This window comes from Epinephelus lanceolatus, chromosome 11 (genome assembly GCF_041903045.1).
Source record: "Epinephelus lanceolatus isolate andai-2023 chromosome 11, ASM4190304v1, whole genome shotgun sequence".
Taxonomy (NCBI): Eukaryota; Metazoa; Chordata; class Actinopteri; order Perciformes; family Serranidae; genus Epinephelus; species Epinephelus lanceolatus.
Window position 1 is genome coordinate 16,243,197 of NC_135744.1, and position 473,941 is coordinate 16,717,137.

Sequence of the window (473,941 nt, forward strand, 5' to 3'; positions counted from 1 at the left end):
AACCATTGACCATAACTCACCTGAACAATTTGACTTCATTGATGGCACCTGCACCTTGATGTAACATGGTACCCTCTCCCCCACAAGACACCCATGGTAAGGTAAATTGCTTCTTTATATGCCCGCCGTGGCCGTTAAATGACAATACTGATGAAGGCACCGAGAAATTATGTCTGCTTTACATAATGTATTTAAGTATATTCAGACGTGTGGATGTTGATAGTGAACATGTATTCTCAAACAAACTGGTGGAAAGTAACTGAGTACATTCAAATTCAAAGTACTTCTATTTTACTTTATACTTAGCCTACTACTCCACTAAATTCCAGAGGCACATGTTGTACTTCCTAGTCCACTTGCCTACATTTATTGGATAACTTAAATTACTTAGCAGATTCAGATTAATAATACAAAATACGTTTAAGTAATAAATGTGATATATTTTTATTGATTAAGATAAGAGGGGCCAGTGGCGTAAGGTAGTTACCAGGGGCCCCAGTGCATGCTATTTACTATTATGCTAACACTAGTACTCAAGATAATAAAATAAAATATATCTTCACTGTGCTGAGTCTGTTAGTATGTAAAAAATATACAAATTTATGCATTGTGCTACATTACACTGTATAATATATATAGTGTTACATTCAGAAATATAAAATATGTATTATGCTGTAATGGCTACTACTAGGGGTGTTCCTGGCGACTAAATGAAAATTTTAATTAAGACTAGTTGACCAGTCTAAAAAAGGAAAACAGTCAAACTTTAGCACATTTTATTGTTAAGTATTTGAAACATTGTCCCAAAAATATTGTGTGCATTTGAAGCCCTTTGAAGCCTTTTAATCACAGTCTTCAACAACCATGACAGAAGAAGATACACTTGCGCCGTGCGGTATGAATGTGAACATGATGGCAACTCAGTCAGAAGTTAACCACTAAAATAACATCTAAAATAAATAAATTGCTGACTAGCAAGGGGGCGGACGTTTAATCGTTTAGATGACTAATCGCGCACATCCCTTCTTACTACAGTATACATCAATAGGATAAAGACAAGAATAAGAATAAACATAAGTATGTACATTATGCATTAGATGTTGAATAAATATTCACATTAAAGAGTTGTTGATGAGAATTAAGTCATATACTGAACAGTATTGCACGGGGTATTGCAGTAGTTTAATTATTGCACCAGTTATTATGTCTGGAACCCCTCATATTGATTTTCTGTGTTTTACTGTTTAAAATGGGGACAATTTTATTTTATTGTTGAGCTGCTCACTGCACATTGATTCTCAGCCCTTCCTTGCTCCGCTTTCTCTCTCTTTGTTTATCACTTCACAAATTAAACCAGCTGTTTGATAAGCTAAATGAGATATGTCAAGTTAGCTAGCTAGCGCTGCCCTTGCTCCCTCGGCCTCACTCCCCGTGCAGGAACTACTTTGCTGAGGGAAGAATGGGCCTCAGCTCCCGAAATGGTCCTTCAACTCAGCCGTATAAACTTGAATTAAATTTGCTGGGGTCACAGTGGGCTAACCTAGATCAAACCTGTGTTATGGCAGCAACAGAAAGTTTGCTGATCCTGCGGGGGAGTTGGAGTGGATTAGACCCCGGGGCTGTGTTTGCACTGGCTGAATTAAAGTTGCTACAGCGACTGATTGAAGGTCTGGGAAAGTAGGGGTGGGGTCTGGTATTGTGGTATTTTGCATGACAGTATTGACAGATGCCAAGTGTGATTTTTTTTTTTTTTTTTTTTGGTGGCACAAATTAATAATATTTCAAATACAAATCAACGTTTTGGTAGACTACGTGAATAATAAACAAGTTGCTTTCTCAGTCTGTTAGATACATTTTGCTGCAATGAAGTGAGATGAACAGACTATAAACTTATCTCATTGCATTTAAAGCACTGAAATTATTCTTTCTCCTTAAATGAGGACATGTGAGATTGTAAGCTGCTCTGTGTTTGTCTAGGTCTGGCTGGTTTTTCCTCTGGCTTTTTTGTTTAGGTCTGCACATCTCAGCTGTTATTTATTACTCTGAGAGCCTAGCCTGCAGTTATAACTGCCAAGTGCATGTCAGAGCCTATTGTGTCAAGCCTGTGCTTGTCATCTGGTAGCAATATTGATAGATAAAATAAATATTTAAGCTTATTTGGTTGTTTTTTTGATATGACCTTAAAAGATTTGGGATAGCAGGATGATTATTGAAAATGTAGACTTTGAAAAGCAAAATAAATAATAATAAGAACCATTCTGCTGATGCCACTGATTAAATTGAGCATCTTGGTCAGACTGGTGGAGTATTCTGAAACTATTCCTGGTTTTTATTTAGTTAATATCACATTGTGAGCAGAAATGTGCTATGTTTTATATTTAGTTCCACATATCTCGGGCTGTAGTCCATGTAACCAATTCAACACTTCCAATATTTTAACACTAAGCATCTTAATGGCTGGTGAACTTTACTCCAATGTTGATATAACAGATGATTACCAGAGGATGCTGTTCTCTGGAGTTTCACTTTCACAGTGCATTTGCGTGGCCTATGGAGAGTTGGAAATTTTTAAGCTTACCACCCTGAAGGTTATTCTCAAATAACCCACAAAGTGGTGACTTCCAGTGATAACAGTGGACAGGTTTATGAGTTGTTATCTTCCAGGTTAATGGTAATTGCATCAGTATAACTTCTACTCATCTGTCATATAATGTGTGTAAATGTGTAGAGCTACTTGTTCAGCATGACTTCCATTTTTACAGTGGATGCAGTATAGGCCTACTGTGGCACTTCATTTAATATCATTATCACTAAGCAATGACCATCCACGTGTAAACAGTTGGTAAATATGAAGCAGTTGTGGTATAAAAATGTGCTGTAATTTGGGCTGACAGGATGGGATGGGTTTTAATGGTTATAATGAGTCAGGTTTAGAGGAAAAGTTAGATACTTTGGGAAGTAAGACTCATATGACACACCACTTTTGTGTCTGTAAAACAAATATGAAGCGACAGCCAGCAGCTGGTGAGATTAGCTTAGCACAAAGACTGGAAATAGGGAGAAACAGCTAGCCTGGCTTTATTCAAAGGTAGTTTTTCACAGTACGATAATCGTCGGTTTCACAGTATTACAAAGGTTTTATCACTATAATTGAAACTTGAAACCATTATGTTAATGGAAGTATGTGTAAAATGTCTCCCATTTGAAAATAATAAAAATTAAGGGGAGATTCAACATCCAGTTGCATTTTCTTTCAATAGCGAAGATACAGTAAGTAAATGTACACGGTATGATAACCGTCAACTTTTATATCATGGTATTCCTTCAAACTGGTATATCACTGCAAGCCTATTTAAAGGTAACAAAATCTGCCAACAAGCACCTTGAAGCTCACTAATTATTCCATTATATCCTGTTTGTTTTTTCCATATCCATTGTTTATTTGCAGCCCAGTCATCAGAAGAAAATGTTGGCATTGGACATTTTTGCAAACCATGAATACGTTAAATTTGCATGTTTTGTAGGTATCATTTTTTTAAAGTGACATAGTATATGAGCTTACTTTGCCATTTGGAAGAGGGGTGGTGGATGATGTCTCACCTAGGTGACATGCCATCCTCCATCCCCTCCTCCCTCAGATAACAAAGCCAGTTCAAACACTATGTCACTTTAGAAATGCTGTAGAAACACATGATATGTGTGAAACCAAACGAAGCTGCAGACCAGAACAAAACCAGTTGTGATATATGATGTATAGAGTCTGCTGGTTTCCACTGGCCTTTTAGGTTAAAGAAAAAATACGGTTGTGTTTTTGCTGCGTTTCCTTCCTTTTTACAAAGAAATTGTTGCTTTTACTGACAGGTTTGTGCCCTGAAATCCTTAAAACCAAACATGATCTTCTTTAAAACATAACCAAGTGTTTTGTTTTTTTTGCCTAAACCTAACCACCTGCTAACAACAGCTTTGTTGAAACGTTAAGTATCAACATAGCCGCTATAGATATATAACGAATGCAATTGTAATATGTGTGTGGTTTGCAGAAACATACAATTTCTGGGGATTGGGTTGTTTTTTTACAGCTTAATTATTAATCATTATTCTATTATTATAAATACATTACTGAACATTTTTGGGGGGATTTTCTCAATTAGTTTTTACTATAAGGGGTCCTGCATTATTACACAATTGTGTGCCAAATTTTGAACAATTTTGGTCATGCACTTGAAAGATTTTTATATTATAATTAGCCATTATTAGTCTTATTTAGTCAAGGGTATTTAATGTGATTGAAAAATACTTAAGATTGAAAAGCAAGTTTTCAGGGTCTTTAACAAAACTGTTCATAATAAAGTCTGCTGAATAGACAGACACATGTATTCAACTTTGGGTGAACTGAACCTTTAATTGGATAAAACAAACTTAACTAAAGTAAAGCAAATTAATTAAAGCACCTTTTGTACAGACTAGTGCAGTTCAAAAATGTTTTACTGATAAGCTGATAATGAGACCATAATAAAATAATGTTAAAAAGAAATAGATAAAAAAGGTAGGATAAGAAAAATGACAGATAAAATAGTTAAGAAGTTCCTTTTCATTATTATATTTAATCAGGCCCTGATCACCCAGAGCTGGGGCTTTTATTTTGATAGAGTTGACCTCTCTCCAGCCTTTCTACCTCAGCTCCCAATTTCCTCCTGTGTTTACGTTTGGATTAAGGCTTAAAGATTGAGAAAGTGCTGTTCAGCATGAGAAGCTGAGCGGTCTAATGAAAGCCTTTTACCCTCTATGACTCAGATTCTCCATCCCGTCCTCCCCCCAGGAGGGAGAAACGCACTTACTGAGGCTAAATTGTTGTTCAGGGTGGTACAGGAAGTTGTTCACCGGCTGTCGGCTGTTTTACGTCAAAGGGGAAAAAGCCTCTTTATCACTTTCGAAACAGACATGACAATGTCACAGATATTTGGTGAAAATATTCAGTTATGGCTTTTGTCATATTGATGAAGCATCATGTTGGTTTACACTTTATTTTCTAGCATGGCACTAATATCAACATGTCACAGGGTGTTTGTGTTTAATTTAAATACAGCCCTGAATCACGCTATGAAGCTGTTAAAATACGGTGAAGTGTTTAAAGAAGAAGATGCTGTTTAACTTGAACTTTGAAGAAGCTCCTCCAGGCTGTGAAGCATGTATTTGCTTAAATAATAAATATAGTTTTGTCTCTATATTTTTCTTAGGATGTATAAGTTTGGGTGAACAGAGCAAGACTTTAAAGCATGGATATTAATACACTCAATCAGAAAAAGACACGAGGATCCAGCTGTGGTTTTACGAGATTAATTCTAATCTTTGCGGCTTACAATTGAGAATTTGCTTGTTTAAGTATTGCTGTGTGTGCAGCGACAGGAAGCCCCAGAAGTAATCTACATCTTTTTTATCTTGAATCTTGAACTGTCTAGACTGTGTTTATGTCAGTGAGAGCTGTGTTTGCTCACTGCCTTAATTAGCAAGTGCAGCCCCTCTGCTTCCAAGTTACATAACTGATGACCTAAAGTGACGCGTACTTTATGTGTCCCACAGTTTAATACTGTTTATCAGATGAAAAAGCAGTATTTGAACTTTTACATGTGATCCTTAAATACTGATGTTACTGTCTGTTAGTGGGATTTTCTGGGGGGTTTTCATTTAGAGTAGTGGTGGTTGGGCAGCAGTAGTTTGATCAGAATTTCAGTGCATTGAGCAAGTGAAGTTCATGCAATGGCAACCTGCCTATTCTTCATATGTTTTCAATCTATCTACACTAAAAAAAAATAAATGCAACACTTTTGTTTCTGCTTCCATTTTCCACAAGTTTAAGTTAAATTTGAGATTAATAGATATATTTGGTCCTAATTTGGTGTGTGTAATTGACGAGCAAGAGTGAAAACATTGAATTTCTCCTCAGGGGGATTAATAAAGTAAATAAACTTAAAACTTAAATTTGGGTCACAAATTTGTTAAAATCCATGCTAGTGAGTACCTCCCCTTTTCCAAGATAATCCATCCACCTGATAGGTGTGCCATATCAAGATACTGATTAAATTAGCGTCATTGCAACACATGTTTCTTGGGCTTTGAGGGAGTGTGCCATTGGCTGTTTCCCGTGAACTGAATGTTCATTTCACTACCATACGCTTGCTACAGTGTTGTTTCCCTGAATTTGGCAGTACATCTAACTGGCCTCACACCTGGTCCTGGAGACCACATGTGAACACACTAGCTCAAGACCTCCACATCCAGAGTCTTCACCTGCCAGCTGTCTTCACCAGGTGCTGGGGGCTACTGTTGTGCCTTTTCTGTGCCAGCTTTCAAGAGCCGGCAGCAGGTTGCGTCTGAGGTTGCCAAGCAACCATAACAAGCACCGTATCATAGCCTATTTACCTGAAATCCTGAGTGCAGAGCTGATCTTCTTCCAGGCGCTGTTTGTGTAGGCCTATTCATGGGACAGATGTAAAGCTCTAGCAGCCCTGCACTATAACAATCAACTACTTCTCCATATTTATCACAGACTGATGTTCATGTATAAAAGTAAAGTTATCTGTCGGCTGTGATTGGTTGTTCCTTGTCACATGACATGCAGTACGCGCTACTGCGTTCCAAAAGTTGAACTCAGTTTCTCTATGGTTGCAGCTGTTGCGTCCTGAAAAATAGGTGCTTGGGAGCATGTATGGACCGTGACAGCATCACTCTGGTGTTTGAATGTGCCTGCAGTGCCTCTACAGTGAAAACAATGAATTTGAGGGTGCAACAAATGTAGCATGTGTATGGCCCCTAACTGTACGTTCACAACAGCGACCAGAGCTTCCAAAGTGGCGGAAGTCATTCATTTTCAATGAGAGCCTGGCGACGTGGGCGACCTGGTTGTCAGCTGCGCGTCTTGGGCAACCAAAGCGACCGGAGTCGGTATGGAGGGGAGTTAAAACTCATTTAACTTTATGGTAATGAGCTCTGATGCGGTTCAGCAGCAACCAATCAGAATGCTGATGTGCTTCGATGAAGCAGGTCCCAGAGAACAAACCATGTAACTTTAGTTCCTACAGCACACTTGTTCCGACAATGGATATCGAGAAGTTGATTACTTGTGATCGCACCCACTCAGTCCTTTATAATGTGTCGCTGTTTGGTTACAGAGACCAAAATAAAAAGAATGAGGCTTGGGGCCATGTCCCGGAGGTAGTTGGTTGGTCTGGTGAGTTTTAAAGTGTGTAATGTTAGTAAGAGAGGAGAGAATTGCAGGTGAATGTTGCAACGTAGCATGCAAGTCTTCCTTGCTTGGTTTGAATGGGATGACATACTGCAAAACAAAGCATTTTATCAACAAAACTATGAGCTTTTTGACTGGACAACAGCAAGCAGCAACTACACTGCTTTCAAGCCAGTAGTCCGCTTTGCGGCTCCTTTAAACTGACAAGCACAATCGAACGTTCAATGATTCATGTGATGAGCGATTAGATGATGGACAGATGATGCATTAATGGGTTTGCACAACCAAAGAATTTTTGCAAACTATCAGAAACTGTTTTCGGGAAGCTGCATGTACTCTGTGTGCTCATCGTCCTCCCCAGGGTCTTGACCTGACAGAAATTTGTCATCGAAACAGACGTGCAGTTGTGAGGCCTGTTGGATGTATTGCCAAATTAAGGGAAACAACATTGGTGACAGCGTATGGTAGTGATTCAGTTTACGGCCAACAGCTCTGGTGGACATTCCTACAATCAGCATGCCAATAGCACGCTCCCTCAAAACTTGCGACATGACTGGCATTGTGTTGTGTAATCAAACTGCACGTTTTAGAGTGGCCTTTAACTGTGACCATCCCAAGGCACACATGTAGTAATGATGCTGTTTAGTTAGGACCTTAATATGCCACACCTTTCAGGTGGATGAATTATCTTTGAAAATTTCACGTCATGATACAATTGTGATTCACAACATTATCCTGACTTCCTGAAGTCTTACAATGGCACTAAAACATAGTGGAATCACTTTACCTTACATTTTTTTGAGGAACAAATATTTTTATTGCATCAGATAGACACACATCCTTACTAGTGAAAAACAGTCTTAGGTCCCGTTCACACAGAAAGCATTTTAGCATCTGGAGGCAGCTTTTTGTAATTTTTTTAATGAGAATTAAGCTTTTTGCTCGCTGTTTCTTTTTTGCTGCATGCCTCGTGTTTCTGTGCACCTGGTGTTTTTGCTGGAGTGCTGTGAACTCCTCAAGTTGAAAAAACAACTCAGAGTGGAAGAGCATCCCGCATCATCTCTGCTTTTGTTCTATTGTCCAATAAGATGATTTGAGAGGCAGGCCTTCTGTGGTGGTCATGACAACAAGTTTACAGTTGGTAAACAACAGAGGAGAAACTGGTGGTAGTGGTTGCTGGATACCCAGAGCTGAACAGCCCAGCGATAGACAGCAGGTTATCAAACTGGCCCTGGGTCATCCTAAAATATGCCTGGAAATAGCCATCATCGAGGCCAAGCTCCTGGACACAACCGGTGGTACTCCCCGTGATACACCCTCTTTTTTAGGGTCTCATGTACTTACACAAATCTCTGTTTATTTGCTGACAGCTTCTCACCCTTAACCAGAGCTACAACAAGTACCCTCTGCCTCAACATCTTAGGAACGTACTGATCACTGTGAAATAAATAAAACATAAATTAAAAAAAAACAAAAACGGTAGATTGATATCACAGGAAGGTTAGGGTAAGGAGGTGATGGGGTGGTTGCTCGGAAACAAGACAAAGGTGCAGCAAGTGTTTTTTACCAGTGGCATACAATTAAGAATGAAAGAAAGGCAGTGCATTTTGCAATGGGTACAACGCTTTCTGTGTGGTAGAGGCCTTAAAAAGCCAGGCTTTTCAACTATTTGACATGTCATCTTTCGATATTAAATAAACCAATACATGATGATGGATTTTCTCCACAATCAACTTATTGTGTTTTTTTTATCAAGATCTGTGATAAAAACTTTAATCACCGGGGCAACCTCTAGCTCACCTGGTAGAGTGTGCACCCCATGTAGACAGAGTCCTTTGCAGTGGCCCATCTTCATTTTCAACCCACAGCCCTTTGCTGCATGTCATCCCTTGTCGCTTTCCTACCGTTCCTGTCTGTCTTCAGCTATACTATCATAAAGACTAAAACCCAAAAAATATCTATTCTACATCCCCAGACTTGAATATTAGATTGTGAGATCTTGTTTGCAAAGCTGACATTTTGTCCTGATGGTGGCCCTGGAGGAAGGCTGTTAGTGTGTCCAAAATGGAAAGCGTGCATACTCTTGGGAGCACGAATGTGCTCTGTAAAGTTCATGGCAGTCTGCCCTTAAATTTGTCCTCACCACTGAAGAGACATCATGACTTTATGAGAAAAAACAATTTATTGTTGTGCAGCGCACAAAATGCCCTGAAACGATAAAGGCTTACCACAAGTAATAAAGCCCTGATCAGTGGCTTGCTGGTGGGGAGCAAAGGAGGAAACAGTGATGTTGTTGCAGGGCCACAAAGCTTGCAGAGGGAGGAGGTCGGGGTGGATGGATGTGCCAACAAAATGTCCAAAATGACTTTGACATGGGAGACTGCTGTTTGCTTCCTGTTTTGTTACCATGATCTTTTCCTCCCCAAATCTTGTTTGTGCCTAAGCCTAGCCAAAGCAGGACCAGATCAGAAAATGGTTCCATTTTCCAGCAGTGGTTTGTAATGTTTTTTGGAAAGCACTGATGTTATTCTGCTGGTTGTTCTGGAGAACAGTTCATTTTTTTTTTTTATTTTCGAGGACTTGTTGCTCAGTCGGGAATGAAAGTGGAAATAACGTGACGTTGTTACAGCACCTGTAAATCCTTTGGATGCTGTTTGCTGTGAATCTTCTATCATCAGCACTGAAATAAACAGGAGTGGGAGTTTTTCGTCCTCAGGGAGCGGTTCATTCAGCTTCTGAGCGGAAACTGCCTTCCTCCCATTTCAAAGTATGAAGTCTACGTGTATGCAAGAGGTTGTAGCTTCACCCTCTCATGACCAAAAGACTAAATAAAGTGTACTCCTGCTCACCAACCTCTCACAGCTGTACCACCCCACCGAAAGGCATCATTTCCTTTCAAAGACTTTTCCTAAATCCCACCACGTTTTTTTTTGGCTTGTTTATGAGATGAGCAGAGATAGAATCAGAGGAGGCCTACGGGAAGTATTTGTGGTTTCTTAATTGGAAGCAGACCTCAGTCACTTTTCCTCCTCTCTGTGACCGGGCATTGAGTCAATGAATATTAACCTGTATTTATCATGGTTTAGTCATGCCAACATCAAAACACGTTTCTATAAGAAAAGGCCTGACCAAAGGAGAAACAATTAGTCACGTTTTTGAAAAGAAAGTGAGAGCAAAGAGAAAACAAGATTGGTTATTTGTTTTGTCTGAACACCTGCTGTAAGCAAACAAAAATGTGAACATTTTAATGGGTTTTTTTTGTTAATTAAAGATTTTCCTTCAAGAGCAGTAATAATGCCCCCTTCTCTGTAAATAGACCCACTGATGATAGGTTGAAACTTGGTCGTAATATTTTTGTTTTAAACAAACCTGAATGATAACGTAGTTTTGAGGGTTTTATGAAACCCTTAGTAACACAGCAGTTTAGTAATAGAAATATATGGCTGGCAAAAAGAGATGGAGATCAGTGTTTGATATATTAATAGCCTACACTGGCAGATGTGAGGTGAGGAATACACAAATCTAAGAATAATCAAATTTTTTTTTTTTTAATGAAAGTGTTACATTTGCTTAAATCAATAACCAATAATTTGAGAGTAAAAATAAAACACATTTCAAATGTAATTTTACATTTTGTAAAATAAAGATTTTCTGCTCCAGAGCACCAATGATATTATCTACGAGAAGCGAAAAGTAACATTTATCAGTTCTAGTGACTTAAAGGTCAGTCAGTGGCTAAAGAAGTTGGTTGAATATTCCGAAGGCAAGTTAACAGTAATGTAGTGCATTATGTTATTTATTGATAAGTTTAAAGCTCAGTTTTCAAAAACATGTAGTATATTTGTATGTATACTTACTTTTGGTGGTATCCAACCATACAGAAAGGTGGGATCCACCCAAAAACAGTAAAGGTAAATTTAAGTCATTTGTGGTGCTCACAGCTTTGAAAAAATACATGTAGAGTAGTCAGTATTGTTTAATCTCACTGCTTTAGGCAAAAATAATTTAATGAAAATGAAATGAATTTGGTAGAGTTAGTATTGTTCCAACAAAATTGTATTACAGTATGAAGAATTCTGTGAACACAGCGCCAGGCACAGTAAAGGTGAAACTTAACTTTCATTGCGCCGGGTCTGAAAGGTTGCATTTACGCACAAACGGCTACTGCTCTCATCCATCGTTTTGATCTAATATCTGATTAATTTTGATCGACTGATCAGTTAGGAAAAACAAAAAACCCCCGACATCAGCTACAGCCACACGTAGATTCTAATTCTGTGTGATGTTAAGTGGGCACGAGATTAAACATGCACATCGTCTTAGTTCAGTATGACTGCATGCTAACATTTGCATGTTAACATTAATAACAAGGTACAGCTGAGGCTGATGGGAGTAAGGGACGTCAGCGGTTAACCGTTAATTGGGTAATGGCCTGGAATGTTTTTGATCTATAGGTTAATTTTGCTACTCTAGTTTACTGCACTTTGTACCAACCCGGTCTTACTCACCAGGACTTACTCACCACGACTACCTTAGACTGAAGGGTGGCCACCATGTTTCCTCAGCAACCCAGTCCCACCCCCAGGGCACTGTTATCAGCGGTCATCGCCAAACGAGCAGCACTGCTAGCTAGCTCCCACCTGACCCAGGTGATGTGTTGTAAAGACCAGTCAAGACTAAGGTTAGCTAACCAGTGGAGACTGGAGGGTGGGCAGTGGGCACTATGTTTCCACATGTTAACACAGCTAGCCAGCTGTGTGTCAGCAAAGCCAACAGAAAATGAAATAACAGCAAAAACATTGACATCACAGAACATTAAAATTTCACCACCTCTAAATGGATAGCGCTTTTAAATGTGGCACTAAAGCTCACTGAGTCAATGGAGTGCAGGACTTAAAGGAAAGGCCTCTTCTATTTCATGTTATTTTCTGTTTTTGTTTCTTTGTTTTTGTTTTGTTTTAATTAACCAGTTAGTTGCCAATTAATGGGTGTCGGGCTATTGAAAACAAAATGAACCGAAACTGCCATCCCTAATGACAATGCAATACATTTTGCAGGTATATGGTCATAAGCCAGAGAATTAGACAAACTGAATCTTGGACCTGATGATGGAAAGATTAAAAGTAAGATGATCACTAAAGTCATCAGGATACTTCATCTGGGCACCATGACAAAAAAAAGCCCCTTCAGTAGTTGCTGAGATATTTTAGTCTCGGACAAAGCAGTGGACCGACTGACCTTGCCATCCCTAGATGCTAGCACGGCTGAGAGAAAAAAACGTTCCAGAAGTAAGGCAGAAAATATGTTTGTTTTTCTTCTATTATCGGGGAGCAGTTTTTTTAAGATCAGTAAGCATTCAGGTTGTTGATAAGCAGAGCATGCTTTTGTTATCCACTTCCCTTGAGATTAATTATAGCCTCACGTGAATCAACAAATAAACTTTTCAGCATGTGCATGGACAATAAAATGGGAAATTTGGCATGATATTGTGATTATCTCACAGCCATATGCCCCTGATCTTGTCCTGCTTATAAAACAAACAGCCTGACTACAAACTCAATCAACCTGTACTCTCACACACATTGTTCTTGGAAAAACCTCAAAGCAAGTTGAGTATGCCCTTTATTTTTTTGCAGCAGATGCAGGATGTTTAATACCATTGTTCTGAGTGCGTGTCCTGTTTGCATTATGTCTGCTACCCTCCTCTGTCTCAACACAGACTTAAGGCACAACAGCTGTTAAGCTTCACTCGAGATACAACAACAACTCAAAGTTTAATGTAGAATACACACATCAAATTCATGTAACTGCAGGGAAATAAACACAAGTTAGTCACCTCTGACCTTTCCCATGGTCCTTGGCGATAAATCGGGATAGCGATCACTGTGTGGGAGCACTGGGATTACTGTGAATGAATAATAGGATGCTCTCAGTTTACCAGTCAGTGAGGCTGGAGATCATGGCGCAAGGCACAGCCAATCACTCTGAGGTCAACATGCACATCCATCTCCACTGAGATACTCCCAAAGACAGTTTCCTGACTTGAAACAGATGGAAATAGGCCTGAATCATCATCACTCACGAGTTTACATTAGCATTGTCTGGTACATCTTATGAATGCTGAGCTGATCATCTTAGTTGCAGCTGAAAAAATTGTCGGTCTAGACTGAAATATCTCAACAAGTATTTTATGAATCTCGTGTACTTTTGCACAGACATTAATGTTCCCAAGACAATTAATCCCACTGATATTGGTGATCCCCTGACTTTTCCCTTAACACAATCATAAGGTTGACAATAGTGGTTTTGAGTGTAACGTCTCAACTATTATTGGCTGGATTGCGATTAAAGTTTTGTACAGACATTTAATTCCCCCTCAGGATGAATTGTAATAACTTTGGTGAAACCCTAACTTTTCATGTAGTGCCATCGTCAGTCTTTTTGCCTTTATTAGACAGTACAGCAGAGGGTAGACATCATAGAGGCGGGGGGGACTGGACGACCAGCAGCAAAGGGACCCCAGTCAGAACCGATCATGTGGCATATGCTCTACCATATGAGCCACCAGAGTGCCCCGGCCAAGAGTGAAGCTTTTTTTCTTGCTGCTTTTGTGTTACAGCACCCCGAGCGCCTCAAGTTGAAAAACTTCAACTCAGAGCAGAGAAGCACCTGATATAATTTAAGTTTTTTTCCAATGTCCAATCAGATGAATTGAGAGGCGGGCCTTCTGTAGTGGTAACGAAAAGTGGAGGCAACACTCATGGAGGACAAACTAAACACATGTTTATTCACCAAGTAATAGCCTTGGGTGGTATTAAGGTATTACTGTATACCAGGGTATTTAAAAATCCCCACAGTATGATTTTCAATATCATCAAAAACACAGACGCTCATCTTTCTATTTACCTCATAGTGGAGAGGCTGTCATGAGGATGTTTTGCATATATATCATGTGCCACCAGAAGTTAGTCTGGTGCAGCAGGCAGCTGAGCTGACTGCGAGTGGTGGGGAAAATGTCACAGGACTGACTGTAAACAGCTTGCCCTTGTCATGCCCGCAACAGCAGAGAGAGAGCAGAGATACTGCCGGGAAAAACAGCTTATTTTGACATCTAAGTTGATGAATTAAGGGTTTGTTTGGACCAAAGCAGAGTTGGTAATTGTTGAAACAGTAGACTATCGAACTAGACTGCTAACAAGACTAAGCAAGATGGTTTTGGTTAGTTTTATTTTGTTTCGGTTGAGTTTGGATGAAGTGTGTTTTACAATGAGTACGCAAGGCAATTAAGCTGGTCTTAGTTAAGTAAAAGAGAGAAATGTGAATTCAGAACACGTATGGTTGTCTTTCCCTGTTTGATATGGAAAATAGGTGTAAGAGTATTACCATTCTTGACATTTTGTGAGTTCTGTTTATGTATTAGACCGTAAAAGCCAAGAAAGCTTGAGCAACATAGTGAAGTTGCATTTAAACAGCAATGTGACCACTTAGCTTTGGAAAAACAGTAATGAACTATACAGTCAGTAACTTTAAATGGTTTAAAGGTTTAAATGAAAATGACTGAATTGAGGCATCTGAACTCAAGTTGCCGAGGCCCAACAAAGAATGTTTTTCTTCCATTGTCATCTGATACACTCATACACTTTGTCGAAGTTTAAGGTTGTACACTTAAACCACAATGACTCACAGAACACTCAGGGTTCTTGCGAACTGATAAATTACAGTAATGACCCACTGTAGCTCTTAAAAACCCTGTGAAGCACCATACGTGACTATGTGGTCATAGTAAGTATGATTAACCTCCTGTGGAGAGACATTTCCGGATGGTTTCATGTTTAAAAATTGCTGAGTATAGATTTTCCATGTTTGACTGAAGGACTCACCCTGACGACAGAGCAGAAACAAGAGAAATCAAGTAAACTCAAGCTGAAGGAATGCTGCTCTGGCCTCCATGATAAATGACAGACATGTTGGAGGAAACTCCTACCCAAGCCTTTTACACCCATAATCTTTCCCTCAGGGTTCAGCTGACTTTAATTGTTAACAACAATACAAACAAACCACCAAACTGAATTGAATTGAATATCCCCTCTCTAAGTAAAAAGCAGGTTTCACCAGTTCTCCTGAACTGATGACTAACTGATCAGATGAGAGCATTAATAGCAAAATGTCTTTATGACTCTAGAATGACACCTTTAACAGTTTAGCCTGTGCTCACATTGTATAAATATATCCTGCATGTATGGATTTTTGGCACATTGCACGCCTAGTACATTTGTAAACTTAAGTCATGTGTTTAATAAATACAACATGAATAAAAAAACATAACAGAGTCCAGGCAACAGTATACTTGTATTTGATGACTGAGGCAATGGGATCCTGAGAGACATCATGTGATTAGTGAGAGTTCTGCATCATTAGTTATTGCCACCTCTTGACGCTGCAACAAGGGATGATGTTGTAATGGTGGTGTCTACAAGTCCTCCCTGTTTGAATCACTATTGCAGCTCTGCTGGGAGAAAACAAGGAGGCACATACAGTGTGTGCTTCATGTAAAGCACCCAGTGAGTACAGGGACAAAGTAGAGCTTTGATTCTGTACCTGAACCCAGATGGGCCTGACTTCACCTGCAGGGTTCGGGCTGGGCTGTAATTTCACAACATTTCCTTGGGCTTTAATTTGGCCCTGGATTTGCCAAATTCTCTGTGGTAGAGTGTTCTAATTAACAAACGGTTAAGTTTCATTTTCACTGCGCTTGCCGCTCTGCTTCTTTGTCTTCAGAGTACGCTCTGCTGCTCCGAGAGTGTGGTGCTCCGAACTGAACAGTATATTTCAACAGTGCCAAACTTATAAACCGCCGAGTTTGTGCCAGAATGTGCTGTGGTGCTATTAATGGCTATTTATGAACCCACTTCATGTAAGAACGAGAATGAGATGAGAATGAGACAAACCACATCAAAGTGACCTTCAGCTTTGACCCATGACCACCAAAATCTAATAAGTTTGTTGTTGAGTCCAAGTGGACGTTTGTGTCAAATTTGAGGATATTTCCTCACAGCCGTTTTAAGATATCGCGATCATGAAAATGAGATGGATGCAAGGCTATAGTGACCTTTGACCTTTAACACCACAATCTAATCAGTTCATTGTGCCAAATTTTGAGAAAATACCCTCAAAACGTCCTTGAGATATTACATTTGCAAGAATGAGACAGAAGAACAGCCTAAAAAAAATGCCACCTGCCACAGCTGTCGTGGGCGCAGAAGCATAATACAGTAATTTATAGTGGAGATTTTCAGGCTTTTAGATGAGGTGAGGCCCAAACTGGTGCTGGGTCGGGCTTGGCCTGATTTTTTTGGGCCCAATCAAAGCTCAAGCACAGGGATAGAGGAGACATGTTCTTCCTCAGCATTGAGGATCTGTATGGCAGAGTGTGCAGCTACGTTTGGTCTATCTCGTCACACTTGTTGAGTATTTGCTTCTTCATGTGATGTTTTGTTTGTACGACCTGTGGCATTGCAGAGAATACTGCCACTAAACACTGGGCAGGGTTGTTGATTCTGACATCTGGGGTTGTTTAAGACACTGTTTGAGGATTGACAAGCACTTCCTGTGAAGTATACTGCCACCTTTAATGTTACATGTTAACATCTTAGCATAGAGCTGCAACGATTAATCAAGTAGTTGTCAACTAGTAATAGCCAACTAATTTAATAACTGATTGTTTGGCATGAATAATTTTTTCAAGAAAAAAGGTCTAAATGCTTTGATTCCAGCTTCTTAAATGTAAATATTTTCTAGTTTCTCTCCTCCTTTGTGACAGTAAACTGAATATCTTTGGGTTGTGGACAAAACAAGACATTTGATTTTCTGACATTTTATCGACCAAACTAATCAGTTAATTGAGAATGAAATATACAGATTAGTCAGCTGAAATAAAAATAATTATTAGTTGGAGCCCTACGTAGCAAGAATCTCCACATAGAGATATGGCTGTTAACTTGCCTTAATTTAATTGCTGTAACTTTTGACCTGTGTTTGGTGGCACTAACTAAACATCAGAGGGTATGACAATTCAAAATGCTGTTGCAATCCAGCAAAGATAGTTTACACCAAAAGATTTGTATCAAGTCTTTTTCCTCCTAAAACGGAGGTTATATATACTTGTTCCTTGTTCTCGTTTCTCAGTCAGGTGAGTCAGCAGAGCGGGGTAAACTGTGTTATCCTGTGGGACTTTGGCAACATTATCCAAGCAGGGGTGCAGGGTAGAGGGTGGAGGGATGGTAACTCAGCATGCTCCTAAACAGAGCCACATGTCCTCAGGTTGAGGCCAACCAATCAGACTCTGCGGGCTGGATATGAGCCCCCAGGAGCCCAGTGGATCACTTTCAACATTAGGAGGAAAACTGCCAGTGTGAAGCTGGACTCTACCACTGAGTGAGCATTAAGGCTTTTACAAGTGCGCAGCGCCAACAGAAAAACCTCTAACACCACCACATAGTGTCCAATAAACATGAAACTTGGCTCAGATGGCCATTATAATGCCATAAATATGTTTTTATACTTGTCAGTAGGAACCACCATAAATTCCAAAAGACTTTTTTGGCTGCCTGAGCCAATTTCTGGCCAAGTGTAAGTAGATATATAACAGTTGTACATGGCCCAAAATGGCTCCTAACACTTTATAAAAACCTGTCTAAAAATCTGAATGTGTTGTCGTTCAAGAATTGGGTTGCAGTACCTCTTAAGTCGTAAAAATCACAGATTTCATCCCAGCAACTGCAAAGACTCATGTCAGACTGTCACTTAGCTTGTGATATCATCAAACAATAAAATTTGTGTCACATACTTTTTCAATAAGTATGTGTTGAGACGGGCGCAAACACTAGATTCTGTCCTTGAAGTCTTAATAGTCTATTTTCTCTTAACTAGGGTAACAAAATGATTTCATACCATCTGCACACTTAACAATCCTCTGGTTTAACACAGCCATCCACACTATAAACCAGAGTGGTGGGCTCAACTCAAGCAGCATAGCACTGTTACACAACCTTCTCCATGAAAGGAAGCTTCTAAAATTTCAGAGTCAAAGTGCTTCTTTGTATTGTTGGAAGTCTCTCTTTAAAGAGATTCTGTAGAAAGTTGTTTTTTTTTACCATAACGTCCTTGACGATTCTCTTGGGAGTCCTCCATGTTCACCTTTGAAAAAATCATGGCATATTGGCAACTTAAAGTGATTTTAAAGTCCTCCTCCACCCCAAAATGTGCTTTGCACATTGTTACTTCCCTTGAATCTGTGACCTTCTCTGTGCAGAATGGCATATGTGCAGAGTTTGACACTAGAAGGCTGTTTTTACATTAATCGACTGAAGTGGGAAAGCTTTGTTCTGCTCATCTTAATCTCCTTTTCCCACCAAAATTAGCACATACATGGTTATTTAAACATACGAAAACCTGCTAAAAGTAGGCAATAGTCTCCTTTCCCATTGCCAATAGGCCAGAGCTGTGTTTACAGCTCTGCAGTAGATGCATACATGCCTTTTTTGTTTTTACTGGTGTGTCACAAATGTGCCGGAAACAGCAGTGAACATTTTACGGTAGTAACTGCTTCTTTATATCTGTTATTTATTCAGTGTGTCTTTCAAACGTAGTGCCAACTAATTTTGAATGACATTCAAAAGCCAATTAGAGGGGGATGGATGAAATTTCTGCACCAGAAAAATGGGTGAAAATTAAGAGCTATGTATGTCTTCAGCCACGTTCTGTTTGGAGCCTACACAACAGGCCCTTACAAACTGCGCCCACTGCCAGTACAAGACAAACCCACCAACGTGTCAGTTATTTGAACCCTGCTACAACACAGCACTGTGAATAAATATGAGGCCAAGCGTAGCACTAATCCCCTTTCTAATTTATTATACATGAACGTGATTCACTTTATAAGAAACGAGATATAAACCCTAACCGCCTCTCTTTAAATGCAACATCTCATACCTAGCTAAATGCCAACTTAGTATTATTCTTAGGGCTTTTGCTCCTGGACCAAGGGGCGAAGGGGGGGTGAAAGTGGACTGAAGTGTTGGTATGGCAGACAAGTGATGTCGCTGGTGGGTGGGTCACGTAGCTGCTCCAACCGCAGCAATACCTACTCTTGGTGTGTCCGCCCTTTTGACGCATTTATATTACCACCACTCTAAGCTTGTCATAGCCAGAGACGATAAATACCCTTGACTACTGGAGAGTCATTTGTCCCAAGAGTAAATGCAGATTGTAATCTTTCTTGTTAAAGACAAAAGCCAGATGTTAGAGGGTGTTAGTGGGTTTTTTGTTTTGTTTTGTTAGTGGGAAAGGGGCTTCAATCAAAACTAGATTAAAAGCTAATTGTAGTCTGATATGCAACTTAAACAAGCGTAATAGACACTGGATTCATCTTGTGTCCACCAGTTAAACCTTTGAAGTAAAAAAAATCTGCATATTAATAGATTCTGCATTTTTCAATAAGGGTAAGGAAATCAACATATTTTAACTTAACTTTTTTTTGTTGAAAAATAGATCCAAATTACTTATCCAGGTAGGGTATTTGTTTTATCTTAAAACATTTTTAAACTCAAGAGTGTATCAATCAAAATGACTTGAACGCAACGTCACACTATGACTCCCTCATTTCATTCAAAAGCTCATTTTGTTTGCAATCAACAAAACTTAATAAACCGACACTTTTCAGCGGGTTTATTGTGCAGATTTAATGTGTTCTTTCTTAACTAGTCGTCTAGTTTGAAAAGGTATAAAAGAAATGCATAGTTTAAACACACTATGCAGAAGCAATGCATACTTAGTGAAATTCTCACAGCAACTCTCTGAACTCCAGAATTTATCTTACAAAAAAGGTACACTGCTTAATGTTTTTTTTTCTTTTACATCAGTTACAATGAACAGTAACACATATGTTATCCTTCCTCCAGGACTCTTTTCTGGTTCATGTTCCAAGCAGCAATTTTCAGTCTGCTCCAGCTTTGTTCTCTCTGCTGAAAACTTAAACCCCATAAGCGTTTTAAGAGATTTTACAGTTACAAAGCTGCACCTCAGTCAAAGAAAATACTGTTCATCTGGTGGTAAAACCTTCAGGTCATCAAAATAGATGTCCATCAACAGGAGAGTACAAAAATTGGGGAACATGTATTTGAAATATTCTGGACATTAAACATAAATGCAGTCCTGCAGTGGTCTGATAGGACTGTATGTTACTGAACATACAGTGGCACAAGGCACAGTGCCAAACCTTCCAAATAATCAATTTCATGAATGTGAGAATGTCTTACAAAGTCTGTTTGGAGAGGTGGGATTCCAACCGTCCGGGGCTGCACTAAAACTAATCCTTTCACCTTGCTCCCACATTTTACATCCAGCGCTCCTCACTGGCAATAAAAACCACATGTGCCATTAGTTGTGGTGAGGGAAAATTGCTTATTATAAACAAACTAATATTTTACACAAAAACAGAAAGCAACTTTTGCAGCCAAAACTCTTTGTCCGCCAAGTCTGAGGCCGTAAACCGGCAATGTCTCCAGCACTGAGTGGCTATGGTTGGTCAGGCGGACTGGCCGCTGTGGCCTCATCGTTGCTGCTGTCCACCTCCTGCTCCATGGGGCTGTCCTCCTCCAGCTGCTGGCTGGTGTAGTTGGTGATCTCCAGGAAGCCGCTGGGCTCCACCACCACGTTAGACTGGCTGGAGTCCGGCAGGATGGAGTACTGAGGAATCACCTGCATGCGTTAGTCACATTTAGGTTTCAGTCAATTTCCAGTGAGGTAACAAAATTTATCATGCTAATGTTTTTCTAATAGTCTATGTTGATAACCAGTGTCAGAGTCCTGCATCAGGTTGGTTACCCGCAAAAAGAAAAAGGTGGTTGCAGGTAGTATTTGTCTTAATCTTAGTTCTGGGTTCAGTTCTGGGTGGGAAAATGATATGCTGCTCAAAAAATATTCATTTAAATGTATTTCCTGAATTACCGTCATTTTGAAATACATTATTTTAGTTTCAGATGTATAAAAGGTCCCAAAATGATCAGTTTAAATGTACTGACCAGCCAAATTATTTGAACAGCGCATGGTTATTACAGCATTTGCAGTGTCATATCGGGTTGTGGATCTTGTGACAAAGGGTCAGGTTGCAGAACTAAATGACATATGTGCGGCTTGAGGGGTGGACAGACCTGTGCAGGACTCAAACTAGCATCTCATCATATGAATTATGTCGCTATTTCATAAATAAATTATACATTTAATTGAAAACATGAATATCTTTTGCTCTCTTATTAACAGTACAATCTGATATATCTCTAAGCTACCATCATACCTGAAGTTCACAATGACCTGACTTATCAGTAAGTTTTAATTAAGAGGTTAAATATGTGACAGACATGCTGACAAGCCTGTCTGTACCTTGAGCTCTGTAATTTATTACATACATTATTTTGTAATAAATATCTCACCTCAATGACCTCTAGGTCTTCTTTGCTCCTCTGTGCTGTGAGGCCCTGCATGCAGCTGAACTGCTGGGGCTTTGTGTGGGAGTGATGCATTGAGGCCCCAGAGCTGCTTATAAACTGGCCCGAGTCCAGCGTGCCTGACACGGCCTGGACCTCCAGGGCTTTTCCCAGTGGGCCACAGTCGCTGGAAGAATCCACCACCATGGGCTCTGTGCTCGGATCGATTTCCGCTTCCATCATGGAGATCTTCAGGATGTCCGACACCGAGGGCTTGTCTCCAGAGGGCCCGGAGCTGGACTCGGGGATCAGTTTGGCAGTGGCCTCGCCGCTGCTGAAGACCGGCGATGAATGGTGGGAGCTGCCAAATGTGATCTTGGTGACGGTGGCGCTCTGTGTGATGATTGGCTGCTGTGATGAAGATGTGTGAATGAGGAAAGAACACAGGAAATGGAAAGTGAGAAAACTCAACTGTCATCCCCATGCCTCCAGGAAGCCAGACTTTGAAGCTAATTTGACATAGTGGCCAAACCATGTAACTACAACTCCTGGATCCTTTACATGATGGCATTGGGCCAAAAAACTGGTGGAAGTTTGCTGCTCAGCCGGCGTAGTCTCGAGTGCATTTGCTTTAAAGACCCAATGATGCAGAAGATCCAGGTAATTTAAACCCAGAAAGTCAAACTTTTTCATAGGTATGATAGGAATGAACAGGACCCTGCATCCAACTCTATATCCATTTCTCTTTATACATCCATGGCCATCCCTTTGGTGGTCAAAAATAATGTCAGTGTTTGTCATTATTTATTGTTATAGAAAGAAAAAAAATGGGCGGGCAAATATTAGTAGCTGGAGGGCGTGTCTGTGTTTGACTGCAGTGTTCCCACACTTTCATTAAGAAGTTCAAAGGACTTTTCAAAGACTTTCCAGACCCAATTTCCTCAAATTCAAGGATACAATATGGCACTGTTTGATACACTGATCAAAGTTAATTACTGTCACAATACTGACAGTTTTTACAATGAGAAGAATTAATTAAAATGAGTGGCAGGCTCAAATGTTCAAAGAAATTGTGAAAAGAAAATTGTGCTGTGTAAGAAAGACGTAATTGTGGGAGACACATTTCATCAGTTAAAAATACCAAAAGGATTTCAATTTCTGCTCTTTCACAAAATAAATACATTCAAGCACTTTCAGTGACCCATGTTTACTTGTGTCTATTTTTAAAAACCTTCAAGGCCTTGTTTTTTCCCCCTCAAATTCACAAACTTTCAAGAATTACAATGACCCGTAGGAGCCCTGTGCCTGACAGCAACTGGCAGGCTGAGCTTCAGAACAAAGACAGGCAAATAAGAAAGAAAGCAAACTTGCCCTGTAGCTTACAACACATGAGCGGAAAGCATATCAAAGGCCGTGTTCAGACAGACTTCAGTCCTGTGTGAAAAAAATTCGCACTCATTTATTTAAATGGAGCCAGTTTGTTGACACAGCTACGGGCACCATTATTTTTTTCCTCAAGGACAACACAGGTAAATATTAGGGCTGTTTAATTCCTATGTTTTGTGTCAAATGTCAAAAACTAAAGTCCTCCATTATGTCCTCGTTATTCTGTCTGACCAATTGTCAGAATTCAATCACGGTGACAGACATACAGAGCAGCTGCTGCAGCCAGGGTTAATTTAACTATAAATCAATTTGTTGCTGCTTATCAGTCTGCGGCACATGTTTTATTGTATTAACAAGGAAGGTAGGAAAAACCCCGGTACCATCACATATACCAGTTGAGTCAGGTGCCTCGAGACAAGCTTAATTAAGATGAGTGACAGATGTTGGGCCAAGAGTTTCTACCTCAAAGCGTTTCATTTGTAAATCCAATAAGGCATGACTTAATGCGTCTTTGTGCTTTAATCCCACAAACAAATGTCCCAAGTTGTTTATCTTTTACTACTGGCAGTGCTGCACAGTGTTGGGCGTAAAACCACTCACCTGGCTGGAGGCAGTCTTTTCGGTGCTGACAGGGTGGTGCGCCTGCAGTGGAGGAGGGTGCGACATGGGTGTGTGCAGAGGTCTGTGGTGGGACGTGGGTGCTTGCTGGAGCTTCGGTAGCTGCGGTGTCAACAGGGGCTTGGTTGGTGTGCCTGGGGTCGTGACCTTTGCCCCAGTTTGGGCTGGGGCAGTCAGGGGTCTGTCTTTGGGGCTCTGGGTTAAGGCCTGGGGTTTGGGCTGACTCTGCTCTCGTAGTTTTGGGAGTTTCTTAGTCAGAGCAAGAGTGGAGGGGAAGGCAGTGGAGGAAGAAGAAGGCTGGCTGATTTGAGGTTTGCTGTGCAGTTGTGGCGGCGGCTGGCTGGAGGCGGAGGTGTGTCGGCTCAGCTCGGCTTCTGCCTGGCTCGAGGGAGGCAGCTGAGCAGCTGTGGAGTGGGTGGTTTGCTTCATGGGATCTGTGGCTGGTTGGCTGGAGCGGTAAAACAAGCCCGTCTGAGGGTCCAAGGTGTCGCCTTCCAACTCGCCCACCTCTAACACAGTCTCAGTTTTACCTTGGCTGTCAGAGGGCTGAAACATAAAGAGGACTACTGAGTTATCAAAAGGAGGATGGCACTTTACCCATCCCAGTGGTGCTAACCAGGTCCATTGCAGAGGCAGGAAGATGACATGATGTGCATATATGTATAGCTAGGTGGTGTGGTGTGGGCAGAGTAAGCGACGAGGAAAGATTCTTTTCCCCCAGCCTGTTAAAGCTGGGGCATGCGGTTCTGAAAGTCACCTAAGAGACACTGACTTTTACTATAGACATGAATATGAATGAATATTAACCTTGTCATAATAACAGTAGCATATAGCCATTAATGCTATTATGTAATAGACAAGCATGTTTGAATGAATTCCAATGTTACTCAACGCTATAAGCCTATATTTGACAATGTGCTGTAATATTATCAGGCAAGGTTTTGCAACCTCGAGAACTACAGGTCCTTGGAGGCTCACAACTATTTACCAGTGGCTAAACAATCTCACACTGTTTGGATAAAGCATTAGATCATTTTAGTTCCCCAAAACAGCCCCAGAGTCACCAGTGCCAAACCCACCAGCCAGCATATCTTCACATCTAACTGGGTGAACTAGGGGTTTATTTGGTTTATTCAAACCACACTTGGTGGTTGTTGGAACAGTCCAAAGATGAACCAAGATGGTTTCTGTGAGTTTCATTTTGTTTCTGACAAATCTGAATGTAGTGTGTTTTATGATGATAGAATTACTGTTTATTTAAATGGAGTCTGGTCGGTTTAATAATAGTGATTTCAGGGCTGTTTCTGGTAAAACACAAAGGATCTTGATCTTTAACAAAAAGGTCTATCTCTGTTGGGATCCTTCCAATAATCTTGTCTGACACTTAAAATAATCTGAGCCCGTCAGTAGCAAAAACAAGCACATGCCCAGTGTTCACTTTGCAGCCTGGCTGCTACTCTCGCGCAATACTGGACCAATTTCAAATGTTCCCATTATTCAGTTAGACACAAAAACATGGGCAAATGGGGTCCAGGTTGATGTGATGTTATGTGGGCGTGTGCATAAATACCGACTGTGACTATAAAGATGAAACATAAGCAGTTAAACTAGTAAAATATTCGAGGTTTGGATTTAGGGCTAAGCTTATTATAGTTGTGCAAAATGGGACAATATCATGGAAATAATATTTTGACCACATGCGCTTACTTGTACTTGAGATATGCATACATATCTATATGCAACTCACCAAGAAGCACCTTGAGATATGCGCGATTGCGAAATTGTGTGTATTTTGGATTTTTTCTGTTCATTGATATTGTTTAAACTTGCATCTGTATTAATGTTTTATATTAACACTCTTTTCTGCTTTGTACTGCAACTGCTGCACAACAGTTTCTTCCAGGATATACAGATTTCTATTTTATCTCAAAATATTAGGGTCCATTTCCTCTTCTTAGTGGCCACAATGAATTGACGAGTCATGACCATATGATTTATTTATTTTGTAAATGAATCCTAAAATGTAAATTCTATTTAAAAGAAAAAAAAAAGACCTGTGACACAGTAATTAAAATAGGGACTCTGGTGTCTAGTCTAGAAATTAACTGTTAATTAATGCTAATGTTTCACAGGAGTGTTGGCCACACAGATGCTTAATATTGCTGTTTAATATTAAGATTCATGTTTAAATGTGCACTATAACCTGAGTGAAAACACTCATACAGCAGGTTTCTGTCCATTAATGCCAATGAATTAGACTGAAACTTGAACAGAGACAGTTAAAAAAAGTCACATGCTATAAATAGAAACTATGACCTCAGGTGTTGGCAGAAGTATGACAACAGAAACTGAGGTATCTTAAAGGTCATTTCACCCAAAGTCCCCCAACCAACACTTTCTCATCTCGCTTTAGTGGTAGTCCACAGACTTCTCTGTGACCAGGTGACACTGGAACTACAGCATTTTCGACTGAAGAAACAGTTCCTATGGAAACTGTTGGCAGTGTGCTCTGTGGATTATCCAGAGTGGTTTGTGGCACTTTTTTTCAATTTTTAGAAGCATTTTTAGAGGTTGTGAGCACCACAAACAAAATTCCACATACCTCCACTGTATTGAAATGGAGGCTGTGGTCTCAAAACCCGGGAACATAATTTAAAAACTATTTTAAATCCCACTAATGAGAGGTGAGTGAATGTTTTTATACTCGGGTGAACTGGCCTGTAAAAACCAGAATAATAGATATAAACAAAAACAAGGCTAACGTCCACAATATCTGTTCAATATTTGTTCTTATTGACCACTGTGTCCATCCCAAGACAACTTTTAATCCACTTTACTTTCTGCAAATACAACAGTTTCAGACTTGTGTCCTCACCTGGCTGATGTGTGAAGCAGACGTGGCTGCAGAAGAGACAGGAGCAGCCGGTTTGGTTACCATGGTAACCTGGCTGCTAATTTTGTAAGGCTTCCCCAGCTGCTGACTGGAGGACATGACCACGTTGTCGTCCTCTGCAGGTGCTCCCACTCTGCTGATGACTTTACCTGGCGGGGAAATCACAGTTGCACAATCTGATTAGCATTATTAAAATGTAGGACAGGCTGAATGCAAACAGATTCACATATACACAATTATTAACAGCTGTTTTTTTCCGTCAAAGGATCAAAAAGAGAACTTGACTGTTGCGTGCTTCAGTGTCAAATTGGAGGTTTTACTTTGAAGTTTAGGCTGTACCACTGAAATTATCAGCTGCCAACCAAAAAAGAAAGTGCTCAGTGTTGATAAATCATGCAAATATTTCAGCTACCTCAGTACATTTACTCAAGTTCTGTACTTTGGAGGTACTAGTACTTGTGTATGTCCATGTTATGCTACATTACACTTCTACTCCACTATATTTTGGAAGCCTGTATTGTACTTTCACTCCATTACATTGATTTGACAACTTCAGTTACCTCACAGTTTAAGATTCTTAATACAAAATATGAATGAACTAATAAATTATGATGTATTAATTTGAATTAAAGTAGTCAACAGTATTTCAAGTAGCTTAGCTTCATTTTTACCAGCTGCAACATTAAAGTGATGGGCACATTGTTGCATAAATAATCCAGTTATACAATATAGTATATTGTGAAATAAGCCATTCTGCATCATGAGTACTTTTGGTATATTTTGATAGTTATATTACTTAAGAATGATTTTGAAACTTGTAACAGAGTATTTAAAGAGTAGTTAAAGATCTGCAGCCCGTTGCACCAGCTATATGTAAGTTTGCGTGTTTATAGACACTCCCATTCAATTTCAAGCATTTCTATTTAGGGTATATAAGTCAAGAGATAACCTGTGGGTGCATTCTGTCACACAAAACGTGTTGCTGATGATACAGGTGACCAAGATGATACGTTATTTTAGTGAGGACTTAACACCTACTAAAGGCTAGGTGCAAGATTTATGTCGTAACTTTTTGGGACTTTGTCAGCTGGTGCAACCTTTAAAATATTCATAGCAACCTGACTTAGAAATCGAGCTGTAACTAAGCTACATTTGAACTTGCACATAGCTGGTGCAACCCAGAGCTGAGCACTTCTTCCGACACTGATATATTTCAAACAGTACACCACGAAGCAGACCGGAGGGGCGTACCTGCTGTGACGTATTCAGTGCTGGGCTCAGCCTCTGAGGTGGAGGGCCTTGGGGACTCCGGGCTGGGCTTCTTCTCCTGGGCCAGCTGGATGGGCACAGCCATCTGGCTCAGGTCGATGGTGTGCTGTCTGGGTTTGGCCTCTCCCTTCTCCTTTACTGCCGGGAAGGTTTTAGCGAAGGGTCATCAAGTGAGTGACAACAATTAGGGATGCGCCTGTTGTGAAATTCGGTGCCTAGACCAATGTTTGAAATAATTTGGCCAATAGCTAATACCAATGTTTTGTTGTTTTTGGTGTTACTTATCCCCCCTCTTGTGCCAGGAGAACTAAGAAAACTCCATTATAAAACAAGATAACTGAACTGTTCCAAAGTCTTTCAGTCTTTCATCACATGGTCTTTGAATGAGCACAGATTCAATCATACAAATTTATGAAACAACCTACAAAAATATATCATAATTCCCTCTAATATGTTTTTTTTTACTGCTGTGAAAACCTACAAATTTGCTAAAAACTAATTTTTACAAGATTACACTGAACACATTTACCTTCACCCAATGCTCATTTTTAATAAATAGACCTTGAACACATCGTAATATAACTTAGAGCAACCTCTGTAAGCAGTCAATTCAGGCCAACGGCTGCTAATAGCTAACAGCTAACATTAACTAGCTCTCCTCCTGCTGATGTGAACACAAATTTGTTGCTCACAATATACCATTGTCAGGGAAACAATAGGAACCTTGTTCTCTGTGCAGTTGAGGTAAAGTAGGGCCACAAGGCATTTTTAAAATAATAGACGTTAACAGTGGTCAATACATTTATTAATAAGTGGATCCGTTGAACTGTTCTGGTTTCATACACTCAATCAAATGTACACCATCTGGGAATTTACAGTCAGGACTATAGGGGAATGTCATTGGAATTTTTGTACCTTTGTTTTATCAGTCTAAAAATTGTTTCCACCTTGAAATATAACATGGGAATCTATAACACTTCCCGTCTACTCATCCACCCAGTTCCACAGGTTTGTAGTCTAATGAGCTTATTGTGAAAGCAAAGCCTGAGGCAAAAACATGATGACTGTCAGTCACTGGTGTTTTGGTCTGGTATGTTTGTTTGACAGTAGAGTTTCGATACAGGTTTAAATCTGTGTTGCCTAAGCTGTCCAAGCAAAGGACGGATGATTCTTAGTAGTCAGCATGTGTACAGGTGAAAACCCCCTCCCACCCGTTTCCCATCTTTCCGGTTTACATTTGCAGCCTTTCCGTGACATAAAGGCTCACCTGTTGTCTGTTGCAGCTCTAGCAGGGCTTTGATGGTGGAAGTGGCGGACTGGGATTCCCCGCCAGACACCTCCTGGTAGATAATAGTGGGGCTGGACTCAACAGATATTTCCTGCTCTGTCCAATCCTGCTCTCTGGAGGACACCACATGCACTACAGGCTGAGGCTCTGAGGATAGATGGGAAAACAATGTGGGACAGTTTGTGAGGAACACAAATATGCATCGGGTTAGGGTTATTTCCACATCAAACTCTTGTCTAATGAAATTTCCAAACAAACGGCCAGTAATGTTCCCATTTAGACAAAACATATCCAGAAGAGTTGAGCACTAGTCGCTGATTCATCTGACCTCACTGTCTCTTGTCTCTAAGGGAAAGAGGAAGGGAAGTTTACCTTGAGCGCTGCCATGAGAGGCCTCGCTGGCTAAGCTGCCCCCTGGCTCGTCCTTTGTGGACCCATCCTGGCCTGAGGTCTGTCCCTGCCCCCCGATGTCTACTGAGCGGGACACCTGCTGCAGCGTCTCAGTGACCAGCTGCCGGGTCTGTTCGCTCACCACCGCCGTCTGGAAGACGGGTTTGGGCTTGATGAGAACCTGGAAGGAAGCCCAAAGAAACAAACAGTGTTGGGTAAAACAGTGGTTCCCATTAAAATGTGTCAATTAGGGGTGACTCTGAATAGTCGACTATTCAACGTAAGGAGCCCCATTCCACTGCCCATCCATTTTCATCTGCTTATACGGGGCCCGGTCGCGGGGGCAGCAGTCCATGCAAAGCACCCTAGACGTCCCTCTCCTCAGCGATGCTTTCCAGCTCCTACTGGGGGACCCCAAGGCGTCCCCAGGCCAGATGAGATATGTAATCCCTCCAGTGTGTTCTTGGTCTGCCCTGGGGCCTCCTACCAGTGACATGTGCCCAAACACCTCTAACGGGAGGCGACTGCCAATTTTAAAGTTGGATTGTCACAGCTGCAGAAAAATATGGTTGTGATTTCATTTGATTTGATCTGATTTGACTTCATTATCAGAGACAATATGAAATTTGTCTTGTGTACAAAGACGTCGACTGTTTAACATACACATAAATACAAAACATTTAACCAAATGACAGAGCCATAGTACAAATGCTACAAATCACATTAGATGTTACGTACAAACACATAGTGGTCCTGGCTGGTACTGTCAATGATTCATACTGTCCTCCTTCTTGTAGTGGCAGAAGCTTAATGTTTCAGTCATTACTTTTAAGGATTTATATCTTTTCTCTTCTCCCTTGCTAATTAGTTTCACCCATTGTCAATCACTGCAGGCGGTATTTCGGCTGACTCAGGCAGGCGATTCTTGTGTGACTGGCTTGTCGTAGGTGGTAATTTATCGGTTACTGTGACATAGATATAATAGGGATCAGATTCACATCAATTTACAACCCTATTTATGTGTTTATCCACTGCTTAAACACATAATATACATGTATTTTCTTATCAAATTAGCTCAGCTACTCCAGAGTCTTTCTTCATACTCTGGCAACTACAGAAGTTCCCCCTGTGTATGATGATATTGAAGATTTCCTGTTCATAAATGTCAATAACTAAGTCACATTTCCATCTGCTTTGTTGTTTGTTCAGTAAGTCAACAAGTTAAAAATCTTTTGTAAACATGTGCCATTTTCGTCACTGGAAAATGATTCACAGCGTTGATCTCAAAATCTAGTTTAAAATGTGATGGGATCTTCTCATTGTTGTTGCTGTTTTGGCAGGTCATGTTTGTGGTTTGGCTGAAACTGCACAGTGGATCATCACTGTGGGTGCTGAATACAGTACATACAGTATGTGTATACTGTGCTGCAGCGCTTCCTCTTTATGGCTAAAAACAGAAAGTGAATTCTGGCTATATTTAGACTGAAGTGATGAAATTGAAACTATGACATACTGTTTGTGAATGCGAATGAAAATTTTGTCACGGTATTAAAATAAATATTTTCGGACAAGACACTCATTGTGACGACCTAAAGGCAAAAAGATGTTTATATAGACACTAATTTCCTTAATCCCTCGCTGCCTCAAATGTATGAAGGTATTAAAGCAGCATAATGGAAATTAACATTTTAGAATTCACCCTCTCAGAATATATTCAGACACCTGTGTCATGAATTCAAATTCCCCTGAAAAGATGTAGACAGAAATATTGGGGAAGACTGGGGCAGTTTACTATCACCTCAGTGGGTGTTTCCTTTTAAATTTAATACATACACTTTCAAATCCCACGTTAGGGATTCTTGGTACTTGTCAGAAATATATGAATTTCTGCAGAACCAATCAGGTCTTGTTAAGTTTTTAAAAACAGACATCCCCAAAAAATCCCCTGGAACTGAAAGAAACACCTACTATGGCTGCTGGTTTCATTGTATAGGCCATTATACAGTAAGTGACAGTGCTGGGCACTGATTAGAAAATGTAGAGTAAACATTAGTGTTTGATTTATGGAAATATATCAATTCTGAATATTCAAAACAGTTTCAATTCTCATTTTGTGCAGTATTGATACTCTGGTACCAGCTACGTTTTTCGCTCTGTCTTATTGTTCTTGTTTACTACAGACATTCTGATGTTTTCTGCCACTAACCAAGACAAGGAAACTTGTCATGTTACAGCCTTGTTAAATGTCTGTTTTAATACGCGTTTTAAATGGTTTTCGGAAATGGAATTGAATATTGATATTTTTTAGGTAATGTGTCGCAGTTAGAAATTCCAGCATCATGGTGACATTATTACACATTAAATGCAGAAACAAATTTTTTTTTAATCCAACAGACAAGATTTTTGGAGTGTCTCTCTCAGGGGCCGTACACATGCCACAGGCCGTTTTTTTGCGCCCTCAAATTTATTATTTTCAATGTAGACGCACAGCAGGTGCGGCTCAAATGGTGACACCACATGTCATGTGACGAGAAACAACCAATCACAGCTGGCACGTACCTTTCCCTTCTTCCGTAAATATCAGTCTGAGATAAATATGGATGAGAAGATCATTTTATTGCAGGGCTGTCAGAGCTTTGCATCTGTCCCATGGACAATATTTGTGGCCTAATACACACTTACAAAAAAAACAAAAAAAACACCTGGAAACAGATCAGCTCTGCACTCAGCATTTCTGGTAAGTAGGCTATGATACGGTGCTGGATATGGTTGCTTAGCAGCCTCAGAAACAGCCTGCCTCCATGCCCTTGAAAGTTGGCACAGAGTAGCACCCAGCACCCGACCTCGCTTTTTCCAGGCGGTTAAAGAAGCGGCATGTGTACTGCCCCTCTTATGACCACTTCGCTGTCTCTTTAACAAAGCCATCACAGTTATTACAACTGGACATATTAACGTTGCTCTGTGTCTCAGCGTTGGCTTTACAGCTTACCCCACTGCCGCAAGAAGCCACAATTAATTCAGGTTTAATATAACACGTCAGAAACATGATCCTGTTACAGGAGACAAACACTGCTGCTCTTTCAGGTCAAACAGCTGCAGAATACAGACTGCTGTCAGTCTGCCTGGCTCATTGACAACACTCAGTTCAAGGCTCATTTCTCTCCCTGAATGAGGGGAAGTAAGTGGAGGAAGAGGAAAGGTCAGTGTCAAAGCCCCGGTATACATTTGTCAACTTAAAGAAATGGGGATTTCTCTCTTTTGTTTTTAAAGGTTTGCTTTAATTGTTAGATCTAACTTCTCCAGAAAATACCCAGTGGAGCTGTCATCAGATGAATGACTGAATGCATCACGCAGATGAAAGCAGAAGTTTCCTTCCTCAGAAGACAAAAATGAGCAATGCGAAAGAAGCTTTTGACTTTTTGTGACGTTTTTCCTGAAATTAAAACTGCACTTTTGTAATGACTTCAGTATCTTTGCGAAAAAGAGAACATATGTGGCTGCCGACAGAAGAGGTGCTGCACCCACAGCATTTTTCAGAGTTCTTCGACATTTTCGTGGGGCCGCCCCGAGCTCTTTTAGTTGAAAATGGTGTCACTGTTTTACCGTCTACCCTGAGCCGTACCATATGTCAGTCGGAAACTATCACAACAAAGACAGCCCATTTAGGGGAGCAAATCAGCCAGACACTGAATGTTGTGCTTTTAACACTGTATGCGTTGTAAGATTATAGAAACAAAACCCACGTGCAGCGCTTCATCCCGCACCCACAGTTCCCCAGCCTCCTGCCAGTGTATTTGTGCCAGAGATACACCTTATGGACACCCATCCTTAATCATGTTTAGCAGACATACACTTGTGGCTACTTGATGTCAGTCAGAAGGTCATATGAATATCCACTGGATGTTTGTCACATGATAACCTCACTGGACTGTGGTTAACCAGGATCTAATGATGACAACCATTTAATTTCAACCCTTAAAACCACTACGAGTGGAAAATTCCCACAGTGGTGAGTAGAATATCTCAGAGCTGAAGATTCTGGGAAAACGCTGTAATAATTAAAAGGTTGGAAGGGTATTTTTTTATAAATAAAGAGAGGAAAATAAAGACGAAAAGTGCAAAAACAAAGAGAAACGTTTGACAAGCTGGTGGTGCCTCACCTGTGTTTTGCCCTGCTGGCCGTAAACGATCTTTGTTGGGATGATCTTGGTGGCAGTGGACTGTGATCCAGAGCTCATGCCTTTGGGCTGGGTGACAATCATCTTGGTAATGGGTCTGGAGGCAGTGATGATTGCTGGTTTTGTCCCCTGAACAGCCTGCAGGGCCTTCTCACCCTGTAAAACATACAGTTTACAACAACTGAGTACAAACAGCAGAAGCAGCAGCGTAGAAGAAAACCCCTGAGATGTAAAGTCAATACTGTCAAATTAAAATACTTTTGTTCAACAAAGTGATAATGATAGGTCTCTGTAAGCTGAGTTTGAGTCTATATGGCCATCACAGTTCATAGAAAATTTCAATTTAAATGTATGAATTTACAAAAATACTGCTTTGTGCTAAGCTAAGCTAACCAGATGCTGGCTACTTCATATTAACATATCAAATAGATATGATTGTTATCAAACTGAACATCTAACTCGCCACCAGAAAGCAAATGTGCCAAAAATATCATACTATTCCTTTAAAAACTCATAAGCATATTACTGTATTTAATAAATTTAAAACTCAGAATCCAGGAAATGTAATATATTAAATTGTTTAAAGGGCCTCCGTATAGGATTTAAAGGTTTACAACTTTGGCGACACCTAGTGGTGTGTCAAAAACAGTGACACAGTAAAGTACAAACATTTATTCCTTCACAATAATTTGAAAGATTATTTTGTATATTAACAGCCATTTTCACTATAGAGTTCGATAGTCATTCCAAAGCCTATGTTTGTTATGTATTGTTTGGTCTGACTAACAGCCCAAAACCTGAAGATATTAAGGTAACTATCATAGAGGAGTGGGAAACTAGAAGATATTTAGATTAGTGCCCTAGTATTTGGCTCATGTAACGATTATTAATGGGTTTAACGACAGATTTGAGCTGTTTCGGTGTCAGTGTGAGTTTGTTGGGACCATTAAACGTTGTTGGCAAATTAAAATTCATATTCTTAAGGTAGATTCTTTTTGTGATTACTGTAATAAAGTAATTTAATGCAAGTGTTTAAACATGGAAGTTATTTAAAATGCTCATCCCAACATGCAAACATTTTTGTCTATGAACAAACACTTATGCTGCACAAATAATTGAAATGATTATTTCATTTATTTACAGCCATTTTCAATATTAAGCTATTGCTTTTTTTCTCGATTAATTGTTTGATCATCGTTCCCAAAGTCCAAGTTGGTTATATCTCATTTGGTCCGACCAACAGTCCAAACCAGAAGTTACTAAGTTAAATATCAGGGAAGAAGGAAAAGTAAAAAATGTTTAGGAATGGGCATTATTTAATCTACTGATTATTTTCTTGACTGTTTGGTTTTTGTTTACAGAGGCTATGTTGGTGTTGTCTTATTTTGTCCTACCAACAGTCCAAAGATATTAAGTAACATATCATAGAGGAATAGGAAAACTAGAAAATATTCAGCTTTGTGAAGCAGGAACAAGTGATTAATAACCCAAACTTACGTAAACTGTTTATCAATAATCAAAATAGTTGCCAATTAATTTTCTCTCAATAATATTCTGTAAAAAAATTCACAATATATCAGATCTTTTGCCACATTCTCACAGATCAAAACATTTATAGCGTGTTATGTTTTGTCTGTCTTTGGAAGGATTACTGATCAATAAAACATAAGAGCGTTCGACTGACCCCGGCATTTAAAAGTGTGGTGACCACGTTCTTGCCAGGTAGTCCTTGGATGGTCGCCCCCTTCCCTGTGGTTTTCTGAACCACAATGACATTTGGCTTGGAGGTCATGGGGATGGTGGTGATCTTAGTCGTTGTGCCTGTTGCAGAGGGGAGACAATATTTTATCAAAGCATACCTGATTATGTAAAATCACAGCAATGGCCATCTCTGTCCATTAACTCACCGGAGACGATGTTACTGCTGATGATCTTCCCACCCAGAGTGGCCAGAGACTTTGGCACCACTGTGATGATGCTGCCGCTGGTGGTCTTGACGTAGGTGGTCCCACCACTGGAGGCTGATATTCTGGCACCGAGGCTGGGGCTAACAGTCGGTCTCGTATAGGTGGTCTGGGTAGCTGCATACAAAAATATAGTTTTACTATTTAAGAACTTGGTCTGGTTATCAAGCCCTAGTGCTTTGTTGAGTATAGGTGAGTTTGGCATCACTCACCTGTGGGCTGAGTGACCAGTTTGGTGGTCATAATGGCTCCGTTGCTACTGACGACCATGATGGGGGACGAGCTGCTGCTGGACAACGCCACTGATGAAGGCTTAGGCAGGATTTTGCTGGGCTGAACCTGCTGAGTGATTATCTTGACCCCTGTGCAGACAAACAAAGGAAAAAACACTCACATCAAGAACTTCAGTTCAACCGATAATCAGTCATGTTGTGTATGTTCTTAAAAGGCTGATGCACTGAGGGTCCCTTGTGGTCTTAATAGTTCACCCAAAAACAATATAACTTCCCTAAGGTCCCAGGTAAAGTTTGCTAATGAATGGTTTTGGGGGAAGTATTCTTTTAAAGAGAGAGGAGCACCTGAAAAATGAAAGCATATCAGTGCAAACAGACTTCAATGGAGTCTGAACGACAGACAGCAAAAAACGTTAGAAAACCTCTGGGAAAAAAAATCCTGTGCAGCATTATCAAAGTCTTCTATTCATTTTGGCTCATGGAAACCCAAACATAACTATTTTAACTAAACTGTTGCCTAACAAAATCTTTCCTGGGAAGGAATTTGTTGTACACATATAACAACAATAAGAAGACAGAAGTCTGTTTGCACTGATGTGCTTTCATTTTTTTTGGCACTTCACTCTCCTTAACGCCGTTGGATAGCAGACTTTTTCTGGGACCAAGAAGAGCCAAGGGAGGTGAGTACTATATACCATTATATAGTTTTTGGGTGAAGTGTTCCTTTGATGTCTAAGAAGAAAATATTTATGAACATTACCTTTATCATTGGCAAAAATAAAGTTATTTTGCAAAAAAAAAACCAAACAAAAAAAAAACAACCTCAAGCGAAAAACTGAAATGAACCTAAAGGGAGAGCTAAAGGAAAACTGATGGAACGCAGGCTTACCGGACTCCTGTTTGATCTGAATGGTGGGCTTGGAGCCCGGTGAGGTGGAGGTGGTCTGGGTCTGGCTCACACTACACGCTCCCATAGATGAGCCCTGCTGCAGCTGTTTGGGTGACTGCTGTTTGGGGAACTGGGCCAGGATCTGAGCCGGTGACCCCACCAGGGTTTTAGGGGAAGGAAGTCTGGCTGAAGCCACCTTCACTGCAGCTGAAGCAGCACCTGCAACAGTGAACACAGAACTGTTATGCTAACACAGCTAGCTGCTCAAACATTTTGGCAACAGAATTTCAGAGATCAAAGTGAAACAAAAAGAGCAAATGTTTTTAAGTCTTTTCACACAGATGGACTGTAAAGTAACTTTTCTTTAAAACTGTGTCATCAAGATTACTTTAACTTGGTGTTTGGACAGAACGTTTGCTGTGTGAAGTAAAATTCATCCATAACAAGTCGATTACAATGCCAGAAATTTGATCCAGCCTCCAAATGAAATTTGAATATGTAAACTGTAAATATGAAAACAAACAGCAGATTAAGCAATACTAAAAATAATTAACTGCTATATGAATCAGATTTAAATATGAACCTCCATCCTAACTGCATTCTCTGAGAGACATTGGTATAGTCCGTGTAACCAAAGAAGATTAAATCTGACAAGACACTGCATTACTTGGTCTGACATTTAGAGCTTTGATTCTTTGCCTGAACTGAATTAGGCGTGACCTGAACCGCCAGGTTTGGGCCATAACTTCTCACCATCTCCTTGATCTTGAATCGAGTTGGATTGTTGCTAATTTCCTGATATTACAGAGTTCTGTTTCATAGGAATTAACAAACCGTTAAGTTTAACTTTAACTGCACTTGGCAAAGTAACACTCCATCTTTAGAGTACACTCTGCTGTTCGGAGATCTGTATATTCCAGCAGTGCTGTGAATTACTAAACTCATGTCACAAACAACCGTTACCACACTGACAAGACTTGGTGTTGACTTTAGCTTGTAATAAATATTTTAACATTAAAAATATAAATAAATTTACAGTGGAAATTTTGGTTTTAATCTGGCTCGGGCCCAACACTAATGGTATGGTTTGGGCTTGGGCCTGATTTTTTTGGGCACAATCAAAGCTCTAGTGACATTTCTCAGATGTAGCAGTAGGGTTTAAAACAGGAAGTTTATTCTTGAGATTATGGAAATACAATCTTAACGGCGCACTTATAAATATTTTTTAACAGTAGATTAATGTGTAATGTGAAAGTGGTCATTTGTTGTTGCGACAGTCAAAGAAAATTATCACCCAAACCTGCAGTTCAGCTCTGTGGAGCTTTTTATATCCCTTAAACTCTGTTCTGAGCAGGCGATGTTTTCAGACAAAAAGCTTTTTCTTAGGAGTTGGTTGAGACCAAAACAGAGTGAGTATTACACTTCAATTCATTCCATGATTCCAAATAAATGAAGCAATACTATACTGCTGATTGGAGTTTGAGGCTAATTCACTCAATCTCTTTGTGTGTTTTAAGGTTCCCTATACAGGACACGTTAGTTACGTTGGTGCAGACGAAGGACCTACATGTTGCTACAGTTGACATGACCGTTGAGGGAGTAGAGGAGACCACTGTGGTCACTGCGATAGTGTTGGAAGAAGGGCTGGAGCTGGCTGGAAAGACCACCGTCTGTTTCTGGGAGGGTGTGGTCAGAATGGAGGTGGAGACCAGCTTGGACAGAGCAGCGTTATTGTGAGCGTGAGACTTGGACAGGATGTTGGGCACAAAGTTGGAGCTGGGAGAAGTCGTCACGATGATCACCTGAATGAAGACGAGATATTTGTAACGCTGAAATATTGTGAGGAGGGATGTGTTGAGGAAGCATACGTGAAGAAGCATGTCTGACCTTCTGCGTGGTGGTGCTGGTGGTCTGAATGGTAGGCTTGGTGAAGGTGATCTTCACAGGGGACAAGTGGGGTGGCAGCGAGTTGGCGATGCTCTGCATGATGTTGCTCATCTTGGGGCTGCCGCTCACCGGCACTGTGATGTTCTTGGATACCGGCGGGGTAACCTTGGCAACCTCCTTCAGCATCACCGGCGACGAGCTGGATGAGTTGGTCCGCCGTCGTTTGCGGGGCTTCTCGTCCTCGTCAGAACAACTCACACCTGCGAGGGAAATGGAGGACAGAAGTTGAGGATAATTTTCTTGATTAAATGTTTGGTCTATAAAACATAAGAAAATGGCGTGTAGGTATAGCTACAGCTGGAGCTGCTACATGTGAAGGTGAACTCGTTGTGGAATGTTATGTCACAGGCGTCTTCGTCGCTAGATAATGCCTGAATTAGCTAAGTGCTAACATTTTTAGCAGGTATAATGTTGTGTGTACAAAATGTCATGGCACGCCATCCAAATAGTTTTTGAGATATTTCAGTCTGGATAAAAATGGTCCCACATCCCCGGAGCCTGGAGCTAAACAAAGCTCAAGATTATTATATCGTCCATCTGTAATGATGTGCCTTCCACAATACTTCATGTAGTGTTTCTCAAATTGCACATCAGGCAGCAGACTCATGACCAAAGTTATATACCTGTAGAGAGTTACTTATTACCTACTGATGTTACAGAGCTGCCTCAGTCACTGTCCACTGTTATGAATGTTGTCATCCCCACCGCATTGCATCATGGGATATTTGTGTCCACTGCTTCCCCAGAAATAGTATGCAATTCACATCCTATTGGTATCTGTCTGAGGTTGCGGACGTACTTAAGCATCTCACATACTGTTTTAGCCTATTAAATAGCATGCTAGTATGGAATGTCAGACACAGCCTAAGATTAAAATAAAATATAATTCTCATTACGCCTCCACTGTCAATAATGTGCAGACACATTTCTCATCCCCTTCCTAAGTCAGCCTGTTAGACACTGCTCATACCAGCTGTGTATCGTGCACGCTCACATTGGCAGCAGATGCCTGTGGAATTGTCAAATTCAATCCAACAGATCCTTAGAAATGCTGTGTTTAGGAAATGTTGATCCCAGCCAGTATAAAGTCTGCACTGTGGGGAGAATTTCTGAATCATCTGTTCTGCTGCACGCTTGAGCCATCAAACACTGAAAGCTATGAGTTTCCATGGAGGCATTAGGTTTGTTCTTGACACAGGAATGGGATTAATAATCAGTAAACAAGCCTTGTAGCGCCCCCTTTAGGCCGATCAGTGTTAAAATGCCTGATCAGAGCAGAAGTTTAGATTGATCTGATGATGGCTGACACTCACTTTTCACATAGACCGTGCTCCCGCTGGGCAGCACCACCACGTTGGATGAAGGGCTGGGAGGTCTTGGTGATTTCACAGCCGCTCCTATGGTGCCGCTGGTCGCTGTAGCGCTGGTGGAGGTGCAGGTGGTGCTTGTGTAGGAGTAGCATACAACCACTGCAGGGAGGAAATTAAATATGTCATTCAACATCTTATCTGATTTGAAACACCCTCAGTGGAATACAAAGTGATGCTGGCCCACCTTCTTTGTTTCCCGTTTCAGCTGGCAACAGCAGGGATGCATTCTGATTGGCTGTGGCACTGGCCACAGCATTAGCAGTCACAGTAAAGGCTGTCTGAGGGACCAGCCTCGGCATCAAGGGAACAAGCCGGCGTCCTTCAATGGACCATTCAGACGAGCTGTTAGGACCTGACATGCTGGAAAAAAAAGTTGTGCACTGTTCAGTACTCAGACGTTTGTTTTTAAAACAACAGTTCCCAGTTTCCAGAAGTTGCTCATTGTTGCAGGAATCAACATGCTGGGAAGTGAATACATAAAGTGACAAATTACCGGTAATCTGGTTCTTTGCTATGTCACTTGACATACTGTAAGATACTGCACATGATGAATGACATTTTTACATGGTCGATTATACACTTACTGATATGCAATGGTGGTGAGGCGTTCATCATTGACAGCCCTGCGGACTTCTGCACGATGGCGCTCTGTTGAGATACTGGGAGGATGGGGGGGGATGTAGGTGAACGAAAAGGGACAGCAGATTTTAAATAAAGCAAAGTGTGTGTGCAAAAACTGGAGAAATTGCTTCTCTGAATCGTCAAGTTTTAGAGTATGTAGGAAACAATTACCCAAGAATTTTAGTGAGTTCTCCCAGCAGATCCTTCTTGTCCTTTGTCAGGTCTCCTTGGGCTCGCAGGGCACTGATAACCCCAGCGTAAGCCTCCAGCTCTGATAAACAATGAAAAGGATGTGAGTTCAATCTGAAAAACTCAAGAATGAATTTCTTGTCCTGATTAAGATTACTGTCACAACTTAGCTGCATAAACAAAGTGTATAAAATGCTGCTTGATGGTTGTCCAATATTTAATTTGTGTTGCATGAACTTACCCAGTTTGCGGAGAATTCTTTTGCACTCATCCCTGCCCAGGTCAAGGATGGTGGGCCATACCACAGGCATGGTACCAGTCAGCACTGGTTTCTCCAGCTGAATCATGGGCTAAGTGGTGAGTGAACAACATAATGAAAGATTAGACAACTTTTTAGCATAAACAATATCATATAACCAAAAATGAGAAACACTTTTGTGGGATTACAACACTGTTCATCTTTCAAACATTGGTAATCTGTTACTGATGAACACACAGCTGAATGATTCAATTACATTATGTGCGTTTATACTCTCCAAATGACAGTTGCTGAAAACTCCATCTCATTATCTGTTAGGTTATTTGTTTTTAAAAGCAGTTGAATAAACTTTTAAAGTTCTATCAGCTCTTAAAAAATAAGAAATAGTGAATATAAAGTGTATGTTCACATTGGTATTCTAATGTTTTGGACAAAAAATAAGTTTAAAAATGAGAGAAATTAGAAATAGGAGCTCATTAAGATACACTGAAGGCATCAACAGTGTCTTCTAGGAAAGTTTACAAATCTACAATCGGCAACTGGGATGTAGTTAAAAAATAAGGTAAGATATTCTGTATTGTCATAATGTCAGCAAATCCCTAAAAACATGTTTGTCTGTTAAATGTTCACAAATATAAAACATTAGGTCCGATCTTAAAAAACGCTCAGTAATTTCCTAAAAAGGCTGCCCACTGTATTTTTTAGCAAATGTCACTCAAATAGGATTTAATACCACATTTGTTGGAGACTATTTTGTAAAGCTGATTAATATACTGAACAAAAATTCAAGCATTACACTTTTGTTTTTGCCCCTATTTTTCACAGGTTTAAGTTAAAGATTTAAGACTTTTTATGCACTTAATATTTCTCTCAAAGTTTGGTTGCAAATTTGTTAAAATCCAAGTTAGTGAGCACTTCTCTTTTTCCAAGATAATCCATCCACCTGACAGGTATGGTATATCAAGATACTGATTAAACAGCATCATTACTACAGGTGTGCCAGGGGATGGTGACAGTTAAGGCCACTCTAAAATGTGCTGTTTGATCACACAACACAGCACCACTGATGTCCCAAGTTTTGAGGGAGTGTCTCATTGACATGCTGACTGCAGGAATGTCCACCAGAGCTGTTGCCCATGAACTGGATGTTCATTTCACTACCATAAGACATCTCCAATGTCATTTAAGTGAATTTGGCAGTACATTCAACCAGCCTCACAACTGTGGACCACATATAACCACACCAGCTCAGGACCTTCAAATCCAGCATCTTCACCTGCAAGATTGCCCGGGACCAGCTATCCAAACAGCTGATGCAAAAATTGGGTTGCACAACTGAAGAATTTGGCTCAAAACCATCTCAGGGAAGCTCATCTGCATACTTGTCATTCTCAGCAGCTTGTCATAACTGACTTGTGCTATTGTGAGGCCGGCTGGATGTACTGCCAAATTCACACAGATCACATTGAAGACATCTTAGGGTAGTGAAATGAACATTCAGTTCACGGGCAACAACTCTGGTGGATATACCTGCAGTCAGCATACCTGTGAAATAGCAATGTTGTGTGCTAACTTGGATTTTAACAAATTTGCAACCAAACTTGAGAGAAATATTAAGTGCATAAAAAAGTCTTGGATCTTTAACTTAAACCTGTGAAAATGTGAGCAAAAACAAGTGTTGCATTTAAACTTTTGTTCAGTGTATGTGAGCATATATACATATATACACATATATATATGTCGTGCACTAACGAGTATTTGTGAAAGCAGGCTTGACTTAGAATAAAACTTACAGACGGTGGCTACTCAGACACTACATGTTAGTCGGGATCGAGTCAGTGCAGGTATTGGACTTCACATGAAATTTGATATAGGGATGCACAATTATTGGCTTTAAAATGAACTATTAGAATCGGCCAACATGCTTTTTATTATTTTGCACGATAAATTAATATTACATACACTGAAAAGCATTGTATTTCATGTCTCCATCTGCTGGTGGGCCATTACAATAAGAGTGTGCATGCATAATATGATGTTAATTCCACCACATAAGAGACTTGATGATCACTAAAATGAGATGGGGGGAAAAAGTGGATATAACGATATTGGTATCTATCGGTAATCAGCCAAATGAGATGTTATATATCAGATTGGATATCTGCAAAAAACCCAATATCATGCATCCCTAATCTGAAAGCATTAAGAACAATACAGAGGAGAGGATGCCAAACTCCATTTACAATTCCCGCAGTCTTATTACAGCGTGTTAAATGGCACTAATTAATCAGGAAGCTAGGACAGGAGCCTGCTGGCCATGTCTGTTACAGAATACAAGTCACCAGGCTCGCATCTGTTTCAATAAAGATCTAACTTTGTGTTTACACTGACCAGTACCGCCCACCACTGGGCATCTCAGTAACTCCGAAACAAAGTGGGCGTACAAGGCCAACCACACACACAAATGGAGACTGTGTCCAATTCAAATGCTCCTTGAAGAACAAATTGTATGCATAAAGTAATAAAAGGATGTAATTGTTACCAATATTGCGTTTTTAGCTACCAGGTTCCGATATTTAACTACAAGCAAAGAGACATTTAGCTGCTCTATTTTCTGAGGCAGATTCTGTCAACACCACGGTAAACGGGGCGCGTACCGAGTCTGCGCTTTCATCGAGTTGTCCCACGCACACATACACGATAACGTTACAATACATTCGCAAATATGTCCAGAATACGGCGTTAGCTCTTAGCAAGCCAGTGGCATTACATTTTGGTTCATCGCGTACTGAAAACCTTCGCAATGAATGTTAGCTTAGCTGTACGCTAGCTGCTCCTATGAGCCAAATCAATGTCTTACCATCCGTTAGCAGGGCAACTTCAAGGCCTTGGTTCTTCCGAGATCCCAGCAAACATGACTGACCATAAGACTTTTAGCTAAACTACCACATCGTGTAGTTATTCTCCAATAAACCGCGGCAAAGAAAACTAAAGTTAAACTGCTGAAATGGCTCGATCTACCCGAAGATGTCCTGGTGTTTACGTTGTCTGCTAGCTAGCTGCGGCTGGCCTGTGGATAGATGGGTTTCTTCTTCGTATAATGTATTAGGATACTGCCTCTTCTTCTCGGCAGGCGCAGTCCTGCCACCTACAGATAGATAGGTGGAATAGCAGCCAAACCACACTCACAAAACGAACAAATAGCAAAATATGTGATAAAAATATAATAACTAAAATCTTAATTAGAATCAGAATAAATTTCTCATAATTATTAAGCAGTGTAAATGTGTAACAACATGTGAAACAACTCAGACATCTGAAACAAGACAAGGGATCCAACCAAGACACTGCATTTTTATACAAGCCATAAAGTAAGAAACAGCTTGTTTAATCTGTAACAATGCATCAAATTTAACTTGAATTTATTTATTTATTTATTAATTTATTTATTCATTTTACCAAAAATAAAATCTTAATATAGTTTTCAGATTAATGTAGTGGAGTAAAAAAAAAAAACAATATTGCATTCTGAAATGGAGTAGAGAAATTATGAAGTAGCATAAAATGCACGTCAAGTACCTCAAAATTGTACTTAAGTACAGTACTTGAGTAAATGTACTTTCCATCACTGGTTGTGTAGTAATTAAGGACTGCAGGTAACAGGTGAAAAAGAGAGTAGTTAGATGTGGACATGGTGCAGTGAGGTGGAAACTGTCATTTATAATATCTGCATGAGCCATTCATTGCATTGAATACAGTACTGTATCTGTAAATATATGTATATGTATTGTAGGGTTGCAACGGTATGGAATTCATTTCACAGTATGATAACTGTCTCAAAAGATATTGTGGTGTGACAGTATCATGGTATTATAGAATTTATATTATAATTAGTCAGAATGATCTTTAAAGGAATGAAAACAGAAGGATTATTTTTGGTTGAACATACATTTTATTACCATAATTTAAACTTGAAACCATTTTGTTAATGGAAGTATGAGGGCAAAGTCTCCCCTTAGAAAATAACTAAAATAAAGGGGAGATTCAGGGTCCAGCTGCATCTTTTTTTCCAATAACGTAGAAAAGCGAACGTTCAAGGTACAATGACTGTCAGCTTTTACATCACGGTATACCTTGAAACCGGTATATTGCTGCAACCCTTACACACTGCACGTGTGTATATTTTGATTAGGTGAAGGTAATCTGTTGCTTTATGGGGCTAAAACAATGATAGGATTCAAGGATTCAAAAGTTGCATGAAGAAAAACATGAGAAGATCGTCATTGGAAAACTATCAGAATGCAAAAAATATTCAAATAAAATCATTGTAATGCTTGTGTTTTATTTTGCAGTGAAGCGTTTTTCAGTACTAATGCTTTCTTTATACACTGTCACTGTTCTAGTCCATATTTTGTATGTAGTCTCTGTCCACAGCGGTGGTGGAAGTATTCAGATCCTTTATGTACAGAAAGTATCATTAGTTTCAAAATACATGCATTCAGAAATTTACTGAAGTAAAATTGCAAAGGTATTAGCACCAAAATACACTTAAAATACCAGAAGCCAAAGTACTCATGTGGAATGTCCCATTTTTATAATAATAATATATATTATAAGATTAAAATTATTGATGCATAATGTTGCGGCTGGTAAAGGTGGGGCTTATTTTGTTTACTTTATAAGCTACTGGGTGTTTTATCCCATAAAAATACGTTGTTATTTATGAGTTTAATTATATTTTGTATTAGTAATCCGAATCTGCAACTAACTAAAGATGACAAATAAATGCACTGGAGTAAGAAGTGCAGCCTTTGCCTCTGAAATATAGTGGGGTGGAAGTATGAACTATGAATGGAAACACTTAAGTAGAGTACAAGTACCTTACATTTGTAATTGAGTAAATGCATGCTGCTTATTTACTTTCTATCACGGTTTAATTGTGAGTAAAAGTCAAATAAAACATCATCATGACTTCTAAATCGGACAGTTTAGTGAAGTACGAGGAGCTCCTGAACGCAACAGGATGGAAGGTGGGTTTTTCTCCTCTTTTTGACTCTTTTGGGGAGGGGGGACAAAGCATTTCCTTTTTTTCCATTTGCATCACACTGTGGAGCAAAAACACTCCCGTCAGTCGTCCACATCTAGAGAGGATTAAAGTGAGCAGACCTGGAGGAGGATGCTACACAAACTCAGCGTCGGTGGACTCTGGACCTTCATTTTGGATTTAACAGCCAAAGTTTGACGTAGGCTAATTCTCCCCCGGATAATCAGGAATAGTCTGGAGTGTCATCACCATGGAAATATTTCCCAAGGAAAAATAAAGATATGCTCAACTTGGACTTGGAGGTGAACTGAGAAAGTTGGGGAAACATTGAAAGCAAGTTGTGAGCAGGAGTTGACGGTTTTCCAGATGTCTGTGCTGATGCAGACAGCGGCTGTCTAATGAAACACATTCACACCCCAAAGAAAGAAAAGTAGCACATTTCTTTATTTCTTGCAACTCTGGATTTTGGGGAACAACTACATGACTTTAACTTTATCCTTCACTCTCCCCTGGGATTGTCCAGCCAGCACTCCCATTAGAATAACGGGTTCTAAACTCTGAATGCTGGAAATAACAAGTCGTCGACGTTTCTGGATATGGACGGACACCGAGGAGACGAAATAAAGGAGCCGTTTTATTAAATTAAGACAGACGCTATCATGAAAATGTGATTTGGGTGAAGTCGTCGGAAACTCATAAGGGAAGTCCCAATGAGTGGCACACAGTCAACTCTCACTGACAGGTAGGCTAAATGCCCTTTTTCTCAGACTTCCTTATTTTTGGTCTTTGCTCTTTGAATACAGCACATTTGTTCTCAATTTATCAAGTTCATACGGGTTTCAGAATCGGTTTGACAATGGAAAGACAACTAACCGCATCACGCCAAACTCCATTGAAAAAATGGCCCATTGTAAGATTATCGCACTTGTTTGACAACACATATAACCAGAATAACATAACATACAATATTATCATTAGGTTCGGTGTTCTGGTATATTCGGCAGTAAAATGATCAACCAAAAAATCCCCAGCTGTCTAAAAAGTGTTAGTTTTTTCAATTTAGCTTGCCCTTTTCATGTCGCATTGTGGTGGCAGACCACGGCCTCTGGGATTTTTTGGGGATATTATTTTAAAGTTAAGTTTGTGCATGTTCTGCTGGATGTAAGCCGAACTCAATACAAGACTTTCACGGTTTCTGAGAGTGCTTGTATTATCTTCTATATTCTATGTTTTTCTGGAAAACGTAGGTAAAGTGTAAATTTACAGATTTTTCGACGGAGTTCGTGAACAGGGTTTCTGCTATTCACACCAAAAATGAACAGAAAGGGGCTCGTTTTTTTTCTCTTTCCCCCCTTGGTGACAAGCTGCCTTCCCAGCCAGCAGGGGGCATTTTACTGGAGTGATTCATTCTTTACTTGTGGCTCCTAAAAGACCAACCTTTTATTAGAGGTTCCTGCACATTTTTCTGTTCATATCTCCAGGACAAGTGCACAGCCCAAGTCTGAGACAATTTCCTTGATGTCTGGCTTGAATAAAGGTGGATTGAAACATCTCTGTGTAAACATGTACTTGAGTATTTATATAATGAAACACTTGCACAGAAGGTCCCATGGGAGTTAAGCAGATACCTCCATATGTTTCACAGTCACATGATGTTATCTGTGATTGTCAACAGGGTTAATCAAAGAGTCTCATTGACTCTTCGCAACTGTCTACAGCATTGTACACAAAGTTAAAAGTCATATGAAGCTGTGCATGTCAATACATATTGACTATAGACCGTTTCAAACCGGACAACATAAACATTCTAAATGGGTCCTTTTGTATTTCTTCTTTGAATTTATGTTAATGCAGAAGCTGACAGGAAGTAAACAGGGACCAAAGTTGTTGCCCTAGCAACAGAATATCAATGAAACGGTCCATATGGTCACAGAAAACACAGGTTGTTATAAGAAAACATTTATTTTGCACCATTTATCGCCTGGTTCTTGTTTATGACTTAAGTGCCTGATAAAGTCTTGCAGCTCCAGAGTTTATTGGTACCAACCTGAAGCATTTCTGAAAGAATTGTACAAGGTGAATTGTTTAAAAAATGTTAATGGTTGACTTTAAGCTTTTCAGATTCCACCCCACATAAGTCACTTGTGTATTTTTACACTCAGTAATCAGGAGTTTCCTCTGAGGAAATGCCAAAACAAAGGCACACATGACTGCCTCGGAAAGTCAAACAAAGTCATTTGATTTCTTGACCTTCAGCGGACCGAGCCGCTGCTCTGCCGCTGCTCTGCTTTTTTAACAAGACTGGGCCTCTTTTTGTGTCGTTTTGATTCTCTGTCATGTTTCCATCACAAATTCCACATAAAGACCATATACAGTTAAAACAGACTGTGGAAGTGGAAAGCGTGACACACACTGTAGGATGGACTTAAAGGGAAAATCTACCCTGAAATGGATTTCACAGATATCTGTGCAACTCAGGTTAGATTTGCTAGATTTATTATGACATGGCATGTGAATGTTACATTTATTTATTTTCCAACTGAGAAAAAAATAAGCATGCAGTCATAGGGGTGCCATGAAGAAAAAGAAATCTGCAAAAGAATAAAACAAAAAGTGGAAATATGAAGAGAAATAGATAAAAGAATAAAGAAGTAAATAAAGAATGTGGAAATATAAAAATAATTAAATGATAAACAGGGACAATAAAAGGAAAAACCAAAGACAATAAGGAAAAAAAATAAAGGAAAAAATAAATAAATTACATTATATAAAAATAAATAAATAAAAATATGCATAAAAATAAAGTTATATGCAAACAAATCAATAAATATATTTTTAAACAAATTATACATAAATATGTACAGAAATAGATAGAAAAAACGTAAAAATAAATGAAAACACTTGTAATTATTCTTGTATATTTAGTTGTTTGTTTATTATTTATTCTTTTATTTATTTCTCTTCATATTTCCACATTTATTTTTTTTATTATTTTATGGATTTTTAAAAAAATTATTATGGCTCTTCTTTTTTTTTATTTTATTGGTGAAATTATGTGACAACAGACAAGGTGACATAGAGGACAAATACATTACACCAAGTGGAGTACAAACATTATTATGGCTCTTCTACGACTCCATAAAATAAGTGTGTAACAAAAATGCATTATCATAAGAAGTGGAATTTATTTTCGGAGTGGGAAATATTTTTGAAATCATTATCCCACAGGAATAAGGATGAACAACGATACTTCATTTTGGCTTGATTGTTTTCAACATGGCGGCTTGGTCACAAACATTCTCATTTTACAGCTAAACAGTACACTAAAATATGTTTCTGAAAACATTTCAGGTGAGATATAAGCAATACAATAACAGATTCTTGATTCATAATTGAGTTTTTAACAAGCAGTGACTGACATTGACAGCTGCGTGAGAGACTCCTCAGCTCTGATTGGTTGTTGTTTGTGCTCTGTGGTCGACTCCAGAAAATGCCACTAGAGGCTGTAGGAAGAGGAGGGGGGACGTGACCCTTTTCACTGATTATTTGTCTCATGTTCAACCCCAAATCCAGAAAAGTTGGGACGCTGTGTAAAATGTAAATATCCACCAAATCTGTTTTGACCTATATTCAATTGAATACAATACAAAGACAAAATATTTAATGTTCAAACTGATAAACTTTTTTTGTGAAATTTATTCTCATTCTGAATTTGATACCTGCTACACATTCCAAAAAAGTTGGAACAGGGGAGACAGAAGACTGGGAAAGTTGTGGAAATCTAAAAAAAAAAAAAACCCTCCTATTTGGAACATTCCACAGGTAGACAGGTTAATTGGTAACAGATTAAAAACCATGACTGGGTATGAAAGAGATACCCTCAAAGGCTCCGTCAGTCACAAGCACGGACAGAGTGAGGTTTATCACTTTGTGAAAAACAGCGTGGGCAAATAGTCTATGAACAAAGTTCAGAACAATTGCAAGAAATTGAGGCATTTTACCATCTACTAGTGGCAAGGCTGAAAACCATCATTAAATGGCGGTGACCTTTGACCCCTCTGGTGGCACTGCATTAAAACAAACGTGATTGTATAAAGGACAGTAGGGGTCTCCCTAGTGTATTGAATAGAGCAATCGTCTTCCACGCGGAAGGTCCAGGGTTCGAATTCTGCTGGGGTTAACGTCAGCAAAGGGGTCGCAAGAGGTTCCCACCGCTGAATCAAATGGGATCAGATTCCTTAAGGAGGCTTCAGGATAAGAAGTAACTCTGGAATATGAGCTAAGTCTTCAACATTCGTGCATCTCAAGCCCACTGTAGCCGAGAGGTTCCAGATGTAAAACAAGTGGACATTGTATAAAGGACATTACTACATGGATTTGAAAACACTTTGGAAAACCACTGCCAGTAAACACAGTTCATCGCTGCATCTACGAATTCAAGTTAAGACTCCATGCAAAGTGAAAGCTAAGATCAACAACATCCAGACTTCTCGCCAACTTCTCTGAGTCCAAGCTCATCTGAGATGGACTGAGACAAAGTGGAAAAGTGTGCTGTGGGCTGATGAGTCCACATTTCAAACGGTTTTTGGAAATCATGGACGTCGTGTCCTCCGGATTAAAGAGGAAAAGAACCATCCAGAGCATTACCAGCACAAAGTTCAAAGCCAGCATCTATCCCATGGCATCGTGGGTAACTCTCACATCTATGAAGGCACCATGAATGTTGAAAGGCACATAGAGGTTTTGGAGGAACATATGCTGCCATCCAGACGACGTTTTTTTCAGGGACGCCCCTGCTTATTCCAGCAAGACGATGAGACACATTCTGCACGTGTTTCAACAGTGTGGCTTCATAGTAAAAGAGTGCAGGTATTAGACTGACCTGCCTGCAGTCCAGACCTGTCTCCTACTGAACATGTTGCGCATTATAAAGCACAAAATATGACAATGGAGACCTCCGACTGTTTAGACAATGAAGTCGTATATCAAACAAGAATGGGAAAAAATTTCACTTTAAAAACTTCAACAGTGAGTGTCCTCAGTTCCAAAACGTTTACTGAGTGTTTTTAAAAAGAAAAGGTGACGTCACATGGTGGTAAATGCTCCTGTCTGAACTTTATTGGAACGTGTTGCAGGCATCAAATTCAGAATGAGTGTATATTTACAGTAAAACAATACCTATCAGTATGAACATCAAATATCTTGTCTAAATATGGGTCAAACAAGTTTTTCAAATCACTGCATTCTGTTTTTATTTACATTTTACACATCATCCCAACTTTTTTGGCATTGGGATTGTATGTCTTTCAGAATATAGCCACAGTTTCAGCAAATATCACAGGAAGTTATTTTGATCAAAGTTACCAGCTGTATCTTTAAGTGAAAGTGCAAAAGCATTAACAGCAAAATGTACTTGAAGTATTACAGTATTCGAATTGGTGGGCACAGTTATGCCTTTCAGACAGTTATTGTGTTATATATATCATAATATTTATTAAATTGAGTACCTACATACAAAAAAGTACTATATTTCCCTCTGAGATGTAGTGGAGTAGATGTATTCAGTAGCATAAAACTGAAATACTCAAGTAAAGTATAAGTACCTCCAAATGGTACTTAAGTGCAGTACTTAATAGTTACTTCACACCACTGCTGAAGCCTGTACTACAAAAAAAAGGTTCAGTTGCCCGGCAACATTTGTGCCAACTCCAGCAGTGGTTAGGTCACTTCTTGGATGTTGTTCAAGGGTTTCTCAGTGAGAAGAATTCAGTTTGAGCAGCCTGCTAGGTTCCTCCTAACATTTGTGGTATTTTACTGTTTGGATGTGACAACCCCCAGCATGGCACATGTTCTCCTGTCTGCCTAGCCTCGAGGGATGGACTGAAACCACCCTCTTTTCTGTAGATCACTGCAGAGGGCTTGTTTGGCTCCAAAAACTTTTACTAGTGGAAGTAACTTCAGGCTCACAGTTCCCTGGAGGCTGGGCAGAAGCAGTCGGCTTTTAGGCCTTTTAAGGGAAACTTACTTTATTACAACTTGGGTTTCATTTTAGCAGCTCTGACCATTGCTTTTATCAGTTCTGTCAACATTGTCCTTACCAAAGTAATTGTGGAAATCGGGAACACGGCTAAAAAAAATAGGTACAACAAACAGAATAAGTGAGACAATCAGACCGGCCAACAGGTTTATCAAAACAAAAGCAAGCAGTAGAATTATCAAACAATCTCTGTGTTATCCATCAGAGTTTATAGACACATTTTTGTAACATGCAGAAACAGACAATCTCACAACCATGCTGCCTCGCCTGGCGATTAATCAGCTGTGTGCGGGTGTGAAAGGAGGCCGGATTTCAATTTCTCTCCCAAACTCTTTTTTTGATTCATCTTCACACAACTACTTCTGTGACATTTCGTGTGAACAACTGAGAGCAGCTCCATGAATGCTTTCATGGAGAGACTTATGAAAGTGTGCTCTGTCCCCATTTGGACATGTTGTTGTGCCTATTTTTGTGATATTCTGCCCCAGACACATGTGGTGCCTCTCTCCTTATTGCACATGCATTCAAGGGAGAATTGTGCAAATAATAAACATATAAACAGAGTTTGATTATGTATTCAATAAGATAGAACATTATTTATCCCAAAGGAGATTGCTGTGCAGCAGTTGCAATACAAACCACTGGGATTACAAAGGTCGTGCACTTTGCGACAGTCAGTTTTGAATGGAAAATTTTCTGCTTTGAAAACCAGCTGATGAGAAGGAGCCAGAGAGAAAGTCAAGGAGATGCAGGCCTTTAAAACTAAAAACAGATTTTTATCAGACACATCTGATCACACATCACATCTTACTTTTTGTTTCCCATGAATGTGTTTAATGCTTCCTACTGCATTATTGCTGCAAATAGGAGCCTGATCTTGGTAATGAATATATTGAGGATGACTGGCAAGAAGCAGTAGCCTCTGCCAAAACCACTTTCTTCTGTAATTGATGAGAGAAACTCGATACAAACTACTGCACAGATGCCACATTCACAATGTCTGAGAATGCCCTAACATCTCAAAATTCTGAAGTAGTATTGCACAGGAATTGAGCAAGATTTTCCCACTAAAAATAACCAAAGATCCAGGCCTCTTCAGTCTGAGCTTGCCCTCTGAAACACTGTCCCTGCGTAAATCTGACTTCAAACTTTGTGACAAGCTCCTACTCGTGGCTAGGAGGTATATTTTAAAGCAGTGGATAACTGACAAACCTCCCTCAGTCACACAGTGGAAAGACTAACTGCTTGATTGAAGGAGGATGATGGTCTGTTTAAAGGCCCTGATCACACAGTGATATGTTGCAGTGTTTTGCAGGTGCGCTGCACTGTCTTTTTTTAATTTAATTTAATGCCACTCATGGTAAAAAAGGCTTGCTGCGCCTTTTTATTGTTGGCACGCAACCACGGACTCACCTCCCTTTTCTAACCTTCCCGTATAATCAATGTACTGTTTATTTATTCATTTTTAGTTATGTCACAGTAATTAGTATCTAGTTCCTTAAATGTTGAGGCAGAGGGTACTTGCTGTAACTCTGGTTTTGAGTGAGAGGCCGTCAGCAAATACTTTGCTGGACACAGGGAAACAGAGATTTGTGTGGGTACATGAGACCCCAAAAAAGAGGGTGGATCATGGGGAGTACCACCAGTTGGTCCAGGAGCTTCGCCTCCATGATGGCTGTTCCTAGGCATATTTTAGGATAACTCTGGGAGTTTGACGACCTGCTGTCTATCATCGGGCCGTATAGCTCTGGGTATCCAGCAACCGCTACCACCAGTTTCTCCTCCATTGTTTACCAACTATAAACTTGTTGTCGTGACCACCACAGAAGGCCCTACTCTCAAATCAACAATGGGAAAAAAAATGACGAAAGAAGAGATGAGGTGGGGTGTTTTTCCACTTCGACTTGACGTTTTTTCAACTCAAATAGTTCAAAGCTCTCTGGCAAAAATGGCAGGCACCTAGAGCGCAGAAACGTGAGGCGTGTTGCACCGCAAAAACCATGGGCAAAAAGCTTCATTCTCATTGAATACAGTAACAAAAAGGCACCTCTCGTGGCTAAAACGCTTTCTGTGTGATCAGGGCCCAACCGACTTCAGAGAACTACAGTGATGTAGGCCCCCTGTTGCATTGCCTAATGTTGCTGTGCGTCAGCGAAAAAGTTGCACGTGAACACACCGCAAGGACTACAGCCGACCTGCATGTATGTTCTGCGCCTGTCTAAGAGGAAATAACTCTGACACACCAAGCTGATGGTCAGCTGTCGGTCAATGTTGGGTCATCAGTGAGCATCTGTTGCCCTAGTCAATGCAGCGTGTCCCACACCGTTGCCCCTTGTTGGCACCTGTTTTTAGCTGATTAAGCATGTTAAATTGGCGTTGTTGTTTACTGTCCTCACTTCCGTTTCTTGTCTCGTGCACTGAGCTGAACTGCCAATCAGAGTGATTTCATTCATGGATGGGCTTTGCTGTTGCCAACAATGACTTAACATGCTGATTTAGCCAAAAGCGGGTGCCAACGAGGGGCAATGGTGTGGGACACACCACACTGACTGGGCGACAGATGCTCACTGACAGAACTCTGTAAGGTGGAGGAGATATGGATTAGACTAGAATCATCTCTCTAGCTCCTAGGTGAATAACCTGCTCATTTGTTTGGGGGTGGAGGGGGTCAGTTGTAACGACAAAAATAAATAAAAATCTATGTTAAAAAGAAAAGAAAGAGAGAGACTGCTGTGAGATCAGGCAATTAGGCCGCAGCGATGTCAGTCTGAAAATGAATAGCAAAATGAAAGCAAGAGGACTGTTTTTCTAATGACGCAAATTTGGTGAAATGAGCACCTGATGACCTCAGAGAAATTCCACTGCTTACTGGCCTCTCCTTGCCTTTCTGAGTGTGTGTTGAGGTCGGGTCCAGGGTCACTTCAGAAGCTGACTGTGTAATGAGCTGCTGTCGTAGTAAATCAGGTGCTCACATCTAGACGCAAATACATGTAAATCTGGCCCACGGAGCTCTTACAGAGAAATCAGGGAGGAAGTACTGCCAGGAAGAGGCTCTGTAAGTGAGGCCATTCAGAACAGGTGCCAGTAATTTATTCTTTGGACGTGGTCAAATGACACGTATGATTTGTTTGAAGGACACCTTAGAGTTACACATGTTCAAACCATCAGGCAATTTGAATAATGACTGCTCTCCCTCCCCTTGTTGGGACGAGACAGGGGTTTCTTTCTGTCCTCTTCAGATTAAATATGACTAAACCTACCTATTTGTTTTGATATTTTACCACAGAGTTCAGCCATGTTTAACGGTGATGCAAAGATCGAGGGTGTATGATTGAGCTGAATGCCAGCAGGCTGTGGACCAGCGCTTTTGCTCTTTGTCACACAGATTTGCTGATCTGTGTGTTTTCCCGCCCGCCGACCTCCCACCTTCCCTCCTCTCCCTCCCCTCCACCCTCTCCACCCTCTCCACCCTACCCGGAGCTCTGACGGGAAGTGGTGACATCACTGTTAAACAATGTCTGTCAGGCCCACCAGACCACTGGTCTTTCCTGACTGACACTGCCACTACCAACCACGCAGAGCTCACTGTCATGCTTCTGCATTTACAGTATGATAAAACACTCATAGCCTCTATAATTTCCTTAAAGATTAATACAGCGACTTCGTTTACAAAGTATACTCGCAAGTTTGATGTTGCAACCTGATTATGTCTTTTATTTTTCCTCTTCACTGCTGCCCAAATGGAGTTAAAGTGCACCCTCATGAAAAAGATAAAATTGTCCCATCAAAATTACGGTGGTTAAATTACCAGTGGTATAATTAAAAACAAATGATTATTGTTTGTCAATGCAGCACAGTAAGCAAATGACACGTGTGACATCTCAGCATCCAACATAATGTAAACATGCTAATTTTCCACTTTCAGATGAATTATTTGGGTTAAAATGAAACTTTTGATATCCAATTATCCAAAAAATATATATAATTTATATTTAAATTGACAAGTACAATCCTGCACACTTTCTGACAGTACTCTACTTCGTTTGCATGCTTTTTCCAGGTTCAGTGTCTAAATATGAAGTTCATGTTGTTCTCATGCACTGTTCGTACGAAGTAATGCACCAGAATTTGTTTATAACGTAATCTTGAAGGCTGCAATCACATGACCAATGTGCTAACAGGAGTAAAGAAGGAGGTAGTATGAAGTAGTATCCTAAAGTAGGACTTTTCCCCAGGAGTCCGGTGTTTGTGTCTCATATGAAACCAAGTGAACTTTGAGTTATTTTAAGGTACATCACCAGCATGTTTCCTTTCCTAAACCTAATCTGCGTAACTTTATTTGCCTAAATCTTACCTATGTAACTTAGCATTATGTACATAACTTCATTCATTCATTCATTCATTATATTACATAACAGCTTATCCTGTTGGGGGTCGCTGGGGGCTGGAGCCCATCCCAGCTGACACTGGGTGAGAGGTGGGGTACACCCTGGACAGGTCACCAGAATATCACAGGGCTGACACATAGACAGACAACCATTCACACTCACATTCACACCTACGGGCAATTTAGAGTCACCAATTAACCTGCATGCGTTTGGACTGTGGGAGGAAGCTGGAGTAACCGGAGAAAATTAAACTTTTCAGAATCTTATCACTTCCCATTTATTTGGCCGCTGCCTGTCAAAGTGTTGACAACTATAGGTTTAGCAGCTCACTGCAATTGATAATGATCATCAACAGCATTATTAATGAACAAACAAACACCTTAATTTAGCTTCAACAAATCCAGAGATGCAACTTCTGTCAGTCTTTAGCTACATATCTCGTGAATTTATAATCCCAAATGAGAGTTATTTATGTAACTACAGTCCTATGAATTCTAGATGACAGCTAGAGATGGTGCATGATACCAGGCAGAATTAGATATAAATCTTCACACCACTTAAAGTTGATTTATGTGTTAATATGACATAATCGGGATGGCGTTGACCTCATTTGCTTCTGTACGTTATGATTGATCATGTGATCATCTAAGTTGTTGTCTGGTGTCTTGTAAGCCCATCAGTTACTCGATATTAATACATTTAAGGTCAAGTAAATCTTTGACAAACAAACAGTAAGAGCAGCAGTATGGGGCTTATCAAATAACATAATGATAATGTATGAGAAGGAAAGCGTTACCATAGCAACTGTAGATATGTTGAGATTGATGCCTATCCTTGAAATAGGTTTAAAACACAATTCAAGTGTCTGATCTTCCTAACCATTGAATAAGGAACTTAAATGTGTCCATGTGCAAAAAATGTGTCTGTGGCTTTGTTCAAGATTGATTTAGACTTTTGTATATTCATCACTAAAGACAAACAAAGCCTTATCATGACAGATGGCCAAAGAGCAGGCGGGTCAAAGAACATATGTTGTGCAGTAAGAAGTCTGTAATAATTCCAGTTATTTACTGAGGAAAGTAAGTAAAGTAAGTATTCTGGTAGTCAGCCCACAAAACAGGGAGATATAGCCTTCAAAATTTAAATAGTGATGTCAAGTTAGCAATATAATCATGATTTATGAGCCTGAGGAGCTGATCAACACATCATCCAGTGTGGGAAAATATTAGAAATGACAGCACTATTTATGTTATAAACTGTTCTGTATCTCAGTGATATAATCTTTATCAATCACCCTGTGCACCGGTTTAAGTCATTTTATATGAACTCTATATTGTGCAAACAGTTTTGAATATTTTACAGCTTACATTATTAAGCCTCTTGATTAGATCATTTCTGGGAGTTCACAAGCTTATATTAAATTTGGATGTTTGTGGTGATGCAGTGGTGGGAGCCAAGTGATGTCAGATGCAAATGCACAATGATTCATTAATGAAACAGACATGAGAATATTCACTCTGGAAAGCTCAAATGATTAACCAGTGAAGTTATTGTTTACTTAAAGGATACGTCTGGTGAATTGATCTTACTAACAAGTTTTTGTCTGTGTAGCCAGAGTCACAGAGCTCTTGTTGTCCAGAACTATTAAAGGAGCTTTTCACTGCTGAAAGGATGGTCCTCTCACAAACTGGGCTGTCTGTGCAGCAGAAAGACAAAAATACTTTTGAAATTGGTGCTTCATGACCAGAAAAAACAGAGAAAAAGGACTCTGGCATTTGCTTTCACTCAAGAAGAAGAAAACAAGTACAACTACCAGAATGTACCACACTAGACCAATAAATGCTCCCGCAATGCAGGTTGCTTGTCCGAGAAACAATATGGTGGCTGACCGGTAACAAATGAGCTCATTGAACAGATAAATAATAACTTAAAATATGTTTCGGAAGACATTTTTAGATGATCAATAGGCAACACAGTAACACAATCTTGGTTCATATTTGATCAGCACTGCCTAGTATTACAGTTGGATCTGAGTTTTTTCCATCTAAGGCCGAGCAGCTAACTTCACTGGCCGAGGTGGCTACTTTCACTTCAGCACTCATAAAAATATAAAAAATCTAATTTACTGGAACAGTCACAACACTGTTGTTGAGAGTCGTTCCACAGAAATGATGGATTTTAAACAGAAATAGATGTGCGACACTTTACTTTCATGTCATGCACTTGGAGAATTTTTTTATGTCGCTGACAGTGTCATATTTTGTCGCGCAAGGTGTTTGCAAGTGTTACTATAGAAACCACGGAGAAAGACGTTTTAAATCCACACTGACTCCGACCTGCATTCAGCATTGCTGTCCACAGAAGCAGCCATCTGTCGGCAGCAGCTTCTTGGGAGCTGAGAAGAAAACGTCTGGCCAAACTGACTTCACCAGCCTGACTGACAGCAGACATTTTCTGAACTACAGTAGTTTTCACGTCAGTGCCACGGGAGATAAGATAAGATAGTGATCAACAGTCTTTGTATTCACTGAGTAATTTTATTTTTCAGCCCACCGAAACAAGTGAAGGGAATCTGCCACTCACAGAAGCTGATCAGTCAATAAAAAATAGTTAATAAGTTAAAAACTTAAAGGGATAGTGCACCCAAAAATGAAAATTCAGCCATTATCTACTCACCCATATGCCGACGGAGGCCCTGGTGAAGTTTTAGAGTCCTCACATCCCTTGTGGAGATCGGCGGGGGGAGCTGCTAGCACACCTAATGGCAGACGGCACCCCAGACTAACGTCCAAGAACACAAAATTGAATCCACAAAGTACCTCCATACTGCTCATCCATAGTGATCCAAGTGTGCTACAGCCCCGACATAAAAAGTTGTTTCGAAAAACGTCATATGAACTCTGTTTTTAGCCTCACTGTAGCCTGTAGCTCTGACTGCGTCTCTGTGCTCCGCGTTCACGTGTGCGCGCCTGCGCGAGACCAGCTAAAGCATGAGCTTTGCTCACCTTTGTTTACATCATGTGACACGTGCACCGCAGGGAGAGACAACGTAACCACAACCAAACCATTTTAGGTGGGAAATAGACAGTACAGTAACAGAAACTGGTTTGTATTTAACCAGCACTGTCTAGTTTTACAGTTTGATCTGAGTCTAGTCTGAGTTTGAGAGACAAAGGTGGCTGTCTTTCTCAATTCACTTCTGTACTCTTTGTGTTTGTGGTGGTGGCGGGCATTCAAAAAAGAGGAAGTACATCAGAGCCAGCACAATTTTCACAGGGAGATGAGAAGGGAGATCTGGGCGCTTGTAGGATAGAGGGAGGTTTACCATAGTTCATTGACACATACTACACACATTCATTCATTCATCCTCTTGAGGGTCGCGGGGGGGCTGGAGCCTATCCCAGCTGACATCGGGCGAGAGGCAGGGTACACCCTGGACAGGTCGCCAGACTATCGCAGGGCTGACACATAGAGACAAACAACCATTCACGCTCACATTCACACCTATGGACAATTTAGAGTTATCAATTAACCTAGTCCCCACTCTGCATGTCTTTGGACTGTGGGAGGAAGCCGGAGTGCCCGGAGAGAACCCACGCTGACACGGGGAGAACATGCAAACTCCGCACAGAAGGGCTCCCACGCCCGGGATCGAACCGGCAACCCTCTTGCTGTGAGGCGAGAGTGCTAACCACCACACCACCGTGCCGCCCACTACACACACTATTATGATATAACATATATAAAGCTGGTTCAGCAAGCATCCCTTTAAAAACATATCAGTGAGCCACACTGTTGCTCTGGCTAACAATGTTCCTGAACAAATTGGAGTTTATTTGACTCAAGCCCACATACACATAGAGAAATACTCAATAGAGTACCAAAACTGTATTAATCTGCAGCTGAAAATAGTCCCCAACAATTGCACTATTCATCCCTGTATGAGCTAATCACTTATTATGAAGGTATAAATCATGATGTATTCACTCCGTCTCCCTGCCTTCATGATAAACATTGAGATCTACTGTGTATGTGGAGTTTTATCTTCCTCCTCAGTGGGTTTTTGTCTCCAGCCTCTGGAGCTGAGTCTTTTGCTGTTATCATCCCAGAGGAATTGTCTGGTATTTTTGGCATTTGAGGCACAAGTAGATAGCTGCATGCTTTTGGTTACTGTGCAGAAAGAAAGTAAAGAAAGTCTGAACAAATTAGCCAGCAGACACGCATCCCAGCCGGGTGACGCTAATACAATAAGTAAATTAATGATTCCCTTTTATCGTGATGCCAGTGAACTTTTCTCATGGACGTGAACACTTTTCCTTTTGTTATTGTGGATTGGTGAACTTTTGAACTTTTGGTGATTCAAACAAAAACATGCATTAGATTTTAATGACCTTTAAGAAGGCAGGACATATTGCTGCAATGTTTATAACTTGGCAAGATGACATTTAGTAGCTACCTAGCTGAAGATTTATAGCATATATTTTTAAACAAAACTAGCTTATTACATACAATGGTACAATGGTGTATACTGGCTCATAAGTGGAAAGGAAATGCCCAAAACATGTTTGAGGTCATTTAGAAATTATGTTAAAAACAGCATTTACAAGTTTATTTTTTCAACTGTAAAATATCCCACACAGTACATATTTTTGCTGTGATAATCAATATTTTTTACATTTATCTTGGACCAAATAATGTATGCAGTTTCAAATATGAACTTAATGACTCACTGGCTAAGGGGAATGGTAGATGAAAAAATCCACCGACCAAGCATATTTTAAAATAATAAATTGCCTGTTTGTGTCACATACACATTAGTTTCAGTAAATGTAACTGACAAAATAAAGTCTTATGTTGAATATAGACTTAAAGAAGAGGCTGGAGCAAAATCTGAAGCAAAATTATTTCAATATATAGATCAACGTTTAATTAATTAAATCCTGAATGCCCCCCAAATGTTACTGTAGTATTTGCTATTAAATATACTCAAGGATCAAACATAAAACTAAATTTAAAGGTTTTGTGAAGGGGACGTAAATCATTTCATTCAGCCTAACCCTTCTCATCATACTCCTCACTCTCTACCACAATCACCTTCTGGCGTCAAGTGATAGTTCAGCGGATCAGCTGATTTCCCATACAATTAACAGTGCTGCTAAATAAGGACTGTTCAGGATGGTCAGGTTTGCATTAGACGCGCTGTTTAGACATGCATAAAAAATACATCTGCTGACAGCAGAGGAGCAGCAGAGCAGTGTGCCAGTAAATGACACGAAAACGCAGTAGAAACTCAGCATAGTTTTTTTTCCTTACAAACTTGCATCCGTCAGTTTGGTGGATAGCCCTCTGAAATTTACTCACCAAATGGATAAATCTACCTGCACTGGGCCCTCAGGGGGGTTAATTTCGGACCATGAATGTATGTAATGAGATGTGTTGTATATGTGCTCCTTGGCTTTGAAAGTAAGACTTAGTTACCACTGTGGGTAGTAAGTTTGCTAGTAGCCGAGCATGCTAACAATTGCAGCTTATAAATACGCTGTTTAAGCTATTCCTTACATTTGTCTTGTGTTTTGAGTGGCTAATAAAAGCCACCCTGAAAACCTTGTAAATGTCTGGAATCTCTTACTACAAGCCAACATGGCCTGCTGTGCCTACAGTTATGGTAGTGAAAATATGATTTGATGCACAGGGAAGGGGTTTAGCAAACAGTCAATTACAAAACATCTTTCTTTATAACTGTAAACCTTTAGCCATGCCCTCAGTTGTCTTGGTACAGTACTTCAAAGATATCACCTGACCAGAATCAAAGAAGTAAAACCTCTGAAGTTTCAGCAAACTGCCTCACGAATGTGCCTTTAAATATCCGACACTGGAAGCTGAATTCCACCCGCTTATCCACCAGTATGTACTTATCTGCCACCCACTGAGCAGGATGCAATCTGTCCTTGTCTCGCCATGTCTTATCAACTGCTAATCTCCTCCAACCACAGCAAGGAGGCTCCCTAAATGAGCCTTCCAACCACAGAGACAAAGACAAGGTTACCCCTGTAATACTCCTCTATTTGGCATAATTTCATCCCTTTAAGTCTGTAACTGTGACAGTTTCTTGTGTCGAGGAAAGAAGAACCAGTTTCATCCATTTAGTTCATTTTACACATATTCATGAGTTTGTATTTGTGTGAATCTGATATCACAGAGTTTAATTAATGTAATCTTTTCTCTGCACCATGAGCTTAGCTCAGACAGGATTGTTCACACACTCTGAGAGCTAAGTTAAAATTTCCTCAGCCCTCTGTCTTCCCTCAAAGGCACTTGTGCACCTCCTCCTTCCCGTCTCCCTCCTCTTTTTCTTTCCCAGCCCTCTCCCACATTCAGGAAACTGGAGCGGAGCCAAGGACCCTAGTCTCCGTTTCCGGGAATCTGTCCCACAAAGCCACAGTATAGTAGATTGGCTCTGACGTGGGAGCCATTGTTAGAAGCCCAGGGCCCCCATTGTCCAAGGGAGGAACAGCAGCACAAACAAAACCCCCTCTTGCGGAACGAGTAGGAGGAGCTGTAGGGGGGACGAGAACAGGGGAACCTCAGCTATTAATATATATATAGTGGTCCCACGAGGGATATGCATATTAAACAAATACCAAGAGAAAGGGAGTATGTGGAGCCTGTTCTTTTAATGTCATTTAATCAAATACTTTATCTGTCCACTGTGATAGTGTGGACATGATTGGAGAATACTACACTGGTTATCCGTGGGAAGGTGTGATTTTTTAATGGTATGCTGTGTTGGGCTGCACGATATGAGGAAAATATGTGATAACATTGTTGAAAAGCACGATAAGTATACAACTTGTGATAAACAGATATGAAAGTGTACTCAGTTCTGCCTGTCTTTCAGTAAACTGCTGAAATGCAACAAATTGCTTGTTAAATTAAAAAAAATGTAAAGAAATACTTTCCAACCTTTCATTATATTTGTTATTTTATGTAGTTTTAGTGTGTACAAATAATGGAGTGTAAAAGGCCATCCACACCAAAAATGATGACTATAACAACAATGTGAGCATCCACACTGATAAACTATAGTGTTTTGTAAACAGTGGCGCCAAGCACGAGCTGTGTGCTCCAGCAGTGTGGACAGCTTAGGAAAATGGATATTGACGACCTGTAGCTATTTATATTTGTCTCATCAACTCTGTTAATAATCATAACATAACACTTCAACCTGCCACTGATTTCAAGGGTGAGCCTGATTGTGTCCAGGATGTCTTTTTCTTCATAGTGGCTTCATGAAGCCATCTTGTGTCATCAAACAAGCGTGTTTCATTAATCTCTCCACAGCGTCATCTGCCATGTTAGATGTGTAAATTCAGGTGGATTTTAATTGGCTGTGAGTGTTTATATCATTCATCGAATCACTCTGAAATTAATCCCAGTGATATTGTTCGCCACTGTGGTCATATAGTTGTGGTGTAGACTCTGCGATCTCTTCGAGTTCGTATGATTTTTAAAACTTTGTTATTGTTGTAGTTGTCGTTCTTGGTGTGGACAACCCTTATAAATCTTGTGGTTACTAGGATGTTGCTAGGCAGCCATCAACAATTTCAGGAAGTTACTGTGACTATCTAAGAAATGGTCTGGCACACCGCAATTTCCTGTTTTTACACCTCAGTTTCTCGGCTTTTGTTCCTGCGATAGCCATGGCTGGAGGCATGATGTTTTCAGATTGTCCATACATCCGTATGTCCCATTCTCGTGAACGCGATCATGAGAACACCCTGACGGAATTTCTGAAAATATGGCAAAAACGTCCACTTTGGTGGTCAAGGTCAGTGTCATGGTGACCTTGTATTTCTCATTCTTGTGAATGCAGTACTCCAAGAACAGCTCAAGGAATTTTTTTTTTCATATTTGGCACAAATGTTGACTTGGTGTCAACAATGAACTGATTACATTTTGGTAGTCAAAGGTAAAGGTCACTGTGACCTTGCATCTGTCTCATTCTCGTTAACGTGTTATCTCTCAAAACATTTGAGGGAATATCTACAAATTTGGTACAATGTCCATATTGAGTCACGGATGAACTGATGAGCATTTGGTGGTCATAGGTCATGGTCATGGTCATGGTCATGTACCCTGTCTGTAGCAAGATCACTTGAGGGAATTTCTTCAGATTTGGCACAAACGTCCACTTTGATTTAAGAATGAACTGATTAGAATTTGTGTTTTTGGCCATAACTCAAGAATTAAAATGCAATTATGACAAAATCTCACACAAATGTTTACTAGGATATAATGATCAAGTAATGACATTTTACATGCCAAAGGTCAAAGGTCAGCTCCACTGTGACATCATAATGTTCTGCAAAAGCACTTTTCTGGTTATTACAAAACATCATATCTCAGGAACAGAAGGGCAGACATTTGGTCAGATACTGAGTTGGTGACACTAATCTTGGGTGTCCACCGTGAAACTGTGCTGACTGTATAGATTTCCTGTGCAGCGGGGGATGGATGTAAACTGAAAAAGAAACTTGGCTGGTTCATGGAGGCATACAACCGTGAGGCAGTTATTCTAGTTTATGCATTAAACAAGCTATTTATGTATTTGTTTATTTCATATATGTGTCTTTGCTGTGTGTCTCTTTAGGACCCCAAACATTCTCAACAAAGACCCCACAGACAAGAAACCCAAGAATGAGAAATCCTCCGTCTCCCTCAAACATGAGTTTGACCCCACAGGTAAGAGACAGATCAGAGACTGACTCTGATGCTTTTGTTTTACATTTCATTTTCTTTTGATTGTTTTCAGTGGTTTCTTTGATTTGCTGTGAAGCATTTTGTAAATTCGGTGTGAAGGTTTAACTGTAACTGGCTATTCAGATGGATAACAGTGTTTCCTATAGTCTCCATTAGTTTATTACTTTCTTATTGTAACTTGCAAAAAAGCACTTTGCATTTAACAGTGCTGACACATCGTGATGAGGTTGAAGTTTGAGCTGAAACGATTATTTGAATATTTGATCGACAGAAAATTAACTGACAGCCATTTCGATAAATTAAATCAGATTCAGTTTTAATCTAGATTAAGATTAATCAAGAAAATATTGGGCAAATGAATCAGTAATGACAATAATTGCAGTCACAGCTTTGAGCGCAAAGAGTAAACTTTGATATACATGACATATTAAGATTTTTTTAAACCCTGGTGTTGTTCTTCTGTCCTCTTGAATAAATTTGTCTCTAAGGTTCATGTTATAATATGTCACACATTTGCTTTACACTTTAACATACAGTCAGGTCCATAATTATTTGGACAATGATACAGTTGTCGTCATTTTGGCTCTGTACACCACCACAATGGGTTTTAAATGAAACAATGAATACCTGTTTAAAGTGCAGACTCTCAGCTTTCATTTAAGGCTTTTTTCAAAAATGTAGTATGAACCGTGTAGGAATGACAACCATTTCTTCACACAGTCCCCCGACTTTAAGGGCTCATAAGTATTTGGACAAACTAACATAATCATCAATTAAACAGTCAGTTTTAATACTTGGTTGCAAATCCTTTACAGTCAATGACTGCCTGAAGTGTTGGACACATAGACATCATCAGATGCTGGGCTTCTTCCCTGGTGATGCTCTACCAGCCCTTTACTGTAGCTGTCTGCACTTCCTGCTTGTGTTTTGGGTGTTTTGCCCTCAGTTTTGGCTTCAGCAAGAGAAACGTATGCTCAGTTGGATTCAGGTCAGATGATATGACTTGACCATTGCAGAACATTCCACTTCTTTGCCTTAAAAATGTCTTTGGTTGCTTTTGCAGTATGCTTCAGGTCAGTGTCCATCTGCACTGTGAAGCATCGTCCAATGAGTTTTGAAGCATTTAGTTGAATCTGAGCAGATAATGTAGCCCCAAACACTTCAGCTTTCATCCTGACGCTCTTCTCAGCAGTCACATCATCAATAAATACAAGAGAACCAGTTCCACTGGCAGCCATACATGGCCATGACATAACAGTACCTCCACCATGCTTCACTGATGAGGTGGTGTGCTTTGGATCATGAGCAGTTCCTTCCCTTCTTCCTTCTCTTGTCTTCCCATCATTCTGGTAGTTGATCTTTGTTTTATCTGTCCATAGTATGCTGTTCCACAACTGTACAGGCCTTTTAGATGGTTTTTGACAAACTCTAATCTGGCCTTCCATTTTTAAGGCTAACCAATGGTTTGCATCTTGTGATAAACCCTCTGTATTTATTCTAGTGAAGTCTTGTCTTGCTTACAAGAGCAGCAGGATGAAAGCTGAAGTGTTTGGGGCACCATTATCTGCTCAGATTCAACCAAATGCTTCAAAACTCATTGGACGATGTTTCACAGTGCAGTTGGACATTGACCTGAAGCATATTGCAAAAGCAACCAAAGACATTTTTAAGGCAAAGAAGTGGAATGTTCTGCAATGGCCAAGTCATATCATCTGACCTGAATCCAACTGAGCATGCGTTTCTCTTGCTGAAGCCAAAACTGAGGGCAAAACACCCAAAACACAAGCAGGAATTGCAGACGGCTGCAGTAAAGGGCTGGCAGAGCATCACCAGGGAAGAAACCCAGCATCTGATGATGTCTATGTGTCCAACACTTCAGGCAGTCATTGACTGTAAAGGATTTGCAACCAAGTATTAAAACTGACTGTTTAATTGATGATTATGTTAGTTTGTCCAAATACTTATGAGCCCTTAAAGTCGGGGGACTGTGTGAAGAAATGGTTGTCATTCCTACACGGTTCATACTACATTTTTGAAAAAAGCCTTAAATGAAAGCTGAGAGTCTGCACTTTAAGCAGGTATTCATTGTTTCATTTAAAACCCATTGTGGTGGTGTACAGAGGCAAAATGATGACAACTGTATCATTGTCCAAATAATTATGGACCTGACTGTATGAATTGTCCCATAGTCTTTAGCTTAGGCGCTGGTGAAGAGGTGAACAGAGGTGGTGTGAGTGTAGGCAGGAACAAGTTGTCAAGGTGGTTGCCTGGGTTTCAGGGTTGACATTAATCCGTCCTGCCCTTTTCCTCACCCTGGAGGCTCCTTCATGGAGACCAGAAGACAACCAATTATCCACTCAGCTCTCTCAGATAACTCTTTGAAGTGGGAGAAGGAAAAGGAAAAGCAGACCGAGGCAGATCGTGAGTCACTCAACTTCCTCAGTGGCTACAGGAAGAACATCCCTGATGGAGCTTTCTTAATTGAGCAGATGGTCTTTGCAGATTTCAGGGTGTTGGTGAAGTTAGAGAGTAGGTGTATGTGTACATTTACAAATGGAGGCACAGGTTTGGCTTTGCTGTGTCACAAGGACTTGGCAGATTCAGATGGGTGCTGTTAGCATGTGGTCATGGGATTTCCCAAACTGTCAATAGAACAGAACAAAGGGTGGGTTAATAGATATAAATAGGTCAGAGCCATAGAAATAGAATCAGAGTAGAACAGACATTCTCATTCAAATAAATATAGCAGGATGGTCAGAGCAGTGTGCATTTTTGTGTGCACACAAACCGACTTGTGGCGAGTTGTGAATTCACTGAGGTAAGGTTTTAAAGTAGCAAACAACCAAGCTGTGGAGTAGTAACGTTAGGTTTTAAATAGGCAAATCTGTTTCAAAATATTACTGCAACTTAGGGTTTCTTTGATTCTCTTTGATTCTTTGATCTTGCATATTGTTATAATATAAGTTACCAGAGTTAGAGTTAGAGTTAGAGTTACCAGACTGTTCTAGCTGTTCTATTATTTGCCTTTACCCACTTAGACATTATATCTACAATACTGATGATTATTTATCAAAAATGTAACTGTGTAAATATTTTGTGAAAGCACCAATAGTCAATCCTACAATGTTGTTGCAATATCGATATGAGGTATTTGGTCAAATATATTGTGATATTTGATTTTCTCCACATCACCAAACCCGACCATAGCTGTTATTTTCCTGTTTCTTTTGTTGCCGTTAATTTCACGTTTCTTAAAACATGTAACGTTACTGTCGCTGCCTCCAAAGAATGAGCGAAAGCCATGTCTCTAACATGAACCCCGGAAAGAGTAGCTGTTGCCTTGGTAACAACTAATGGGGATCCAGATAACAGCTGACAGCTGAGAGGCAGCGAAAGATAGGGAGGATAAACATTGTACAGATCTGCTTATTTTCACATCTAACTCGGGGGATTAAGGGTTTATTTCGACCATCAGAACTGGTGATTGTTGGAAAAGTGGCCTAGCTAACTCAGAGGGTTTTGGTTAGTTTTACTTTGTTTCAGTTGAGCATGAATGAAGTGTGTTTTATGATAAATTAACAAGGCAAAACGTTAGTTAGGTGAAAGATAGAAACTTGAATTAGTGTACAGTTGTATTTTTCTGTTTAATAAGAAAAATAGTTGTAAGAAAAGGCCAGAATTGAGTTCTGAAACTAGTGAATGTGACACACTTTACCGCAACACTGACATGTGTTGTCGCTGTAACAACTAACTTTTGTTCGTTTATGTCCTTTCTATTCATTCTGTTTCTATGGTTAAAGATATCCTGTGGAGTTTTTGACCACCAGTAACGCTATGGAGCAAAACATTTTTTACAGTCACATTGGCAACACAATCCTCAGTCCTGGGTATTGTTTCATTAGACTGAAAGCCACCAGATGAGGATGTAAACACTGCACAATATAAAGATATTAAAAATAATAAAACATTGTTTCCTAGCACACAATGGACTAAATTGGCCACCAGATTTAAACAACAGTAACAATAATAAATCAAGCAAAATTTTTACTCAGTTTTACTATAATTTTTATTGTTTGTTCACATAATCTTTATATATTTTCTTATTTAAGTCCTAAAAGCTAGTTTTTTGTTCACATGCAGTAAGGCCATTAGGAGCATTTTAAGGAGGCAGGAAGCATGATTTCGTGTACAGATTATCTGTCTCATCTACGTTGGTGTGGATACAGTCTAGTGACAGTTTCAGAAAATATGACAAATAGTTATTTCTTATAAAAGTAACCAACTACAGCTATAACTATCCTTCACTTAAACTTAAACAAAGAGTTTTATCTTATTCTTATTATATTACTCTATAAAGCATATCAAAAAGAGAAGAGAGGGAAAACATCTCTTGCTGGCGAGTCCAGTTTTTGTTGGAAAGAGAGCAGACTTCTATTTAAAACCCTTTTCTGTTTCAGTCTCTTGATTTGTCACTTCCTGTGTGGAGAATTTTTCCCACAAGCCGAAGATTGCACCAGACCATAAAACATCATACCATGACGTTGGATCATCTTTGTCACATCCAAAATTAGGTTTATCTGATTTAACTACACCTTTAGTAGCATGTGACGCAGTGCAACGTGTGTGTGTGTGTGTGTAAATGACAGGTCTTGTCCAGCGGTGTGTGATAATCCAGAGGGATGAGAATGGCTTTGGGCTGACTGTAAGTGGAGACAACCCTGTGTTTGTGCAGCTGGTAAAAGAAGGTAAGACTCAACACTCACACATCTTTCTGTCTTTATGTGCTTATGAGGACCCTTATTTACATAATGCATGTTCTCACTCTAACCCTAACCTAAACCTGAATCTAACAAGAACCTTAAAACCAAGTCATAACCTTCAAGCAGCCTTTGAAGAAATTAAAAATTTGCCAGAGGTTTAAACACACTTGTAGAAGCAACATCTCTGACTCTGTTCTGTCTTCTGTCGTTATAGATGGAGCTGCAATGCGAGCTGGTGTTCAGACAGGAGACAGGATCATTAAGGTGACACTCGTTCATGTCCGTCTTACTTCCAGGAACAGAAACTGAACTGTTTTTTCAAAAAGAATCTTATTTCATTTAGTTTATTTGAGTTGATCCCAAATACACCATGTGTACACCAAATCTGCTGCTCAAATAAGTGCCCTACAAATGTGTTGTTGGTTTTGGTTTTTTGTTGGATTGTTGACAACAAAGCTACAGACTATCACCAGCCTTGACCTCAGCAATATGCCATGGTCGAATATTAAAAAATTCTCTCCCAATGCTTTTTCTTTTCTGACAGGTTAATGGGACGTTGGTCACACATTCAAACCACATAGAGGTTGTGAAGCTGATAAAATGTAAGTACGCATTTCTAGTTAGTTTTTTAGTTTACTCCATCACGTCATTTTGATGGCACATTAAGGCCCGGATCACACTGAGACACATCGGGCTAAAACAGCATGGTGCGCCTGTAGAATGGGGCTGCATGCGCAACTTGGCGACCCAATGTGATCTAAGGAAAAACACACTCAAACTGATCTCCTGTTGTGTCCTCCATGCACCCCTCTAAATCTGGTCTCTCTCTTTCTCTGACTAAAAGACAGTAGCTTACATGAAACTATCGCGACATGAGATATGAATCCTCCCTTCTCCCTTACATATGTCATAGGTCTCAACAGCTGATTTGCTAGTTGGATGGCCTATTTAGCAGCATAGTAAATGGCATCATACTCACCTAAGACATTTACCTGGCTGCTCATGCAACTCCATGCACGCACTCCCCGGTTAGTATTAGAATATTGGGGTGACCTTTATTGTAATGAAAGGTTCAGTGTCCAGAAATGGTGTAATGGTGATTTTGTTACCTTAGAATGAGTTGTTTGTATCTACATAGGGAGTGGGGCCTCATCCACAGAATCCGACATGATTCACCGCTACAAACCGAACACCGGCTCTAGAGAGGGCCACTCATGTTTTTGCGACGGCCTCCGTATTTAGCAGCCTCCCTGTAGCAAGTCAAACAGCACTTTTTTTAACACAAAACTGCTTTTTTTCAGTATTTTAATTGATTTAAATCCATCTGGTCCATTTGTTTTGGACAGGATAAGATCTCTGTGGATAATTCAACTCCCATTAAAAACCTCCTGAATGTCTTGATCCAAAGTTATCCAAAAAAAGATGAACACACAGTAGCAGGTGCTGGGCTAGTAGACTGTCTGCGATGAGCCCAATGGCATGGAAGAAACACTATTTGTTTAATTTTTTTAGCCAGGAAGGTCCCATTGAGATACAAGATCTCTTCTTCCAGAGAGTCCTGGTCAGACAGCTGCATTTGTAACGTGAAACTACTTTATTCAGTATTTTTACCGGTTTAAATTACCTGGTCTGTTTGTTTTGGAGAGGAAGAGACTTCTGCCGGAATGATGAATACATAAGGAATTCTAACTGGGAGTTCACGCTTCGCACATGGGAGAAGTTTCAGCTGATTGCAATCTACAACCGTCACCCCTAGATATCACTAAATCCTACATACTGCTCCTCTGAATACATCTAAAATCAATCTTCTGTCTGCATTTGACATTGTCCCACTGTTCCCACCAGATTTACCAGCCTCAAAACAGTTATAGATCCCACCTTTTGCTTGATTTGATTGGCTGCCTTGGCCAAGTGGGACATTGACAAACAGTACTACTCTGCACCTTGCTGAAAAGTAGAGAATATATTCACTTTTTTGCAAATCTAAAAGCTGCTTGCACACCTTAGAAAAAAAGGTTTTGCTGGCAATGCATTTCTAGCAAAGTGTCTCAGTGTGATCAAGGCCTTAGAATATATTTGTTACCTTGGTGGCAATAGGGCTAAAGCAAGCGTTATAGTGGTTAGTAATCATTCTGTGTGAGGGGCAAACATTGTCGAAAGACATGGACACACCATCTGTGACGTCACCCACACATTTGTAGAGGGGTGTTTGAAACTCTGGAGCTTGATTTTACAGTTTGCAGCCATTTGTTTTAGCAACAGCAGCCATGAAGTCCACATTTTGACTGACTGTGATGGGCTGAGTCAAACATGCCCCCAGTCATACAGCTCTTTGAGTTTTAGCGATTAGGACCTCCACTTCTCGGGGTTTTCCCGTTCACATGTGTGCACAGCTGGTTTGGACAAGACTTACAATGCATGACATAATATAGAAACATTATCTTGTTCTCTCCATTCCTTTCATGTGGTCAAATGTTTTTCTTCTCTCAGCTGGTTTTGCTGATCAGATCTTCACGGTGGCTCGGATGCTTTTTATAAACGTAGCAGCATTGTTCTTTCTCCTCACCCTCCCTTCATTCCTTTCCCATGACTCCTCTCTGGCAGCGGGCTCCTATGTAGCCCTGACAGTGCTGGGGAGGCCTCCAGGGCTTCCTCACATCTCCCTGGAGGAGGATGACGAGGAGGAAAACAACAAGGGGGAAGGGGCAGAGCTCAGCCCACCCTCATCTGTCTCAGCGCCCCACTCACCTGCTCTGCCAGGTGGGGAGCAGTGCAGCCTCCAGGAGCACAGCACCTCCTCTCTGCCTGATGGGGTAAGGTAGAAGAATGAATGTGCCAACAGAGCTGTGTCTCTTTATTAAAGGACGGGACGACTTTATCATACAACATTTATCTCTCACTAATAGGTGAGGGCAGCGTGCAGATAAATACAAAACCTCAAAATATCCTAATTAGACCTTTCTTTCTTTCTTTCTTTCTTTCTTTCTTTCTTTACTTCTTTATTTACTTCTTTATTTATTTATTTGTATCCCCAGTAGCACCAGCATAAACACTGACTATTCTTCTTGGGGTCTACCCACATACCTTAAAACACACTTACTAAACAGTAATTATTGATAAACATAAATCCTTGTCTGACTGACCTTGAATCATATATTATCCATCCTTTGCTTTCACACATTTAATTCCAAGAAAATATGGTTAAAAAACATATCTCATAATCTTCCCTGGGGGTTTCTATTTATATGTAATATTATCACACCATCTCCATAATTTACAAACATGATTCACTCATAGTTCCTTAAATTTAAAACATTCCTTAATATTCTCTTGAACAATATGCACTGGTAATGAATTCCACCTGACCATGGCCCTGTACACAACTGTTTTCTGTATCACACTTGTTTTAGCATTATTATTATTATGTCTAAAAATTGTGTTGAGCAAACTGAGAGAATAACCTCATCTGATCTGATGTGAAGTTCTCTTCTCGACTATGAATAAAAAGTTAAGTATGAAGAACAGACACTTAATGTCTGATTTTGTTTTTTAAAAACAATTTTAACTTTCTCAAAGCAAGGAAACTTTTAGAAATCTGTTACAATTCCATCACTACATACACACAAGACCAAATAAGACGGATAAGATAATGATGTGTGAATGTATAAGATACTGAGTAATAGATAAATATCATGAGCTAAAGATGAATTGAAGAATTTAAAGTACTGTAGGCCTGTTTTAAACCCATTTCCAAACTCCATATTTGTAGTCATATTTTAACATCTTTAGTAGCTTTAAAAAAATCTGTTTCCATTATTACCATCTGCCTTATTTAACTTTACATTAAGTGATTAAAGAAGGTACATTCAAGATGGAGATACACTTCCATATTTCTTGCACAATAATGCCACTACTGCAAATATTTTGAGCCCCAATAGCAAGCAGTAAAACGGGAAAACTCACTAAAAAATATTTAGATTCTTCCAGAGAAAACACAGTTTGGACTTTTTATCACTGTCAATATTATAAAGTCCTTGAGTAACACCTTACCTGTCTGACGTTTAGAAAAATACAGAAATACAGAAAATTGTTTATCTGATTATGAGCAATCATTTCTCTGTGTCAGGGGTCTGAAAGCATGCAAAAAAGACTAGATTACCATCTGGGTGACTTCATGCCTGCAGGATAATAAGGCCACTATAAAGGAATATAATTCCTTAAAGGGATATTATATAAGCTTTTATATGATAAGCTAAGTAAGCTTTCTCCAGGAAAATGTGTTTAAAACAGATTACAATATAACATCTGTTTATATCATGTTGTCCAGCAGTGCAATGTTACACAAATTGAAGTGTTTAAACTTCTTCTCGATAATCTAGATGAATAATGCAGATTATAATTCAGTCTATAAATTAGTACTGGTGAGTAAAATCTAATTATAAGGGAGTCCTGCAGAATCACAATCACCTGCTGATGTATACAGTAATGCAGAAATATAGGATATAATAATAAATATTCATTTCACGTATTTTACAAGTGAAGTACTGCAGGACAGACATTTATTTATTTTTAAAATATTAAGGTTTGCTGTATCTCAGTGCTGAACTATAACTTCCCTGCTCTGTAACTTTTATCTGTGATGAGGTTCATGATATCAGCAGCTTATCTGACTGATGCAACCCACGCAGCTCATTATTTTTAAGCTCCATTTACAGTGCATTTCTGCCAGTTTTCACCAAACCTGCTGCACTGTGTCAACAATTTGTCCTCTCTGTAACACTTAACATGTCAAACTAAAGACTTTGGTTTCATAAAATCTGAAATACCTGTAAATTATTTGTTCCTTGTTAAAATTATCTCCTTATTTGCACCGTGACATTTTTCTTTTTCATTCAGTTCTAATACTTAAATTTGAAGACATGCACTGAATGACAGTTAATTTTGTTAATGTTCAAGTCAATCATATTTATTTATTAATGTCCTTGTTCCCTTTTTTTTCTTTTTCACTTTCATTTTAATAGTATCACTTCTCTTTTGTGTTTTTCTTGAAGTCCCCTTCATTCACATTTGGCATTACAGGAATAATCATCTAATGGTGTGTTTTCAACTGATTTTTGGCTCTTTTGGCTCAGTGTTGCCTCGTTATTTTCTCTTCTAGGATGAGAACAAAACCATGCACAACCAGAAGGCCGACATCCTGCAAAAGATGCTAACTAAGGAGCAACAGGACCTACAGGTGTGTGTATGATGCCATGAGACTGTCTGTATTTCCTTAGACACAGTGATAGTAAAGAAAATTATATAAAAAGTATGTTACCAACTCCTGAATACTCTGATTATGTATCGTGTTTCCATTGGTTACACATTTGACCCAGAAGTCAAGAGATCTTTGAACACACTTTTCATGTGTGGCTTATGTCTGCTATACTTTGGGATTTATTTGTGTTAAGGCAAAGGAGGAGGAGTACAGCAGAAACCCTCGGCCTAAACTACTGAAGGAGGTCCAAGAGGCCAAGAAGCACATTTTACAGCTGCAGGAGCAGCTCAGCAAAGCAGCAGCAGCATTACAGGTAGAAAACTAAACCCTAACTGCATTTTTACCAAGATCCTTTCAAACTCTTTTTTCTGACCTAAAGAAATACCTGACCAAAACTAAGGACAGAAATTACTTTGTTATTGATAAACCACAGTTTAAAACTTAGCATGATCCACAGTCAAAATGGCCATAACTGTAAGATTAAAAGAGATTTACGGAAATGATTCTGCTAAATCTCATTTATCCATGGACCAATAACCATTACCACCACTCAATATGTGTCAAAACTCTCTCAATTTGGACGACATTTTCTTCTCTGAAGTCTAAATTAAGCTTTGACTCCTCCGTCACGTCCACAGACTTTACATTAACACAGGTCACTGCAGGCTTGTAGCTGATAAGAGAGTGAAGTAATTGTTATGTGTGTGTCTCAGGATGGAGCCACTGGGTCCAGGAATGGTGAGGCTGAGGAGGGGGACGGCAGGCCCCCTCAGAAAGAACAGACCATATCCACCCGTGGTGACAGTGCTAACGATGGGCCTTTGACCAACAATAACTCTGTGGGTATAATGACAGATCTCTGCAGTTAGTGTGGTAAACCACATTACCCAGAAGCACTCTGTACTTACTTTGTTAAGTCTGGTTTTGTTATGGTTTCGTGCCAGCTGCTCAAGACAGTGTTGGCAGATGGTTAAATACTTTGTTGCTTCGTTTGTGTTTCAGTGTAGAAAATTCTAGACAGTGAGTAATTAGTAATGACAAGTAATTATTTGTTAATTTCATTGATCAAGCAAAAATACCAAACATTCACTGGTTGGATCTTATTTTTTCTGTTTAATATGATTGTAATTCTGATATATTTGGGTTTTAGACTGCAAGCAATTTGAAAATGTGTCCTTACAAACTGTTTTCTGACAGTTTACAATCAAATAATCCTTAAAATAATAAAGATATTAATGTATAATACATCAGTAAAAGCTTTAGGTTGATTATCCATTCCCTAAACACCTCTCAACTTCAATGTCATATGGAAGAATTACTGAAAGGGACTAGTGGACATAGGCCCAGGGGCCCAAAGTGTCAGAGGGGCCCCTGGCCTTCACCTGCAAAATGTAACTCAACTTAAAAAGTACTGACCAGGAAGAGACTCAGAATGACTACAAAGAGACACAAAAACACAAGAAAGAAATGCAAAGGAACTGTAAAGAGACACAAAACAACTACAAAGACACACAAAATAACTACAAAAACATGCAAAACAACTACAAGGAGACACAAAAGGACTACAAAGAGACACCAAACAACTACAGAGACACAAAACTACAAAGAGACACAAAAGGACTACTAGACGCAAAACAACTACAAAGAGACAAACAAAATGACTACTAAGAGACACAAAACATCTACAAAGAGACACAAAAGGACTACATAGAGACACAAAACAACTACAGAGACACAGAACAATAAGTAAGAGACACAAAACAATAAGTAAGAGACATAAAACATCTACAAAGAAACACAAAACAAATACAAGGAGACAAAACAACTACAAAGAGACACAAAACAAGTGATGATTACAAGAAGACACAAAACATCTATAAGGAGACAAAATGATTACAAAGAGACACAAAAAGGCTGCAAAGAGACACAAAACATCTACAAAGAGACACAAAATGACTACAAAGAGACACAAACCATCTACAAGGAGACACAAAACGGCTACAAGTAGACATAAAACAACTACAAAGAGACACAAAATGACTACAAAGAGACAAAACAACTACAAGGATACACAAAACGACCAGAAAGAGACAAAACAACTGCAAGGAGACATAGAAATACTACAAAGAGACACAAAATAACTACAGGGAGACATAAAACAACTACAAAGAGACACAAAACAACTACAGGGAGACATAAAACAACTACAAAGAGACACAAAACAACTACACAGGGAATGAAAACAACTACAAGGAGACACAAAACAAGTAATAAAGACAAAATTACCTCAAAGAAATATAAACAACCTTAAGGAGACACAAAATGACCACAAAGAGACAGAAAACCACCACAAAGTCAGTGTGTCTTGCTCTTATGTAGTAGATTCGATGGGGCCCTTTGCATATCTGTGCCCAGGGGCCCATTGTCTCATAATCTGTCATGCAGTGTCACCATGATTTTATTTATGATGTTAGCAACAGTATAAAAAGTTCATACTCTATGTGGTTTGTGTTATATGGTGTTTTTAAGACTAACCATGGACCAGGTGCTGCTGTTGACAGTGGAATGTTTTTAGTAATAATAATAATAATGTACTATAAGAGTACCCACGATCTAATGTTACAACAGGAAGCCTCTCTGAAAATACTGCTTACACAGACTCCTTTGTAATAACTCCCCCCCCCCCCCCCCTCCCCCCCCCCTTTTATCACATCTTCTATAAATAAGGATGAAATGGTCCTACTTTACAATCTCGGGGGATTTCCCAGCATTCAGCACCAGACTAAACAATCAATTTGGGTTAAGTGTTGTGTTGTTCAGTGTGTGTATTAATGTGTGTTTCTGTCTGTGTGTATAAGGTGCACAGCAGCCCCCTCACAGAGGGTCCTGGCAAAAGAGAGACGCCCTGTCAGAGCCCGGACATCAGCCGCAGAGACGGCCTCAACTTCTGCTCATCGCCTGACACTGAGGACACCCCTGACACAGTAATACACTCACACACACACACACACACACACACACACACACACACACACACACAGACAGTTAACTAGCTGACTAATGTAAACTGTTGAATCCTGTAAAAGGTGTTTGAGTGTAGTATAATGAGGAATAATGTAAGAACAGACTGTTTATTCTGACATAACACATACAGTCAGGTCCATAATTATTTGGACAATGATACAGTTGTCATCATTTTGCCTCTGTACACCACCACAATGGGTTTTAAATGAAACAATGAATACCTGCTTAAAGTGCAGACTCTCAGCTTTCATTTAAGGCTTTTTTCAAAAATGTAGTATGAACCGTGTAGGAATGACAACCATTTCTTCACACAGTCCCCCGACTTTAAGGGCTCATAAGTATTTGGACAAACTAACATAATCATCAATTAAACAGTCAGTTTTAATACTTGGTTGCAAATCCTTTACAGTCAATGACTGCCTGAAGTGTTGGACACATAGGCATCATCAGATGCTGGGTTTCTTCCCTGGTGATGCTCTACCAGCCCTTTACTGTAGCCGTCTGCACTTCCTGCTTGTGTTTTGGGTGTTTTGCCCTCAGTTTTGGCTTCAGCAAGAGAAACGCATGCTCAGTTGGATTCAGGTCAGATGATATGACTTGGCCATTGCAGAACATTCCACTTCTTTGCCTTAAAAATGTCTTTGGTTGCTTTTGCAGTATGCTTCAGGTCATTGTCCATCTGCACTGTGAAGCATCGTCCAATGAGTTTTGAAGCATTTGGTTGAATCTGAGCAGATAATGGTGCCCCAAACACTTCAGCTTTCATCCTGCTGCTCTTGTAAGCAAGACAAGACTTCACTAGAATAAATACAGAGGGTTTATCACAAGATGCAAACCATTGGTTAGCCTTAAAAATGGAAGGCCAGATTAGAGTTTGTCAAAGACCATCTAAAAAGCCTGTACAGTTGTGGAACAGCATACTATGGACAGATAAAACAAAGATCAACTACCAGAATGATGGGAAGACAAGAGAAGGAAGAAGGGAAGGAATTGCTCATGATCCAAAGCACACCACCTCATCAGTGAAGCATGGTGGAGGTACTGTTATGTCATGGCCATGTATGGCTGCCAGTGGAACTGGTTCTCTTGTATTTATTGATGATGTGACTGCTGACAAGAGCAGCAGGATGAAAGCTGAAGTGTTTGGGGCACCATTATCTGCTCAGATTCAACCAAATGCTTCAAAACTCATTGGATGATGTTTCACAGTGCAGATGGACATTGACCTGAAGCATATTGCAAAAGCAACCAAAGACATTTTTAAGGCAAAGAAGTGGAATGTTCTGCAACGGCCAAGTCATATCATCTGACCTGAATTCAATTGAGCATGCGTTTCTCTTGCTGAAGCCAAAACTGAGGGCAAAACACCCAAAACACAAGCAGGAAGTGCAGACGGCTACAGTAAAGGGCTGGCAGAGCATCACCAGGGAAGAAACCCAGCATCTGATGATGCCTATGTGTCCAACACTTCAGGCAGTCATTGACTGTAAAGGATTTGCAACCAAGTATTAAAACTGACTGTTTAATTGATGATTATGTTAGTTTGTCCAAATACTTATGAGCCCTTAAAGTTGGGGGACTGTGTGAAGAAATGGTTGTCATTCCTACACGGTTCATACTACATTTTTGAAAAAAGGCTTAAAAGAAAGCTGAGAGTCTGCACTTTAAGCAGGTATTCATTGTTTCATTTAAAACCCATTGTGGTGGTGTACAGAGCCAAAATGATGACAACTGTATCATTGTCCAAATAATTATGGACCTGACTGTATAGGAACTTGTGACTTGACAAGCAGCTAGACAGTCACTATTGGGGTTTATTGAAGGGTCAGTTGTGAATTATTGCAGATTCAGTTGTAAGAATATTTTCTCACCAGTCATGTCTACCTGCCTTTTTGAAAAAAATTACTGGTGTGAGTTTTTCCATTAGTGCATATAACCGTGTCAATATATCACACAGGACTCCATTGCTCAGTGCATTGTGGGTAGCCCTCCCTACCTCCTCAATCCCCAGATCATCGGTGCAGAAGATGACTACTTTGACTCTCAGCAAGAGCAGGTATCTACTGAAATGTTTTTTAAGCAACTCGTGGACTAATTGGAAAAGAAGTTCATCTATATAAACATTTAAATGTGAAAATAAGGAAACACTATGCTCCCCTGAATGACTGATGTAGTCATCTCAGGCGTCCGAGGGCTCCATGTTTCATTAAATTCAGACTGCTCGTGTGAAGTTATGGGAGCAGTTTGTCATATTGACCCCCCCCCTCTCTCTGTCAGATTAATGGACTGTGTAGCTGTTTCCAGAGTATAGACTCACTGAAGACTCGGCCGGCTCACCTCGCAGTCTTCCTCCATCATGTTGTCTCGCAGTTTGACCCTGCGCCTTTGGTAAATCACACACACACAATACAGACTGAGGTATAATAATAATTAACAGGCAGACAAGAACCGTTATTAATTGTTCCAGTGTACCATTTGCAGGGATGAAAACAGCTCGATATGCGATATACAATGTACGGTATGTGCCGATATTACAAAGCCTGTCACAATACGATTATTATCTGCCCATTTAACAGTCAGTTACAAAAGAAGCTGCCATGCCTTTCTTATTTGCTTTTGGCCATAAAAGATGGAAACAACACATAAATAAGTAACTATAACTGCTTAAGTGTAGTTAAGTTTACTTTGAACTGACTCCATGAACACACATAAAACAGCAAATGGGAGAGAAAAGAGTTCTTTTCATTTCAACCCAAACCATCATCTTTTTCATAATATTTCTGGCCTATCTGGCTGAAAACCCGCAAGGCAAACTTCTCCCAGACTGCCATAAAACATAAACAACAACATAATTTAACATACGTATCAAATTTAGCTCAGTAATAACTGTCAAGGTTCATTGATAAAACAGTTGTTTTTTGCTAGTCACCCATTATTAGCATTAGCCAGTTTACATTGCGGCTAGCGGACATTTTTCTCTACTTATAGCTTAACAAATTCCATGTATTATTTATTCTTTTTCTCACTCATCAATAGTTTAAAAAAGACATGAAACAGAGCAGCTAATGTTGCTGTAGTGAGAAGTTAGTGGAGTGAGATGGCCGTCCAGGCAGGTAACGTTACAACATGTTTTATCTTGTAACGGCATTGTTTATATACGGCATGTGCTCTGTCTATTGACCCCTTTTTTCTCCAAAATCTGAAATATTTCAACACTGCTGATTTATTCCCGAGTAAATAACGTTATCCTCATTGTCTTTCTCTTGGCTGCTTGCCATCTGCCTGCCGCTGTTTGACAGTGACACAGACTTTCAAAATAAAAGCTTATCCTAAGGATGACGATATAGATCGATGTTTTCACTTTGCATCAATGACATTGGATCATTGATCATTGAATTGATATATCAATCCAGATTAATGGATCTTTACACCCCTGGAATATGGCATTAATAAGTGCTTTATAAGGATTCATAAAGAGCCAATATGCTATTAGTATGCATGCTAATAAGCAACTCGTCAATGGTGAATTATGTGAATAATGTAAAGTGTTTACAGTAAATTTTATCTAATGATAAAAGTTGTTTGGAGGACTGACCGTGACATACATAATGACGACTGGAATACAGTAAAAGGCTTTGCCAAAAAAAAAAAAAGAGTAAATACAGTTTGAATGTAAATAAAGTGGGCCATGCATTGATCCTTGTGGAACACCTCTGATCTGAAAAACGTTTCTGAGGCAGTGAAGTCATAAAACAATCTGATATTCTAAATGAGCTGAGGATGTGCACGTTGACAGTATTTTAAAGCTCTGACTGTCTTCTTCCCTCTGTTAGCTTTGTTATCTCTACGCTGACATGCACAAGCAAACCAACTCCAAAGAGAGCCGACGCTTCTTCATGGAATTTCACACACTCTTTATGGATCGAACAGCGGTGGGTTGTTCTTTTACTTTTTCTTCCTCCGTCAATTTCTTTTCTTTTTGACCACATTTCAGACTTATTGAATATTTTCTACATTTGCTGACATGTCTCATTCTTTCTCTGGTTGTCTTTTCCAGAATCTTAAAGTACCAGTGCCAGAGGCAGTTGCGGCTGAATTGGGTAAGAGATAGGAAGACACTTAAATGTAATGCAGATGTCTTGAGTGAATTGATTTGAAATGCCTTAAAAATATCATGTTTACAAATGCTTTAAAAATTAAAATCACGTGCAGGGTAACATTACACACAACTTACGAATCAGCTGGCTGCTGAAGCTTGACTTGAACATCAACCACTGATCTCATAATGTAGCTGATCTGACTTAAACTGCTTTATGTTTTTAAAATGTGTTCTCAGTCTTTTACAAAGGATATAGAAGTTATCTGGAAAAAACAAAAGATAAAATGTTCACACTCATATATTTCTGCAGAACTGGTTGATAAATGAACTCACCTCTTCTGCAGCTAGTATTATTATTGTAAGATCTTTGTCTTGTGCTCTGTAAATTTCATGGTGATCTTGATATAGATTAGATATATTTATGTTTATATAAATATGTTTTGTGTACAAAATTGACAGTTTGAGAGTGTGAGATGGAAAGGGTTCAACCTGTAAGGAGCATAAGTATAATCAGTACATTTTATGACGATCTGTCATTAAGGTATTGTTATTTCTTGTGTTTAAATTGACATTTGGACCTGATGGTGGTGCTAAACGAAGGTCACAAAAAACATGAGGAATGAGATACGAATGAAAGCTTTAGAAAAAGCTATGAGTTAGGAACGCAGCACCCAACTTTTTCTCTCCTGATACTGATTCTGATACATCAGCTCAGATTATTTGTTGACACTGAGTACCGAAGAGACACCAGTGCTCTTTTTTTGATTAATGTAAAAATCTGAGTGCATATTAAATCATTTTTGTTTAGGAAAACTTGAGGGATTGCAAAGGTGCTTAAAACTGAGTCTGGGATCCACTATAACTGAACAGGTGTCTGGTAGCGGAAACATTAAATGTTATAACAACACAGACAAAGAAAATGTCAAGATACCATTCAGGCGTTTCAGATCTAGCATCTCAGAATATTTTACCACAAATTAGGAGTCAGGTAAGTGGTTGGGCACACAAATAGATGGATGGTCTTTTCATATGTTATTTTTCCTGCTTTCTTAATCAGTTTCATAAATGCATATGGTTATTTCATTTAACTTAGTTAGAGTTAATGGCTGTGATAACACATTTTTTCTTTCTTTGTGTGTCTCTGCACAGAGAAACGAAGGCTGGAGTTAATCCCGGAGGAGCTCTGCAAACAGTACACCCAGGCGTTACAGGACACACTCCTACCAGACCTACACAAGAACCTGGAGGACTTCAGGTGAGAATTACTCAACCGCATAACCATTCTTTGACAATCAGGGGCGGCTGTGGCTCAGGAGGTCCACTCATTGGAAGATCAGTGGTTCGATCCACGGCTACTTTGCTCCAGATGTCAACATATCCTTAGGCAAGATACTGAACCCCAAACTGCACTGTGTGTGAGTGCTTGTCAATGTTTAATAGATGAGCAGGTGGCACCTTGTATGGTAGCCTTGGCAATCAGTTAATGAATGTGGGTGTGAATGGGTGAATGTGGCATGTAGTGTAAAAGCGCTTTGAGTGGGCAGAAGTCCAAATCCAAGTTCATTTACTGTCAATTTTCCATTCTCACAATAATGATTGAACATGAAAGTTTTCCTGGCAGAAAGCTGTTGTAGGTTAAATGTAACAAGGTCATGTCTCCATATGTTTCCCATGTGAATGATTGTTATTTGTGTGTTTATGTTTATGTTAACGTGTGCAGACAGAAGCGCAGCATGGGTCTGACTCTGGCCGAAGACGAGCTGTCCAAGCTGGACTCAGAGGGAGGAAAAGACCAGCAGGCCCTGGAGAAGGAATGCTCCTGTGCTGAACACATCCTCTCCAAGATAGAGGATATCCTGTGAGTCTCTGAGCACACACACACAAACACAAAGACACATACATGAGCATACTGAAGTCATATTTTCCCTGTGTGATTGTGTGTATGTGCTAACCCGGAGTTGCCTGTTGCAGGTTGACGTCACAGCCCACAGAAGAGGAGAAGTGGTAAGTGAAGGAAGTTTTTTTTTTGTTATGTCATCAGTCAGCTGTAGGAGAGTCTATGTCACATTTATTTTTCAGGAAGTTTTTAGTTTCTGTTCCAGTAATTTGCTGATGAGCTCCTATAATTCTATATCTATAAATCTTTAAGTGTAAATGGGTCATCTCAGTGCTTAAATTTTAATCATATTTACAATAAATTGCATGAAAATACCTCAGAGGACAACACTATGACAGAAGTTTGAGTCTCGTTTATAGAGAAAGTTATGTGTGATATAAAAACTAGCTGTACTAGAGGTATTAGGATCATTAGTACGTTGTTGTATAATAACGATATTTGCAGTTGAACCCCACAGATTTGTGTAAATTTTGCCGCACAGTAGATAGCAATAAGATGTTTTTTTTTTCTTGACACTTTTTCCTGTCATGTTACAGCCAAACAATGCAGTATGTGATTCTCACCTATATGAAGCACCTTGGGGTGAAAGCGAAGGAGCCTCGCGGACTCGAACATAAACGAGCACGCATCAACTTTCTGCCCAAGATTAAGGTTCGTTCCCTTGTTCAGAAACAGAAATATGCTCTGTTGTTTTCATGCCCACACATACACATGAAAGCATAATCACATGTGCTTTTAATGGCCTTACAATGCTGCCCTTCAAGTATATATTTAAAAGGGAAAATTGTGTATAATTTTTACCAAGCAGAAGAGTATCAAGCCTGAGAAGGAGGGCGAGGAGAAGGTGAAAAAGCCTCGGTTCCCCAGCATTCTCGGCCCGCCTCGGCGTCTAAGCAGAGTGGACTCCACTTCAGGTGAGGAGGCAACTGAAGTTTACAGTAACCACTGAAACTTTACAGATACCTACCATTAATGCAGAGTGAGGCAACTGGTGATAATCCCAGTGTGTACGTAGATGTTATCAGTGTTTGTGAATACTTGTGTTTTTTCTGCCCTTGCATACACGTGTGTTTGCGTGCAGTCGGTAAGGCCGTGGAGCTGAACAAGCAGCGCTCACCAAAGCAGCTCCCTCAGCCAGCCTTCGGCATCCCTGAGCAGTCCGACTCCTCTGCCTCAAATTCTGGGCGGAGCCGTGGAAATCAGCTCAGTGAGGGATCAGACGCCGGCACACAGTCTTTGCCCTCCACCACCACCTCCCCCACACTTAGCTCACCCATTGGTCAGGCCTCAGATACCAGTGGACACGACTCAGACTCCAGTAAGATATAACGGTTTCTCAAACAAAGAATTGTAGGGATATTATTCGGAAACCAAAGACCTTGAACTGCAACCAAAGACAAAAAAGGAAAATACATTCCTATTTACATGGACTTTGGAACAACATACCAAGTTAGTCCTGACTTTCTTTTTCTCCTCTGTGCTGCACTGCTCTCCTCTTTACTCTACAGATATGTCTCCATTCTGCATCCAGCCCAGACTGGGCGAGGGTCTGCAGCCTGGCGACCACCAGGATGGTGTCTCCAGTCCAACCGGCACTCAGTTTGACTTCAGCCCCTCCAACCTGGAGCAGTTACAGGAGGAAGACCAGGAAAATTTCAGGTATTTACAGGGTTTGGATATTTTTTTTTTTTTTTTTTTGTAGTCCCTCTCTTCCAGGGACCCAAGAGGACAGGTTGGGGTGCTGAGAGAACGTTATTAGTGATGTCGTACAGTACAGACAGAAGCTTGTAACTCTATTTTTAAAACCTTCATACTCTCACAGAGCAAAAGTTGCAAATTCACCCTTTTAAAAAGCCTGAATCAGCACTTTTATTGGCACTATTGCTTGAAAAATGACTCAAATGATTTATCAGTTTTGAAAATAGATGCACATTAATAAATAATTTCAGCTCTACATTGATGGTTGTCACAGTAGGAGAACTTGATGCATGGATTGTGTCAGCTTAAGTAAAGATTAAACATAAATAATGAATGTTCTGCCACTTTAGTGCAATAAATAAAGATTAGCATGATAACTACATCTGTACAATAACCTATAATGTCTCCGTCTGGCAGTAGGATGGACGTGCAGTGTGCAGTGAGTTCAGCCGACATCCAGAGTGAAGACGACCAGGGAGGTGAGGTGGAGTGTGAAGAGGACCCTCTGAACTGGCAGAGTCTGGTCAGCCGAGGCGTCCTGGCAAGTTTAACCCCACAGGAGATCAAACGGCAGGAAGTCATCAATGGTGAGTCCCTCACATTTCACAGACTTCACAGTGTGAACTGAAGATGACAGAAAATATAAATATACAGTATGTCCTCTGTCACTCAGAGCTCTTTTACACTGAGCGCGCCCACCTGCGGATGCTGAAGGTGATGGACTGTGTTTTCTACCAGAGGTTGAACAGAGACGGTATCCTCCCCCCAGAGGACATTAAACACATCTTTATTAACCTGGAGGAAATCATTCAGCTGCATGGTAACGTCTCTCGAACACACACTACTACCCTGAATGCCACTGAGTAAAGAGTACAAATCATAGAATTGATTCGCAAAATATTAATTTTCAACCGTACAAGTGATGATAAAATCTTTCAACTTGTTGTTGCACGCTGTTTTTCTTTCCTAACTTTTTTTAATGAACCCATCCAGTAACACATAAATAAGATGAACACTGATATAGCACTGTAGGTCCAGACACATCAAACTGATCGTTGCCATGTCTGTTGCACATGAACCAACAAGCTTGTATGTTCTCCACCTGCATGAGAGGATGCATACTTCTCCACACCAACAGATGGCAGTTGTTTGTCATTGTCATTCAAAAAGGGAAACTGTAAGCCATCATGATGCTAGTTAGCCAGTTAGCACATTAACAACACAATCCGATACTGAAAAAACAGCATATTTACTGTGCGCCAGTGAAAAGTATGACAAAGCATAAGGAACATTTCTGCGAAAGAGCTCAACAGCTAAAGAAAAAAAAACCTGACCTCATATAACAACTATATAACAATTATAACATGGAAAAAGACCAACTAGCACCAACAAGGGTCAACAATGGGTGGCACACCGCACCAACAAGGGCAGCAGATTTTGACCCACAGCCAACCGTTGGCTTGGTGTGTCGGTGTGCCTTGTGATTACAATTACAATGTTTTCGGTTCAAGCTGCATCATTTTTACAGTGCAAGATGTTCTGATACTGAATATAGAAGGAATTTAGGTTGCAGAAATCATTATTACTTATTGAATTACTTAATATTATTACACACACACACACACATACACACACAGGTAATGTTTAGACTTAACAAAAAGGTAGACCAGGTGACCAGGCGACCAGGTGCCAGACCATAAGCAGCAGGCATCCAACAGGAAGCTACAAAAACTGAGGACACGATGCTCTTCACAAGCATATTATGACTATAATTTATTATTATTACGAGCAAATTTGGATTTTAACTCCGCAGTCAGATTCCCAGACCATGCTGACATACTATACCTGCTGTACGTATGTAACATGACAAGTTCTGTAGGTCACCTTATTTTCTTTGTCTGTCCTTGGATATTTTTTCCCTGTTGCACCTTTACAGTCACTACTGTTTTGTTTTTTGCAACAGTAAAATGAAAAAAAAAGAAATGAAGCGCAATGATCCAAATTGTCAGTGGCAACAGCAACACAGAGAAACTGAATGTTTCAGAATTTCCTCTCACTTTGCTCCACAGTTTTTGTAACAGAGCAAATGACAGCAATCAGGAAGAGGAGTGAGACGTCAGTGATCGGTGAGATCGCAGATGACCTCCTGGCATGGGTAAGACCAGTTTCAATTCACGCATCGGGCAGATTGAAAGCTTCAGCACAGGGTGAAGTGAAATGTTGGCACATCTTTATGATCAAAAGACAGCTGCGAGAGAGGACGATAAGTCAATTACAATATGACGAATCAGGCTCTGTGGTTCAGTACGCACATTTTCATATGTGAGTTCATAGACTGATGATGGATAAAGAGCTGAGGAAATATACATAATCCTGAATTTATCAATACAACAGGTGAAGTTGTTAGTTTGCAATAACAGCGAACAGCATTAACAGCAAATAATGATTGCTTGTATATTATCTTAGTTTATTTGACAGACACACTCATTCATCAACAGAAAAAAGGTGATGTAACAATTGCTAGTCATACCGTTGTATACATTCAGGTTGCTCTGGGTAAAACAGGGTGTCTAACAGTTCCTTAAAAAGTTAGTCAATGGTCTTAAATTTGAATTTATGACATCTTAACTACTACAAACATTTTGTCTAATTTCATTTATCCATTTTTTAATTCCTTTTTGTGAAAATGGGTGAAGCCTTTCTATGTAACAGTCCACATTTCTAATGTTACAAATCTTTAAAGAACTAAAGACTGTAATTTTGCTTCATACTTGGACTTAACTGTTGGCAAAATGTCCATAACACTTAACTCTGCACAAGACCATATATATATACGGGTCTTAGCATTAAGCTTAACTGCCTGATACCTGTAGACACCTTGGTAAAAATGTCAGCAGCAGTAAATACTGCAATAAATACAAATATGAATGTGCTGTGTTTGTGTATTGATTCCAGTTCAGCGGAGAGGAAGAGGAGAAGATCAAAAGAGCAGTGGGAACTTTCTGTAGCAACCAGCCGTCTGCACTGGAGCTCATCAAGAGCAAGAAGAAGAAAGACCAGCGGTTCACTTTATTCATGCAGGTCAGAAAACAACAGAGTACAGTAAACCACAGTCCACTGTCAGGAGAAGGGTTTAATATGTGCTGAGGAAATCATGATAGATCAAACATACAGCAGGAGATGAGTTGACAGAGAGTGACAGTTGGATTTGATGTATAATGTATTTTAATCAGAAGGAAGTCTCAACATTCTCTCTTTATATTAGTTTGAATTCTTACATTCAGGAAAACAGGCAGTAGTTTGGATTTTTAGAAAAGCGTGAATAAGAAATATACCCATGATGATGAGACAGTGAGTGTGTAAACTAATTGTGTAATGATAAAGAAAGTTCAGAAATAACACAAGCAACACCAGAAGCCACACAATGGTTTGAGTTGAAGGTGTGAGAAAGAATAGTATCAGTAACATTGTTAACACTGTGCTACATTACAGAGAAATACAAAAGCGTACTAATGAACCTTCATTAATATAGGCCTATATTTTATCTACAAGTGCACGTCACACACTGAGCGAGCCGCCTGTTAATGACGCTGTGGGCTAATGGGCATGTAGCTACTTCCATGTTTCAGATGATACGTCATGTTTGTAGTCGACCAATGAAGATGAGTTTACATATCACCTTGGGTTCGTCCTTCACCTTCTCAAAATGATCCCACACTTTGGATTTCCTGCCCGACATGTTATTAACTAGCCTGTGGAATAACCGCAGGTACCAGCCCTGGAAATTAACCTGAGTCCTGTCTGACTGCTGAGTGTGGCCTCTTCCTATGTCTGTCCTTTCAAATTAAATTCCCACATGGTCCAGTTTATTTTGACAAGGCGCAGCTCCTTCTGCGATTAAGCAACCAATTAAATCTTGCTGACTAATGACCTTTTTGGTCGACTAACGTTTGCTCGACTATGAAGGGGCAGCCCTACTTTCATGTCTTTCTTTTGGCTCGCAATGTGTTTTAATCTGTGCTAATCTGTCGTTAGAGTTACCTTATTGTTTTTCTTTCAGGAAGCTGAGAGCAACCGTCTGTGTCGCAGGCTGCAGCTTAAAGACATCATTCCTGTGGAGATGCAGAGAGTCACCAAGTACCCACTTCTGCTGGAGAATATTGCCAAGTACACAGGTAATTAAACTAACTAACTAAACTGCACAGGTGTTGATATAACTGCAGGCCCTTGATTTATCAGGGATCTGGATGTTGTGCATCAAGCAGCTGTTTGTTATGTATGTTTATACCCTCACAGAAGATGGCGAGGAGAGGGAAAAGGTGAAGAGGGCTGGAGAATGTTGCAAAAAGATCCTCAACCACGTCAACCAGGCTGTCAGAGAGGCTGAGAACAAACAGGTACACACATTTGAATCATTGTAAAATATATATATATGTTAGGGTTAAAGCAATACTTGAGTTTACGCTCATGGTTTGGGGATTTTTTTTTAAAGATTAAAACCAACGTAACAGCTAAAAAGTACATTTTTGTGCTAATTTCCAGGGTTTACAAGTGTTTAATGAGTTGTGTTGTTTCTCAACAGAGGCTGGAGGATTATCAGAGAAGGTTAGACCTGTCATCACTCAAACAGAGTGAAAACCCCATGATCTTGGAGCTGAGGGTAAGAAACTGGTTTTGAAGTTGTAAATGTACGCCTGATGCTTTATGGTCCCTTCTTGTTGTACACTCTGGACCTATATCTAGTCAAGGGAAGATGTTGAGGGTTATCAATGAAGCTGTTTGTTGTATTTTTTATATTGAAAGTTGATTCTTGTCCTGCAGAATCTGGACCTGACCAAGAGGAAGATGGTGCACGAGGGACCTCTCTCCTGGAAAGTCAATAAAGACAAGACAATTGGTACACACACTCACCTGTGTGCGAGAGTAACATTTACAATACAAGAAGTCAGGTTACAGTTTTATATCACCAGTGTCATCCTTTCAGAGCTGTACACAATCCTCCTGGAGGACATCCTGGTGTTACTGCAGAAACAGGACGAGCGTCTGGTCCTCAAATTCCACGGCAAGAATCCGGCCAGTGCCACCGACACCAAACACATCTTCAGCCCCATCATCAAACTCAACACTGTCCTGGTTCGTCCTGTGGCAACTGGTACGAACTACGCTCACTCCAAAATACTTCATATTATGCATTTTGCAGTGCACTGTATCTTTATGGTCCACTTGTTAATGACCGAATAGCTGCAAAACTCATCAGCCTCAGCTGTACTTTGTGTTTGGTGCAATATAGCATGTTTAGCAATGTTAGCGTGTAATCAGTGTTGCATTGTTGTCGTCATCAGACAACAAGTCTTTCTTCGTGCTGTCCATGTCTGAAAACGGGGCTCAGATCTACGAGCTGATGGCTCAGACGGTGTCCGATCAGAGAGCGTAAGTCTCGCACCACAAACAAACTTCCCGTCACCTGTTTCCTGTGTCTCATCCTGCTGCTGTATCACCTCTGTCCTTGCAGGTGGCAGTGTCTGATCACACAGTGTGCTGACGCCATGAAGGCCAAACCTCACAACAGAGACAGACCTCCAGCTCAGTCTGAGTGAGTCCACTAACTGCAGCTCCTTCACTCACTGATACTGGTGTTTTTGTATTGTTTCTAATTTGAGTGTGTTTCAGTGCTGAGCGAGACGCTATTGAGATCATCAAAAGTGGGATGCCCAAGGCGAGCAAAGATCCTGACGGCACATCAAGTGGAAGCATCCATTCTTCAGGTACTGTAGCTGTGGTTGGATGAAGGTTCTGTCAGTAATGAACAGTGTTGGGCAAGTTACTAAAAATTTGTAATTAGTTACAGTTACTAGTTCGTTTTTTTCTTCAAAGTAATTGAATTACTTTACCAATCACTGCATATAAAAATAATGATTTACTCAGTGTTGCTGTCGAACAGTGGGACAAGACAACTGTCAAATTTTATCTGTGTTTGTTCCCGTTATAACTGTGATGAACAAGTGGCACAAAAAAACAGAATACATATTTGCACACATTTAGACATTTGACAGTAATATCTTCATCATGATAGGCCTTATGAAAAACATAAATGCACTGCGGTTTATCCTTTAACCTTAACAGTAATTCATATCCTGCACTTAGACTGCAACTCACCACTACAAGCATATATATCCTTGATCTCTGTGAGGGAAAAATAACGTCCAGATTTCCAGGGCAGCAGTGCCCAAATTGTTGGCAGTTGTGTGCAGTCGTTACCGTCTAATGCTGATAGACTGATTGACTGATACACTTAAGTTCGGGTCACTAATGATGCATTAGTCCATCTGTGGGTCCTGCAGCATTCTGAATAACATTAAGATATGACCAACCTTCCACCTTCTCCTCCCCTCCTCCCAAACACACAACATTAAATCAATTATTATCTTAAATCATATTAAATATAACTGGGGAAAAATCTGGTGAATATGCTGTTTTCGTCTGCTATGATCGAGACAAAATTAACAAATAAGCCCATTTAATATTCAATAATTGTAATTGTGTTATTTATTTTAAAAAAGTTAACAATTACATGTCTAGTTGCCAACAAAAGTACTTGGATTACAGTAGCACGTTACGTTCTCATAAAGTTCTTTGAAACACATTACTCCCAACTGGTGCTGAAACATTCAGTTTATTATTAATTTGATTTACCAAAAAAAAAAAAAAAAATTCTCTGTTTCATTCTGAACTAAATATATTTTGACTTTTGGATTCAAGATGTCACTTTTTGTGCCTAAACTATTTTCTGACAAACAGAAACAAACAGCCTGGTCATTCATATTTTGCACATCCCTGTGGAAAAGTGTACAACTCTTTAATTTTTACACCGACATATTTTTATGGTATTTTTTTTTCATATTTTTATTGTAATTTCTCAAATCTTTATTTATGTTTCTTTTGCAGTTTTGGAGTATGTCCTTTTATTTTAATTTTCTCTTAATGTGTTAACTGTTAAGCACAAAACATCAGTTCATTGTATTTTAAAACCGTTTTGGCCATAAACCTAATTCTGAATCGGTTTTTAGACTAAATGGTGCATTAATTGAAGAATATACTGAAAAATGAATGAATATAATAATTAAAATAATCATTGTCCATCAAGAGCTTCAACAACAACACAAACTAACTTCATCTCCATCAGTTTCCTCTGCAGGATGTTTGATTCTGAACACTCATAGCTTGAATGTTTTACAAAAAGTATTTGATATTTCACATCAGATTAAAAACTGAAATATGAACTCAAATCTCAATCCATCCCAGATAAAGATGCCGCCTCTTCTCCAGACATTCAAGTGCCACAGAGTATCAACCCGTTTGATGGGATGAAATCAGAGGACGAGGAAGAGGAGCTGGTTGTGGCAGACCGACAGGAGGAAGACGAGGATGATGAAGAGGTGGATGAAGCAGAATTAGAGGCTTTCCTGGACGGGCAGCTGGCAGATGGACTGCCCTTCCTACAGGAAGAGTCACGTCAGGGCATCGCTATTGAAAACCAAGAGCACGAAGCGTTCGGGGTACCCTCCTCTAAAGGGGAAGAAGCTCTCAGGACGTGTAAGTCAAATGTTAAAGGGTCAATTCACCCAAATTACAAAGACACATTTTATCACTTACCTCCAGTGGCATCTCTACAGGCAGATTTTTGAGATTGTAAAAGATTTTGAGATGACATTTACATTAGAAAATGACACATTTCTCTCCGTCCTAGTGGCGATGCTGAAGCAGGCTCTTTTCAACCACATGATAAGCAGAGAGACCGAGGAGGAGAAAGAGGAGACACAGGAGAGCAAGCAGAGTGCCTCTGTGCCCGCGAGCCCCGAGGGGCCCCCTGAGAGCCGAGCGTCTGCAGGTTCACAGAAAGAAAACCCTCAGCTTCCGTCAGGACACACAGAGCTGTCTGAGACGCCTGAACGTAACGGTGAGAGAATCGTAAAAAAGTTTTCTGTGTGGATCTTTGTCTGGTGTACTGAAGGATTAAAGGAATAGTTTGACATTTTGGAAATTATACTTATTCACAGTCTGGCAAAGAGTTTGATAAGAATTGATACCACACGTATATATGCTTGTTAAGGCTACATTCAGCAGCCGGTTAACTTAGCTTAACTGTTTAACAAAGCCAGGCTAGCTTTATCCTCTTGTCTCAAGTCTTGGTGCTGAAGCTAAGCTAACTGTCTGCTGGCTGACAGATATGAGAGGTATCAAACTCAACAAGTGTATTTCCTGATATGCTGAGTATTCATATAATAGTTTTATTTCTAACAACTGTAGAAATATTTTTGAACTCTTCCACCTGCTCTGCTTCTCCACCCAGGTGGGTTTGTGGTTCTGGATTTTGGTGGAGAGGAGAGCAGCACTGATGATGATGGAGGAGTCGGAGGTGATGTGGGGATCGACATGAGCAAGCTACTGTCCTCCTCCTCACAGGCAGGGGGCAGCAGTGGCCCCAACCTCAGCAGGCAGCTCATGACCCACCTACGCCTCCTGCAGGCCGACCTGCAGTATCTGAAGGTACTGCGCATGTAACCGACAGCATGTCTCAGCTCCTCTGACACACACACACACACACACACACACAGTCACAGACCAGACACGTAGTGGGAAATCCCAACTGGAAGTAGTCGACCTCATAGTGGACACAGATGGTCTGATTGTTAATATGATGCTTGTAGACCTGCAGAGATGAGCATGATGAGCATATTTCTGCACAAAAAGGCACAAAATGGTTCGTCTTTATTTTGTGTTTCACCGTTGTTGTTTTTTGCTGGCTGACCAGAGTTATTTTCGGAAAGCTGAGAAACCAGAATTTCTGGGGAATTCTCGTCAAAATCCGTTTCAGTTTCCTGTGAAAAATACCTGCAGGGTCCTGGGATTTTAGCTTGTCTGTGCTCATGACGGGACCTTATATACGCTATCACGCTACTGTCGTAGTTATATATCTGTTATAATAGTACTTTGACTGTCTTGCACTATAGTACTTCTACTGAACAACTACTTGTAGTAATTGTAGTTTACAGTTCAGTCTTGTGCAAAATATTTTTTAAGATTAAAAGAATGCCTCCCAACAGTATACGACTGGATAAATGAGACTTTGATTATACTGTACGAGTTGTGTGAGAGTTTGTGAACAGATGTTTTTATATAGTTTTGCTGTTTTAAATGCAAACCCCAATGACCTCAATTCGTAAAGATTGTTGGCCTTTTTTGGATTCTCCCTTCACCATGGAGGTGTGAGAAAAGAACAGTTTTCTTCACAAATTCAAGGTAACACGGGGTGGGTAATTGATGTAAAAAATGGTGCATCGTCTGCGTAGCACATCTCTAGCAGGTTAAATATCTTCACCCGTCGGGGACCTGTTGGTGAACCACAGCCAATGAGAGTGCTATCCACGGGTTGAGGGGAAATCTCGGGAACGGGAAACTTTACTGTATGTATTGTATTTGCAACGTAGACCAAAGTTGTTGTTGCACCTGAAGGAATCAGGCTATTTTGGGAACAGGTGTGGCAACGACAACAAAAAAAATCCTGTCTCGTGCAAGGTATTAAGTCATTTCCCATGTTACTCCTCACGTGTGCTTTTTTGGAGACCAGACATACTCATCGATTATCCTCCTGGTGGAAGATCTTATCTTGTGTGACTCCCTGTCATAGGTCATATAGTGTGAAAACCATGATGACTTTAAGACTCCTGATTACAAGACAGCAGGTTGTGTAGTGTGAGCAATACAGCACTCTGAAAGCAGTGTGAACTTGGCATAACAGAAATAAAAGATTAAATGAAATATAAGAGATTAATTATCTATAATTTTGTTTCTTAAATCAAACTTTATTTATGTTAAGAAATCCCAGGAGTCCACGGAAAGGAGTTATATATTCTGGGGAAGTAATATTTTTGTAATCACGGAAGACCCTAACCCGAAGCAAGACATATAACACAGCATATAACTAGCGATGTGCACGATTAGACGTCTAAACGATTAAACGTCCGCCCCCTCGTTAGTCGGCACCAGAAATATTAGTTGGTAAAACCAATTGGTGTTTTGTTTTTGTACAAGGCCGCTTAACTGTCATGCAGCCGCCCGCCACTAGTGGGTGCTACAGAGCCATCAGACAGCAGTCCCCCTTCCCGCGGTAATGCTTGAGTAGACTGGAGTTTTAAAACAGCATGGTGGGAAATTGGAGAGATGTCCTCTCACAAAACCAGCGCGGTTTGGCTGAACTTTGATCTAGAAAAGGAATCCAGCAGCAATTAATCTTTTTTGAGACGTTATATTATTTGTTAACTTTGAGTGAGTTGTTGTCAGATAATGTGCAGGTTTACATTCATACTGCACGGAGAAAATGCCTCATTTCAGCTGAAATTTAATTATAATTTAGATGTTTTATTAACTTAAAAGTGAATTGCTATCATTTCTGTCAGATAATCTGCAAGGTTCAAGGTGCCCCACATTTTAGAGGCAGTTTATTTATTTTAGATGTTATTTTAGTGGTTAACTTTTGACTGAGTTGTCGTCATGTTCACATTCATACCGCATGGTGTCTCGCACTTCAGCGGCATTTAAAATCCGACATGGTTGTTGAAGATTGTGATTAAAGGCTTCAAAGGGCTCTTAATGCACACAGTAATTTTGGGACAATGTTTCAAATACTTAACAATAAATTGTGCTAAATTTTGACTGTTTTCTGAGTGTTTTCCCTTTTTTAGACTAGTCCACTAGTCTTGATTAAAATTTTCATTTAGTTGCCAGGAACATCCCTACATATGACCATCGTCACTAGATCATCTTTTGGCTCCTTCATTTTAGCATGCACGCCACATTTCTTTTGTTTCGCTGTCTGTTGAACCACAGTGAATTCTGTTGTGATGATTTTTTTCCAGGAGTTGGAGATGAAGTACAACGAGCTGCGACAGACAAACAGTGACATGGCGACTGACTCTGACGACAACAATGGTGTGTTTCACTTCCCTCACTAACTTTAAACAATCAGCTGAATGAATCCACATCAATCTGTTGTACATTTACAATAAAATCTCAAACACTTTCTTTTGATGTTTTTCAGACGGGATTCAGTGATGAAAAACTTCACTCTCTCTCGGTCCTGTGAGTTTTTAGTGCCACTCCAGACACTTTCTTCCGGATGAATCTTTGACTGTTTATCACTGGTGTCGCCCGACAATGGAGGCTTAATGTCAGATCTCCCACTTCAGGCATGAATCAGTGGAGGACATTATCACCCACTATAAACTCAAAATCCCTCTGAGGAGAGAGACTGTGGAATTACTCGAGGACAATTCAGTCACTTTTTGCTATAATGATAAGAATAATCAACTGCATAAATTATCTTAAACACTGGAGATATGAAACAGAAAAAGGGGCAAAGTCGAGTGTGCGAAGTCTCACGGATGTACAGCAGAGATTAACAGACATTAAGTAATGGAAAGAGACAATGAAGACTGCGACCAGAACGATTCTCTGAGGATCATAAGGTAGACGGTCTTATTCAGGTTCACTGCTGTAAGCTTGATATAAAATTCTGCAATAAGAAATGAGAGACAGCCTCTCCTGTACATATTCATCCCAGCACTCCGCATGCTTCAAGGTAGACTTTCTTTTTTTGTAACAGCACTAAAAAGCAACACTTAAATTTTTTTTACATTTGGCAACATGCACAAAAATACGATAGAAAGATACTGCTGCATTCATCCCTAGCATCCCCAAAAGTATCTTTGTGTTTTATGTTGTTTGTCTTTAGCCTAGCTCGGCACAAAACTGGAACTGCGGACAAACAGCTAGCCTTAATATATTCCTCTAAAGTTCACGTTGTATCTTATTTGTTTTATCTGTACACAAACAGAAATGTAAAAATTAAGTTTATGGTTTCAGGAGGATTTACTTGCTGGAACTATTTATTTTTGCCGAACAACAGCTGACTGTGTACAGCTTTGTTGTCAAAAGACACGTTTGGTGCCATCATAACTGCACAGTGGCCAAAACCTGTGCTCACCGACCGTATATGGTAACCCGTGCTATAGCTGAGACGACAGATAGATCCAGCCAGGGTTGGAAATTTTTTTGTCCATCTGCCACTGTGGCTGATGGATTCCAAAATCTGCCAGCCACTTAATAGATTACCATTGGGGGTTTTTTTGGCTGGGGAATGAAATAAATCTAGCAACCTCTTGCATATTTTACCAGCATTTGGCTCGTGGCTGGTGCTCATTTGTAACCCTGGATCCAGCATGTAACTCCCACTACAACCACAGAGTAATTTAAAATTTACATTTCTGTTCTAGGGACACATGCTGTGTCTTTAACCGCCTGGAAAACGCGAGATTGGTTGTTGCTTGAGTCAGTTTTTGAGTGCGCCTTTTGCATGTATACATTTTTAAAAAATGGATCTGAGGGTGCAAAAAAACACTGCATGTGTATGAGAACTTAGAGGTGTTTGTAGGCATGTTTTGTAACTTTTACGGAGCCAGGCTGTCTCCCACTTTTTCAGTCTTTGTGCTAAGCTAGGCTAACCATGTCCAGAATCCAGCTCCGCACTTGACACACAGACATGTTAGTGATATTGATCTTCTCACCTCACTCTTGCAAAGAACGCAAATAAGCATATTTCTCCAAACTGTTCATTTGTCAGGTATTCCTGCAGTAGTTATGAGGGGCTTGTGCACGTAAAGTTTTTTTCCAGGTTGATAAACTGAACACGTCAGAATTTGCAAAGCTGAAGTCTGACTTCCAGTTTCTGTTTGTTCAACCAAATCGTCAGAAAATATATTGGCATTGGACACTTCTGAAAACCATGGATATGTAACATTTGCACACTATTGTGTTGTGGATATGTTGAAACTTTACATTTCAACAGTGCTGTGATTAACTTGTGGGTAAAAAAATCACTTGGTTATGCTTAAGAAAAGATCATGTTTTGGCTTGGATTACCTGGTTTTGCGGCACAGTCCTGTAAAAAAACAGCTGCTTTTTCTGCCCACAAGGTTGGCAGGCATCTCCACTCGGTGATCCACCATTCCCTATATCATTTTACAAATGTTGATATGATACCTATAAAATAGCGCTTCCCAAACGGTGGGTCACCGTCCAAGAGTGGGTCGCAGCTCCATTCTGAACGGACTGCAAGTGACTTTATTTTGCAGTACAGTGAATTTTTGGCACTGAGCTTTTATTTTGAAGTGCAGTTTCCTGTAGAGCGAGTGACTAACAGACAGCTCCTTGAGAGAGTCTAGACTAACTAGATAGTTAGATATGGTGCTTGAAAGTAGAAATTTAAGACTGTATTAAATAAGGAATGCTGGAAAATATAAAACATAAAAAGCACAATAAGCTGGACGACATGGTCAAAGACGTGTGATGCTGAGTGTGTTAAACCGCGTGGACCTTCAACTAATGACTAAAGAGAAATCTGGATCCTGTGGCTGCACCAGTTGGGAACCATTGATATAAAACATACAAACGTAGCACATTCATGGTTTGCAAAAGTGCACAATGCCGACACTTTCTTCTGGCGACAGGGCTGGTTTGGTTGTGGGTTGTTTTCTTGGTTTGAGTGTCTGAGCAGAAAACAGTTTTAAATTTCCTAGAGAGCACTTGTTTAAAGCACCAAATTTCAGCCAAAGTCAGAACGACGACGAGAGGGATGAACAGACAGAAGGAAAGGTAAAACACAACCTCCTTGACATGTTTGTGTGCAAGAATCCGAATGTGGCACTGTGCATTACAACTCTGTTTCTTATTCGTTGTATCAGAAGTACCCGGTAGGCTGCAAAATACTGCAGCTATAAAAAGATTGATACACGTTGTGTGTAACTGCTGGTTTTTTTGCTGAAGCACAGTTCACTAAATAATAGTCACTGTGAGCTTTTCAGAGTGTGTGCACATGTGAATTTATTGAACTGAATTTTATTCTAGAATTTATTTTCCATTTGTTTTCTTACTTCCACCAGCCTCCTGACGTTGTGCACAGTGAGGCGATTGACTAACCTGAGTGCAGTTTTTCATCTCTGTCGTTCATCACCCAACACTAAAAACCACTTTAATCTTTATTCCTCTGAATCACTCAGAGAAGGTTTTCCTCCAGGATGATTTCTGCGATGGGCTTCTCATGAAAGCTGTCTTCAGCTTGTAACACCCATCTGTTAGGTACAAAGATTGACCCATCAAACATCTGCACTTCACTCTAATGGTCGGACTGAAAAAGACTGAAATATTCTCTCGCCACAGGACTGCACAGACGACATTATGGCTTTGATTTTTGGATGAAATATAACGAAAAAAAAGAAAAACTGAAAAGAATATATAGACACAGAGAGATTGTTATGGACTGTTTTCATTGTAAAGGAATATAATGTACAATTATGACTGTATATCAAAGGTTTTGTGTGTTTTTTCTACACCGTGCGATCATGTAATGTTTTAACACAAACTGCTTAAAAGGAGGATGAAGTATCCACGCAGCATTAATCTGTTTTATAAATGTTCTATTGAAAATGTTTTATTTTTATTACATTGTTATTAACCCTGTTATTAACATGTCTGCTGAGAACACATATCGCTCCTTTTAGTGCAGAGATTTAAAGCTGAGCTGTTGTTAAAAATGAAGGGGGAAAAGAGAAATTTGAGTTTTAGTTGGTCTTTTGTGGGGAGTGGGGTTTGTCCATCTTTTGTTGGGGACTATTTTTGGATGCGGATTAATACACATTTGGTGCTCCAGCGCCCGACCCTGGGCACGAGGACCCTCTGAAGATGAACATGAGGGGTCGTGAGATGATTGACAAGAAGAACAAAAACATGTACATATTTTTGGACATTTCTCTCTCTGTTTATCTCTGTTTTTTAATAGGTAAACCCTTTGAAACCTGAGCTCATTGGCTTGATTTCCCTCAAAAACATGGGAGGAAGGTAATGAGCAACAAAAGAGGAAACAACCCCAAAAATTAGCAAGAAATTTGAAAAAAATAAAAATAAATAAAATTTAAAAACAAGAAAATTAGTGGGGAAAAAAGGAAAACAAAAAAAAACAAAAAAAGAAATGACCTGGAAAAAAGTGCTTAAAAATTATAATAATTATGTACCAAAAATTTAAACATGTAATAATAATGATTATAGATGTAATTTATCCCTAGCTTTTTTCTTTGTTCACCATTTTTTAAAAATAATTTTCTAAATCTAATATTTTTTTTGCAGTTTGTGGGACATTTCTCATAGGTTGCTCATGGCCTTTCTTACCGTATTTTTTTTAAAGCAATCGCACCAATGTGCTCAGGTTTCAAAGGTTTAAAAACTTGCAAAAGACGTGTGAAAGCAGCACAAGAAAAGTGATGTCGCTCCAGGTTTCACAGGGTTAATCTCCTCAGGGGCCTCATTACAGAAAATTCTTACATCTGAAATCCTATCTTATCTCAGTTTAAGATGACATTTAGGATTTTTTGTATCACAAAAAAAAACATGGTTCTTCACTGCATTAAGAAAAAATAAAATCCTCTCATTTTCAAACAGAAATTTGCTAACTGAGGGATCTCACATTAGGAATCCTAAATTAAGACGGCATAAACCCTGTCCTAAATAAACAACAACCGTGAGGTCTGTGAGACAATGACAGTGAAATTTGGTAACAACACGAACACTGAAATATAATTATTGAAACTCTATTGAACCGTGTGACGTTTGACATTTCCCAGACCATGTATTAATGGATGAAAACTGCCATGGCGATTAATTACTACCGGCCACGACTGTGTGTGTGTCATTGTAGAAAATTGTGTTCCCCATGACACCTATTTTAGCAGAAACTACCACATAGCTGGGAAGTATTTTGCAAGGTGTTTATCTGTCTGTCTGAGTACAGGTTTTGTCAACGCAATAACATCACAATTTTACATCCACTACAGTTCTCTAGCTTAAGAAATGACAGGGAATTAGGTAAAGGATAGACAGTGTTTTTATTACACGACGTTCGACATACAATCTATATTCTCCCACCTCATCCTCCTCAGGATTGGACCCACAGCTATCAAGGCAGGGTTTAAGTTCCAATGTCACACCAGTGCACACTGCAATCAATACGTCTTGCACTTGAAGTGCTGACACCGTTCAGTATTTTCCACTTGTGATTATCTTCACTGAAAACACCTGGAGCCTGCCTGAACGTCGGACTGGGTTTAACCTGAGTGAGTCGGTAATTAGTGGGTCATCCCTATGTTCCCAGGGTTCTATGTTTGCCGGGTTCTATGTTACCCACTTAACCCTGCAAAAAAGGTTCTATGTTCCCCGCTTACACAAAAAGGGTTCTATGTTTCCCACTTGGTTGAGCGGGCGACATAGAACCCGGGAAACATAGAACCTTTTTTGTGTAAGTGGGGAACATAGAACCTTTTTGCAGGGTTAAGTGGGGAACATAGAACCCTGGGAACATAGTTACGCTCCCGTAATTAGTGGGGGAAGCAGGCAGATAAAACAAACAAAATTTAAAGAAAGAAAACGAGTCCACCTCGAGGGCAACACACATTTTTTTTGCCTGAACTAGACAAAGAACAATACCAAACCAAACAACGTAAACGGTCCCACAGCAAGAGCAGCTAATGGACCACTGATGCTCTGCAGACACAAATGGATAATCTTAAAAACACTTTATTACAAAATATTAAAATGCATTCGAAATAAATGTTAAAAAACTACATGGCTAAAATTCAAAATACCTGGTACGTAGATCTACTTTCCTACCGACTACCAGCTGCCTTAAACCCAGCAGAGAAGCAGGTCTGAATTGATTAGTGCCTCCAACTTCCCATTGCTAAAATCGAACGCCTGTCTTTTTTGTGGTAGCAGTCTAGCTGGCCAGTGACCAGTGAGAGCTATTGATACAGTATTATGGTTCATCCATCTCAAGTAGCCTACCAGTACAATCTAAACATAGATATACAGGCATGACAGGACGGGTGAATCAAATTTACAGTTTGAATTTTTGAAGTTAAGATAAAAAAAAAGACATCTAAGACAGGACAGGACACAGCCATGGATTAAAAAATTGCTTGTGTAATAGGAAGACATGATTTATCCTATCTTTGAAACTTCAGATAAGAGGATGAGTAAAGATATTTTTCTGTGATGAGGCCCCAGGCCGCTTAAAGTGAAGTTAAACAACAGTAGAAGGTGACAATCCCTCTTTGATTTAATTACAGACATGCAAACTTTGATGAGGGTCTTTGAGTTGAATTGTTTCAAAAGGTAACAAGCCAAAAAAAGTTGGGAACCACAGGTTACTGCAGAAAGCTGGTATATGTGGGATTGAATACAGTAACTAAACTAAGTAACAAACTGCAACATTTGGTCACTTCTATTATTTTAATACAAAACATTTTTTTCCACCAAAGCTTTATTTTGACATATGAACTTTCTCACTCCTTTTATACATCACACAGTTTGTAGCAGATCATTGAGGTGCAGCTGAAAACATTTTTATTGTAAAATAAAAGTGAACACAGGTTTGGTGGACTGAGGTTAAGTTAAAAATATGGTAGCTACATGAAAATTATCCCTAGTCCCCATGATGCCTTGCGTGAATTATGTGTGCAGCTTCCGGTGTTGAACCGAAACTGGTGATTTCCAATGGTGACAGTTTGTTTACAGTTCTCTATTTTTCTTTCCAAGAGCGATTGGGAAATAAAACGTGGAACACACCACCTGTTATAGCTCAAACAGGATTATGTGATCATACCTCTGCCATCTCTGACAACCATCTCAAAGCAACCGAGCACGCTAACAATTAGCTCACCTTGCTCCAGTAAAATACTGTTCACTTTAACATGGCCCGAGCTAGCTTAAGGTAACATCTGCTCCTTCTAAAAAGGATTTATGATTTCTCCAAACCTTCTTGGAATCAGGGTTGTTGTACATATAATTCAATATGTATAACTGATGTACTGATGCCACAGCACCTTTAGAACTACAGAAGCTTGGAGGCAGCACACACATTTTAAAAGCCTTTGTCTCTCTTACCCTTCAGTCACTTTTGTCTGAATGTCCGTCCAGTTTTTCTGAGCTGATTTCCTTCAGCTTGTGGTTCTCTCGCCACCTTTTATACTTAGCTCTACTTTTCTTGTAGCCAAACTTGGCGATGTCCACCATGAACACCCAGGCGAGTCCATACATGACCACGCCACCAAGCTTCATGATCAGTGTGGTCCTGGGAGAGGTTAGCTCACAGTAAAACATGACTGTGCCAACTCCCACGCGCACGGTGGCGAACAGTAAGATAAAAAGCAAGTCCACGGCGTCGCCCAGCAGGCTGTCATACAGGCCCAGCTGCCGCAGGAACCAGCGGGTCTGCAGCAGGGGGTTGGTGATCTCGCTGCCAAAGATGACCCCGCAAGTCTCGCAGCCTGACACCCCCATGAACAGAGCAAGGAGGATGCCCACGATGCTCGCAGCGTGGTGTGCCAGCATGACGGGGCCCTCGGTGTGGTAGCACACACACCAGGCCATATCGAAGAAGAAGTAGCCGAGGCAGACACACAGGGAGAAGGTCTGGAGCTCAGTGTTTTCTGTTCCTGGGGGACGGATGAGACAGAGTCAGGGAAGAGGAGCATTAAAAACAAAACTTTGTGCCATAAAGCAATATTCTTTGTGTTGTAAAGCAGTTCATCTCAGACTGTGTACTGTAATTATACTAATAACCTAAAATTAAATGAGTTGGATTATTGTTGATGCTGTTGTCACAAAGACCAGATCACCTTCTGTTTTCCTCACTGTGTTCACGTCATAGCACTGACCTGCATGTGTGAAAGGCCAGGGTCCATCTATGAAGAGCACATATGCTGTCAACAGCACTATGAGGACGCCATGGGACAAAGTGACCAGCCGGCAGTTCCACTCGGGCCCCCGCTGAGTGAAGGTACAGCAGAACAACTGGTAGAGACAGAACCAGCCAATGAGGCTGCAGATCACCTCCAGTACCGGCATGGCTGTCTGTGTGGGACGATTGGATTTATGTCACCATCACAGATAATCATGTCTTCAGTCATAGGTCTGACTGAAGACATTACATTTTATTTTCTGTGTTATTTTCTTTATCATACATTATATGTCTTGTTATATTTGCCATCTTACCATATTTTCTTAGTGGAGCCTCCAAGCAAAAAGTATTTCACCCGATCATACTTGTATAACTGGAGTGACATTAATCTTATCTCTTGTTTAAGAGTCCAGTAAATCTGAATGAATTATTCTATGGTGCTCATGGTTTCAGTAAAACCTGACGATTGAATTGTGGAGAATCTAACCAAGCTCATTAAGTGTAGCATCTCCATATTAGCTATCAAACTGTAAGTTCCAGTGGGTGGTCAACAATCCGGTTTTGTACTTCCTAAGAACTTCTTCTATAAAAATGAACTGCTTGGCAACCAGACCAGGCTTCTATTTGAGACAGGCTTTTATTTGTCAAAATGTGTAGTTACACCAGGCTAATGCATTGGTGTTGTGGCATTGGTGAGGATTGCAGATTGCAACCAGCTGAAACTTCTCCCGGTTACAATTCCGAATCATCCTCAGAAGTCTCTTCCTGTCCATGACAAACAGACCAGTTGGTTTAAACTGGTAAAAACACTGAATAAACCAGTTCCACTTTAATAAGATAAGAGTTCATCCGACGCTCTTGTTGCGGAGGAATTGCCGACTATGGTGGCTGATGCGAAAACGCAGATGGCCCCGTCAAGATCAAGTGTTTGTTTCGTCTGTACTGGGCTACTGTAGAAACATGGCGGTGCAACTTGGCGGACTCGGGGGACGAGAACCCGCTTAAATGGGTCATTTTAAGGTAACTAAAACACAGTGGTTCTTATTTTCAGGTGATTATTCACTGAAGAAAAGCTACTCATTACGATATGCTCCATCTCTACTGACATATCCACCCAAATCCCACACACTGGACTAGTGGCGTAAGGTAGTTAGGATGGGCCCCAGTGCACGCTACCGTGCACATATCGTCTTGTCACATGTTCAGAGACTTGACACTGGATAACATCAACATACACATTACCCAGCAATCATCATTGCATATCTGTATATGAAAAAAAATACCATAGAAATTAAGAAATTATTAATATAGTTTAACAATTTTAATAGTTGATTTATAGAGCAGTTGATTTATAGTGATATACTAGGCATATAATTTGTCATAGATGCTATCAACTGTTTTACAAATGAAGAAATAAAATGACGAAGCTCGTGTTAGTAATTTCATGAGAGTTTTTCTTTGAACACAGGCATATTTTTAAGGTGGCAATCACTCATAAGGGCAGATTCTCCACCCAACACATTGTTGGAGGGCCCACTGTCTCTATAGGCCCCCACCTCATGGGCCCCAAAGCAACCGCACCACCTGCACTGTCTGTTCTTACGCCCCTGCCCTGGACCTTTAAATACTTAAATAAGAATAAAAGGAGTGTGTAACAGTTACAATTAGGATACCACCATTAGTGTTTTTCCACCCAAACGTTCACCCAGTGTTGCGTTAATGCTTCACTGACCTGAGTAACACTAAAAAACAGACATAACTGTCATGTGTTCACCCCGCCCTCACACACAGTAGCTTACCTTAACCCCTCCTCCTCTCAGCTGTCCCTAATATTCAGGATACGTGTAGAAAACGACTCCAGCAGTCATACGCAGCCTCGGCCTCCATCACTGTTTACATTCCATAAAAAGGCAGAAGGCAAAGTGCCCACAGCTCAGCACATTTGGGACAGACACATGTTCACTCTGTGAAGATGACAGAAATGCCATGTGCAGGCTACTATACACAGTTAGTGGGTCCTTTATCCCTTCCCCCTGGATCTCAGACCTGATCCTCTTAAAGGATTACAGTCTCTGCAGATACCTGCTTTTAGACGGGACGGCTGATATGAGGCTGCAGCTGTTTCACACTGATGAAAAACTAAACTGAAGTTTGATCATATAACCCAGGGGACGGCAACATTTACTGTCAAAAGAGATGTTTTCAACCAAAGAGCCGTATGTGGCTCCGGAGCCGCAGGTTTCCCACCCCTGATATAACCCGACGTCTTTGCACAGACTACCAATACAAGCAAGAGCTCGTTATAAAATCCTCCTTTTGCTTTACGAGACTTCTTTTCTGGCCCAATAGCCAGAACAAAATGTATGTTTATGAGCCATGTCAGTGTTTCTAAAGTGAGGACTCAATTTATTTTTGCTAAAGTTAAAGACATTTACACTATAAATTGGTGCAGAGAATGCACAAATTGATGCATAAACAATCACAAGAATGCAGAAATCCAGTGTTTGATGCTCAAAATTTTCTGATGGAGGAACCCGTCACCTTCTGATTTCACACGTGTCCTTAAACCTAACCACACGTTAACCACAGTGTTGTTGAAATGTAAAGTTTCAGCCTGTCCGCCACATAACAATGTGCAAATGTAACGTAGTCGTGATGCAGAAATGTACACTGCCAGCTTTTTTTCTGGTTATTCCCTCCTGCACTCTCAGTCTTATGACTCCATCATGTCCTTTATGTTCTCTTAATGCTGATTATTTTACTGTTTCTAGATTTCACAAAGAATCTTTCAGGGACAGAATTATTTTCTTCCACTGATCTAGCTATTGTTACAGCTCAGCCAAGGAGGACATTATTCATGTTTACATCTCGTGTTGTTACAAGCACTTGCCTCTTATTCATGAGTAGATGCACACTTCCTTCTGCATGGTGATATGGTTAGTGGGTGTCAAACAAGGTCTGTAAATGATCTGGAGTAACTTGGTCATGATTTCTGGAGAGAAACATCACTGTTGAGTTTATCAAAGTCTTATCAGCTCACCCTTTTTTCCTCTTTAAAGCCTTGTGGGTAACCTGTGAGGGTGTGACGTGTGCTGCTTGGTGTATACGGAGGGGAGCATCTCTCTCAAGGTGTCATGGTGAAGATGGCAGACGGCAAACAGTGATGATAGTCAGTAAAAAACAAAAAAATGTTTGTTGTTCTGTGGTGAAGACTGCAGTAAAGCCATTGTTGGTGAACGGCACCTGAACGAACGCCTGTGAAGCAAAGGTTATGTGCTCACTGTACAGTCTTGCAGCATTAACCCACTTCTAGAGTCGCTCTAATCTGACACAAGAGTAGATTATTGGTCAGTCGTGGACACTTAAAGAACCTCTACTCTACTTCAAGCTCACGGTTAGTTTCATCCAAATATGGAAGTTTGTTTACAGTTTACACTGTGGTATTTGTTTATCTAAATTCTGACTGTAAGCAATCCTTTGACCCTGAAGTAGCCTTCTTGGTTTTGAGATTATTAAGAAAAATTGAGCATAGCGTTAGTTCAGGCAGGACACGATGTCAAGTTCAGCTCACACCCCAGCTACATCGGCTGATCTCAGGCAACCCAAACAACTGATGTAGCAGCTGATTGATGGAAGGGAGTCAGCTGATAGATCACATGATTCCTTTCTATGCAACCAATTAGCAAATCTCATTCAGGGCGCCCTATTTAAACTGCTCTGGCCTGCCTACTGTTGCTGCTTCCTCTGCAAGCTGCTTTGCAACCTGCCTCCACCCCAGCTCCTCCTTTTCATGTTGTGTCTGACTTATCAGTGTCATTTCTTTTTGTCAGTGATGCTGCTCTGTTCTGTTCCGGGGGGGGGGGGGGGGGGGGTCTTTGCTGCTGCTCTCCCTGCTTTAGGTTTTCTATGTAGGCGCATGGAAGGGCAGGGAGGTGAGCTCCTCTGTGAGATCTTCTGTGTGCAAAACATCCATCCAAAAGATAAAGAATAGATCAATCCATGATAAAGTGATTATTAGTTAATAGTCCAAAATGAGCTCCACTTCAACAGACTACTACAAGATCCTACTTTTACATTAATGTTGGAGTAATAATAATCTAGATCACTTTTTGTCTACATTTACTACTTAAAGTACATTTTTCTGTTCATACTGTCAAACTATTACTCAAATAACACTTTTATTGCAGGACTTTTATTTGTGAGAGTATTTTTACAGTGTGGTATCAGCATATACACTCCGGTTCAGCGGGTGGCGCAATGCTTTTCTAATGTGAACAATGTTGACAGTCAGAGGAAATAAGAACCGTTGAAGAAGAGTAGCTGTTTCCTCTTCCCGGGTTAGCTAGGTTAGCCGAAGATAAATAAACACGCTACAATGACATTGACATACATAATTAGCATTTCTGCTGTTTCCCGTCACTTTCTGAACATCTCAAATTAGCTCTTCATCCCTTTGAACACATCATAAAACCTCCGTAATCACAGGAAGCAAAGGTAAGTTCACACGAGCATGAGGAAAAGCGGAGAGAACACGAGGCGAAACTCCGCTCACGTTAGTAATAATTTAATATTCGCGTGAATACTATCAAAAATCTACTTGTATTAAAATATTGTAAGTTGTCTAAAACGAATGTTTATGAGCCACTTTCTCATTCGGCGTTAATTACATACATCAAACATCACATATTTTTGGATAATTTTAACCTATATTGGAGTCGTCGGTGTCAGTTTGCCTTAACGCTAACTTTAACGGTTAACTGTCACTACTGGGCCCGTCGGCGATGAAGTAGTTAAAAGGTGTCATTTAATTAAAATGTAGAGCTGCTTAACAGACCAGCATCAAGCCGAATTTACCAGTAGACATTGACCATTCTTCAAAGACATTAAAGTCTTCTAATATGTATGGCTTTATTTTCAACGTGATGAGGGTAGCATTATTTGTGCGAATAAGTGAACGAAATTTGGCACAGTTACATTTCCTCATCATCACCTAATACGCACAGTTGTACGGTTGCAGCTAATAAATCTAAAGCTTTATTTATGTCGGATCTATTTTTCAATGTTATGTTAATATTGTGTTATTATTGCTGCAGGATGCTCGCAAACATTTTTACAATTTGTTGCACACTGATTTAAGTCTATTAATGAACAACAGCTGTAATAGTATATAACAAGGACAATTATAAAGAAGTAGTAGTGCAGTTTGTTCAGATACATTTAATGTTAAATCTGAAATCCTGAAAATAATCCCTCTCCATAAAATTCTATGTTTAAAATGGGCTTCTCATGTCATTACACCCCAAACTAGTGATGTAGTGATGTCTGTCTCTTTCTGCAGGATGGCTCTTTCCTGTGTGCGACTGTGCACTCAACACATGAGCAAAGGGCTTCAAGTCTGTGGGTATGCGACACTCAATAAAGCATCCAGACCTCAGGAGAAAACCAGCAGCGGTCCAGTTTTTCAGTACGTCGGCGAGCACAAAAAGCCCAGCCACAAAGTGTTTGTGTGGGGCTTCAGTTTCACTGGTGCCCTGGGTATCCCCAGCTTTGTGGTGCCAGACAGCGGCAGGAAGAAGCCCCACAAATATCAGCTGACTCCTTACCGGCTGGAGACTGCAGAGCAGGTGATGATCAGCTCTACTGAGCTTCATGTGGAGCCTTTTAAGGTTTTGGCTCTTGATAATGTCCATGTCAGTGACAAGTGTGAAGTGTAATTGAAATCAACATGTTTGATGCATATTTGGTGAAATCTTCTACTGTAGCCCAGAAGACTCGTAGGGACGTGTTAAAATATATGTATTTAAGACTGAACTCTCCTTCTAGATCTCCTCTGCTGCTTGTGGTTACGGCTTCACTCTCATTGCCTCTCCGACCAAAGATGTGATCAAACTGTGGGGCATGGGCCTGAACAAGGACTCTCAGCTGGGCTTCCAACGCACACAACACAGCCGCCGTAAGATAAAAACAAAAATACTGCTTACCACCACAAAGGAGAGCGAATATTGGATTTACATTAACCAGTTAGACAGAAGACAGCTCTATGAATGCAAGTGTTGCTCTGAGTCTGCTGGATGTGTGTGTGTGTGTGTGTGTGTGTGTGTGTGTGTGTGTTAAAATTCATGCTGCTTTCAGACATGTCAGAACTTTGCAGTCTCAACTTGCTTGAATGGTACTTTAAAATAAAGTAGTCCTTAAAGTTAGGGAGATTTTTTTCATGGTTACCTTAAATCAGGTTTTTCAGTGTGCCATTTTATTTGTTAAATCAGTTGACATGCCAATGACAATAGCTGGTAATCAATGTACACTCAACAGTTTCTGGAGCTCATAAGCAGCCAAACATACTGTGTATTTCGGCTCAGGTGTCCTTAGAACAGATGGACAAAGAAAAAGCACCACCTACTGTACAAAAACACAAATCTCAACAACGGAAAGGCAAAGCAAATGTCACATCACACACTGGATTTTAGCTCCCAAAATGTTATTAACTTAAAAAAAAAGCAAAGCAACGTTTTGACTCTTTTGAGTCTTCTTCAGGGAAATTGCCAACATGACAAAGAGAGGGGCACCAAACTGTTACATCATGAGGACCTCGTGTGTACAGTTCATGGTAGGACATCACCACAGCCTGAAAAAAATAGCAAAAAGTCACATTAATCAACAAAAAAAGGCTGATTGTAAAAAACAGATTCCTGAAAAAGAGAGTTACAGCATGCCAAGACAATACTATACAAATTTAATAAGACTTAGGGGCCTATTTTACACCCTGCACAAAGTGCCGCACAGCACAGCACAACTGTGACTTCTACTTTCAGACCAACGCAGGTGTCATTTCCATGACCAGTACCCACATTGTGTACGGAGCAAATGCACTAGCACCCATCTGTGCGCCCATGAACATGTAGGTCTTAAAATAAGAAATTACGTGATTGCACCACTGACCAACAGAAACCTGGTCTAGAGTCAGAATGGTGCAGTGTTTTCCTGCTATTTAAAGGGCGCATTATTCAGATAGTAAGATGTGCCAACATGGGTGGGTTCAAAACGTGCGTATACTCGCTTGTTACACACACAGGGACGTGTGGAGAGGTGAAATAAAACATCATGAATGAGAAACGTTTTAATTACATCCTGTAAAATGTGAATAAAGCAAAGAGCAGAGCTGCTGTCTGAATCCACTTCAAGGCCCTGATCACACAAAAAGTGTTTTAGCAGCTGGAGGCGGCCTTTTGTAATTGTTTTTAATGAGAATGAAGCTTTTTGGGAGCTGTTTTTGTGTCGCTATATGCTTTGTGTTTCTGTCGGAGTGCCCTGGACTCCTCGAGTTGATAAAACTTCAACTCAGAGTGGAAGAGCGCCCCATGTCATCTTTGCTTTTTTCCCTTTGTCGAATATGATGATTTTAGAGGCAGGCCTTCTGTGGAGTCACTCGGCAGGACCACTGGACTCCCTGTAGCTTGTATTTATTTTTGATATGCTGGGCCCGACGACAGACAGCAGGATGTCAAACTGCCCCCGAGTCATCCTAAAATATGCCTGGAAATGGCCATCGTGGAGGAGAAGCCCCTGGACCAACTGGTGGTACTCCCCGTGATCCACCCTCTTTTTTAGGGTCTCATGTACCCGCACGGATCTCTGTTTCCCTGTGCCCAACAAACTATTTACTGACAGCCTCTCACCCTCAACCAGAGCTACAGACAGTACCCTCTGCCTCAGTGTTTTAGGACCTAGATACTGATCACTGTGAAATGAATAGTAATAATAAGACACAGTAGATCGATTGCACGGGAAGGTTAGGGTAAGGGGGTGATGACATGGTTGCCTGGCAACAGATTAGGTCCAGTTTAACCAGCGTAAGTGGAGACGGACACGTCCTAAATGCACTTTAGACCATGCTTTATAGATCCTTTAAATAGAGTGCCAAAGTTTTAAACATTATAGTGATGACTAACTTTTTCCTGACTTCTTTTTTCAGGCACTAATGATGTATTTTTCTCGATTATGTGCCAAGTAGCTATCATGAATTTGGAATTCAACAATATGGTGTCTTTATAAACCTTGTTTTTTATCATGTCGACCATCTGCCGGATGACATTTTCCAGTCAAATAATAGTTTTTGGGAGCTAAAATCCAGACTGCAGACACTGTATTACTTCTTTCTTTCATTGAGTCTGTTCACCTGAAGCTGGCCCAAATACAGGAGAAGGTTATTGGGAATTACCACATCAATAATGTCAGTGTAGCATGTACCCTGCCTGACATCATCTCATTTTCTGATACCCTGTCACTGTAGATCAGAGCTATGACTTCGTGTTGGAGCCATCCCCGGTGGCTCTGCCTCTCACCCAGCCTCTGCAGACCAGAGTGGTTCAGGTTGCATGTGGCCGTGCTCACTCTCTAATCCTCACCGATCAAGAGGGAGGTAAGAGACTCACACTTCACTGCACCAGCCCCACAGTTAACTGCTGTACATGTTGTTCAGCATCGAGTCATAAATCACTGGAGGCTTTTTAGAGGAGACATGGCAGTGGAGAGTTGTGGGAAGAGAAAGAGCACCTGGTATTGTGTTGTTACCAACCACCTGTCACACTGTGTGTCCTTTTCACATCCTCCATCTACCACTCACTGTTAATGAATGATTATCAGGCAGCTGTTGAATCTCTTCTAAAAAGACCAGTTAGACTGTTCAGTATAACAGAATACAGATGTTTGAGATCTTTTTTTAAAGATATTTTCGGGGGGGTGTTTGCCTTTATTTGATAGGAGAAATATAACGTGAAAGGGGCAGAGAGAGAATTTAAGAGTTTTGCATTCCTGAGTGTTTTAGGTCTTAACATATTGTTTTTGGTGTGTACTTTGCTGTTAGACATTTAATTGCTAGATTTTTGGCTGTAGTACTGCTCTTCAAAAGAGAACGATGAGTCATGGCTCACATGCAGTGCGGTCTAGAGCTAAAACAATTAGTTCATCTACAAAAAAAACAATTGTCAAAACTGCAGTTCCTTGATTGGCCACTAGAGGCGCCCAAAGCTAGTAAACCCCACAGACCCCCATGTTAAAATGCCCAACTTTACAGTAGAAATAAACATGTTTACAGTCTTGTACAAAAACAGATTTTGGTCTTTATGACAAATTTCAACATTCACGACAAGTATACGTTGAATTATTTTTTATATAACTCACCAGTTCACATTTTATTAAGGCCCAAAGTAAGGCATATTTAAGGATGGAGCCGCTTGACAGACTGTCTGCGAGGTGTCACCGCAGTCTGTAGCCACTTTTACACTGCCTGTTCAAAGCAGGAATGTCATGCCGATATGCTGCCTCGCTGTTCTGTATATAAGCTATGATTTCAAAAAATAGGGAACTGAGTGGTCTCGTCTCTGAGCAGGAACGGAGGTAGTAACAGTCCTGAAATGAAGTCTTTGTAAAACATTAAGCCAGACAGACGAAACCATGGTTGAATGAATGTTTCTTTTTTAACCTAATTTTATTTTCAACAAGTTCAGTTCAGTCTCACAGTGCAGTTCCCAACATCCTCAGTTGTAAGGAAAATACACAATGGGTAAAAAAGAGACGTTCTTGTGTTACATGATGCTGTCTAAAGACACGCACTGGAGCGGATTGATGCCACCATCATTTGATTCTGTGTAAAAATGAAAAGGTGGTATGAAGAACTGTGTAGCCGCCCAATAGCATGGGCCTCTGAGTCAGGTCCAGCCCTCACTCCTCCATAGTGCCACCCTCTCGTCGAAATATGGTCCAGATACTCCCCAAAAAAAACAGTATGGCGACGGCGGGAATTCCAAATTAAAGGTTTCAAACAGCAATCTACAAACCAATGCGTGACATTACCATAACTACTGTACATGTTATTTTATACAGTCTATGGCGTTTACTCCCACCTCGCTCAGGTAAGGTCAGGCCTTAATAAAAAGTTAGCAGCTAGGTGTGAAACTGTAAGCAGCAGGCATTCAAGAGACACAGTGCTGAGAAAATATAAATATAGTGAGCGCTTCACGTCAAATGAGACTGAATCTGGGGTCGGCTTTTACTTATGAACAGTAAGCAACAACAGTATACGTTTTAAGGTGTACATGTTCTACCTGGCATGTAACTATATAATTACCATATTTCTGACTGTAGTTTGTTCTGATGAGGGAGAACGGCTCGTATCATTGCTGACCTATAGTGTGACTTTAACTTTTAACAGAAAAGTCAGATGTAGTCAGTGTGAATAACAGGAAGTGACTGTTGGAAATGAAGCTGTTTCTTATAGCACTTATTAATCAACTCATTCCTTTGGGGCAAAACCTCTTTTCCCACTACAAATGTTATCTGAAGGGGAATAAAACTAATAAAAATGTAATTGTGTTTTTTATCATCCAAAGGTTGCTTCGGGGCTTTGACTTTTTAATACAGCCTTGCAGCATGCATATGATGATAAAACCCTAACATTTCACTTAAATAGATAAAGGTTAGGTTGGTTTATCATATATATTCAAGGAGTTTAAAAATCTGCTTCATAAACTGAGTGAAACTTAAAGTCTCTTACCCTCGTCCCGTTTTTCTTTGCTTTCTCTAATAGTTTTCAGTATGGGCAACAATGCATACGGCCAGTGTGGAAGACGGATAGTTGAAGACGAAGTTTACAGGTTTGTCTTGAAGAATTTGGCACACACAAACACAGCCTGTAAATATTTCAAGATCTTTCTTTTTTTCTACTAAGATCATGGTTTTCCTGTTACTGGGAAACATTTTCAGTCTGTCAAATGCTCCATCTCCCAGACACACCAAACTGACTTCAGAGAACTAGCAGAGATGAAGGTCCCACTGCTACGTAGCCTGACGTCACTGTGTCTCGGCCAAAAAGTTGCACATGAACGTGTCGCAGACACTACAGCTGACGGCCAACCAGTCATCATTCAAAAAGGGAAACCAGAAGACGTCTTGATGCTAGTTAGCCTGTTAGCACATTAACAACACAATCAAATGTTAAAAGAACAGAGCACCACGAAACGTTTCTGCTACAGAGCTCATTGACTCAAGAAAAAAAACCTTACCACAAATAGCAAGTTTGTTTTGGTCTCCCCTCCTCTTGACTTAAGCTCTTTGTTTACTTTCCTCAGTTCTGTTTCTCTTCTTGTGCGCTGAGCTGAACTGCCAGTCAGAGTGGTTTCATTCACCAGTGGGCTACGTCGTCGTTGCTTTGGTCTGAATCAGAGACTAGTTTTGTTACAAAGTTGATTAATTGCCTAGAGTTGGTTCATGTTCTCACAGCAGCATTTACAAGCAGACCAGATAAAATGCCTTGTGTGAGAAAGCTGCTCTTGATTGGTCAGAATTTCCATGTGGGAAAAATCCAGGAAGTAAACCAAACGTTGAAGAAGAGTACACTTGCAAGATAAATGCGACACTTTCTAATGTCACAATGGAGGGACAACTACGCAGGTTGATTTTAGTGCTGCTCATTGTGGACTATATTGCTGTCATTGTTCATTTTAGTCAAACCATACAGTTTGAAAACGAGGTGCGGCTCCAACTAGAAAACAATGTTTTGATGCATTGGATGTGCTGAATGTGCATATTAAGGCAGTACAGGAGGAGGTGCACATTAATAATCCTCCAGGACTGTAACATGCTCATGTTTAACCCAAACAATGTGTCATGTGACTGCAGCTGGTTCAGATCCAGGTTGGAACTGCCCAAACAAACCGCACTAAGGGGGCAAACGAACTTGGGTTTGATCGAACTGAACCAAACAGGGTAGGGAATGAAAGCAACCTGAAAGAACATTTGACCTTTAATAAGGTCTAATTTTGGTACCTGTAGTTCTGGCGATGATTTCTGTGGATCATGATATTGACAGAAATGCTGTAAGAAAGATGTTTCAGGATGATTGACAAAGCTCCTCAAACATTAAGACAAAGTTTGTCTTCATTTCATTCAAACCTCTATTTAAAGGTCCAAAATATACCTCAACTTAAGGGCAAAGGGATATTCTTGAGCTTGGAAACTTCCTTACTCCTGAGGCTTGAACTTAAATTTTGAAAAGAATAATTTGCTTCTTCAGCTGTTTGCACTTGATTTTTTTTTTTTTTTAATCTGAGATTTATTTTCTTTAGAGAGAAGGATGATGTGACCTCTCTTGAAGACGCTGCTGTCCTCCAGTGATGGATCACTTATTTTTTTTGTCTCCTGTTCAAACAGTGGCAGTCACATCATTCACAAGATAGAAGGCTTCGGCAGCAGGGTCACACAGGTGAGTGCAGCCTTTGTGTGAGCTGTGATGACAGCATGTCTCATCCCAGCCTTCAAACCTTCAGGTGCACTCACACCCAGATCGAGTCCAGATTTTCTGAGAACTCCTTTCAGTAAACGGCTGATTCTTCTTCCTACCAGTCCATTTTTAATAAGCTAGTTTCAGTCTGAATTTAACATGTACACATGTAACTGTAAGGTGATTGAATTTCATGACGTGTGTTGTGTGCATTTGCTTGATTGCTAAATGTAAAGTCTTTTAATTTAAATGGAATTTTTTGTTTGTCTCCAGGTGGCATGTGGACAGGATCACAGCCTCTTCCTCACTGAGACAGGAAAAGTGTTTGCATGTGGATGGGGTGCAGATGGACAGACAGGTGGGTCGGTGCCACTCGGACAAACAGCACAGTCAGTCCTCTTAACTTAAAGCACCAGATAAAAAATGTGTTTCTGCTACAGAGACAAAGTTGAATAACCACTAACTACATTAAGTAAAAACATTGTAAAACTCAAACTACTTGTGCAGCATAATCTGCGTCTTAGATTAATATAACCTTAATGCAGTTAATCACACGATTACTCACTTGAATGCTCTGAACATAAATAACTCATCAAAGACAAAGATTTACTCTGTGCTCTGCCCACGTGTTCATTCTTTTATTAAAGTTATTAAATTTACTCATTGTTTTATTTGTGTAAAGACCTTAATATGTCTATAATCTGAATCTATTTTAGATTAGATTTTTGATTTTAAAACTGAGGATTTATTTGTATTTACGCATCATTCCTCTTCGTCTTCCAGGTCTGGGACACCACAACATCAGCTCCAGTCCTGTGGAGGTGGGAGGGGATCTGGCCGGGGTGGAGGTGCAGCAGATCACCACGTATGGAGACTGCAGCCTGGCTGTGTCCAGAGATGGACTGCTGTATGGGTGGGGCAACTCTGAATACCTGCAGCTGGCTTCGATCACCGAGGCCACACAGGTGAGGAGGACCAACATGTTGTCCAACAGGCAGAAGTGGAGATACAAGTGACTGATACAGCTACACACAGACAGGAGTACTACAGTCGAAGGGCTTCACACACTCTGACATGTTTTAGTGTCTGCACTGGGTCTCTGTATGGCTGCTCAGTGGCACAGAGAGCTGCTTGACGGCTCTGTTGGGTTCTGTTTCCACCTGTCAGTCATCTGTCCCGACTGTCAGAAGGTCTTATCCAAGCGGCTCAGCTCACTGCAGTCACTAATCAAACACACAAGATACAATGTTTGAACGTTTTGAGCCATAATCTCAAAGATAGGCCTGAAAAGTCTTGGTGTCACATTTTTAATAACTCCAAATTCGCTCATATCAAAGGGATGGTTTTGATCATTTGTAGTGGGGCTGTATGAGGCACTTACCCAGAGTCAGTGTAATATATACAGTAGGTGGCAGTCGGCAAGTCCCCAGTTTGGAGGAGCAGGCTGGAGTACCACCACAGGAGCTGAGCACTGTGCTACTTTGGACAGGGGCATATTTTAAACATCTGTGGGACATGCTAATACCCCACCTCACATCGTAGAGGACTCAAAAGATCTCAAGCTAACGCCCTGGTGACTTTTCTTAGACGACTTCTACGATAAAAGGTCAAGAAAAACTCCTCATAAATGAGACAGTTGTCTTAAATCACTCGTACATGTCAGTCAAAAGAATGAATGTGTTCATACAGGTGGGTCTTGCATTAGACCCACTGACTGGATGCAACAGTCTTGGAGTGAAAAAGGTCATATACTACATGAGTAATCGTATTTGGAAATGCAAGAGAGACCAGCAGCGACTGTATCCATGAGCAACAGCTGTTCATCATCACTGAGCTCTTGTTTATCCTCAACCTTTCAGATCAACTCTCCTCGACATCTTCCTCTGAGAGGCTGCGGGAAGGTGGTTCAGGCGGCGTGTGGAGGAACACAGGTGGCTGTTCTCAACGGTCAGTTCACACAAAACACAAATCCACCCGAAATACAATTCAAACGTAGACAAAGTGTCTGAATTATTAGCAGGAAGCACAGAGCTGTTTAGAGTTTGGCTGCATCAATGAGATCTTAAAACTAAAGTCACGTTTTCTGACCTGATAACTTGTTTGTTTTATATATATATATATATATATATATATATATATATATATATATATATATATATATATATATATATATATATATGTACATTATTATTTTTTCAGGTTGGTGTCACAGGATTGACTCCACACGTGGCCTCTTGGTGGCATCACAGATCACAGTTTTAGGTGTCTGGCCTCTGCAGACTTTTTGGAAAGAGGCCTGTTTGTTAGACACTATGACGAGACTACCACCAACTGTTTGTGGCAAACATATATCAAAGATATGAGCTGGAGCTTTAATCTATCCAGCCTCTTTGGGTGTGATTTTTTTCCTTATTGATGCTGTTTTATGGCAGCTGAGTCAGCTCTCTACTATTTTAAAGGTTATTTATGTTCGCAGTTGAGTCGTGGTTGTGACTTGGCCTCGGTTTAGGTGGTCCTGTCTACAACACCAGTGTCTCTGACTCTTTCAGATAAAGGAGAGGTGTTTGTGTGGGGTTATGGCATTCTTGGAAAAGGCCCAAACTTATCCGAATCCTCGACCCCGGAGATGATTCCCGCTACGCTGTTTGGGCGCTCAGAGTTCAACCCCTCCGTAACCGTCTCTAGCATCAGGTGTGGCCTCAACCATTTTGCTGCAGTGACAGGTAAGTTTGTCTTCTCACTTTTAAAGTGTCTTAAAGAAATAGTTCACCCAAAATCAATATAATCTATATTCAGAACTAAAATTTAAATGCAACACTTTTGTTTTTGCTCCCATTTTTCACATGTTTAGGTTAAAGATCTTTTGAGTTTTTTAATCGACCCAGTAGATACATTTCTCTCAGATATTTGTCATGAATTTGTTCAGTGGAAAACTTTTGCACACCGGTTTTCAGAACGGTGCGTTTGAGGAGGAGAACAGCAACCAGACTGTATTTTTCCAACGTTTTTGGTCGATTTTCGGCCGAAAACGTTGGAAAAATAAATGTTTCAAGTGAGAAGAAAGCGTGCGGGAGTCTTTCTACAAGTCTGGTGTCATAAATTTGTTAAAATCCGTGTTCGTCGGGGCACGGGTTGCCTAGTGGTAGAGCAGGTCCCCCATATACAAGGCTGTTGCCGCAGCGGCCCGGGTTCGACTCCAGCCTGTGGCCCTTTGCTGCATGTCTCTCCCTCTCTCTCTCCCCCCTTCACACTTCACTATCCTTTCAATTAAAGGCAAAAAATGCCCATAAAAATATCTTAACAAAAAAAAAAAAAAAAAAATCCGTGTTCGTCAGCACTGAGAATGGTCCCAAAAAGAGAAAGTATCCAGTGAGCCAAAATGCCTTGTTGATGCCAGAGGTCAGAGGAGAATGGCCAGACTGGTTCAAGATGATAGAAAGACAACAGGAAGTCAAATAACCACTGGTTACAACCAAGGTCTGCAGAAGACCATCTCTGAACCAACAACACGTCCAACCTTAAAGCAGATGATGGGCTACAGCAGCAGAAGACCACACCAGGTGCCACTCCTGTCAGCTAACAACAGGAAACTGAGGCTACAATTCACACAGGCTCACCAAAACTGGACAATAGAAGATTGGAAAATCGTTGCCTGGCCTGATGAGTCTGGATTTCTGCTGCCACATTCAGATGGTAGGGTCAGAATTTGGTGTAAACAACATGAAAGCATGGATCAATACTGCCTTGTATCAACAGTTCAGGCTGCTGCTGGTGGTGTAATGATGTGGGGGAGATTTTCTTAGTACCAACTGAGCATGGTTTAAACACCACAGCCTACCTGAGTATTGTTGCTGACCGTGTCCATCCCTTTATGACCACAGTGTACCCATCTTCTGATGGCTACTTCCAGCAGGATAACGCACCATGTCACAAAGCTCAAATCATCTCAAACTGGTTTCTTGAACATGACAATGAGTTCACTGTACTCCAATGGCCTCCACAGTCACCAGATCTCAATCCAATAGAGCACCTTTGGGATGTGGTGGAACTGGAGATTCTCATCATGGATGTGCAGCTGACAAATCTGCAGCAGCTGTGTGATGTCATCATGTCAATATGGACCAAAATCTCTGAGGAGTGTTTCCAGCACCTTGTTGAATCTATGACACCAAGAATTAAAAAGGGGTCCAATCTGGTACTAGCAAGGTGTACCTAATAAAGTGGCCGGTGAGTGTATATTGTTTTTAGGTGAACTATTCCTTTAAAGCTGCACTAGAGAGTTCAGGGCCTGTATTCACAAAGATTCTCAGAGTCCTCTCAGAGCGCTCCTAACTTAGCCTAAAAACTCATAGCAAGGAATCTTAGCTTAAGAGTGATTCAGGAAGTTTCTGAGAGCAACTCTGAGCAAGGAGGGGACAGAAACTTTTATCTTAGTGAGGAGGTGTGGTTGACCCCGTTGCTAGGTATGACGCAGTCTTCTAAAAGCTGTGATTGGTTGTTACAAAAAGGTAAAAAGAAAAACAGATGGGCTCCTAATAATGAAAGGACAGTGAAATCAACCGATCATAGAACTTAGACTGTTGGCTATTAAGAAATGTGTAATCGTGAAAATAATTTTATGTCATGATGATGATGAAACTCAGCAAAATTAAATTAATTGTACAGCTTCAAAATGTTTGAACGTACCTCATTCACATGCCGATTATCATATATTATTGATTTGCTTATTGTTATGTTTACTCGCCATGCTTGTAATTTTACTACTTAATCTATTTGATATTAATGGTGGATGCAGACTCAGCTGTCAGCAATTACTGTGATTGCTGGCCTCCTTGTAAAAAGCGGTTTGATTTGGCAGAATGACCAAAACAACGAATGAAATGGAGAAAAAAAGAACGAGAAAGCCAAACTTGACAGAAGAGCAGTGCCTGCTGTTGGCACAGCTCGTGGAGGAGAACAAAGGAGTTTTAAGAGGGAAATTCGGTCCCAGGATCACGGCACAAGGGAAGAGGTAGACTTGGGAGCGCATTTCCCGACAAATTAATGCGTCGTTCCCTCTCCTTTTACGCACAAGCGATGAGTGTGAGAAGCGCTGGTACGTGCTGCAATCCAAAGCGGGCGTTATTGCGTTACTACGCTGGGTGGGTAAAGTAAGCTCATCCCTGATGAGGTCAACCACAAACATTATCCCTGGACGATCAAGCCGGTAGCGTCTTATTAAATCACTGTTGTTCAATATACGGAGAATATCTCTCCTTCCTCTCTGTCTTTCCGCCATCTTCTCTGTTTAAGACACTCTTAGGCTTCTTAAAAGTCCTCCTCCCTCCTCTTAACAGTTTTTTACCTTAGGAGCTCCCTTAAGGCCTAAGATGCTTTGTGAATAACTTTTATCTTACCAAGGGAAAATTCTAAGAAAAATCTTAGAATTCTGGGAATTCTAAGATTTTTCTTAGAATGACGTCACTAAGAGCTACTTTTAGTCTTAAGATTCTTTGTGAATACGGGCCCTGATCTCTATGTCAAATCAGCATCACGCCGTGAAATACAAGATTTACTGATGCTACTTTATAAGATTTCTGCTTCAGCTTTTAAAACATAAGCTTTATCCTCCTGAGCCTTTTTGTTTCCAGCAGGGATAAAAGATGGAAACATAAAACTCATAAACAGCAAAGTCATTCTGTGTCATCCAGTCTGAAGTGCTCAAAGTGAAGCACAAACGTCTGGAGGAGCAGTTTACTGTTGAGTCAGGTAATTTAGTGTGTTTATGGCACTGAACAGAAAAGTCTGCTGCTTGTCTTGTTTTTATCTTCAACGCGGCAGTCTGAGAGAAGGCAGACAGTCTCCTTAGTGATGACAACAGTGAAGGAAGAAAATCTTTAAGCCACTTTTTATGAGTCAGATTCAAACTTCTTAACCAGGCAACAACAGCCGGAAGTATTTCTACCCTTGAACTGCCACTTCCTAAAATATTTCTTTTGGTTTTAGACATTGGTGGAAGGTTAGTATATTGAAGAACAATTCTGAGGTATTTGCACTCAGGGCTGCACCTAACAGAGATTTTTATTATCATTAATCTGCCCATTATTTTTTGATTCATTGTTTAGTCTATGAAATGTCAAAAAGTGGTGAAAACATGCCAGTCACCACTTTGCAATTATTGTGTTATAAAAAAGACGAGCTGTCATAAACTGTCATGCAGTATATCTACAGCTGACTGGGATCAAATGTGCAAAAACATATGACAACAAATTCAAACTGTTGGAAGGAATATTCGATATATTAAGATGCCACAGATTCAAAGTAAGTACAAAGAAAACACAATCTCAAGATGTTGGCGAGAATGTGGCGAGCATACAGTAAACCATCCATCCATTTTCTTATTATCCGGGCCGAGTCGCAGGGGCAGCAGGCTGAGCAAAGCACCCCAGATGTCCCTCTCCCCAGCGACGCTTTCTAGCTCCTCCTGGAGGACCCCAAGGCGTTCCCAGGCCAGATGAGATATATAATCCCTCCAGTTTGTTCTGGGTCTGCCCCGGGGCCTCCTACCAGATGGATGTGCCAGGAACACCTCTAACAGGAGGTGGGCAGGAAGCATCCTACCGAACCACCTCAACTGACCCCTTTCAACTCGAAGGTGCAGCGGCTCTACTCCGAGCTCCCTCAGGATGTCCGAGCTCCTCAGCGTATCTCTAAGGCTGAGCCCAGACACTCATAGAAACTCATATTGGTCGCTTGTATCCGTGACCTCATTCTTTCGGTTATTACCCAGAGCTTATGACCATAGGTGAGGGTTGGGACGTAGATGGACCAGTATATCGAAAGCTTTGCCTTCTGGAAGCAGACAGCAAACGACAGTCACATAGTTTGGTCTTGTAAAGTGATAAGTGGCTTCTGGGAAAAATCTATTGGAGAATTGTCCAATGTCTTTGGCATTTCTTTAAATAAAAACCTGCTAGTCCTGTTACTTGCAATTACAAGGAACTGATTAAAAGATAACTTAACCAGTGTTAAATGGAAGGATCCTGGGAGGGAGGTATACGAAATGGAGTTAGAAATCAAGTGCATATTTTTGAAGAAAGATGGAAAAATGGTTGAGATATATAAAAGACAATGTTCCCAATGATCTTTGATTATATGACAGCTGAAGTAATGAGAGTGATAGCATAGAAGTGTTTTCTTGTTCTTTATCGTTGACATAAATATGTGGGTAACTACAGCCCCGTTTCTGCCAAACACTAACCCTTCAGACATGGTACCTAGACCCTAGTGTTTCCACTGCAAACAGTGCTCTTTCATGTGGGCGGGGTTGTTGTCACTCACTGCTCCATCCAGCACTCACTGTATTTCCTCATCAGCGGTGGCACAGATGGAAGTCTGCACCTTGTTTATCACAGAACGAGGCTGCACGCCAACATTTTCAGAACAAAATAGAACAGGCTGCAGTGAGAGTCTTTTTCCATGGGATATTTAAAAATAGGGAGTTTGTGCATTTAGTCCTTCTCAGGCAAGCTCAGGGGTTTAGTGTTGCCGTAGCTCTATGCTCCTCAACGTTTTTTTTGTCCTCCCGAGTGAGGATTAGAATATATGCAGTTCACATAACCTGGCTGAAATTGATATATATATAAACGCTTGAAGATCCACTCATTACTAAAAGTGTATGTCATATATAAACTAAAGTAATGGTCAGAGTTGTCATATGGAATATTTAAGGTGTGTTGATTGATTCATGTCGTCACCTCATGCATTGAGTCACATTACAAGTTAACGTTCCACCTTAAAAGTTTCCGGCAGTCGGCCCAGTTAGTTTTTCCTCCAACTCCAGCTGCTGAGAAATGCAGCAAAACATCCTTTCATTTTATAGTTACAGTTTACTAATAAAACTCTCCACAGTATGAACAGTGGTTACATGAGCCTCAAAACCAGTCACAACTCGGCCCTGAGCAGAATGACCGTCCTCTACTGACCAATCAGACAGCAGTGTTCACAGCTTCACCTTTTAGTACCAGATCTGTGTGCTAGGTACCCCAACAGAGGGGGGACCAAAAATGGGGACGGTACAGAACGGTTCCATTGGTACCATCCACATCTTTTCACAGTGGAAACAGAAAAAAAAGCATACTGAACCGAACTGAACTGAACCGAACTGTACTGCTCGGTGGAAATGGGGTTTATGTGTCCATGTTTGGGCACACACACATTCAGGGATGTGAGCATGTTTGATGCTCACATTATGTGGGTATAATGTGTATTGATATCTGTGTGTACCTAGTTATATAATGTAACCTCTAACTTAAATTTAAATTGATGGGTTTATTTAGCTACATCCTATGAACTAATATATAAGTAATTTGCTTTTTTGTGTTTAAATTTGATTTAAAAAAAGAAAAAAGACGAGCTTTGTGTCAACATTAGCTATTGTTTAGACATACTGGAACATTATGAGTTGTGGTTGTTATTATTCTATTTAAGTACATGCTGCATGTCTTAAAGATAAATTCCATTGAAAGGTCTGACTTGTTCAAACTGCAGCTGCCCTGTGTTGAGTCTCAGCGGGCGCTCAGCCTCACAGCATGCTGATGTTTGATGGTTGTGTTGCAGATCGAGGCGAGCTCTTCGTCTGGGGGAAGAATGTGAGAGGTTGTTTGGGCATTGGGAAGAGAGATGACCAGTACTTCCCGTGGCGGGTAAGACAACACTGATTCAATATTAGTCATGCAAACAAAGAGTCAACCATGCAGCTGATGTACTGTACAGGATGAAGCACATCAGTTTGTGAGCTAAGAATAATAAGAGTTTTGTTTGACTTATTCTTTATTTAAATCAAAATAAAATACACACACTGTGCAGTATGCATGTTCCTTGTTTCTTCATACTTCCAGTATGTGGGGTAAAAACTCTTCTTCTTATCATCATAATCTCACAAGGTATTTAAATACCTGTAATAAAGATCTGTACAAAATGTAAAGTACAAAAAATGAATTTGATAATATACCCCATGTTTCTGCATCAAAAAGAACATTTTCTGGTTAAAATGTGTGTCAAAGGTGTAAAAATCTCACCACCTGTACAGTACAGGCCAAAAGTTTGGACACACCTTCTCATTCAATGCGTTTTCTTTATTTTCATGACTATTTACATTGTAGATTCTCACTGAAGGCATCAAAACTATGAATGAACACATGTGGAGTTATGTACTTAACAAAAAAAGGTGAAATAACTGAAAACATGTTTTATATCCTAGTTTCTTCAAAATAGCCACCCTTTGCTCTGATTACTGCTTTGCACACTCTTGGCATTCTCTCCATGAGCTTCAAGAGGTAGTCACCTGAAATGGTTTTCCAACAGTCTTGAAGGAGTTCCCAGAGGTGTTTAGCACTTGTTGGCCCCTTTGCCTTCACTCTGCAGTCCAGCTCACCCCAAACCATCTCGATTGGGTTCAGGTCCGGTGACTGTGGAGGCCAGGTCATCTGCCGCAGCACTCCATCACTCTCCTTCTTGGTCAAATAGCCCTTACACAGCCTGGAGGTGTGTTTGGGGTCATTGTCCTGTTGAAAAATAAATGATCGTCCAACTAAACGCAAACCGGATGGGATGGCATGTCGCTGCAGGATGCTGTGGTAGCCATGCTGGTTCAGTGTGCCTTCAATTTTGAATAAATCCCCAACAGTGTCACCAGCAAAACACCCCCACACCATCACACCTCCTCCTCCATGCTTCACAGTGGGAACCAGGCATGTGGAATCCATCCGTTCATCTTTTCTGCGTCTCACAAAGACACGGCGGTTGGAACCAAAGATCTCAAATTTGGACTCATCAGACCAAAGCACAGATTTCCACTGGTCTGATGTCCATTCCTTGTGTTTCTTGGCCCAAACAAATCTCTTCTGCTTGTTGCCTCTCCTTAGCAGTGGTTTCCTAGCAGCTATTTGACCATGAAGGCCTGATTGGCGCAGTCTCCTCTTAACAGTTGTTCTAGAGATGGGTCTGCTGCTAGAACTCTGTGTGGCATTCATCTGGTCTCTGATCTGAGCTGCTGTTAACTTGCGATTTCTGAGGCTGGTGACTCGGATGAACTTATCCTCAGAAGCAGAGGTGACTCTTGGTCTTCCTTTCCTGGGTCGGTCCTCATGTGTGCCAGTTTCGTTGTAGCGCTTGATGGTTTTTGCGACTCCACTTGGGGACACATTTCAAGTTTTTGCAATTTTCCAGACTGACTGACCTTCATTTCTTAAAGTAATGAGGGCCACTCGTTTTTCTTTAGTTAGCTGATTGGTTCTTGCCATAATATGAATTTTAACAGTTGTCCAATAGGGCCGTCGGCTGTGTATTAACCTGACTTCTGCACAACACAACTGATGGTCCCAACCCCATTGATAAAGCAAGAAATTCCACTAATTAACCCTGATAAGGCACACCTGTGAAGTGGAAACCATTTCAGGTGACTACCTCTTGAAGCTCATGGAGAGAATGCCAAGAGTGTGCAAAGCAGTAATCAGAGCAAAGGGTGGCTATTTTGAAGAAACTAGAATATAAAACATGTTTTCAGTTATTTCACCTTTTTTGTTAAGTACATAACTCCACATGTGTTCATTCATAGTTTTGATGCCTTCAGTGAGAATCTACAATGTAAATAGTCATGAAAATAAAGAAAACGCATTGAATGAGAAGGTGTGTCCAAACTTTTGGCCTGTACTGTATGTCCCCTGTAGAGATCTCGGATATAAGTCACACAGACTTATATTAGCACTAGAGTTGGGCCAGTGTAAAAGTTTTCAAACCAGTTTGAAATTAAACCACACACTGGACCCGTATACTGAATATTACCACTACGTGTCGTACTTGACTCAGCAGTCACTCTTGAGCATTTATACTTGTGCGGTGGCGTGTCTGTGTCACTCTGCAGTTACACCTCCAAAGCACTAGTCGGTGACGGGTTTTCTGTGAAGTGCTGTTGCATTTAGTTGATTCTAAACACACATTAAACACACATTAAACATGGCTTTATAGCAACAATTTAAAACACAAGTACACAAATCAGCTTCACTACAAATGGCAGGATTAACAGACAAAGTACTTACCTTTATCTGGACACATTTCCCCCACAAATACAACATGCTAATGTTTTTGGCACGAGCCTATGGCATTTTACATTGTATAAATTAGCCTAGCAGCTAGCGAACTTCTCCTCTTCTCATATAAAACCAGGAACAACAGCAACATTTAACAAAATTAAGGTTACAAAAACCAGCTCCATTATAACTCACAAGGTTCACTGACAAAACAACTGTCTTATATTAAACACGTTTTCCAAACAAATACAACATGCTAATGTTATTAGCACAAGCCTATGGCATTTTACACTGTATAAATTAGCCTAAGGACAAGCGGACTTTTCCTCTACTCATGAAGCCAGGATAAATCACACACAATACTTAAAATGCTATTTTTATGGAGGCTTTATTGTCTTCACAATTTATTGTTTCTTATCTGTGAAAGTAAAGTAAATAAAAGCTTTGTTTCCACTGAGGGAAATGGTTTCAGCTTACAGAAATAGATCTATAGGTCTGTGTCACCACGATGTGTACTTACATTTCTGGGGAGGTGCACATCAGCCTTTGGTGTATGTATGGCAGCGATGTGACGCAAAAGTTTAAATCCCACTTAAGGTTTTATGACATATTTTCTTTTTTGTTGTAATTTGTTGTAAAAAACAGTGATCTGATGACTTTCTGAATCGTGTAGTTTGAACTTTGCTTCAGAGGCAGGACAACAATCCATCTCCCATTAAATGCTCAAGGCGGAAAAACGACGCAACAGTCCCTCCTTGGACAGGTTGTGTAAAAGGCGCTTGAGAGAGCCCTCAAGTCTCTTCACCCCAAAAAAACACATGAACTGTCTAGCAAACAAATATAACATGCGGCTTGCACATCTACCCCCCTCTCCCCTAGACTACTTGTTAATTTGGGAGAATGTGACTTGATGACAAATGCAGGTACAGCTGGTTTGCATGAAATCAACCTGATTTAATCTCGTACACCGGACCGGACTGGCAAAACTGGAAATCGACCCAGTTCTAATTAGCACGTCCCCTAACGGCATTTAAACAAGATTTGAAGGTTTAGAAATTGACCCTTTGCTAAGTCCCGCCCCCGGACACTGACTGGCTAGTCATAATGTAGCATTGGGCCGGCTCAGACCAGGGTCCGACAACAACACAGCTGTGCTCCATTGACTCTAATGCAGTCGTTTCAGATTTCCTTCATTTTCAGGCTGCTTTTGTGGATTTGGAGCTAAATGTTGTGCCTGGGGCACGTTGTGTATTAATGATACTTGTTACCTGGAGAGGTTGGAAAACGATAAACGTTTCTTCCCTGTTCCAAAACCAAAATCAAACCCTGAAAAGTGTAGGGTTAGCTAGCTAGCTACTGAAGATATAGCCTACTGAATGTATACACATGCTGCTTTTGCTTTTTAATGATTATAACAGTGAAACAAAGGCCGACCCTGCTGTACAGGAACCAGGGAAGGGAAGCAGGGAAACTTTGCTGGTATTCAACCAGCTGTGTGTCATCACATTGTGCACAGATGAACGTTGTTTGACTTCCCCCGGAGATCCCTGAGGGCCGGGTGATGACAGCAGCACAGGTTAAAGCCAAACACTGTTCATCTGCACACACTGTGATGTCACACAGCTGGTTCAATATCAGCAAAGTTTCCCTTTATATTCATTGTGTTCTGTGGCGATCAGCAGTGATGTGGTGGTTCACTTATACACTGTGATCTGTAGCCTATAGTTCGGCTTTAGCTTCTAACTATCTTTGTCTTTTTAACCCCAAAAATATGATAATATTTCTTCAGGGAGTACAGTTAGTTACAGTGTGGGCTCCATGCTTAGCTTGTGGAACGATCGCAAAGGGGCGGGACTTAGTGAAGGGTCAATTTTAGGTGACCTTTTTTTACTATCAGACTTAGAAAGAAAACACATGTTGCAGAAAGTTCACTTTTCCTATTTTTTTCTGACATCAATTAAAATGATTAATAAACTGAAGAACAATCATCTTAATCTTACTCCATCTTCTCCTAAGTTTTGTGCCTCTGTAATTTTCCATCAGGTAACTGTGCCTGGTCAAGTGGTGGACATAGCTTGTGGTGTTGACCACATGGTGGCGCTGGTGAAGTCCCTCCTGTGAGCTGCTGCGCTCCTCAGCAGTGGATGAAAGGCTGGATGTTTGGCTGAGCCTCCCGCTGATCCCCCGGGCGCCTCAGGGAGCCGATCGGGGGCCACGCTGCAGTCTTGAAGCCAGCTGCTCTCCACAGGCGACGGACCCTCGTGTCCCTCCGCCCTGCAGTGACGTCAAGCTGAGTGCGGGGCGGTCGATCCAGCAGCAAACTGTCACTGACACAGCTCACTTTACCCTGCATGAAGGTCATATGGCAAAGACATCAAAGAGTTTATTGTTTTATCACAACTCGAGCTGAAACGATAAATCGATTGAGCAAAACTGTGAAAAAATGTGAATATTTATCTGGTTGCAGCTTCTCTGCTTTGAAGATTTTCTGCCTTTTTCAGTTTTGTATCATTGTAAAATATCTTTTAGACAGTTGGACAAAACAAGACTTTTTTTTTTTTTACTATTTAATCTGCAGATTAATTGGTAACAGTAGTTGCAGCTGCAGCTCTAATTACTTGGACTTTATTTCCATTGTTTTGGCTATCAGTTCTTGTATTGTTAATTACTTTAGTGAACCATAAGTATCAAAGTAAGACCCAAGTTGTAATGAATTGGACAAGTTTCCTACTAGAAAACACAATCAGCTTTCAGGTGGTTCATACTGTAAAATGTTTTGTTTGCTCTCACATGTTGTTCATTTGCTGCTGCACAGCAAAGTGACTGTGAGAGAAAAGTGGTTCAGTGAATGAAGTGATTCACTGTGGAATCAACACTCCTGTGGTTTTGGGATCATCTCAAACGATATGTTGTGGCACTCTGCAGGCCGGTGAAGTGTTTGTAAAACACTGAACTGTTTGTAAAGCTGGTGACGGCAAAATAATCCAAAATAACAAAAACCCACGATATCTCTGTGCCAACTGCAAATAGAGGTGAAGGCACTCTGCCAGGGAGAAAACATGTTTTGGCGAATCCATTTTACAACATGAACTCATCAATAGTGCGTGCATGTTGTGCACAGCGTTTCATGGAATGTGCCGTGCTCCTGATCTGGGTGTAATAGAGAATGAAGCCACTTTACCCACAGTATGGAGGGAATAAAAGACTCTATATAAAAATAAATTATTTTTTTTTTACCACATCAGTTGTGTTTTAATAAATACTGAAATCATCTTGCATACATTCCTCATGATTTTCTAGAACTGTCTGTGATTGGCACTGATTATGGGTAAAAAAAAAAAAAAGAAACCGTTTGATCTTAAAGAATATGATGCATTGTTGTAGATTAAATCACCCAACAGTATATAAAGGAATAAATTAGCACAAACTTAAACATCTGCAGCAATAATATTAATCCAGAAACATCAGACATAACAGGAAAACACCGGCAGAATGATTGCTTTTACTTTGATACGTTAAGTTTTACTGATAATACTTGCATACTTTTTACCTGAGTAAGGTTTTGAATGCAGGACTTTTGTTTGTAATTAAGTATTTTTTACAGTACTTTTATTTAAAGGTTCAGTGTGTTAGATTTAGGGGGATTTAGTGGCATCTAGTGGTGGGGATTGTACATTGCAGCCAACTGAAGCTTCTCCTGGTTATAATTCCTTCAATCAGTGCGTTTACATGACATTAGAGAAAACTGATTATTGTCAGTCCAACTAAAACTGAACTTTTAAAAGACATGCAAAAATGTTAGTCCTACTGAAATCGGACTAAATCACCATAACACACCCAGATAATGTGATTGGGAGTTAAATTACTCCTGCATGTATATTGCAGTCGGACCCAAACTGGCCGAGGCGCTCTGAGCATGCTCCACAGTTTCTGCCCTGGGCTTTGACCCAGAAGTCAATTAGCATTAAATGGGTAACAGAAGAAGAAGCTGGTCACAACATGATGAAATCTAGAGCGGTGCATTTTTGGATGGACAAAATGTACAGAGCTGTAAAGTTGTCCACCATGGCACCAGTTAGCTGCTAGCTAACTGTAGCTAACTTGTTTGTCGATTGTTTGGTCTGTGACGTAATAGGTCAACTGGAAAAAGGTTCAATGCTAACTAGATGAAAAGGGGCATATCTCCATCTATCATAGCGGAGTCAGACATGTTTGGGTCAAAAATCTATTCCCCTCTCGTGCTTGACAAGGACAGTAGTTCAATTTAATGGCGTAGACAAGTTATAACCGTAGCTCAACTTATCTGTACATGTAAATGTATTAAGTATACATTGTTCAGGAGGTTTTTATCACAGCCACATTATCCTCTGAGGTCTCCTCTTTCCCAAAACAATCAGACCAGGTGCTTAAAACTAGTATAAACACTAAATAAAGCAGTGTCACGTTACAAATCAGTGTATGCTGTTTGGCTTGTCAGAGACAGGCTGCTCGCCTATCACCTGTTAATGTCTCTGATAACTTACAATCCAGACGTTCAGGAGGTTTTTTACACGGAGCCAAATTATCTGCAGAGGTACAAATGGACTTGGTGATTTAAACTGGTAAAAACAGTGAATAAAGCAGTTTCACTTTCAAAAATCAGTGTTTTTTCAAGGCTGCTTGTTGTAGAGGGGCTGCTAACTTCGGTGGCCAATGAGAAATTATGAACGGCTCCGTCTAGAGCCAGTGTTGGTTTGTCCATTCGTGCTCCTGTAGAAACATGTCACTGCAACATGCCGATCTCCGTAGACGAGGACCCACTCCCTGTGTCGATATAATCTGCTCATCCTGAGGTAACTACAACACAGCGGTTCTTATTCTCAGGTAATTATACAGTAAAAAAAATATACTTATTATAATATATTCCATTTCTGCCAAAAAAATCCCCTTAAAACCTGCACTGCATTAAAAGGTGCTCACATGTGCTGGCTGTATTCTGAGGACTGAGCATGGGATGTATTGTTTTGCTTTCTGTATGCAAGGAAAGCATTCTTGTGTTTAAAGATATGATGAATGAATATTTAATTGGCTTTAAATGGAGAAGATCTTTGTTTCTAAGCTCAAATTGCATAGTTCTTTACAGTAACTTTACTGAACTTTAACAGTACTGAACGTTGCAGCTGTCTGAAGCTGATCTCGACTGTAACCACGACTATAATTTACTGATATTAACCGCTGACTGTTGCAGCTGATGGACAGTTTGATTCTTACAGCACAGTGAGTGTGGCTGAAGTCAGTACATTCACTCTGGGTCTGTTGTTGCTGTGCTCTCCCCACTGATCTCCTGAGGTCTGAGGGCCATTCATCATTGTGACAAGTCGAGGGCCCTCAGAGTGTATGGAAATGTATTTATGACAGAACTACTGAGTGAGCATAAAACATACAACCTGTGATCAATCTGTGAGTCAGGATGTGAGATCACATAGGACCGACTGTAAGTACAAAACCTTATTTTATTCATAATTTTGTCCAGCTGTTTAGTCACGTTCTGAGCAGTTGAGAACAACTGTGAGACATTTTTGGCTGACATACTTTTAAAGGAATATTTCACCCCCCAAATAATCATTTGTACCTCAGTTACTCACCCTGTGTTACATTGAATTCATGAAGAAAAGTCTGTTTTTCTCACATGCATCCAAGGTGAACGAAGAATCCAAAAAAAACAGAAAATTCCTTAAGAATTGAAGTAAACAGCAACTGTGTTTAACAGCAGCAAAAGTATATCAAAACATCTGTTTACAAACTCTCACACAACTTGTACAGTATAATCTATTTCACATTTTTCCAGTTGTACGCCCTGTACTTCCCAAACAGACCTCTTTCCGACGGGGAACTAAACAGAAAGTGAAACGTATCTACGCTTTCTTCAAAGCCAGACTCCATTGACAAAAACAGTAATTTTACCTCATTAAACACGGGAGCTTCTGACCTACCACTGCCTCCATCTGTAGTTAGTCTGTGTCATAGTGTGACTTTGGTGAATTCGAACTTACCCTCGAAAACACCAAAGTCACAAAATACATCTCCTTCCACTTCTATGCTGATGACACACAGCTGTATCTTCCTCTCAAGCATAACGGCCATTGTTGCCAGTCTCATAAACTGCCTTGAGGACATAAAGAACTGGAGGGCATAGAACTTCTTTCAGCTGAAGGAGGGCATATCAGGCGTCCTCTTTGGCCCCCCTGACTCCATCAAAGAGATTTCTGACAAGCTTGGCAGCCTCTCTAACTATGTCAAACCCCATATCAAAAATCTTGGCGTGATATTTGACTCTGCATTTTAGCCTTTCTCCACTGGCTGCCAGTAAAGTTCAGAATTCATTCTAAAGTTCTCCTGTTTGTTTACAAGCCCTTAATGGTCTTGCCCCATCCTACATCGCAGACCTCCTAACCCCTCTATCCCAAGGTCCCTCAGGTCAGCTGACCTTGGGCTCCTGCCTGCCCTCGCTCCAGGCTTGAGCTCAGGGGTGATCGTGCCTTTGCTGTGTCTGCCAGCAAAATGTAAATCAGATCTTCCCAATCAGATCTGCCCCCTCCATTGACTCTTTTATGTCCAGGCTCAAAACCTACTTTTATTCATTAGCGTTTGAGTCCCCCTGATGTGGTCTTCCCTGATGCGTGCCTGTGTGTGTTACGTCTCTAAATGTTTGAAGTTTGAAGTTTGAAGTTTATTTCGTTCATGAATGTGTTCCAATAACAAAACCTTTTTTTTTTTAACATCTTCATATCCATATAGTTTACACAGCCATGACGAAAGGGAGGCAGAATGAAGAAAATCTTATATTTTCTGCCCCCTTTACAAAAAATTACTCTGATACTTATCAACACCTTATGTTTGCGCATGAGAATAATAAGTAAAAGAAACAAAAATAGAAACCAAACCAAAACATCCATTCCTAATATCTTAATCTGAAACAAATTTTAAAGTAAAAGCAAACCATAATCATCGTCGTCGTCATCATCATCATCATCATCATCATCATCATCATCATCATCATCATCATCATCATCATCACCACCATCATCAAGCTTTAAAGAAAAGCAAGCCATAATCATCGCCATCATCAAGTAATGATACTCACTCATATCATAGCCAAACATCCAAAGAGAGATAATAGTAAGATAAAACAATACTAAACAAAGATCCATAGCTACGCAACTAAACAACAGAAGTAACCAAGTGCAACATGCCTTAGTGTATTTCAAGTTATCATTGTGGCTATAAAGTTGATAAGAAATGTAAAATTTTAAAGAAACATAAATACTAATAAAACCAGCTGAGGCAACACCTGTTTATCAAACTTAAATGTCAGGTTAGGGGGATGACTCCCATCTATAGCAACAAAACAAAACAATAACAACAACAAAACAAGACAATAATAGAAAAAGACCCTGATTTTTTTCTTTCTATGAATGCTCATACAACTTCATCGTTTTCTCTTTAAATACTTTTTTTTAACTGAAATATGTTTTTACATTGCTTTAACTCATTCTGTAGAGAATTCCAAAGTTTCACTCCCACCACTGAAGTACACATTTGTTTTAAGGTTGTCCTTGCAAATTGATGCCTAAAATGCCCTTTCCTTCTTCCTTCATTCTCTATAAGGGTAAACATTTTTTGTAGATTTGTTGGTAGTACTTTATTTTTTGCCTTGAACATAACCACTAGTGTCTGTAATTCAACAAGTTCATTAAATTTCAAGAGTTTAGAGTTAAAAAATAAGATATTTGTGTGCTCTCTATAACCTGTTTTATGTATGATTCTGATGGCTCTTTTCTGTAGGAGATATAATGACCTTGTGTTGCTTTGGTATGTGTTTCCCCACACCTCCACACAGTAGTTGATGTAGGGTAACACAAGTGCACAATACAAAGTTCTCAATGCCTTATACTCTAACACATGTTTTACCTTATTTAATACAAAAATACTCTTGGACATCTTTTTTTGTATGTGTGAGATATGCGATTTCCAAGTCAACCCTTCATCTAGGAGCTGTTTACCTGACAGTTATGTTGCCTGGTGTTTTTAGCACCTTATTCTTCTTGTACAGCACTTTGGTCAATATGAGTTGTTCTTAAATGTGCTTTACAAATAAATTTGAGTGGAGTTGAGTTGAAAAAATAAAGCAAACAGAAGCCGTTTCTCATATGAACTCTGGACATTGTCGACAGGAGATTGTCCATGTCAGAAGCATTTTTACCTACTGGAAATACTCCATTTGGTGTAGGCGAAGGATGGCACATGGGGAGAGCATGTAGGAGGCAGGACATGATCCAGATTACACTGCGGTCACATCGCTGGTAGCTGAGTCTGCTGCTGTTCCGTATATTTGCCAGACAATTTCAGCCTCGGCCGATACCAACAGATGTAACGATTCTCATCATCTTTCTAGTTAGACATTTTAGTTGCTGTCTTCATGTAATTGTTACGCCCCACCCTTGGGCCGCCCTTTGGGGCGAACAAAACTCCATCACTGACCTTTAAAACACTTAAATCCATTGGATTTATTAAAGAATAAACAAGCAAAGAGGCAGCAGGACCAGGTGCAATGCACCTCTTTAAGTAATGCAGCACACCTGGGCAGATCTACAATGGAGGGACAAGTGTCAGCAGCACAGAACACATACAGCCGTAACATAAAGAATCCTTGTTCCTTACTCTTGGATGTTTTTTTTCCTGTTTGGTGCCGTATGCTAGAAACGTCGTCAACATGCCCACTTGCTTGGTGTGAATTTCGAACAAAGGGCTTTATCGGACATCACACAGACTGTGTACCAGGGAACTGGCAGAATAAAGTCTGTTTGATGTTTGATCCAACTCTACAGCTCCTCCGAGTAATGTCTGGATGATTTCAGGTTAGTAGTTTGTGTTTGAAAGGGCTAAACTAACTGATCTGAACAGCTCCTGTGTTCAGTGAGGTAAAATTTCTGTTTTTGTCAATGGAGTCTGGCTTTGAGGAGAGCAGAGATAAAGGTGCTTTCAGACCTAGGGTCTTGCTTTGGTCTGAATCAGGGGCTAGTTTTGTTCCAAAGTTGTATAATTGCCTAGAGATGGTTCATGTTTTCACAGCAGTATTTACAAGCGGACCAGATCAAATGCCTTGTGCGAGACAGCTGCTCTTGATTGGTCAGAATTTCCAAGTTTGTTGAGACATGCGAGATAAACAAAGTTTTCTTCATGAATTAAATGTTGCACAGGGCGTTACAGATACCCAAATGGTCATTTCAGGGGTGAAGTGTTCCTTTAAGGGGATGCTTTAGGGTCATACTTGTGTCACAGATGTCTGTAGACAAAATAACAACTTGCAGGTCAAATCCAAAAATTTTGATTTAATTCACTTTAAATTTAGTGAGCAAAGGAAACAGGAACTGCTTGCACAGATCAGCTGATTAAATATTAGGAATATTAAGAGAGAGCTATAGTGCAGATATAGTTTAGTTTTTTCTTTGCCCAGCTACAATATGTGGTTGTTAGCTTACTCGCTAGCACTGTATATTTCAGTAAAACAAATCTAAGACCCATCAATCCAGTGAGGAGACAACAGTAAACTGTGTGTGATACATGAAGATGTGTTATTGTTGATATCCAGCTTTGTTTGGAAGAAGTGCTGACTCATTGCTGTTTATATCTGACTCGTAAAGTTTTGATTTGTCATGTCCGTGTGGGTGGAGATTTCCCACCAGTGACCTCCCAGCTCAACAGAATGCAAATCGATGGAGCAGGGCAAAGTGGTGCATTTTAATTAGCCGTGATGAGATGTTCTTGTGTGTTTGCAGCTCCACTTGACTTTTAACTTCTTACTTTAATTGCAGTGAGTGGGAACTGCGAGATAAGCAGGGGTGGAAGGAATATTTTACTTTAAATAGAAGTGCAGTTACTGTAAAGAGATATTTTCCTCAGGTACAAGAAAAAATACAACTGTAAAGTCAAGCCAAGTAAAAGTCCTGAATTTAACATATTATTTAAGTGAAATTACACAAGTATTATCAGCAAAATGCACTTAAAGTATCAAAAGTACTCATTGAGCAGAATGATCTTCACAATATTATAGAATATTATTTTGTTTTGTCACTAACAGGTACATGTAAGAGCAGTTTAATGTTGTAAAACATCAATGTGGAGACAATTTTAAATACTTTGCATATTACTGGGTGGATTCGTAGTATGCATCATATTATATAAGTATGTTTTTGATGTAAAAACTAAGCGTCAAACACATGTTTTGGGGTAAAAAGTAGGGGATCCAGGGTTGGTTGTCACAGTTTTTACTCTTGTGTGAATTGCTCATCATCAAAGCATCTTTCATTAAATGAAAGCATAAGGTCATGGCTTGAAATGTGTATTCCTTTCATTTTACACTCCCGGGAGTTAGAGTATCCCTCGCGGTCACTTAGCACATACTACTCTAACTCCCGGGGAAGTATGTGGTAAGTGACCGGGAGGAGTTATACCCTAAATCCCGGGGAAGTATATGCTAAGTGACCGTGAGTTATACTCTAACTCCCGGGGAAGTATGTGCTAAGTGACCGTGAGTTATACTCTAACTCCCGGGGAAGTATATGCTAAGTGACCGTGAGTTATACTCTAACTCCCGGGGAAGTATGTGGTAAGTGACCGGGAGGAGTTATACCCTAAATCCCGGGGAAGTATATGCTAAGTGACCGTGAGTTATACTCTAACTCCCGGAGAAGTATGTGCCAAGTGACCGCGTCGTTATACTCTAACTCCTGGGAAAGTATGCGGTAAGTGACCGGGAGGAATTATGCTCTAAATCCTGGGAAAGAATATGCTAAGTGACCGCGAGTTATACTCTGACTCCCTGGAAAGTATATGTTAAGTGACCGGGAGGAATTATGCTCTAACTCCCGGGAAAGTACATGTAAGTTCTCGGGAGTTATACGCTAACTCCCGAGAAAGTGGGCGAGAGGTACACTCTAAAATGCGGGCTGTCTTATGAAGTGTTACCCAAAAGTTCTGGTCTCAGGAGGTTAAACCATGAATTTGAACCAGGTGATTGATTAAGCTATCCTCTGTCATGAGAAGTAAAATTAACGAATTTACAGTGCTGAAGAAAAAAAAAGGCCATTATTAAAGCCGTTGTTTCATAGCAATTCATTATGAATATAACATTAAATGAAACAGTGAGACTGGAATAGATTCATCTCCATCACAAGATGACCAGGAACTTTTATTAAAATGTCAAATAGGGTGAAGTATGAAAGTGTTTAGATACAATGTTGTTTTCTAATGATGCGACAGCCGTCCACAACTGACCTCTTGACAAATATTTTAAACTAGTTACTATGGCTTTAGCTTGCTAGCTAAAACTTATGACTAATATGACTAATAAACTACAAGCTTTTAATATAACAACAACACCAGCATCAGACCTACTGACCCATGAATATCACAAAAAATCTCCTCACCTCAATGTTTGTGTGTGTTCCACAAAATGACCAGTGCAAAATGAGCAGGAGTGTCTAAACGCTCGCAGCTTGCCGCCAAAACAGCCCAACATTCGCAGAAAATCTGGCAGTGTAAAAGGGGCTTATGTCACAGCACCCTCATGTGGCTGTAATAAGCACTGTGACAACCAGTCCGTGTGACAACCAACCCCGGTCTCCCCTACAACACTTCCCTCTGAACTGTAGTGGAGTCGAGGCATAGAAACATAGAAGGGACATACATACTCTAGTAAAGTACAAGTATACCAAGATAATTAGTCAATAAATTAAACACATACACCAAAGAAACATCTAAACAATGACAAGAGTAAAATTAATTAGTTACTTACACCCCTGCAGGTGAGCACAAGCCTTTACTGACACATCAGTGAGCCGCAGAGCTGAACTGTAGGGGATTACGTAAGGAGAAAGATGATCATGATGAGGGAAAACACTAACAGACCATGTCCTCTCCTTTAACCCTGCTCTGTAGAGAGGGTTTCTGCAGCTGGAGCAGCCCTCCCTCACCACCACCTCCTCCACCACCTCCTCCTCCTCCTCCTCCTCTGTGCTGAAGTGAGCTGAGGCAGAGAAAAGGTGACGTGTGGAGGCTACAAGGACCTGGCTGTTCTCTGCTGTGTTTACTCAGGTCAAATAATACAGACAACTGATATACCTGCAGTCTCTCCTGCTGTCACATCAGCTGCAGGCTCTGAGTGGAGGAAGGGAATCACTGGAGCTCCATGGTAGAGAGACCAACAGAGGGACAGGCGTGTGTGTGCAAAACAGATTTTGTTTTTCCACATGAAGTTGTATTTTGAATTAAAACTACAGCTGTACGACCCCACTGACGCCCCCAAAAGGCTTCAGTTACACCTTGTAATATGGACGTGTTTCTCAGAATGAGGGAGATTATGATTGATTTGGTTGTGTTCGTATGCACGTTACAGATAAAGTGCAGATGAGCATTTAAGTGACACTATATACAACTTTTGAAAGAGTAAATGGCACAAATACTGCAATTCACAAATGTAAGCAATAAAAAACACCCACGCTCAGTTTAGTTCACTCATCAGGACATGTCCCTCATGCCCTGACGATGAAATGCATAGGCGCGAAGCCTATACATTAAAGGCTTTTTAACTTTTGCAAAGCAGTTAGTAATTTTTAGTTATGACTTATTGACAAAGCAAATTACAATTCTAACCATCCATTTTCAACTGCTTATCCAGGGGGCAACAGGCCGAGCAAAGCATTCCCGACGTCCCTCTCCCCATCAACACTTTCCAGCTCCTCCTGGAGGACCCCAAGGCGTTCCCAGGCCAAATGAGATATGTAATCCCTCCAGTGTGTTCTGGGTCTGCCCCGGGGCCTCCTACCAGTGGGACGTGCCCCAAACACCTCTAACAGGAGGTACCCAGGAGGATCCTGATCAGATGCTCGAACTACCTCAACTGACCCCTTTCGACATGAGGAGCAGCGGCTCTACTCCGAGCTCCCTCCAGATGTCCGAGCTCCTCACCCTATCTCTAAGGCTGAGCCCAGGTACCCTACGGAGCAATCTCATTTCAGGCCTCTTGTATCCGCGATGTCATTCTTCAAGTTCAAGTATCTCAGGGTCTTGTTCATGAGTGAGGGTAGAATGGAGCGTGAGATGGATTGCGGTTTGGTGCTGCATCTGCAGTGATGCAGGCGCTGTGCTGGACCGTCATGGTGAAGAGGGAGCTGAGCCGGAAGGCAAAGCTTTTGATTTACTGGTCCATCTTTGTCTCAAGCCTCACCTGTGGTCATGAGCTCTGGGTAGTGACTGAAAGAATGAGATCACGGATACAAGCAGCCGAAATGAGTTTCCTCCGTGGGGTGTCTGGGCTCAGCCTTAGAGATAGGGTATGAAGCTTGGACATCCAGAGGGAGCTCGGAGTAAAGCCACTGCTCCTTCATGTCGAAAGGGGTCAGTTGAGGTGGTTCGAGCATCTGATCAGGATCCTCCTGGGCGCCTCCTGTTAGAGGTGTTTCGGACACATCCAACTGGTAGGAGGCCCCGGGGCAGACCCAGAACATGCTGGAGGGATTACATATCTCATCTGGCCTGGGAACACCTTTGGGTCCCCCAGGAGGAGCTGGAAAGCGTTGATGGGGAGAGGGACGTCTGGAGTGCTTTGCTTGGCCTACTGCCCCTGCGACTTGGCCCAGATAAGTGGATGAAAATGGATGGATGGATGGTTCACTGTCTGCTTGCCACATTCTTGCCAACATCTTGAGGTTGTATTTTCTTTTACTTACTTTGAATCTGTGGTGTCTTAAAATATGGGTGCTGGGGGGAAGGAAATCTGGATTGCTTTGCTCGGCCTGCTGCCCCCACAACCCGGCTTCACATAAGTGGCTGAAAATGGATGCCTAGTTTTACATTTCATTATGCTTAGTGTAGTTTTTCAAAAGGTACGTATATATCTAACCAGCTTTTTTTTAATGAGGAAAAACACCAGCTCTATTTTTCAGATGCTTATTTTCCCTGCCTGCCACTTTGTGCTCAGAGGGTTTTTTAAAGTGTCTTTCCTCTCAGAGAAAACAAACTGTTGTTGAACTGATGAAGTAGTAATGTAACAAACACTGTCAGAGAAAGTCTTCACCGCTGCTGTTTGTGCTCGGCGGGTTATTGTAAGCACCAGATGACATGCTTCACTTCAGGTTTGTGTCGCGCTTGTTTTTCCAGGTTGTGTCCCTGCTGCATGTACTATTCTGTTCCCTTACTGTACATCCAGTACTCCTCATTAGCCGATGATATTAATATCCTGTTCATGCATTTGCACTCTACTCAAGGATGACTTCTTGTTAAACTGTAGCGTATTATTTTCCCATTTTCATGTCAAAATACTCATAGAAATCTGATTTATAGTTAATCTGGAGGCTCTGACGACCACTTTGGGCAGAGATGTCACCAGTTTATTGATTAAAGTACACATTGGGAGTATATGACAGTGAGAGGACAATCCCCGGGGATAAGCAAGGACAGTAATAATGACACATTGATGAAAACTGAACACGCAACAAGCTCCAAAAACAAAGAAAAGCTTGTTTATTTTTTCCACACAAGAAGCTCCAAATGAAAAGCTTTCAACTTTTTTTCTTTGAAATGGATTAAGAAGAAATGTCACCTTCCTCCTGTTTTAACACTGATAAATACAGGGTGTCTACTAATCACATCTGATCAGAAGAGAGGCTGTTGTTAGGTGCAAGGTGGCGTGAAAACAACAAATAAGAAAGAAAAACATAATCACCAAATGTTTAAGACCAACAGAAATCTCCTGGACAGGATCTCTCTACAGTAAATAGCCCTCCCCCATTTTCACATCAGTACAGCAGGCCTGTGGGGGTGGAACCTGCATTAAAGTGCAGACTGGGGCAGGGGAGGGGCAGCTTCAACACCTACATGGACACCAGGGCTCCTTCCCTGTGTGAACCATAGCTTATGTTTATGTCATTATTTTTATTGTACATTGTCAAAGTGGCTCAGTAATTTATTACTTCTGTAGATGCAAACATTTTTTATCATTGCATTTTTAGCAGGTCTTATTGCAGCTTCACACTGTGAGCAACGTGATCGTTGAGTCATCGGAAGGGACCAGAAAACGATCAAATATACAGTAGAGAACAAAACTACGTGTTGATTTTTTGACATTTCTGATATTTTCCAATCAAACAAACAAGATACAGCATGTTATTTTGCAGAGGTGGTGACTCATGTCAGAAATTTCATGACTTTGGACTCAACTTGACAAAATCAAAAGAGATTTGCACCTCAACTTGGACTTATACACCTCGACTCGTCACTTGGACCTGAGACTTTAACTTAAAAATACTCGATACCTTCCCCCAAACCAATGTGGGAAATTATGGACATTTTTCCAATATGATATGAGCTAAATACAAGACAAAAATACAATGGTTAATAGTGCTGTATTCTATGACAGTACTATTTTCTTGTTGTTTTAACAAATACAAATTTTAAAAAGCATTCATGAGTTTTGTAAATTTAATATTTATCATTACTCTGATGTTAAAATGGCATTACATGTGGTGAAGAGCACCATATGACTTGTTTAGGACTCAAAACTCAAAGTTTGGGACTTGGGACTTGACTTGGGACAGGTCAGTCTTCACTTGGGACTTGAGTGCCAAAAGTTGAGACTTAACTGTAACTTTGCCCCACCTATGTTAATTGGTAACGTGTAAACTTTGGACAGAGCCAGGCTAACTGTTTCCCCTGTTCCTAGTCTTTATGCTAAGCTAAGCTAACTGCCTCGTAGCTCCAGCGCCTTACGGAACGCACAGAGAAGAGAATGGTGACGATCCTCTCCTCTAACTCTCAGAGAGAAAGTAAATAAGCGTAATAATCAAATGTATGTACAGGTTGATCCCAATGTTTCAATCGTTTCCAGGTTAATCGCTGCATGTCATTATGCATTAACGTAAATCAAAATTAGTTATCCTCAGATAAGGACACTTAAACTTTGTGATAGTTTTGTGTCTTGCTCTCATCTTACATCAGTCACCAACAGTCCAGGACACTTTGACCACATGTGTCAGGCTCACAGATACTCCAGCAAGATGTTAAAAAAGTCAAGTGTCTGCAATAGTTTCAAAAGTTATGGCTGATGTTACAAAATTATTTTAGGTGTAGTAAATTTTGACTGAAAACTACTGATTCAAATATGTCCAACATATGTCCTCATCTCTCATCCACCCACCTCCCACCTGTTGAAGCTTTGATTAACTGCAGATATTTCTCAATGAAGCTTTGATGCCTGAAAACTGGTATTTATCGACTGCCAATTGAAACTATTGGAAACTATTGGATTTTTAAATGCTAATGTCTGCATCTGAATTCAGAAATGGATTCTAGACTCTTTTTGTAAGCAACATTTTGTATCGTGCCTATCGATAGGAAAGCATTAGCATAACATAAATGGTCTTTTTTCTCTCCATACTTTTTACACAATATTAACATTTTTTTGTGTGTGATAGCTGGTGTTTCATTATGTGACAGAACAATGTGACCTCTGCTGTATTTATACACAACAGGTGTATTCAATCTGTTGTGATCTGATGGTGGAAACATGCTCACCATGACAATGTTAACGTGCTTTAGCAGGTTATGTTGACCATGTTCAGCCATGTGCTAATTATTACTAAAAACAAAGCTGAGCTGAGGCTCATCAGACTTTATTAGTTTTGAAGGTATTTGATTGATAAATTCAAATTCTGTCCTGATGATGGCGCTACATGAAAAGTCAAAACCATTAGGAGACATTGTTGTGGAGTGTCTGCAGCAAATTTTGTGCCAATACGTAGATGTTGAGATATTTTTGAATACGTGATCCACTTTGACCTGCTGGTGCTGCTACATGAAAAGTCAGGGATCATAAACGTCAGTGTGATTCCTCCTCTGGAGACTTTGAATGTCTCGAAAAAATAAGCTACCAGAGGCAAATATATTTAGTGTAGTTTGACCACTAAAAAATCCAAAGGTGTTCAGCTTATAGTATAAAACTGAGAAAAGGAACCATTGCAATTATTATCCAAATATCAAAGTTATTGTTGCTGAATTTCAGTTTAGCAATATATAAACTTGTGATTCTCAAGAGCTACTCTGAAGCCTTAAATGCCACATAAATTGTGCTTGCGAACCAAAGAATCCGTTAAATTATGTTAAATATGTCGATGAATTCTGCTAATTTCCAGTGACCCATCAACCAGTTTGCTCACAGTGTGAATGCTTGTGACTTTTTAAAACACTTAAATGATCATCTCCTCATCGAGATGTTGGATTCACTTCATGTTCCACCAGATCAAGCGTCTGAATATAACAATGGACTCCGACAGTCAGATCATTGCTCTAATTAAAAGATGTTCAACAGCTGCTAAAAGCAAAAAACAACAACAGAAAAACACCATATAACTCAATCAGGTGCTGCGTCATCGCTGGCAGTCTCAAAGAATTGTCTCCTACAATTGCACACATGTATAGTATTTTGACAAAGGCATCAGTTTAGGCATTCAAACATCTTGGCACTGAGAAATGAACTGTGGAAAATAAAATAAAAATATGGAGAGCTTTTATATATTTTGTTTTTGAGAGTACATTCGTCATCCTTCCACTAGAGGAATTATGTAACTAATACAGTATGGTGCTCATGAAGGTCAGGGAGTGGGAAGAAGCAGCTTTAGAGAGGAAAAGAAACATATTCAGTCTGGTAAACTAAAGCAACAACTACCAGAGCAGGCAGTGGAGGGTCTCGAGTGCCAGGGGAAGGAAGGAGGGGTGGGGGCAAAGAAAATGATCGAGTAACAAAGGCATCCCTAACACACACTCACACTCCCCCCCCTGTACTCCACCCACGCTTCGTGGTTAGATCCCTTCCTTTCAGAGCCGATCCACAGTAGTCCGCTAAATAAGCTCTTGGCACTTTTTGGACATGATAAACGTTTGAACGAAATGACTTTGAAAATGGTCATTGTTTTTCCTCCGGCTTCCTTCACTGTGCCGTGCTCTTGGTCCGCAGAGCTCCGATCACACTTTGGATGTTTTCTTCGGGAACCTGGAGGAGACACCAGGCTTTAAAACAATCTGACAGCAGAATAAACTAAGCACAAAAAGTAAGGAAATTTGTGTTTGGTAGATTATTTCTTTGTTGTAACAATGCTTCTTGGCAATAAATCTTACACCATTGGAGAACCTGTTTATTTTAAATGGTGCCACATTTGTAAGGAACATGCATTTGTGGGATGAGCAGCAGAGCTGAGTATGTGGGTTGCACCCATGAAAAATTTGCCAAATCTTTTCTGCCAATGCCAAACAGCTTTTTTTTTGCTGTTGACTCTTGTTTGGTGGATTGGATGATTGAAGTATGAAGAAACAAGTCTTTATTGTCAATTTAACAATTTATTCATTTAACAAACAGGAGCCTCAGTAGCGCTTGGAAGTGCCGCAACTTGTTTTTTTTAATGCCGCAACCTGATTGGCACCTGACAATCACATACCAATCAGGCACCTGACTGTCAGTACCTGGGGGTACCAGGAGCTCAAACAAGAGTCAATAGCAAAAGCCAAAAAAACCCTGCAATCTGACTAGATACCAATATATCCCCCTACATCCCACACACTGGAGCTTTCAGTAAGGATGCATTGGCTTGTTGTTAGAACGATACCGGTCACTACAGAGACTTCTGCAACTTGATCGTGCCACTGTTTAGCTCAGTTTGTCAAGGGTCCATGTCACTGGTCCGACAGCCCATTGGTTCAACATCCCATTAGTCCGACGGTCCGCGGTACTGAACGGCTCCCGGCGGGCGTATTTCTACCTTGATAGAGCGCCGCGACCGCCTCTGGGTCAGCTGGGAAAGGCTTGAGGCGGAGCAGGCTCACGGCTTATGTGTTTGCCACTTTCTTTTTCATTTTAACCCACACCATGATCTTTTCCTGACCCTAACCAAGTGGTTTTTGTGCCTAAACCTAACCAGACCTTAACCACAGGGCATCATGATGATTTTGGAACAACGGGACTTTGGAACAATGGGTTTAATATGGTCGGAACAATGGGATGTCGGACCAATGGGCTGTCGGACCAATGGGCAGTTCCCGTTTGTCGATGGGAGTGGCAACAGTAGTTTTTCTCAATGGGAGCCGCAGAGAACCGGAAGTAAGTTTCCGCTGCCTTTGCCTAATTCTGCTCTCAGAACGCACAGTGTGAAAAGCCCTCATAAATTTAATTAATCTATTAATCGTTTGGTCTGAAAAACAACAGAAAACATTGAAAGATTGTCATCTCCATTTTCTAGAGCTCAAAGTGGTGTCCTTTAAATGTCCTTTTGTATCTAACCAACAGTCCAAAATCCAAAAATATTGAATTTATTGCAACATAAGACAACAAAATTCCGCGAATTCCTCATATTTGAGAACCTGAAACCATCAAATGTTTGGCATTTCTGCTTGAAAAATGATTCATCAGTTATCAGAATAGTTACTTTCAGTCATCAACTAATAGATTAATGGACTAATTGTTGCAGCTCGACAGCGCATACACAGCACTGAATAAAAACAACTGCATTGAGAGGTTTTTGTCTTACCAGGGCGTGGTCAAACTTGAAGGTACTAATGTAGTAAGCTGGAATGTCAGCTGTTGCCAAGGGTTCTGATATTTGAGCCACGATGCCGCACTCATCTGTGAAAAAAAAAAAACAAAAAAAAACTTTGCCATGTTAACAATTTGATGTCGTGAACACTTTATGCATCATCACTTCACCACTTCATCAACACCACCCAACATGCTCCAAATGTGTTCTTTTGAACTGATTTTTAACTTGATGTTATTTAACACTATTTATTGAAAAACACAGCATCATTTGTATCTTTCTTTTTGGAAAAATATGTACTGGTTGCAACAGTTTAAACATAAAATCATACACTAATTTCTGTTTGTATTACTGCGTTAGCTGCTTGTTTGGATCACGCAGGCAGGCAGCATCAATCAACAGCTGCTGAACACGTAAGTTGACAGACGTTTTAAGATTCAACACAACGACTCTGATCCTGACAGCTAACTGCTGCTGAGAGAAGTACATTTATCATCCTGAACCAATAGCATACACTGTGTTGGAGATGGGTTAATATTTAATACTACAACTGTTAAGTATATCATTATATGGCCGGGTGGAAGTGATGCCAAACTAGACCCCAAACATTGCAAATACACATATTAGAGCTACATTATGTCAACTGCAAGTGAAAATAAATTATGTGGAAGATTATTGTAACCATTCATTTTATTACACACAACAAAATTCCAAGACTTTGCAGGCATGGAAAACATGATTGTGAAATTCCATGACTTTTCCAGATTTTCTATGACTGTAGGAACCCTGCTTATAGCAAAGAATAGAAAATGAAATAAAATAAATCTCACCAAATCCTAAAGGTTGTCCCCCGATGCGAACCATTTTCCAAAGCTCACCAGAAGCACTGGTGAAGAGGACGTTGTTTGGAAACCTTGAAGAGAATAGAGTGCAAAGAAATGATCAGATTACAGGTCAATTTATATTTTGAATTTAAATATAATAGTACAAACAGTTTGGTTTATGGGGTGGAATACAGCTTGAGCTTGTTCAACAAGTTGTGATGATACTGCTTTAAAACTACAGAAAACTCAAACAAATTTGTTTCAGTGTTTGTTTTCAAAGGATTTCTCTGTCTACAGTGGCATGGAGAAGTTTGGGCACCCCTGGTCAAAATTTCTTTAACTGTGAATAGGTAAGTGAGTAAAAGATGGTACACGCTTTTCAACATTTTAGGCAAGATTACTGTATTAATTTTTGTTTTGTACATTTTTAGAGTGGAAAAATAAGGTAAGGAGAACCAACCATGCAAAAGGTTTGGCCATCCCAAGACATTTGAGCTCACAGACAACTTTTCCCAGGGTCTCAGACCTTAATGAGCTTGTTAGGACTCTGGCTTGTTCACAGTCATCGTTAGGAAAGGCCAGGTGATGCAAATTTCAAAGCTTTATAAATACTCTGACTCCTGAAACCTTGTCCCAACAATCAGCAGCCACGGGCTCCTCTAAACAGCTGCCTTGCACTCTGAAAAATAAAATAACTGATGCCCACAAAGCAGGAGAAGACTATAAGAAGATAGCAAAGTGTTTTCAGGGAGCTGTTTCCTCAGTTTGTGATGCCATTAAGAAATGGCAGTTAACAGGAACTGTGGAGGTCAAGCTGAGGTCTGGAAGGCCAAGGCAACTTTCCGAGAGAGCTGCTTGTAGGATTGTTAGAAAGGCACATCAAAACTCCTGTCTGACTGCAAAAGACCTGCAGGAAGATTTATCAGACTCTGGAGTGGTGGTGCACTGTTGTACTGTGCAGCCACACCTGTACAAATACGACCTTCATGGAAGAGTCATCAGAAGAAAACCTTTCCTGTGTCCTCACCACAAAATTCAACATCAGAAGTCTTAACAAACCTGATGCTTTTTGGAAACAAGTCCTGTGGACTGATGAAGTTAAAATAGAACTTTTTGGGCGCAGTGAACAAAGGTATGTTTGGAGAAAAAAGGGACACCTGTCCAACTGTTAAACACAGGGGTGGATTGATCATGCTTTGGGCTTGTGTTGCAGCCAGTGGCACACCAAGGATGGATCTGGTTAAATTTCAGAATATTCTGGAAGCAAACATCACAGCATCTGTAATAAGCTGAAGATGAAGAGAGGACGGTTTCTACAACAGGACAATGATCCTAAACACACCTCCAAATCCACAATGGACTACCTCAAGAGGCACAAGTTGAAGGTTTTGCCGAGGCCCTCACAGTCCCCTGACCTAAGCAATATTGAAAACCTATGGACTGACCTCAGAAGAACAGTGCATGCAAATTTTGATCAGGGGTGCTCAAACCTTTACATGCAACTGTATGAAGATAGGTAATTGTGGCGTTTTGAGTGATTATTGCACAGACAGCTCTATAATGTCACCAGCAGTATATAATTCTCTCACAGGAAATGTAATTAACAGAGCAGATTTGTGCGCTGCAGCGAAAAAAATAATTTTAGTTGGACTTTAATCCTTAAATTTTTAAAATGTTAAATCATCAGTTTTATATGGATCTTAAAGACGCTCCCTCCACTTTAAATCACTTGTTGTTTTGCTCTAGTTAACAAATGGCAGCCACCTGGCACAGAGAGCAGATACTGTGTGGAGCCGCAGCAGAAGAAGCTAACTATTAACCACTCAGATGGACATCAGCAGGTGAGTTATGTTGGTGCTGTTCAGCCGGCCGCACGGAACAAGAGAGCCATTGTAAAGTGGAGTAAAATGGGTTACCTATTCCTTTAAGGCAGCACATTAGGTCTTATGTAAACGTGGGGATGAGGCTGACCTACATGCTGCAGAAGCAAAATATGAACTTTAAGAAACATAATGAAACTTAGGTCCAATTATTATTTTACCTCCACATGGCTTAAAGACATTCCTGACCCATATAAAGGACACCTCATTTATGAATGGACAATCTCTGATCAGGCGTGGCACTAATAGAGGAGGAGCTGCCACATGGGATCTGCAGCTGCTCAGGTTTCTTTATGGCCTTTCTGCTTAATTAGAGAGTATTCTGTGAGAAAGAGGGGGACGCAGCGGAGAATAAATGAGTCAGACTGAAACCCACTGTGACTTAAGTACATTGTATATGCTCAACTGCTCGGCTATTGCTTAGCAACAAACTCATCGCCCCCTCAAACAACAATCATACATTTGTTCCCCCTGCATAAACATAATGTCCAAGTCTGACTGACTAAAAGAAAACAACATCTTAAGGTTAATTAGGCAGCAGCAGCAACATCAGTAATATGCCTTTGTGTAACAGGTGTTTTTTGGCTACTCCACCTTTGAGTTGTCTGTTCGTCCATGACCAGAGAGATGTAGCCCTCGATCAGGGAGAAGGAGAAGAAGCGGATGTGGTTGGAGTCCTCGCTGGATGCGCCGGGCTCCTTCGGCCTGGAGAGAAAGGCATGTCATTTAACGTGGTCGCACTGGTGATGCAGAACCACACTCTGGTACTCTCACACCTATAACGACCTTACACTCATAGTCATGTCCAGTTAGCTTTCACACATTTTCATTTGTGTCCTTACAACAACTAAGAGGTGGGTGTCAAACAACCTGAGAGGTCAACAAGTGATGATGGGAATGTCATGTATTGTTTATTATACAACAAGTAGATCTGACCAGCAATCTGACTGGTTAGCGAGACATTTTGGGTGTGATCAATTCAGCATTAAAGCACACCATCCTCATCATTAAAACCTGGATTAAACCACCTCGTTAATACAGGCGCGTGCCTCCCTTTTTTGCAGCAAACTGTTTTGAGAAGCCTAAATGCTGACAAATGTGGATTAAAGCACAATATTTTGTTAGATTAAAACATGTTGTGAATTGTTGAAACTATTACATCTATCTTTTTTCAATAAATTCACTCTGGAGTTAAGTGTTAATGGAAATGTTTGAATCACATCAGCTGCCAGTGACTCAATGACACAGCAGTATCTTAAAAATAGCCGATGCAGCGGCTAAATCTCTTCACAGAAAGACTATTTTTTTCAGCAGATATCTTAGTAACAACCAGACTGAGCTCGACAGTCTTGTGTTAATATGTGTGGTGTTTATTCTCGGCACAGGTGCTTTAGCCCTGCTGTAAAGCACACCCTCTTGTGTAATATTAACACTATAAATGATGATTTTGTAGCCTTCTACCTCATGTTTATGTGTTTGTCATGACACAAACTTTAAGAAGAGAGAGAAGAGTTTTTTTTCACTGTTGTCATATACACACAGGCCCGAAATACATACACATTCACAAACAAGACCTAGCAGAAGACAAAAAAAACCTACCTAGGCTACGGCCACGCTAACAGTACTTTACTCTGAGTTAAATGCAATTGTCTACATACTAACATGCTTTAAATGCTGGTACCAGTAGCTATAATGTCATCCTGAGACCGAAACTTTTGTTTGGTATGTATTTTTAATTTCTCCCAGCTATTTGGGATCAGTAGGACCTGATAAGTATACAAACTAAACATTGTCAATGATAATAAAGTCCCAATATCCTTATATGAGACAATAATTAAGTCCCAATATCCTCAACCGAGACGATAATAAAGTCCCAATGTCTTCAAACGGGTACTTCCTAATTAGCAGCATCTTAATTTGTTACTGTTGCTAAAATTGATCAAATGTGTTGCCATATTAAAACTACAAACATTATTAATCATAAATAAACAACTTTCAACCATAAAATCTGATCAGGTTTTGGATCTTGTCCACTTTTGTGTCAGGATCGGCTGCAGACTGACTTGGCACGGATGGCTGCCATCTTGTTTTTACATGGATTAGTATATTGTGCTTTTACTACCTCTAGATGGCACAAAAAGTGTCCATGAATGAGGACAACAGGTCGATGTTAAGTAGAATGAAATATAAGGTCAAGTAAAGCCAAAATATGACGTCCTCATATAAAGACGCAGGGTCTCAGGAGGTTATTTACCATTGTCAGCATTTTGTTTTAGCATATTAGCATGCTAACACTGGCTGAAAGTCGGTTGATGGCTGTAGTGACTAGCCCTACACTTTAGCCGCTACTGGTTGCTAATTGGCTGAATCTTTTGGACGTGTACTCAGAAACTACTCCCAATCTTTACCAATGCTGTATATCCTCTCACATCTATTTTCTCACCACTATCCGTAATGTTTCTATAACGTCCAGTAAGTTTCAACACAAAGTTCCAATAAATACCGCCATACAAATCTTAATCCAGCACAGTCGAAAACTGTTTGCTTCTCACCATCAGCAACACCTGTGCTTACTGGTATGAATTTAAATACCATGGCCTGCCTCGGCCAGTAATATAAGCCTCCTTGTGGCGTGGCGAGATAATACATTTAACACAAATCAAACGTATGACTTCATCACTGGCAATGTCATTAGTTTTGCAGGTATTTGGATGAATTTTAACCTGTCAGTGGTGCTACATTAAATGTCAGGGGATCATCAAAATTATTACAGTTAATCTTGTGGGGAACACTAATGTATTGCACTTTATGTTTTTATCTTTATTGTTTTTATTTTGCTTTGTTTTATGTATATTTTATGTCTTATGCCTATTGTACACTTTATGTTTAATTGTGTACAGCACTTTGGTCCACTGGGTTTTTAAAATTCTTTATAAATAAAGTTGGTATGGTATGGTATGGTAATGTCTGAACCAAATTTAAAGGCATTTGATGCAATAGTTGTTAAAGCATTTCACAGAAAACCAATAATGTCAGCCGTCAAAGTCATTAGGATTCATCCAAGAAAATGTATGTGCTCAGATTATTGAAATATGCCGGTTTACACAGGTATTGTAGGTAATATACTACAGCTCACCCTTAACAGATGTCCATAAGCCTCCATTTTCATTCACTAAATAATTCTGCTTTACTTTTCTTACCCTCCAGAGTAAAACATGACATCCATGAGCAAGGTGGCTACAGAGGGCAGTGTGTCTGGGTCCAGGCTGGTCACACAGAACATGTTGCTGGGACTAGATAAGGGATGAATGATGGGACGGGGCACTGAAAAACAAAAATGATCATTTACATGAGGGCTCAGAGACAGCAATTTAGCCAAGCAGCATCTTAATTAACAGTTTATATGGCAAAAATGAGCATTAAATGTCATCACATTTTTGAAAACTGCTATGTACAGCGTCAAAAAATTAACCTTAAGGCTAAACTTAAAAACTAACACGAACAAGAAGTCCTAAAAGTTTCCAGAAAAATGGAAAGTTTGAACCTCTACATGTCAACTGTAGAGGATGAAAATTGTCTGTTGAAAGCTCAAGAACAAGCTAGTAATTGATCCTGAAGTTGAGATAGTTTTGTCAAACTGCTTCCAAGGTTGAGGGACTTCAGGAATTATCATCCTTGTATAAGTAATGAAGTGTAAAATACGTTTTGAAAAATCTCTCAGCATACATTTTGATGTTTAACAGATGTCACATTAGTGTTGAAAGCTGTAGACACGTGCAGAGCAAAATAAGTCCAACAAAATTTTCCAAAACTGTTTTAATGTGCATCTTTACTCTGAAATATTATGAAAATATTCAGACTGTTTTGGTGGCTGTTAGTTCAGTCAGGGCCACTTTAGTCAAAGAAAACTTTATTTCCATTTGCAGTATTATATTTGATGGTATGGCTCTGTTCTGGGGCCTCTCTGCCTTTCCTCGGGCCTACACAGAAAGCCTCTTTCACATGCCTACGTTAAAAGCCTGAGGCAGAGAGCACACCTCTCCGCCCTTCTGTGTGCTTACATAGAAAGCCTTAAGGCAGAAAGAGCACACATCTCTGCCCTTCCATGCGCCTACATGGAAAGCCTAAGGCAGGGAGAGCAGCAGCAAAGACCCCCCAGTAACAGAACAGAGCAGCATCAATGACAAACAGAAATGACATTGAAAAGTCAGACACAGCAAGAAAAGGAGGAGCTGGGGTGGAGGCAGGTTGCAAAGCAGCTTGCAGAGGAAGCAGCAACAGTAGGCAGGCCAGAACAGTTTAAATAGAGCGCTCTGAATGAAATTTGCCAATTGGATGCATAGAAAGGAATCATGTGATCTATCAGCTGACTCCCTTCCATCAATCAGCTGCTCCATCAGTTGACTGTGCTGTTTGAGATCAGCTAATGTAGCTGGGGTGTGAGCTGAGCTTGACATTGTGTCCTGCCTGAACTACCGCTATACTCAGTTTCTAGCCACCTCCTGCTTGTCATCATTCTTAAAAACCTTGCCTCTATACAAAAATACACATATAAATGTTTTATTTTCATGCCTACCAAGTTTAGGTTTCACAAAGCCGTTGCTGACCCCCAGATCGTGAGCAGCAACCGTCTCTCCATTGACCACCCGAAGCAAAGTGAATTCGGAAGACAGCGTGTGCATGACCATCGGCAGGTCTCGCTCTCGAACCTGGGGATAAAAGAAAATGATCAAGGTGAGTTGAGAACAGTTGTTGGACAATCCAATGAAATGTTGCTTTTGTGTCTGAGAAAACATTTAAAGGGGAATCTCGCTTTTACACATTCCTACAGTAGATTATTTTGTAGTGAAATGCTTTAATTTACTTTTCAGTTTACTGACTCTCTCGCCCTGCTTCATTTTCTTTGACTTTCTAAACTTTTGATGAAATAGCTCTCGATAATCTCCAGAAAATGGGCTTAGATTCAGTACGTAGAATAGGAAAGGGATATAAATTGTATAGTAACAGCAATGCAGCAAATTAGAGGAAAAGCAAGAGTTGTATTCATTCGTCTCAACACATCTTGAAGTGGTATATGTATGCCTCAACAAGCAATACAAGTAAAGCTTATTTTTATAAAACCTTTCACACACAGGCAATTCAAAGTGATGGAGAAATTCATTAAAGGAACGTTTGAAAACAGCGAAGAGGGAAAATACAATTTAATTAGAGTAGAATGAAATACAGCAAAATAAAATGCAAGACTAATAGACAAAAAACAAACCTCCCCAAATTCAATTCAGGAAATAAAAGTACAGGAGAGAACTTAGTCAGAGGAAATCAGGAGAGGTTTTAATTTAGATTTCATTTAGTTGTACAGCTGCACATTACTTAGCCTCTGCTTTAGACTCCTGCCTGCCTCTCCAAACTGGAGGTGTGCTGACAGACATCTACTGTATGGGCTCTAGTTTCCCAGCACGGTGCAGGGTGGCGCAGGGTGGTGCAGGGTGGTGAACCCCGCGCAGAGCTAGTTTCAAGCAGCGCAACCTGAAGCGCGCTCAGTTTGGTAGTTTGGCAGACCGAGGTGCGCTGAGATGGGTGTGGCGGCGCAGCAGGGGGAGGTGTCGACAGATCCAGCTTGGCGCAGTGACAGTTTCGCGCCAAAAGGCTTCGCCAAAGGTGCGCTAAAAGCTCGCCAGCTGAAATCAGGTCTACTGTCAGCGCAGGCAGAGCGCAGCCCGTGTAGAGGAAGTTTGGCTGACTGGCGGACAGTGCGCACACGTCACCAAAACCTCGCAGGCAGGTTTCCAGAATGTCAGGCACATTAATAATGCAATAAATACCCACAAAACCACTATTCAATGCAACTATCTGCAATCAGCACATAAATGTATCTCTATATCGACTGTCCCGTCACATCTGATGTCAGATCAAAGGGGATTGGCACCGTTTGGCACGTTTGGCACGCGTAATGGAAACCCAACCTGATTTGATTAACACAGCTGCAAACTGAGTTCACATCCCTCTCAGCCAACCACAAACAGCCACAGCATCAGATAGGGAGTATATATTCAGCATCTGTCATCTTAGAAAAGTCAAAAGAAAAGAAACAGAGTGAGACTGCGAGAGAGAAAGAGAGAGAGCACGCGCGCACGAGAGAAACGCAACATTGATTTACAATTGTGGTGACCTCCTCCCAGGCGACCTTTGCATCATCAGCCCGTGGAGGTCTGCTCGCAGTTCCGTATATTCGGACACTGCGAGCTTGGACCTCCCGGACCAAAACATCAGTTTCCTCCTGGGAGAAGTTTGGCCGTCTGACACTGCTGCTCTCTTCTGCCATGGCGAATTGAGTAAACTCTCATTACGCCTTCGCGCGGCGCATTTAAGGGCGAGGAGAGGGGCTCATTTGATTGGTGTGATGTGTGTAAAACCCACTCCACGCCTTCTCTCCTCCCTCTTTCCGACTTGTGCAGGTAGGAGGGACAGAGGTGGGAAAGAGGAGTAGCTGCGCCAGCGCGCACGGTGTGCCAAACTTGCAAAATCCGCCTGGCAACACCCAGTTGGCAAAGCGCAGGTGCGCTGCGTCTCCACCTCGCCCGGTCTGCGAAACTAGAGGCCTATGTAATACACTCAGTACATTTACATGCACAGTTAAATTGAGCTACAGTTGGAGCTTGACTAGGCCATTTAATTGGACTACTGTCCTTGTCCCATTATACAAGCACAGGAGGGGAATCGATTTACTGACTGAAGTATGTCTGACTCCACTACGATAGGTGACGATATGCCGCCTTTCAGTTTGTTAGTATTGTTGTTAGTATTGGACCTTTTATGTCACAGACCAAACAATCGACAAACACGTTAGCTATGATTAGCAAGTGTTGTAGAAAAAAGAGACCAATAAATAAATTGGATTAAGGATTGGACATTTGAGGGTTTGCTCACAAGAAAGCCAATGAATTGGTACATCATGACAATTTATAGTGTCTGACAAACAAGCAGTATCAGTTGACACACCTACAGCTTTCCGATACACATTAAAGGTGTTTCCTGTCACTTAAGCTACTGTTTTCCTCTTATTCAGACAACCAGCTCCAGCAAACTGGTACCAAGGTGGACTACTACACAGCTCTGTATATTTCGTTCTTCCAAAAAAAGCATGCTTCTTGTTGTTGTGACCGGCTTCTTCTTCTTCTGTTACACATTTAAAGCTATTTGACTTCTGGGTCAAAGCCCAGGGCGGACACTGAGGATCAAGTGCCAATTTTGGGTCTAACTGACTGTATACATGCAGGAGTAATTCAACTCCAAATCGCGTTATCAGGGTGTGTTAGTCCAACTTTGAGAAATTAGATTTAGTACGATGTCAGTCGGACTAACATGTTTACGTGTATTTTAAAAGTCAGGTTTTAGTCAGGCTGTCACAATAAATCGATTTTCTCTAATGTCATGTAAACGCACTGACTGACAATGGAAGTACCTCATACGACCCCACTTAAAAAATATCTGAAGTATCCCTTTAAAAATCACCTTTGGGCAACCATAAATATCTACAGCTAGATTCATGGGAATGAAGTTATTAGTTTTGGAGACATCTTGTTGAAGAGAGGGGCGTTGGTTGAAAGGAAACTTTGGAATATGATTTGAAATGGGGCAAAGAAAACAAACAATAACATCAAAAAGAAAATTAACCCAAATATAAATGTAAATTTTATGTTTGTTAGAGTGATATTGTCCTTTAGGGTTATAATAATTGTATTTGATTTGTTTTATATGCCATTAAATGACATGAAATGGATTCCAGCAACATTTCAAATACTAAAAGAGTTACTGTAAATTGCTTTAACATGATATAACCTATATTCTTTATTTAGTTGTCTTGCAGACTAAACTATCAAACATAATGGAGCTGAGTGTTTTGATAGGACAATTCTCCCTTGGTGTGTGTTCTATGTTGTCTCTGATACAAAGGTGAACTCTGTTTCTTTTCCTCACTGTGGGTGTCAGCTATTACGTCAATTGGATTTCTGCGTGTGTGTGAAGGTGAAGGTCCTTGTGAGAAGCTGCTTTGAGTGGCTTGACTTAGTCAGGATAGTCGTGGCTCAGTCTAAATGAGCATATTCAACATTTGGGTCAGGCTTTACTGCTTTATGTAACACAAAAGATCCTAACAGTGAAAGCAAAAAAAACCCACATCTTAAGCTGGTCTGTCTTTTGGTCTGCTCAGAGATTCAGTAATGCAATCCAACACAGCGTGAGACAAGGACAGAGAGATGATGTGTGGTGGGTGTGGGCGACAGGGTGAACGCAGCAGGGTTTCTTTTTTTTTGGCCTCTTGTGATCTGATATACCAATAATTAGGATTGTGGCTAGGAGTAGCCAGTGTGGAGACAGGAAACAGGCCTGGGTATGATACCTGGAATTCCAGCAAGAGGCTGAGCCGCTGATCCCCTTTATGTAACAGATTATCAACATCGACACAGGTTTTTTTTCTTTCATTTTCATAAACATGCCAGAGCCGCTCAGCAGACCTTGTTTTTCCACTAAAGAAGGCAATAAAAAAACACTCCCTGTGGCCAGAAAGGCTTCGGTATGAGAGAGGATTTCTTCCTAAATCAAAAGGAAGTGGGCCTGTGAGAGGTACACTATATCCAAGGTTATTGCTTTTTCACGTCAGGCACTGTGGATGTAGACAATTGTGTTCCTGGTGGTTGCATAAGAGACAAATAATGCAGCTCTTGAAGCACGCGAACCTGATCAATAATCGTCTCTTAAACACAAATGATCAGCAAATGTTCAATGACAAAAAACAACTTTACTGTCAGTTTATATTTTGTACTTAAATATCTGTTATTTCTTCTATTTGTGCAAATTAACCAGCCTTATTTTGTTTATAAAGACCCAGTGAAATGAAAAATAAATTCTTTAAGCTTTTATCAGGATTTCCACTCATTTTTACCAATGAATTTTCTAAACTTTACCATAACTTTTCCATGATATTTTACCACATTTCCATGACTTTTTCTAGGTAGTTTAAGATAGGTAGGCCTTTATAGCAACATAACCATACAGCCCTTAATGACTTTACTCACACATTAGATATTCCCGCTGCCAACTGGCTGCATATGTGCATTGCCAAAAGACTGGACAGCACATATGGGTACTTCCAAAAACATCAGGGCCAAACCCCTTCTTGGGTAAGTGAAAACCAAAGATCATATTGATTTCAGTGCAATTTGACGTTTGTTTGAATTATGATTTTGAAAAGTTTGTGTGCATTTATTTGTTGTTAATCAAAAATTCTTTGACATGCCTAAATTGCTTTGCGACCTTACCTCAAACTGAGCGCATGCAGTGCCTAAATACATTGACGCTGACTGCCGTAATGTCTTTTTAGACTTGATACTGCATGATACTGGTGTTGTTTCAAAGGAAACACAGCACAGCAAGCACTAGATTTTAAATTAGTAGTGCTAGGTATATATTTCATGAAATGTTAGCCATATAATGGGTTTATATGAACATATAACATCCATCCATTTTCTAACCGCTTATCCTCTTGAGGCCGCAGTGGGGCTGGAGCCTATCCCAGCTGACATTGGGCGAGGGGCAGACTTCACCCTGGACAGGTCACCAGACTATCACAGGGCTGACAACCAGAGACGGACAACCATTCACACTCACATTCACACTCACATTCACACCTACAGACAATTTAGAGTCACCAGTTAACCTGCATGTCTTTGGACTGTGGGAGGAAGCTGGGGTACCTGGAGAAAACCCACGCTGACACGGGGAGAACATGCAAACTCTGCACAGAAGGGCTCCCACACCCGGGATCGAACCAGGAACCCTCTTGCTGTGAGGCAACAGTGCTAACCACTACAGCACCATGCTGTCCAACATATAACATATATACATAAAACAATGTATATTAAAAAAATTTCCAAAGCATTTCTAGGCCTGGAAAACAGTTTTTGCATGCCTTTTGTGGCATGAAGCCAAAAAAACCTCAATTTCTGCAGTATGAAATGATCTTCTTGATTGTGTGGCCTGTAAACCAAGCACACTAGAAACTTCTGCCAACCAAGCGACTTACATCTGGTCTAGCCCTCCGCTAATGTTATTGGTAATAAAAATAATTCAAGCGTGTGGCTCTTAGTAATGGTACGAGGGGGCCCTTTAAACTTAGGCATGGATGTACAGAGAGAACTGTATGGCGTTGGAGGTGGAGCCCCGTTTATTCTTATAAAAGTTGCTAAGTGGTACATAAAGCCAAAAAAAGTTCAACTACTGAGTATAAAGTTATCCAGATGATCTGCACTCCTTCCACACTGTGTTGCCCATAGAGCAGGTGCGCTAGAGACTTCTGCCGGCCCAGCCGACTACCTTCAGTTTAGCACTCTGCTAACTTGACTGGAGATAAAATGATTTAATCGTGTGGCTCTTCTAGACTTCCCAAATGTTATTGGACCAAATGGATCAAATCTAGATTGTGAAATGAGTCATTTCATAGGGGGTTGTGACATCTCATTCACAATGTAAGCCTTTGGGAAAAAGTTTTTTTGGGCCCAGTGGCATCTTTTGATGGACAGGGAAGTTGTAATTTCATGTTTGGTCACTATGTAAAATTGGCTTCAAAGCGTGCTGTTTCTGGGGCCTTGCTTGTACACTAGGTGCAAATATTCCTTTCACTAGGAAATACATCACGGTATAGAAGTTAAAGATGCTCTAACTTCCATTTCACTGGGACTTTAAATTGAGTCTGGGCTAAAATAATCTAATAAATTTTAACCCCCTCTCCAAAAAAATTAAAGGATTATTTATTTATTTTTTTTACTATAGAAGGGATTATTTTCTCTTTTTGGTTGGCATTTCCTACGACAGCCTTTCAAAGTTTTTACATTCTATAATAGCTTCTAAACACATCATAGTTTTCATTGTCAGTAGCAGGGTTTGACATTTCTGTGTTACATTACCTTCACACACACAAAGAAAACATTTATATTTGCCAGCGTTACTGCTGAAATGGTACAATATCTGGCATATTATTAATATCCACACTCACCAGAATGAAGTCCGTCTGATACGTTGACAGCATGAATACAGAGATGTTGTGGTCGGCCAGCGGTGCAATGACCGATTTAGCGATTTTGGTGACTCCGATGGGTTGCGAGTTGGAGGCGTTGCCGCCCCCTGACACCACGTTAAGGGCCAACCATGTGGCATCAGCAACACTGATGTGCTCTGACTGGGGCAGCTCTGCGAACGGACAGAAACAGTAAAGTCAAAAAGAGCGGGAGTGGAAGTTCACATCTGCAGCACTTCTGTCACAAAATGAACCAGAAAATCCTGAGAAGAGATTTAGGACTTATTAAGCGAGGTAATTAGACTTCACACCAGGTTAAGCAGAATCAAAGGACTTAATTCTTTCACTAAACCAATGCTGTATGCTAGGGTTGCAGCGATGTACCGGTTTCAAGGTATACCATCATATAAAAGTTGACGGTTATCATACTGTGTACATTTGCTAATCTACGATACTGACGTAGGACGGAAATCTCCCCTTTATTTTAGTTATTTTCAAAGGGGAAGCTTTTTACACACACTTCCACTAACAAAATGGTTTCAAGTTTCAGTTTTAGTAATAAACGTCTTTTTCAATACTATAGACCACAGATCTAATGTGTGTGCTTTTATTGGATCCATATTAAATTTTAGTTCCTTGTATAGTTTATTATCTCCAATCATACTTTGAACTGAAAATTGGTTTCTTTCTTTTTCTATATCTTTCCATTTTGCTTTAAATTCTGAATCACAACAACAATATATGGGTCTCAATTGAGCAGCATAAAAGTACTCCATCAATTTTGGAAGACCCATGCCGCCTCCATCTTTGGGTAACTGGAGAGTTCTATATCTGACTCGAGGTCTTTTGCCATCCCCCAAAACAAAACTAGATGTAATAATACATTTTTTCAACACCAGTTTGGAATAAATAGAATAGAAACTGGGAAGTTAGGGTGAGCTATGAGCATGACTAATGGTTGTTCCTGATTTTTTATGTGTTCTAGTTCCCGATTTCCATCTTTTATACACATACTTTTTTCCTTTTTCTATATTGAGTGCTATTGCCAATGCCTTTTTATTATCTGGCATTATACAATATTATTCTCAGGCTCCGCCCTCCACTCCCTGTGTTAGAGCAGACTGTGCTTTTCCCCCTGTCCTGTCCTAATTCCAGTCTAGACAGTCGTACCTACCCCCCATTTGGATTTACATTTTGAAGTCACTTAAAAATCAGCTCATTAAGAAAGAGTCAAGGATATTTGAGATGTGAGTTCAGCCTGCCCTCCATCCATAATGTTGAAATAATGAGGCAGAGGTAGCACAATGTTTCTCTAACAAAGTGAATTCACCATCGCTCAATTCAGTACAGTCAAACCTACGTGGTCGAGTATGACCACTAGCTCATGGTGGCTAATCTTAGACATCACTGAGTCAGTTTCATGACTCTTCTTGAGCTACTGTTCTCACAGGTTATGCTTTAAAACTATGATCACAATAGTGATTAGGGCTGCCATAATTAGTCGTTTCATCAATTAGGTGATCCAAAGAAAATGTACAGTTTATTTCAGTCAGTTTTCAAGCACAAAATGCCAAATATTTGCTGGTTCTAGCTTCTCAAATATGATAGTAATTGAAATATTTGTGGGTTTTGGACTGTGGGACAAATAAAACAAGCAATTTAAGAACTTTCCTTTTGGCTCTGTGAGGTTGTACAACTACTTCTTGACGTTTCACTGACTAAATAATAAAACAATTGTTATTTGCAGCCCTAAAACTGATTATAAATCTATTTATATGGCCCTATCTTACACCCAGCGCACAGCAACTGTCACTGTTAGTTTCAGACTGACGCAGTTGTCATTGTCACGGCCAGTGCCAACACAGTTTGCGCCCATCTGTGCATTCATCGATGTGTGGATCTCAAAATGAGGTGTGGTCAGGCACATTGTTGGCGTGTCGCTATTTTGAGGCAGCAGAAAGCAAGTGCATTGACCAACATCATGGCAGAGTATTTTCTTGCATTATTCAGATAGATTCAGACAGTAAGATGCACCTGCATAGGCGGGTTAACAACATGCTTATACTCTGCTTGTTACACACAGGGACGTGTGGGTGGGTTGTGCATGGGTGAAATAACACATCATTCATGAGGAAAATAATAATGACATTCTGTAAAATGTGAATGTAGCAGAGAGCAGAGCAGAGATGCAGAGCGTCTGTATGACGCCCCGTTAAGAGAGACACTCTCTGCATTTATGCACAAGGAGTAACTTTATTGATAATTTCGGAAGCTGAAAGTTTAGTTCTGTTTCCTTTGCCAAGTTTAAAACTACAGTTTTTAGTGTTGCTCCTCAAATGTCCCACAATATTTGCTGCAGTGACATTACTGCTCTTTGTCTGTTTCAGAGGCCCAGACGAAAACTGGAGGGGACTGCACTTCAACAGTTCGGGCCACAAGGCACTGGAACATCTACTGGAGGAAATCAGGCCTGTTGATTTTATAACTTGACCTTTTTATTCTGCTGCCTTGTGAAGCACTTAGTGATGCTGTTTAGAGAAGTGCTTTATAAATAAAGATTATATTACATTATTTTAAATATCATATATACTGTAATACCTTTGGCGGAAAACCACTCGCTTCACCAATTTGCTGAATCCGCTATGTCAATAGCAGTGTGCCAGGTGTACGCACACCTGAGCTTTAAAGAGAATGGGAGATGACACTCTGATTGGTTGAATTCATGATGACACCCAAAACACTTCTATGATTAAATGGGGGACTAAATACAACCACTCTAACCCTTGCACTTGACTTTGCACCCAGATTATGCAAACTAAAGTGGAGTTGGACACGGCCTAAAAAACAAAACCACGGGATTTCAAAATAAAGATTGTCGCTCGCAGTCCATTCAGAATGGACCCGTGACCCACTATTGGACCGTGACCCACCAGTTGGGAAACACTGCTTTATGCCAGGCTCACACTACACGCCATTTTTGTCTGTCACAACGGTCACTATGTCAGATTAGGCCATTGTGGGGTCATAAAATCGTGTCGTGACTTGGCCGACAGACATGACAGATTATAGCCTGACACAGTGTCATGTTGTGTCGGGCTATAATCGAGCTGGTATTGTGTAGTGTGTACCTGGCACTAGACTATACGCTACAGTAGGGCTTCCCTACTGAAAATCAGAGACTCAAAATGTCACTTGACTGAGATTGCTTCAAGTCTTTGTTTTTTGGCTGGTCAGTGTGCTGTGCAATGTACTTCTGGTGATATTTTGGTCACCAGATTTTGCTGTGGAGTAAGCCCTCATCACTTTCTAGCTACTCTTTGGTACAGACAGCGAGGAAGATAGCCAAACTCTGCATCAGTTTAGTTCAGTTAATCAGCAACCATTAACATACAGTAGGTTAAGCAGGATATTTAATAATACAAACCACAGACTGACATTTACTGCACGCCTCAATAAGTTACTGTCAGTGGACTGGATGGTGTAATAATTCTCAGGCACTATCAGTGCTTAATCATCTCGTATTAAAATTCATATGGACATATTCTGTCCTCATAAAAGGTCAGAAAAATATATTTTCAGTGTCTCCCAGCAGGTTTAAAAATGTATTTATCATTGCTTGCTTTAGTTTCATAGTTTAAGCTGGACAGAAAACAGGCACCTACACACTCAGAGACAGTCACCAGTAGAAAATACCTGTGCCAGTTATGCAACAAATAGCCTGTAGTCTCCAGGGTAACCAAGGAGGGTCACCCAGGGAAAGGGTGTGTAATGACATGAATTCACTCAATCAGCCAACCACAAAACACGACGACTAGCAGCTTGGCCTCACATCCATAATGACAAAGTGTGCTCAAACATTGGCAGCTGAAGCTACGTGGTGCTGGAGAGAATCACAGATTACACAATGTGATCTTTTCCTGCCGCCCGATCTATGGTTGCCACAGCGACTTTAAAGATCCACAAAGAGAGGCCCACCTTTAAAGCCTTCCTCATCGACGATTATGGTGTAGTCCTCTGGAGTCTCTGTCAAACTGAAAAACTTGCATCTGAATGGGAGAGATAAAAAAAGGAGAGGGCAAGTCAAACAGTGGATACAGTATGTGAAAAGCTTTAAGAAAAAAAAATCCCCATGCTGGATTAAGTCAAACAATTACTGTCTTATTCAGCTCTGCTGCTCCCTGAAGCGTTCATAACATACACATCAACTAGTCTGGAGCATTAAAGAGACAGTTTTATATGAAAAGATACATCAATGACATGTGCATAAACCAACACAAGACTACAACGATGCCTGTAAATGTCTTCTTTATCATTTTATATTGAATCTGAGGCTCATAACCGAGCTATCAATAAAGCACAGGGCTGCATATAAAACTCCCCACTGCCAACTGCTGTGAGAGGAATCTCAATGATAGAGAGATGTTTTTAAATATGCAAACATCTAGCTAAAAACATGTCTTATAAAATGTATACAATAATACTTTTAGCCATGTAGTTGTGAGGCTTTAGAGAAGGCAATGTCGTGTTATCAGTTATAATTACAAAGTGCTCTACATGTCAATAATAGAAACAGACAATACATAAAAACAACACATTTTAAAAAGAACTGATAAAAACTTTAGTGTATAAAAACTGAGGAAATAAAAGACAGTCTAAATGAACTTAAAACCCAAGTAAAATCAGGAAAGGCTCCCAGATAAAAGTATGTTTTAAAAAGGGACTTAAAAGATATCTCTGACTCAGCCGACCTAATTTTCTCAGGCAGACTTTTCCAGAGCCTCGAGACCCTGGCGGCAAACGCTCTGTCCCCTTAAGTTTTCAGCCGGGCCTCTGGAACAGACAAAGACCTCTGTCCAAGGACCTCAAAGTATGTCCTGGCGTGTATGGCACTAAGAGGTCTGACATATAGCTGGGAGAGAGACCATGAAGAGCCTTAAATGTAATCAATAAAATCTTAAAATGTATTCTAAAACATACTGGGAGCCAGTCTCTTGATAATGGACGTAGCTTCCATGATGCCATTTTGAAGCCTCGAGTTTAGCACCGTGGACGTCACCATCTTGTGTTTTTTTGGAGCCAGAAGTGACCATATTGGGTGAGAGACTGGAGCTGTGGAGGGTTAAGGGGCTGAGACTGAGGACGAGGACACTATCGGCGCATCAGAATGCATTAGCGTTTACACTACAAAAGATATGTGGTCAAATGCATCCCACATCACCTCGGCGAGTGTTTCGAGTGATCTGATCTTGATGCGTCTTGGTGGTCGTTTACACTTGATTTCAGGGCTGTCTGCTTGTAATCGGATCGCTCTCAACACATGTTAATACCAGGTATAAAAAGAGTCATTGTCCAATCCGACGAGTCAGAGATATCGGGCTGTTGGATGATAGGTTGGTCGAATTACTTCTTGCTTGCTTATTGTAGCTATTTTGACTTTATAGACATTTATTGGATACATTCAGGTCTGTATTATAATGTGGTAAGTTGACAAATTATTATCCAGCCCTTTGTGAACACACAAGCTAATTAATACTTGTGTTTTGAAAGGTTAATGCAAGAAATTAACTGACTTAACTTCAATAACGTGACCAATAACTTGCAAAATGCAATGCCACTGCATCCATTACAATGCAGGTGAACTTGAAGTGTCTATTTAATAGACACTTAATCCTGTCAGCAGGATTAGTGTTTGCATGATAATAAGTGTCTCATGTCACAAACATGGCTGTTTATCTAACCTCTTCATGTTTTTCATACTGACAGAAATGTGTCAGCCTGGCATCTAATGTCTGGTCAGATTCATAATTTGTTGACTAAATCACTTAGTTCCTGAATTAAATCAAATTTCAAGTTTTATTTATTTGCCAACACATGCCAAAACTTCTGTGTTCCTTTTTGTGTTAACTTATTAAATGTCCATTTTGTTAAAACCGCCTTTCTCTGAAACACTTTATGTATTATGTTTCTGTCTGAAATCAATATTCAATGCACCAAACCCACACCTAATGTAAAATAATGACAAGTATTGATAGAAACAGCCTGTAGTCATGTTCAGCAGACTTTCTTCAGCACAAATGAAAGCAGCGCACTGGAAAAACACCAAGCACAACACCACTCTGATAATCACATCTTTACAGGCCGGCTACTGAATGCTTGCACGTCATATTTGGCTGAAAGGTGTGAAAAACAACAGGGGGATAACAGGAGCAGCTCAACAATGCTTTCTGTGGGAACGGCAACATTTCCTCTTGGAATTAAATGAGCTGACACTTATTTGACTTGCAGTGCGTTTTTGCAGAGCCAGGACATTGGGATAATTAGCACTGGAGGTTTCGCCCTGTGCCTGGGTTACTAATACTCCTTTAATCATGATCATGTCATTATGGATATTACTTAATGACTTACTTTATTCTGTTATGACAGTTTTCCATACAGATCAACAGTGAAATAGTAAAATCACTTATCAGCCATCACTGAACTATCACCCTGCGTTACTTACATTCTGTGTGCACGAGAGGAACTTCCGGGGAATGTAAAGGTAGTTCAGACTGCAGAGCATCGCAAACCACTCACAACAAATGTGTTTGTAAAAACTAGGAACATAAATACAAAACACAAACAGGATCAGCACAAACAGCATGAGTTGAATATTTCTTGTAAGTGTTGCTCAAAGGGAGGATATCTCAATTACAGGGTCCAATAGTCATGAAATTTCTGGAAAGTTATGAAATTAGAAAAGCTGCTTCCAGGTCTGGAAAAGGTTTGGAATTAACAGAATGTTTTAGGAAAAAATGAATATACATTGTTGAGGCTATTGCTGAAAATATGCTCATAAAATACATCAAACATTACATGAAATATGTTCCTTGTATCACTAATTTACAATCTATTGCTGAACTGAAACCACCAGTATTACTGTAAAACTTTAATTAAAAGCCTCGTCCCAATTAAACACCCAGTCCCTTTTACTAGCCCAATGTGGCTACACATTTTGACAAATAAAGGCCTGTCTCAATTAGAGGCCTGGTCTGGTTGCCAAGCAGTCCATTTTTATAGAGGTTCTTTGGAAGTATAACAATGGATTGTTGACCACCCACTTGCTTATATATCACACATACAAATATAAATGTTTAAATTTTTCTCAATATGGAGATGCTACACATTGTTAGCTCGGTTCAGTTCATTTTTACTGAAACCATGGGCACCGAGGAGGACAGTAAGTCATTCAGATTTACTGGCAAGACGTGCTGCGTGTGTGTGTATGTTTGTGGCTGCAGCCGCTGTGGAGCTGTGAAAATGTTTGTGTTGTTTGCTGGTGACTAATCCTAGGGGAAGTGGCAGGTTAAAATGCTGATGCACCCGCTGCGGTGTCCGGTTGTTTACTGTCAGTTACTTTTGTTTTACTGGATGAGTTTTGCCTTGTTTGTGGTTGTGTTGGTGATGAACAGTTTCTGCACAGGCTGCAGAGCACCGTCTGGAATATATGGTTGGTTTGGACATGAGGCCTCTGACATTGATGTTCATGCACTTTATTTTGTGGCCTAAATATGTTCTTTACATTACTACCTCTGTCACATACCCTCATCATTATATACATCCATATATATATATATATATACATCCATATATATATATATATATATATATATATATGTGTGTGTGTGTGTGTGTGTGTATATAGTGAAAAATTGAATTTCCCCTCGGGGATTAATAAAGTATATAAAATTTAAAAAATATATATATATACATATATACATATACATATATATATATATATATATATATATATATTTATACATATGTATATATATATGGTAACATACTTGAGCTGTGGAGGAAACATTACTCTGCATTACTTAATTGTGTTAAGAGTGACCCCTACATAGTGGGTGAGATTGTCAATTCTGACACTATGCAAATCACAGCTAAGGAAGTTTTTCAAGCCATCTCAGAGTTAGCTGATAATAAAGCATGTGGCTCAGATGAAATGTCTGCAGAGCACCTTAAGCTGGCAAGCCCAAGGGCAGTGGTTCTCCTTGCTATTTGTTTTACATGTTTCATGAGTCATGGTGTGTTACCAGACTCTATGTTGTCCATTACTTTGGTGCCTATCATCAAGGACAAAGTGGACAGGGTGGGGAGTATTGATAATTATCGGCCAATTGCTCTAGCCAGTGTGTTGTCCAAAGTTTTGGAGAGAATTTTACTACACAGATTATCTGTATATCTATGCACCTCTGATAACCAGTTTGGCTTTAAGGCTAAACTTAGTACTGATTTATGTATCTATGCACTGAAGGAAATGGTGGAAAAATATAGAAGACAGAACTCTACTGTTTTAATTGGTTTCATAGATGCATCAAAGGCATTTGACGGTATAAATCATTCTAAATTGTTTTTAAAATTACATCAGAGGGGAGTGCCTGACAGTTTTATAAGGATCCTGTCTTATTGGTACTCAAACCAGAGCATGCAGATTAAATGGGGAAATGCTGTCTCTGCTCCATTTGGGACAAGTAATGGCATTCGACAGGGGGGGCTTTTGTCACCATGCCTCTTTAATATTTATATGAATGATCTTTCAGTCCAGTTAAGAAGCTGTAAAACAGGTTGTATGGTTGGTAGTGTACTTATTAATCATCTTATGTATGCCGATGATTTGGCAATTGTTTCGCCTAGCAGTGCTGGGTTTCAAGAGCTGCTCAACATATGTTCTGATTATGGTATAAAATTTGATGTGAGTTATAACGCTAAGAAGAGTTCTGTTATGATTTGCAGAGTAAAAGGGGATAAGGACCTCGCTTTTCCATCTTTTTACCTGTCAGGACAAGTGCTCCCTGCTTGCTCTAAAACTAAATATCTGGGACACATCATCACTGATGATATGATGGATGATGATGATATGAACAGACAGCGTCGTAGTTTATATATGCAGGCAAATTTGTTGACCAGAAGATTTTCCTGGTGTTCAGAGAAGGTTAAAGTGAGTCTTTTCAGGGCTTACTGCACCCCTTTTTATACTGCGCCCTTGTGGATTAAGTTCAAAAAGGCCAGCGTCCGCAAACTTCAGGTTGCGTATAATGATTGTCTGCGAATTTTGCTTGGGAAACCAAGATGGTATAGTGCAAGTGAACTTTTTTGTAAAGTACAAGTAATCACATTTCATGCTCTTTTGAGACGACTGACATTCAAATTTATATGTCGACTTAACAGTTCTTGTAATGCAATTATAATGATGTTGACTAACCCTGTCCTCAGTACTGTACGATACCAGTCTGCTATGTGGAAACACTGGTATGACTGTCTTTTTTAAATATTGTATGTTTGTCTTTTTTAATGGACCTGGAGTCTAAATAAAAAGGTTGATTGATATATATATATATATTTATGTATATATATATATATATATATATATATATATATATATATATATATATATACACACACATACACACACACATGCACAAACCGGACCTATCCATGTATTAAATTGAGAGATGTCAGAGTGAAGGGGCTGCCTTGGACAAGCGCCTCGAACAGTTGGAGATTTGGTGCCTTGCTCATGGACACCTCAGCAGTGCCCAGGAGGTGAACTGGCACCTCTCCAGCTACCAGTCCACACTCCATGCTTGGTCCAGACAGGGACTTGAGCTGGTGACCCTCCAGTTCCCAAGCCAGTTCCCTGTGGACTGAGCTACTGCCGCCCCAAAGATTTATGTCAGTAAACACGTTGCATAATTTTAGTATTATGAGGTTATGTCATCTCATCCCATTATTTTTTTCGAGTGATGGTTTGCAGTTTTCATGTTGTACATATTCCACCTTGCCTGAAATAAAGACTCCACTGACATCATTAAATGATAACACACTTTTATTAAATATATTATTAATCTTCAGGGAAAAAAGGAGCAGATGTGCTGTTTTACACAGTGAAAGCCCTGAGTATTTATTGACTGTGGCTACTGTTAGGGCTGTCATCTACTTATTTAACTGACTGAAGCTTTAAGTGTGTTCACACCACCGGACAACTAGAGGCAGTTGTACGAGTTGGTTGTGTGCGGGTTAAAACACTGGGAATAGACAATAAGTAGTATATTCATCAAGTTTAGGTTTAATTACCTTGAGTGATGGACTTTGGCTGACATGGTGCATTCATGTTTGGTTTTCTGGCACTTCCTTATCATTAAATACCAAGTTGAGTATCAGAGCTTTCAGAGAAGTTTCCCAGTCTTACGCAAGACTTAGATGTTGATGCTCTGCTTGAGGTTTCTACCATTTTTTTCCCCTGTTAAAGGATTTTTTGGAGAGTTTTTCCAAAGACAGAGGGATGTCTCTGAGGCAAATTGTGATGTGTGATATTGGGATTTATAAATAAAATTCAATTGAATTGATATGAACTCTATTCACAGGCCTGAAACTGCTAATTACGGCAACTCAGGTAGCACCTGAACGCAGCATTACCATTTCTGCTGAACTATTTTATAACATGCTTTAATGAGTGCATCAAAAAATGCATGATTTTAAAGAGAAACTCTGCTCGTGTTTGCAGTCAGGAGCAGATTGTGACCATGCAAACTGATGTTTGAGGCTAACGTAGCAACATGTAGCTCTGTAGCTTCTCTTACTGGACTTGTGCAATAGCTGTGGCAGCTGTGGCTTTTTTTTCCACCAGCAAAACAGATCAGTTTGCACATCAAAAGATGGCGGGCAAAGCTGAGAAATCACAGAGTAGCTTATGTGTTTATTAGGCATCAAGCTTGACAACAGGAAATGCTACAAGCTACTTTAAAAAGAAACTAGACGAGATGAGAATACAAAGATGACTCGGACTTTATTTGCTAAACCCCAAAGTGTCAATATAATAAAAGTGGCAGCTCATCCAACCAAGAGGAGCTGACAGGGATGAGATTATGTTTTCGGGTTTAGAACTAAAAGAACTAATTGAATAATCAGTTAATTAATTGGTGACTACATTAATAGTCAAATAATTGTCTTTTTTCCTCGAGCAAAACTGTCAAACATTCACTGGTTCTCCAGTGTTGTTTTATATCTTTGTCACCATTTGGGTTTTTGGAGACATTTAAAGACGTCACCTTGGGGTAAAATTGTGATACATATTTTTCACTATTTTTAGACACTTCCCAGCTGGATACCAACGCTGTTGGACTTTAATTTTTGGTTGAATTTAGGTTGTGACATCAGGCAACCAAAATTCAGAGTCTGGACAACATCTTATGCCAAGTTCAGTTTGACAAAGAATACTGACGACAGATAACGTCGATATTTTGTTGGTTTAATTTAGGTTTTTAAATAACTAAAATTCATTGTCTTCTAAACGTCTCATGTCACCACCAAAGACCAATGTCTTTCTGATGTCATATTGACTTCCAGTACCAATTGGGTTTGAATCACCAGATTAAGGGACTGTTCTTTATTTATCAGAGGAGGGGCCGGCTGGGGTGTGACTTTTTTTTTTTTTTTTTTTTTAACCCTCCCCAAAGCTATGCCATTTTTCCTTGGGGCCTCCCTGAGTGACTCGGGGAAATTACATGAACCTCCCTCCACCATAAATTAGTTGTTGGATTTTAAGAACTTACCCATTAATGTGTGAAAGTTAAAAGTTGAAGATTATTGAAAAAAATACTATTAAGTATTAAAAAACCTTAATAAAGCAAATAAAGCCCAGGCTATTAATTGAAGTTTTACGGTATACACACTAGGGCTGCCACGACTAGTCAACTAATCGATGACTAATCGACTATTAAAATAATCGGTGACTATTTTAGTAGTCGACTAATCGGTTTGAGTCATTTTTCATAGAAAAGTACTATAAAAGTACCCCAAAATACTCTTACTGCAGCTTCTTACGTTCAGATATTGGCAGCTTTACACACTCTCCTGTGACAGTGAACTAACACCCTTTGGCGTAAGTATGAAACAAGACATTAGATGACGTAATTTTGGGGTTTGGGTGAGACAGACCGACATTTTTCAACATTTTAACACATTTTGAATGAAATGATTAGTCGACTAATCGAAGAAATAATCAACAGATTAGTCGACAATGAAAATAATCGTTAGTGGCAGCCCTAATACACACCACCCCATTCACATTCTGGGTATCGAATGACGTACTGCAGTGGTTTCTGTCTCACTTTAAAGGTCCTGGTGTTAGTACTAGGGGTGGGAATCACCATAGGATCCATGATACGATATTATCATACTAAGGTCACAATACATTATTATTGCGATTTTAAATATGTTGTGATATCCTATTAATAAAATATATTGCAATTTATTACCCTTTGTCAACTGTGAATTATGTCTCCAATGGAAACCTTTGTCAGCAGTTGTTTTATCTAAGAAGATTCTCGCTTCTCACTTCAGCCTTTATTTATATTATAAAAAAATGTATACTTGGCACTGTGTGACGATACGATATTGCCACACAAAAATATCATGATACTACACTGCATTGATACTACCCCCCACCCCTTATCGGTACTGGTATTGTTTTGTTTTTTAAAGTGATACCCAGCCCTGCCAAGGACTGTCAGAAATGTGAAAACCCAATAATAATTTATGTTTTAATGGTTTCTTGCAGTGGTTCGCCGGTTACAAGACATATCATGATATGAAAATTGATGGTTATCATACCGTGTACAATTGCTCATGTACGATGCATGCACATATTTCCATTTCCAATTATTGTAATAAAATGTTTGCTCAACCAAAAATACACCCTTCATTCTGACTAATAACACTTTTGTAATACTGTGACAACATGAAACCACAATATTCTGTGGGACGATTACTGTACCACTGCAACCCTACTTCTGACAATGACAACTGGTGTAATTTTGGCGATTTGGCATGTTTTCCCTAGTAATCAGCAGTAAAATGAAACAAAATGGAACCATCTAAATGTGTATGCTCCTCCCTTGAGCCAAAATAAAAACCACAAGTCCCTCCTCGGTGCTTCAAAATTGTTTTCCATGCCTCCCCCTTTTTGCCCCCCCCCCATAAATAACAAACAGTCCCTAAACAATCATGAAAATACTGTTGAGTTGCAGGCCTGTTATATGGAAATAGAGAGGGTAATTTAAATGACATCAGGTAATGAGTGATCTGAAGGGGACTGTGTTTGATCAGTAACTTGAGGACTTAAGGGAGCTGTGATTAGTTCAGTGACTCTGCCTGTTTTAAAGGAGCCAGTGAGTCAGTCAAGTGAACTTATCTGCCAGGGCTAATATTAATAATATATGGTGGTAATAAAAGCTGCACAACAGAGCAATAACAAGTGAAAAGGCCTGTTGTGACGTCACTGCGAGAGCTGTTTAATTAAAGTTTCCTCAGGCTGAATAGCTGACAGTAAATATCAGTGAATACAGTGCGTGTCCTCTGCTGCTTGTTCAAGTTGGGTTGAAAACATGTAATAAATGCCCCGAGAGAAGGGAAAACACACACACACACACACACACACACACACACACACGCATATACAGAGAGAGACACACACACCCCCGCTGGCGTCGACCCAGCTACAGATGGCACAAAGCTACCAAATGACACTACAGAACACGGATAGGCCTGGAAACTGGTGGCACAGACCAAACACACACTCTTCATATGACACATGAAGCTGTGTTTAGAGGCATGAACACAACTACAGGACACACACACACACACACACACACACAAACAGCTCTGCAGACACAAGTGCATCAGCCCCGGCTTCACTTTGCTATATGTGTCTCCTGACAGTAAACAGCTCCGTGTCACCGACACAAATCACTCTGCGTGTCTCCATGTTAGCTGGCGCCTCAGGGAAGTTACCTACCTTGTTTTGGAGGCCAAGAAAGCGAGTTTTATTAATCCGTGAGTGCAAATCTGGATCCCCTCTTTCTCTATACTCGCCACTTTCAAGCTGTGCTCTAAAATATGAAGCTCCATCTTTTACGTCTTCTCATTTGAGGAGCGACTAAAATGTCAGAAAGCCGAAATACTGTCAAATAAGATGCATAAATAAATAAATACACGCGCACGGCAGGCTGCAGGCGTTTTAAATAGGGAAATAAAGAGCGAGGCAGGGTGGAATAAAGAAAGCAAAGAGGTGAAAAACGGACCTGCTGTCAAAGCCTGCAACGGAACCACGCGCACTTCCGGTGATGGGTTTTCAGAATAAGGCTCAAGCACAAGCTGGGGTTAAGATAAGACTGTTAATGACACGCCGAGGAAACTCTCACGTCACAGCAGCTCAAGAGACACAACACAAGAGAGGGGAAAAAAGACAAACAAACAAAACAACAAACTAACAAAACCATAAAAAACAAACAAAAAACAAACAAAACAGCCCCCCATGAAATAAAATAGATTAAACAACAACAACAAACAAACAAACAAAAAAATAGAAAACAGCCCCCCCCCCCCAATAAAATAAAATAAAATAAAATAAAATAAAATAAAATAAACCAATAACAATAAATAACAAATTAACAATAACAAACAAAAACATAAAAAAGCAGAGAGGGGAAATGAACACCTTACAGCAGCTCTCAAGAGACAGAAGCAAGAAAAAAATAAATAAAACAAAACTAACAATAAATAAATGTATTTGTTAATTAATTAAAATAAAACTAATACAAAAATATTTTTTCCAACTCTTTTTATTGGGGTTTTTAAAATTAAACATACGTTGACAATAGTATAAAAGTAAAAACAGAATTTTTGATACAAATGTATATGTTATATATTAAATGAAGCAAAAATACTCTAAAGGGTGATTTGTCATACATGTATAGAAAATACACTTTTTTTTTAATAATAATTCTATACCATCATTTTAGATATATAATCACAATAATTACTAATTGTAATTACAAATAATAATTAATTATACATTTTTCCCTAGCTGTTTTCCCCCCTAATTTGTAAGAAAATAATAATTTTCTAAATCTTTTTGTTTTTTGCAATTTCTGGGACATTTCTTATTAAGTTGCTCACTGCCATTTCCCCCATGTTTTTGAAAGAAATCACACCAGTTTGCTCAGGGGTCAAAGGTTTAAATACTCGTGAAAGGTGTCTGAAAACAGCACAAGAAAATGATGTTGCTCCAGGTTTCAAAGGGTTAAAATATAAAGAATTGCACATCTCTGTTGCACTGATGTAATATAATAAATACATTATTGTATTATTAGTGCTTATAATAGGAGTAGTCTAACAGGAAAAAGTTTAGTTTCAGAGTTTATACAGTGCCCTCCAAAAGTATTGGAACAGTGAGGCCAATTCCTTTATTTTTGTTGTAGACTGAAAATATTTGGGTTTGACATCAAAAGATGAATATGGGACAAGAGATCAACATTTCAGCTTTTATTTCCAGGTATTTACATCTGGATCTGATACACAACTTAGAAGATAGCACCTTTTGTTTGAACCCACCCATTTTTCATGAGAGCAAAAGTATTGGAACATGTGACTGACAGGTGTGTTTTGTTGCCCAGGTGTCTCCCAATTACATTGATTATTCAAACAATAAATAGCACTGGATGTCTGAGCTCAGTTTCAGATTGGGTACGATAGGTTTTGCCTGTGCAGACTGCATTTAGAGGTGGAACCAACATGAAAACCAGAGAGCTGTCTATGGGTGAAAAAGAAGCAATTGTGAATCTGAGAGAAGATGGACAATCAATCAGAGCCATTGCACAAACATTGGCCATAGCCAGTACAACCATTTGGAATGTCCTGAAGAAGAAAGAAACCACTGGTGTACTAAGCAACAGACGTCGAACAGGTAGACCAAGGAAAACATCAGCAGTTGATGACAGAAACATTGTGAGAGCTGTAAAGAAAGACCCTAAAACAACTGTTAGTGACATCAGCAACAACCTCCAGAGGGCAGGAGTGAAGGTATCACAATCTACTGTTCGCAGAAGACTTCATGAACAAAAGTACAGAAGCTACACCAGAAGATGCAAACCACTCATTAGCAAGAAGAATAGGAAGGCCAGGCTGGAATTTGCCAAAAGGTACAGAGATGAGCCTCAAAAATTCTGGGAAAAAGTTTTATGGACTGATGAGACAAAGATTAACTTTTTCCAAAGTGATAGAAAGGCGAAAGTTTGGAGAAAGAAAGGATCTGCTCATGATCCCAAACATACAAGCTCATCTGTGAAACACGGTGGAGGGAATGTCATGGCTTGGGCTTGCATGGCTTCTTCTGGGACGGGCTCTTTCATCTTCATTGATGATGTAACACATGATGGCAGCAGCAAAATGAACTCAGAAGTCTACAGAAACATTTTGTCTGCTAATTTAAAGAAAGATGCAACCAAACTGATTGGGAGATCCTTCATCATGCAGCAAGATAACGACCCAAAACACACTGCCAAAACAACAAAGGAGTTCATCAGGGGCAAGAAGTGGAAGGTTTTAGACTGGCCAAGTCAGTCTCCAGACTTAAACCCAATAGAGCATGCATTTTACCTGCTGAAGAGGAGACTGAAGGGAGTAACCCCCCAAAACAAACAACAACTGAAAGAGGCTGCGGTGAAAGCCTGGAAAAGCATCACAAAAGAAGAATGCAAAAGTTTGGTGATGTCAATGAGTCACAGGCTTGATGCAGTTATTGAAAGCAAAGGATTTGCAACTAAATATTAAGTCTCATTCACTTTAATCTATTTTAAGTTTATATGTTCCAATACTTTTGCTCACCTAAAAATGTTGTGTTCCATTACAAATAATGCTATCTTCTAAGTTGTGTATCAGATCCAGATGTAAATACCTGGAAATAAAAGCTGAAATGTTGATCTCTTGTCTCATATTCATCTTTTGATGTCAAACCCAAATATTTTCAGTCTACAACAAAAGTAAATGAATTGGACTCACTGTTCCAATACTTTTGGAGGGCACTGTATTTAGTTCTACATTTCTAAAGGAATCTGGGTGAGTAGTGATTAAAACTCATGACCTTTAGTGTTTTTTAAATTTTAGCTCAGGCCCTAATGACATCATGCATATCAGGTCCAGGACCTCTCAGTAATCTGAATGTGAATGTGCTTAGTCAAGGTTTTATACCGTTGTAATTTGGGTGCTTTTATTCTGAAGGTAAAAGGTGAAACCGGAAGCGCCTGTCCCGGCAGCTCGCCGCAGCTCGTCGGACCTGTTAAATGTGAGAGCAGAGGACCGCTGGTCCCCATGTTTGCTCTCCGACTGGAATAGTTAGCAGCTGGTCGGACTGAAACAAACAACTTGCCATTCAAACAGAGGGGGCGGGTCTGCGGTGGAGCGGGGCATCATGGGAAATGTAGTTCTGTAGGGTATGTCAAGTAGGTCTGCACAGGTGACTAGAAAGAGAAGGAATATTGGATGAGAGAACATACGATATAAGTTTATATTGTTTAAGCAGCAGCAGGGGAGTGTGTGAAATAAATGAAATAAAAAAAAAGATAAAGGAATGAAATAAATTATGTCATATGCAATAGATTATATACAACAGTTGTCCTGTGCTTTTTCATAATCCTTAGTGAGGTATTACAGGACTTGTAAGAGATGTGATGGGATGGCTCAGCACCACACATAGGTTTACAGGCATGGGCATGGACAGTAAATACATCGTAGCCTATATATAAGCATATTAAATTATATTGTGTTATTTATTTGAATCATGCATGAATGAATGAATCAATCATTTTGTTAAGAAATATTTCATGAGTAATAGCTGGTTGTCAGTTGTTATTTGATATTAGTGAATAAAAACAAAATTTATGTGTTGATAAGAATGATAACACACGTAAAGGAGTCTGTTGTGCACAGGTATAAACACAGGTGTGCCTGGGACCCAAACAGTTTGAAAACCACTGGTGTAGATACAGTGTTGCTCATGTGCAATAGCAAGCAAATTCACTTTAGCTTGAATTAAAACACCATTTTAAACATCTGGTTGCAAATCCATAACAGTAGTATCACAAATACATTTGGAAAAGCAGCTACTGTTTTTGATGTCACGGAATAAGGCAGTGAGGTTACCGTCATTAACTAAAACTAACGGAAAACTAAAACTAGGTGTGAAAAACCATTTTATATAAGTGAAATAAAAATAAAAAATAGACTGTAGAAAAATGAGAATCAGCTGAAACAATATTGTGTCATATAAACAAAAAAACAAAAAAATCAGAAAAAGTCTATTTTTTTTATTCTTTGTAAATCTGGTCCAATTGTCAAAGAACAAGCATCAAGGGGCAACAGTACATATGTTTATTGAGACTGGGACGCCTACATGACTCACAATGTGTTGTGTTTGTGTTGTGATAACGACCTGCAGATTGACCAGATTTAAAAATATATTAATGTCTATAAAGCTTTTAAATAATGGCCAATAAAGCCAGAATAGGCACTGCATTATGATGATTTGCGTTTTGTACAGGTATTTTTTTTTTTTTTAGCATTTTTTTGTTTGTTTGTTTGTTTTTTACATAACATTAGGTAACATTCATTTATTAATTCCTTCAACCTTTGTTTTAACTGAATGTAGATGAGTAAAACAACATGAAATAAAAGCACCTAGACAGAAATAAAACAAAGAAACTTACATAAAAGTGGCGATAAGAAGTACAAAGCAATAACACCACAATTAAAAATATAAAATAAATATAACAATATGTTAACTGTCATACAATATGACAGTTAAAGATTTGAATTGTCCTGTGGATAAAAATGAGGAAAGCTTCAAATTGTTCTGCATGAAGAATGTTTTTGTGAATGTTTTCGTACTGTGTTGTATGTTGTATTTGTTATGGCTGCAGCATGGGTGAAGAGCCCAAGACAAATATCCCCTTTTGTGGGACAATAAAGTTATACCACCCTTATTATTAAAAATAAATAAATAAATAAAACAATAAAGTAATAATAATAATAATAATGGTAAAAGTATATATATAATATTTAAAAAAGTAAAACTAAACATTTTAAAATTAAATTTAAAACTAAACTAAAAATGACCAAACCCAATCTGGAAACTAACTGAAACTATATGATATACATACACACACACACACACACACACGTGTGTGTATACATATATATATATATATATATATATATATATATATATATGTATATATATATATATATATATATATGTGTGTGTGTGTGTGTGTGTGTATGAATGTATGTATGTATGTATATATATATATATATATATGTATATGTGTGTGTGTGTGTGTGTGTATATATATATATTTATATATATATATGTATACAAAATAGAAATAAAAACTAATGAATTATAATAACTCTGATATGCAGCTCCAGTTCAGTAATTATTTACTCACGTTGCTGTGGCAGTTATATTGACAGTTGGAAAGTTACGACCGTGATGAGCTCTGCCTCCATCTTGTCTGAAGTCCTTGGACGAAAGTGAGTGTGGAAGTAAAAATCATTTTATGGCTGAATCAATACAAATGTTATTGTTAGGTTGTCACTCCAGCGTATCAGTGCACATTTGCAGTTAGTGGAACCTTTCCCAACTTAGCTACATCAAACCACCGGGTGACTTTTGAGTGGTGGCGTCAGGGCAAAAGCATGTCTTTAAATTCACAATAATTGGAATCTTGTTGCGTCTCCGGTGTTTTTTAGTCTGTGTGTGAATGGTTGTCACCTGCTGTGAGGCTGCAGTGGAAACGCACATGTTCACGGCTCGTAGCAGCACAACGAGATCAAAGTGGGTTGTGTTCGGCTCATGGAAGATTGGCCTGTGACACATCTCCACCTCCATCCTCCATCCTCTGACATTTTCTTTACGTGAATGGGGCAGTTGCACTTCCTCTTCTTCTTTTATCTGCTACACTGGCTGTCTGCAGTGAACCTATTTGTTGCACATTAACTGAGCTCCCCAGTGTGATTTTGTTTGTTAACATCACACCCATGTAATATTTTGGTTGTGGCCCATATCGTCTGACACTGACACTTGTTGAGAGACTCTAAATGCAAATATAACTCCCAAGCTTTAATTGCTAATTGGGGAAACAACATAGCAATTTGTTCCAGACGAGCAGAGAATTTGACTGATAGCAAAATTGTTTGCTCATTTGCACCACTTAAAGGAGCAGTGTGTCAGATTTAGGGGGATTTAGTGGCATCTATCAATCAGTCAATCAATCTTATTTATAAAGCCCAATATCACAAATCACAATTTGCCTCACAGGGCTTTAAAGCATACAACATCCCTCTGTCCTTTGGACCCTCACAGCAGATAAGGAAAAACTCCCCCCAAAAAAAACCCTTTAACGGGGAAAAAAAAAACGGTAGAAACCTCAGGAAGAGCAACTGAGGAGGGATCCCTCTTCCAGGACGGACAGACGTGCAATAGATGTCGTACAGAACAGATCAGCATAATAAATTAACAGTAAAACAGTATGTTGAAAGTATATATTAGTATCTGGCAGTATACATGTGTGACAATAATCATATGTGTATAATAACAGTAGAAGTATGACTAATGACTAATGATGGCAGCAGCAGCAGGAGGCATCTGGCAGGACCACGGCAGCAGCACAACCACACACGTCACGCTGTCCAGGCACCGCTGCGATATGAGTTAACCTGAGAGACAGTGGAGCACAAAGGCTAGCGGTGAGATTGCAGATTGCAACCAACTGAAACTTCTCCTGGTTGGAATTCCTTCAGCATTCATTGTTCAGGAGGTTTTTATCGGGAGCTGAATTATCTGCAGAGGTCTCTTCCTCTCCAAAATCGGCAGCGTATCATACTGCTGCAAAAGGATGGCTTTTCTTGGTGATGTCTGAGTGAGAGAATGAGAACAGGTTGCCAGAAGACAACTCATGTTGTCGATCTTGAGCAGTGCATCTTGCCTACATGACATGTCATCCACCATCCCCTTCACCTCCCAAAGCGAAGTCAGCTTACACTCACCAACCACTTTATTAGGTACACATTGTTTGTACCAGGTTGGACCCTTTTTGCGTTGAGACCTGCCTTAATTATTCGTATCATAGATTCAACAAGGTGCTGGAAACATTCTTCAGAGATTTTGGTCCATATTGACATGATAGGCTCTAGTTTCGCAAACCGGGCGAGGCGGGGCGCAGCGCACCTGCGCTTTGCCAACTGAGTGTGGCCAGGCGGATTTTGCAAGTTTGGCACACCGTGCGCCTGGTGCAGCTACTCCTCTTTCCCACCTTCGTCCCTCCTACCTGCGCAAGTCGGAAAGAGGGAGGAGAGAAGGCGTGGAGTGGGTTTTGCACACATCACACCAATCAAATGAGCCCCTCTCCTCGTCCTTAAATGCGCCGCGCAAAGGTGTAATGAGAGTTTACTCAATTCGCCATGGCAGAAGAGAGTAGCAGCGTCAGACGGCCAAACTTCTCCCAAGAGGAAACTTATGTTTTGGTCCAGGAGGTCCAAACTCGCAGTGTCCGAACATACGGAACTGCGAGCAGACCTCCATGGACTGATGATGCAAAGGTCGCCTGGGAGGAGGTCACCACAATTGTAAATCAATGTTGCGTTTCTCTCATGTGCGCACACTCTCTCTTTCTCTCTCGCAGTCTCACTCTGTTTTTTTTCTTTTGACTTTTCTAAGATGACAGATGCTGAATATATACTCCCTATCTGATGCTGTGGCTGTTTGTGGTTGGCTGAGGGCAGCTGTGTTAATCAAATCAGGTTGGGTTTCCATTACGCGTGCCAAACGGTGCCAATCCCGTGAGCTCGTGTGAATTGTAGCCTCAGTTTCCTGTTGTTAGCTGACAGGAGTGGCACCTGGTGTGGTCTTCTGCTGCTGTAGCCCATCTGCTTCAAGGTTGGACGTGTTGTTGGTTCAGAGATGGTCTTCTGCAGATCTTGGTTGGAACCAGTGGTTATTTGACTTCCTGTTGCCTTTCTGTCATCTTGAACCAGTCTGGCCATTCTCCTCTGACCTCTGGCATCAACAAGGCATTTTGGCTCACTGGATATTTTCTCTTTTTGGAACCATCCTCTGTAAACCCTAGAGATGGTTGTGTGTGTGAAAATCCCAGTAAATACTCAGACCAGCCCGTCTGGCACCAACAACCATGCCACGTTCAAAGTCACTTAAATCACCTTCTGATGCTCAGTTTGAACTTCAGCAGGTCGTCTTGATCATGTCTATTTGACTAAATGTATTGAGTTAGTAGCAAGCAGTTGAACAGGTGTACCTAATAAAGTGGCAGGTGGGTGTATATACTATGTCACTTTACATATGAATCATGTAAATATAACATATTCATAGTTTGCAGAGACGCACAATGCAGATATTCTCTTCTGGTGACTGGGCTGTAATGTTGTCACAGAATCAGTTTCAGGGTTTAAACAAGTTGCTTCCTGTCCATCGTGTGTTGAGTATTTTGGCCCAGAGAAAGAAGTGGTGCACCAACTTTAAATCCCTGCTTCTAAATCTCAAGCCTCCAAGCGAGCAATCTTGGAGTGCCTTTTAATCCTGATTTGAATTTTGACTGCCACACCACGAATATCACCAAAACTCCGTCTTCTTAGAAGCACTGCAGCATTTTCTCTCATAGACCGACACTAAAATGTATTTTTGGTTCGTTTTATCACATAAGCAGGCATGACTGCTCCTTCCCACCTCTATCCTAACCATACCTCTGCCCCGAAGGCTCCACTTCTGCATTTCATTTGACAGTCTTAAACCACTTCCCTGACGAGTTGTCTAATACCACACGGAAGCAGCACCATGGTGTTAATTGTCTCTAGCTCAGGGCCTCTGCCGCTACAGTATTTCCAGCCAACACTCTAATTGCAAGAACAATTAGTTGTAACAGCCCACAACAAAGTATTAATTAAGCAAACAAAGACAGCTCCGCCACCACAACGGAGAGTGTCAACATATTTGAACTGGGAAAAAAAAGTATTTCCCCTGTGACAGGCAACTATTGTACTGCTAATCTTCAGATGGGAAAGCAAATCAGTCCCTGTACAAATAAACACAGGAACAACATTATAAAGACATTAAGTACTTACTATTTACTGCTCTGAGGAATTTAAGGTCCTGACAGGAATATAACAATAATTATTATTACAACACATGAGCTGGTTGGTCCAGAGAGAAACATTACACATTCATGGTTGATTTTCTTTTGTGGTATTTGTTGGATAACAGAGTTAAACAAAACAGTGACCTTTGTTTTTCTTGACAGACACCTCATGAATATTTATCACCGATTATTATTCATGAGCTCATTGCCATTGTTTAGATATTTTATGAGTGCAAACAAGGCAGTTTCTTGTGTGAGACTGGAAACATTGAAGAAATAACACAGGTTACTAATTATTCCTTACAGTGACAGAGCGAGCACGTTCACTACCCAAAGCAAGCTAGAACAAATAAGAGATCAATACAAATTACTCAGCTAACAAACAATAATACTAATTAACATACATTAAAAGAATAAGGTATGTGCAGATTTGCAAATTTTTTTTTGTTGAAATGTGCTCCAAATGGCTTTTGTCTTCATTTCCTCTTACTGTAATGCTCTCCATATGAGCTCCACTCCACAATTACCCTAATGTTCAATATATATGTCCAAAAAATGAAAGTGATTGTGGGGGTTGGTTGCAATTTTTGGATTCCCTGTTGATCAAAAACTTTTAATTCAGCCAATCAGCATTTCACCAAGCCTCCGAGCACGACCAAGCGGCCAACTTCCGCCAGCTAAGCAGCTAACTTACGGTTTAGCGCTTTGCTAACTTAAATTCACTGACTTATTTTAATCTTGTAGCTTTTTGTGGGGGTTTGTGACCATTAAAAAACTGTATTGACTGATTTACAGATGTCTCTTTCCTAATTTAAGTCTATGGGGAAAAAAGTGTAAAAGTCCTGGGTCAGTAGGGTTTGCTGGAGGCTGCTTAGGGGCTTAGACCCAGGCTGCTTAATATTTTTTTCTTCTGTGGTTTTGTGCCCCTGCCAACCAAATGGGTGGACTTGTTCCTCCCGACCATCTGTTTTTAACATTAGCATTAACACTAGTCAACAGATGGCATGGAAGTGGAAATACTTTCCAGCTAGCTAACGCTGGCAGCCACAAGCTGCCATCTTTGAGCCATTGTCCATTTGATGATCTAAACAGAGAACATGTTTCCTTGCGGTTGTCCTCCTAAAACAATCTAAAAAATATACTTAGCAATCTCCATCTGTGTAACATAAAACTGTGGGTCTGGACCTCGCACACATGTATGTCTTAAGGTGTATTCACACCGGACCTGTTTTTTTTTTTTTTTTTGCTAGCGACAAGTTTACATACAAAGTCAATGCAAACGGGCGATTGAGCGTATATTCGCCCGGGAGAAAAATCGCTCGGGCTCTGAGCGACAGCAACAGAGCGATTTTTCACTCATCGCTTGAGATGAGAAATCTCATCTGGAGCAGTATTTCGCTGGGTCCTGTCGCTTGCAGCTCAATGCTGATTGACTGCCGTAATCCCGGAGTCCCAGGGGGGTGCTTGACTGTTATGACATGTCAGCTTCATTAAAAGTATAGCTGCAAATTAAAAGCAACAATAGATGTAAAAACACACAGACACAATGCATCTGTGATCAGTTCCCTAATTTAATTTTAACATTTTTTTCAATCTTCTCCAATTTCTCGTTTTATTTTATGTAAGTGATCAATGTAAGTGCACTTGTCCTAGAGCCGCCACAACAGTTTTTATAATGCAAATAACTCTGTTTAGATAAAACCCACAAGCTTCTCTTCCTATGACTTTTTCCTAAAAATGTGTCTTGTATGTTTTCTGAAGCCTTTAAGTTACAAAAATGAAACACACTACACTTCTGAGCATTTATACCACCGACTGCAGCAGACCGCTGCTGTAAATTATACATTTTGATACATACAGGTAGGGTGGACGAGATTCGCCCTGGATACCTCAAGGCTCTGGATGTTGTAGGGCTGTCCTGGCTGACACGCCTCTGCAACATTGCATGGACATTGGGGGCAGTGCCTCTGGAGTGGCAGACCGGGGTGGTGGTCCCCATCTTCAAGAAAGGGGACCAGAGGGTGTGTTCCAACTACAGGGGGATCACACTCCTCAGCCTACCCGGTAAGGTCTACACCAGGGTGCTGGAGAAGAGGGTCCGGTCGATAGTTGAACCTCAGATTGAGGAGGAGCAATGTGGTTTTCATCCCGGACGTGGAACTGTGGACCAGCTCTTTACCCTTGCCAGGGTGCTCGAGGGGGCATGGGAGTTCGCCCAACCAGTCCACATGTGTTTTGTGGATTTGGAGAAGGCTTACGACCGTGTCCCCAGGGGCATCCTGTGGGGGGTGCTCTGGGAGTATGGGGTTGGTGGCCCTCTGCTGAGGGACATCCAGTCCCTGTACCGAAGGAGCACGAGTCTGGTTTGCGTGGCCGGCAGAAAGTCGGACCTGTTCCCGGTGAGGGTTGGACTCCGCCAGGGCTGCCCTTTGGCACCGGTTCTGCTCATAACTTTCATGGACAGAATTTCTAGGCGCAGCCGAGTGGTGGAGGGTGTCGGGTTCGGTGACGGGAGGATCTCGTCCCTGCTCTTTGCGGATGACGTGGTCCTCCTAGCTCCATCGAACAGTGACCTCCAGCTCTCGCTGGGACGGTTCGCAGCCAAGTGTGAAGCGGCTGGGATGAGAATCAGCACCTCCAAGTCTGAGGCCATGGTCCTCAGCTGGAAAAGGGTGGATTGCCCACTCCAGGTCGGGGGGGAGGTCCTGCCTCAGGTGGAGGAGTTTAAGTATCTGAGGATCTTGTTCACAAGTGAGGGTAGGATGGAGCGGGAGATTGACAGGCGGATTGGGGCGACGTCAGCAGTGATGCGGGCGCTTAACCGGTCCGTTGTGGTGAAAAGGGAGCTTAGCCAGAAAGTGAAGCTCTCGATTTACCGGTCGATCTACGTTCCAACCCTCACCTATGGTCACGAGCTCTGGGTAGTGACCGAAAGAACGAGATCGCGAGTACAAGCGGCCAAAATGAGTTTCCTCCGCAGGGTGGCTGGGCTCAGCCTTAGAGATAGGGTGAGAGAGAGAGAGAGAGACAGAGAGACAGAGTCAGTCAGTCAGTCTTTATTGTCCCATGGGGAAATTTGTTTTCACAAACTGTCACAACAACATTTGGGTACACAAAAACATCACCAACAAACACCATGCACAAACACCACCAAACATTGAACAACATATCAATACACACACAATGCACGAGCACCACCAGACATGAACAACTGACACATATATATCACACTCAGGAGGGCTGGGTCCATACAAGGTTATTGGGGGAGGTTATTGAGTGCAGAGATGGCAGACGGGACAAAGCTCTTGTTGAAGCGTGCTCGTCTCCACCTCAGGGTCCTGTATCTGCGCCCGGACGGCAACAGTGTGAAGTGTGGGTTGAGAGGGTGATCCGAGTCATGGGTTATTGTTCGTGCGAGACGTATGACAGATTGGTGGGTGAGCTCTGTGAGGTTGGGTGTGGGATGGTTGATGATTTTGGATGCGGTGCGTGTTATTTTTGTTTTGACTCGGAGTAGAGCTCCGAGTCAAGAGGAGGAGGCCACATCGAGAGGAGCCAGAGGTGGTTCGGGTATCTGGTAAGGAGGCCTCCCGGACGCCTCGCTTGGGAGGTGTTTCAGGCATGTCCAACCGGAAGGAGACCTCGGGGCCGCCCCAGGACACGCTGGAGGGATTACATCACCCGGCTGTCCTGGGAACGCCTCGGGGTTCCCTCGGAAGAGCTGACGGAGGTGGCTGGGGAGAGGACTGTCTGACTGTGCATGAGGCTCTGCGACTGCGGCGCTTGGAGGGGCGCTGTAATCCTGGCGGTCCTAGTGTAGGCCTAAAGCACCACGGACAGCGCCAATGCATCTATCGCTGTAACTCAGAGGCTCTGATGCCTGAGTCAGAGCATGTGAGCGGAGTTGGAGCTGGAGCTGCCTCAACCATAGGTTATTGGTAAAAACGGCTGCTGACAAAACTGTCACTGTCAACTGCCTCCAAGTGCCGCAATGATCTGCCAGACCATCATATGTAACTTCATTGTTTATGCTGCCCGTGTGCTCAGAAGCACACAATGAATGCATTTTTGAGTAATTTCTGAGAAGTTATGATAAAATAAAATAAAAAATTACAGACTATAGAATAGGACTGACAACCTCTCCAATGTCTCATGTAAATTAACACTATTTGTCGGCTTTTTATAATGCCTTTTTTTTGCTGCTGCTGCACTGTGTCTCCAGTTGAAAGTGGTGATTTGCTAAATACATTCTACAATAATAAATTAGATTAACTTTTGGTCTATAATATTGTTGGCTATATTACGCCTTAAGAATAAAAGAAATAAACCCCGAAATAATTAGTGGAAACTTTTTTTTATTGATACTCCTCCTCTCTGACATACTAACACCAAAATGGCTTTTTATTGACAGTATGAGTGGTTTCGTTTTCAAATAAATATTTGGAAACAAAAATGTATGCTTTGGTGTACTTTTACAGAGTTTTGCAATATGTATACCTGTATGTATCAAAATGTATAATTTTCAGCCACTGCCGCGGTCGGAGGTATAAATGCTCAGATATATTGTCTCTGTGTGTTTTTACATCTATTGTTGCTTTTAATTTGCAACTATACTTTTAATGAAGCTGACATGTAATGAAAGTCAACCCCCCCCCCCCCAAAATTCCCTGATTGCTTCAATGACGTCATCAAAGCGAAAAAGCGAGTCTGTTGATTTCTGCCACATTGACGAGCCATTGCAACTGAGCGATGAAGCGATATCAAAGGGGCGAACCGAGCGACAGCGAAAAAAATAAAAAGTCCGGTGTGAACACACCTTTAGGGTGCTTTCCTTTCACACCTGCCCTGTTTGGTTCGGTTCAATCTAACTCAAGTTCATTTGCCCCCTCAGTGCAGTGCAGTTTGAACAGGTGTGAACACAACAATCACACTCAGGTGCATAGTGGATCAGTGGATTACAAGTGGATCTTTTATTGTGCTGTGCCTGTAAGTGAATAATCAGACCTGCACTGGGCACCACTATCAAAGCATTTACAGGTTCACTTAGATGGTGGTGCTTTGAGTGTTTCACCGTTACCTGATGGTTGTTAAGTCCACGTTTTTTATCCATCAAGTCACTTATGGCTCTCTTTCCACTCTACCGTAACTTTAAAGGTCTCTCTGCCACAGGTATAAACACTTGTGCCTTTTAACTGTACAATTACAGCTGAAGGAAAACGTGTTCATACCTGTACCAAATGGCCTGGTGTACAGAACATGCAGTATTTTTCCTCTCCAGCTGCTCCTTTCAGCTACCTTTTTTTAGCCTTGGCAAATTCAATCGCGAAGCTTGTTCCATTTTATGTCGGCCACGTCCTGGCTGCATCCCACTGCTCTCCCGATGTGTCTCCTCTTGAAAACTTGGGTGTTTTTGTAGAATCCACGTGATGAGTCGTAGAAATGGGCCCATTTGGGGGATAACTGCACACACTCTTCCCTTGAAGGCATTCATAGTGTTGCACTCATAGGGTGGTAAACAAGAAAAGTGACAGTAGTAGTTGTGCGATGAATGAAAATAGAAAGCCTAAGAAAGTAACTGTAATTAGGCACGGCAGGTCAGGTTTTGGATGTTGGATATTGGAAGTTTTTGGCTGAGGTGATGTGCATGAGGCTCTGATATGAGTGATATTTGTGTTTTAGCCTTTCAGAAACCAAAAACACAAGAGCAGTGGTTCACAACTGGTGGGTCCAAAAGGGGATCGCAGGTCCATTTTGAATGAACTGCAAGTGACTCACAAATGTGTCAAGCTTGTAAATAACACCTTACTTTCAAGTGCAGTAAATTTACGGCACAGAGCTTTTATGTTGAAGTCTTTCCTGCTCAACAGTGAGTGACTAACGGACAGCTACTTAACAGAGACAGTAAACTAGCTCCACAACATGGCCAAACGCAAGTACGCCGCTGAATATATTAGGGCTGTAGTCTCCTGGTCGACTAGTCGATTATTTGGTCGATATGCTCTCGTCCGACCAAATTCTCATTGATCGAATAATCGCCGTGTTACTTTCATAAGGAGAAAAGTGCTACATCAATAGCTTTCCAGGATTAATCCATTATTTCCTGCAGCGGGGGGGACAGGCTAAGTTACCTGTGAAAAGTTGTTAACAGAAAGTTGAACTTGCCCACCCTCATGCTCGGCGTCGCGGTGACACTAGACTCACAAGTCAGTCTTTAGACGCTTTGCTTAACTAAAGTCTGATGTCTTTCTCCCTGATTTTGTGTTTAGATGGGTGGATACAATTTCAGAGTTTAAAAAAACTCCCTACGTTGCAGAACCAATAGTAAATCCGCAGGGCGGTCCTTCAGTGGCTCGCTGAACTCTTGTGCTCGTAAACATAGTCCGACTGCGTTAAAAGTTTTCAACAAAGTCCCTGTAAGTCCTTCATTTCCACAATCTTGTGGACTGAGCACACGTTTGATAGCTCTGTGTTTGTTTCCTTGCGGACGAGAAAAGAGGGAGCGCACATTTCTGGGAGGGCGTGTCCTTTTAAAAAAATGCAAGAGGCGTTGCTGTGTTGCCGGCCGTTTTCTCCGGTGTGTTAAACACACTTTAGAAAGGAGTGTCCCCAGACTATCAGAAGGCGGAGATCTCTGATTGTCTGGTGGCGAGACTACGGTCACACAGACCTCCTGTGAGTTTCTGTATACTGACACCATTTCCCTCAGTGGAAACGAAGCTTGTATTTACTTTAGTTTCACAGATAAGAAACAATAAATTGTGAAGACAGTAAAGCTTCCACTAAAATAGCATTTTAAGTTTTGTGTGTGATTTATCCTTAAGGGATTTATACTTCAGGATTTATCCTGGCTTCATATGAGCAGAGGAAATCTCCACTCCTCGCCAGGCTAATTTCTACAATGTAAAATGCCATAGGCTGGCGCTAATAACTTTAGCATATTGTATTTGTTTGGAAAACGTGTTTAGTATAAGACAGTTATTTTGTCGGTGAATGTTGTGAGTTGTAATGGAGCCAAATTATGTACTGTTACCTTTTACATGTTGCTGTTGTCCCTGGTTTTATATGAGAAGAGGAAAAGATCACTAGATGCTAGGCTAATTTATACAATGTAAAATGCCATAGACTTGTGCTAATAACGTTAGCATGTTATAGTGAAGCTGATATGTGTACTTGTGTTTGAAATTGTCTCTATTAAGCCATGTTTAATGTGTGTTTAATGTGTGTTTAGAATCAACTAAACTTTACAGCACTTAACAGAGTCCTCCTCCGCCGACTAGCGTTTTGGAGGTGTAACTGCAAAGTGACACAGACACACCACCGCAGAAGTAAAAATAATGTGCAGATTTTTTTCCCCCCACGACTAATCAATTAGTTGAAGATTATGTACGACTTTAGTCAAACAAGATTTTCTTTGGTTGACAACAGCCCTAGAATATATTAAACTGTGTGGACCTTGAACTAATAACTAAGGAGATGTCTGGAACCACTGCACAAGAGCTTTGGTGTTAAGAGTGGATTAAAGTATATTTATATGCAAATATTAGCATGTGTGGCTAACTATCTTAGCTCACCTGAGACCAAGGAACCCTTTAGTTTTTGTTGGTGTACAGGTTGTGGTTAAAAGGATGTTGCTAAATAGCTTCATATATGCACACTTTTTGTTACCTCCAAAGATGTTGATTTGGTCCAACAGAAATGATTTGCTATCAAATGGGAGCAAACAGCAAACAAATATCAACCTCACACTTCAAACTGCTGTTCTCATACACACCCTCCTTCACCAAGACAGTGGTAGGGCCGTCACGGCTGACGTCTGTGAGGGTTCAGTTCTCAGAGCTTAAGGGGGACACTGGAACTGGGTCACTTTCTCATGCCTTCTTATGTGTTCTTGTGTCCTCCATAAGACATTTGATATTGTCTCTAACTGCCAAGTCACAGATACACAACAAAGGACAAACGCCAGAATGGAGGATGAATAAAAATCCCTCAAGTTTGATTGCCAGCTGATGTTTTATATGAGACGTGAGAGTTGAGAAAGAAAAAAAGACCCAAGATTCAGTATTCGAAATGATGCATGACGTCTGAGCAGCTCTGTAGTCTTCAGTGGACAGACACTTGACGTCTGACATGCAGACACTGTCTCAGAGTACAAAGAAATGCCTGAGAGCGAGGCACATTAATGTCAAGACAACTTGGAAGGAGATTTCTGCACAAGGTCACAAGTATGGGCTCCGTGGCACTGTCAGTCATCTGCTGTTTAAGTTTCCAAGACAAAAAGATAAATTCATTGGTAGACCGCTGGAAAAGTTATGCTACAATCAAAATAAACAACAAACAACAACAACAACCCATATACTTCAGTATTATCATTGTTGCATCATTTTGTTCAGCCCATTGTACTTTTCTGCAACCCACAAATACATCACAATTGCATGTTTCATATGTATGATATCAGTGTTTCTAAAACATAATATATGAGCTAGCTTTGTAATCGGGAGGTGGAGGGAATGGCTCGATGAAACTCCTGCTCCTGAGTAACAAGAACATACTGAGATATTTCTGGAAACACTCCCAAACCCATGAGGTGCTTGTCACCACAGCACAATACCAGCAAAGGCCTACAGTGAAACTGCAGAGCTGTTATGTCAAATAAAAAGACTCATGATGGTCAGCAGGCCATACTGGGACCAGTGTCACGGTGTGTGATTACATGAGTTTGATTTCTGGCTGTAAAGCTTAATCTCTGACTTTACTGTGTGGACTTCAGACCTGCAAGCCAGAGGCAAAGGTGGTTAGGTTCAGTTGCTGCTGAGTAAAGAGGAAATGAAGAGAGCTGACTTAGGCGTTTACAGTTCAAAACAGTTCACACTTGTAATTTAATACCTGCGGGGGAAGTTGATATAGATACTACCATGCATATGCATGAGGTATTTTGAGCTCTGATAATGTAGATATAGCTTTATTGTGCAGCTGGTAAAGTGGAGCTAATCTCAAGTACTCACTGTGTAGCTAAATCCATAAATCGCTTTATTTGTTGATAATTTGTTTTAACAATCTGAATCTGTAAAGTAGGAACTACATTCATCAAACAAATGTAGTGAAGTCAACAGTACAATATTTGTGTCTGAGATATAGTAGAGTAGAAGTATGAAGTCAAATTGGTATTACTCAGCATTGGTGGTGCAGATAGCACAGGGTGGGGGAGCCCTTCTGTGTGTGGAGTTTGCATGTTCTCCCCGTGTCAGCGTGGGTTTTCTCCAGGTACTCCAGCTTCCTCCCACAGTCCAGAGACAAGCAGGTTAATTGGTGACTCTAAATTGTCCATAGGTGTGATTGTGAGTGTGAATGGTTGTCTGTCTCTTTGTGTCAGCCCTGTGATAGTCTGGTGACCTGTCCAGGGTGTACCCCGCCTCTCGCCCGATGTCAGCTGGGATAGGCTCGATAAAAAGACGCAGCAAATGTTTTTTAACTAGTGGCATTTAAAAAAAAAAAAAGGCAGTGCGGTGTGCCTCACGTTTTGCAACCTGCAGAACACTTTCTGTGTGATCAGGGCCTTAATCTGCAGATGCTCTGGTTCAAAATAAAACCAAACTTTTCTATTGCTATCAGTTTTGGAGATGCGACAAAGGCCAAAATGTGCCCTGCAACAGACGGTAAGACTCGTTGTTTTTAGCTGAGCTGATTTTTGGAAAACTTACTAACGGCCAGTTAAGAGGAGGATTCAGCAGGCAGTAAACATATAATTAGTCAATAAAACAGATTTTTCAACAATTAAGAATCACAGCAACCATGAGAGGTCCTTGAGAATACAGTCATACATATACACACAAAATATGAGGCTGATTGGTCCAGTAGTTTTTATGATACACACATGTCCAAATGCATGGTCCCCTCCAGGCTTACGCTTGGCAAAGTTAAAGAATAATTTCAGTTACAGGACCTTCATACCCTTACTGTCTGCCTCCCTAGATACCAGACAAATTATCTGCTTTGGTACTAAATGTTGGTGATGTATGTAACCTACTGAATCATCTACTATGAATGTATTTAATCGGGATACTGGCATATAATATCTCATCTGATACCTCCACTACTTTTGACCAAAGTCAATGAGGACTAAACAACACTATTACAGGAATAGAACAGGAAGTAAGAGGAGCACAAGTCAGCTTGAGTTCATTCAACTTAACAAATTTAGCATTTGGCAAAACTGGATCCACTTTACAAGTGTGTTCAATTCACGACAGTGTGGCACATCCTGTCTGTAGCTTATTATATCATATGCTTGTAAGGTACTTGGAGCCTGAGCGCCTGATCACTAAAGAGGTGTTTTTAGCAGCACACAGCAGCCTTTTCAATGTGAGGGGAGCTTTTCGCAGACTGTTTTTGGGTTGCTTTGTGCTTATCTGCTTTACTTCCTTCCATTTTGGAAGACAGCCTTGAATGCTGCAACTTGAACAAAGTTAAACTGAGCGGAAAAGAGTCCCATGATGCTGTCAGTTTTTCCCCCTGTATTGTGTGACTGGATTAATGGAGAGAGAGGAGAGAGGAGTTCTGTGGGGGAGAAAATATTTGTTCTTTGAGTCCACCATGCTGATGGTAACTGCACTGTTTTAAAGTATTCTGTTATAGTTGCATTGCAAATATCTCAGTGTGTGATGTCACATTATTCATAAAACTATAAAACCAGCCACCAAAGTGGAAATCCTGCCGATGGACGCTCATTCTCAGACTTGGATCTGCCTCTGAGGAGCAGAATTAACACAGGGGGAGGTGGAGCGGAGCATAAACTCATGCTGAAATGACAGCCAAAGGCAGCTGAGCAAGGGACCGTTTTTTAAATTCTGGCAGCAGCACGATGATTGCTTCACTGAGAAGTCTTAAAAGCAGATCGCAGGAGCTGCAAATGACAGCTGACAGTGTGGGAAAATCTGTGTGAGGCTCAGGTAAGATGCAGTTGATGAGTCGGCCTACTCCAAGTTTTACCTTTTATGCCCCTTACCCCACTTAGAGCATAAAGTGCTGCCCAACACAGGGGGGGAATCTTCTGCAACCTGCATGAAAAGATAACAATGTATGGTGAGAAACTCCTGGAAACCTCAGGCTCTAACCGACCCTTCACACAGACTGATTTCCTCCAGCTTCCAGACTCTGAGTCGTTGTAGTTTCTGAGCACACTCAGCACTTTTCTCGATGCAGTTGTCCATAAAGGTGTACAAAACAACTTCACGCGTCAGTGGCCCCAAATGGCGGCAGGAGATGGAAGGAATTCTGATTAAAATCCTGTAATATGGTACAGAAAATACGCAGTTTATCAACTTGGCTGCTATGTGACGCCTTACACCAAAGGATCCCACAGTGACTAGAGCTGAAACTTAGATTAGACAGTTTCATCACCTACTGTGCATCCCACCAGTGCACAGGCAACCACCAAAATATGATGAAGAGAAGAGATTTAGGGGGCAGAGAAAAAGCACATCAAGGAGAGGAGCACAGGTATAATGAGGCCTGGTCTACCTGCTGAGCATGTTTGATCATGACTGGAACAAGCAATGTGGGGATATTGTACTAGTGCCGTTTTAGTTGCAGCCAAATACTCAGCAATTATAGCTTTGGAGATGAAAATGTTTTTGTTGTTTTTTCCCTGAAATCAAACCTGAAAGTGACCAGATAAGAGTTAAACTGATGTTTAGATACAGAACTGGTGTAAAAGAACAGTTATAGACCAAAAAGTGAACTCATCTTTGTCTGTTGATGGCACTGGATTAATTATTTTACATTTACATAAAGGATAACACATGTATAAAGGCTTACTTTGAGCTCTACATGCTTGAACCCTGATGAATTGAATATGTGTTATCTATCAATTCACTATCTTGACAATGCAACTTGCTTTCTGTGGTCATTTTTGTAAAAGAAAATATATATTTTGGAATGGTAATAGGATGCAGGCAAGTGCAATGTCATACACTACAACATTATAGCAGTTAGGGTTGGAAATACAGACCTTTTTTTTGCAACAACACATGTATATGAGACATGCTGTGTGCTGCTCAACCCAATCGTCAGAAAAAACTTTGGTGTCGGGGCGTCGGTGCTTAGTGGTAGAGCAGGCGCCCCATGTACAAGGCTGTTGCTGCAGCGGCCCGGGTTCGACTCCAGCCTGTGGCCCTTTGCTGCATGTCACTCCCTCTCTCTCTCCCCCCTTCACGCTTGTCTGTCCTATACATTAAAGGCTAAAAAGCCCCCAAAAATATATATAATAATAATAATATTTTTGGTGTTGGGCATTTCTCCAAACTGCAGATACATTTGTATGTTTTTATGCAGTGGATATCAGACTTTATGTTTCAACAATGCTGTGGTTAACGTGTGGTTATGTTTAGGTACAAAAAAAAACTGGGTTATAATTAGGAAAAGATCATGTTTGGGTTTAAAATACCTGATTTTGGTGGCACAATCACGCCTGGAAAAACAGCAATGTCTCACTAAAATCAACCGCTATTTGTGGGACTACTCCCAGAGGAAAAACAGGGATGAGTTGAGTTGAGGAATCCACGTCTGGTGGGTGAAAAGTTGATGGAAACACACAGATGGGCTGCTAGAAAACACATTTTGTGGATTAAAAATCCTGTGAAAACAGCAGTGTGTCGCTTAAAAACCACCCATGTTGGTGGCTAAAAAGCTAGAAAAACAGTTTTGGGTTACCAAAAAACTGCCCATGTTTGATAACTAAAAAGTTGCTGATAAAGCAGCAATGGGTCACGAAACAACACCCATGTTTGGTTGCTATAAAGCTGCTATATAAACAACAACAGACTGCTAAAAACCACCCACCTTTGGTGACTAAAAAGCCTCTAATAAAATAGCGATAGGTTGCTAAAAAACAAGGACGTTTGGTGGCTAAAAAGCTGCTAAATGAATAGCAACTGGTCGATAAACAAAACCCCCGTTTGGTTGCTAAAAAGCTGCTGGAAAATCAGCAATAGGTCATCAAAAAATCGCAAATGTTTTGTGGCTAAAAAGCTAAAGGAAAAACAGCAATGGGTTGCTATAAACCACCACGTTTGGTGGCTAAAAACCCAGGAAAACAGCATTGGGTTGCCAAAAAATGCCCATGTTTAGCGACTAAAAAGCTAAAGGAAAAACAGCAATGGGTTGCTATAGACCACCCATGTTTGGTGGCTACAAAGCTGCTGGAAACAGTGATGACAGGACAACCTGTTTTTAGTTGTTTGGTCTTGAACCGTGGTCAGCATCTTGGCAGACGTCACCCTGTCCCCCATCCCTTCATCCTCCCAACAACAGAGTCAGCTCACTGACACTGTTCCCATCAGAGATGTTAGTTCCTTTCCAGTCGATCCACACATAAACATACTACAGTCCAAATGTCCCCACTCCATATGTTTAAGTTATACATGTTGTAAGTTTTACTCAAAGTACAATCGGCCAAAGTGAATATGTTTCTACCAGATAGAGATCACAGGTACAGTTTACTGACATGAGTTTAATAGCAGTTTCATGCTAAAAATACCTAGGGCTGTACCCAAATATTCGGATATTTGAATATTCGTTTCTATGGGTAGGTATTAGTTATGAAAATTTGGTATTTGATATTCATTTTTTTATTTACTTTTTTTTTTAATACATATTTTTTTGGTGCTAAATGTAGTCTTTTTGTTGTTGGTAAATGTAGGTTATCAATAAAAATCAAAACTTTTAAATTGCATTGTTAAAAATGTGAAAATATAGTATCGCCTACCAACTGAGCTTGTGCGCACGGCACGCTTGAGCGCATCCGTCTGAGGCTGTGGATCAATGCCAAGTTTTATCACTTTATACTATTCCCTCTAACTTGTAGCTGTTTTTTTCGTTATCTTTTGAATTTAATATGAATTATGGAACCGTTTTTGTCAACGTTTGTTTCCCCCGTTTTGTACAGTCAATTATTGTTTAAAGTTTCAACAAGTTTCTTTTGGAGTGTGTGACACAAGTGTGTTTTGAAAACGACCGCGGACTGTCACCTGCTCAACGCATCCATGACAGTGATAGCCAATAATGTCAAAATATCATTTACAGACCCATTTAACAGACGATCACTGCTGCCCGACCCGCAGGTCCATTTGCGGGTCCCGCGGGTTACGGGTTGACCCGTGCATCACTACTCAGCTCAGTCTATGAAGGCTGTACACAACAGTAAGGCTATAGACATTATATTCTATTCAGGCCAGCAGAACCAGCAGCGCATCGGCTCTACAGTGAGGAGACTGTTGTGCCATCACATTTTTTTGTGGTTTGAGAGCAAAGATCTGGTCGCCGCTGTGCAAAACTCCGCAATACAATTAGGTCCGAAAAAACCCCAGAGTCTGCCGCCGCCGCCGCCAGTTTAATGACACTTTTAATGACCTGCATCGTCTACTGAAGCATCTGTGCTATTGTTTTTTGAAGTAGATTTTGGCTTGAATGCTTAACTTAAATAAAGTGCTCCAGTAGTGATGAATGCAGTTTAACACCCATTCCCTCGCCTCGAAGTCGATGGGTTTTTTGTTAGACGCCTGAAATAAGGTGTGTGATTAACACAAACACAGATGTTCATGCTGTGTTCAGTAACATAAAATATGTCAGTAAACACCCAACTTGTGAATTTTGAAGCTTTTAGGTGTTTTAAAAACAGTGATTGCTAGCAAGTGGCTAAATGAGTCTACAGAAAGTCATCACATTGTACACAGCTCAAATGTGACTATAGTGTAGTTCGGTTATAGTCTAACGTTAGCATTTTACTCGTGGCAATTGCATTCAGGCTTCAGAAATCATAAAGTGGGGTTCATTTGTGAAGATTATCCTGCTGAACAAAACGTGTATGATAAATGTTTGTTTGCTACAGAGATTATTTTCTGTAATAATCCAAAATCTAATGGAAAAATCCCGCTGGCTTTTTGACAAGGAAACCAGAGCGATGCTAATTTAAGCATCAGGCTACAGAAAAACTTCATCCCTGGAGCACTCTATTGTTTCTCCATTCCACTAAATCTAACAGCTGATTTTAAGCTACAGTGTTTTTAATGTTTCTTGGTAATCTTATGTCTGATCGCAGCTCAGGCACCAGAAGAAAATGTTGGCGTTGCACATTTCAGCAAACCACGTATATGTTATATTTGCATCATACGTATCATATCAATGTTTTTACAGTGACGTAGTATATTAGCTGACTTTATTATCTAGAGGTGGAGAGGATGGTGAGATGCCTGCCAATCTGCAGACCATTGCAGGCCGCTGTTCAGGACCAACAAACAATAAAACCAGTGGTTTTCTAGCAAGCCATAGCTGTTTTTCCACCAGGATAGTGCTACAAACAGTGGTTGTTTTGTACTGACACATCGCTGCATTTCCAACCAGGAAATCACCATGAAACACAGTTGTTTCTTATTGAGACATTGCTGGATTTCCTGCCGGGATAGAGCTATGAAACACAGTTGTTTCTTATTGAGACATTGACAGCCTCTCCAGTAGTGATTGTGCCACCAACTGGGGTTTTTAAGCCCAACCATGGTCTTTTTCTCACCATAACCAAGTGGTGTTTGTGCCTAAAGTTAATCACACATTAACCACAGCGTTGACATTTCACATTTCTGCAGTGGATATGTTTAGACTTTACATGTCAGCAATGCTGTGGTTAATGTGTGACTATGTTTGGGTTTAAAATACCACTTGGTTAAGATTAGGAAAAGATTATGTTTGGGCTTAAAATATCTGGTTTTGGTGGCACAATCATGGCTGGAAAAGCAACAATGTTCCACTAAAATTAACAGCTATTCGTTGCACTATTCCTAGTGGAAAAACAGGGACAAGTTGCCGAGAGACCCCACTTTTGGTGGGTTAAAAGCCGATGAAAAACACATGACAGACGGGCTGCTAGAAAACGTGGTGGCTAAAGAAATGCTGGACAAACAGCAGCTTAAAAACTAAAACTTGCTAAAAGAACCCATGTTTGGTGGCAGAAAAGCCACTAAACGCTTGTTAAAGAAATGTAAAGTCTCTGCCCCATAATAACATACAAATGTAATTTATCTGTGGTTTGCAGAAACATACAACACCAGCATTGTTCTGGTGATTAGTTGCTGATCAGAACGAGTTTTCTCAGAATATAAACTGTAAAGATAATTAAACATTCAAAGGCTGTGTTGCACTGAACACCTGCAGATTTTGAACAGTTGCTAATTAACAGGAGGTGGTATTTGTTTAGTCGCTTTATACCACTTATCCATAATAAAGGTGAGTATAATCAGGTGCTGGGAGTCGGAGATTTGGCCTTTGCATATTGCTCAAGGATCATAAGAGCCACGTGTTTCAAGCTTTGATTTAATGGATTGATTTATGGGCTGGAGATATTTTCATTGCTAAATTAGGAAAAAAATGAGCAGGTTTTATCGTCGTGAAAGCACAGAGTGAAGTCTGAATGAATTCTGCACCCATGTCTTTAAGTTTCTGTTCTGCTGCCTGGTGTCATTTAAGAGGCAGCAGAGCCTCAGACACAGGCATGTAAAATGGAGGAGTGGAGGGGTAAGCTGTAATCTCTTCCCCGTGACCCAGATGAAATCCTGAGAACAACCAGGGTGTTGGCAGGGCTCAGCCCACGTCTTAGAAGTACTTCCCTCCGCCAGTACACACAACTGTGATCTGTGCAAACACCCTGCTCCATGGATGAATGGACTTTGAACACCCTCAAGAACACAAAATACCAGAGCCTGTTACCTAAACCCACAGGTTATATAAGCATCAGCTGCAGCTGTTAATCAGCAATCACTGTATTTGGACAATATAAATGTCAAGCTTGTAAATAAGTCAACACAAAAGTAAATAAACTACCTTATAAACTAGCGTCTGTAGTTTAAGAGATGATGATAATTAAAGGCTGTTAGACCTCATACAGTATATTGTTTTCTGTCACCAGCAGTTGGGTTCAGTTAAATATTATTTTGCTTGGAGCAACCACGACTGGTACAGTATCTGATACTGGGAGAACGATGCAGGAACATTTTCACATCCTTAAACTCAGTGTCTTTTAATTGTTACTGTGGGATTTGTCTGTACAAATGTTCAAAGTCAGATTCAATCAACACTTCTAACTTGCTGTAAATCCCTTGTTTCTGCTGGACACATGCCACCTGTTCTTGAGGAGAGGCATGTTTTTGAGATTTCATCGTTAATTATCATATGCCCCTAAAATTGCCATATAACACCTCCTCCTAACATTTCATTTTATTTATTTATTTATAAGGACAACGCACATTAATTAACATTTCTGTAAATGTGCCAGTGTTAGCCAGCTGGCTAATTATCAACTGCAGTCTTTTGGCAAGATGTTTTGAAACTGATAAAAGGATAAAACTCTCAGGACAAAGACAGCATAAAGACAGCATTAACTACAGCAAACAGATATTGTCAAGACAGAACAGACGCCATGCAAAGCAACAGCAGAGCACCAACACACAGCTTAGCGTCACATTCAGACATGCAGAGCAGCAATAGAAAGTCAACATAGATAAAACACAACAGTCATTATGTAGGTCTTAATAAAATGTTTAAACATGCAGTTACAGGTTTGCAATATGGTCATGTGCACTAACACACAAGCCATGCAACACAAAGTTAGCCATGCTGTTAATAGAATAGATACTGCACACATACCCATGCAGAGTTGGCTGCCAGGCAACGGACAAAGGACGTAAAGCACGTTAGCAGCAGGTGAGTGGTGTACTGTGTTGATTAGTCTGATTGTCCAAAAGCCAGGTCTTGAGCCTTTGTTTGAAGGTGTGATAGGTGTCACAGTTTATGCGGATCGGAGAGTGTTCCATAGTTTAGAAGGGAGAACATGCAAACTCCACACAGGAGAGCTCCACCACCCTGGGGTTTGAACCAGGAACCCTCTTGCTGTGAGGCAACAATGCTAACTACTGCACCACTTTACTGTATGAGAAAATATAGTCCCATAAATCATTTTACATGCTACTCAAGAAAAGTATCTGTTTGTATGAGTGGTTCTTGCGTGATCCCTTTGTCCTGCTGCATTTTTATAAAATTGCTGCCGCACTCTTCACCTTTTATTTAATATTTCTGCCCGGATTCTCCTTTTCTGCATATTTAAAAATGCAGTGTGCTCCACAGTGAGTGGTGTCTGTGGTTGCCATGGTCACCCGTGGCACAGTGCTGTTTTTCTGAAAGCAGAAAAGTTCAGGTACCAACACCGTCATTCACTCACACTCAGCAACCCCTGATGATGTTTCCCAGTCGTATCCATCAAAGCAGAAGTATTACTCTCACAAAAATGGGCGTATTAACCTTAGCTTCATACTTCATTTTGACCGCGTTATTATTTTTATTGTTGCATGCGTCTTGTGACGGACTGCGCTGTTCTCTGTCTCCATTTTATCCACAGAGGCCCAGTGCTCAGAGTTCAGCTGCAGGATTCAATGAGCCACCAGAGCCACTCGTTCATCATTTCATGCATTCTCCATTTGTTAGATAGATGGCTGAAAGCTCAAATTTTCTCATTTCTGTTGTGCTCAAAGACATAAATCACAAGTTCAAAATATCCCCCAAATCTCAATTTTGACAGTAAAGTAAATGGGCGTCCTCCACAGTTCTGTGTACATCCCGAAATGGTATCCCTCAAATGTGGGCTGTCAGACAAAGTGCCAAAAATAATTGTGCATTTTTGCTCTCTTCAGTCAAGTTGGCAACATTATTTCCTTCACAGATGTCTCATCATACAGCAATTGTAGAGATGTTATAAATGTGCATTTCGGGATCAAGTCGGCCTTGGATCTTTGCCAGGTGATAAAATGAATAAAGGGACAAACAATGGTCCTTTTTTTATAATGATGAAATGTGGGAAAAACATCAAAAAGGCCTTAAGCTCTTTGTTCAGGAAATGTGTCTGTCATCTGTTTAGGTGCTGTGAAGATAGTTTACAATGGATTTTCTTTTGTTGTTTTGTTTTTCCTTTGCTGAAAACAGCTGCCATGTTGCTGATGATTCTGACTATAAACTGTGCAGTAAATGTGTAATGAAACAAAAGCCAGCCTAATCTCCAGAATAAATGTTTGCATTGTACATTTCTGCAAACCATGAATGTGTCACATTTGCACATTATTATGTAGCACATATGGTGCATATAAGTTAAGGCACAAAACCCACTTGGTTCTGGACAGGAAAAGATCCTGCTTTGGCTTAAAACACCCATTTTTTATGATACAATCCTGTTTGAAACCACAGCAAGGTCTTAGTGAAAAACCAACTGCTTGGTAGGGCACTATTTTCAGTGTTAAAACAGCGAAGAGTCGCTAAGGGTGCTTTCACACCTGCTCTATTTGGTCCGGTTCAATCGAACTCAAGTTCATTTGCCCCCTCAGTGAGGTTCTTTTGGGCAGGTGTGAACACAACAATCACACTCAGGTGTGCACCAAAACAACCAGACCGAGACCTTCTTGAAGAGGTGGTCTCAGTCCAGTTACAAATGAACTCTGGTGCAGTTTGTTTGTGGTGAGAACGTGTTCCAACCTGGATCTGGATCTAGTTGGAGCCGCGCCTCGTTTTCAAACTGTATGGTTTGACTAAAATGAACAATGACAGCAATATAGTCCACGATGAGCAGCGCTAAAATCAACCTGCATAGTTGTCCCTCCATTGTGACATTAGAAAGTGTTACATTTATTTTGCAAGTGTACTCTTCTTCAACGTTTGGTTTACTTCCTGGATTTATCCCCACATGGAAATTCTGACCAATCGAGAGCAGCTTTCTCACACAAGGCATTTGATCTGGTCCTCTTGTGAATGCTGCTGTGAGAACATGAACCAACTCTCAACTTTGTAAGAAAATTAGTCTCTGATTTGGACCAAAGCAAGACAGCCTAAGAAGCCACTGGAAAAATAGCGACAGGTTACTAAAACACAATTGTTTTTGTTGGTTGTTGATCTTGATCAGTAGTCTGTAGTGGTCTGCACCTTTGCAGCCATCGAGTCTAGGTGTCACACCATCCACCATCCCCTCCACCTCCAAATGAAAAAGTCAGCTCATATTGACTGTTTCAAGGCATCTTTTGGTTCCAAGGAATCGACAGTGTTGTTCCACTTAGACTTCCAGTCCAGCCACTACTGCACAAAATAAGTATATGAAACGCTGAACTTTAGTCCTCCTGAACTGAAATACACACTGCAGGAAATAGCAAAATTAGTTTTAAGACTTGCTGTTAAGTTCCTTCGACAAAGTACAAACTTAGTGTGACACAAAGAGTCACTCACTTTCCTAAAGAAATGAACCAACACAAAGCGTTGATTGCAGCTGTCAAACAAAAGCACTGGATTCAAATTGGGAAACGTAGTCATAATAAAACGAGCGCTACAGACCCTGGAGTTTCATGATGGTGTCCAGTGCTTTCGTTTGACTGCTGGACAGTGTGACCCCTAGTGGACAAATAGGAATAGCAGTGCATCTGGACAATGGAATTTATGACCTCTGCAATTTTCACACTTTGCAAAGCCATCCAGAGAGCCAGTTTGGATCCTTTCTGGCCTGTGGGCCATATGTTTGACACCCCTGTGGTAAAGGACATTAGTTCCTGAATGTTGCTGACAGAGAGTTTAGACCCTTTCATTATTGTGGTAAAATGGGCTGCATTAGAGGATAAGGGCACAAAGAAAAAGGCAGTCACACAGCTAATTGATTTTCCTTTGTCCCCTCAGAGCTGTGCAGCCTTATGGTTTTCTGCAAGAGTAATCTGGCATAAAGGCACCAAGAAGAGATCTTTACCTTGAATTGTCTTGTTCGATAGGGGAAGACCACTTGAAAAATTGCCTGTCGTTTTAACAGACCTGTACAATGCAGCTGGGTGCTGGATAGGGATAACTCTCAATGCAAGACAGACTACTTAGAACACTCCAATAAATATCATAAGTTACAGATTGGATGTGTCTGAATACGTTTACTGTAACATGAATGGCTACAGCAGCTTTAGCTGTCTAGTTAAAATGTGGTTGCTTTTACTTATTTGCACAGTTTTTTCCTAAGTGCACATGTTCTTAAAGGAGAAGTGTGTTGGATTCATATGATTTAGTGGCATCTAGTGGTGAGGATTGCCAATTGCAACAAGCTGAAACCTCTCTCATGTCCCAATTGTGACCTTCTGCTTAGAATTCCTTCTGTTTTCATCGTTCATTGCATTGTCTCTTCCTCTTCAAAACAAACGGACCAGGTGAAAACACTGAATAAGGGTCCGTAAACATGCTGTGTCTTTAACCGCCTGGAAAACGTGAAGTTGGACGCTGGGTGCTACTCTTGTGTCTGTTCTGTGCCAGCATTCATGGTTGTGTTTGAAGCACTGTATCATAGGCTATTTACCTGAAATCCTGAGTGCAGAGCTGATCTTCTTCCAGGTGCTGTCTGTATGTCGGCCTATCGTCCGTGGGACAGATGTAAAGCTCTGGCAGCCCTGCGCTAAAATAATCAACTTCTTCGTCATATTTATCACAGACTGATACTTACGGATGAAGGGAACAATATCTGTCAGCTGTGGTTGGTTGGTTCTTGTCACGTGAGCTCCTGCGTAGTGAGAGTTGAAGGTGTGGCTCTGACATTTGAGCTCTTCTGCCTCATATCTACATTGAAAACAGTGGATTTCAGGATGCAAGAAAAATGGCATGTGTATGGCCCCTGAAGCAGTTTCATGTTACAGATCAGAGTTTCTCCAATGTTGGTCAGCATGTTGGAAACGGGCTGCTAGCACAACATCTGCCAATGTGTACTCACCTTTTTTCTCTAATAACTGAAGATACAGATTTTCAGTAGGTTTTTACTGGGAGCCGAAATATTCGCAGAGATCTCATCCTCTCCAAAACAAATGGATCCGGTGATTTAAACCAGTAAGAACACTGAATAAAACAGTTTAATGTTACAAATAAGTGTTTTTTAAATGCTGTTATGTTGTGCTCACACTGGGCGTGAATAAAACAATTTGCATGAGTGAACTACATGTAAAGTCAACGTAAAGATGTGATTAGACGTGGATTTTCCGCCAGGCAGCTTGATGGATGGGACGCAAATGACATGAAATATGCAAATTAAGCAGCGCAAATGACGCTAGTAGCGCAATTTCGCATCATACTCTTTTTTTTTTCTCGAGAGTTTAAAAATCTGACCTTCAGCAACTGCTTCGGGCCAGCATTGAGAGCCTCCGAGGACATATGACGCAGAGGATGGTCCAGCAGATGTTCATTCATTGATTCAGCAGTTTCACACTGTCGCATGACGAGTTCTTCGCAACACAGAATATTCTAGTGTTCAAACTCACACAACCTAGAATCAGTGAAGAAAATGTGGTGGTGGGACACAGCTACGATTAGACAGAGGAACAGGGTGCACAGAATCATTTCATAACTCAGATAGCTCACTTTCAGCAGGTCAGATAGTAATACTCAGGTGTATGATGATGAAGAGGAGGAGGATTGGACCGCACACAGAATGTGGAGGACAGCTCCGCCCCTTCATGCAGCTGTGGTGCCAAATGAAAGACGAGGAGGGAGTGGTGACAGCCAGATAGGTATCTCCAGTGGAGAGAGGCAAAGGAGGAAATGTGTCTCTTCATTTTGTAACTTTTTGGGAATTTTCTCAACGAATAGAACAATGAAACGCATCAGACTCAGTGTGCAAACTTTCTGTGCGTGATGATTTTTTTCTGCTGACGGATTAAAAAAAGGCATCTGATAAAAAAGGGACTCGATGTGCTAAGGCCTTATCATGACATGTTTGGTGTGAACACAACATAAGGTTTGGCATTTAAAGGGCCGCTAATAACGATGGCCAATGTGAAGATGTGAATGTTACTATCTAGAGCCAGTGTTTGGTTTGTCCATTCTGGGCTACTGTAGAAACATGGCAGTGCAACATAGCGGACTCTGTGGATGAGGACCTGCTCCCTATGTAGATATAAATGGTTCATTCTGAAGCAACGAAAACACAGTAATTCCATATTTCCAGGTGATTATACACTAAAGAAATCGTACTTATTATATTACATGTAATTCCTGTCAATATATCCGGCTTAATCCTCCACACTGAACCCTTGAATTGCTTGTTTGTCTATTTGCATGCATTTTCTTCAGTTTAAAATTATTGCAACATACTGTATATAAACTATTTATTACAATAATCCAGTGATTGGTTATTCTTTGAAAAGCATGCAAGCAATAATACAGAAATAGAAACAAGGAAAGGCACAATAACCGTCCAGTTGGCGTGGGACTAAAATATAATTAGAGACAATGCATTTATAGTCATACATTCAACAAACCAGAAAAATGCAAACAAGTGCCTGAGTGTTAAAAAGGAAACAAAACAACAAAGGAGAGATTTTAATTCACATCAAGTCACGCTTCCAGATAGTCAATACAGCAGCCAAACAGGCAATGCGATAGTGTTCAAAGGTACAAAATGTTGTCCAGAAGAAAGACTGACTTATAGCATAATCTTAGAGCATCCACAGTCATGTAGTTTTTTTTTTTTTATACAGAAAACAGTATCAAACATTAGGCAAAGTCATCTCATGACAAAACCAAGAACATACGCATGCAGTTGTGTTTTTTTTTCATAATATTGAGCTTGCATACAAAGGCAGACAGATTACAAAATCAAAATCACATGTCGGTTGTATTCATTACATATTCATCAGAGAGAGAGGGATCACTGTTGTGTCAAGGATTATATTGAGATGCCAACAAGGTTTCACAGCCGGTCTGTGCATCACAAATCGATGTGGCTGAAGAGGCTGTGAACGTGAGGGCCAATGTGATGCATTAAACATTTAATTCCCCGGCTTCGAAGGTGTGATGCCATTTGTCAGAATCAAATTTTCTTCGGATTTAACAGAAGACAGTGTGAAAGCGACGTAATAGTTTTAATAACACTGCGTCAACAATGAAACTGGGGTTCGAAAGGGTCAAATGATACAATGAATGGACTTTGGGGCTATTCGTGATTATAAATAAATAATGTGATTATAAAAACAGTCACACTGACAGGATCGACATGCTCCTAGAAACAAACATGCCCGGCCTATCGCTTACAGTGACGTGAGGTAATGACAAAAAGCTGTTAGCTGAATTGCAAGCCTGACAGGAATCCTGAACGTTAACATGAGGACTATTTGTATGCCGTATTCTGAGTTACCAGTCGGTGCACAGTGGGAATTTACAACAAGGTGGGTTTGGGTGTGGGGGGAGGGGGCATGCAGAAAAGGTCATACTGCGGGATCAAACTCATAAAATCACAAATACATGGCATGCATTACAGCCTACTGGTCCATGAGGGCAACTCAAGTTGGGGGGTTTCAGCCCTGGTAAGTTTCCAGGGCTGCACAGGGACTCGGGGTATCAAACTGTAACATAAATTATTAAAAGAAAGAAAAAAACATAAATAATCCAACAGGCTAGAAAGTAAAGTTTATTATCTGACTTGAGTGACGGAGCTCCTGGTTGTTTGCTCTGGGGTTCAACCATCTCTATTCCCAGATATGTGTGGTCCAAATACAGAGCCTGAGATTTGACATATGAACAATATCAACAACACACTACGCTGCACATTCTCAGAGGGTCTACTGTGGAATAGAAGGGGTTAAACATGTACATTCTGTTTGATACATTTATAGTGGAGCTGCTTACATTATATAAAAGAAAACCCTTCAACAGATACGTAACAATATACATACACGGCTAGTATATTAAAAAATTCTGCCCTTCTCACCCTGGACCATCTCAGCACAGTTTGCATTGCACGACTGAATAATCGCAGTGAATTTAGCGACAGGCGTGTTCGCCCTTCCAGCAGCAAACGTCAGCAACAATAGGCTGTTGTAAACAATACAAGCTTTTGATATCATTCTTTTTTTTTCTTTTTTTTTTTTTTTTTAATATTTGACGTAAACTTTCTGTTTTTGAAATACGGCCCTTTTGACAAACAGCAGGTGAGTCACTTTATAATTTTGGGTACATTTCACATTTAAAAAAAAAAAAAAAAGGATTTTTTTTTTGCTTGTTACCCAATAGCTTCTTTGCATTTGATGTCATGCATCAGTGTGCTGTGCAGAATCCTAACTAATTAAATATTACATTAAATTTTCCAAGCTCAAGGTCAATTGTCCCCTGCAACGCTTGACTTCCTTTGATGTCCTTTGATACTTTGCTTATTTGACCTGGTACGTCAGCGTTTTCATTCAGAGAAGTTTCTCAGCTGTATACGTCTCTCCGTGCTGTAAACTCTTGGGGCAAGGCCTCTAAACGGAGAATACATCGAGGCAGGACATTTAAATGACGACTGTTTTTTCAGCAGCCACATTTATCACCATCAGATCACTCCTATGCTATGATCGGCCAGATAAGAACGTTTTTAATGATTCAAACATGAACCCTATCGTAAGATGATTTCTGCGCTCGGATCTGCGTTGGTTTGTATGATAGATTGATAAATGAGGGCCAATGAGTGCACAAAATGTCTTTATATATGATCCATCCATCCATTTTCATCCTCTTATCTGGGGCTGGGTCACAGGGGCAGTGGGCCAAGCAAAGCACCCAAGATGTCCCTCTCCACAGCAACACTTTCCAGCCACTCCCCGAGGTGTTCCCAGGTCAGATGAGATATGTAATCCCTCCAGCGTGTTCTGGGTTTGCCCTGGGGCTTCAGTGGGACATGCCCAAAGCACCTCCAACAGGAGGTGTCCAGGCCACATTCTGATCAGATGCCCAAACCACTTCAACTGACCCCTTTTGACGCAAAGGAGCAGCGGCTCTACTCCGAGCTCCCTCCGGATGTTGAAGCTCTGGCTCTAAGGTTGAGCCCAGCGACCCCATGGAGTAAAAACTCATAAGTTTCTTGGCCATATTACGTCTCTCCATCTTGTAAACTGTAGGGGCGAGGCTTCCTAACAGTGAATATATTGGGATTCTTAGCAGTAGCATTTATCATCGTTCCTATGCTATGATCGGCGAGAAAGAACGTTTCATGAATCCTACTGTAAGATGATTTCTGCACTCAGATCTGCGTTGGCTTGTATGATAGACTGACATATGAGGGCCTTTGAGTGCACAAAATGTCTTTAAGATTTTATATTATGCTTTCCCTTAATCTGTTAAATATGATATTTTGAAGAAAATAGTTTAAAAATATATAATAATCATCACAGGACATGAAATGTACCCTCAGTTATAGAATGACTCAGGTACATTTTCAGCCACATTACAGCTGAAAATGCTGCCAGCTAGTTTTTTTGTGGAAAGTACTTTTTCTGTAAACAATAAGCAACACACACACACACACACACACACACACACACACACACACACACCATAGAGCTGCCCAATCATGTGGTGCTGTGGTTCGACAAGTGATTTCCAGACCAGGCTGCTCGGCCACTGAACCTCATTCTGTTGTTGATTACAGTGGGTCTCTATCAAGTGGCCTCTCCACCCTCATTACAGGCTGTGTGATGTGATCGCAGTGTACAGTCAAAGTTTTCACCTCAGTGCTGAAATTATCTACTGATCATCTGAATCATCAGGTGCATATGAGATCTACTTTTGTATTCATAACCCTCTCCAGCTCTGGAATAATCACAGATTCAATGCTGCTATTACACCATTATGCTCTTACTGCACTTGTTGGCTCCCTGCGCCGCTGTGTGAGAGAAATTCCATCTTGCCCTTGCAGTCTGAAGCCCAGCTTGGTAAAGCTTTCAGTGTAAAAATCACTTCTGACCACAGGCAGACAGCTAGCTGATTGAAAACAGCGCTGTGGCCTTGTACCCATGATTCATCCCCAGTTATACTTGAATTTCTAAATGCATATCTGATGTAGCTACCCGTTGCTTTAGCACTGTAAGTAACAAGTCTGGTTGTAGTGACTGAATGGATGAAACACTTGTGGAGTCTTGACATCAGGATTACCACAAAACTAGGCAGCTCTATAGATTAGGAGTTGCACTGAAAAACCAGTGAGTAATCCGAGTAAGTGGTGCTTTGACACCTAGCATTGTCTCATAGTGATTAGCCTATACAAAGACACAGGGCATCAGTGTTTGTAACGTTTGTGAATACTTGCTGTAAGTAGCCTTGAGGCAACCCAGTCACCAGAAGGAAATGTGGGATTGTAAGTTTCTGGAAACCATCAATAGGTTACGTTTGTACATTTTATACATATCACACCAACATTTCTAAAGTGAAGAAGTAGATGAGCTGACATTGTCATTGGATAGTTGAGGGGGTGGTGGATAGTAACGGTGGGTACTTTCAAGAGTACCGACTGAATGATGTCGGTGCTGCTGTGCACCACTTCACGTTAAATTCATTCGGTGCCAAATGTCGGTACCAGCACATCTAGATAAGAACAATGGGTTCAGACAAGAGGCAGAAGGGCCACAAAGTGCCTTGAAACCTGGAAGCCAGCCACAGAGCACAGCAGAGCCTCAGGGCTCAACATCAGACTAGGGATGGGTATCGTTAGGATTTTAGCGAGACTACTACTTTTACAACCCGGTCTCACTCCGAAGTCGTTGAAATCCAGTGCGTGGGCAGTGACTTGCAGTGTTGGACACTGATGAAAAAAGCCGTCCTTTAACGTCGACATGATAAGTGGCTGGTCACCATTATAGTACAGTGGTGGATGGGTCTATCAAACACTGACTTTCACCCGAGAGAGCTGTGTTCGCATCCTGTAAGATTATAAAGGAAACCTTGTTCTTTTTTCCTAAACCCAACCATGTGTGTTAGTTGTTGCAAGACAAAAACGTCAGTTTGTGGTGTTGTACTGACATTATGCATTTATTTTGAAAGAAGACAATGCATGTAACAGGCAGAACTTGACACGGTGTCCCAGAACGTCAACAACCAACACACCCAGGGTACCTTTCACATCGTATTTGAACGTGGAAAGTCCATGACCAGACGTCCATATGTGACGAGGTCGGAGTGAGAATGTGTTGGCTTTTACGGTATACGGCAGACAGCAGATAAGGCAATAACTGTGAGTCTTTTTAAGCCACTGGTCACCGTGTTGCCACCAGGGATAGTGTGAAATGTGGTAGAATATGTGGTGGCTGTCATTTGTTTTGATGACTCGATTAGCTGTAGCTCCTGACAACATTTTGCCTTAAAGGTCTTGATTTGCTGAGGGCCTCAAAATTGTGGGGTTTTTTTTTTTTTTTTTTTGTTCTCAGCCTAATGCTTTGGCATCATTATCTAACCACTGTCAGCTGTGTGACTCTGTATGTGACTGTGATTTGCTCAACCTAATGCTGTGGCAGGATCACCTAATCGTCATCAGCTGTGTAACAAAAGTGTGGTCCATATCAACAGATCAGTGTACCTGTGTCTCAGTATGTTTGTTGATCTTGAAGAAGCCCCAAAAGCCAAAACGTCATCAAAATTAAAGAAATGCATAGGGAGCCAGAGTGTGCAACACTTGTTTTCTACAATCATGGCACCAGGGATAGTACCAAGACGTTGGTGCTTTCCAGCAGCCTTTAAGCCACCAAAACCAGAGTATTTTAAGCCAAAACATGATCTATACGTAGCTATATTCAAAACATAACCCAAGAACATGTTAACCACAGCACTGTTGAGAGTAAAGTTTCAGTGTATCTGCTACATTATAACGTGCAAAAGTAACTTATCACTGGGTTGCAGAAATGTACAATGCCAACATTCATTTTAGCGACTGGGTTGCTTTAGGAGGCAAAGTTGATTTTTGTATCACAGAGTTTGCTCAATGGACAGAAATCTGGTAACGTGACATGCTGCCAGTTTTACAGATGAGCATAAGTTGTTAAAAAAATCCTCTACACTGAACTTATAGCTATCATCTGCAAACATCTTATAACCATTGAGAACTAGATTTAGTGTTGTTTGGTGTTGTTGGTGCGATTATGATACTCTCCAACTCTCCAATCCTCTCCAACAAACCGCTCTGCAGCTCACTGGGAAGAGGACTGAAGACCTCAGTATACTTCAAACGTAATTATTGGCGTACCAGTATCTGAGACCTCGATGGTGGAGAGGCTCTCAGACAGTCTTACATATGAACGCCTGCAGACAGCGGGGAAGGAGGCCATTCTGCTGAGGCAGCGGGATGTCCACACAGAAGACTCCATCAAAAAAGTTCATGGTCATCTTAAAACTTTTTAAAATATGCAGAAGTTTTAACTTCAATCAAGCGCAAAGCCAGAATGGACACACCGTATTTCTGCTGTTTGCCTTGTGATTGACGTGACATCCTTTTTTGTGATGTTCTAAGCCACTGTGCAGTGTTTCCATGTTTAATAACCCTTTAAATTCATGGATCTATACCTTGGAAGTGAACCTCCTGAATTTCATTATCTCGCCAACACCTAAAACACCCCACCACCACCACCACCACCACCACATCATATTGAAATACTGTTCTCAGTCTGAAAGCCAGAGGCAGCATTTGAACTTCTCTCTCAAGCTGTCTTTGCTCTCTTTTTTTTTAATTCTTCTCACAACCGTTTTTTAAAACTTTTTGTTTGTAATATCATGTACAACACAACTATTGCCCTCTAGCAGAGACAGTTTAGAAGTGTTCACTGTGGGATGCAGCCAGGAGCAGAGGCGGACTCCAGCGTGGTGTAATGAGAATATGTTTTAAGATTAATGCTGTTTACGCCAAATTCCCACCCATCTTGTGTAACTTAAAAATAGTATCATCAGACAGTTTTTGCCTCTTTTTAGGTGGCAGGAGTGAGAATTAGTCATCCTAAATATTTGGTCTGTTATGGTTTCAGAATGATGAAGACAGTTGGAGAACAATTAAATACAAAATAGGATGTAGGCTCCACAGGAAGATTTTCTTTCCTTGGCAACTATCATGCTTTTCCCAAATTTCCCTTGTCATTCTTTTGTCTCAAAAGGCTTGAAAAATATTGCATATAGCTGCTGTAAATGGGGAAAAATTCCATCATGGGAGCATGCTCCCAGGCTGAGCCCCATTGTTAACAACATATGGCTCCGCCCCTGGCCAGGGGAAAGCGATGATGACAGGCTTTTCGCATTGGGGTCAAGTTTGTTTTCTAATGTGACATCACTATGGTTAATGTTTGGTTTGGTTTAGGCACAAAAACCTCGGGAATGTCGATGGTATGCTTATACTATACTATTCTTTCTCAGACCTTGAACTCAAATCATTGTGTTGCCCCGCCCAAAATAATTAAATTAATATGGTAAACATGCGGGAGACGAGTCCACTAATGGGCCTAAATGATGACTATTGGTCAACTCAGAAAATTCTCAGTCAGGGCAGCCCTAGTTTCTTGGAGGACAGTCTCAGTCAGACTCCATAATGTACGATCTGGTTTGTTTGAAGCATACTGAGGCCTTAACTTGTACAGTAGGAGTCACACTAAAGGATAAATGCTCCATGTTTCTCTACAAACTACTTGAAGTTGGCCCGTTGTCATAGAGCCATTCACATGGGTGATGAACAACAGGACCTTCACTACCTAACAGCTTTACAATCATATTAAAGTGCAACATCTTCAGATATCGAAATGAGAACTATTCCACTAAACATTCCTGCAGACTCCGACAGTATAAAAATGTTGCTACATCCTTTGTTAGGTTCTCCGCTCTTTCACCACCAAGATGACTGTATGACGGGTTTGTTTGTGCTGTTTCAGGGACTGTTGAATCATTGGTAAATCTTTGAACTGCTGTGAAGGATCTCATCAAAAGTAAAGCATTTGCTCCTTTTTATCTACTCTGATCAAACAGGAAATCAGAATTATGAAGCCTAAAAATCAACACTACCATCCACGTGATTCATTTTGTGGATTTGATTTCTCTTAAAAGAAAAATAACTGAGCAGCCATGCAACCCCCTGTTGTACATGTGAACACAAATGCAAGGATATTTTTAACTGAGCCCTGTTGAGAGGAAATATATTCCCAAAGAGGTGTCACAGGTCACTGTGGCCAACATGAGGAAAATCCAGAGAAGAAGAGCTGGGAGGAGGCGTAAGGACAGTGAAGGCAGGAGTCCTATCTGGTGCAGCCAGGGGAGGGACGGGGGCCAACAGGTTGGACGACAGGATGTGGGTCTTCAGTCATTTAATGATCCGGGTAATTCATTGGTCAACGTGTGCCAGCGCTCAATTTTCTTGTCCTTGTTTTTAAGGCAGTCAAACCAGTGTTTGAGCCTCTCTCCGTTTGCATTGATACCCAGAGATACACCACCTGAAAGAAGGCACAGGGAGAGTATCAGTCATTGACTAATGTGACAAAACAGTCTCACACACTCAAGGTCCATTTAGTAGCTGTTCTGATGTGTTCGCTGTGTTGCCTAGGGCAACCATCGTGTTTTAAAGTGGTCATTAGTTGACACAATGAAATATTGCAGAGTCCAGTTCTTGGTAATATTTTCAGTTTTCAGGTTCTTTGAGGGCAGAGCACCTCAGGATGTGCTGGCCTCTGGAGTAAATTCTGTGGATACATCGTCACAAACACAATTAGGCCTCGTCCACGTGGACACGGGTCTTTGTAAACATATCTGTTTTTTTTTTTTTTTTTATGCCTTTCTATCTTTCATGCACACGCAAACTGTGTTTTAGATCAGTGGTTCCCAACTGGTGGGTCACGGTCCAAAAGTGGGCCTTGGTCCATTCTGAAATGTTAGGTAAAATTGAGGTTTTAGCTTGAGATGTCAGTGGCCAAAAACATGTTTTGTGATGTCACAGTGACCTTGACCTTCGACCATAAAATTAAAATCATTCCATTCTTGAGTCCAAGTGGATGTTTGTGTCAGATTTGAGAAAACTCCCTCAAGGTCTGCGTGAGATGTCATGTTCACAAAATGAGATGGATGCAAGGTCACAGTGACCTTTACCTCTGACCACCAAATTCTAATCAGTTCATCCGTGACTCAAAATGGATGTAAGGGGTGTAATGATCTGTCAACCTGGATCGATACATCAATTAAGTGATTAACGATCCAGTGTCATTGATGCAGAGTGGAAACATCGATCCTTATCGTCGTCTTTAGGTGAGCAAAAAACAATAGTTTTGTCTATGAACCTTGACAGTTATTACTGAGCTGAATGTGATACTTTTGTTAAATGATGTTGTTTTTAATTCATGTTTTGTGACTGTTGCCAGATGTTCATCAAATCGTATTGTGGCAGACTTTGTATTATCGATAAATAACATATATCGTTGTCCAAAGAATTGATATCAGTAGATATCATATCGTGATGAATTTGGTGATTTACACCCCAAGTGGATGTCTGTGCCAAAATTAAAGAAATTCTTCAAGATGTTCTTGACATATCATGTTCACAAGAGTGAGACGGATGCAAGGTCATGGTGACCTTGGCCTTTGACCACCAAAAATGAATCTGTTAATTGTTGAGTCCAAGTGGACATTTGTGCCAAATTTGAAGAAATTCAGAGTCAAGGCTTCCTTGAGATATCGCATTCACAAGAATGGGACAGACAAAGGGATGGACGTATGGATGGGCAACCCGAAAAGATAATGCTATTGCCAGTGCAAAGGTATAAAATCACTGGAGACTAATACAGAAGTAAACCCTCTCAATCATCACTTCTGACCTTGTAGAAGTGTGTGGTGGTTTATTGTTCTGCAGAGACTCTGACCTCTGCCTGAATTTTGTCATTGCCTGTGTTTGGGATGGTTGTGGTCGTGTACCCCCACAGCACTCAGGTGAGGTCGGAGCTTTATAAAAAGGTAGCGACCAGGTGCCAGACTGTAAGCAGCAGGCATATCAGATTCACAAAATGAGACAGACGCAAGGTCAGAGTGACCCTGACCTTTAACCACCAAATTTTAAACAGTTCATCCTTGACTCAAAGTGGATGTTTGTGCCAAATTTGAAGAAATTCGTGTTACTGAGAGATTAAATTCACAATGAGATGGATGCAAGGTTATTGTGACCTTTGACCACTGAACATTGACCACCAAAATTTAAGCAGTTTATTACTGAGTCCAAGAAGACATTGGTGCCAAATTTGAAGAAATTCCTTCAAGGCTTCCTTAAGATATCGTGTTTACGAGACTGGGACAGACGTACAGACGGATGTGCGGATGGACAATCCAAAAACATAATGCCTTTGGCCACGGCCATTGCCGTTGATGGGGCACAAAAACAATGTATAGACTCATACAGAAGTAATCCCTTTCAATCATCACTTCTGACCATGTAGAGTGTGTGGCGTTTTCTTACTGTCTGTGTTCATGACATTTGTGGGCATGTACCCCCACAGCGCTCAGGTGAGGTCAGAGCTTTATGAAAAGGTAGCGAACAGGTGCAGACTGTAAGCAGCAGGCATCCAAGAGACACAGTGCCAAACAAATACAATCATAGTGAGGTGAAAAACAAAACGAGTGAATCTGGGGTTGGCTTTTACCTACACTTTTGTAGGCGAGTGTGTTTACAAACATCAACCTACAATCCTGCATAGTATACCTTTAAGACTGTGGCAAAGAAAATCAGCTGCTGGTATTAAATTTTCTCTCAAAATGTATTTATAATCTAGATTTTAAATGAGAAAAGCTTTTTATCACTGCTGAGTGCTTAAAATGACATGACTACACGATGGCAGACCAGCCAGTTCCCAGCATGGCTCAGTGCTTGTTTGTTTCTCAGCCTCCAGCCTTTGAGAGGAGCCGGACAGATGGCAGACTCAGCTGGACAGAGGGCCAGTGGTGCTGCTGATGCTGATGAATAACAGCCAAGCTATTTTATCCCATCCCACGTTGTCGTCATCGGTGAATAAAGCAGAGCTGGCGCCGTTCACCTGTGCTTACCTATGAAATCGTTGGACTTTCCGATGTCATAGTCCCACACGGTTACCTCCAAGGTCTTTTTGGTGAGGTCTGCATATTTTATGTCGTAACAGAACTCCTACAGAAAATGACAGAAAACAAGAGTTTATCTCTCCAGTATGATCACATACAATTAAATATCACATCACATAGTATAACGCCTAAAATATGGGTTTAAAAGGCCCTGAACAATTCTCCTGCATGGTGTTGGGTTTGTTTATTATCATTACAAACTTAGTGAAATTGATTCACTTTATTCCAAGTGCCTCATTGAGTTTTAATTTCTTTTGTTAGTGACTAAGATAGTTGTGTTTTCTCAATCTCAGGGAGTCATTCACCACAGACAGACACTTATATAAACTCATCCAATATACTACAAGGGCAAGAAGTATCTGGACTGAAGCACCGAGGAATTAAATTTAAAATACATATTAGGGCACTTTACCAGAACGACAGTATAATCAATAAAGTCCACTGTCCACTAAATGAAACAACCATTTTCTAATATCAATTTGCAGCATGCAACGCAGGAGAATTCATCCTGCATTTCAATCTGTAGTTCAATCAGGGTCGCTGCTCCACCTTAATGAAATCAATGCCTTGATATGAAGGGAGACCCCATTGCTCGTCTCTGACAGAAAGGCCAAGAGGTGATGCACGGATATGGACGCAAAAAATGTCAGAGGAAATGTCAAGCCGCTGGCCTGTGGGAGCGTTTGGCCAGGGCCGTCTGCTCGTATACAGGCGGGTGCTTCAGAGCCAAGCTGCCCTGTGCCATGACGCACTGAAGGGCCTTGAAAACATGTTTGGCTTCCTTCTGCAAAACATGGCCGCGTCCTCAGGGAGTTCAGCAATGCATTTTGGATTTCAATAGCATTGACAATCAGCCGTTCTGGTTACAAAATAGGTGGTGACTGTGAGACTTAGCTGATGAAAATAAGAATGGGTGAAAGCAACGTTACAGCACAGCTCTGAAATTACAGTCAAATTATCACAAGGTCACCATTACAGACCTGCCATAATTGAATTTTCTTAGTCACTTGGGGGTCTGGGGAACAAGCTGTAAACATACTGCCAACACTGGCATCTATTCTCTATGGGAATCCGTATAAAGAATAAAGAATATTTGGAGTTATGTTTTTGGCTACAAATATAAGTCCAATATTCAGTTTCCTTTTAGCTCTGTTTTGTTCTCCACTGACTCACCAGAGAAATATCCGTCTTTTTAGGTGCTAAATGCTCCACTATGTTCACCAGATAGTTATGAACTGTGTCTGTCTGCTGTTTGGCGCTGAGCAGGTCAGTGGGTTTTTATTGACTTTTCTCCGCTGCCATGTGATACATGGCTGATCAGATCAGTGAGTTCAAAGATGCCAAAATGAGATGAGATCTGCACAGTTGGTAATATTGCTCTGTGGAACGACATCTTTACATTATGTGTCTTTTATCACATCTTAAAAACTGGGGTAAGCAGTTTAATTCTGCTGCCATTGGGCAAAACTCCCATATTAAACTAGGCATATTGTAATCCAGGTGGCCGAAAAGAAAATTAGAATTCTGCACCTCCTCTTGGCTCAGTTTTCAGGCTTTAGAAAATCTAGCCCCTGACAGGAGACTTTTGCCAATCGCAGGTCATTTCAGAGAGGGGGCATTCCTATTGGCTGTTCTGCAGATGCAGATGTGTGTGCATGTCCCTTCGGTGAAATCCAGATTCAATGACAAAGATTCCTGCAGAGAAAGTTGCTATTCCAGTATAGGCAACAACTGCTGACAATGCAAAGCAACCCCATAAAAGGAAGACGAACAGAAGTCTGACAATAAATGAAACATATCAGTATCTTTGAAGTGTTTCAAAAATGGAGAGAAAATGTTGCTAATAGTTTAGCCGTCTGCTAACTGGAGCTAAAGGCTCACAGCTTCAGCTTCAAATTCATGTTAATGTTGCTAACATTAGCTAGAGCCTTGGATAACAGTTTGCACTGGACAAAATTGAGCCACTAGTCTCTGTCTCTGGAGCTGCTGCCTTCTCTAAAACCAGGGAAGAAGTCTACAGTGGCGGGGAGTGAGGCAAAGGGACCGTGGGGTGGCTAGCAGCTAATTCTTGTCTCATTTGTGGAGCAACAAGGGGCTGAGCGAATGCGCCACGGGCAACTCTACAATGAAAAAAGATTAAATAAATTAATGTGTGGGTGGGAGGGGCTTAGGATAGAGAACGGAGAGATGCAGGAGGAGGGTGTGTTTCTTTTTGGCTTTTCCAGATTTCTGCCTACCCCAGCTGTAACACAAAGATATGGATTCGTGCAGCTTTAAAGCCCCTGAACATTTATTTTCAAAGGTTTTTCTGTATAAGATTAATATTCATCCTTAATAAAAAACAATCAAAGTAACTGTTATTATTCAGTTATAGTTTAACAGACACAAAAACCCACAACCTGTTTTGGTTCAAATGCCTTTAAAGAAATGATGGAGTTAACAACGATGGAGCGCAAGTTTCATTCTGACATTGTGTAAAACATTTTTCAAGAATGCTGCATCGATATCTGATGAAACATCAAACAGAGATTTGAGACGAGTTAGATGAAGTATCAGTGCTGCCGCCTGAGCTTTACATCTTCGGCTGACTTCTGTGACATATTCTACCTCTGTCCTCAGACAGCTTCAGTTCTGCTGCTCCCTCAAAAAGTCATCTTGTGATGAATTTAGAAAAATGTGCCTTGTTTTCGATCTGACAGCCGTGCCCTCTCAGAATGGCTCTTGTAGGTCTCGAGGTTACGGAGGTTGCTTGGCATATAAAAACAGCAGATACAGTAAACACTCAACTTTGGGTTAAAAAGAAAAATAGGAGGTAAATTAATATATAAATACAGCGAAATTGGAGCTGCACAGTTTTAGCCCAGTATGGTAGGATTATACCTCGTTGAACTCTGGATTGAGCGTCTTCTTTTTCACAGCAGTCTTGTGCTTTGACTTTTTGTTCTCGTCAGGCTTCAGGTACCTGTAGGAGAGTAGAGGGAGGGAAGACTTAATACCTCAAAGCTTTTTACTGCGGCTTAGTCTTGTGGATGGCACAGTGGGGAGAGAAAATACTACAAATCCCTGCAGACTCATTCATTAATGATGCTGATGTGTTATTTGAAACCCTCATCAACTATGTAAATCCTCATATACAATGTAAAGGCATCATTCAGCTGTTATTGTGTTCTGTCCTCCAGAGGGTGCTGTGGCACTGCCCTTCATCCGACCACACAGCTGCATTACACTACACACACTGCATTACATTACTACATTATCTGACTTTAACAGACTCCACCTGTGTTTTTATTAAAGACATCTTTTCCAGCTGGTGATATCTAGATGCTGTTGTGTCATCACCTCTCAAGATTGATGTCCAATACATGGTTAGTTTCCCAACAGTATTTCATCTTAGTGTCTTTCTGACGAGATTGCAGGGGTGAAGACACATCGCCTCTTAACAATAACACATCTCCAAAGTGAGTCGATACTCCTGCAGCAGAGCACCATTATGCAGTTTCTTTAAAGCATAAATCTCAAGTCTTGTCACTATGAGGTTTTATGAGTTTGTTCTGGTTTTATAATCTTTGCTTTTTGTGTTCCTTTAGGACTGAGATAAACTGACTGTTTAAGCTACACTCAGTTACCAGTTTATTAGGTACACCTACCTAAAATGAATGCAGTCTGATGCAACAGTCATCAAAGTCATAATGTTCTGTTGTTATTCAACCTTTGTTAGTGAGGTTTTGGTTTAATTAAAGGCATAGTTCAGACTTTTTGATTTGGGGTTGTGTGAGGTTTTTATCCATAGTCAGTGTATGACGTATAGTTTATGTCAGTAGAAACGCCCCCAGGTTGGAGAAGCAGGCTGGAGTACCGAGGCTAAATGATGCTGGATGGGGACAGCAGCAGAACGTATTAGCCACCTAAAGAAAGTCGCACCGAAAAAAAAATCCATAACAGTCTAAGTGTATGTTATATTGATAGTATTTCCACTGCTTTAACTTTCAGTCAGACAGCCTATTTCGACAGGGAAGCATTTAACAGCTTCAGTTCCCCATCCATGCTCTCTCAAAGCCACCAGACTCCACTGACAAAAATTGTAATTTTGGCTTGCTGAATGTGGGAGCTGCTGCCACAATCCATTTTTTTTTAATTAATTTATTTTGTATTGTGTGACTTTGGCATCTAAAATTGTTAGTTTGGTTTAACCAAAGTTACACAATAACACAAATAAACTAGCTGATTGAGGCAGCAGTAAAAAAGCAGCTCCCATGTTCAGGGATGTTAAATCACTGTTTTTCTCAATGGAGTTCGACTTTAAAGAGAATGGTATAAGGGCGTCAGTTCCTCATCGAAAATCGCTGTCTGGCAGTAAGTTAGAGCAGTGGAGATAATTTGAATGCAGCTTAAACTAATATGGATTTTTTTTTTTCTTTTTTTAGAATTATTTTTATTGGTTTTCATATTTACAAGTATCCACGATACATACATAAAACATAGAAACAAAATACAAATAGACATTTAAGACAAAGACTTTTTTTTTTTTTGATATTGGGCTTTTTTTTTTTTATAGTTGCAAAAATACATTTTGCTGCTGTCTCTGTCCACAGCATGGTTGTATAAAGAGAACTAGATACAGCGTTGGAGGCAGGACCCCGTTCATTCCAACACTTTCACACTCCGACCTCGTCACATATTGACGTTTGGTTATGGACTTTCCATGTCTAGATATGACGTGCAAGGTACCCTGGGTGTGTTGGTTGTTGATGTTACATGCATTGTCTGTTTTCAAATTACACTTCTGTTTTCACAGGAAATTTAACGTTTACATACAGTCTCTTTCAAAATAAATGCACTACGTCAGTACAACACAGCGAACTGACTTTTCTGTCCTTCAACCACAAACATACATGGTTGGGTTTAGGCAACAAAAGCATGTGGTAGAGTTTAGGAAAAAAGAACAGTGTTTGGCTAAACAATCTTAGGACATAATAACAGCAACCGACTGCGTATCAAAGGGACGTTAAAGGATTACTTTTTTTGTCGGTGTCTGACGCTAGAAGTCACTGACCAAGCGCTGGTTTTTGACTAGTCAGAGAGATTAAAGCTTCATTAAAGCTCGCCTTTTGTAACAAATCCACCTGCCTACTGTTCTGCATTTGGGTTCTTTTCTGACGTCATTCTGGACACATTGTACATTTCTACAAACCAAGAATATGTTCCATTTGCACATTTTATATGAATCATCAACATTCCCAAAGTGACAAAGTACATGAGCTGACTTTGTCATGTAGAGGTTGAGGGGATGGTGAGTGGCACGTCACCCGGGCGATACGCCTGCCAAGCTGCAGATCATAGTTGAAAACCAACAAAGAACAAAAACAGTTGCGATACATTGCTGTTTTTTTTAGTGGGGATAGTGCCTAGAACATTTGTTTATTTACCAAGACATTGGTGCGTTTTCTGCCAGAATAGTGTCATGAAAAGCGGTAACGTATCCTTGGTTTATAAAAACATATAATGCCAACATTTTCTCTGGTGTCTGGGTTGGTTGAGGTGTTGCTGGTGTTCCCAAAAGGTGTAACACTGCGATCACTAATCAGTTTCAGTTTGCATTCTCTGCAGTCTATGACTCAGTGGTAAACACAGATCATTAGTGCTGCTGTTTGGATGCAGGCATATGTGTCTATGAATGTGTGCTTGTGTTCAGGTTGGACCTTTGCTCCTGTTCTGCCTTCATAAATGATGCAAAAGGCAGGTTGTAACCCTGCGCAGTGGATGTTGTGTATTACCTCTGTGTCCATTTGGCAGAGAGCACTTTTAGGGCAATGATGCTCATTCTGACGGAGGTATATTTCAATCCAGTAAGCAATTACAGTAGCTCGTCACATCTCTCTTTTCCTTTTACGTGCTCACTGGACCCACACAGACTTCAATTTCCCGAGGTAACACAAAGACTTAAAGGGAGGGTAAGTGGGTTATTGCTCACAAACTTACCCCAGGGAATGGGGGCTGAAATTGTTGTTGATGAGGATATTGCAGGGAACCTAATTTATGTCATGTAATGGGACCACTGACCCCCCAGGCAACACAAGCTAACAGCGAATGTTAGAATGCAAACAATGCTGTTGTACCAAACAATGGATTTAAATGTTATTTCATTGTTTAAATTGCTGCAATTTTGCTTCTTTTGTTCAGCAGCTGTGCAATGACATTAAATACTTGCTCTCAAGAAATGTCTTTACCTTTTGAGTGTGATGAAATGCACCTCAGTCATTGACTAAAGAGCCATTAAGGAGGATGTAGTGTGTCATTTCTCACGCTGTACTCTATCACCTTGTCGACGAATGTGTGCCCGCATTCTACATTCATACTGCACATGCATTTTAAGTATATTATCAACACAATACAGCAAACCATTTACAGTTCAGGTGACAGCTGTGACTCGATGCCTCAGATAGGTGAAAGAGGAGAGAAATCATGCAGCCATGTCTATCTGACAGAGTATACATTTCCTTCATTCCCTCTCACATGAGCTCGTGAGTAAATCTATTATCTGCCCGCGTGTCCTTCAAGCTCCAGGGAGATTTTCTCAACCTCAAACCGTTGGAAAATTGTTGCCAGCCCCTCTCCAGCCCCTCTCCTCCGATACGCCTTTGTTCCCGAGGTGTGCACAGCAGAGTCGGAAATTAATTGTACTTTCATTGCTCAGCCAGATGAAAGACTTGGGAAATGTTCAGGTGTGATAAATAGGACTCTCCTTCAAATTGCAGCCCCGCGGATGGCCTCTTGTGCTGTGTTTCTTTCATGCAACTGATAATCACAGGTAGTCTGCCTCTTTCTCTGCTAAAACATCAGCACTGCTGGCTAATCCATTTCAGCACTTCTACACCGCATTGTACACCCACTAAAAATAGCATTATAATGACGAGCATCCGGTGTTTTGTGGAGAGTTGTTTGTCGAGAGGAACGGGAGTAGTCGATTGACAGGTGACTTTACATCAGGTTAGCTTATGTTTTTATGTTATGCCTGCTCTTTAAATGTACAGATCTTTGTCTTATAGTATGTTAAGTCAGATTTTTGGTAGCCCTAAGGACAGTGATGACAGCTTGTCTGATATCTTGACATCTAAAAGCCAATTTTCCATGAAATGTGGTATCGATATTGAAGAAGCCTGGAGGTCGGTTCTTAATGGTGTTGGTGACCTCCTGACTTTTCCCCCAGTGCAAACAAAAGGTCAGATTTTATCCTTTACCCACACTTTAGTTACTTACAAAAAAATCTATGGAATTGGTTTTGGATTCTGCAAAGTTACATAATTTGGAAAGTACAATGGCACAAAACTATGAAAACAAGATCCATGTTGTAATAAAACCGGATTTATCCTTTAAACCCACTTCCACGCTGCGGGGACTTTCAGAGGCTGTATGAATGAAAGCAGAAGACTTAAGAATTAAGAAATCCATCAGTATAAACTAGGTCCTGCTAGTTTGTTGGGAAGGGGGCTAAATAACGCTCAAGTTAGGCTACATTTTGGCAAGGATAAACAACGTGGCCACTTTCAAAGGGGTCTCTTGACCTCACATCTCAAGATATCTAAAGCCCCATTTCCACCAAGCAGTACAGTTCAGTTCGGTTCAGTACGCTTTTTTTTCCCTGTTTCCACTGTGAAAAGTTGTGGATGGTACCAGTGGAACAGTTCTGTACGGTCCCCATTTTTGGTCCCCCCTCTGTTGGGGTACCTAGCACACAGATCTGGTACTAAAAGGTGGAGCTGTGAACACTGCAGTCCGCCAGCTTTTAAGGTGGAACGTTAATTTGTAATGTTACTCAGTTGACGACGTGAATCAATCAACACACCTTAAATGTCACTGTAACAACTTTGACCATTACTTTAGTGTTTATATGGCAGACACTTTTAGTAATGAGTGGATCTTCAAGTGTTTAGATATATTAATTTCAAGCAGGTTATGTGAACTGGATATATTTTCATCCTCACTTGGAGAAAAAAAAAAAAAAACGTCACAGAGCATCGTTCCTGTGGGTTATGGCAACACTAAACCCCTGAGCTTGCCTGAGAAGGACTAAATGCACAAACCCACTGTTTTTAAATATCTAGACTCTCCCTGCAGCCTGTTCTATTTTGTTCTGAAAATGCCGGCGTGCAGCCTCGTTCTGTGGACGATAAACAAGGTGCAGACTTCCATCTGTGTCACTGCTGATGAGGAAATACAGTGAGTGATGGCGACAACAAGGCCACCCACATGAATATTAAGATATTGAATATTGAATTTATAATAATATCATATATTTTGAATCTTTTTTGCATACTGGGGTCCCTAAAGAGTGTTGGAATTGCATAAATTGGGTATGACTGGAAAGCTGAGACTCTTGTGGATTCAATGAGCCCAGTTTTATTCATGTGTGATTATGTGAGTCCCCACAGCAGCCATTTCATTGTAGATGGACTGTTGAGGACTACAGACATCACTGTATATAATGACCTATTGTGACCTCTAGGATAATCACAGCCTCAGGAAATTTTACAGTCACAAACTAGAGACTTCAGGCATCTTCAAATGTCAAGAGTTTTTAAAATCAAATGACGGCATGGATTTTTCTGTGACATTCCTTTAGGTCTTGGTGTCTTAATGTGGTGTTTAAGAGGGATTTTTGACCAGTTTTATGAATTACAAAGCAGGAAACAATCCTTAAGTTCAGCACCAAAACTGTGGAACAAATGGTGTCATCCAAAAATTGCTACAACAACTTATTAAACATAATTGAGCATGGGAACGGCTGTCATATACTTCCATTAGGATGTTCTCAGCCCCTATACAATATAAACTTTCAAAGTTTGAATAGGCTCGTAACCAAAAGACAATGTTTGTTAAATATTTATATCTTCAGGTTCCCAGCTTTCCTAAAGATCCCCTGTCCACCCCCAAAAAAAAGACTAAAATGGGTCTATGGAATAGCACAGAGGAGGTTAAGGTTATATCAGATATGTGGCATATTAGCATCCTCCAGTTTGTGTTCTGTATACTGACGTTTTGACGTAGGGGTCAGAGAAGCCGTTGGCGTCCATGGCGGCGAGGTGAGCACAGCGTATGATGCCCACTACCAGGCAAGACTTCTGGGTGTTGTACTTGAGAGAAATCATGATGCGTCCTCGTTCCTCCAGGGACTTGTCTTCTGTCTTGTTGACCTGCAGCGGTAGAAAAAATTACAAGATTTAGATGTAATAACCAGCAGTGCTCACAGCATCGACCATATGAAGGTGTGAATGCTACAAAAACATAATTTGCAACTGATGTTTCTCGTTTCTGGCATCGTCATCATCATCATCATCATTTGATTAATCCAAAGCTTTAATTTTCAAAATGCTGCAAATCCATGCAGACAGCAGTATAAGTTCCTGTAAATGTTCTCACTTGTGGATTTCAGTCATATTTTTGTCCTGTTTAGCATTTTGTAAAATGAATTCGATAATATAAAAAGTCTTCAGCAGCATCTTGATGGTTGTGTGTCCTGAAAATCAGCCAAACACTGATTGGCTGATTGATGTCACCTCCGCTGCAGAAGGTGAGCTAATAGCCTCATCAAAATTAATTTGCCATGCTATTTAGAGACAAGATAAACATCTGAACAGACACATGACCCATGTGTCTGATTTCATTCCCAACACAGCACTGAGCCCATGAGAGCCAAACTTTAACATCCTGCCAAATAAATCCGAACATTCACGTCTGTTTGGATGAGCTGATCTTAAAGAGATGTGGCCAAGGCTCGATTTATAACACAACTAAACACTAAAATAATTTGTTTTAAAAAATAGAGGATTCTTGTAACATTTCAAGTTATTCATACTTTTTGTAAAATAAGTAGTAACTGAGAGAAAGCGCAGATCTATGTCAGGCGGCTGTTGGTGGCCTTTCTTCATATTAAGTGCCAGGTGTCCTCCTGCATCTGCTGTTGATGTTCCAGGACACCACTACCAAGGCTGGGACGTCAACAAAATCCTATGGTTAGGTTTAGGCAACAAAAGCACGTGGGAACCAACACCCTGACATCAACAAAAGTATGTGGTTAGGTTTAGAAAAAAACATCATGGTTTGGCTTTACATTCATACAGGAATTGAACACCAGGCTCCAGGTAAAAGTCCAAGGTTTGTTGGACCCATCCACCACCCCTCCTGCCCACACTTTAGGGACTTTACGTCCTTACAACCTGACGCTGCCTGTCCACGTATCATACTACTGCGACAGGTGCCGTCTAGCAGACCGGCGGCATATCAGTACACCGGCAAAGGTTACGTCAGGTCGCGTGACATAATGATGCCCATGGCCGCATATCATACCACCTGTGAAAGGTAGCTTTTGACACCGAAATCACAGACAAAGTGGCGGTATTTGACGACTTTTGAATTAGAACAGGCTAAAATATTAAGGTGAAATGACCAAATCAACAAAATCTGCAAGTCTATAAAATCGGGCAGAAAACGCTCTGCTTTTCATTCATTCATTTATTCTGGAGCCTATCCCAGCTGACATTGGGTGAGAGGCAGGGTACACCCTGGACAGGTCTTCAGACTATCACAGGCCTGACACATAGAGACAGACAACCATTCACACTCACATTCACACCTACGGACAATTTAGAGTCACCAATTAACCTGCATGTCTTTAGACTGTGGGATGAAGCCCGGAGAAAAAGCCACACTGACATGGGGAGAACATGAATGCTCCCCCACTCCAGGGAACCAGAAATCCTTTTGCTGTGAGGCAATAATGCCATGCTGTCCTCTGCTTTTTAATCGCTCCAACAAAACCAGGTTGCAGCCGGACCACAGAGAGCTGCTCATTCATCTTGTAACGTGCCTAACTTTAGTGAATCATAACATCTGCAGATGCTTTGGTTCAAAATGAGACCAAACTTTTCTATGAATTTGAGTTTTTGAGCCACGACGAAGACCAAAATGTGTCCTGTAACAGACGGCAACACTTGTTGTTTCGGCGAAGCCATTTTCCAGAAAAAATGCAGCTCCTACCTGCTGGTTAAGGGGAATGAAAACTCAGCAGTAAGTGACGGTATAAAACAGTCAGTTAAACAGGCTGTAGAACAATTATAAATCACCGCAACCATGAGATACAAAATGTAAGGCTGATTGGTCCAGTAGTTTGCAAGATTAGCTACGGAAAGACTGATGTATTTTCTCTCACACATACACTCAAACACACGGCCAAATGCACAGTCATACATAATTTCCACTCATTAAGCTTGCAGTTCTACCCCCACCCTGCCCGAAACCAACCATCAAATCAACAATCAATCAGTAAGTTGAGTCAGTTATTATTCAGTGGTTGGCACTCTGATTCCCCCCCCCCACGTCCCTTCAGTGCTCCACAGGGCTTTTAAGCTCCCCAGAGAGAAAAATATATGCTTGATGTATGACTTCTTACAGAAAAGCAGCCCAGGCCCCTAAAGAGCTATTTGAGCTTTGTTTTTTCCACTGCTATGCCCAATGATTTAGAAATGCAATTTACCAGCAACACTCGCGCAGCTGCTGATTGGGTGCATGCGCATTCCCCTTACATCAGCATTTATTTAAACCGCATATACATTATAAGACTATTCATATCAGTAGAGCAAATGCACAGAGGCTTAAGAGCTTCAAGCTTATCGAGAGCTACTTGAAAGTGCATGGACCAGTGGAAATGTGGGCACTGTGGAACTGTGAGTTCTTTCATTTTGGTTTGTGTCATTTCAAATTGATATTCACTGAGTTTTTTCAGTCTCATTCTGCCTCCCTGTCTCCTTTATGACAAATTACTTCACACTGAAGCTGAGATATAAAGTTAAAAACACATATAGAGAAAGTTGTTCCAATAACTTTTCACTGTTTTTCTTTAGTCAGCACAGTGATGCAGTGGTTAGCATTGTCGCCACACAGCAAGAGAGTTCCTGGTTCGAGCCCAGGGTGGGGGGTTTGAATACTTCTGTGTGGAGTTTGTATGTTCTCCTTGTGCCAGTGTGGGTTTTTCTCAAGGTACTCCAGCTTCCTCCCACAGTCCAAAGACATGCAGGTTAATTGGTGACTCTAAATTGTCCGTAGGTGTGAATGTGAGTGTGAATGGTTGTCTGTCTCCATGTGTCAGCCCTGTGATAGTCCTGTGACCTGTCCAGGGTGAACCCCACCTCTTACCCAATGTCACCTGGGATAAGCTGGATTTTACTGCATGACCTGTGTGGGAGTCTATATTAAAATTAAAACTGAGGATTTAATATAGTTTTGCTTTGGGCTGCACCTATCTTTTCTTATTTTTTTGACTGATCTAATGATAGAGTAATTGACTAATCAAAAAAATGGACAACTAATATATCAATTATACTAATTAAATTTTTTTTGTTTTGTTTTGTTTTTACTTTATCCTACTATTAAATGGAGAAACCTCTGTCCCTCCCTCTGTCCGTCCCAGTCCGTCCGTCATCAACCGTTTTCCTCTTCACTGCTTTGACCAACTTGCACATAGGCTTTCATCTTGGTCATATACAGACAGCCACGATGCCGTTATTGCATATTCCCCACATTTCTACTGTTTATATTCGCGGTTTTCTCCACTACCCATTTACACTGTGAGCATCATCACCAGCGCGAGCTGCGCATGCGCGGGTCATGTGCAGACAGCCACGATGCCGTTATTGCATTTTTCCCACATTTCTACTGTTTACATTCGCGTTTTTGTCCACCTCCCATTCACACTGTGAGCACCATTAGCAGCGTGATGGTACCACAGTTTGGCTGGGAAGCCTTTATCTCCATCACTTGCGGATCGAAACCTGTATGTGTGTACCTGTGTGCCTGCGCACGCGCGTGCCTCTGTGCTGTCAGTCAAAACTATGCTCCATGTATTTTGCCTATAGACTGTATTTTGCCATAAAAGATGTTTCTAAATACAGTGTGCATTGTTTGTCTTACATCAATATTTATTACACAGTGCATTTACAGTGCTCTGATTTTGCATCTCCTCTAATATACTGTTTTTGATTTCTTATTCCTCTATACATAACACATCCCCGGGTATGGACTAGTATAGACTTTATTTTGATATTACCATTCAGAAGAAAAAAGAACAGGGTTACAGCTGACGTCTCCCACCCGAAGCCTCCCTCCCCTCCCTTCAAAGGTCAGTATATATACACGTACATTAAAATAGAAGGTTTAAGTCCTCTGTTTTCACAGTCTCACAAAGACTAGTCAATATTCCGTACATGTTAATACAAACAGATAAACCAATATACAGAACAAAACAACCAAGAAAAGGAAAAAAAAATGTTCAAAATTGATATTTTTTTCCTCAATTAATATAACAATTAATTTCCCCAAAAATAAGTGTCAAGAACTTGTCTCATTAATATTTAGATAATTTAATTCATTAATAATAATAATAATAATAGGTCCAGTATTCTTCCTATCAGACATCAAATTGCTGAGACACATACATTAATCTAATCACTGTATATCGTAGCAGCCCTTTCCCTGAACTGGAGAATCAGTTTTTTAACTTACTTAAGAACTTCACTTAAAACCTGAAATGATTATGACATGGATTTATTTCATCACTGGGGTAGTATACAGGTGAGACAATTACTGGCAGATGCATTTTTGCATCAGTGTGAAGCACGGACAATAACTGAAACAGTTTACAGACTGTGACAGCGGTCTGTAAAGTTAGTTTAAGCCATTTTTTTCACTCGTACATAGCCATTAAAGTAAAAAGAAAATATAAAATGGACGAATAATAACGTTAGATGACGCTTCGTGTAATGTTAGCGGCAGTGCAGAAATTTTAAGTGACTAATAACAGAAACAGTTTCTGCGTATTGATAATAATCCTAATATGTGATTCTTCTGAGGGGACAAACATTAAACAGAATGATGCCATCTTGATAAAGCGCTTAGGGATGCTTTCACTTAAAGTGTCCGTGTACAGCAGTGTGTACTCCTGTGATGAGCCATTTTGGTTGCAGCCATAAAATGGAAAAATAATTGATGTAGCTACGGTGACATCACCCACTGGTTTGTGGGTGAAGTTGACATTTCGCCTGTCGAACCATATCTGGGTGAGAGGGTGGAGCTGTGGAGGAGTGAGGGGTGGATCTGACTGAGAAGCAGAGGACTGTATCAGCAGACAACCTGTCACTCAAAGCTGCCTGCCCTTAGTTATGCACAATGTAAAGCCTAAATAAAATGTAAACAGCTGCGTTACAGTTGTCATGAAGGGGGGGATTAGCTATAGAGACCAAAACTGTTTTTGTACCAGGCTGTAAACATGTTTATTTCTGCTGTAAAGTTGGGCGTTCTAACATGGGGGTCTAAGGATTGACTCGCTTTTTGAGCCAGCCTCAAGTGGCCATTAGAGGAACTGCAGTTTTTTGGCATGTCTGTGTTGGCTTCATTTTTCATCCTTGGAGGTTTCTGCTTGGCTGCAGCCCCTTCTCCAAAAAAATCTATACTTTGTGATGCAGCGTCATATGTTTGCAAATTGATATATTGCCGTAATCAATGTCAATGAACCACCTCTGCTTTAATGTAACTGTTGTTAAACCTGGTCTCCAATCAATAAATAAATCAACATGTTTGCTGTTTTCCATGAAGGCATGTGAGAAAAACAACGTTTTCTTCATAAAAAATTCAAGGTAACACAGCGTGACTAATTGATTTACAAATGGTCATTTTACGGGTGACGTACCACTTGAAACAACCAAGATGACAAAATGCATCTCTCTGTTTTTCTTTGAAAGCCAGAAACAATTTCACTATTTGTGGAATAATTATACTGAAAGTCTGAATGGACATGAATGGACAGCTGCTGCTTCAAACAATCCTGCCTTAACAAGCTCCAAGCAGCGGCCGTTGTTACAGTTGTTGCGGGCCCACACATTTGCTGCTAAACACTGAACTCCGCTTCAACATTCAGAAACAGTATGAGAATAATAAAATGAAGAAAAACAGGCTGAAAGTCTCTGCAGACAGATTTCTGTCTCCGCCACAGTCTTTGTGCTTCTGTGTGGGAGACAGTGCTCGACAATCTGTCCAGCAGTGTCCACAGCAGGATACTAATCAGATATCTCCAGGGAACTGACTCTCTCTATACGAATCACAAATGACTTTTACAAGGCGTCTCGCTGGACTCGAGGACTCGGCATCCATTTCATCTGGCATGCCGACATGTTTCAGCCGCCGCCTCAGTTTACTGTCAAACCCATTTAGTCCTGTCTCTTCTTCTACTGTTTATCTGAGTTTAGGACATCCTGCTGGTTGTCTCTGCCCCTCTGTCTCCTTTACCAAGATGTACTTTGGGAGGTCTGTGACACTCCGAGAGGCTGACAGGAATACAAGAGTATGAAGACAGAGAGCGAGGGAGGAAGTACAAACCTCAGGCTGCCTGGATGATATCAAGGCCAGCGCACCTGACAAGTGCAGACGTCTTTACAGCACTCAGAGTCTTCTTTTCTCTTTCACACTCACAGAGCATAATTCAAAACTCAAGACCTACATCTGTTCTTTAGCATTTCTGTCCCCTTGAATTTTGCCCTTGTGTTCATTTTATTTAGTCGACTGTTAATGTTCTGGTAGAATTTATGTCCCGCCACTTATGTTTTTACTGTATTCTATAATTCCTTATATATGTTATTGCTCTACTAAACATGGAACATCAATTTATCCTCGCTAGGCATCCTTCTTTAATAAATATTTTTGAAGCTAGCACATGAAGAATTTATACCAACAAATAGAGACATTAAAAGCTCCTGTCCCCTCCCTCCTGTCCTAAGCCCCTCCCACCAGACGACCACAGGCATATGCATGAGCTTCATACAGTAACCCAGTGATTTCCATACATTTATTTATTTAGTTTCATTGTACAGTTGTACATAGCAAATTCTCTCAGCCCCTCATTGCTCCACTGTCTCTGTTTTTCAGACAAGAATTAGCGAGCTAGCCACAGTCCCTCCGCCTCACTCCCCGCTGCTGTGGACTGCTTCCCCAGGAGGAGAACAGGCAGCATCTTGAGAAACGGAGCTTTGATCTGCGACTGTAACAGCTGAATTTCAATCAGCAGAAACTCCCCAGTGCTGGGTGTCACAGCAGTTGGTGGCCAGCGGCAGTGCCAGGTTTAACCTGTGTAACAGCAGCAACAGAAAGTTTGCTGATCCAGCGACAAATCAGGTCTTTCTGTTCCCCTAGAGCTGGGCTTTGCACTGGCTGGGGTTGCTGCGGCTGCTGACTGGAGTTCTATATCTGGAGCTGCTGCCTGCTCTCCTCCCTGCGAAGTAGGCTGTAGTGGTGGGGAGTGAGGCGAAGGACACACTTTGATTTGAGAATCTTGCAAAAGTTAGCTTCATAAACTTGAAGTTGAAGTCGCAGTCAGAATCGAAATCAGAATGCCTTTATTATCATTGTATCATTAAAAACGCAAGGAAATTAGGAGTGCTACTCCTGTAAGGTGCTGACAGTTAAAAACCACTTCCATCATACAGTACAGGCCAAAAGTTTGGACACACCTTCTCATTCAATGTGTTTTCTTTATTTTCATGACTATTTACATTGTAGATTCTCACTGAAGGCATCAAAACTATGAATGAACACATGTGGAGTTATGTACTTAACAAAAAAAGGTGAAATAACTGAAAACATGTTTTATATTCTAGTTTCTGCACACTCTTGGCATTCTCTCCATGAGCTTCAAGAGGTAGTCACCTGAAATGGTTTCCACTTCACAGGTGTGCCTTATCAGGGTTAATTAGTGGAATTTCTTGTTTTATCAATGGGGTTGGGACCATCAGTTGTGTTGTGCAGAAGTCAGGTTAATACACAGCCGACAGCCCTATTGGACAACTGTTAAAATTCATATTATGGCAAGAACCAATCAGCTAACTAAAGCAAAACGAGTGGCCATCATTACTTTAAGAAATGAAGGTCAGTCAGTCCGGAAAATTGCAAAAACTTTAAATGTGTCCCCAAGTGGAGTCGCAAAAACCATCAAGCGCTACAACGAAACTGGCACACATGAGGACCGACCCAGGAAAGGAAGACCAAGAGTCACCTCTGCTTCTGAGGATAAGTTCATCCGAGTCACCAGCCTCAGAAATCGCAAGTTAACAGCAGCTCAGATCAGAGACCAGATGAATGCCACACAGAGTTCTAGCAGCAGACCCATCTCTAGAACAACTGTTAAGAGGAGACTGCGCCAATCAGGCCTTCATGGTCAAATAGCTGCTAGGAAACCACTGCTAAGGAGAGGCAACAAGCAGAAGAGATTTGTTTGGGCCAAGAAACACAAGGAATGGACATTAGACCAGTGGAAATCTGTGCTTTGGTCTGATGAGTCCAAATTTGAGATCTTTGGTTCCAACCGCCGTGTCTTTGTGAGACGCAGAAAAGGTGAACGGATGGATTCCACATGCCTGGTTCCCACTGTGAAGCATGGAGGAGGAGGTGTGATGGTGTGGGGGTGTTTTGCTGGTGACACTGTTGGGGATTTATTCAAAATTGAAGGCACACTGAACCAGCATGGCTACCACAGCATCCTGCAGCGACATGCCATCCCATCCGGTTTGCGTTTAGTTGGACGATCATTTATTTTTCAACAGGACAATGACCCCAAACACACCTCCAGGCTGTGTAAGGGCTATTTGACCAAGAAGGAGAGTGATGGAGTGCTGCGGCAGATGACCTGGCCTCCACAGTCACCGGACCTGAACCCAATCGAGATGGTTTGGGGTGAGCTGGACCGCAGAGTGAAGGCAAAGGGGCCAACAAGTGCTAAACACCTCTGGGAACTCCTTCAAGACTGTTGGAAAACCATTTCAGGTGACTACCTCTTGAAGCTCATGGAGAGAATGCCAAGAGTGTGCAAAGCAGTAATCAGAGCAAAGTGGCTATTTTGAAGAAACTAGAATATAAAACATGTTTTCAGTTATTTCACCTTTTTTTGTTAAGTACATAACTCCACATGTGTTCATTCATAGTTTTGATGCCTTCAGTGAGAATCTACAATGTAAATAGTCATGAAAATAAAGAAAACGCATTGAATGAGAAGGTGTGTCCAAACTTTTGGCCTGTACTGTACATTCAACCATCCAATACACACAATAATAAATAAACAATAAATAAGTTTAATAGGTAAAAAACTACATATAGTACGTCTTTGAATATTGCACATCTGGTGTAGGAATTATACCCAAAAAAAGATTCATCCTGTGTATTTGAATTCATTCAGAGACCCTATTGCTGTGGGAGAACACTGTATTTGAGTCTGTTTGTCTGGGTTTTGAATGATGTGAAGTGCTTTCCAGAGGGCAGCAAGTCAAACAGATGGTATCCTGAATCGTGAGCCTTTGTCTCCAGTTAGCAGAAGGCTAAACAATTTGCAACATTTTCTCTCTATCTCTGAAACACTTGGCTGGTATTGACATTGTCATATTTTGTTTATTCTAAGATCTTTTAGACTCTGAGAGTGCATCTTCTGTTTTTGGGTTGCTTTGCATTGTAGACGGTTGTTGCCAATGCTAGAATGGCAACTTTCTCTGCAGGATCTTCTGACATAGAATCAGACTTTCACTGGAGCAATGAGCTCGCATGCCTGCTTTTGTGGAACAGCCAGTAGGAACATCTTGTCTGTGAGGGTGCTTTCAGACCTAGAGTTGTCTCCTTCAGGGAGAATCAGGGACTAATTTTGTTCCAAAGTTGTATAATTGCCTAGAGTTGGTTCATGTTCTCACAGCAGCATTTACAAGCGGAGCAGATCAAATACCTTTTGCAAGAAAGCTGCTCTTGATTAGTCAGAACTTCCATGTGGGAAAAATCCAGGAAGTAAACAAAACGTTGAAGAAGAGTACACTTACAAGATAAATGTGACACTTTCTAATGTCACAATGGAGGGACAACTACGCAGGTTGATTTTAGTGCTGCTCATCGTGGACTATATTGCTGTCATTGTTCATTTTAGTCAAACCATACAGTTTGAAAACGAGGCGCGGCTCCAACTAGAAAACAATGTTGTGATGCATTGGATGTGCTGAATGTGCATATTAAAGGCCCGAACATACTCGGGCGGAACATATGCGGAACGGACTCCGCGGAGGTCTGCGCGGACTCAAAACGGACGTCCGCAAGGCCTGTGCGCGCAAAGCTCAGATTTTACGACCGTGCGGACTCCGCTCCGCTCACATCACAGGGATTTTTCACGGACATTTTTACAGGAAACTACAACACGAAAGTGCGCTCGACTATGGAAGACCGAATGACTGCGGACATTCCTCGCGGAGTCCGTTCCGCTTATAGTATGCCCGAGTATGTTCGGGCCTTAAGGCGGTACCATTCTGATTTTTTGGCATTCTGGTTTGATTTGGTCGGAGGAGGCAAATTTCTGTTTCCGACGTCCATTTATATATAAGTAAATACATATGCTTGAACCATTGCGATGGATTCAGAGTTTGCAGTGACGCCAATTATTTTCCGCCGCGTTAGTTCACCACACGGACCGTTTAAACTGGCAACAACTGCAGCCGGCTCAAACGTGATTCGTCAATATCACGCGGACTAGAAACAGCCTACAACCGGAAACCAGGGCTCTTCCGCTCTTCTTCCAGAGGCAATATTTACGGGGTTTGCCTACAGACTCTACATTCACTGAATGTAGAGTCTGTATATAGAGACTAAGGTAGTACAGGAGGTGCACATTAATAATCCTCCAGGACTGTAACATGCTCATGTTTAACCCAAACATTGTGTCATGTGACTGCAATTGGTTCAGATCCAGGTCAGAACATGTTCTCACTACAAACGAACCGCACCAGAGTTGTAACCAGACTGAGACCACCTCTTCAAGAAGGTCTCAGTCTAGTTGCTGTGTTCACACCTGCCCAAACAAACCGCACTTAGGGGGCAAACGAACTTGATTTTGATTGAACCGAACCAAACAGGGCAAGTGTGAAAGCACCCTGAAATGACCTGTAGCCTGAAAACAGCCAAGAGGAGGTGCAGAAGCCTGGTTTTCTCTCAGTCCACTTGAATCACAATATGCTCAGAGTAAACATGGGATTTTTGCCTATTGAGGCCAAAATTACACTGCCTACCCCAGCTTTAAAACTGAGAGACTCAATTGATTACCATGTAAAATCAATAATCACAAATAAACACAACATACATGTCAGCATCTACATGGCCTCTGCTCTTCATAGACTCCGTCTGCTCTCTTTCCTTGCTTCTATGAGCCTCCTTTTCCTCTTTCCATCAATCTGTTCAAACATTAAATCTACTTACATACACAAACATACTGCTCTGTGGTAGTGTTTGCTTAACATTTTCCAGCTAATTGTACCATTGCCTGGGGGAAAACTCAATTAAGATTGGCTAGAGGATGTCCATTAATTGAATTTAACGCACAGTATAACCGGACACCTCTGACGTGACTGTCTGAACATCGTTCTAAATGAATGTAGCTGCAGAGCTAAATAATGGAGTGAGATATACATCTCTTGCTCTCCTTCTCTCTCTGTGCCTACGTCTTTGTGTTCTGAACTCCACAGGCTGGCAACAAAGCAGCACAGAGGTAGCAACTCAAAACAATAATATTCCTAGTGTATTGACTGGGTTTCAGGTAATGCTCCATCCTTGAGGGGTTACCAGGGAAACGGCGATATTACCAGGAAAGAGATCAGGTGATCCAAGGATAAAGGGGAGTTTTCCTTTGACTTGTCCCTGCTGCTCAGCCACTAATCAATTCCAATCTCTTAAGTTAAGTTAGAGGTGGAAAACCCTTAATTAACTGCCACAATTGTCTCCCTCTTTGCCTATCTCCTGCCATGCTCAGAGTAGCACAGGTCTCCAGACATACTCAGACGAGTCTTTTTTTTGTGCCACATGTCATTGGCAAACCTCTTTTGAAACAAAGCGTGGGTAGTTCAGGATATGAGGCTGTAAATGTGTGCAACAGGAAGCTGGGCCAAAACGCATCTCCTGCCAATGTCCTGGTAGGATCCCTCAGATCAACACCTCTCAGAGAACAGTGGGGTGCTGACTATTGTGCTGATGCAAGAGAAGAGACCGTGGCTCACAGGGCACTGGCATTCAGTCTGCACACTCACAAACATATTCCACGCAGAGAGGATCAAGAAAGCAGTGCTGATAACAAAGGAGGTAAAATCAGATATAAGAATCTGGCGCTCTGAGGCTTAACTAGAAATTTTTGGCTCCCTGAAAAGAATATTCCTCAGGTTTCTTGTCTTTTTTCAGTTAAATCAAGACTTAATGTCTCAGTTTAAGCCCACAGGTTGCTGCAGTGTTTATTACAGCTCACAAAAGAAATGCATCACACAGAACATGAGGCTTTTCTCTGTAACATCAATCTTTTGAAATCTGAGCAAATTGGCTCGATTTCTTTTAAAGACATTGGAAGAAGGCAATGAGCAATGAAAGAAGAAATTACCCTAAATATTAGCTAGAAATAGAGAAACCACCTGGAAAGAGTGCTTAAAAATTTTAATAATTTTGTAACATAATTTTAAAATGTAACAATAATAATCATTATAAATATATTTTTTTCTGCTATTTTTTTTTAAATAAATAATTTTCTAAATCTGGTATTTATTTATTTTTATTTATTTATTTTTTTTAGCAAGTTGCTCATTGCCTATTTCCCCACGTTTTTTAAAGAAATCATACCAAATGGGGCGTCGGTGGCTTAGTGGTAGAGCAGGCGCACCATGTACAAGGCTGTTGCCGCAGTGGCCCGGGTTTGAGTCCAGCCTGTGGCCCTTTGCTGCATGTCACTCTCTCTCCCCCTTTCACGCTTGTCTGTCCTATCCATTAAAGGCTAAAAAGCCCCAAAAAAATATCTTAAAAAAAAAAAAAAAATCATACCAAATTTTTCAATGGTTCGAATACTTGGAAAAGGCGTCTGAACGCAGCAAAAGAAAAGTGATGTTGCGCCAGGTTTCAAAGAGTTAAACATTCACATCAAACGGAAAAATCAAAGTTAAAATGTAGGACGAAACCTCTTAAATTATTCTCTCATAAGTGTTTAATAGTCAAAAAAATCTCAGCTATCTGCTTCATCACGACAGTGTGGACGATAACTGTCATCCTTTTTTTTGATTCAGATGTTGCTAAACTTCAAACAAGTGAGAAACCAAGCACAAAAACAAAATCCTTCGTATTAAATAACCAACACTTTTTTAACTTTGGTCGAAAATTGTGTTCTTGTAGAACTCATCACTACTAGTAAGACGGTTATTGATGTTTTCAAGGCTTTTGGTGGATGGACTGACAGTGAAGATATAGACCGATTGTATCTCTGTGGACTGTGAGTAACCACAGAAAAGTTGATGAGTATTTAGCCAGTTGGAGTTGCCTTGTTGCCAGCTCCCAATAACACCTATGTCAGTCGATTCTTTTGACAGAGCAATAAGGAGCATCTCCAGAGGAAGTATTTCACTGCTGGAAAGATGGTCTTTTAACAAAACTGGTCCATCTTTGCAGCAGAAAGAAGAAAATCTTTTTTAAATTGGTGCTACGTGACCAGAGAAAGAGGAAAAGGGCTTTTGCTTAAGACGTAGAAAACCTACAACTACCAGAATGCACTGCATTGCACTGGATGAATAAACACGCCAGCTGGCGGGTGACGTTATGAGAGCTTGGCTGGTTTTCCACAGGAAACAACATGGTGTTCAGCTGGTAACAAACAATATCAAATTACAGTTATATGGTAAGCTAAAATATGTTTCTGAAAACATTTGAGGCAAAAGAAACTTGGTTTGAATTTGATCTGTAGCGATTTGTAGTGCCTGCTAACTTGAATGGGGAAAAAGATATTTAATCAAGCAGCTCTTCAAGACTTTTAAAATGTTATCGGACCAAATGGATCAAATCTTGATTGTGACATGAGTCATTTCTCGAGGGTTGTGATGGTCAAAAAAAATATCCACTGATTTACAAATGGCTTTTTTGCCATGTAAGTTAATAAGAAAAAGACTTTTGCAGCTGCAGGGCATCACGTGACGGACCTTAGAAACTGCAGTACCATTGTTTGGCCATTTTGAAAATTTGCTTCAAAGCCTGGCACACTTCCTGTGGGCCTGCTTTGGCCTCAACTCATTTCGCTTTGTGTCTTTTTCTTGCCTCTTCTGCTTGTATCTCAAGTTGGAGGGATGAATGTGAGCAAAATAATTGAGCATGTACAGCCACTACTGCGCACATATGGGCAAATAAAAACAGTTATAGCAGGTTTAATGTGCTTTAAGCATCATACTGGTCACTTGAAAGTTAAAAGAATTTGATCCCTCTCTAGCTTCCCACTGCATTTAAGTGGAGCAAGCCATTGGCACCACGGCCAAGGGACTAAATACTCCGCCTGAGGGGGATGTTAGTAGAAGCTCCGAGGTCACTGAAATAATCATGTATCATCCTCTGGGGACCAAGAATGCCTGTATTTTCACAGCTCACCTTCAGTAATGAGCCATAACATGTTGTGTGCCCCCTCCAATGATTCAGCACAGTCACATCATTACTGCTGGTGCTGAGCTTCCAGGGCAGACAAATAAACAACAATGTTTTACATGCACTGTAATGAGACAAAGTGCTGTTCCAAAAACAGGGATTAAACCTGCTTTTGTTTTTTTTTTTAATGGCAACGGGGTGAGCTACAAATGTGTGGCCATCCCTTACAGTTAAGCCTTTCATTGTCCAGCTGAGCTGAGGGAATAGAGAAATATATTGCACAGAGACACTGATCCAAGATTCATTGCCAGATTAGGCTGCTGGCTCTGACACTGTTCAGGCCCTCTTGCTGTCGACTGGTGCCAGTGCTGTGGGCAGACCCAGAGTTGAGGCTGGCAGACACATCCATTAGATAAAGATGGGTGAATGGTCACAATGTTTGCAAGGACACAGCTGCCCAGCTTCTTTGAGATTACTAAAACACACAAACAGCTCTTCTGTCTTCCAAAGACCTTTATGTAAGCATGTGTGGACTTTTCCTGTCTGTATGGTGGGAACTATCTGTGGTGACAATGGAGGCATTATCCTGAATGTGACTGCTTCAGTGTAGATTTGAGAAGTTTGGTTTCCTCAGGCAGCTCTTCTCAGCTCATTTATGGGTGCTTTGACTTGTATAAACTTTTACAGTACTATTCCAGGGGCGGCACAGTGGTGCAGTAGTTAGCATTGTCGCTTCACAGCAAGACGGTTCCTAGTTCGAACCGGGATGGGTAGCCCTTCTGTGCGGGGTTTGCGTGTTCTCCCTGTGTGGGTTTTCTCTGGGTACTCCGGCTTCCTCCCACAGTCCAAAGACATGCAGGTTAATTGGTGACTCTAAATTGGCCGTAGGGGTGAATGTGAGCATGAACGTTTATCTAGGGTAAGGTAGGATAGGCTCCAGCCCACCAACAGGTTAAGCTGTTACGGAAAGTGATTGAGTGAATGAGTATAAATTCCCAGTATTTGCAATGATGAAAGTAGGGCTGGATGATACGAAGAAAAGCAAATACCACCAGCCTGTTCTCACTCCCAGGTCGTCAGATATTGATGCTTTTTCGTGCCCATCAGCCTCTCACAGCAATGCACAGGGCACCCTTCAGTGTATGTGACACACAGCTGAAACACACTGTAACTTGGTTAATGCTGTGAAATGGTTGCGGGTAGGTTTTGACAACGTAACTACTTGCTTACATTTAGAAAAAAGATCATGTTTCGGAATAAAAGTAGAAATACCGCCTCACAGTTGTATGCCTTCACAAAACTGTCAAGTTGCAGTTACAGTTTACGTCCACATTTTCCCCTCCGCAGCACAGATCTATACAATTAGCACAGTGTCAAGATGGACACACAAGATTAGTGTCACTAATTCAGTATCTAACCAAATTCTTCCCCTTCTGTCCCTGAGTAATGACCAGAAAAGTGATTTTGCAGAATGTTATGATGTCACAGAAAGCTGATGTAAAATGTCATCGCTGTCATCATTTTATCCTGTTAGACATTTGTGTGTAATTTTGTCATAATTAGTGTATGAATTCTTGAGTTATTGCCAAAAACATTATTTGTGAGGTCATAGTGACCTTGACCTTTGTTTGTGCCAAATCTGGAGACACATCTCTCAAGGTGCAGAGGCCTAGTAAGTATGGCTCATGAGGTATAACGGGTCATCTTCTAATCATAAGATCGGTGGTTTGTTCTATCATGGTATTTTTGAGCAGGATACTATACCCTAAATTGTGCCCGATGGCATGGGTGCAGATCCCGGGGGGGGACGGGGGGGACATGTCCCCCCCAACTTCTGAAAAACACAAATTGTCCCCCCCAATTCTAAATAACCTAAATGAAATTGAACAAATGTATACAGTAGTCCCATATACTAGGAAAAAAAGGGAATATGATGAGGAGAATTGGGAATCTGTGAGAGGCGAGAGATGAGAACATGAGTGGACATAACATGCCTGAGACCCTGAAACAAGAAGTAGCATTAACTAACAGCAAAGCAGTGAAAAGGAGGGGGATGGCTGGCTCCATGTACTATTGGCTGTTTAAAAGAAATAAACAGTAAAGGTAAGCATATGATTCTCTGTGTAGTGCTTTTTGAATGACTTGGTGATGGTGATGAGCATCTATGAAATCATGAAATATGCTGGCAATCTCAAGCGCTCTGTGGGCATGATTTGCATGCGTACAATTAAAAAAAAAAAAAAAAATCACAACTGACTGTGTCCCCCCCAAACCTGTCATCAGATCTGCACCCATGCCCGATGCCTATACCAGGTTAACAGGTGGCACCTTGTATGCTAGCCTGGCCAACAGTGTGTGAATGGGTGAATGTGACTCTGTAGTGTAAAAGCACTTTGAGCGGTCGAAAGACTAGAAAGGCGCTTTACAAGTGCAGTCCATTTACCATCCATTTACATTATTAACATGACAAATACATCACGTGAGTGGCGTCAGTGTCACTGTATGTTAATTGCATAAGGTTACATTGAAACAACGACAACTTTTGGTTTCACACAAGACACGAACTGCTGTCTCCTGGGTGAAAGTCTGTTTGTTTTTTGTTTTTGGCCGATCAGCCCCTTCTCCCTCCTGTCCATCGTGGATTTTCTTGCTCTTTGTAATGTGTCAGTTGCTCTCAGTGTCATGTACTGCCATGGATGGGTTTACATTGGAGTTAGCTGAAAACTGTGCATCTCATAGAAGCTAAACAGGCTGATATCACAACATTTTTGACCAAATATCTCTATCGATATTGCAACGGTATTGTACAATTAACTATTGGCTCTTTCACATGGTAATTACACAATGAGTTTTTTTCGGTAAATAATCATCAGTTGTGTCAATGTAATAACTAAGTGTAGGGATGCATGATAGTATCGGCATGTCATTGGTACTGACCAATATTGGCTTTAATATGAACTATTAGAATCAGCCAAAATGCTTTTTCTTATTTTGCACAATATTACATACATTGAAAAGTATTGTATTTCATGTCTCCATCCTGGGCCATCACAATAAGTTTATGCATGTATAATATGGAGTAAATTCCACCACAGAAGAGACTTGATGATGTGGGGAAAAATGTGTATATATCGATATTGGTGCTCAGTCAAATTAGCTGTTACATCATGACATAAGGGATATCAGCAAAAAATCCAGTATCGTGCATCCCTACTAAGTGGGTCTAAAGGCAAATAATAAAAGAACAGCTGGAGAAATCAAAGTTCACTCAAAAACAGAAAAAGACAACATCTACAATATTAAGACACCCAAAATTTGAGATGATATGTAGTCTTACAACACAACATCAGTGTATTTCCATGCCCTTATTTGAATTGTTCATTCATTAATTCATTTTTACATAAGTGTCATGCATTTCTTTTGGCCCATTCCAAATGGGATTACTAGACACTGTCATTTTGCCTCTGCACAGGCGATAGCTGTGGCCGGAGGCATTAAGATTTTAGGTTGTACGTCCATCTATATGTCTGTCCTATTCTTGTGAAGGCAATATCTGACAAGACAGCCTTGAGGGAATTTGTTCAAATCTGGCACAAATGTCCACCTGGACTTGCTGATGAATTGAGTCAATTTTGGTGGTCAAAGGTCTGTGGTCGAGGTCATAGTGACCTCACAAAACATGTTTATGGCCATAACTCGAGGAAATCATGCGTTAAGAAAAAGAAAGAATATAATGATGAAGTAATGATATTTTATACGCAAAGGTTCAAAGATCATCTTCACTGTGACATCATAATGTTCTGCAAAAACACTTTTCTGGCCATCACTCAATGTCATAATTCAGGAACAGAAGGGGAGACATTTTGTCAGATATTGAATTGATTGGTGAAGCATCCATGTTTTCACAGACATGGATGTAAACTCTAAAAGCATACAACCATGATCGGTAATTCTAGTTTTATAACTTTCTTCCAGTCTTGCGTGTACAAAACAAAACATGGAAAAGGAAAGGGGAAAAAACAAAAAAAGAAACTATACCAAACATCTACAGATTATCTAAATTGAGAGCCCTCTTTCTTTTCTTCCACGCTTTCTCTGGATAAGTGGCTAATTTTGTTTCAAACGTGAACAGATATTTCAGTCTGTGAATCTTCCATATTTACAAAATCGAACAAAATCTGTTTTTATTTTACTAAATAAAGCAACGCGTCATTCATAGTAACTTTGATATAAACTTGGTAGAAAGGTTTTCCAACTTTTAGACTGCATCTAATCATTGTTTTCTGCATTTCTTCATCCATATTCCAACCTGAGATAGGCCCATTCCACAAGTTTACAGGCTGACTGACTTGTTTAGGAGCTGGACAGTCAAAAATGCTTCACTGTCAGCCAGAAACCACCAGCACGACAGACGCTGCAAGCTGCTGGATGAGATGATTAAATGCTTGGTGCTCTGTTCTCCCCAGCACAGCAAACAGCATCCTGCGTAGAGACAGAACTCCTTATCCGCTAAGAGCAAGCAGAGCAGACAGCTTCCTGCCTTGAGCTCTTCTCTCTCTGTAAGCTGAAGTGGTCATAGCTTCACTTTGCCTTGAAGCATTTCTATGTGAAAATGTCCAAACATTGCTCTTTACTGTCCGGGGTGAGACATACAGTATGACAGGGTGGTCCAAAATAGCAAAGCAACCTAACTGGAAAAACAAAGACAGTTATGGAGTTTGACACAAGCATCTGCTCTACAGCTACTCTAAAAGCCACTGCATGTTGTGATGGTCTGAGCTCCCAGAGACACAAAAACCTCCTCTAGGGTTATGCTTACTGAAAGGAAGTGCAATACGAGAATTAAAGAAGATGTATAGAGTAAATCCATCCACTCATTGCTGTAAATAGCTGTTACAAAGCAACGGTTTCAAGCAGGCCTACCTTCAATTTTCTACATCATTCTCACATTTAGACATGGATGGTGAAGGTATAGGCTCAGCCGGAAGCATCATGTCAGGATGTGCTTTTTGTGGTGGAGGCTCATTCCTAAGTCAGACATCAGCTCTGACACCATCTATTGTGAAATGTAAATGGTCTTTTTTTTTCTTTTTTGCTGTTATCACCCTAGAGATGTTTTTATTTATACCACAAAGGTGTAGAGAGGCAATGCTACAAATTGCAAACACCAGTTACGATTATACACTCAAAAAATTAAGGTTTTTCTGCTGGTGCCATGCTCTGTAATCACTGTATGACAAGTTTCACCACCATACACATTCAAAATGTTACTGCGATTTAGAGGGATAACTTCATTCACTGGGCTGACTGCCGGCAACTTTTAAGGTGGAATGTTTACTTGTAATGTTACTCAATGCATGAGTTGTTAATGTGAATCAATCAGCACACCTTAAATTTCACTGTGACAACTTTGACCATTCTATTAGTTTTCTCTTGGATATATATATTCATTTCGACTGGATTTTGTGAACTGCATATATTCTAATTGTCACTTGGAGAAAAAAAAATGTGGCGGAGCATCGTTCCTGTGGACTCCAACAACACTAAACCCCTGAGCTTGCCTGAGAAGGACTAAATGCACAAACCCACTGTTTTTAAGTATCCCATGGAGAGAGACTCACTGCAGCTTGTTTTATTGTGTTCTGAAAATGTTGGCGTGCAGCCTCGTTCTGTGGACGATAAACTAGGTGCAGACTTCCATCTGTGTCACTGCTGATGAGGAAATACAGTGAGTGCTGGACGGCACAGTGAGTGACAACAACCCCGCCCACATTTAAGAGTACTGTTTGCAGTGGAAACGCCAGGGTCTAGGTACCATGTCTGAAGGGTTACTTTTGATTCTAAAGGTACCATACTGAAAGTGTTTGTAGGAAACAGGGCTATACAGTAAGCAGAGAAAATAGGTGAGCACACATTAGCAGGTTGTAGGCTAGTGGCCGATCTGTGATGTGCCAAACAGCGTCTGAGAAACACTGGTTTATAACATGAAACTGCTTTAGTCAGCATTTATACCGGTTTAATTCATGTGGTCTGTCTGTTTTGGAGAAGACAAGACCTCTGTGGATAAACCTCCTGAACAATGAACATTGACGGAATTCTAACCCAGAGGAATTTCAGCTGGTCACAATGTGCAGTCCTCACTGCTAGAAATCTGCCTAAATCTCACACACTGCCTCTTTAAAATGGGGTCATGTTGGAAGTGTAGCGTGTACTTAAATCAAATAAACCTTGACAAGACCAAGGCACAGAACAGTAAATGCACCGTGGCTGTTTGATACCAGTAAAACATGAGCATATTTTGTATTTCTGGATGCTATTTCACACTCCCACATAGACAACAAAGCATATGAGAGAAGCAACAGGAATTTGTCTTTCCAAACACAAGGCTCACTCCAAACATGGATCCAGATTTTTTTTTTTTTTTTAACTATAAACTGTGTAGGCAATTTTGAAAAGGATATTCAATCACAGTTCGATGATGCTCCACCTCACTCCCATGCTCTCATAACACATAATCCACTCCCGCACCCCACTCGTGGGCTCCGAACTCTGTGCTCCAATCTATCATGTGGTTAAATCTGAACTCTTATGTATACTTTTGTTTGTGTAGATGTTCTTGGTGCAATTACCAGCATGTACTACACGTACCAGCAGCATTGTAGGCTAGACGCAAGCTTTATCTGTTCCTGCAGAACTGCACATACAGTATTATTGTCTCAATTTAGTGTGACTGGGTATTTCAATTAGTTTCCAATTACATGCTGTTTCTGTGAAAATGATTTCATAAAAAATGCATGAAGGATGCCAACAATCCAGTGTATTTTCTGTATTTACTCTCTATACAACACTGAAATAAGGGATTTGATATACAGCTCTGCAATGTATCCCACTGAAGGATTATTGGAGTGTTGCTCAAGATCACTGAGGAATGAAGCCATATAGTGACATACAGTATGTGCATGATCTGAGAGACTGAGCTGAAATAGACAAGGTGAAAACAGATAAGTGAAACAGGCAGTGGGTATTTGAGGGTAAAAGGCAAAATATCTGCAGCTTTGTTAAAAATGTCAGTTTTCTAATTGGCATCATTTTAACAATTGATGATAAAAAACATTTTAGGTATTGCCGTTTTCCTGCACCGACCACATTACTGGATTATTTCATTAACAGGAAGATGGAGATGTTATGATGCGATTTGCTAATCTATTCAAAGTCACCATAGCTAATAGAGAGGACAACACATTAAGGTCAGAGGCATGCTGCACACCAGTTGCTGCCATGTCGTGTCCCTCAGTGAAGAAAAACACAATGGGCCCCATAGGTGATATAAACCACCCTGCAGCCATGGCATTTTCATTCCAAGTTTTGACATATTATTCAGTAATGGAACCTAGTTTGTATGAAATATATATAAACAAAAAACAGTAAATTGCATTCTTACTTGGTAAACACACCGAGCTATTCATCATGGCCACCCACATGCTCAAGTGCCTCTGTTGTTTCCTTGTGTTCCTTCCAGTGATTTCTTGATTGGTTTCTTGTTTAACATTTAGTGTAAATCTTGACACACAGAACACACCTATATTGATTTAACCCCTCATCTGCTGTGTAATATGATACTGTTTATGATGCAACTGCACAACAAGCAAACGCAGCCAGCACACAATGGAGATATTCTTGGAACATACAGTACAGAATATTTTATTAGACATGAAAAATGAATATGTGTACTTAACCTGGTAGTATAGTATATTGTTGTATATGCTGGAGTATAGTATGATGTAGTACAATATGGTAAAGCAAAGTGTGGTGTAAACTGGATTATTGTCTAGTATGGTTCTATAGTACTATAGTGCTTGAGTATAGTGTCGTATACTCTGGTGCATTAACAGTATATTACAGTATAGAATTATACAGTATAGTATAGTATGTATTCATATATAAATAAAATTAAGATTATTATTGTATGGAATACAGTAAAGTATAAACTAGCGTATAGTACAATATCATATATGTACTGTATACCAGAGTAAATTATAGCAAAGTAGTGTGATATAGTTTCATATACACTGAAGTATAGCATAGCATAGCACAGCATAGCATAGCATAGTATAATATACATGGGGGTATAATATGGTATACAAAGGACTAAAGTATAGTATATTATAGTATACACTGGGTTATAGTATAGTGTACACTGAAGGCAAATATTTACTGGGGTAGAGTGTAGTATGGTGGAGTAGCATAGAGCAGCGTATACACTGGGGTATAATATGGTATACACAGGACTATAGTATAGTATACTAAGGTCACTGGTGTATAGTATAGTTTACACTGGTGTATAGTACAGTGTACACTGGAGGAAAATATTTACTGGGTTATAGCATAGCATAACATAGCATAGTAGTATAGTATAGTACACACTACAGTATACACTGGAGTTAAGTATAGTTTACACTGGTGTATAGTACAGTGTACACTGGAGGAAAATATTTACTGGGTTATAGCATAGCATAACATAGCATAGTAGTACAATATAGTACACACTACAGTATACACTGGAGTTAAGTATAGTTTACACTGGGGTATAGTTTAGTATAGCATAGCATAGCACAACATTGTATAGTATACACTGGGGTATAATATGGTATACACAGGACTATAGTATAGTATAGTATAGTATAGTATACACTGGAGGATAGTATTGACTGGGGTATAGAATAGTATAGTACAGTATACACTTGAGTTAAGTATAGTTTACACAGGACTATAGTATAATACAGTTTACTCTAGGGTCAAGGTCAAGATGCAGTTTACTGTCATTCAAACATGTTAAAAACACGAGGGAATGAAATTAGATACCCAGGTCCAGCAGCGTACAGAATAAAAAACATTTATAGTATAGTATATGGCATAGTACACACTGGGGTGTAGTGTAGCGTAGTACAGTTTACACGGGGAAATTATAGCCTATAGTAAAGTATACACAGGACCACAGTGTAATATACTGTAGTGTAGTGTAGTGTAATGTAATGTAGTGTAGTATGGTTTACACCGGGGTAAAGTATATTATATAGTACAGTATACACAGGACTATAGTATAGTGTAGTACAGTTTACACTAGGGGACAGTATAGTAAATGGTATATAGTATAGTATACACAGGACTGTATAGTGGTGTAGTGAAGTACAGTTTATAGTATAGTATAGTATAGTGTAGTATGCAGTAGATAGTATAGTATAGTATAGTATAGTATAGTATAGTATAGTATAGTATAGTATACACTAGGTAGTATAGTATAATATAGTGTAGTATACACTAGGTAGTATAGTATAGTATAGTATAGTGTAGTGTAGTATACACTAGGTAGTATAGTATAGTGTAGTATAGTATAGTATAGTATACAGTAGGTAGTATAGTATAGTGTAGTCGTATACACTAGATAGTATAGTATGCAGTAGATAGTATAGTATAGTATAGTATACAGTAGGTAGTGTAGTATAGTATAGTATACAGTAGGTAGTATAGCATAGTATAGTGTAGTATACAGTAGGTAGTATAGTATAGTATAGTAGAGTAGTATACAGTAGGTAGTATAGTATAGTATAGTATAGTATAGTATACAGTAGGTAGTATAGTATAGTATAGCATAGCATACACGAGATCGTATAGTATAGTATAGTATAGTATAGTATAGTATACACTAGGTAGTATAGTATAGTATAGTATAGTATAGTATAGTGTAGTATACACTAGGTAGTATAGTATAGTATAGTGTAGTATAGTATAGTATAGTATACACGAGACAGTATAGTATAGTATAGTATAGTATACACTAGGTAGTATAGTATAGTATAGTATAGTATTGTGTAGTATACACTAGGTAGTGTAGTGTAGTGTAGAACACAATGGATTATAGTAGAATGTTGTATACACTTGAGTATAGTGTAGTACAGTATACACAGAAGTATAGTACAGTGTATTATTATGCTCTGGAGTATAATATAAAATAGAAAACACTAGGTTAAAGTGTGCTGTTGTTTTGGGATGTACATTAATGAATAGTAGCCTACTGTAGAGACGAGTAGAGAGTACGGGATATGTAGCAAAATGTAATGTTAACTTGATTTAGTGTAACAACTGTTGCAAAGCAAATTAATATAATCCGACTTTTTTTGATCACTGTTCCTGTGCTGTAGAGTTTTTAATTATTCTGTTAATAATCACTACATCATGTTTACAGTAACAAATAAAACCACAGGCATTGGTGAGGCTCGCTGTACTTACAGGTAACTGTTTCTCCAGGCAGTTGTTGAAGTTTTTGATTTGGTTGGGCTTCAGCTTCTTGAGGGGGATTCGCGTTTCCCCGATGAACTCGTTGTGGCGAAATTTGTCCTCATCACACACTGAAATCCTGAGAGGAGAAGAACAGAGCAGGTAGAAGAAGATGAGAATGAAGTGAGGCTCAGGTTGTCGCTGAAAGGAGGCTTACAACAATAAAAACCTGTCATTTTCCACCTGCAGCCCATCAACCTCCATCACAGGGATTCAATCCTCCCCCAAAATCTCCACTTCACTCTGAAGCTGCTCCCGCTGACTCTCTGGGACTCATAGCACTGAAGCAAAACCTCGGTAGTTCTGCGGTGAAGGAGTTCATAAGACTTTTGTCAGGCTCGATCAGCATGACAGATGATGATGGGATAATTATGCTTTAGGAAGCGTTCAGCCATGTATGTATCAAAAGACTCAAGTGAGAAGAGAAGATGTCCAGACATATTTCAGATGATAGAAAAATGACATTGTTCCTGTTCATGCCAAAATCATTTACAACTATTTCGGGACTTTAACATGAGCCCATCATGCTGTGCTCATCTTATTTACTCAATTAATGCAGCTTCAATTGAATTGTGCCACAGTGTATGGTACATTCTGTCTGTTTGCATAATGTGCCCATTTTCTGTTTTTTCACAGAGCACATAAACACAATACGCGCCCTCCTTTCAATGCATGACAACATCCTTTTGAAAACATTACTGTATGTTTGCCAGTGTATTCTTCAATTAATAAAAATAAGATTCATTATATTTCACAGTGTAACTGCTTAGAGAAGATAATGGCTGATGGTGAACTGAAAGGCAGCTCTCTGTTCAAAGCCACAGAGGACAAAGGCTCACGTACACTCCGAGCTTCACTTTTACTTTCCAGACTGGAGATCTATATTCCTCTCCGCCATTTCATTATATTATGCATCATGCACCCTGTGGCATGAGTAATATGTATTAGCACTGCTTGTAGGGGATACGGCGTAATAGGAATCACAATGAAACATGACAGATAAAAAAATAACTTATCTGCTACATGGACAGGTGGTGATGAATTAGAATTTCAATTTACAAAAATAAATGGTTCTCTCTCAGTATTGTTGGTGGGAAATGGTTTATTAAGGCACTGTTATGTGAATAGATTTTCTTTGGCTTGCGTGCAGACGAGTGTCGATCAGATCACATCTGTGAGAAGTGGCTGATGTTACTGACATTCCTTGTTGTTGTGGTGGTACTCACTGCAGGGAACAACACTAATATTTCTCCTGCTCTGCAACACAAAATAACCATAAAATATTTGCAGAGCGTTGATTAGGTTGTCAGTTATTAACAGTGATTTAGCAATTACTTCACCAGCTGTGAGATACAGTATGCATGACTTTTAAAAATAACTAATCTGAGGTTTGAAGAATTGATAAATTATTAGAAATAATGCAATTAGATTTCAATTACAGGACGATCACAACATTAATGTTGATTTGATGAACAGTTGTGCATCCCTCAGTCCTTACTCCAATAAAGCTCATCATGCATGAGTGGATCATGAACATCCAACTGGGTGACAGTCGTAGAAATGATCCACCCAGCTTCTTGATGCTCCAAAGCAGTGGTTCAAATGTAATTATTTTGTAATTATTTTATTAGACATAGGATTAAAACAAGCTTGCTACTGCTGCCTTTTGTGATGATTTACAAACCTGTCCACTCTGTAGACTGTAAAGGTGCTTCACTGCCCTCATGGTTGAGTTGTGCCTCTTTCAATCCGACAACATCATGTTATTAATAGACATTTACATAATCGATTATTGACATTTGTGAAGTGATGCCAAATCTTTCATGTCCGTATAGTGATGCATCTGAGAATCACTTATTTCCCCACCCAGTGTTAAATGTTAAGTGGTGCTTCAGTCACTGTTTCCTGTATAGACACTGAACAGTTTACTGTATATTTCACTGTTGTTTTGCATCATCACTGAGAAGCTGATGGATTGTTAGCAGAATGTACTCAATCCAGTTGCCAGAATAAATAGGACTTATGTGGTCATATGGGTTGGAGGGCTTGTTGAAACCAAACACATTTGGCACTAGATGAAATGTTCAAGGCCCAGTATGTAGGATTTTGGGGGGTATATTAGCAGGAATGGAATATAGTATTCATTGTTTTGGTGTCATTTGTTTGAAATCAACTGATACTAAGAATCATGTTTTTGCTGCCTTACAATGACCCCTTTATATCTACATACGGCGCAGGTCCTTTTCCATGGAGTCTGCCATGTTGTTTCTATAAAAACACAGAACAGACCAAGCAAATGCAGAAGTGTCAAAAACTGCAGTTCCTCTAATGGCCACTTGAGGCTGGCTCCCATGTTAAAATGGCAACCTCAGAGCTAAAATAAACATGTTTACAGCCTGGCACCAAAATGGTTTTGGTCTCTGTAGCTAATTTCAACATTCATGACAACTGTACAGGGGGTGGATTTGGATCACAACACAGCTACACAGCTGCACCCTCTTGCCAAATATGGTTATTTCTGGCTCCAAAATATCAAGATGGCAACAGCTGAAATGACGAACTTGAGGCTTCAAAACAGGTGTCCGCAAACCAGTGGGTTGAAGTGAAAGCATCACGGAGTGCTTTGTCAAGACGGCAGCAAGACCTCATTGTCCTGTTTTCATTTTGTCTCCGCTGAAGAACGATATATTAGGGTTATTATCAATATGCAGAAAGTGTTTCTTTCACCCAACTATGGTCACTTCTGGCTAAAATAAAAAAACAAACAAGATGGTGGTGGCTGTAATGCTTAACTTGAGGCTTCAGAGGAGCATTCCACAAACCAGTGGCAGATGCCACGGTAGCTACGTTCATTATTTATACAGTCTATGGATTGGACAAACTAATACAGGCTTTGTGTTTTCACGTTGGCAAGTGTAGCTAGATCTTTGAGGGATAACCAGGGTTATTACAATTCCTTGTTAGGGGGACATGGATGTATTCATCAAATTTCATGGCAATCCCTCCAGTTGTTGCTGAGATATTCCACTCAATAACACAAAAATAAACCTCATGGTGGTGCTCAAGGAAACGTCAGGGGGTCACCAAAGTCAGTAGAGGTTCATCATCAGGTGACCACGAAAGCTTGTGTCAAATTTGATGACAATCTTTGATCTGAACCACCTGTACAGCAACAGTTTCAGCAGCCCTAACACTGCCTAACGATGGCATGGCCTCTACACCAATCAGTTTTTCTCAGTAGCTACAACAAACATACTGTTGGGTGATATAATGAGCTCCTGGCACTAATTGGAAGTCACAACTACAGGTACAATCACACCAGAAACACACACTGCAGTTATTTACTCCCTCCACTGTGTGCGCGCACCTATCATTAGGATAGACTGTATACTGTACTGTAGCTCCCGAAATGATTACATATATGGTTATGCAACGTACTTCTACTACAGTGTGAACACTTTGGTAAAAATAAAGGAGCAAAGAACAGTGAAGTAACACTTCCATTGCATAACAGTGTCATGTTAATCATGGGAAGCAGACGCCTCTGTTCCAGGTTTTAGTCTATTCTCAGGTGTCGTAGTGAAATACAAATAACCAACAACAACAGGAAGTTATCTCACCCAAACAAAAGTGTTGTTTGGAGAGCACACAAACACAAAGGATTTCCCGGCTGTTTAACTGATCGGGGGCTATCACACGTTCAGGTTCGCCCTGGCACCGAGACGTGTGGCATAAATTGTAGTGCAAAAGAATACACAGGATAAATGACAACAGCAGTCATTTCTGGGTAAAACTGCTGTTGTCAAATAAAGGCTGTAATACGGTGATTTACCTCAGGAGCCATGAAGAAGAGACACTGTCAAACATCACTGCTCCCTGAAACTTATTCTCTAAAGCCTTTCTGGTAGTGAAATATACCATCACATGGAGGGGAATGTTTCCTCTCTTTCTCCCCTTACTTCTTTTCTTTATTTCTCTTTCATTTCCTTCCCTCGTTTTCTTTGTTTCGCGTCCTCTTATTTGCTTCCTGTTCTTTCCGTTCTGTCATTTCCATGTCTTTTCTTTTTATCCTTTCATTCCCCTCCATTCCTCCATGTTCCTTCCATCCTACTCCCCTTTCTTTCTTGCTTTCCCAACCTTCCATCACTCTCATTACCTTCCATTCCTTCCTCCCTAATTTCTTTCATTTCCAGCCGTCCTTCCTTCCTTTCCTCTCATTTTCTTCCTTGGTGCTTTTTTCCTTCAATTGCTTTCATGACCTTACCCTCCATCCTCCCTTTCCTCTTCCTTCCTTTAATTCCCTTCCTTCCTATGTTTCTTCCTCCCTTTCTACCCCCTTCAGTCCTCTTATTTCCTTTCCTCCCGTCTTGCTTTTTTCCTTCAGTTGCTCTGATTACCTTACCTTCCATTCTCCCTTTCCTCTCCTTTTCCTTCCTTCCTTCCTTCCTTCCTTCTTTTCCTCCTTCATTCCTTTAACTCCCTTCCTTCCTCCCTTTCTTCCCCTTCCAGTTCTCTTATTTCCTTCTTTCTTGCTTTTTTTTCTTCAATTGTTTTCATTACCTTACCTTCCATTCCCCCTTTCCTCATCCTTTCTTCCTTCCTTCCTTCCTTCCTTCCTTCCTTTCCTCTCCAATCCTCTTCTTTCCTTTTGTCCTTCTGCCCCTCCCATTCCTCTCATTTCCTTTCCTCCTCCCCTTCCCTCCTTGCTTTCCCACCCTTCCATCACTCTCATTACCTTCCATTCCTTCCTCCCTAATTTCTTTCATTTCCTCTTTCCTTCCTTCCATTCCTCTCATTTTCTTCCTTCCTTGCTTTTCCCTTCAGTTGCTCTCTTTATACCTTCCATTCCTTCCTTCCTTGCTTTCATTACCCTCCATCCTCCTTTTCCTCTTCCTTCCTTTAATTCCCTTCCTTCCCTTTCCAATCCTCTTCTTTCCTTTCGTCCTTCTGTCTCTCCCATTCCTCTCATTTCCTTTCCTCCTCCCCTTCCTTCCCTCCATCACTCTCAGTACCCTCCATTCCTTCCTGTCCCAGTTTCTTTCATTTACATCCTTACTTCCTTTCCTCCTTTCCTTGACTTCCATTCCTCTCATTCCCTTTCTTTCTTGTTTGCTTTTTCCTTCCATTGCTTTCATTACCTTCCTGTCCTTCCTTCTTTCCCTGTGTATTCCTTTAATTCCCTCCCTTGCTTCCCATCCCAGTCCTCTTATTTCCTTCCTTCTTGCTTTTTCCCAAATTGTTTTCATTACCCTCCATCCTCCCTTTTCCTCCTCCCCTTACTTCCTTGCTTTCACGCCCTTCCATCACTCTCATTACCTTCCATTCCTTCCTCCCTAATTTCTTTCATTTCCATCCGTCCTTCCTTCCTTCCTTCCTTCCTTCCTTCCTTCCTTCTTTCCTTCCTTTTCTCTCATTCCTTCTTTCCCATTCTTCTCATTTTCTTCCTTCCTTGTTTTTCCCTCAGTTGCTCTCTTTACCTTCCCTCCCTCCCTTCCTTCCTTCCTTCCTTCCATTCCTGTCCTTCCTCCCTTTCTTCCCCTTCTAGTCCTCTTATTTCCTTTTGTCTTGCTTTTTTCAATTGCTTTCATGACCTTACCCTCTTTGCTTTCATGACCTTACCCTCCATCCTCCCTTTCCTCTCCCTTCCTTTAATTCCTTTCCTTCCTTCCCTTTCGAATCCTCTTCTTTCCTTCTGTCCTTCCGCCCCTCCGATTCCTCTCATTTCCTTTCCTCCTTCCCTTCCTTCTTTGCTTTCCCACCCTTCCATTACCTTCTATTCCCTCCTCCCTAATTTCTTTCATTTACATCCTCCCTTCCCTTCTTCCTTTCCTCTTTTTCCTTGTCTTCTATTCTCAGAATGTCTATGAATACGGCCCCTCGACATCTGCTACCTGCCCCTCACACGACAGATTGTCGGTCAGTGACGTCTCTGTAACATCGTATTGAGCTGTGTGTAGGTTGTCTACTTGTGTGTAGACAACCTACACACAAGTGGGATGCTGAATAAGCGCATTAAAATGAATATTTTATATTATTAATGTAAACTTATAAATGATGACTGGTTATGCAGTTTTTTGAGGCGGGCAGCACTTACTGTCTAATGAGCATGAACTATAGCAGAGTGTCACAAAGAAACTTAGAATATATTTTGCAAAAAGATCCAAAGGTTTGAAAAAGTTCAGTATATTCACAGCTTTAAGGAACCTATAGTGTGAAAAGAATCGGTCTGTCTATCACAAGTTTTTTCCACCTTCCCCCTCATTCTGTCCTTTTAGCGGTCATTGTCTTCCTCTTCACTGTGGGAACAAATTGGGTGTAATAAGGTTGAGAGTACCTGAGTGTTTTGCGGACCATATCCTCGTCGGTGATGCCGTAGTAGGTCAGGGTCTCACTCCAGACAGGGTTGAGTGTGTTGTGCAGGGTCTTGGTTCTAAGTTTATTGGCCTGAAAGACAAACAGAGAAGTTGGCTGTTTAACAGGATTGAACATCCTCATTGATTAACTGCCGGTTCCCCTCCTACAGCCCAAGAGAGCTCATCCCTCAGGTGTCATCTTTCATTGAAATGCTGCCAGAATTATACAAACATCCCTGAAAATGTACAAAGCCTCTCCGCCCTGTTGAAAATTTGTCAATGTGTTGACGTCTGGTGGCATGCACGCAAACACGAGCTCACTGTTGCATATTGAACACTGTCGGGGATGAAAGACAAACAGCAGACTGCATTTACATGAAGTGACAGGTATTATCAAAATAATGCAGGAAGTGAATGATGTTGAATACACTGAAGTTAAAAGATAGTTACAGTGGCTCAGTTCATGCTCAGCCTGTTCCAGTTTCTGTCAGTACCACAGCTTTGAGAAAACAATAGTTCAGTTGTCGACCTTAATCAGGCATTAAAGTCACAGTTTAAAAAAACATATTTGTAACTGAGCAACAGGCTGCAAAAATACTGCCAACAACACACACCTAAGACAGTTAGTGCGATAGATTAAGTCACTAATGATGCAAACATTCAATGAGACAAACACCAAATCTTAAGATCCATGGACCCCTCTAGGGCCGATGTCACAATGATGTCAGTTTGTTATCTGGAGGCAAAACACGACTCGCCATCACAGGACTGTAGGCTACATAGGAGCCAGAATAGAAGGAGTCATGGCTCAAAACTGAAATTTGAACACATACCAGTCTGACCTTACATGGTGCGTTCTTAAATTCAGTCTGACGCTCTATGCTAAAATGAGAGCCCTGTTGGTCAAAGAAACGGAGTGTTATAGTTCAACATTCACTCCGCTCGACACTCTGCTGCTGTTTCACCAGACAAAGTGACCAGAGTGCACTCTGCCACTCTGAGAGTGCGGTGCTCTGGATAACTTAACGGTACATTCAGACAGTGTTACAAATTTATGAACACTCCAGTTTGTGTCAGAGTGCACTCTGACACTCAGAATGAGTATTTCTGAATGCACCATTCACATCATCTTCCTCCATTGTCTAAAACAAATCAACAGAACTTGCTAACTAGTGCTAGCTAATGTCTGTGGAGAACTGTTTTGCCTCCACCTAAGCCCCACCCACCAAAAAACATCATACTGTTTACTAACAGTAAAAGGGTCTATAGAATCAGATGGAAAAATAGAAAAAATATCAACTCATAATAGGAAAAAATAAAAATAAGTATCAATCTTATTCATCAATAAGAAAAGTTCAAATACACCCAGTATCCAGTGTAAACTAGAAATTTCAAAATTGGCATTTGAACGGGAGTTTAGAGCTGGAGTGAGGATGCAGTTAGCTTAGCATAAACACAGGAAATAGAGGGAAAATGGTCAGCCTGTTTCTATCCAAAGGGAATAACTATGCCTACTAACACCTCTAAATGTGTCTTATTTAGATTATGTATCACTTTTGTCTGCACTACATCCATCCATCTATCCATCCATTTTTAACTGCTTATCGGAAGCTGGGTCGTGGGGCAGCTGGCCGAGCAAAATATTCAAGACGTCCCTCTCCCCAGCAACACTTTCCAGCTCCTCCTGGGAGACCCCAAGGTGTTCCCAGGCCAGATGAGATATGTAATCCCTCCAGCGTGTTCCGGGCCTCCTACCAGTGGGACATGCCTTGAACCCAGGAGGATCCTGATCAGATGCCTGAACCACCTCAACTGACCCCTTTCTACGCGAAGGAGCAGCGGCTCTACACTGAGCCCCTTCTGGATGTCCAAGCTCCTCACCCTATCTCTAAGGCTGAGCCCAGCCAACCCACAGAGGAAACTCATCTCTGCCGCTTGTATTCAAAATCTGGTCACTACCCAGAGCTCATGACCATAGGTGAGGGTTGGGACGTAGATGGACCAGTAAATCAAAAGCTTTGCCTTCCGGCTCAACACTCTCTTGACCATGACAGTCCGGCACAGTGCCAGCATCTCTGCAGATGCTGCGCCAAACCCCCGATCCATCTCACGCTATATAAATGTAAAAACAACAATATGTCAATTGCTGTCTCAACCCAATTGCTAGAAATCCCAAACAACTGGAATGAAAGTGCCAACAGTTAACACATATCCTAAATAGAGTTCATAAGATCATGAAGAAAGAAATAGTGGCAGTCACTAATATCTAATGAAGTCGTTTGTTCAGTAAGATGACAGAGCATGGAACAAAGGATTTGTCAAAGATGTTTCATGTTGCTTTGTGCACCCTGAATCATTTTGCTGAAGGGAGTTTTTCAAATTCATGAAAAAGAGGATGAGAATTCTTGTAGTGATGTCTCTTAAAAACAAAATGCTCTTCATGGTACTATCCCCACCAAAGAAGAAAGGTCACTACAAAACACCCACACTGAGAGCCTAAAAAACAGCTGGAACCACAGTGATGACTCTAAAAACATCCAGTTGTGTTGTTTGTCTTGAACAGTGATCTGCAGATTGTCGTGCCATCCACCATACCCTCCAACTCCCCATGACAAAGCCAGCTCATGTATGTCACTGTAAAAATGTTGATATTATATGTATAAAACATGCAAACATGTATGGTTTGTACAATGCCAACATTTTCCTCTGACGACTGGGCTGGCTGTGTCCACTCCCAGCTGTCCACACTCCACTTCTGTTCCTTGTGTCCAACTAAAGTGCAGGTTGGCAGATACGGCGAATGAGCACTGCTTTTGGTTTTAGTTTCTGTGCAGGAATGATGATGCCAAACCTTGAAACCTCACTGTGACAACATTATGCAAGCTTTTACATTTAATTTTGGAACTTTACAGAGAGCCAAGCTTTTAGACAATGCTAGGTTAAACACATCCTGACTCCAGCTCTTTACTTATCTAATAGTCATGAGACTGACATTGATTCTTTGTTCACACACTCAGAAAGAAAGTAAACTATTCATTTATTTCTTGGAAGGAAAAACAAGTAAAATTGAAAATGCAATATTGCAGAAGTTGACAAATGGAGAGACATAACAAGAAACAAAAAAAGGAGTCAATGAAGGAAAAACAAGTGGAATAAGTAAGACAGTTATTCTGATTCTGCTGTATTGATTTTGATCAGTCTGACAGTGGTTTAGGAATGCAATAGTAAATCTCTTTTAAAAAGTAAAAGAAACCCATGCAACACGAAAACAACCGAAATCATCACATCACACTGACATTTATACTAGTGTGGTGGTGTCTGTGCCACTCTGTAGTTATACCTCCACAACACTAGTCAGCGGCTGGGTTTCCGTGAAGTGCTGTAAAGTTTAGTTGATTCAAAACACACATACACAAATACAACAAGTACACACACAAATACAACGAGTACACAAATCAGTTTCACTATAACTCGCAGCATTCACAGACAAAGCACTTGTCTTTATCTATACACATTTTCCCCACAAATACAACATGCTAATGTTTTTAGCACAAACCTATGGCATTTTACATTGTATCAATTAGCCTAGCGGCTAGCAGGCTTTTCCTCTACTCAAATGAAGCCATGGACAACACAACATTGAACAAAGGTAACGTTACAAAATTCGGCTCCATTACAACTCACAAGATTCACTGACAAAACAACTGTCCTATACTAAACATGTTTTCCAAACAAATACAACATACTAACGTTATTAGCACAAGTCTATGGCATTTTACATTGTATCAATTAGCCTAGCGGATAGCGGAGATTTCCTCTGCTCATATGAAGCCAGGATAAATCACACACTTAATATGTTATTTTTATTTATTTTTTTGCTTTATTGTCTTCACAATTTATTGTTTCTTATCTGTGAAATAAAAGTAGTGTAAAGTTTTGTTTCCACTGAGGGAAATGGTTTCAGCTTACAAAGATAGACAGGAGGTCTGTGTCCTTGTGTAGTTACATTTCTGGTGAGGTGCATGTGCCTATGCTGCGGGTACGGCGTTGACTTGACATAGAAGTATAAATCCTGCATCAGGCTTTCCATGTAGGCGCATGGAAGGGCAGAGAGATGTACTCTCTCTGACTTCGGCTTTCTGCGTAGGCCTAGGAAAGGCAGAGAGCCCCCAGAACAGAGCCATACCACCAAATATAATACTGCAAATGGAAAAAGATGACCCAATTGACCCAGTGAAAACATTTTCTTGATTAAAGTGTTCCTGACTGAATTATATGAATTATATAATTTTAGATGCATTAATGTGTTAATCACTTTAACGCTGCAGCTGGAAAAGGTGGAGCTAATTAATATACATTTTATATTGACCTATTCATTTATATACTGCTGAGAAGCTTGTGAATTTCCCCCCAAGGCCATCAATAAAGTCTGACTACATTAACATATCATAATTTACTTATTTATTTGTATTAATAGTATGACTCCGCAAAGCACCTAAAGCTATCTTATGTATGTAGTTGAGTAAGAAGTACAGTATTTGTCTCTGAAATGTAGGCTAGTGGAGTAAAAGTTTAAAGTAGCAGAACATGTAAATACTCAGGTACCTCAAAATTGTACTTAAGTACAGTGCTTAAGTAAATGTTGTTTATTGAATAGCGATGATGTGAAGATGATGGACACTCCGCTGACACCGTCTTGCTTGTATATAGAAAGGTTTATTACAAGAAGTACAGCATCAAATCAAGCGCCTAGGAAGCCTGAGAGAGAGTTAGAAGCCAAATATGAACTACTCTGAATAACGGCTCAGTTTACCCTGCATATATAGGTTGGTTGTTTTGATGAACTTTGAAACAAAATGTGACAAGTGACAAAGAGACAATCTAGCTGGAATCCAACCTTTCATCTTACTTATCTATCCTTGACCTAAGCCATAATAAAATCTTGACCTGGGCCCCTAACTAATCATATAAGACCCCGGTCATCACATAACATGTGGCACGTCAGATACTACATAAATGAAGTGACTTTCCATCCCTGCTCTCCAGACAGATGTTGTGTTACTGTGGTCTATATAAAGATCCTTCATGGATGTATCAGAAAAAAAGCCAGTGAGTCACTTGATTATCAAGAGCTGCATCAATAAATATCAAAGCAGACATCAGACTGTTGCATAGCATTTACACTGACTCACTTTGTCAGAGTTGCATCAATTGCAATGTAGCAAGGTGATAAAACTGACTGTGACAAGTGACACAGCTTTATCAGTGTGATATTGTGCAGGGAAATCCTCTGAGCACGCCGCTGATGACAAGAAGAGGACGATATGATGATACTGTCTGTGTTGTGAGTCATGGGTGAGGACATGTGATTCTGTGGAGTTTAATCAATTAGCTGTGTGCCATTATTTGCAAGTCTGATGGCAGGGATCCACGTAATAAGGCTCTCGCTGATTGTTCCTCCCTCAATCAGTGGTTGATTCCCAAAGGAAGGACACACACACACAAAACACACACAGAATTTACAATGATGTTTTTTGGGGTGATAACCACATTTTGTAAAAAATGACAGGACATCTCTGAGGCTGGCACAGAATATCATGTTTTTATTATTTTTAGCTAAATTTAATTATTAAATTTGAAATGTGTGGATTCTATTAATTAGAAATTTCTTTCCTCAGTTCTTAACTTTTCTAAATTAAAACCTCTTCCAGGTTAAACACGGTGGCACACAAGGGAATGTTAAGGCAAAGAAAGTCCGAGTAGGGCAGGTGGGAGGGGTGGTGGATGGGTCCAACAAACACCGACCTTCACCTGGGAGAGTGGCGTTTGCGTCCAGTAAGATTCTAAAGCTTAAAGGCACTGTATGTAAGAATGTGGCCAAAACGGTTACTGCACTCAAATTCAAAATCCTGCCGCGAGTTGTGTCCACCCCCCTCCCCTACAGATTCGAGGTTGCTGGACAGTGACATGCTGGAGACTGATATGTTTGCCCACGGACGGCTGCCGTGGCAGGGCCACGTCGCTGCGTCCTTGATTTTTGGTTTTCCAGTTCGAGCAAGTCCGGCTTCTCTGCTGCTAACGCTGCTGCCGGGATACAGCTGAGGAGAAGCTGGTTGCTAATGCTATGTACTGGGACACTGCTAATGCTGCTTGCTGTGCTGCTGTAGCTCAGTCGTAACTGTAACTGATGCTGAGACTCCACTGACTGCGTGACTGGTAGACGGTGGTGGGTGGCGCAACAGGCCAAAACACAAATTCAAAACATAAACATGATTTGCAGACTGCAAAAAAATTTTTTAGGATGCAAATATTCTGGCTGTACTATTGTTGTCGGTGAGATCAGTATGTTATATGAACATTATTCCTTAGTCTCTGTGACATATTAGGATGATTTTACGACTATTTGCTTTAGATTTCTTACATATAGCTCCTTTAACCCTCTTATTTTGTCCTAAACCCAACCACATACATTTGTTGTTGAAGGCAAAAAAACATCAATTCGCGGTGTTTTACTGACATAGCGTGGCAGGTATAATTTGACATGGCGTCCCAGAACATCAACAACCAACACACCCAGGGTACCTTTCACGTCATATCTGGACGTGGAAAGTCCATGACCAAACGTCAATATTTGATGAGATTGGAGTGAGAATGTGTTGTAATGGAGGCTCTGTTGACCCCAATATGTGTTGCAGTTATTGAACATGATTGCTGGGGTGAATATAAAAACAATTTTCCTGTGTAGATGCATTACAAAAAGTCATGCAGAACAATAGGGCTGGATGTCTGTAGTACTTGATACCTTTAAGGTATCGACTGAAATAACCCAGTATCAAGTAGTAACGAAACACCTTCAGTCAAACATTACCTGCACTGGATCCTTTTTGCGCCAGGGGTCTGATCCTGGACCGTCCTGACTCCAGACTGGACCAGCAAACTTTCTGTTGCTGCCATCTCTGGAGCTGCTCTGCTCCTGTCAAATGGCTGTTTTAAGTCTTAAGTTTTAAGCCTGGTTAGCATGAGCTAACACAGCTGCAGCAGCTAACATCCAACAATGAGCCATTGAAATGTCCCAACAAACTTACACTGACATATAAATGACTCAACTCTTTTGTTAAAACTTATAATAACTGTTAGGTATGCTATCGGTTAGCCCTGTCACTGTGTGCGCAGCCGGTCGGACTCTCACAACTCTCCCCTGGGTTGAGCTCACACTCCTGCAGCAGCAGCCACAACCCATCGCCCCCTTGTCAACCAAAGTGTTTTTTCCCCAGCTGAAAACGCCAGGGACTCCTCAGGGAACGCCCAGCTGGGAGTCTTTGACAGCACTGCGTTCACATGTCAACATGTTGGTGTAAAGTAAAGTAACTGTATGGTCGAGCCATACACCAGGTTTTGACCTAGTCTTGTTTACAGGATATCCAGCCCTAGACCAGTGGTTCCTAACTGGTCCAGCCATGGGGTCCAGATTCATCCTTAGTCATTACTTCAAGGTCCACGCAGTTTGATATATTCATTGTCATTCTTGCGTTTATCCATGTTGTTGAGCTAGTTTCCTAGCTCACTTTAAAATAAAAACTCTGTGCCACAAATTCACTGTGCTTCAAAATAAAGTTTGTTTTTCGCAAACTTGACATATTTGTGTGCAGAGTTGGGTATAACGCGTTACAAAGTAACAATACAATACAATACAATACAATACAATACAAATACAAAGTAACGTGTTAGAGTACTTTGATTACTTTTTGCAGTAAAGAGTAACCTAACGCGTTAGTTTGGTGTTTGAGTAATCAAATACTTCAGTACATTTTAAAACAAGACATCAGTTACTTACGTTACTTTTAGAACGCTGGTCCTTCAGCTCCAAAACAGCAACGGCTGTCGTTTGGTTCTAATAACGGAGATAACGTTAAACCTATCAGTCTGAAAGAAGCCATGGAGCTTGTGGCTCGCTACGTGGTTGGAGAAATGCTGCTGTTGTCTACAGTAGAGTCTAAATAGGTGGAGTAGGACTCGCTGACAGACATATTTCAGACTCAGGACTTGCATTATGCCTGGTACATGCTACACGCTGGTACTCACCAATTACCCCTGGTCGTCTTTCACGGCGTGTGTAATTTCATCGGGTTATTCTTGTCCTGTTTTTATTACTTTCACTATTATTTGAGTCACTGTGTGTGTGTTCATGTGCCAGCCGACATGTTGTTGTAGTCACCTAAAAGCGTCAGCAGATGGCAGGAGCTACATTTGAAGCGCCACACGTAAACTATGAAGTTACTGTATCTTCCACAGGAAGTTCTGACAAATGTTTCAGAATAAAAGCCTATTTAGAAAAAGGAGGGATTCTCTCGGCCGAGGTTATAAGGGGCTTTTAATTTGAAACAAGTGTTGAGTTTGAAATGACGGTGCGATATGTTAACTTTACAAAGACAATGGAGCAGATAAAAAGTAAATATATAAACACACAGAGGGATTAATAAATAACGGACCGTCTATAATGTAGTCTGTTTCAAATGAAGCTGGGAGCCTCTGCAGTTGTGATGAGTAAAAGCCCCGCCGCTATTTGTTAATGTTATTACTTTATGTCCGACCGTGAGGATGTACCATTGTTTGCTAGCTTGATGCTAATGACAGTAACGTTAACTCAGTGGGTTGACAAAGTGCCTCTGCTGTTTCACACCATCATTTCCCCCTTTTACTCTGTGTGGTAACATCCCTAGAGGAAATATTAAAAATGCTGGGGTGTTGTTGTCATACAGTTGTCTACGGCAGCAGATCGTTGCGTGTTTCTACTGGTCAAGGTGACGGCTGTGATGGGAGAATTGGATCTCAGTGAAGGGCAAGTGGTCCATAACGTTACTTTGAAAGTAACCCTTACCCAACTCTGTTTGTGAGTCACCTCCACTCAGAATGGACCTGCGACCCACTTTTGAACCCTGACCCACCATTTGGGAACCACTGCCCTAGAGAAAACACGTAACATAAAGATGCTGTTTGTAATGTAATGTCTGATTAAAAACCAGTATGTGATATTGTCACTGTCCATTCAGCGTCTTCATCAATGACTAAAGCAGTGTTCCCGTCCACTATGAAGGTCAAGGTGTTCTGACTGTAAGGGGAAACGCCCTGTTTGGTATTTCCTAAGTGGATTGTTGGCAGGATGGCAAGAGGCAGAAGTGATCAATTGAATTACAATGTAATGAGCAAGGATATCAATAAATCACAAGCTGTTTGACCGGAAGTTATGACTCAACAAGTATTCAGTTACAGTGTTACGAAGTGAACGAAGCCTTGAATGGTTCAGATCCTTGAAATGACATAATGTCAGCGTGAACAGGCTGCTACTGGTTTTAAATGGGACGATGAAAGTAGTGAATTAAATGGATAACGAGTGAACCTGCAGTTGAGACTGAGTTCTCTCTTCGACACATACGATCAGCATTAAAGGGGAAATAATTCAACACCACCACCTGCTCACAGATGGAGGGCAGGGCTACAAATGAGCAACCATCACAAGTCATTTCAGCATGCTGAGGCCAGAGCGCCTTTGCTCTCAAGCCAATTATTGCAGTATTTTTGCATGGACCTTTGGATCTCTGCTCCGACTAGTTTAAAAGGCCCCCCATACCTGCAAGAGGTGGGAGAGAGGTAGCGGGACTGAAACACAGACAATCACAGAGCTGCAGGCGCACATGCCGCAGCGTCAGACAGTTCAGTGACCCAGTTGTAATCACAACAGGTCCTTCTTTAAAAACTTTAACTCAACCAGCTGAAAGTTGAGCAGTCAAAGCTGTGTTTGACTCCCACTAATATTATCTGTGTTATTTGTTCACAGACAAGTCGAGCATGAAATTGTCTGTTTTGTTTGAGGTTCAGTTTTTCATCACATTTCACGCCAGATTGTAAAAAATGACAGTCAGTAGCTACATCATCTGGGTCGTTTTCTGTGTTCTTTACAAACACACAGGACATTAGGGGCTGTTCGTTATTTATGGGAGGTGGACGAGCCACTTAAAGCAACTCTTACCTTTCTTGCATTTCACACAGCACTTAGAAAAAATCTGCAAAAACATCCACAACTCCTGCCTCCCTCCAAAGTCCCATCCCCCTCCTCCTGCAACTCCACCTCCCTCCAAAGGCCTACTCCCCCCTCCTCCATTACGTCCTCATTACGTCTATGATAGACGTAGGCATTGGCAAGGTAATGTTAGATACACTGAAGAGGAGAGCGAGTGTAATGTTACAACCAAGACAGTCAAACGCAACCCTAGAGTTTTAAAACTCAACTGGAATCAGTGATAACTGATGAGTTTTAGAATAAGGTTACAGTACTAACGTTAGATAGTACTGGTGACTGGCAACGACCAAGGCAGATAATACTGAGGCTCAGGCAATGTTAGGGTACAGTAGGTTAACTGTTAGCAACTGGATGCTGTGTTGTAAAACTACCTGTCCAGCAGAAACTCTGCGACCATCTCGTCCCTTTTTAGCTCAGGATGAAGCTGCATCAGTCTTCGCCATCGCTCGAAAGCAGAGCTGATGTTGACCCGAGTTTTGTCTCTTGCAGCATCAAGTTTTCTCTTTCTCTCTTTCTCTTCGGTCCGAATGCAATTATTGGTCGGAGTATTCTTAGAATCATATGAGAATGGTATAATTATGAGTTTTTATCCCTGGTGGAATTCACTTATATTTTAGTGTGCCATCAGCTTATTAATAGCATTTTAACCTAAACAAAGAAAAGTGTAAAATTTCCAGAAAGGTAAGTGTTGCTTTAAGCACACATTTATATTTCGTAAAAATGTCAGCGTTGATAGGACATATTATAGGTTCAGATGATGTTTAAGTTTACACAGCAGTAAAGAGCATAGTAATGGTTAGGGTTTAGGACTTTTGCTGCGATAATTCTGTTGGGATGGGTTCAGTCAGAGCGCATAAGCTAGTTTGAATAGGTGGGTTTTGAGATGGAATTTGAAGGACGTATGCTGTTAGACTGTCCAATGTGTGGAGGTAGGGAGGGTGCAGCTGAAAGCCCTGGTGCCCATGGTGCTGAGGCGTGAGGTGGGGATGGTCAGGAGACCAGCAGAGGAAGAGCGCAGGGAGCAGGAGGTGGTGTACTCCTGGAGATTGATTGATTTTTTATTTGTGTGTGTGTCATGCACACTTACATGTGCCCAACCCCCATGGGTTTACAAGACACCATTACAATGACGTTGCAGCAAGGTCAGAAAGATAAGTAGGGGCGAGGTCGTAGAGGGCTCTGAAGGTGAGCAGAGCGTTTCGTAGTCAGTCCGGTACTGAACAGGGAGCCGGTGTAGTTGAATGAGAATGTGAGTGATGTGGACGGATGATTTGGTGAGGGGTATGATCCAGGCAGCAGGGTTTTGAATGATTTAAAGCCTGTTAAGGAGTTTGGTGGGGAGGCCAGAGAGAACTGTGTTACAGTCGTCAATATGGGATGTAACAAATGCATGGAGCAAGACTTCTACGTGCCTGGGGTTGTTCGTCTGTTCGTGTGTTTGTTCGTTTGCCCCATTCTTGTGAATGTGATATCTCGAAGGCCTAGAGGGAATTTCTTCAAATTTGGCACAAACGTCTTTGAGTCAAAAATGACCTTCGGTGGTCGAAGGTCAAGGTCACTGTGACCTCATGTTTTTGGCCATAACTCAAGAATTCATAGGCTACTCATGACAAAATTTCACACAAATGTCTAACAGGACAAAATAATGAAGTGATGACGGTTGATATCCAAAAGGTCAAAGGTCACTGCGACATTGTGACATTCTGTAACAACACTTTATTAGCCATTACTCAACGTCAGAATTCAGGGACAGAAGGGACTAATCTTGTGGACTGCATAGGGCTCAAAAGGGACTTTGCAATGCATTGTGTGTAACCACCGCCATTGTTACAGGCAAATTGTTTTGTTAACATTGCGTTGCGCCGTGAGAGAGACGTGAAGCGAGAGATTTAAATGGACCGGGCAAAGGAAAAGTGTGTTGGATGGTACTGGACCCTGTTCGAAAGGCTCGGTGCCTTGACAACATCCAGAAAATAGGTGGGGTGGATCTGTATGAGCACGGAGACTGGACTCGGGATTTAAAAGCCCTGCCGCCGTTGACTGAAGCTGAGCTTGTCCTCTATCTCGTCAACGGTATAAGTTATTATAGTGGCGACGAATTTAATAATGCCAAATCTTTAAGGGCTCATGGGCAAGCAAACTTTGGGTGGGTGCAGGACCTCAGAATTTTACGCCTTAAAGAGAAGACTGACGTCATTTCAGAGGTACGTAAACTTTAAAAGCCTCACTGTGTCCCACCTCCGTGTGGTGCTGCCTGTTTGCTTGCTCAGGTTTTGACTAACATATCTTGGTGTCTGTTGGACCAATTTATTTCAAACAAAAAATATTTTGAAGCCTGAAATCCACTCTGCATTTATGTGGTAAATATGTATGGGCTTCTCAGTTATTTATTTCAGAATTAGGGCATTTTCACACCATAAATCTCTAACTCTCCATCGTCATACATGGCTGGGCACAACATGGAGTTCATCTTTATTTTTAACTTTCACTTCTTAACCACAATTTAGGACAAGTTTACTCAAGTTTAAGAAACAATGTTTTTAGTGACATCAAGAAGTGTACTTTTTTTTTCTTTTTTTAAAAACGGGATTAAAAGTCCTGACTGCACAGCTGTGCTAAATTTGTCCCAAGATCTATTTTAGTTTTTGCTATCAAAATATATCACATTATATAGCCCATCGATCTTCTTCCCGTAGCGATCATGAGAACGATTGTGGCAGTTAATGACACAGCAAGTCTGCACCATTTTCAAACGATACAGCTACTTTTAAAATGCTAAAACAACAACAACAGAACACAAGCATAGCGTTGCGAAACGTAAACAGCTTTCCAATTGCCCGCAAAGCCCACAATGCATCGCGGTTTTTCCACCTCTGCTATGTCACCCTTTTGAGCCCTATAGATCTTCTGTGCTGCTGGGGGGACGATATGTGTGAAGCATCTATGTTTTCACAGACATTGACGTAAAGTGTAAGTGCAATACAACTGTGAGGCAAATTAACGTAAATAATGGAGCAATTCTGTAATTCATCCCAAAGTAATACATGAAAAGACGCCGTAGAGGCCAAACACGATGTAAAGCTGAGGTTATATCACCATAAAGTCACCAGTCAGTGAGGCTGACCTCGCTGTCAGGAGCATTTGACACTTGGTGGGTGTTAAATTCACACTCTGACAGACAGCTCATCACAGTGACCAGTCGCTTCCGCTGGATAGATGACATAATAACCAGACAGGCTTTACACCTTTGTTACTCGACCTTCAGTGGTGTGTTTCAAATATTAGTTTTGAGCACGAAACTGTTCATTCCTCAAATATGCAAAGACATGGACTCCATTTCTTTGTGATCTAAAAGAAGGAGCTGCTTAGTGTATGTGCATGTCAGTGAGTGTGTTTGTGCATCAAGTTTTAGCACCAATTCTTAGTGTTATTCCAACTTACTCAAACAGTGCCTTTATAGTGGTTTATTACATCATGCTAATTACAGTATGCAGTGAACATGTTAGAGCCTTAGAGCCTTAGCAGTAATCAAGTCAAACAATTAAAGACCTGTTGTCAGCTGCTAAATGTATAGCTCTGGCCTGTATTATCTGTCTATCAGCTTCATGTCACAAAATTAAGCTACAGCTATTTAAGCATTGCAATATTAGGATGAGTGTCGAAATAAACTCACTGGCCACTTTATTAGGTACACCATGCTAGTACCAGGTTGGACCCCTTTTGCCTTCAGAACTGCCTAAATTCATGGTGTCATAGATTCAACAAGGTGCTGGAAACATTCCTCGGAGATTTTGGTCCATATTGACATGATGACATCACACAGTTGCTGCAGATCTGTCGGCTGCACATCCATGATGAGAATCTCCAGTTCCACCACATCCCAAAGGTGCTCTATTGGACTGAGATCTGGTGACTGTGGAGGCCATTGGAGTACAGTGAACTCATTGTCATGTTCAAGAAACCAGTTTGAGATGATCTGAGCTTTGTGACATGGTGCGTTATCCTGCTGGAAGTAGCCATCAGAAGATGGGTACACTGTGTTCATAAAGGGATGGACACGGTCAGCAACAATACTCAGGTAGGCTGTGGTGTTTAAACCATGCTCAGTTGGTACTAAGAAAATCTCCCCCACACCATTACACCACCAGCAGCAGCCTGAACCGTTGATACAAGGCAGGATGGATCCATGCTTTCATGTTGTTGACACCAAATTCTGACCCTACCATCTGAATGTGGCAGCAGAAATCCAGACTCATCAGACCAGGCAACATTTTTCCAATCTTCTATGTTTTGGTGAGCCTGTGTGAATTGTAGCCTCAGTTTCCTGTTGTTAGCTGACAGGAGTGGCACCTGGTGTGGTCTTCTGCTGCTGGAGTCCATCTGCTTCAAGGTTGGACGTGTTGTTGGTTCAGAGATGGTCTTCTGCAGACCTTAGTTGTAACCAGTGCTTATTTGAGTTACTTGAGTTGACAAGGCTGGATATTTTCTCTTTTTGGGACCATCCTCTGTAAACCCTAGAGATGGTTGTGTGTGTGAAAATCCCAGTAAATACTCAGACCAGCCCATCTGGCACCAACAACCATGCCACGTTCAAAGTCACTAAAATCACCTTTTTCCCCATTCTGATGCTCAGTTTGAACTTCAGCAGGCCGTCTTCACCATGTCCACATGCCTAATGCATTGAGCTGCTGTCATGTTAAGTGCTGATTAGCTATTTGTGTTAACGAGCAGTTGAACAGGTGTACCTAATAAAGTGGCCACTGAGTGTATAAATGACTAAGATATTTTCTGTAGCCACTGTATGCCAAATATGTCACCTGCACCAGTTAATCTCCTTGTGCTTTTGTGAAAACATCATAATTCTACAGTATCTAATCCCTGTCAGTAATCAACAGTTTAATCTGGAATAATTACAGGCATTTCAGTGGGTTTGATTGTGGTCTCAGGGGAGATGAAACTGTGATCTGGCTTTGCAGCAGAGCGTGAAACTTCACTTCTGATTAGAGCGCAGGCAGAACTTATGACCTCTTTAGCAAGCCTTAATGAGGCTCTTAGACCGAGCCTAATGATTATTTTGAGAGCAAGCTGAGAGAAATATCAGAGCGGGGAGAAGGTGACGGCTTCTTGCTTTACTGACAGGAATATGCAGAGGCCCCTCTGAAGAGTCCCACAGAGACGGGAGACAAATCCCTAGAAGCCTCATGCTCTTGGGGACTTTTATATCATTCACCAGTTAAATAATCCATGACAATTCATGTGAATAGACCATAGCAGGACACATAAAGAATGGGAAAGCCCTTACTTGAGAGCAATCATTGGAAAACGATACACCGGTCACACTATGTGGCTGACAAACGATCTCAAGTAACTGCAGTGTAGAAACCAGGCTTGAGTAGAGTTGAAACTTTGTGAGAGACCCTAAACATAATTGTGTGCTGTTTAGAAAGTTTAGTTTAGTTTAAGGGATTTAGTGGCATCTAGTGTTGCAGGTTGCAACCAGCTGAAACTTCTCCTGGTTAGAATTCCTTAATCAATCAATCAATCAATCAATCAATCAATTTTATTTATAAAGCCCTTGCTAATGTGTGCTCACCTTTTTTCACTGATAGCTTGGGACCTAGACATTCAGGAGGTTTCTACCAGGAGCCATATTATCCACAGAAGTGACTTCCTCTCCAAAACAAACAGACCGAGTGATAAAAACCGGTAAAAACACTAACTAAAGCAGGTCCATGTTACAAATCAGTGTTTCTCCTACGCTATTCAGCACGTTGCTAGCCCAGCGCCTGCTAATGCGTGCTCACCTTATTTGTAATCCAGATGTTAAGGAGGTTTTAACTGGGAGCAGAATCATCCACAGAGGTCTCTTTCTCTCCGAATAAAACGGTCCCACTGATTTAAACTGGTTAAAACATTACATAACGCAGTTTCACATTAAAAATTTGTGATGCTGTTTGGCATGTCAGAGACGGGCTGTTATCTCTGCAACCAGCTAAAGTGTTCTCACCTTTTTTGAGATGGGAAATTGGCGACACAGATGGTGAGAAATTGTAGAATATTTTTTGGTGCACACCATTTTTTGCTTTTGTCTGTATGTACATTTTTAGTATGGCTCCTGCGCACTGTTTTATAAATGCGACCCCTGGTGATTTAAACTGGTAAAAACACTGAATAAAGCAGTGTTGCGTTAAAAAATCAGCAATTTTTTGATGGGCTCGTCACAGAGGGGCTGCAAACTATGGCAGCAGACGCAAAAAACAGTGTTTGGTTTGTCTGTTCTGGGCTTCTGTAGAAACATAGTGGACTTCATAGACTGGCACCCGCTCCCTATGTGGATATGAACTGCTCATTCTGAGGTACCGAAACCACAACAACTCTTATTCTTAGGTGATTAAACACTAAAGAAAACATACTTATTATATTGTATTCCACTTCTGCCCATAGAACCTCTAATTCCTACACACTGAACCTTCAAGCAAAATCTTTTAAGATTTGAAAGCTGACTTTAGCCCTGTTCTCATGGGGCGAGTTTTACCAGGGGACATCTTGTGATTTAGAAACAGGAAGCGTCTGTGTATTGTGCAACGCATTAGCAAAGGATAAGCTATGTCTGTATTAAACTGGAATTTACAGATATCATCCCCCCAGATATGATGCGCACAGTCATTTATAACTCTATGCAACATAGACAGCATGGCAAGAAAGGATGTACAGTGTAAACCTCCTTTTTCTTTGCTTTTTTCAGAACTGATTCTGCCATACATAATCACGTCATCCCTCTCATCGTCTTTTGAGATTTTACTCTTCAGACCCATTTGAGCTTGCTCTTTTTGCAAATGGGTCTCTGTGCTGTGCAGTGAGATGAGCCTCCTGCACCCAAATACTGCCAAAACTTTAATTTATAATGGTCAACATAGCCTCAACAATTCTCGACCAACAAAGAGGAAAAAATGCTGCACTGGTGTGCTCTTCAGATTTGTTTTTTCCCAAGTTGAGAAGTCATTCTTCTGACTTTAGTGCATTCATGAGCTTTAATTTGTAATGTGGAAGCAACATGGATGCTACAGAAGATGTGTGTTTTTTTTAAAAGATTTTGTTTGGCTTTTATTTTATTTTTTAGATAGGACAGACAGAGGGTGATGGGGAGACAGAGGGGATGACATGCAGCAAACCTGCAGCCGTTGCAACAAGGACAGTGTCTCTGTACATGGTGCGCCTGCTCAACCCACGGACCTACTAGGCACAATGTGTTGTATTTTATTGCTCAGAGTATTTAAACAACATATTAATTTACCTTTGTCTGCAGGTTTTTGCCTTCTGACGTTAACTCAGCAACTTGTGTACCAAACTTTTCAATGACTTTCTGAGTTGTTCCAAATTTAGGGGGCATTTATGCTTTATACTTATTATTGCTGGAAAGTAGATTCTCTGGAAGGCTAGTGACTGAAAATTACGTCTCAGATTTTAGGTATAGTGACAGTTTTAGGCCAAAGCAAGTGTAATTTTCAAGATAGAAAGCACAGCTTGGGCTCGAATTAAAGCTTATCAACTTGGAAAGTTATCTATGTGCAAGTGAAGCAGTGATATTAAATGCAACGTGATGAAAAATAATAATTTTTGTTGAGAATTTGTCAAAAGGACAGTCATTTTTTATTTTGTTTTTTGGGGATGTTTTGTGTGATATGCTGTAATAAAAGTGCAGCAAGCCCCCAAATCTTATTTTGCTACTTTCCCTTTGTGTCAGGATGTTCCTTGCCAAATGTCATACTTGTATGACAATTTATGCCATCGTACTGCCCTCATATTTGCATTTACATCATTTCACTAGAAACATGGTCCAAAAAAGGGGGTTTGGGCGCCCTGACACCAAACAGCCAGAGTTAGGGGTGCTCGTTATAAACTTTTGATGGCCCATGGTATAAAAAGGCTTACAGGAAATAATAATGAAAAAAGGTAGCAGAAACATCATGAGGGCTGGACCTGGCTCCCGGTCTATGAATTTTGCGAGTCAGGGACACATGTCTTTGACTATTCCAACACCACATGAATACAGGAAAAGGCACAGAGAAAACAAAAAACCTTGCCCAAAAAAAGTCCCCAAAAAACAAACAAAGCAATGAATAATATTGTCACATGACCTCTTTGTTGAAATAAGGTAGCAAAGTTGCATTGGAATTCTTACTTCGCAAAATATAGACATTGCAGATCCGCATGGGATTAAAATCTGAGACGACCTTCGCAATTACTGTAAATTACGAGAGGTTCCCCACTAATACTAGTTCTGAGTGAGTCTGGCTTTTGATGCCATTCATCCACATCCATTCACAGCAGACATAAAGCACCACTTTATGAGATAGAGAGCTAGTGGGAGCAGCAGATGGCGAGGGGGCAGGCCAAACAGTGTGCATCTTGACCTCTTTCAGCTTTAAAGACATGATGAATGATGATAGAAATGAAGCCTATAATTAATGAGAGAAGTGGTCACCTAGGTTAGTATAACACCTTGTTATAGATAACTGTCAATACACCCAGCATGATGTTTTAACCATCATGACATCCTGCTTGGGGTATCATAATCTGACTTTAAATCCTTGTCTCACACAAGCAAAGAGCAGATACACAGCGGCACGTCCCGGCCTTATATCTACACTGTATCTGCTTCTGCTCACCTAGGTTAGCTGGTCCCAGTGGCTTGATGGGCCCTGCTCAGTGGTTCAGCTCCAGCTACACCGGTCTTAAAAATAGCCACTAATTAATAACCTTTTTAGTACGAGAAGATATTTCACGCATGGATCATGTGTCTTGACCTGTCTTATCAAAGACAAGTACGTGGTTTTAATATGAAGTTGTGTGTGAGTGTAAGAGTACAGGCACGTCTTCAGTGTGCTTGAGTTCAGCTCATTCACACTGAGAAGGCTCTACAGAACCAATGACCTCTTTACCAGCACGTGCACATCCAACACAGCGCTCTGCACCAGTCACTTCTGTCTGTAACATCACCAGCTATGTTTTCATTAGGTTATAACCACGTGAAAATAAGAATCATTGATGCATTTCTAAATCTTCGTGAAAACTGCGTAAGTGGGTTTTAAGAAGAAATTTCCTCTTAAGAGTGGTCTGTGAATGAGACCTAGCGACATTTGATTCAATATTCTTAAACGATAGGTGAATCATAGATAAAAAAATTGTGGTAAAACCCACACTTAACTCTGTGAATAACATTTAAAATTTAAACAAAACTTCCATTGAGGAAAACTAAAGCCATGACTCACCGCTGATGTAATTATGTGTCATTCACTTTCTTTGGTTTACAGTATTCTTAGCCTCAAACCACAGCAACTGAGTACATGCACATGGTATTTTTAACTCATTCTTTCTTCCTCCATGTATGTCTCTGCAGAGTGGAGAACACACAAACATTTCCTGAAGCCAGGCAGTCATATCCAGGGCTTTTAAGGTTGTTTTTTGCTGTGTAAACTGTAGTCTTTAAATACACTTACACTGCTGTAAGAAGTCATTTGAATCATCCTCAGGGTGCGATGAATATACGCAGCAATCTGGTCACTGGTTGTTGAGAAGTCCCTGAACCAAATCTGTTGGACAGATATTATCACAGATGATATCTACAGTTGGCGGATTTCTCCTGTAACTCCAGTGATTAAAGGGGTGGAGCTGTCCAATTGCAGACCAGCAGCAGGCAGACTGTTGATTTGTTTTATGGTCCTTTTCCATGTGTTGCGTGTCAATTGTTACGCTACTGTTTCATTGCTGTTGTCAGGCCTGGGGCTTTCTCACTATCTGAATGGCTAATTACACATTCTCATGCTAATAATCAGAACTCTATCTGTGCATTCTCACTAATTAGTCCATTTTTTTAATTTCGAGAAAGCAAGTTATGTCACAACAAAGCACAAAGCTCAGTGTCTGCACACATGCAGAAGTCAGAAATTTATTCCAGTCACATATTAAGAGATTGAAAATGTTATTGACCCTTGTTTTTTGTACCAACACTGCACAATAACAGTCACAACACATTGTCTGGCTGAGCATACAAAGTGGTACTGCTAACAACAAAGGGTGGCAAAAGCATGCCTGACATTACGACTGTTTCCATCTGTCTGCAGAGAGCCAACAGATGCATTTGGATTTCTTTGAGTTCAGAGTTCAGAGATCCAGAATAACCTCAGCCTTGTACAGAATTTAATAATGTATCTGCCATTTATATTCATATGGCAGTGGGAAGTCAGTTTGTCAGAGCTGCTGTATCTGTTGATCTGCAAATCTGAGTTTGAAATCATCAAGATTGCAATAATAATAGCAGCTCTGCAGAGTTTCTCAGCCGTATCATGAAATCTGCTGCATGCTGCTGCGACAGAAATCATTTTTCCCTATGACAAGCTCCTCTGTAAGTATTATTCACAACATTTCTAAATGGTTTGTTGCTGTGGTGTTTATTCCTTATCATACAGGCCAAGTCTCTCAAAACTTTACTGGGCTTATTAAACTTTCAGCCAAAGTACTTTCACTTTGGTCCCAAGTCAAATATTGGAACAACTATTAGATGGATTGCAGAGAAACTTGGTGCAGACATTGTTGCAGTACTCAGAGGATGAATCCTCATGATTTTGTTACCTTCTCATGTAAAGATTTAAAATTTGTCTTGACTTGTCCAACATTTAAGTTCATGACAGGACACGTCTAAAACTAATGATTGCATTACTTGCATGTTTATCAGCTAATATGGCACTATAGTACCACACTGGGTTTGCTCAAAGGTACAACAGACTAGCCTTCACCTGACCACATCCAGCTGTGTTGTTTGGGTGTGGTTAGAAGTTTAAGAGACTTGAACTTCAGACTCCCATCCTCGTCACCAATTGTGTTGTGGAATAAACTTGCAAGAAGGCCAAAGAATTGATGCAGCACAACAAGTTATAGGGTCTGACAAACAAGCAGCGTCAGTGTGACAATCCTACAAGCCTTCCTATACACACATTCAGAGGGGCTTCCTGTCACTTAAGCTGCTACTTCCCGTTATTTAGTATAATCAGTTCTGGGAACATTTACTTCCCCTAACATACCTAGATTTGGTCAGAGCCATGTCAGGTCACCTGGCTCACGTGAGCGAATGCACGCAAGAGACCTTCGCCTGCCGAGATGATAACCTTGCTTGATGTGGTCGGTGCCAGGTGTGACGCACAAGAAAAACTAGCTTATTAGCCAGGCTGTTCTCATAAACTGTTTGTACGTTTTCGTATGGAAAAAAAATGCACCCAAATTTGTAAATATCATTATTATATGATGTAGTTGCATCATCATGGGCTTGTAGGTGTCTGCCAGGCCCCCAGCAAGTGTGCTGGGCTTTAAAGCCAATTTTTTGTAGTGGAATTGCAGTTTCTGGGGTCCATCAGGTAATGTTCTGTGGCCCTAAAAGACTTTTTCCCATAGACAGTGGATACATTTTTTTGAGTGTCACGCCCCCCCGAAATCACTCTTTTACTTTCAAGAACTGAGTCATTCAGTCCAATATTATTTCAGAAGTCTAGAAGAGTGGCACAATTAAATCATTTAATCCCTATTCAAGTTTGCGGAGCACTAAACCAGAAGTTGTTTGGCCAGCAAAAGTTAGACAGTTGGCTGTACTCCAGTGTGTCTCTAGTGTGTCTACTCTATGGGCCGCACAGTGCAGCAGTAGTGCAATCATCTCTGGGTCATCTGGGTAATTTTGTATGCAGCAGTTGAACCATTTTGGCTTCAAGTGCCACTAAGCAACTCTCATAGAAATGAACGGGGCTCTGCATTCAACATTGCATCCAGGTCTCTTGATACATCCATGGTGTCTGCCACTTACAGCAAAGCACCTTGACTGAACGTCATCTAAAGTTTGTATTTGAACAAAAATATCCATGCTTTTCATCAATGTTTGTGCCCATTTTAACATCATATTTCACAGTCCCATTGCATCTCCATGTGCACCGCAGACAGCTAGCATAGTTTCAGCGAACTGAGCTAAATAATACAGTTCCACTGCTGGAAACAAAAACTTATTGGTTGATGCTTCACTCTGTCATTGAGCGCTGAAAAAAAGTTTGAGGCTAACTTTTATTTGTAGTGCTTCATGCCACAGCGATAAGTGTCAGGCATCAGTCTGTAGCCTCGTGTCACCCTCTTTCATTAAAATGGATGTGTAGCCTGTTGCTGTGTTACTCTAGTGTAAACACAGCATTACTCTTATGGGCTAACTTTCATATTTTAGCCTGTAGGTCAACAACAGTAATTTTGCCTCGTTAACAGCACAGATCAAAGTGCCGTTTGTAAGACTGCCTTACTAAACCCAAACAACATGTGCAGCACAGGCACCGTCTTCCCCAGGTAACAACATGGCCTTTCCTCTGGTGTCAGCCTGAGACAAATCATCGTCGTTTTCACTCCACTGGTAGTTACAATCTGAGAAGAATGATTTTTTTTTGTACTATATATTTCATACATTCAACAATTATATTTTGTGGTGTGTAGTAAGGATTACAGCACTAATGCAAAAAACAAGACAGGACTAAAGCATACAGTTACATGGTTATTCATTCTTCTTTTACATATCTGTCAGGCACAACTACATAATGGTTGTCTAAAGTCAAAGCTGAAGCGGGGACTAAACAATTACAAAGTTCAGATCATACGAACAAATGAGATGAGTTTGAATCAGAAGAAAGGGAGATGTGGGTGAGGTAGATGGATAATCACACAGCTTTAGCTTTCAATAAGCTGCTTTTGTGGAGTGTACTCATTCACAGGATCTATATTAGATTTGAGGACTTTAATGAAAGGATTAAATCAACTTCAAGGCCTTCTGTCAGACGCAAGAAAATTAAAGAATTCACTATCTCGTATAGAAGAACCGGTGAGTCATTTTGCACGTTGAAAATACATTTCCATCTTATACGTAACACGCTTTTTGTGGTGGAAAAGCAGTGGTTGGGGGCTGACATGTGAAGACCCGTGAAATCTCTGAATGGCTCGTACACAACAGATCTTGAGTTATGACTCTTCAACCGCATCCACTTGCGACATTAAGCAGACCGAAACTTGGCTCACAGCGTGAGGATAAGAGACACGGCCTTCACAACTGAAGCACATCATCAGTCAGCGGGTACATTAGGTCAGCCAGTTGATGTTGTTTACATTGACAAAGCCTTGCACTGACATAACCTCGCAGTGGTGCTCCCCGAATCATAAAACAGATGATTAGTCCTCTCCTCATGTGGGTTTATTTACAGCCCTGAGGAAACCACAAGAAGGGCTCAGTACAAAAATATACAGTAAGCACTCCTGAAAACTCAGACGTCAAGGAACTGTGTTGACCCAACAAGGTTCATTTAAAGGTTCTGTACGTAACTTTCAGAAAAACCTTGTTATTAGCAACCTCTCACCCACGAGCAAGCATCTGAGAATCAGCCACAACAGTGACAAACGAGAGAAATAAGTTACAATCATATTTAGTATAATATTAAGTATCTGCTATGTTCCGATATTTCATTTTGATCATTGGCTCCATTACACTAAATAGCTTGCCTTTTGCAAATTACTTACAAAGCAACCACTTACACGTCCATGTAGAGTTAGCAGCTAGATGGCTAGCCTTAGCTCAGGTTACAGTTAGCTTTTTTGCTGCCCCTGCGTTGTTCTTGGCTAATAGAAAGCACATTGTACCGTTACATCATTTATTGTTAGCTAAAACAATATAATTAGTCATAATACACAAGTTAGGATTATGGATCACGTTGGCTGGGGAAATAATTTTGTAAGCTAGCCTACTGAGGTATCCACTCAGATAGTGATTTTTCTAGTGGTGACATTAGCAAGCAAGCTAGCTAAGTTTGCCAGCTAGCTTTAACTTAGCTAAGCTTTACCGATCTGGCGTGGGTTGTTTCATAATATTAGCTGAAAATGTAATTTGCAAACGGTAAGCTGGCTAAGTTACCAGCCAGATCAGCCCTGGAGTCTATGACTTCAATGACATCAATCACTTGATACAGTTTTTTGCTATGCTGGCTAGCCAGAAATTTGTCCACCTTAGCAAGCAAGCTAATGTTAGCTAACATTAGTCTTTTAAAACCACAATATCACAATATATTTGCCTTGTCAGTGTTTCCTATCCACCTTATTTTCAAACACGGAAGTAAATAGTGATCAACTTCCGTTTTTTTGTGCGTGACTTCCGGTCAGCCGCTTTCCCTCATGCTTTCCCTTACCGGAGCTAACGGTGCAAGCTAATTTTTTTTTCAATTTTCAGTTGTTTATGTTAGTCAATAAGTTAGTTAGTTAGTTAGTTAGTCTGTGTATTTTGTATAGATAACTGTGCCCACGTTTCCGTTATAACGGAAATTTATTCCCTCTAAACGCGAATAAATCGCACGTCAATCATAAACTGTGAACCAAAAAAGCACAATCTATCCCGAGTGAGACAAACTGCTTGATCCCTGTCTCCAGTGTACCAGCAGAGAACCTGCAGAACCAAATCAGTGAAAAAACACACCGGGCTAAGCCTCTCTACCTGAGCAGCTGAAACTGCGGCTCGCACCTTCGACGCACAGACGGTGCTTCTGCATACCAGCCAAACGTGTGCGCACCTGTGAGAAATAAATATGTGAGGTGTAATGCTGCTTTTCTATCTTTTTTTTCTTTCTTTCTTTCTTTCTTTCTTTCTCTCTGTCAGCGACATACACTCCTAACACAGGACGGGTTGTTTTAATTGACTGAGTTGATCATTAAGCCATAGTGATGTGCGGATCGGCTCTGATAGCACCTGAATCAGCATGTACGCATCAACCATCCAGCTGTTACAACATGATTGAGCTAGCAAAGCAGTTTTGTGTTGCTATGTGTGGTATTTATTCAGTTTTGGGAAATCACGATGTCTAGAAAGCATCAGTGGCTGCAGCTGACAGGGACAGCTAACATTAACACTAGCAGCAAAGCTAACACCAGGATCGTCATCCGTTAAAAGCCTCCCGATGTCGGATACGACATGAAACTACTCCAATTAGCTCAATCACGTTGTAACTAAGACATCCGCTGGAGAAAATATTTTTTTCATGGGCCACTTTGTGAGTTTAATGAGTTATTACAGACATGGCTAACGGCTAACAGCTAACGGTTAGCCCAGCTAATCTACGATAACCATGTTATTAATTACACACAGAGAAAATACTAATGTTTGTTCAGTCATTGTGTTTATAGACTTTACAAACACCAGATTAGTCTAAACGGTGATATAGTGACGTGAAAAATGTGATATATACATATATATATAGCTAAACTCAGCAAGGTAAACAACAAGGTGATTCCCATTTACACAGTGGTAAGAGTGCTGGACCAGAAGTGTCGCACAAAAAACACGGAAGCTGGCTGCGTTCTGTTTTGCCTCCGTGTTTCCGTGAAAAATAAGGTGGATAACGTTAAGATTTCTTTTCAGGACGGAGGGGCGCTGAAATCATGGTATGGGGCACTTAGTTGATGGATTTACTGTTGGAGAAAAACTGAGACAAGAGTTAGCAAGCTAGCATAGATGATGTATTTTGGACCAGTAGTTTTTGGGAAAAGTGGGCAAAAGTAATGCCTCCTCCTTGGATTCATAACGGTGTTCCATACAGGTGATCAACGGTGCTCCATACAGAGTGCGTGTACCTGATATCAAATTTGAAATTGTCACAAAATGCATCAAATATTATCTGACTATTTGTTTTCTAAGCATAATTAATTATGTGTAAAGCCTGTGAAATACTCTCATGGTTGCTTGCAGGATGACGTGCAATACAACGTCTGCTTTGACAGACTGACAGGTGGTAATATATTTTTGGTAACTTATGATAACATAATAATCATTTCATGAAAACTACATTTCATTTAAACTACAGTACTGTGAGAAGCCTAAATTAAGCCGAAATGGATGCTGTTGCTGCTCTAGTCGTCTCCCATCTCAAACTTGATGGTAGTATCCCCTCCCTCCATTCTCAAGCGCTGCAGGCGCACCTGGCATGGTCTGCTGCTTGGTCGGAAATAAGGCGAGGGAACTAACGATGAAGCACATATACATTTTATTCATGGCCCGTAGATATTTATCCAGCTATCTGCAAAAAAAGGTCATCTATGAAACATAGTTACAGCCTACATCCAAGGAACAAGGCAACATAACTAGATCTTCATTGGGAAAAGCAAAACCACCACTAAAGTACAAAAGAGAAAACAGACATGTAGCTACTCATTAGAGTAAAAAAAGAAATCCAGCAGAGAGGAATTATGACTCACCTTGCTGGCTCCGGGCAGTAGGTGCAACTTGACGTAGGGGTCAGAAAGCCCATTGTGGTCCATCGGCTTAAGCCCCTGTGAATGAAACACAGGAAGAACAGCTCGAGTTGCTTGTGTCATTTTGATTCTTTGCATCAAAATAGGATTTTTCAAAGTTTGGGTGGTAGACTTAGTTGACCATGCGAACACAGTCTTCCTCTCTCATTACTTCAACCACCTTCTGGGGGAGGTTGGCGTTGTTATATTTGCACATATTCAAAAATCTGTTGATATCCAAGTCTTTCATACTGTTCAGAAGTAGGTGTGTTTCTCTTTCTGAGCAGAAATGTGGGTTTTTCTTTTGGGCGCGCATCTCTATCCAAGCCTCGCAAACTGTTGTAGTCACTGTGGACGAGCCAATACTGGCATGAAAACTGACGCCATTCATTTATTCATCTTCCATAACCGCTTATCCTGTTAGGGGTCGCAGGTGTGCTGGAGTCTATCCTGAGTGACTTTTGCAGGGCTGACACATAGAGACAGACAACCATTCACACTTACATTCACATCTACGGACAATTTAGAGTTACCAATTACCCTATCCTACATGTCTTTGGACTGTAGGAGGAAGCCGGAGCACCTGGAGAAAACCCATGCTGACACGGGGAGAACATGCAAACTCCACACAGAACCCAGATAGCACACATACAACTGGCCAACATCGGCCTGAGGACAACACATCGGCCCTGAATTTATAACGTCTGACAAGCGTCGGCTGCATGGGCGGATATCTTTAAATTTAATACTCTTTTGTCCCAGCTCATCAAACGTCTCTGTTACATTGGCTTTGGGTCGGCCCAGTGCCGTTGAATGTCTGCCCACATACGGAAGTCGCCACTGAAGGCAGAATTTCATCTCCGCGGTGTTTGTTTGCCTGACCTCCGGGGCCCTGGACGTGTGCTGGGAGAGGAGCGCGGAGGTAAGACGGGGCAGGCCGACACTGTGTATCCCAGAACGGGTGCTCAAGTGTGGGTGAGACCAGTGGAGAGGAGCAGAGCGGAGAGGAGCGCGGAGGTAAGGCGGGGCGGGCCGACACTCTGTATCCCAGAACGGGTGCTCAAGTGTCGGTGAGACCAGTGGAGAGGAGCGGAGCGGAGAGGAGCGCGGAGGTAAGGCGGGGCGGGCCGACACTGTGTATCCCAGAACGGGTGCTCAAGTGTCGGTGAGACCAGCAGAGAGGAGCGCGGAGGTGAAACAGTTAAGTTTAAGGATGCCTTCGGTATGTTGTTGATGTGATTTTATGGGCAATTTATCAGTTGAGGTCTCCTCCTCTGCAAAGCAAACTGACCCGGTGGCTACAGGTAATAGCGCAGTTTTAAAACCACTGTTTTTCCAAGATGAAGGACTGATTGTTGAACTGCTGTTAACGGTTAACGAAGTTAACGCCGGATCCCGTTATTTAACAGTTTCAACACTAAATTAAGCAGAGTGACGGACCTAAAGCCTTAAAGCTGGCTAAAAGACAGCTGAAATGCTAAAAAAAATACAGTGGTGAAGTTGGGATTTGTTTCTTGAAGTTACGTGGTCATCGTCTTTTCTGTCTCTTGCAGGCTGCCAGGAGAAGCGGACTGGCCATCAGATATTTTTTGTGGAAATTTGAAAATAAAGTTTGTCAAATTGACTTTTGTCTCTTCATTGTGCACACTTACACACAAAATAGGGTAACGGTCAGCTATTTTTGAATGTTAGCATTGATTTCTCACATTGAATAGTGAAATATTTGTAGTTTGAAAGGTCCAACCTAAATGAATAAAGGTCGTAGTTACCGAAGCATATGAATATTAATGAAGGAGCGCCCACTGAGCGCAGCTTTTTTTAGTGATCGTTTGAACGTCGCGTGGTGGTCATTTTTGATTTAAAGGCTGACGTCTCAGCGACGTCTTGGCAATGAGCAAACACTCTCCCTGCTACGTCTTAACGATCTAAACTTGATACATCGGGCCGACGTCGGCCAGATGTATATGTGCTATCTGGGAAGGGAACCAGGAGGCGACAATGCTAACCACCGCACCACCATGCAGTCGTGGAAACTGACGTGTCTTTAACTGAAGCTAGAGGAGTTTGGATCGTTAGGTAAGTTTGAAGCGTAGGGCAACTGATTAAGCTGCAGTTGACAGTCTGGAGTGAGAACGTGTTGGATCTGGATATGACCCTAATTTTGTCTAACAAAGTGTAAAAAAAAAAAAAAAAGGTGACATCTATTAAAACTGTCAGGAGTGTGCAAACGTCTTGCTGTCTTTTCAGTTTTCCTCAGCACCTTAATTCCTTTATTTAACACTCTACTTTTTTCTGTCCTGTATGGATCATTACATCCAATCTTTGTCTCTGGGGTGTGAGACATTCAGTACAGTTTCACCTCAGCTGGAAAGACCCTCCACATCACTGAGAAACACTGAAGTGAATAGGGGAACTGCCTAAAAAGAAAGAGGTCTTACCAATGAGACTTAAAGAGGAAGTAAAGTTCACTCGTATAGAGTCCAAATGAAGCAACACCATGTGGGTGCCCACTGAGAAAAGTAAAAGGACCTGAAGAGTTTCCAGAGTGAAATGTGGAGTAAATAAACAGAAGAATCTGAAACCTCAGTGAAAATATCTACAGCACAGGGAGCACTTATACAGTAGATTTGGTTTGCTTCTCTCCAACCTCATATGGTGTTGAGATTATTTAGATTGCCAGCTCAATTTGAGCTAAAAGCTTAAATTGGATCGGAGTCCAAGAAGACACCGCCAAGGATAGTTCTGTCCATTATCATATCATCGCTGTCAAGTGACAGCACAAATGTCAACTTTCATCAGTGTTGCTTTTAGCTTTATGAAAATTAAATTTTTGACACTCCTGTACCTGTACATGCAAGGTTTTTTTTTTGTAAACCCAAGAGATTGGATAATTTGTGTGATCCTCTGTAAGATTGCTGGAGTTTTAACATAATACTTGTGATACGTGTGTATTATACACACCAATACAACCATCAAAATGTCTTGCATGATTATTAACCATAAATTAAATTAGAGTTAATGCGCCAATCAAAATGGCTAAAGTAAGACAAGTTGATGCAAAGAACTTAAAGGTCCAGTGTGTAGGGTTTAGGGGCTATATTGGCAGAAATAGAATACCATATAGTAGGTGGGTTTTCTTTTATGTATTCACTTGACAGTAAGAGTTGCTGTGTTTTCGTTACCTTAGAATGAACAGTTTATATCTGCACAGGGAGCAGATCCTTGTCAGCAGAGTCCGCCATGTTACATTGCCATGTTACAGTACTTCTGAATGGACAAACCAAACACTGGGTCTATCCATCCATCCATTTTCAACCACTTATCCGAAGCCGGGTGGCCGGGGCAGCAGGTTGAGCAAAGTGCACCCCTCTCCCCAGCTATACCTTCAAGATCCTTTTGGGGGATCCCGAGGCATTCCCAGGCCAGATGAGTGGCCAGTGGGATGTGCCCGAAGCACCTCAGCTGACCCCTTTTGACGCAAAGGAGGAGCGGCTCTACTCCGAGCTCCCTTCAGATGTCCGAGCTCCTCACCCTATCTCTAAGTCTGAGCCCAGCCACCCTACTGAGGAAACTCATTTCGGCTGCTTGTATCCGCAATCTCATTTTTACGGTCACTACCCAGAGCTCATGACCATAGGTGAGGGTTGGGACGTAGATAGACCAGTAAATTGAAAGCTTTGCCTTCCAGCTCAGCTCCCTCTTCACCACAATGGTCCGGCACAGTGCTCGCATCACTGTAGATGCCTCACCAAACCGTCGATCCATCTCACACTCCATTCTACCCTCGACCTCGAGATACTTGAACTCCTTCGCTTGGGGCAGTTACTCACTCCCAACTCAATCCACCATTTTCAGACAGAGAATCATGGCCTCAGATTTGGAGGTGCTGACTCTCATCCCGACTGCTTCACACTCGGCTGCAAACTGCCCCAGTGCATGCTGGAGGTAAAACGCTGGGGCTAGATAGGACTATTAGCGTCTTAGTGTCAGCCGCTGTAGTCAGCAGTCTGCAAAGATTTTTTAATGTGACACTGTGACACAAGTCTTTTTAGCACCTGGTCTGTTTGTTTTGGAGAGGAAGAGACCTCTGAAGATAATTTGGCTCCTGGTAAAAACCTCCACAACAATGAACACTGAAGGAATTCTAGCCATGATAGGTTTCAGCTGGTTGCAGACTGCAATCCTCACCACTAGATGCCACTAAATCCTCCTTAACCTTACACACTATACCTTTAAAATCAGTTAAACTGTAGTATCAAGGTTTTAACATAAAACTTATATGTGTGTATTCTACACATTTATATAACTATCTGGTAGACTTATTCAACCATGCCTTATATGATTATTAACCATAATTTAAATCAGAGTTGATCTTACAATATGAAAAAAGTGAGCCTGGTTGATGCACAAGATCTTAAGGGAGGACAGAAAATCTATTTGGAGTCTATTTGGCAAATAAAACAAAAAAAACCCAGCAAGAACTAGAAGGGCACTTTGAGACAGCAGACGTCCGCCAAGACTAAATGACCTATCTTGCAATATTAATGAAAGTGAAAAATAATTTGTGTATATGCCCTGTCATTCGGAGCCGGTCCAAAATTAAATGGGTTCCTCCTTGGCCCATGCCATACCCTTCTACCAAATTTTATGAAAATGGCTCGTATTTTTTTCTGTAATCCTGCTGATAGACATACAAAAGGAACCAAAAACTTGGCAGAGGTGAAGTAATCACAATGTGTCCAGAATGATTAAATCAAACGTTCTTCCTGTTGGTCATTAAAGCAGTACTCCAGCCATTTTCCCCCATAAAACTGGGGGACACACAGGCTCAAAATCAGGGCAGCAGAGACCTTCTGGGGTCCGCTCATAATTCTGACATCCCATTATTCCGACATCCCATTGTTCCGAAATCTCAGTATTTCAACATCCCATTGTTCCGACCATATTAAACCCACTGTTACGAAGTCCTGTTGTTCTGAAATCTAATTTTTCATTGTTACAAAATAATTGTTTCATAGTCAAGGTCTGGTTAGGTTTAGGCACAAGAACTACTTGGTTATGGTTAGGAAAAGATCATGGTTTGGGTTAAAATTCTAACTTTCAGCATCGATTCTACTTCCTCAAAACAGGGCGACTGTTGTCGTCATGGCTACAGTAAACAACACGACAACACGGTCTCTTGCTGCTTTTCCTTGCTGCTTGCTTTTTCAACTTTTTGCATTGCAACATTGAGATTTTGGAACAACGGGACTTCGGAACAATGGGTTTAATATGGTTGGACCAATGGGATGTCGAAGCATTGAGATTTCAGAACAATGGATAATTTTCAGAATAATGGGATGTCAAAATAATGGGATGTTGGAATTATGACATGGCACCGATCTTCTGGTCCCTTGTTTTGGTCAACCTCCAAAAACACTGGATCCCACAATTCTCATGATACAACTAAGCGAGTATTTATTGTATGTTAGATTTTCCCTGTCTGGTAAATAAACATGACATGTAAACTTTACCAGTTTTTAATGCAGGATTTCTGTTTAAAATAACAGTCCATGCTGAGATCACCCTCATGACATCACTATCCACAAACAGAATACATTATACAACAGTCCCCACAGGCAGAGCAGCACTCCCCGTGACTAATGAGCTTTAAAGGGGCTCTCCAGGAAGTACTGCGTTTACGAAAAGCTCAGGGACGCACAAGACAGAGATTTTTAAAAAGTAGTTATAACTGAAGCAACAGAAGCAGTGTTAACCTGATGTTTTAGACTCTGTCATCAAGAAAGTTTTTTAAAAAAGCTGGGTCCTACTGTACCATTTCATGGTTATAAAGATCATGGCAAGATCTGCAACTAAAGATTATTTTCAGTTACTAATAACATGTAATATTGTTATGATTAATCAATTAATTGGTTAGTCTATAAAAAGTTCTAGAGATAAGTGCCCGTCACAATTTCCCAGACCCCAATTCGATGCCTCCAAATATTTTGTTTTGTCTAAATCAATACCCCAAAATCATATCCAGATAGATTACTATTGTATGGTATTATGCAGTGGATAGGTTGAAACTTTACATTTCAACAACGCTGTGGTTAACATGTGGTTAGGTTGAGGCACAAAAACCAATTAGTTATGGTTTGGAAAAGATCCTGTTTTGGCTTAAAATGCACAGTTTTTGGAACACAATCCCCACTGGAAACGCAGCAATGTCTTGATAAAAAACAACTTTTTTTTGGCACTATCCCGCCACCAAACACAGCTGTGGCTCACAAAAAAATAACCAGTTTTCTTCTTTGTTCATCTTGACCTGTAGTCTATAGCTTGGCAGGCATCCTGACCAACCTGGTCTAACTCCCTAGTCGTTGAATAGCGGGGCTTGCTCAGTGACTTTCAGCGTCAGACACCAACGAAAAAAGCCGTCCTTTCATGCTGGTATGATACGTGGCCGGTCGTCGTTATTGTTTAACGGCACTGGTCAGGGGGAAATGCAGCAGAACAACAACATAAGTTGGGTGGGCGTGGTGGTGGATGGGTCTAACACAGTGGCAGCTGCTGGTCTTTCAAGGAGGGGAAGATCATTTTGGCCTACATCATAACATTTGTCTGTTTATTTATACGTAAATTCTACCCTCTGGGGCTGCTGTGAGAGGCTAGTGTGACCGCCTGTGAGTGCTTTCGGGACAGTAACTGCAGAGTGACAGAAGTCAGAGTCTCCAAACACCAGTACAGTCTCAAATAACACCAGAAAAATATGCTAGATTTGTCGCTCGTCGTTTTAACAAAGAAAAAGTCACTAAGAGGATTGGAAAAGTCTCCAGATCAACTCGGAACAACGGAATGAAACTTGAAAAATGTTCCGGTGGTGGTTTATATTTCAAGATCGCTGACTCATTTCGCTGTCAATCAAAAAGGGATTCACCCACAGATCATCCAATCATCATGCAGAAGCCCAGCGTCCAGGCCAGCTGAGGCCATCCCACTGCCCCATAGACCCCCAGAGACGCTGAGCGTCCGGTGGGCGGGACAAAACCGAGCATTTATCCAATGACTGTCTAGTTTCGTTGCAGTGGAACAACCCACTCTATGCTTCCCCATTGAAGTCTTTGGACGCTGAGCTTCAACACTGTTTAATGCACTGTGACACTACGGGAATGAATGAGAAGAATGTTGTGTCAGTGACCTGTGATCAGTAGCTGATTCTGAACAAAAGTTGAACGCGTTCTAGTGCATATTTAGTCAATGAAATGTAAACACAACAGTACATATTTGACCACTTATTTTTTGACATTTTAGGGGAAGCTGAGCTTCCCTTGCAGTCTTAGAGCAATCGCCACTGGTCTAACAACCACCAACTTTCACCCGGGAAACTGGTGTTCCCATAAGATAAAGTAAAGCCAAACCTTGTTCTTGTTTCCTGAACACAACCACCTGTTTTTGTTGCCTAAACCCAACCACATATGTGTGTTGGGTAAATGTAACCATGTTCTTTTGTCACTTCCCTCAGTGACAAACATGGCACCCTTTAGCGACAATATGTGATGCAAACCAAACTGGTCTCACCCCGAAGTTGTCAAAAATAGCCACTTGGTCAGTGATTTCTGGCGTCAGACACCAACGAAAAAGGGCAACCTTTCACAAAGACAAGATACACGGCCAGTCAGTGGCTTGTGGTGACAGGGGGAAACGCGGCGGGACAACAAAGAAAGTAAAGGCAGCAGAAGTCCCAGTAGGGCAGGCAGGTGGGGTGGTGTATGGGTCCAACAACCACCAAACACTGTTATTTTCTCCTAAACCTAACCACATGCTTTTGTTGGCTAAGCATAACCACATGCATTTGACAAAATGAACAGATTATCGATTAACATAGTTGCTGACAATTATTTTTTCTATTGACAGGTTAATTAACTTGCTGTTTGAGCCCTGCTTTCATAATTCATGCCTCTTTCATGAGCATCTCTATCAAACCCCTCACTTCCTGTCTGTAACACAGGCTTTTCTTTTTTTTCTTTTTTCTCCTCGCCTTTTCAACAGAAACAGTATGTACTGATTCACACAATAACAGCCACTGTACAGAACATAGGGGAGCCGGGGGGAGTAGAAGTGTGAGTGTGAATGTGGGAGTGTGTGCCACTGGGTGCAGAGAGTAGATAGTTAGATGGAATATATAGAAAGTGTAAGAGGGGAGAGGAAGTGAAGAATTCTATAGAGAGCGATGGGAGAGAGTGGACAGTAATTTTAGATGCATATTTAACTAGATAGCAGAACTAGTTGATTAAGCTATGTATGTAATATTGCCAATTTATATTTATTTTTTGTCAGGCAAAATAAATGGTAATATATATATATATATATATATATATATATATATATATATATATATATATCATACATTTACACTGGTTCATATCGGTTAGTCATGGATAATTGGTAGTTTATATACCAAGACAGGTTTATATTTTTTGACAGATATTTGGTAATTAATATTTAAATGGGTAATTTTTGTATGACAAAGTTAAATGGTAATAAAAACTGTATATTTAGAAAGGTCTAAGGTATAGCTTTATCTGTATAAGGAAGCTATCTGTTTCTCAATGACTAAAGGAGAAGGAGTGGGATTTAATAAGTCTATTCTTCCTCCCACTTCTTCTTGGATGAGTAAATCAAACTAACTATACATTGAGAATTTGATTTCACATTATGCTTTCATTATTTGTGAATATTACTTTCTTTGTCTGTCTGCTTGTTTGTATGTTCATGTCTCTGTTTACATGTTTAAAATAAGTATCAAATATCAAAAACAACAACATTATCTAAGTGGTCAGACTACTGAATCAGATAAAGAAAGTTAGAACACTTGCCACTTTGAGAGAAATCAGAGATACTTTATTGAGTTACGAGGGGAAATTGTGATTTCTTATACACAAGGAAACAGAGATCTGTGTGGGTACATGAGACCCTAAAAAAGAGGGTGGATCATGGCGAGTACCACGAGTTGGTCCAGGAGCTTCGCCTCCATGATGGCCGTTTCCAGGCATATTTCAGTATGACTCGGGGACAGTTTGACAATCTGCTGTCTATTGTTGGGCCGTATAGCTCTGGGTATCCAGCAACCGCTACCACCAGATTCTCCTCCATTATTTATCAACTGTAAACTTGTTGTCGTAACCACCACAGAAGGCCTGCCTCTCACATCATCTGATTGCACAATGGGAAAAAGTGGGAGATGACGTGACACGCTTTTACGCTCTGAGTTGAAGTTTCTTCAACTTGAGGAGTTCAGAGCGCTCCAGCAAAAATGCCAGGCACCTAGAGTGCAGAAACACAATTGGTATCGCAATGCAAAAACCACGAGTAAAAAGCTTCATTTTCATTAAAAACAGTTATAAAAGCTCCAGCTGCTAAAACACTTTCTGTGTGATCAGGGCCTTATCCTGTTGGGGGTCGCGGGGGAACTGGAGCCTATCTCTGCTGACAGCTGTGAGAGGCGGGGTACACCCTGGACAGGTCACCAGACTATCACAGGGCTGACACATAGAGACAGACAACCATTCACACTCACATTCACACCTACGGGCAATTTAGAGTCACCAATTAACCTGCATGTCTTTGGACTGTGGGAGGAAGCTGGAGTACCAGGAGAAAACCCACGCTGACAAGGATGGACATGCAAACTTCACACAGAGGGGCTCCTCCACCTCAGGATTTGAACAAGGAACCGTCTTGCTGTGAGGTGACAATGATAACCACTGTACCACCATGCCGCTCACAATATAACACTAATACTTAATATAATAGGAATAAAATATATATCTTCACTGTGCTGTGTCTGTAAGCGTGTAAAATATACAAATGGGCATTATGCTACAATACACTGTATAAATTAGTCTTACATTCGGAAGAATGTAATATAATATAACATCATGTAATATAATATGATGTAATATATAATATAATATAATGTTCAGAAATCCCAGCCATGAGACTGCTGCATTTAGAAACAGTCCATATGATCCAAGAACCAATATTCAGCTTGAAATGATGTATCAGCAATCTTCCTCAAAAAATAAAAAGCAGTGCTTGTAAATCATTCTCTCTGCAGTATTTTAGTAATCCAACAGAGAGAGTGACAGATGTGGCCCCGGCTGTATTTAAGTTGATTTTTATGGCTGCACTGCGTGGACCTTCTGGTCTATTGAGGCTACCATCAGTGAGAAATTGTTATCTGTGCCTCTTCTACAATTGATTTCACTCTGTGTGATTGATGAACACTGGTGCAAAATGTTGAGTCTTGATTCTCTGGGAGAGCGTAACAGACCCAGGACTGTAAGATGCAGTATATCACAATTGGTTGCTGAACCATCTTAAAATGTTGTTGACTTTGTTTGTTTTTTTATTATTATTTTTATTATTAAAACCACTGAGAGGCCATGAGGCAGGCAATGGCAGGCAATATTTGCAACCCCTGCTGTGTCCACTGACAGCACTGATTTCCAGTTTGTCCACTGTGGTTGACAGTGTTTACAGCAAACATTCTAAATATAAGTTTAGAAATTATACCTCTACATGTTAAAGAAATAGTAATAATGTGAAATAGTAATAGCAAAAGGCACTGTCATTGGCTTTACAATATGACCCTTCACTTGTTAAAGCGGTACACTACATCCCACAGAGAGGAACACAAACAGTAGAATTAAACATCCTGAACAGTAAACCTCTGTGCTTTAACATGTACATACAGTATCATCCATCATTGTCAAATATAAATATGTATCCTCCATGTATTGTACATAACTGCAACTGGTTCTCATTTGCAGGATATCAAATACAGACAATTTGTCACTGCCCTCGGCATTTTACAGCAACAAACAGGGCATCCTTTTGCGTCTATGTGATGCAAACACATCCTACAATGTGGTTGATGTGTTGATGAAGGCAACATATCTACTTGGTTAGATTTAAAAAAAAAAAGATCATGTTTTGGGTTTAATACTTCCACTTCTTATGTTACAATAAAGTAACATGACATAAACATGTCCCACAAGTAACATCAGTGTGCAACAACCACACCTAAATTATGTAGGTTTACATTAAAACAATGTTGACTTTTGGTTTCACACGGGACATGAACTGTAGTCTCCTGGGTGAAAGTTTGTTTGTTTGACTCATTCACCAGCCCTCCCACCCACCCCACATGGACTTTCTCAATCTTTATACTACATCAGTCGCTCTGAGCGTCAAATTTTGTGGCAGATGGATTTACATAGGAGTTAGTGGAAAGCCTGGTGTGTCTCATAAAGATGTCAAAGGGTGCTTTGGAAGTCGGTGTCACACACTGAGGGGTGTGACAAAGCGTAGGTATAAGCATTGGATCTGGGAATGACAACAGGCTGTTTTTACACTGGAGTTAGCTGAAAGCCTGGTGTGTCATAACGACATCAAAAGGTGCTTTCAAAGTTGGTATCCCATGTTGAGGGGCCTGACAAAGCATCAGTATTTGATGATCTGGAAATGAGAAAGGGCTGCTTTTACAACAGAGTTAGCTGAAAGCCTGGTGCATCTCATAAAGACTCCAAAGGGTGCTTTCAAAGCTGGTATCACACGCTGAGGGGCGTGACAAAGCATTAGTATTTGACGATCCGGGAATGACAACAGGCTCTTTTTACACTGGAGTTAGTTGAAAGCCTGGAGCTTCTCATAAAGATCCTAAAGGGTGCCTTTGATGGTGGCATCTCATGCCAAGGGGTGTGACTAAGCATCATTATTTGATGATCTGGGGATGCGGATGGCCGTTTTTTACAGTGGAGTCATATGAAAGCCCGGTGTGTCTCATAAAGACACCAAAGGGTGCTTTCAACACCAGTATCACACGCTTAGGGTGTGACAAAGCATTGGTATTTGATAATCTGGGACTGAGAATGGGCCATTTTGGGTATTTGAGAATGGTTATTTGACGACCTGAGGAACCATCCACTTTATGTATATAAAGTTGTTTACGTTGCCAATACAATATTAATTCTCTGTACTGTTTGTATTTTTTCTGCGATTTATAGAAATAGTTTTTACATATATTTATACAGTACAGGCCAAAAGTTTGGACACACCTTCTCATTCAATGCGTTTTCTTTATTTTCATGACTATTTACATTGTAGATTCTCACTGAAGGCATCAAAACTATGAATGAACACATGTGGAGTTATGTACTTAACAAAAAAAGGTGAAATAACTCAAAACATGTTTTATATTCTACTTTCTTCAAAATAGCCACCCTTTGCTCTGATTACTGCTTTGCACACTCTTGGCATTCTCTCCATGAGCTTCAAGAGGTAGTCACCTGAAATGGTTTCCACTTCACAGGTGTGCCTTATCAGGGTTAATTAGTGGAATTTCTTGCTTTATCAATGGGGTTGGGACCATCAGTTGTGTTGTGCAGAAGTCAGGTTAATACACAGCCGACAGCCCTATTGGACAACTGTTAAAATTCATATTATGGCAAGAACCAATCAGCTAACTAAAGAAAAACGAGTGGCCATCATTACTTTAAGAAATGAAGGTCAGTCAGTCCGGAAAATTGCAAAAACTTTAAATGTGTCCCCAAGTGGAGTCGCAAAAACCATCAAGCGCTACAACGAAACTGGCACACATGAGGACCGACCCAGGAAAGGAAGACCAAGAGTCACCTCTGCTTCTGAGGATAAGTTCATCCAAGTCACCAGCCTCAGAAATGGCAAGTTAACAGCAGCTCAGATCAGAGACCAGATGAATGCCACACAGAGTTCTAGCAGCAGACCCATCTCTAGAACAACTGTTAAGAGGAGACTGCGCGAATCAGGCCTTCGTGGTCAAATAGCTGTTAGGAAACCACTGCTAAGGAGAGGCAACAAGCAGAAGAGATTTGTTTGGGCCAAGAAACACAAGGAATGGACATTAGACCAGTGGAAATCTGTGCTTTGGTCTGATGAGTCCAAATTTGAGATCTTTGGTTCCAACCGCCGTGTCTTTGTGAGACGCAGAAAAGGTGAACGGATGGATTCCACATGCCTGGTTCCCACTGTGAAGCATGGAGGAGGAGGTGTGATGGTGTGGGGGTGTTTTGCTGGTGACACTGTTGGGGATTTATTCAAAATTGAAGGCACACTGAACCAGCATGGCTACCACAGCATCCTGCAGCGACATGCCATCCCATCCGGTTTGCGTTTAGTTGGACGATCATTTATTTTTCAACAGGACAATGACCCCAAACACACCTCCAGGCTGTGTAAGGGCTATTTGACCAAGAAGGAGAGTGATGGAGTGCTGCGGCAGATGACCTGGCTTCCACAGTCACCGGACCTGAACCCAATCGAGATGGTTTGGGGTGAGCTGGACTGCAGAGTGAAGGCAAAGGGGCCAACAAGTGCTAAACACCTCTGGGAACTCCTTCAAGACTGTTGGAAAACCATTTCAGGTGACTACCTCTTGAAGCTCATTGAGAGAATGCCAAGAGTGTGCAAAGCAGTAATCAGAGCAAAGGGTGGCTATTTTGAAGAAACTAGAATATAAAACATGTTTTCAGTTATTTCACCTTTTTTTGTTAAGTACATAACTCCACGTGTTCATTCATAGTTTTGATGCCTTCAGTGAGAATCTACAATGTAAATAGTCATGAAAATAAAGAAAACGCATTGAATGAGAAGGTGTGTCCAAACTTTTGGCCTGTACTGTATATACTTATTTTTTCTCCCGCTTGTGTGTACAATATATTTTTTAATCACTATCTTCGTTGTCCTTGTTTAAGCTGTATGTCTATTTCAGTGTATGTTCATTGAGAGCAGCTTAAAACTGGGGTCAAAATGGCCAGTAAAGATGATTCTGATAAATTAGTATGGTGAACAAAGAATGATACACCCCCATGGCTTTATGATCCTGCAATACAAAGATTTCATTTCTCATCTGCCAAATCCTAAAAAGTCCACATCACTGAAAACAGCCAAAAATTGTTTATCATCAGCCCAATGCCATTATTTTAATTGGCCCCTGTCTTTATGGTTCTTTCTTTAATGGATCAAAAAGGGAAAAACAAAACAAATATGACGTCTATTCAGCCACAATTATCAGGCTTAACAGAGGAGCTGGGCTCAAAGCCCAGCACTCAGCAGGAATTACTGGCAGCAAAATGACACACTCAACTGTGTCTAATAAGGCAACACTACTGCTTCAGATCCTTTCTGCACAAAGTAAAACCGCGGTGACACTAATTTCTCTAGTTGACTCTGATAAACATGTCCACGTTTGAACAGCATGTAGACAGTGTCAGATATACTTAGATCCCTGACATCTCAAGAAAGGACACAGAGAGTCCAGACAGAAGAGACTACAGTATGAAAACAGACAATGAAATCAGGAGGAATTACTAACTGGATGATTGGGTCTTTCTGTGGGTCTTTTTGATTTCATTTACATACAGTTAGATATAACTTCAACAGGATTACATTAGTTGTTAGACAGGACTACTCCTGTCCTTTCAGGATTTTGTTGTGATTATTTGGCTTATTTTCAGTAAGAAAGATTTTAATTAGATTTCCCGCTATCACCCATCCATGACTGTCAGCCATGCAAGAGTTAGCAGCTACTCATATGATGTTGATGAGGCACAAATTCTGGGCAGATACCGATGTTTAAAATAACAATATGGCCAACAACCGATACTGGCGTTTTTGTTGTTGTTGTTATTGTCTATTTTTGTTGTTATTTATTCCCCCTTTTGTGCCAGGGAAACAAAGAAATCTTCATTATAAAAAAATAACTGGGGTGTCGGTGGCTTAGTGGTAGAGCAGGCACCCCATGTACAAGGCTGTTGCCGCAGCAGCCCAGGTTCAATTCCAGCCTGTGGCCCTTTGCTGCATGTTACTCCCCCTCTCTCTCCCCTTCACACTTGTCTGTTCTATCAATTAAAGGCTAAAAATGCCCATAAAAAATCTTTAAAAAAAATAAAATAAAAAAATAACTGAACTGTTAATGAAGCCCTTCATTACACTACCTACTACTATGAGCACAAATTCAGTCATACACATTTATGAAACAACCTTTAAAACAACCTTCTTTCACATGAAAAAAATTGTTTTTTAATAACAGCTTTTTTACTTTATATAATTTATCATAATTCCATCTCTTATATCTATTTCATGTTGCTGTGAAAACATCAACACATTTTTCCTTTAAACAGCTGAATTTATTTAAGTTTCTCACCAAAAACTTCAATTTACAAGATAAAGTTTGAATACATCATAAAATGGTTACAATTTACCTTTGCTTATTTCCAACACTTATTTTTACTAAATAGCGCTTGAATGCATCATAATTTAATTAAATGTAACCTTCATGATCTGTTAGTTCTGGTGTGGAAATAGACTGAAATAATGGACGTAGCTACCTTAACGTCACCCATTTGTCTGTGTACTGCGGTTTTGAGGCCTTGAGTCTAGCATTTCGATCCATCTTAGTTTTTTGGAGCCTTACGTGACATGGAAGGTTAGAGCTGTGGAGGAGCGAGGGGTGGATCTGACTCATAGACTGTGTCGACACTACAGACAACCTATCACTTACACTGCCTTGCCCTTAAATATATGTAACTTGCAGCCTTGATAAAATGTAAAGGGTGGGTTATAAAAAAAAATTCACCCTCATAACCGTTTCTTGTACCAGACTGTAAACATGTTTATTTCTGCTGTAAAACTGGACATGTGAACATTGGGGTCTATGGGGATTTGCTCCGTTTTGGAGCCGGCCTCAAGTGGCCATTCGATGAACTGCAGTTTTTGGCACTTCCCTGTTGGCTTCATTTTTCAGCCTCGGAGGTTGCCACTTGCTGTTGGATTGAGACCTGTTTCCCTGCGAAACATGTTTCCCCCTACCTAAACCCTTTTTATTTGCTGATAGGCCGATGGCAGTCGACAAAGGTGAATATCGGCCAATACCAATATACGGCTGATAAATTGGTGCATAACAAAAAGCAGTGTTCACACAATCCAAATTGTATAGCCTGAACTAGAATCATGTTTTGATACGTCTCAGGATACGTGTCAATATATAAATACAGGTATGTGATGTAATGTGACGAAAGCTCTGCTGATTTACTGCAAGCATCACGTGCTCTTATAAAAAAACATTCTTGCTATTGGTCTAAATTTGTAAATGAAGAGGTAGTAAATTAAGGCCAGAAACACTAACAGATAATCTTAGATGCATTAAATAACTTTTATTTCTTTTTAAAATTGATTTTTGATATGTACGACCAAATAAAGTGTAGGTTTGGTGTCAGAAAAAAGGCATTTTCTGCACTTGTACACATTTATATCAGTCCAGTTGCTTCTCCTTACTATGGCAGTAAAAAACAACAGTAACAAAAAAGAAATCCTACAAATCTGTATTAACCCTCGTGTTCATTTTCAATTAACTAAAAGCATGCAAAGGAGGTGGAGGTATTTTTTTCAGCCCTGAGTAGTGTCTGAATGTTCTCTTTCTGCCCAAAACACAAAGACTTTCCTTTGATAACCTGTTTGCAGCCTGAGAGGTGAAAGCAGGGGCAACAAAGGGCCTCAGACCACTTCCTGCACCGCTCCTCGCTGCTCATTAAGCTTAATTGCTGTCAGTGGAGGTAATTAGACAACCCAGATGAGTTTATCAACACTTTCATCAACTCTCTTCTCTCATCTAGGTTTTGGCAGCTTGACAGTCAGACACAATTTACATTTTAAAACTGTAAAGGGGAGAACAGAGACAGGATTTGTCAAAGTCAAGTAGGGAAGAAAAACTGATGACAAAAACAGGGTCCACATCCATGGTATAGGTAACCGCAGTCTTCAGGGGGGCGATATAGAGCTAATCAGAGTTTCTCCATGACCACAGTAGTAACCAGAAGTGTCATAACTAGGCTATGGCTGGGCTACCGGTCAGTATGGTTGTTCTGAATGAAGTGAACCCAAACATACAACTTTTCCACCAGCGTGAAACAGTTTCCGTTTTGCTTCCTGCACCTAATCTCAATTGTTCAGAGCATTACGACCAAAATTAAAGTGGTTCAGAACCCAAAAAGTTGGTTCTCAGCTGGAACCGAAACATTTTCCATGACCTGAAGTGCGAACCATGACGACATCAGTGGACGTGTCATATTCTACAGGTTGCAAAGAGAGGATGGAGAAGACAAGTGAGAAACCAATAGGAAAAGAGTGTGCAGTGATTTCATTAATAGCTGGTCCTTGCTTAGGTTTTGAATTAAAACGAATATCTGTAATAACAAAACTAAAGTTTGCAGGTAATCCGTGTAAACCGCTATTTTGCTTCTAGTGCTTATTTCCGTTTGCATTGTGCAATGGCCTCCATTGATAACACATCCTTGATTATACTGGTTCCACTCAAAACTGGTGCTTGGGAACAAGAGGGTTGCCAGTCAAGTCTCCATACGTGCCAAGTAGGGAGCTTGGATTGGTAGCTTGAGAGGTGCCAGTTCACCTCCTGTGCACTGCCAAAGTGCCGTTGACCAAGGCACTGAACCACCAGCTGTTCGGGCGCTTGTCCAAGGCAGCCTCCTCGCTCTGACATCTCTCCATTTAATGCATGTATAGGTCCTGTTTTTGCATGTGTGTGTATTTCGGGTCTGTGTGTGTATGACGACAGAGTGAAAAAATTGAATTTTCCTGCAGAGATTAATAAAATATATTTTCTTCTTTTTCATCTGAACCAGTTCAAGAACCAGAGCCAATCTGGTGGAAAAGCGGTAACAGAGCAGGTAAGATTTCACCTGTTGTTCATGTTATAGCGCCCACTATACTCTGATGTAGCCTGTGTTTGCACTGCATTATTTTCAGGTTTGTCATTATTTGTCTAACAATACTTAAATGAAGGAGAAAGATTATTAATTGACCAAATTCTGACATGTTTAGTATCCAATGAAATGTGATCCTGTCGGCTCCTTCAACCTGTGCATTGTAATTTCATCCTTTTCTGACTCTTCTTACATTTTTGGCTGCTGCTTTATAATTTTCCATGTTTCCAGTTGGTTCTGGTAATCCACAGTTTCTGTAACTGTAATTTTGGCAGTGTTGGGCAAGCTTCTTGGAAAACTTAGTGAGCTAAGCTTCATCGAAACAAAATAAAGTTTCATGACATTGAAGCTGTCTCCAGAGAAATGTAGCCAGCTTAGCCACGAGAGAATTGCTTTCTGAATGTGTCAGTAGTTCAAAAACAGAATTCCAAAATATATTTTTCAGTCAATAAAACCATCATAAATAAAAGATAGTTATATAAACAATGAAAATAGCAGACCTAAATTAAAACTTTTCTTTTTTGGGACATTAGAACATGCAAATAACAGATGACATTCGTATGTCACTCTGTACTCTCTTCCTTCTTAATACTGTTCTCTGTCTCTCAGCTATTTTCTCGGCCGTTGTTGTGTCTATTTCTCTGCAACCACTGCAAATCCACGAAATATATACAGTCTATGGGCAAGACAAGTGACAGAAGCGTCAAGAAGTGCATTGTAGTCAATCAGAGGCAGAGTAGAGAGGGTCTTGCCAAGAAAAGCCATTAGCAAAAGCAACGAGCAGAATAAACTAAAGGATTAGTATGTGATGTCATGCGGACGTTGTACTGTTCCTGTTACGTGTTATATACGACTTGCATGCTAACGTAAGTAAACAGCCAGCCAAACTCGATTTTCACGAGCCAGGAAGTGAGGGCCTTGCTCCTTTGTTGATTGTCTTCAGCCATGACAGGTGAAAATATCTGAGTGAAACTGTTATAAACAAGAAAAAGGAAAGACTTAAAAAATGTCTCCTATTTAACAGAACAAGTCACAGGATAAGAACAACAATACATCTGGACAATGAGCACTAGCGCTAGCCATCAACAGCATTAACAGTAAATCATATGCTAACACTGCCGTACATTAGCATGTCAATTAACTGAAGCACCATGATAAATCACTGTTAACAATAACCTTCACACCAATAAACTAATGCTGTGCATAAAAAGTAAACCTACATCACTTTTAGAATGACTAACAACTTACAGCCATTGCTTTCGAGGGCATAAGAAAAGTAGTGGACACGGCAGAAACATAATGCACACTGACTTTTTTCACTACCAGGATATCCCTTACAGCATACCAAAATAAAAGTCGCTTTATCAAAATGAAAGTCTCTTACAAGTTCCGTACAAAACAGTGTGATGTGTGCTTATTTGGGTATACCTCAGGAGAAAAATATGATCTCAGAACAGACATGCTTCCCTCGTCCAATGCCTCGGTGTGGCGCTGGCGTCAGTAACATTACTTATCCTCAGTTTTATTATCCCTACTTTTATCCAGACCTGGGCAGGAAAAAATTCTGCTGCACTTCAGAGCTTGTAACTTTTGTGGACACCACCACACAGTTGGTCAATTAATTAAGTTTGCTACTGAAAAGGCAGTAGAGGGTCCTCACATGAAACTAGGCTATCTATGCAGCAGAAAAACGCAAATACTTTTGAAACTGGCGCTACAGAACCAGAGAAAAAGGACTAAAACTACCAGAATTCACTGCGGCCCAGCAGACAATAGGAGGCTACAAACTCAGACTCATTTGTTTGACACAATGGTCACCAGCTGGTCACAAACAATCTTGTCTAACATTTAAACGGTGAGCTAAAACATGTTTCTGAAATCATTTGTGGTGACAATCAGACAAACTCTTGATTTACATTTGATCAGCACAACGGTTTTACTGTTTGATCAGAGTTTGGTCTGACTTTGAGAGAAAGAGGGGCAGGTTTGTCTCTTGATCTGCTTCTATATGGTTTGTGTCCTCGCTGGCGGCATTGCTGCTGGGCAACACGAAAATGTGGAGGTACTGGAGAACAAGTGAACTCCACCAGATGACCCGTTTTGCGTCATTGGCGTCAATTGGCGGACAGCACCTCACATTCCCACTGCCACACCAGACATCCTTTCTTGCCAGAGTCCTCTGGTTTGTCAGATCTTCATATAGAAAAAGAGTCCAGGTTGGATGGCGCTGTCCAGGATTTAGCCAAATTTGGGTAAATCAAAGGATGTTCCAGTTCCTTATATCCGTTGGAAACTGTTGATTTCCTGATGAGTGACTCACAGCCACATGCGACCACCATCCAACACCGACCACAAAAAGCACCACCAACACAACATAAGAGCATAAATTTAGCCCAAATTTAGCAGAGCTGACAGAGAAGGGACAGGAAACTGCGCCTACGGACGTCCCCATTTTTCTGTGATGATCATTAAATGTGCATTCAAATATTGCTGAAGGCCTTTATTTGTTTGCATCTTGAGGAAGCAGTGGTGGAATGATGACCTCACAGTCAGACCTTAGAGAAAAAAATGAGCCATGTGTATCCAAATTTGTTTTCATGGCCAAGTCGTGAGTTTCCAGAGGGCCGAACCATACTGCTGGGAATTTACATATTTCTTTAAAAGTTTCAAATGCTGTCATTCTGTCTGCTTTTAGGATGAAATATTTTGTTCTGTGGCACAGTACAGATGACAACAGGAAGTGAGTGTGCCTCTGTAGGCCCACTGAGAAGCTAAGGAATACAACTGTATTGTAAATGATAGTCGCAGATGCATTGAAACATGTCTGCTGCCCCTCTGAGGACTGTAAAATACAACCAAAGCAGCAGGCAGAGCTGAGAGGCAGAGGGGTCTGAAAATAAAGTGATACAACACGGTCAACATTCACTTTGCTGCTCCAATCTCTGTGCCAGCCGTGACCCTTTCGCCTCAATCTTGTTTCTTATTTTCTCCTCCCCTAGCCGAGGAGCAGCCCGGGTGAGCTAAACACATTAACTGTTTGGATATACAGTAGGCCTATATAACATGCTTCATCTAAAATACAATCTGTTTTTCCATCTCTGCAAAATAAACCAGCTCAAAGCCTAACGTCCAACCCAATCACCAGGAAAAGTGTTCACATTATGTTTCTGCAAACCACTCGTACATTACATTTGTACATTTTAATGTAGCAGATACGTTGAGTTTACTTTACAACAATGCTGTAGTTTAAGGTGTACTGTGCAGGATTGTTGGTTCAGGTGTGTAAACACGCTCAGCAGCAAAAGTGAAAGTAAAAGTCAACCTGAGATTCACTCTTGTTTGGCATTTCCCCTTGCTATATCTACGGGGTTTTTTGGCACTGTCTTTTGGATGCCTGCTGCTGAAGGTCTCGTACCTGGTTGCTGCCTTTTTATAAAGCTCCACCCTCATATGCTATGGAGACACGCCCATAAACATCCCGAACACACACACACACACACACACACACACACACACACAAAAAGTTCACTTGCTTTGATCTGAATCAGGGGATAATTTTGTTACAAAGCTGCATTATTGCCTAGAGTTGGTTTGTGTTCTTGCAGCAGCATTTACAAGCGGACCAGATCAAATACCTTGCCCGAAAAAGCTGCTGTTGTTTGGTCGGAATTTCCATGTGGGAAAAATCCAGGAAGTAAACCAAATTTTGAAGATGAATACACTTGCAAGATAAATGTGACACTTTCTAATGTCACAATGGAGGGACAACTACGCAGGTTGATTTTAGGACTATATTGCTGTGGGAACTGCCCATTGGTTTGACATCCCATTTTTCCGACCATATTAAACTCATTGTTTCGAAGTCCGTTCCGAAATCATCATGATGCCCTGTGGTTAAGGTCTGGTTAGGTTTAGGCACAAAAAACACTTGGGTAGGGTCAGGAAAAGATCACGGTGTGGGTTAAAATGAAAAAGAAAGTGACACACTCATGAGCCGTGAGCCTGCTTCGCCTCAAGCCGGTCGCGGCGCACCACACGCCCGCTGCGAGCCGTTCAGCACCGCGGACAGTCGGACTAATGGGATGTCGAACCAATGGGCTGTCGAACCAATGACATGGACCCATTGCTGTCATTGTTCATTTTGGTCAAACCATACAGTTTGAAAACGAGGGGCAGCTCCAACTAGAAAACAATGTTTTGATGCATTGGATGTGCTGAATGTGGCATGTGCAAATGTTAAGGCAGTACAGGAGGAGGTGCACATTAATAATCCTCCAGGACTGCATTCTCAGAACCCATCGGCTGTATTCGGCGTCTGACTTGTGGCAGACGGCGATACAGCCTCTGGGGGCAGACCCCCGATTTTTTGGCATTCCGGTTTGATTTGGGCGGAGGAGGCGAATTTCCGTTTCCGACTTCCGTTTATATATCAGTAAATATGCTGAACCATTTCGATAGATTCAGAGTTTGCAGTGACGCCAATTATGTTCTGCCTCATTAGTTGACCACACGGACCGTTTAACCTGGCAACAACTGCAGCCGGCTCAAACGTGATTGGTCAATATCACGCGGACTACAAACAGCCTACAACCGGAAACCAGGGCTCTTCCGCTCTTCTTCCGGAGGCAAGATCTCCCGGGTTTGCCTACAGACTCTACATTCACTGAATATATAGAGACTACCAGGACTGCAACATGCTCATGTTTAACCCAAACAATGTGTCATGTGACTGCAGTTGGTTCAGATCCAGGTTGCAACATGTTCTCACCACAAACGAACTGCACCAGAGTTCCTTTGTAATGGGACCGAGACCACCTCTTCAAAGAGGTCTCGGCCCGGATGTTTTGGTGCACACCTGAGTGTGATTGCTGTGTTCACACCTGCCCAAACGAACCGCACTGAGGGGGCAAACAAACTTTAGTTCGTTTGAACCAAACCAAACAGGGCAGGTGTGAAAGCACCCTAAGAAACTACAGGCAGAAGCCAGAGTCCCTGTGGAAAATATGCCAACACACAGTTCTAGTGGGTGATAAGTGATGATTAAGAGAGACTTTTTATGTGTGAGTCCATGCTTTGTTTTTTAGGGAAAATCCTGCATAGTATATTTAACGTGTGGTTAGCTTTAGGCGCAGCAACCACTTGGTAATTGCTAGGAAACAATCATGTTTTGGCTTAAAACACCCGGCTTTTTGTGGCCAGCTGTTACGGAATATGGGCAGGGGGGACAACTTTTTTCAAAATGGGCCCCTCTTCCACTCCCATCCTGCAATTATATTTCCACAAATATTCTGTACTGTTTGTGCCAAACAAATGCCCTCCAGTGAATGATTAAAAATTGATGAAATTACTGCAAGGTATTAAGTCATAAGATCAAATCATGACTGAAAAAATACTACTTTAATTAAATACTGGTCAAATTGCGTGCAGAACTGAAATGGTGTAAACGGTGTATAGCTGTCAACTGTCAGTTTTCCAGTTATACCCAATTTCTGTAATTGCAAGACTGTTTAAGGACCCAACTATGTAGAAATAATTCTGAACAACTTTGGAGATTTATTTGGCGCTCTTTCCCACAAGATAGCATAACATGGTTGGTACCAATGGATGCCTTAGGTCCTCTAGTTTAATATGATGTTCGTATGTTCCTAGCTTTAAGACTGAGTGCGATACAGCATTTCTAAAAATTAGTCTGCCCCACTTCTCACCTTCAGCTCTGCCAGTCATACCTGCTGCTTCTTCACTTTTTTTGCTAGACATTTATCCACTGCCTCTCTGCTCCTTTCATTTTCTTGTCCTCTCTGTACCCTGGAGTTTCTTTTAGGAGCCCCTGGTTTTTGGTGCCGCACTTTGACTTCTCGTTTTAATGATAAAAATGCATTTATTTATCATGTAAATACATGTAAGTTGTATTTTCAATGATACAAGTCAGTAAACAAATTGTTGTACTTGATCCACTTTAAAAGTCAACCATAGATCTTTTCACGGGCCCCCATTCTGCCTAGGGCCGAGGTCATCTGTACCCTTTGACCCCCCCTGACAGCAGGCCTGGCCCACATCACCCATTGGTTTGTGGACTCAGGTTTTGAGTTTTGCAACCCACCTCCACCAAACCTCCTCCTTTTCATGCTGTGTCTGACTTATCAATGTCATTTCTGTTTGTCATACAGTCAGGTCCATAATTATTTGGACAATGATACAGTTGTCGTCATTTTGGCTCTGTACACCACCACAATGGGTTTTAAATGAAACAATGAATACCTGCTTAAAGTGCAGACTCTCAGCTTTCATTTAAGGCTTTTTTCAAAAATGTAGTATGAACCGTGTAGGAATTACAACCATTTCTTCACACAGTCCCCCGACTTTAAGGGCTCATAAGTATTTGGACAAACTAACATAATCATCAATTAAACAGTCAGTTTTAATACTTGGTTGCAAATCCTTTACAGTCAATGACTGCCTGAAGTGTTGGACACATAGGCATCATCAGATGCTGGGTTTCTTCCCTGGTGATGCTCTGCCAGCCCTTTACTGTAGCTGTCTGCACTTCCTGCTTGTGTTTTGGGTGTTTTGCCCTCAGTTTTGGCTTCAGCAAGAGAAACGCATGCTCAGTTGGATTCAGGTCAGATGATATGACTTGGCCATTGCAGAACATTCCACTTCTTTGCCTTAAAAATGGATGAAAGCTGAAGTGTTTGGGGCACCATTACCTGCTCAGATTCAACCAAATGCTTCAAAACTCATTGGACGATGCTTCACAGTGCAGTTGGACATTGACCTGAAGCATACTGCAAAAGCAACCAAAGACATTTTTAAGGCAAAGAAGTGGAATGTTCTGCAATGGCCAAGTCATATCATCTGACCTGAATCCAATTGAGCATGCGTTTCCCTTGCTGAAGCCAAAACTGAGGGCAAAACACCCAAAACAGAAGCAGGAAGTGCAGACGGCTACAGTAAAGGGCTGGCAGAGCATCACCAGGGAAGAAACCCAGCATCTGATGATGTCTATGGGTCCAACACTTCAGGCAGTCATTGACTGTAAAGGATTTGCAACCAAGTATTAAAACTGACTGTTTAATTGATGATTATGTTAGTTTGTCCAAATACTTATGAGCCCTTAAAGTCGGGGGACTGTGTGAAGAAATGGTTGTAATTCCTACATGGTTCATACTACATTTTTGAAAAAAGCCTTAAATGAAAGCTGAAAGTCTGCACTTCAAGCAGGTATTCATTGTTTCATTAAAAACCCATTGTGGTGGTGTACAGAGCCAAAATGATGACAACTGTATCATTGTCCAAATAATTATGGATCTGACTGTAGATGGTGCTCTGTTCTGTTCTCGGGGGAGCTTTGCTGCTGCTCTCCCTGCCTTAGGCTTTCCATGTATGTGCGTGGAAGGGCAGACAGGTGAATTCCCTCTGCCTTAGGCTTTCTGTGTAGGCCAAGGAAAGGCAGAGAGGCCCCAGAACAGAGCCATACCACCAAATGTAATACTGCAAATGGAAATAAAGTTCTCTTTGACTAAAGGTCCTGACTGAGCTGCAGTTTTTAGCACTTCTTTGTTGGCTTCATTTTGCAGCCCTAGAGGTTGCTACTTGTTTGTGGCACTATCCCTGCTGGAAACACAGTAATGTGTCATATACCATGTCACTGTAGAAATGTTGACATACATATGAACTGTTCAAATGTAACATATTTGTGGTTTGCAGAAACATACAATGCCAACATTTTCCTCAAGTGACTAGGCTGTAATATCTCCAAAAATTATAACTTAACCTGCAACTCCTTTTTTAGTGATTTCATTCTGTTATTATATGCTCCGCCTCAATTTCTTGCTGATATTTAGTCACACTTTTCGTTTGTGTTTCCCACACACGAAGTATGAGATGGCACCATGAGAGCTGATTGGAGAGGTTAATATGCTGTCTTCATTTACCTCTATTGTTGCCTTCAGCAAACACCTGAGCTATCATTTAAGTGGAGGCACATTATGTGGGGTTGGATTGGAGTGAACAGACAGCTGCGTCATGCTGCTGATTGCGAGAGCACACTGTGAATACTCGCTTGATCATAATTACCGAGGATTGGAGAAAAATGACCACTACGAAAGGCAGATGGGTAACATGCATCAGTGTATCCACACACCTTCCATCTCACACATACTCATTCATAACAGCTCCCTTGAATAACAGCCTTTAAATGCTGTGAAATGAAGTTGGGCTCTCTTTGTTTTGGACATGATGAGCTTCCTTGACATCTTTCAGAGGAAGTGAGGGGTGAAGTGGGGGTTTGACGTGTGTAGCGGTGTCCGTTTTGGAGCTGGAGTCGATCTGAAAATATCATAATGAGCAGAAAGAGTATGTACACAGGGGCTACATTCAAATACTGCACAGAGTGTGTCTGCAGCTTTATTAACTTTAAATTAGAAAGACTACATCTACCATATATCGTAAAGTTATATTAAATCTAAATCATCTGAACCACCGGAGTACATGTTTTCCATTCCCTGTCATTATGTTGGAGAAATATTTACTTGCTTTACAGCTCACAGCTTGCATCCATGTATTACACGCCTATACTAAAGCTGCAACACCTCACTTAGCAGCTTTAACTAGAAGTGGAAATTACAAATTACCTGCTGATTTAAATTATTATGTTCAGTTATGTACACAGATTGCCTGACTATATACACTGAACAAAAATATAAATGCAACACTTTTGTTTTTGCTCCCATTTTTCATGAGCTGAACTCAAAGATCTAAAACATTTTCTATATACACAAAAGACCATTTCTCACAAATATTGTTCACAAATCTGTCTAAATCTGTGTTAGTGAGCACTTCTCCTTTGCCAAGATAATCCATCCCACCTCACAGGTGTGGCATATCAAGATGCTGATTAGACAGCATGATTATTGCACAGGTGTGCCTTAGGCTGGCCACAATAAAAGGCCACTCTGAAATGTGAAGTTTTGCTTTATTGGAGGGGTCTGGGGGGGTCAGAAAACCAGTCAGTATCTGGTGTGACCACCATTTGCCTCACGCAGTGCAACACATCTCCTTCGCATAGAGTTGATCAGGTTGTTGATTGTGGCCTGTGGAATGTTGGTCCACTCCTCTTCAATGGCTGTGCGAAGTTGCTGGATATTGGCAGGAACTGGAACACGCTGTCGTATACGCCGATCCAGAGCATCCCAAACATGCTCAATGGGTGACATGTCCGGTGAGTATGCAGACCATGCAAGAACTGGGATGTTTTCAGCTTCCAGGAATTGTGTACAGATCCTTGCAACATGGGGCCGTGCATTATCATGCTGCAACATGAGGTAATGGTTGTGGATGAATGGCAAACAATGGGCCTCAGAATCTCGTCACGGTATCTCTGTGCATTCAAAATGCCATCAATAAAATGCACCTGTGTTCGCTGTCCATAACATACGCCTGCCCATACCATAACCCCACCGCCACCATGGGCCACTTGATCCACAACGCTGACATCAGCAAACCACTCACCCACACGACGCCACACGTGCTGTCTGCCATCTGCCCTGAACAGTGAAAACCGGGATTCATCCGTGAAGAGAACACCTCTCCAACGTCCCAGATGCCATCGAATGTGAGCATTTGCCCACTCAAGTCGGTTACGATGACGAACTGCAGTCAGGTCGAGACCCCAGTGAGGACGACGAGCATGCAGATGAGCTTCCCTGAGACGGTTTCTGACAGTTTGTGCAGAAATTCTTTGGTTATGCAAACCGATTGTTGCAGCAGCTGTCCGGGTGGCTGGTCTCAGACGATCTTGGAGGTGAACATGCTGGATATGGAGGTCCTGGGCTGGTGTGGTTACGTGTGGTCTGCGGTTGTGAGGCCGATTGGATGTACTGCCAAATTGTCTGAAACGCCTTTGGAGACGGCTTATGGTAGAGAAATGAACATTCAATTCACAGGCAACAGCTCTGGTGGACATTCCTGCAGTCAGCATGCCAATTGCACGCTCGCTCAAAACTTGCGACATCTGTGGCATTGTGCTGTGTGATAAAGCTGAACATTTTAGAGTGGCCTTTTATTGTGGCCAGCCTAAGGCACACCTGTGCAATAATCATGCTGTCTAATCAGCATCTTGATATGCCACACCTGTGAGGTGGGATGGATTATCTCGGCAAAGGAGAAGTGCTCACTAACACAGATTTAGACAGATTTGTGAACAATATTTGAGGGAAATGGTCTTTTGTGTGTATAGAAAATGTTTTAGATCTTTGAGTTCAGCTCATGAAAAATGGGAGCAAAAACAAAAGTGTTGCATTTATATTTTTGTTCAGTGTATATAGTCAGGCAATCTGTGTACATAACTGAACATAATAATTTAAATCAGCAGGTAATTTGTAATTTCCACTTCTAGTTAAAGCTGCTAAGTGAGGTGTTGCAGCTTTAGTATAGGCGTGTAATACATGGATGCAAGCTGTGAGCTGTAAAGCAAGTAAATATTAATAACAAAAGTGTTGTGTTTATATTTTTGTTCAGTGTAGCTATGCCCCCCTTTTTTCCCCCAGTGATTACATCACTTAAGTTGCACATTGGTACACACATCAGTAACCACTTATTGCACCAGGGCCTTAAAGTCTTGTGTGCAGTTTTGGTGTCTAAATAAATTTAGTATATTGCTATTTCAAACATATTCAGTTCAGTGCAAACTAGGCCCACATGAGCACTGATTATTGGGTGAAGGATTGTTCTGGCTGTTAAAACTTGGGTCTCATCAGACCTATTGGTGAAAATGACCAGCCCATTCTTATTCCTAGGCTGTCAAATACCAACGCTCTGTCACACCCCTCTGTATGTGACATTGGCCCCAAAGGCAGCCTTTAAAGGATTACTTTGGCATTTTTCAACCCTGGACCCAATTTTCCCGTGTAAATTGATCAAAGAGACTGACGTGGACAACAATTTTTGAAACCTGTCCAGTACTGAGGGAGCCGTCAGTGGCAGAACGAGCTGCAATCGAATCACACAGGGCAACTGAACATCATCATTGTATGTCCATTAAAAGTGGTTATTTTTGCCACAGAGCGGCTCAGATTGTTATTAAAGGTATCTGAAGAGTCTCATGAGCTTTCACTTGACCTGGTCTGTTTGTTATTGTCTCCTTAAGTAGAAGTCTCGTTCTGAAATATCACGAGATGTAACTTGTTGCAGGAAAATAGTGGAAACGTGTGAGATCTAGAGAGAGTGTAGTAATCAGAGTACTTTACAGTAATTGTGGTTTAGTGTTATCTAAAAGATATGCAGTGTCATGGATGATTATTTACCTGATTTCAATAATGTGGATGATGCCTCTGACCATTTGACCGCCGCTGTTTTTTTTTATGTGACCCGGAGGATACACATTGAAAAGTGGACAGGGAGAGAGAAAGAGAGGAATAAAAGGCAGTGGAGGCTCTGCAGGATGTGACGCAGGGAGACCATGGAGTTCCTGGACTTCCTGTGACCCTCTGTCCACAGAGGAAAAATGCCTATTTTGTAAAGAGTGGTTAGTGTTTGCGCATTTCAGACCTGTGCCGACAAAATGAGGAGCTACACTTCGAGCAGCTGTCATACTTTGTCATCTCTGTTGGATCCTAACACTCCTGTCCATACGCTACGCATGTAGACCGTCAGATCTGGGGGTTTTATCAGGAGCTGGATTATCCGCATAGGGGCAGGTGATTATAGGTGATTAAAACTGCTAAAAACACTGAATTAAGCAGTTTAATGTCACAAATCAGAGCATCTCAGACACTGTTTGGCACCTAGGAGTCGGGCAGCTCGCCACATCATGCTATGGTGTGCTGAACCCTTTTCTTTCATAAGTTACAGAGTATTCACCTTTGTTATGATCGGTAAGTTCAGGAGGTTTTTACAGTGAGCCAAATTATCTAAAGAGGTCTCTGTCTTAAAAAAAAACAAAAAACAAAAAAAATGTAATGTAAACTGGTAGAACACAGAATAACGAAGTGACATGTTACAAATCTGTGTAACTCCGGCGCTGCTTATCGTAGTTGGGCCTCTTACTATGAGTACGTGTTTGGTTTGTCTGTTCCTGGCCACTGTAGAAACATGGTGATCTTCATTAATGAATACCAAATCAGGTCGTTATACACTAAAGAAAACCTTTAACTTAAAAAACTTATCATATTATATTGCTATTCTGCCAATATACACCAATCAGCCAAAACATTAAAACCACTGACAGATGTAGTGAACAATACTGACCATCTTGTTACAGTGCAATGCTCTGCTGGGAAACCTTTGGTCCTGGCATTCATGTGGCTGCCACTTGAAGCACTTCACTCATCCAAACCAAGACCAGACCAAAACCCCCACCTCATGGCAATAACACTCCTGGATGGCAGTGGTCCCCCCAGCAGAACATGCACCATGCCTCACCACAAACAATGCTCAGAAATGGAATGTAAGGCATCAACCTGGCCTCCAAATTCCAGATCCAGATCCCAATCTGATCGAGCATCTGTGGAACATGCTGATACCCCACCTCACAACCGACAGGTCTCAAAGGATCCACTGCCAACGCCCCAGTGCCAGACTCCAAAGCACACCCCCAGAGGTCCCGTGTCCATGCCTTGACATGTCAGAGCCAAGTCTGATCCAAAAAGACCCCACTGTGGATCAGGGGTACCTCTGGGTTACTGGCACATCTCAGGAATACTCAATCAGATTGGGATCTGGGACGTTTGGAGGCCAGGTCGATGCGTTGAGCTCTCTGTCATTATCTATCTATCTATCTATCTATCTATCTATCTATCTATCTATCCATCCATCCATCCATCCATCCATCCATCACTCCCTCCCAGTTTACAGAGGGACTTACAGGTTCGACTTTACCTTGCTGTAGTTGTGTGTGGACACAGTATTTCTACACAGTGAGGGATTACTTTTAGTTTAACCTCCAAATAAAGTACTTAAGATAAACTGGCTACACTGTTAGCCTGTTTAAAACCTAATTGTCTTGTTTTTCTTGCCTCCTTGCACATTGTTAGTGTAGTGAAGTGCTCCCAGATCTCATCAATTATTTTAGTGTGTACAATGTTCAAAATTATGAAAATAGGACCCAAATTTAGGAATTATCCTTATTTTGTAACATTGTAACTGCATCATGAGATGTGAGAGGAGAACCAATGTAAAAAGCCACTGATCACTGTTAATAATGAGTCTACACTACAGTTACCTTGAGTATTAAAGCTTCATTAAGATTCGTGTGGTACACATCTATCGTACATAAACAACAGGGATTTCATAATTCCATGTTTTTGGTGTATGGTTGATGCTATTTACATGAATCCATAAAATGTACTTCTATATGAAGCCATAGAACATACAATTTATTTAGCGCTCACACTGTTCATGTGTGTTTGTCTAAGCTGTATATCCCACATGGGTGCTTATTTTCCACTGTGCTATCAGCCTCTTCGTAAGCCGGGGCATATGTCTTCATTACCATATCTGACTGGCCCGCTAACAGGGAGGTGGGGGAGGCATCAATCACCTGGAGCAGCAGATAACAGGATGGATGAGACAGGGCATTGATCTCATCCAGAGGGAGCTGACACACAGTCATGTTACAGAAGGGGTTAATGCTCCACAAGCCACCTGGGATCAGTGAAGGTGCTCAGGTCAAGGCGACTCGAGGCGATTGTGGAGTGATGGAAGTAGGCAATATGGAGAACCGGCAGATGGGTCCCATTCATCACCAATGAATGTCAACATTGATGATCGAGAGGCTTAAGGAGAAGAGGGGTGGAGGTGGGGGTGGTGTCACTGGGTCACGCTGGAATGCGTTAGTTTCGATGTCAGTCATGTCATTGATAACGTGTCATTGATTTTGTGGAAAAACAGCAGATAGACTGATTTGTGATTTTTATCGCCAGGGAGCTCAACTAAACTAGCATTTGTACAGCTGCTGGGAGGTAACTTTCTTGTCACTGCGCTACTGTTGCATGTTTTTTTCTTATTATGTCAAAGTGAAGCAGCCAAAAATAGAAGGCAAAGCAAGGGCAAACTTTCCCCAGGTGCAAGTCTTTTTTTGTGTCTCTGTTTGTTTGGCAACTCTGGCACTAAACAAAAGTTTTTGTGCTCAGGTGGGAGGACATTAGGCTGGGTATCAGGTACTCAATACCTTTAAGGTATTGACCAAAATAACTCGGTGCTGAGCAGCATCAAAGCTTATCCAGTCAAAGGACACCTGCAGTCAGTCCTTTTTGTACTCAGATCTTGAAAATATAACTAGTTGTATGGTTTTACCTTATGCGTTCTTAGATTTAGGGTGTTTTCACATATAGTCCTTTTTAACAAACCGAACTCAGACCTCCTAAAGTGGACCAAAAGTGGACCAACAGAAAAGGGACACAGTTCTCTTTCTGGTCAACTTCAGCTCTGATGAAGCCTCAGCCCTCTTTGTGTTCGCACTATAGGCTATATAATATGTAAAATATATGTTGACATAGCTTTGTTTTTACTTTGACGTGGCACTGCAGTGCAGTTATGAAGCCCCTTGCATTAAGAGGAACTTAAAATTGGAGGAAAATCTTAGTGTTTCTGTGCTGTAGACTGTTGCTGTTGGATGTTTTCTACATTTCACATCTGGAGACGTGCAGTCTTCGATGGACCAAACTACTACTCGTCCTGCATCCTTGCAAACGTTACAGGCCGATATGGTTTCATCAGTTATTTTAGGCGTCCCAGTCTATTAGCTATCTGTTATCTGGAGGGCTAAGTACAATGGCAAAGAGCAAAGCAAACCTGGAGCGCTTTGTGTTCACAATGCACAGGTTAAGTGAACCGCATCGTAGCCTTGAAGCAAGGTGGTCTGGACATGGTTCACTTCAGAGGGGTCTGAGTTCTCTTGTGTTCACATATGTACAAAAACTGCTGAGTCACCACTCTGAGTCCGCTTAGAGAGTTGAAAAGAACCAAGTGTGAAAACACCCTTAACACGACGTGTGATTGGCCCACTACGGCAACAACTACAACCCATACAGTCTGTGCTGTGGTGGTTTCTACAGTATAAACAGATTGTACATACAGTGACGGGACAGGACTTTGGAGTTGGAAGTCTTTTTGTTTCTGTTTGTAGTCCGTGTCGTGTTGACCAATCACATTTGAACAGTAGGTAAAAGGTCTGTATAGAGAGGTTGAACCCATTGGCCGAAATGCAATCTTGGAACCAACAAGCTCATGTGCAGGTATCTGCTTATATAGATTCTATTTGCTGTTGCTTAAACAACAGTTAGCTTTGTTAAATGGGAGGCTAACCATACAATGTGTATGTGCATGTAAATATGTATGTATGTATGTATGTATGTATGTGTATATATGTACATATGACCATATGTGTGTATGTATACACACCGATCAGCCAAAACATTAAAACCACTGACAGGTTAAGTGTACAACACTGATCATCTTGTTACAACGCAATGTTCTGTTGGGAAATCTTGGGTTCTGACATTCATGTGGTTGCCACCTGACACGCTCCACCCACCCACTGGCACTCCCCAGTAGCTGTGGCCCCCCCAGCAGGACAATGCACAATGCCACACCAAAAAAACTGCTCAGGAGTGGTCCGAGGAACGTGACAAGGAGTTCAACGCATCAACCTGACCTTCAAATTCCCCAGATCCTAATCTGATCAAACATCTGTGGGAGGTGCTGTTACCCCGCCTCACAACCCACAGGACTCAAAAGATCTGAAGCTAATGCCCTGGTGCCAGACACCAAGGGACATCCTCCAGAGGTCCTGTGTCCATGCCCTAACAGGTCAGAGCCAAGTCCAGTCCAAGGAGCACCCACCATGGATCAGGGGTAGCTCTGTGGTACCAGCACGTCCCTCAAATGGTGGACCAGATTGGGATCTGGGGTATTTGGAGGTCAGGTCAACATCTGGAGCTCTTTGTCCCATTCCTCGGGTCATGCCTGAGCAGTTTTTGTGGTGTGGCATGGTGCATTGTCCTGCTGGGGGGCCACTGCCATTGATTTGTGCCTTTGCCATGAGGGGGTTTATTTTGTCTGCAACGGTGTTCGGTGGGTGGAGCACGTTAAGTAGCATCCACATGGATGACAATTTGTTGGCTTATGGCAGTCTGATGTAGGAACTTCATGTATAACTTTTTTTTTCTTCCTTTAACGGCAGGTACTGCATGTATCCAAGACAAATTTCCTTCAGGACAAGAAAGTCCATCTTATCTTATTTTATCTTAGAGATTAATGAGCGGTGTGCAGAAGAGAAAGCCTTAGCCTGGGTATGTGATGGCTACACCAAATCAGCCTGAAATATTTTCCCTCACCCCCAGAGGCTTATCGTCATCAGACCAATAGCCAACGGGTTGCGAGATTGGTTGTGTGGTGAAGTCAAGCGCAGTGTATTTGATGGAGCTGGAAGTTCAGCGTGCTGAGATGCCACCAGAATGTGAAAGTCCACTGACAAAGTGGTGATATTTGACGAGGGATGGAAAGTTGCTAGAGAAGCAGACTATTAAGTCAGATTAGGTTTCAGGTCATCATTATATTAATTCAACTCAGAGGTTCTGCTTTCTGTACACACAAACATGAGGAGGAAAATGTGTTTCTTTGTTTTATAAATTAGCCTTATGCAAGCAATACAAATTAATAGATTGTGTTCTTTTTTTTATTTTTTGTAATAAATTAATTATTCGTTAATACAAACGTGCCAGTTTGAATGTGGTGTATCAAATTCAGGCTGCTTTACAACAAATTCCTGGGGCGCTTTTTGTTGCCAGTTTTTCTCTGGCTCCAGGCGAATTGTTAAAGGAATGGGTAAGGCAGGAAACTGCCTTCAGGGAAAACTGGTCCACCAAAGTTATAAATTACTACAACTAATTAAGCAAAACTGATCCATGGTGTGTCACAGCATCTTGTATTTAAGGACGGAGTTTGCCTTTAATGAATCGGAAAATCGGTTTAACCTTTGAGTCCAGGGTTGTGAATCACAACATTGCTTTGTCTGCTCTTGTCACTTTTTGTTATTGAAGTATTCGCTTTTAATGGGTCAACTTGTCTTGGTGATTTACAACACAGAGTACTGTACAAGCAGATCAGAATGGGACCAACAGAATAACACAGAGGGAGCATTAAACAGATGGAATCACATTACACTGATAATGAGAAGGAGCTCAGAGGAGGTTAGCGCAGGGTTGGTGATGGTTTCTCTCAGGGTTCACTGGGTCTGGATGTTGGATGGATTAGACTAAGTATTGATTAGTAGGGACTGGTTGGGATTTGAGCTTATCTCAGCGGCTTACCTTCTTGTATCTGGGGACAGGAAGCTGTTTTTCCAGCACACATAAAGTGGCAACACACAGAGACGATGACAGCATGCAAAAGAGTAAAGGTGGAGGAGAAAAAGAAAGATAACATTGATCATGTGAAATTAAAGCCAAAGCAATTAAATTAACATGCAAGGAAAAGAAGACAAAAAACAACAACAACATACAGGCAGTCTGTGCGCTCTCTCAGTATCAGAATCAGAAATACTTTATTTATCCCCAAGGAGAAACTGTGATTTTTTACAGTCGCTCAGGTGTAAAGAATAGAGAATTATAAGAAGTAAGAACAGGCGTATGAAATAGAAGTAGCCTATGTAAATATAAGGTAATAAAAGTCAATAGAACAGAAATAAAATGTGCATAATGCTATAATGTTAACACTAGTACTTAAGATAGTAGGAATAAAATATATATCTTTACTGTGCTGAGTCTGTAAGTTTGTAAAAATACACAAATATATGCATTGTGCTACATTTCACTGTATAAACTAGTGTTACATTTAGAAATGTAAAATATGGGTTACACTTTCTGTGAGGACCACATCTATAATGCTTTATGACTACACTCATAAACACACATAATGCTCCTTGATGCATCAGCAGTCATAAAACATTATAGATGTGACTTATCATGAATTATAAGTGTCAAGCGTCTTATGGATGCTCTTGACTAGTTACAAACTAGAGGTTGACTGATGGGGCTTATGGATGAGCCACTTTACATATTCAGGATCACTGCATCAAGGCTATTATAGTTTTGTTGCTAACTAATACATGTGCATACATTTCAGGATGTTGTGCACAAACAAACAGAATGAGTGTAAACAAAACTGTTTTGATAATATATTTACCGTGTCTGGGGTAAGTTGAGCATAGGAGTGGGGTAAGTTGAGCCATCTCCCTCCTTCCCTCCCCCCCGCCCTCCCTCTTCCCCTCCCTTCCCCCCACCTCACCTTCTCTCCTCCCCCTCTCTCCCTCCCTCCCTGGGTCAAGATATTCCACAGTTATACATGTCTGTACTGAATTAAATAAGACGCTTCTTCAAATCCATGTGTATTTTTATTTATAACACAATTCAACAGGTACAAATCTTTTTTTAAATTATTCTTGCATATAACAACTCTAAAACATTTTAACATAGGCCTGAGAATACCTTAAAGTGCGCTTAGGAAGAGAACCATAACAACTGTGTTTTTGGAAAGAATACACTGAACTAAATCTGTAGACGTGAATCCTAGTTTTTGTGTGTGACTTCCGGTCAGCCACTTTCCCTCATGCTTTCCCTTACTGGAGCTAACAGTGCAAGCTAATTTTTTTCAGTTTTCAGTTGTTTATGTTAGGCAATCAGTTAGTTAGTTAGTTAGTTAGTCTGTGTATTTTGTATAGATAACTGTGCCCACGTTTCCGTTATAATGGAAATTTATTCCCTCTAAACGCGAATAAATCGTACGTCAATCAAAAACTATGAACCAAAAAAGCACAATCTATCCCGAGTGAGACAAACTGCTTGATCCCCGTCTCCAGTGTACCAGCAGAGAACCTGCAGAACTGAATCCGCGAAAAAACACACCGGGCTACACAGCCTCTCTACCTGAGCAGCTGAAGCTGTGGCTCGCACCCTCGACACACAGACACACAGACGGTCCGTCTGCATGCCAGCCAAATGTGTGCGCACCTGTGAGAAATAAATATGTGAGGTGTACGTTGCTTTTCTGTCTTTTTTTCTTTTCTTTCTTTCTTTCTGTCAGCGACATACACTCCTAACACAGGATGGGTTGTTTTTATTGACTGAGTTAATTATTAAGCCATAGTGATGTGCGGATCGGCTCTGATAGCACCCGAATCAGCATGTACGCATCAACCATCCAGCCGTTACAACATGATTGAGCTAGCAAAGCAGTTTTGTGTTGCTATGTGTGGTATTTATTCAGTTTTGGGAAATCACGATGTCTAGAAAGCATCAGTGGCTGCATCTGACAGGGACAGCTAACACTAGCAGCAAAGCTAACATCAGGAAGTCATCTGTTAAAAGCCTCCCGTTGTCGGATACGACATGAAACTACTCCAGTTAGCTCAATCATGTTGTAACTGAGACATCCGCTGGAAAAAATATTTTTTTCACGGACCGTTTATTGAGAGCATTGACGTACAGACACCGCTAACGGCTAATGGCTCACAGCTAACGGTTAGCCCAGCTAATCTACGATAACAAAACGTGCACAGAAATAGTAACGTTTGTTCGATCATTGTGTTTATAGACTTTACAAACATCAAATTAGTCTAAACAGTGATATAGTGACGTGAAAAATGTGATATATGTATATATATATATATATACATAGCTAAACTCAGCAGGTAAACAACAAGGCGATTCCCATTTACATAATGGTCAAGAGTGCTGGACCGGAAGTGTCGCCCACAAAAATGGAAGCTGGCTGCATTCTGTTTTGCCTCCGTGTTTCCGTGAAAAATAAGGTGGATATGTCCTCCTTCATCCTCTCTAAACTCCTCCCTCCATCTTAATCTCATTCCATCCACCCCCCTCCCTCCTTCCATCCATATCCCACCTGCCCCTTTAATCAACATTCCACCTGTCCAGGTTGCAGGGGAATACAAACTGCTGGGACTTCCTTGCTGTGCCACCAACTCTGTGAGGTTTGGGGAGTTTTGCGATTACATCGCTTCTTGGGAAGAATCCCTCATCTTTCTCCTTTAAAGTAAAGCTTGATTTACCATATCCAGCTTTGCCTCTCTCAGAAACTTACGGCTCAACTTACCCCTGTGCAAATTGCTCAACTTACCCCATAGCTACCATATTGACTTTATTAGCCCCCACAGCTAAAATGGTGCACTTTCATGCTATCTGTACTACCTCATTTTGTAGCTAATAGATACCACAATTGATGTATAAAACAAATTAAAGATTATCTATTTTGGTCTAAACACAATCCCCATGAAACTTATGATAGACTACATTCACTTTCATGAGTGAAAAATGCTTTTTTGGACATGTAACCACTTAACCCATGTGGTTCTTACCTTCACAGACTCAATGAAATGATGCCTTCCTCCTAAATATTTGGTCATATGCTCAATTTTTTTTTACGGTTTCCTAGCAACAAGTGGCGGCTCAACTTGCCCCTATGCTCAACTTACCCCAGTCTCCCTACATACCTCAACAATCAACTGTAGTAGGGACTCACAGTATGTTATAACAGTCTGTGCAGTATTATAACTTATTGTGTGTGTTAAGTAAAGTAACATAATAATGGAGCCATAATAATGTACGCTTCAGGTTTCATTGTTGGTGTTGAATCAAGTGTGATGCATTTTCACATATTTAAAAGAATCTATGCTGCTTCATAAATGATTAATGTCTATCATACACCAGAAAACTTTGAAAAACTTTAAAAGGCTAAAGTCTGACACTCTCTCACATCTTAAGACCATTTGACATGAGTCAGAGAGTTTTGTCACAGAATACGATTTTACAAAAACTGGACATCCTGCAGAGTCACTTTTTGCAAAATGGTTAGTTTCAAAAAGGAAAAAAAAGTGGGAAGAAATTGTTGCAGCCCTCGAAATCCCCCATGAGTATGCTATTTGCTATAGCTAGCTAGCTAACCACTTTGCCCATTTCAAACAAGGCTTCTTGTAAGCTAACGTTAGCTCCTGGAGCTAACGTTATTCAGTAATATAAATGTTTACATAATGTGATTTTTTAAGCTAACAGGCTTCAGCTGAAAAATTCAGTTAGCTCGTTGGCTACTAGCAAACATTAAGTAACATTAGCTTGCAGCCCCTACAGTGGTTAGCTAGCTAACTATAGCATATAGACCAATTTTGAGTGGATTTTGCAGCAGCTGAGTGCACATACTGGTGGCAGAAAAACAGTGGACATCGTAGAGAAACAGTTGACATGCCTGAAATAAAAATGTCTTCTTGTGTCATTGGATATCAGAACAGGAAAACAGATTAAGATAACCTTCATTTTTATAGAAAAACGGAGGCAGAGGAATTACTGACGTGATGAAAGATAATTCACCATCATAAGGAATTGTAAAAACTCACATTTGTTAGGCATGGATTTGGTTAATTGTCCCTGGTTAAAACTTGTGGGGACATCATAATATAATTTAATGTGTAAGTAACAGATAACTTTTTAACTAGCTAGCTAACGCCATCTACTTATTAACTCCTTGATCAACACAATAGAATAACTTTCACCACTGCTTATTTTAGAAAGGACACCACAAAACATGTTATTTGTTTAGATTAATAAACAGACAGTTGATCATCGGTTGTTTCTAGCCATCTGTGATCAGCCATAGGTAGCAAGCTAGCTACGTTAGCTACATCGCTATCGTTAGGGTTCCTTTCACTTTCCCTGCCTGGATGCAGATAAACCGATCTAAACACACATAAGCTTTCTTGCGGTGGCCTTTCTAAAATGAACAGTGGCGAAAGTTAATATACTTTGTTATGATCAAGGTGTTAATAAGAAGACAGCGTTAGCTAGCTAGCACACTAACAAATTGCATAGTTGTACTCCACATTAAATTATATTAAATGGGGACGTCTCCAAACTAGTAACGTTAATTAGGGACAATAAGCCACACCCATGCTTGACATATGTGAGTTTTTACAATTATTTTGATGATTTATATTTCACCACGTAAATAAATGCAATTTAACAAAAAGCGGAGGAAACAAGCACCCAGATAGCACACATACATCTGGCCGACATCGGCCTGAGGACGACACATCGGCCCTGAATTTATAACGTCTGACAAGCGTCGGCCGCATGGGCGGATATCTTTAAATTTAATACTCTTTTGTCCCAGCTCATCAAACGTCTCTGTTACGTCGGCTTTGGGTCGGCCCAGTGCCGTAGAATGTCTGCCCACATACGGAAGTCGCCACAGAGGCGGGATTTCATCTCCGCGATGTTTGTTCGGAACTGAGCTCGCAGGTCGCAGCATCTCATCGCAGTTGGTTTCAGGTAAGCTAACTGGAATAAACTGGCAGAAAATAGCTTTGTTGTTTCTTCTGTGACCGTTAAAAGAGGTTCCTGGTGAGTGGCGAGGCACGACTGGGTGTATATAGCTTAGCACATGTCCCCACCAACTAACGTTATCTTTCGTTAGCTGTCAGCTAGTTTAGCGGTTTAGCTCATGTTATGCTAACAGGCTACAACTGTGGTGTTTTCATTTTATTTTCCCTAGTTGACGTTATCTGCTCATCTGGTTATCGTGAGCACTCGTTTTGGGTTAAAGTGGAAGTGCCCGGAGCTGCCACCCGTGGTCCCACGGCCCCCTGGCCTGACCTCCGGGGCCCTGGACGTGTGCTCAAGTGTCTGGGAGAGGAGCGCAGAGGTCAGGCAGGGCGGGCCGACACTGTGTATCCCAGAAGGGGTGCTGAAGTGTCGGTGAGACCAGCAGAGAGGAGCGCGGAGGTGAAATAGTGAAGTTTAAGGATGCCTTCAGTATGTTGTTAATGTGATTTTATGGGCAATTTATCAGTTGAGGTCTCCTCCTCTGCAAAGCAAACTGACCCGGTGGCTACAGGTAATAGAGCATTTTTGAAACCACAGTTTTTCCGAGATGAAGGACTGATTGTTGAGCTGCTGTTAACAGTTAACGGAGTTAACGGATCCCGTTATTTAACCGTTTCAACACTAAATTAAGCAGAGTGACGGACCCAAAGCCTTCAATCTGGCTAAAAGACAGCTGAAATGCTAAAAAAAAATACAGTGGTGAAGTTGGGATTTGTTTCTTGAAGTTACGTGGTCATCGTCTTTTCTGTCTCTTGCAGGCTGCCAGGAGAAGCGGACTGGCCGTCAGATATTGTTTGTGGAAATTTGAAAATAAAGTTTGTCAAATTGACTTTTGTCTCTTCATTGTGCACACTTACACACGAAATAGGGTAACAGTCAGCTATTTTTGAATGTTAGCATTGATTTCTCACATTGGATGGTGAAATATTTGTAGTTTAAAAGGTCCAACCTAAATGAATAAAGGTCGTAGTTAACGAAGCATATGAATATTAATGAAGGAGCGCCCACTGAGCGCAGCTTTTTTTTAGTGATCGTTTGAACGTCGCGTGGTGGTCATTTTTGATTTAAAGGCTGACGTCTCAGCGACGTCTTGGCAATGAGCAAACGCTCTCCCTGCTACGTCTTAACGATCTAAACTTGATACATCGGGCCGACGTCGGCCAGATGTATGTGTGCTATCTGGGCAATTGCCAATCACAGCGCAGTAGTACCAGCCAATCACAGCAAAGTAGGGCGGGGCCAGGCGGAACATGCTCTGAGGGTGGGGGTGGAGTCACGTGAGTGCCGCATTGCGGCAGTAAGCCAACAAGGACAAAGTGGAGTTTCGGAGTGAACAGGAGTGCTACTTTGACATGTCCTCACATTTCTGCCATGGTAAAGCGGTGAAGAGATAAAGTGGAGAAGAAAAAAAGTGGACATTTGCTGCAGCTCTCAAAATACCCTGTAAGTATGCTGTAATTAGCAAGCTAACCACCATAGAAGCTATTTGCAAGCTAACATTAGATACTGGTATGTATGCTAGTAGCCTGCAACCTAAACTTTTGTTTCAGCTAAAGATTGCTAGCTTAAAAAAATAACATCATGTAACCACTTATATGAGTGAAGCTAGAAATCTTCAGCTGAAATGCATGATTTGCTTAATAGCAAACATTCAAGTAGCAACATTTGCTTACAATTAGGCTAACCTTGTTTGGGATGGGGAAGGTGGTTAGCTAGCTATAAGACCATCAGTAAGACACATAATTCATTAGAAATCACATCTGTAATTTTTTATGACTGTTATAATGCATTAGGAAGCATGTGTTTATGAATGACACAGCACTATAAATATCAAAACAAATCAAGTTGATTTTTTATAGCACATTTAAAAACAATCACAGTTGAACCAAAGTGCTGTACAAGATAAAAGAATGACACAAATATGCAGCAATATAAAATGTACACAAATATAAAAATGAATAGAAGTGGTAAGAACAATTACAATGAAAAGGTTATAAAATACTAAAATATTAAAACCACTACAAACAACCAAAGCCCATTGAGAATATGTACATCTTAAGATTTGTCTTGAAAGTGTCAATGGAGGGGGAGGATTTGATTGAGGGTGTAAGGCTATTCCAATGCTTTGGAGCAGCTACCGCAAAGGCACGATCTGCCTTACCCACCAGCCTCGATCGTGGGACAGTTAAAAGACATTGTTAGGAGGATCTGAGAAGTAAGGAGTGGGTATGGGGCACAGAAGTCAAGCAATATACAAGGGTGCCAGCCCATGTATGGCTTTAAAAATAAATAAAAGAACCTTAAAATCAATTCTGTATTTGATAGGTAGCCAGTGCAGGGATGCTAGCACCGGTGTGATTAGGGCTGACCCAAAAAATTTGAAGCTTCGAAGCTTCGTTCGATGGCATGGGATTCGATTGTGAAAAAAAAATTTCAAAGCTTTTTTCCCGTTTTTTTGGGGGAGGCCTTAAACGCAACACTAACCCACACCAGTCCGATACTGACAACGAGCGCACTCAGAGCTGGCAGACATGTCCAGGAGATCATCAGATGTGTGGTTGCACTTTAAAATATGCCCCGGCAACCTCCAGAAAGCAGAGTGCCAGATTTGCCAAAAGCAATTGGCATATCACAACTCAACAACAAATTTGGAAAATCACTTGAAAAACGTAAGTAGTAATTAAAAAAGAAAAAATCTCAGACAAGGAAATAGAAAGCCCGATGCACAATGGAGACCTGCCATTATCCTGCTTGAACACAGACAACTAAATTCTTTCAACAATGTGACTCAAAATAATGATAAAATAGATTTTACTGATGTAAAATATGCATTTTCCAGTTCCACCGGTCCGCTCTGAGTCTGGTGTCAGAGACACTTCTGATGCTCTGAGTTGCGCATCTGTTGGATTGTGCTGCAGTATGCGCCGAGGGCTTTAATTTAGTGTTCAATCAAAAGTTAAACACTAAATACTAACTAAATACTACTAAATACTTAAAACCGACCATTAGTGTTTTTTCGTTTGTGAATATTTTTATCTTAATTCTAGTGTTGGAAGAAAGTAAATCGCCAAGTGCCAGTCTTATTGACTCATACATTGTCCAAGATGACACGAATCTTAGACAGCATCCTCCTTTCTGACACTGCCACCAGATTGTCCAGCTCCACCCCCACGGCCTTACTGGCCTTGCAGTTCAGTTTATTGAGTCTGTTGGTGTCTGCTATCCTCAATCTGGGGCCCCAGCACCCAACAGCAAACAGGATTGCACTGGCCACAACAGACTCATAAAACATCCTCATCATTGTCCGGCAGATGTTGAAGGACTTCAGCCTTCTCAGAAAATAGATGCGGCTCTGGTGCCTCTTGGCCCTGAACTAGTTTGTTGAACTGTGGAAACAGTTTGACCCCTCCTCTGCACACATATACAGATAATTCTGTTAACTGTTGTTTTTACCTGCATGTCTTTGGACTGTGGGAGAAAAGCGGAGTACCCGAAGAAAACCCATGCTGACACGGGGACAATAGGGTCATATATACTGCCTTTCATACAAAAATTGATACATCCATTTCAAACATTGTAAACGTCATCGCCCTCATACTTCCATGCGTCCTTTATGATGGCACAGATACAGGCAATAGATGACGCTAGAGGGCAGAGTCAAAAGTTTCACACAGTAACAAACATGGTGAAGGTGGAGGAGGATGTAATATTGTGTAATATTGTACCACTTAACAGAGGCAGCATTGTTGACGGCAGTGGACTGTGAGGCCATTATATACATCCAGACGTATGGACAGAGAATTCTTTTCACTTTATTACTGATTTGTTCCATTCTACCGTTATTTGAATTTCTTTGTCATCTCATTGGGTCTTATCTCACTTGAACGCTACACTTTTCCTTTGATCTCTGGTGATACTGTTCTGTTTCATCCATCTGTTAGCTTTCAGGAAACAATCTCAAACACAGATGAAATCAAAGCACAGAGAGAGGGCTCCGTCCATCTCTGTCTCTAACATGGAGCATTAATGAGTCCTTACTGGACTCACTAGCAAAAATGAAAGTAAAAGCCAACCCCAGATTCACTCTCGTTTGGTGTTTCCTCTCGCCGTATTTGCATTTTTTGGCACAGTGTCTCTTGGATGTGTGCTGCTTATGGTCTGACACCTGGTTGCCACCTTTTTATAAAGCCCCAACCTCACCAGAGCACTGTGGGGGTCAACCCCCAATAAGAAGACCATAAAAAAAATACGGTCAAAGTTTAGAATCTCTGCAGAAAAATACACAGCCATACTCTTTCAGTGGGTCACAAGTAGGTATGAGGCAGATCCAATCCAGTATCGGTATCGGGTTCCGATACCAACGTAATTCACGGATTGGAAATTTCCAATCCACCAGCCGTGTCTGTGCTTTCACGTTGTCTGCTGGAATGATATGATGATTGCTACATAGTAGTGTCGCACGGTATACTGGTACCAACGGTAGACTGTGGTACTAAGACACAACGGTATATATGATACCATAATGTTGGAGTACCTCAGGTACCACTACTGTGGGATAAGTTCAAAGTCCAATCGCAAGAGGGTGAGTGTCCATGCACTGTCCAATAATGCCGCGCGCTGGCCACCTGGCACTCGATATGCAGCTGCAGTGGTTTGTTTTCCACAGCGCTCTACTGTGCGAACATTTTACTTGCATTTGAGACTAAAAATAGTTTTGTGCTAAAAATAAAATAGTCGCTGTACAGATTTCAACCAGCAGCAGAAACTAAAGGCGAATCCTGCTGGTTGTGGGTTGAACGGGGATCACAGACAGGAATACGGCGGTCAAATACAGCAGCCATAGTCCTCCGCGGTGTAAGATAATGGCTTACTGGCGACAGAGAGGTCCAGCTCCAGGTCCATTAAGTCTTCGTTGGTGTCACAACTGCCCAAAAGTACCTGAACAGTTGAGCCGTGGCAGCACACAGGTATGTGACGTGTCAGAGGAGAAACGAGCCGTTCACATTTCTCTCTTTGTGGCAGGTAACGGTCCACAAACCTCACCGCACTTTAGGGACCGTTCTTTACTTGTCAGGGGAGGAGGGTGGCTGGTTGATTTTTGGTTGATTTTTATTTTATTTATTTATTTTATTTCGATCCCGCTATGTTAATCACTTATTGATGCTGTTTTTAAAGTATGAATGCGTCAATAAGTAATTTATTCTATTGAAATATCATTGATGTATTATAGAAAAGTGATTTATCTTTAAATGACAAAAGGCACATCTGCCTCATTTTTGCTGTGGTATCGTGATACTACTCAGAACCGTGATACTTTCACTGGTATCGTACCGTGGGTCCCAATTTTGGTACCGTGACAACACTACTACATAGTAGTGTCTACTTGATTTGTATCTGTGCTGTTCAGATTAATATGACAGGTATTTTTTTGTTTTTTGATAGTGTATATTGCACTAGTAGTTTAACACTGTCTTGGAATTTAATAAATATTGACAATCAATTTGAAACCCTTACAGTTGCATATTTGTTTTCAGGATGGGATTTTTCCTGTGAACAGGATCTCCTGCTTTTCTGACCTTATACTTACCTCAAGTTGCCTTTTGGGATATACAGGCATACACACATACATATCATACTTGCCTGTAGAGAGGCGTTTATTACAGCCTCATATAAAATCAACAATAATGATAATAATATTAAAGCAAACAGAGCACTGGTATCGGAATAGTATCGGTATCGACAGATATCCAAATTCAGGTATCGGGATCAGATCGGAAGTGAAAAAATGTGGATCAGTGCATCCCTAGTCACAAGTGATGATTGAGAGGGATTACTTCTGTATGAGTCTATATGATGTTTTTTAAGAAAATCCTGCATAGTATATCTTTAAAAACACTTTTTAAACAAAAAGCAGACTGATAAATGCCTCAGTCCAAGAATTGAAAGCAGCAGTATTAACTGTTAAAATATGAATCAAAATTGATTTTTGCCATGGCCATGACATCGCAGTTCCTCACTTTATCTTGTTTGAATAGCCCCGTAGGAATGTCTGTCGGACATTTCATCAGTACTTAGAGTCGAAATGTGACAAGTTAAACAATAGAAATAAATTATCTCTCAGTTGTTGTTGTTGTTTTTTTTAAAAATGTCCTTTCATAAACTGCGATGCGGGGAATATAAATGAAGACAAGTTGTTTTAAAAAGCCCTTTTATGTAAAACCAGTAACAGAAAACAGATACAAACATGGATAATGAATACAAAAGAGCAAAAACATCTCTAAGACACAGAGCCAGAGTGTGTGTGTGTTTGTGCGCTCCCACACAGGAGTGTGTGGGCGTACTGGGCAATGAAAGGGCAGTCTGCTGAAGAAGAAAGAGAATGAAAGACTGCAGTTGAGTGTTAAGGTAGGTTGTAATGTAGGCGGTGCTGAATAGACAGGTCTTGGATCTGCAATTGAATAGTGAGACAGCGTCTGATTCACTGATAAGGGCAGGAATCCTTTCTTCTACGGAGGGAGGTGCTGTCCTCAGAGACTGTTTTTACGGAGATATTTACTTAAATAGTGTGGGATGACGGGAAGGGATACGACAAGGTGCGACTTCACTTATAGAGAGGAAGTAAATCTGCAGTATATCACGGCATGAGGTCAAATAAAAACCTTGCAGAGCTTTAGTATGTGAATGCAGTATTCCTTTGAATGAACATTAGAATTTGCTGCCTGCTGACGACGCCGGATCAGAAACTGTGGATGGTTTTTCAAGGTCTCTGTCAAATATAAACAAATGTCTTTTCAAATTTGCTTCCTTTGCGTCACTTCAATTTCTCCCCAGATATCCAGTACATCACAGACAAGCCTGCACCCCGCAAAAGATGTTTTTATACGTCAGATTTGAAAAAGCAAGAAACATAGCTGCCCTGATCTTGTTTCTCTATGGCAATACTAGTCGGTCGCTCACCCACTTTGGTCCAGAATGAAATATCTCAGCCCAACTATTTGATGGATTGACATAAAATTTTGTAAGCACTAGGGCTGAATGACATGGGGAAATAATCTAATTGTACATTTGCTAAGTCCCACCCCTTAAACACAGACTGGACAGTCATAGCGTCACATCAGCCAGCTCCAACAAGGGTCAAACAACAACACAGCTGTACTCCATAGACTCTCATGCAGCCATTTGAGATTTCTTCCATTTTCAGGCTGGTTTATTATGTGTAATAATTATACTTGTTACTTGAAGAGGTTGAACGGAGATATACTCTTCTTCCCCATTCTAAGAAAAACAAAATCAGACCCTGCAAAGTGTAGGGTTAGCTAGCTGGCTAGTGAAGATATAGCCTACTGAATGTATACACATGCTGCTTTTGCTTTTTAATGATTATTTCACTGAATAAAGGCCTACAATGCTTTACAGAAACCAGTGAAGGGAAGCAGGGAAAGTTTGCCAATGTTCAACTAGCTCTTTGTCAACACCAGCGGAGGTGTGAGCACTGGTGATGGCATGGGGGGGTGGAAGCCAAACACCGTTCATCTGCACAAAACACATTCTCACTCCAACCTTGTCACATATCGACATTTGGTCATGGACTTTCCATGTCGAGATGCGTTGGTCGTTGTTCTGGGATGCCATGTCAAGTGCAGCCTGTTACATGCACTGTCTGTTTTAAAAATACATCTTCCTTTTCACAGGAAATGTACAGTTTACATACAGTCTCTCTCAAAATAAACGCACTACGTCGGTACAACACTGCAAATTTACTTTTTTTTCCTTCAACAACAAACGCACTTGGTTTGGTTTAGAACAAAAGAACTGGGTTTGGCTTTACAAGGTGGAGAAGCAAACACCAGCCTCCCGGGTGAAATTCAATGGTTGTTGGACCCATCCACCAGCCCTACCGCCCACCCTACCTGGATTTCCACCCCCTTAACTTTCGTTGTTGTCTCGCTGTGTTTTCACCTGACGCCGCTGGGAGCTGTTTAACAATAATGGCAACCGGCTGCGGATCATGCCAATATGAAAGGGCAGCTTTTTTCGTCTGTGTCTGACGCTGAAAATCACTGACCAAGCACCAATATTCAACGTCTTCCGAGTGAGACCTGGTTGCTGCACACACTGTGATGACACACAGCTGGTTCAATATCGGGAAAGTTTCCCTTTATATTCAATATTTTCTGTGGCGATCAGCAGTGATGTTGTGGTTAACTCTTTTTAAAATGTTGCTGCTGAGTCAGTTTGACATCCTGGATATATCCTTCAAACACAGACTGTAGACCCCTCTGTCTGCTTCCCTCTGGAATCACTCTTGCATTTTTCCAAACATATGATAATATTTCTTCAGGGAGTGCAGTTAGTTACAGTGTGGTTAAATGAAGGTTGTGTGTACAGGATTATTTTTTGAAAACGGACTGGAAAAATACCTGTACACAAAACCATCTGTACACATGTAGACAGGGCCTAACTCTGTGTGTACATTTACTCTGACCAACAGTCATTGAATAATCCTGCTGTGCACCAACGTGATGAAAAAACAAGCTGACAGACAGACTTTCTAATACCGCCACCCTTAGGTTCTGCTGCTATAGGAGCAAACCTGAACAAAAAAAGGATCCATCTTTAAACTTTTACAATGCATGGTTCATGTTTTATTTCTGTGTGCATCCTTTTGCAGAATCAAAATGGGTCATTCTCGATGATCGACAAGCAGCAGGCATTGAGGACAAAAAGAACCTGCTACACCTGATCACAGGGAGATGTAAAACAGACCTCAGATCAGCCGTGACTCACTACCAGCTAAGATAACAAATTGGAAAAGTCAGGTGTGAGTGAAACCACTTAGGAGCAGTGTTTGTCGACGCCATCAAAGTGTTGTACGCCTTCCAGGCTGCTTTGTCTGAGATCCAGGAGATTGAAGGCTGACACAAAGCACCTGACAGGTTGTTTCTTATTTTCAATGAAGCTGGAGGGGCGCTCCTGAATTTCAGAGTGAGTGAGCTACAACGTTTGGCAGTTGTTTTCTAGGGAGAGGTGTAGGATTGTAAATTGGCCTGTAATTTATCCGCAGTCATGAAGCCGACAATGGCAGAGAAGCGAGGACTGCATCTTTCCATACAGGCGGGCCTCCTGCAGCGAGGAGTTCTTTGGATGATTTCATGGCTGTGTGGTGATGTGTTGAGGCATAACAAGTTGTAAGGATGCCTGCAGTAGAACCAAACCACAATGACAAGTCTGATTTTCGGCGCACTGTAATGCTGTTTCATGAGAGTCTTTATTAAGCTGGGGTGAGAGGAGCTAGAGAGAGTGGCGGGGTGTTACTTTGTTCAATCTGAAATGGTTCCAAATAGGAATGCAGGGTTATTTCATGTCGGCATCACTTGAACTAAAAAGGTGAATAGCTGATGTTTGTTTGTAGCAGTGGGTAAAGCCGTCCTTCAGACAGAATTAATGGACTAGTAGCTTCAAATCATTTATGCTTTTACATTCAGAGTGCCTGTGTGAACTCTTGTAATGTCATTCAAATAGCTTGTAGTGGGTTATTAACATATATCTGATGAATTCAGCCTTATATCGCATCTATTTACATACACAAGATAGTCTTCAGTGCTGCATAGCCTCGTGAAATGCCCCAGTATCTGTGTACTTTTTTAGGACATAATGTTAACAGCATTGAGTTTCATATATAAATCAGTTTTATTATGTTTATAAAAAGTTCTGCTGTCTTGTGCAGTGCCAAAATTGCACACATTATTGGATCATAAAAGCGTATAAATGTCAATGCACAGAAGAGAATGTGACAAAAACAAGCATCTTATTTAAGAGCTGTAAGAAGTTTTACAAGTCAAACTTATCACTTGAAAATAAAGCATATAGATTTGACGTTAGCTTCAGGATGGTGATACAAGTATAAAGGAAATCATTGTAACGAAAAAAGTAGATGAACAACATTCCATTGTTCTGTGGGGGAGTGAGTGTGAGTGCGGTCAGTGGGGAGGTGTTAAAAGTTGCACCACTGTGAGACTACAGCAAGTCATTCTGTCTATAGGCAAAGTAAGTGTATAAAACACGTACGTTACACAGAACAACTCTAGTTTTGATTATTTTCTTATACTTGCTCACAAGGGTTAATTAACTTTTCACTGAAATTTTGCTACACTCGTTACTCCCAAATTCCACCAGCTGCATGTTGGTTGCGTCTGCGCTCCGGAACGGCAGCGGAGCCGATAGGTTTCAATTCTAGTCAATGTGTGTACTTCCACCGGCTGCGGCTGTGCTGCGTTCCGGCTCCGTCGTAGCTGTGGCGGTCCTGAGCCCTCCACACCAGATACGCAGGACTTCTATTTTTGCTGGACGCCGGAGCACAACGCAGCAGTTCAGCACAGAGCAGATCGTGCGGGGCAGGAAGTTGTGCACAGAAACAAAATAAAACATTGTGTTAATTTTCAAAATAAAATACACAGTATTCACGGCGGATCATATTTCCCTGCACTACAACTACATAATGGGCGGAGGCAGGCCTGTAGTCAACAGGTCAGAGGTTTTCAGACGTCATTTCACCCCGTTGACACCATGGACGAGGAGATATTAATCATGGAGGTGCACCGAGATATCTTCCGGTGGAGGTGCACCGCTCCACACAGCAAACGCAGCCGGTGGGTGTTGACGGATGGCAGAGCATGCAGCCAATTACCAGTGCTGCCGTTCCGCAACAGACATGCATCCAGAGGAATTCCGGCGTTATTGTTTGCTTTAGCGTGAGGTTGGTGTGCTTCATACATTGTGCTCCACCCTTGAGACAAAAAAGACAACTTCCACTTCCTGTTCTTCTGCTGTTTACCTCCTGTCTCTTTTGTTTCCTCGTCTCTATATGCCAATGAAGTGAATTCAAAATACCTTCAAATGTATTGCCCAAGTTAAAAAAATCGCGTTGTGTTACATTAGCATGTTTCATACTTATCATATCAACGTTTCTAAAGTGACGTAGTATATGAGCTTAGGTGGAGGGCATAGTGTGACACCTAGATGAGACACCTGCCAAGCTGCAGCCCACTGCTTGAGACCAGCAAACAATAAAACAGCTTGTTTTTATGCCTCTGTGCCAGTCAGTACATTTACATACAGCTTGAGAAAACTGAATAATTGGCTTAGATTGGCTGAAACCGGACTTTTCAATGCATGTAAATAGCTTAGTCTGACTGAAATTGGACTATCCGTAGCTGGACTAACACACCTAGATAATTCAATAGAAAATGATTACGAATGATTGCTGCATGTATCCACTTTAGGGCTGCCACGATTAGTCGACTAATCGATGACTAATTGACTATTAAAATAATCGATGACTATTTTAGTAGTCGACTAATCGGTTTGAGTCATTTTTCATAGAAAAGTACTATAAAAGTACCCCAAAATACTCTTACTGCAGCTTCTTACGTTCAGATATTGGCAGCTTTACACACTCTCCTGTGACATTGAACTAAAACCCTTTGGCGTGAGTATGAAACAAGACATTAGATGACGTAATTCTGGGGTTTGGGCGAGACAGACTGACATTTTTCAACATTTTAACACATTTTTCGATGAAATGATTAGTCGACTAATCGAAGAAATAATCGACAGATTAGTCGACAATGAAGATAATCGTTAGTGGCAGCCCTAATCCACTTAGTCCGACTGGAGTTCCGCGCATGCACCACTTTTTCTTTCGCGGGCTTTCACCTGGAAGAAGCAGAGGACGCACTTCTGGACGGACAAGGAAACTACATTCATGCTCAGACAGCTAAAGGAGCTAAACATTTTGAAGTTTGTGGATGGTAGGAAAAGTTCAATACGCATTATATTAAAAAGGACACAGCGCTGCCTATCAAGGCGGAGTCAAAGGTACTTCAGAAATTAGATTTTCTCTTCTGGATGTACAGTACAGGCCAAAAGTTTGGACACACCTTCTCATTCAATGCGTTTTCTTTATTTCATGACTATTTACATTGTAGATTCTCACTGAAGGCATCAAAACTATGAATGAACACATGTGGAGTTATGTACTTAACAAAAAAAGGTGAAATAACTGAAAACATGTTTTATATTCTAGTTTCTTCAAAATAGCCACCCTTTGCTCTGATTACTGCTTTGCACACTCTTGGCATTCTCTCCATGAGCTTCAAGAGGTAGTCACCTGAAATGGTTTCCACTTCACAGGTGTGCCTTATCAGGGTTAATTAGTGGAATTTCTTGCTTTATCAATGGCGTTGGGACCATCAGTTGTGTTGTGCAGAAGTCAGGTTAATACACAGCCGACAGCCCTATTGGACAACTGTTAAAATTCATATTATGGCAAGAACCAATCAGCTAACTAAAGAAAAACGAGTGGCCATCATTACTTTAAGAAATGAAGGTCAGTCAGTCCGGAAAATTGCAAAAACTTTAAATGTGTCCCCAAGTGGAGTCGCAAAAACCATCAAGCGCTACAACGAAACTGGCACACATGAGGACCGACCCAGGAAAGGAAGACCAAGAGTCACCTCTGCTTCTGAGGATAAGTTCATCCGAGTCACCAGCCTCAGAAATGGCAAGTTAACAGCAGCTCAGATCAGAGACCAGATGAATGCCACACAGAGTTCTAGCAGCAGACCCATCTCTAGAACAACTGTTAAGAGGAGACTGTGCGAATCAGGCCTTCATGGTCAAATAGCTGCTAGGAAACCACTGCTAAGGAGAGGCAACAAGCAGAAGAGATTTGTTTGGGCCAAGAAACACAAGGAATGGACATTAGACCAGTGGAAATCTGTGCTTTGGTCTGATGAGTCCAAATTTGAGATCTTTGGTTCCAACCGCCGTGTCTTTGTGAGACGCAGAAAAGGTGAACGGATGGATTCCACATGCCTGGTTCCCACTGTGAAGCATGGAGGAGGAGGTGTGATGGTGTGGGGGTGTTTTGCTGGTGACACTGTTGGGGATTTATTCAAAATTGAAGGCACACTGAACCAGCATGGCTACCACAGCATCCTGCAGCGACATGCCATCCCATCCGGTTTGCATTTAGTCGGACGATCATTTATTTTTCAACAGGACAATGACCCCAAACACACCTCCAGGCTGTGTAAGGGCTATTTGACCAAGAAGGAGAGTGATGGAGTGCTGCGGCAGATGACCTGGCCTCCACAGTCACCGGACCTGAACCCAATCCAGATGGTTTGGGGTGAGCTGGACCGCAGAGTGAAGGCAAAGGGGCCAACAAGTGCTAAACACCTCTGGGAACTCCTTCAAGACTGTTGGAAAACCATTTCAGGTGACTACCTCTTGAAGCTCATGGAGAGAATGCCAAGAGTGTGCAAAGCAGTAATCAGAGCAAAGGGTGGCTATTTTGAAGAAACTAGAATATAAAACATGTTTTCAGTTATTTCACCTTTTTTTGTTAAGTACATAACTCCACATGTGTTCATTCATAGTTTTGATGCCTTCAGTGAGAATCTACAATGTAAATAGTCATGAAAATAAAGAAAACGCACTGAATGAGAAGGTGTGTCCAAACTTTTGGCCTGTACTGTATACTCAGGCAAGATGAGAAGTCCGACTTGACTGATCAGCCGAGCTATGAGCTTAGCTTGACTACTGCGTGCATGTAAATGTACTGAGTGATAGCCGTAGCAAGAGTCATTATATTTTTAGGTTGTCTGTCCATACATCCATGTGTCCGTCCCATTCTCGTGAATGCGCTATCTCCAGAATGCCATGAAGGAATTGCCTAACATTTGGCACAAACATCCACTCAATGGTGAAGGTACAATGGACAACCTTTTGTGCACGGATGTTCTAAATAAATTTATATTTTTTTGCATTGATCTCAGCCTGTGAACTTTTTTTGTGGCTGCCCAGCGCAGTTGTATTGGTGTGTGGGTATCTCCTCTGCCGTCCTTTCCTGAAACGTACAATGCCAACATCTTTTCTGCTAATTGGGTTGCTTTTATATCATCATTTAAACAGATGGAAAAGCCCCTGCATTGTGCTGTATAAAAAACAGTTATGATCATGTTTGCTCCGAATGCTATATGTGTTCCTGCTTGTATAAATATTCTGAAAAATAACATCAACTCTCCTGTGGCTGGCTGATACAGTGACACTGAGTAGCAAACAGCCCGCAGAGGATCAGTGCCTTGATCTATATTGGCATATTCATGATAATGAGTCAGGATTGTCATTATAGAAGTTGGATATCTTAGCTTTGGGTACAATTAATTATTGACTTTGTAGTTCTTCTCCTCTTTTCGTAGGATGACTGAGCTGTAAAGAGAGAATTCTTGTCACAAATCTGTTTTCAAGCTGATTTGGCTTGAATATTGTATCTGTGCACAGCTGAGAAGCCATAATATGAGTCATCTGGTCTGGTGTGTCTCACCCCAACATCCTGCTCCAACTTGAAGTGTGACACAAAGAAAGGGCCATTTACCTTGTAGCTTTAAAATGAGTGACATTATTGAGTATTAACCTACTGTAATCATGGGAAAACCTCTATTGATGTCTGACGTGTCGGAGACGGGACCGTGAGTCATCCTGTACAATTCAAAGAAATCTCACCAGGAGAAACTACAACGTGAAAGTAAAACACCCTAAGGCTGAGATTTAGACCAAACTCCTTTATCTGTGTTTGATTCCACACAGCCGGCACAGACAGGGAACATATAGAGGAAGTGCTGTTGGCTCTGAGCTATCTCTGTCCCTCTGACTGTCTACATGCATGTACGCCCTTTTAAATCAATTAAACCCCATTTCAAGGGGCCAAATTGACTTATTTCCATCATGTGAGCCATTACAATGGATGTGGCCTGATTCACTTACTGCGGCTAGCAGCCTGTGAAGATGGTAAAGCTGTAGCTGGAGTGATGTCAGCAAGGTGAAACTGTAAGTTTAAGGGGAACTTTGGTATTTTTAAACCTGGGCCCTGTGTTTCAGTGTCCCCATGTGCAGAATGCTGCAATGGGCAGCAACGAAACAGGCTACAATCCCAGCCAACATTCGTATGTGGGGCCCCTGTGGGTAGTATATCAACCTGGTTTCACTCCAAAGTCATCAAAATGTGGTGCATGGGCCGTGACTTGCAGCGTCAGACATAGACGAAAAAAGCTGTCCTTTAACGTCAGCATGATACATGGCTGTAATAGTTTAATGGTGCCTGGCAGCATCAGGGGGAAACGTGGCGGGACAAGAACGAAAGTTAAGGCGGCGTAAGTCCGACTGGGGTGGGCAAGCCAAACCCTGTTCTTTTTTCCTGAACCTAACTGCTTGCTTTTGTTGTTAAAGGAAAAAAAAAGAGTAAATTTGCCATGTTGTACGTAGTGCTTTGAAAGAGACTATATAAATGGTGAATTTCAGTTTTCAGTGAATTTCAGTGAATTTTTGTATTTTGAAAGAGGACAATGTAAAAGGCAGAACTTGAAATGGCATCCCAGAACGTCAACGACCAACACACCCAGAGTACCTTTCATGTCTTATCTGGACGTGGAAAGTCCATGACCAAATGACGATATGCAAGGTCGGAGTGAGAATGCATATGAATGAGTAAATGGGCTGAAAAATGGGCCCTTTATGGGACTGTGTACGGGTTCCATATTGGCCCCATGACAGTTGCTCACATGGGTGGGTTTACCCAAGTGGGCCCCAAATAAGATGCCCACTTTGGACCCATACCCACTTTGCATCCAGGTAGCCCCAGAATGACCCATATGGGGCCCACTTGGGCAAACCCACCCATGTGTGCAGTTGGCATGGGGCCAATATGGAACCTGTAGACAGTCCCATAAAGGGCCCATTTTTCAGCCCATTTAATACCAACATGGGCCCCACATACAATGTTGGCTGGGAATGAAGCCATTTGGGGAGGGTGCGCCCTGTCAATGTTCTTCCAGTGCTTGTTTTTGCCACTGACAGGCAAAAACACAGCTTGGTGTTGTGAGTGCAGGGTTTCCCACACATTCATGTATTTGTGGCAGCCTGCCACAATAAAAACATTTGCCGCCACGCATTGATGTTTTTATTTTCCGAGCTGGACCTTTGATAAGTAGTGCTATCGGATGACCATTCAGCTATTCATTCCACCACACTGTCGGAGTGCAGAGCGTACTCTTGGCACAGACGGAGCAGCAGTTTGCCAGTGAAAGTGAAACTTATCTTTTCATTGCGCTGGGTCTAAAAGTTGGCATTCACTCGCCTCTTCAGCAGCTGCTCCTCTCATTAATTGATTTGATCTGATCAGCTGTGATTGAACCAACTGCTCAATTATCCACCCTGCGCGACTCAAACTCCACAAACTGCTGCTGAGGAAAAAAGGAACTCATGTAAGGTCCACCTGCGCTGCGTTCAAGGGCCAGTAAAAACCTCAGAATTTAGGGAAGGCACACGGAATGGTAAAACAGAGTCAGTTAATAATAATAACAATAACAATGATGATGATAATAATAAAGTTTGCTGACCCCCTCCCACCTCCACCCCTGCTATTGGGGTACAATTTATCAGGGTACAATGTATATTGTAAAATACAGAAGAGGAAAACACCAGCATGTACACATTTTGTATGGCACATACATAAATTATTTTATAAAGTTCTCTGGTTGAATAACCGTCATACATACAACCAGTAAACACATCTGTTATGTAGCAGTTCATGCTCACCTGACAACGTTACAGAAAAGACCCTTCAGAGAAACATTTTTCCGTACCTTTCAGTCCTTTCTGTAATGTCAGACACTCATATTAACAATTTGATGCTGTCGGGGGGCAAAAAAAAGCACTTTTATTGGACATAAAATGACAAGGAGCACCTTCCCTGAGTGGTTATATTGTCGCCAGTTTCAGACGGCTAAAGCCCTCACTCTCTGGGCTTTTTGTGCTTGTTCCCAGTTGTTACTTTAACATAAAGATAGTGGAATTCCCTTTTAGGACTCAATTTGCAAAAGTTAATATCTGACCCTGAAATGTTAGGCTGTAGTTACTGTTATAATCAGCTATCATGTTGGCTACTAAATTACACACAGCACTGAAGGCTGCCCTTCATTTCATTGAATGCAACTCAGTAGGGAGTCCCTGCTCCGTTTCTCATTCAGCTAAGGGGTCCTTGACCTGAAAAACATTCAAGACCCCCAATGTATTCTTTACTGTGAGAAAATATTAAATAGCCTGATGCTGACAACGCAACATGACACATCAACATGACACATCATATATATATGTGTATATATATATATATATATGTATATATATATATATATATATATATTTATATATACACAGTACTACTACTACTTAAGTCATGGTGTACTGAATGTGAGATGTTACAGGGTAGGGCTGTCAGAACGAACTTCGCTATTCGAAAACAATTCCAATTGTTGTAAAAATAAGCATATTCGAAGTTGGAAACTAAGGTTCGAATATTTGACTTCCAGTATGACGCAACACCCTGGACACACCAGATGCGAAACTGAAGCGCAGTGCCCAGCAGCGGAGGCAGTTTTCAATCGGCACCCATGTTAACCTATCTGACTGACACAGGCCGCTGAGCAGAGCGGAGCGCCCGCGGAGGCTCGCGCACTGCAGTGCTTCAGTTCAGCGTCTGGTGTATTTTTCACATGAGCCGCGAGCACTTCTGTCAAGCTGGATAGAGCAGATCGTACCAAACAAAATCGAAAAAAACGAGTACTGACGGGAACAGACGGGTGGAGTCGATGTCTAACCGGCACGGAGAGCGCAGGAGAAATGCACCTGCGAGTACACTTGCAGGACTAACGCGTCTGGTGTGTCCAGGTGAAAAATGCCTGGACACACCAGACGCGTTAGTGTGTCCAGGTGAAAAATGCCTGCTTGTCTTTCTAGACAGAGAGTTTTCTTCTTGAGACTTAGAGTAGCAATGTATGTATTTGTTTGAATGAACCAACATATTTGCTTCTCCATTAAACATCATTGCATGAATATTTCTGGCCTCATATTGTATCTATTCTATTTATCAATATATCTGGCCTAATATTTCTATTTCCCTTCTTGAAGTTTTAAATTGAGTTGGTAAAACTAGTGTTTTGCAAATGTTACACAACAGATTTGATTGGAATGCCCTCTAGTGGATGCATGATGTAATTGGCATCCTGTTAGCCTGGTTCCAGACCATAGACCCCGCCCACTCAACTGAGTAGGCTTGCATTACTGGTCTGGCATACTTCAATGAAGTTGCGATTTATCTCGTCCAAACACTGGACGGACCAATGAACGCCGGGGATCTAGCGATTAGCCAATCAGCGCCACGCTGATGTCAAGCTGTACGCCGGTGGGTAACTGGTGAGAATAGCAACAATGGCGACCGCTACAGATCCTACAGACCACATTAACAATGCTATCGAGGTATTTCGCCACTACTCGCGTTAATGGAGGACCAAATTAAGGAAGCTGCTAAACTGGATTTAACGGCGATGCAGCTGGGCGTGCACAACGACGGAGACATTTTAAACGGGCAATGCTCTCTTGTTTTCGGCACCCCCGAGGCATGGATACTAATGACGTCAGATTCTGGGTGAGTCGTTGATCTCTACTGATTGGTTCGGGAAAAAAATCAAATTCCCTCCCCCTTGTAAATCGCCTTCAATGGAAGCCATGTCAGACTGAAGGTTCTGGGAGCTTCAGTCTGACACTCAGGCTAGCATCCTGTAGAATTCCCAAATAAGCTGGTATATATGTGTATATAATGAGCTAAAAAAAACATTAAAAATTTGAATATTATTTGAATTTTTAACATAAAAAACATTAAAAATTTGAATCTGATTTTGGGGGAAGATTGACAGCCCTATTACAGGCAACAGGGCGCAACTGTGGCAGTAGCTGAAAGTGACTGTATGCTACACAATGACTGAATATTTCTTCTTCAGCTGTCAGCAGAGCTTTTATAGACAGCTGCAAAGAGGTTAAATGTCTCTGGTAAATAAAGCAATACATTTATCATAATAGACATGACATAAGTAGCTAAATAGCCACTTACTGGTGACTATTTTCTGAATGGCTTTTATATGTGATTGATAGATGCCAAGATTGTCACAGCTCCACCATTTGTGCCCACACCAGAAGCTTAATTAAAACACTAATGTCACTGTCATGTCTTTGGTTTAAATGAGCACCAGTTCTCCTCCCCCGTCAATGATTCACTTGGTAGGTCAGTGTGAACATAAAAGCTCACTACAACAAAGAAAATACCCCCATGAGACAACATATATCATGTGGTTTTATCCCACAAGGTGAAAAAAAAATTACCATGATAAAAGACATTAACACTAGTAATAATAGTGATCATGATGGTGATACTAATAATCAAATCAAATCAAATCAAATGTATTAGTAAAGCATGTTTGAAAACAAACAGTGTTGAACAACAAAATAAGTAAAATAACATAACATGGTAACAGCAAAATGTAAGAGAAATGACACAACAAACTCAAAAACATTCACGAATAAACAAGTAAAATAAAATGGAGCACAGAATAATAAGATCTGAAATTAGAATATATAAGGTTACAACAGAAACCTAAGGACAATCAAAGGTCTTCGAAGCCAGGAAAAATCCTGAAATATAAATCCCTAAAGGATCAATTCCAAGAATTAAAATGCTTTTTTGTGGAGACTTTATTGTCTCCACTATTTATTGTTTCTTATCTGTAAAATAAAAGTAAATAAAAGCTTCGTTTCCACTGAGGGAAATGTTTTTAGCTTACAAAATTGGACAGAAGGTCTGTGTCGCTGTAACATGTAGTTACGTTTCTGGGGAGGTGCATGTCAGGTTACAGCGTAGGTTACAGTGTAGGTTATGGCGTAGGCTCTATGTTGCCCTTGGTGGTTTGCTATACCCCAGATGAAGTTGGAAGGGCCGAATAAGAGCACTTCTGCCTCACTGTCATTTAACTGAAGACAGTTTTTTGCCATCCAAGATTTAACATCTTGGATAATTAAGAAAAAAAATAAGAAGATTAAGAATAAACAGTATTTTTATATAGCGCTTTTCTACACAACATTACAAAGTGCTTTACAAAATAAAATAAAACCAACAGGGCAGATAAAATGAGAATAAGGCCAAAGATGGAGTCTCTGAATTTGTTCTATGGTGTAAAGAAGAAGTCATTTTACTTTTTAAGAGTGGCCTTCATTAAAAAATCAAAAGGTAATTATCAAATACTTCTCAAGCTGTTGACATGTCAAGGTGAAGGCTTTAATTAAATGTTAACAAGAGAGTCTATGGGCTATTTGTCCCACTACCTTCGTCCTCATTGCATGGTTCAGAGACCTTCATTTCCACTTACAAATTAGCTCCAAAGTAGATTACCAAGTACTGTTAGTAGGAGACCCACAGACCTCCTACTCTATGTGTATATGTCATCCATTTTGAAAATTTTCTTGGTCAGTACATGTTAAGGCTCATTTATGTAACAGGTCAATTGTACAGCAGTAACGTGTCACAAAGTCAAATGTACATTTGTAATATTAAGTATTATAATTACACAACATTTGTTTCAGTTGTTATCACCTGACACGTTTAGACCTCCATAGACAATATGTGGAACATTTGATACTCAGTTTCTGTACCCCTGTGTTCACCTTTGGGGGTACCCCACCTATAAAGGAGTGTCCATAAAAGAGGTAAGCGACATTGCTCTTGTGGTAATTTCCGTGTTTAAGCGCTAAGTTCATTTTTCAGCCTAAACTTATTGCATAAAATGCCAACATATTCCTGTGTCACTTAATTTGTGTAGGGGCTCGAGTTAATATGGTTTGAATTGACGGAGAATTTCGTTTTACCTCTTGCTGTCAGGTATGTTTTCTGTGTTTCATTGTACTGAATTGAATGTAACATGGCCGCCGTTTTGGGGTCATCCCTGGGTCATCCCTATTCTCCGCTTACCACCCAAAAAGTTTCTATGTTCCCTGCTCAACCAAATAGGGTTCTATGTTTCCTGCTTGGTTGAGCGGGGAACACAGAACCCGGGAAACATAAAACCTTTTTTGTGTAAGCGGGGAACATACAACCTTTTTTGCAGGGTTAAGTGGGGAACATAGAACGCGGGAAACATAGATACGCTCCCGCTGTTTTGCTGTTGTACTCCATGGGAGAGGAGCTGGAGTTTATATGGTCCTAATTGATGGAGGATGTTGTTTATAGCTCTTGCTGTCAGAGTTGTCAGGAATAACTGTAGCTTGCCTCCAAAGATATCCATGGTCTGGGCCTCTTCATATCAACACGATGCAGACAACACTAAAGTGCACCAGTTACATTTATACTGGTTTAATGTGCTAAAACAGATATGTCTGTTTTAAACATTGCAAATGCCACTGCCCTCATACCTTCATGCTTTCTTCATGATGGCTTAGATACAGCCAAAAAATGGTACTAGAGGGGAGACTCAAAAGTTTCTCGCAAGGAACAAGGCCATGGTGGAATAGGTTGTAATATTGTACATTTGAATGGAGGCAATATTGTAGTCAGCAGTGGTCTGTGCAGCTATTATATACGTCCTGACATGTGGACGGAGAATTATTTTCTTTTTTAATACCTTTTATTGTCATCACATCATTTCATGAAACTTACGATTGACATACAATGATAAAAAGAAATAGATAACAACAACAGTTATGGTACACGTTTGAATTTTAAAGTATGCTCTCGTAATTTTGGTGTCAAAGCATAATTCTTTTGATTCCATTGCCTTGCTCAAGGACACCTTGGTAATGCCCAGGAGGCGAACTGGCACCTCTCAAGCTACTAGTCCACACTACATCCGTACAGGGATTTCAACCGATGATTCTCCGGTTCCTAAGCCAACTCCCTATGAACTGAGCTACTGTTGCCCCACTTTTTTGTCACTATATATTACATTTTCATATATTACAGATTCATCCTGTTCCACTATAATTTAAATTTGTTGTCATCTTCTACAGTTGTATCTCGCTTGGACTATGCTACACTGTCTCCACGATCTCTGGTGGCACTGCTCCGTTTTGTCTATATGCGTAAGCTTTCAGAAAATGTGCACAAATCCGGACAAAATGAACACAGTGTATGGACAGAAGGCTCTGCCTGTCTCCGTCTCCATATCTACTGTTCATAGCATAAATAAGCTCTTATGATAAGCCCCTGACACTTTGGACCCCTGGGCCCCTGTGCCCAGTAGGCTTGTTCATCAATCCATTCATGCACATACGTTGACCTTTATTTTACATTTCAACAATGCTGTGGTTAATGTCTGGTTAGGTAATGCACAAAAAACACTTGGTTATGATTAGGAAAAGATCATGTTTTGGCTTAAAATACCTGCTTTTTGTGGCACACTCTATAGTGTAAGATGACCTGGCCTAAACTCTTATTGTGTGAATATATGGTGTGCGTGATCTGACATAAACTTATTATAATCCTGACTCGACTTCAGCTAAATGATCTGTCAAGCAATTTTTCTCTGAGCTGGTTGTCTGAATAACAGGAAAACAGTGACAGGAAACACCTTTTAATGTGTACTGGAAAGCTGGTCTCGCTAGTAAACCCTCAAATGTCCAGTCCTGTGGTTTGAGTCTCTATGCTACGACAACTCCCAGCAGTAAACACAGCGCATCCCGAAAAAACAAGCAAACAAACAAAAAAAAAACCAAAAACACTTTTTGTAGCATCATTCAAGCAGGAATCACAGTGATGTCTCAGTAAAAACAGCCACTTTTCGTAGCACTATTCCAGCTGAATAACACAGCAATGTCTTGGTAAAAAAACATCTGCTTTTTGTTGGACCATCCTAGGTGCACAAAGCAGTTCTATTGTTTGCCGGTCTTGAACAGTGGTCTGCAGCTTGGCAGGTGTCTCACCTTGGTGTCACCCAATTCCCCATACTCCACCGCCAGATAACAGGGTCAGGTCATATACTACATCACTTTTGAAACGCTGATATGATATGATGAAATGTGCAAATGAAATGTACAATGCCAACATCTTCTACTGGCATGTGGGCTGAATATTGACAGTTTCTCAGTATCCTTAAAAACTTAACTAAAATATTGCGCATTGCATAAACACAAATATCTTGTTTCCCTGAACATTAATGAGTGAATTATTTATTGGAACAAGGAACAGCACCTTACTATTGTGCTTTTGATATTTTAGTGTGCGGAAATGAGGATAAGAGAGGTACAGTGAATTACTCATTCCACCCTTTTCAATTATACAAAGCATTAAAAAAAAAAAACACACAAAGTGACTGAAAATTATATATAATTCACTTTGTAATAATAGAGCAGAAAGAGAAATGAGAAAGTGAAAATATAGAGGTGATGATTGGCAGCTTAATTGAAGGGCAAAAATGCAGGTAACATTTTGTCTGTTGTGCTGGGTGGGTGAATGAGGGGCAATGAAAGACAGTGGACACATTAAAATGTAGAAGATGTAGGAAGGCTTCCTGCTGCTGAATCAAACTGCAGAACTATTATGCTCTCAGCATACATACATCAGCACGTACCAGTATATATATGCTCTCATTATGCTGGAGAAAGCTGCAAACCACCAATTTTTTAAGTCTTTAAAGTAGGTAATAAGGGTATTTAAATTATACTGATTGTTTTGAGTTTTTAGAGAGGGGACTTAAGATGGATCCCAGAGGGACTCCACAAGTAGATAAGGACAATGAGAACTGCTCATAATGTCTGAGAGGTTCTGACTGTAAGAGCAACAAGGCGGTGCTGCAGATAGTGAATAAATTCAGCTTGTGGTTATCTGAACGCCACCACACACTGTGGCACAGGTGAGGTCTGTTTAAATCTGAGAAACATTTCAGTCCAGTTGTCACAGAAATTGCATTCACATTGGAAATTTCTCCAAAAAGTGTTTTACATCCAGTGCCAACATTCACTGTCAATGCGGAAAGTAATGAGCTCTTTATGTGGCAAGGCATAGGACAAATGCATGAGAGTCTGGATGGTGAATGAGTTAAACCTATAATTATGATCCTTCTCCAATCTTAACCAAGTTAAATTACCATAACCATAATCTTCCTTGAACCTTAACCATATTTACCTTATCTTAAAGGAAAACCCGGATTTTACACATCAGAGTCTGTTTACAGGTCTTGGGGTTAAAGACTACAAATTTGACAATTAAAACAATCTGAGGATAAAAGGCTTGAGATTGAGTGGTCAGGTTGCATAGACCCTTTCACTGTTAGTAAACAGTATGATGGTATTTTTGGTGGGCACGGCTTAGCTGGAGGCAAATCAATTCTCAGACATTAGCTAGCGTCATCTAGCAAATTCTGTTGGCTTGTTTTTAACAGTGGAGGAAGATGATGTGAGTGGTGCATTCAGAAATACTCATTCCAAGTGCTGGAGCGCACTCTCGCACAAACTGGAATGTTTGTAATTTCAGAATGTACCATTCCGTTATTCAGAGCACCACACCGACGGAGCACCTGGGCATCGGTGGCTTAGTGGTAGAGCAGGCACCCCATGTACAAGGCTGTTGCTGCAGCAGCCCGGGCTCGAATCCAGCCTGTGGCCCTTTGTGGTCACTCCCTCTCTCTCTCCCCCTTTCACGCTTACCTGTCCTGTCCATTAAAGGCAAAATGGCCCAAAAACTACCTTTAAAAAATATATATAATGCTCCATTTCTTCGACTAACATGTCACTCATTTTAGTGTTGAGTGTCTGACTTTGCAAACGCACCATGTCTGGTCACTCACTCTCCAGGACCGTGAGTGTTACTTGAATAAGTTAACACTGCCCAACGGGACCAGACTGGCCGACCTGTATGCTCTCACTCAGTGGATGGATGATTTGACAGGATTGCAGACACTTGACTGGTTTCCTCCAGTTTTGTTTTGCTATTGAAGCTAACGTTAGCTAATGTGCTTAAAAGTTAGCGTTACAGAGAAATCCAATATTCCTCAATATACCTCCCCAGTTTCTGATGAGGTGGACATGATAACCCTTAATACACATAACGTTATTCATCCCTACAACAGGAAATACTTTCCCCCTAATCTAATATGAAGTGTGTGCTGCACATGTGAGCATTTCTGATGATTACCTCTGTCCAGTCCTTCCGTCTTATCACATTTACCATAATTGTCTTTGTTTTTGTTGATGGGCATTGACAGCTGGTTTTGAGCCATGACTCCTTCTATTCTGGCTCCCAATAACACAATAAGACCACATTTGAAGACTCCTATGTAGCCTGCAGCCCTGTGATACCAAATCGGGATTTGCCTCCAGCTAATAAAAAATTAGCCTCTCTCCCATGGCTACACGTAGTTTCTATCAGGTTTCTATCCATCTGTCAAGAAATGTACTTCCTTGCGCTGGACACGAGAGGCATCATCTGATCAACTGATGCACACACTTTCTGGGGAAAATCTGGTCTTATTAGGAGAGACGGCATTCATCCCACTTTGGATGGAGCTGCTCTCATTTCTAGGAACCTGGCAAACTTTATTAGTAAATCAAAACCCTGACAACCCAGAGTTGAGACCAGGACTCGGAGACACAGTCCTATACGCCTCTCTGAGCTTCTAGTTCAGTTACCCAGCCATAGTTTTCATAGTTTTATACAAACAGTGTCTGTCCCCCGACCACCTAAATTATTTAAATCTAAAATTAAACAAAGAGGAGTTGTGCATAACAACCTCATAAAAATTAAAACCTCTTCTGTGACAGAAAGACAAAACAGGAGAATTAAATGCAGACTGTTAAATATCAGGTCCCTATCGTCTAAAGCAGTGTTAGTAAATGAATTAATATCAGATAATCATATTGATTTACTCAGCCTCACTGAAACCTGGCTGTGTCAAGATGAATATGTCAGTCTCAATGAATCCACTCCTCCCAGTCATAATAATACCCACATTCCTCGAAGCAGCGGCCGAGGAGGGGGAGTTGCAGCCATTTTTAACTCTAGTCTGTTAATCAGCCCTAAACCTAAACTAGATTATAATTCATTTGAAAGCCTCGTTCTTAGTCTTTTACATCCGACCTGGAAAATCTCGCAGCCACTTTTATTTGTTAGAGTGTACCGTGCTCCTGGCCCGTATTCTGAATTTGTATCTGAATTCTCAGAGTTTTTATCCAGTTTAGTTCTTAAATCAGATAAAGTTATTATTGTAGGCGATTTTAACATTCATGTCGACGTTGATAATGACTCCCTGGCTACCGCGTTTATCTCATTATTAGACTCCATTGGCTTCAGTCAGGGTGTACATGACCCCACTCATTGTTTTAACCATACCCTCGATCTAGTTCTGACGTATGGAATTGAAATTGATAACCTAAAAGTCTTTCCACAGAATCCCTCGCTATCGGATCATTATCTGATTACTTTTGATTTCTTTTTACTCGATTACACGCCACTCAGCAACAGTTACTATACTAGATGTTTATCAGATAGTGCTGTCGCAAAATTTAAGGAAAAGATTACTCCGTCGTTAAATTCAATACCAAGTCCCTCAGTAACAGGGGTTTCCTGTACCGACTTTGATCATTTTGTCGATAGCGCCGTAGGCTCGCTGCGAACAACACTTGACTCTGTAGCTCCTCTTAAAAAGAAGTTAAAAAAGCAAAGAAAGTTCGCTCCTTGGTATAACTCTCAAACCCGTAAGTTAAAACAAATATCGCGAAAATTTGAAAGGAATTGGCGATTGACCAAACTGGAAGAATCTCATTTAATCTGGACAGACAGTCTCAAAACTTATAAGAGGGGCCTCTGCAATGCCAGAGCAAACTATTACTCAGCATTAATAGAAGAAAACAAGAATAACCCCAGGTTTCTTTTCAGCACTGTAGCCAGGCTGACTGAGAGTCAAAGCTCTATTGAGCCTTGTATTCCTTTAGCCCTTAGCATTAATGATTTTATGAGCTTTTTTAATGACAAAATTCTAACTAAAAAAGGCAAAATTCATGACCTGTCCTGTCCTCAGATGGTACCTATCTAACCTCAAACACAGCTGTAAGACCTAATATACAGTACAGGCCAAAAGTTTGGACACACCTTCTCATTCAATGCGTTTTCTTTATTTTCATGACTATTTACATTGTAGATTCTCACTGAAGGCATCAAAACTAGGAATGAACACATGTGGAGTTATGTACTTAACAAAAAAAGGTGAAATAACTGAAAACATGTTTTATATTCTAGTTTCTTCAAAATAGCCACCCTTTGCTCTGATTACTGCTTTGCACACTCTTGGCATTCTCTCGATGAGCTTCAAGAGGTAGTCACCTGAAATGGTTTCCACTTCACAGGTGTGCCTTATCAGGGTTAATTAGTGGAATTTCTTGCTTTATCAATGGCGTTGGGACCATCAGTTGTGTTGTGCAGAAGTCAGGTTAATACACAGCCGACAGCCCTATTGGACAACTGTTAAAATTCATATTATGGCGAGAACCAATCAGCTAACTAAAGAAAAACGAGTGGCCATCATTACTTTAAGAAATGAAGGTCAGTCAGTCCGCAAAATTGCAAAAACTTTAAATGTGTCCCCAAGTGGAGTCGCAAAAACCATCAAGCGCTACAACGAAACTGGCACACATGAGGACCGACCCAGGAAAGGAAGACCAAGAGTCACCTCTGCTTCTGAGGATAAGTTCATCCGAGTCACCAGCCTCAGAAATGGCAAGTTAACAGCAGCTCAGATCAGAGACCAGATGAATGCCACACAGAGTTCTAGCAGCAGACCCATCTCTAGAACAACTGTTAAGAGGAGACTGCGCCAATCAGGCCTTCATGGTCAAATAGCTGCTAGGAAACCACTGCTAAGGAGAGGCAACAAGCAGAAGAGATTTGTTTGGGCCAAGAAACACAAGGAATGGACATTAGACCAGTGGAAAGCTGTGCTTTGGTCTGATGAGTCCAAATTTGAGATCTTTGGTTCCAACCGCCGTGTCTTTGTGAGACGCAGAAAAGGTGAACGGATGGATTCCACATGCCTGGTTCCCACTGTGAAGCATGGAGGAGGAGGTGTGATGGTGTGGGGGTGTTTTGCTGGTGACACTGTTGGGGATTTATTCAAAATTGAAGGCACACTGAACCAGCATGGCTACCACAGCATCCTGCAGCGACATGCCATCCCATCCGGTTTGCGTTTAGTCGGACGATCATTTATTTTTCAACAGGACAATGACCCCAAACACACCTCCAGGCTGTGTAAGGGCTATTTGACCAAGAAGGAGAGTGATGGAGTGCTGCGGCAGATGACCTGGCCTCCACAGTCACCGGACCTGAACCCAATCGAGATGGTTTGGGGTGAGCTGGACCGCAGAGTGAAGGCAAAGGGAACAAACAAGTGCTAAACACCTCTGGGAACTCCTTCAAGACTGTTGGAAAACCATTTCAGGTGACTACCTCTTGAAGCTCATCGAGAGAATGCCAAGAGTGTGCAAAGCAGTAATCAGAGCAAAGGGTGGCTATTTTGAAGAAACTAGAATATAAAATATGTTTTCAGTTATTTCACCTTTTTTTGTTAAGTACATAACTCCACATGTGTTCATTCATAGTTTTGATGCCTTCAGTGAGAATCTACAATGTAAATAGTCATGAAAATAAAGAAAACGCACTGAATGAGAAGGTGTGTCCAAACTTTTGGCCTGTACTGTATATTTAGATTGCTTCTCCCCAATTTCTCTTCAAGAATTGACAGCAGTGATTTCTTCATCTAAATCATCAACGTGTCTCTTAGACCCCATCCCAACTAGGCTACTTAAGGAGGTCTTTCCTTTAGTTAACACTTATATATTAGATATGATCAATATATCCTTATTAACAGGCTATGTACCACAGTCTTTTAAAGGTAGCTGTAATTAAACCTCTACTAAAAAAGCCCACCCTGGATCCAGAGGTGTTAGCCAACTATAGACCAATATCTAATCTTCCCTTTATGTCAAAGATCCTTGAGAAAGTAGTCGCAGACCAGCTGTGTGATTTTCTCCATGATAATAATTTATTTGAGGAATTTCAGTCAGGATTTAGAGTGCATCATAGCACTGAGACAGCACTAGTTAAAATTACAAATGACCTTCTGATTGCTTCAGACAAAGGACTTGTCTCTGTACTTGTTTTATTAGATCTTAGTGCGGCGTTTGACACAATTGACCATCAAATTCTACTGCAGAGACTGGATCACTTAATTGGCCTAAAAGGTTCTGCACTAAGCTGGTCTAAATCTTATTTATCTGATCGTTTTCAGTTTGTTGACGTTCATAATGAATCATCTTTACGTACCAAAGTTTGTTTTGGAGTTCCGCAAGGTTCTGTGCTCGGACCAATCCTATTTACTCTATATATGCTTCCTTTAGGTAACATCATTAGAAATCACTCTATAAATTTCCATTGTTATGCGGATGATACTCAGTTGTATTTATCGATGAAGCCAGAAGAAAGTAATCAATTAACTAAACTCCATAACTGCCTTAAAGACATAAAAACTTGGATGAGCACCAATTTCCTGATGTTAAATTCAGACAACTCAGAGACTCTTTATCTGATGACATAGTTTCTCTAGATGGCATTGCTCTGGCCTCTAGCACTACCGTAAGAAACCTCGGAGTAATATTTGATCAAGATTTGTCTTTTAATTCTCATTTAAAACAAACCTCACGGACTGCATTTTTCCATCTGCGTAATATTGCGAAAATTAGGCCTATCCTACCCGAAAAGATGCAGAAAAATTGGTCCACGCTTTTGTTACCTCTAGGCTGGATTACTGTAACTCTCTATTATCAGGTAGCTCTAGTAAGTCCTTAAAAACTCTCCAGCTAATTCAGAATGCAGCAGCACGTGTACTAACAGGAACTAAGAAACGAGATCATATTTCTCCTGTTTTAGCTTCTCTGCACTGGCTCCCTGTAAAATCCAGAATTGAATTTAAAATCCTACTGTTAACTTATAAAACTCTAAATGGTCAAGCTCCGTCATATCTTAGTGAGCTCATAGTGCCATATTATCCCACCAGAACACTGCGCTCTGAGAACGCAGAGTTACTCGTGGTCCCTAAAGTCTCAGGAGGCAGACACCGTCTCCACATTTAAGACTAGACTTAAGACTTTCCTCTTTGATAAAGCTTATTAGTTAGGCTTATAAGCTTATAAGCTAGTTAGGGCTGGCTCAGGCTTGCCCTGTACCAGCCCCTAGTTAGGCTGACTTAGGCCTAGTCTGCCGGAGGACCCCCCTATAATACACCGGGCACCTTCTCTCCTTCTCTCTCTCTCTCTCGTATTCTATTACTGCATCTTGCTAACTCAGCCATTCTGGATGTCACTAACTCAGCTTCTTCTCCGGAGCCTTTGTGCTCCACTGTCTCTCAGATTAACTCATATCGCAGCGGTGCCTGGACAGCGTGACGTGTGTGGTTGTGCTGCTGCCGTGGTCCTGCCAGATGCCTCCTGCTGCTGCTGCCATCATTAGTCATTAGTCATACTTCTTCTGTTATTATACACATATGAATATTGTCACACATGTATACTGCCAGATATTAATACATACTTTCAACATATTGTACCACAGTAGCCAGAACTATAACTATAATATTATTACTTTCAATAATGTTGTTGTAAGCTACTGTTATTACCTGCATCTCTCCCTCTGTCTCTCTCTCTGTCTCTCTCTGCTCTCTCTCTGTCTCATTGTGTCATACGGATTACTGTTAATTTATTATGCTGATCTGTTCTGTACGACATCTATTGCACGTCTGTCCGTCCTGGAAGAGGGATCCCTCCTCAGTTGCTCTTCCTGAGGTTTCTACCGTTTTTTTTCCCCGTTAAAGGGGTTTTTTTGGGGAGTTTTTCCTTATCCGGTGCGAGGGTCATAAGGACAGAGGGATGTCGTATGCTGTAAAGCCCTGTGAGGCAAATTGTGATTTGTGATATTGGGCTTTATAAATAAAATTGATTGATTGACTGACAATTCTCAGTGCTGTTGGCAGCTGCAATCCATTCTTTGTGAATTCACCCCTCAGAGTACTGAGGCTAACAACAATCACAACCTGTTTAAAACAAACAAATAAAAGGGCATTAGACCTGGTTTAAGTCTTGGGTTTTTCCATTTTGAGTACATCGCCTGGATTGAGATTAATTAAGCAGGCGGAATTGTATATAGAAATACGACCCTCTGCCTTTCCCACATTTGACATATTCTTTTGATGATAATTTAATTCAGTGGCCTTTTGCACCCTGTTTTAACCTCATTTGTTTGCTTAAGTTTTATTGTCTGGTGACCTTTTGTCCGTTTCAATGCACAACATTTATTTTTCTGACCAAATGTCAACAGGGCTATGATAACATAAGCATTGTACATGTGATCTATCACTACTTAATACATATAAAACCCTGTCCTCACAGCACACTCTAACCAGCTCAGCAGGCACCAGTATCAGAATTTAGTGTTTAACCTTCTCCCATTCTTCCACGAGCCAGGATCTATAAGATCTAAACAGAGAAAGCTTAGCTGAGGTTCGCTCAGTCATAGTTGCTATTGAAGAGACTGCAGCTTTGGCAACAGAAAAAAAAATCTGTGGTTAGAAAGAAAAATAAGGGATTTAAGCAAACAAATTAAATAATGGAAATGGGTACATACAGTATCTGAGAGAGAAAAATCATTTTCTCTGGTTGGCTAGGCAGCAGCCGAAGTCCAGAAGCAGAGCAGTATAGAAAATAACCACCATAAATCAAGATGGCCTGATGCCCACTCTGCTGTCCAACTCTCCTGCCAAGACTGGCTCCTCTGATGCCCACTTTCCTTCACATCAGCCATTCAGCAGACAGATAGGATGAGTTATAGCTGCTGACGGCAGCCGTGGCTGTCAGAACCACCGCTTCATCACAACAAACTCAGGAGAGGAAATCACAGAGGACGACACCCCTGGACTTTTATTTATTGTGTATTGGATCAAAATAGTCTTTTTTTATTATTAACAAAAATAGATATGGTTACAGTCTGCCTCCAATATGCTGGATATTTATGTATTGATTTAATAATTTATCAGTGCTAATCTGGTTGCCTGTAGAAAGAATGTGATCAGTATTAATGTAGCTGCAACATTAATCTACTAGTGCCCCATGACGTACAGTAAAGACCCTTTGACCTCTTCAGCTTGGCTGCTCTTACAAACATAAATAAATACATAATTAAGTACATAAAAATAGCACATGAATGAAAAATGAAGAAAATGTTACATTTAGGATTGTATTTACTTTCTGCACTGTAATAGCTAATAACTAAAAAATTGTATTGGTAAGGCAATTTAACTTAATCACAAACGCATTGAATATTAGCATCAATAAAAGGAATTATGTAATAAACAATCATAATAAATGTCGAGCAAACTGTATGAAAACATTGTATAGATACAGTTTGTATTCATGGGAATGCCCACAAAACCTAACATCCTTTGACGCTGAGGGGCGAACAATGTATTTGCAACTATGCTCAAGAATTGCTGTGTGGCTCTTAACATGTCAATCAAACTTAAAAATCAAGAGTTGAAGGGGTGTTTTTCACCACTAAAAGTGCTTGTTTTGCCACTGACAGGCTCAGATTGTTAACATAAAGGATTCCTAAAGAGATAGACCATTTTTGTTACAAACTAAGGGTGCTTTCAGACCTAGAGTTGTCTTGCTTTGGTCTGAATCACGGACTAATTTTGTTCCAAAGTTGTATAATTGCATAGAGTTGGTTAATGTTCTCACAGCAGCATTTACAAGCGGACCAGATCAAATGCCTTGTGTGAGAAAGCTGCTCTTGATTGGTCAGAATTTCCATGTGGGAAAAATCCAGGAAGTAAACCAAATGTTGAAGAAGAGTACACTGGCAAGATAAATGTGACACTTTCTAATGTCACAATGGAGGGACAACTACGCAGGTTGATTTTAGCGCTGGTCATCGTGGACTATATTGCTGTCATTGTTCATTTTAGTCAAACCATACAGTTTGAAAACGAGGCGCGGCTCCAACTAGAAAACAATGTTTTGATGCATTGGATGTGCTGAATGTGCATTTTTTTTTTTTTTAAGATATTTTTTGGGGCTTTTTAGCCTTTAATTGATAGGACAGACAAGCGTGAAAGGGGTTTTTTAAACCAAAAACAGCCCCAAAATCACTAGTGGTCAAAATGTACTCAATAAAGCGTACACTTAAACTGATATTGATGTTTTTGGGATTTGCTGCTAACCCTCATCAACAACAGTACATTTCTTATTTTCTGCGTCCGCACTGCTGCCTGTTTCTTTAGAATGGGTGCGCGTCTACCGCGACGCACTGAAGGTGATCAACTGAAAATGGCTAAGTACCTCATACAACCCCACTTCAAAAAAATCATACCTTTAACAGCAGCAGCTACATTTTAAACCTCTGCAGGCCGGCTTGAGTTTCATTGACAGCAGCTCAATATGAAGAGAAGCAAAGACAAAGGAGATCTGATTGGAATTAATTAATGAGGGGAATTAATGGGTGAGAAGAACAGGGTTTCCGTTCAAAAGAGAAACTCAACCAGTCAAGATTATTGCATGTTGTTGTACAATTTAAAATTATTTAAGAAATAATGCTCTTAATTTATCAGTAAAAAAGTAAAACATGCAGGAAGCAAACAGCAGTGCCGGAAAATTAACACATCCAACAGGAGCAGACTACAAAACAGATGGCCCTCTAATTGCAGTGTGATAAAGTACACATAAAACCATAGGAAATTAAACATAAAGGTCTGCTTTGATAACATGCTGTTTTTAATAAAGGCATCTCTTCAGTTGAGGTAGCTCTGCTAAGTGTTGAGATCACCATTCCGGCTGTTCTCACACATTTTTCGTATGTTTTCCTACAAAAAGCAGTGCACCCAAATTAGGGTTGTCAAAATTGCTCAAAAATGACATTTGAATATTCCTTCTAAAAATAACTCATAGATTCAAACCATTCGAATATTTTTTTTCGGCATTATGTCCACAAGAGGGCAAACTAATACAAGGAAACATACTTGTATATGTATTAATACAAGGAAACATAACTACTTGTAGGTATTTTTATTTCAACATAAACGTCTTTGAAAACATTTACATACCTACACATTAAAACACATAAAACAATTATCTATAACATTACATTATAAACGACCGCGGACCTCTCGCTCGCCCCACCTCTCTGACCCGTGGCCACACCACCCGCGGAAGTGCTGCAAATAGCCTCGAAGCGCCGGACCGTGACCAGCTCACGCCCTGCAGCGATCGTTTCGGCGTCTGGTCTATTTTCTGCGCGAGCCGCGAGCAAATATGTCAAGCCAGTGACGGAGACAATAGCTGGGAGCAGAACCGCTTGTCGACCAGCGTGGAGAAATGCGCGTCTGATGCCAACGCCCACTCGCAAAGAGGACAGCTGCGGTGGTGTTTTTTTTTTTTTTTCTCCACAATCGAATATCAATTTTCACATTCGAAGGTCCATTTTTTTTTCAAATTCGAATTTAAATTCAAATTTAGAATATTCGTTGACAGCCCTAACCCAAATTTGCATGTATCCCACGTATTTCGGAAGGCTGCGATCACGTGACTAATGCACTGACTGTAGTACACAAAGAAGCAGATACAAGGCAGGATGGATCCATGCTTTCATGTTGTTTACACCAAATTCTGACCCTACCATCTGAATGTGGCAGCAGAAATCCAGACTCATGAGACCAGGCAACGATATTCCAGTCTTCTATTGTCCAGTTTTGGTGAGCCTGTGTGAATTGTAGTCTCAGTTTCCTGTTGTTAGCTGACAGGAGTGGCACCTGGTGTGGTCTTCTGCTGCTGTAGCCCATCTGCTTCAAGGTTAGACGTGTTGTTGGTTCAGAGATGGTCTTCTGCAGACCTTGGTTGGAACCAGTGGTTATTTGACTTCCTGTTGCCTTTCTATCATCTTGAACCAGTCTGGCCATTCTCCTCTGACCTCTGGCATCAACAAGGCATTTTAGCTCACTGGATACTTTCTCTTTTTGGGACCATCCTCTGTAAACCCTAGAGATGGTTGTGTGTGAAAATCCCAGTAAATACTCAGACCTGCCCGTCTGGCACCAACAACCATGACACGTTCATTCTCATGCTTGGTTTGAACTTCAGCAGGTCGTCTTGATCATGTCTACATGCCTAAATGTATTGAGTTGATGACACGTGATTGACTCATTAGCTATTTGTGTTGAAGAGCATTTAAACAGGTGTACCTAATTAAGTGGCTGGTGAATGTATCATCTACTGGTTAAAGCTGCTTTATGGGAAGAAACACAGTTGGTTGGATGCACATTCGATGTGTGTTTTTCCGCAATATGCTTCAGAAATAATAAATGCTTTCTGAGATGAAAATAGATGTAAATATCTGTTTCACAGAGAACTGTGGGACGTGTTAAGTCGCTATTCCACGTCCTTTTTGCCAGTAACGTGTAGGCTGCTGCAAAAATATTCATGTCTGATCGTCATCTTATTGAATTTGAAAACATATTGAAAAAACTGTCACTTGGTTTATTTTAATCAGCCTTTTATCACCAAGGTGGCCACAGATGTTTGTACAGTCAGTGATGATTAAAAGTGTAGCTAAATCTAAAGCAACTGCTATGATCATGTGTTGCAGTTTGCTTATTTCATGACAGTATGTTCAGTATAACCAAAGGGCCTGAGGCTGATGTTGATAAAAACCGAGGTAAGTCTGTGTTAGAGAAACACTTGAATAGCAAGTTGACTGGGTTCACTAAAAATTCACACAGAATTTATCTTTAAAAATCGTAAGTCATATCCAAGCAACAAGAATTGGCTGTAAATGTAGAGGCTGCACTTTAGCGTCATAATTAGCGTCATCATGGCGGCTCACCTTGGCTTTATTAATGGTGCAGTGCAGTGCATTGTTCTCCTGGTCATACTGCAAACTGAAGTCCAAGGTCCCCAGTGTAGCTGTAATGATAGAGAGGGAGAACAGAGAGAGAAGAAAATTAGTGGCACACGGAGACACGCTGGGGAGAAAAAAAAAAACTGAAACGTGTCTGCCTGCTCTCATCGTTTGAAAGAAAAGTCTTGATGGGAAATCTCAGGGCGTATATGGCATTGGCATGTCATAATAGCCATAATAATCAGCATGGAAATAATCACACAAGAAATGGACATTTACAATACTGGTAAATGGAGTTTTGAGTTTCATCAATGACTTCCCGTCTCTCTCTGTAGTGTTCGAGCTTAATTAAAGGAATACTTCAACCCCCAAATGATCATTTGTATTTCAGTTACTCAGCTGGTGTTGCGTTGAACTCATGGAGAAAACTTTTGTTTTTCTCACATGCGTCCGGGGAATAAAGAATCCAGAAATTTTTTTAACATCAAAACTATCTCAAAACATCTGTTAACAAACTCTCACTCATCATGCTCCGCTACTGACCAGTGAACGGACCACAGTGTTTCTAGCTCCACCTCTTAGTACCAGCTCTGTGTGCTAGGTACCCCAACAGAGGGGTGACCAAAAATGAAGACAGTACAGAACGGTTCCATTGGTAGCAGCCACAACTTTTCACTGTTGAAACGGAAAGAAAGTGTACTGAACTGAAACAAATCGTACTGTACTGCTTGGTGGAAATAGGGCCAAAGGTGGACGCGCACCACTGTGACATGTGACCCCCCCCCCCCAGAAGGTCATCAAGGAAACTTAGGGAGAAGTTTCTGTCTTCATCAGGCTCTTGCTCATGGACCTCTAAAGAGGTAGGACATCAAGCAGGAGGACCTGCTCTTCACCTCTACATGCTCACAGCAGGAGCTGCAGCTTTGCTCTGAATGTGGCCTACTCCAGGCAGACACAGAACCTGAAGACCAGGGAAGTTAGTGCGTCTGGCAGACAATCTGCAAACTAACTTCTCCAGCAACAAGGAGAGCCAAGTCGTTATGAGGTCAGGTCCCAACAGCCATGTAGTCGCTGGACCATTGTCGGAGCTGGCTGATGCTATGTTATCATTGGCCGGTCTGTGTTAGATGGGCGGGGCTAAGCCAAGGGTCAATTGGCCTTTAACGAAGTGCACGTGTGCCTGCAATAACTTAGAAGATAATTTTGCAAAGTACAAAAAAATATTTGTTTGAGATCCTACTTCATGCTGATTAATACAGTTTATCTATGCTCATCCTGTCTGCAAAGTGCATCTGAAAAACTACCAGCCATCAACATCAACAACACAATTAGCCTTTAATCAATGGCATATGCAACAAAGAGTCCCACAAAAAAATCTTTTTGGTACTGTGTGCTTGAATTGTGGAGTAACCTGTTGCTCATATATCTTGAGAGCTTATATACTGCTCACTTTTGACAAAACTGTACACAAGATGGAGAGAAATAAGTGAAAGGAAAAGGATAAGAAACTAAAAGAAATACACACTGCAGCATGATGCTGTCAAGGGCGCTGGAAATAAAGGATATACTTTGCAAGTGGGTGGCACAAGTGCAAATGTTAAGTAGTTAAAATGGAGAAATAAATGGACATAATTCAATTGTTACATTTTAAATCGGCTAAAGGCATTTTATCATTAGTCCATCCTCACCTCTACACTGCATCCAACTAAGTGATTAGATTAAATCTTTGAATAAGTCCTTCAAAACAAGCAGTTAGGCAACTTCAGCTTATTAGAATGACGCTACTTGGATCTTGCCAAAAAATAGAAAATATAACCACATTACTCCCGGCCTGAAATCCTTACACTGGCTACTTGTCACTTAGAATATTGACTTCAGAATCTTGCTGCTTGTGTAAAAATCACTCTGTGGCACAGCCCCCAACTATGTCTGTGACATGCTTGTGACATATGAACCTCGTAGGACCCTGAGGACATCTAGGGCCGGCCTATTGACCGTCCCTGGAGTTAGAACAAATATATACAGTACAGGCCAAAAGTTTGGACACACCTTCTCATTCAATGCATTTTCTTTATTTTCATGACTATTTACATTGTAGATTCTCACTGAAGCCATCAAAACTATGAATGAACACATGTGGAGTTATGTACTTAACAAAAAAAGGTGAAATAACTGAAAACATGTTTGATATTCTAGTTTCTTCAAAATAGCCACCCTTTGCTCTGATTACTGCTTTGCACACTCTTGGCATTCTCTCCATGAGCTTCAAGAGGTAGTCACCTGAAATGGTTTCCACTTCACAGGTGTGCCTTATCAGGGTTAATTAGTGGAATTTCTTGCTTTATCAATGGGGTTGGGACCATCAGTTGTGTTGTGCAGAAGTCAGGTTAATACACAGCCGACAGCCCTATTGGACAACTGTTAAAATTCATATTATGGCAAGAACCAATCAGCTAACTAAAGAAAAACGAGTGGCCATCATTACTTTAAGAAATGAAGGTCAGTCAGTCCGGAAAATTGCAAAAAATTTAAATGTGTCCCCAAGTGGAGTCGCAAAAACCATTAAGCGCTACAACGAAACTGGCACACATGAGGACCGACCCAGGAAAGGAAGACCAAGAGTCACCTCTGCTTCTGAGGATAAGTTCATCCGAGTCACCAGCCTCAGAAATGGCAAGTTAACAGCAGCTCAGATCAGAGACTAGATGAATGCCACACAGAGTTCTAGCAGCAGACCCATCTCTAGAACAACTGTTAAGAGGAGACTGTGCCAATCAGGCCTTCATGGTCAAATAGCTGCTAGGAAACCACTGCTAAGGAGAGGCAACAAGCAGAAGAGATTTGTTTGGGCCAAGAAACACAAGGAATGGACATTAGACCAGTGGAAATCTGTGCTTTGGTCTGATGAGTCCAAATTTGAGATCTTTGGTTCCAACCGCCGTGTCTTTGTGAGACGCAGAAAAGGTGAACGGATGGATTCCACATGCCTGGTTCCCACTGTGAAGCATGGAGGAGGAGGTGTGATGGTGTGGGGGTGTTTTGCTGGTGACACTGTTGGGGATTTATTCAAAATTGAAGGCACACTGAACCAGCATGGCTACCACAGCATCCTGCAGCGACATGCCATCCCATCCGGTTTGCGTTTAGTCGGACGATCATTTATTTTTCAACAGGACAATGACCCCAAACACACCTCCAGGCTGTGTAAGGGCTATTTGACCAAGAAGGAGAGTGATGGAGTGCTGCGGCAGATGACCTGGCCTCCACAGTCACCAGACCTGAACCCAATAGAGATGGTTTGGGGTGAGCTGGACCGCAGAGTGAAGGCAAAGGGGCCAACAAGTGCTAAACACCTCTGGGAACTCCTTCAAGACTGTTGGAAAACCATTTCAGGTGACTACCTCTTGAAGCTCATGGAGAGAATGCCAAGAGTGTGCAAAGCAGTAATCAGAGCAAAGGGTGGCTATTTTGAAGAAACTAGAATATAAAACATGTTTTCAGTTATTTCACCTTTTTTTGTTAAGTACATAACTCCACATGTGTTCATTCATAGTTTTGATGCCTTCAGTGAGAATCTACAATGTAAATAGTCATGAAAATAAAGAAAACGCATTGAATGAGAAGGTGTGTCCAAACTTTTGGCCTGTACTGTACATCAACAGTAGATTGATTACACAGGAAGGTTAGGGTAAGGAGCAGTGTTGGGTAAGGGTTACTTTAAAAGTAATCAAAGTATGTTACTGCATTACCTTTTTTAAAAAAGTAACCAGCTACTTTACTGCGTTACTCCCTGAGTAAAGTAACTCAATTACTTTAAAAGTACTTCTAACGTTACTCCCTGAGAAAAGTAACTCAAGCACTTTTAAAGTACTTTTGAGTATTCTACATTTCCTATTGGGCAATGGACCACAGGGCGCTAAGCCTACATTTTTTCGTCTCCAAAATTAAAGTTATGGACCACTTGCCCTTCACTGAGATCCAATTCTCCCATCACAGCCGTCACTTTGACCAGTAGAAACACGCAACGATCTGCTGCCGTAGACAACTGTATGACAACAACACCCCAGCGTTTAATATTTCCTCTAGGGATGTTACCACACAGAGTAAAAGGGGGAAATGATGGTGTGAAACAGCAGAGGCACTTTGTCAACCCGCTGAGTTAACGTTACTGTCATTAGCATCAAGCTAGCAAACAATGGTACATCCTCACGGTCAGACATAAAGTAATAACATTAACAAATAGCGGCGGGGCTTTTACTCACCACAACTGCAGAGGCTCCCAGCTTCATTTGAAACAAACTACATTATAGATGGTCCGTTATTTATTAATCCCTCTGTGTGTTTATATATTTACTTTTTATCTGCTCCGTTGTCTTTGTAAAGTTAACATATCGCACCGTCATTTCAAACTCAACACGTGTTTCAAATTAAAAGCCCCTTATAACCTCGGCCGAGAGAATCCCTCCTTTTTCTAAATAGGCTTTTATTCTGAAACATTTGTCAGAACTTCCTGTGGAAGATACAGTAACTTCATAGTTTACGTGTGGCGCTTCAAATGTAGCTCCTGCCATCTGCTGACGCTTTTAGGTGACTACAACAACATGTCGGCTGGCACATGAACAGACACACAGTGACTCAAATAATAGTGAAAGTAATAAAAACAGGACAAGAATAACCCGATGAAATTACACACGCCGTGAAAGACGACCGGGGATAATTGGTGAGTACCAGCGTGTAGCATGTACCAGGCATAATGCAAGTCCTGAGTCTGAAATATGTCTGTCAGCGAGTCCTACTCCACCTATTTAGACTCCACTGTAGACAATGGCAGCATTTCTCCGACCACGTAGTGAGCCACAAGCTCCGTGGCTTCTTTCAGACTGATAGGTTTAACTTATCTCTGTTATTAGAACCAAACGACAGCCGTTGCTGTTTCGGAGCTGAAGGACCAGCGTAACTGATGTCTTGTTTGAAAATGTACTTAAGTATTTGATAACTCAAACAGCAAACTAACACGTTAGGTTACTTGTTACTGCAAAAAGTAATCGAAGTACTACAACTACTGGTTGGCAGCAATAAAGAGGTGCGGCAAGCGGTCTTTGGTGTGCCTTGTGTTTTGCAACCTGCACAACACTTTCTTTGTGATCTGGGCCTTAAGCTGCATTTTGTTCTCATGCAGCACAAACCACCCTGTAATAATTATAATAATGAGAACAGAATTTAAAAAAAAAAAAAAATTGCAAATCACCTATTAATAAATTTTACCTTTTTATATCTTTACTCTTCTATTGTAACTGTATTCTTTATTATTTCTTACATTTTATTGCTCTGTAAAGTACCCTCATATAAAATGTGCTGTACATATAAAGCTGCCTTGCCTAAATAAAGTAAGAATTTCACTGACAAAAATATTCATCAGAAAATTCAGGGGGCTGCAGAGTCGGACCACTGATTATGAGACAAGGCATGACAAAGCAGAAAGCAACAGATTATATAAATAGCAATATTTTCTTTGCATCATAGACTGTTTGACTGAAGATCTCATGTCGGATTTTAAGTACTGCTGCGGTACATTATTTTTTTTCTTTCTGAGAGCCGTGCCTTTTCTTTGATTAGAAATTTTGATTCTCCAATTATAGGTTTAATCGTCTCCCTAGCAACCTTTCTCTGCTTGACGTGTGCCACTCTGAATTGTTTAACTGGCAGGCTGAAAGTGAGACCCACTTCACCCCTGCTAATAATTAACCAGCTTTTCGTTAAGCTCAGAGGCTACTACACGTTACTGAAGCACTACAGTGCTTAGTAGTGAACTGAAACAATTTATGGCATGATCTCATCCTTTGTCCTTTCAAAATGCCAAGTGACAAAGTACTCTCATTTCCTGGTTTAATGAAATGTTGTCAGAAAGAAAATATTTCAACAACCACAACATAAAAAAAGATGTGTGTGGGCTTTGAAAGGCCTCACAGATTCTAAAGCATTGTGTTGTTTGTATTAACACCCACTTTTTGCTTCATTAGCACTTTGATATTCACAAGAACAGTGACAACATTAGTTTTATGGATTTGTAATTGTATTTCTGGCTATTGTAACAACCTCCTCCATGCTTTACCTTCTCTTAAGAACTTAATTTTAATGTGGGATGATTCTGTATCAGTAGTTTTTATTTTAGTTGGTCGGTCCCCAACTTTGGTTGAGAAATATCTCAACAATTATTGGACTGATTGTCATGAAATATTGTACAGACATTCATGTTGTTTAGAGGATGAATTCCACTGACTTTGATGTTTTTCTCAGTGGCACAACCACTGGTTGACTTATGTGGTTCAGGGTGGAATATCTCAACAGCTGTTAGATAATTCAGTCATTCATTCATACATTTTCTGTTACCGCTTATCCTGTTAGGCGGGCTGGAGCCTATCCCAGCTGACACTTGGCGAGAGGCAGAGTACACCGTGAACAGGTCGCCAGACTATCACAGGGCTGACACATAGAGACAGACAACCATTCACACTCACATTCACACCAACGGCCAATTTAGGGTGCTTTCACACCAGCCCTGTTTGGTTTAGTTCAACCAAACCCAAGTTCATTTGCCCCCTAAATGCGGTTCGTTTGGGCAGGTGTGAACACAGCAATCGCACTCAGGTGTACACCAAAACAACCGGACCAAGAACTTTTTGAAGATATGGTCTCGGTTTGGTTACAAATGAACCTTCCAGGTCATATGTAGATGTGAAAGTCTACTGACCAAACGGCGATATTAGACCAGGATGAGAAGTTGTTGAACGAGCAGGCTATTGCGTCAAATTAGGTTTCAGGTGATCATTAAATTAATCCAACCTAGAATTTTTGCTTTCTGTACACACAAACATGAGAAGGTTGGGAGTGAGAACATGTTGGAAAAATGTAAGCAAGCAGAGATGAGCTGTGCTGATGTAACAACAATATGTTTGAACGAGTGTTGCCATTTTGTCCATCAGAATTTGAAAATAAAGGGTGTTTGTATGCTGATCTGAATACTTAGAAGCTTCATAAATCACAAAAAGATGCATAACAAAGTGGTGGGGCCCTGTTCATATCTGCACCCAGGGGCCCACTGTCTAATAATACACCCATGACTACTATCACCTCTAAATGTCTTTGTTACTAGAATGTAAATGTGTTGTTTTGGGGCACTTGCTGAAACAACTGATGCTGTTTCTCTTGGGTAGACAGTTTCCCATATAACCACAGAAATGTTCTGAAGTGTTGAGGTAAAACTGTGACAGGAGAAAGCTCAGCTGTGTAACAGGTGTTTGAAGCGACGGATGCACCACTGGGACCAGCAGTGTAGAGGAGGTTAGCACAAGGCCAGGCAGGAGCTCTAATCCAGAAAAGGGCAAGGCTTTGGTGTCTCGCTCAAGGAAAGTTTGACAGCTGTGAGGAATAAATTGATTTTGGACAGGAGCTTTGCTCTCTGAGTTACAGTTTCCAAACTGATTACTCAGGTGCATACCGTAAGTAATGTCCCCTTTAACGATTTTTAAGTTAAGAGTTTGAAAATGAATAGACAATTCTTCTATTGTAACAGTTTGATTGCAGCAGAGGGAGTTACAGATTTTGTAGTGCATGTAGAGTGGAATAAAGAAAGCCATTGCATTACTGTTTAATGAACCCAAAGTCTTCTACACCCCAAACCGATGAGTTACAGGATGGTCGATTTAAAAACCAGCCACCACGCTGCGGCCTAAAACTAGGATCTTCATCAACCTTAGTACCTCTTAAACAGACTTGGTATCAGTAGTTGGTTAGCCTCCAAAAGCATTAAATTCTACAAGCTTGGAAACAAGTCTATGTTTGTGATTAGAGTCATCCTGAGTCTCCTGAACAGCAGTGAATCAATGCTCCTTTAGAGAAAGCTGAGCTCATCAACAATGAGTGAACCTCTTCGCCACCTCCACTCCCAACTCACACTAAGACCAACAAGACATTTAGTTTGCTGCCCAGTCTGATGACATTGTAGTGCATGATTAATGGCTATTGTTTTACAGAGTTTAACAATCACTCTGTAGGCTGCAGTCACAGTTTGCAGATCCATTTGCTCTGAACAAGTTTTATCCAGAGTGTCCTGGAAAACTGATTGTGTGCTGGCCTCTAATGTGGCAGATTTTGTTTGCCATCAGTCCATGTCTAGTTCTACCCAACTTTTTTTTAGCCAATTTTGGTTAGTGGACTTTCACATCCACATATAATGCACTAGGTATCCTCCTGCATCTGTTGATGACATTCTGAGATGCCGTGCCTGTTATAAACATACTGTCTTTTCAAAAATTGCTTCCTTTTTCACAGCTAATGTGCAGTTTTTGCTTGTTCGATGCATACAGTCTTTTTCAAAATAAACTTACAACATTGGTGAACACCTCGTATTTACATTGACTTCCTTGTGCAACAAAAGCATGTGGATAAAAATGTATCATGGTTTGGCTCGACATTCATATGGGAAGCTAACAGTGTGCTCCCGGGTAAAGGTCTGCAAAGGTCTGTTGGACCCATCCACCACCCCCTCCTACCTGTCCTGCAGTGACTTTCAAGCTCCTATTACGTTATGAACCTTGGGAACTACTGATCTGTGCAGCACTTTGGTCCAGTTGAAAATATCTTAACTGCTGTGCAGATTTCCTTGAAATTTGGCATCAATAATGGTGCTCTATGGAGGATTAGTCTTTCACTGACCCTGTAACCTTTCCTCAGGTGACACGAAGTCCCCAAGGCACTGCTGTGTAATATCCAAAGCATACCCATACTGCTCAGAGGATCCATCTACCTTTGTGCACAAGATAACAACAACAAGGTAAAATAATCTAATATAGATATTTATATAAAATTTGCTGAGCATATTCATGCTCCTAAGAGGAAGAATCAGAGGAAAACCAACTGTATCGTTTGCTGTGTCGTTTTCACAATGTTGCTGACTCTGACACTGTGATGTTTTGTCTTTCCGGGCTGCCAATTGGGGGGCAGGATTGATTCTGGCTCTGGCACAGGGCAGTGATATCCCTGTTCTTGCCCTACAAAGCTCTAATTTGTCAATTGTTTCACTAATTGGGGAAACAGCAGTCAATGAGCACAACATCAGACTGAGTTGAATTGTTGACAAAAGTAGAGATGTGGGCAGCGATTCAGAGGCCTGGAAACTGGCTGCGTCTGTCTGTCTCTGTCTGTCTTCTGTCCAGCAAGGTTTTATCGGAACATTTATAATGTCTTAATGTAGTTGTTGTAATGTTCAGAACTGTTATGACCACATGTATTGTCATTCTAATGCAGATAAACATGTCTCTGAGGCAATGAGGGTTTTCTTAATATGTGTTATTGTGTATTTTCAATGTAACTTAGCTGCAGCATTCTCCTCTGAAAGAATCTACAAAGCGTCTCCTCTGTTTCTCTGCTAATGGTTAATTAGGCAGATTGAATTAGCGTATGTTTTTCCCAGTAACACAGGAAACCAAAAAGGATTTTTTTAAAGGAACAAGACGTACTGTAGTTTGTCTTGCCATCAACTGCTTCACAACATTAATATTTAATTTACTGTAACACTGCCTGCGTTTGTCTCTGTATTCAGGACAACAGTAGGATTCTATGAGACAGTTTGTGGTGGAGCTGCTTATACTGTAACACTATTTTGCACTGCAGATGCATGAGCCATCTGGATAGCTGTGGGGTACAGCCCAGTGAGATGCAACAGTGCTGTGAACTACAGGAGTATGATAAAGTGGAGTCAGTTTTCCTACAGCGGAGTCATATTTCAATCTTGCTGTGTATCCTCATTTCTGTGACCTTCAGAAAAAAAAGGTGATTTAATTTCGAGTGGCTACTAAACAGCATTGACAGCAATGTTGATTGGATATTCAGCAAAGAATCGTACATTACATAACTCTTGGTAAGGAAAGGAAGAATTGAACGTTATAATTATTTGTGCCCAGGTTTTTCTGCAGAAGGTGCAGAGTTACTCTTAAACTGTATTTTCCTCTACTTCTTATTTTCCATGAGAGAGACATGTGAGAGCATCATATGGGGCGGACTGGACATCGGGAAGTTCGGGAAGACTCCTGAATGGTTGGTCTATTTTAACCAGTGTCATAGAGTTTTATATTTCTCAGTTTTTAATATCAATAGTCAATGTATGGTCCTCGGCCATCCGGAGGGCCGCTGCTCATTAGCGTCGAAAGGGGTCAGTTGAGGTGGTTCAGGCATCTGATCAGAATGCCTCCTGGGTGCCTCCTGCTAGAGGTGTTCCAGGCGTGGTAGTAGGAGATGGAAGGAGGCCCCGGGTTAGACCTAGGACATGCCAGAGGGATAACATATCTCATCTGGCCTGGGAACACCTTGGGGTCCCCCAGGAGGAGCTGGAAAGCGTTGCTGGGGAGAGGGACGTCTGGAGTGCTTTCCCTGGCCTGCTGCCCCCGCAACCCGGCCCCAGATAAGCGCATGAAAGTAGATGGACAGACGGATAGTCTTTGGCCATTGCTTGAGCCAGTTTGGACCTCTCAGCCAGACACCGCAGAGTGAAGGCTCCCTGTCAGATAGGCTAATCTTATACTTTCACTACTGAGGGGGAATACAAGTGGTCCCTCCTAATATGGACTGATCCTCGCTTTTGTTTGAATCTGATTTCCATCTAAAGTTTATTGTGGTAAACTTGTTTAGAAGAACAAATGGACACAAGCCGCAGCTACATGCACCAAATTAGCAGATCTTTGCTGTGGTGGAAGGGCCAAGGTTACTGTCACCAGGTCACGGATGTCTGTTGGACTTGCTGATGATGTGAGGTAAGGACTCATTTTTGCTCAACAGTAAATATGGAGACGAACAGAGCTTTCTGTCCGTACTCGGCAGTCATTTTGTCTGTATTTGCGCATGTTTTCTGAGAGCTTATAGATTCAAACAAAACGACACAGTACCACTGGAGATTGTGGAGGCAGTGTAGCCTAGTTCAAGCAAGATACAACCATAGGAGATGACAAGAAACTTAAATAATGGCAAAACCAGACCCCCAGGAAGTGCACCAGGCTTTGAAGCCAATTTTTGTGGTGGCCAAACAGTGGTACTGCTATTTCCAAAGTCTGTCATGTGATGCCATTGGGCCCACAAAAAGTTCTCCCCATGGACCTAATCTAGGAAAGAGACGTCTGTAAATGAGTGGATTTTTTTTTTTTTTTGAGTGTCATGTCCCACGTGAAATAACTCATTCCACCATCAAGATTTAACCCTATTCAGTCTGATAACATTTGTAAAGTCTGAAATAGCTGCAGGATTAATTTTTTTACACCCATTAGCAGAACGCTACACTGGAAGTCAGCCACTTGGCCAGCCAAAGTTGACTGCTTGGCCACGCTCTGCAGCTGTAAGTCTCTAGTGCACCTGCTCTATGGGCCTGATGATGGTAGAGCACCACCGATTATCTGGGTAATTTCATACTGTGGACATAGAGCAATTTTGGCTTCATGCACCACAGAGCAACTCTGAATAGGAATGAACGGGGCCCCACCGTCAATGCTGTTTCCAGGTCTCTTAATGCATCCACGGGCAGAACAGAACGAATCGGTTATATAGTGAAAAGCATTCTCCGTCCAATTTTAGGATGTATAGTATCCATTTAATGGTAGAATATTACGACCTCCTCCACTGTCACCTCATTTGTTGTTGTGTGAAAGTTTGGATTCTGCCCTCTAGTGCCATCTGTTGGCTGCCATCATAAAGGAAAAATAGAAGTTTGGGAGCAATGACAGTAACAGTGAAATGCATGTATCTATTTTTGTGCATACAGGGAGTATAAATGAGCCTTAAAGGGATAGTGCACCCAAAAATGAAAATTCAGCCATTATCTACTCACCCATATGCTGACGGAGGCATATGGGTGAGTAGATAATGGCTGAATTTGAAGTTTTAGAGTCCTCACATCCCTTGTGGAGATCGGCGGGGGGAGCTGCTAGCACACCTAATGGTAGACGGCGCCCCAGACTAACGTCCAAGAACACAAAATTGAATCCACAGAGTACCTCCATACTGCTCATCCATAGTGATCCAAGTGTGCTACAGCCCCGACATAAAAAGTTGTTTCGAAAAACATCATATGAACTCTGTTTTTAGCCTCACTGTAGCCTGTAACTCTGACTGCTTCTCTGTGCTCCGCGTACAATGTACAATATAAAGGCTGCAGAGACCACTGCCATCTATATCACTGCCACCATTTGAAGGTACATAAACTAGTAAAGCAGCATAGAAGCCAGTGAAAATACTGCAGTGGTTACTTCTTTTTTATATCTCTTACTTATTCAGTCTTTCTTTCGAACTCATTGTCAACTAAATTTGGATTGATGTTGGAGTGCTGCTCAGATGGAGACAGTATTTTGTGGCAGCCTGTTATTGAATGCACTAGTAAAAGGGCCTAAATTAGCATGTCCACCTGGTTGTTGTATTTCCATCACTGCCGATTGGAGCCGATTGGAGCTGGAGCTGATAAATACCTGTGACAATTGCAGAGTCATATAACCTGGATGTGTATGCCGATTGTAACCTTTCCCATTAAATAAAAGAGCCAGATGTTAGTAGTTGTAAGTGGGTGTTGTGTACATTGGGAAAGGTCCTTTAATGTTTAAAATACTGCCGAAAAATGTCCTGCTTGAGCCCTTCGGGCGCTCACATAAAAGCTCTTTCCATGTCAAGGTCCTGGGCTGTATTTCAGCCCCAGTCTGCCTCTGGCATCAGCAGAATAATTCAGAGTGCAGTATGGCATGTTGAATCAGTAAGATGTTGAAACACTGAAAAACATCGTCTGAAGCTTCAGAGAAAATTCTGTTGTTGAAAACAGGAGATAAATTAGGTGATTGTTTCACAGGGAATTAAAGATGACAAGCGAGTTGAGAAAGTGTTTAAATGTTTACAGTGTCATCATTATTGTTCAAAATATGTTGCTCCCGCTCTGTATAATGATTTATGCTGCTGAGGGAACTGTTATCACAGTTATTGCTTGAAAGCAACGTTTTGTAGCCGACGTATCGACCAATTTCTTTGAAACAATTGATGGAGGCTTCGGATTGACGTGACCATCCAAACGGACGGACGTTTGCTTTGCAGGACATTGATTAAAAAGTCTACTGTAAAATATGGATCACAAAGTTTAACACTTTTGAAACCAGGCATTCAAACAAAAACAGGTAAAGATGCTGAAGCCTGGAAGCCTGTTTATATGGCAGAATTTATACTTCGTTGAATTAAAATAGCAGTCTCATGCGTGATTTATCCTTCAGGGATTTATACTTCGGGATTTAGCCTGGCTTCATATGAGCAGAGGAAATCTCCACTTGTCCCTAAGCTAATTTATACAATGTAAAATGCCATAGGCTGGCGCTAATAATGTTAGCATATTATATTTGTGGGGAAAATGTGTCCAGATAAAGACAAGTGCTTTGTCTGTGAATGCTGAGTTATCATGAAGCCAGTTTTTGTACTTGTGTTTGAAAATGTGTTTATCAAGCGGTGTTTAATGTGTTGTGAATCACCGAAACTTTACAGCACTTCACAGAAACCTCCGCCACTGACTAGTGTTTGGAGGTGTAACTGCAGAGTGACGCAGACACACCACCGCACAAGTGTAAATGCTCAGGTGTAGGCGACGGGCGTAGGCGACGTGTGTAGGCGACGTGCGTAGGCTCTGCTGCACGAGTATAAATCCTGCTTAAGGCTATAATGAGCAGCACGGTGGGTTCAGTCCTTTGGAAAGCTCCATTTCCTCCATCACTACCCACCAGCCTGTAAACTTACAGATGGTAGTAGTGTCCATAGCTCAGAGTGCTTGTGTGGGCTAATGTCAAGGCACATTAACCTGAGCAAATTCTTGTCTCGCAGCAAAAATGGCAGACAATATAAAGGTGGATAGTCCTGAGTCACACATGGCTCCACGTTATTCTGCGCATTAAGTGACATTTTACAGATTTGCTCTCCAAAAGGCGCTGAGAGGGCTATAGAAAAACTGGTAAAGCAGGGAAACAGCCTCTGGACTCCACTGCCGTTAAGAGTTAGGAGGGAGAAAAAGGGCTTAATTTGGGCATTCACACATTTTGTGCTTGATGTGATGGCACGGCCGAGCAGCTTGTTGCACGTGTCAGAGCGCTTTTTATAGTAATGGTCCGCTCTCTCGGTCATAATAGTGTTAAAAGAGCTGATGAAGGAGACACAGCTGACGGGGACAGGATTTTTTTTTTTTTTTTTGAATGATGACTGCTGTCAAAGTGGCCTCCACAATGCTCAGTTAAGAGGAGCACTACGTTAGCTCCATCACTTCCCTCCAGGCTAAACTGCAGAGGCAATTCCCACTGAGTGAGGCTGACCGGGCAGTCACCTCCCAGCTGACAGCCAGGCTCATGATCTGAGCAAGACTGGATACACACACTAGAAACACACACATTCAAAGATATTAAATGATCCAATGCAACTTTTTAATGGCAGCTGAGAAAAACTGTGTTTTTTTTTTCAGGCCTTGAATATTGATCAGCAGGCAGCTACGAGAGCCAGCTGTAACACAGGCATGAACACTGCGAAGGAATAATCAGCACACCCTGTGAACTCCGACACAATTTGTTTTTTTTGGGGCTCGCTCAGGTAGAATGGACGTGCAATTAGGATGCCATTAGTTCTAAATAGCTCAAAGTCAAATTGCATAAATTGACTGCAAAGAAAGGCATCTTGCAAAACTGGGTTAAACACGTTGTGGTTTTCTCACACCGCTGTGCAGGAAATTAATGGAAATGGATAACAGATAAATCAAATTTATGGATCACTGATCACGTGCAAAATTCAGTCAGGGTGTTTTTATTGTGTGTGATAAAAACATTTTTTAAATACTTTATACTTTAATTTACTTTAATAAATTGTAGTTTTTTGACTCATCTAATGTAGAGTAGCTAGGTCCACTGTGCAGGATTTAGGGGGATATATCGGCAGAAATAGAGTAAAATATAATCAGTATGTTTTCTTTAGTGTATAATGACCTGAAAATAGAAATTGTTGTGTTCTCCTTACATTAGAATGAGCTGTTTATATCTATATAGGGAAAGGGGACCCCTTTAGACGCTGCTTCTTTGTGTTGAAAGGGGTCAGCTGAGGGGTGTCAGGCATCTGATCAGGATGCCTCCTGGGCACCTCCAGTTAGAGGGGCACGTCCCACTGGTAGGAGGCAGACCGAGAACACCCTGCAGGGATTACATATCTCATTTGGCCTGGGAACGCCTTGGGGTACCTCAGGAGGAGCTGAAAGGGTTGCTGGGGAGAGGGACGTCTGGGGTGCTTTGCTTGGCCTGCTGCCCCCACAACTTGGTTCTAGATAAGCGGATGGAAAATGGATGGATGGTTGCTAAGTAGGTAACTGTATGTTAAGTACAAATGTGATGCCACCCACCCAAGTTTTCTAAACCTTACATTCATTACTTAACTTTACATTAAGTATGTAATGTGACAACGCCATTCGTGGGGCACTAATTTATAAGATATTATACAAACTGGTTTATGAGGATAGGCTGATATGTTTAACATAATGCCAAGAGTGAGTCTATTAGGGCTGCCCCCGGCCAAGATATTTCTTCAACCAGTAGTCGCCATTTAGGGCATTAGTCGACTAGTCACCCGCATGTTTACGATATTAATTTAATTATTAAATGATATATTTAGGGCGGGGCAGCACAATGGTTTGAGTTGAAGGTGTGAGAAAGAATACTATCAGTAACATTGTTAACACTGTGCTACATTACAGAGAAATACAAAAGCGTACTAATGAACCTTCATTAATATAGGCCTATATTTTATCTACAAGTGCACGTCACACACTGAGCGAGCCGCCTGTTAATGACGCTGTGGGCTAATGGGCATGTAGCTACTTCCATGTTTCAGATGATACGTCATTTTAGTAGTCGACCAATGAAGATGAGTTTACATATCACCTTGGGTTCGTCCTTCACCTTCTCAAAATGATCCCACACTTTGGATTTCCTGCCTGACATGTTATTAACTAGCCTGTGGAATAACCGCAGGTACCAGCCCTGGAAATTAACCTGACTCCTGTCTGACTGCTGAGCGACACTTCCTGTGTCTGTCCTTTCAAATTAAACTCCCACATGGTCCAGTCCTATAGGTTTTGATTTATTTTGACAAGGTGCAGCTCCTAAAAGAGTTTCATGTTTGTCTTTTCTGTTTTGTTGTTTTTCTGCAACTAAGCGACAAATGAAATCTTGCTGATTAATGACCATATTAGTTGACTAAGGTTTGGTCAACCACAGCTCCTGATAGAGTTTCACATTTGTTTTTTGTTTTGTTTTTCTGCGACTAAGAGACCAGTGAAATCTTGCCGACTAATGACTTTTCTGGTTGATTAATGTTTAGTTATGAGGGGACAGCCTCAGAGTTTATATACTTACATTGTTACTTCCTGTGACAGAAATAATATGGGCACAATAGAATTTTAATTAGAGAAAAGTGTATTTTCTTTTACCAGATAAGATAGGACTAATGTTTTTATTGGGGCCTGATAGAGTGCTGTACAGCTTAATCATCTTACAGCCTTAATGGTCCACTGGCATTGCTGACTCATCAATTCACAGTATCCAGATTAGTATCATGATCTCTTGCTTGAATCTAGATGACATAACAAGACCAGTATGTGTAAACTGCTAGTGTGCATGTTGTTTCATCTTCCCAAAATCTGACCACCAACAGAAAGTCCCACCCTGTATTACTGTAGTCGAAGGGACAAATTGTGTCAAGGGACAAAAGGTGTTAATTTGTCTCCTTACGCTGTGCTTGAATGAACAATTAGATTGCATGCTTTGCTCCAGCATCCCATTATGTTCCTCTCATTAGAGTGGAAAATCCTCATGGGGGACGACAGGTTCTGTAAAAGACGTTATTTGTTTTTGCTTTTAACCACAGAGCTGATTTAATGTCTGATGAGGGAAAAAGTGGGTTTTTGACCTCGGCTGTCACGAGATTTGAAAGTGCTGAACGCTCGGATATCTGCACACTTGACGATGTAATCTGCTTTTGACATCAGGGGTTACTTTATGAAACATGATAGAAACGTCCCCACTTTGCCACCACAGCTTCCACCTACAGGGGAAATGATTAGATTTTGGAGCTCATGACTGCACACATTTGCATGTTAATGAGAAATAAAACGTACCAAACGCTGGAACATCCTAATGCTTTTCAGATAGAGTTCACATTAATTTGGAGCTACCCGTGTGTTCTGTGAAGACAAGTATTTTGACATGGGAACATTTACTTTTTAGTAGTTTAATGACAACATCAGAGCAGCCGGTAATGTTTAATATATCTCAATTATGGCAGCACATTAGGTACCTCCTATTTAATATTGTAGGCAGGTGGTGCGATCAACAAAGGCCCTTTTAGACAAACTGAACAGGCTCCTGAGTCAACAGACATAAAGGTGTCGTCTGAATACTTTGATCTTTATTAAATGCATGTCTTATGCCTCCCTCTCAAGAGAGCAGTTAAAAGGAAGAGCTCAGATTTTTTTTAAGTGGGGTTATATTGGTAACTTTCCCATGGACAGTAAATTACAACAGTAGATGTCAGTCGGCACACCCCGTGCTTGGAAAAGCAGGCTGGGGTCAAACATGGAAGCTGAGCAATCTACTGCTGTGGAGGGGTCAGCAAATACATCAAAATGTATTTTAGCCACCCCAAAAAAAGTCCCACCAGGCCACTTTATTCGGTACACCTTGTTATTATCGGGTTGGACCACCTTTTTCCTTTAGACCTGCCTTGATTTTTGGTGGCATCAATTTAACAAGGTGCTGGAAACATTCCTCAGAGATTTAGGTCCATATTGACATGATGACATCACACAGTTGCTGCAGATCTGTCGGCTGCACATCCATGATGAGAATCTCCCGTTCCACCACATCCCAGAGGTGCTCTATTGGACTGAGATGTGGTGACTGTGGAGGCCATTGGAGTACAGTGAACTCATTGTCATGTTCAAGAAACCAGTTTGAGATGATCTGAGCTTTGTGACATGGTGCGTTATCCTGCTGGAAGTAGCCATCAGAAGATGGGCACACTGTGTTCATAAAGGGATGGACACGGTCAGCAACAATACTCAGGTAGGCTGTGGTGTTTAAACCATGCTCAGTTGGTACTAAGAAAATCTCCCCCACACCATTAGCTGACAGGAGTGGCACCTGGTGTGGTCTTCTGCTGCTGGAGCCCGTCTGCTTCAAGGTTGGACGTGTTGTTGGTTCAGAGATGGTCTTCTGCAGACCTTGGTTGGAACCAGTGGTTATTTGACTTCCTGTTGCCTTTCTATCATCTTGAACCAGTCTGGCCATTCTCCTCTGACCTCTGGCATCAACAAGGCATTTTGGCTCACTGGATATTTTCTCTTTTTGGGACCATCCTCTGTAAACCCTAGAGATGGTTGTGTGTGTGAAAATCCCAGTAAATACTCAGACCAGCCTGTCTGGCACCAACAACTATGCCACATTCAAAGTCACTTAAATCACCTTTCTTTCCCATTCAGATGCTCGGTTTGAACTTCAGCAGGTCTTCTTGATCATGTCTACATGACTAAATGCATTGAGTTGCTGCAATGTGATTGGCTGATTAGCTGTTTATGAACAAGTGTACCTAATAAAGTGGCTGGTGTATTGAGAGTATTTTCACCACTTTACCTCTCCATCAGACAGCCCATTCTGACGGGGAAGCTGTTAACGGTTTTAGTTCCCCATCCATGTTCTTGTCAAAGCCAGACTCCGTTGAGAATAACGGTAATTTTACCTCATTGAACACAAGAGCTGCTGGGATACTGCTGCTTTGATCAGTAAGTTAGTTTGGGTTATTCTGTGACTTAAGCGAATCTGAACTAGCTATCTGAAATAACTGAAAGAGGCAAAGGTAGACCAGACTCTCCTGTGTTCAGCAGTGTTAAATTACTGTTTCCTCAATGGAGTCTGGCTTTGAAGAGAGAAAGTGAGAGAAGCAGTGAAAATATTCTTAATATAGCGCACATTTAAAGTGATATTGTTTTTTTTAGGTGGTACTTCTTTTTAGGTAGCTAAAATACGTTTTGTTGCTAACCCCTCCACAGCAGATTGCTTTGCCTCCATGTTGGACACCAGCCTGCTTCTCCAAACTGGGGGCGTGCCGACTGACATCTAATGTACGTAATATACTGTCTATAGATAAGTGCCCTGTACAACCCCACTTCAAAAAAACCTAACTCTCCTTTGGATACTTTTAAGACCTTGGTCTTATTCTTATTTCTTACATACAAGGAGATCACATTTCCTTACAAAGCACCTGAAATAGATAAAGTGGATGAGCTAATTTAAATAAAATAATGAGACGTGTTTTTCAGATCTTTTTATGTTAGGTGAATCTATTTTTGAAGATTTGTTGTATTATTTTGCTTGCTGGCAAAAAAGGCCCTTGGAAAATCCCATTTAACAGCTTACCAGCCAAGTCGATCTAAATTTTCACCTTTTATTCGTGTCAACAGGATGAAAATCCAGCAAACTGTTTACCTACAGCATGTGAGCAAAAAAACCTGCAGCGGCTTGGCCGCTGTCAGTTTAAATAAAATAAGCAACAGAATTCAATATGTCATACCTAACAGGGTGCCAGAGGTGTTTTGGTATCAGATTTCTCATCCTTTACACAGAAATACTGCAGCCTCCCAAACATGTACTGATACTATAGGTTCATGTTATGGCCATTCGTTTGTATCATATCAACATGTCTGGTAAGGCAGATGGCTCTATTGATACCGATGAGCCTCGGCTGCCACTGCTATAAAAAAAAAAAAAAAAAAAGCTAGTCGGAGGCTAAAATAAGAGCTGTGGAAAATTCAGAACACATCCTCAATGCAACTCGGAATAAAACACGCTGCCATATTTGCTAAATTGATCCAAAATTGACCCAGAATCTAAGAGGGAATTTATTTAGGCATCATCTTCAGCTGCAGCTCACATAAAATAATCTTAAGCTTGGTGATTGGATGTTTTTTTTTTCCACCTAAAAGCACCTTGTTAGTTGTATTTAACTATGTTGCCTACGTTTTTACATCCATTGGCTTGTACATTTATTTTTTTAAATCAAAGAACCAGATATTTTCTAAAGCATGTTGTTGTATTTTTGTACTGATGAGTAAACCGGAAGAGTTTAATGCCCATCTGTGAGTCACCTAACTTTGTCTATGCAAAAAAAAAAAGAACAGGACAGAGAATCACTGCAGAACTTTCCCACTTTAACAGCCAAAAAGTCAGCACTTTTCAAACAAACAATTTGACAGCAAACTCTGCAAGGGGCTTAAAAAAGGCTTGTGGTCCTGATCCTTATTTCACCCATGTTGCAATATTTTAATACTATGAAATATGAGATGTCAGTTTACAGTGTTGCAGTCAAGTTAAATAGAAAGATTCCACTGTGGATTCTGTCACTACGTATTTTTCAAGGCACCGAAAAAAGCCCAGATACATCAATCTGACATCAAAGAACTCATGGTGATGAGAGCTGATTGTGGCGTCGCCTCATGTCGCCTGTGTCTTGGCCAAAAAGTTGCACCTTAGCACACCTCAGAGACTACAGCTAACTGCCAACTGGTACGAATGTTCTGTACCTGCATGAGAGGAAATAACTCTCCATAGCAGCAGGTGGAGGTAGTCTATATTCATCATTCAAAAAGGGAAACCAGAAGACAGACAGGACAGATCATGGATGTATTAAGAGAACTAGAGCTATGATAGGCCAGTCTGCGTCCAGGGGCAGGACTTAGCAAAGGGTCAATTGCCTGAAAAGCTGCCAATAAGGGCCAACAAGGGCTGACTAGTACCAACAGTGTGGGACACACCGCAAAAACTTGGATGACAGATGCTGATGACATAGCAGCCTACAGTCAGCGTTGGGTTAGGACTCAAAGAAATCACCAGTTGAAAGTATAATGTTATCCATTCTAGAAACTAAACGTACTGTAGCTTCAGGAGGCATCACACACACTCATTGGATCATAATTTTCTTAACAACCTGAAAGTCTGCTGCCATCACTTCACATCCATTACCAAATCTCACGTTATCAGCTCCTCATCTTACATCCTCTCACTGTGTGAAAATTATGGAAACACACAACCAACCTCAATTCAACTTGTCACGATCAAGCTAAATTTACATTCACATTTTCTCCCAAAGTTTGGCACCAATACTGCCAAGACCTTTGAACATGTAAAAAACATGTCTAATTCCCATGGAAACATGCCAAGCACAGATGACCTGGCATCACATCAAGACATTTCCAGTTCAATTACACTGAGGTTTTTAAAGCAGTGTACATCGATGAACCTGCTGCCACAGATTAGTGGAGCTGGCAGGAGCAGAGGTCAAACTCCTGTTAATTACTCCAGCCAGTCAAGTGTGACATATTTTGTCTGTGTCGTTCACTCTCCAGGTTCTCCTCATTAGATACACACCCATAAAATATTCCGTGTATGCGCCCATGCTCATATGAATGTGCACCACAATCTGGATGCACTGAGGTGTGCTGCCATGGTAGTGCTCAGTATGTGATGATAATATGCATAAAGGTAAAGGATGAAGTAACAAGGTGGAAGTCTGTACAGCTGCATCACTTTACTGTCAGATCACTGAACCATGCTTGTTTAAACCCAGAAGCTGAGTTAAGTGCTGAGTTTCAGCAATGTACGTGAAGTCTCACCAGTGGTAGTATCACTGGAAAACTGGATACAATATAACTATGCTTACATTTTCCTGACACGTGACCTCTTGTGGCCATGTGAACAATAAAAGTTGTGTTTCAGAAGCAAAGGCAGAGGTAGCATGTCGTTTTTATAGCGCTGGAAAACTTTGTATGGAGGAGGTTGAGGTGGACGGTGGTTTGCAGAGTTGGACTGATTTTGAATCTGGAGACTGCTGTTAAAACCAAAGATGAACAAGCCCCAAGTCCCCTTAAGGCACATTTTACTCCCTTTGCGCACGAAGGTACAGTAGATACATCCACTTCAAACGTTATACACATCACTAACCTCATACTTCTGTGCATCCTTTATGTTGGAATAGTTACAGCCCAATGTCACTAGAAGACAGGGTCAGAAGTTTCACACAACAAATGTAACAATGGTGGAGGAGTTTGTAATATTGTACCTTAAAAGAGATGGCAGTGGTCTGTGTGCCTGATGTGGTTTGAGAATTGTTTCCCTATTTTCACTATACATCATTGTATATTATTATGTATTATAGATTTGTTCCATTTCATTATTATTCAAATTTCTTTGTCATCTCCTACAGTTGTATTTCACTTGAACAAAGCTACACTGCCTCCACAATCTCCAGTGGCACTGCTTAGTTTCATCGGTAAGCTTTCAGATAACATGCACAAATACAGATAAAATAAACGAAGAGTACGGACAGAAGGCTTGGTCCATCTCCATCTCTAACGTTGAGCTTTTTTCTGAAGCTTGTAACCACATCACACAGTCCTCATCAGTTGATAAATCTATAGACATACAGGGTAACTTGCCATTGTGAAATGATTTGAAACTTAGACCTGCTTGTGATGCTCAACCAAAAGTCAGGGGATCACCGAAGTCAGACAGATTCATCCTCTGGGCACCATGAATGTCTCTACCAAACGTCATGGTAATCCATTGAATAGCTGTTGAGGTATTTCAGTGGAGGACCACAGCCCAGTCACCAGAAAAGATGTTGGCATTGTACATTACTGCAAACCACAGATCTGTTACATGTTTTTATTATTATGCGGTGGATGTGTTGAAAATTTGGACTGTGGTTAATGTATGGTTTGGTTTAAGGCACAAAACCCCTTGGTAATGGTTAGGAAAAGATTGTGTTTTGGCTTAAAATACCTAGTTCTGGTGGTGCTTACTCCGAATGAAACACAGCAATGTCTCATTACTAAACAACCACTTTTCATGCCAGTATCCCTGCTGGAAAAACAGTGACGGGTCTCCAAAAAGCATTCACATTTGTTGTTTTAAATCTGTAAAACTGCCACAGGGTTCCTAAAAAAAAACACCCAAGTTTGGGGTCTAAGAACCTTCTGGAAATACAGCAACAACTCACTAAAAAAAACAGCCAATTTTGTTGTTCCTTGGTCTCAAACAGTGGTCTGCAGCTTGGCAGGTGTCTTGCCTAGATGACACTGCAATCCACCATCCCCACCACCTCCCGATGACAAAATCAGCTTATTTATTACATCAATTTAGAAACGTTGATACGATACAAATGAAATGTGCAAAAGTAACATGTTTGTGGTTTGCAGAAATATACAGTGCTAACATTTTCAGAGCACAGTGTCTAGGTAAAAACAACTGCTTTTCTTGGCACTATCCCCAATGAAAAGACACCAATGGGTTGCTAAAAATGCACCAAGTTCGGGGGCTAAAAAGCAGCTGGAAACACAGCAATGACTCAGTTAATCACAACATTACGTTTCATTCTAGGTGACATGCCATCCACCATCCACTCCACCTCCTTATCACAAAAGCCCTTATTATGCAGAGATCGTGCTATAGGGCCATTACCAAATCCCTTCTTTATGCCACCTTTGCATTTTTGCTGTAACATTTTTGCTTTAACTGTAACTGTGCCTTTAACATGGTGTATACTGTGTCACCTAGCAGCAACGTCATCAAGCAGCACCTGTTATGATTTGAGTCTGTTGAGAGCGCACCCAATGCTGGTCGCATGTATACTCATGTGCTCCTGCATTTTCTTTTATCTCACAACACAACAGTGATGGTTATAAGTACGTGTGGCGACTATTCTGTTCATGTATGAAAATATAGTAGCCATACAACCGGGCTTGGTAAGGTTGGAGTGTTTTTAAGTTGATGTAAAAATAAACGACAAGCATTTATGAAATCCTGCACTCGTGTGGACCTGAGTTTCTGCCTGTCGTCTCACTCCAAAGAGCTACACGGACCCAAAACCATTACATTACACAGAACCAAATGACGTCAGCACCATTTTGCTCCAGTGTGTGCTTACACACAGCATTATGGCATCGCGGAATCAAGAGGCTTAACGGGTGTGACATGTAACACAACAGCGTTGGCCTCTATTTTGACATGACACATGCATGTTCGCAGTGCATTCTAAACAATAAAAATGGCAGTAACAGTTATTCACCATGTCTGTTATATGGCAGTTGATCTAGTCCTCTGCTTGGAGGGTAAGGAGCTCCCAAATGTCCTTGTTTTCCCATTTTGCAAACAGTTAAGGCCACTGCTCTACTTCTTTGAGTTAGCTGCTAACTGCTAACAGCAAGGGTCACGTTAACTGGATATTCTCGGTCATTGACCGTTTTTTTTTACAACAATGACCGGAAAATCTGAAGGCCGTCGGTCATTTTGACCGGTTGCAATTACCATCCCTGCCCACTTGGCGGCGGAGTGCACAGTACTGCAGAGAAAAAGTCATTCATCTGCTTCATGTAGCCTTGTTGACATAACGCCCTGGACACACCGGACACGGGACCAAAGCACGGCGCCCAGCAGCGGAGGCAGTTTTCATTCAGCGCCCACGTTAACCTATGTGACTGTCCACACAGGCCGCTGAGCAGAGCAGAGCACCCGCAGAGGCAGCGCTTCAGTTCGGCGTCTGGTCTATTTTTTACGGGAGCCGCGAGCGCTTCTGTCGGATTGTACCAAACAGGAAGCCGGACACAGAAAAGACGAGAGAATCCGGCCTATTTTCAAAATAAAATAACAGCGCGCACTGTGGAACGTGAGGAGAAAATACCGTGTTTATAATTTAAAATAACACAACAGTGCATAACCGAACACATTTTCAATACCATAATCACTTCATTACAATTTTAATTTTATGTCATCGAGCCTACAGGCATAACTACATAACGCCCTGGACACACTGGACGCGTGCCAGGTGTTAGTGCCGTCCGGTGTGTTCAGGGCGAAGCCTAATGGCACGGGTGTGTGGATGTCTGTTCATCTTTTCGTTCATGTCCTTATTAATGCACACTTTATAACTTGCTTGTTGGATTTATTAAAAACGAACGAATGAAAACTAAATGTCTTTGAATATCTTTATTATCATTTAAAAATGAAAATTAAAATGACCAGTAAAAATAGATTATGACCGGATTTTTATGACCCTGTCGGTCAAAATGACCGGCGACGAAAAAGTCTAGCGCAACGTCTGGCTAACAGCTACTTTTTTAATCTTCCACAGTGGGTCCCATGCATAACACGTCATCAAAATGCCTTACCTGTCCTGTCCCTGGTCCCTTCCTGTCAGCTACCCTGTTTATACAGACACCGTTTTAGCGCTGTTACTACCTCCCGTGGCAGCTTAAAGTCGAGACAACTCTTACCCCCCCAGTCGACAATCACACTTTATATACAGCATGACGAGGTGGCATAACAAGGTGATATTCCCGCCTTGAACAGGCAATGTAAATCAGGCTAAAGTCAGCTCATATACTACGTCAATTTAGAAACGCTGATATGAAACGTATGAAATATAGTGTGGTTTAAAAACATCTTCCACAGGAGCATGAGAGGCTCGTTCTTTGTCTTTCTGCATGCACACTGCACAAACTCCAGCAGGAAGACAGTGAAATACAAGCTGAACTAGTGTAGATTATTCCCAGGGCACTCCCGAGGGGCACATCTGTATTATAGCTGAGGCAGTTGGAGCACAGGTCATTGTAATACATGGGAGGTTTGTCTTCAAGGCCAGACGCTCCTCTGAATGTCTGCATGTTGGACGTAGGAAGGAAAAATAATTCAGAGGAGAGGAATACATGTTTAACAGCACTGAGTGGTTTCCTTTGTTTACATCACATGTCACAAAGCTGTATCGCTCTGTGAAGACTTGTTCAATCTCTGTCTTTCTTCTCTGTGTAATTGCTTTTCTGTTGTTTTGATAAAGCTCAGCGCTGGCACCATCAATACTCCACATGGATTTTATCTGCAGGCTAGTTTAGAATAAAGGTCAGCTGATTATGCATTTGGATGAAGGCTAATATAAATTATTAGGAGAGGGACTCCATCATGAAAATTGCGTTATAATAAATCAGACAAGTGCAAAATAATCTCACATTGATTGGAAACAGAATCCATGTTCACCCTGGATCCTTCACTTTAATGAATCCGTTGATTTCACACACAGATTGAACACTTGAAATGAAAGCAGGTGAAAAACAGGACATTTATTAAATTGTCCTCCAATTATGAGGTATTGTTTTTGTCTGGATTTGTCCAAAGTGTTGTCCTAAGTTTCCAGAAATTACCAATTCCATCATGTGAGTTTTGTCCTCCCAGTGACCTTGGCTGCCCGTAATTACTCCATTCAGGTTGAGGCGTTTACACAGAAAGCTTTCAGTCGTCTTTATTTATAAAATAGATGTCTGGCCACAGTCCGTCCCCCTGGCCCTGTAAATGAACTTAACAAGAGTCCAAATCTCTGTGTGGGAGGAGTGGACTGCTGTGAGTGTATGAAAAGATGAGTGAGATCAGTGCAGCACCAGAGGGCACGGGGAACATGGTTGAGGAATTTGCACCAACTAAAGGCTCAAATGAGCTCAACAGAGAGTTACTGATGGATGTGCCATTGGTCAAATAACAGTTATTCCTTAATGGATGGCTGTGGTGTCATTTTACTAAAACATGCACATACTGTCTACTGGAGGAAGATGAATTCAATACAGTGTCAATACAGCTCGCCATCAGCAACAGTGAGTGCCTTTAATTACTCTGTATGAGGTGTCTGGTGTCATTAAAGAATCCTGATTTGTTTTGGTTGTTTGAAGATAACACGTGGAGTTTTAAATTAGCTGTTTGCTGTTTTTGTTTTGACGACATTGAAAGATGAGCAAGAAATAAATCTGCTTAGGTGGATGATTCAGACAAGCACCAGACTCTCATACAGGAGATCAGGGTTCATGTCACATGTGAAACCAGAAGTCAGTGTAAAGTTATTTTATGAGCCAAATAGACCCTTTTACTGTTAGTAAACAGTATAATGTTTTTTTGGTAGGCGGGGCTTAGCTAGAGACAAAACAAGTCTCCACAGACATTAGCTTGGGCTAGCTAGCAAGTTCTATTGGCTTGTTTTAGACAATGGAGGAAGGTGATGCGAGTGGTGCAGTCAGAAAAAGCGCACTCAGGACCGTTCGTAAACTTGGAGCACTGTCTGAATGTACCTTTTGGTTATCCAGAGCGCCGCACTCTCAGAGCGCCGAGCAGAGTGAATGTGTGATTATCTTCAAGTAGAAGTATAACCTCAGTTTCTTCAACCAACAGCGCTCTCATTTTAGTGTAGAGCGTCAGACTGCTACTACATCAGGTCACTTGCTCTCCGGGACCGCGAGTGTTTCTTGAACAAGTAAACACTGACTAACAGGACCAAACTGGCCGACCCGTATGCTCTCACTCAGTGGATGGATGATGTCACAGGAAGCCAATCTTACAAAGGAGGACGACATTTGAACAGTTTCCTCAAGTTTGTTTTGCTGTCGAAGCTAACGTTAGCTAATGAAATTCAGCAATGACTTGCTAAAAAGACAAACAGTTGTTTTGTTGGTAACAGTGGTCTACTGCTTTGCAGGCATCTTACCTAGATTACACGCCATCCACCACCCCGTACAACCAAGGATGACAGAGTCAGCTTCATATTATAATATGAGACATCTGAAACGTACAAATGTCTGGTTTGCAGAAATGAACAATGCCAACATTTTCCTCTGGCGACTCGGCTGCTGGTGAACACACTGTAGATCAATGTGTTACCTTTGTGTGTGTTTTTCAGCATTTCACTCTTTCATCCAACAAAATTTGACTTCACTCATTTCTTTAGTAGGATTAAGCTATCAGGTTATCTGTTGGCTTACAGGAACAAAAGGTGACTTTGAAGACACTGGCCTGTGTAACACCTCTATGATACTGTTGTCACACACTGTGCTAATCCACTTAATGGGGCGAGTACAAAGTCCAGCATCCCTTTGGAGTTAAAAGTTCCATTCTGAGCTGCGACAGATAAAACACTGCTCAGCTATTGGGTAAACTTTGGCTGCATTTCTATTCATAAATTTAAAGGGGGAACAAAGATGAAGGGAGGCGGTGATCAAGAGTTGTGGCTGGCAGCTCCCCCTGGGAGAAGTTATCTTTTCCACCCCGCTGTACATTCACTGTTGCAGCCCAGTGGATTAGACAGGGAGAGGAGTGCTTTTGCTTTTTCTCCCCCTGCGATATGAAATTCTGTCGACTGAGCTGACAACAGACTGAAGGGTAGAAAATGCTCCTCGATAAAAAACGACACCCTGCACACACATACAACTGCCACCGTTTTGTAGATGGAGAAAATATATTTGCTGTGCTCGTTATATCTTTTTATATTCTTTACAGCTTGTAATGTTACACAGACGGACCCTTAGTCAGTTATATTACAGACAAATAAAAGCACAGCATGTTATACAGTGCATCGAACACAGAAGATTTTTATACATCAGCTGGTAAAATATGCCATCATATCAACATTATCAACATAGCTGCAAAGCCTCCGCGCTTTCCATCCTCTATTAAAGATGAATGCAGTCACAACCCAGCAAACATTTGGCAGACAGCAATATGCAACAGGAGGCCAAGTTCAGCATTCTTTCCAACTGGGTATAAAATGTTCAGATTTGATATTATAGCAGAGCGAGCGCTCAGTGAAACAGCTTTGGATGCTGTTGAAAGATATTTAGCTCCTGACTTCACGGAGCGATACAGCAGGTAGCGATAATGGATGACTTACGGACATCGTCCCCACTTTCATTTTGGCTGTGATATATTTCAGCGTAGGCTGCGGGCTATTTTATGAGCATGTATTGAATGTCAGAATGTTTGATGAGGAAAGTATGAGCAACTTAACATGGAAAAACAGGCCAAAGGGCACAGTGGCATATTTTCTACTTTGAAAGTAATGGCGGTTAGGTTTGGCTAGTAGTAGGAAAAATAATGATAGATTACTTTTCAGGGTTGAAGCTCACATGTGCATCTGTTTCACTCTGCTGTTATGCTGGATAATAATATAAGCATCAAAACATATAAAAAGAGTTCTCTTGTTCTAAATATATAGAGTTGTACAAAAAAAAAACCAAACTAATCCACATGATTTTACTATTTTTATTACCAGAAGTGGGATTAAAGCTGGATTTAAACTGCATTAAGGGGTTATGTCAGAACAACCAAGCCTCTACACTTAGCCTCCATAGCTAAGGGCGATAGCCATGGCCAGAAGCATTATGTTTTTAAGTTGTCCCTACGTAGGTATGTACTTCAAATTTGGCACAAACCTCCACTTGGACTGAATGATGAATGTGAACCGGGCAGCATCAGTTTGTAATACAGCTGAATGGCAGAATGATTTGCTGCTGGGTGGCATCAGTTTGAAATACTGCCGGTGATGACATGATATAAGCAGCTGGAAAGTCCCTATAGGGTGGGCGGGAGTGTTGGTTGATGGGTCCAGAAAACCCCTGACTTTTATCCGGGAGCCCACTGTTCACTTCCTGTATGAATGTTGATCCAAACCATGATGTTTTTTTTCTAAACCTAACCATTTTGTTTTGTTGCCTAAACATAGCCGTGTGCTTTTGTTGATGTCCCTGTGTTGGTTGCGGTGTCCTGGAATGCCAACAGCAGACACAGGAGGATAACTAGTACGTTATTTGTGGACGTGACAACTTGGGATGAGCGTTGGTGTTTGCTTTTGGGATACCAAGCTATCAGTCAAATGGGTTTTTGGTCCAATGGGACATTTTTCAGACTACTGGGGGTTCGGAATAATGAGCCATAAGAACAGTGGCATTATACCTGTAAATTAACTAACAGTTAGTAAGCCCATTTGCTCGGGAAGCTTCTTACCCTCTTCAGTAAAATACTGAAATGATGGTCAGTCCTAAGAAAAATATATTGGGGAGGGGCACCATCCAGAGAAAGAAGTACAGAGATCTATGGTGACTGACTGGCATTAGTATGTCTTTGCGACTGGCTTGCCAGCTGCAGTACATCATCAAACCTATAGAATCAAACATTTTGCTGCTCTCTGGTGTGACGCAGCCATACTGCCAACCCCTTCGTTTTTCCTGGGAGACTTCTAGTTTCCTCCTGGGGTCACAACTCACCCATATTCTCCTGATTTATGACAAATATTTTCACCTTTTTTCCTCTTCATTATTACAACTGCTCTCTGGCACTGTGCAGCGTGTATGAGCCCTATGACTCTAAATGTGTACTACTGGCACCAACCTGTTGGCGCCCCCCCTCCCTTTCCCTCCTTCTCAAACCCTTTGGGGCTGGAGAGGGGCGCCATTGGGCGCATCTCTTCTCCATGCTTACTGCAATATGCATGCGTAAGTCCAGCGGGAGGCTCTGGCAGGAGGTTAAGGGGGACCCAGCTCTGCCACGGAGGAATACCAGGCTGTCTTCCAGAGACCGTGAGCCTTCCGTTCCGCCTCGCTTAGACATCCAGGACCCAGGGGTGTGTGGGCCTAACTGTATAGGTCCCTGGAGTGGGCCAAGCCTACAGTCTGGCCTCCCTCCCTCCTCCTGGGGGGAGTACCAGGAGTACCAGGGTCATGAACCCAAAACTAAATAAAATGTATTTAACGTAAAAATACAGATGCAGTGTATTTAATATTTGGCAATTTTCAAGTAAAAGTCACCAGAATGGGGCGGCACGGTGGTGTGGTGGTTAGCACTGTCGCCTCACAGCAAGAGGGTTGCCGGTTCGATCCCGGGTGTGGGAGCCCTTCTGTGTGGAGTTTGCATGTTCTCCCCGTGTCAGCGTGGGTTCTCTCCGGGCACTCCGGCTTCCTCCCACAGTCCAAAGACATGCAGAGTGGGGACTAGGTTAATTGATAACTCTAAATTATCTGAGCGTGAATGGTTGTTTGTCTCTATGTGTCAGCCCTGCGATAGTCTGGTGACCTGTCCAGGGTGTACCCTGCCTCTCGCCCGATGTCAGCTGGGATAGGCTCCAGCCCCCCCCATGACCCTCAAGAGGATGAAGCAGTTAGAAGATGAATGAATGAAGTCACCAGAATGCAGAAAAAGGTCTCTGAAACTCTACTTTTATGTGGAGGACGACCCCCAGACCCTCTACCTCAGTTTCGAGATCCTTCCTATTTGTAAGGCGTCAAGGTTGGGAAGTACGGCTGCCACCTTAACAATGAATTACCTGCCCAGCCCCTGCAAAATAAGTGATGCACTATGATTCAAGCCCCTGAAATGTCAAGTCTCATTGAACCACATTACAGGGAGGCTTCAAAATACAATGCTAGTATTTCCATCCATTAGATACTGTAGATGTATGTGCGTGTGTATATGGTATAAATATGTAGAAATATATATGTTGCAGACTGCCAGTGTTTCTTCCACTGTGATGTACTGCAGTGAAGACAGGCTGTGTGATGGAGCGCTGCTTGATTGATGCAGCGCTTAATCTCTGTGTCTGATCAGTGCTGAGCATCAGCTGTGAAGCACCTGCCTGAATCCATAGTGTTTCACCACAGCCGAGAGCTCATACAACAAAAAGAAACATCGAGCAATAGCGAAGACTTAAAATAGAATAATGTATCTTTAATAGATAAGTCTGGTTTTCAGATTTTTTTTTTCCTACTGTCTTATATTTTTCTGCCAGCTGTTTCTGGAAACATGAAACACGTCTTCTGTTGGAGGGACCTGCTCACGTGTTTCGAGCAGCAGATGTTAAAGTTTTCTTGCCTTTATCGGTTGAATCTTTGCTGTATGGTAACTCCTGGCAACAGAGATTAGAGTCAGTCAAACAGCATCCAACATAAAGATCTATTTCCAGAAGAGCTGGTTTAAACAATATGTACTGTATGATGCTGAATATATCCACTTAGAGTGTGTGGGTTGTTCTCCATAAGCCTGTGTGTATTCATGTGTGTGTGTGTGCAGCTGTCTGTCTTTTCTCTGTCAGGCACCTGTCACACACAGTGATTTTACCTCGCAATGGATCAGCCTGTTTGACAGTAATCCCATCAGTCTATCATCATGTTTCTTTTTTCCTCCGGCTTGTTGTCTTATCTCACTATCACTGTCCATGTTATCGTCCATGATGCCATTCTGTCCCTGCAGCTACAACATGCAGGGGGCTCCGTTTCTTCATGACCTAATATCGGCAGTGCTGAGCCTGGATGTTTTTCCTGCGCTGCACCATTGCACAGAAAGATCCTTGATATACAGTATCTGTGAGGGTTGATGGGGCTGTTTATCAAAACTGATGACTGAACGCTCACTTCACCAGGTGCTGATTTTAGGTTCAAGTTCATTTACTTTTATAGACGTTCATTACAAACATGTCTTCAAGGATTTTACTGAGGCTACGTTCATCTAATCAACCATCAATCAAACAACAAAATGAAAGCAGACAGAAGAGCATGTTAGAGAGAAGCAGCTAGTCTAACTAATCCACTATCCTAGTGTAGCCGGTCTGGCCTGACACTTTGGTTTACTACAAGCTCAAGGAGACGAGGACAACTTCTGCCTTGCTGACCAGGGGGATTTATTTCCTGTGCAAGACACATTAAAATCAATACAGCAACTTCTCATGACCAGCTTTCCACAAACACACCTTTAAAAACAAAGGGACAACACAACAACCAGCGCGAAAAACTGCTGTCATGCTCCTTTAGCTTAACTTAACTGATTTTAAAAAAAGTACATAAATACACCTGTACCATATCAAGTTTGCACCTCTCTTTCTTGTTTTAATGACATTTTAATGCTTTATAGGCAGGAACACACATAACCCTTACTTCTCCGCACGGGGTCCAGGTAACGAGTGAGGGGGATGGCAGGAATCTACAGGAAATGACGTTACCGAAATGTCAGAGGTCACACAACAAAAATCGAATTTGCCAAAATAAAATAAAATAAATACAGAAACAAGTATGAACACATAAAAAAACAAAATATGAATAAGTACGAAAGATAGACTTGGTAAAATATTATAACAATTAAACATCGGTTACATGAGTATAGCATCCTTTTAAAACACTTTGAAGACCATCATCTGTTTTGGAAGATAAATTCTCGCCTTTAAAATTTAACAATTTTTTAAACAAGATGCATGGCTATGAGAAAAAGAGGTGCACATCTTCCAGATGGCTGAGGTTAGTTAGACTTGCATTGCCACACAATGTTTTTTCTGTCGTGTTGCACCCACCTCTGTCCTCGTCACTCACTGTATCTTTTAATGTTCATTAGTCCCTCCAGGATTTCGTCTGGATTGTTGCAGCCTAAAATGCTAATAACTCCACAGCTTTTCTATTAAAACATTTCAATGCATGCTGTGATCATTTTTTACTTTTTTGTGTGTTTGTTTTCTGCAATGAAATTGTGGGAGTAAGTTAAAATTGCAAAAGAGAAAAAAAATTGCCATTTTTGTTGTATACCTATGAATCCATCTGTTTTCATCTGAGTCGCGGGGGCAGCAGGCCAAGCAAAGCACCCCAAACGTGGGGAAATGTGTCCATCTAATGATTATCAGACCACCTTGAGGTTGGTTTTTGACCACACCAAACATTCTTTGAAGGTTTAGACATTTGTTTCTATTTTCCTTTCCTCTCAGGGGTTTTTTTTTCTAACATTGTGATGTGCTGCACTGATTATTTACCACAAAGCAAACATGGGCTGTGATCGATCAATCCATCATTACCTCCCGCTGAGCTGAATCAGACAGTTCATGACTCATTTCCTCTTCTGATCAATTCAGTTACAAACCATCGCCTCTGCTCTTTTTCTGTGAAGGTTAATGTTTCATAAAACTGTAGTAATTTCTCTAATGTGTAGCACTACCTTGTCTCCTTCTCTTGCACAGAGGTTGAGAGGTCAAGGTGGATATTTGGCACACAAAGACAATGCCATTTCTACTGTCATAGTCTTTGTTTGGCACACAAAGACTATGACAGTAGAAATGGCGGCTCGTGTCCTGCGTCAGGAGTGTGGTTGAGTTACACTGTGAAAACACATTTAAGGTAAGAGAAACATCATGCTTTTGGTACCATAACGAAACAAACATTATTTGTGCTTTAGATGCTGCGGTACAACCCGATTGCCAGAAATTTTTTTTTTGCAAACCACACGCTAATTTGTAGTGGTTTAAACTTAACAATTCTAACAAGATTATGGTTAATGTGTGGTTATGTTTAGGCACAAAAAACACTTTCATATTGTTAGGAAAAGATCATAATTCGACTTTAAATACCAATGTCTGACAGCACAAAAAGTGCTGAAAAATGGTGACAGCCAGCTTTTGTGCTGCCGGAATGGGAAAGCGATGACAGGTCACTGAAAAACACCCTCATTCGTTTGGCACAAAAGCCGCTAGGAAAGCGTGACAGGTTGCTGAAAAAAAAAAACACCCATGTTTAGCAGCACCAAAGCCACCCAAGTTTGGTGGCACAAAAGGCGCCGGAAAAAACGGTGATGGGTTGTGTAAAACACACCCTTGTTTGGCAGTTTAAAAGTTGTTGAAAAAGCAGGGATGTATTGCTAAAAAACACCCACAGCGATACCAAGTCTGCTTAGAAAGCAGTGACTGGTCACTAAAAACACCCTCATTCATTGGCACAAAAGCAGCATGGAAGCTGCAGGCTACTAAAAAAAAACACCCACATTTGGTGGCACATAAGCCGCTGGAAAAATGGTGATGGGTTGCGTTAAAGACATACTTGTTTGGCAGCAGAAAAATTGCTAGAAAAGCAATGACAGGTTGCTAAAAACAGCCTCATACGTCAGCACAAAAGCTGCTGGAAAAGCCATGATGCGTCACTGAAAAACATATTTGGCGGCACAGAAGCTGCTGGGAATGCAGTGGCACAAAAGCCACTGGAAAAGCGGTGATAGGTTGTTAAAAAAACACACTTTCTCTGCAGCACAACAACCGCTGGAAATGTTGCTGTAGCTTGGCAGTCGACTGGTGTCGTGCCACCTCCCAATGACAAATTCAGTTTATATACCACGTCACTTTAGAAATGTTGATACAATACGTATGAAATGTACAGATGTATCCATGGTTTGCAGAAATATACACTGCCAGCATTTCCCTCTGTGACTGGGCTGTGTGGTATTACTTTAAAGTTGTCACTGTGGAATTCACGTGCTGAAGCTTTAACTTTGTCATAATCTGACAATACTGCAAATTCTATGTAGAAGGTCACAGCATGGGATATGTGGTTTAAGTTGGGAATCTTTTTAATCCACAAAGGGGACAGAGATGAGTTTAGGACCCACTGGTTTAGTGAGTGCTCTTTTAAAATGACAGTATGATCTAAAAATGTATGTCAGCCTATTGCAACAGCTCAATTCTGTTTTACAAATAAAATGGAGAGTAAAGTGAATAGATGTGGGTTTACCCTCCGTGACGTTTTGCAGTTTTATAAGACAGGATGATTGTAGAATTTTCTCTATATCCACATCTTGTTTTGAATCACTGACTTATTAATTTTGTGTCTGTGTGTTTGTGTGTTTGTGTGTTTGTGTGTGTGTGGTTGGGTGTGCGTACAGGCACATATGTGTTTATCTGGTGTGCATGCATTAAGTCTGTATAATGTGATTAGCGTATCTGCCTGCACTCTGGGTCTTTCCGAACCACCGAGAAACAGACAGTCTAATCTTGTTGGTTGCTAGGAACTGGGCAAGCTGGGGAATGGATGAGGCAGACAATTTTGTATCCCCATCAAATAGCTTACCACACTGGGCTAGACTTGATCTAATATCAAGGGGGGGTGGGGATAAATGGGTGGTTGTGGAAGAGGGATATGCATTTGGCTGGAAACAATCATATTAGAAAATGTACCGCGGCTGCATGTGGTCACTGTGTGGCTGAATGATTTAAGGCTGGCAGGGTTCAAGAGACGCGTGGAAATGAACAGAAGTGTGGGCTTTGTCCCTGACAGCAGCTTTCAGAGTGACAATTACATTCACTCTTTTTCTTGGATATTTTCAGTGATTTCTATAAATGTTTGTATAGAGGGTTTTGTTCCATAAATGTTTGCGTGCGACAGACAGCAGCTCAGCTGTCTATGTGCTATTTTTAATGTGATATGACAAAGGGTGCAATTCAGAGCTGGCACACAAGAGACATTAGGTGACAATATATCATATGCTCCAGGCAAGCTAATGGTGTTGTCTGTATAGGAGAAGCTTTTAATTTTTGAGATTTTTTTCATCTAAACACCTAAAGAGAAGCAGAACATATCAGAGAAACAGTACCTGGAGCAAATAGGCCTTACACCAAAGCTATAGTCCTCATTTTAAAACAGGTATGACGCTAGAATGCTAATGTTAAATATGTTATTTTCGTAGCCAATGTCTCCCGGATTTTGGATTATATTCCTGATAGAACATGTCCTGTTGTGTTTAAAAACATTTATTTGTGATTTTTCACTGTAGGAAGTGGTGCTAATTTCCTTTACAGTCATTCCTGGGTTGCAAGTAAGCTGCTAACATACATGTAGCTATATGATAGCATCAGAGGAACATGATCTTGGTTGCTGATGTTTTCATTAACTTCCCAATTTCCGGTCATTCCTGTTAGAACATGTCCGGGAGTGTTTAGACATTTTATCTGTGATTTTTCACAGTAAGAAGTGGTCCTATACTGCATTAGTCATTCCCTGGCCGCGAGTATGCTCTCAACATAGGCTACATGTAGCTACATGCTAGCATTAGGCAAACATGATCTGATTCATTTCGGATTATATTCCTGATGGAACATGTTAGGGTGTTTTAAACTTTGATTGGTGATTTTTCATGGTAGAAAGTTAAGGTATTTTCCATAGTCATTCCCCAGCTGCAAGTACAGTGCTAACATACATGGAGGTACATGCTAGCATCAAGAAAACTTGTGATCTTGGTCGGCAATGTTGTTAATTTCTCCCTGATTTCAGATTATATTCTTGATGAAACATGTCAGGTTGTTCTTAGAATCTTTTATTGGGGATTTATCATGGTTGAAAGTGGCGCTAATCTCTGTTACAGTTAGTTTCTCAGCTGCTAGTACACTGCTAACATGTAGTTACATGCTAGCATCAGGGAAACTTGTGATCTTGATTGCCGAGAACATTTCCAGGTGTGCTGAGAAATTTTCTTTGTGATTTTTCACTGTAGAAAGTGGCGCTACTCCCCGTTACAGTTTTTCCCAGGCTGCAAATAGCCTGCACTGCTAGCGTACATGTAGCTACACTCTAGCATTAGGGAAACATGATCTTGGTTGCTGATGTTTTCTATTTCTACCCGATTTAGTATTATATTCCTGATGGAACATGTCAGGGTGTGTTTAGAAACTTTTTTCTGTGTTTTTTTTTTTTTTTTTTTTAATGGGAAAAAGTGGTGCTATTTTCCATTACAGTCATTCCTGGGCTGCAAGCACACTGCTAACATACATATGGCTACATGCTAGCATCAGGGAAACTTGTGATCTTGGTTGCTGATGTTTTTAATTACCTCTCTGATTTTAGATCATATACCTGATGGAACATGTCATGTCACGCTAATCCCCATTATATTCCCTGGCTGCAAGTAGGCTGCACTGCTAGCATCGGGTTTTCTTAATTTCTTCCCAATTTGGAAATGTCCAGGTATGTTTAGAAATTCTTCTTCTTTTCACAGTCAAAAGTGGCGCTACTCTCCATTAGTTATTCCCTGTCTGCCAGTAGGCTGCTTACATACATGTAGTAGTGTACATAATGTACATGCTAGCATCAGGGAAACTTGTAATCTTGATTGCTGATGTTGTTTATTTCTCCCCGATTTAGGATCATTTTCCTGCTGAAACATGTCTGGTTGTGTTTTATTGGTGATTTTTCATAGTAAAAAGTGCTGCTAGAGACCGTCTATTGAGAGTTCAATTTTAAGTTTAAAGTTGCCAGTTCTATAGTTATGAAGCTATTTTTTGTGTAATTGGCTGTTGTTTATTCTTTATGTTTTTTAAGTATTGATTCAGGCACCATTTAGGCATTGGTACAATTTTGTACGTATCGTTTTAGCGCCAGTACCAGCAAAAACCCAAATGATACCCAACCCCAAACATCAGACTACTCACACCTGTGCTGTGTAAGAGAGGATAGTCATTATTCACAGTAAGGCAAGAGTTTACTTGGAAAATGCAAACGTAGATTTTTGAATAGACAATCAAAGCCACTGTTTTTCTGCTGAGGGCTCTTAAGTTATTCCAAATGCATGAAGATGTGTTTGGTTTTCCTGCTGAATTTAGATAACCATAAAGGGAAAAAAATCAGCAGTATTGTTACGTCATTGTGTCTCAGTTGCTTGCACCCACTGGGGATTGAATCTACAACTGTGAAATCCTTTTTGTGTCTGAAGTCCACAGAATTTTTACAGAATTTTTTTTGGCGGCTGGAAACTGGGTGCTGACTATAAAATTAGACATTATTTTCCCAATCTAATGGGAACCCTTATCTTCGCTCACAGGGTACTGAATGTTCTTCTTACTTTTGATTGCAGAGTCCTGGTAGAGGTTGTGGTTCAAAAGCTGGTGCTGGCCTGACTGCAGCCCTGTCCCCTCGTGAATTACGCTTTTATTCTGCTTATGTTTTTGCGAAAGACATTCTGAGGGAAATCGAATTGCTGCCTGGAATATGGTCAGTGTTAAAATCATTTCAAATGAAGTGCATAAGACACGTGGCTTGTATAAGGAGCCCGGGGAAGTCCAGAGACATCCCAGCCATCAATCATGTTTGAGCACTTTGGACTCAGACTGTACTCTCACAGTTTCAGGAGTGCTCCATGTCATTCAGGCTGCCTCCTTTTTCTCAGTCAATCACCACCTACTCTTACACTTTCAGACATCTTGAGGTTTCTAGGAAAGTCTCGCAGGGTTTTCCTCCTACCTGGCTGAATGGTTTCATAAAGACAAAGTCTCTTGTTCACCACAACTCATGCGTCCTCTTGGGCTCAGTGCTTGGCATCGACCAATTTTCTCTTCACATCAGCACTCACTAGTCCGTCATCATGCCTCAAATATTCCCCTGCTATGCAGACAGTTCTCAGCCGTGCCTCTCTTTCCACTCCACTGATACATCCACAATACCGTACCTATCTCCATTTCTATTTTCAAGTGGATTTCCTCCCACCACAAACTTACGAGGAACAAACTGAGCTGCTTTTAGTGACACTTGTGGGTAAGAATCTCTCTTAGGTCCCAGCATTGATCGTCTCCTGTCTTTGCCACTGTACCTGCCTCCTTGTTGGCCTCTGTTTCCACTCTAACACCCTTACACTTCACCTCATAGTCACTCCACTGACTGCCAATCGTTACAGAGTCACACAGCTGTAAACAGAACTACAGAGGGGATCCAGCAGGGTAAGAGCTGGATAGTCTTCCAGTGGCCAAAGGAAGCATTGCACTGTATGCAGATGCACAACGTGATTTTACAAAATAGGACATGTTCCTGGATCAACATCCCACATGGCATTCCAGAACCAACATTGCAATCAGCCAATCACAGCCCTGGGAGCACTTGCGCGCCAAAGTGCCCTTTCTTTTTCTTTTCGTCCCTGCCCTTCAAAAAGTCTGTGCACGCCGCTGCTCCTGTGCTTCTTTCAAAATATCTTTGTGCTTCTTCTGAGCTAAGCTAGTTTTCCAAATTGAAGTTAGTACAGCTGAACAAAATCCTCAGTAACACTGAACAAAAACTTTGTAAGCCATTGCAAGGTTCGCAAGTTATCTTGCTAACCAGGTAGACTGTGCTAACAAGTAAGCTTGCCAATAGACCAATTTTGAGTGGACATCAGAAAGAAGCAGTTGACATACCCAGAATAAAAATGTCTTCTTGTGCCGTTGGATATCAGAACAGGAATACAGATTAAGATAACCTTCATTTGTATAGAAAATCGTAGCAGAGGATGCCATGGTAGAAAATAAAACTTTGTCTCCAGTTAATTATATTCTTGATATTCAGGATATAATCGCAGCTAGTTACTCCGTAGAGGAGTGTGTGTTTGGCTTACATGAACAGAATTACTGACGTGGTGAAAGATAATTCATCATAATAAGAAATTGTAAAAACTCACTAACTAGCTAGCTATCGCTGTCTACTTATTAACTCATCAATCATAACAGAATACAGTAACTTTCACCACTGCTCATTTTAGAAAGGACACCACAAGAAAACATGTTCTTTGTTTAGATTAATAAACAGACAGTTGATCATCGTTTGTTTCTAGTTGTTGGCGATCAGCCATAGGTAGCAAGCTAGCTACGTTAGCTACATCACTAACGTTAGGGTGCCTTTCACTTAACCTGCCTGGATGCAGATGAACTGATCAGAGGGATAAACCAATAACTAAGCCCATTACAGTGCAGAGCACATAAGAAATAGAAGTAGCTTAGCTCTGAAGAAGCAAAGAGGAAATTTTAAAGAAGCACAGAAGCAGTACACTCATGATGTCACAGGCTGTGATTGGTTGATTGCAGTGTTGGTCCTGGAACGCAATGGGATGTTGATCCAAGAGCAAGTCCTACTTGGCAAAATCACGTTGTGCATGTACAGATAATCGGCTACCTATTACTGAGATAGGACGGGGACCAGTGTAACTTCAACACCGCTAATTAGCAGAAAATATACAGCAGGGATCACAAAGGACAATAAATGTGTGAAAATGACATGCAACATTCTGTGTGATTGAAGCTCACAACTACAACATCTTACTGATCTCTTTTTTTATTCTTTATGTGTTATCCATCCTCTGGCTACAACAGAGAAATATCTATTTTGGTGACGCACATTTTCATGCACAAATATAAACACAGCATTTTAGGACAATGTAGAGAGAAGGTAAGCCATGGTGATTCGGTGGGCTTTGACTGGATCAGATAGATTATTATTTCCTATTGAAAACAGGGCCGGCGATGAAGCGCAGTGAGTTCAGAAAGGCTTAAGTTGACCCTGTGGCTTTGTGTGTACTTAAAGGATAGCTATTCCAGGAAAATGCAGCAAGGTAGAGGCTATTATTTGAAGTCATTAAGTCAGCATGGAGATCACCTGCAGGCAGGTTACTGCATCACTGTGTTTTTACAGCTAGCAGGCATCAACAACACGACAATAACAACACTGTTGTTATAATTAGTAAAGCTGTCTTAACCAGCTGTGAGCGTCAGACGTGAGTTCTTTCAACAGCTAGTGACAGACGCCCCGTCTCTGTTTTTGTTGTCAGCTATTCTTGCCCTCACAAAAGGACGAGGGAAGACTGCTCGTTAGGCCCGAGGTTTGTAACATTTTGACTTGACATGAACTTGACAGTTTATTGCTGAGCAACACTTGGACATACGGAGGTTGTCTGGACAAATATCTATGGTTTATGATCAAATGATGTCACTCAGTTCAGAAAATTCTAAAAATGAAAAAAAAAAAGTCTTGAGGGGGAAAAAAACTCAGTCATTGTAGAAGTCCCAAATAAATATCAGACATCAGAAAAGTTAAGAGCCCGTCCAGTCCCGAAGGTGACACAAGATAAAAACTATCACCTTACAAGACCTTAAGAGGGTCATTCTTATGTTTCAAGGTCCTGTGTTCACAAGGTCCCATGTCTCTTTATATAAACTAAAACTATGCTTGTTTGAGCTAAACTGTGCCTCGCCTGGAAAGTAGACGAGGTCAGGCAGCAGCAGCAGGGTATGGTGATAAAAAGCTGCAGTCAAGTTGGACAGTTTTCTGTTGCAGATGCTGTTTCCAGCTGCCTTCAAAAAGTGTCCTGGAATTCACACAAGTATTTACATCCTGTTGGATCCATCTGTAGGCCACCTGTGGTTTGCAGACCATGTTATGACCGTTATGATTATTATTATCAACCAGACGAGATATATTTGTTGATAGACTAAACCTTAATTGCAGAGCATGAGACTAACAGCCGACAGTGTTCCATTAAATGTCAGAGTTACACTGAAAATTAGGATATTTTATCAAATGTGGTGTTTGTGGTCGAAACTATGAGCCAGTCAGCTCTTTGATCAGGTGACAGGCAGGCGTTTCCCATCGTGTACTGAGTCTTGCAGTTGTTGGAGAGCCATTGCAGCACCTGGCTCTAAAATCTGTGTTCACATTGTTCTCGTGAGGTCATTATTGCCCATGTTGCATAACGTAAGAGCAAGTCAGGATCAAGGCGGACACAGATCTAACTGGCATGCATTGTTCAGTGATCGGCCGACCCAGTCTCACTTCCAACCTGTCAAACACTGACACTTGGTCAGTGGCCCGTTGGTGTCAGACACCGACGCACAGAGGCTCCCTTTAGCAGCAGTATGAGACGACTCAGACTCACTTCTTTGGTGCTCTGCACAACTACTTCTGTAAAAAGAGCGAGACAGTCGGCACTGGGTAGGCAGGAGGAGAGGGGGATGGGTCAAACAAACTCAGAATTTTCACCTGGGACTTGCTGTTTGTGTCCCGCTTGAAACCAAAAGTCGATCGCGTTGTTTTAATAGCAATGTAGTGTGCTAGTATGATTAACATACTATGCTAGTGACGTATGTCAGGTGATGTTATATTACCCTAGGAATATAACATCCCTAGCAATATACCCTAGTAATGAGCGTACTTATTTTAGGCCAAACCATGATATATTTTTCTAAGCCTAACTACATTCTTTTGTTGCTTAAACCTAAAATTGAAGGTTTCACCCCGTTCTAATTTTATTTTGAAAAAGACTGTATGCATGTAACAAGCAGAAAGTGTACATTTCCTGTGAAAATGGAAGTCAGTATCACAGACTGTATTAAAGATGGACAACATGACAGCTTACCAAAAGTGTAGACAAAATATCTTAATCGCCCCCTGGTGGCTGGCTGAAGTATAAATGGTCAGATGGGTGTATGGGCAGGAACTTGATACTGCCAGAGATTGGTAGTGCACAGACTCTGGCTCCAAATTATGTCAATGGCTCAAGATGGCTGTGGCTGTATCTGGGATATTTTGGCTTCATTTTTGTACAGTGGGGGTAAGTGATGGCATTGTCCAAATTTATATACAGTCTTGCTCAGCAAGTTGTTGGTAAGAATTATTTGGATCGGTGGTGATCGATTTATTGGAGGCCTGGCTCATCTCAAATGAGCCTGTTGCAATAGAATGGTAAGGGCTAGCTCCGCAGTTGAAATTGCAAAAGAATGAAAGGATTTTGATGTTTCAGATGCAGTTTGAATGGTAAAAGTCTGCTCAGCCAATGTGGAGATAAAGTCTAGGGGTGCTTTCACACCTGCCCTGTTAGGTTCGGTTCAATCAAACTCAAATTCGTTTGCCCCTTAAGTGCGGTTCGTTTGAGCAGGTGCAAACACAGCAATCACACTCAGGTGTGCACCAAAACAACCGGACTGACACCTTCTTGAATAGGTGGTCTTGGTCCGGTTACAAATGAACTCTGGTGCGGTTCGTTTGTGGTGAGAACGTGTTCCGATCTGAACCAACTGCAGTCACATGACACACTGTTTGGGTTAAACATGAGCATGTTACAGTCCTGGAGGATTATTAATGTGCACCTCCTCCTGTACTGCCTTAATATGCACATTCAGCACATCCAATGCATCAAAACATTGTTTTCTAGTTGGAGCCGCACCTCGTTTTCAAACTGTATGGTTTGACTAAAATGAACAATGACAGCAATATAGTCCACAATAAGCAGCACTAAAATCAACCTGCGTAGTTGTCCCTCCATTGTGACATTAGAAAGTGTCACATTTATCTTGCAAGTGTACTCTTCTTCAGCGTTTGGTTTACTTCCTGGATTTTTCTCACGTGGAAATTCTGACCAATCAAGAGCAGCTTTCTCGTGCAGGCATTTTATCTGGTCTGCTTTTAAATGCTGCCGTGAGAACACAAACCAACTCTAGGCAATTATACAACTTTATAACAAAATTATTCCCTGATTCAGACCAAAGCAAGACAACTCTAGGTCTGAAAGCACCCATAGTCAGGAAAACTGTCTCACCCACAAATCTGAGGGCGTGGGTTTGAAGGAGTTTAACAGCAGGAGGGAATTAGCTATAGGAGGGTGATTTCAACATATTGACACAGGGACACATACATTGAACATTTAATCTACAGAAAAACATAACTGAGAGCATAAAAACCCTTTGAAATGTCTCCTTAATGATTCATATTGAGAGGATTTTAAGCTGGGGAATATTGGACCCTGGGAACATAGATACGCCTCCACTTACGGGGCGCCATAGAAAATAAAACTTGATTAACTGAGTTCTCTCTATTATATATGGCTGTATGCATCTCAAGTCATTAGAGACACATGTGAATTAATGGTAAATTATCTTCTGTGCGCAAGATAATTAACTCGTTCGCACAAGAAAATAATTTGTGCACACACGATGAAAAAAAAATAATCACCTTTTGGGACTTTATGGGCTCCTGAGGAAAGGGCTTCACATGACACCATATTATTAAATGTAAGGTCGTGTGTATGTGCAGCACATGTATGTTCTCTGACTGGCAGCTGTGTAATTCACAGAGGCTCACCTCATAAAGCAGATTTATGAATGAATAAAGATACACTGTGTATCAGCCCCGCAGCCATAACCACAAATGGCAAACACTGCGTCTTGACTGTGTTCAGCCCACGGCCGATCCACCCGCTGTCCGGCAGATTAAAGATGTGCAGGGGCGATAGGATTTGGTCACACAGAGAATTAGAGGGGCTGTTCGTTTCTCCCGATGTAGGAATAAAATTGCCTCCAGATCGATAACCTGCTGTCAGACATGACTTGAGTGATCTTGCTCTTATCCCCGAGTTGAATACCAAAACATGTCATGGTACACTGAGCCAGCCCACAGATGCCTCCTTTCAAGAATGGAGGGAAATATGGGATGGGGTGATATGTCTGAACGGACGGCGTTATCCTTGTGTGACCTTGTGTTTCTCTCCAGAACAGTCGCCTGATACATGAAGAGTTATGTGTTGGAACACATTTTTCTTTGCTGTTAAAACGATGGAATGTATGTGTTTCTGGTGACAGAGCAAAAAATATTACCCTGTGGTAATACAGTGCCAGGAAATACAGTACAGGCCAAAAGTTTGGACACACCTTCTCATTCAATGCGTTTTCTTTATTTTCATGACTATTTACATTGTAGATTCTCACTGAAGGCATCAAAACTATGAATGAACACATGTGGAGTTATGTACTTAACAAAAAAGGTGAAATAACTGAAAACATGTTTTATATTCTAGTTTCTTCAAAATAGCCACCCTTTGCTCTGATTACTGCTTTGCACACTCTTGGCATTCTCTCCATGAGCTTCAAGAGGTAGTCACCTGAAATGGTTTCCACTTCACAGGTGTGCCTTATCAGGGTTAATTAGTGGAATTTCTTGCTTTATCAATGGCGTTGGGACCATCAGTTGTGTTGTGCAGAAGTCAGGTTAATACACAGCCGACAGCCCTATTGGACAACTGTTAAAATTCATATTATGGCAAGAACCAATCAGCTAACTAAAGAAAAACGAGTGGCCATCATTACTTTAAGAAATGAAGGTCAGTCAGTCCGGAAAATTGCAAAAACTTTAAATGTGTCCCCAAGTGGAGTCGCAAAAACCATCAGGCGCTACAACGAAACTGGCACACATGAGGACCGACCCAGGAAAGGAAGACCAAGAGTCACCTCTGCTTCTGAGGATAAGTTCATCCGAGTCACCAGCCTCAGAAATGGCAAGTTAACAGCAGCTCAGATCAGAGACCAGATGAATGCCACACAGAGTTCTAGCAGCAGACCCATCTCTAGAACAACTGTTAAGAGGAGACTGCGCCAATCAGGCCTTCATGGTCAAATAGCTGCTAGGAAACCACTGCTAAGGAGAGGCAACAAGCAGAAGAGATTTGTTTGGGCCAAGAAACACAAGGAATGGACATTAGACCAGTGGAAATCTGTGCTTTGGTCTGATGAGTCCAAATTTGAGATCTTTGGTTCCAACCGCCGTGTCTTTGTGAGACGCAGAAAAGGTGAACGGATGGATTCCACATGCCTGGTTCCCACTGTGAAGCATGGAGGAGGAGGTGTGATGGTGTGGGGGTGTTTTGCTGGTGACACTGTTGGGGATTTATTCAAAATTGAAGGCACACTGAACCAGCATGGCTACCACAGCATCCTGCAGCGACATGCCATCCCATCCGGTTTGCGTTTAGTTGGACGATCATTTATTTTTCAACAGGACAATGACCCCAAACACACCTCCAGGCTGTGTAAGGGCTATTTGACCAAGAAGGAGAGTGATGGAGTGCTGCGGCAGATGACCTGGCCTCCACAGTCACCGGACCTGAACCCAATCGAGATGGTTTGGGGTGAGCTGGACCGCAGAGTGAAGGCAAAGGGGCCAACAAGTGCTAAACACATCTGGGAACTCCTTCAAGACTGTTGGAAAACCATTTCAGGTGACTACCTCTTGAAGCTCATGGAGAGAATGCCAAGAGTGTGCAAAGCAGTAATCAGAGCAAAGGGTGGCTATTTTGAAGAAACTAGAATATAAAACATGTTTTCAGTTATTTCACCTTTTTTTGTTAAGTACATAACTCCACATGTGTTCATTCATAGTTTTGATGCCTTCAGTGAGAATCTACAATGTAAATAGTCATGAAAATAAAGAAAATGCATTGAATGAGAAGGTGTGTCCAAACTTTTGGCCTGTACTGTATATTTTATGTTTGCATGAAATCAGAGTTGATCATCCCTTTTTGTAGGGTCAAGGGGTTTTTAGAATATATTATAGTATATTTGAGATGCATGAGAAAAGCTCTGTTGCCATTTTTAACAAAGATAAAAACAGAATCTTTCAAACACCAACTGTATTACTTACTTTGGAAAAAAAATTGGCTCCAAAAGAAGAAGACTTAAATGATTTAAAATTACATTTATAAATGTCCCCACAGTGTTTCATGACTGGGGGGAATACTGTTGGAACTTGGATTCTGAATTTGTTTTCCAGTACTGAAAAGCGTAAGTGACCCTCAATCATTTGTGTGATTGGGCTCTAAATATTTAGAGGAGCTGTTTTTCTTCAGGCCCTCTGCAGTCTATTCAGTGGTGATTGAAAAGCTCTAAACTGTGATTTGTCAGTACTTTAAGCTGATATTCCAACAGTGCTAACCCTAGACTAAATTTCTATTTCTATTGGTTGTTTGCAGAACAGCTTTGTTAAAGCAAAATGTTGCCTGTTAATTCCAGCTTGTTATAGACATTATTGTGCACCAGACTCTGGACCAGGAACCTGTTTCTATTTAAATCTGCACACATTTTGATGCTAAGCTTCTAGTCTCTTTCACCAATGACTGGGGATTTCTTCTATTCTCATTCAGCTCTTGCTCAGAGGGATCTTTGTCTCTGTCTGCCCTTTTAGTTGTCAGGCTGGTTGAACCATTGTGCAGCATGTTGTTCTCCTTGTACAAAACAAACCCTCCATACAAAATGAAATCTGTTTATAAAGAGACTGTCTACAACCTAAAAGATCATCATCAAAGACCATTCAGAAATATAGTGTATTCCACTTAGACATCTGATTGTACCCAGTCAAGCCTTCAAAATTTTGAACAGTCATGCAGATTTCCACAATGAAGTGAAAAAAGTGTCCACAGCAGGTATATAACTATACAAATGTACAATGCAATGCATTTTATAGATGGGGAAACTGCTGTGCGACAAGCACAGTGATTAAATCAAGCATCTGAAATCTCATTTAAACGCTCACTACTGAGTAAACTATTGATTTTCTTTTGTTAGGGAAGTTGTGAATGAGCGACAATAGCAGGACCTTGTAATAAGCAGACATGAATGGAATGCAGCCCTTATCAGTGTTAATGTGTTTACACCTGTGGTTCTCCTACAAGGGCCAATCACAATGTCTGCTGTGGAATGGTCTGTAAGCACCAAGAAAGTAGCGCAGCTTTGCTTCCAGTTTTCCCAGTGGCCACTCATGGTATTGCAGCAAAAAATCCCCTGGGAAATATAATATTTATTTTCCCCAAAAACCACCTTTATTAAAGAGATGTCAGTAAAACTGTTGACATGGGACTTCCAACTGCAAACAAGGTCAATTATGACTTTTTCTACCCTAAATTTTTGATCCATGGAGGTTTAATATTTGTTAATCTTTCCTCAAGCTGAGAAAGGCAATTAAAAATCAGATGCATCAATGCAATGTACAGTTTATGAGCCGAGTTGGAACCCATGGGTGGAGCTAGTGGACAAAACACTACTGCCCATATTCAGTCTGCCACATACCCTGGAAGTAAACCTGGAAGATAGAAACTTTTTGGGCTACATGCCAGGCAAGCAACTCTCATTGGACTCTCGGAGTACAGTATCCAGATCTTGTAATGTATCTATGATTAGTACCCATGTTGCTAACCGTTGCTTACAACATGAAGACAGACAGCATTTTCTAAGCTGGAATAATGCAACAGAGATTTTGCTGAACTGGTGGGGAGTCAGGATGGAGATCAGACCCCTGGCACAAAAAGGGTTGAATTCGGGTATCACTTTACTGGAGATGTTTGCGTTGTGTTGTTTAGTGCACTTTATGGAGCTAGCATCGTCACCTCCTCCTTTGAGTGACTGCCACCTCCACTACCTCAGTCTTGCGTTCACAAGTTGTTTTATTCGCTGTAGCTTTTTCAATTAATTCACAAAAAGAACAAAGCAGGTATGCCTTATTGCACGATCTAAATCTTCATCAAAACTTGCTATTTTCAGTGTGTATGTTGCTAGCTTGGATGTTGTTGGTGAAGGGGATTTTGAAAACAGGAACACGCAGAAAGGGAAAGGGAGGGAGGCAGGCTTATAGCCACAGTCTACATCCGGTGAGTCACACTGAAGCCAAGCAGACCATTGGTCATGCAAGTTTTTAAGCTGTTCCGTTTGCTGACCAGCTAATTAGCCCTCTAACCTGCAAACCATCATCAATGCAGTTTTCTGTGGTTGTTTGTTCACTACCTCATTCAACGAGCCACATGTTTTTTACGAAGAAAAAAAAGGCAGTAGCTATAAAGCTAATGGGGGGTTGTGGTTCAAAGTCTCTGGCTCCTTTTTGTGATGTCAGGCAGGCTGCTGTCTGATTGTTACAAATCCAAAGAGAAAGCTTTTGATTGGCTTTGTGCGAAGACTTTCTCTTAAGGTTTGAATTATTGTTATTCATGAGCACAGAGAAATATCTCGCACCAAGAAACCTTCAAAGAATTCATGATGCTGTGCCATAATGTGATCTGACCTGTAACACAGATGCTTCTTTGTGTTACTGTGAAGAAACATTAAGGGGCTGGATCTTAAGTCCAAACCAACTGGGATCCATTTGCCAGGTTGTGACATCAGTCTGTTATTATTATTTTATTATTATTATTCCTTCTGTTCAGTCTGGTTTTGATTGTGTAGGCGGCTTTTTAAAGGCATGCAGTGGGTCTGTAATAATCAGCATAATGAAGATTCAGAATATGTTTTAATGTTAACGTTAAAAAAAAGGTGAGTTTTATTGTTGATGCTGTTTCTACTGAAGCATGCAATTTTACAGATTTGTTAAAAACCCAGAGACTGTGGGTTGTTCTTAAGAACGTCTGCATGGTGGGTGGAATAGAGGTAAGCAGATAAGGAAGACAATAAAGGGAAAACACTGATGCCAAAAATGTGCTTACAGTATATCAGCAGTGCACAGGATGGAGGAGAAATGTACAGTGGAGATTTTATAGATATAGATTTAATAAAAACCTTCAGTTATTCCAATCATGTCCCAGCTGTGTCTGTTTTATTGTTGTTTATGTAATTCTTGAGTGAATTTCAATCATAGCTGCAGATGGTGTGTGATGCAATAATGTATACAGACAGTGGATCAGTGGGGTGCTCCCCATGGTGAGAGGCCCACTTGACGATGTTTCATCTGAGCATGCCTCATATCTTCCATCATCATGTTTCACTAGTACACAGACTGGAAAGTTGGAATCACTTTTAAGGCTGATACCAGTGAGGCACTTCTCACAGCTTGTCCCATCATCTGCTGGCCTTATACAACATATACACTTGGGCCCAAATGTATAGAACAACCAGGTCTCACTCCAGAGTCGTCGAAATCCGGTGCTTGGGCAGATACTTGCAGCGTCAGACACCAACGAAAAAAGCTGTCTTTCAACATTGGTATGATTCGCGACTGGTCACTGTGACAATTTAATGGTGCCTAGCGACGTCAGAGGGAAATGCAGCTTGACAAGAACAAAAGTTAATGCTGCAAAAGTATGAGCGGGGCAGGCGAGAGGGGTTTTGGATGGGTCTAGCAAACACGGACTTGAAGGATGGTGTTCGCATCTCATAAGATTATAAAACCAAACCCTGTTCTTTTTTCCTAAACCCAACCATCTGCGTTAGTTCTTGTTTTCATAGTAAAACGAATATTTATTAACATGCACATAAGAGTGAAAAATGTGGAAAGTCTTTGGCGATTAGTCCCCATCGAGATGGTACGATATAAGGAGGGTGATGAATCTATAGCAGAATAGAGAACGATGGCAATGAAAGAATGGACAAAACCTGATCACATTTTATGGTTAAAACTTGTTTATTTATGATTAATAATGTTTATAGGTTGATATGGCAACAAATTTGATCTGTTTTAACAACAGCAACAAGCTAAGACACCGTTAATTAGGAAGTACTTGTTTGAGGACACTGGGACTTAATTATGGTTGACAATGTTTAGTTTTTTTATACTTATCAGGTCCCACAGATCCCAAGTAGCTAGGAGAAATTAAAAATGCAAACAAAACAGAATTTCGGGTGTCAGGAGGATACAGACTTTCCAGGTCCTTAAATTACATTGTTGTCCAGTGGCGTTATTAACTGATGCCACCCAACGGCGTGTCAAACTGCAGCAAATGGATGCCTGTTTTTCGTCGGTGTCTGACATAGAAATCATTGACCAAGCGGTGGTATTTGATGACCTCAGATGAGACCTGGTTGGTCTACACTGTTGTGTGCAGGAAATCAGATCACATTTGTGTGTCCAGACGCGACCAACCTATCTGCATGGGTTGCTGTGGTAACGAAAAAGGCATCAGTAACTATGCAGCAACCGTGGTGACGCAGCTTTTCAACATGGGAGCAAGAGAAATGGAGTTTAATCATATCAATTTATTTTGGTGTCTGTCCACAGACTGTTGTTTCTCTTCTTCAGCGTCTGCTAGTAGCAGTAGCGGATTCTGTTCAGCGCTTCCATGACTCTTATTTCAAATTGTCGTTGTGTGTTGTGTTCAAATACAGTTTGAGATCTGAATTGAGCAGGCAGAGCATCCATACTGAGACACATCTCTAGAAATAAGGTTGGAATTGCATTTCAAACCAACTTCAAAAGTGGTTTGGATCAGATTTGCAAAACTCACATTTCATTCATGTTTTTTTTTGGTGCTGTCCAGACTTCTTAAATTCAATCTGGATATGCCAAAAAAAGAAAAAAAAAAGATTTAGGCTTGCAGTCTGAACAAGGCCATAACCACAGAAATATACATACACATAGTCAGATTTATAAAGCCATGCATACACATGCTTATGTTGTATTTATCTCAGTCTTGTGAACGTGTGTGCACACACCTGATTTCCACTCCTAGAAATGAAGAAAAATCCGTAACCGTGCGTCAATAATTCAGTCTGCTACACCTCTCATCAGACCTGTCAATGAAAAGATTGGCAAATGTATCGACCGCGTTGCATCGATCCAAAAGCACAGAGCTGCTGTAATTACACACGGCTGTGGTTATTTATAGCCACATACCATTAATTCATCACATGTACCTACAAACCATCATCTACTTTAAAATCTCAACAATCCTTATTAAGTCAGAAAGATGACCAGTGATTCATTTATTGTGCTCATGTTGAAACAGACTCTGCTTCACAGATCATTAACAAGAAAATGATGTAAAGGTGATGTAATAGTTATAATTGCACCTTTGATTGACATTTTACAGATTGCTGTGTTGACTATGAAAACACAAGTGGTGAAATTGGCTAAGAAGCTATACACATCTGACGTTCCTCATCGTTTATTTAATCTCCACCCTGTCATACCGAATCACCTGTGGCTGTCTAGAGAAACGTACGCTTTATCTGAAGTATGCTTGAGGTGTGCACATTCTCACCACTTCATAAGGACCTGTATATGTGTGAGAAATGTTGTCTGCATGGTTTTTGTGCATACATATCTCTTCTACATCTGGCCTCACCTTACTACATTTGTTTCACGCTGAAGCTTACCACCTCCTGCAAAAGATTCTTCCATGTTTTTTGCTAAAATGAATCGTTTGAGCCCATTTTTACAGGTCAGAGGCTACTCAGATGTGAAAACCAAAAGCGATGAAATGTTTGAGAATGTTTACGTGCATACTAATATTCCAGTGTTATTCCAAATATGACAATACTGTGAATTTAATACGGGTCATGTAAACAGTATTTTCCATTTGGATATTCTGAATTAGGCCTTATTTTGAAAGTAGCATTTCCTGCTTAAGGGTGCTTCCAGACCTAGAGTTGTCTTGCTTTGGTCTGAATCAGGGAATAATTTTGTTATAAATTACCTAGAGTTGGTTCGTGTTCTCACGGCAGCATTTACAAGTGGACCAAATCAAATGCCTTGTGTGAGAAAGCTGCTCTTGATTGGTCAGAATTTCCATGTGGGAAAAATCCAGGAAGTAAACCAAACGTTGAAGAAGAGTACACTTGCAAGATAAATGTGACACTTTCTAATGTCACAATGGAGGGACAACTACGCAGGTTGATTTTAACGCTGCTCATCGTGGACTATATTGCTGTCATTGTTCATTTTAGTCAAACCATACAGTTTGAAAATGAGGCGCGGCTCCAACTAGAAAACAATGTTGTGATGCATTGGATGTGCTGAATGTGCATATTAAGGCAGTACAGGAGGAGGTGCACATTAATAATCCTCCAGGACTGTAACATGCTCATGTTTAACCCAAACAATGTGTCATGTGACTGCAGTTGGTTCAGATCCAGGTCAGAACACATTCTTACTACAAACGAACTGCACCAGAGTTCATTTGTAACCGGACTGAGACCACCTCTTCAAGAAGGTGTCAGTCCGGTTGTTTTGGTGCACACCTGAGTGTGATTGCTGTGTTCACACCTGCCCAAACGAACCGCACTGAGGGGGCAAACGAACTTGAGTTCTATTGAATAGAAACCAAAAAGGGCAGGTGTGAAAGGAAAGCACCCTAATTCATAGTTGGTTTGGTTACTAAAAGATAAAATTCCTCATCTTGCTTCATTTATTTTCTGCCTTTTTTTTTTCTTTCTCGCAGCTGACCAGCTGTGGTTTGTTATCTGCAGGTACCTCTGCACAAAGTAGTACAGACAATAAATAATAATCTGTGCTGTGCTCCTGTAGTCAAATTTTAGACACTGTTTGTGAGTGAGACACACAGAGTAACAAGATGTGAGTAGAGCTGTACTGAAGCAGTCGATCAGTCAGGTTTGATCCGTGTGAGGAAAATGATGGGAACTAAGAGTCATGGTCAAAACCAGAGTTATGCTTTGATCGACCGGCTTCAAATAAATAATGTGACATAATAGCCATGTATGATGAAATGGTATGACCAGACGCCACCACATCCTGTATGTGTACACTGACAGGCCAACCACAACTCTCCATCACTCCTCAGAGCTGTGAAAAGAACCCATCAAACGGGATGAAACTGTCTCTCAAGGCCGCTGTTGTAAAATGTGAAATTGCCCCTTCAGAAAGGCTCTCGTGTTGAAAAAGCAATAGCCCCACTCAGGTGTGATCCTCAGGCAAAATTAAAGTGTACAAGTGTCCTTCAGATTGATTATTTGATTGGCCCTTGCTCTTCTAACTTTGACTTCAGATAATTGGATAAATCTTTTGAAACGCTGGCTCACTGCGGACTTTGAAACAAGTGGAACGGACTGCAGCACTTTGAGCACAAAAGTGAATATATGATAAAATGTCAACCATTATAGGGAAAATACAGATAAATAATGGCTGTAATTCTTTGGATTAAAAATCACACTGGATAAGAGTTAACTAATGCAAAATAGAGACACTTGTGATTGTCCTCCACTTGTAAAATACTCTCATTGTGGCTCCACTGAGCCACTGCTGTCATTATGTGGCTAAATAAGCTTATCTTGTTGATCAGCGAAACATTTCCGAGGCTTACTGCGGGATTATTTCAAGATTAAATTTCCATTTCTTGCATCAGTTATTCAGGTAAAACCTCCCCTGAAACAGAACTGATATTATTCTTATGATAAAAGAAAATAAAAGGTTAATGAAGGGTTTCATTTTCACTCTAACACCCCCCACCCCCGGCCTAAATGAATGGCATCATCTACGTCAGTGAGTTCTGACCGAACAATGAAATGAATCCAGTGAATAGCAAGGTTAAACATCTTGATTCCTACCCACCCCCATCCTATTTCAAGCATTCAACAGAGGAGGCTGTTTCCTCCTCAAGACCGCTGTTTGAAAATGTGAAACAGTCCCTTCTCGTCTGTTGCGCTTTCCTATTAAAAAAAGCCATATTGCAGCGTGACACTCAAGACAAATTAAAGCGCAGAAATGCCCTTCTCTCTGAGCATTTGATTGACCCTCGACCCCCTTTTTTCTCAGGCGATGATTGGACTTCGCTTTGTCAGTGGCGGTGCAATCTGAAAGAGGAATTTGGTTCCCCTCCGCAGTTTGCATGCTCATGTTTTGCAGCTCCGGCAATCCCCTGAAGAGATGCTGTTCCCTTTGCCCTCCCATCATGCACACCACGACTGCCTCAATATCCACCAACACAGCTTTCATCTGTTCAGTTAACTGAAGGCATGAGGCGAGAAGGATCAAAATCAAAGCATTTTCTTTTTTTTCCCCAAAACTAAATCACCCCAGGAACACGTGGGAAGAGTTGCTAAATTAATGCAGCATTTAGGTTGTATTAACTGCTGTGAATTGTCAGAATATAACACCAAAAGAAGCCTAATATCAAAAGGGCTGGGTTTTTTTATGTGACAACTGCAGGTAATCTGCAAGTTCTGACTGTGGCTGTTATAATTTTTGGAGACCTGGAGGGTGCAGATGGATACAGGAGATTGTGACTCATTAATCAAAGGATTTGGTTTTCTATTAAACTTGAGAAAGTATGTTTTATTAAAGGAGGGTTAAGGGGGCTAAGTTCTGTCTGTTCTACATTGTTCCCTGGAACACTTAGAGCTTTGAAGGGTCACATTAGTGATTTAGCAAATCTTTTTCTCCGACTTTTTAGGCAGCAGTTGGTTTCTGTTAATCCCCATGAGGCAAGAAAATTAATTAGTGGACTTAACGACAACAATAATGGAGCGTGGACACAAATGTACTGTTCAAAGTGATGGATTACACATTTGTGAAAAGTTTCAGGAGTCCAGAGGGCAGCAAGAATACATTTAATGATCATCAGAAGAAACATAAAGAATGCATGATTTGTATGTCATCACATACCAATGCTTCTTTTGGCCCTCGACGTGGGATACTGATGACGAAGGCACCCTTTGGCATCACAGGGAGACATATCCTTCAGCATCTTGACGAGGGACTGCCCATTGTTCCAAAGGCCAAAAAAATTCCAAAGCCCTGTTAGTCCGAAAAATGTCCCACTGTACTGAAAGCCCATTTCTTTGAAAATATACACTCCCTGCAGTTAGTAAAAAGTTGTGTTATACGTTTCTGTACACCACAGATACATTTCATTTGTCAACAGTGATGTGGTGAATGTATGGTTGGGTTTCGGCACAAAAGCACTTGGTTATCATTGGTAAAAGATCATGTTTTGGCTTAAAACACCCACGTTTGGTGGCACCAAAGTTACTGGAAAAGTAGGGGTGATTTGGTGGCTCAAACACCCAGAGAAAAACCATCAAGGGTTGGTAAAAACACTTGAGATCTGTGTCTCAAATGCCGCTAATAAATGCTGCGAATCAGTGGCAAAAACATTCCGCCGAGAAACACTGTTAAGGAACGGTAAAACATGAGCTGCTGAGAAACGCTGTTAAGGGTCAGTACAAATATATGAGATAAGTGGCTCGAACAATGTTGAGCAAAACTGCGGAGGGTTGGTGAAGACACGTGGGATCAGTGGCCCAAATGTCGTTGAGAAACGCAGTTAAGGGGCGGTGGAAACACCTGAGATCAGTGGCCAAATGTTGCTGAGATACCCCGTTAAGGGTCGGTAAAAACACCTGAAATCAGTTGTTCAGATGTTGCTGAGAAACATCGTTAGGGGTCAGAGTAAACACCTGAGATCAGTTGCTCAAACGGTGCTGAGAAGCGTTGGTAAAAACACCCAGCACTGATGTCTCAGATGCAGTCCAAAGGGACATATTTTGGACTACAAGGGCTTCAGAAGTTTGGGTTGTTGGAACAACAGCTTGGCACCATGTGACGCACAGCTGTCTCCTGTGTGAAACACATTTTAACATGTGGTTAATGTGGTCAAATTGTCACGCTTAGGTTTAGGCAACAACTACTTGATGAGGTTTAGAAAAAAAGATGTTTTTGATTAAAATAAGTACGTAATGTGATGCGAGTACATGATGGACAGACATAAGTTACATAATGGTGGTGCAGTGGTTAGGACTGTCGCCTCACAGCAAGAGGGTTCTAGGTTCTCTCCTGTCGACGAGGGCCCTTCTTGCCCATAGGTGTGAATGTGAGCGTCAACGGTTGTCTGTCTCTACGCATCAGCCCTATGGTATTCTGGCAACCTGTCCAGGGTGTACCTCGCCTCTTGCCCAATGTCAGCTGGGATAGGCTCCAGCCCTCCAGTGACCCCTAATGGAATAAGCGCTTAAACATAATGAATGAGTGAATGATGTTTAAACAGCACTGACTTTTGGTTTCACATGGGATACGAATTGCAGTCTCCTGAGTCAAAGTCTGTGTTTGTCTGGCCCAACCACCACCCCTTCTACCTGCCCTGTGCAGACTTTCTCGCTCTTTATACTACATCAGTTGCTCTGAGTGTCAAATATGCCATAGGTGGCTTTGCGTTGGAGTTAGTTGAAAGCCCGGTGTGTCTAATAGAGATGCCAAGGGGTGCCGTAGACATCGCTATGACATGCCAAGGGGTGTGACAGAGCGATGGTATTTGACAACCTGGGAATGAGAACCAGCTGAGTCCTCTAAGAATCAAAAAGGTATAATATCACCACACTACATGGTAACATAAGGTCGGCAGATCTCGCTTGCTTCACAGCCAGCTCAGGATCTCATACACTGAACAAACAGTTAACGGAGCATCTGTCTCCACTGAATCATCTGGCTCGCAGTGAACTCCTGCTCAAGCCACAGTTTGAGACTCTTGATTGTACCAAAATTCGAAGGTTCCTGCCTGTTCTCACACAGCAGCGTGTCATCACTGACGGCTTGAAACAGCTTCCTCTGGAGAAATCATGAAGTTAATTAGTTATCTAAATTCATAACCCAGAGAAATGGGTGTTCCTTTTTACCTGGAACGTTCCATTAAGCAGTCAGGATGCTGCCGAAGTCGGGAGAGAAAAGACAACCGCAGACACAAATGTGGATAACAATAGACTGAAAAAATCAAATATGATGAAAGAAGATCTATCCATGTCTTTATTTTTATAGTTTTTTCATAATAATAAGATAAAGAAATCATAGCTGTGGGATCCTCAGTGACAGTTACAAGTTACAGCTCTGAAATAACATTAAGTCAGAGCGGTGCGGTGGCTGGAAACTGAATTTCAAAGTCTCAAATGCAAACAATTACTTAAGCTAACTTCTAATAATGATTCCAAACTTGTTTTGTTTTCAGTTCATTGCATTGGATTAAATTTGGGCTCAGCTTCCCCAGTCACATATCCAGCCACAAGGGATGAGAGCGAGGCACAGCGCCACATGGCTTGTGAAGGGAAGAGTGTTTACTGTGAACAGCTTTGGAGGAGGCGGCCACCTTCCAGTCTACACCCAAGGAACAAAACTACCGGCATCCAGATGTGTGTATCTCGGGAATTTCAGTTACTGATTTTTTTTGTGATCAAATACAGTTTCTTCTTGTTCTGGTAGACGCCGTTTGCTTCATCACGTCTGCCTCCATTGTCGACAAACAGCACAACACTGATTGATGATCTGAGTACTTGAAACGCCTCATTTGGTACCACAGAATATGTGATTGACTAAGAAACAGAATTTATTTTGAACTGAGACCTTATAAACCTGTTGCTATACCAACCACCAGGCTGGAATTTATGTTAAGAAATATTTATTGTCTCTTAAGTATAGGTTGAAGGAAGGATAAAAGGCGTGTGTGTGTGCTCTGTATGTGAGTGTTGTGATGCTGGTTGTTTTAGTGTCTTGCGATGAAATAGAAGGGGACAAAGCATTTGCGAGTCTTGCGAGTGTAGAGAGGAGGAGACAGACGGATTGCATTATGTTAGCCAGCAGGAGTCTATGGTCAGATACTGTGTTGTCGAAGCCAGCAGGAAAACGCCTGCTGGGTGCTTCTGCAGGGCTGCACCAGATTTTCACCAGAGATACACCGACTCAGTTCTATTTTCTCACGTGCGTGTGGTCTCTAATAGAAAGTTTCTCACATATGGTTTACAATGGCTTGTTGTTATGTTTGTTTTTATGGGAGTGTGTGTTTGTATACGAGCTGCTGCTGCACAGGCAAAGAAATGTGAATGAACAGAAAATGTTTCATCCATCTCAGAAAGTGCACTGAATAACTCCTTGTAAAAATGATCATGTTTCATAATCTTAGGAGAGACGTATGTTTACCATCCAAGTTGTTGTGACTTCCAGTTTAGTTTGATTTAAAGGGACAGTTTGCCCAAATCAACAATATATTATACATATTTTCCTCTTACCTGTAGTGGTTTTTATTCATCTGTTTTGTTTTGGTGTGAGTTGCAGGGTGTTGGAGATATCGGCCACATAGGTGTCAAACTTCTCTTGGAAATAATGGAACTGGATGCACTTGGCTTGAGGTTTCCAAAGCGCCAAAAAGGTACATTTGAAATTCTCAACAGCAGTGTCTCTTTCTAGAAATCATGACTCGCTTAGTCAAAATAATCCACAGACCTTGTTGTGAGTAGTTCTATGAAGGAATACTTTCTATACCAAACTACTTCCGCTAACTGTATCGCCGTGCAGAAGGAAGCGTGCATCTACTCATGGATGAGAGGCTTGTGCTTATGAAAGCATGACCTGTAAACATCAAAACTTGGCTTGGCAAAAATCTGGAAAAGGCAAAAACTGGCAGGCTTTATTGAAATACACCTTCCTCCTGCATAAACCTCTCCCATTAGATAACCACAGGGATATGCACACACCTCCATACATTAACCCATTGTTTCCCATAATTTGATTTATTTACTCTTATGTCATTGTGAGGCTGCACTCAGCCCCTCCCTGCCACACTCTCTCACCACAAATGAGATACGAATTAGCTGCTAGCCACCCTAAGGTCCCTCTGTGGCCACCATGGACTCCTCCTCCAAGAGGAGGACACGCAGCAGTTCTGAGATGGACCCTTGATTGGCGCCTGTAGTGGCTTGAATTGGACCAGCACAAACCTCCCAGCGCTGGGTGCCACAGCAGGCTTGTGGTCTCACTCCGAAGTCATCAAAATATGGTACTTGGGCAGTGACTTCCGGCATCAGACACCGACGAAAAAAGGCGTCCTTGTCATGTCAGCATGATACTCCAGCGGTTGTTGTTATTGGAACTGGTGGTGGTGGTGTAATGGTGTGGGGAATATTTTCTGAGCAGACTTTGGGCCCCTTAGTACCAATTGAACATGGTTTAAACACCACAGCCTACCTGAGTATTGTTGCTGACTGTGTCCATCCCTTTATGACCACAGTGTACCCATCTTCTGATGGCTACTTCCAGCAGGATAACGCACCATGTCACAAAGCTCAGATCATCTCAAACTGGTTTCTTGAACATGACAGTGAGCTCACTGTACTCCAATGGCCTCCACAGTCACCACATCTCAGTCCAATAGAGCACCTTTGGGATGTGGTGGAACTGGAGATTCTCATCATGGATGTGCAGCCGACAAATCTGCAGCAACTGTGTGATGTCATCATGTCAATATGGACCAAAATCTCTGAGGAATGTTTCCAGCACCTTGTTGAATCTATGACACCAAGAATTAAGGCAAGTCTCAAGGCAAAAGGGGTCCAACCTGGTAATAAAGTAGCCAGTGAGAGTATATATTTAGCCTAGTGACACCAAAATGAAACTGCCTACCCCAGCTTTAATGGCATCCTTTTTGACTGAGCTGATGTTATCAAACTCAGTGGTGCAAGCAGGCGATGCACACTTCCTCCTGCATCCTCCTGATGCAATGGTTCCATTATACTCGAGAGAAGGCCAACACTCTGCAACTCACACAAATTAATCTAGACTTAAAAATAGCACTACAGATAAGAGGAAAAAAATATGTTTTTTGATTTTGGGTTGAACTGTCCCTTTAAGGGGGCAAAAACAGCAGTTTATTCCATCAGACCATCCGCTGGGTGTTGGCTGAACATCAGCCCTAAAAATCTGCTGGCTGGTGGTGAAAGCACCATGAGGGCAAAAGGGGTGGGGTTGAAAGGATGGCGACGTGACTCATGATTACTAATGCTTTTTCACCTCACTTGTAATAAATGAAGCCATGGGAGGCCTTTTTATTGGCAGGAAACAGGCGACAGAATGGCTGCGAGTGGACAGTGTGGTAAAAAAGCAAATAAATAACGGATTTTCTTTCTCTGACAGTCTGGGTGTGGGAGCCAATTACAGTGAGCCCCGGGATTAATTGGAAATGACCAGTTGGGCTAAATGTAAAAAGTGCTACGGCTCATGAAAAATGAGCATGAGAAACAAAATGTATGCAGGGGCTCATTAGGATGTTCAGCATTTCAATTCCAATTAATAGCACAATTCATCTTCCAGAAAGTGAGAAATCAGGAAGGGATTTGAGAAACAAAAGATTATTCTTTTACTGTGAACAACAGAGTGAACGAGAGACAGCCATGAAGAGAGAAATAAGTAACCTCTAATTGCTTTTATCCTCTGGACCCATTTTGTGAATGTATGTGAGCAGGCAAGCAGTGTGCTGTTTGACTGATACCGCTGTTCACAGAGCCTACACTGTGAAGATGGAGCCGTCAGTGTGCCACACCTTATTGAATCTGCACTAAACAGGCACCATCCGCCACAAGATACCATCTCTGACAGCATGTAGAGGGCAAACAGTAGATACACTGGCTGACCCAGTCCCCACATACTGTACTAAAGCTGCATCTCTGCCACATACTGTAGATTACTCCTTCTGTTTTCATGTTGCAGTACTTTGCAGTACAGTTATTCACTGTTTTAGGTTTCTAGCATTCAGACAACACACATTACAAATGGAAGGAAGAGGAATGAGTTGTTTGTCACTTCAGTTGTTCCTTCTTGTCCATACTGGCCATTAACAGTGTGGTTCCTAATAAATCTCCCCAAAGTAAGTGCTAGCAGACAAAATTACAGTTTTATTTATGTGCAGGAAAGCATTCTTAAGTTACGCTGAAGCAATATGAAGCTTCAGCAGTCTGAGTTAGACAAAAAAGTCAGTGTCTGTCAAAGTTACAGTTGTTTTAGCATTAAATCACCTTTTATTGTTTCCTTACGTGGTGTTTACTTGCTGAGCTGATGTGGAGGAGTACATGTCTTTACAGTACGTTTCACCAATGCTGTGGTTAACATGTCATTAGGCTTAGGCACAGATACCACTTGGTTATGGTTTTGGTAACACAGTCCCCCCTGGAAAAGCAGCGATATCTGAAACAACCACCTGTGGTGGCACTATCCTGGCAGGTAACGCAGCAATGTCTTGGTAAAAAACGACTTCTTCTTGTGGCACTATCCTGGCAAGAGAGGCAGTGGTGTCTTGGTTAAACACACCCGCTTTTTGTGGCACTACCCTGGCAGGAAACGTAGCGATGTGTCAGTAAAAAAAACACCATTTTTGGTGGCAGTATCCACGAAGGAAACGCACTAATGTCTTGGTAAAAAAACAATTAATTCTTGTGGTACTATCCTGGCAGGAGAGGCACTGATGTGTCAGTAAAACACACATCCTTTTGTGTCACTATTCCAACAGTAAGCGAAGCAACATCTGGGTAAAAAACAACCACTACTTGTGGCACTATTCAGTCAGAAAGTGTCGCAGTGTCTCGGTAAAAACAACCTTTTTCATGGCACTTTTCCAACAGGAGGCGCAGCAATGTCTCAGTAAAAAACGACCACTTTTGGCAGCACTGTCCTGGCAGGAAAAGCAGTAATGTCTTGGTAAAACAAAACCGCTTTTCTTGACACTATTCCAACAGGAAGCGCAGCAAAGTCCTGGAAATAAACTGCCACCTTTAGTGGCACTATCCTGGCAGGAGAGGCACTGTAGCCTCGCTCAAACACAACCGCTTCTTGAGGCACTATCCTGGCAGGAAGCGTAGCAATGTCTCAGTTAGAAACAACCACTTTTTGCAGCACTATCCTGGCAGGAGAGGCGGTGATGTCTCGATAAAAACAATCACTCTTTGTGGTACTATCCCAGGTGGAAAACAGTGACATGTCACCAAATACACCCACGTTTGATGGCTAAAAAGCTGCTGGAAACACAGCAATGACTCGCTAAGACGACATGTTGCTTGTTTGTCTCAGACAGTGACCTGCGGCTTGGCAGGTGTCTCGCTATATGTCATCAGTCAGACATCAGGCCTTGATAGTACATCTTGTAATATTTATTGTACATGCTGTGCGTTAATGTCTTGCTTACAGACCACTACTATAGTGCAGTATCCAGTTTACACAGTGATGAAGGTTAAGACTGTTTCAGATACTGTGTGATAAAGAATTTTGATTGATTATTAAGAGGGTGGAGTTGGGATCAAGATAGTCTGATAGTCTGACACATAGTGAACTCACACACACACACACACACACACACTTGGAAAGACACAATCCAAACCAACCAATCCAAAAGAAAATGTGTAAATGCTCACAATACTATTATTTCTACTACCACTACAATACCACAAATATTTGATTTCAGTGGATTTTTGAGTCTGGCTGGTAGCATCCTGGTTGTCAAAATCAGCTCCACTGGTACATTTTATGGTGTGTAAACACACACACAAACACTCAGAGACACACACACCTCCATCGCTGTGCTCCCTAGAGTGAGAAGAGACAAGTGATGTGGAGGAGGAAGTCATTCTAAATCAGGCAGAGCAGTCAGAAGGAAGCAGATGAGGATGAGAGTAAAGGTAGTGCTTCTGGAGAGGAAAGAGGGAGTGATTGCTCGCAGGCCTAAAGGCACACTGTCATGACCTGATAAGAAACGTAAACAGACCCTGAAAATCCAATCACCTCTTGAACCCTTAATCTCCCCCTGAAGTACAGTATGTAGCATTAGCAGGTGAACATATTATTTCATACACATGTACCCATTGGTCAGTTTGACATTGCTATCTTTGGAAACACTTGGATTTTGACAAGAATTCAAACTATGGTTCGATGGCTTTGAACAATGCTTGACCCTGTGTATGTAACGATTGAGCCACATGTGGGTGCAGCAGGGTGGAAAAGGATGTAAGCGTTGCAAAAGTAGACTTAGCAGCACACACTGGTTCTCTGAGAGCCATTGTGGAAAGCAACCCCTCTGGTGTAAGCTGGAGGGTGCTTAGGAAGAATAAAATATCATTTTTTTCACAGATAATACACCAAAATGCACTCCAAGCACAGGAAGAGAAAGCCTTTCTCGGTGAGCAGATAGAGATATAACACAATCTGAGCAGAATCAGACCTTTGTGTATTCAGGTACAGCAATGCTTTGAGCAAAATGCTAATGTTTACCATGCTCACTAGCTTAGTTTAGCGTATTAGCATGGTGCTTGATAAGAACCAGGGGTCAGCATGCCCAGGTCCATTTTATTCATCTTGGCAAGGCCCGGCCACCAGACACTCTCTCAGTTTCATCGTGAACAGCCCTTAGTCTGGCTGCTCCCCTGGGACCAATTTGCCTTGGGAGACCCTACCAGGGGCTATTAGCCCTGGACATCATAGCTCCCAGGATCACGGGGACACGCAAGCCTTCCCCACGTTAAGTCGGCGGCCAAAATGAATTTTCTCAGAAGGGTGGCTGGGCTTGGCCATCCTGGGTGCCTCCCGTTGGAGGTGTTCCAGGCACGTCCTACTGGTAGAAGGCCCTGGGGTAAACCCTGAACACGCAGGAGGAATTGTGTATCTCGTCTGGCCTGGGACACCTTGGGGTAAGGCGTACTGGCTTTCAACTTTACCATTATCCATGTGGTGCTTGTTTGAGGGTTAAATGCAGCTTCAGACATTTTCTGACATTGGGAACAATCTGTGGTCAGAATTTCAAAAGGGGAGCTCAGGTTGTGTTTTTAAACTCGGAGGGCATCTTCATGCCTGAGGGGATGTAAACATGACATCCTGGGTTTGTGTCCAGCACAGGACCTCGCTACATGCCCTTCTCCTCTTCTTACTCTTTTGTCTCTGTCTCATAATGTCCCTTGTCTCTCCACACTGTGAACTATCACAGAAAAAAAACTAAAATGCCACACACAGAAAAAAAAGCTTGAAACTCAGTGAGGCCCAACCGAGAGCAGATTGGGTATAGATTGTAGAATGTGTAGTTTCTGCTTGAAAATCCACCCACCCAGGACATATTGACCATCAACTGTGCACCAGTAATGACAGAAAAAAAACAGCCTGTGAGATGGCGCCTTCATTGATAAAAAGCCATGAAATAAACACAGCACACGAGCAGCAATACAAGCAAGACAGTACGCACAGCAGCAGACATTCATTGACACATGAAGACTGTGAAAGCATTTAGAGTTTGGGCTTCATCATGGGGTGCATTCAAGCAAGACAAGTCAGCTGCACACTGTGAAATGCTCATTCAGTCTCTTCATGTCCATGATGGAAGAGACTGCCTAGATGCTAGAAGATAGCATTTGTTCTCAGAGTTACGCCGCATTCCTTACATCTTCAGTCATGTTGGTACCACTTTTTTTATACAGTTTTATAAGTGGTAATTAATAGTTTAATCAATTATAAATACATCATTTACTTATGATCTATAGGTCAGTTAAAAGCCGTAATTAAGAGCAGCTTTTGAGTTATAAATGTTGACATTCACACTTGCAAATGACTTACTAAATTTTGCTGATGGCTTATTAAAAGTGAGGTATTAACTTATTAACATTTATAACTTTAGAGTTAATGGTTTATTTCCAGCCAAAATTTGGATGCGGGGCCCATGTGGGTAGTAAACGGGCTAAAAAAAGGGCCATATATGGGACTGTTCATGGGTTACATGGGTGGGTTTACTCAAGTGGGCCCCAGATACGATGCCCATTTTGGGCCCATACCCACTTGGTACCCAGGTATCCCTAGCATAACCATGTTGGGCCCACTTGGGTAAAGCCAATGATGTGGGCAATTGGAATGGGGCCAATGTGGAACCCATAGATAATCCCATATAGGTCCCATTTGTCAACCCATTTACTACCCACATGGCCCCACATACTTAATACCATACCATAATAAACTTAATAGGGTTTTATGACTGCTGACTTCACTTAAAGGTATCCTGTTTTTGTAAACAAAAAAATTGACATTCAGTGTTGCTCACCAAAAACCTAATATGTGTATTCTTATCCACCTTATTCCTGAGGGCACTACTGTAGAAATGATTATGGGCGCAACCTCCCATTAGATAGTGGAAGTAGCAGTAAGCTTGTCTTCAGCAACTGTGTGTTGAACATGTGACCAGAACAAAAAGGGATTGTTCCTGTTGCCAAAGGTACCGTTGATGTGAGAAATAAAACCGCAAGAGTTTCATGAGACATAGCTAAAATTATTAAATCAGAACTTGCAGAAGAGAATGACACATAGACTGACAGGTCCGTCACTCAACGTCAGTACATGATATCCCTGTCTTTCCCCGTCTGACTTCATTCTCAACACATACCTTGAAACACGTATTTAGTCATTAGGGCTGAGAATGTGTTACTGATTTACCGTACTTCCTTTTTATCATATAAAAAAACGAATGCCAAAAGTTATTTCTTTTATTACTACTTTATATGACTATTACTGAAGTATGCTGCTAAATTCAGCTTCATGTTTCACTCAGAACAGTTTATAATAAATCAAAAGTTAAAAAACACGTAAGCTGAGTCGTTAACACAGACGAGTGAAGGATTAGCTGGGAAACATCACATTTATTCACTTTACATGGAGCTACAGTTAATAATGAATTATGTGTAAATATCTCTTAATAAGTCATCGGAAATCATTTTTAGAAGGAGCAGATGTTACCTTAAGCTAGCTTGGGCCATGTTGAAGTTAACAATATAAGCTAATTGTGAGCATGCTCGGTTGCTTTGAGATGGTTGTCAGAGATGGTAGAGGTATGATCACATAATCCTGTTTGAGCTATAACAGGTGGTGTGTTCCACGTTTTATTTCCAAATTGTTCTTGGAAAGAAGAATAAAGTACTGTAAACTGTAAACAATCTGTTACCTTTGGAAATTGCTATTTTCAGTTCAGCGCTGGCTGGAAGTTGCACCCATAATTCACGTAAGGTATCATGGGGACTAGGAATAAGGTGGATAAACATACTGAAAGCATCCTGTTTTTTGAAAGAGTTTTAAAGCTACATTGGTTCATTTTGTTTATATCTATTTTCTTTTAACATCCATGTTTGCTTGCTAGCAGCAAAGGGTTAATCCAGAGGCCTGTACTACGATCTATACATTATCAAACTGGGAGACATTACAGCACATTATTTTTAAGTGGGTTAGTAGACCAGGCATCCTTTAAGGCATGTATTAATTTGTCAGTTACAAAAAATCTGGCTGTGACTGACGTACATATGGAATCCACTTTGACCATAACTTTGTAAATCTGTTCATTTGTAGGCGACGTGAGAAGGGAATTATTTATCATTATCTTTACCAGGATAAATCACAGTGGTAGCAGAACAGCTAACATGCTCTGGAGCAGGATAACTTCAGAGTATCAGATCACAGCCTGTCAACACCCCGACCTCTGACCAATCAGATCACTGAAGAAAAAGTAAACAGTCTGGAGTCTCAGGTAAAAAAGAGTAGCCTATATGTTATAGGTCAGTAGTAATAGGAGGTCATTTCATTGTTTCAAGGCTCTATTTCCACGGTTTTAAAACAGAGCTTCTAACAAACTGAGAGATTGTTAACGACACTAAATACATGATTTTGCAGCTGTAGCATCTAATTTTGGAACGCTCTGCCTGCTTCCTTACGATCTGCTGACTCTGTGGCTTCTTTTAAAAGCCAGCTAGGCACATCTGTTCAGACAGGCGTTTTGGTAACTTGTCTGCACCAGCGCTGGACTTTTTCAAATTTTGTGTATGGTTGTTGTGTGGTTTGAATTCTTCTTTTTTCTTGTGTGTGTGCAAATAGTTTCTCCAGTTGTGCACTTTTCACTCTGTGGCTCACGTAGTCACTTTATCTCTGTGAGTTCTGTCTTGCTGTACATTGCCCTTGTGAAGCACTTTGTGACTGATGTCTGCGAAAAGCGGTACATAGATAAATTTTACTTGATTACTTACTTAGTTATTGTAACTTGTGCAAACTTTATTTTAGCCTGGGTGATAGTGTTGCTATTTTACACTCGGATTCATCACCGCAGTTTAAAATAATGAGACAACTGTCATGAGAACGACACAGTTGTTCTCATCACACACACACACACACACACACAAACACACAGTTAATTGGCAAAATTGGAGCCATTTTTGGCTCCTGTTATTATAAATGCCACATTTCAGTCATACAAACCTCGTCAGTCATTAACTACTTTTCCACCCTTACTTCAGCAGCAGAAACAGTCTGGTGTCACTTTAAAGTGTTTATGTGACATATTCATCATCATCTAACTACATAGCAAAAAGCACTCTATACTTATGCCAAATTTAGCCTAGTGATACCTACACATAATTTAAGTCTCAGCTGACGGTGATGTTTTGGATAGCATTTTCAACGTTTTAACATTTTCAGTCACAAGATTACAGAATATTGTTTACATCCCACGCCTTTGGCATTTCATTGTCTCATAGTCGCAGACACTTTCAGTACCATTTAATCTCATATCATATGAAGCAGCCTACTTCATTCATGGTTCTGATGATGTCACTCATGATTAACATCCCCGCCTCTTTCACATGAACGCGCTTGTGGCTGGATAGGAATACCCAGAGTTGACTGAAATAGTTGATAACCAGCTTTGTAGTACCGGTTATCCAGACGGCCAGTGTTAGGGTTAGTCAAGCCAGATAGCGAAAAGATATCCTGGGTAAGTTGAACTGGTTTCGTAGTACACACCTCAGGTATGAAACATGAAGCAAACAAGTACCTTGAATCTGCATTTTTCTAATGGCCAGCAGGGGGTGATTCCACTAATTGCAAAAAGAGGTTTGATTGTAAGCAAGTCTATGTGAAACACACATTTTCATGGACAAAAATTCAAAACTTTTCCATGACTTTCAAGGACCCACAGTCATTTTTTTCTTGATGTTGATGATGCACGAGTTGTGTGAGTTTGTAAACAGATATTTTGATATAATTTTGCTGTTGTTAAACGTGGCCCCCATTGACTTTAATTCATCCAGAATTTTCTCTATTTTTTGATTATTCGTTCATTTAGGAGGCAAATTTAACGTAACAAGGGGTGAGTAATTGGTATAGGAATGGTCATTTGAGGGGTGAAGTTATTCTTTAAATTTAGACATTAACAGTTAATGAAACCAGAATGTGATACCATTTAACATCAATTTAGCAAAAACAAAACAAAAACTTTGTAGCACAGCTAGAGTTTAAGGTATAAGTTCAAATGTAGTTGGTTCTCAAAGCTTGACTCTCGGCCAGTCTCTTTATAGGAAACAGACTCTGTCCATGCTGGGTGTCTGTCTGACCAGGGAACACACACTATGAGAGCTGATTGTAGCTCCAGTTTGGTCAGATTAATTGGTTTTCAGCAGCACAGAGAGTCTGCACTGGTCTGTATAGAGTACGACAGGTCAACATGGACAGCCAGCACATGATATCTCGTCTTGTGTGGGAGTCTATGATTCAAATCTGTCGTCTCCAGATTTTGTCTCAGAGCAGATGGAACTGCCATAACCACTCGGAGCACATTTTGATTCTTTTTCCTCGACACAATGAAACTGGACAAATCATATAGTAGTTCTGTAGTTTGAGCTGTTAACAATGGGGACAAAGATAGTGGTGGGACACCGAGGCTGTAAAGTTCTCTAATGTGTTTCATTTAAATGCAAATTACACTTAACACTAAACAAGAATATCAGAAGAATGATTTCTGAATCTAATCAGAAAAATGACATCTACAATATAAAGAAAAAATGAAACATCTAAACATGGACCTTCATTTAACATGCATTTAATTGGGATTAAATAACTTAAATTTTCTGGCACTCAGTCTAACATTTATCAAACATAGATGAGCCGTGTTGTTCTGCTGCAGAGTTGGCTTTGATTTTAAATGTCACACAGCCTGTAGGTGCCTTTACTCAGCCTGTAACCCTACTTGTACCTGAGCCTCCCATAGAGAGGCAGCTCTGTTATCAGGTTCAGTTGCACCTTGAATAGCCCGGCTGACTGGAATACCAGAGGATGTACTGCAAAGTATTTCAACAGATCCTTTAATTTCTGAGTCAAAGAAGCCATAGAGGCCACAGAGGAAGGGGCATTTCTAGATTCTTAGGACCTCTAGGGCTTGATCCGGTCTTCTGTAGGAGGAGGTTTTGTTTTTTTTGTTGTTGTTTTTTTTTTGAACAAGCTCTATTTTGACACTTTTTGATGCACTCTGGCATCTTTTTTACTTTTTCCATCTTTTTTTCCCCCAGATTTGTTGTGAATTTTGATTTTAGAAATATTAGTAGTTGTTAAGAATTCGTATCGCTGTCATTAAACAGAAATTTGAGGTACTTGTACTTGAGTATTTCCATTTTATGCTACTTTAACACACCCAGGGTACCTTGCACGTCGTATCAGGACATGGAAAGTCCATGACCAAAAGTCAATATGTGTCAAGGTTGGAGTGAGAATGTGTTGATATCTCAAGAAGGCATTTTGGGATTTTTTTTCAAATATGGCACAAATGTCCACTTGGAGTCAAGAATGAACTGAATTTGGTGGTCAGAGCTCAAGGTCACTGCGTCCAGACATAACACGGTTTTGGCTATAACTCAAAAATTCATACGCTGATTGTGACAAAATTTCACACAAATGTCTAACAAGATATTATGATGACGTGATGACATCTTATATCAGGAAATTAGCACCAGCTTCTTAAATATGCAAGTGGCTGCTACTTCAGAATTCTGGTCTGTCTGAACAATGGGATGTCCCTGATTTTATTGCTGTCTTTCCAGCTGGTTTTTAACACTCTAAACATGGCTGTGATAACCGTGGCTGAAGGCATTGTGTTACTGGGTTTTCCGTCTGTCAGTCCCATTCTCTTGAACATGATATTTCAAGAACACCTCAAGGGAATTTCTTCAAATTTGGCACAAACATCAACTTGGACTCAGCGATGTACTGATTAGATTTCGGTGGTCATAGGTCAAAAGCCAAGGTCATTGTAACCCTCCGGCCGTCCCATTCTCTTGAACATGATATCTCAAGAATGTCTTGAGTGAATTTCTTCAAATTTGGCACAAATGTCTTTTTTGACAATTTTGTGGTTGAAAGTCAAAGGTCGCTGGGACCTCACAAACAGGTTTTCGGTCATAACTCAATAATTCATACGCTAATTATGACAAAATTTCACAAAAAATGTCTGATAGGATAAAATGATGAAGTGATGAAATTTTATATCCAAAAGATCAAAGGTCAACTTCACTGTGACATCATAATGAACTGCAAAAACACTTTTCTGTTCATTATTCAGCATCATATCTCAGGAACAGAAGGCGAGACATATAGTCAGATACTGAATTGGTGACACTGATCTTGTGTGTCCACCTTGAAAATGTGCTGATTACAAAGGCATACAACCATGAGGCGATAATTCTAGTCCTGCTTTAATTCAATTAAATGGAACGTGCCTGCTTGTTCATGAATGAAAGTGAAAGTAGAAGCATGCACAGGACCCTTAAACCTCAGTCAAACAGCAGCGTGGCACCATTGTGCTACTTTTGGACCTTATTTGGTGTTTAGTGTAAATGCATCTCTGGAGGGATCAACAGGCAGCTTACCAAGGTGTTGCAGACTCATTAGAGCCAGCAGGATCCGATCAAACTGCACTCAGATCCACACAAATGGAGCTTTTCAGAGAAAACACAATCTCTGCTGCGGGAGCACAGGGGTGGGAGGGTTGACCTTGATGAGGAAATGTGAAATGGTGTTTTACAACAAAGCTCTGCTGCAAAGCTAACTGAATCTTTGCACAGCCTATTAGAGTGCAATATTCCCATAATATGCTTTACAGGCAGGAAAAGGTTTCCTGAAGATGCAGGAGAACAACAAATTATAGTAAACATGTCTGTTGAAACATAACCACACATGACTGCTGGTTGTTTGCTTTTGTATTTCATATTTCAGTTGACTGACAAAGACCTTGCTGTGTATGAAGGCTTTCAACTGTGTCCTTTAGAAATTCTGATTTTGTACTAATTTGAAACAGCAAATATGGTTTTTAGGGAAATATAATGCCGAGCAAATTACGTTTTCTTCTAACACAATGAGGAAATGTTGCTAATTAATGTACCTGGCAAGTTACAAAAGTGTTAATTGGTATATAAATAAAGTGTTTCATTAATTAGTTTATAAATCTATTGTTTCATTAATTCAAAGTAACATTGATTGTGATCATAATGCTGGCAGGGATTACACAATTTAGCAATATACAAATGTAATTTCTAGGAGACAGGATTAAGGGTTTAATTAACTTAACTGGTCAGGAATGTCAGTAGTGAAATAAAGTCCTCTCTGTCCATAAAAAAAAAAAAAAAAAAAATCTGTACTGCTAATACCACAAAAGCTTCAAACCAATACTCATCACTAAAAGCCACTGCCTATAACAACATCAGTATTTGAGATGAGTAATATTATGTACTACAGTTTCAAATGTTGGGGTTAGTGTCTGATGTCTTGATAAGCCTATGGGGTGGTGGGAGATTCTGTCTGTACCCCTGACTGTCTGCAATGACATGTTTTAGACGCGGTTAAACTGTGTTAATGCCGAAACAATACATCTGAAAGCCATTCATTCATAGAACATAAAATTCTCTCACTTTTTAATGCTTCATATCAACATTTCTAAAATGATGTAGTTCAGATTATATGTATATGAGCTGAGTTTCTTAACAGGAGGAGGAGGATATTGTGTATTGTGCAGTGTTGGGGGTAACTGCCAAAACTGGCTTTTTTCAGTAACGAGTAGAGTAAGGCATTACTGTCCCTAAATGCAGTAATCACATTATAGTTACTAATCAAACACTTAAGTCGTTACTTGCATCATTAGATATTCCCCTTAGGCTACTTAAGAGTTAGTGACGATGGGCTTCAGGCTGTTGCCAGTGGGTCATCCTCCGTGTCCAGCCAGTCAGCGGTGAACACAGATGCGGGTACGAGGCAGAGGATGGTAGAGTTTCTGCCGCAAACAAGCACTGAGACCCGGGGAGACATGGGAGCAGCTTCATGTATTTACAGCAGATAGCAGGAGCGAGGACAGACGTCTCACTCCACTACTCTGTGCTGCAACACACTTTCAGTTTATAATTGTAACGTCCGTTGTCCTACTAAGTATTGATAACATGCTTAGTATTTTACAAATTCGAGTTTTTATTATTTGATGAACGTGGCACTGATGTGCAAAAATGAACTAAATGACTGTGGGGCAGTGGGCAAGTAATATAATCATAACACCTTTACACACGGTAACCACCCCCCGCCTGGCATAACAACTTGTCTGGCGGAAACCCTGCAAATACTTAAGGAGAGAAAGAGGGAAGTCTGGGCCTACCTTGTGAACCAGCTGTGCAATGAACAAGAAGCTCTGGCCTGACACCTCATGTAACAGCCTAATAGCATAATGGATTTCAGTCATCGTTACAATTACACTGATGAGAGAAAACATGCTTTTATACAAGTAAGGGGGCACAGTGAATGAATACCTTAGGATTGTTACACATATGTAAGGTTTAATGCTATATCATTAACTGGCAAATTACGTGACAATGCATTTCAGGCAATTTTACAGAGTAACTAGGAATGTAAGTAGTATTGTAACTAATTACTTTCTCCAGGGAGTAATCAAGTAAAGTAAGGGATTACTTTTTCCTAAGTAATGTGTTATGTGTAATACATTACTTTTTTGAGTAACGACCCCCAACACTGGTGTTGTGTGACACCTGGATGAGACAGCTGCCAAGCAGCAGACAGCAACAGACCACTGTTCAATGTATTTAATGAAAGTCTGGGATATTTGGAGCTGTGTTTGTAGCAACAAAACAAGGTATTTTTTTGATGAGAGTTGGGGACATGTCCAACCGTGTTTGTAGTGACTAATTGGGTATTTTTTAAAAGAGAGCTGTGACATGTACATCCATGCTTGTAGCGACAAATTGGGTATTTTTTGATGAAAATTTGTGTCCAGCTGTGTTTGTAGTAACCAAACTGGATATTTCTCAGGACGTTTCCAGCCCTGTTTGTAACAACCAACCCGAGTATATTTTAACACAATTTTGGGACATTTGCAGCCATGTTTGTAGCTGCCAAACTGGGTGTATGGGAGTTTGTGACAGTTTGTGTTTTGTCGCGACAAAAGCAGGTGTTTTGTAACGAAAATTCAAAACATATCCAGCCATGTTTATAGTAATTAAACTGGGTATTTTTCACGACATTTCCAGCCATGTTTATACTTACAAAAGTACACATTTTTCAGTGAAAGTTGGGGACATTTCCAACTGTGTTTTAGTGACCAAACTGGGTATTTTTTAACAAGAGTTAAGGCTATTTCCAGCTGTGTTTGTAGCTACAAATGCAGGTTTTTTTAAAGAGAGTTGGGACAATTACAGCCATGTTTGTAGTGAAAAAATGGGGTATTTTTAAATGAGGGTTTGGAACATTTCTAGCTGTGTTTGTAGCAAGAAAGCCCAAGTATTTTTTAATGTGATTTTGGGACATGTCCAACCATGTTTGTAGCAACTAAGTGGGTATTTTTTGAGTTAAGGACATCAACAGCCATGTTTGTAGTGACCAAACTGGGTATTTTTTAACAAGAGTTAAGGCTATTTCCAGCCATGTTTGTAGCTATAAAAGCAGGTACTTTTTTGAGAGTAGGACAATTACAACAAAAGTTTGGGACATGTCCAGCTGTGTTTACACAAACCAAAATGAGTATTTTTTAACAAGAGTTGGGGACATTTCCAGTCATGACTGTAGTGACCAAACCGGGTATTTTTTTAAACAAAAGTTCGAGACATGTCCAGCCATGTTTGTAGTAACCAAACTGTGTATTTTAACAAAACTTTGGGACATTTGCAGCCGTGTTTGTATCTATGAGAACGGGATTTTTTTTAACGAGAGCTTGAGACGTGTCCAGCCGTGTTTGTTGTGACCAAACCAAGTTTTTTTAAAAAGAGAGCTTTGATATTTACAGCCATGTTTATAGTGACAATGCAGGGTATATTTAAATGAGAGTTTGGAACATTTCCAGCCCTGTTTGTAAAGAACAAACCAAGTTTTTTTTTAACAAAATCTTTGGACATTTGCAGCCATATTTGTAGCGACTAAAGCAGATATTTTTTAACAAGGCTGGGACATTGCCAGCCCTGTTTGTAGTGACCAAATCAAATTTTTATAAAGAGAGCTTTCATATTTACAGCCATGTTTGTAGTGACAACACAGGATATTTTTAACGAGAGTCTGGGACATATCCAGCCCTGTTTGTGGTGACCAAACTGTTTACTTTCAGAACATGATGTTTTCCTAACCCTGACCAAATTGTTTTTACACACAAACCTTACCACACATTAAGCTCAGCATTGCCACAACACAAAATTTAAAACTGAAATGTAATGACATATAAAACAAATCTAACATATTCGTGGTTTGCAGAAATGTAAAATGCCAACATTTATTGTGGCGATTAGGTTGCTATGTTAAGAAATGAAGACACATTTGGTCAGTGCAGGGGTGATTCAGTACTTTACCCTGAGTGAGATCTCATAGATGATTCAAACACCCAAGCAGCACTCTTTATTTATCACACTTCATGTTCTTGATATTGACTGCTTCCCCTGCGTCAGAGCACACTGGATCAAGCCAAAGTCTGATTCGCTTTGAAGGCACAATCAGCTGGTTGGTATGGGCTGCACGCACATGATGTGTGTTGTTCCTCAGTCATGAAATCCACTGCATGTTACCAATGATAGCACCGAGTGGTCTTCATGTTCCCTGCGCTTAAAAGAGAGCTTAGCCTCAGTGTAATGAGGGTCTGACTTTGAGAGAGCTAGATGGGTACATTAGGAGATGAAAGAATTTCATTTCTCCACTCAATTATACAATTAAATGTGTGCTGAAAGCTCAGAGGTCTGTATCTGTGGGTTTAGTTCATTTTAATGTAATTTCAGAGGGTGGAAAATATTACAGTGCTTGATGCAAATATTGATTTCTGCTAATGAGGCTGTTTTGCAGTAACCTACCCTGTTCTATATGTGTAGATCTCTGTTATTAGTGGCATAACATTAAGGAGCTGATGGAAACGAAAAGAAGTCCTTTGGCTGTTTCAATTTTAAACATGCAACATATTTCACAATTCTCTAATCCTACTTTGTTGAATGAAGAGGTTTACATCAGAGAAAATAGATGTTTGTGCAACAACGTCGGTATAGTACTCGGGCTGTTTGCCATCCTGTTTGACACATTTTGTATACATATACTGAATGTATTTTTATCTTTCTGTCAGTTTCCCCGCCTACAGATTGTGAGGCAGCATTCCCATTTCCTCTTTGGCTCTCTTTTCTGTAAATACTCCTGTGGTAGGGGACTAGGACTCTGATATTTAAAAACTGCTATGAGAAGTGACATTTCTTTTACTTTTAGCCACACAGGCATCCGAGAGCAGTCGACTCACTGTGCATGGAAAAAACAACAACTGGTCACCACTAGGGCTGCCTCAGACTTAGAATTTTCCTAATCGACCAATAGTCATCATTTAGCGCCATTAGTTGACTAGTCACCCGCATATTTACAATATTAATTTAATTATATATTTTGGGCGGGGCCACACAATGGTTTGAGTTGAAGGTGTGAGAAAGAACAGTATCAGTAACATTGTTAATACTGTGCTACATTACAGAGAAATACAAAAGCGTACTAATGAACCTTCATTAATACAGGCCTATATTTTATCTACAAGTGCACGTCACACACTGTGGAATAACCTTTTGTTTGTTTTGGGTTTTTTTGCAACTAAGCGACCAATGAAATCTTGCCAACTAATGACCTTTCTGGTTGACTAACGTTTGGTCGACTAGTCACCACTAACGATAGAGGGTTTTCTAAGCTCTCTCCATCAACACGTGCTACATGGTAAAACTGCTCGCCAAAGACAGGGTGAAATATTTTATATCTACTTAGTTTCATTTGTGCAGGAGTTTACTGTAGGCTTAGATTTTTAACATACAGTTCAGGAGGAACTGGCAGAGCCATCATGAGTCAGAACACACAGAAAGATGAGACCCTGCAGGGAGTCAAACCTTTGAAAACTCATAGCATCAGTTCCTGAAAATGGTGTGATGATGCTGCCTTCTGAATTATTGTTTGGAGCACTGTGTGGGATTTCTTGTTCTGCTGCTCTTTTCAGTAAGATACAGATTTCTACCTGGTGGGTTGAGAACAAATGCTAGTGGAGACGAGCGAGGAGCTGCAGGCTCTTTGTTCCACTCTTTATGTTTAAGTTTACTTTTACACCACACCAGTCGCCAGGAGAAAATGTTGGCATTGTACTTTTCTGCTAACCACCAATAAGTAACATTTGCAAGTTACGTATTAATCTTATCAACGCTTCTAAAGTGACATAATATATGAGCAGACTTTGTTATGGTGGATTGTGGCGTTACCTAGGCGAGATGCCTGTCAAGCTGTCACTGTCTGAGACCAACGAACAACAAGACCAGTTGTATTTTAGGTGCCATGCCATTGTCCAATGGCCCAAAATTGTCCCTTCACTAAGCCCCGCCCCTTTGTGATGGTCCGACAAGCTGTCAGAGTAAACATGGAGCCCACACTGTAACTAACTGCACTCCCTGAAGAAATACTATCGTATTTTTGGAAAATGAAAGAGTGATTCCAGAGAGAAGCAGACAGAGGGGTCTACAGTCTGTGTTTGAAGGATATATCTGGGATGTCAAACTGACTCAGCAGCAACAACAGGTTAAAAGACGAAGACAGTTAGAAGATAAAGCTGAACTATAGGCTACAGATCACAGTGTAAAAGTGAACCACCACATCACTGCTGATCACCACAGAACACAATGAATATAAAGGGAAACTTTGCTGATATTGAACCAGCTGTGTGGCATCACAGTGTGTGCAGATGAACAGTGTTTGGCTTCGACCGCAGCCAGCACCCGGACCTCTGCCGCTGGATGGGCAGGGATCTCCGGAGGAAGTCAAACAACATTCATCTGTGCACAATGTGATGACACAGACCTGGTTCAATATCAACAAAGTTTCCCTGCTTCCCTTCACTGGTTCCTGTACAGCAGGGTCGGCCTTCGTTTCACTGTTACAATCATTAAAAAGCAAAAGCAGCATGTGTATACATTCAGTAGGCTATATCTTCAGTAGCTAGCTAGCTAACCCTACACTTTGCAGGGTTTGATTTTGGTTTTGGAGCAGGGAAGAAACGTTTATCTTTTTCCAACCTCTCCAGGTAACAAGTATCATTAATACACAACGTGCCCCAGGCACAACATTTAGCTCCAAATCCACAAAACCAGCCTGAAAATGAAGGAAATCTGAAACGACTGCATTAGAGTCAATGGAGCACAGCTGTGTTTTTGTTGGACCCTGGTCTGAGCCGGCCTGATGCTGTGTTATGATTGGCCAGTCTGCATCCGGGGGTCAGACTCAGCGAAGGATCAATTCTGAAGCCCCAGTAAGCCCAGACGTCCCATTGTTCTGATATGTGATTATTACTGTATTTGTGTACCATAGAGGATCAGCAACTCAACAAAAGTAGGCTACTGGTCGAGATACAAGTGTCATAGAGAGGAGAGAATGAAACACCATAATCTCCTGTTATTAACTCTGGGGTCCGGGTTGTGTGGGGAGCTCTCCGCAGTGCTGAACGGCTCCCGGCGGCCGTATTTCTGCCTTGATGGTGCGCCATGACTGGCTCTGGGTCAGCTGGGAAAGGCTTGAGGCGGAGCAGGCTCACGGCTTATGTGTTTGCCACTTTCTTTTTCATTTTAACCCACACCATGATCTTTTCCTGACCCTAACCAAGTGGTTTTTGTGCCTAAACCTAACCAGACCTTAACCACAGGGCATCATGATGATTTAGGAACAACGGGACTTCAGAACAATGGGTTTAATATGGTCGGAACAATGGGATGTCGGACCAATGGGCTGTCGGACCAATGGGCTGTAGGAAAAATGGGCAGACCCCCTCTGCAACAGCCCCAAAAACAAACGCAGAATCTCATTTCTCTGAAAACTCACGCTCCCTGCCGTCAGTTTCAGCTTCCCAGCTGCATTTACGTCACAGATTCCAGATGTTTTGGGAAGAGGTCCGACTCTTTCCAGTGGCGTTTAAAGCACTAAATCCAGGTTTTTTTTTCAGTGGCCCCTCCCTACTTTATAAGCAACATTAGTGCCACCAAACTTGGGTATTTTAAGCCAAAACACAATCTTCTCCTAACCCAAACCAAGTGATTTTTGTACCTAAGCCAACCTACACATTCAACACAGTGTTGTTGATAAATGTAATGCATCCATAGGTTATGTAAACGTACAATAAAAGTATTTTTTCCAGTGCTGCACTGGGTTAAGGCACTATGTAGTTAGTTGTAAATAATCAGGTGCTCTTCAATGATGGGGCATATAGTCACATAAAGATTCAAAACAATGACTGGCCAGGTCATTCAGTGTGAAAGTCCACGGTACAGGCAGGCACAGGGTGTAAAAATCACCCTGATGAAGACTCTGTAGTTGAAATACGTTGGTTTTATCCCTGTATTATTAAAGGATTTTTAACTACAGTGCCTTGGATGCATTTGTGGACTGCCTGCCTGTACTATGGACTTTTACACTGAGCTGGCCAGTCGCTGTTTTCTGTCTTTATATTTTTCTGGGGATTGGTTTGTCTAACTGCAGGGAGTGTGTATTTTTTGGAGAAACAGGACTTCGGAGCAATGGGTGCCTGTTTTTGGGATAATGTGCTGTCAGAGAAATGGGCTTTTGGTCCAATGGGACATTTTTCTAATATACAGGACTTCAGAATTTTGGTCTGAACAAAGGGGTGGCCCCGAATTTTAGCAAGTCATTGCTGTGTTTCCAGCGTTTTTAAACCCCCTTACATGGGTGCTTTTTATGCCTCTGTGCCAGCGGATAACCATGGTGGGAGGCATTATGTCTTAAGGATTGACCATCCATCTGTCTGTCCCATTCTCGTGAATGTGACAGCTCAAGAACACCTTGAAGGAATGTCTTCAAATTTAGCACAAATGTTCCCTTGGACTCAGTAATGAAATGATTAGATTTTGGAGACCAAAGTTCAAAGTCATTGTGACCTTGCATCAGTCTTATTCTCGACGCAATATCTTAAGAACACCTCCAGGGAATTTCTTCAAATTTGGCACAAACATTCTCTTGGACTCAGTGATGGGTTGACCTGATATTAGTGGTCAAAGATTAATGTCACTGTGATCTGGCAAGAAAGGATGGCAGAAGAAATACCTGCACACCAATTCAACTGAGCTGGACGGCCACAGAAAACTTATGATAGTCAAAGACTGAAATGTTTGCTGCTGTTTTTATCATTTTTGATTATTTTTTGCACTTTGAGCACCCTTCTTTTTGTGCATGGATGTTCTGCATAAATTTTAGCCTGTGAACCTTTTCTGTGGCCATCCAGCTCAGCTGGATTGGTGTGCGGGTATTTCTTCTGCCATCCTTTCTTGGTTATCCATCGTACAGATGCACCCAATATAAACTTTTTTGTTGCCCTTAGTAGGCGCACAATTTCACAGCAGCCCTAAGAGTTTGCACTGTGATCTGGCAAAACATGTTTTTGGCCTTCACTTCAGAATTCATAGACATTTGTGTGAAATTTTGTCATAATTTGTCTAATAGGATAAAATGATGTAGTGATGCCATTTTATATCCAAAAGGTCAAAGGTCAGCTTCACTGTGGTATCATGCAAAAACACTTTCCTGGTCATTATTCAATGTCATATCTCAGGAACAAAAGGGGAGACTTTTGGTCAGATACTGAATTGGTGACTCTAATCTTGGATGTCCACCTTGAAACTGTGCTGATTGTATAGATCTCCTGTGCATGTGTGAAGCATCCATGTTTTCACAGACATGGATGTAAACTTAAGTGTAACTTGACTGGTGAGTGGAGGCATACAACTGCAAGGTGGTAATTGTAGTTAGCGACTTATTGACATTTTATAGATTTAAAACAACAAACTTGGGTATTTTTTTCAGGACCTGTTGCTGTTTTTCCAGCTGTCATGGTATCACGGAAAGTGGTTATTTTTTGCAGAGAGATCACTGTGTTACTAGAGGGAAATGTGTCCCCAGAACCGGTTATTTGAAGCCAAAATATGATCCTTACCATAACCAAGTGGTTTTGTACCTTGACCTAACCACACGTCGACCATAATAATTTGCAAATGTAACATATTCAGAGTTTATTATCTTTTAAATGAAAAAACATTTTTTCTGTTGAATTGGTTGTGTATACAGAGCTGGAAAGTTAATTAAGCACATTGACTCAAGTGTTACATTTACGTGCAATTTTGAGACACTTGCACTTTACTAGAGTAAATCGTCCTCCAAGAAGCCTGCCTGTCTGATGTAATCCACTTTGTTCTTTCACTTCAGTCCTGTTAAAACATGGACGACTCTGTATTGACAGTGCTTGGAATTACTAACACACTTGGCTGGAGAACAATGGTGACATTTGTAACCATCTATTCTCCACTGCAGTGGCTCTCAGCACAGAAAGAAAAAGATCTCTGTGCAGCAGCACCTGGGAGGCCCTGTGGTGGCCTTTACTGTAAAATCCCCTGAAGTGGTTTAGAAATTATGGAAGCTATCGAAAATGGTGTTCTGCTGGCGACTTATACTCTGCGCTGTGATCAAATACAGGGAATAATGATGACTTTGATGGCTTTACAGTACGATGTTTTCATGGAACACCCCGACTCCAAACACTATGTTCCATCAAATGTTCACTCAGTGTCACAGCACGTCTACTACAAGGATTGTGTTTACACTCAGTGCTGGGGATTTACATTTTAAAGGATTATTGATGTGTGTTTTTATGATGCGCACTCAAGTTGACTGCTGCTGCTAATGCGCTGGAGAATAGTACAAGAGCTTACAGCACCATGCTTCATTATCACGTTAAACCTTAGAGTGCATAAAGGAAGGCAACGCTGCTGCAGACACCTCAAAGTATCTGCGTGAATCAAAGGGAGCAGTAAGTGTCAGTACAGAGCTTCTATCCATCCTCACACTGAAACAGTTCAAGACAGAATATAAATTGCGATGAGTGATGGTGTGCATATGAAGCAGCAGAGAGAACAGCTGGAACTAATAGAGTCCCATAGTCAAATATTTAATCTCAACAAGCTGAGAAGAATGCACTTAGTGGGATTTGAATGGATTTTTGCTAGTAAGAATAGATAGCTGTGATTTTTTTTTTTTTTTTTTTTTGACCACTCAGTGCTAAGTGAATTTATCATTCATGGCCAAAGAACAGGGTGTACCACAACTGGTCTCAGTGATTTCCCAGCATGCACATCAAGATGCAGAGGCAATTAAGTCAACATTTGCAGAGCACATTTATGCTGGTTTCTCAGCTGCACTGGTGGACAAACTGTGAGCTGAAAGCTGCTGGAAATTAATCTTAAAAAAGGTCTCTTTGTATAGGATGAACAGTAACATACCTGCTTTCTTTTAGAGGACAATGGGCCTCATTCTCTAAAATTTCTCTTATATTTTTCCTATTCTGTTAACAGAATAAATAAGAGAAACTACAGATGCACCAAACGTTCCACTCTGTTCTCATTCTGAAGTTGTCAAATACTACTGCTTTGGCAGTGATTTCGGCATCAGACACCAATGCCAAAAGCCACCTTCAGTGGCAGTATGATACGCTATTTGGTGATGTCAGTGTGTAACGTGGCCGGATAAAGCCTTTCGCAGTGTTATGACACCTGTTCAGCTGCATGGCACCTGTTGCGGCAGTAAGATAAAAGTTGTTGAAATTTAGCAATTGGGCAGTGACTTATAGTGTCTGACAATGACGAAAAAACATTAGCATGATACACAGCTGGTTGCCATTATAGCTTAACGGTACCCAGTGGCGTCAGGGGAAAACCCGGCAGTATAGAATGAAAGTGAAGGCGGCAAAAGTCCAAGTTGGTTGGGTGGATCCAACAACCCCCAATTTTCAGAGTAAGATTTTCCTGTAAGATTCTAAAGCAAAACCCTATTCTTTTTTCCTAAGCCCAACCACGTGCCTTTGTTGTTGGAGGGAAAAAAACTTGTATGCAGTGTTCTACTGACATAGTGTATTTATTCTGAAAGAAACTGTATGCAAACTGTACATTTCCTGTGAACACCGAAGTGCAATATGTCAATATGTGACGATGTCAGTGCTGGTGGATGTGTCCAATAAACCCTGGACTTTGGAGCTGGAACTTGGAGCCCACTGTTCACTTCCCGATGTTATTTTCTAAACCTAACCACATGCTTTTGTTGATGTCCCGGTGTTTGTTGCATCATCCCGAAATGTCAACAGCAAATGCAGAAGGATACCTAGCGTGTAATATGTAGATGTGAATGTCTGCTTACAAAGCCGCGACAGACCATCCAAAGCTCCTCAGTTTTTTGTAGGGATGAACCAAAATGAAAATTTGTGGCCGAAGCCGAAGTCGAATAAAATTAAACACTTGGCTGAATACCGAACACCGAATACCGTTGTTTAGTTGTTCATTAGTTTTTGCAGTTGAACCCCCTCCAGATTAGTGTTGTCACAGTACCAAAATTGGGACCCACTGTGTGATACCAATGAAAATATCATGGTTCTGAGTAGTATCATAATACCACAGCGAAAATGAGGCAGATGTGCCTTTTGTCATTTATGAAAAGATAAATCACTTTTTCTATAATACATCAATGATATTTCAATGGAATAAATTACTTATTAACTTATTCATACTTCAAAAACAGCATCAATAAGTGATTAACATAGGGGGGATCAAAATAAAATAAATAAATAAAATAAAAATCAACCAGCCACCCTCCTCCCCTGACAGTCCCTTCATAAGTAATGAACAGTCCCTAAAGTGCGGTGAGGTTTGTGGGCCGTTACTGACACAAAGACAGAAATGTGAACAGCTCGTTTCTCCTCTGACACATCACATACCTGTGTGCTGCCACGGCTCGACTGTCCAGGTACTTTTGGGCAGTCATCACGCCAAGAAGAGGACATTATTGGAGCCAGACTTCTCTGTCGCCGGTAAGCCTTATCTTGCGCCGCGGAGCACTATGGCTGCCGTATTGCTGCTGCTGGTTGAAATCTGTACTCGCACAACGTGCTGAATGATTTATTTTGCTCGCACAAAACTATTTTTAGTCGCAAATGCGAGTATGGTGAGGGACGGAGTAAAATATCGCCACATTGCTGACATTTTACGCCGTCTGTCACCGCACGCTGTTTGATTGCGTTATCAAAACACGCCGCTATTATTTGGCCTTGCTTTTCACTTATTCCACCGAATACCGAATGTGTGTTTTTTTGCAATATTCGGCCGAATATATTTGGTTACCGAATATTCGGTGAATCCCTAGTTTTTTGTTATTAGCATAGGTAACACCCCTTAAACATTACATAAACCAAGTGTTGTGTATTCTGTCATACTATCCAAGTGTTTTATACTCTTTATTTGGGATCAGTGGACCAATAGTATTAAATAGACCAGTGGTTCCCAACTGGTCCAGCCACAGGGTCCAGATTTCTCCACACAGTTAAATACATTCAGTCATACTTTAGTTTGGCCATGTCGTCCAGCTAGTTTGCTGTCTCTGTTAAGTAGCTAACTATTATTCACTCACTCTACAGCAGGATACGGCACTTCAAAATCAAAGCGCTGTGCCAGAAATTCCCTGTGCTTCAAAATAAAGTGTGTTTTTTACAAACTTGACACGTATGCAATTGCAGTCCATTCAGAAGTTGGGAACCTCTGAAATAGACCACAGATTTATTATTCTAGTCATTATGATTACTCTAATTGGTTGTTCATACCGAACGCGAAGTGTTTCAACTGGCAGGCTGCATACAAATCAGTGCAAAGACAAATAGATGCAGATTTGTGCAGGGCAATGTGAATGATGTGAACATGAGGGATTTGTGTGAGTTAAAATTTTTTGACCTTCACACGTTGAGATCTGGTTAAAAACTCTCTTGACATTACTGAGATTTAGAAATGAAGGACATCCGTGTGTAACTGAGGCTCTATGACTCAACATCAGTACTGTGGCTGGGGCGACTGTAGCTCAGAGGTAGAGTGGGTTGTCCAGCAATTGGAAAATCGGCGGTTCAATGCCCGGCTCCTCCAGTCCGTGTGTCAAAGTATCCTTTCTGAACCCTATGTGTGTGAGTGAGTGTGAGTGTGTGTGAGTGAGTGTGAATGGTTACTAGAGAAAAGTGAGCAAAGCCATGGGAATACATGGTCAACACATTCTCACTCCCAACTTGTCACATATCATCAGATTATCAGTGGACTTTCATCTCTACATATTACGCACTAGGTATCGTTGGTGCGTCATTTGTTGAGGTGTCAATTTCCACCTGTTGCATGCATTGTGTATTTTAGCTGCATTTTACAATCTAAAGAAAATGAAGATTTTGGACACCCTAATTGTGAGCAGCAACAATAACATCATCTCATGTTTTTATGTTCTTCCACCAACCTTTTTCCGGTGATGTGAGGTGCAGTTACTCCTCCTCATTTCCCTCCTCACCTAAAGTGGAGGTTTAGAGGTTTTAAAGTAACACCATCAAGACCGCCCCTGCATTTATTGATAAAAGTGGACGTTCATGGAAAAATGTAATTTTTTTTTGGCCCTCTGAGTTTTTACAGACCCGTAGCTCCCTAAAAAGATGACTCAAGCTCTGCTACTTTGTGGGGTTGCCAGCAGCGGACGAGTCATGAATCTTTATGTAAGCCTCTCTGTGATGATATTTTGATGAATTTTATTGGAGACACACCATGCATACTAAATATGGTTTTAATGCTCAACATGACAATTAAATGTCACGCAATACTGTGAGAAGTGCTTGATTTGTAATGCTGTAGTATTAGTTTCACCTCATCTGCCAAATGAGACAGGGTTATTACTTTGTTGAATTTAGAGCAGCTGCTTAGGATTTTTATTGTTCAATTTAACCCTATCAAATCTGTCACATTGTAGTATACACTATTATTCACAGCACTGAAATGTCACATATTTTCTTAATTTAAATCAAAGCCCTGTTCATTTTACTTCCGAGTACATACTGTGCAATCCTGCATGTAGCTGGGTGTCTTAACAGGGTACCCGCAGGGTCTTAAAAATGTGAAAAAGTCTTAAATTTGATAACCGTAAATTAAGGCCTTGAAAAGGTCTTAAATTTTGTTTACAAGTCTTAAATTTCATTCTCAAAGGTCTTAATTTTTCCCCTTCTTATCTGCATGATACAGCTCAACAACATAACTGTATACTAAGTAAACTAACAAAAAAAAATCTTGGAACGTTGCGTTGTAAAATTATTTTTTTCTGCGACTTTATCGATCTCTGATGTGAGGTGGCGTTCCAATGCAGTTTCAACTAGGAGGTCGGAAAATCCTGATTTCCGAGTTTTCTAGAACGCAGCATTACGTTGGAGCGTGCAGTCAGCCGCTGACCCACCGAGGTCGTCGCTCGCGCAGCAGCTTTGGGATGGGCAAGTGCAGATTTAATCCATCGTGGCTAAGTGACTCAAAATATGACTGGGTTCAGGCTGTACCAGGGAATGAGTGGGAGGCTCAGTGCAGCCTGTGCCGTAAAAAATTCAAGCTCGGCACAATGGGACATATGGCCTTGGAGTCGCACATGAAGAGTGCTAAACATTTAGCATGCTCAGCAGCTACACGGAGGCAGGCACCCATATCCCAGTTCTGCGTCAAATGAAAATGTAAGTGAGCTCTTCAAAGTCATGTTCCCCGACTCAGAGATCACGGCTACTTTCACATGTGGGAGCAATAAGACTGCCTATATTACTAAGTTTGGTCTGACCCCTTTCATCACCAAACAACTGACCGAGCAGGTCAATAAGGCGTCTGGATTTGTGGTCATGCTTGACGAAAGTCTAAACAAAAGTACAAAAACTAAACAGCTGGACATTCATCTGCGCTACTGGGTTGGTGACCGCGTCCACTCAAGATATTTTGGCTGAACTTATTAACCTGGATGAACAGATTGCAGCCAAAAGGGCAGAGCTCCAAAAGCTGTAGGCTCTATTACATCCGCAAACAGGCACACTCAAAGATATATGCATACACACGCACACACACACACACAGTCACACTCCTTGCACAGTTACTGTTTAATATATGATTGTGTCTGATGAAGAAATGGTTCTTTTGTGTAATGCATTCACACACAGGTGCATGCACACACTTCTCACACTGTAGTTGTGTTGTTTTTATGGTTTTGATTGTTAATACAGTGTTGACACTGTTCCAGCTCCATTGTAATACTTTTGCACACAGGCGTGCGCATGCACACACTGTATTGTTTATTAAAATAAGTGATTGTTATTTGTTCCTGTGTTATGCTGTTATTCTTAGTTATTCTGACAGATTTTTTTTGCATTATTTCATAAATGTATGCCAGAATAGGTGCGAGGTTGGTCTTAAATTTCATTGGTTGTGGTCTTAAAAAGGTCTTAAAAAGTCTTAAATTTGAGTGGAAAAATCCTGGGGGGACCCTGCTTAAACTTCAGTCCAGATAAAGGTATCATGACAACTGCTGGCCATGGACGTAGCTGTGGATGGACATGGACTTCATATTGCATAAAGGATATTTCCTAATGTTTTCACTGACCAACCTCTGACCACTCCTGCAGCACCATGAGGGCAGAATTTGCACTTGCAAAGACGTAATATCAATTCGATGGGCACACATTTAATGAGCACATTCATGCTCCCCATAGGATGAACAGCATTGTGGACATTATATGACCTTTCCTCTACCCTCAGGACGAAACTTCAACTTAGTACGTAAGACATAGGTCAGGTTTCCTCTCAAATGTTATGCAAATTTTAACCAAATTTTCAGAAAATCTGAAAAAAAAAAAGTATAAATGAATGCAAGTTTCCATTCAGTATCATTGTGGGAATATTAGGAGTTGAGTGCATCGAGATTAGCAGTTGGTGGCGCTTATTCTTACATTGGGTTTCATTGAATCATTGCAGAACCAAAACTATGAACTAACGCTATGCTCAATTTCAGGCATCTAACCAAAAACCCAATCAAAAAAATCCATTGACTTCAAGATGAGGGAACCATTTTCAAGTTTTAGGATTCATTCCTGCAGCAAAAGCATCTTGAGAGACAAATAAATCATGTTTTATCTGTCGTGATGTAACTGCCAATTCTGTTTTTATTGCATTTTGTTTTTATTGACACATAAACTTCTCCACCTCAGCCAAGCATCAAAGGTTTTTGGCAATATTTTGACTTTCTGGCGTCGCAGTTCAGACTTTTTTAATGCCCAAATTAAAAAATGCACATAAAAACAGGTCGGTGGAAACAGACTTACTGACTGCACCAGTTTTCACTGGCATTAGAATTCAGGGCACTCGATACCAAACCTGCAAGTTCTACAGAGCCTAACATTTAAATCTACCAATTCATGGCATAGAAACAGCCCTATAAAGTCAGTTGTTATATGTTTCTGAGAGGCTGATTCATACAGTGTAGTACATTCATGTTCCCAAAGGGATAAACCCTTTTGATTTTAATGAGCCCACTGCCTTTCCACTTCCACTTCATCCTGTTCTAAATGAAAATACATCAAATTACCATGAAAATAAATGTAACATCTCTGTTACATTAGTACAGTGTGATCAGAGATTACATACATAATCTGTAGGCCTGCAGTTGTCTGGATACCATCTGGCAAGACAAACATCCCCCACTCCGAGGAAATCAAATCCACTTTAGCAGACAATAAAGGAAACACGCAGTACACCCACACAAGGAAACCCTCCTGCCTGGCTGGTATTAGTCCAGGTGAGCTCAGCAAGCATTTCAAGCCCAACACTCTTCTCAGAGGCCAGACACTGTGGTCTGCGGTGTGTCTACAGCAGAGCTGTATTGTACCACTCATTGAGTTTTCCCTCCTGTGGGAGCAGCAACTGAAAGACTGAAATACTAAGATGTGGCTTCCAAGAGTCCAGAGAAGCGGAGAAAAGACTTTATATTGATCCAGCTGAGGTTGGATGCCGACGCCTTCAAAGAACTTGAGTTCAACATCTTCTCAGGGGGAACAAGAGAAACTTGTAGAAAAAAGAGAGCAAAGCTCCGATTAGACAGGGCTGTTTTTGTAGTTTGGAAAACACCAGGTGCACCCATAGACTGTATAAAACAATGGACGGAGCCACCATGATGTCATCCACTAGTTTGTGGACTCCTGTATTGAAGCATTGAGTTTGGCGTTTTGGCCGTCGCCATCTTGGATTTTTGGAGCCAGAAGTGGCCATATTTGGACAAGGGGTGTTCCATATCACCAGTATAATTTTTAATATCATAAGAAAAATTCATGTTGTGATACTCGCAGTATTTCAACTTGTTGACATACTGATGTCATACTGCATGGCTGAGAGCAAAATTATTACCAACTCCGCTGTGGTTCCAAAAAGAGGAGCAGCTTCAGTAGTGTGGAATAAACTGTGGCGTCCTGAATGTTTTATGAACAGCCCCGGACTTCTCAGACTCTTTTAGTGACTTACCGCTCAGAGGGAACTCATTCAGCGGCTCCTCTGGCAGCAGCACAGCGTCTCTCCCTCTCCTCTCTCACCGTGCGCACACAGGAGTCGGTGTCGTCAAGTGATTTTGTCATAAACCTTTGGTAATGTAAACCTACGTGACGTAACAGCCTGTCACAGGTTACAGCGTGATGATTAGAGGAGAAATGGCAGAGCATAAAGGTCCAGGTGGGGAAAAGAACAATTCAATCATTTAAGATTTTACTAAAAGAAGGAAATTAACTGTTGATTGAATCTCACTCTGAGTTAATGTTGTTGTTCACAAACTAAAGAAATTAGAGAATTTTTGTTTAGTATTTACTGAATATTTGAAGCAAACTGTAAAAATAGATCGCTTATTTTGTTGCAATACTATGTTCTTACATTAATAATAACATTTTTTTTTTTTTTACTAATGTGTCATATCATCAAGAATATCGCCATCACAAAAATACCCTGAAATACTGCAAAATTATTTGAGGCCCATATCGCCCACCCTAATTTGGATGAGAAGGTGGAGGAGTAAAGGGTGGATCTGACTGTGGTGACACAACAAGTGGCTATGCCCTCAATTAACCATATTTTTAAGTTTTACTAAAATTTAAAAGGCCAAGTTACATAAAAATTAATCTCCTGTACAGCTGTTAGGAATGAGAAATTAGCTATACAAACCAAATCTGTTTTGTTTGGGTTTTTTTTGTACGAGGCTGTAAACATGTTTGTTTCTGCTGTGAAGCTGAACATTTCAACATGGTGGATTATGGGGATTGACTCGCTTTTGGAGCCAGCCTCAAGTGGCCATTTGAGGAACTGTAGTTTTTGGCACTTCTGCGTTGGCTTAATTTTCCAGCCCTGGAGGTTGCTGCTTGCAACACTGCCTTTTTGTTTTCTTAAAGCCTACAGTTAAAAGAAAAGAACAATTTGCTTGCATCTTTTTTCTTTTTTTTTACTGTTGCTAGGCAACCACCAAATCGCCAATCCTTAGCCTAACCATTATTTGTCTGTGGACAATGGACATCAAGTCCAGACTGATACAGAGAGCTGTTGATCTCATGTCATCAGGATGGTCTTGCCAGGGTGATGGAAAAAACGTAAATGATGTCAGTCGCTTTTCAGCTCTAAAGTTTTTTGACTCGAGGTGTTCAGGGTGCACACCCGTGGGGCACGTAGCGCGGGAAAACACTTCACCCTCACATGCTGCAGGCTACAAAAAAAGTGATGTTTGATCCGGGCCTAAGAAAAACAAGTGTTGTCCTCTGACTCACAAAAAGCTTCCTCGATCAAAGCTAAGCTCACCCTTTGGGCCACTGAGAAAATATAAGAAGTTTATTTATTTATATATTGCAGACACATCTGCAGTTCTAGAAGCAAGCACACACACCAATTATATTTCAGATATCATTAAAGCTAAAATGATAGAACAACATAGAACTTGTAAAGATTATCTTCAGATTAGAACACCAATTAACTACAAATATGCTGTATTTTATTTTATTTTATTTTTTTTGATAAAGAGGAAAAACAACTGTGTGAAGTGTTCATTGGAAAGCATCCAATCAGGAAACCTTCCAGAATACACAGGAAAATTTCAAGGAATCATTGATTCCTGTCTATTATAACCTAAAGTGTTCCAGTTGTGAAAGCACTGGACATGAGCTAGGCAGTATTTCTCACTGGATGGGGTCAGCAGCACAGATTGTTTTATTGCTTTTATTGAATAAAACATGTCTTTAGGTCAAGTACCATATGCTGTGTTTTCCAAAACAGACATGGACAGAGTCTAGAGTTCTGTTTAGATACCACAGTGGGTGTTTGCAGATGAAGTGGTCATACATGTTCTGAAAATATTTAGACCTTCCCAGCTACGTGAACTCAGAAAGTATACTTGAGTTTATACCAGCAAACACTGCGGCTAAATGTGGCCACAGAGGGAGTTATGCTGCTGTTCCTCTAATGGCCACTAGAAAACATGCAGGCGTTTTACTTCAAAAACTGCCCAAATTACGCCAGAAACTGTAAAACAGAAATTTACATCAGTCATTGAACACATTATTTCGGACAAACGCTTCTGTCAGAAAAAAAAAACTAAAACATAACCAAATCTGAGCTTAAATAGTGATATTTCATCAAAATCACTTTATTCTGTGTGTCTCATTTAAAATTTGGCCAAAAATAAACCATTTGCAAAAACTAACCCACAAAAAAGTGAAAAACCGAGGCTTTTTTCAACTCCAGGATTTCGTCTTTAACTTTCTAACTTTGAAAGGTTACGTTTTATAAAATCTAATTTATGGTGGAGGGAGGGTCATGCATTTTCCATCAGTAATTTAGGTGGTTAAAAGGAAATATTTATAGCTTTGGTGAAAGTCACACCCAGCCACTCCTCTGCTCTTATAAGTAGAGAACAGTCCCTTACTGGACAAAAAGTATATGTTCACTCTCACTAAATCTACATGTAGAAATGATTGTTAAGTGTGCTGGGTAATTTTGGCCTTTACTGAAAATAGGGATCAGAGGTAATAATTTGAAAGCTTTGAACTTTAGTACCCAGATATCCTTTAATGTGGCCTCTCATTAAACTGCACACAGCACACTGATGCTTCACACCAAAGGATGCCAAAGAGACGAGAGGCTAAAACTGGTGAACTGAGCTCTCTGTGGACAGAGTGCCCACTCAGTGCAGTGGTGGTAAATTAGTTAAGTTTTGATTCGTCACTTGGCGTGGGCAGAGAAGTGATCAGACACAAGAATTTAATTTAGTCAAATGGAGTGACTTCTCAGTAAGGGGGATGAAGCGCTGCTTTCACACACACTCTGTGGTTTTAACTGATAAAAAAAAAAAGCAGGCAGAATTTGCATTTCAAAAACCGACGCTTTTAAGAGCCCCTGTATCACCAGCAACATTTAAACACACTCTCTCAATGCGTGCATGCAAAGTGTGACAAACTGAAGCCAAACAAAATTTCTCCCCACTGATGACAGCCCCAGACGCCAAATGGATCTGTGTAATAGCTGGCATTATCATTACATAATGTGCTTAGTGGGATGAAGGGAGGGCGGAGGCAGAGCTTGTATCTGATGAAGCAGTGCTGCTGCTAACTTAAAACACTCCATGGCTCCTGTTGAGAGACAGCACCAGTAATAATAACCCATAATGTGAACAGGCTGACAATCTGGCCCGCTTTGTTAGTGCTGGGTTATTCACAGGAAGACATGGGACACTACAGTGACTCATTACTACTGCATGACAGCTTGCAGATAGACTCTTAATAGGATTCTACTGCGCTGGGCACGGCAGCGCTGAAATCACTCTTTACATTGAACTGAGCATTATGAGGCTCAGGGGACGTTTTCAAGTGGATTGATGCCGCCCTCTGTTTTGCAAAGGTCTGGAAATGGCTTTTGGTCTGGGAGAGGCAACAGATGGCTTGACGCACACTTCCTCCTCCTCTACCCTTAAAGGAATACACTGAGTTTTCAGGAGATTATCCCATTGATCAGACACCAACAGCACTGACACGTCACTGCTAAACTGTTTGCCAAGTGGCAGCTTCTTTGGAGAATTGTTCCCAGCATGTTGTGTTCTCTCTGGAAACTGTGTGTGCCTTTTGTCACTCTGCAGTATGCTAAAGAGTTAGCATGAAGCACTGGTGCCTGAATTCTGCTGATGGCACATGAATGATTTTGATGTATGCGTTGTTCAACCCAGTCAAAAAAAAATCACTATTATGTTACATATACACTCACCAGCCACTTCATTAGGTACACTTCTTCAACTGGTGATTAACACAAATAGCTAATCAGCCAATCACGTGGCAGCAACTCAATGCACTTAGACATGTGAAGAAGACCTACTGAAGTTCAAACCAAGCATCAGTCACTTAAATCACCAACAGAAAGGTGATTTAAGTGACTTTAAACGTGGCATAGTTGTTGGGGCCAGACGGGGTCTGAGTATTTACTGGGATTTTCACACACAACCATCTCTAGGGTTTACAGTAGCCTGGTTCCAGACCATAGACCCCACCCACTCAACTGAGTAGGCTTGCATCTCTGGTCTGGCATACTGCAATGAATTTGCGATTTATCTCGTCCAAACAATGGACGGACCAATGAACGCCGGGGGGCGGGTCTAGCGATTAGCCAGTCAGCGCCACGCTGATGTCAAGCTGTGCACCGGTGGGTAACTGGTGAGGATAGCAACAATGGCGACCGCTACAGATCCTACAGACCACATTAACGATGCTATCGAGGTATTTTGCCACTACTCGCATTAATGAAGGACCAAATTAAGGAAGCTGCTAAACTGGATTTAACGGCGATGCAGCTGGGCGTGCATGACGACGGAGACATTTTAAACGGGCAATGCTCTCTTGTTTTCGGCACCCCCGAGGCATGGATACTAATGACGTCAGATTCTGGGTGAGTCGTTGATCTCTACTGATTGGTTAGGGAAAAATCAAATTCCCTCCCCCTTTTAAATCGCCTTCAGTGGAGGCAATGTCAGACTGAAGGTTCTGGGAGCTTCAGTCTGACATTCAGGCAAGGTTTACAGAGGATGGTCCCAAAAAGAGAAAATATCCAGCCTTGTTGATGCCAGAGGTCAGAGGAGAATGGCCAGACTGGTTCAAGATGATAGAAAGGCAACAGGAAGTCAAATAACCACTGGTTCCAACCAAGGTCTGCAGAAGACCATCTCTGAACCAACAACACGTCCAACCTTGAAGCAGATGGGCTACAGCAGCAGAAGACCACACCAAGTGCCACTCCTGTCAGCTAACAACAGGAAACTGAGGCTACAATTCACACAGGCTCACCAAAACTGGACAATAGAAGACTGGAAAAACGTTGCCTGGTCTCATGAGTCTGGATTTCTGCTGCCACATTCAGATGGTAGGGTCAGAATTTGGTGTCAACAACATGAACGCATGGATCCATCCTGCCTTGTATCAACGGTTCAGGCTGCTGCTGGTGGTGTAATGGTGTGGGGGAGATTTTCTTAGTACCAACTGAGCATGGTTTAAATACCACAGCCTACCTGAGTATTGTTGCTGACCGTGTCCATCCCTTTATGAACACAGTGTACCCATCTTCTGATGGCTACTTCCAGCAGGATAACGCACCATGTCACAAAGCTCAAATCATCTCAAACTGGTTTCTTGAACATGACAATGAGTTCACTGTACTCCAATGGCCTCCACAGTCACCACATCTCAGTCCAATAGAGCACCTTTGGGATGTGGTGGAACTGGAGATTCTCATCATGGATGTGCAGCTGACAAGACCAAGGTGGAGGGTGGGACATCAGAGGGTTCTGTTGTTGGCTTTCCTCCAGTCTCCACACAGCCCTGGATGTGGAGCCGGGGCCTTTGTCATTTTTTTCCCAGGGGTTTTGTGCCCCTACCTTCCGGGCCATCAATTCTAACATTAACCCTCAAAAAAGTATCAACAGACGGGAACATTTTTAATCTACATTTTGTGTGAAAATAGACAACTTGTCAGGCAACTTAGCTAGCGTGCTAGCTACGCCACCTAATGCTGGCAGCCAGAAACAAACAACTGTGATTCATTGTCTGATAATTTAAATAAAGAACATGCTTTCTTGCGATGTTCCGTCTATAGTGCGCAGTGGTTGTTACTAGTTACTATGTTCCATTATGACTGGGAAGTTACGCAGACACTAGCTAGCACTAGCATAGCTAACTAGTTGAAATGTTGACTACTGCCACTACTGTGAAGTGATTGGCTGAATTAAAAACTGATACATTTTTGACTGTCATGAGACTGTGGGCCTCTGATTGGCCACATTAAAATATGACTGACAGATACCCCGCCCTCTCGAGCTAGTGCACATCTAAAATGGAGGCTCTACGGCTCTGTAGGGGGATGATATTGAAAAAACAATCGGTTTGTTGTTTGTTGATCTCCACCAGTGGTCTGCAGCCTTCTGGTGCCATGCTATCCGCAGTCCTCTCCACCTCCAGATGGCAAAGTTAGGTCTTATCCTACATCACTTTAGAAATGTTGATATGATACATATGAAACATACAAATGTAACGTATTTGTGGTTTGAAGAGACATACAGTAACATCTTAGCCTGTGATTTTGTGCTGCAAGTCTTATAATACTCTGAAAAGACAAAAATCATGTGAAAAATCCCCAGACTCTGACTGTAAATTGGGATGGTGCACGGGGACGTAGGAAATTATTCTTCTCTTGCACCTCAGAATGGGGCTGCCATTTCTTTTTCTGACATCATCAGGTTTTTGTGGATAGCTGCTCTCACTGGGCCTCAGACAGAGAGGTACTTACCCTCATTAGTCAGATTCCCAGTTTGTTTTACAATCAGTTTTAAAAAATTATTTTAATTATGTACAAGGCAACAAATGGCAGAGCCCCAGAGTAAATTTTAATGAACTTTTAAAGAGCAACTTCATACTAAATCCTGTACGGAGGAACGCACTGCTGCACTAACCTCTACGGTTTGAAGGGTTCAGGTCTGAAGCACACCTGACCTCATTCATCCCCACAACTGGAGGGTGGTTAGATATAGTATGCTGAGTTTGTGACCGCAACCAGCTGTGATGTGGTGTTGTGTGCTTTGTGATTGCTGTACTGCTACTTGTATGATATGGAACGCGCATATCTATTGTATGTTTGGTATTGTGTTGTATTGTATTGTATGGTCTGTGTTGTGGCTGCAGCATGGGTGAACGGCCCAGAACAAACTTCTCACTTTGTGAGACAATAAAGTTAATCTTGAATCTTGAATCTTGAACTACTGTGGTAAGACATGATTCTCTCACCTGGGGCTGCCCCCTAATAGTCAACCAAATGTTAGTCGACCAGAAAGGTTATTAGTCGGCAAGATTTCATTGGTAACTTAGTCGACCTTGAACTCAACCTACTGTGTTGCCCTGCCCAAAATATATAATTAAATAAGTAAATTTAATATCATAAACATGTGGGCGAATAGTCGACTAATGGCCCTAAATGACCGCTATTGGTCGACTAGGAAAATTCTTAGTTGGGGACAGCCCTTTGATCAACCAAGTAGGGATGCACCAGTCCAACGTTTTCCCTCCCAATGCCAATTTCATAATTTAAACTCAGGATATCTTCTGATAGCGAGAACTGATCCAGTATCAGTACAGCCTTTTTCACATTTTAAATCTATAAATCTCATTGCATAGAACTCATCGGGACATCATGTCCTTGCAATCCACTCTCTTTAATCACAAATACGGCAGCCTGGTTAGTGGCCTTTGGCTTCTTACAACGACTGTACAAGATGCACCAGACTTTAAGCTAACTCCAAAGTGATCCCATCTGCGACAATAACGTTTTAGAAAGAGTGAGAAAGTCTGAGTAGGATGGGAGGGAGGGATGGGCGCTTGAGATTGGTGTTCGTTTTTCAACCATGAAGCGTAGTTACTCGTGTACGTCACAAAGCACAGTAGTCAAGTGATATACTCCTGAAGTCACTAGGGGTGTAAATCACTAGTTTCATCATGATATGATCTGTATATAAAGTTCAGTGTGCAGAGATGTGCAATTCCAACATTTTCTTCTGGTGACTGGACCGCTTTGGGTTGATTTAAAAGAAAAAAAATCTTATTGTGTCTGACAGGATTAGGAAGAGGTGGGGTGTAAAGATCTGGCAGGCACCAGGAGATGAGGTTGCTGCATCACCCTCAGCTCTTCACTTCCCTGTGGCTATGAAAGGAGATAGAGCCCCACACTCCAGCACAGCTTACAATAGGATGGCTGATTCTGCAGAAAAAACTCATTTCCTCCTGTCCTGATCTGAAGTCATTGCCCTCTTCACTTTTTTGTCTAAGTTATATTCATCTAGACGTGTTAAACAAACAGAGTTAATCATATACTTATTGAAGATATAGCAAAGTAATCTGATAAATGATCCATATCTCAAAATATTGAATTTAGGATTGTTTGAGGCTGAAGAGGCCGCTTACATTGAATATGGGCGATTAGAGAAAAACTCGTTTGCTATTATCTCTATAGACATGAGACAATGTGAGATGAACACTTGGAAAAAAACCCTGATTTTATTTTGAATTAAATCAATTGTGGATTCATATTTTGCTTAATCCCACTTGATCCCCTACAAGTCTGTCATGTAAGGGTTGAGCCAAATACTCATAGTAAAAACAACTATCTGGTATGGATAATGTACGTTTTATGAGCATGAGTACTGTTCCCTTAAAATTATGTGAAGCTTAATATCAATAGTTTTCTAATACATCATAAAAACAATTTCTGATCAACCCATAACAATGTCATGACCATGTCATAGCCTACACATGAAGCCTACGCTGTTGTGAGTATTTAAACTGCGGTGGTGTGTCTGTTGCAGTTACACCTCCAAAACACTGGTAGGGGGTGGGGTTTCTGTGAAGTGCTGTAAAATTTAGTTGATTCAAACACAAGTACACAAATTGGCTTCGTTATAACTCGCAGGATTCACAGACAAAGAATTCATCTTTATCTGGACACATTTTCCCCATAAATACAACATGCTAATATTTTTAGCACAAGCCTGTGGCAATTTACATTGTTTAAATTACCCCTGGCGGCTAGCAGACTTTTTCTCTTCTCATATGAAACCAGGGACAACAGCAACATTTAACAAAGGTAGTGTCACAAAATTTGGTTCCATTACAACTCACAAGGTTCACTGACAAAACCACTGTGTCATTTTAAACACGTTTTCCAAATAAATATAACATGCTAATGTTATTAGCACAAGCCTATGGTATTTTACACTGTATAAATAGCCTAGCAATGAGCGGCGATTTCCTCTGCTCATATAAAGCCAGGATAAATCACACACAAGACTTTAAATGCTTTTTTTGTGGAGGCTTTATTGTCTTCACAATTTATTGTTTCTTATCTGTGAAATAAAAGTAAATTAAAGCTTTGTGTCCCCTGAGGGAAATGGTTTCAGCTTACAATGATAGACAGGAGGTCTGCGTTACCGCAACTGCTGCACGTCAGGCTTCGGCATAGGCTCTACATCGACACAGAGCCTACCCCGTAGGTATGGTGTTGAGTCGATGCAGAAGCTCAAATCCCGCATAACACAACAGCATCGGCCTCTTGTGTGACATGACATATGCGTCAGTGTATGTTATATGACACACTTTACTGTCTCAGTTCATATGGCGGCTGATCTCGTCCTCTGCTTGGAGAGTAAAGGCCCGAACGTACTCGGGCGGAACATACGCGGAACGGACTCCGCGGAGGTCCGCGCGGACTCAAAGCGGACATCCGCAAGGCCTGTGCGCACAAAGCTCAGATTTTACGACCGCGCGGATTCCGCTCCGCGCACCAATGACTGCTCGGCATGTATTTTTCACATTGCGGGGATTTTTCACGGACATTTTTACAGGAAACTATAACGCGGAAGTGCGCTCGACTATGGAAGCCCGAATGACTGCGGGTCCGTTCCGCTTATAGTACGCCCGAGTATGTTCGGGCCTTAAGGAGCTCTTGAATCTTGTTCTTTGAGTTAGCCGCTAACAGCTACTATTTAAATCTCCCACTGTGGGTTGCACACATAACATGTTGTCAAAACATCACACCTGTACAGTCCATGATCCCGTCCTGCTGGCTGTCCCGTTTATACTGACACAGGGACCACTCTGTCCCCCCATTCCATGGTTGTACCTTTTAAACAGAATGTCGAGGCGGCATAACAGCATGTAATTCCTGCCTTGAAGGGGCAGTGCAAAAGGGGCTACTGATACAGATACCGGTAATGGTGTACTCCCTCATCCCTATATCATATATATCGCTGTTAAACACTGACAAACACTGCTGGCATTAAAACTCAACAAGACCCACCGCTCACAGTGATTATAATTGTGTTTACACTTCTTTGTTTATCTCATTTAAAGCCGCTACAAGGAACTTTTAACTGGATATGCAAAAGTCTCTCGTTTCTGCTGATGTCTGTGCATGACCTACAACAGCAAATGAGACCATCGGTGTGAAGATAAGCTATTTCTATATAGTGTATATCCATACCTTTAGGAAACTGTGTCCGGGTCCGCACCAGGTCGCTTCCAGGACGAAATGATTTACGGCACTCAGACGGCACACTTCATCTTACCTAGCTGCTTACATTTATAGTGACTCATAAATAGTCGCTATTCCTCCTCCTCAACCCGACAATACGCGCTAGAGCTCATGGGAAATGTAGGCTTCATTCCAGCAAAACACTACTGCTTTTGTCCACAGGGTCGCCAAAATCAACTCAAAATGAAAGTTCCTTGTAGGGGCTTTAAGTCAAAACTCCAAAGATGTCAGGAGACACATTTTTATGAAGAAATTATGTCAAATTTGGCAATTAAATCCCCATTAACCTCAAAAACATTCAGATATAAAATATAGCTTTAGTTGATTTTATGTATCCTTTCTGTCAGATCATTTTCTTTTGTTTTCGACACTCCTCTCCCACTCTGACTGCATCTCTCCTCACCAGTTGACAACTACAAGCAAACACTATAGCTCAACTCTTGTGCTGAAGAGACAGCAGTACTACCAGAGCGAGACATCTCAGGGGAGACCTGTGTGTGCATACATTACCAACTCTCCCCCCTCAACCAACGTGCACTAGTCCTGTCAACACACATGGCTCTGAGGCTTATCTCGCAGAAACACAGAAGCCTGCTCTGTCATGTGGGTCGCACCGGTCATTTCTCCTGGCTGCAGTGGGGACGCACCCCTCTACACCCACTACAAACAGCCGTTAATTGACGTGGCAGAGATCTGGATGTCTAATTGGTTTTGATTTCCCCTACTTCGCAGGGGAGCTGGGACACTTGGTGGGTGATGCACTTTTCTGTTTCAATTAAAATCAAGGTTGAGTCACAATGAATCAGAAAAATGCTGCTGTTATGCAGATGAGCCAGCAGGTTCAGAGCACCGATTGAGATATCCCTGTGTGGTTTGGTACATGAGGGAGGACACTGCCACACAGCTCCACCCTCCCCCACCTCCTCCCCAAGAGGAAGCACGCAGATACTGGATCAAGTCCCGCAGGACTGTGAAGAGCCAATTTGGGGCAGCGCTGCCTCTTTTAAAATCACAAACAACAGGAAGAGGAGAGTTCCTTTTCTTACATTTCATGCAGCAACAGGGTGAAAGTTAGTTTCTGAAAGACAATCAAACAAATTCAAACTGAAGCTGCTTTTTCATTCGGATCACAGCGCTGCTTGCCGCACTGCCGGGAGGGGAGAAATTAGTTTACCTCAGAGTGTGACTCATATGTATGAGGTGAGATCAGCCTCAACAACAAGTGTGTTAAAACTTTACTAACCCTCCGAGATGAGATGAAGCTGGAATCAAGCTTAGCTGATAAGAAAGGAGAAAGTGGTTATAAAATCAATTCCATTGTTGTTATTCTTCTGAGGTTGTTGCCAGTAGAAGCTATTGTGTCTGTAAAACTAATACGATGTGTTCCCGACTTTTAAAAGTGAGCTTTCATCAGATAGGCTTGGTTTCAGCTGTCCTTCAGAAAGACTTTCAATACTGCTTTAAACTCGAAGGAGCAATCTTTTCTCAGTGTTGCACAGCATCACCCTGTCAAGCTTATTACTCATTACATTTTGATTATATTTATTTATGCGCTTTCATTTGTTTGCTTTACAAGGTCTCAACAAATATCCACTAAACAGGGCTATGGTCATCTATTTAACGTTGGGGGGACCAGTTTTAAGAAACAATTAATGGGATGGAACCCTCAAGGAGGTCTAGGGGATCTCCCCCAGGAGAAATTTAAGACATTTAAGGGTGCTTTCACACCTGCTCTGTTTGGTTTGGTTCAATCGAACTCAAGTTTGTTTGCCCCCTAAGTGTGGTTCATTTGGGCAAGTATGAACACAGCAATCACACTCGGGTACGCACCAAAACAACCAGAGCGAGACCTTCTTGAAGAGATGGTCTTCTTTTGAGTGGACGAGAGCAGGACGCTAAAATTAAGAGAGACTGGCTGAGTATACTAGCAACGAAAACAGTAGACAACATTGCCGTTTAAAGTTAAGATATTTGAACTTTTTGCCGTCCTCCACAACAGAATTCACAACTAGAAGTTATGTAGTTCCTTCATACAAGGAGAAAACATGGGCAATTTGGACATTACTGGACAAATCGTCCCATGCTGTCCACAAGGTGTTTGCCCTTTGCCTGATTTCATGTGAACGCAACATTCGAAATGGTAGGAATTAAAATGCCAATTTGTTTATGTATGATTATGATTATGTTGTTAATGACTATGGTTATGATTACAGCGGGGCATGGTTGCCTGGTGTAGTATAGCTTTTTTTTTCTTTATATTTTCCATCCAGCACCAAGTAGATGGAGAGTAACAATGGAGGCTCTCTTTTCACTCAGTCACAGTTTTTCAACACAGAATCATGTGTGTTTTTGTTATGCCACGCTGCAGTACAGTCTGAACCACTGAGGAGGATGTTTGTACAGTGGCTCACTGTATGACTGTTGAGCGTTGGTGCAAAATGACGAGTCTTGAAAATCTGACTGACACCAAACCGTGATGATGAGCAGGTATATCACCTGTTACATTAATGTGCTGTGGAGTGACTTCTTCGATAAGATGCTCAGCAGCTCTCAGTAACTGAGTCTATGGCGCCGTTTCTTACAGCAGACTGGTGCTGCTGCAGTAGTATTTTGTTTATACGCCTTATGTTTCTCCTTTAACTCCCTTGGCAGCAGCAGCAGCAGCAGCAGCTTGGGATTATTTGGGATGTTGCATCAGACCCAAACAGCCACTTGTTATTCATTTTTTATTTATTTATTTTAAGTGCCTGCCTACATTAGACGCATCAACACCGTAGGTGAGGCTTATGATAAGCACACAGATGACTCAGACTTTGGATCATCCATCCAATATTTTTATTTACAGTTAATTGCTACCATAGTTACACTGATGCTCCTTCCTCTTTTGGCCTTGTTTTTTTTTTTGGAAGTGGAGTTCACATGGTAATTATCCTACATCACTGATGACTCTTCAGGTGATTGTAAAATCATTAAGATGATGCTCCAGCAGATGTTTGTGTCTAATTGCCTTATTAGCAGGGAGGATGGAGAGGAGTTGTGGTTTTGACGTTTGCATAAGCCTGCAGTGTAATTGATCCTCATCTGCATCAACACCACTTTGTTAAAGTTCCAGTAGTTTTATGCACACAACAGCATCCCAGCCATGGGTGTATAAAGAGAACTAGATGCAGCGGGGCCTTGTTTACTCCTTTGAAAGTTGCTCTGAGGTGCATGAAGCCTTAAAAAGTTTGACCTCCGAGTATAAAATGACCTGGATCTCCACGGGCCCACTGGGAAACTGCACTTACTTGTCCTCTAAGGCCTTTACACACCAAGCTGATTGTCGGTTGTCAGTCAGTTGGAGTGTTGGTTAGCGTCTGTTGCCCTACCCCTGCCACTCATGGGCTCATGTTGGCTTTTTTTCCGGCTGCTTCAGCATGTTAAGTTGCCGTTGGTGAATGAAATCACTCTCATTGGCAATTCAGTTCAGCACACAGGAAGAGAAACAGAAGTGAGGAAAGTAAACAAAGAGCTAAAGTCAAGGGGGCATGAGACCAAAACAAACGTGTTACATATGGTGAGATTATTTTTCTTTAGCCACTGAGCTCTTTAGCAGAAAAGTTTCCTGATGGTTTGTGTTTGTGCGCATAGTAAATATGCTTTGTTCTTTCAACATTGCATTGTGTTGTTAATATGCTAACTGGCTAACTCGCATCAAGACAGTCCTCCGGTCTCCCTTTTTGAATGGCAATTACAGATGAATGCCGTCTGCTGGTATGTAGAGCTATTTCCTCTTACACAGGTGCAGAATTGTTGTGCTGGTTGGTCGCCGGCTGCATCTGTCTTTTCAGATTGTATATGTATTGTTTACGACCTCAGTATGCTTCACACTAGCTCCCAAGCTGTGTCGTGCCTCATTGTCTAAAGGCAAAAGTGTTCTGTTCTGAATGGCCACACTCACCGGCTGCTCCTGTTATGTTCCTGATTGCATTCCCCTATTTCACTCCAAGAACTGTGTCTTGGCATGTCTTTGTAGTCTCTGCATGCTGTACTGCACAAATGGGGACAATGCCGCAAACTTTCTGCAAGTCTCTCCTCAAAGGATTCTTCATGTTGCACCTGGTTGTACATGAGAAAAGTTTAGAAAAGGAGAGCTTGAGAACCTCTGCCTACTTTTACACCTCCACACACCTGGCCGATCACTGTGTACGACAGGCATCGCTGTCAGATTGTCTATTTTGGAAAGTTACTCTACGATGGGAGGCATGAGATGCTTTTCGTGTATCTGACAAACACCTTTAAGAAGACTGAACCCTTACTTCTCCTAATCAGAGCTGCATCAGTAGGCACTGTGTCAAAGTCGCCACTTTTGGGGTCTTGCCCCTCTGATAACAGCAGGCAGTTGTACATGGACAGCTCTTATCATGACTTCTTACCTTAACAGATAAAGCACTTAACTTAATTTGCCTCTCATTCACATTCAGGCTAACCGGTTCATCAGGAACAATTTGGCGACACTTTGGCATGAAGACAAGAAGAGCTGGGGATCGAACCACCAGCCGTGAAACTAATGGACGACCTGAATTATCTACTGTACGCCTGGCTGCACAAAAGCAACAGGTAGGAAGTAGCTCATGGTTCCTTGTGCTTTATCTCTCCTTGTGGACTGCAGTGTGTCCCACCCAGATTAGCATGTAGCCAGGGGGATCATCAGACCCCCCCACCCCTCCCACATAGGAGCAAGATGCATACACTCTATAGTTGTTTAGCCTCTTCGTTTTGTTTCTCACAGTAGTATTGTGTCTCTTTGAGATAACTTAGTGTCTTCTGTAGTTATTTTGTGTCTGATTTTAGTTTCTTTGCATCTCTTTGTTGTCATTTTGAATCTCTTCCTGCTCAGTACCATAGACTCTATATAAAGATGGACAACGCATCTCTCCTTCACCCCACTGTACAATAATAAAGCCAACATGTCCTTGACGCAACCACTGCCATCTAAAGATAAGATAAGATAGACTTTATTGTCCTGAAGGAAATCTGTCAAAAAAAAGTTCCACACACAGTCCCATTCTTATGCATAACTCTCTCTGCGTTGCTGCTGTAGCTGACCAGCACACCGAGAACCGACTCATCATAGTAACTTGATCGCACAATATTCTGTTTGTTGTGCTAACTTCAATATTTGTTTATTAGACCCACACATATTTATCCATATATCATAAATATCAGATTTTGATCCTCTGCCTGACCCTCTGTGTTCAAGGATATTCATTTATTTTCAAAGCTCAAGGCTATTTAAATATTCTGTATGATCACGCTATTGTTAATGTAAGCAGGGGATTTTAATACAAAGTGGTAACCACTGTATGTGAATGCATTAATGGGTCAGACAACATGATCTCATTTTTTCAGTCACTACCCAGAGCTTATGACCATAGGTTAAAGTTGGGATGTAGACTGACCAGTAAATCGAAAGCTTCGCCTTCCGGCCTCACCCTGACAGTCCGGTGCAGCGCCCGCATCACTACAGACGCCATGGTTGTGGTGTTAACGACCATGATGTCATTCCGTATCTAATAATACTGTCCAGCACTGCATTGTAGAATGTTAACATGATCTCTGATCTTGTGCTGGTGACGTCATTTGGAGCCAGAGTCTGCCCAGTTGTGATCGAGTTCCTGCCCATACACCCGTCCGACCAATTGAGAGCACTGCCATTGGTTAGGAGCACAACGATTGGCTCACACAGCTGTCAATCATGACATCAAACCACTTTTTTTTAACATCAAATTACTATTAATAACCAAGCTTATCAGAACTAAAGAAACACTTTAACAAACATCAGCGTGATAAGGACCAATTGAGATGACAGAAACCATCTTTGGGATGGGTTTTTAGTTTGGACCATGTCCTGTCTGCTAACATGGAGAGGGCGGGGCTTTTGACCTATACTGCAGCCAGCCACCAGGGGGTGATGAAGATGTTTTGGCTTCACTTTTAGGGAGCTGTTATTACTTCCATATTTGTATAAAGTCTATAATCAGTACGTGTTAATATGAGTGACTTTTTGTAGGTGAGAGCCTGTGCCCAGGGGGCCCTTGTAGTAATCTGTCCATACATCATACATGTGGCATTGGGAAGATGGATTTCTTATGTGGCTCACAGATACACACAGCGTACTTAGCCGAAACTTTCTTAAAGTGTATAAAATATGGATTTGTATCTGGGTGATATTGAACTTTCACCTTGTAACAAATGTCTCAACTGAAAGGCAACAGAAATAGCTGCAGTTTTTGGTTTAAGTTAGCAGTGTGCTACTAGTCTGAGAGGGACCAGAAGTATCATTCTTCAGTTGATAATATAAATTCCCAAACACTTCACATTTCACCAACAAAGACATTTCCAAACGCCATGTTGTGACTGCTGAAAAACAAAAAAGGCTACAGAGGTCAAGTCTCCCGCTAATTGAGGACTGCTCTCACAGTTTCGGGGGAATGCATCTCTCCGTCAGACTGAGTGAAATTCTGGTTGCCTGGCGGAGGTTATAGAGCAACATCTGCCAGGCCCGACCCGCCTCTGCTCCCTACCATCCCCCCTCCTGTCCAGTTCTGGATTAGAGATGGCCTAAGCCCAACCAACTGCATGCCGCTCTGCATGGATTAACTCTTAGGGAAGCTGCACTGCTGTCACACATTAACCTGCAATCACAAGTCTCTTGTGCAGAGAGCACCCACAGCCAAGCTCTGGTGAGAGTCTGATACAAACACACTGTGAGGCGGTGGTGTGTTTCTGTGCACCCTGAGAGCAATATTCAGAGCGAGCTGTAGCCGGGCAAAGTTCAGAGGCAGCCAAATGCTAAAACAGAGACTCTTTCGCTGTTTCACTGATTTATCCTACTGAGGTTTGTAGAAATAAAAAATGATGCTGTTAGCAGCAGCTTTCATTTTGGCATTACATTTCCTACAGCGCTGCTGCAGAGTGGCATCTCATCTCTCCGTGAAAATGTTTGCTGGGAGCCAAAATGGTTTTCACAGGACGCAGAAATCTTGTTCAATCTCGTTGACTCGTTACTGCTCCAGTAGCTGTGCTGCATGTTATTAATTCCCATTATTATTCATTCACTCAAACCTGTTAGATTAAAGGAATGACATTCAGCAATGGCTTTCTCAAAGGAGCCTCCCCTCTGTGATGGAGACAGATATGAACACGCACACACACACAGCCACACACACACACACACACACAGACACACGCATCTTTATGCTTTGGAAATTACCACAGACAGACACTGCGCTCACACAATTGGAACTTGCCTGTCTTGCCACCAGCCAACACATGAGCTTACAGATGCAGTCAGACTCCGCTGAGCGCAAAACTGCGACTAATGTCGCTTCACCAAGAAGCCATGAATCATTCAGCCCGGTGAGACTGATCGGCAGTACACACCGAGCACCCTGTAGACACTGGGGATATGAATGAGGCGCACATACACACCGGTTGACACACACATGCAGTCATTTGCTCCAATAAAACTGCACATATCATGCTTTCAGTTGGAGGAGAGCAGAGGAGGAGGAGGAGGGGGGGGGGAGATGTGTTCTTTGCAGCAGCAACAGTTGTCTGTCGACTGAGAGGGAAAGAGTTAGCTGCAGCACACACACACACGGGGACACGCATACACACACATACAGCAGGTGATTGGAGATAGAAGGAGATGGACGGGGGAGCCGAGAGAAGAAAAGGTGACAGATAAAGCCACAAAGCCACACAGCTGGAGGGATGCCTGGCAACCGGTGGCAAAAATGGAGATGCAGTAATAAGAGAGAGGGAGAGGGAGAACTAAAAGGGATAGACGCACACATGAGGACATGTTGGAAAACACCGTGGTAAACAGTAGGAGATGACAAGAAGGGAGATCATCACTCACTGGAGTCATCTGAGTCGTATCCCTCCACGTCGGGCTCCTCGTCCCTCTTGGTGGCCTGTAAGGAGGCGGAGGCTCCGGCACAAGCCCGGTCCGGTTTATCCTCATTGGAGCGGTCACTTTCGGCAGCGGCGGTGGCAGAGGTGGCGGCCGCGGAGCTGGAAAGGGTAGAGGCCACCAGTTGGTGGGGCACAGAAGGGGGGAGGCCCCGCGGGTAACGGGGGAAGTAGTCGGAGATCTGCTTGATGGGCTGGATGGGGCCAGGGCACACGTCAATGGCCATGTGCTCCTGGATGCTGATGGTGGGTTTCTCGCCTTTGCGTTGTGTCATGCATGCGGTCCAGCCCGGAGCCTACTCCCAAGACCAAAAAACTGAGAAAAGAAAAAAAAAAGAAGATAAACAGACCCACCCCCCTCGTCCTCCTCTCCCTCCTCTTGTTTCTCAGAAAGAGGTGGGTGTTGCTCTGGGTGGGTGCTGACGGGTGGACGGGTCCAGGTGAGCTGTGGATGTCACCACACTGGTCTACATGGAGATCTGGAGGCTGCTGCTGCTGCTGCGTCTTCCTGTGCTGTCCTCAGACCCAGACCATGCTGTCTGACAGCCTCACACACACTACTACCTACCCTCCCGCTCTCTCCTCTTCCTATACCCCCACACTCTGCCCACGTCTGCGCTGCCTATCTGAGAGAGAGAGAGAGAGAGAGAAAGAGAGTGGTGTGTGTGTGTGTGTGTGTGTGTGTGAGGGAGAGGGAAGGGATTAGAGAGGACGGAGGGAGGGATCAGCTGATGTCACTGCCTAGCAACCGAGCGGTAAACAGGAACCGTCGGCCGAGGTGCTTAATTATGATATTAACCCCATCCATCTGTCAGTGGGAGGGAAGATCCAGTGCCGTGCCAGACTCGTGTGTGTGCATGTGTGTGTACCTCTGGTGCTATGTTCACCTGCACAATGAGCCATGAGTCGATGCTTTGTGATTCACGTCCAGGATGTTTTTGTATCTGAGGACTTTTTAATTGCCAACATGCCAATCAACAATTTGAGTGAAGTGTCATCACATTTTTAAGGCCGTATATTTGCATTTTTTAAACACATCTATGATGAGCTTCGATCGTGGCCCCAAAACTCAGCACATGAACCTGCATAGTGTCTGTCCAAGCACGACCTGAGTCCGAACCACAGCAGCAGTTTTTGGCCCCAGCCTGATAAAAACCTGAATTTCCACTGTAAACATTCTTAAATATCTACATATTAAAACATTTATTACAAACTAAAGTCAACTAAAGCCTTTCAGTGCAGTAACGGACATTTGTGGCACAGACTACGTTCATAAATAGCTACTCCGAGTGGCAGAGCACACTTGGGCACAAAGTGGACCGTTCCAACACATTCTCACTCCCAACTCTTCATATACTGACACTGGTCAGTGGCCCTAAAAGTCAAATTATGACACTCTGGGGTGCCTCCAGCATCATGTTCAGGAAGAGCATGTCAATTTTCAGTAGTGAACTTGATGCAGTCTCTTTTCAAAATAAACTTAGACTGCAGGTAAAAACCTTTGTTCCCTTTTGGTACACTTGGTACAACACATAAGTATGGGGATTGCGTCCTCTCAAGACCAATCTGAGGAACCTTTCTCAAAATGCCTGTAAAGGCCAGTGAGACTGTTTCAGGCAAGGGAAGGCCCGTCTTCCCATAGAACTATAAATACCCTGCGCAGTCGCATTCCCTCCATCCTTTTGCACTTCACCTCGCAAAACCTGGTACCAGAAGAACCCTCGCTAGAGACTCAACTGTCCAACAGGAGGTGAGCTAGCTCCCTACCCAGGACGGGTCCATGTCATTGGTCCGACATCCCATTAGTCCGACGGTCCGCGGTGCTGAATGGCTTGATGGTGCGCTGTGACCGGCTCTGGGTCAGCTGGGAAAGGCTTGAGGCGAAGCAGGCTCACGGCTTATGTGTTTGCCACTTTCTTTTTCATTTTAACCCACACCATGATCTTTTCCTGACCCTAACCAAGTGGTTTTTGTGCCTAAACCTAACCAGACCTTAACCACAGGGCATCATGATGATTTCGGAACAACGGGACTTCGGAACAATGGGTTTAATATGGTCGGAACAATGGGATGTCGAACCAATGGGCTGTCGGACCAGTGGGCAGTTCCCCACAGGACATCCCTATCAAGAGGACACTCTCTGCCGATTAGCTCAGCTAACGGATATTTTTTTTAACACTGCTAACAAATTATTTTGGCTATTTCCACACCTGTTAAGCATTAGCTAACAGATTTACTTCCTTAGGTTTAGGCAACGTATCCACATAGAACGGTTTGTATGATATCCTACAAATTAGTGCCCCACAAATGACGTTTTGTGCTTTAACCTAAAATTATGGAGGTTAGGTTTAAGCAATTAAAATTACTGTGGTTAGGTTTAGGAATAGAAACACGGTGAGGACACACCTTAGAATGACTCAAAGTTCACACGGTCCCAAACATTTGTCTTGAGGGGAAAGTCTGCATTTTTGTGACCCATCCACCACCCCAACCTGCCTCCCCCTTACTACTGGATGTGTTACTTTTCATAGGAAAACTTAAAAGCAGTTTATGAGAACAGCCTGGTTTCGGCATTCGTCATTAAGTTAAGAAGAAAATATCATGGTTTGGCTTAAAGTAAGTACGATCATCACTTATGTAATGTAATGTTACATGACATGCATCACATTCGTCATGTGAAATACATCACTCCAGTAGCGTACTCCATGTACTAGCACTCTACGTTGTTGTTAAAATTACTTGATTGACTTTTGATTTCACATGGGAGACGAACAGCGGTCTCCCGGGTGAAAGTCTGGCCATCCACCTCCACTCCCACCCACCCTACGTAGACTTTGTGTCTCTTTATACCACAGCAGTCACTCAGATCATCTCATTCCGCTGCTAAAGGGACTCTCTGTGCATCGGTATCTGACACCAAGGGCCACTGACCAAGCATCAGTATTTAACAAGCTGGGAGTGAGACTGTGTTGACTGTTCATAAATTCAGGCAGCTGTTGGAATATACTGTTAAGCTCAGAGCTCCACAGTCTCAGAGCAGCAGAGTGTACTCTGGAGACGGAGCAGCACAGTGCCAAGTCCTGTTAAAGTGAAACTTAACTGTTTGTCAAGTCATTTGGAGATAAAATACTCTAACACCTTGCCACCAAAACTGGCATGAGCCCGACCTGATTTAACCCAGGAGAAACGTTTCCAATCGGGTTCAGGCAGAGACTCAAAGCTCTTGTGAAAGTCGCTGTCGACAGGGCCTCTCAAGGCAGAGTCTCCCCTTGGGCCCGGAAATGATGAATGCCACCCTCCCTGCTTCCTCACTTCTGTCATCACATCCTGATTTCTCTACCACACCAATTACCCAGCAACATAACAAGCAACAGGAGCACCTTAATCTACCCTTGCGTTGATGCGCACCTGTCTGTTTAAATGCACAGACACATTTCCACTTCACCGTTTGCGATCGCGCCCTGATGTTATCGCACGTTTCTTAATTGCTCACCATCTGTTGCAATTTTTTTGTGGGTGTCAGTGGAAATCTGCGGCGCTGTACACTTTCACACTGGTCTAATGCACATATTGTCACATTTCATCACTGTACACAGACGTGGTTGATACTGAGACTGTTATAATTAACTGTGACACGGTGATGTCTTGTTAAAGCTGCACAACAGGTGAGACCTTCATGTAGAATTACACCTCTCCTGATGTCGTACATCGATGTCACTCGATCCATTAAACATCCAAAGACATTTGTACATTCAAAGAAGAATAACAAGGAAATGATAAAGTCCTTTCATCTTACAGAGCAAAGATGCACATGCAGCTTTTAACTCAAAATCCTAAATTCTCCCTCTAACATGCTAGCAAGTGCTCAACATTTTTCCTGTGACTCACATTGCATAACAAAAAGACTCACAGTCTCTCAGGAGAGTCCCTCCCTGCAGGTTTACCAATAACTCTAACCTCACCCATTCACAGAGCAAACATGTCTGCAGTGAAGAGATGATGCAGCACCCTCTTGTGTTAGCTGCCAGCAACAAATAAAGCTTTGTGGAATTGAAATTCAGAGGCTGCACTCATGCTAACAGGTGGTTTGATCAGTTTTATACTGTAATTTGACACAAGATGAAGAGGAGCGATGAAGGTTGAGCTCATGCAGGTGGAGCTTTTTTTCTATTCAGTCTATGCCACCTACATATTTTATTCTATATGTTCTAAACATGCAGGGATGCACAGAGTAAATCCTTATCTTTATGTGTAATCAACCAGCAAAGGATGACTAACATCACTGCCGTGGAAAGCCAGTCTTTAACCTCCAGAAAACGACTGGTGAATTCTGAACAGGTGGCCTCAATTAAATCCTCCTCCACTCTGAGGCATGGCATCCCCACAGGATACATGCTGAGGATTTCCTGCCAGTCATTAGAAGCTAGAGAATTCATTCAGACAACCAGGGAAACATCAGTGGAACAGTTTGTTTTGACAAATGGAGAAATCCCTGTTAAATCCAAAGACTGTAGTAAAATAGTATTTGTGCTTTGTATTTAGAAGCCTTAGATATTGTACACCTCTGTACACGTTCCCATCAGACAGATAAGGTGATGGTTCTCAAACTTTTGTCAATAATGTATTGTCTTTGAAATATTTTTGCAGCCAAGCTCCACCTGACCAAGGTTTACAATATTTGGTTGAAAAATAAACGCCTTTAGGTAAACCCATTCAAACATGTTCTTCCTGACAGTGACGGTATTCTGTTTTCGATTTCTTTCACAATGACATCAGTTTATTAGCTGGAGGCAAAACACGACTCTCCACCACAGGGCTGTAGGCTACATAGGTGTTGTCTTGTTGTGTTATTGCTCATGGCTCAAAACCAGCCGTCACTGCCTGTCAACAAAAACAAAGACAAGTATGGTTAAATGTGATAAGACAAAAGGACTGGACGGAGACGATCATCAAAAATGCTCACATGTGCAGCACACACTTCATATCAGGTCAGGGAAAAAGTATTTCCTGTTGTAGG

At 41.0% G+C, this 473,941-nt stretch overlaps 6 protein-coding genes across 11 annotated transcripts; 2 read left to right on the forward strand and 4 right to left on the reverse strand.

Annotated features, from left to right (window-relative positions):
* Nucleotides 1-19,955: 19,955 nt before the first annotated feature.
* On the reverse strand, nt 19,956-44,311 carry emsy (EMSY transcriptional repressor, BRCA2 interacting). Of its 4 annotated transcripts, none has more exons than XM_033651021.2 (20): nt 44,081-44,311; nt 41,203-41,311; nt 40,944-41,043; nt 40,736-40,810; nt 40,336-40,511; nt 40,095-40,250; nt 38,722-38,981; nt 38,402-38,636; nt 36,835-37,053; nt 35,925-36,074; nt 35,656-35,829; nt 35,433-35,569; nt 33,731-33,904; nt 29,553-29,751; nt 29,160-29,327; nt 27,875-28,030; nt 26,606-26,772; nt 23,713-24,276; nt 21,733-22,134; nt 19,956-21,001 (listed from the first exon to the last, which is right to left on the reverse strand). In XM_033651021.2, exons 1-20 carry the CDS (start codon nt 44,081-44,083, stop codon nt 20,819-20,821), a joined length of 3,807 nt encoding a protein of 1,268 aa, XP_033506912.1. In that variant the 5' UTR covers nt 44,084-44,311; the 3' UTR covers nt 19,956-20,818. The 4 variants fall into 4 exon arrangements, with proteins under 4 accessions (XP_033506912.1, XP_033506920.1, XP_033506903.1 ...); XM_033651029.2 differs by having other exon boundaries at nt 19,956-20,989; nt 21,733-22,137; XM_033651012.2 differs by having other exon boundaries at nt 21,733-22,137.
* A 2,003-nt stretch (nt 44,312-46,314) lies between these two features.
* arhgef12b (Rho guanine nucleotide exchange factor (GEF) 12b) lies at nt 46,315-100,725 on the forward strand. 2 transcript variants are annotated; one of them, XM_078172312.1, is made up of 38 exons: nt 46,315-47,006; nt 65,340-65,431; nt 70,096-70,194; nt 70,424-70,473; nt 70,754-70,811; nt 72,814-73,022; nt 75,368-75,445; nt 75,660-75,779; nt 76,180-76,305; nt 78,325-78,450; nt 80,448-80,546; nt 80,768-80,878; nt 82,324-82,422; nt 82,548-82,590; nt 83,739-83,844; nt 84,310-84,447; nt 84,561-84,593; nt 85,023-85,137; nt 85,295-85,400; nt 85,568-85,804; nt 85,995-86,145; nt 86,602-86,771; nt 86,858-87,004; nt 88,254-88,339; nt 89,140-89,265; nt 90,245-90,359; nt 90,481-90,581; nt 90,767-90,844; nt 91,006-91,081; nt 91,169-91,336; nt 91,527-91,614; nt 91,697-91,777; nt 91,855-91,949; nt 93,487-93,777; nt 93,932-94,141; nt 94,535-94,731; nt 97,101-97,173; nt 97,283-100,725. In XM_078172312.1, exons 1-38 carry the CDS (start codon nt 46,975-46,977, stop codon nt 97,294-97,296), a joined length of 4,344 nt encoding a protein of 1,447 aa, XP_078028438.1. In that variant the 5' UTR covers nt 46,315-46,974; the 3' UTR covers nt 97,297-100,725. The 2 variants fall into 2 exon arrangements, with proteins under 2 accessions (XP_078028438.1, XP_078028439.1); XM_078172313.1 differs by having other exon boundaries at nt 86,605-86,771.
* Nucleotides 100,726-103,608: 2,883 nt separating this feature from the next.
* On the reverse strand, nt 103,609-107,014 carry tlcd5b (TLC domain containing 5b). Its single transcript, XM_033609422.2, has 3 exons — nt 106,828-107,014; nt 105,006-105,201; nt 103,609-104,783 (listed from the first exon to the last, which is right to left on the reverse strand). The coding sequence occupies exons 2-3, from the start codon at nt 105,193-105,195 to the stop codon at nt 104,236-104,238; spliced, it is 738 nt and encodes a 245-aa protein (XP_033465313.1). The 5' UTR covers nt 105,196-105,201; nt 106,828-107,014; the 3' UTR covers nt 103,609-104,235.
* A 2,322-nt stretch (nt 107,015-109,336) lies between these two features.
* rcc1l (RCC1 like) lies at nt 109,337-130,640 on the forward strand. The gene is made up of 12 exons (XM_033609334.2): nt 109,337-109,522; nt 110,367-110,652; nt 110,852-110,981; nt 113,319-113,447; nt 115,614-115,680; nt 117,236-117,287; nt 117,579-117,663; nt 118,089-118,270; nt 119,165-119,252; nt 119,855-120,028; nt 125,904-125,989; nt 130,418-130,640. Exons 2-12 carry the CDS (start codon nt 110,368-110,370, stop codon nt 130,493-130,495), a joined length of 1,356 nt encoding a protein of 451 aa, XP_033465225.1. The 5' UTR covers nt 109,337-109,522; nt 110,367; the 3' UTR covers nt 130,496-130,640.
* Nucleotides 130,641-142,916: 12,276 nt separating this feature from the next.
* castor2 (cytosolic arginine sensor for mTORC1 subunit 2) lies at nt 142,917-175,942 on the reverse strand. Its single transcript, XM_033609409.2, has 9 exons — nt 175,609-175,942; nt 165,744-165,814; nt 161,748-161,941; nt 155,274-155,406; nt 153,898-154,021; nt 151,292-151,402; nt 148,824-148,906; nt 147,988-148,082; nt 142,917-146,459 (listed from the first exon to the last, which is right to left on the reverse strand). The coding sequence occupies exons 1-9, from the start codon at nt 175,719-175,721 to the stop codon at nt 146,397-146,399; spliced, it is 987 nt and encodes a 328-aa protein (XP_033465300.1). The 5' UTR covers nt 175,722-175,942; the 3' UTR covers nt 142,917-146,396.
* A 38,434-nt stretch (nt 175,943-214,376) lies between these two features.
* On the reverse strand, nt 214,377-469,531 carry doc2b (double C2-like domains, beta). Of its 2 annotated transcripts, XM_033609347.2 has the most exons (10): nt 468,872-469,525; nt 361,357-361,436; nt 320,430-320,453; nt 285,284-285,358; nt 258,882-258,991; nt 252,500-252,626; nt 227,759-227,916; nt 221,606-221,687; nt 218,675-218,771; nt 214,377-216,087 (listed from the first exon to the last, which is right to left on the reverse strand). In XM_033609347.2, exons 1-10 carry the CDS (start codon nt 469,197-469,199, stop codon nt 215,954-215,956), a joined length of 1,215 nt encoding a protein of 404 aa, XP_033465238.1. In that variant the 5' UTR covers nt 469,200-469,525; the 3' UTR covers nt 214,377-215,953. The 2 variants fall into 2 exon arrangements, with proteins under 2 accessions (XP_033465238.1, XP_033465248.1); XM_033609357.2 differs by lacking the exon at nt 320,430-320,453 and having other exon boundaries at nt 468,872-469,531.
* Between the last annotated feature and the right edge of the window lie 4,410 nt (nt 469,532-473,941).

Coding starts and splice junctions, on each gene's coding strand:
- emsy (XM_033651012.2), bottom strand. Junction 36,075..36,834: donor TCAGATCAAACAGGAGTCCG/GTAAGCCTGCGT, acceptor TTGTCTGCACAG/GGGTCAAGATAATCACTCAG. Junction 24,277..26,605: donor CTGCTTCACACATCAGCCAG/GTGAGGACACAA, acceptor TTTATGTTTCAG/CCCTCTGACAGCCAAGGTAA.
- arhgef12b (XM_078172312.1), top strand. CDS start 46,975: ATGAGTGGCACACAGTCAACTCTCACTGACAG. Junction 78,451..80,447: donor CTGAGGACACCCCTGACACA/GTAATACACTCA, acceptor TATATCACACAG/GACTCCATTGCTCAGTGCAT. Junction 91,082..91,168: donor CAATAAAGACAAGACAATTG/GTACACACACTC, acceptor TCATCCTTTCAG/AGCTGTACACAATCCTCCTG.
- tlcd5b (XM_033609422.2), bottom strand. CDS start 105,195: ATGCCGGTACTGGAGGTGATCTGCAGCCTCATTGGCTGGTTCTGTCTC. Junction 104,784..105,005: donor CTGGCCTTTCACACATGCAG/GTCAGTGCTATG, acceptor TCCGTCCCCCAG/GAACAGAAAACACTGAGCTC.
- rcc1l (XM_033609334.2), top strand. CDS start 110,368: ATGGCTCTTTCCTGTGTGCGACTGTGCACTCAACACATGAGCAAAGGG. Junction 110,982..113,318: donor ACGCACACAACACAGCCGCC/GTAAGATAAAAA, acceptor CTGTCACTGTAG/ATCAGAGCTATGACTTCGTG. Junction 115,681..117,235: donor GTTGAAGACGAAGTTTACAG/GTTTGTCTTGAA, acceptor CTGTTCAAACAG/TGGCAGTCACATCATTCACA.
- castor2 (XM_033609409.2), bottom strand. CDS start 175,721: ATGGAGCTTCATATTTTAGAGCACAGCTTGAAAGTGGCGAGTATAGAG. Junction 165,815..175,608: donor TTCTTGGCCTCCAAAACAAG/GTAGGTAACTTC, acceptor TCTCCCATTCAG/ATGCAAGTTTTTCAGTTTGA. Junction 161,942..165,743: donor CGATGAGGAAGGCTTTAAAG/GTGGGCCTCTCT, acceptor GTCCGTTCGCAG/AGCTGCCCCAGTCAGAGCAC.
- doc2b (XM_033609347.2), bottom strand. CDS start 469,199: ATGACACAACGCAAAGGCGAGAAACCCACCATCAGCATCCAGGAGCAC. Junction 252,627..258,881: donor ATGGTCCGCAAAACACTCAG/GTACTCTCAACC, acceptor TTCTCCTCTCAG/GATTTCAGTGTGTGATGAGG. Junction 227,917..252,499: donor GCCTGGAGAAACAGTTACCT/GTAAGTACAGCG, acceptor CTACCGCTGCAG/GTCAACAAGACAGAAGACAA.